The sequence below is a fragment of the Odocoileus virginianus genome, unplaced genomic scaffold (genome assembly GCF_023699985.2).
Source record: "Odocoileus virginianus isolate 20LAN1187 ecotype Illinois unplaced genomic scaffold, Ovbor_1.2 Unplaced_Scaffold_5, whole genome shotgun sequence".
Classification (NCBI taxonomy): domain Eukaryota; kingdom Metazoa; phylum Chordata; class Mammalia; order Artiodactyla; family Cervidae; genus Odocoileus; species Odocoileus virginianus.
In genome coordinates, this window is record NW_027224267.1 from 3,261,773 (window position 1) to 3,725,785 (window position 464,013).

General features: G+C 55.5%; 14 protein-coding genes, 4 long non-coding RNA genes and 1 other non-coding gene across 53 annotated transcripts; 9 read left to right on the forward strand and 10 right to left on the reverse strand.

Moving 5' to 3' along the window:
• Positions 1-10,129: 10,129 nt before the first annotated feature.
• SLBP (stem-loop histone mRNA binding protein) lies at positions 10,130-26,730 on the reverse strand. Of its 6 annotated transcripts, none has more exons than XM_070462592.1 (9): positions 26,322-26,728; positions 26,087-26,203; positions 21,502-21,606; positions 18,949-19,008; positions 18,512-18,649; positions 17,848-17,997; positions 16,321-16,402; positions 11,091-11,204; positions 10,130-10,846 (listed from the first exon to the last, which is right to left on the reverse strand). In XM_070462592.1, the coding sequence occupies exons 1-9, from the start codon at positions 26,540-26,542 to the stop codon at positions 10,709-10,711; spliced, it is 1,125 nt and encodes a 374-aa protein (XP_070318693.1). In that variant the 5' UTR covers positions 26,543-26,728; the 3' UTR covers positions 10,130-10,708. The 6 variants fall into 6 exon arrangements, with proteins under 6 accessions (XP_070318693.1, XP_070318692.1, XP_070318694.1 ...); XM_070462591.1 differs by having other exon boundaries at positions 11,091-11,237; XM_070462593.1 differs by lacking the exon at positions 18,949-19,008 and having other exon boundaries at positions 11,091-11,237; positions 26,322-26,730.
• Positions 26,731-28,166: 1,436 nt separating this feature from the next.
• On the reverse strand, positions 28,167-32,700 carry TMEM129 (transmembrane protein 129, E3 ubiquitin ligase). Of its 3 annotated transcripts, XM_070462533.1 has the most exons (5): positions 32,301-32,376; positions 31,292-31,524; positions 30,461-30,935; positions 29,828-30,002; positions 28,167-29,695 (listed from the first exon to the last, which is right to left on the reverse strand). In XM_070462533.1, the coding sequence occupies exons 3-5, from the start codon at positions 30,919-30,921 to the stop codon at positions 29,447-29,449; spliced, it is 885 nt and encodes a 294-aa protein (XP_070318634.1). In that variant the 5' UTR covers positions 30,922-30,935; positions 31,292-31,524; positions 32,301-32,376; the 3' UTR covers positions 28,167-29,446. The 3 variants fall into 3 exon arrangements, with proteins under 3 accessions (XP_070318634.1, XP_020770609.1, XP_020770608.1); XM_020914950.2 differs by lacking the exon at positions 31,292-31,524 and having other exon boundaries at positions 29,828-29,987; positions 32,301-32,700; XM_020914949.2 differs by lacking the exon at positions 31,292-31,524 and having other exon boundaries at positions 32,301-32,700.
• Positions 32,701-33,100: 400 nt separating this feature from the next.
• TACC3 (transforming acidic coiled-coil containing protein 3) lies at positions 33,101-43,037 on the forward strand. Of its 4 annotated transcripts, none has more exons than XM_070462532.1 (16): positions 33,101-33,205; positions 34,738-34,900; positions 35,068-35,210; positions 36,597-37,487; positions 38,046-38,100; positions 38,240-38,393; positions 39,491-39,543; positions 39,792-39,880; positions 39,991-40,195; positions 40,388-40,492; positions 40,879-40,955; positions 41,047-41,090; positions 41,443-41,603; positions 42,154-42,260; positions 42,594-42,714; positions 42,797-43,037. In XM_070462532.1, exons 2-16 carry the CDS (start codon positions 34,739-34,741, stop codon positions 42,836-42,838), a joined length of 2,409 nt encoding a protein of 802 aa, XP_070318633.1. In that variant the 5' UTR covers positions 33,101-33,205; position 34,738; the 3' UTR covers positions 42,839-43,037. The 4 variants fall into 4 exon arrangements, with proteins under 4 accessions (XP_070318633.1, XP_070318630.1, XP_070318632.1 ...); XM_070462529.1 differs by having other exon boundaries at positions 33,102-33,205; positions 42,817-43,037; XM_070462531.1 differs by having other exon boundaries at positions 33,102-33,205; positions 39,994-40,195; positions 42,817-43,037.
• A 19,555-nt stretch (positions 43,038-62,592) lies between these two features.
• LOC139033409 (collagen alpha-1(I) chain-like) lies at positions 62,593-71,990 on the reverse strand. The gene is made up of 10 exons (XM_070462429.1): positions 71,905-71,990; positions 69,458-70,476; positions 66,881-67,027; positions 66,597-66,774; positions 65,417-65,658; positions 64,757-64,904; positions 63,658-64,551; positions 63,171-63,361; positions 63,036-63,097; positions 62,593-62,793 (listed from the first exon to the last, which is right to left on the reverse strand). Exons 1-10 carry the CDS (start codon positions 71,988-71,990, stop codon positions 62,593-62,595), a joined length of 3,168 nt encoding a protein of 1,055 aa, XP_070318530.1.
• A 4,341-nt stretch (positions 71,991-76,331) lies between these two features.
• Positions 76,332-85,251, forward strand: LOC139033410 (uncharacterized). The gene is made up of 3 exons (XR_011485971.1): positions 76,332-77,594; positions 79,004-79,099; positions 80,688-85,251. It is a non-coding gene; the product is annotated as an uncharacterized lncRNA (long non-coding RNA).
• Positions 85,252-86,801: 1,550 nt separating this feature from the next.
• On the reverse strand, positions 86,802-87,990 carry LOC110151553 (uncharacterized). Its single transcript, XR_002318109.2, has 3 exons — positions 87,850-87,990; positions 87,193-87,289; positions 86,802-87,049 (listed from the first exon to the last, which is right to left on the reverse strand). It is a non-coding gene; the product is annotated as an uncharacterized lncRNA (long non-coding RNA).
• A 174-nt stretch (positions 87,991-88,164) lies between these two features.
• On the forward strand, positions 88,165-102,968 carry FGFR3 (fibroblast growth factor receptor 3). Of its 4 annotated transcripts, none has more exons than XM_070462541.1 (18): positions 88,165-88,346; positions 88,719-88,929; positions 94,092-94,358; positions 94,486-94,539; positions 95,893-96,065; positions 96,149-96,272; positions 96,380-96,570; positions 97,225-97,375; positions 98,655-98,845; positions 99,140-99,288; positions 99,645-99,766; positions 99,850-99,960; positions 100,131-100,321; positions 100,408-100,530; positions 100,610-100,680; positions 100,843-100,980; positions 101,080-101,185; positions 101,274-102,968. In XM_070462541.1, exons 2-18 carry the CDS (start codon positions 88,821-88,823, stop codon positions 101,418-101,420), a joined length of 2,418 nt encoding a protein of 805 aa, XP_070318642.1. In that variant the 5' UTR covers positions 88,165-88,346; positions 88,719-88,820; the 3' UTR covers positions 101,421-102,968. The 4 variants fall into 4 exon arrangements, with proteins under 4 accessions (XP_070318642.1, XP_070318643.1, XP_070318644.1 ...); XM_070462542.1 differs by having other exon boundaries at positions 99,143-99,288; XM_070462543.1 differs by lacking the exon at positions 97,225-97,375 and adding an exon at positions 98,040-98,184.
• Positions 102,969-106,460: 3,492 nt separating this feature from the next.
• LETM1 (leucine zipper and EF-hand containing transmembrane protein 1) lies at positions 106,461-133,589 on the reverse strand. Of its 3 annotated transcripts, none has more exons than XM_070462457.1 (14): positions 133,244-133,589; positions 129,305-129,365; positions 124,266-124,677; positions 122,952-123,095; positions 122,276-122,413; positions 121,424-121,627; positions 117,204-117,323; positions 116,527-116,658; positions 116,109-116,267; positions 115,646-115,777; positions 112,377-112,511; positions 110,655-110,845; positions 109,516-109,654; positions 106,461-108,753 (listed from the first exon to the last, which is right to left on the reverse strand). In XM_070462457.1, exons 1-14 carry the CDS (start codon positions 133,320-133,322, stop codon positions 108,604-108,606), a joined length of 2,196 nt encoding a protein of 731 aa, XP_070318558.1. In that variant the 5' UTR covers positions 133,323-133,589; the 3' UTR covers positions 106,461-108,603. The 3 variants fall into 3 exon arrangements, with proteins under 3 accessions (XP_070318558.1, XP_070318557.1, XP_070318559.1); XM_070462456.1 differs by having other exon boundaries at positions 115,646-115,780; positions 133,244-133,588; XM_070462458.1 differs by lacking the exon at positions 115,646-115,777.
• Positions 133,590-147,607: 14,018 nt separating this feature from the next.
• On the forward strand, positions 147,608-217,375 carry NSD2 (nuclear receptor binding SET domain protein 2). 6 transcript variants are annotated; one of them, XM_070462520.1, is made up of 23 exons: positions 147,608-147,810; positions 149,003-149,042; positions 174,416-175,040; positions 176,891-177,053; positions 185,822-185,988; positions 186,478-186,960; positions 192,662-192,806; positions 194,924-195,042; positions 196,994-197,075; positions 198,128-198,252; positions 206,978-207,109; positions 207,200-207,323; positions 207,813-208,013; positions 208,748-208,927; positions 209,195-209,351; positions 209,479-209,684; positions 210,489-210,592; positions 211,494-211,763; positions 212,849-212,965; positions 214,705-214,846; positions 215,072-215,178; positions 215,696-215,900; positions 216,327-217,375. In XM_070462520.1, exons 3-23 carry the CDS (start codon positions 174,504-174,506, stop codon positions 216,596-216,598), a joined length of 4,038 nt encoding a protein of 1,345 aa, XP_070318621.1. In that variant the 5' UTR covers positions 147,608-147,810; positions 149,003-149,042; positions 174,416-174,503; the 3' UTR covers positions 216,599-217,375. The 6 variants fall into 6 exon arrangements, 5 of the variants coding, with proteins under 5 accessions (XP_070318621.1, XP_070318620.1, XP_070318622.1 ...); XM_070462519.1 differs by lacking the exon at positions 149,003-149,042; XM_020914935.2 differs by lacking the exons at positions 147,608-147,810; positions 149,003-149,042 and adding an exon at positions 148,345-148,449.
• Positions 214,499-214,622, forward strand: LOC139033427 (small Cajal body-specific RNA 23). The gene has a single exon (XR_011486002.1). It is a non-coding gene; the product is annotated as a small Cajal body-specific RNA 23 (non-coding RNA).
• Positions 217,376-219,700: 2,325 nt separating the features above from the next.
• On the reverse strand, positions 219,701-240,681 carry NELFA (negative elongation factor complex member A). 2 transcript variants are annotated; one of them, XM_070462523.1, is made up of 12 exons: positions 240,377-240,447; positions 232,647-232,855; positions 225,480-225,651; positions 224,207-224,368; positions 223,332-223,421; positions 222,429-222,559; positions 222,281-222,350; positions 222,048-222,136; positions 221,420-221,531; positions 220,646-220,926; positions 220,473-220,572; positions 219,701-220,360 (listed from the first exon to the last, which is right to left on the reverse strand). In XM_070462523.1, the coding sequence occupies exons 2-12, from the start codon at positions 232,734-232,736 to the stop codon at positions 220,176-220,178; spliced, it is 1,482 nt and encodes a 493-aa protein (XP_070318624.1). In that variant the 5' UTR covers positions 232,737-232,855; positions 240,377-240,447; the 3' UTR covers positions 219,701-220,175. The 2 variants fall into 2 exon arrangements, with proteins under 2 accessions (XP_070318624.1, XP_020770597.1); XM_020914938.2 differs by lacking the exon at positions 232,647-232,855 and having other exon boundaries at positions 240,377-240,681.
• LOC110151541 (uncharacterized) lies at positions 240,661-247,532 on the forward strand. Its single transcript, XR_002318105.2, has 2 exons — positions 240,661-240,751; positions 247,239-247,532. It is a non-coding gene; the product is annotated as an uncharacterized lncRNA (long non-coding RNA).
• On the reverse strand, positions 246,432-257,513 carry LOC139033417 (uncharacterized). 7 transcript variants are annotated; one of them, XR_011485989.1, is made up of 4 exons: positions 257,040-257,130; positions 255,814-255,865; positions 251,217-251,460; positions 249,545-250,325 (listed from the first exon to the last, which is right to left on the reverse strand). XR_011485989.1 is itself a non-coding variant. In XM_070462525.1 (3 exons), the coding sequence occupies exons 1-3, from the start codon at positions 257,511-257,513 to the stop codon at positions 246,807-246,809; spliced, it is 618 nt and encodes a 205-aa protein (XP_070318626.1). In that variant the 3' UTR covers positions 246,432-246,806. The 7 variants fall into 7 exon arrangements, 3 of the variants coding, with proteins under 3 accessions (XP_070318626.1, XP_070318627.1, XP_070318625.1); XM_070462525.1 differs by lacking the exons at positions 249,545-250,325; positions 251,217-251,460 and adding an exon at positions 246,432-246,898 and having other exon boundaries at positions 257,040-257,513; XM_070462526.1 differs by lacking the exons at positions 249,545-250,325; positions 251,217-251,460 and adding an exon at positions 247,563-249,537 and having other exon boundaries at positions 257,040-257,513.
• Positions 257,267-259,288, forward strand: NICOL1 (NELL2 interacting cell ontogeny regulator 1). Of its 2 annotated transcripts, none has more exons than XM_070462528.1 (4): positions 257,267-257,353; positions 257,862-258,023; positions 258,236-258,324; positions 259,178-259,288. In XM_070462528.1, exons 2-4 carry the CDS (start codon positions 257,888-257,890, stop codon positions 259,241-259,243), a joined length of 291 nt encoding a protein of 96 aa, XP_070318629.1. In that variant the 5' UTR covers positions 257,267-257,353; positions 257,862-257,887; the 3' UTR covers positions 259,244-259,288. The 2 variants fall into 2 exon arrangements, with proteins under 2 accessions (XP_070318629.1, XP_070318628.1); XM_070462527.1 differs by lacking the exon at positions 257,267-257,353 and adding an exon at positions 257,505-257,586.
• Positions 259,289-264,927: 5,639 nt separating this feature from the next.
• On the forward strand, positions 264,928-270,535 carry NAT8L (N-acetyltransferase 8 like). Its single transcript, XM_020914933.2, has 3 exons — positions 264,928-265,303; positions 266,590-266,754; positions 268,455-270,535. The coding sequence occupies exons 1-3, from the start codon at positions 264,928-264,930 to the stop codon at positions 268,820-268,822; spliced, it is 909 nt and encodes a 302-aa protein (XP_020770592.2). The 3' UTR covers positions 268,823-270,535.
• Positions 270,536-274,056: 3,521 nt separating this feature from the next.
• On the reverse strand, positions 274,057-415,938 carry POLN (DNA polymerase nu). 3 transcript variants are annotated; one of them, XM_070462431.1, is made up of 24 exons: positions 412,621-415,938; positions 397,492-397,571; positions 395,554-396,057; positions 386,250-386,440; positions 379,824-379,936; positions 372,093-372,250; positions 369,340-369,408; positions 368,411-368,471; positions 367,667-367,731; positions 360,606-360,689; positions 360,201-360,296; positions 350,195-350,251; positions 349,367-349,420; positions 348,654-348,719; positions 339,721-339,778; positions 338,768-338,842; positions 337,771-337,885; positions 295,273-295,355; positions 291,494-291,625; positions 288,991-289,101; positions 286,823-286,901; positions 279,144-279,211; positions 276,424-276,485; positions 274,057-274,345 (listed from the first exon to the last, which is right to left on the reverse strand). In XM_070462431.1, the coding sequence occupies exons 1-24, from the start codon at positions 412,757-412,759 to the stop codon at positions 274,205-274,207; spliced, it is 2,661 nt and encodes an 886-aa protein (XP_070318532.1). In that variant the 5' UTR covers positions 412,760-415,938; the 3' UTR covers positions 274,057-274,204. The 3 variants fall into 3 exon arrangements, with proteins under 3 accessions (XP_070318532.1, XP_070318533.1, XP_070318534.1); XM_070462432.1 differs by lacking the exon at positions 360,201-360,296; XM_070462433.1 differs by lacking the exons at positions 397,492-397,571; positions 412,621-415,938 and having other exon boundaries at positions 386,250-386,418; positions 395,554-395,633.
• On the forward strand, positions 299,689-302,053 carry LOC139033398 (uncharacterized). Its single transcript, XR_011485966.1, has 2 exons — positions 299,689-301,126; positions 301,763-302,053. It is a non-coding gene; the product is annotated as an uncharacterized lncRNA (long non-coding RNA).
• Positions 415,939-422,511: 6,573 nt separating the features above from the next.
• HAUS3 (HAUS augmin like complex subunit 3) lies at positions 422,512-436,152 on the reverse strand. 4 transcript variants are annotated; one of them, XM_020914939.2, is made up of 6 exons: positions 436,055-436,152; positions 434,882-434,922; positions 433,442-434,489; positions 431,906-432,345; positions 429,953-430,181; positions 422,512-422,826 (listed from the first exon to the last, which is right to left on the reverse strand). In XM_020914939.2, the coding sequence occupies exons 3-6, from the start codon at positions 434,342-434,344 to the stop codon at positions 422,593-422,595; spliced, it is 1,806 nt and encodes a 601-aa protein (XP_020770598.2). In that variant the 5' UTR covers positions 434,345-434,489; positions 434,882-434,922; positions 436,055-436,152; the 3' UTR covers positions 422,512-422,592. The 4 variants fall into 4 exon arrangements, with proteins under 4 accessions (XP_020770598.2, XP_070318535.1, XP_070318538.1 ...); XM_070462434.1 differs by having other exon boundaries at positions 433,442-434,922; XM_070462437.1 differs by having other exon boundaries at positions 433,442-435,229; positions 436,055-436,126.
• A 4,358-nt stretch (positions 436,153-440,510) lies between these two features.
• MXD4 (MAX dimerization protein 4) lies at positions 440,511-454,120 on the reverse strand. Of its 2 annotated transcripts, XR_011485992.1 has the most exons (7): positions 453,906-454,120; positions 453,707-453,806; positions 450,403-450,432; positions 444,887-445,001; positions 443,930-444,092; positions 443,109-443,754; positions 440,511-442,521 (listed from the first exon to the last, which is right to left on the reverse strand). XR_011485992.1 is itself a non-coding variant. In XM_070462539.1 (6 exons), exons 1-6 carry the CDS (start codon positions 453,967-453,969, stop codon positions 443,597-443,599), a joined length of 630 nt encoding a protein of 209 aa, XP_070318640.1. In that variant the 5' UTR covers positions 453,970-454,120; the 3' UTR covers positions 440,511-443,596. The 2 variants fall into 2 exon arrangements, 1 of the variants encoding a protein (XP_070318640.1); XM_070462539.1 differs by having other exon boundaries at positions 440,511-443,754.
• Positions 454,121-464,013: the final 9,893 nt, after the last annotated feature.

The following is a 464,013-nucleotide window of genomic DNA, read 5'->3' on the forward strand; positions in this document are numbered from 1 at the left end:
AGGAAGTTCTTCCTTTTGGGAAAATGCCAACTCAGAAACACAGACGGAAGGACGGAATTTTTTAAGTCACCACCTGACAAGTGTCCTGTAATGCTTCAGGCAAAAACAACCTGGGTTTAGAAAAGGCAGAGGAACCAGAGATCAAATTGCCAACATCCATTGGATCATAGAAAAAGCAAGGGAATTCCAGAAAAACATCTGCTTCATTGACTACGCTAAAGTCTTTGACTGTGTGGATCACAACAAACAATAGAAAATTCTTCAAGAGATGGGCATACCAGACCACCTGACCTGCCTCTTGAGAAGCCTGTATGCAGGTCAGGAAGCAACAGTTAGAAGTGGACATGGAACAACAGACTGGTTCCAAATAGGAAAAGGAATACATCAAGGCTGTGTATTTTCACCCTGCTTATTTAACTTATATGCAGAGACAATCATGAGAAACATGAAGAGAGAGAGGAGAAACATGAAGAGGAGAGTGAAAAAGTTGGCTTAAAGCTCAACATTCAGAAAACTAAGATCATGGCATCCGGTCCCATCACTTCATGGCAAATAGATGGGGAAACAGTGGCTGACTTTATTTTTCTGGGCTCCAAAATCACTGCAGATGGTGACTGCAGCCATGAAATTAAAAGATGCTTACTCCTTGGAAGGAAAGTTATGACCAACCTAGACAGCATATTAAAAAACAGAGACATTACTTTGCCAACAAAGGTCCGTCTAGTCAAAGTTATGGTTTTTCCAGTGGTCATGTATGGATGTGAGAGTTGGACTATAAAGAAAGCTGAGCGCCAAAGAATTGATGCTTTTGAACTGTGGTGTTGGAGAAGACTCTTGAGAGTCTCTTGGACTGCAAGGAGATCCAACTAGTCCATCCTAAAGGAGATGAATCCTGGGTGTTCATTGGAAGGACTGATGTTGAAGCTGAAACTCCAATACCTGGGCCACCTGATGGGAAAGAGCTGACTCATTTGAAAAGACCCTGATGCTGGGAAAAATTGAAGGTGGGAGGAGAAGGAGACAACAGAGGATGAGATGGTTGGATGTCATCACCGATTCAATGGACATGGGTTTGAGTGGACTCCGGGAGTTGGTGATGGACAGGGAGGCCTGGTGTGCTGCGGTTCATAGGGTTGCAAAGAGTCAGACACGACTGAGTGACTGAACTGAACTGAACTGATGGGACTGGATGCCATGATCTTAGTTTTCTGAATGTTGAGCTTTAAGCCAACTTTTTCACTCTCCTCTTTCACTTTCATCAAGAGGCTCTTTAGTTCTTCTTTACTTTCTGCCATAAGGGTAGTGTCATCTGCATATCTGAGGTTATTGATATTTCTCCCGGCAATCTTGATTTGTTTGTGCTTCTTCCAGCCCAGCGTTTCTCATGATGTACTCTGCATATAAGTTAAATAAGCAGGGTGACAATATGCAGCCTTGACAATATACACTTGTTCCTAAACAAGTGCATTTCAATTTCAAGTGGTCGGGGGGGCGGTGGGTTGGTGGTAATATTCTAGAACTTCAAAATCAAGGTGTTTTCCTGACTTCTACTGCCAGTGGGCGAGCCTGTGCTTCTCTGTCCAGACCTGCTTCAATGAGGACACACTCCAGACCGTCAGAGGAAGAAGCCACATCTAAAAGCTCAATTAAAATTTTAAATACTGTGAACCTGAAGCCATTCTTGGAGTGAAACTAACTTCTCTTGCACTAACTTCTCAACACTGAAAGATCATCATAAACTCAACTAAGTACTGAGTAACGCAGTTAAAAAGAAAAGTACTATAAAATCGTGGACACTTGAGAGTCAAGGAGAAGGTAGCCCATGATCAAAGGCAAACAACTGGTCAGCTGAACACAGACTAACTTCAGACCTGTGAGCGTGCTTACAGCAAGGGGGAGATGAAGTAGAAATTAAGAAAAACACCATCCCCCTAACACACGTCTGCACTCCCAGTAAAAGTCCTAAAGAGACTCAGAACCCTTGTTCTTGGCAGAGAAAGCGGCTTGGGAATCCACTTCCAGTCAGTCGCCTTCCACAGGTCTCCGGGAGGGTCTGGCCTCCCTGGTCCAGCGGGCCCACCTTTGGGCCCCTGTAAGGTACAATCGATCGCGTCCAACTTCCTGCTTCTCGCTGCCAGAGGACAGGCGCGGGAGGAGCCCTGGGAGCCGCTCAGGCGCAGGTGTGGGCGCTGGGAGGAGGCAGCTTGCCAAGGCGGCACCCAAAGTCGCCGAAGGGCGGGCGGAATGCACGGGGCCCGCAGGCTCTCGGGGACCCGGACTCCTGGGCAGCAGGGGTCCCGGGGCGCAGGAGTCCCAAGGCCAGGGGCTCCTGGGGCTCACGGAGATCCCAGGGTGCGCAGAGCTCTCGGGGCACAAGGGTCCCGAGATCTGTGGGGCTCGGAGGGCCCCAGGGTGAGCGAGGTCTTGGGGTGCAGAGGGCTTGGGGGGTCCCGGGGTCCAGACTGATTCGGGGGCGGTGCGCGCAGCAGGAGTCCCAACCCCGGGCCGCGAGCCCCCAGTCCCGGCGTCCCCAGGGAACAGCCGCACAAACGCCGCGCACCGACGCGTGCGGAGCTCCCGGGCCACGCTGAGGCCGGCGCCTGAGCGCGGCCGGGCGGGACAAGGGCGGGAGGCCCCGGCCGTCAGGCCGCGCTCTTCCCTCAAAGGAAGTGGCGCCTCAGCGCCCACGCGACAGTCTGCCGGCCGCCGTGTGGCGCCGAGCTCCTGAGGGGCGGGGCCTGTGTTAGGGGCGGGACCTCCGTCTGCGGGTGGGCGGGGGGGCTGGTGCATCGGTGGGCGGGGTTTGTGAAGCTGAGGCCCTGCCTGGTGGGCGGGGCTTTTATGCCGATGGGCGGGGCCTGTGCAGACCCGGGTGCGTTTCTGCGGCGAGCCAGCGAACGGCGCTTGAGCAGCCCTGGCACCGCCTGCAGAGTCGGAGCCCCACCAGCCTATGCGGCTGCGATCGGTGGGTGTCGTTCCCCCTTCCGGACAGCGAGGCTCGCCGGTGACGGCGATCTGAGGCGGCGCGGGGGCACGCTGGGCTCGAGGTCGGCGATCTGCCCAGCGCGAAGGGCCCGGTCCCGCTGGCGGCCCGGCCGGCCGTTCGGGGTCCCTACTGGCCCGGAGCGCTGGCCCGCCGTCGCCGCTCTCGCTGCCCTGACTGGAGCTGGCTGTGCGGCCTTGGGCAGGCCTCCTGCTCTCTCGGGTCTCTCCGCGGCTCCGTCCTGTGAGGTCGGCGGCGTAGGCCCCGAGGCCGTGGTCCAAGGCTCCTGGCTGGAGAGAAGGCTGGGCACTCGTCCATCTGAACCCAGTGGCAGCTATGATCAGACCTGGGAGAGGTCTCCAGATGAGGCTGGCCGTCAGCGGTCCTGCCCTTAGAAGGGGCCCTGCTCCACCTCTTCTAGCCTTCCATCCTGGGGGGCGGCTGGGATACTCACCCAGGCCCACAGGCCCACTGGACCCAGCAGCAGCCGGGGCCCTGGCACCCCAGCTCAGGGGGCAGCTCTGAGGCTAGGAGCCTGCGCGAAAGTGAAAGTCACTCAGTCGTGCCCAACTCTTTGCGACCCCATGGACTATACAGTCCATGGAATTCTCCAGGACAGATTACTGGAGTCCGGTAGCCTTTCCCTTCTCCAGGGGGTTTTCCCAGGGATCAAACCCAGGTCTCCCGCAGTGCAGGTGGATTCTTTACCAGCTGAGCCACAAGGGAAGTCTGTTTGTTTCAAATGAAACGGCTCATTAAAAACGTGCAGATGGGGGTCACTGGGCCTGGAGAGGCCTTCGGGACCGTGTGGTCCAGAGGCGTCCCATCTGAGTTCCCAGGCTCTGAGCTTCCTGCAGGTGGTGAGAAGGCGTCTAATGGGAAAGAGCCCCCTGCCACCTGTGTGCTGACTCGGTCTGGGGGCAGGAAGAAATTGAAGAGGGGGCTCCACCTGACCAGGGCCTGCTGTGGACCCTGAGGCCAGACAATGCATGACAGGGATGGGGTGGAGGCTCTTTTAGATAGGACCAGGGGGGATGGATGGAGGCTTGGGGACAGGATAGCTGGTGGGGGGCTGGGCCGGGGGGATGGACGGAGGCTGGGGGACAGGATAGCTGGTGGGGGGCTGGGCCGGGGGGATGGACTGGAGGCTGGGGAACAGGATAGCTGGTGGGGGGCTGGGCCGGGGGGATGGACGGAGGCTGGGGGGACAGGATAGCTGGTGGGGGGCTGGGCCGGGGGGGTGGACGGAGGCTGGGGGACAGGATAGCTGGTGGGGGGCTGGGCCGGGGGGATGGACGGAAGCTGGGGGACAGGATAGCTGGTGGGGGGCTGGGCCGGGGGGATGGACGGAGGCTGGGGTGGACGGAGGCTGGGACAGGATAGCTGGTGGGGGGCTGGGCCGGGGGGGTTGGACGGAGGGCTGGGGGACAGGATAGCTGGTGGGGGGCTGGCCGGGGGGATGGACGGAGCTGGGGACAGGATAGCTGGTGGGGGGCTGGGCCGGGGGGATGGACGGAGGCTGGGGGACAGGATAGCTGGTGGGGGGCTGGGCCGGGGGGAGTGGACGGAGGCTGGGGACAGGATAGCTGGTGGGGGGCTGGGCCGGGGGGATGGACGGAGCTGGGGACAGGATAGCTGGTGGGGGGCTGGGCCGGGGGGATGGACGGAGGCTGGGGGACAGGATAGCTGGTGGGGGCTGGGCCGGGGGGATGGACGGAGGCTGGGGGACAGGATAGCTGGTGGGGGGCTGGGCCGGGGGGATGGACGGAGGCTGGGGGACAGGATAGCTGGTGGGGGGCTGGGCCGGGGGGATGGACGGAGGCTGGGGGACAGGCACTGAGCTGGTGGGGGGCTGGGCTGGGGGGATGGATGGAGGCCGGGGGACAGGATAGCTGGTGGGGGGCTGGACTGGGGGGATGGACGGAGGCTAGGAACAGGATAGCTGGTGGGGGGCTGGGCCGGGGGGATGGACGGAGGCTGGGGGACAGGAAAGCTGGTGGGGGGCTGGGCCGGGGGCATGGAAGGAGGCTGGGGGACAGGATAGCTGGTGGGGGGCTGGGCCGGGGGGATGGACGGAGGCTGGGGGACAGGATAGCTGGTGGGGGGCTGGGCCGGGGGGATGGACGGAGGCTGGGGGACAGGATAGCTGGTGGGGGGCTGGGCCGGGGGGATGGATGGAGGCTGGGGGACAGGATAGCTGGTGGGGGGCTGGGCCGGGGGGATGGACGGAGGCTGGGGACAGGCACTGATGCTGGTGGGGGGCTGGGCCGGGGGGATGGACGGAGGCTGGGGACAGGATAGCTGGTGGGGGCTGGGCCGGGGGGATGGACGGAGGCTGGGGGACAGGATAGCTGGTGGGGGGCTGGGCCGGGGGGATGGACGGAGGCTGGGGGACAGGATAGCTGGTGGGGGGCTGGGCCGGGGGGATGGACGGAGGCTGGGGGACAGGATAGCTGGTGGGGGCTGGGCCGGGGGGATGGACGGAGGCTGGGGGACAGGATAGCTGGTGGGGGCTGGGCCGGGGGAATGGATGGAGGCTGGGGAACAGGATAGCTGGTGGGGGGCTGGGCCGGGGGGATGGATGGAGGCTGGGGGACAGGCACTGTGATGCAGGTGGGGGGCTGGGCCGGGGGGATGGATGGAGGCTGGGGGACAGGATAGCTGGTGGGGGGCTGGGCCGGGGGGATGGACGGAGGCTCGGGGACAGGCACTGTGATGCAGGTGCCCAGGCCGTCCACGGCAGTCTGGCAAAGCTGCAGTTGTCCACACCACCAGCTCTAATCCAAGATTCAGACGGCGCTGGCCAGGTTCCCCAGGACCAGTAGCTCTGTGATCCAGGGCAGAGCAAGACACAGACCCTGGGGGTACCTGTGCAGAGGAGGGAAGCTGGGTGTTTTTTCTAATCCATCTGGACCCATAATGACCACCTCAAGTCACCAAGGTCCCACTTCACAGAAGAGAAACCCGGGGGAGGTTGTGAAACTCAAGCTGGAGGTGGGTCTGGAAACCTGCCACTCAGAGCCAGGGTCCAAGTCCTCCTCGGGCCCAGCACCAGCCTTGACAGCCTCGGGGGCCGGATGGGAGGTGGGCGGTGGTCTGGATGCACTGGGTTCAGCAAGCCCAGAGTCAGTTCCGGGTGCTGCTGCTGCCCTCGGGCACCTGGCAGCCTGGGGCCTCCCTCCTGGATACACCACACGTTGAGCTCAGGGCTCCAGGCAGAAAGTGCCCTGTGCTCTGGGGGGGTGGGCCTCGGAACTTGGGGGCCAAAATTGTAGGGCAGTGCTCTTGGGGCAAGGCCCTTCCTCCAGGGCAGGAGGGTCCACAGGCCAGTGGGTGAGAGCCGTCACAGTGGACGGGCCGTGGGGGTGACCACCGGGGAACAGCAGGAGCCTGGACTTGGTCTGGACCCCACAGGGCAGCTTGCAGGGCTCTCTGTGCTCGGGCCGGTGAGGCCCAGGGTGCAGGGCTGAGAGTCACGGCTGAGAAGCCTGGCCAGGGGGACCGCAGAGCCCCTGGGGAGCCTGGCCAGGACTACCTGCCTCATGACGGCCGCCTGGGCCGTCAGGTGAGGATGCAGAGACGGGTCTGCCGGGGCCTCAGGCAGGAGCGGACTCCCAGCTGGGAGGAGCTCCACTTATGGAGGTGGCTCCAGGCCGACCTGCGTGTAACACGGCATCTGGGGGAGCAAGGAGCCAGTGTCCGAGGAGGCCTCTGCTGCTTCAGCCAGGCTGCACTGGTCACACCCCAGCAACCCAGGGCAGCACCCCGGACCCCTCAGGACATGGCCCACCTGCCCCGAAGAGGAGGTCCCCGTGTCACCACTCGAGGCCGGTGTAAAGGTGACTGTCCGTGTCTGCTTGCAGGGTCCCTGGGTGCCCAGACATTTGGGCAAACATTGTGCCCTTAGGATTGCTGGGAGCGTGTTTCTAGATGACACTGACATTCAAATGGTGGACTTTAGGCACAGTCAAGCGAGCGCACAGGTGCACACACAGGCACACCCCCGTCCCCCCAAGTGCACTGCTGGCTCTGTCTGTCTGGAGCCCTGGCCAGCACAGTGGGTTTGTCAGGACCAGGCTCCTCCCACCCCTTGCTCTACCTGTTCAACGGAAGGCTCTACCTCCTGCTACAAGGCAGCTGCCCAGCTCCCCTCATCCCTCTGCATTCCAGCCATAGGGAAGTGGTGCCCTGAGGGAAGTGCAGGGCACCCCTCCCTTTAGGGCAGAGCCTGAAGTGGGCCCTAGACCACTGGGCTGGACCAAGTCCCATGGCCACAGCTACTGAGGAAATGTGGCCTTGAGCTAAAAATTCAGTCACCTGGGGAGAATGGGAGAAGGCTGAGCAGCAGGCTGCATTCTAGACGGGACAGCGGGCCACATCCTAGACGGGGACAGCGGGCCACATCTAGACAGGGACAACGGACTGCATTCTAGATGGGGCCAGCAGGTCGCGTCCTAGACGGGGCTGCCCACCAGCGCTGGCTCACAGGAAGCCACCGTCACCCAGCCTCCTTGGTGACAGTCCCAGCACTCAGGCTAGTCTGAGGCCTTGAGTCAAGGACCAGGAAGGAGGACGTCCCCGCCCCCACCCGGTGCCAGCCGTCCTGAGGCTGTGACCACAGGGCCGGGCTGCCCGCTGGAGGGGTGCCTGCCTGGGCGATGGTGGCCCCGTACCACAGAGCCTGGGCTGGCAGACCCGCAGCCTCACCTCCTCCCCTTGAAGCCTTCAAAGGGGTACTCGCAGTTCGGGGATCTCCCGGCCTTCGCACCGCCTTGTCCTCCGCTACAGGCGCATCCCGGAGCCCGGGAGGCGTGACGGATGCGGCCGAGCGGATCTGAACGCTGGAGAAGCCCCGCAGGAGGAGCAGGCCCGCACGTCCCGACCCCGGGGACAAAAAGAGTCAAAACACGGAGAAAACAAAACAATTAAAAAATGTAAAAGTATGATAGTCTAATATGCTTTCTGATATAATGTGCTTTTTCCAAGATGCCCAAAGGATCTTTTTTTTTCTTTTAAAGTCCAGTCATTTCACCAGAGGTGTCTCCATGTCGGTCATTCTGAGCCAAGACACCCAGGAGCATGGCGTGCTCTTTCAGGATGTTTCAGCTCTCTCGTGTTCCAGGAAAATCATCATGAGCACTCACCCCCCCCAGGGTAACATTTTGCAGAACCCCAGCGCGGGGTCGTGAGCAGCGACCCGTCTGCGCTGTGGGTGCCCTGGGGCCCGGCTCTGCCTGCGGCAGGACCTCTGCCGTCCTCCAGGAGCGTTTGCACGTGGGGTCCTCGTGAACAGGTGTTCTCCGGGAGCACTGTGCTGGCTCCAGTGGTAGCTGCTGGGTTTGAGGGGAGGTCTGAGTACTTTCCAGAGCAGCTGCACCGTCTCCCCGCCTCCAGCCGTCCATGCGTCGCCACGTTGACCTCAGGCACCTACGGCCAGCTGATCCTTAGCCGGCTCCTGCCGCGGGCCGTCAGCCAGCCACCCTGGGCGTCTCCCCACCTGCTCTGCTGACACCTGCGTGTGGTCTCCAGTGCGATCCCCCCCTCCTCATGCCCCGGCCTGTCCTCCAGTTGGACCGCTCCTTACTGTGAGTTTGGGGAGTTCTCTGCACATCCCAGAGGCAAGCCCATCACGTCCGCGCTTGGCAGTCATCTTTTCTGAGTCTGCGGCTGGTCTTGCCACCAGGTTTTGCCCAGAGCAAGTCTTTCATCCTCATGAGGTCCCGTTTAACAATTTTCCATTTAACGGAGCGTGCTCTTGGTGTCCAGCCTAAGCACTGCCTGGACCTAGAAACCCGTTTTCTACAAGTTCTATATTTTTGCACTTTTAGACTTAACTCTGAGATCCATTTTTCTTCCTTCCCACTATTTGATTGTGCCGGGGGTCATGCAGGATCTTAGTTGCCTGACCAGGGGTCGAACACAGACCCCCTGCACTGGGAGAAAGGAGTCTTAGCCAGTGGACCACTAAGGAAGTCCTGAGGCCTGTTTGAAGCCGAATTCTGTGTAACATGCAGCTGAGGTGCCAGCAGACGTCCGGCTGCCCAGCCAGGGCCTCTCACATGTGGGTTTGGCTGTGGCTCCAACAGCCCTGCTTCTTGAGGGCACGCTGGATGGCAACTTGCTCCTGCCTAACTGGAGTGACAGGCGTCAGTGACGGGCCTCCACCACGCCGTGTCCACTCGTTCTGGCGAAGCCAGTCCACACTGTGGGGGGGTGCCCACTGACCACAGCCGTGGGCGTGGGTCCGCCCCAGGCAAGCCTTCAGATGACATCCCAGCCCCTTGAACGCAAGGACCCAACCAAGCCACGAAAGCTGGGGACGGTAAAGACCGTCCGCTAAGCCAGCCAGCCTGTGGCGACTTGTCCAACAGCAGCAGGCAGCTGTCCCGGCCTCATACGCCGGCGGCAGGGCCCGGCTCGCCACTCCTGCCCGAAGGAGGCGGTTTCCCCACCCCTTTCTTGAAGAGCACGGCGAGCTTGCCGGCGGCCGTCACAGCCGGAAAGCCCGGGAACCGCGCCGCCGCGCACCCCTCAGCCGCGCCCCCCTCACGCGGCGCGGCCCCGGGCACCGCGCCGCCGCGCGCCCCTCACGTGGCGTGGGCTCACTCAGGAATGCTGGGCTCTGGGGGCACCCCTTCCCCGGGCAGGCCGACCAAGTCTCAGCCTCCGGGAGGCAGCTTTGTGCCTGTGTGGCGGGCGCCCATTTCCTAAAGGTCTGCGTTGTTGCTTTTGTTCGCTGAGCACCCTGCCCGACCAGTCGGGGAGAGCTAATGGATGTGGCGCTTTTGCCGACACCTTAGATGGGGCCCTCGGCCACCACAGCAGCTGTCGTCACGACGTGCTCTCTCTCCTGTAATCCTCAGGGCCGGCCTGCCGGTAGGTGCTGCTGTCCGGTCGCGCCCACGGGGACACGGAGGCCCCGTCACACAGCTGCAGGTGGAGCTGGCACCGACACAGGCCACAGTCCACCTGCTGCATGTTGACGTGCCTGCAAGTGCCAGGCGGCGGGCTCTGGGGACCCTGTACACAGCGCCTCTGGGAGGCCAGCCGTAAGGCCGGCCTGTGCGTCCTGCACCCGGCGCCGAGGGTTTTCCAGGAAGACTTCACAGGCATCTCCAAAGTGTGAGTTTTACAAAGTGGCTTAGACTCAGTAAAACCATATTTTTATGTAATTACAAAGCAAACATTGACAACAAAGCAACAAAACTCTGAAACAAAAAATTCCTCAAGACTGTCTTTTTTTTTTTTTTGGCTGTGCTGGGTCTTAGTCGCAGCATGTGGGATCTAGTTCCCTGACCAGGGATTGAACCCAGGTCCCCTGCATTGGGAGCACAGAGTCTTAGCCACTGGACCACCAGGGAAGTCCCCCTCACGACTCTTCCTTTAAAAAAAAAAATTATTTATTTGGCTGTGTTGGGTCTCAGTTGCAGCATGTGGGATCTAGCTCCCCAGTGAAGGACTGAACCCAGGCCACCTGTACTGGAGCTCAGTCTTTGGACCACCAGAAAAGTCCTCAAGATTTTTCCTTTTCTTAAAAAAATAATGTCCTATTAACGTGTTTATTTCCTCGTTGCTGCTCAGGCCCTTCTCTAGTTGCCTGGAGCAGGCGCTGCCTCCAGCTGTGGTGCGCAGGCTTCTCATTGCGGTGCTCCTCCTGTTGCGGAGCACGGCTGCTCGGTCTCACGGGCATCAGCAGCTGTGGCACCCAGGCTCCAGCGCTCAGGCTCAGGAGCTGTGGCTCTCAGGGTCGGCTGCTCCCCAGCATGTGGGATCTTCCCAGATCAGAGATTGAACCTGTGTCTCCTGCATTGGCAGGCAGATTTCCTCATCACTGTACCACCAGGGAAGCCCCTCCTCAAGATTCTTAAACATAAAATATACAGACTGGTGATTAAAAAGGCACATACCCCTCCCCCACCCAGGTTCCAAGAAAACCGCTAACGTCAAGGTCCTCCCAGTTCACCTATTGCTGTCGTGTGACTTTACCCAGGAGGACTTTCGAGTCAGACTGCCTGGGACAAAAACGCTCCTGTAACCCTTCCGTTAACCAGAAGAGCCACCACTTGGTGGAAGCGCAGCCCTTGGCTCAGGCAGGCTGCTGACTCACGTGGGAGGTGCCATCAGCATCTTCCTCCCAGAGAGGCAGAGGGTCAGCAACTTGATGGCAGGGTCCCGACGGGCCAGCAGGAAAGACGACATCCTGGTGCAGGAGCGGCGCGAGCTGAGGATGACAACCCCGATAAGCCGACCACATCTATACACGGGAGACAGGAAAATGAATCTCCGCTGGCGACAAGATCACAATCAGCCCAGAACGGTGAAGAATTAATCATGCTGGCCAAACGTAATTGAGTTCTGACACCTCTGGGTTCGAAGTACAAGAGTCAAGAATAAAGACCAGTCAGTCCCAGGCAATCGGTTACCTGTTACACTCACATGGAAAGACCAGATTGTGTTAACAGTGCTAACAGGCAGGAACTAAAGTCTGAAGACAGATTTCCCTGGTGCTTAAGAGCATTCCAAAAATATAGATGTGACACCAAAGCGGTAGCTCAGGTGACTCTTCTAGAACCTGAGTCAGGTATCATGCCTCCCGCCCAAGACCCCCACCCCAGACCACATCCCTCACCCTCTACTCCAGCCAGCCTGCCTCCTTCACCCCACTTACGGCCAGCACAATCCACGCTACGGCCGCAGATCATTTACAGTCCTCCCAAGGCCCCCAAGTCTCCCTGTCCATCAGCACCAGCCTGAAGTGCTGTTCCCATCATGGGAATAGGCTCTGATGGGCGGAGTCCCCCTAAATACAGGTCCTAAGGTGAAGGTCCTCAGCGTCTGAGGACATGTGGACTAGACACAACTCACCTGCACTCTGTCCCAGGCCCCACCACACACCCCCCCATGCGATGGGCAAGCCTGGGGTCACTGCAGCAACCACTCCTGTCTGGGGGACCCCAGAGGGGGCACACAGGAGGGCTCCTCAGAATAAGCCCTCTCCACGGTGGGCTCCTAGGGGACAGGGTCCTGTGCGTCTCAGATGGGAAGGCTCTCCACCTCCACGGTCCTGACCACCTGCTCTGCTTTACTAAGGACCTCCCTCCCCCGTCTCTGGGGAAGGTGGGCCAGGACCTGTAAGGGCCCACCCCCAGCTAGACAGCACCCCACCCCCCCAGGAGCCAGGGAAGCAGAGGCACCTCTGGGGCTCTGCCCAGAAACCCCATCCAGCCCATCGGTCAGTGTTTTCCACCCCCGTGTGCACAGGGCTGTCAGCGGCCACTACGCAGCAAGGGTCCGCTTTGCTTCTGTTCCCAGTGCTCCCAACCTTCCCAGGCGCTGAGGCACCCTCTACCCTGCGCCCCAAGCTCGTCTCTCAGGCCCTCGCCCGCACCCCTGGCCAAGCCCCTCGTGAGCGCGGACAGCCTGGTCACCGCCCTCCCACCTCTGGGCCTCTGTGCTGGCCGCACCCTGAGGCCAACGCTTCCGGCTCCTGCAGCACAGCTGGCTCCCAGTGCACCCAGGTGTCTCCCAACCTCCAGCCTGCCTCGCAGCCCTCCTGCCTGTGACCTGATGCCACATTCACTGTCCCCAAGTACCTGAGTGGAGCTTACAGTGCCCGTCTGTGTCCCCCCGTCCACGAGGCTGCTGGACAGTGCGAGGTCCGCACACGTAACGGGACCAGGAAGGGCTTCTGCCCCCCGCAAAGCACTTTGAACACAGTGGCAAGAGCCCACCCGTTGCTTATAAGGAGCTCAGTGTCACTTCCAAGGAGGTGGCCACAGCTGCGGGCAGAGCCTGGGCGTGGAGACGCACTATGGGCGGGCAGCCCCTCGGGCTGCAGGGGGTACTGTACAGCCCTGGTCCCCAGACACAGAAAGGCCCTGGTGCCCCAGCTGCCGACCAAGCGGCAAGCCGAGGCCCTGGCCTCCTGGCACGCGCTGGGTACACACTCCCTTCAGTCGCAGACTGGGGCCGAGAGGCACACACGGGATGTGGCTGGCTCCACACCCAAGGTCTGCACCCGGCTTCAGCATGACCAGGGCCCCAAGGCAGAGCTGCAAACCGACTAAAAGGAGGTCATTCACCGTCTCCGTGTCCACCCTCCCCGTGCACGTGCCCAGGACCAACGCTGACGTGGCTCCTCCCAGCACAGGCATCACCCAGTCTGTCTGGCAACACAGTAAGTCAGTTAGAAGGTTTTTATTTTTGCAGTGTCATTCCATACAAAAGCAATAGAAACATAACAGTCTTTAGAAGTTTACAACTGAATATATGAACAGAAAATCTGTACACATTATCATTTACAGCCATTTTACAAAGTGAATTAACTGATTATAAAAAAAATTCTAATCCCTCTGCTGCCTTAACTTTTGGAGTATTTTAGGTAGAAGGCCCACTTAGTGCTATTTACAAGTACCAAATTAAGACTGTATAACTTACACATAAAATCCATTAACTTATCAGCTCAATTCAATATCTCTGACTATTCAGTGCTCTGTATGAGGAAAAATCCAATCCTGATATGCTGACAAACAACCAGAAACTCACTAACGCTTTCCACAGAGATAGTAAAGGAGCCAATTATGAGAACACTCATTCAGATACCAGTAAAGAAAGTCGATGCCAGACTGGCCCCAAAACAGTTGGACCCAAACCAGCTAGCTGACGAGTAGCAATCTAGCATCTACAATCCCCGTGGAAGACCAGCTACAGCACACTTTCCAGGTTTCCATCAAGGGTGCTGGAGATTAAGCGACTGAGGTTGTCGCAAGACTGCTTCAAGTTACATTTTCCTCAAATTTAGTTCCATTTACAATGTAAAACATGCAAAGTACACTCCCTATACATAAAATTAACATTTCTTAAGAAAACAGGGCAAGAACAGCACTTCACCAGGAGACAGCAAGCTATTAACAGGAAGCTCCAGTTACAAACGAGGCTGCATGCCGGGCAGCTGGCCTGCAGGGGGCGCCGGTGAGCTCACGGCCGAGAAGTCTCTCAGCGGCTCGGTTAAACAGGCCTCCAAATCGAACTCGTCCCCTGCCTGGCGGTCCATGTGCCTGACTTTGGTGGGGGTGCCGCAGAACACGTCCTGGAAGACAGAAGCACAGTCTCAGTGGCCCCTGGGGCACAGGACTTGCTGCTGGAGGGCGCTGAGCAGGGCCGCTCAACTTCTGGGGACTCAAGACTGCCCAGGATCGCAGGGAACTCCGGGAGATTTAACATTCGCAGATAATGTCCAACTTTAGCTGACATCTCAAATTCCCGCCCCCAACCCTGCCCCACGAGAAACGGAGCAACCCTTTAAGTCCTCTGAGCCGCAGCCACTGGAGGCGGTGGGAGCCATGATGTGGCTCAGAACCACTGCTGAGCCAGAAACCAGACCAGGACGGCCACCCTCAGCTCTGGCCCTGGACTGACATGGCCTCACTCCAGCCCAAAACAGGGGCCAAGGTCTTCAACCTGAACCTAATCTAAGGGGACAACATGAAACCGCCCACCGAGGAGCCTGAACCCCTCTAAGAAGTCATTTCATGGGGGGAAACAGGAAGACTATTCTAAACTACAGGGAATTAAAGAGACGTGGCTATTAAAACATGTAATCCTTGATTAAACTCCATATCAAAAGAGAGAAAAAGACCTGTGAAAAGGGCATGACTGGGACAAACGAGAAGCCTGAACAGCCTGTTTACGCGGCAGCGGTATTCTAGCAGTGATGCTATGGCGTCTCTGCCCAGCTGAGCAGCTCTCCCCCCGGCTCCCGCTCCCGAGGGGGGCCTGCAGGCGCCCCTGCTCCCACTCATCCTGCTCTCTCGCCTCCCACATCCCCCACCCCCACATCACCTCTCCCTGGAGGTCCCAGGACCCCCAAGAGGACCCTTGCCTCTATCTGCACAGCCGCCCCTCCCTACTTGTCTGATCACAAGCACACAATCAGAATCCATTTGCTGAGCTGGGATGAGAGTCACTCAATCCAGATCAAGGACACCACTTGCTGAGATCGTCTGGCACTGGTTTCTCTGTAGTCCTGCGTGCATCTGAATACCCACTACACTGGGATCCCCCTGTGGTTAAATATCCTGATTTCATTGGACAAGCTTCCAGGCTGCTGGTCCTCAGAAAGCACTTGCAGCAGCTGCATCCTTGATGAGCGTCTCTCATCCCTCTATGTTGGTGTCGTCCCTCTATGTTGGTGTCGTCCCTCTATGTTGGTGTCACCCCTCTATGTTGGTGTCATCCCTCTATGTTGGTGTCATCCCTCTATGTTGGTGTCGTCCCTCTATGTTGGTGTCGTCCCTCTAACACCTCTCACAGAGAGGACCCAGGGCACAGGTGCCCCACAACTGGAGGACAGGCACCTGTTTACCCGGGCGACAGGTGGCAGGCAGCAAAGGCAGCTGTGCACTTTGATTTTACCTGCTCCTTAGCTGTTCACAGTACAGGCTCGTCTTATAGAAAGCCTGAGTTTTTCAAGAAAACATTTACTTCTAGTTTTTAACCTGTTTTTCCACTTAGTGGGCACAGGATATTTCTACATGTAAGTACTGGAGCAGTCTCCTTCATCACAAGTAAGAGGTCAGTCACTTCAGTCATGTCCAACGTCTTGAGACCCAACAGACTGCAGCCCATCAGGATCCTCTGTCCATGGGATTTCCCAGGCAAGAATACTAGAGTGGGTCACCATTTCCTCCTCCAGGGGATCTTCCCGACCCAGGGATGGACCTTGCATTGCAGTCTCTTTACCGCTGAGCCTCTGGGAAAGCCCCTGTGATAACAAAGGCACCCTTTCCTGTGAAGTGTTATTTTGTGTGTGGCTTGCACACACGCAGAGAAGCCTGAAGAACTCGCACTCAATCAATAACCACAGGCTGAGAGACGAGGGATTCTGCACACTGCTTTTCATCTTCCGAGTTTTTTTTTTCCTGCCCTAAAACATGTACTTTTTTAAAAATTGGCAAATGTGGGGAAACCCCTAGGCCCAAAGCATCTCTCCACTTATGACAACTAGCCGGTGATCCTATACCAGCAATTCACCAGCACAAACTAGATAGCCTAAAATTAACACTAATGACAAGGCCTGTATCTACCACCAGAACTAGAAAAGACCTTTTACTGTTGAATGAAAATGGTGGTATTGATTAGTCAGACCGAACCCAAAATCTAAAATAGGGATCCATCAAATCTGACATTTCAATAAAGTCAGAGAAAGGGGTAAGGACCCCTTCTTCTAAGCATCAGAATCAAATTTCAGCTTAAAGTTCAGTTTATAAAGGGACATATGTTATAAACAATAAATTTGAAACACCTGTGTGGAGATACACCCAGGGAAAGGCACTTACGAAGTTGTCCTGAGAGCTCGTCTGGGACTCAGAGCTGCTTTCTGCGGACTCAGTCTCCATTTCCCCGAGGTCCACAGGATGTCTGTGCAGTGAACACACGCATGTCAGTCACCACGTGAGGGAACCAGGAGGCACGCGACGCAGGCAAGCACGCTAGGCCGGGTCAGTGAGGCCCACGCCGCCATGTGCGCTCCCTGCACCGCCTCTGCCCTGAGAGGACGCCCCCCACTCCTCCGCCCAGGCCCTCCCCGGGGAACGCTGGCAGCAGCCGCCACAGGCAGGATGTCCACCGTGCTCAGAGCACACAGGCAGCTGTCTGCACACACCCACAAGCATCCCTGTAAGCAGAAGTGACGGCAGTAAAGCCCGGTTTGGGGGGACAGACACTGACAAACCCAACTACACATCACCACTCATTTTTCCAATTTCCTGCTGACAGAGGGAACGGGACAATAGTGACAACTGGAAAGAAACCAGGGTGTGTCTGTGAAGGTGAGGCCAACCTCATAAACGCGTATTAGACATCGTTTCAAACCTGACCGTTTCTAATAAACATCCCCAGCTCAGAGCAGAAACTCAGACATCTGGACTAACCACGTCTCTGAGGGAGGGAGAAGTTCAGACGAGGGAACTGAGAGAACCACAGACCAGCCTGCACCTCCCCGCCCACTTGGCATCCGGACCACATGGCAGAAGTTCAACCTGAGACCTTTTCCACTGGACAGAGTTTTAAAAGATAAAAACCTTCCATAGGCCAAAAAAAAAAAAGGAAAACCTTTTACTTTTACATTGCTGTTCAGTCACTAAGTCATATCTGACCCTTTTGCAACCCTGTGGACTGAAACACTATGCTCTCTGTCCATGGGGTTCTCCAGGCAAGAATACTGGAGGTTTTCCTTCTCCAGGGATCTTCCCGACCCAGGGACTGAACCCACATCTCCTGCACTGGCAGAAGGACTCTTTACCACTGAGCCAATGGGGAAGCCCCAATTTCTGTTGGAGTATGGTTGCTTTACGAGCTCGTGTTGGTTTAGTCAGTCGACCATACGGTATGCATACTTGTTGCTGTTTAGTCCCTGAGTCATGTTTGACTCTTTGTGATCCCAGGGACTGTAGCCCGCCAGGCTCCTCTGTCCATGGGATCTCCCAGGCAATACTGGAGTGGGTTGCCATTTCCTTTTCCAGGAAATCTTCCCAACCCAGGGATCAAGCTGGAGTCTCTTGCAAGCGGATTCCATACCATTGAGCCGCTGAGCTCAACAATTACTCAAGCTTTTCAAGATGTTTTATCTTAAAAAACAAACAAAACCCCATGTACCTCTACTAAGATGAGTTTGTCGTAGCTACAAACAGTTAAGTCCAACCCAGGAAGCGCATCCCTCCCTCCAGCCCTCCGGGAGCCCACACGGCCAGCTTCAGACACTAGCAGAGAGAACACAGCCACGATACACAGGATGACCTGCCACACAGCGACAGAGCTGCTGTCATCACGCAGACAGGGAGGACAGGACTCCAACAGAGACGTACATTTCTTGCAAATCACATCCTTCTTCAGCTGGGGGATCCCAAAAATGCAGAGCCACCTTCCAGAGTCTGATCTGCTGGTCCCATGACCGCCGACTGTACTTCTTGAATTTGTTGGGGGTTTTGGGATGAACGCCGGGCTGTCGAAGGTGCCTACAGGGAGAGAGGGATGATCCTGGTGCACACCTAGACCCACGTGTGAACATGAGCTGAACAGCGCTACCTCGCTGACTGCTCATCCCTCGCAATCCACGCTCCAGTAAAGGACACCTGCATTCAGCCCAGTAGCTGCCATGCTCTGTAAAGCTCCCTCTGTATCCTGTGCGGGAAGCGGGACACATGCTCCTTACATACACTGGGTAAGGCTCATGTTCTCTAGTAAAAGCTTTACAATCTGTAACCTGAACTTAACTTTTCCCTGTCATGTACTTTAGTAGTCTCACATTTATAAGACAGCTATGATTCCTGAGAAACGTTACCTAACATTCTAAATTATGAAAACGTTACTTGTCTTCATGTCCTTGGTTTTGCAGTCACCAACAGATTCTTTATGTAAGTGCCTGAAGGTCATTAATAACACAGCTCTTAGCAGGTGAACAACACCCAGAATCAGATTTACCACCTACGCAGGTGACCTGGCCAGCCCATGCTGGTGGCGCAGGACTACCTGGGGACTTCTTTAATGTAGCGGTCGTAGGCGATGGTGTTCTTCCCGTAGTTGATCTGCTTCTGTCTCCGCATGAGGACACTTTCATCCGTCTCCAAGTCGGCTGGCAATGCGGACACAGACTCCTTCGAATCCGAACTAAACAGAAGGAAAATAACACAGCGGACCTCACAAATAAGATCATTATGTAAGAAAATGTGTAAACACAATAATAGAGCATTTGCCCTCTGGATTTCCAAACTATATTAACTCCAGAACAGTCTAGAATCTGAGTATATGGAAATTTAGTACAGGATACATATTTCAAATCAGTGAAGAACAGAAAAAACAGTAAATACTATTGAGAGTCAGCATTTCACGTTCACATGTTCACCTTATTTTTCATGAGTAAGTCACAGGGTTATTAATTAGAAAAGAAATGATTACATAGCATTTACCTTCCTGATGACGACTTTCTCTCTCTTCCAAAGTCATTTATGAGGAGTTTCCTTTTATATCTGAGAGCAAAGTAAATAAATGTTGCTGTTTTTACAAAGGTACAGAAATCAACACAATGCTCTCAGAGCTACAAAGCCTCTGTGAAGGTGCGGTCTGGTAAGGGGATTAAGTAACAGTCACAGAAAGGTGGCTTCTTTTTCAACCTCCCTCAATCACCACTCTGGTGAGAAGATAAAGGCTACTTGCCAAGACCATACAAGATGCTTAAAGCAACCAGTTCTGAAAGAAAACTACTGCTGCCAGTTAAGTAGTGAGACCATGGAACTTTACATTTCTCTTAACCCTGAAACCTTCAGGAAAAACTAAACGTGAGCTGAAATGAAGTCTTTATTTCTAATACCACAATCACTCATTAATGAAACACATGCCTGTTGGGCACTGCTCACCTTGGGAAGACTGCACACCTTCCCACCCCCAACCTCCTTCCTTGTGGATGTCACCGGGAATTTGCTTTCTAGCACAGCAACAACCAACACCCAATTTTGCAAAGTTATGTCACCAACCAAAAAACACAGTACAATCTAACCTGGAAACTGCCTCTAGCTAGAATTTCATGCTAGGGTCCAAAAGATGTCACATATTCTGGTGCCTCACCCTGCCCCAAGTTTGCTGGGGCGTCCCAGTGAAGTCTGGACACCAGGAGACAATCAATCTCCTTCTGTGTATCTAGAGCCATCCCATGAGAACTGAAACACTAGTCCCTGAAATCATTTTCTGTAGGATCTCATTCTTTCTGAAACCCTTTCAGGTATGATAAGGGATTCCCTGGTTGCTCAGAGAGTAAAGAGTCTGCCTGCAATGTGGGAGACTGGGGTTCAATCCCTGGGTCGGGAAGATCCTTGGGAGAAAATGGCAACCCACTCCAGTACTCTTGCCTGGAAAATCCCACGGACAGAGCCTGGTGGGCTACAGCCCATGGGGTCGCAAAGAGTCGGACATGACTAAGCGACTTCACTTTCACTTTCAGGTATAACTAAAACCCATTTTCCAATTTTCAGACTGTTGGTGTGTAGTGAGTCAGCTGCCTTGACATACAGTGAGCTGACTGCTCACCCCTCACCACCTGGTGGGAAGTAAGGCAGACCACCACCATCAAAAGCTCCATCACCTGGTCTGCTCAAAAGCAGCAGCTTTCCATCAGAAAGGGTGTGATCCAGAGTGGCCCAAAACAGCACAAGGGCAGGACAACTTCCAGAGAGGAACAAAGAGGAGTCCAACAACAGGAGGGTCAAGACAAACAGGGTCTCCCTGCAACAAACAGGCGCTGGAGACGGTCCCTAGCAAGGGGTGACAGTGGGGGTCAAGACACACAGCACTGGGGCTCCACAGCCCAGTGGTTAGGACTTCACACTTCCAATGCAGGAAGCACAGGTTCAATCCCTGGTCAGGGAACCAAGATTCTGCATGCCAAGCGCAGTCAAAAGAAAAAAAAAAAACACAAAGACATGATCAGAGTTGTTATAAACCTTGTGAACCAACACAAAAACTGCACAGACCAAGTCAAACAGCCTAACTTTTCACAGCTGAGGAAAATCAACATCTATATAAATACAACTAATTCAAAATACTGGAGCCTGTCAACTCCCAGTTCACTCTTCTACCCATGTAGATTATCTGCCCACACACATTTTAATGTCTGAAAGAAATTAAGTGGCCCCTTACGTGGTCATAACCAACCCCAACGTGTGCCTGTGTCCTTTCCAATGGAGGCAGCTCTAAACACCACTGACCACTGCAGACGTAGAGGAAGCAGTCTGGCCCTGCTTCCCTGCTGAGAGTGAGGACAGACCTCCTTATCCGAATTAAGAACCAACAGACTCTTGGCTCAATACACTTCAATTAATTTCAAGCCACAGCATTTTAACTCAAGGCTCATTCACTGGATTGGATGGCATATATCAAGTGGAAGAAAGGTCCCAAAACACCAGGGAGAATGTAATCCTGGGATAAGCAGGGGTGAAGAATGCCATCATCTTCTGAACTGTAAGGAGCCGAGGGAGAGGACGTACCTTGGAATTGAACTTCAACACACACAACTTTGGGCAGGCCTGCAAAGGGGTCACAGACCCCAAGTCAGGGACTTCCCTGCACTCTGGCACTTCTGAGCTGTTACCTGAGGCAGGTGTCAGTCAAGAGCGCAATCCCCAGTGGAGTGGGAACAGCCAGTGTGGCAGGTCAGAGTACATGGCCATAGCTGTCTGCAGCCTAGCCAGCAACTGTCCACCCACAGCCACCCTAGGACAGCGCCAAGCCACTGGTCTGCAAACGTCAGCTGGCAGGCTCAACAGATGGGCTTAAGACGTGGTTGGACCCCACCCAGTTTCCCAGCCAGCAGGCATGGGGTGGGGCCTGAAAACCCGCATTTCTCACAAGTTCCCAGGAGCTGTGATGTGGCTGGTTGGGGGCCCACCACCACTTTAGGATATGCCTCAAATTTCATATACACTTTAAAACACCACAGATGACACTTCAAAGTGGTCTAAAATATATACCTTGCAATTTCTTTATTAACTTTGGTTCTCATTTCATCTTCTTCCACTGCACTTGCCCAGTCTGAACATCTAGAACGGGGCTTAGGGCCTTCGGGAGTGGTAAAGCTGCAAAACAATGAAAAGGCACGCTTGAACCATGACACAACTTTCACTTTCCTTTCAAATCATACATCAGGAAATGTTCCGAGGTTGTTTGGAGAGTGCCAAGAAAATGGGCTCCAGAGTAATCAGCTCCATTAACTTCCTAGCTCACCGAGTTCCAGCAATTCGCTCCAAGCCTCTCTGGGCTCTGTTTGTTAAACAACCGTGCACTCCCTATGTGTCAGCTAGCTCATGAGGACACAGTCCATGGGGGGAAAGGCAGATCAAGTCAACAGGTATCATCAGCACCAAGAAGTACACTTGTCTAATACAACTTTTTCTGTAAAAAGTTCTGTTTTTTTAAAAGGATTTTAAAGAAAGATTTCAGCTAATACATTCTCAGTGCTAAGCAGAGTGACCAACACCTAATAAATGTGGCTACTATTTATTTCCAGATGCATGCAATTAATGGTTCAGAATATATCACATCATAATTAAAATGTGGGGAATAAAAATATCCTTCAGAGCTCTTACCACATCAGGGCTTAGTCTACTGATAAAGGCACCCTTAGAGTTGGATACCTTTAATCTAGGAGCTCAGTTCCATCTAGAACTCAAGGAAATCTTCAGTCAAGTTCAGGCAATTTGAAAGCATGGGGCTTGATGCCAAGAATTCTGGCAGCTAGAATTGTTGTTATGTCTGTTATTTATAGATAAGATGTAAACTCACATTTTTATCTTTCTTCCTGAACTTTCTATTGGTCACTACTGATACATCAAAAAGAGAACTGAACTTCAACTGCAACAATAAGCAATTTTATATATTCTAGCTGAAAACTCAATGGCATGCTTTGAAAATGCAACAGTAATAACCAAAGAATAATCCCCTTACGTAATTATAATTTCTTCCCTTAGTTACCCCAACCAGAAAAACTCAAATCCTAAAAACAAATTTCCACAGTATAAATATGGTTGGCAGGGTCTGAAATCAAATTAATGAACAAGTTAAAATGACTCAAGATTGTATCACAGACACAGAGGAAAATCAAATGGAGGTGTGCCCAGGGTTAGACATCAACACTCTCAAGAGTGTGTCAAGAGATCCAGGTCTGCATTTCCCAGCCGTAACAGGTGCCTCAACTTTTAAAAGGTGCTGAAAAGACTCTTGAGAGTCCCTTGGACAGCAAGATCAAACCATCAATCCTAAAGGAAATCAACCCTGAATATTCATTGGAAAGACTGATGTGGAAGCTCAATACTTTGGCCACCTGATGTGAAGAGCCGACTCACTGGAAAAGACCCTGATGCTGGGAAAGACTGAGGACAAAGGAGAAGGGGGCGACAGAGGATGAGATGGTTGGATGGCATCACTGACTCAATGGACATGAGTTTGAGCAAACTCAGGGAGATATGAAGGACAGGGAAGCCTGGCGTGCTGCAGTCCAAGGAAATGCAAAGTCAGACACAACTTGGCAACTGAACAACAATGCCCTTTTACTCCATCTCACATTTTGGTAGCTTGACAGAAACTACCTTTTGTGGAACTGAAACTCATGTTTTAGATCAGGCAAATTACATTCACCACCTCACCCTAGCTTGGGATGAGTACTTGTAGGGAAAGCGCTCAAATGGAAGATAAAGGTTTATTTACACACTGAACTAACGTCCCTCCAAAGGGATCAGTTCTTGCATCCATGGAGATGTGGATGGCTCCACTCTCCAAGAACCTGCATGCATTTTCCACTGCCACCACAGGGGATTGTGGGAATAAAAGCATACAGAACACATGGCAGGGGCAGTGTACCTAGGACAGGAACATTGCTGGCACAGGAACAAGGAGGCCTGTGTGGCTGTGAGCCACAGGCAGAATCCCAGGATACAAAGGAATTTTAAAGCAATTAAGCAGTTAAGGATTTAACATTTTGTCTTCAGTCAAAAGTGAGATCATTGCAGGGGTCAAAGCCTGATCTCAAAGATAGCTTTGTGATAATGCCAAAGAATGTTCAAAATACTGTACAATTCTGCTCACTTCACATGCCGGTAAGGTAATGCTCAAATCCTTCAAGCTAAGCCTCAAAAGTATGTGAATCAAGAACTTCCAGATGTATAAGCTAGATTTAGAAAAGGCAGAGGAACCAGAGATCAAATTGTCAACACTGACTGGCTCACGGAGAAAGCAACGAAATTCCAGAAAAACACCTACTTCTGCTTCATTGACTACCTGAAAGACTTTGTGTGGAAAATTCTTAAAGAGATGGGAATACCAGACCACCTTACCTGCCTCCTGAGAAACCTGTATGCAGGTCAAGAAGCAACAGTTAGAACCGGATATGGAACAACAGACTGGTTCCAAATTGGGAAAGGAGTACAATAAAGCTGTGTATCATCACCCTGCTTATTTAACTTACATGCAGAATACATCATGCGAAATGCTGGGCTGGATGAATCACAAGCTGGAATCAGACTGCCAGGAGAAATATCAATAACCTCAGATATGCAGATGATACCACTTAATGGCAGAAAGTGAAGAGGAACTAAAGAGCTTCTTGATGAGGATGAAAGAGGAGAGTGAAAAAGCTGGCTTGAAACTCAACATTCAAAAAACTAAGATCATGGCATCCGGTCCCATCACTTTATGGCAAATAGATGGGGAAACAATGGAACAGTGACAGACTTTATTTTCTGGGCTCCAAAATCACTGGGGATGGTGACTGCAGCCATGAAATTAAAAGACACTTGCTCCTTGGAAGGAAAGCTATGACAAACCTAGACAGTGTATTAAAAAGCAGAGACATCACTTTGCCAACAAAGGTCTGTATAGTCAAAGCTGTGGTTTTTCCAGTAGTCATGTATGGATATGAGAGTTGAACCATAAAGAAGGCTGAGCACCAAGGAACTGATGCTTTCAAATTGTAGTGCTGGAGAAGACTCTTGAGAGTCCCTTGGACAGCAAGGAAATCAAATCTGAATATTCATTCCAAGGACTGATGCTGAAGCTCCAATACTTTAGCCACCTGATGTGAAGAGCCAACTTACTGGAAAAGACTCCTGACACTGGGAAAGATTGAAGGCAGGAGGAGAAAGGGGCAACAGAGGGTGAGATGGTTGGATGCCATCACTGACTCAAAGGACATGAGTTTGAGCAAACTCCACAAGATGGTGAAGGACAGGGGAAGCCTGGAGTACTGCAGTCCATGGGGTCACAAGGAGCTGAACTCCACTTAGCAAGTGAACAAGAACCTATTCCTGAACTCCACTTAGCAACTGAACAATAACCTATTCCTCACATCTAGCCCCAGGGCTATTAGAGCCTCTCCTTGTCTCACATCTTTCCCCAAGTAATCTCAAATCTTTAAAAGTCACAGGTATGCTGATACTCAATTTATGCCTCCCCACCCAGACTGTTAGATGCTGCTCTCTCAATATCTTTTCTTTACTCATCTCAAAAACTTAAAGCCTAATCACCGACTTCTTCCCCAGACCAGGTCTGGTCCACACCTTCCTCTTCATCTTGGTAACAGTTTCATAAGAGACCAAGGTCTCCAGGTCTCAAAGCTAGAGTCGTCTCTGACTCCTCCCTGCACTGGTCCCTTAACCCATCAACAAGTACTGAGAGTCCTGCCTTAGAAGTCTACCCTAAGCTACACACTCCTTATACCGTCTCCACTGCTCGGTCTTCACCACCCCTTTCACCTGACTTGGCAGCTGTCCCCCACCCTTTGTCCTCCTCTAGCCAGTCCTCATACTAGCTAAATGCATCCCCACCTGAGGAACCTGGTGTGTGGATCCTCAAGGGACCACCTCCCATCTCATCCGGACCGAGGCCTTCCCAGACCACGGATCTGAAGAGCATGCCGGCCTTCACCACCCGACACCCGCTGCGTGTACTCTTCAGAAACTCCTGTCTCCCCTAAATACTTTGTCTGACTTGCTGACCCACCAGTGTCAAGAGTATAAGAACAAAAAAGAAACCATGGTTGGCAGGGTGTCTTGGCCTGCCCAACACACTGCCCAGCCTAGAAAACACTCAAGTAAACTGCAGACTGCAGAAGTACGGCCAAGGCTCCTCAGAAGGGAAGCGCCTCAGAAGCACCCAGGTGCAAAGAGGGTCCTGGAGGTTAAGTCTTGGTTCGCATCCTGGCGCCCACTTCTGTGACTGCTACAACACCCAACTTTCCTGACTCTTTCACGGGGGAGCCTGACTCGCCGTGTTGGAACGTTTTGCAAAGTTTGTGGTGGCCCTCAATGCCATCCCTGGAACCTGGCAGGGCTCGCTGACCGAGACTGAGCCCAGTTTTTGTTGACACCCGTCACTGAGACACCTCCTCGGATCCCCAGGGGCCTCCCAGTCCTGTTGTGACGCACAGAGGCCAGACTAGTCAAGGCTGGTGACCCAGGGGCGCCCCGACTAGCTGAGTGCTGTTGGTGACCCACCGGCAACCCCGAGTCAGTCAGGTGAGGGGAACCTCCGCCCAGGCCCCCTGAGCCGCCGCAAGGGGCCCACCTGTCGGGTCTGTGACCGCTGGGCGGCCTTGCGAGGCCCTCGGCGTCTTCGGGCTTCCGGCGCCTCCCGTCGGCCGTGCGCTTGCGTCCGAGGCTCCAACGCGCAGGAGGTGGAGGGCTGGCGACGAGAGACCGCGTCAGAGCAAGGTGGCCTGGCACTCCCGCCCGGGACCCCCGTCCAGACCCCGCCCGCCGCGCGGCCGCCCGAGAGCACCCGGCGCGCGGCCCGACCTCACCTGGCGTCGTTGTCGCGACGGTCCTCGTACCCGGCAGGGCTTCGCGGCCTGTAGGCCATGGCGACGCGGCGGGCGGCTCCTGGGGTCCGGCGGCGCGGGAAGCAGACGCGAGCTCCCCTCAGCGCGGCGCTGACTGACGCGCGCGCCCCGCCCCCAACCGCATTTATCAGGCACCGCCCCGCCCCCCGGGCTCCCGCGCGCGCCGCGCCGGGCGAGACCATCGGGCCGAGACCCAGGGGGAGCCTCTCGGAAGCGCACGCCGCGCAGGCTGCCCAGGCCGGGGCGGCCGCCGTGAAACCGCTGCCCTGCGCACTGACATCCGGGCGGCGAAGGGGTTCCGCCGGGGAGACTGAGGCGAGGACCTAAGAAAAGGTTGTCCCCTCCGCCATGGAGGCGGCCGGGCTGCCGGGACGCTCGATGCTGATTGGCCGCGCCTTCGCGGGCGGGGTAGGGGTATTGGCGGGAGATTCGGAGGCAGGCGACACGGGCGCGGCGAGGGGCAAAGGACGCGCCTCCGATTGGCCTAGCCCAGGTTTGGGGCGCTCTCCGATTGGTCGGCATGGCGGGACATTGTCCGCGGTGGCGGGAACCCGGAACCCGGAAGGGGAGGCGGCCTCGGGCTGCGGGCTTCGCGCCCCCAAAAGTCTGTGGTAACTCGCTGCCGGGTCACATGGCCAGAGCCGTGAGCCTATGTCACGTTGTTCACACACACACATACCCCTTCCCTTCCCTCCCCCCCTACTGGGCTGGACCCTTGGCCAGTCTCCATGCATTAGGTGGTGATGCTTGTGTGCAAATAAAGATAAAAGAAACTTGGGTTCAATCCCAGGGTTGGGAAGGTCTCCTAGAGAAGGCAATGGCAACCCACTCCTGTATTCTTGCCTGAGAAATCCCATGGGCAGAGGAGCCTGGTGGGCTACAGTCCACGTTTTAGGGAAAAGCCAATTCTGACTCCATGCTGGAACTGTTTGACAATCATACATAAACCCTGGCTCAGAGAATCCTGCTTCTCTGCCTGAATCTAAAGTGCCTTTGTTCGGAACCCTGTCCACCTGTAGATGGCAGGAAGAAATTAACATATAGCCTGCCTGAGGTTTGTAATTCTAGGAAACATTTGCAAGATTAGGGTTACCTTTTTACTATTCCCCCCGTCTCTGACCTATGAAAGAATCTGGCATCCAGACCCCAATGACATGGTGCTTTTGAGACAGTCTGCTATCTGCTCAGCCGGCTCTCAGAATAAAGTATTCCTTGCCTCAACACCTCGTCTCTGAGTCACTGGCCTGCCGTGCAGCGAGCAGAGCGAGCTTGGACTCCATAACACGAGGTCGCAGTCAGACATGACTTAGTGACTAAACTATCAGAGGACTATAGTGAAAATAAATCAAGTATCTCCAAGATATAAAAAATTCCAGCCCACTGGCTTTCAGTGGGCTGTGTGTACTTTATAGACATGTTTAGGGTCCAGCAGCAGCATGAGGGAAAGGGAGCTTGCACTGTTGAGGAGCTCCCCCAGCCAAGCGGCTGGGCCATCAGGCTCTGCGTGGGACACAGCAGCAAGCACACAGCTGGAGGCCTCCCCCAGCAGGGCTCACACCTTGGATCACCAGGGTCCCTCACGTGGGCCCCTGCATCTGGAGCGTGTGTATGCCAACCCCCACTCCCACCCCCCAGGACCCATCCACAAAGGTTCCCTGGAAGTGAGCTTTTTGAGACCCCAGCTAGAATATCAGGGGAAGATTCATGAAGTCTGCCTCCCTTTATTCTGAAAAAACATGCACATTAAAGTGGCCACTTCTAAGATGGCCTCGCCCCAACTGTTTGAATACCAGGAAAAACAAAATATTGATAACTTCATACTAACATTTTATTCAATAGCATATCACTTTGCTACAATAGATATATCTTTATAAAACTAAGTAACCTTCTCTTCTAGAAAAGACAACCCCAGGCCTGGCTCTCCCTTGCCAGGGTTTGAAATTCCAGGCTGAGGCCGGGCATGGCTCCTGGCTGCCCTTCTGATAGCTGTCCCCTGTGGGTGCCCCCGGAAGACCATAAATCTGGGCTTGCTCACTTCCAAATCCCTGGGCTTGGTGTAGCCTCGGGCGAGTTGAGCCAGCTGATTCCATCTAACCTACTTAGAAGGACCAAGTTTAGGAGGCTTAGGGCCCCGCCAACAGCCACATTGAGTTGCACCCAGGAGCCTAACACTTTCCTCCCTGCACCCCACCTCACCACCAAGAACTGGGAAGATGGCTGTCATTGCCTTGACTACGGGGCACTTCCCTTCTGAAGTGGGTGGGCCTGCGGGGAGCCTCGTGCTGGGCCCCCACCATCTTGCTGTCTGGACACAAGATGTTGCCGTGCAACCAGGAGTCTGAGACAGCCCATTCCCTGGACTCGTGGGAGCACCAGAAGGCACACGGTCACAGGCCCCTCGAAGGGGTGGGTAGCCCCACATGCACTCGGCTAAGGGAAAGGCAGGTGAAAACAGCCCCTGATGGAAAGCCCGAGGTGGCCCTGGGTAGGGGGCAGATAGGGGCCACCCTCCCCAGGAGGGAGCCCTTGGCTGGCTGCGATCACCAGGAGATCCTGGGCAATGCTCGTGCCCTCCACAACCAGACCCTGCACCAGGTCCTCAGAGCGGCCTCGTGGGGAGTGGAGGGCGTCCATGCCACAGGGCCAGCAGCCAGCCTGGGGACGGAAGCATGACAGGCTGCAGTCTTAGACAAATCCAGGTCTGTCGTGTAATTGAGGAGCAGTTAAGACTTTTGTGCCCCATACATTTAAGGCAAGTGGCTAGGTTAGGGTCATCTGGGGCAAAGGGGTCGCCCAGAACACAGCTCGGCGGCCCCAGAATGCTCTGGAGATGGATCCAACACCATGTTCTGTGTGCCCAGCACTGACCCCCTCGTCGGAAGAACACAGAGTGAAGGAGGCAGAGGTGCTGAAGACCACCCCGCTGCCAGGGACTGAACTTCAGCAGAAAGGTTCTGCCGCTCCGGGCCCTTCTGCAGCCTCGGGGCACCAGTGAGTCGCCACACCGAAGCCACCCACAGCAGCACCGAGGAGGGCCCAGAGGCCCATCTGCCCCTGCAGGCAGCCGCAGGGTCCCCCCAGGGGGCTCAGCGCACGGCACACACGTCCAGGATGCAGAAGCGAGCGCGGCAGGTGGGGCAGGGCACGCGGCTGGCCAGCCAGGTGTCGGGGCGCTGCGGGTCCTGGCGGCTGGCGAACCACTTGCCCATGCAGGTGAGACACCACATGGGGCGGCAGTAGCACTGCTGGCACTCGCCCTCGGCCGCCGCCTGGCAGGTCTTCACCAGCTTCACGCTGGCCCGAGTCTGCATGCAGCCGATGCATGCCTCCAGGTCCTGCAGGCAGGCCAGGTGGTCAGAGGAAGCCCAGTTGGGCCGCCCTGGGGATGGGGCTCCTGACCCACCCCAGGAGAGGCGGTCCATGGCGGCCCAGCTGTGAGAACCCACCTCCCCTGCCCAGCCCCCTACCTGGCTGCTGGGGACCGAGTAGGCCGGGTTGACCTCCACCAGGGAGGCGAAGGTCTCCAGGAAGAGGTCGCCCAGGCTCTGGTGGATGACCACGTTGGCCGCACTGCGGATGGGCGCCCGGAGCTTCTCACATAGCTCGCCGTACTCCGTGGAGTTCAGCCTGTAGAGGTGGGTGCTGCTGGGCGGGGACCACTAGAGATGGCCGTGGGGCCAGTGCCCACTGACCTGGTACTGCCCACGGGCCTCTCCTCGGGACGTGGGGAGGGGCACAGAGGGTGGGAGAACTGCAGCTACGGCAGAGGGCTTGGCCCTCGGCAGGTTCAGGCCAAGTCGGGTCCAGGAGGGGCGGGCAGACCCGCCACAGCTTGAACTAGACAGAAGCACCTTGGCCCCGGCCCAGGGAGCCACCAAGCCTCCGTCCTATACAGTGGCCCCCAAACAGCCCCAGTGCGCTCCTCCCGAGACGCCGGGAAGACAGCTCAGGGCAGGCTGGGAAGAAAGGGGAAACGCAGAGGACCTGAGGGAGGGGCACTCCAGAGGGAGCAGCTCCCACCCACCCAGCCCCCTGGAGCAACACAAAGAGCAGACCAAGGGTGCAGCCACCCCAGCGACCCCAGCCGCAGGCCCGCCTACCGGATGTTGAAGGCCTGCACAGCAGGGTTGGCACTGGCCACGCGGATGGTGAGGAGCTGCACGGGCAGGTTCGAGTCTGGGGAGAGGTCGTGCTGCTGGGACTCCGTCACGGTCAGATGCACGTCCTGCTGCTGGGCCACGTGCACACGGTACGTGGTCACCTTCATCACCCACGTGTCCGTCACAATCACGCGGGCACCTGGCACCCCCGTGGCAAACTTGTCAATCCGCCGGAACTCCGTGTTCACGGAGGAAGCCACCGCCCGCCAGCCCGACCGTGGAAGGGCATAGAGGGCCAGGGTGCGGGCCAGGGGGTGGCAGGCCCACCGGTCCCGGGACCAGTAGTAGATCAGGGTGCAGGCGATAGCGGGCAGCATCAACGCTAGCAGGAGGAAGGCCCTCCAGGTTTCCGGGGTCTGGCTGGGGTAGTAGAGCTGCTTTTCCGAGGCTGCGAAGCACATGCCCACATAGTAGCCTAAAAGGGATGGGGCAAGCTTCAGCAGAGGTTGGGACTACCAGGCTGCCAGCCTCCCCAGGTCATGTCCACAGTGCTGTCCCTGTCCCTTGGGGGGGTTCTGGGGAGGCCTCTTCCTTTAATCCCCAACCTTGGGTCTGGTCCTCTGCCATGGCCAGCTCCCAAGGCAAGGCCGTGGTGCCCCAGGGCAGGTGGGCCTTGCCCAGCTCCATAGCTGACTCAACTGAGTACTTGTGCAGTGAGCAGAAAACATTCTCATCTTACTACTTTAGTTTTCTACAAACCACATACGAGTAGAGGAAATAAAATGAGAAAATCCTAGAAAAGCAAAAAGAAGCACAAGGATCTGGTGTCACCTCATGCGGAGCTGCCCACAGGCCGTCCTAGGCCTGGATCTCAGCCTCCGGATCCCACCTGCTCTGAGGAAGCAGACCAGAGTCTGGCCCACCCCAGACCTGGGACATCCTGTACCAGACAGTAAACGAAGACCGACAAGAGCGTGTCACAGGCACACAGGAGCCAGCTCCAGGCCCCTGGTGGCCAGATGGGGGCCAACTTGCATGTCAAAATTAACAAAGTAGACAGTGACCTGCAGGAAAGGTTTGGAGTTGTGAACACAGTAATAAATGCTATTGATCAAACTGAAACATAATAAGTAACTCATGTGGCAATAAATAAAAGGGCTTTTCTAGGACTTCCCAGGTGGTGCAGTGGATAAAAATCTGCCTGCCAATGCAGAGGACATGGATTTGATCCCTGGTCCAGGAAGATTCCACATGCTGCGGAGCAACTAAGCCCGTGAGCCACAACTACTGAAACCTGGGTGCTCCAGGGCCTGCAGCAGAGCATCTCCCACTCTCCGAAACTAGAGAAAGACCTCGCGCAACAGTGAAGACCCAGCACATCCATGAATAAAATTATATTTTTTAAAAAAGGCTGGGGTGGGGGGGGCTTCCCTAGTGTTCAGTGGCAAAGATCCAGCCTGCCAATGCAGGAGATACAGGTTCGATCCCTGGGTCAGGAAGATCCCCTGGAGGCGGAAATGACACTTGACTGCCGTCACCCTCTCTGCCTGCCATTCCCGCACCCACCTTCCAAGGATTGGGATAGGCCACCCCTAGGGGCATCAGTTAACTTATACCCCGACTCTAGGGACCTGTCCCCCGAGAGCCAGCTCACCACCTGCCCCAGTGAGCAGAGCACCCCCTTCCCCAGCGTTCTGAGCCCGCCTCTCTGCCGGGTAGCTCCAAGGGGCAGCACTTCCCCGAGCACACGGGCGCTCCGCCCGCTGCCTCGGCTCTCCAGCACGGGAGGGCGCCCCCCGTCCCTCCCGCTCCGGGTCCCGGAGGTCGGCCCTGGGCTTACCGAGGGGCAGCAGTGAGTGGCACAGCAGCGTGGCGGCCGTGCGGCGCAGGTGATACGGCACGAAGGCGGCGTCCTCGCTGCCCAGCCACCCCGACAGCAGGTTCTGCACCGTGAGCCCGGCCGAGTGGAACTCGGTGGGGGTGAACACGAAGCACACGGCGAACACCAGGTAGGCCAGCGTAAAGGTGACCTCGGGGCTGTCCATCGCGCCGCCGTCGCCGCCGGGAAACCGGCCAGGCGAGGCCCGCCACCCAGCGCAGCGAACCGGCCACAGCGTCCGGGTCCGGTAGGCGCCCGGTGGCGCGGGGCGCTCTGGGAAACGGAGTCCCTGCCCTCGGGGCACTCGCGGGGCGCTCTGGGAGATGGAGTTCCGCGGAGTATTTTGGGAAATGAAGTTCCCGGGCCCCTCGTTCGGCCCCCACTTCGCGAGTCGCCGCTACAGTTCTCGCGAGGGTTTGGCTCTTCCACACGACCCGCTTGGGGGCGGTGCTGCTCTCGATCCCATTGCCCACCTGGGGAAACTAAGACTCAGGGGAGAGGCTCTCGGGCCCTGATTTCCGCGCAGCCCAGGCGCGTCCGCAGCAAAGCCCGGGATTCTTGGGCGACGGCGGGCTCCGCAGCCACCACCCACCCGCGTGCGGCCTTTCCTCTAGGCGCATCAGGCGGGCCGCCTTTACTGAGGAATCCGGCGTCCGCCTCGCCCAGCCTGCCCTCGCCCCGGAAACGAAACCTCCTAGTGGGCGTGGTCTGGCCTTCTGCCTCCCATTGGCTGTCGGTGCCCCGTGCCCCGCCTCAGTCGCGCGCTGATTGGCCGCTCTCGCCAACCGTCGGTATTTGAATCGGCGGCGGGCAGAGGGGCTCGCGGACTCGGCGCCTCCCACCCTGGGCTCTGTGCCGGCCGACAGGTAAGGGGGCGACGGTGGCAGCGGTGGGCTCCCGGCTCGGGGGTCCGGACATGCCTCTAGCCGGACCTTAGGGCTCTGTCGGCCTGGATCTGCCTGCCGCGCTGGCGAGCCCCCCCCCAGACCGGGGCCTTTGCCGCCTCCGGCTCCGCCCTCCTCGCGGTCTGGGCCGTTCTCCCGCCGCTTCCTCAGGGTCCCCTCCCGCCGTCCCTCATCCCGCCGACCCGGCCGCAACCGGGAGCAGAGCAGATGGGCTCCCGCCCCCGCCTCCCGAGACGCCCGGTGACTCCGAGCCTGAGTACACGCGCGCTCGCTGCCCAGCGTCCAGCGCTCGCCTCCCGATCCCCGCCCCTCTGGGTGCAGCCCCACCCGGACCCATCGTCGACTCCTGGGGCACCTGATTCCGCAGACCCCGCTCACCCTAGGTCCCCAGTGCCTCCCCGGCCAACCCTCCTCTGCTCAAAAGACTCCTTCTCTTGAGCAGAAGCACTCATTATTAGTAGAAGCCAAACTGCGGAGGGCTACCGTCATTGTTCTCGCACCTTCCCCAGGCCAAGGGGTGTCTGCCGAAAAGCCATCCTCTAAGTCTTCTATCCGTCCTGTGTCCTGCAGCCATCCAGCCCCCTCCCCTGTTTACCCAGTTGTTCAGGCCAAACCTCACAGTGAGTGGCCCCTGGCTCAGGCTCATTTTTCCCGTCTCCCCATGCAGTGTGTGAGCCTGTTGCCAAGAGGAGCTGACCAGGCTGCCCCTGGCCCAGTGCCAGAGCCTCTGACTCCGCCCCCCCCACCCCTCTTGTCCTCCACAGGCGGCCCCTACCCCCAAGCCTTTCGAGGTGGCTTGTCACCCTGACCTCACCTCTTTTTCAAGCCATCCTTTCTCCCCCTGCCCCAGCCACCTGGCCTCCTCAACCACAGTCCCCAGGGTCCCCACCGCCAGTGAATACCTGTAGTGTCTCCGTGAGGCGACTCCTAAATTGGGAATGCCGTGGCACTGACCATCATGAGGGCCTCCGGAAGGAGGAATGAGAACCCCCTGGGCCTGACTGGAGGCCCCTGATGGAGAAACTCAACTCCCCACAGGTGACTCTACACCTGCTGCTTGTTCCCTTCTCCAGCTCCTCGGCTGTGCTGCTGGGCCCTATTGCGTTTCTGCTCTCCACAAACTTGGCAGCTGCTCCACCTGATGAAGGGGCCCAGGCTTCCTCTGCTGCTTCAGTTTCATCACAGATCAGCCCTTATCTGTCTCTGAACTTTTACCCACAAAGTTCAAGTGGTTTTTAATCACCTGAACCTTCCCTCCTGCCCTGTGAGCTGAAGGCTTCTCTGGCTGTTACTCCCGGGAGGTGGCAGCTCCCCCGGAGCAGGATGGGGACTGCCTGGCAGAGGACACACGGCCTGAGGTCTGACCCACCTGTGCCGAAGGGGGACATCTCCCTGCAGCACCGTGGGGCCAGCCCTGTCACTGTCACCTATGAGCGTCCAGATAACAGAGGGTCACTGCCCTCCTCCTGACACCAAACTATCTGCTTTTCCAGAATGAGTCTGCATATCTTCAGTGACGAAAATGTCACTGGTGACAAAAGTACAGAAAATTGCGACTTCCTGTTTTCACCACCGGAACTTACCGGAAGATCATCTGTTCTCCGTCTGTCACAGAAAGAGAATGTGCCACCGAAGAGCACAGCCAAAGCTGTGAAGGTAAGCACGTTGGGCCCCTGCGTTTGATCTACCGTGTATCCCTCGAGAGGTCACCCTGCCACTGCTTTCCTGGCAACTTACCGAGCTGCTCGGGCAGGGCACAGTGCTGCCAGAGGGGTGTCAAAGACTTGAATTATTGAACAGGTGCCCTCTTTTCTACCCAACAGGTGACTTTTCAAACACCTCTGCGGGACCCACAGACACACAGGATCTTAAGTCCCAGCGTGGGCAGCAAGCTTGAAGCCTGTTTTGCTCTGGGCGACCCCACTGGATTAGAAAACTGCCATCAAGTCTGTCCCCAGAAAGAGAAGTAAGTGTGGGGTTGTTTGATGTACTGCCGCCCATAGCCTCAGGGACTCGGCAGAAAAGCTCTGTTCGCAGAGTCTGCCATATCCGGTTAGGCTCCTCCTGGTCTCTGCTCTGTGTCCTGCGTGGCCCAGAGCACCTCCGAAATCGTTTGTTACTGGAAAAGGGAGCAATGAAACAGAGCAGGTGCGAACTTTACATTCTGCTTCTCTGTTGTGCCCTTGCCAGCAAATTGACATTGGTTTTTGTTCCTCTAACTTCATGAAGTGCCCTGGCTGAATCTCCAGAGAGGGACGCTCTGTGGCTCTGCTGCTGTGTCAGCACCTCTCAGGAGTCTCCTCCTGTGCTCACAGCGAGCCTGGGAGAGGACCATGGACAGGCCTTGCTGCTGAAGGCACAGGAGCTGGCTGTTGTGCCATCCAGTCTGACGAATCCGGTTGGAAACACTTGGCTTTGACCAGCAGGCGCGTCTTTGCAGCCTCACCTGGCATTAGGTGTTTGGCTGGGTGTGGTGGTCAGCTCAGTGAAAACCTGGGCTTTCCTGCCTCTGTCTGAAGACAGGGACTCTGGTGGCAGCTTTGCTCCCCAGATCTGGCTGAATTTACCCAGCGAAGTGCCCCCAAGGGACCCACTGAATCCAGAGTGGGAAGGGGCCTCGCTGGCATAAAAGTCAGCCTCATTCTGACTTTGCCGACTTACACAGTTTAAAGCTTGCTTTTTCTTTTAAACAGATTTTAGATGTGCAGAGAAAGGTATAAAAGCAAAATATCTCTAGCATACCCTTCACCTCTCGCTCAAGTAAGATGTCCCCAGGCAGCATTTCCACCTCCCCTTGGGTGGAAATTCCTTGCACCTGACTCCCCTCTACCCAGGTCTCCTTGCTGCTTTTCAACTTCAGGTTTTTACTTTTCTGTTTGAAATTCAGCTGAATGAGATTAGAGTGAGTCAAATACTGTCGTTTCATCAGAGCCTAAAGAGGAGAGGGAGGCCAGGCTGCTGAGACGCCGGCTCTGAGCTGCTTCAGCCGCGGGGAGCCGGGGTCCTGCTCCTCCTGAAGGCCGCAGCCTCAACCTGGCCTTTCTCTCTCCAGTGGGAAGGCTGACCCTCGTGTGCACTGTCCCTGACCACGTAGCCGGTGGTCCCCAGCCAGAAGGGGGAAGTGGGCTGGTGTGGGGAAGCTCAACTCTGACCGTCGGCAGTCAGGCTTCTACTCTTGTCACCTGTGTCTCCAGGGCCCGCCAACGCTTACTTGTGGGGATGTTCTTGTGAAAGCTGATCCCAAGGAGGACGTTGACAGAATGCTTATTTCTGTATTTAATGTTTTCACATGGACTAAAATCTAAAGTCCTAACTGGTTCCTTAGTGTTAACTAAGTTTGTTTTCTGAAAAGCCAACAGTTCACCAAGGAGAGAGACACCAAAACGACCCATGGAATTCTCCAGAAGCCAGTACCGGCCAACGCCGAGCCCCCCTCAGAGGACGTGAGACCAGCCTCCGAAGACCAGCCTCCTGGTGGGCCCCCCTCAGCTCCCCTGGTCAGCCTGGGTCCCTCAAGCTCTTCCCAGATCCCAGAGAGTGTGGAAAGCCCCGAGGCCTCCCAAGGCTCAGCGCCCGGCAGCCCCGAGTGCGCCCGGGAGGAGCACATCCACCCTCGGCCCTCAGAGGAGAGCATGCCCCTCGGCCCCGCGGCTCCAGAACAGCCCCCCAGGGTGGCATTCCGGGACACGGCAGAGGACCTGCTCAGCACTACGGGAGGGGACTCGGAGGGCGTCCCTGCTCCCCCCGCCGGGCCCACCTCGCCCTCTGGTGCCCACCCTGGAGAAAAGCCCCTCATGGACCTGCCTAGAGAGGGCCCCACGGGCCCCACGGATGCTGCTGGCAGCGAGAACACGGCCCTGACCAGCCCCGGAGAGGCTGCAGGGGACACACACGCTGGTGCTCGGAGGGAGGAGGCCGGTGGCCAGGCCGCCGGCTCTCTGAGGAGCGGACCCATCCGGCTGGAGTTTGACTTCTCTGACGCCACCAGCAGAAGGCCGCCCCCACTGCGGAAGCGAGGGAAGACCCTGGGTCTCAAGCCCCCCTCGAGGAGACCAGAGGCGAGGCCCGGAAAGGCCCCCCAGGAGGCGGGCAAGGGTTGCGAGCTCGCTCTCCATGAGTCCAACGGCCCAAGCTGGGACAAGCCAGATGACCCAGACTGTAACCCGGCCGTGGACAGTGGAGAGGCCCAGCCCCCGGAGCACCCCCAGAGCGGCCAGACTGCAGAGGCCTTGTCACTGAGACGGTGAGCATGGGCTGGCAGTGGCGGGTCGTCTGCTTCAGGGCAGATGTGAGACCAGAGGTGCCATGTGTTCCCCAGGTGGGGGCCCTGGGGGGGGGGGCACCACTGCAGTCCCTGGGGACCAGCGGGGAAGCATCCCTCTGCCGTGGGGCCCCCGGGGATGGGCAGGGTGCTCATGCAGTCCAGGAGGGCTGTCTGCGCCTCTAGAAGGTCCAGGAATACCCCCAGCGCCGCGTCTCCCTCCCAGAGTGAACCTGCCTCCCGCCGCCCACTCCCAGGGGTGTGCAGTGCCAAGCCTGGGCCCCAGCCTCCCAAGCTGGCTGCTGTTGCCATTTCCTAGTAACCACAGGATTCACTTATTTTTGCTTTTACTTGAGTTGAAATGAACTCAGGGTGCTTTGCCCACTTCTGAGGAGCGATTCTTGTGCAGGCAAGGTTGTGGGGGTGGCTTTGTGGGGCCCCCGATGTGGCCCTGAGCCTGGCTTCTAGGGGAGGGGTCGCAGGACCCTGGCAGCACAGAGCTGGGGGTGGGCTCAGGCCCTGCTGACCCCGTCTCTCCAGGCAGGCGTGCCCAGATGACACACCCGGGACAAGGACCCCAGGAGCGGCGGGTGAGGTACGGGCACGGGCACCACGTCTGCGGGGCGTCGCAGGCAGAGGGAAGCTGGCTGGGAGGAGTGGGCACGCCGCTGCCCATGCTCCCCCGCACCCCCTCGTCTCGGCCAGCCCCGCAGTGATCCCGGCCTCCCTTTCAGGAGGGGACCGCAGGCTCTTCGGGGGGGTCGGCGCCCCTCGGCAGCCCACGCAGCGAGCCACCGACTGCACCCACCAACCCCACGCCCCCCACCGAGAGGGGGCCGGAGCCCACCCTGGACCTGAGTGGGGAGCAGTTCCGGGACCCTGTGGAGGGTACGTGGTCGCCACCCTCAGCACGGGCGCAGGGGGTGGCGGGCCGCCGAGCTGAGAAGGGCTGTGAGAATCGAGGCCCCTGGAGGAGGGGGCCGCCCGCCCATCCTGGGGTGCAGGCTGAGCCGCCCTAGCGCGGCCGCTCCGGGGGGTCTCTGTGGGGTCCTCACTGTGCCCTCAGGGCTGGGAGCGGGAAGGCGCCTCCCTCTGCCCCAGGGGCCCTGGCGTCACATGTCACTGTGTGTGACTGTCTGCCTCAGGTCAGGGTGAGTCAGGGCTTCTCTCCTGGCCGAGCAGCGTCCCCACTGTGGACGGCGCCTGGTCTCCTCCTGCCGGCTGCTCTGGCCTTCTGGAGCGGGCTACCCGAGAGGTGCTCTCGTGTCTGCCTCTGGGCGGAGGCCCGGGGGCCCACCCCGTGTGCTTATGGAGCCGCCGCCCGGCCCGGACGTCCAGGTCCAGCCTGTGCCGCCCTCCAGGGTGGCTGCCTGGGGGGTTTGCTCCCTGATGTTGAGCGGTGTGCGTGCTCCTGACCTTCATCTGCTCAGGTTCTTTGCCTGGTTTTACTCGAACTGTTTTTTTTATTATGCTATACCGATTTCTAATATAATCCAGATAAGAATTGCTTGTCAGGTACATGATTTGCAAAAACTGTCTTCACTTTCTTGATGGTGTCTTCAGAAGCACATGTGTCCACTTTCAAACCCAATTTGTTCTATTCCTGCTTGGGCTTTTGGTGTCAATTTAAGTTTTTTGTCTATGGCGTGAGTCACCCTTGGGTTTTTTTTAAGCAGAGTTCGGATTATCAAATATTAAAGGCCCTCCCATGGTGGTTCTCAACTAGGGCAACCTGGTCCCCAAGGAACATTTCTATGACACCCCCGGGGTGCACAGCACGCCCCCAGAACCCTCCAGCCCCAGGCACCCTGAGCAACCTTGCTCTATAGCAAAGGGTGCTTGGTCCAGGAGCCCAGGAAGGGGTGCTGTGCGTGGCCAAGTGCCAGGCTGGGGGGCACATGGCTGACCTGGCCGTGTCTCACCCGAGGCCCATGGGGGGCGGGCAGCCCGTGGCGGGCGGGGGGCGGCTGCTGACCCCCTCTCAGTCCTAGGCGCAGGGGCCGAGGTGGACTACCTGGAGCAGTTTGGGGCGTCCTCGGTGAGTACCCAGCGTCACCTCAGCCCTGCTGACCAGGGGCAGGCTTTGCATCCCTGGAGGCGGTCACCCCAGGCCCCTGCTGCAGCCACTCTGCTCAGTGCACCCCACCCCCAGCCCCTGGCCCACTTGGCTCAGGCCCCAGAGGCATCTCCTGTGTGCTGGGCTCCCCCGCAGAGGCAGGGCTCCCCCGAGGGACAGGGCAGGCAGGCATGCTGGGGACGCTGCTGACCCTGCTCCCTCCCTCTCAGTTTAAAGAGTCAGCCCTGAGGAAGCAGTCACTGTACCTCAACTTCGACCCGCTCCTGCAGGACAGTCCTTGGGCGCTGGCACCCAGCAGGTATGCCCAGCCAGCGGCAAGGACTGGCGGGGGCGGGGGCGGGGGCGGGAGCGGGGCCGGCCTGCCCCGGGGCCTAGTTAGTGAGCCGGCGTGCTCCTGTGTGCCCACAGCAGAGGCGGGCCGCCTGACGGGCCGAGGGGCCCACCTGTCCTAAGCACGGGCCCCCTGGCCTCCGAGGAGAGCCCCGGCCGCACGCAGACGGCAGGCAGCTTCTCTCCTGGTCTCGGTGCTCGCGCTGTGGACGCGCCTTCCTCTGGAAGCCCCCCGGAGGCCCAGCTGCTTGACCTGGACTTCCCAGGAGCCCTGGGCATTCCCGTAAGTGCTTCGTCCCAGCTGCTTTAGAGACACGCTTGTTCTAAGGGCCCGGCTTTCATGTGCTGCAGATCTGAAGGCTTCAGGGGGTGGGTGGGGGCCGAGGGGCCGCCTCTGGCCACGCTGTGCTGTGGGGAGCCGGTGGGACGGAGGGCTGCGTGGGGGAGCTCACAGCCCTGCCGGTCTCTCCCGCAGACGCCCGGCCCTGCTCCGTGTGACCTCAGGCCCGGTGCCCCACTGCTGCCTGTGGGGCCGATCGTCGATGTGCTCCAGTACAGCCAGAAGGACCTGGACGCGGCGGTGAGCGCGGGGCTGGGGCGGGCACAGTCACAGGCTCCACCCCCCGCCCGAACGGGGCGGGCACAGTCACAGGCTCCACCCGCCGCGCCCGAACGGGGCGGGCACAGTCACAGGCTCCACCCGCCGCGCCCGAACGGGGCGGTTCGCAGCCAGGCTTCCTGTTTCCGTCCCACACGTGTCACAGAACCCGTGGCATGAGGGTCTGCGCTGTCCCGGGGGAACGCCCCCCCAGCCTCCTCACTGGGTGATGGCACAAGGCCGGGGCTGGACCCTGCGGCGCCCAGCACCTCCCCCCCGCCCAGGCCGGGAGGTGTCCCCAGCGCAGGACATCCACCAATCGGGTCGGGGGGGGGGACCTGGGCCAACGCAGGCGTGTACCCACGCAGGTGGAGGCCACGCAGAAGGAGAACAAGGCGCTGCAGGGCAAGTGCACGGCGCTGGAGGGAAGGCTCCTGGAGATGGGGTGAGTGCGGCCGGCCCCGCCGTGTGCGTGGGTGCGTGCGTGCATGCGTGCGGCGCTCGGCTCACGCCTCTGCTCTCCTCCCCTCCCACAGAAAGATCATGGACAGCTATGAGGGGACTGTGTACCAGGTTATGGGTGAGTGCCCCTCCCCTCCCCCTCCCCTCCCCTCCCCCCCCTCCCCTGCTTCCGGGACGAGGTGGTGGGCAGGTTGGGTCCCTTCCCTGATGCTGCAGCGTCCACCCTACCTTGGGGGCTGTGCATCCCCCTGCGGCCTCCGTGGATGTTGGGCACCAGCCATGTCCGGCCTGGAAGCCCCGAGTTTGGGACAGGTCTGGGCTCACTGCCAGCTGCCTCGGTTTCCGGGCGCAGCTGGTGTGGAGACAGCTGTTTTCTTAGCGTTTGAAGCCCCAAGGGTCCGCCCTGGGATGTCCCGAGAGAGGCAGACCCCCTGCCACCCGCCGATCCGAGGTGCTGGTCTCTCCTCCAGAGGAGGCTCAGAAACAGAAGGAGCTCTCCAAGGCCGAGATGCAGAAGGTCCTGAAGGAGAAGGCGCAGCTGACGGCAGACCTGCACTCCATGGAAAAGTCGTTCTCCGACCTTTTCAAGCGGTTTGAGAAACAGAAGGTGGTGATCGAAGGCTACCGCAAGGTGGGTGCTGGGCCAGCCTGGGGGCGGGGGCGGGGGCGGTGGGGGCCCTACCGGAGGAGGGGCTGAGCCCCGCCCTGGTGTGGAGCCTGGCGAGAAGGGAGAAGGCAGGCCTGCAGGTGGGGCCAGGCTCAGCCCTGCCTCTGCCCATACCCTGGGCTCTCAGCTTGTTACCTGCAACTGGACACGGGTGCCTGCGAGGGGTCCGTGTGGGCCTGCGCAGAGACTGCGGGTCTGTGCTGGCCGCTGCGCTATTCCCCACCCCCACAGCTGGGGTGGCAGGGCACTCGGCCCCCAGAGCCCAGGGCTGGGGGAACAGGACAGGCTGTTCCGTGGGCCTGGTGCCTGAACCAGTTTCCCCCACAGTGCCTGGACGGAACCTCGTGGCAGGGCCCTGAGGGGTGCTCAGGGTCCCGGGTGGGGGTCGGGGGCGCCTGGGCTGTCTGCAGGGGAACAGGCAGGCTGCTCCCACGTGGCCTCGACCACGGCTGCTCCACGAACCCCCCAGAGAGCTGGGCCTCCGCTCGGGGCTCAGCGTCCATCTTCCTCCCAGAATGAAGAGTCGTTGAAGAAGTGTGTGGAGGATTACATAGGAAGGGTGGAGAAGGAGGCGCAGAAGTACCAGGCGCTGAAGGCCCAGGCGGAGGAGAAGCTCCAGCAGTGCGTGGGGCTTGGGGGGCAGGAGCCGGGTCGGGGGGCTTGAGGGGGGGCAGGAGCTGGGTCGGGGGGCTTGGGGAGGGGGCAGGAGCCGGGTCGGGGGGCTTGGGGGGGGCAGGAGCCGGGTCGGGGGGCTTGGGGGGGGCAGGAGCCGGGTCGGGGGGCTGGGGGGGGCAGGAGCCGGGTCGGGGGGCGTGGGGAGGGGGCAGGAGCCGGGTCGGGGGGCTCGGTGGGGGGGGGCAGGAGCCGGGTCGGGGGGCTCGGTGGGGGGGGCAGGAGCGGGGGCCGGGGGCGGCTGGCCCCGCCACGGCTCAGCCGGGTCCTCTGCTGCTCCAGGGCAAGCGAGGAGATCGCCCAGGTCCGGAGCAAGGCCCAGACAGACGCTCTGGCGCTGCAGGCGGTCCTAAGGAAGGAGCAGATGCGTGTCCACTCCCTGGAGAAGGTGGTGGAGCAGAAGGTGGGTGCGGGGCCCTAGGCCGGAGGGGGCAGGGGGCAGGGGCGGGCAGGCCTGCGGGTTCCGAGCCCTGTGAGGAATCCAGGGGCCGCTTCTCCTGCTCAGAGCAAAGAGAACGAGGAGCTGAGCAGGATCTGCGACGACCTCATCTCCAAGATGAAGCGGATCTGATGCGGCGGCCTGGCCTTGCCGTCTCCCTGTGTCTGCCTGCCTGCCTGCCTGTCTGTCTGTCCAGGGTTTTCTTCTCTATTGATGTCAATTCTTTTTTCAATTCATTTTTAAACTAGGTTGCTTTCGGAAAAAAATAAAGTTTCCCTTAAATCTAAGCAATAGAGCTGTCCTGGTCTTCATTAAAGGGGCAGTTTCTGCCGACCTGACCACAGCCGCCGTCCCTCGGGTACCTTCGACCTGTCCCTGCCCTGCACCTCGCAGCCACCTGACTGGCCGCCAGCGCCGCCTGAGTGTCGACTGAGTGGGCCCCGGTCGCCCTGGTCGCCCCGGTCTGCCTGGTCAGCCACGTGGTGCTGGAGTAGACGCTGCCTGCATCGACCATGGATCTCGCAGACCAATGCCTTTGTGGAAGAAAGGAAACCACGGCAGCCGTGGCGGAGGTCGGCTCTGTGTCCCGTGGAGGGCTGCAGGCCCGCAGTGCGACACTCACAGGGGTGAGGGGTCTGTCGCGAAACCAGCAGTTCCCACCTGCCCCCTCTCCCGGCTGGAAGCCCCCAGTCCCGAGACCCGGGAAGATGCCGTGTATGGAAACACGGGCAGGGGGTCTCCACAACGGTTTCCCTGCAGAGCCCTGCCAGACAGACAGACATCCGCCACTCCTGACAGAAGAAAGGCTCAGAAGTACAGTCTGAAAGTGGGGCTCAGAGTCCACCCCCAGTGCCAGCAGCCTGCTCCCCAGGCGAGGCTGTCCCCCCCGACCAGACCCTGGTCACCAGCGCAGAGTGCGTCTTCCTCCTGGGCCCCTTCCCACAGGGCGGGGACGGGGTCAGGCGTTCCTGGCCTGAGGGCAGCAAGGGCCGGGCGGCCCGCAGGGGCCTTTCTGAACCTAGCAGGCCCAGCCTTCAGGGCAGCGGGACCACGCAGGAGGCAGCCAGACCGCTGGCTGGATACCCGTCATGGAAGCTCGACCTCTGGGACCCGGGAACAGCTGCAGGGCACTCCCAGGGTCTGCACGTCACCCCAACCCCAGGGCGCTGGCCTGAGGAGGGGGCCACCAGCACACAGAGCGGCGGTCCCCACAGAGGGGCAGCGGGCCGCAGACACCCTCAGTGGCATGCTGGCCGCCACCAGGGGTCGCTGCTGGCCACAAGCTGCAGGAGGACAGGACCCTGGCGATGCCCACCCCCCACCCCCAACCCCCACCCCGGGGCGCCCTTGAGGCCCCCAGAGGAGCCAACAGGGTCCAGAGCCGCAGGGACCAGGGGACCGCTCCTCCCAGCCCCAGGCTTCCCGGGGCCTATACTCGAGTCCCTCCTGTCCAGCCTGCAGGGACCCCTGTGGGTCCCCCAACTCCCCCATCTTCAGTAAAGCCGCCAGCAGGCCTCTCCTGACCTGAGTCACACACAGCCCTCCCGTGCTCAAGAAGCTGTCGCGGCTCCCACGTCGGGGCCAAGCTGCTGGGCTGGGCCTGCGGGACCCTGGCCCAGGCAGGCCACTCTCCGCTTAACTCCTGGGGGGGCGTCCTCGGCACCCGAACCCAGCCAGGAGCAGGGCTGCAGGGTCCCGGGTCTCCCACCAGGAGTCACCTCGGCTGGCCCCAAGACTGAGCCTTAGAGGCCCAAGCCGGCCACCTCCAACCCCAGGCCCTGCCCTCGCTGGCTGCGCCTTGCCCAGGGGTCTGTGGGCCCACCTGCAGGGGCTGGGGTGGGCAAGGGACGCCTGCAGCGCTGGGCCCCCCCCACCCCCGCCTCCCACGCATGCCTGGCGAGGGCGGGGGGCCCCGAGGCTGTAGCGACATGGCTTGGCGGGGTCTCAGCCGCTCTGAGAAGGCCCGCAGGCTTGCCCCCTGCTGCTTGCCACTCCACAAGCCACCCAGGGCCCTGTCCCCAGCTGGGGCCTCTGAGCAGGGCCCGGACAAGGCCGCAAGGGGCGGCTGGCCACGCTGAGGACACGGGCCACCGGACAGCGTCCTGGGCCGGCAGCCTTGCCCTGGACAAAGAGGCCTTGTGCAGCTGAATGGGTGTTTATCCTGGGGCCCGAGTCAACTCAGGGCCGAGAGGCCGGGCGGGGGCCTGGCACCGGGCTCCTGTGGGTAAACATGACCCGAGCCGGGCACGCAGCCCCAGCCCTGGCTTCCGCACCCCTGCGCCCAGCACACCATCACCATGGCCAGGGGCCTCTGCCGGGCGGGAAGGGGTCAGCCAGCAAGGAGGCCGCGGAGGCTGCGTGGGCCCAGCCCTGGCAGCCGCCTCTGGATGCACAGTCAGTGAGCTCCTCCCGGCGGTGGGACCCATAACCCCACTTACAGAACAGACATTCGTGCCCCCCAGATTCAGGGGCTGGAGCCCTAAGGCCAAGACAATGGAATCAGGAGGCGGTGGGCCCTTTGGGGGAAGCTGAGGGCTGGTTCCTGTGATGGGATGGACGAGTGTCCTCACGTCGAGGCCTCTCTGCCTCCACTGCGAGGACACGGCAAGAAGGCAGCGTCTGCAGGTTGGCGGGACACAGCCCCGCATCCCGAAGCCCAGCGACAGCAGCCGGATCGTGACCCTTCAGCCTCAGGGGCTGTGGGATCAGTGTCCCTGCAGTGGAGGCCGGAGCAGTTCACGACCCCACCATGCGGGCTGCCATCTCACCCAAGGCCCCCTGCTGCCGCCTGTCCTCCGGGCAGCTGTGGCCGCACCCACCATGGGCTGGCACCCGCCTCACGGAGACGCCCAGGTCCATGGGTGTCACCGCCAGCCCCTGCCCCCCAAGAGGGCCCGCCTGGGCCGTCTCAGCCCTCTCACTGGGGGGCTGGCCAGAGTAGGCTGACCACAGGGCTCCCCGCTGAGCCTCTGTGTCCCCACCCTGCCACACACTCCCGGGGGTGACCCCAGCTCTCTCCAGCCATGGGTTCCCCCCGCAGTCAAGCGCTGCCTGCATGCATAGCGACCCCCAGCGGAGGCCAAACCCCAAACCCCCTCAGCCCCTCACAGTCCAAGTAAGTGGAGACTGCTGCGCAGCCAGGCAGCGGCACACAGCTCTCCCTGGGGCTGGCCACCCCTCCATGCCGCCTGCCCTCAGCGAAGAACCCACCGGTGGCGTCTGTCTGTGCCCGTGAGACCCGGGCATGCCCCCAGAGCTCCCTCCCTGCCCCTGGCTGCCCCGGTGCAGGGCTCCTGTTCCTGAGCCTGGCGTGGGGGCCCAGAAGGGAGGGCCCAGCGGCACCCGGGTCACTGGGAGACAGGAGCTGGTAGGGAGCAGCTGGAGCCGCCTGGGCAGGGCATGAGCAGGGACCTCCTGACTTAGCCGGGGCTTGTCTGGGGGCTTCCTGGGGTGGGATGCGGGGGGAGGCGGGGGGTGCCTGGGTGTGTGGGGCGTGTCCCCGGGACCGCGTGGGGGCGTGTCCTCGGGGGCTGTGTGGGGCGTGTCCCCTGGGACCGCGTGGGGGCGTGTCCTCGGGGGCTGTGTGGGGCGTGTCCCCCGGGACCGCGTGGGGGCGTGTCCCCGGGTCTATGTGTGGGGCGTGTCCGCGGGGCAGAAGGCACACCCGCGGGGCTGTCCGTGTCAGGACAGACATGCCCTTCCTGGCCCTGGCGCCCGGTCCGGGTCTCAGGCCCCCGTGCGCCCCCCGGCCGCCGCTCTCCGGACCCTCAGGCGCCCAGCCCCCCAGGCACTGACCGGGTTGCTGTGGCCGCTTGAGTCGGGAGCGCAGGCGACCTGCAGGGGGCAGTGTTGGGCCGGCCTGAGACGCCGCGGGCGGTCCGCGCCACAGCGAGGGTCAAGCCCGGCCCCTGGCCCCGGGTCTCTGGGACTCGCCGCAGGGAGTCAAGGGGCCGCCTCCCTGGTCCCCTGCCCGGCTGTCTGGGGCGTGGTCCTGCCCTCCCCCAGTCCTCCCTGTTCTTCAGACCCCTGTGCCTGGCCCAGCACTCGTTTGTGGAGGGCAGGCCCACCCGCTACACAGGGGCCAGTGGGCAGAGCCCAGGCCCAGGGAAGGCGGGGAGCTGACCGACACCATCGCCACCGAGGGTCTGAGCAAGCCCAGGGTTGGGCCGTGGGGCCGTCCACAGCAGGGCCCCCCACCTTCCTCCCCAGCCCAGCTTGTCCAGTGACTTTTCTGGGCTCCCTCGTAGAGGGGTGGGTGCTGCCACCCCCCCCGACCCCAGCCAGACACACGGGCACACGGAGTGCTAGACTCACGGCCTTCACGTCTGTAATGCCCAGCAGTGGGCTGGGCTGAGGTGGGGACACAGCCTTTGTCCCAGACCTGGTGCTGGGCACCAACGGACAGTTCAAAAGAGTGTTGGTAGAGGGAATGAGTGGATGGGTGGGCAGGCACCCAGAGACCCCCTGCAGCCTACCAGGATCCAGAGCAGAGAGAAAGGATGGGTCCTGGCTCCCGTAGACAGTGGCTGGGATGACCTGACACGTGAGTGACTGAATGAATGAATGAGTGAGCAAATGAATGAGTGAGTGAGTGAATAAGAGCGTGAGTGAATGAATGAACAAGTGAGCAAGTGAGTGAGTGAATGAGTGAGTGAATAGTGAGCTAATGAATGAGTGAATGAATGAATAAGTGAGCGAGTGAATGAGTGAGTGAATAAATAGTAATGAATGAGTGAGCAAGTGAACGAGTGAGTGAATAAATGAGTGAGTGAGTGAATGAGTGAGCAAGTGAGTGACTGAGTGAATAAGCATGAGTGAATGAATGAGCAAGAGAGTGAGTGAATGAGTGAATAAATGAGTGAGTGAATGAATGAGTGAGCTAATGAATGAGTGAATGAGTGAGCGAGTGAGTGAGTGACGGGTTGGGGAGGAGTAGAGCCGAGAGACTCGGCCTGGGGCTCGCCCTGCAGTCCCCCCCACCCCGTCTCTCTCTTGGCTGGGCACCTGCTTCACCGTGACACACAGGATCTTGATTTCCGCTGCGGCACATGGGATCTTTAGTGGCAGCATGGGAACGCTTAGCTTTAGCATGTGTGTTGCTGAAAAACCGGCCTCTGTTCTCTGATGCTAAATGTAAATATGGAGACAGAGTTTTGGAGGAGTAGAAAGGAGGAAATGGCAACCCACTCCAGTGTTCTTGCCTGAGAGACTCCTGTGGACAGGGGAGCCTGGCGTGCTACAGTCCACAGGGCCGCAAAGAGTCAGACACGACTTAGCGACTACACTGAAATGAGTGCCTTTGTTACTTTGCCAGGCAGAGGGGATCACAGCAAGCTGACGCTTCCAAGACCGTGCCCCCGTTCCTGGGAAGCTGGAAGAGGTCTTATGGTTTAGGATGGAAAACAGGCTGAAGATAAGGAGGGTTGTTGGTGTGGTTGGGTGTTCTCCTCCTGGCAGCACTGAGATCATTAGGGCTGGCATCGGGTGATTCCAGGGCAGGTTTGGGGGTCCTCAGGGTCACCATCACTGTGACATTCTTTCTGCAACGAAGACTCCTCGCAGAGGAAGGGAGAGTTAGGGAGTGTTGTCTTGGAAGGGTAAATGTCAGGTGTAGCTAGAGGGCACTTATTTTCAGAGTGCAGTTAAGCAAGAAAGTCGGAGGACAAACATCTGCGGGTAAAATGGGTGGGGAGAACAGGATGGATCAGGGCTAGTGATACGGGGTGCCTGGTTAGTTTCTGCCATAGCACGTGGGATCTAGCTTACCAACCAGGGGTCGAATCTGGGCCCCTGCATTGGGAGCTCAGAGTCTTGGCCACCGGGCCACAGAGAAGTCCCCCTTTTAACTGAGATCACACACCTGGTCTCAAGACTTAATGAAGCTAAAGATGTTTCACGGCAGAAAGAATTCAGTGAGCTACAAAGTGATAGCTATTCAAAGAGAAACAAGCCCTGCAGACTCCGGGTCATCTCAGAGGGCTAGAGCAGCCTTAGGGTGCGGGGGTTGTCAGTGCTTATACTGAAAGGGAAAGGCGCTCAGTAACACGTCTGACTCTTTGCAACCCCAGGGACTATCCACTCCATGGGATTCTCCAGGCCAGAATGCTGGAGTGGGCAGCCTTTCCCTTCTCCAGGGGATCTTCCCACCCCACGAATCAAGCCGGGGTCTCCTGCATTGCAGGCAGATTCTTTACCAAACTGAGCTATCAGAGTTTATAGGGGTGGGTTATTTCAGGTGGTGCAGTGGGAAAGGCGGCTGAGGATGCACGTATGCATTGCATAGGCTAATGAGTGGGCGGAGTATTCCAGCTAGCTTGGGGAAGGGCTGGGGATTTCCAGGAATTGGGCCACTGCCCACTTTTTGACCCTTCAGGGTGGGCCTGCAAACTGCCCTGCGGGCGTGTCAGTTAGCTTGCTGATACATCACAATGAGCTCTGAGGCTGAAGGTCTAGTGGAAGCCAGCTCTTCTGCCATCTTGGACCTATTGTTTCCAATCAGTTTATCTCCTGTCCTTGGGCTCCGTTGTTCTTTAAACTGCTGTGGCCCAGCCCCTTCCCTCCCATTTCAGTGAGTGGGTGGGTGAAGCTGTGCCCCACATGGTGTTGGCCTGGTCCCCACAAGGGGTGCCCTGTCCTGTCCTCCTTCCTCATGCCCTGCTTCCCGTCTGTCCACCCCCCATGTGCCCACTCCCGAGTGGGGCCACTGACAGGCCCAGCCGGCTGCAGGGCTGGGACGGGGGCAGAGCAGCTGGATCATGAAGGGAGCAGGAGCCTGAGCCCCAGAGCCCGGCCAGGCCTGGCAGAGTGGCCACTGTGGACGTCCATGGGAGCGCAGGGCGGGACACCGACCTGACCTGCTGTCTGCCCACCAGGTCTTCGCCAGGACAGGGCATCCGTGAGGGCCTGTCCTGGCAGGTGCCACAGTGTAGGCAGAAGCTGGGGGGTGGGTGGGGCAGGGAGGGTGAGGGTCCCCCAGAGCCCTGGGGTCACAGCGAGCGGGCCCGAGGGGTTCCCCCAGACAGCCGCCCTTCCCCGTGTGCCTGGCCCAGGGGTGATTCCCAGAAGGGGTGGGGCCCCGGGGCTCCTGTCTGTCCACGCCCACCCCCTCCCAGGGCCCAGGGCTGGGTCCCCGACAGCTCCAGCAGGTAGCAGGGGTGCTGGGGGCCGCGAACTCCGGGTAGACCCCTGTCCAGACCCCTACTCACGCTCAGCCCTTGCTCCCCAGCCATCAGCAGGCGTGTGATCCCGAGATCCAACAACTACTCCACACCCTCAGCCATTGGTTCTTTAGTTCACTAGCATCTTCCCAGCTCCACGCGCTCTTCCCGGCCCTGGGGTCAGCGCGGACAACCCATCTAGTCGCTGCCCTGGTGGACTCAGCTTTCTGGCTGGGAGTCGGGTGGGCGAGTGGGGAATGAAGGAATGAATGGGCAAACGCAGACCTCGTCGGTGGGTTGACCGCGGCAGAGGGGGGCAGGGAGGCAGGGCTGCAGCTGCTTGAGGGAGTTCCCGGGGGCCCCTCCGGCCAGCAAGGTCAGGCCACGTCCTCACAGCACCCTGCTCACCCCTGCACAACATGCTGGCTCCCCATCCACCAGGCTTCCCGGCCTGGGGTGCCTGCTGCCCACACAGGACAGCTGGATAGAGTCCTTGGTGCCCGAGGGCCAGAGGCCGGGGCACCGGGGTTGACCCAGGGAGGGGCCAGACCCGTACCCTGGCCAGGCTTTGTCCCTTCCCGAACAACAGGCAGACCTCTCAGCCTCTCCCAGCCGCAGGTCACGGGCCAATGACCCGTAGGCTCCTCTGAGCCTGGAAGACAGCCTTCCACCGGGGTCCAGCCCCACGCCACAGGCCAGGGCTGCAAGTGGGTCCTCCCACTGGGATCCAGCCCCATGCCACGGGCAGGGGCCACAGGCAGGTCCTCCTGCCCCGGGGAAGGGGGTGCCTCTCGCACGAGCTCCACGCCGGGCAGACATCAAGAAACCAGAAACACACGTCCAGCCAACTCAGGGTCCCCGCGTTCCTGCATCCGGTCCTCGGGCGGCTCACCACGGAGCTGAGCCAGGACGGGACCCCGACGGCAGGATCCTTGAGACACCCATCCTCACCAGCCTGCCCCACCGGGGCCCTGCCTCCTGGTCTCTGCCCCACCATCACACAGCCAGGTTTGCTTGCTTCCGCTGCCTGGAGGCTCAGGCCTGCACGCCCAGCTTCTCCAGTCAAGGTGGGAGCTGGACGTGGGGGCTTCTCTCAGGAGCGTGCCACTCCCACCCCCAGGCCAGCATCTAGAGAACCCAAGGAGGAAAGAGTCAACGCCTCTACCTTCACAGTATAGGCCTCGGGGGGCAGGAGGGGGCTTCTGCTCACCCCCCAAGAGCAGAGAGCCAGGAGCAGCATCCAGGCCCGGCCAACCCACACTGCCCGAGAAGCCTAGGCCTCTGCATCAGGCCCGCCACTCTCCCCTCTTCTCCGTGAGGGCGCCGCTGTGGGCCGGCCTGGGGGTCTGGGGACTTCCTAGAGGAGCGGGTATGCCAGGCGGGGGCCTCTCTCCTGAAGGCGGCACCTGAAGCCCCGCCTACCCCATGCCAGGAGGGTCTCGGTGTGCCCTGGGGCGGCCAAGCCCAGCCCAAGGGCCGCCAGGCCGGGCGGGTGTGGCCGGGTACCTGTCCCAACCTGCGAGCCCGCCCGCACGGAGCGTGATCTCATCCCCCGACCCTGCAGGGCGGGCCGCATGGGGCCCACCCCACAGGGCCCACCCCGTGGCGAGGAGACTCGCCCACGGCCACGCCCCCACCCTGCCCTGGTCACCCGCCCTCCTCTGCTTCCTGGGGGGGCGGGCTCCAGGCCCACGCGTCCTCACACAGACGGCCCGACAGGGGAGCCGAGGGTGGACATAGTGGGTAGCGGAGACCGGGCGCCCGGCGGTGCCAGGGCCGGCGAGTGGGGCAACTGGCCTTGTCTGGTCTGCGTCCTGGAGTGCAGGCCGCGGGGCCAGGGCGGAGGGAGGCCAGGGGGGGAACCGGGGGGGTGCCCAGGAGGGCAGGCACGCATGATTGTTGTTGCTGCCCTGCGCCCTCTTGCCAAGCAGGAAGTGCCGGGGGCTCTCCCCGCGGGCTGCTGGCCAGGCCTCCCCGAGCTTCTGGGAACCCCCTCCCCGCAGGCTTGGGGAGCAGGAATGCACCCTCGCCCCGGCCCAGGCTTGTCTGGCCCCCCAGCGCCCCACCGGAGGCCCGACACACCCTCCCCGGCCAGGGACGGCCCGCTTCCTGGAGGAAGTTGCCTTGGGCCTTGCCAGCAGCCAGACCAGGGGGAGGCCTGAGGCCAGGATGCACTGGGGGCCCGCACTGGGGCTGGGTGGGGGGCTGGAGCCGGGTGACAGGGTGCCAGGGCTTCCCCAGCCGGCTCCTCCGTCACGCGGGCTGTGGGCCCCCCTCAAACCTGGCCCCCTGGCTCCTGACCTCCACCTGCTCACAGGGCCCCTCGACCCACTAGGCTGATGGGACAGCCAGCAGGCCAGTTCCTGCCTCCGGCCCCTACGCTCAGAGGCCTCGCCGCCCTGGGGCTGCAGTTCTCAGAGGAGCACCCCCCAACCCCGAGTGCTGCCCCCGCAACTTCACTTTCCGGGGAACCTGGGGTGGGGGGCGGGGAGGCTTCTCAGCAGGTGCCAGCCAGGACGGTGACCCCCAGGGCCACGCGAGACGGGGACAGGGCCAACCTGCGGGGAGGCCCCAGGTGCCCGCGTTGGGCAGGGAGGGGCGGTGGCCACAAGGTGGATAGGAGGGGCCGGGGTCCTGACCCCCACGGCCCTGGGTTAGGGGCGGGGTGACACGGCCCACCAGACCTGGACAGGCCGTCCATCCCACCCGCATCCGGCCTGCCCTGCTGGGACAGGGGCTCCTCCAGACGGAAGAGCTGCCTCGGGGCGGGGGGGCAGGGGCCCCGCTGGGCCGGAGCCTGTGGTGCACCCTGGGGCCCACCCGACCTGGGGCCTATGCCGGGGTCCCAGGTCGGGTCTGGGGGGCCGGCCTGCTGCCCCTTCCCCTCCCTGAGAGGCTGTGATGGGGAGGGGGGGCAGGGCCCTGTGGCTCCCTTGCCTCCCCGAGGGGAACAGCAGAGGGAGGGTCAGAGAGGCTCCTTGGAGAAGGAAGGGCCTCCAGGGCCCACCCAGCACACACCTGCCCCGTGAGTGCCACCAGCAGGGGCCGGCATCTCTGGGGGCCTCATTGGGCAGGTCTCAGGCCCCGGACGCCTGGAGCCTGTGGTTTGTCTGAGGCACCTGGGCTGCAGGAGGGGCTAGCACTACACACCCCAGACCCACCCTGGGCCACATACCCTCCCTGGGGGCCAAGATGCCCCTTGAATCGCCCAGGTGGGCTGCTTGGGGGAGAAGGGCCCCATCCCGCCAGGGAGGTTCCTGGGGGCGAGGGATGAGGTCTGGAGGATGAAGAAGCAGAAAGGAAGGGGTGCTCCCGGGAGGAGGGGAGGACTAAGCCGGAGCCTCGTGTCCACCACCCAGCAGGCCACCCTCCCGGAGGAGGACAGGGCCCCTCCGGCTGGGGGCAGCGGCCCGGGGCAGCCACGACCCAGAGGGCTCAAGGCAGCCATCCGTGTGTGCAATGCCCCAGCCCCACGTCAGAGCGATCCAGTTTCATAACCAGCCTGGATTCCTCCCCGGCCGAGGAAGGAGCATAAAAACCCAATATATTTTAATTATATCTTTGAGGGCCACGGGCGCAATCATTTCCAGATGGGGACCCCGCTGACGGCCGCTCCACGCTGGGCCTGGGGAGGGGGGCCGGGCCCCTCTGGGGTGACAGTGGCCCCCGCAGCCCAGGGCTCACTGCCCACTCCCCTCCCGGCCGGGAGCAGCCATCGGCGGTCGTGACTTCCATTCTGCAGATGCGAAGGCTGGGGCTTGGACCTGCTGGTTCGCAAGCCTGACGCAATGGCCAGTTCCCTGGCCTGGGGGCCCTCCCAAGCTGCAAGGGTGGCCGGCCCAGGCCCCAGAGGGGGCCAGCAGGAGCCCGTGTGCCACTCACCAAGGGCCTGGATCAGGAGGGGCCTGGACCACGCTGCCCAGGAGAGGCCCGTCTCCTAGGCCCTGTCTGGCCCCTTCCAGGCAGGGACACACCCAGCAGCGGCTGGCCGAGGCCTGGGGTGGTCAGGACGTGGCTGAGGGCACCGATGGGCAGCCAGGGGCCCTGGTTTCCCCCCCCAACACACGCACGCACACAGAGACCCAGCCCCCAGGAGCAGGGCAGGCACAGGGCGGACCAAGGATGAGGAAGGTCGGCGGGCGGTCAGCAACGCAGCTTCGGAAGTCCACCTCTGATGAGGTCTGCCCGCTCAGCCTCCCTGGCTCTGCCTGCGGACGCAGCAGTCACGTCTGCCTGGGACTTCCTCTGCCCTCTGGTGCACCCCCACCGAGCTCAGCCCTGCTCAGAAAGCGAGGTGGCCACAGGCCCCCGCGTAGCGAGGTGGGATGGGCCAGATGGCAAGGGGCCTTGAGGGGCCGCAATCTTATGTCTGCCTCTGCATCCACCTGGGGACCCCATTACCTCTGAGGAGGAGATGGTGGGAGGAGGGTGTGAGGGCGGCCCTGTGCCTCTGGGGCGCTGCTGACGGCCAGGCTGGCTGGCCCTGGGGGGCAAGCCACCCATCAAACCCCGGGGCCTGGAGCCAGCGCCGCGGGTCTCCCCTGGCCCTGATAGTGCCCAGCCTCAGTGCCCCGCCTGCCGGCAAAGTGGGCACTGAGCAGACGGTCCCCTCCAGAGTGTCCAGGGCACGGAGGGCTGGCGGCATCCCGTGGGACCCCGGCATCCTGGGCTCCTGCCTCGGCCTCCCTGCTCCTGCTCCCGGGGGGAGGCGCCGCCCTGACCCTCAGTGTCTGCCCCCCAGCCTGGCCCGTCTCCTCACAAACCACCCGAAACTCCATAGGGTGGGCGGGCTCGGCCCCGGGCCAGGCTGCCCCTGCCCAGCAGGAGGCCAGGGACTCAGGGAGGCCGCGTGAGGCTGCCCAGGAGATGGTGCCCGCCCACTCAGTGACCCCGGGGTGACCTGGGGCTGCAGAGGCTGGCAGGGTTGAGGTGGGGGGCCCATGCCAGGCCCCGGGGCCCCCGCTGCAGACGTGACGTCATCCTTCAGCCTTGGGCCCGCTGGGAGCAGGAACAGCAGGGGAGTGCTCGGGGCCCACTGAGGCAGGCCAGGTGCTCCCCAGCCCCGTGTGCCCGCCGACGGTCCCAGCGCTGCTCCAGGCCCCCGGGTAGGGCCTGGACTCCTGGGGCCGGAAGCCCCAGCCAGCCTGGAGACTCTCCTCTCCCAGCGCTTCCCTCCCCGGGACCCCCGCGCCGCACCCCCAAGGCCGCCAGGCCCAGGCCGGTGCCCGGCCACCCCCTCTGCAGGCGGGTGGCTTGGGCCAGGTGCTCTCTCCCCCGGGACCCCCGCGCCGCACCCCAAAGGCCGCCAGGCCCAGGCCGGTGCCCGGCCACCCTCTCTGCAGGCGGGTGGCTTGGGCCAGGTGCTCTCTCCCCCGGGACCCCCGCTGCCTCCGTGGCAGCTCCGAACACCACCCTCGCCCCACGCGGGGCTCCAGGATTCTGGGAGACACGCTTCCGTTTCCGTGCTCGTCCTCCAGGGACTCAGCCTCCACCCACCGTCCACCCGTCCACCCACTGCACTGCGTGCCCACCAGCCGCTCCCGTCTCCTCACCTGCAGCAGCTGCTTGCACCGGCCTCCCCGTGCCCCCACCACGGCCTCGTGGACCCACCGAGTCCCCCAGCCCCACACCCCTCCTCTGCCCACCATACCCCACCTCACCGCAGGACCCAGCGCCCATTGAGGGCTTCCTGGGGCCCTCGGCCCACCTGACAAACACCTGCTGACTGCGCTCCATGCTGTCCCAGGAGCTTTGAGGAGCTGGACACGACAGAGCGACTTTCACTTTCACTTTCATTCTCTGACCTTGCCCCACAGGGTCCCAGGCACCGCTGGGGACCAGTGCTTCCGCCCTGGGGGGAGGCGGGCTGGGGGCCTCCCCAGGCAGATGGCAGGTGTCAGGTGAGACTTGGGGGCCAAGACCAGGGGGGAACGTGGTGAGAGCCAGTCCCGGGACGTGCCCACACACATGGGGAGAGCCTGGGACCCCAAGGCTGAGGGAGGCTCACCTTGGAACGGCCAGGCAGCATCAGGGAAGGGGACGCATCCCTCTGTGTCGCGGGGCCCTGGGGCAGGCCTAAACGAACCCCTCTGGCCTGGGCCTGCCTCAGGCCCACGGGGTGGGGGAACCTCACAGAAGGCTCCTGCCAGAACGGGGGGGCACAGACACCCCCCCCCCCCAGCCCTGCAGCCTGGGGTTCCGGGAAGGCCGGGCCGGGACAGGCCTCGGCAGGATAGAGGTAGCAGCAGGCGCGGGCTGAGTGTCTCGAGAGCATCCCCCTCCCCCACCCCGCTCCCCACCCCCAGGGGCTCGAGGGCTGACAGCTCCACCCACAGCCCGCTCCCCTGCACCGCAGGCCTCCGGCCTCTGCCAGCTTTGCCACCGCCACCCGCTCCAGCCAGGCCGCGAGGGAGAGTCAATTTGAAGCTGTCCCCCCCCCAGATGGATCTCGAGGGGGCTGGCTAAGGACGGCTGCCTACTGTCCTCCCCTCGGGAGCACTCAGAGGCCAGGGGGAGGGTCGGACACCTGGGGCTCCCCCACCCTGGGGCACACCTGTTAACGGGGCTGCCTGTCCGTGACCGCGGGGCATCCTGGGGGCTGCAGAGTGGACACATGCTGGATGGGGGCAGGCAGGGCGGCAGGCTCTTCTCGGCCTCCCTGACGCCCGGCCCGCACAAGATGGAGCTGGCTGCCCCCACCCTCACACGTCCCCCAGGCAGAGGGGCCTCCTGGGGAGAAGGGGTCACACACGGGAGCCCTCCCAGCTGGCAGGCCCTCCAGGGGTCCCCGACCTGTGGAGCCGCCCCACAGACCTTTTCGCCCCCAGGCCACCTGAGGCCCTCGGTGCCCCCTCCCCCCCGGGGCCCCACCCTGCCCCTTTTCCAGGCAAAGATAACCTGTTGGAGCCACACATGAACTTCCCCGCCCAAGGCCCTGATTAGCAGCAAATCCCAGGAAGTCTCCGCCCCATCCTGAAACCCCATCTGACCGGGCTCAGCCCAGGCGGAGATCCCACCCATCCGGGGCAGGCCCAGAGGGAACGGTGCCCACTTCAGGGGTGGGGTGACTGCAGTGCCCACGGCGCCCCCACTCCGAGTTGGCTCTGGAAAAGCAAAAGCTTTCCTGGGGACACCTGCTAACTGGAGACCAAAGGGGGGTCCCAGGTCCTGGTGTGGCTGGAGCAGCGCCCCGCAGGTGCCCGGTGGTGAGGCTCAGTGCCCCGCAGGTGCCCGCTGGTGAGGGGTCAGCGCCCCGCAGGTGCCCGCTGGTGAGGGCCAGCGCCCCGTAGGTGCCCGGTGGTGAGGGTCAGCGCCCTGTAGGTTCCCAGTGGTGAGAGGAAGTGAAGACGCAGATTCGTGGTTTCCTGTGCCCCCTCTGCCCTGGTGCCCTCCCAGGGTCCCCCCCAGGCTGGACTCCCCCTTTGAAGTGGTGGGGGGCTTTGCAGAAAGAGCACAGGGCCCTGAAGGCAGAGCCCCCTCACTGGAGGTGGGACAGAGACCAGCCCCCCCAGGAGGCCCCGAGGAGGGCGAGGCCGCGGGGTTGGGGACGGGGAGACACTGGGAGCAGAAGAAAGGTCAGCGGGGGGCTTGTGGACCGACCCCCACAGCCTTCTCTAGGTGAGGGGGCCCTCCACCCACACCGGCCCACTCCTCGGGCCCTGCAGCAGCACCCCAGCTCAGAACAGAGCTCAGGCTGCGGGGCCGGAAGAGGGCTGGCGGTGCATGGACGGGGCGGTCCAGCCCGGGGCCTTCTGCCTGCGGAACCCCTGGGGGTCCCAGGCCAGGGGTCCTGGCTGCGGTCGCCCTCAGGAGAGTGCCGGGGACACCTGGGCACTGGAAGCTCCATGGCAGGGGAGGGTGGACAGGGGCAGACCCCTGGGCCTCGGCGGGGGCTTTGAGCCTGGCCAGGGGGCATAGGGCCGGGGGGCGGTTCGTAGTGACCGCAGGGCGTGGCAGGAGTGGCCCTCTGTTGGCCGGAGGGACGCACGGGGCGCCAACGGGCAGATGACTTAATCACAGGCTGGCTTTGTCCCTGGGCGTCCGCCCCCCGCCCGGGTCCTCCGCCTGCCGCACGCCCCCACTCCCGCCCGGCTCCTAGCAACCTTCAGCCGAGTGTGGGCAAATGCGGGGGACTGGGGGCTTGCCGCCACGGGCCTGGGAACAGCCCAGGGGTGGCCGGGGGGTGCGGCTGGGGCGGATCCACCCCAGGCTGGGCTTGGGGGGCCGCCCGCCCGGCCTGGCCCGTGCCAGCCCCCGGGGAGGGCGTCCTGGGAGCGGCTCCGGGCTGGCACCCTGGCAGAAGAGGCGCCAGGGCTGGGGGGCTTTGTGCGCCATGCCCCTCGCTTCCTGGGCCCCCACCCGGCCGATCCTGTCAGACTCTTAGAAAGTGAGACAAAGGCCCAGGAGGCCCCAGGAGGGCCGGGACACAGGCGGGAGATGAGGTTTTAATGACCGACTGTAACGGTGGGGGCGCAGGCAGCCGCTTAACCCCGTCGGGCCCTCGCCTGGGGCTGCCCACGCTGCCAGGTCCCACCACTGACCCCAACAAGCCAACAGGCTGGGAATGAAGGGCAAAGTCCCTCCTCCAATGAGACCCAGGTCTCGGATGCCCCCAGCCTGGGCAGCCCACGCCCAGGCCCCTGCCCGCGGCGCTGGGTGAGACGGAGGCCCCAGACAGCCCCAGACACCCACCTGCAGCAGCCCAACCCTGCCTGACCCGTGCTGTGGACAATCTTCCCTGCTGCCTGGCCTGTGACCCCGCCCGCCAAGTATCACCTGCAGAGGGGGGACCACCCCCTCCTACGCAAAGCGCCCGCAGCACACCCAGGCCGAGGGAAACCAGAGCCCTCTGCGGGCACAAGCCGCAGCGTGAGCCAGTCGGAAGGCCAGTGGCCGCCTCCCTCCGCACCATTCAGGGGCCTCTTGGCCACCTCGCCTCCGTCTCTCCAAGATGGGCGCACCCTGGGGAGGAGGCCGGGTGTGGGCGGGCGTCTGCCACACTCTTCAGTGAGTGATGGAGTGGGGGTCTGGGGGCACCCTGACCATCCTGCCTGCGGTCCTGCCCAGGAGGGCCTGAAGTTTGGCAGAGAAGCTGCCCACGTCTCCCAGGGGCTCGGCCACTGAATGGACCACAGGGGCCAGGTGGACACAAGCGAGGAGCCCCTGCGATGGCCCTGGAGTGTGGGAGAGAAGGCCGAGGTCCATCTGGGGGCGCCCCGGTGTTCACAGGGTGACCAGACTCAAGGAGGACTCCAGGGGTGGGCCTGAGAGCAGGGGCAGGGGCTGGGTGGGGGCTGGGCGGGGGGTGAGACCAGGAGCCGGCGTGACCCTCGCTGTCTCAGGGCACGGACCAGGATGTCCATCACGGCGCGGACGCGCAAGCAGCATGCCGTCCGTGTCCGCATTCCTGTGCGTCCCCACATCCCCACATCCCGTCCGTGTTCCTCTGCGCTCATGCCTCGTGCGTGCCTGCAGGCCTGTGTGTGCCGACCCAGAGCAGGGCCTGGGCCTACAAACGCCCCCAGACTCGAGTGTGGCAGTCATGTCCACATCCGTGGGCAGCAGGCCCCTCTAAGAGAACTGGTCACAGCCCGGAGCCTCCATGGGAACCCCCCAAGTCCTGCCCACGACAGCAAGCCCCTGCTTGGGGTCCTGACTTTCAGCCTCTCTTCAGGGACCCCAGTGCCTCTCGGAGAAGGCCTGGCCCCGAATGGGCACCCTCACCCTGTCTTCCCTGGGCTGGGGGGTCCGGAGTGAGCAGGGCGCCCCGCACACACCGGCCGTTTCAATGGGTGAAGCCACGTCCTGGCCACAGGCCTGTCCTGGACCTGGAAGCCTCCAAGCAGGACGTCGTTACCGGGATGTGATCAAGGCCCCCTCCTCCAGGCTGGCGGTCCTCCCGGGGGAACCTGACGTCCGGCTGACTGGACGGAGAAGCTGTCAGGGCTGGCCATCCGGGCGGTGGCCGCGGGCCGCTGGGCACCAACGGGCGGCCTGTTTCCACCTGGGGTTCCGCGGGGTTTCCACCGTCCTCACAGGGAAGGCGCCGGGCCGGGCGGGAGGGCGTGCTCGCGGCCGCCAGCGGGGGGGCCGGGATAAATGGCCCCAGTCATGCGGCCGCGGCGAGTGCGCGTCGAAGAAGCTATAAATTACCCGGCCGGCCCGCGCCACCGCGGCGGGAGGGGCAGGGGGGCGCGGCGCTCCGTAAATCGGCCCTTTCACCACTGGAGGCCGCGCACGAAAGAAAAACTCTGTTTTATTAAAGCAACATCAGGGTTGTGGCCGGCTGGCCGCGAGGCGCCGGCAGCCAGCCTGGGCACTGGGCAGGCGGGGGGCTCCGCCGCACCCGGGCCGGGAGAAAGGCCCCTTCAAGAGGGGCAAGCCCCAGCCCAGGGGGCACGCGGCAGCCTCGCCTGAGCCCCCCAGAGCCTGAGACGCGGCCAGGCCCCCACTGCTCCCAGAGCCCACGGGGTCTGCACCCAGAACCGAGCAGGGAGACCCCTGCCCTGGCTCAGCCCCGGGTCAGACAGGCAGACCCCTCTGACCCTCAGAGCAGCGGCGCCCAGGGACACAACCTCAGGCTGCCCTCAGGGGTCCCCCAGCCCAGCCAGGCCTCCACCCACTGCTGGCGGCTCCAGCTCCGGGGAGGGGGCCGTGGAGCAGCTTGGGATAATATTTAGACAGTTTAAGTGGAAGTGAGTGGGCTCATCTCCATTCCCTGCAGGGCCAGGCTTGCTGGGCGAGAGGCAACCCCGGGGCAGTGGGCGGGCTGCTCCCACGAGTCACCCCTCCAGGGTGGCCCTTCGTGGTCTCTGGCCCTGCCGCCCCAGGTGCTTGACCCTGCAGGGGCTCCCCAAGAGGGGTCCTGGGCTGCCCAGTTCCTCCAGAGCGCCCCCCTCATCACTCCGAGCCCCATAAAGCCACAGCGGGCATCGCAGCTGGAGCCCCGCGTTGCCCGCACGCTGCCGGGTGACAGCTGCCTGCCCATCTGTCCGTGTCCCCTGCAGGACAGCACCTGGCTTGTCTCTGGGGCAGGGCGAAGGCTACTCTGGGCCTTCCAGGCACCTTGGCTGGACACAGGGCCCGGCAGGCTTCCTTGTGAACTGGCACCCCCCTTGCTCCAGTGTGCCTGTCAGACTGGCCCAGGGCTGTCCCCTACCAGGTCCCGTCCAGCCCCCGGCCCCTCTAGTCCTGGCAGCCGGCACCCTCCTGACCCCAGCCCCCCTCAGGTGAGTGTAGGTTCTCAGGGGCACCAAACGCTGGAAGGAGGTGCCCTGCCGGGGCCCCAACTTGTACCCAGGCAGCTCCTAGTGTCCGGGGGCCCTGGCAAAGCTCCAGGGACAACCAGGGTCCCCAAGCCCACCTGCCAGGCTTGGTTCACACTGCCCCCTGCTCCCAGTCTCACACCCAGCCCAGAGGATGCCCCCTGGAACTGCCCAGGCTGAAATGGGGCACCAAGGCTCAGACTGACCACAGCCCCCCCCCCCGAGTCCTGCCCCTTGCTGTCCTTCTGGGAGGCGACAGAGGGGAGGTCACTCGAAGGCACGCCCCACAGTGGGCCTGGGCGGGGTCCTCACAGTGCAGCCCCTGGGGTCCAGGCCTAGGCCAGCACGGGGAAGCCCAGTGTCCGAGTGAGCACCTGTGTGCCCGGCTCACCCAGGGGTCACCGGTCCTCTCTGGGGATCTGGAAGCAGGGTGGGGGTGGGGGGTGGTTCCCAGCTGCAGAAACGGGCTCCCCAGGGGTCAACACAGCCCTTTGCAGATGGCACCCCCCTGGGGCATCGACCACTCATCACACCTGCCCTGCAACTTAGAGCGGGGTCCCAAGAATGAGACAGGCCAGGGTGGGGCCAGCCACCCAGTGAGGACAGACCACAGCGTGCGAAAAAGACCCCCGGTGAGGGCAGAAGGGCGCGCCAGTGAGGGCTCGGGGAGGGCCGTGGGGCCGTGGGTGAGGAGCAGGAACCGGCCCGAGGGCTCAAGAGCAGCGGGGATCGAGGCACAGGGCTCCAGGCGCTCCAGCCTCACAGGCACTTCGGGCTCTTGACGCAGAGACCCTGGGAGCCAGGGCCTGCGGGGCTCCCGGGCCTCCGATAACAGGAGCCAGCCTTCACTCAGCCTCTAGGTCCCTTTCCTGAGGTCCAGTGGGCAGGTCCGAGCAGTTCATTAGCGAGGGAGCTGCTGTGAGACCAGGGAGAAGCGAACAGGCAAGAGCAGACGTGAGGTGACAGCAGGTCCACGCAACGGCATCTGCGAGCTGTTTCGCAGACACGGAACCCCCTCCAGGTGGAGTTCACACTTAACCGCGGTGAGCTGCCCACAGGCATGCAGACCCCAGGAACTAGACGTCAGGGTCGACGATGCTGACGCCTACGCGCCCCGCCACTGACCACCAGAAGAGTGTCCACCCGCTGACCACGTCCCCTCTGCACAACCCCTGTAAAACTGCTCAGCACCTCCCCCCTGCTGGGACACATGGTTTTCGGGGCGTTGGTCTGCTGTGGCCCCCTTCACCTGGCAAAGGCATAAAGCTGTCCTGTTCTACTTTACCCAGAACTCTTGTCTCCGAGATTGGATTCGGCACCCCGGTGTGCAGAGGAGCGGAGCTTTGGGCATCAGCTGAGGGCAGACCCCAGGCCGGGCCAAGTGCCAGGAGGGTGCCAGGGAAAGGGCCTGGGAGGTGGCTCTAACCCCCGGCATCAGCCAGCCCCCAGCTGGCCACCCACGAGATGAAAGGCCCTGCCCGTGCAGGCCCCACAGTGCCCTTTGAAGGCTGTGGGAATGCCCACAGGGCAGTCAGGTGCCAGGCGCTGGGAGGGGAGCTGCTGGTGCCGTGGTTGAGGCCTGGCCACCCTCCCGCGGCCACACTATGGCGCTCCTGTCCCGCCTGCCATGACAGCGGGCAGCGGGGTCAGGCCGTATCACCCTCCTTGACCCCTTGCCAGAGCCTCAGTCTCCCGGATCGGGACTGCCTGGAGAGACAGAGGCTCTGGGAACACAGCCCTGCAGGGCTGGCCTTGCTGACCCCGAGGGCCTAAGCGCAGGCCGGCTGGGCAGGCAGGCTTCTCTCTAACCTCTGCGCTCAGGGCCAGGGTCCAAGGACCTGTCTGGGGCCGCTCCTACCCCTACCACCTCAGTGGTGAGCACACGCTCCAGCCATAAAGGGGGTGTTGGGCCGGTCCCTGCCCTCTCTGCAAGACAGGCACTGTGACCAGGAGGGCATGCCCAGCGTCTGCCACCACTCTCCTCTGACCCCTCCCCCACCGACGGCCAGAACCCCAGAACCAGGCAGCCACCAGCCGCGGGGGCGGGCGCCAAGGACCTGTGGGAAGGCGCGGGCCCTGTTGCTCCCCAGGGCCCGGCAGGGGCTGGAATGTTTGCACTCGCTGTTTGCCTGGGGGCAGGGCGGGGGGTGCCCGGCCCCTCCTGGGGCGCCCTCCCTCCGCAGGCCTGGCCTGGGGGCCCAGGCCCAGCTGAGTCCACAGCTCTCTGATCAGCTGGGGAGGAGGAGGGACCCTCTGGCTGAGATGGGGAATTCCAGGGCGGCTCCAATACAACAGGGTCCTCCTGCCTTGACCTGTCCCCTCGCCAGGTCCAGGCCCCTTCTGTGCGCCCGTCGGACTGGGAGACCCCAGCCCGCAGAGGAGCTCGGCCGGCTCCTCCCCGCCCCCGCCCCCGCCAAACCCGGGGCTTCCCAGCCCGGCTCGGAGATTATGCAAATCCCCGGCGGCTCCTTAATTAAATCCCTAACGAGGCGCTGGGGCCGGGCCAGGGGCGGCGCTGAAAGCCGGGGTCACGCTCCGGAGGGGCCCGGCCCGTCTGCGACGGGAGGCCCCCGCGCCCGGCCTGGGGCCTGGGAACCGCCGCGCCGCCGGAGGGGGCGGACGGGCCAGGCCCGCCTCGGCCTCCCCGGGATGGCGCTTCTCCCCCGGGGGCGCGGGCGCACCTGCGGCCCATCCTGCGGTCCGGGGTCCCGGGGCCGCCGGGGTCGGGGGCGGGGCGGCCAGGGCAGCGGCCTCCGCGCCCCCCTTTCAGACGCCTGTTGTTGGGCCAACAGCCGGGGCCGCGGCCGCCTGAAAGGCCCGGATTAGCGAACATTAGCGGCCCTTTGAGCGGCGCCCAGGGCGCCCCTTCCGCCGACCCGCCCCCGCGCAGGCCGGACCAGGGCCGGGGAGGGCCGGGGGGGGGGGGGGGGGCGGGGGGCGGGGGAGGGGAGTGGGGGAGGGGCGGGGGGCCGGGGGAGGGGCGTGGAGGACCCCTCCCCCGCCGGACCCCGCCGTCTGCCTTTCCCCACACCTCCCGCCTGGGGTCCGGCCTCATCAGGCCTTCAGGCCTGCTTGGGAGCCGAGGGGCCCCGGGCAGAAGGTGGCCCTGGGTGCCCACCCCGCAGAGCCCACCCTCCTGCTTGGCTTCTGAGGATCGACGCGGAGAGCCCCGGACCCCTTCCGGCCAAAGCAAAGCTTCTGAGTGGCCGAAGGGCCGGGCGGCCTGGCCAAGGGTCCCGCAACCCCGGCGCAGCTCCTGGAACTCCTGCTGGAGGGCCCACACCTCCCTCCCGCCTTGCGCTCCTCCCAGGCCCCGCGTGGCCTTCTCCCTGCTGGCCACACGGGGTTCCCCTGGCCGCGCTCCCGGCCTCCAGATCACACTGGAGGGAGATGAGCACCCCTCTCAGGGGGACTGCGCCTTCTCCCTGGAAACAGCTCCTGGGCCCTGGGTGGGTGACTCTTGGGGGGGGGGCCAAAGAAGACAGCAGGTGGCGGGGTGCAGAGGAACGGGGAGGACACAGGGGCTGAGCGCCAGGCCCCCGAGACACCTGACTCAGCATACATCACGGGGAGGCATGCTGTTACCCTACTTCGCAGAGAGGGACACTGAGGTGCGGGGCGGGGTCACACCGTGGGGGGCCCTGGCCCCAGCCTCCCTCACCCAGGGTCTCCTCCTCACCCTCCCCCAGCTCCCTGCCTGGCTGGGGCAGCTGTCGACGAGGGGGCAGGCCTCCTGGGACGGGGGCACGGTCCTGACACTCCCAGTGCGGCCTGAACTGGGCCGCCTCTCTCAGCTACTAATCAGGGGCTGGGGGCTGGCTCAAAGCCCCACCTGCCCCCTGGAACCCGAGCCCAGCGCCCCATGTGCTACACCTGCACACGCACGCACATGCATGCACACGCACGCACACACAGGCTCATGTGCTGAGGCCAGCACCCCCGCCCTGGGAAGGGTAAACATGTTCGCAGAGGAAGCAACAGGCCTGTCTCCCAAGAGAAAAATGTGGCCAAACCAGACCCAGGCGGCCGTGGGCCCCACTCTCGCTACCACCCCGAGTCAGGACAGCCACTCAAGTCTGCTGGTAAAACATTGACAGCCCCCGTTCCCGTGACTGCCCAGCACCCATGGGGGCCAGGGTGGGGGAGCCCGAGGCTCGGCAGGCCTGCCGGATGGGTAGGTGGGTGCTGCAGCTGCTGGGGTCTGAGCACAGGCAGGGGGCCACTGTGAGTGGCTCCCTGACCCACTGTGGGAGGGCTGACTCTTGGGGCACCCGGCCACCAGCTCCTTGGGCCCAAAGCTCTGCTCCTGCGTCTCCCCGGGTCCCCACCGCGTGCCTGGGCCCCAGATGGCTTGGGACCAGCTTCGGTCCTGGCATGGGGCCCGTGGGGCTTTAAGGGGCACCCTGAGCTGTGGGAGGCCTAAGACGGAGTCTCCCTGGTTACTGGCCCCCAGAGGGATGACGCTGAGTCCACGAACATTGCCTTTGCTGGCCAAGGGAGGTGTGGACCAGCCCTGACCCCTTCGCCTCTGGGCAAGGCAGAAGGCAGGAGAGACACCCCCTCCAGGGGCCCCCACCCCCCCTGGCCAGGACGAGGACAGGCCTGGCCAGATCCTGTGACTCTGGAGAAACCACATGGAGCCTGGGGTTTGCAGCGAGAAACCCGATCGAGTAATGACAGGGTTGGCGTGGGGGTGACCGGCCGAGGGAGCCACTCCACCGTGGGCCAGTCTGCATCGAGGACCCCCGGGCCCTCCTCTTCCCACGGACAGCAGACGTCAGCAGCCAGGCGCCCAGGCCTCGCGCATCAGCTGCACCCCCTCCTTTGCCCGCTGTGTGCCTACCTCCCCCAGACTGTCACTCAGCCTCACCACCTGCCCCCCGGGGCCAGCCCAGAGCAGGGTCCCCCAGGAACCCTCTGGAACCGCTCTTCTGGGGTACACCCCGGCACTGTCACCTACACCCCTCTTTGGACCAGGGTGGGCCCTCCATCCCAGCCTGAACCTCCTCTAGGCCCCAGGACCCCGAGGTGTGGACCTTGGGCAGCAGGGAACCCCAGGGGAAGTCAAGAGAAACCAAGGTCATGGTGTCCTGCAGCCCCCAGCCCCCTGGGACCCACCCAGCACACACAGGGACCGGCGCGGGCTCAGCCGGGGCTGAGTCTCAGGCTGCGGTGTCCAGCCACCTCGCTGGGCTCTGGGGCAGCTGCTGGGAGGCCCGAGGCAGCGGCAAGCCTGCAGGGGTTCCCGGAGGGCGCTGGAGCGGCCGGCCGGTTCACACCGCGCTCAGAAGCCAGACCCCGCCACCCCGTGACGGCCTGTCGGCCGAGACCCCCTGGGCTGACGCTGGGGCAGGCCCCGCCCCGGGAGCGGGGCGCACACTGCGCTCTGCCGCGCGGGCGCGGGCGGGCGGGCAGCTTTAATTACCGCTGGCTGGGGCCATTGAGCCGCGCTAATCCGGGGCCGCGGCTGCGGGCGGCTCGGGCGGGCGCCCCCTCCCCCCCAGCCCGGGCACGGGGTCCCCGGGTTCTCACGTCCTGCCGGCCCCAATTAAAGCGAGCTCGGCAGGGCTGCCGCTGTGCTAATGAGCTCCGTGGCCGCTGGGCTGCGCGCCAGGGGGGCGCGGGGGCGGGGTGGGGGCGGGGCTGGCTTGGGTGGGGCGACTTGGGACCATTCCCGGGGAGAGGCCCGGACTCCCTGAATGTGCTCACCTGCGGAGGGGGGTCCCCGCATCCCCCACTCAGAAGTCAGGACGCCCTGAGTGCAGGGCAGGGGCTGGGGTCGGAGGGCCGGGGAGGGCCCCCCCGGGAGTGGTGCTGGGACCGGTGGTCTGTCCAGGTCGTCCCCCACACCTGGGCCTGGGACGAAGATGTCAGAGCTGCCGGTTCTGGCACCTGGCTAGGGTCTGCAGGCTCATGGGGCTTGGACGCCGGGGCACCACCACCTCAGCTTTGCACACGAAGAGCGGCCTGAGGCCTGGGGCCTGGAGCTCGGGGCCAAAGGGGCCCGTGCCCTGACAGTCCAGGCTCTCAACCCAGGGGGCTCGCGGAGGAGGAGGGGGGCGGCACGGCGGCACGGCGGCAGGACCCAGAGACTCTGCGAGAAACTCTCTAGACCCACCCACGGGGCCCCGCTTCGCTTAGGCAGGGTGGCCCCTGGGGTCTCTGCAGGTTGTGCAAGCCTCCTCTACCCCCCCAGCCCCCGGGGCTTTGGGTCCCTCGGGAGCTGCGGCCCAGGCAGGGCCGTGGGGACGGGGGGCCCGGTTCAGCATGAGGTTGGGGGGACGGGAGGGCCCCGGGCCAGACTGAATGCCCCCAGTGGGCCAGAGGGAGGGCTGGGGGGAGGGGCTGGGGCGTCACCACTCTTTGCCTCCCACCCGGGTCTGCTGTGTGGCCTTGGAGAGGCTGCCCGTCTCTGCAGGGACCCTGAAGTCTAGGGCTGCGGGCGGGAGCTCTCCTCCCGCCCCCAGCCCACCAGACGGGGGCTGTCAGCGCGGGGCCTCGTGGTCTCTCTGGGGCCCCAGGCCCGGCTCACGGGGCGGCCCGAACTCTCACTCCTGCCCCGGCCAGCTGCGGACCGAGGCGGCAGGGCCCAGAAGCTGAAGGGGTGCGCTGGGTCTTGGTGGGCAGCGGCCCCATCTCAGCCCACAGGGGCCCCGAGAACACTGGCAGGTGGGGTGTGTGGTTGGGTGGGAGGCCTTGGCTTCCTGGCGGGCCGGCACTGTGACCCTGCTGACCGCACCACTTGGGGCAACCCCGGGGCCCGGAGCCTGACCCGTCAGTCCCCTGTGGGCCCCAGCCTGCTCCTTCTGTGCGCACAGGCGTGCGGGCACACGGGGTGCACATGTGTGAGTGTGTGGACCGGCAGGCAGGGTCCAGAGTGCATCGACGGGCATGGTGAATCCTAGTGTGCGGCTGTGGAGGGGGCTGAGAGTCTGCATAGAGGAGTCTGGGGGCCGTGCGGTGACCCAGCTCCCAGCTGTCACGGCACGGGCACTCACACACAGCTGCTAAGACCCAGCGATGGCGGGGGCTCACGGAGTGGCCAGCCCATCTCCCAGAGCGGGAAACTGAGGCCGTGGAGGTGACGCAGCCACTAAAGGCCCCCTGCTTGCAGGGCTGCCTGAGTCGGACTGGCCAGGGCCTCCCTGCCTCCTCTCTTCGGCTGCGCTGTTGGGCCTGGGTCTGGGGCCGGTCAGCTGTGGGGGTAGTTCATGTTTTGGAGAGGAGGGGGCGTCATTGGACCCCTACCCCCTGCCCCTCCGGGAAGCCCCCTCCCCGCAGCCCGCTTGGGGCACTGGATTTCGGGGCCATTTGTGGGCCCTAGCCAGTCGCACCCTGGAGCGGAGCTGATGCAAGGCAGCAGGCTTCCCATCTCCCTGCCCCCCCCCGGGGGCCCTGGCCCACTGTGTCCACCCCCCGGCCCAGCAGGAGCCCAATGCCAGCCCTTGTCCCTTGGACAGCCGGTGAGCGCGGCAGGCGCTATCTGTACCCACGGCAGAAAGGGCCCGTCGCACCCAGGCCAGGTGTCGGCGCCTGGGAAGCGGCCAAGCGGAAACCCGAGCCCGGCACCCCTGTCCGCGGCCAGGCTGGCCGTCCCCAGAGACGGCACCCTGGTCCCCAGCCCCTCCCAGGGCGATCTGTCCCAGATCCGGGCGGGGGCCAGCCCTGGGGGGCCTGCAACCACTTCCAGGGTTGGGGGGAGGGTGGGAGAGGCCACGGGAGGGGAGGGCCTGGCAGGCCTTGTCCCCTGTTTGCGTGAGGGGCCACACGCTCAGCACCAAGCGGAGGGGTGACCTCGGATCCCCGCCCCCTGCCTGCTCAGATGCTGTGAGATCTGGGTCAGGAGGGGGGCCAGGGGCAGCGGGGTGCCTGGTGTGGGCTTACCACTCTCACGCCGCCTCCCGCCAGCACTCGGGCCAGACTGTCCCAGGGGGTGACCACGACGGGCCAGCTTGCCCGCTGCCTGCCAGGCCCGTGCCCAGCTGCGGTCCCCACCTGGGCCCTGCACTCACTGCCCCTGCGCTGGCCACGCGCGTCCCTGCCTCTGAGACCCCCGCCCGGCTGGGGCTTGCCTGGGAAGCCCCTTCCGAGCACACGGCTCGGGGCCTGCCCCCCAGCCGTCACTGCCCGTGACAGGGGCTCCCAGGAGAGGCAGCCCCGCATCGGGGTCCCAGGCACGGGGCATGGGTTCTGAGCCCCATGAGTGAGGGGGATGGGTGTTGGGCCCCCAGAACAGAGTGAGGCAGGCATGGGGAGGGGGCCAAGAGGCTCGTCTCCCTGGAGCACCCCCAGGCTCCCTGGCCTTCAGCTGGTCCCTGTCCTCGGAGCGGGCTGTCCGGTCCAGGCAGCCCACGGGGCTGGGCCTGTCCTTGGGAATGCTCTCGGCTCGCCCTGCGTCCTCAGCCTTGCTGCTGACTGCCGGGTCCCACTGCCTTCCTGGGCATTTGGGCAGCGTGTGGGGGTCCTCCCTGCCCCCCACCCCACAGCCGACAAGTGGACGGCCCAGCCCTGCCCTCCGCCCTAGGGCTCTCTCGTCCTGCTCTCCGCCCCCAAACGTCCCCTCCAGCTCCGGGCAGACCCCCGCCAGGGGCTTTCGGGACACTGGCTTCCAGCTTGACCCCAGGTCTCCCCTGGGCTTAGCTGCCCCGCCCCCAACCCACCCGGGGCAGCCCCATGGCCCTGAGTCCCGAGCTGTAGGTCCCGGGGGCTGTGATCCGTCACTCTGCAGGCTCGGGGGAGACCTGGGTCCCAGAAAGAGCCTGGAAGAGGGAATATGTGGTTCCACCTGTGGCCCAGAGCTCCAGCGTTCCCAAGAAGCCCGGCTCACTGGGACCTTGGCCTCGGACACCAGCCCGAGCACATCAAAACCACTGGATCCTGGTTGACGAAGGTGCCTTGTGGGCCAAGTGCAAGGGGGCGAGCGGAGCTCTGTGGGCTCCGGAGGGTGGTGGTCACAGCCGGACGGGGCTGCCCAGGACCTTCTGCAGGCCACCCAGCGGGCAGCCTCTACCTTTCCCCCGTGGCGGCCCCTGGGGTCTGAGATGGGCTTCCTGGCTGCGGCCGTGACATACACATTGAGGTCAAATGCCCCCTGAGGGTGTGACCTTGGACACGCGGGTCCTCTATGGTCCGATCGACCCCAGCATCGGGGGTGTCTCCAGAGGGAGCTGATCTCTGGGGCCCAACTGGGGGCTCGGGCCTCCCCATGGCACCTGAGGGTGGTCAGCACCCCCCACCGGGAGATGGCCGCCCCAGGGGGTAGGTCCAGCTGGGGCCCTGGGGCCCTTCCCTTGACCGTTCCAGCTCTGGAGGACACGGTCACAGAAGCTGAGGTCAAGGCTGGAGTCCAGTCAGCCTCAGCCGGGCGGACACAGCCTCATGGACGAGTGGACCCTGGGCCGACAGCCCCGGCCGGCACTGCTGCCCTTGCGCTCCGCTGGGCCGGCCGCTGACCCTGACGCCTCCTGACTCCGGCCGCTCCCGAGCGTGGACGGGCCGTGTCTGTGTCTGGGCCAGGCACTGCGGGCTCCGTGCCGGGAGGAGGTGGCCGGTGCTGGCTCAGCATTGCCGGCCGCCCGGGGCGGGCAGGGCAGGGCGCCCCTCCCACCCCTCCCCACCCGCGCTGGGCCCAGGGCCCAGGCCCAGCGCGAGAGAATGCAGGCCTCCCGCCCCAGCCTGTCAGCCAGGCTTCTCCATCCGGCCACAGACACTGCCCTCAGGAAGCCCTCTGCAAAGAGGCTCTCGGGGTCCCAGCTTTGCCTGGTGGCCTCCAAGGCCCTCACGCACTGTCAGTCTTGAGTGTGAGCAGGTGTGCGGTGGGTCCTGACCCAGGAACTCGGTTCCGTTGGGCGGTTCAGGGCAGAGGGGGCGTGGGGTCAGCAGGGAGGACTCCGGCAGCCTCAAGCCAACCCCTCACCTGCTCCCTGATGCCCACAGCACATCCACTGGGCTCTGCTTTCGAGACGTTCCAGAAGCTTCTCAGCCTCAGAGCCACCACCCTATCCAAGCCTCCTGCCCTCCCACTGGGACCCTCGTTCACCTCCTCCCTGGCCTGGAAGCCCCTCCGCCCCGCATAACTTTCCTGTCTCCCCCCAGTGAAAAAGTCCTTACAGTTAAACCACCCTCTGTCCAGCCCCCAGCCTCAGGGTCCCCGCAGTTTCCCAGGGTCCTGCGTTGGGCGGTCAGGGCCCAGGCCGAGGGCCATGTGCTCAGTGTCCCCAATCCGCACCCCAGCTCGGCCGCTGAGAAGGTGCAGGCAGGGCGGCCGCGGGCGTGGGCGCTAGGACTTCGGTCTTTACTGCCCTCCCTGCTCCGTGTCCCCTCTGTGTGGGCCTGTGCAGCTCTCAGAGCACTTGCGGTCAGGCCTGGGGTGCGCACGCCCGGGGTCCCCCTGGCAGCCTCCGCGCTGGCCGCGTGCTCCACCCCCAGGGGCCCCCCGGCCTGGACCACTCCCCCCCACAACACACTCTAGACTTTCCTCAAACACAACTTCATTTCCATTTGTGCCATTGATTGTCTGAGCAGACAAAGGCCTCTTTCAGGGACGTCAGAGGTTCAGCAAATAAATAAATGAATGAAGTCTCCGCAGAGGAAGAGGTGGTGGGAAGGGGCTGGGGGGCCAGCCGGAGCGTCCTCCGCCCTGGGAGGGAGCTGGGCTGGGGACCAGCCGGATGGCGGGAGAGCCAGGGGACACGGGGCCACCCAACTGTGTCGGGGGCCTTGGTGCGTCTCACCCAGAGGGCTCCACAAGGGCTGGGGGCCGGCTCAGGCTGCAGACCGGGGTGTCCGGCGGTGGCACGGGGTTCGCGGCCCCGGGCATGGGTGATGGGAGTGGCAGACCAGCTTGTGGTCTGGTATGTGCCTCCACAATCCAGATGCCAGCCTTGACTGTGTACCTTCCCAGGGTCCTTCCCAGTTTGAACCAGGAGACAACCTTAGCCTGGAGGAGTGATGCTGCCGGCGGGTCTGAGATTCATGATCTGGGGGCTCCCATGTGCTGTCCCCCACACAGCCCTAACCCTGGATGGCCCACCCTGCAAACCCAGAGCTTGGGGCACCCGTGACTGTCATCAGGATGCCGGCCGGAAGGGGGCTTGTGCTCAGAAAGCTGCTCCAACTGAGGGCATGACCCTGCACACCTCCACCCACTGCCCTGAGCCTGATGCTCCCGAAACAGGGCCCAGGAAGAGGCCAGGCTCGGCCAGTCAGGGAGTAAGCAGTCCATGGGCGAGTCTCCCCAGGGAGAGTAGATGCCTCCGTCAGGGCCCAACCCTGGAGGGGACCCCACTCCCCCCACCCCCAGCACAGACAGAACTAGAGCTGGAGGGCAGGTAGAGAGGGCTAGAGGAGTCCAGGAGGGCTGCCTGGAGGAGCGGGCAAGGAGCAGCCCTTCAGGAGAGCCGGGGGCTGGCCTGCTGGGCTGGCTGCTGCTCCAGCGCAGGCCGGTCCAGGCCCCAGGGTAGCGCTGACTCCTGGCCATTCTGGGGACAACAATGGCCAGCATTTAAATTCCAATTGAGTCAGCCTGAGTGGCCCCGGGCGTGAGAACGGGCGCCCCCACCCCCAGCCTGGGCCCCGCCCGCCGCATTCCTGCCTCCCTGGAGATGGCCGTGGCCGGGCGTCGCCAGGGGGCCCGAACGCCGTGCTCAATGGCCGGGGACAAGGGGCCATTGAGCGGTGACGGGCGGGATTGAGCCGTCAGCGCCCTCCGCTCGGGACCCCTCCTCTGTCCCAGCCCCCTCCCAGCGCCACCGTCAGCTGCCAGCATGGGCCCTGCGCACACCCTCCCGGCCCCGAGCGGGCATGGGCCTCAGGCCCCTCGACTGACCCACTGACCGCAGGGCCCCGTCTCCTCACCCCTCCCCACCACAGTCAGAGAGCGGCATCTTAATCGGATCATGTCACGCCCCCGCCCAGAGCCTGGGGGCTGCCCCCGCCCCCGGGATCGGGGATCGAAGGCCAGCTCCTCCTCTATCCACCGGCCAGCTGACCTCGCCCCCGCCCGCCCATCCTGTCCCCACCCCCTCGCTGCCTGGAGGCGCCCAGCGGGCCTGCCCAGCCGCCTGCCCACCAGCTGCCCTGCTCCTGCTCTGCACTCTCCCCTGGGTGCGCCTCCCCGAGTCCATCACCCCTGGACCATCAGCCATGCAGGTGCTCTTTGCCCGGCGCCCATCCTGAGCCAGCCCTCGGGTTGTCCTCACACAGCCGAGGAATCCAGGTGTCCGTGCAGATGGGCCGCTGGCCTCATGCCCAGGACCCCAGAGGGGGCACAGTGTCCTCACAAATCCCTGCGGAGGGGAGGGCAAAGGAGGCACGCCTGGTCCCCACCCTGAGGAGCTGTGAGGCCCTGAGACCATCCCCTCCTCGGATCTGGGGCCCCCGCCCTGGCCCCCTGCTGCCCTGAGGAGCCTCAGAGGTCAGGGTGGGCCAGGCGGCGCCTGTCAACGTCCACGTCCAGCCGGACAGGGTCACCAGGCGGGGTGCTGGTCCTCTGGGGCCGAGCTCAGCCCTTCCTCTCTTCAGGCCATGCCGGGGGCCTCGTCTTGGGCCCCCAGCGGGGAGGATGTCGGGCAGGGCGCCAGGGAACCTGAGCCCAGGAGGGGTAGTCCCAGGAGGTGGGGGTGCCCAGCAGGCACAAAGCGCTGGCGGCCCGGCCCCCGGCTGGCAAGAGCTCAGGGGCTGAAGAGAGGCTGGCGCGGGGCCCGCAGGCGGCGCAGAGCGGACACCTCCTTCCGTCCTCCTGGGAAGAGGAGCTCCCCCGCTGTGGCCTGGGGTGGGCGTGCTGCCGGGGGTCCAGAGAGAGCGGGGGTGTCCTCGGCCAGGATGGGCAGCCTGCCAGGTCTGCTGTGAATGCCAGGTGGTCACGGGGGCCTCCCTCCCCCAGACAGACAGGTGTCAGAGAACCCAGGCGAGTGAGGTGGGACGGTGTGGGGCGCGGGGTCTGGGCTTTGCGGGAACCTCCAGGGAGGTGCCGGGGGGAGGTCCCAGGCAGGCCGCCCCGCAGGCTCCAGCCACACTGACCACATGGACCACCCCACCCCCCCACTGCCCCAGGGCTCCGCAGAGAGGCCTGAGCAAGTCATCCTCACCCTCCGGGCCTGATCCAGGGCCAAAGGGCCAGAGGCAGGAAAAGAAAGCCTGCTGCTGGGGACAGCTGCCCGAGGCACCACTGACCCTCCACCTGCCCGGGGCATCCAGGATGCAGCCCACTCCCCCCCAGAAGCCCCTCCAAGCTGCGGCCTCTGCCCTGAGACCCTGGTCAGATCAGCCCCACCCCAGCTTGGGACCCTGCTGTGGCTGACACCCTGCTGGAAGCAAGCCCCCCGGGGTGCCTGCCCCTCCCGCACCCCAGCCGCTGGGCCCCCGGCCCGGCCCCGCATATTTCCCTGCCCGACTCGGCTCTGTCGCCCGTGGACGTCCGTGTTCAGCACGTGTGGCCGCCGTCCCCCCAGCCTGGACCATCGCGGACTGTGTCCCGTGACTGTCCAGCCCTGGAGGCCGGCCTTGGTCTGTGTCCTCCTGGGAGCCCCCAGGACCGTAGGCAGCGCCGGGCTCACAGAGGCGCTGGGGGCGGCTACGGAATGGGGGAAGGCGTGCTGCCTCTCGAGTCCCGCGCTGAGGCTGCGAGCAGGGCGGGCCCGGCGCAGGAGGCCCTCGGTGTGGCCAGGGAGCCCAGGCCTGGCCCCTCGCCACCCCCGTCTCGAGGACCCCCAGGTCAGGAGCTGTCCCCTCCCTCTCGCCCAGCTGTCCTCGTGGGCCCCACCGGCCCGCCTGTGGCCCCGTCGTGGGGACCCCTTGCCAACCTCGCCTTTGACAGGAAGCGCGGGGCTGGCTGGGCCAGCGGAGTGAGGTGTGCAGCCCCCGGGGCCCTGCTGGCCTCCGTCTCTCGCTCCTCGTCAGGCGGGCGGCACTGGGGAGGCGGCCAGGCCTCAGCTGTGTGCAGAGGACAGGGACATGCTGGCGCTGTTCTGGGACTGCCTGCTCCGGGGGCCAGCCTGGAGGGCCTCGTCCTGGGAGACCAGCCTCCTGGTGTATCTCATCCCAGGGGACCAGCCGGGCAGACCCCTTCCCGGGGGACCAGCCTGGCGGACCTCTTCCCCGGGGACCCGACTGGTGGGCCTCCAGGAGGAGGCCCACACAGCCCAAGGCCCGTCCCTGCTCCGCGGCCCCCAGGTTGAGCCAGGCCCCTCACGGCCAACCCCTCACCCCTCCTCCCTCCCAAGCCCCAGGAGCGACTCCGCACGGCAGCCCCGTGTCCAGGCTGTGGGGCCAGAGAGAGGCTCCCTAGAGGTGAGCTGTCCTCTGGGCACTCGCCCAGGCCGAGCGTGCACGGCTGCCCCGGAGGAGCCCTGGGCGGGGAGGTGGGTGCCAGGGAGGTGAGGGGGCTGCGCTTCGGGGACAGGAAGGCCCTGCTGGGTGGCGCCGGTCTCAGAGTGCGCAAGGAGCGGCCGGCAGGAGGGTGGTCAGAGAGGGTGCCAGGAGAGCCCCCGGCCGGGTGGGGGTTCAGCCGGAAGCGCACGCTGGGTGGGACTATCCGCCTTTGGAGGAGGGACGGAGGGGTCAGGATGGGGCGGCTCTGGGAGGTGACAGGAGCCAGCAGGGCTGGGCCCGCCCGGGAGGCCCTGCCACACACCTGTCTCCCCGCACCCAGGGCCGGCTCCTTGAGCCTCAGATGACCCCGGGCACCCCTCAGCTCCTCTTTGCCTGGGGTGGGGTCCGGGCCCCAGCTGGGGGTGACCAGCGTGGCTCAGCCCTGTTCTGAGGTCACGAGGTGGCTCTCTAGTCCCTTCCAGGGCCCACCTGCAGGGCAGGGCCCTGGTCTCAGCCCTGGGAGGGAGGGAGGCCGCAGATGCCCAGGGGCTCGCCATCTCGCCAGCCACAGCAGCATCTTTCTCTCCTTGCCCTGGCTGCCAGGGAGCTCGGGATCCAGGCAAAGGCAAAAAATCTGTGCCCCATAGGCTCAGAACATGGAACAATGGACTGATTCCAAATTGGGAAGGGAGTACGTCAAGGCTGCATATTGTCACCCTGCTTATTTAACTTCTATGCAGAGCACATCATGTGAAATGCGGGCTGGATGAATCACAAGCTGGAATCAAGATTGCCGGGAGAAATATCAATAGCCTCAGATATGCAGGTGACACCACCCTTATGCAGAAAGCAAAGAGGAGCTAAAGAGCTTCTTGATGAAGGTGAAAGAGGAGAGTGAAAAAGCTGGCTTAAAGTTCAAGATTCAGAAAACTAAGATCATGGCATCTGGTCCCATCACTTCATGGCATATAGGTGGGAAAAAAATGGAGACAGACTTTATTTTCCTGGGCTCCAAAATCACTGGGGACAGTGACTGCAGTCATGAAATTAAAAGACCCTTGCTCCTTGGAAGAAAAGCTATGACAAACCTAGACAGCATATTAAAAAGCAGAGATATTACTTTGCTAACAAAGGTCCATATAAGTCGAAGCTATGGTTTTCCCAATAGTCATGTACAGATGTGAAAGTTAGGCCATTAGGAAAACTGAGCGCTGAAGAATTGATGCTTTCGAACTGTGGTGTTGGAGAAGACTCTTGAGAGTCCCTTGAACAGCAAGGAGATCAAACCAGTCCATCCTAAAGAAAATCAACCCTGAATATTCATTGGAAGGACTGATGCTGAAGCTGAAGCTCTGATAATTTGGCCACCTGAAGCGAAGAGCCAACTTATTGGGAAAGACCCTGATGCAGGGAAAGATTGGAGGCGGGAGGACAAGGGGACGACAGAGGATGAGATGGTTGGCTGGCATCACCGACTCCATGGACATGAGTTTGAGTGAGCTCCGGGAGCTGGTGATGGAGAAGCCTGGCGTGCTGCCGTCCGTGGGGTCACGGAGTCAGACACGACTTAGCAACTGAGCAACAACAACAAGCGGGTTAGGAATGTTTCTTTTTTCTCGGCCTAAACAAATCCACTGTGGAAAAGGTGTGTTTTCTCAGCAGCTTGAAGCTCAAACCTGCACTGCAGACACCCTTGGGCCCGCTTCCGCAGATGCGATTTCCTTCCGTCTCAGCCCCGATGCCTGGATGGGGACCCAAGCCCCCCCACTCCCGCAGCCCCAGCAGAGCCACTGCCCCTGGACCTGCAGTCCCAGCCCTCATCAGGACTGGCCCCTGGACCCAAGGCGGGGCAGCTCTGAGTCACCCTGTGTTCTTCCAGCTGGCCAGCCCAGATCCTATCCCGTCCGCACACGATCAGCCAGGTCACATGTCTGCAAGGGTAAAGACCTGGGCCCGTCCTTGAGCCCGAGCTGCCTCCTAGGAGGAGGGGGTGCCCTCTCTGCTCCCGGGGGCTTCCAGTGGAGGCCAGCCTGGAGACCTGGGCAGAGCTGCAGCGGTGACGCATCCTGCTCCGAGCCGGGGACACGCCTGGCGTCCCACTGGACTCGCCAAGGTCTGCCCTGCCTGGGTGCTCCCGGAGGGCAGGGCCCTGGCCGGAGGTGGGTGGCTGGGGGCTCGGTGGGCCCAGGGCCTGGCAGGTGTCCCCGGGAAGATGGCTTTGCTTGGGACACCGTCAATGGGCCGCTGTGCTCCACTAATCCTGCCCACCGGGCGGACAGACGTGGCCTCGCTGGCCGGCCCCAACTCCAGCTGGCAGCAGCTGGCCGCCACACGCGGCCAGGGGCTGCCGCTCATCCTGGGGGGCTGTGGGAGCCCGACCCGAGCAGAGAGGGAGCCCCGCACGTGGCCAGCTGTCCCCCAGGCCCTGCTCCAAGCTGCCTGGGAGGGCAGGGGGCCGGCCCCAGCCCCGTAGCTGCTCTGGCCTGAGAGCCTTCACCTTTCCTGGGGCTGCAGGCCTGCTTCCTCGGGGCCAGAGGTCTCCAGCCCCAGCTCCCAATGCCAGGTTGGCAGGGGCTCAGGAGACTCGGCCGGACCCTGTCCCCCCGGCACCTTGGGCTCCCCACCTTGAATAAGGGAACCCCCAGGAGTCCAGGACAGAGGACGGTGCCCCGGGGGGGCAGCACTAGAGACCTGGGGTGGGGGTGGGCGGCGTGGGGGGACGGGGCCCAGCTGAGGTCTTTCCAGGGCCGGCCGTGGGGGGCTGCAGGCAGACTCTGCCGTGGGTTTCCGGTCCCCGGGTAGGGGGCAGCTGTCTGGAGGACAGGGGCTGAGACCGTGGCTGTAGCAGCAGGGACGGTGCTGCAGTTGACTAGTGAGGTCTGCCAGGGCACAGGCTGGCACACAGTGGCCTACGTGCCAGTACCGCCACCCCGGGGACAGCCCCTGACCCCTCAGCTCCAGCCCCGGGGGTCACAAACGTACATCCCAGAAACCTTGCAGCCTTTTTCCCAGGGGCTCGGCCCAGGCCTCTGAGTCAGCGGCTGCTGGTGGGGCCCCACGTGGTTCCAGAGGAGCCAGCTCTGGGCCCGGGGACCTCAGGCGTCCCTCACAGAGGACAGTGTGCAGGGAGTGGCCTCATGGGGAAGCCCCCCTCCACGGCGGAACTGCAGGGGTGCAGGAAGGGACCGGGGCCAGCCCGCCCCTGGCCTGTCTGGCCACCTCGGCCTATGGCTCTTCTCCCCTTCACGGTCCTCACTTCACGAGCAGGCCGAGGCCACCCCTCAGGAGCCCACAGAGCCGGGACCACCTCCCTCTGGGGCAGGGAGGGTGGGTCTGGGTAGGGGCAGAGGGCACCGTGACCTTCAGAAGCCTGTGGAAAAGCAGCAGGTGGTCGCAGGCCTGGCCCCCTGCTGCTGAGGGTCATCTGGGGGTGGGAGGGCCTGAACCGAGAAGCCCCCGGGGGTGGGCCGGCCCCCGTCGAGTCTCCACCTGCCTAACGAGCTGCATTTCTGGCACTACCAGTTCTGTGAGCTCAAAGCAGACAGCAGCCTGCAATCCCTGAAGCAATTTACAAGGAGAAGCGTCTGGGCCTCGTGGTGTGCGCGCGCATATGTGCAGGTAAGCACATCTTAGGGGAAGGAAGGACACTCTGAGCCCCCAGGTCTGCGAGGCCAGGTGTCCAGGGGCTCCCTGGAGTGGGTGCTCCAGAGTCACAGGGAGCTGGGGCGGGGGGGGGGGCGCTCCTGCCACCCACCTGTGACCCCTGGCGGGGGCTGCCTTGTTCTGGGGGCAGGACTAAGGGTGTCCTGGCAGTGAGGGTGGATGGGCCGGGGCTGGACAGGGTTAGGGCAGGGACGAAGGCATGGGGACCAGGGGTGTCTGAGACTTTCCATCAGCTCTTGGTTTTGAAGATTTATTGCTTTCTGCAACCTCAGTAGGGGGCTTCCCAGGCGGCGGTAAAGAATCTGTCTGCAATGCAAGAGACTCAGAAGACACAGGTTCGATCCCTGGGCTGGGAAGACCCCCTGGAGGAGGGCATGGCAACCCACTCCAATATTCTTGCCTGGAGAATCCCATGGACAGAGGAGCCTGGTGGGCTCCAGTCCATGGGGTCGAAAAGAGTTGGACACAACTGAAGCCAGCAGCACACACACACGCACACACACACACACATGCACACGCACACATGCACATGCACGCGCACACGCACATGCACACACGCGCACACACGCGCACACACGCACACACACGCGCACACGCACACGCATGCACACACGCACACGCACACACACATAGGCACGCAAGCACACACATGCACGCGCACACACACGCACATGCACACGCACGCATGCACTCACACGCACACGGATGCACGCACACGCACGCACACACGCACATGCACACACACGCACTCACACGCACACACACATGCACACGCATGCATGCACACACGCACACTCACACGCACACACGCGCGCACACTCACACACGCATGCACACACATGCGCACCCTCAGCATAGCCCTTCCAGGTGGCTCAGTGGTAAAGAAACCACCTGTGATGCAGGAGCCGCAGAGATGTGGGCTGGATCCCTGGGTCAGGAAGATCCCCTGGACAAGGAAATGGCAACCCGTGCCAGTATTCCTGCCTAGACAATCTCATGCAGGCTACAGTCCGCCAGGGTTGCAAAGAGCTAGACAGGATTGGACGACTACGTGCACTTGCCCCAGCCTCGGTGGGCTGGATGCAGCTAGGGGGCCACCCAACTACCTGGCGGGGGGGCTGCTTCACCCCAGCATGGAGCATGGACAGCCCCTCTCCTAGTCAGCCCTGGTGAGGCCTGTCCCCCAGCCACACCTGGCCATGGGGACAGAACGTGGCCCGCGGATGGCAGGGGCGTGAGCCGGGGCCCTGGACTCTTCAATCCCTGGGGTTGGGCACCTGGCCCTCAGCTGGGATGAGCAGACCCCTCCCCACTAGGATGATAAACCCTAAGCACCAAGGCCAGCCCAAGGCCTAAGCCCTGGGGCCTTCTCTGAGGGCGAGCATCGCAGGAGCGACCTGTGCAAGTCAGGGCAGGGCGCCTGGGAGCAGCAGGAGGTCACAGCCACAGCATGCAGGGAGGCCTCCTGGACCTGCTGTGTGTGCCTCTGGAGCTGGCAGACAGCGTCTCTGTCCATCTGAGCTTCCTCTTCTTGGCCCCACAGGTCCACGGGGCCGGGGCCGGCCCACCTTTGTGGGCTAGTCTGGGAACTGGACTGGCTCAGAGTCTGCAAGGCCAAAGGTGGCCCTTGGCCAGGAGATGGGGACGCCTGTGGAGATGGGGACGTCCAGATCCCTGCGCAGAGGCTGTCGGCTGGAGCGGCAGGGCACACACGCACGAGCACACACACGCATGTGTAGACACAGGTGTGCCAGGTTCGCCTGGGCCAGGCTGTGCTGGGATCTGAAGCCCCTGCCCTCTCAGGGTGTGCGCTCAGGCATGGTGGGGACCCTGCCCAGCCTTGCTCTGACCCAGCTTCCAAGGCCCGGCCCGGCCCTCGCTGCTCGGGTGGGTGGGCGGCCTCCGCAGCAGGAGCTCGCAGGGCTGGTCGGCAGGACAGGGAGCTGGGGCCCACAGAAGCCCGATGGGCCTCCGCTGGCTCCACGCGCTGAGGGCTCGGGCCCAGGCTGCCCCTGTGAGCTGGGAGGCCGGTGGACACACGTGCCTGTAGATGCATGGGGCGCACCCGCTGGGGGTGGGGGGCTCCCCCCAGGCCACCGGGCCCACCTGCATGCTGTCACAGTCAACCACTGTACTGCCCACCCGTGGCCCTCCACTGCTGGCCAGGCAGGGCGCTCCCCGGCCACGCGCTCAGGGAGGCTAGTCAGGGCCTCATCGGAGACCAGGGCCCTGTGGGGCTGTGGATCTGGGCTGTGCCGGAGAGCCGGAGGGGCGTGGACGGCCTGGGAGGCATCTGGAGCGGGATTGGGGGGAGGGTCTGGCTAGGAGGAAGGACAGGAGGATGGTGGGATGGGAAGGGAGGGTGGCCAGATAAGGCTCTTTGATCTGAGCTGAGACAACCCAGACCCTCATCCTGAGATAACCTTGGCCTGGGGCACTCCGCCCCCACCCACTCTGGATGGAGGCTGACCCTGGCCCGGTGACTGGTCCTCGGGGCAGGCATGGCTGGAAAGTGGGGCAGGGTTGGCCTGGGCCGAGCCCTGGGGGTGCTCCCTGGAGCAGTGTGGCAGCAGTGAGGGGAGCCTGGGGCGGCTGCCGCCCCAGAGCTTCGGGGGTGTCACCCGGCCAGGAGGCCACCCCCACCCACTTTCACCCTGAGCCCGGGGGTCCCCGGGAGGCCACTCCCTGGCTGTGGCCTGTTGGGTGGTCCGGTCTCAGCGGGGCACAGAGCAGCGTGAGCACAGGTATGGACGTGGCCCTGCGGGCAGGGGGCGGGTGTCGTTTATCTCACTCAGCTGCCCTCTGCCTGGGCAGGTCGGAGTCCCCCAGGTCTATCTGGGCCACGCCCTCAGCGCCTGCAGGGCAGCCTGGGCAGACAATAAAGCTGTCAGCGGACTTGGGCTCTGGGGCAGGCAGGCAGGGGCGGGGGGCTTCGGGAGGGCCCTCAAAGATGTCTCTATTAGGGGCCTCGAGCGCTGGGAGGGCCGGCAGAGGCAGAGGTGGCCCTCAGACACAGCACAGACCACAGGCTCACCCTGCAGCAGCGCCCGCCCCGCTGGCCCCGGACTCAGTACCCGGGGGGCTGGCCATTAGGCAGAGGAGCCCTCGGACGCTGGGGGCCAGGGGTGGGGGTGAGGAGGCCAGGGCATCCTCTCCCCTGGCCCTGAAAGATCTCCCTCTCAGGGGACCGCTCAGCCTGGCTCTGAGCGAGCGCTCAGCAGACGGTGCGGGGTAGACCCCGGGGAGGCGCTCCACGCCATTGTGCCTCAGCATACCCTTCTGTAAAATGGGGCAGTGCCGGCCGCTCAGGCAGCTCTTCGGCTTAAACACGTGCCTCCCAGAGCCCATGTGCGCTGCGGCTCCTGGGGTGCCAAGCGTCCAGGGAGCGGAGCCCAGGGGTGCTCAAGGCCTGGGGGGGAACCAGAGAAGCCCCAGTTCCCTGGGGAGGGGTGTGACTACAGCAGGTTTCCCGCCCGAGCATATTCTTGGGCAAGACCCCTCACAAACTACAGTCCCTCTCCTCAAAGCCCCAACAGCTGGGCTTGGGAAGGGGTCCTGGGGACCACCGCTCCCACTCCTCCTTCCCAGTGGCTAGGGGGGAGATGGGAGGCCACAGCTAAAGCCTTCTCACCCAGAACCCGCGGGACCAAGCGGCCTCTCAGGGAAGCCCCACACAGCGCGGGGAACACGCACCTTCCCCAAGGCCAGGAAGCCTCCCCACAGGGGGCAGCTGCAGCTGGTCATTGTGTCCCTAGGGAGGCCCTGCCAGCTGCAACTCCATGCCTCGGGGTCCCCCTGCAGCTCCACGCCCCCAGGGTGCCCCCGTCACACAGGACAGACACTGCAGCTGGTGTGAGCAGTTGGCCCCTGCGGGCTTTGCCAGGGGCCACATCACCCGAAAATTCGGTCTTTTTGTTCCCAGGTTCACAGGTTGTGGGGTACCCCAGTCTGCCTCCTGGGGGGGCATGTCCTGGCCCCAGCCTGGACCGGACAGTGTCCACAACCTCCAGCCACAGACACTGAGGCCACCGCTGCCGCCTGTGGGACCCTGTGGCCCCTCTGAACTCCTGGGTTCTGGCTGGCAGCAGGAGGGAGCTGGTCCACGAGTGACCCACACAGGGACCGGCAGGGCCAAGAGCAAGGGATCGAGGTCCCCCAGCCCCGGGAGGGTGTGTGGTTGAGGCTCCCGGAGCAGGTGACACCCCCTCCTGGGAGGGCCAACAGAACCCAGAGGAAGGGGCACTGCTCGGAGGGTGAAGGCTGCCCGGCAGAGGGAGGAGGGCGTGACATGCCGTGGGGCTAGCCTGGCGGCCGGCGATGGATTCCTAATTCAGCCGGAGCCTGTGGAGTCAGCCTTGTTTATTCTTGGCAGGAAGGCTGGTCCTGGGGGGTGGGGGCAGGGGGAGTAAAGCCTTTTCAAAAAATAATAATAATAAAAACGCTCATTTAGAAAGCTCCCAAGACGTGCTCAACTCCAAAAGGGTCCTGGAAAAAATGCTGAGAAGGTTTAAGTGTAAATGGACCCAAAACACCATAATTAAATTTCCCTTAAATTTACCAGAGTTTGGGGTCAAAGAAAAAATAAAACCTAGGGAAAATACACTTGAGGTTTCAGGCAAATGCCAAGTGCTTAGGAAAATAGATTTCTGAGCTGCTCAGCGGCTACCGGCCTGGCCCCCGCCAGCCCCGGGAGCTGCGGAGGCCTTAACTCCTCCTTGGCCAGCAGTGGGTCCTTCTCCACCGCCCTCCTTCCCCAGCCCACTGCCCTGGGGGCCACCCCCACACCCGGCTGGCCCTCCCCAGCCAGACTCTCCGCCGACCAGCCCTCCTGCCCTTGTGCACTGTGAGGCAGGCTCCAGTGTGGGGTTGAGGGCTGGCCCTCCCCAGCCCTCCCCTCCCCCTAGCTGGGGGGGCACCCAGGGGAAGGCTGAGCTTTGCTCACCCCCCACCCCGTCACTCCTGTGTCTCCAGACAGCACTGCTCCTTTACGGCCCGTCTGGGAGCAACCGCATTTTCCAAACCTGAAGTCAGGATTTGAGGTCTAGCGGTCAGAGTGAACCAAGGGGCACAAGGCCGGAATGTTTGCACTGGGGCTGTCAGCGCACATCCGAGAAGACAGCCTCCGACAGCACATGATTCACGGTGTTGCCCTTTTTGCTCAGCCTGCCAGGAAGCTCGGAGCTAAAATTAAGGACCTTGTACAACAGTTAGTGTTGGCCAGCGGACCTTGGAATTTCTCCACTTCTCCATGTTCTTTAACATCTCTGCTATAATGAGCAAGTCAACTGTGCTTTTTATTTTCTGAGAATGAATTTAAAAGGCAGAAATTACCCACAATCTACAACAGGGCTTCTCTGGTGGCTCAGCTGGTGAAGAATCTGCCTGCAGTGCAGGAGACCAGGTTTGATCCCTGGGTTGGGAAGATCCCCTGGAGAAGGGAATGGCTGCCCACTCCAGTATTCTTGCCTGGAGAATTCCATGGACAGAGGAGCCTGGCAGGCTACAGTCCATGGGTCACAAAGAGTCGGACGTGACCGAGCGGCTTTCACAACAGCCACCACCTCTCTCAAATCTGTTTGTTTTTCCTTGGGGGGAGGGACCGGGCTCAGCCCAGCTCGGCAGGGCGTCCCAGGGGCCCCCTGCCCGCCCCCTGTCGACCTGCTCTGAGCCCTGGGGCCCAGCTCCTGGGCCCTGACAGCAGGCAGGGGTGGAAGGGACTTCCAGAGATGGTGGGGACGTGTGCTGGGAGAAGGGGGGAGCTGGAGACTGAGGCGCCCCTGCGGGGGGGTCCCCCGAGCCTCCTGGAAGAGGTGGGCTGGGCACTGAACACCTGAGGCTGCCCCGGGGCCTCGGTCTCCCCCAGCCCGGCCCCGAGCCCATGGCAGCCCCTCCCTGGGCCTCAGTCCCTCAGGAGGCTGAGCGGGAGGCTCTGGCTGGGGCACCCCTGTCCTGAGCCCCTGGCTCAGCGCTGGCCTTGACGGGTGCCCGTCGGGCACCACGGTGGCCGCAGCGGGCAGGAGCGCTGTGGATGCAGGCAGGGCAGAGGCTGAAACTCCCCTGAGCTGAGTGCACCTTGGCGCCGTGAACCCAGTGTGGGCCCAGGCCGGGCCAGGGGGTGAGGAGGGGTGGGGGGTGCTGACAGCCCGCTGGGGTCCGCACCCGGGGCCCAGGGCGGCCTGCTCACCTGCACAAGCCCCGGCACGCAGGGCCGCCCAGCTCTGACTCACCCACCAGGCTGGGCTGGGCCCGGCTGCCCTCAGCATCCACACCCACCTTCCTTCCCCGTGCTGTGGGCCCTGGGAGGTGGGGTCGGTGTTTGGGGTGGGGAGCGGGCAGGGAGGGGTCAACTGTAAGCCCTGGGCTCCAGGGGGCCTGGGGAGCACCCACCACATGGGGTGCTGGGAGGACTCAGCCTGGCGGAGCTGCAGGGGGTCTTGGAGGAGACGCCCCATCAGGGGCTGTGATGAAACCCCGGCTACCAGGGGCATCGCCCACCCCGGGGGAATCAGCACAGGGGCCTGTGAACCATGGGCCCGCCCGCCGTCTGGGGAAGGCCCCGTGGGACAGCTTGCTCCAGCTGAACGTGCTGACTTGGAAACAATAATTGTAAACAAATAAAATTATTTTGTCAAGAATAATAAAATGCCTTTGAGCAGTGCCCTCCCCTGGTGGCAAGGGTGGGGCCAAGGGGGCAGTGACTCCTCCGGGGCTGCAAGAGGCACTGTCAGACCCTCTGGAAGCAATTTGGCAGAGTCCGCTGCCAAGAGCCGTGAAAATGCTCCTGAACCCTGACCCAGATGCCACCGTACGGTGCCGCCGGAGACAGGCTGCAGTGGAGGGACCACTTCAAACTTTTGGCAGCACCAAAGAGACCAGCCACCGTGGGGGGAGGGTGTGTGATGAGGGGCAGGATGGGGCCTCCAAAAGGGAGATCCACTCCTGGAGCCTGGGAATGTGACCTTATTTGGAAAAACAGTCTTGCAGTCCTTAAATTAAGCTCATGAGATCAAGAGATCAGCCTTGATGATCTGGGTGGCCCTACATCCAAAGACAAGTGTCCTTATATAACAGAAGAAAAACCACGTGGCTATGGAGGGAGACACTGGGGTGGATGCAGCCACAAGCCAAGGACAGCCAGGAACCACCAGCGGCAGGAAGGGCCCTCCCCTAGAGTCTGAGATGGGGCTGGGGAATGTGTGGCAGGGGGACAGCCCCACTGACACCTTGATTTCAGACTGTTGGCCCCTAGAACTGGGAGAGACTAAATTACTCAACCGGTTTGTGGGAATTTGTGCAGCAGCCCTGGGAAAGGAATCCAGGGTGTGAAGCACCCAGAGGTTAACCAGGGCCCTTCGCTGGAGGAAGCGGGGGCTCATGGACCACTCTGGGGGCACCGTGGGAATGCCCTCCTCTGCTAGCACTGCCCACCAGCCAGACCCACACGGAAGCGGATGGTGCCCCTGCCCAGTCTGGGGGACGTGGGCTTGACCAGAGCCAGCAACCAAGGCGGCACACGGCAGAGGCACTGATCTGTCGGGGGGGCACAGAGCAGTGGGCCCTTTTGTCAGCAAGTTCAAGCTCACGCTGCTCGCCGCGCGGCAGGCCAGTGAACCAGAGACAAGGGGTTGAGAGCCAGATGACTGAGAAGGCGACAGACTAATGTCTCACAATAACTACCTTATTGGGGTCTGGATGCCAGCTTCTTTTACAGATCAGGGATGAGGGGAGGTGAGGCAACAAAGGAAAAAGTCCATGAACATGGCAAATACCTCCTAGAACAGCAAGCCTTAGGCAGGGTGGTGTGTTGATTTCTTCCTCCCCGCCATCTGGAGGAAGGTGGACAGGGTTCTGAACCAAGGCACCTTTTAACAGGGAGAGGGGCAGGATTCTCCAAGGCAGGCCATTCTGTATGATTATAATAAAAAGAAAAAAGGAATGGAAAAAAAGTCAAAGAAATAGTTCCAACACAGAGTTAGACTTGACTTTTCCCTGTGACGCTTCAGGGTCCCAAGGTCTAGCCCCAAAGGCTGGGGTGTCTCCAGGCTCACCTGGAACAGCAGGGTGGCTGGAGCAGCAGGTCAGAGACACTCTCCTCGACCAATTTGCTGATGAGCACACGGAGTCTGAGAAGCCAGAGGCGCTTGGCTGGGGGACCCAGAGCCAGGCCCAGGGGTCACCCTCTCCAGTCTGGCTCCTTCGGGTCCCTCCTGCCTTACTTGCCCCAGGCCCCCCTCCCCCCACTCCAGGCATCTCAGGCTTTGCCACCAGCCCCCCACCGCGGCCTTCCTCAGAGCCCCAGAGTCAGGGTCCTCCACCCAGGGCCATCCAGTCCCCTCTCTCCATTCTCATGCGCAGCAAGCACCCTGTCTCCAGACTTCTCCCTGGGGTGGAGTGTGCCTGGGTGAGCTTCTCTGCCAGGAACTCAGGCAGCTGAGCACTGCGCGAATGCAGCAGGCGCTTCATAAATGCAGCACCAGGCCCCCCAGCTCCCGGGAGTGCAGGCCCCTAGCATCCCAACCCCAGGCGGGCAGGCCTAACTGGCCTTGGTCCCGGGCTTTCTGGGCTGCTCAGGCCCGCCCCAGGACCTAGCCTGTGCGGTGAAGCCTCCCTGACAAGTCTCACCCGCAGAGACCACCCCTTCCTATGTCCCCTCCCCACCCAGCCTTCCCCAGCCCTGAGCCCCTGGTCAGCGGCCCGCTAGTCACCGGGACAGCGCGCTCGGCCTCTCTGTGCGCCCGCACGGCGCTGGGGGGCCCGATGGTGCGACTGGGGGCCTCGCGGAGGAGCCGGCTCCCACGCCCTCCGAGACCGCCGGGCGCCCCCGCCCCGCCCCGCCTTCTCTAATCCCCTCGGCGGGCAGGGGCTAGGCCGGCCGCGGCCCCGCCCCCGGACCGCCCCAGGGGAGGGGCGTGTCCCCGCGCCCCGCGAGCCGGGGCGGGCGTGGCCGGGGCGGGCCGGGGCGGGGCGGGGCGGGAGCGGGCCGGCCCCCACTGGCTGCCGCGCGCTTGGCCGCCCGGGCTCAGTGCGCGGTGGCGGCGGCGGCGGCGGCGCGGGCAGCTGACGCCGCGCGGTCCAGCTCGGCCGGGCGCACCGAGCTGAGCCCCGGCGGCCGGGCGGAGGGACGAGGCGCAGGCGCTGGGCCGGCGCGCGGCGGGCGCGATCGGGAGCCGCGCTCGGCGAGTCGAGCGCCCGGGGCCGCCAGGTCGGTGCGTGGGGACCGGGCGGGCGCGAGGGGTCCGGAGCGCGCGGCGGGCTCGGATCCCAAGCGGTGTCTGCGGCGGGGCCCGGCCGGGGCGCGGGCTTCCCGCTCTGGAAAGTTTGCCGCCGCCGCCGCCCTGGGAGGGCTCTGCAGCAGCCAGGGAGGGAAGGGGGAGGAGGGACCGCGGTGGGGAGGCGGCGGCCGGCGCCAGGCGGCCCGGGAGCCCTGGGCGGCGGCGGCGGCGGCGGCGGGCGGGCGGGCGGGCGGGGCGGCCGGGGATCGGAGGGGCCGGGGCGCAGGAGCCCGGCCACCGCCGCCTCCGCCCCTGAGCTCCCCGGCCCGCCCGCTTAACGAGTTGCCTGCTTCCTCCCGCAGATTCCACAGCGGCGCCCTCCTCCCGCCGGTGCTAGAGCCGGGCCATGGGGGGCAGCATGCTGGCGCGCGCCGCCTGAGGACGCCGCACCCCCCGCCCCCGCGATGGGCGCCCCGGCTCGCGTCCTCGCGTTTTGCGTGGCAGTGGCGGTCATGACCGGCGCCGTCCTCGGTTCCCCGGGCGTGGAGCCCCGCGTCGCGCGGAGAGCGACAGGTACGCGGGGACCCGGCGGGCGGCGGCGGCGGGGCCGGGGAACGGGCGCCGAGGTGGGTGTGGGGCGTTGGATGTTTGAGTGGGCCCCAGGTAGCGCTCTGCGCTGGCATCGCGGGGCCGGCGTCCGGGTTTCTGCCGCCCGCCCTCCCCGGGGATCGGGGCCAGAGCTGGCGCGGCAGTTTGTGGGGCGCCTGGAGCCGCAGGGCTGCCACCCAAGTACGAGGCTGTGGCGGCGAGCTGGGCACCGCGGTGGCATCCGCGCTCCCCGCCCCCCGCGGCTCCCCAGCCGGGCGTAGCCTGCCCCCCGGGCGCGGTTGGGAGGGCTTGGGGGCTGCGTTTCCACGATTCCCATTGTTCTGCGGGGTCCGAACTGACAGAAAGTTCCTGCTGTTGATGCCCCTGCCCCAGCCCCCTTCGGGCCCCAGTTCATGGCCCGCTGCAGCCAAAGCAGACTCTGGACTTTGAAGGGAGGGTATGAAAGTGCGTCAGCCCGCGGCTGGGCCCCAGCCCCTCGGTGGCCTGCACGACCAGGCGACACCTTCTAGTGCCTCCGTTCCCCTCCTCCCAGCTCTCACACTCCGGGAGTTAAGATAACTGTCTCCTTGGGGCGCGCGCCGAGCGCCAGGCCGGGCTGGGAAGTGGTTAGCGCGAATGCCCGAGCGGCGTGGGGCTGTGGTCCCCCTCTGGCGACCAGGGTGCGGCGAGACGTCGAGGGTCGGCGAGGAGGGCCCGTGGGGCGCGGGCAGCAGAGGGTATGGAGCGCGTCTCGCCGCCGGACCCCCGAGGTGCAAGCGCGCACCGCCCCCCGGCCGAGCGCTCCGTGTGCCCACGCCCAGCACGCGCTCTGTCAGGCTCCCGGTGGCTGCCGGGCAGAGAGGGGAGGCCCGGGGGGCGGCCGTAGGGAGCCCGCCCCTCTGGAGACCGACGACTTTGGGGCGCTGGAGAGGGTCGGCGCGTGCGAGGGGCTGCGCGCACCCCCGGCCCCTGCCGGGCGGCCGCGCGGAGGGAGGCCTTCGCCCGGTGAGCTCACGCCCCACCCGGGCGGGACCCGAACAGCCGCTCCTTTGTACCTCGGCGCGGCCACAGACGCGCATTGATGGCGGCCCGGCCTCGCGGGGAGGTGTGAGCCGGGCGGCTGCGGGCGCGCGGTGCCAGGGAGGCGGCGGCCGCGGGCTGGACGCAGGCAGATGGCGGCCCGCCCCTCCCCGCGCCCCCCGCGCCCCTTCCTGCGGCGGCGGCGGCGGCGGCCTCCCGGAACAATGTCATTTTTTATGAATGAAAGCGGGCCCTGCGCTTGAATGTGCGTGTCACTGAGCAGCGTGACAGAGGCCGTCGGGAGGTCAGCGCGCGCTTTCAGCGCCGGCTAGGGCGGCCCGCGCGTCCCGGGGCGCCGAATAGGCGGCCGCGGGGAGGGGGACCGAATTAGCATTCGCATTCGGATAGAGATATTACTCCCTACGGCTGGGGAACGTCAACTAGCCCCGGGGGAGGGGCGGGGGGCGGGGCCCAGGCCTCCTGGATCCCCTGCGGCGCAGGGTGGGGGGGGGTTGGGGGGGACGGGCAGCGGGTCCCCCAACCCCCGCCCCCCTTTAAGGGACTGCCGCGTCCCCACCAGATGCGGGCCTGGGGTAGGAAGACCGAGGACCGGGCCCGGCCTCCGCAGGAAAGTTGGCGAAACAGGTAGCCAGTTGAAAGATCAATAAACTTAATCCGGTTCCTGAAGGAGCTGCTGAGGCCTTGTGAAATTTACAAAGGTCCCAGCCTGGCTCTCTCCCAGGGAGCGTAAGTTATTGCGCTGGAGCTGGCAGAGGTCAAGGACAGTGGAGGAGGCGTCCACGGCAGGACCACCCGGCCACCCCGGGAGCTTCCTCTCCACGTGGAGCCACGTTCTCAGTGAGGGACTGGGCAGGGGCCCCTACCCGGCAGGGAGGTTGCAGGGGATCCACCCGACCAGGACGGGTCCCTGGGAGCGCAGGGCACGTCTCAGGAAGGCCCTGGTGGCAGCCTCCCCTGCCTGCTCCTCGGCAGAGCTGGACTTTGAGCCCCACGGGCCTCTGGGTGGTTCATTAACCTGGGCTGAGCCCGAGGCTGGACTTCTGGCCTCTGAGCACCTGCATCGAGCTGGGGAGCGTCCCCGCCCTCCCCCCCCAGGCCAAGTCCCACTTGGGGCCCTATCTGTGGCCCAGCACACCCCATTTTACAGTTGGGCCCAGAGAGGAGCCAGGGTCTCATTGAGGAGGTGGGGATGCAGTGCCGAGGCAGTGGTTTGGGGGAGGGGGTGGCCTGGCTGGCCTGAGTGATTTACAAGTGAACGCAGGCTTGTGGTGGTGAGCCTCTTTGGGGGGGCAGATCCTTAACCCAAGGCCCTGCCGGGCCCCGAGGGACTGGCTGCCTGCCCCAGGTCCGGGTGCTTGCCTGCAGCCTCAGTTTCCTTGCCCATCCAGGAGTCCTGGTGGCCAGTTGTAGGAGGATTAGGCTGGATAATCCTGTAAACCCTCATTAGCCTCCGAATTAGTCAGGCCTCCGAATCCCACCCCTTTCTTTTTCTAACTTTGTTACCAAACCTTTCAGATTCTTTCCGGGTGGGGTGAGGGGGAGACCCCGACTTCAGGGTCCCTGTGGGTCACCCTCCGGGATGTTTAAAGCATGTACCTGGAGGCGGAGAGCCTCATGTGTCCAAGGTCGGAGGGCTCTTCTCTTCCAGCGGCTCCAGGGGATTCCTTTGAGTCCGGTCTGAATTCGATCCTTGTTCTGCTGGTCTCCCCTGACCCGGGCACACCCCCATGCATTGAGGGGGCCTCAGCTGTAGTGAATGAGTGAACCGTAGCACGCGAGTTTGAGCAAACTCCAGGAGATGGTGAAGGACAGAGGAGCCTGACGTGCTGCAGTCCTTGGGGTCGCAAAGAGTCAGACTGGAGTGAGCAACTGAACCACGGTAGTGACTCCAAGCCTGCAGCGACCCCGAACCAGGAGCACGTCCCCCCGGCAGAGGTCGCCGCCTGCCCCACAGACAGGCTCCAGCTCTGGCCAGGTGGACAGCAGCCCTGGGGCAGAGCCCCAGGGCAGAATGGGTCTTGAGTCTCCTACTTGGGTGGTCTCCCTGTTCTGACAGTGGGGGATACTGAGTCACGGGTTGGGGATTCCGTCCTGGGAGACAGGGCCAGAGGAGGGCCTGGCGTGGCTCCTCCAGGGCACGGTACCCCTCACTGAGCTTAGTCTTTGGGGGTGCAGGCGGGAGCAGGTGCTGTGGACCCTCGGGGACAGATGCTGGCACGTGGCACTTGGGCACCCACCAGGCACAGAGGACATTTGTCGTATACCAGGTGTGGCCCCGGTGGCTCTGCGGATGTGGGAGGACCCCCTTGTGTGGCTCAAGGAAGGCTTTTCCCGAGGCCCCTGGGGACAGGAGGCTGAGCAGTCCACGGCATGTGGCCCCCCACCCCCGAGGTAGAGCGCCCACTGCGCCCTGTCCATCACTCTGTTCCCTGCCTGACCACCCTCTTGGCCCTTCCCGGTCTCCCCGGGGCCCCCCTGGTGCAGGGCAGGCCTGGTGGACTGGACCTGCAGGAAGGAGTGATGCCACTGGTGTCCCCGCCCGGGTCTGCGGCCATCTGGTGGGGCAGGGTGGTGGGCAGGTCAGAGGTCAGCCGTCGGCCGGGTCCAGGCCCCACCTCTCCCCACCCCCCCACCGGTGATGGCTGCAGGCGAGTCTGGCTTGGGGTCCGTTCTAAGTCCTCCCAGCCCCTGCTGGACCGGGTTGAAGCGGATACTTGTGCGGGTGGCTTGACCTGCCGTCGCCTCCCAGACCAAACCGGAACCAACTGCTGTTGCCCTTGGGCTGGGGCCTGAGGCCGAGGCGGCCACAGCTAGCCTGTTCTTGGCCTTCTGGGGGGCCTCAGCCGGCTCCCAGCCCTGGGTGGTCCCCACACGACGCCATGGCTGGGGCTGGGGGTTGCCGGTCAGGCCGGGAGCCCCTGACTGGGGGCCCAGGGGATGCAGACACCGTGGATGGTTGAGGGACCCCCCTGGTGGGCCCTGAGCCGGTGGGCCTCCCGAGGTGGGCAGGCTGAGCAGGGCCTGTCTGGGGAGCTGGCGTGGCCAGAGTGGGCAGCTGGGCCTCGAATCTAGGCCATGCATCAGCAGAATGACAAGTAAGGGTGCGGCGAACCCAGCCGGGTCTGCGCGGCGGGACCACCCAGCCCTGTCCTGGGCCCGAAGCCCAGGCTGCCAGGCATTGTCCGGCCCTGGCAGCTAGACCTGGATGGGCTGTCAGCCCCTGGGTCTCAGGCCTTGTGGGCCCCTTGGGATCTGGGCGGGCAATGGGCAGCGGGAGGGCCCAGGGGCCTAGCGGACATCTGCAAGGACCCTCCAGCCCAGCTTCTCGGCACCTGCGGGGGAGGTGGGCCGGGGCTGCCCACCTGGCCTGGGGGCCCTCCACCGGCCGAGCCCGGAGCCCTCCTCCTCCTCCCACCCGCGTCCCCGTCTGTAACGTGGGGTCCTCGGTCCCCTCACCCCACCGTTCAGACTCGGCACCACACGTGCGTGCATTTCTGACCCCTTTCCTGGTGCTCACTGCCAAGGCTAGTTTAGGTCTAAGACACTCCCTTCTGAGTCTGCGTGTAGGCTGTTGAGGCCCCCGAGGGCCTCCACTCCAGGCCGGCCTTTCCTGTCTCAGCCCCAGCCGTTCTGGGAAGTTTGGGGTGCTCCGTTGTATGCTGGGCAGTATCTGTTCTCAGGTCCCGGGGTGGGTGGCACCCCCTCCTGGGATGAGTGGCCTTGTCCCTTCTCCGTGTCCTCCCCCCCTGATGTCCCCACGAGGTTGGGCACGCGCGCTCCCACCTCCCACGGTGCTGCTCCCTGTGAGGTCAGCGTGGATCTCAAACATTTGCAAGGGTTGGAAAAAAAGCAGGAGAAATGCTTCACGACACTCCGGAGTGTCCCGTGTCCACGCGTTTGACTGGTGCGGCCCCCCCCCACCTGTCTCCTTGCGTCTCCAACATAGGAGAGTCGGCCCTGGCACCATTGACAGTCGCCCCTGCCCCGGCCCGCCCTACAGGACGGCTGGCAGGACCGCCTCCCCAGTCCCTGCCCCCAGGCCCCAGACGGCCCAGCACGTCCAGTGCTGCGTGGGACACCTGCCTCAACCCCCATCTTGCCCGCAGAGGTCCCGGGCCCCGAGACCAGCCCGCAGGAGCGGGCCTTTGGCAGTGGGGACACCGTGGAGCTGAGCTGCCGCTTGCCGGCGGGGGCGCCCACGGAGCCCACCGTCTGGGTGAAGGACGGCGTGGGCCTGGCGCCCTCGGACCGCGTCCTGGTGGGCCCACAGCGGCTGCAGGTGCTCAACGCCTCCCACGAGGACGCCGGGGCCTACAGCTGCCGCCAGCGCCTCTCCCAGCGGGTGCTGTGCCTCTTCAGCGTGCGCGTGGCAGGTAGTGGCCAGGGCGCGGTGCTCCCAGCGGGGGGGGGGGGGGGGGGGGGCACGGGGAAGCCCGGCCCAGTGAGGGCCCTGCCTGGCTGCAGGCCGCTTCCCGCATCGCCCTCTTGCCTGCCTTACAGACGCCCCATCCTCGGGGGACGACGAAGATGGGGACGACGAGGCCGAGGACACAGGTGAGACCAGGCTCCAGGCGTGTGGGGCTGCCCAGGTGGGGACCTGCCTTCCCACCGGGGCCCAGCCCCGCCCGCCCCAGGCACTGGGCCCCTGCTCGGCCGGCAGGCGTGAGACCAGGGCCGGGGGACCACCTCCGCAGGGTTCCGCCTGTGTGGGGCAGTGGGTGCCCACCCCTGGGCTCTGCGGCAGGTGAGGGGTGGGGTGCACACTGCTGCAGGGCCAGGGGCTGGGGCTCCAGGAGCACCTGGGGGGCTGGCATGGCCAGGGCTGGGGGAGCGAGGCTTGTGGTCATTCCCACGTGCGTGTGAACCGGGGCAGGGGCAGCAGTCAGGGGCTCAGGCAAACAGGAGGCACCTGGGATAGCCTAGGCAGGAGAAAGGGGGTGGCCGTGGGTGTTGGGGTATCTCTGGGTGTCAGGCTGTCTGGGTGCCAGCGTGGCCGTGGGTGTCAGACGCGTTTACTGGGAAGGGGCTGCCCGCGGTGGTTCCTGGTGACAGCCTGTGGGTGACAGTGCCCAGGTACCTGGGCCTGGAACAGCAAGTGGCCGGGGGCTTTGCCTGCTGTGGAGGGGCCGGTCTGGGGACGTGGGCTGTCTGCTTTTGGAGGAGCTGAGTTTGCAATGCCACGAGATGCAGGGCGGGGATGAGGGGACCCAGTGGGCGCCCTGTCCGTCTTCTCCCTCCACCCCTGTGGGTCCCGCCCACTCTGGGGGGGGTGGTCTTCCCCCCGAGGCCGCAGCACACCCAGCGGGCCGCTGGTGGGGCTGCCTGCCTCCTGGGGGATGCCTGCCCGGCCTCCCCAGCCCAGCCCCAAAGGAGAAAAACCAGCTGGGCCGTGAGGGTGGGGGTGGACAGTCCCGGAAAGCAGGGAGGGGAGCGGGACCTCCCGGACATCCTGTCACCCACGGGGCAGAGTGTGGCCTGGGGTCTCGCAGATGCCCACGGGCGCCCGGCCGATCACAGGGCTCCGGGTTCTCTGGGTGGCTGGGCATTGCTCATCCATCAAGCTGGGCTTCCTCACCTGCCATGCCCTGGTCCCTCTGCCAGTTGGTGAGCCCGCCCTGATGGGCCTGCCTGGGTGGGTGGAGATCCCCGAGACACCTCTGTGTCCTGGGTCACGGTGCGGCACCCTGGACCCCCCCGACTGGAGCTGGCGTTTGAGGGAGGTGAGGGGACCTGGCTTTGGGCGTGCCCAGAAATGGCATTCAGGCTACTGGAAGCTCCTCCAGCCCTGGGCAGGGGTCTTTAAAAGGCTGACATTCCCCTCCGCAAGTGGGAAACAGGCTGGAGGGGGACAGGCAAGCTTCTGCCCACCCCTAGCCCGGTTGCAGCCTTCCCTCCCTCCCCCGACAGCAGGGGCCCCTTACTGGACGCGGCCCGAGCGGATGGACAAGAAGCTGCTAGCGGTGCCGGCCGCCAACACTGTTCGTTTCCGCTGCCCGGCTGCCGGCAACCCCACGCCGTCCATCACCTGGCTGAAGAACGGCAAGGAGTTCCGGGGCGAGCACCGTATCGGGGGCATCAAGGTGGGCCCGCGGGGGGTGGGGGCGCGGGGGCCTTGGGGTGGGGGTGGGGGGCGGGCCATCCGCTCACCCAAGTCCACCTGCAGCTGCGGCACCAGCAGTGGAGCCTGGTCATGGAGAGCGTGGTGCCCTCGGACCGCGGCAACTACACGTGCGTCGTGGAGAACAAGTTCGGCAGAATCCAGCAGACCTACACCCTGGACGTGCTGGGTGAGGCCCCGGGCATGGGCGCGGGGGAGGGGGGGGGGAGGGGGTTGGGGTGGGGCAGGCCCAGGCGGCGCTCGCAGGCCGCCTCTGAAGCCCTCCCCACCCCACAGAGCGCTCTCCGCACCGGCCCATCCTGCAGGCGGGGCTGCCCGCCAACCAGACTGCCGTGCTGGGCAGCGACGTGGAGTTCCACTGCAAGGTCTACAGTGACGCCCAGCCCCACATCCAGTGGCTCAAGCACGTGGAGGTGAACGGCAGCAAGGTGGGGCCCGATGGCACGCCCTACGTCACCGTGCTCAAGGTGGGCACCACCGCCGGCTGGCCGGGTGGGGAGGGCGTCCCAGGCAGGAGGCCTGTCCGGCCCGGGGTGGGAACACAGGCGCTGAGCCTGGGCGAGACCCAGCAGGGTGGGCCCGGGGGGCGGTGTCTTTCCGAAGCAGCCTGCAGACCCAGAGCAGGGCTCTCCGCTGCCTGCAGGCGCCTCCCTGGGCCCTCAGGGCAGGGCTGTGTCCGCTCGGTTCCCACGGACCCGGGGTGGGGGCCACCCGAGTTGGGTGATTGCAACATCTGCCGCCCAAAGAGAAACATCTGTTAAAGACACACCATGGGGCTGAGAGACAGGACGGGAGTGCAGACTGGGGGCGGGGCGGTGCCCAGAGCTCTCAGGCCTGGCAGCGACACACCTGGGACCCCAGGGGCGGGCGGTCTGAGCGCCCCGCGGAGGGCCTCTCTGAGGGTCAGTGGGCAGCGGGGGTGCGTGACAGGCAGCTGTGTCCAGTGCAAGCACAGCGCCCGCTGTGAGGTGTCTCCACACCTCCTCCAGGCAGCCCTCCTGGCTGGCGCCGCCAGGTCTGCCCACCCGTTCCTCGGTCCGGGCGAGGGCCAGCTCCTCGGCAGTCATGCCCGCGTGTCCGGCGGGGCCCCCGCGCCTGAGCCGGGTCTCTTGTCCCCGCAGTCGTGGATCAGTGAGAGTGCGGAGGCCGACGCGCGCCTCCGCCTGGCCAATGTGTCCGAGCGTGACGGGGGCGAGTACCTCTGTCGAGCCTCCAATTTCATAGGCGTGGCTGAGAAGGCCTTTTGGCTGCGTGTTCACGGGCCCCCAGCAGGTAACAGCTCTGTCCCACGCCTGCCTGGCACGCCGAGCTCCAGCTCCGATGCCCTGGCCCTGTGCCCACCTGCACGCCCCACCACTCCTGCCCCCCAACCCCGGCTCACACTCTGCTCCCAGCGTGGCCGCCTCTGCACCTTGACCGCCCCCCCCCGCCTCTGTTGTGACCGCCTGCTCTGAACCCCCATAGCCTGTGCTGACCTGCCTGCACCCTGTGTGTGCCCCAGATGTCCAGGCCCGAGAGCCCACCTTCAGCTGCTCTAGCACGCGTGCCCTCTCTCTCTGTCTGTCCGTCTCTCTGTCCCCTCCTCTCTCTCTGGCCCTGGCTCCCACGGCTACTCACTTCTGCCCGGCCCTACCGGCTGCCTGGTCCCCGACCCCCGCCTGGCCCCCTCCCCCGGTGCACGCTCACCCCGCCTGCTGTGCTGATGGCCAACACGTCTGGCTCACTTGGGACAGAGGACTCGCCGGTGGAGGGACTGGCTTCGGGCTCGGTGTGGACGCGCGGGGCAGAGGCCGCTCGGCCGCGGGGGCCGCAGTTGCGATGGCGGTGGCGGCGTTTTCCTTGCAGCCTGGCCGGATCGGCGCCGAGTGGACTCTGGCTGCGGTGCCCGCGGGCGGCTCTTGGCGCTCTCCTATCGCGCTGTGTTCTCTCTTTGTAGACGGCGGGCGCTAACACCACCGACAAGGAGCTAGAGGTTCTATCCTTGCGCAATGTCACCTTTGAGGACGCGGGGGAGTACACGTGTCTGGCGGGCAATTCTATCGGGTTTTCCCATCACTCTGCGTGGCTGGTGGTGCTGCCAGGTACCAGCTTCTGCCACTCTCGCTCTGTCCTCTGGGGGCTCGGGACACACCAGTGCCGCCGGGGAGGCCAGGGGACCGCAGAGCCCTCCGGCCGGGTTCCACACCTGGCCTGCGGGCAGAGTCCACCGGGCCCTGTCTCGGCCCAGATGGGCCTTCCCCCTCCACAGCGCCCCAGCCCAGCGGGGTCCCTGGCAGCTCACGTGGTGGCGCTGGCGTCTCCCGGGTGGCGGGTGAGGGTGCTGCTGGCTCTGCTGGGCTCTTTTCTCTCCTGGGTCTGTCTGCTCCTCGTGGCCTGCGCACTTCTGGCTGCTGAAGACTCAACGAGGCCTGGCACTCCCCCTACCCCGCCAGGGGCAGGGCCTGTACCCTGTCCTGGGCCCCCCCCCCAACCATGCCCACAGCTCCGGCCCTGGGCAATGTGCAGGCTCCTGTGACGCTGGGCCAGGCCACCGACTCCTGTGTCTTTGCAGCCGAAGAGGAGCTGGTGGAGGCCGGTGAGGCTGGCGGCGTGTTTGCAGGCATCCTCAGCTACGGGCTGGGCTTCCTCCTCTTCATCCTGGCCGTGGCCGCCGTGACGCTCTACCGCCTGAGGAGCCCACCCAAGAAGGGCCTGGGCTCGCCCGCAGTGCACAAGGTCTCCCGCTTCCCGCTCAAGCGACAGGTAACAGAAAGTAGATACCAGGTTCCGAGCCCGCCCGTGCCCTTGCCTGGCCCGCTGCCCTGGTCCCCAGGTGCATCCCCTCTGTGGAGTCTGAGGACGTCGGGGTGTAGGCCGAGCCCTCCCCGTCTTCACAGTCACCCCGCAGAGCTGGGTTACTGTGGTGCAAAACGTGTTAAAAACCTCCGCTCGGCACCACGCAGAAGTCAGGCCCCACCCGGCACGCGGTCTTTGGGCACCGCACTCTGGGTCCTGGCTGCCCGGCCCTGCGGCACCAACCTGCCCCTGCCGACCCAGCAGGTGTCCTTGGAGTCCAGTTCGTCTATGAGCTCCAACACACCGCTGGTGCGCATTGCCCGGCTGTCCTCTGGCGAGGGCCCCACCCTGGCCAACGTCTCTGAGCTCGAGCTGCCCGCCGACCCCAAGTGGGAGCTGTCCCGGGCCCGGTCAGTGGTGTGCGCAGGCCTGGGACCCTGACCCGCTGGGGGGTGTGGGGGCACAGAGGGTGGGGGTCCCATGGCGGGGAGGGGTTCCCACTCGGGCCTGACTGAATTCAGATGGGAGTCAGGTAGGCCTATATGGGGCTGGATGCCCCCTCTTGAAACGGGTGAGGGGGGACCCACTATCGGAAAAGTGACCTCACGGTCCAGAGGTCACCGGGTAGTGTCCTTTATCAACATTAGCAGGGCTGCCGGGGCGGGTGTGGAGGGCTTCCTGGAGGCGGTGGCACTGACCTCAGGCTGCCTGGGATAGGACCTCAAGCAGGCCAGTGTGCTCATGGCCTCTCTGCTTCTGCTACCAGGCTGACCCTGGGCAAGCCTCTCGGGGAGGGCTGCTTTGGCCAGGTGGTCATGGCAGAGGCCATTGGCATCGACAAGGACCGAGCTGCCAAGCCTGTCACAGTGGCGGTGAAGATGCTGAAAGGTGATGGTTGGGTGGGGATGTGGCAAGGAGGCCCGTGCCAGGCTGGATGGCCTTGTCTGACCCTGCTGCCCATCCCCACACAGATGACGCCACGGATAAGGACTTATCGGACCTGGTGTCCGAGATGGAGATGATGAAGATGATCGGAAAACACAAGAACATTATCAACCTGCTGGGCGCCTGCACGCAGGGCGGTGAGAGCCCAGGCCTGCGGGCGGGGCAGGGGTCTGCAGGCGGGGCGATGGGCGGGGTCTGCACTCTGGGCGGGGTCTGCACTCCGGGCGGTGAGGGCCGTGGGCGGGGCCGCGCGGGGGTGGGGCGCTGGGAGGCCCAGGGCGCCCCTCTGAGCCGCCCGCACCCCCAGGGCCCCTGTACGTGCTGGTGGAGTACGCGGCCAAGGGCAACCTGCGGGAATACCTAAGGGCGCGGCGGCCCCCGGGCACCGACTACTCCTTCGACACCTGCCGGCTGCCCGAGGAGCAGCTCACCTTCAAAGACCTGGTGTCCTGCGCCTACCAGGTGGCGCGGGGCATGGAGTACCTGGCCTCGCAGAAGGTGAGCGGGACCGGGGGGTGGGGGGACAGGGAGCGGGGGTTAGAGAGGCCGTGGGACCGGCTCAAACCCGCGCCCTCCACCCCCAGTGCATCCATAGGGACCTGGCGGCCCGCAACGTGCTGGTGACCGAGGACAACGTGATGAAAATCGCCGACTTTGGCCTGGCCCGTGACGTGCACAACCTCGACTACTACAAGAAGACCACCAACGTGAGCTCAGCCCGGGGAGGTGGGGGCTCTTGAGCCAGGAGGGCGCCTGGCAGCCAACACGCCCCCTTCCTCCCCCCAGGGCCGCCTGCCGGTGAAGTGGATGGCACCCGAGGCCTTGTTTGACCGCGTCTACACCCACCAAAGTGACGTGTATGTGGCCCCAAACTTGGCAGGGGCGTGGGCGGGGAGCGGAGCACAGGCCGCTGGGGGCAGGCGCCCGGGAGGTCTTGGGGGCAGCCCCCTTGGCTGAGCCCTGCGCTCCGGTGGGGTCTGTTCCGGGGCTGACGCGGCCGCGCCCCGCACCACCCACAGCTGGTCCTTCGGGGTCCTGCTCTGGGAGATCTTCACGCTGGGGGGCTCGCCGTACCCCGGCATCCCCGTGGAGGAGCTCTTCAAGCTGCTGAAGGAAGGTCACCGCATGGACAAGCCGGCCAACTGCACGCACGATTTGTGAGTGCGCCCCCACCGCTGGGGACGGGGAGGGGGAGGCCAGCCCCGAGGGCGGGGCGCTGGCGAGCACAGGGCGGGGCCGACCTGAGTGTCCCCCAGGTACATGATCATGCGTGAGTGCTGGCACGCCGCGCCCTCGCAGAGGCCCACTTTCAAGCAGCTGGTGGAGGACCTGGACCGCGTGCTCACCGTGACGTCCACCGACGTGAGTGGCCCCATCCCGCCCCACCTCGCCCCGCGATGGCTCCCGTGCGGAGGGGCCGCGCTGACCGCAGCCCGCCTGCCGCCTGCAGGAGTACCTGGACCTATCGGTGCCCTTCGAGCAGTACTCGCCAGGCGGCCAGGACACCCCCAGCTCTGGCTCCTCGGGGGACGACTCCGTGTTCGCTCACGACCTGCTGCCCCCGGCCCCACCCGGCAGCGGGGGCTCGCGGACGTGAAGGGCTGCGGCCAGCCGGCCGAGCCCCCATCAATGTGAGAACAGACCCCAGCCCACCGTGCTGCCGCTGGCATGCCGTGATCACCGGGTCCCGCCGGCCCGGGCCCAAGACCTGGAACGGGTGGACGGATGGACAGACAACGTCATGTGTGTGTGTGTGCGCATGCGTGTGGGCGCACGTGCACACACGCATGTGCTCTGGGGTCCCTGGGGTGTTCGCCCTGGACGGGCAGCACCAGGGGACCAAACGTAGAATGTAAGGGGCTCCCCCACGGGGCCCCTCAGGACAGCGCTGGGCCCCTCCCCGAGCTCCCTGCCCCGCCCATAGTCCCCCACCGGGAGCACGGGGGGCTGGCCAGGCTCCGGGGTCCAGAGTGGGTCGAGGCCCCTCCAAGTGCCCAAGCTGAGCCTTCAGGGAAGCCCCCATGCGGCGCACCTCCCCGCCAAGCGGCACCTTCTGCCTGGGGTGTTAGCAGTCCCCCACCTCCAGGCCTCCCCACTCCCCACCCCGCCCCCCAGAGACTGAAATTACGGGTACCTGAAGGCAGGAGCCTTTTAACTTCTATCTGAAAGGTTTATTCCAGAAATGAGTGTACATTTATATAAATAGATGCTGTGTCTATGATATACACATACATATATATATAAATATCTATATGGGAAAAGGCAGGCCGGTACAACTGAGGCCCGGGACCCTGAGGGGTCAAGGGGCAGGGGGCGGGGGCCCCTTAGCCAGGGGAGGCCCCCCAGGACTCGCTGTTGAGACAAACGCAGAAACCACGGAGTAGGGAGGGGCTTTTCTGTCCTTGGACCTGTATATTTGTAAAGCTATTTATCGACACCCAGAGCCATGTCCCGTCGCTCCCCAGGGCCCTAGTGTTTAGCCAGCTGCATGGCAGAGGTTTAAGTTTTAACTTATTAACAGTGAAAAGGTTTATGCTTCATTTAGGGGATTGCTGAGGGTGCCTCCAAGCCCGCACCCCAAGGCTGGAGCCAACCCCCGGGCACCCTAAAGGGTCATTAATAGTTTGAGATGATTCCATGAGGATATTTTATTCCCTTTGGCCTTCTTTTGCAGGAGAAGTAGATTTCTATAGGATTTTTCTCTAGGAGATTTATTTTTTTAGACTTCAAAGCAAGCTGGTATTTTCATACAATTTCTTCTAATTGCCATGTGTTCCAGGCAGGGAGGCAATTTCAGGGGGGGCCACCCCTGCATGCAGGTTCAGATGTTATTAGATGTTACAAGTTTATATATATCTATATATATAATTTATTGAGTTTTTACAAGATGTATTTGCTGTAGATTTAACACTTCTTACGCAATGCTTCTAGACTTTTATAGCCCGGACTGCTACCTTTCAAAGCTTGGGAGAGAAAGCCACAGATTCAGTTTTGTTACTTTTTGTACTGTTAACGGCCCTGAGTTTGGGCGGCTGTTCTCTGCTTGTCAGCAGGCTCAGGGTGGTCTCTGTTCTCAGGGACCCCAGCCTTGTGGGGGCCAAACCGGCAGACGTGCTTTCCAAAAAATAAACAGACACCTGGTTCAGATCCGTGCTTTCTTGTCTCTCGTCCTGGGCTCCCAGGCAGCTCCCAGGTCCTCCCTGCAGGAGGGTGGAGTCCCTGGTTGCAGCAGGGGTGGGGGCCTCCAGACTGGACCAGCCACCTGGGTCTCGCTCTCCAGGGCTTTCCAGCCCAGATCTCTGGCACAGGGGCCTGCCACTGGCAGTGCAGAACCTCATCACCAGTGGTCTTCACTGCCTTGGTCTGGGGTCTCCAGGGGCAGGGGATGCAGATGATGTGTTTGTGTGAAGGGGCAGTGAGGAGAGGCTGGGCCTGGCCATCCTGTCTGTCCTGAGCTCATGGTTTTCAGGGACTCTGGGGGGTCACATCCAGGTACTTGTTGCTGGTTAAAAGGCCCCGTGCCTCCACCCTGTCCCCTGTGTCTGTTTACCCAGTCAGCTGGGGAGAGGGAGGCTTCTAGGTGGGTGCCCTACCCCACCATGGGACCCCATGTAAACAAGGTCCCGGGCTTCGACAGTCTACAGTCCTGGCCACGCTCCTGCTCCTGACTGGCTGCCCTCCCCATCCCAGGCCTGGCACCCCCCGGGCCACACCATCGCCCCCTGCACAACTCCGGCAGGCACTGTATGCCAATACTCTGGCTGGTCAGCCAGGGAGCTGAGGCCCAGTAACGGGATCTGGGCCCGCCTACCGCAGAGTTCCGAGCCTGAGGGAGGCAAGACAGCAGAACACCCATGCAGCAGTGGTGGGGATGAGCCTGGGAAAGCTTCCTGGAGGAGGCAACGGTGGTGCCCAGCGGGGAGGCTAGGGTGGCTTCAGGGACAGGTGGCTGTGTGGAGTCCCATCCTGCCTGGGACTGAGCTCTGGCCAGGGCCGGCTGGCGCTCCCCCACGCGCCCCTGCTTTGCGACCTGGTGCCCCTCTGTCCCTCATGTCCCACCATCTTGAGGGACAAACCAGCCCCTGGGCACTGTGAACTTTTACTCTGGCTTCAAAGAAACTTGCTCCCCTTACCGCTGTGTTCAGCTCACCTCTCAAGAGAGGGGTTTTTGGACCCTCTTTCTGGAGACCAGGAGAGGCTGCCAGGGGCTTGCCTCTGGATAACGGCGCCGCCCAACGCCTGACCACTCGGAAAAGCGCCTCCGGCCCCTCCCAAGCCTCTCCAGCCTGCCAGAGACCCCGTGTTTGTGTCCAGTGCTCGGAGGACACGCGGCGATAGCGGCGGGAAGGGCAAGGAGGCCAGGGAGGGCCAGAACGCGGAGGGCGCGGGCAAGGCCACAGCCGGGAGGCGGTCCCGGTCGGGACCGGCGCAGCGCGGGCGAGGCGCGCCCTCTAGCGCCGGCCGGGCAGCGTCCCCGCCGCGCCCCGGGCTCCTCTCCGGCCCGGACCTGGCGGGGCTCGATGCGCTGTCTGAACAGCCAGGGGCCCGGCGGCCGGCGCGGGGCCGGCCTCCTGAGGCACAGGACGGAGACCCGGGGCTGGCCGCCGACCAGAGAAACGGGCCCCAGCGGGGGGGCGCCAGGCAGCTGGCCGGACAGCGGCGCAGCCCACTTCTCCGCGCGCCCGCACCTGCCCGCCCCTCACGCTCCCGGCCCCGCCCCTTCTCATCGCTGCCCCGCCCCTCAACAGTTTGGCCCCGCCTCCTCCTGCGGTCCCGCCCCTCCTATCGCTGCTCCGCCCCCCGCGCACCTGGCCTCGCCCCCACCCTCTCCCATCGCTGCCCCGCCCCTCACCAGCCTGACCCCACCTCCCAGGCCCGGGGCGGGCCGCAAACACCCTGCCCGCCCTCGGAGACTCTAGAGTCCCAAGTCTCCAATCTTGGACTCTTGGCCTGGTCTCGCCCTCCGCCTTCCCCTCACGGCCTGGGATGCCTCACCGGGCTCGTGTGTCTGCAGCTCAGTCCTGGCCCCCTCGCCTTCCGAATCCTGTTCCCACCCTGTGGAGGCCGCCTGCCCACCTCGCCAGGCGGGACACACCTCGCAGTGTCCTCTTCCCCAGGCAGGTGCGTGAACATGCTTGGCTGCAGCTGTCTACTTCTGCCCCGCCGGCTTGAGGGAGCTGCAGCATCACACATGTAAACACGTGTGCCCCACCGGGAACGAAGGTCTCCAGCCACCGAGAGAGCAGGCTGTAAATCAGGACCCCACCTGGCTGTCCCTCCCCGGAGGCCTCGTCTGAAACAGCCCTGCCCTCCTCTCCTGCGTGTGGCTTGTGGAGAGGGGACAGCCATAGACATGCTGGTGGCTCCTGTGGGTCAGACTTCCCTGGCTGGGCATGAGGCAGTGGTTGGGACACACGGCCAGCGGCCCTCACACCCAGCTCCCCACCCGTCACTCAAGCTCCCTGTCCCCATGATGGCCATTCCAGGAGGCTGCACCCAGCACAGGTGGCTCCCAGGGTTTCTCCTGGCCAGTCCACGGGCTGGAATTCCCCCTGAAGACCTTCCTGGGATGGGCTCCACTTCCTCCTGAGAAGGCTGGGTGCCCCCAGGTCCTTCCCGTCTGTCACTTGTTCTGTCACTCCGGCGGCAGAGACGGAACTTCCTCAGCATCACCTGGGTGTGTGGATTTTGCTTACAATCGATTAAGTCTTCGCTCTTATGGATACTCATCCTGACCTCAGTTTGGCCAGAAGCGTCCCTTCAGGTTGGTTACAGAATCCCGTGACTGCAGCCCTGACTCCGTACGCCATCCCTGCCCCGCCCTGGGTGAGCCGTGCTAGGGCCTGGTGCCTCTTGATGCGACCTTCTGAACTGTGCAGGTGAGAAGCCTCTTGTCCCCGGGCACCAGCTCGCGCCTGCATCTCATGCAGCCCTTGTCCCTGGCCAGCTCCCAGCAGAGTGGACACATTCAGTGCACAGCATAAGGGGTCTGGGTGCCTGCTGGGGGCGAGATGAACCTCGGACGGGAGCCACTGCAGCCCAGCAGCCCCTTTATCTACGCCTGCACCCGCAGGGACCATCATCCTCCTACCCGGTCACAAGCCGTATGTGAGTGCAGAACCCACGGGGCAGAAAACAAGTGGCCACAGCCCAGCTCAGGGGGACAGGGTGTCGGGACTCAGCAAGGGCGGGAGGAGCCCCCACAGCGCTATGGCCAGTGCAGGGGGAGGTCGCCTGTGGCAGGCTGAAGTCCCCACTGGGAGGGAGGGAGATAGGACAGGGTCTGTCCTGCTCCTTGAACCGTCTGCCCAGCAGCCCTCCCGCTGGGCCTCAGTTGTCTGCCCAGGGAGGGCACAGCCCTGGAGCCGAGATGTGAGCCTGGGGCTGCAGGCCTGGTCGGTTCTCTTGGCTCCGCACAGGTGTTGGGAGGCCTGCAGGGCCTCAGGGCCCCTCAGACAGGGATGGGCTCTGGCCGGTGCTCCCCCCCACCCCAGGGGCCCTCAGTCTCTTAGGATCTCCCCCTCCTGGTGATCCTTTGGCCAAGGTCCCAGCCCTGCCCACTGCGGACCACCCCCAGGCCCACTGAGGGCTGTGGGGAGGAGAGCCTGGTCAGACAGAGTGTCCCGCAACAGTCCGGTGAGAAAGACGGCACTTTATTCAGCCCTCTCCACACAGGAAGTCGAGTATCCAGCCTCCAGCACAGTCTGCGGGGATGGGCGGGACACGTACTCCCAGGGCAGGCAACCCCAGAGGCCGGGCTGGAGCGCGGCCGGAGCCAGACGCTCAGACAACCCTGCCACTTCCCACCCTAACTGTGGACGGGCCCCGGGATTCAGAAATCTTGCTCTGAGCTGTTACATGAACATGAGTTTGATATTTTAATTAAAAAAGCTATTTCTAGAAAAGGTGTTTACACACAGCCCAAGGAGGCAGCCCTCAGGCGAAGCTGGTCCTGGGCCTGCTATGAGGGTCACTGCCTGGAGGTGATGCTGCACTAATTACATGGTGCCCTTTGCTTTTAAAATCTGAAATTGGATATTCCAAAGCGACTCTGGAAGCTACGTCAGTCTCCTGAATCCTTCATAACAGGGGGGTGTTCAGCTGGTGCAAAGCAGGAAGAATGCGGCACGGTGTCATGGCCCCGGGGACTCAAGCGCACTCCTGAGAAAGCTCAGGAAGGTGGGTGCAGGCCCCGGGCACCCAGCCGACAGCCAGCCACCCCGACGCCGCATCACACCCCACACTCAATCCCAGCACTGTTCACCCGTTATGCCCGCACCCAGGCACTCACCTCAGCTGTAATAAATAAAGTTCAGGACAATAAAAACAAGCAACTCCAAGGGGAAGCCTGCAGCAGACAGGCCCGGGGTACAGATGCTGGAGGAGGGGCCCGCCGCGCCAGGGTGGGGGCAGTTGGGGGGGGGGGTCTGCCTGCTGCCTGTGGCAGACCCTGCGGGGAGGTCGGGGGCTTGACAGCATGTGGGGACCACCCCAGGTGCCCGGCAAAGGCAGCGAGATGAGGATGGAGCCGGAAAAGACTAGCCTCTCCTCAAGCACGCCGGCCACCACGAGGTTCACAAGCACACACATTTCTGCAGCAGAAAACTGGGCCACTAAACAAGTGAGATAACGCATAAATACCAAGGAAGCCTCTAGAACACGCCCCCTTAAATAACTGAAATAAAAACCTTTAGCACCCACCGCCCCCTCACATGGGTGTCCACTGGAGGACTCAGAGCTACTCCTCTTGTCCAAGGTCCATCAGCGGCTGAGCACCAGGTTTCACATCATCTAGAAGCTGTCCCCTTTGCTCGTCCCGCCAGCCCCACCAGCCCCCCGTCTCCCAGGGCCCACATCAGTTCCCTACGGAGCGCTCTGGTCGGCTCTGCCCAAGCCTCCAGAGAGAGAGCCAGACGGTGCTGGGCCACAGCCACTCGGCTCCCCGACCTGAGGCATGCACGAGGCCAAGGGCCTCAGGCGGACGCAGACAGGCCCCTCGAGCGCCCTCTGGGGTGAGACGCAATGAAATCCATCTGAACACCCAGGATGGGGGGTGAGGCGATGACGAAGCATGACCAATTCTTGCACAGGGGAGGCTTCCTTTTCAAGGGCTTCATCAGCACCTTTCCTGGCATAACTGACGCTCACTTTGCTCAGCTGGGCAGACTGGCGCACGAGGAAGCTCGGCGCTAGCTAGCTGGTTGAAGGATTAGGTGAGAATCCAAGGTCACTCAGGAAAGGACGTGGATGCCCACACGAGAGCGTCAGACGAGGTTCCCGGGAGCCACGGAGATGGCAGGTGTGGTCTGCTCACTGGTTCACACTGACGCTCAGGAATCCAAGTCCGCGACACACGAAACAGCTTCTCCAGGCCGAGGAGGCTGTGTCTGCCCGGTGCACCCCTGCGGCGGGTCCTCTCCTCCGTGGCAGATGCCACCAGGGGGTGAGCGGGAAGGCCCGAGCCGCCTCAGGAGCCGGGGGGTGTGCAGGGCCACAACCGTCACCGGCCGGCCACCCTAGCCCACCACGGCTGGGACCCCACAGCGCGGGGCCCCTGCTGACCCAGAGAAGCCTCCCTGGATGGGCACGGGGGCTCCGAGCTGACTCAATCTTCATGGAATGATGAGTGTTAAAAATTACTTGATTATGAAGTTTCTGATTTATTCCAGATAAAATATTAGGTCCGTCACTAAGAATCACTTCAAAGCAATCAGCATCACGTTGGGACCACTGCGGCGGGAGGGGGCGCGAGGGCCTGCGGGCCGGGGGCTGGGCCAGCCCTAGCTCTGCACCTCGGCCGCCTCCTTCTCTGCCTTCTCCTTGGCCTTCTCCTTCTCCTCCACCTTCTCCTCCTTCTCCAGCGTGGCCACGATCTCGGCCACCTGGCTGGTGGAGATGTGGATGTCCTCTTGGTCCACCAGCTCGATGACCTGTGCACAAGGGAGGGATGCGGGGCTCAGGCGGCTCCGCCCCTCACGGCAGAGGCCCCCCCAGAGCACAGCGGGCAGGCGGGATGCAGCGACTGGCCAGGCGGGCCCTCGGCACTGTCCTTCCAGGGACTGGGGTCCTCCACCCGCCCTGGACTTCTGAGGACCAGAACCCCCACCCCAAGGAGCCAACAGACCCCAGAGCCCAGGCCACACAGAGCCTGGAGAGGGGTTTGGGGCACAGGAAGCCCAAGGCCACAGGCCTGGGCAGGGTGCCAGCTGGGCCTCCCGGGACCCAGGGCTGCAGGCAGGGGGGCTGCACAGCCCAGAGGCTGCAGGCCAGGCCCCACGGGGCAGAGCATCAGGAGCCCCAAGGAGGGCTGCAGGTACCACCATGGTGAGGACGCTGGGCCGCGGCCGCTGGTGTTCTGACCCCACTGGGCTGGGGACACAAGAGCCACAGAAACGCCGGAGCCCACAGGCTTCTGACAAGGTGTAGCCCCAGCACTGGGTGCCGGGTCCTCTCAGGCCTCGGGGGCCCCACGCCCACCAGCTGCCCCCAGGGATGCTGAGGGGCATGCGGCTCCTCTCCAGGGCTGCATGCCCCAGGCACCCCAACGCTATGCTTCCCAGACCCCGCCAGGGTCCTGCGGGGCTGGGAGAGGCCCCGTGCCCAGGACTTACTGCCCTCCCTTCTCCACGTGGTATTCAGAGGGCGGGTGGGCCCGGCCTCTCGGGAGCGGGCGCAGGCGGCCCATGACCCACCTTGACGAGGTCGTCAATGTTGACCTTGCCATCCTTGTTGTCGTCCAGCGCCGAGGCCAGGCTCAGCAGCTTGCTCTCGGGAATGTGCTTGATCTGCTTCATGGCGCTGATGAGCTCGGAGACGCTGATCACAGTCTCCCTGGGGACAAAGCCTGCATGTAGCACCTCACCCCCGTGGGCCCGTAGCCCAGACCTGAGCCAGCAGCCCTCCACCCAGGGCCCCCTCGCCCCATCAGCTTGGGACCTCCAGCCAGGGCGGACATAGGCAGAAGCCACCACTTCAGGTGGTCGCCCGTTGCGCACAGCTGCCTGGCACAACCAGCCTCTCTGGGGCGATGAGGACAGGGGGCTCCTCAGGCCCGTCTGTGCCTGGGGCAGGGTGGGCGGGGCCGGGAGGGGACACTGGCCTCATCTGGAGTTAGGGCCACTAACCCAGGAAGGCAGAGGCGCCCCCCGGAGATGTGGGCAGTCGCAGCGCAGGGCCCAGCCCGCAGGAGTGAGGGGAGTCAGCCGCTGCCGCCTGGAGAGCTTTCCTTCATCTGCAGCCCCTCACGGGACACCCCCTGCCGGCTGCCGACCCAGGCCCCTGGGACGCACCGTGCAGAGCTGGCCCCCGCACAGGGATCCTGACTGCAGGGGCTCAGGACGAGGGAGGCGGCGGGAGAGAGCGCAGTGGTCTGAGGACGCAGCGCCGAGCGAGCAGGGCTGAAGCTGGAGGGAGGGAGGGAGAGGCTGGGGGCGCTGTGACCCACGGAGGCTCTGGAAGGACTGGCGATGGTGGCCTGAGAGGGCCAGGAGGGCTGATGCAGAGAGAGCAGGCAAGCTGCCAGAGGCCTTCCCGACGTGGTGACAGCACCACACTGTGTGTGTGCACGTGTCTAAGCGTGTGCACGTCTGTACGTGTGCACTGTGCACGTGTGCGTGTGTCTGTGCGTGTGCACATCTGCACGTGTGCACGTGACTGTGCATGTGCACGCATGCAGTGTGCTAGGAAGACCTGACTCAGGGCTGCTTCAGTGACAGCATCATGGAGAAGCTACAGCTGCCAGATCAGAGGGAAGGGGTGGCTGGCAGGTACCCAGGTTGAAAGCGGTGCCGAGTCAGAGGCCCCAGGCTGGAGTCCAAGGCGTCGCACTCACCCTGCAGGCGCACCCTCAGCAGCAGGGCCCAGCTTGCCCGCCTTCTGGTCGGCCTCCAGCTGCGCCAGCAGGCTGTCCATCTGCCCGATCATCTGCTGCACCCGCTTGGTCAGTCTCTTGCTGGCTTTAGACTCTTCCACATACATTTCTTCACCAGTCTTTGAAAGTTCCTTCTTGATTTCCTGTAAATCCTAATAAAATTATTTAGTTGTAAACAGATCGTCTTACGGCAAAAAAGAAACCTTAAGTTTACCTTTGAAAGTAAGTGGGTCAGTCCAGGAGAAGGAAATGGCAACCCACTCCAGATTTCTTGCCTGGAGAATCCCATGGACAGAGGAGCCTGGTGGGCTACAGTCCACAGGGTCGCAAAGAGTCAGATATGACTGAGTGACTTCACTTTCACTTTCAACCCTCAGCTGAGACTTTCAGCTCTTGTTTGCTATTGATTATTTTCTTGAGTTCTCAAAGACCTGTGACCATATTTTTTTTTAAGTTGCCTGTTTTCTAATTGCATCACTTTACACACTGTTGTCTAATAATAAGTGGTATTTAGAATGCCTTCTTAATTATTTTGAGCAGCCATTGCCTGTATTTTCTTAGCACCTCCTTGGTTTTCTTAAGTGAACTCATCTGACAGGGAAATGCAGCCTTTTTGTTTGCCCTCTCTGCATACTGGACCGTCTGAGTCAGTGTTCTAACTAATCCCTGATGGTCTCTGAGCTACTGTTCTACCAGACTCAGTAGTTATGTGCTTCAGGAACTTTTCGGTAGAATTGGTCCTATAGGAGACTCTTGGTGTCACCTTTGTTATCTTAAAAGCTGGTCCCTTCGCTGAGGCTCTTAATTTTTTGAAAACTTGATGCTATTTCAGCTGAAAAAAATTGGCAAGGCTATTTAAAAAATTGAGGGAAGCCATTTAAGAAATTGAAAAGTAATCGCAAACAACATTGGGTAGTTGTGACTTTCAGTTCTGTATCAGTTGAATTTTTGTGCTCTTTTCCCTGTGTACGTGGTGGTTCTATTTTTCTCCAATAAAACTTTTTATTTAAAAAAAAAAAAATAAAGTAAGTGGGTCAGTCCAAATTACATCACGGAAGGGGAAAGGTCTGGGCTGTGGTGGAGCAGACCTGCTTACTTCAGCCACAAAGCTGCTCACTCATTCCTGACCACCATGCAGGTCTGTTCTCATCTTTGAAAACTCAAACATAGTTTTCGTATCAAAGGAAATCCGGACTCATTTCTGAATCCTGATTGTCTTCCTAATGGATAAAAGAATCAAGGAATGGGAGTGTCTGCTTTCCCTAAGAGCAAGCGTCACTGGGAACAATGGGAACTGACATGGGGATTCGAGGACCTGCACAATGAGAGGGCTGCCACGAGGAGGAGGAGAAAATGGCAAATTAGTTTTACCAATCTCAAAAAGGAAAAAGAACTAGTATGTAAGAAAGAAGTCTCTTTTGGGAAGTCACGAACAAACATAAGATTTCATATACCCAGTGACCAGGCTGTTCATCTGATACCTTCATGTGTTTAGAAACTAAAAAGATACCTGCTTGTCACCTACAAGGGCGAATGGCCAGCATTCCAGGGGAAAGGGACCCACTGGAATGACTGGAGGCGGTACCGAGCGGGGTTTCCGTAAACTCAGTCTTCCCTCCAGAGGCGCCCAGGCCAGTGGGCCCTGGCCTGCGGCAGGCGTGGCGGGCGCTGAGCGCAGCCCACCTGGCTGTAGTCCTGGACGTCCTCCTTTAGCAGCTCCAGCTCCTCCTTCTCCTTAGTCAGGGATTTCTTCTGCTCCTTCAGTTTCGAGCACGCATTGCTAAGTACATCAATTTCCTCTTGAGTTATTTCCTCTTCCTGGAAACAAAACAAACCAGCAAACCAAAAAAACCTACGTGAAAGGGAGTAACTGGGTTCGCCGGAAGGGCTGGCCCACTTTTCCGTCCGAGCAGTGTCCTTGTAGGCAGCATTGTCGCGCCCCGGTGTGCCCCCCACTCCTGAGGGTGCCTGCGCAGGTGTGTCTGGCAGACCCCCACGGAGCCACCACCACCCGACCAAGAAGCAGCATCACCCCAAAAGTTTCCTCGAATCAGGAACCCCCCACCCTGGGACTTCTGTCATGACAGACTCATTGAATTCTCATGGAATTCTGACAAACGGTGTCACACGGCTCGAGCTCCGTCACTCAGATTCACCGTGACGGTGTGCTCCTTTAACCGCCACGTACAACTCCATCCGCCAGTGCAAGGACCTGCTCGTCCATCATCATGCCCATCCTCTGTTGTTGCTCAGTCGCTCAGTCATGTCTGACTCTCTGCGACCCCGTGGACTGCAGCACGCCAGGCCTCCCTGTCCCTCACTGACCCCCGGAGCGCGCTCAAACTCATGTCCATTGAGTCGGTGATGGCATCCAACCATCTCATCCTGTCATCCCCTTCTCCTCTCCTGCTTTCCATCTTTCCCAGCATCAGGGTCTTTTTTAATGAGTCTAGAAAACATGGCTGGTCCCTTGAATTTCCACATACGTTAATAAGCTTGTCAATGTCAACAACAAAGGATGCTGGGATTGTAGTGGTCTTGAATCCACAGATCAGCTAGGAAGAATTAACAGCCTACCAACATTAAGTCTTCATGTCTTAAGAGTGCAGTGAAAGCTCTCTACTTACTGCTTTAATTTACCTCAACAACAGTTTATAGCATCCTGTACAGGTCTTCATGCCTATTTCCAAATCTACCCCCAAGTAGTTCACTTTTGGGGTATGATCTATCTGTGACATGTGTGAAAATTTCAACATGGGTGTTCATCTCTAGCACTAAGAAGTACAATCACTCTCAGGCACTCACGGCACCTGTGAACAGTCCACCACCACATGACTTCATCTTCTCTTCTAACCATCCTGGCTAGACCCTGCGGCCGACGCAGAGCAGGCGGGGCGCGGACACCCCAGCCGCTCAGGGGTGCCCCTCGCTGCTCTGCGGTCAGAAGGCTCACTCCCACGTCAGCTGAGGACAGGGCTCAGTTCAGCCCACTACTTTCTGTACCTCTGCTGAGACGATCGCTCACGGTTTTGCTCTTGAGTCTGTTAATGTGCTTGTGACACTAATATTTCTGGATTCCTTAAACAAGCCCCACCAGGTCATGATGCGTTTTCTAACTTAACTATTTGTTCAGCTAATCCTTACTTATGAACATCTGCTCATCGTTTTGACTGCACTGGGTCTTCGCTGCCGTGTGCAGGCCTGCTCTACTTGCAGTGGCTTCTCCTGGCGCAGAGCACAGGCCCCAGAGTGTGTCGGCTTCACCAGCGGCGGCTCACAGGCTGAGCCTGTGGGACCCTCCTGGGCAGGTGGACTCCTGACCACTGACAGCCAGGGCAGCCAGTCACACCGCACTGTCCTTCTTACAGAGCAGCCACACGGCACTTCTGGAGCTCGCGGAGAACCACACTCTGCTCAGGACAGATCCCATCTGCGGCTGCCTCTGACTCCCCTGGTGCGGCCTCCGGAGGCGCTCATCTCAGGGTAGGGTCCTCCTCCTCTTCAGCTTCCTGCCAAGAGGATGTGCGGTCCGGGAAGGACTTCTTCCCTCTGTGTGGACGCAGCAGCACTGCTACCCCGAAGCCTTTCCCTGCGGTGAGGTTTTCAGCGACTTGGGTTCTCTGTCCCCGGAGACGGCCGACACCCCAAGACCCCTCCACTGCAGACGGGAAATGGCGCTGCCCCGCTCTCCGAGGCATCTTTCTCATAAGCCAAGGTTCTTTGTTTGAAGTTTTGTGTGCTTCCTGCTAAGTCATCTTTGGCAACCCTTAGTTCACAAGCTCTCCTAAGAGTTCAAACGTCCCTCTCTGCCTCAGTCCTATTTGCACTGGCAATGGGCCGCCTCTCTCTGCATGGAGCCATCACCAGGCCCGAGTGCAGACTGATGAGCCCTTCCCCCAGGCAGCGCTCGTGAGCCTGCCAGACCCCGCCTCTAATCTGCTTCCCGCCTCAGCCCCAAACTGCCTTCAGAATGACCTCAGGGACCTCGGTCCCTGACCCTTCCCAGGTCTCCTTTAGAGGCACGGGCAGCCCGGGCTCCCAGGAGCCTCGTTCCTCAAGCCGCATGTCAGTGACATGGAGCGCTGGTCATCTGTCTCCCGGGCCGTCACTGGCTGGGGCAGAGCACAGTGGGCATACCGCAGGCTGTGCAAGCCCCCGCCCACCGCTGCCCCTGAAGCTGCGCCTCAGCAGGACCCCCACCCGACGCTCCATGCCTTCTCTTCTCACACGAGTAGCCTTTCACCACCCCGTGCCCTATCACAGGCCCTTCCCACCCACCGGCCTGGAGGGCCCACGTCCCCCGGCTCCTCCCTGAGGCCCTGCAGTGGGGCTTTCTCCTCCACCTCCAATGACCCCACGCTGGCCCTCAGGGCTCCATCCTCAGATGGCACCCCTGGGCCCTTGGCACACCTCACGAAGCCCAGCCCCACCCAGGTGTTGACAAGCGCGACCTCACAGGGGTCCCCACCCCATGACTCGCTGGGAAGCCCCAGATGTAACGTGCCGCCCTGCTTCCTCTCTCCTACGCCAGCTACTGATGACACTGCACCTGCCGTGAGCATGACCCCGCGCAGCGCCGTCAGAAGCTGCTCCGCCCGCCGCGCCCCTGTACCAAGGCCTGCCCGGCGGCAGGGGTGTTGAGTGTGGGTCCAGGGCAGGACGGTGAGGCTGCCAGAAGCGAGCACCCAGGTATGCAGCACATTGGAAGGTGACAGCACAGTGAGCCTCCACAAGGACCATACCCGTATCCCTGCTGGGCATCCTGCCCGAGGAGCATGGGCTGAGCCAAGGCTGGGCCACCTCCCTTCCGGGCTCGCTCTCCACACCCCGCGACCGTGCACCGTCACCCTCCGCAGCCAGGCTGCAGCCGTCTGGGCCCCCCGTCCTCGGGAGCCCCTGGAGCCGCTGGCGTCTGGCGGCTGCACACCGCTCCCTCTGGTGAGCACCGTTACCTTCAAGCCTTCTAGGACGGGCGCGCTGTCCTTCAAGACCTCGGGAGGCAGGATCACAGCAGGCTCTTCCGGCTGCAGCTCAGCCACCGGCCTCCCCGGGGCACCTTCGGCCACCACCTCGGGCTCCGCTTCCTTCTGAAACGCAAGGCCGCTGCCGGCTCAGCACCCACTGCAGGACCGCGACTTTCTGGGGAGTCCACACCGGCAGAGACGCCGCTAGCCAGAGGGCCAGCTCCATGAGGGTCGAGGTCTGTGGAGCCTGGCCGACCGGCAGCAAGCGCACTTCCACAAGGCTCCCCCGCAGGACGCTCCAAGCTAGCGCTGTATGGGCTGAGGCGCGCTCACGCCGCTCCTCCTCCAGGCCCCAGCATCCACAGGGCCTCGATCCTCAGCTTCAGGGTCTTGGGCCCAGGCTGGCAGCGCCGGCTTCACCCCCCGCCCACACCCGCGCCGCCCCACTCACTGCTGCCTGGGCCGCGGCCGCCTGGCTCTTCCTCTGCAGCTCCTTCTCGCGGTGCTCCTGCTGGATGGCCGCCTCCTCCTGCAGCGTGGCCTCCAGCTTCGCCTTGTTGTCCACCTGCTCGCCCTCCACCTCGGCCACCTTCACCTGGGCTTCCTTCGCCTTCAGGGAGGGGAGCCCGTGAGCGTGCCCCAACGCCGGGCAGCGTCCCCACCAGCACAGCCCCAGCACCCAGCCAGTGTCTCCAGGCGTTGTCCCCTCCAGGCCTGCTTCCCAAGGAGAAGGACCCCAAGGGCCACCTTCCCACGTCCCGCAGGGCCCTCAGGGGAGAAAAGACAGACAAGAGAGAGAGAGTTGGGGGCATCTCCCCGAGAAGCGAGGGGCCCAACAGAGAGTAGCAGAGGGGTCCGGCTGCACGCACCACGATCTCCGGGAGGGTCTGCAGGGTGGACTTGAGCTGGTCAGCGGGTGACAGGGTCTCAGGAAGGTACATGGCCCGGGACAGGATGAGCAGCGATGTCGGGATCTCCTGGTGCAGGTGCAGCTCTAGCCACTGTGAGCGGGAGTTCAAGACCCAGGCTCACCTCCGGCCTGGCCGCCCACAGGACCTGGCCGAACCCTCCCCACTCTGGTCTGCGTTGGGGAGGGGAGCGGGGTGCAGGCTGGCAGCAAACATAGCAGTGCCTGAGTGGACCCCATCATCCGAGTGAGCTCTCCCAGAAACGCCTCAAGCCCTACAAGGTGTCTGTCGGCTGCCACGCTCACACCTGAGTCCCGGGTGGCAGATGCCCTGCAGTGAGACTGCGGGCCTGGGGCACATGGAGCAGGACGCGCCGCCAGGGGCTGCTGAGAGCAGGGCCAGCAGCGGCCGGGCTGGCCTGGGGCCCACTGGCCCACACCCCAGCCTCCGCTGAGGGGCACGCGGGACTCTCACAGAAAGCTGGCCTGGCCGTCGGGCATCCTCACAAGACCAGGCAGAGTAGCAGGAAAGACTCCAGTGGTGACCCAGAGCCCTGCCCAGGCGTACACAGGCCCCGCCAGGCGGGCGCAGAGCCGCGGGGGCCTCCAGCCGGGGTTGAAGGGCCCTGCCCCACGCACCTGCTTCAGCTGGTCCCGCAGGCGGTCTTCTGTGACACCCAGGGCCCGCATGCCTCGCGCCCGACACGCCGCCTGCAGCTCCTTGACGTTCAGGCTGTCAACGCCCTCCTCGGCGATCAGCTGTCAAAGGAAGAAGGAAGAAGCCGGTGACCTCCAGAGGGCTCACCCCTCGAGGGAGGGTCTGTGCTGTCTGCATACACACACTAGTCTAAGCGTGTGATTAGAACCTTCCCGACATACTCTGCCAAACACGAGGAAAATGCCCCCCCCACCCACCCGAGGCGCGAGTTCTGAGTTTGCAGGGACCAGACCATCTGACAGAGGGAGGGACCTCAGGGTCAAGGGCCAGGACCCACCGCGGGATGCAGGCCTTCCACCAGGCCCAGGCCCCGCGCTGCCTGAATCCCGCAGTCCTCCCGTGCCCCGCACAGCCAGCGTCCTCTGTGTTCCCAGGACGGGAGAGGAAGGACGGGACTGGGGTGACTGCGCTCAAGATGCCTCCTGACCCTCCCTGTGCAGCCTGAGGCCGCAGTGACCAAGTGGGAAGCACGCAGGAGTGCCCGGGGCAGGGGGCACATCACCGGGGTCTCGAGGAGCCTGTGCAGGGATGAGGGGACAGAAGGGAAGGAGAAGGCCAACAGCGCCCGCTGCCAGCCAGGGGACAGCCACGGCACCCTGTGCAGCCGTGCGGGCCCCCGTCACACCTGACGGGTGGTCTCAGGGCACGCCCGGGAGGCGATGCCAAGCCGTGCCCACGAGGACCTCAAGAGGCCCCTTCAGACACAGCCGCCCCCGGACAAGAGTCTGCTCTGCCATCGGTCATCTGCACGCTGCGGAAGCTTCCGGTTGGCCCTGGAGACCCAGGCAGCCCCTGTGTCGGTGAGCACGCCACACCCACAATGGTCCTGCTCCCACCGCTCGCCCAGGGCAGGACGTCTGGCCTGTCTCCAGCGCTGAGTAGTTATGAGAGGTGGTGTGATGACTCCCCCTGCCCATCCTCTAGCAGCGCCCACGGGCCCTTTGCGCTTCCCAGCGCCTCGCCGTGTCCTTTTTCAGGGGCTGCTCTGAGGGCAGGATGCATTCAACTCATCACGAGTTGACCCGCAGGGGCCTCATCCCATCCTCCCCCGCTGACTGAACTCATCCGAACGCCACCGCTGGACACAGAGTCCATCTCTGCTTCCACCATCACACTTCACCTCACAGGGCCAACTCACCAGCAGGAGTGAAAGCCTGTCGCCTGTCACACACAGTCGCTTCCAGATGCTCCGCCATAAGCTTGGTTTTCCTTCACCTGAGAACATCCTGATTCCCCCTCATCCCAGTTTTTTCTAAATTTTTAATTTAATTTTTATTTTTGCTGAATACAGGACTGAGTTGACAGTTTTTTTTTTTTTTTTTCAGCACATAAAGAAACACTTCTCAGTTCCTTCTGGCCTCCAGGCTTGTGACAAGAAATGCACTCTCATTCAAACTGTTTGCCCTGCAGTCTCTCTTATCACTTTCAAAATTATTTGTCTTTTAAGTTTGTTCATCTGATTCTGTCTTCATGTGGATTTCTATGGGTACGTCCTGTCTGAGATTCACTTGGTTTCTTAAGTCTGTAGATTTATGTCTTTTACTGAATCTGGGAAATGGCCAATGGTCAATATGACCCACTGTATCTGTCCACTCAGCGCTGGTGCCCACCAACTGCCTTTTCTCACTGAGGTCCTTCCTCCTGGTTCTTAGCACGAGGAGTGATTTTCAGAGGAGGCTGGACACTTTGGGTTTGGGGCTACGAGGTCCTGGCTCTCTTGCCTTCTGTCCTAGCAGGTTCCCTCCCACAGCACTCTGGCGGGGTGTGACACCCCACTTTCACAGGCGTGTAACAGACAGTGTGGCATCTACTGATCCAAACTAACAGCCAAAGTTGTTTACATCGCCCCTGTGGCCTTTCCTGGGTGTGCAAAAATTGTATTTCAAACTCTCCAACCACAAACCCAGACCTCTGTTTCACTTCCTGCCCAATCAGAAACGTCTCCAGCTGACCACGCCCACTGAACCAGGGATAAAGGCCAAGTCACAGTTCTGCCTCCCCTCATTTCCTGGTCTCTGGGAACTGTGAGCACGAGCTCCCTCCAACGGCCCTGAGCTCTCCGTGACATCACTCAGTCGTACCCGTAAATTGCATCCTGGGCACGTTCTGGAACAGGTGGGATTGGCTTCCACTGAGGTCAGGGCAGAGGCTCTTCTGACTGCTGGACCGGGTGGGTGGACTCTGGGCCCCCGTCAGCATGCTTGCTGGCTGGGAGGGGCAGGAGAGCCTCCTGACCAGCCCCTCCTGACACCACTCTAGTGGGGGGGTGGGGGGTGAGCGTCTCAGGCCTGAGGATGGGTGTGGAGAGCGGCCCCCGGCAGGTCCCCACCACAGATGGGCAGCAGGGGACGAGCCGGCCTCCACAGACATCACCAAGGGGTCCACGCTCAGCCCTGCCGCCCAGCACGGGGGCAGGGTGGGGACACGTCCTGGGCGCCTGGCTGCAGCGACGCTCAGACGTCTCCTGTCTTGCGGGGTGACCTCCCTCCTGTGCTCAGAGGATGGGCTTCTGAAGTCTGTTCTCATCAGTGCCTTCGGGCGTCTTCAGGCCCAAGGCTGGGTCTCTTGAGGCACAGACTTCCCGTCAGTCCCGGGGTCTCAGACGCCTCTTCCTGCTTTCCAGACGTCTTATGCAGGTCTTCACCTCACGTCAAGAGGAAAGCACACCCCATCCACTGCTCAACTGCAGAGGTCTGGCCGCCCCCCACCTCCCAGGAGTCCCAGCACTGAGGTCAGGCCCCCTGTTCAACATCACACAACAGTGAGTGGCCAGGCCCCAACCAAGGCTGCCTGCCTTCAGGCTGCCTGCTCCCAGGTGGGGCAGCCACATGGCAGGCTTTCCACACCACGTCTCTTCATGCCTACGAAATGCGGTACTGATCTGCTTCCAGAGAACAAGACAGACAGTTTTACCTGAAAATGGGAATCTCAGAGGATGGATTTAAGAGTAATCAGATCAAGAGGAAGAGAGGATAGGTAACCTGATGTACTGGGGGGTGGGTGGTATTTAATGAGACAATGGAAACACCAGAACCAGGAAACAGTAGTAGAGACACACCATCTCGGGACGTTACTGTGAAACTGATAAATCCAAACAAAATCTGAGGTGCTGCAGAGAAAGATGGCCATCTTCAGAGAACAGTAACAGGCCTGGTGGCTGACACACACTCAGCAGCATCTTTAAACATGAAGAAGACGCGCGAGCCCTGGGTCCTCTGCCCAGCAACACCCTGCAGGAGGGAGGCTAATACAGAGGGGACTTGTCAAGTGGAGGAAACGGCCTGGGTGGAAACAGGCAGGAAGGCCCGGGGTCAGGAGGAGAAACACGTGGTGGTGCACAGACACGCAGGCAATGCACACAAGGGGGAGGGTAATGCGGCAGGGCCCCGCAGCCCCAGCACACATGTGGCGGGAAAAGCATCTACTCTGCTAGACTCCTGTGCTCAGGGAAGCCGGCTGTAAACTCTAGAGAAACAGCTCAGGTAATAAGTAAATAAGCTAATGGAAAGAGGACGCAAGAGTAAACAGCTAATTAATGCAAAGAAGGCAAGGAAAGAGATTAAGTGGAACATAAAACCGGCAGGAGGAACAGAGTATAAACTAAATACGCCAGCTATGAGACAGAAGGTCGTCCGCGCAGGTCAGAACAACAGCAAGCACATTCAGCAGATGTCAGGACGGGAATCCTGTAAGTGAAACAGCAAGCTGGCCCACCGCAGACACTAGACGCCACGGAACGAAGGCTGAAAGGGCACCGGAGAGGACGCGGGCGCCCCGAGGCCTCTTCCCGGGAGACGCACACGCGAGGCGACTGCGGGCCAGCAGGGGGCAGCCGGGGCGTGGTCAGGACCTGCTTCTGACTTCCTGCCCTTTGCTCGGGCGGCCCCAGTTCTAGGTCACTAGTTTATAGGATTTATCAAAGATCTGGGGTAAAACCTACAGTAAAAGGCTTTGATCAGAGTGCTCTTTAGGGAAGCACAAGCTTCGTTAAAGTAACGGATAATAAATTATGACATACCCCTATGATGCAAGTGAGGCCGCTGTAAAACCCACCTTCTCAGTGACTACTTCCTACCACGGAGGTGGGCTGTCATGGCTGCTGAACCCGTGCGACCCCAGCACAGCCCGGACGCGCGCCCACCTTGTCGTCCGCCTTGATGGAGCGCAGCCTCATGGTGAGCTGGAAGCGCAGGAAGTTGTTGGTGCCGATGGACTGCAGCTCCAGCAGCTTGCACAGCGCCACCAGCTGCGGGCGCGTGAGGTTGTCCAGGGTCAGCTCGTCCTCAAACAGCTTGGAAAAACGCATGATTTCCTCATTGCTGGGTCTCTCGCCCGTCTCGCGGATCTGCGGGAGCCATCGCAAGGGTCACTACTAGCGGGCTGAGTGTCCCTTGGCACCCCCACAACCCCCGGGCACACGCCTCGAGTCAGGAAACAAAGCAGAAGGGCTGTCCACAGCCTCCCTCAGCTCTACGCTCAGAAACGCCCACAGGAGTGGCCAGTGGGACCCACACTCGAGTGCAGACCGGCCAGGCTTCTGCGAGCAGGGCGTCATGCAGCACGCGGAGTCTCGTCCCTGGACCCCGCGTGCTGTGCCAGCAGGCAAAGGCGGCTGGCAGGAAGGAGCTGGGGCCTCTCCATGTGGGGCAGAAAACCCACCTCCCTCCCTGAGAGTGGACATGGCCATGGGGCAGTCTGCCCCCTCCCCTCCAGCCCAGGCCCCGCCTGTCACAAGTGTGGGCCCTCGGTTCCTGCCCCAGGGCTGCTGCAGTCTGGAGACCCACAAGAGGCTGGTGGACGGCAGTGCACATCCCCGGGACAGCGGTGTGGCCTCCACGGGCTCGGGGTGGGACCAGTTACATCCCTCCAGCCCTGGCCCTGAACCCCACCCTCACTGTGCACAGCGAAAGAGGGGGAAAGGAGGCAGGGGCCCCAGCCTGTAACCAGCTCCAGGGACCACAGGACAAGCCACAGGGACAAAGCATCACAGCACCTTCTGGAAGAACACGGAGAAGTCTTTGGTGGCACTCCCCTTGGCAGCCTTGTTCTTCAGGGCCATCTCCTCGATGGTGTCCTGAAGGAACTTGGCCAGCTCCAGCTTGACCCGCAGCTCCTTCTTCAGCCTCTCCTCCTGCGAGGTCAGAGAGGGCACTGCACCCCAGCCCCCAGCTGCCGGCACGACGGTGCAGCCCCAGCAACGAGTGCACATGCCCCCAGCCCAGCCTCCCAGGCGCCTCTGAACAGCGCTGCCTCCGAACAGCGCTTCCTCCACCGATGAGCTGTGTTCCCAAACTTTCCAGCTCATGACAGGAAATTCTGGGTGACACACCTGCCCCCCGCCACAGCCCACCACAGAAGGGACCCACAAATTCCATAAACAGCCAGTTAGTAAAGCTTTTCAGACCCTGTGGGCTGAGCCACGGGAAACATGAAGGCCATCAGACAGTACATACACAGTGGGGCACACGTGTCCCCAAAAGGCCTTATTGCCCAGGGGGCGGGGCCGGCGTGGGCCTCAGTTGGCCAGCCTTGCCCCAGACCCGTGTGCTCCCCTGTAACAGGCCTCGCTCTGGGCTTGGGGACGCTGCTCTAGAGAAACCATAACCTATGACACTTGAACAATGCAGCTCTGGAACCACTTCAAGCTGGGCCTGGAACGGGCTGGTCACCTTGCTGGACTGGGTCTCGAACGTGGACGGCAGCATGTTGGGGAAGAGCTTCACAGCGACGGGCAGCAGGAACTCCATGAAGGGCACCACCACAAAGACCAGGAAGGGCACGAGGCGGAAGAGGTCAGCGCAGATGCGGAGGAACTGGACGGGCAGAGGGCCGAGGGTGAGCGGAGAGCACGCCTTCTCACAACGGCAGGGGAGCGGCGGCGGGCCCTCCCAGGGAGCGGACAGGGCTCCGCAGGCACCCCGGGGGCCAAACCATGCGGTTTCAGAAAAGCTGGGTGCGGGGGGCTCCCAGGACTCCTTGCTCCCACTACAGGGGGCACAGGTCAGATCCCTGGCTGGGGATCTGTCACCCATGCTGTGTGGAGTACGGCCAAGAGTTTAAAAAAGGAAAAGAAAAGCTGGGTGGGAGCTAACTCTGCGAGAAGTGGCGCCCGTCACTGGCAGCTGCTGCACGCGGGCCAGCCCAGGGCTTCAGCAGTTGCCCCCCGGCCCGGCGGAGAGCTGGACAGGACCATACCCTGAGGACTGGCCCTCAGCGAAGCCCCAAGGAGGGCTGCAGCCACACCTCGTACTCCACACACTGATAAAAATCAACTGTTTCTCTATACTCTCAATAAACAAATGGAAAATGAAGTTTTAAAATTCCATTTACCTACAACAGACAAAACATGGAAGCAACCCAAATGTCTACAGACGGATGAATGAATAAACAAAACTGTGGTCTATCCACACGATGGAAGGTTATCCAGCCTTAAAAAGGAAGGAGATTCTGACACCTGTCACAACAAGGGTGAACCTCAAGGACAGTCTGCTCAGGGAAACAAGCCAGTCACAAAGGACAGACCCTCTGCGATTCCACTGATATGAGGTCCCTAGAGGGGTCAGATTAAGACACAGGAAGTAGAGTGGTGGGGCCAGAGGCTGGGGCAGGAGACGGGGAGCTGTTATCTAACCAGGCAGGTTCAGCTGAGGAAGAGATGAAGAGTTCTGGTGGTACCGACTTCACCACAGTGTGAATGGACTTAATGTCACAGACTGTTTATTTAAAAATGGGTAAAAATAAATTTTAGGGTGCATATTTTCCAACAAAGGAACGTTCCATTTAAATATCATGAAAAAACATGGAACGACACACAACTGCAGAGGAGACCAGGCAAAGTCCCGTTCGACTCCCCATGCCCTCCCAGGAGCGCCCCACCGTTTATTCTCTGACACAGGTGGTCTCAGTGCCCTGCTGCCCCAGCCCCTGATCGGCCGTGCTCCCGGAGCCGGTCCCCCTCGGGGCGGTGCGGAGGCGCCCATTACCTGCCTGCGCTCGCGGCGGGTCAGGCTGTGGCCGTGGAGGATGCGCCAGAGCGTGCGCGCGGCGATCTTGGTGTCGATCCAGAGCAGGCGGAAGCCGTGGTAGTAGTGCTTCAGCTCGTCCAGGACCCGCTGCCCCAGGGGCTTCCCCACGGCCGCCTGTGCGGGCGGGCTGTACACCGGGCCGCCTTCCTCCAGCTTCTTGTTCTTGTCCTTGAGGGACCGGAGGGACTTCTCCACCACGGAGTCATCGCGCAGCGGACTCGACGAGTGCCAGCAGCGCGCAGGCAGGCGCCCCGGCCCCGCGAGCACCGCGCACGCGCGCTGGGGCCTCGGCGCCCAGCAGCGCAGGGGGTGGCCACGGAAGGACAGGTAGACGGGGTGGACGGGAGTGCGGCTGCCCGACGGAACAGGCCTTGGGAGGGAGAGAAGAGGGGTGAGGTGCCGGCCAGCTGCCGGTCTCACCTCCCGGCCAACTGTCCCGGCAGGACAGACAGACTCCCGGCCCCTCCCTGGCGGGAGCCACTCCCACTGTCAGAGGCGAAGGGGCTGCTCACAGAGGTCTGGCAGCCCCAAAGGAGCAGGTCAGACACAACCAACCAGCAGAGGCTCAACCCGCAGAGCAGAAGGACCCAGCCTCCTGGAGGGGCCCCCAGGCCAGTGCTTTCCCCTAATGGCGAGTTTTCACCAAGACCCACGGCTCCTGTGCAAGTGCTGAAATTTAGGGAGAATGTTCCAGTCAAGAATGACCCGGACCTATGCATCAGCTGACCACAGGCCTTTGTGCAGAAGGGTGGACGCGCAGGGTAGAGCCCGCAGCCCAGGCCTCTCCTCCCGCACAGGCCCCTCGGTCAGGCCCAGGCCCAGGCCCGCCTCTCCTCCCACACCGGGGCTTCTCTTGGCCCCTGACCTGCAAGACCGCTCTTGAGCTCACCCTCTCAAATCCTCACATGCGGACCGCCTCCCACTGGACCACCAGCTCCAGGAGGCCCCGCGAGGAGCGGGTGAGCTGCCTGCACGCCTCGGTACCCTCTCCACTGGCACCACATCAGGCCTGCAGGGCACCTGACCCTGTGGCAGCAAAAGAACCAGCGTGCTCCTCCAGCGCAACACAGCTGTACCCTCAGGTCTGCCTGCAGACGGCCATGCGAGGAGGGCCACTGGCTGTAGCTGAGTTTCTGGAGCCTGCGCCGGGCACTGCCCAGCTCTCAGTGCCCATCCAGACCTAGCATGGCCCAAGGTCTGGGCACAACGAGGAGGTCCTCCTCCAGCGGCAGAAGGCCGCTCAGAATCTATCGCTGAACAGGATTTACCTCACAGTCCTCCTCCTGTGTTTCACGCCTTTGTACCTTACCTGTCCCTTAGAGAATGCTTCCTCTCACACACAAGTCCACCCTGGGGCAGCCAGAGGCCCGGCGGCAGGGCTGTTTGTTGCCAGCACACCCCAGCTTCTTCCCACCTATCTGGTCATCTCTGCACGCCTGGTCTGCTGCCAGCAGCGGGGACTCAAGGTCTGCGCAGCCTGGCCCAGGTCAAACTTGGGTTGTGCTGCTGACTGCCACGTGACCTGGGACAGGCAGCCTCCCTGCTGTGCGAGCAGCCCATGGGGATGAACCCCGAGCAGCTCCTCAGGCACGCTTGGGGCTGAGACGCCGCCAGTCGGGGTGGAGGAAGCTCTGCCCTTACATGTGGGGGCACTGGATGGCCGCCTTGGCTCTGGCCAGCTGGGCAGTGACGGCTGCAGCCTCTCTTGTCCCAGGCCCTTGCTTCTGCCTTAAAGGGCCAGGTAGGTCCTGTCCCACCGGTCCCTCAGCCCTGCCCTGTCTGAGTCCCAGTGGCTGGAGAATGGCCTCGCCCAGAGCCCAGCAGGGCCCACGCCTGCATCCTCTGCCCTCCCAGCGGGCGGTGACCACGCCCACCCAGGAAGGCGCCTCACCTCCTGTCTTCACCAAGCTTAACTATCCACTTTTCCAACCCCATTACCGAGGAGGCAAGTGGCTTCCACAAGGTATGACGTCAGTGACAAGGGGCAGTCAGGAGGCAAGGACAGAGACCCAGGAAGGCAGACCCAGCAGAGCAGCCTAGGGCGTATTGGGCGAGGGCTGTGAGGGCCCAGGAATCCGGCTGCCTTCAGGCACGTTTGAGAGGCTATCAACTGTCTAGCCAGGGCAATCTAGCTATTTTCAAAAAGTACAAATTATATAATTTATCACTTAAAAAATCTCCATTGAAATGAAACTAACCTGGGCACCACCGTCTCTTGGTGGGCAGAGGGCGGCCCCCACTCTCCCCAGCGGCCAGGGCCCAGGCATCCGTGTCCTGAAAGCGCTGGCCGCTCAGCTGGGCGGGGCCAGGACCCCGCCACCTACCCCACGCCCCGCAGCCTTTCTTTTCCTTCTCTCTTTTGGGATGAACCATCTTCAGAGAGAGCGCGTCTGTATGTGCACAGCACTCTAGGTGAAAGCTGCATCTCAACAGGAATCACACATCGCTGCAGGAGGCCCTGCCCATCTGCCCAAGGACGTGGACCCAGGTCCACCTCAGCCCAGCACCTGCCCATACCTTCCGGGGGAGAAGCCAAGCGGGGCCGCCAGAGCGTCCCTGCGCCCAAGGCGCCCGCCGCAGGGACCCAACCAGCTCTCCACACAGGCACGACTCGACTCTGACGCCTGCCAAACCAGGGGTCAGCATGCCAAGAGGGCGGCCTGGGGTCGGGCCAGGTGGGTGCCAACCCTCCCTGTGCCCCGCAGCTCCTCAGGGCAAACAGGAGAGGGAAGGCAGGATGGAGCAACAGGCACTGCAGCAACACATGACCCTGGAGGCGGCCCCAAAGCACAGGTGCCCAGGGACCCCACCCTGCCCGCAGAACAACGTGCACGTCGGCTGGGACCTGGGGACCGCGGCCCACAACACCCACTGGAGCCTTGGAGGCCACAGGACAGCCTTGTGAGGGAGGGCACTTTAACTTTCTAAATGCTGTGAACTTATACAACGCTAGATCGCTGTTTTCTGCTGTCATCATAATGCATGAGTGACTACGGCTCTCTGCTAACAGACCTGGCCACCGAGATTAAAAAAACTACAACAGAAGCAAATGCACTGGGAAGGAAAAGACAAAAAAAATCATTACAGTGCACTTGGGGATTAACTACCAGATGAGCTAAAAACAACTCACAGAGCTGTGTGAAGTGGCCACACAGGAGACCTCGAGTGAGTGACGTCCATGCCACCAACAATCACCGAGAAAGGCGACACAGAGGGAGCGCCCGGCACCTCCAAACGGAGCACAGCTGGGAGCTGTCTTAAAGGCAGTGCACGCTGCCTAAGCAAAGAACATGACACACTCTTTCCCCAAGGAGAGAAAGTCTTAATAAAGAAAACAACTTATCGTGGAAAGAGTACAAAGTTAATATTCCCAAATGATGTTACAGATTTAATGACGTTCCAGTTACAATCCCCCAAAGACCATTTCAGAACTGAACTCATTCAGAAGTTTGTCTGGAAGGCTGTGGAGAACAGAGGTGCCAGCAGGGGTGGATCCTCCCTGCTCAAGGGCGGCGGGCGCCAGCTGACCCGAGGCACCCGGGCTGGTCCAGACCACACACCTGTTCGGCAGTCACTACCTTAAAACCAACAACTTCACACCAAAACCCGACAGCTGAGCCTGCAGGCCACACCCTACACACAATCCCCAAGTCACCTCCCTGGGCCCCCAAACCCCGGAATGCCAGCCGCAGGTTACAAAGGTCACTGAGAACTCTGACAGCCGGAAGGATGCACTTCAGTGAGAGCAGAGAGGTTCTAGGCTCATATGCTAATGCCTCTATGTCATAAAGAGATTGCATGGAGACAAAGTCTGGGGACTGTCAGGAGAGAAGCCTAATCAAATCAAAGCCCAGAGCTGGCTGGGAGCACCCTGGCAGCAGGAGGGGCCTGCGGGGAGGGGCTTTTGGAAAACACTTTGTCGCGTCCCCGTCACACACTGCACACGCACCCCTGCCCCTCCATGAAGGAGTCACTCTCGGGCAGAGAGGCTGGGCGAGCTCCTCATTCCAGCATTTGATGTTAGAACCAAAAAACTGAAAATATGCTTACATACACTTTTGCCTTAACAGCCAAGCACATAACTTGTGCAGTCTTTGTTTTAGGGAATTGAATTGGTCACAGGAAGCACCCTCTCGGAGTTTCAGAGCCAAGAGGAGGAGAAAAGTCAACTAAAGAACCCAAAGCACCCCAGCTCCGGGGACAAGGGGTCATAAGGGGCTGGACACTCTCACACAAGAAGGATCATGGGTGTCCACTCCAGGCACCAGGGCAGGTGGACATGGACGCCCCACCACATAGGTGAGGGTCAGGAGACCAAGCCTGGGGTGCGGACGGGGCTGATGGCAGACAGGGAGAGCGCAGCAGCTCCACAGGAAACACATCTGTGGGTGACGGCAAACAGGGAAGCCCTCTCACCACACTCCAGGTCCATCCCCAGACCAGTAGGGAAAGCCCCACGATCAGTCCACAGGGTCCTCTGGGAAGGACCGAGCGTGGTGTGGGGGAGGGTCTGTGGGCGTTCACACGAGAAGGCCCTGGAACAGCAGCTGTGTGAGGATGGAAGAGCCTCAGCAACTGTGCAGACTGCGGACAGCGCTGCAGGTTTAGAACAGAGATACGAGGGACTTCCTGTGGTCCAAGGGCTAAGGCTCCACACTCCCAATGCAGGGGCCTGGGTTTGATCCTTGTCAGGGAATTAAATCCCACATGCCACAACTAAGACTCAGCACAGCCAAATAAATTAATTAAAAAAAAGAAAAAAGACCAGAATAATACACCAAAAAGGCTGATAATACCTGTAACAGGTCCTGGGATTATGAGTGTTTATTTTCCAAATATTCACTAAAATATGTGGTTACATATGTCAAGATGAAAAAATACTGGTTTAAAAGAACAAAGTAGGATATACCACCCACCCCCGAGCCAAGAATCACATCACCTGAGCACTTTCAAGCCCCCATGTTTAAACAGGCAGAAAGTGACATTCATTTACTCACACGTAGCTCATCAACCCCACAGCACTGGCACCACTAAGGCAGGCCGGATCCCCAACAGGACCTGTGACAAAAACAGAAAAAACAAAGTCAGTTTCAAACAGTGGCTTTATGCAGGCATCTCTTCCTTCTGTGGAGCAAGTTTCTGGAAGCCCACTCTGAGTGTTGTGTGGTGAGGGCTCTGCCCCAGGTGAAATGTAGTGTCTTGGTAGCATCCCTGGCTGAACACACCCTAACTTGGGGACCAGACTCCGGTGGCCATAGGCCCAGGGAGCCCGGGTCATCAGGTCTCCCCAGGTGGGACCACCCCGACTCACTCCAGCTGCCTCTGGTTGAAGAGGCAGGGCACACATGACCCCTAACAGGCAGACAGCTGCACAGAGCAAGCAAGGTCAGGTCAGGTCAGTCGCTCAGTCATGTCTGACTCTGCAACGCCATGGACTGCAGCATGCCAGGCTTCCCTGTCCATCACCAACTCCCGGAGTTTACTCAAAGTCCGTCAAGCCAGTGATGGCATCCAACCATCTCATCCTCTGTCGTCCCCTTCTCCTCCTGCCTTCAATCTTTCCCAGCATCAAGTCTTTTCCAATGAGTCAGCTCTTTGCATCAGGTTGGCCAAAGTATTGGAGTTTCAACTTCAGCATCAGTCCTTCCAGTGAATATTCAGGACTGATCTCCTTTAGGATGGACTGGTTGGATCTCCTTGCAGTCCAAGGGACTCTCAAGAGTCTTCTCCAACACCACAGTTCAAAAGCATCAATCTTTCAGTGCTCAGCTTTCTTTATAGTTCAACTCTCACATCCATACATGGCTACTGGAATAACCATAGCTTTGACTAGATGGCAAGGGCCCCATCCAAATGACCCAATACCCCCCATGCCCATGTGAAGGGTGGGGGTTATGAGAATGACCAGGAAAACCAAAACCAAGAGTAAACCGTTTCTTGGATATACCATGTTGATGAGCGCACAGCACATTTTTAGGATTCTGATATACTTCTAACACTTTCTTTAACTCTAGTTCCCAAGCCGTCACTCCAGCCGAGGTGGACCCATCTACCTTGTCTCCCAAACAGAAGCTTCCCCACAACCTTGCAACAACCAGACCAGCTGCCACAGCACCCAGCACCCCCTGGCCTGCCCCCTCCTGACCCTGGCAGCCCCTTCCCCTGCTCTCCCCACTCAGAAGCCTTCACAGTAAACTCAGACTGGGCTCCAGGCTCTGCAGGGGGTTGCCGGGCCACTCCGTCCTCCTGAGGGCCCTTCTGTGGTTTCTTTCCCAACACCCACCCTCCACCTCTCACCCCCACTGGGTCTCCTACGACTCAGTTCTACTCTTACTCCCCAGAGGGCATGCAGACCCACAGGTGAAGGGCTTGGTCCCACAAGACTGTCACCACTTCAAATGCCAGTTGCAAGTGGGGTCTGCACACTTCTGCCAACTATAAATTCTGGAGTTCCCATGACCCCTTCAGTTTTGATAATTTGCTAGAATGCCCCCCAGAACCCAAGAAAGTACTCAAGCCAACACCGTGGTTTATCATAAAGGATACAGACAGACAGCTAGATGGAAAGGGATACAGTGTGAGACCTGGGAGCGTCCTCGGGTACAGCGGCTCTTGTCCCCTCTGCCTGGCAGGCACCCCCAGCCCTGACGCTCCCCAGGCCTCCCATCCCCAGTCCCTATCTTCAGGGCCTAGGGATTATCAATTACACCCTTGGTCACTGGCAACTGAATTCCGTCTCCAGACCCCTCCCCTCCTCGTGGGTCTGGAAGGTCCCACCCTCTAATCACAGGTGCATAGCTAGTGCAAACTCTGGTATGTGGGAAAGCAGCTCATTATGAATACCAAAAGATCTGCTTATCATTCAAGAAATTCCTAGGGTTTTGGGGGCTCTGCCAGGAACCCAGGATGAGAAAAAGAAACCAAACTCATTTCTTCCTATGCCACACCTTTATTCACCTGGCGTCCAGGAACCACGTTCTCTGGGTTCTCCCTGCTAAGCTCCAGCAGGATCCTCCCCAGGCACTCCACACCTGAACACACATGGGTACACGAGGTCTTCAGGTCCGACGGGCACCTCACATGCAACAGCTCCAAGAACTCCTGGGTTCCCAGCCCGCTCCCTTGTTTCAATAATGGTGGGAGGCCAGGCCTTCTGTCTCACACCCAGTCCTTGGCAAATCAGGTCAGCCCACCTCTGCAAGTCCCAGCCGACTCCCAAGTCCATGCCACACACAACTTCCTCCCAAAGAGCACAGTGTGCAAAAGGGCAGGAAGTGACTCTACACCTCAGCCACCTCAGCCGGCTGATCAAGGTCAGCAGGCCATGGTAAGTCCTGCTGCAGGAGGCACCCTAGATGGAAGGGATGAGGACACACTTCACCTCCGGGATCTTCCTCCCGAAAACCCTGAACCTGTCTAAACATGAGGAAAACATCAGACAAATCCCAACAGGTGACGTCCTACACTATACCTGACCAGACCTCCTCAAAACTGTCAAGGAAAGTCTGAGGAACCGTTACAGTCAAGATACCAAAAAGAAATTGTGACTAAACGTAATGGGGTGTCCTGGATGGGGTCCTGGGACAAAAATAAAGGACATCAGAATAAACTATGTGCAGAATAAGGGAAACCTGAATACTTTATGCATTATGTAATACTGTGCGTTTACTAATTATGACAAGACCCAAACTGATGTAAGATGTTAATAAAGGAGGCAATGTGCTCCAGAAACAGACTGCCCCCAGCTCAGCTGGGAGCATCATTTCAAGGGTTCTGGGACTGGCTCCCTACAGTCCAGCCCTGGGTCCTGACCATCTCTCAGTCCCTTCATGTCTTAGTTACTATGGGAAACACCTGTGTTCCCGCAATGATTCAAGCACAAAACAAATTCAGCTAACTTCTAAACTGTAAACATGCTACAGAAATGTGCGTGGCCAAAGTATCTTTACCACCATCCTTAAGAAGCAAGAAAGGGGAGAGAGAGAGAGAGAGAGAGAGAGAGAGCGCGCCCTGAGAACAGAAGAGACAACTACAGGCTGGACTGGGCAGCCAGACTGTGGGTTCACAGAGGAGTGCTCGCTGAGGCTCCACGCCCTCCTGGCTCCAAAGGTCTAAGCAGCTGATCAGCCATCAGTGTCAAAAACGACAAGAACCATGTTTTCTAGGGTGCCTTTACAAAGGGTAAATACCTTGAAACAGATAATTTTACTTGAGAATCTCAATCTCACTGGACAAAATAATAAGCAACAGACTGAGAAAGGATATATAAAAAGAAACACGGAGAGCTGGTCAGTGCAGGCGCCCTCCATGTGGGCTCCCGAGAGCCCGGCCTCAGGTGCGGTCTCTGGGTCCCAGCTAGCATCTCTGAGGCTCCAGGGACAACGACACCTGCCTGAGGCCATAGGGGAAGGCCCTGGGACCCTGCACGACGCCCATGTGGAATGCCATAAGGGTATCGGTCCCACGGACGTCCCACAGGACGGGTACAAGTGCCCGCCGTGCCCCCCGCCATCTCTGCAGCCCCAAACGCGGCCCGAAGGCAAGACTGTCTTCGCGAGTGGGCGCCAGGTCCGCTGGGCTCGACCACGAGCGGGGAGCGCCGACACCGCCCCAGGCTGGCTGGCAGCGTGCTCTCTTCAAAACTTTCCGGACGCAGCGGCCGGTGGCCGAGCGATTAAGGTCACGGCGCGAGTGAGTCACGGGCCCGCTCCCGCCCGCACCCACGGCCCGGGCGCTCCCCACCCCCGGGGCGAACGGCCGGCCGGGGCAGGGCGGACGGGCGAGGCCGCGCAAGGTCCCCCCAGGCGGGACCCCGGCTCTGGGCTGGGTCCGAGAGCCGCGACCCGCCCCGTCTGAGGGGGCGGCCGGTCCCGCGGCCCGCCCATCCCGGCCCCCGGCCCCGGCCCCGCGCCGTCTGTCGATCGCCGGCCCCTTACCCCTCGGCGCGGCGGGGCGGGGCGGCGGGAGGCGAGCGGGCCCGCGGCCGCGACAACTCCTCAGTAAGATGGACGCCATGTGCCCGGCGTGCCCGGTGCGCCGGCCTCCCGGCCTCCTCCTGCTGCGGTAGCGGCGGCGGCTCCTCGCCGGCCAGCGGCGCCTCGGCCCGCCTGCGGACGGTTGAGGGCGGCGGTTGGTGGCTGGCGGCGGGCGCTCAGCTCAAGGACCCGGCGCCGGCAGCAGCCATGTCCCGGCATCGACGTCCGGCGGCGCGGGGCGGGGCGGCCGGGTCGCCGCTCCCATTGGGCCCCACGGGCGCACGGCGCAGGCCAGCTGAGGGGTGGGCCCGAGCGGCCGCGGACTGCCGGTCCCGGCGTGCCCCGCGGCCGGCTGCCCCTGCGGCGCGCTGCATTCTGGGTTGGCCGCTCGGCCTCGCGCGTTGGTTGATCGCGGCGCGCGCGCGCTGAGTTGTTCTGCGTCTGCGGCGGCAGCGTCGGGGTGAGGTGGCCGTGCGGCCCCTGAGGACTCCGCCGCGTCGCGTAGCTACTCCCGGCCTGGCCAGTCCGGCTGAGCGCCCCGCTCGGGCTCGGCCCAGTCCGAGCTGTCGCACGCCACACCGAGGGCCCCGGCTTCGGGGCGGCGCCCCTGGTTCGCGGGTCCTCCCCGCTGGCCGCTCACGCCCCTGCTCCCGGGCGGCAGAGACTGCGCATCCTTGACATTTGTGCCCCGCCTCCCCCTCCCCACAGCTGGTCGTCGGGGGTTGATGAGGTGATGCAAGGAAAGCAAGCTGGGGGCCGTGGGGTCAGCGGCTCCCGGGGCCCAGGGGTGGCCTCCCCAGCAGGTCACTCCCACTGGCCTGCACCGCAGCCCTTCCCCGGGAGGTCCCACCCTGCTCCCCACCCCAGCCCCAGCCTCTGCCCCTCTCAGGTCCTCCTCCTGGAAGACCTTTTCAGTGCTCGCCCCCTCTGCCTGCCTGTCTTGTTCGCAGAGGCAACCCCAGAGCACCACTTGGCGAGGTCCCGAACCTTGCAACAGTGCGCACCTGTTCTCTGTGGTGCGGGAGTGTGGAACTCCTGATCGAAGCTGGCGCCCCAGTCTTCAGCAGCTGCTGGAATGGCAGTCTTCCCAGGAGGCTCCCCCAACACTCAGCCCTCGCTTTCAGGAGGAAATAGCTCGCCAGAACTGCCAGGTGCTGGGCCACGTTGGCCTCAGTCCCCACCTCAGGTGGGAGAAGGTGACGCTTGTCCGTGCAGGGCACTTTGAAGATGTCATGAAGTGCCTGTATTGGCCCTGGGCGCTGAGTGCTATGGCTTTAAAATACAGGGTTAATCTAAGCTCACAGATACTTGAAACCCAGGCCCCACCCCGACCCCTCACCCCCTTGCCAACAATCCATAAAGCCGGGTTCCTATCTGTACTTCAGGATGGGGAGGGGAGAAGGGGGTCACAAGAAAGTATATCGCTACCCGCCAACCGAGGGCTAGGCCCGAGCCAGGGCCAGCAGGCCCTCAGAGTTGGATGGGACTGGCCTTTTAAGGCCCAAAAGGAGGAGTATGGCTTGTCTTAGTACTAGGAACTGATGCTGGCCCTGAGCTTCTGAGGGCTCTGCCCCAAAGCTGTCCCCCATCTGTTGAGAGGCAGAGGGGGTGAGAGTCAAAGCTGCTCCTTGGTAATGCCTCAGGGTTCCAGCTGGCCTGAGACCGGGCAGAGCAGGAGGCAGCGACCAGCCAGTGGGCACGAGAGTCAGTTTGCAGGACTTGGAACAGCAACGCAGCTCCCCTGCACTTGGGATGATACCCTTGGCCCAGCCAGGTGGAGTGGAAGGGAGAAAACCGAAACGAGGGTCGTCATAGAGGGGTGGGGGCGCCATGTCTGGGGCCTCTGGGCACCATCTCTGATGCTGTCTGCGAACTGGTTAGGGTAGAGTGTTAGAGAAACTCATTTTTCAACCATCAGTAGCTTTATTGGGTTTCCTGATTACTATAGGAAGAACGTATGCTCCCTGTAGCCATTTCAGGTCAGGTCTATAAAAACAAGTACACACTGACAGAAACCTGGCATCCTGGTGGCCGCTGGGAACAACCTTAATGCCAGATGAAGGCTGCCTTCCTGCCCCGCCTCTCTTTACGCCGCAGTCCAAGAATGCAGAAGCGTGGTACGGCGAGTTTTAAAATCATGAGCTCTTTCTGCTTTTTTCTCTTTTTGGGGGGAGCTCCCTTTTCCCTGTTCTCTGTGCGCCCCACACTCTACATAAACTTCTATAGCCGCTGCACATTTACACAAGTGTCATTTGTGTAAATTTACACAACCTTACACAAGTGACAGAGTTGAAGGAAACAAGGTGGGACGTCCGGGAAGCACACTGCTCCACTTAGGGAGGTCGAGGGTCGGGTTAGGAATCGGGTTAAGGAGTCAGGTTAGAGATCACGGGAGGTTAGGGATCGGATTAGAGGTTCAGACTAGAGATCAGCTTAGGGAATCAGGTTAGGGGTCAGGATACCGGAAGAGGACTGGCGGGACTGTGTGCTGTTCTCTGGCCACGCCCAGGTGAAGGCGGGCAGAACTGGATTGGACCAGGTTGCAGTTTTGCCCAGAGGTGTGATGAAGGGAGAGAGGGACAGGGGCGTCACGGTGTGTGCAAGACGGGCTTTATATAAGGCTTGAGGGAGCTCGAGCTGGGGAGGAGGGGAAGGCTGGAGGGCACGGCCTTTGGGGAGAGGGCCCAGGTGTGCCTTCCTCCAGCAGGCAGCCAGGCACACGCAGGGAGCCCTCTGCTCGGGCGGGATGGTGGCCCTGGGCTGGATATGGGAGGGACATGTGTTTGAGTCCTGACACCCAAGGGTAGAGTCCGTGGGGCCACGGTTGCACCTACTGGTTCCCGACAGCGGCACCGACCCTGTCCTCCCCTCTTCATAGCAAAGCCCTGGGTTCGCTGGAAAACCTTTTTACAAATCTTTAAACGCTTTAATTTAAAAATTAATTTTACCTCAGTGTGTGTGAAGTGTCCAAGTCCCAAGTGTGCAGTCCAAAGCATCTTCCATCATGCACACACCCCTTTGGCCCCCACGCCAATCAAGGCAGAAGGCCGCTAGCCCTGAAGACACCTCCCCATGCCTGCTCCGACATGACCCCTTCTCAGAAATAACCTCCGTTATAACTTCTATCTCAAAAATCACTGCAGCAAACTTCCCTGGTGGTCCAGTGGTTAAGGATTGGCGTGCCAGTGCAGAGGACACAGGTTCAATCCCTGGTGTGGGAAGATTCCATGTGCCACGGGGCAGCTTAGCCCTTGCACCACAGCTGCTGAGCCCAAGTTCTAGAGCCTGCCAGCTTCAACTAGTGAAGCCCCAGTGCTACAGCTGCTGGCCCTGGGAGCCCTAGAGCCTGTGTTCTGCGGCGGGAAGCCGCTCCAATGCAAAGCCCCTGAGCACCGCAACCAGAGAAAAACCCTCGTGCGGTAATGAAGGCCCAGCCAAAACCAACGAGAACAAAAAAGCCCTACATTATAAAAAAATCACTTTTGCCTGTTCTTTTACTTTATATAAATGGAATCAACTAGTGTATCTGTTAATACTTAAAAAAAAATCTAGCTGCTTTCACTTAGCATTTTGTCTATGGAATTCATCAGCATAACAAAGTAATGGGTAATGTTACTTTGCTGTTTTTCATTGTTATGCAGTGTTCTATTATATGAATATGCCTGCTTAGTCGCTCAGTCGTGTCTGACTCTTTGCAACCCGTGGACTGCAGCCCGCCAGGCTCCTCTGTCCACGGGATTCTCCAGGCAAGAACACTGCAGTGGGTTGCCATTTCCTTCTCTGGGGATCTTCCCGACGCCGGGATGGAACTGGGGCTCCTGCACTGCAGGTGGATTCTTTACCGCCTGAGCCACCAGGGAAGCCCACTCACCTGAACATACAGTTGATTTATCAGCGCCGTGGTCGATGGATTCTCCATTTTCGGCCACTCTAACAAATGACGCCATTAATATTCTCGCACGTGGCTTTGCTGCATGCATTTAATGACTTTGATAGAAGAACTGCTGGTCAGAGGCTGTGCTTAAGTTCAGCATTACTAAGTACCGACAGTTGGTTTCCAGAATGTCCCTACCAGCTTACCTGGCCACCAGCGGAGCAGGAGCAGAGGTCCCCAGAGTTCCAGTTACTGTGACGGTAATCACTCTCGAAGGAGGGGGCACAGCATGGCTTCGTTTCCTTCCATGACTAAGGATTTTGAGGCACTTTTTCATAAACATCTGAGCATTTGGACCTCTTCTTTGATGGAGTGCCTGCGTAAGGCTGGTTTCTTGTCCATTTCCCCATTGGTCATCTGCCTTTTTCATTCTGGCTTGTGAGAGTTCTTTGTATATTCTAGATATGGGCCCTTAGGTTATATGTATTTCAAACATTTTCTCTCATTCAGGATTACCTTTTCAACTCCTAAATGGTGTCTTTTGATGAAGAAAAGTTCTTGATTTTAATGTTTTAATATTGATTTCTTTTGGTAACTGCTTTTTGTGATTGAAGAAATCTTTGCTACCCAAAGGTCCTCAAGATATTCTCATGTTTTATTCTAGTAACTTAATTGTTCTTTTTTTTCTTTAAAAAATATTTATTTTTGGCTGTGCTGGGTCTCTGTGGTGTTTGGGCTTTCTCTAGGTGTGGAGAACGGGGCCTGCTCCCTAGTTACGGTGTACAGGCTTCTGCTTGCAGTGGCTTCTGGGTGAAGAGCACGGGCTCTTGGGCTTCAGGAGTTGCTAATCTTGGCTCAGCAGCTGTGGCCCTGCGGCGTGTGGGATCTTCCTGGACGAGGGATGAAACCAGTGTTTCCTGCATTGCCAGGGGAATCCTTAGCCCCTAGACCACCAGGGAAGCCCCAGTTGTTCTCCTTCATACTTAGGCTTGTGGCGATTTGAACGGTGTTTCTTTGTTTTGTGTGTTGGGAGGCAGGGATCAAGAATGATTTTTCCCCTGTGAGTACAGAATCGACCCAGCACCACTTATGGAAAAGACCTTCTCCCTTCACCTTCTGTAGGCAGAGTAGTGGTCCCCGAAGATGTCCGCATTCCATCCTAATTCTGGGACTTGCGATTATGCTACTTTGTACAGAAAAAGGGATATTGCAGAAAAGGGGATTATGTGAAGGATCTTCAGATGGGAGTTTGCTCTGGATTATTCTGCTGGGCCCAGTGTAACCGTCAGCATCCTTAGAAATGCAAGAGACAGACAGTGAGGGGCAAAGGGCGGCCTGACCACAGAGCAAGGGACCGGGGTGATGGGTGTGGACGGCACTCAGGCAGCCAATGCAGGCTTCAGTGAGGAAAGAAGGGGCCTTGAGCCAGGGAAGCGAGCAGCCTCTGGGAGCTGGAGTAGACAAGGAAACGAATCCTCTCCTAGCCCCGCCCCCCCAAAGGAATGACGGACACCTTGCTTTTACCCCAGTGAGACTTGTGTCGGATTTCTGATCTACAGAACTTTACGATGATAAATCTGGGTGGTTTTAAGCCACTAAGTTTAAAAGAATTCATTACAGAAGCAAATAACTAATCTGTCCCACTGAATTGCAGGGGCAATTTTGTCATAAATTAGGTGGCCATGTGCACATGGGATTCCATTCTGTGGCCTGGTCTTCTTAATTCTTGAGCTAATACCCAGTGGGTTTCATTACTATAGCTCATAACTAGGCTTGAAATGTGCCATTAGACCACTGGCTTGTTCTTCTTCAAACTTAGCCTGGGTGTTCTTGATGCAACAGAAATTCTTCGTTTTAGTACAGTGACATCATCCCTTTGACACCTAACAGATGTTCCCCTGGGCTTTGAGCAAAATCTTTCCTGACCGAAGGTCGAAATTGTATTCATTTATATCCCCTACCAAAAGATTTGAACATTTCCTTTTACTATTTAGGATCTTGATCCATTTAGAGTTTCCAGGCATTTTCACATGTAGTGTGAGGTACAAGCCCAGCTTCACTTTTTTCACCCTGTGGATAATTTATTTTCCTAGGCTTCCTTAATTTTTTAAATTGTGTTTATTTATTTATTTTGGCTGTGTTGGGCTTTTTCTCTAGCTTCAGGGAGCGGGGCTACTCTCCAGCTGTGATTCACGGACTTCTCGTGGTGGCTTTTCTTGTTGGGGAGCACGGGCCCCAGGGCGTACCGGCTTCGGCAGTTGTGGTGCACGGGCCAAGTTGCTGTCTCCCAGATCAGGGATTGAACCCGCGTCTCCTGCATCGGCAGGCGGGTTCCTTCCCGTGGAGCCACCAGGGAAGGCCCTGGGCCTCCTCACTGAATGGTCTCTCTTCCCCCGCAGTCTGCCACGGCCCTCTGCGCGTGTCCGAGCTCCGTCCGTCCTCCTCCTTCCTCAGTCAGCTGTTGCCTGTGCCGCTACCCCACTCGTGGCGGATCCCCCTCGGAGGCTCGGCCACCCAGACGCTAAGGTTCCCTGTGAGACTCAGGCGAGTCAGTGTGTTCACAGGGCTCTTTTCCTTTTTGGACAGACTTGGTAAAAGTGACACTTGGACTGCCGTTGTTGAAGACCAGTCTCTCTCTTTTCAAAGTGTTCATTTGGTTGTGCTGGGTCTTTAGTCGCAGCATGAGGGATCTTCATCAGTTGTGGGATCTAGTTCCCTGACCGGGGATCGAACCCTGGCCCCCTGCACTGGGAGAACCGAGTCTTAGCCACTGAACCACAGTGGACTCCCCTCTACACACCGGCCTCTCCTCCAGTGTCTTCCCCACAGATTCCAGCCACACCTCTGTCTGCCCAGTGCTACAGGCTGTCCTGCCTGGACTCTGCTCCTCTGTGCCATGGGAGACAGAAAGCTGGGCGGGCGGGGGGTCGAGGTATACCTCATAAACTTCCCTTTTCCAGGGAGCTCAGTCCTGCTCGTCCCTTTCCCCACCACCTGAAAATGGGTTGCCTCATCTGTTTCCTCCAAGTTACAGTTGTTTACAGTGGGAGGGGCAGTCTGGCCCCAGCGTCTCTCTTAGAGCAGAAATCTCTGTCAGATTCGCCTTTTGAGAGTCTACATTTGTGGGAACACTGGTGAGCTCTGAATCAAGTCTGGGAATTAGTTAATGGTAGCCGACCAATGTTGGTTTCCTAGTTTGTTGTTGCTGTTTTAAATTATTTGTTTAATTTTGGCTGTGCTGAGTCTTTGTTGCTATGCAGAGCTTTTCTCTAGTTGTGGCGAGTGGGGGCTGCTCTCTGGCTGCTGTGTGTGGGCTTCTAGAACATGGCGGTGGCTTCTGGTTGCGGAGCGCGGGTTCTCAGGTGCTCGGTCTCGGTAGCTGCAGTCCTGGGCCCTGGAGCACAGGCTTGATGGTCGTGGAGCACGGGCTCACTGGCTCCTGTCATGTGGAGTCCTCCCAGACCATGGATGGACCCCGTGTCTCTGCGCTGGCAGGTGGGTTCTTTCCCACAGAGCCACCAGGGAAGCCCCGGTTCCCTTGTTTTGACAAAGCTACTGGGGAAATGTAAGGTGTCAACACTAGGGGAAACAGGTGAATACTGACTGCAGTCTGTGAACCGAGAACTTCCAGATGTTCAAGCTGGATTTAGAAAAGGCAGAGGAACCAGAGGTCAAATTGCCAACATCCACTGGATCATAGAAAAAGCAAGAGAATTCTAGAAAAACATCTATTCTGCTTTATTGACTACGCCAAAGCCTTTGCCTGTGTAGATCACAACAAACTGTGGAAAATTCTTCAAGAGATGGGAATACCAGACCACCTTAATGCCTCCTGAGAAATCTGTATGTAGGTCAGGAAGCAACAGTTAGAAATGAACATGGAACAACAGACTAGTTCCATACTGGGAAAGGAATATGTCATGGCTGTATATTGTCACCCTGCTTATTTAACTTATAGGCAGAGTACATCATGTGAAATGCTGGGCTGGATGAAGCACAAGCTGGAATCAAGATTGCCAGGAGAAACATCAATAACCTCAGATATGTAGATAACACCACCCTTATGGCAGAAAGTGAAGAGGAACTGAAGAGCCTCTTGATGAAGGTGAAAGGGGAGAGTGAAAAACCTGGCTTAAAATTCAGTATTCAAAAAACAAAGATCATGGCATCTGGTCTCATCACTTCATGGCAAATAGATGGGGAAACAATGGAAACAGTGACAGACTTTATTTTGGGGGGCTCTAAAATCACTACAGATGGTGACTGCAGCCATGAAATTAAAAGACACTTGCTCCTTGGAAGAAAAGCTATGACCAACCTAGACAGCATATTAAAAAGCAGAGATATTACTTTGCCAGCAAAGGTCCATCTAGTCAAAGCTATATGGTTTTTCCTGTAGTCATGTATGGATGTGAGAGTTGGACCATAAAGAAAGCTGAACATCGAAGAATTGATGCTTTTGACTGTGGTGTTGGAGAATACTCTTGAGTCCCTTGGACTGCAAGGAGATCAAACCAGTCAATCCTGAGGAAATCGACCCTGAATACTCATTGAAAGGACTGATGCTGAATCTGAAGGTCCAATACATTGGCCACCTGTTGTGAAGAATTGACTCATTGGAAAAGACCCTGATGCTGGGAAAGATTGATGGTGGGAGGAGAAGGGACGACAGAAGATGAGATAGTTGGGTAGCATCACCGACTGGATGGACATGAGTTTGAGCAAGCTCCTGGAGTTGGTGATGGACAGGGAAAGCCTGGCGTGCTGCAGTCCATGGGGTCGCAAAGAGTCGGAGACGACTGAGCGACTGAACTAACTGGCCGCAGGCGCTGCCCTGGCTGGTCCTGGATAAAGGCAGTCCCCGTGGAGATTGGGGGTGCAGGGATCGCAGGAGGGGCTGAGGGCAAGGTGGAGATCCCCGTCTTCCCACCATTGCTTTCGATTCTCTGGCGGCCTTCCCTTCCCTACCAGAGACTCTCAACAGATGCAAAAACCCGGCAGCCCTGCGGGTCGCCGGGTGGAAGGCGGGCGGGGCGGTGGGCGGGGCCCGAGTGGTGGGCGGGGCCTGGAGGCGCGTGGCCAATGCGGGGGCCGGACTGCGGGCTGGGAGCTGGGGCCCGGCAGCGGGAGCGTTTCGGCTTGCTCTCCCCGCAGGTCCCTAAGCCCTGGGTCCCTGCCTCCGCAGCGCCCGGCTCCCACCGTCACCACCCAGCGGTTCCAGAGGAGCACGTGCGAGCTGGCACCCTCCAGGGAGGCGGGCTCTGACCCGGTGCAGCCATTCCTGCCTGGCTTGCAGCCGCTTCCGAAGCGGGCACTGCGCTATTGGTGTCACCATTTCTCTCTCTCTCTCTCTCTCTCTCTCTCTCTCTCTCTCTCTCTCACAGACACACACACACACACACGCCTCACAACCTGCCAAGTTTATGCAACTAGGAAGAGAGGGGCTGTGGTTTGAACTGTGTCCCCACAAATGGCATGTGAAGTATAAACTCCCACATTGTGAATGCGACCTGATTCGGAAACAGGGTCTTTACGGATGTCGCCAAGATGGGGTCATGTCGCCAAGATGGGGTCATTAGGTGGCCCTAATCCAATCACTGGTGACCTTGCAGGAAGAGAAACCAGAGTCAGGTGATGAGGCAGGGAGGAGGCCCTGTGAAGGCAGAGCCTGGGAGTGGAGTGATGCGGACACAGGCCACGGAGCACCTCCAGAGGCTGGGGCCAGGCCAGCAGCGGGTCTTCCACAGACTCAAGAGCAGAGACCCACCTCACACCTTGGTTTCAGGCTTCTGGCCTCCAGATCTAAGAGGACAGCTTTGTATTGTCCTGTGGCACTCTATCAGCGGTCCTCAGGTGCCCCCACAGGGGGAACCAGGACTGGAGGCCCAGCAGTCTGTCCCCAGGCAGCACTGGTACCTGGAGATAAACCCCCAGGGGACTCAAGCAGACAACGCAGGGATGGGGGAGGCTTCTGGAGAGAGTAGTGTCCCCACTGAGAGCTGGCATAGGGATGGGAAGCGGAGAAGTTCAGTTTGGTCCCTGTCCAGGGGTGGGTCCATGTGGCTGTCCAAGGGGGTATAAGCAGTGGGGAATCAACTTTGTTGGTGAGGAGCTCTCCAAAAAACTAAGATCATGGCATCTGGTCCCATCACTTTATGGCAAATAGATGGGGAAAAAATGGAAACAATGACAGACTTTATTTTCTTGGGCCCCAAAATCACTGTGGACAGTGACTGCAGCCATGAAATTAAAAGGAGACAATTGCTCCTTGGAAGAAAAGCTATGACAAACCTAGATAGCATGTTAAAAAGCAGAGATATTACTTTGCTGACAAAGGTCCATCTAGTCAAAGCTATGGTTTTTCCAGTAGTCTTGTATGGATATGAGAGTTGGACCATAAAGAAAGCTGAGTGTCAAAGAATTGATGCTTTTGAACTGTAGTGTTGGAGAAGACTCTTGAGAGTCCCTTGGACTGCAAGGAGATCCAACCAGTCCATCCTAAAGGAAATCAACACTGAATATTCATTGGAAGGACTAATGCTGAAGCTGAAGCTCCAGTACTTTGGTCACCTGATACTAAGAGCCGACCTATTGGAAAAGACCCTGATGCTGGGGAAAACTGAAGGCAGGAGAAGGGGACGACAGAGGATGAGATGGTTGGATGTGTCACCGACTCAATGGACATGAGTTTGAGCAAACTCTGGGAAACAGTGAAGGACAGGGAAGCCTGGTGTGCTGCAGCCCATGGGGTTGCAGAGTCGGACACGACTGAGCGACTGAACACGTTCTGGGGAGAGGGGTGGACTGGAGAGGCACAGCTCGATGTCCTCCCCATTCCTGAATGTAGGATTCAAGGCTCACTGAGCAGCAGGCTTTGTGTGAAGCTCGCTGGGGAGCCATAGCAGGGTTTTATGCAAGTGGCTGACATATTGTGGTTTAGAAAAGTTCCCCTGGCTAGGTGCAGAGAATGAACTAAAGGAGGAGAAATCGGTGGGTTGAAAGCCGCCTCCTAATTCCTAGTAAGAAGCCGAACTGAGGGCCTGTGGGGGAGGGGCAGAGTGGCAGGGAAGGAGCGGCCAGCTCAGTGGAGGACTTAGGAGGAGGGGTGAGCCCCAGGCCGGAAGGGGACTTTGGTGGGGGTGGGGAGGTGGGGAAGATGGTTCTGAGGTTGCTCTCAGGACCGGCCCACTGTCCTGGGCTGTGGTTTACTCCTGGAGACTGAGGACAGACACTGCAGTCCTCTCAGGGCCTCCCAGAGGTCAGCCCCGAGGCGGATGGATAGGAGGTGGGCAGGGAAGCTGGCGAGGCCTCCGGCTCGGGCCTCCCAGCCAGGACTTGGGCGGGGGGCTTCTCAGCAGGGCTTCAGTCTCCATGTCCATCTCCTGGCCTGCCGGGGGCCCCTGCTCAATGGAGGGTTGGCCCACGTGACCAAGGGGCCTAACGGCCTGCTGGCTCTGTGGGCTGGCCCAGGGAGCTGAAGTGGTGCTTGGGCCTGGCAGGAGCTGAGGCGAGCTGGGCCTTTAGAAGGGCAAGCTGTCAGCCCAGGGAACACAGGTCTGAGCTGGGAAGGGGCTGCTCAGAGAAGGCTGGGGGTAGGAGGCCTCCCGCCCACTAGGCCTGGGCTCTGGCTTGCCCTGGGCTGAGAAAGGAGGGTCTCTCCCCTCCCCTCCTTGGAGGCAGGGGCCACCTGGGGCACGGGAGGAGGGGGAGTTGAGACCACTGGTTTCCACTTGGAAGCCCTCTTTCTTTGGCCAGGGATGGAGAAAGGCTGGGGTCAGAGTGCACACATCCCCATGGAAACAGCAATGAGCCTGGCCTCTAGGGGACCCTGGCCCTGGTGGGGGATGGGGCGGCCAAACCGGGGCTCAGGGACTCCTTTAGCTAAGGGGCCTGGGCTTGGCCTCTGGTAGCAGCTCTGACAGGGAGGCCTGGGCCAGGAGTTGCGGGGCCTGGGTCAATGGGGAGCAGGGAGGTAGAGTGGGCTCCAGCCTGGGTCACATGGAAATCATGGAACGGGTCGGGCCTCCTTGAGCTGTATGCCCTGGTGGGTGGTAACAGACAGCAGGCAGCCAGAGGTGGCCTGGCTGCAGACCTTGTGGCCAGGGGACATCCAGCTCCGCTTGAGCCCTTGTTCTGTCTGCTGGGCTGGTCCCAGAGCTAGCAGGCAGGACTGGGGTACCCTGGTCCTAAATGCCTTGCCAGCGTGGCCTTGGTCTGAGAGGTTGGGAGGGGGGCAGCAGGTGGGGGCTGAGACAGAGGACCGCTGAGCCCCAAAAGGTCAGGGTGGGCCTGGCTTTGCCCTCTGAAATCCTCTCCTATGTGGTCACTACTTCACATCGGGAGCAGACTCAAGTCCCTTGGTCTTCTGTAGTCTCTTCTCTCCTATCCGAGTGTGGCGCTTTCATTTGGATAAGTGACTGAGTCTGCAAGAGGCCGAAACAAGCTTCAGCCCCAGCTGCTGACGTCCTTGAGTGTCCCGCAGCCCTCTGGGCCTACCAGGCTTGGGGCTCCCACTGCCCTGGGCCTCCCCAACCAGGAGCCTACCTGTCAGTCCTGTGAGGGCCTCTTTTTCCTCTGCACGGATGGAGACCCAATCACGGGAAATACACTTTCCACGGCAGAGGCCCCAGAGTGTGCAGGGCTGGGGCTGGCCACCTGGCCAGACTCGATGAAAAGGGCTCGGGATCCCCACAACACAGTAGGGCTGGCCCAGGAAGGTCTGCGCTGGGCGGGAAAAGATCAGCCAGCCCCAAATAACTTTCAAGAAAATCCAAACACACGCTTTCATGTTTTGAATAAATTTACATGTTGATTGCACTATTCTAAATGCAATTTTAAAGAGGAGCCCTAATTCCGAATCTGTGAAATCAAATGAGATGTGGTGGTATCTGTCTTGTACTGCCGTGATTTAAAGCTACTGAGGAGGCAAGCAGTTTTCACGCTTGTGCCCCAGAGGGATTCCAGGGCCAGAGAGGCAACTAGTCTCCCTACAGCCTAGAGATACGGCAAAGGGCAAATGTGAACGGGCCAGCACCTAGCTAGACACCTTCCAGGGGCTCCTGGTGGCCAGAGGAGAGTCCTGGCAGTGCCAGATGGGAGAGGGGTGTCTTTTCTGGCGGCTCAGGCTCCCCAGCATGCTGCAAGGGGGCAGCACAGAGTAGGACCTCACCACATGGCTCTTGGACAGAGGGATGAACAATCCTGTAATCCCTTTCAGCTGGACACCGCGTGTGGCTACCCCTGGGACCGGTGAGACCAGCAATGAGGTGGCTCTCTGGAACTGAGGCTAGACGGGAAGACCTCCTTGAACGGGGCCCCTGTTGGCATACTCTGTCCACTCTATGCACCAGCCCACTGTCCTCATGGCAAGCTACGGTGATCTTCCCAAAGCTGGCCCCTGACCATGGGCTGGCACATCTGGGCCTGCCCTGCCCTTCTTCCCCGCCCCAGCCTCATTAGAATGGCACAAGCCCCCAGCAGTTTTGGGGCTTGCGACGAGACCTGCTTCTGACCACGGATTTCCCCACTACCCCCAGATCCAGACCAGCCAGACAGGAGCCTGGGCGGTGGGGGAAACGGGCTGAATCCTCGCCCTGCAGATAATTCTGCAGAGGGAGCCCCCCGCCCCCGCCTCCTCTCCACCGCGCCGGCCGTCCTGTCGTTTGTGACTGTGGCCGTCCTGACAGTTTGTAATGTGGGCCCCAGGAGCGTAGGCCTGGCGAGGACCTCTGCACCGGGAGCACCTCCACAAAGCTCCCCTGAGAAGGTTCCGGCTGGGATTCGCCGGCAGGGCCGGCTGGAGCCTGACCTCCGCTCTCCCGGATCCCGGTGGCACGATCAGACCAGGTTCCCCCTCCCCTGCCAGAGCTCCTGCTGGCCTGGGACCCCAGAACCACGGGGGCAAATGACCGCTGGGGCGCCGGGCCCGCGGCCAGCACGGGCGGACCCCCTGCACAGGGCGCGCGGGGCGGTCGGGAGGGCGCCACCTCCCACGTCCCGGCTTGAGGGCAGCCGGGGCCGCGCGAGCGCGGGGCGGCCTCGCCGGCGGCGATTGGGCGCGCGCCCGTGACGTCACCGCGCGCGCGCGCGCGCTCAGGGGTCTGGCTCCGGGCTCCGGGCTTTCGGTTGAGCCGCCGCCTGGCGCGCGCCCGTGCCGAGTAGCGGGAGCGGGGCGCGCGCCCGGCGCCAGGCTGAGGCGGCTCGCCGGGTTCCCGCGCCCCCTTCCACGGCCCGCGCCCTCGGCCCCCCGCGGCCGGCCGTTGCCCCAGACCCCTGGCCCCGGGGCCCCCGCCCGCCCGCCGGGCCGCCGCCACCGCCCCGCCCCGCGCGGATTTGAAAAGCCCGGCCGCAACCCCGCGGGCGCCGCAGCCAATCAGCGGTGCGCACTTTCCCGCGGCTTCTGCGAGGCGGCGGCGGCCCGGCGGCGGCGGCGGCGGGCGGGAGGCGCGGGGGCGGGGTCGGCGCCGCGCGCGGAGAGCCTCGGCCTGGCCGCGCTGCGCCCGCCGCCGCCGCCGCCGCCGCCCCCTCCCCTCCCTCGGCCCTGCCTCCCTCCCCCGCGCGGTCCCGGCCCCGGCCCCCTTCCCGGCCGCCGCCGCCGCCGCCGGAGCCGCCGCGCCGGAGAGCCGCCGCCGCCTGAGGATGCGCCGCACAACAGGTCACTGGCGCCGCTGGCCCAACCGCCGCGGGCCTGAGGGGCGGAGGGCTGAGGGGCTGAGGGGCTGAGGGGCCGGGCGGGCGCGGCCATGTTGGGCCCGGCGGCCGGCGGCTGCACCTGTGCCGGCCCGACGCGGGCCGGCGGCCTTTGTTCGCTGCGGCGCCGAGCGGGCCAGGCCGGCCTTTGTGAGGCGCGGGTCGGGGCCGGGGCCGGGCGGCGGCGGGAGGGGCGGCCGGGGCCGGGGGGAGGCGCTTTTTTGTCCGCTGAGGCTCCGGTTTGACACTCGGGTTGCCGGCCGTTGGTCAGCGCGGGCGCCGGGAGCCCGAGGCCTGGCAGGTGGCGGCGCGGGGACCCCGCCCGGGGGCTTGCCGGCCCTCGGCCGCCCGCGGTCGGCCGGACGGTGGTTCCCCCCTGGGGCCCCGGGGGCGCGCGCGGCGGAGCAGCCGGGGCCGCCTGGCAGGCTCTGCCCCGCTCGCCAGAGGGCAGTTAAAAAAAATCTCGGCATTTAAGACACGCGGGTCTCGAGCCCGGGCAGAGGGCACAGGAGCCGGTGCCGCGGTCGTCTGCTCTCCCCGGTGTCCGCGCCGGTGCCGGGACGTGAGCGGTCACAGGCTTGACAAGTTAGTGCTTCTTAGGCAGGTGAGGAGGGCTCGGGGCGCGTGTGCGCGCGTCCCAGAAACGGGGACCCGCTCGGTTCGAGGGACTTCAGAGCGAGGTTAGGGAAGTTCTTGAGGACTGACAACCCCGCACTCTAAGGCCTTGACTTTTAAATGACTTAAACGCCAAGATACGTGTACCCTAATGGCCCAACGACTTAAAAACTTAACGTTGCCACTGCGCGTTGATAACCTCGATCCTCATTTTATGTATTTTAAAATGAGATGGTCGACATGGAAGATAAGTTAGGAACCATCTCATTTATGCAGCGCTTTCATTTTCCCAAATGTTTTCCATGTCCTCGTTACATGTGTAAGTGTGACCAGAGCAACATGAAAAAGCACAACTCCAACCAGTAGCTCGGAGGAAACAAGTCGTGGGAGCGCAGCTCTTTGCCGGTGTGCTCCGTGCGTGCTCCGGCGCCCCACCGCCGACCGGAGTTCAAATCTAAACTGCTGCCTGGAAGTGAAGAGGACTCATGCCTTAAGCACGATTACTTTGAGTCATTTCCTTTTCTTTTCTTCCATTTTCTCAGACGCTCAGCAGCCTTCAGTTTTGGGCCAGTGGTTGGTAAAGTGAGTACTTTCTGCACGTTTGTGAGTTTCTGTAAGCTTTTTTTTTTTTTTTTTAAGAACTCTGATCTATATAATACAAAAATCCTCGCCCCCTGACGGCGTTACTGCAGATCAGGCTGGACTGGGATTCCAGTGGTGAACATTCCGATTTAAAAGTATCAGGAAAATAACTTTCTGAATTTCAAAAAGTGATGGGCTTGATACTCCCCGGTGGTCCAGTGGTTAAGACTCCTTGCTTCCACTGCAGGGGCCATGGGTTTGATCCCTGGTCAGGGAACTAAGATCCCACATGCTGTGTGGCACTGCCAAAAAAAAATGATGGGCAGTTTATTATTCTGTGTGCACATTTATGATATATGTTATGTCTAAACTAACATAATTTGAAATTTATGGAGACACAACAGGACAAAACAATAAGTTAAAAAAAAAGTTAAACAGGCTACCATGTATGACTACTAGGTTTATGGTTTTTATTCAGACGATTTAAACAGGGCTGTTAAAATGGTACCTGCTTAAATGTGAGGAATCAAATGAGGAATAAGTCAGAATTGCAAGACTTACACGTTAGAAATTAAAGATCTTGGGACTTATGGAAGAGTGGGCCAAGCCTGCCACCTATTCAAATGACCTCTCCTCCTGCAAGTAGTCCGATTTAAAAAAAATTATTTACTTTTGGGCGTGCTGGGTCCTTGCTGCTGCGCAGACTCTCGTCTAGTTGTGGAGAGTGGGGGCTGCTCATTGAAGTGGCTCCGCTTGTGCAGCACAGGCCCGGGAACATGGGCTCGCTCACTGTGGCACCCGGGCGCAGTCGCTCCGCAGCATGTGGGGTCTGCCCAGATCAGGGGTGGGACCCATGTCTCCTGGTTTGGCAGGCAAATTCTGTACCTCTGAGCCACCAGGGAAGCCCCTACAAGTAGTCCAATTTTAAAAGGCTTACTCATATGGCAGAATGTAAACTAACTAGTTACTTCCTTTTTTATGGCTTGACGCTTCAGTGTAAAATGGGTAAAAGTAGGTGAAGTTATATTTACTAAGAATTGCTGAGGAGGGGATAGAAAACACTAATAAAATGTTGCTATATGAGATTGGGGTTGTCGTTGAGCACACCCAAAAGCATGTGCTAAGGTGATGCTAAAGTTCCAAATTTATATTCTCCTGCCATTTTTAATCTAGACAAATAACCTTTCTCAGTAAACAATTGAATTCTGAGTAAACATTTAATCAGTGGGAGTTGAAGTTATTAAGCTTTTTACTTCATTTTCTGGTGTATGGTTTTTGGTTGGTTGATTTTTGTTTTTGTTTGGATATAATGCTTGGCTGTAGAATGTATGCAGTTTTGGATGAGCCTCTTGGTCTTCTAAGCTTCACTCTCGTCTTTGCCCGGCTGCAGTAAATGGGTCCTTGTCCCTCAAATATGTGGTGCCCTGTCCTGAGCCAGGCCTCTGCGTGGACTGTTGTTGTGTGTGGACCACTGCTTGTCTTTCCTTTAAATTTTTTTATCATTTATTTAAATTTATTTTTGTTTTTGGCTGTGCTGCCTCCCTTGCTGCTGTTCGGGCTTTCTCTGGTTGCAGCGCGCAGGGGCTGCTCTTATTGCGGAGCACGGGCTCCACGTGCTCAGGCTTTGGCAGCTGGGCACGCACCTTCTCCAAGGCCTGTGGGGTCGCCCCGACCCGGGGTCAGACCTGTACCCCTGTGCTGGCAGGTAGGTCCCTAACCCTGGGAACCCTGTCCTCCCGTTCTGAACACGGAGGACCTAGCCCTTTGGTGGCCTTCTGTGACCTTTTTCCCTGTTGGGTGAGCTCTTGGAGGTGGGATTCTTACCGTCTTGGGTGAACTGGCCTCTGCCCATGCCTTCCCATGGCAGGCACTCAGTGAGTGCTGAGTAAATAGGCTTATGACTTGGGACAAACAACCTGTTTTAATGCCAGCATATGGCCTGTTTGCTTCTCTTTTTTTGTAAGTCATGGTGAAGCAGAAAGGGACCTTCTGGAAGAAACTGAATATGGAAAGTCAGGGGCTGGCCTAAGGTCTCCCTACTTTAATTGGGGAGCCAAGACACTGTTTGCCAGGAAGGCCTGTTTCCTTTCTTTTCCTTTTGCCTTTGTAGCTAACTCAAATGTTAAATAAAACTTAACTATGAAATATTGCAAGCATATAAGTACAACAAGTAACAGAATAGACCTGTATGTACCACCAGGATGAATCGAGCAGTGATGTTCCTACTGTACCTCTCTCCCTGCCCCTGGGGAAAGTAAAAATATAAAATATACAGAAGCAGGAGGTAACATGGAAGTTCCAGAGGATTATGTTTATACTTTGCAGGCTGTCTTTATGTGATTTGCTAATTTTGATTTTAGGAATTGTTATTTAGGGTAAGCACTTTGGGGACGAAAAGACTCAAATGCGTTGCCCTGGCGACCGGTCAGCACTTTGCACTTGTCTGTTGGTCACAGTATAGCTTTTGAAGGACCTGATTGGTTTGATGAGATTTGCTTTTGCCAGTTAAAAAACTCAAGATATCTCAAATTAGTATTGTTCTTGAGTCTGTCTTCCAGGAAGCAAAGGGCCAAAGATGAATTTTTCAGAGTGCCTTAATGTCTGTAATACTTAATAGTTTCAATAAGATATACAAGGATGGAAACTGCTAAGTGCTGGTTGAGCTGAGTGCCAGCCTGCTGCCCAACAGCCCTAGTGGCGAAACTTCCCTGTTGGGTGTGGAGAAAAGAATGTTTTGTCTTCCTGGAAGGAGTTGGGAGCTCAATTTTTAAGTTAACTGGGTTGTCACATAAAGAATCAATGGTATGAAATAAGTCTGTTATGCTGTTAAGGGTATGTTTCTATCAGCAGTGTTTCACAGTTTAATTACTTTTTCACTGTGTTTGCTGTTGTGTTACGGAGGCTGACAGGTCAGGAAGGGTGTTTCTGACTCCAGCTTTCCTCCCGTCAGTCAGCTCTCCATGCTCTGCTTGTCTTTCTAAAATGTGCGTGTGGTCCTGTGAAAGCCCACTTTTCAGGGATCTCAGGGCCCTTTGGGGTTCAAGACCAATCTCTCACTGCACTTTTTTTTTTTTTGCTGTGCTGTGCAACTTGTGGGATCTCCATTCCCCAGCCGGGAGTTGAACCTGGGTCCTGGGCAGTGTGAGACTGCAGTCCTAACCCCTGGATGGCGGTGGGAGCTCCCTCGTTGCACTTCTTATTTTGATCTCTCCTGGTCTCTTCAGCCCTCTGTTGTGGCTGAGCTTTTCCCTGGGCCTTTGCTCGGTCAGTCTTGCCCCTGCTTTCCCCTGTGACCTCCCTACACCCACATAGACGCACTCCAGTGTCTGTGTGGGCACCGCTGGCTTTCCTCTGCATTCCTTCTCGTTCCGCTCTCATCGTGCACCTCACTCCTAGAAAGTGACCCCAGGCTCCCTGCCTGCCTTGGGAGCCCTCAGGAGTGTCTCTTGAGTGCTTGGTGCTGCACCGGCCTCCGCCTGGTCTGCCCTCCCTCTGTCCCAGCCGCACTGGCCTCTGGCCTGTCTTAAGCGCTGCAGCCACGCTTGGCCCCGGCCCCTGCATCTGCAGTTCCTTCAGCTCGGATCGCTGCCTGGCTGGCTCTTCACCTGCCTGTAAGTCTTCGCTTAGACCTCCCTTCTCAGGCAGCGCCCTTGACCCCTGGTCTATGATGCCCTTCTGCCGTCTGGCCCTGCCCGTCTGCCTCCGCTGCCTTTGTCTCGCTTGGCCCCTCCGACACTCCGGATGCTTTCCTTGTGTGTCTGTGCGCCTGGCTGCGTCAGGAGGCCTGCGACAGCGGGGCTGTTTCTCCTTTTGCCTCTGACTCCTGTCAGGCCCGCAGCGCCTAGAACAGTGCCCGAGTGGCTGTCAGCCCTTCAGTGACTGTGTGAGGACTCCAGCCCCTTGTGTGTGGGCTCGAGTCTGAGAAGTGGTGCGGATCGGGGGCAGTGGTGGGAGTGCGCTTGCCCTGGTGTGCGGTGGCAAAGGGGGAGGCCCAGGGCAGGCGAGAGAGGCCGGAGAGGAGGCTGGTAAGCCAGTGCTCGAGGACGACGGCTTTCCCCAGACCCAGGAGTCGCCAGGAGGGCCGGCCGGTGTGGTCCTGATGGGCTGGGGCAGGGCATGGGGCTGAGGGTGAGGGGGCGTGGCCGAGTGACCCTAGCATTCACATTTCAGAAGAGTTGAGAGGACACCATTTTTATCTCGCTGCAAGCTAGTAAAACGGAAAGTGGGCCTCATTTCTGATTTACCTTGGTTCCTTCAGAAAGAAACTCTGATTTCACGTGCCAGCTGAGATGTGTCCCTGGTGCCTTCCTGTTCATAGAAGAGGAAGCCCTTGGTCTTGAGTGTGGCGTGAGGGCCCTGTGTTCTCCTAGGGTCTTCACTGACTGGCCCCTTGCAGCTGCCGTGAGGTCTCATCACCATGCTGCTGCCCCCCAGGAGGAGCCGCGCTTCGTCGCGCGCCGTGTGCACGTCCCGTGGCTCCTTTGGTCACCGGTCCCCGCCAGTGCTGCCAGCCCTGTGTCCATGGCGCTTGGGATGCTCCCAGGCTGTTCCTCTGAGTGCCAGGCCCTGTCCTGGCAGCACATGGCTTGGGTCCTCACCCTTCACTTCTCCAGGTTGTGAGTTTTTCAAGGTGAGGGCCCTTTGACTTGTCTTCTGGGCTTCAAGCAGTGCCCAGTGTTAACTGAGAGTTAACTCATGAAGATATTTGTACTTTTGAGTCTTCTATTTTCCCAAAAATCTATATGTATATACATATATGTATATACATTTATTTATTTGGGTGTGCTGGATCTTAGTTGTGCCAGGGCGAATTTTTTTTTTTTTTTAGTTGCAGCATGTGGAATCTAGTTCCCTGACCAGGGATCAAACCCCCAGGCCCCCTGCATTGGGAGCGTGGAGTCTTAGCCACTGGACCACCAGGGAAGTCCCCTAAAGATTTTTATTTAGTAAAAATTGAATTCCTAGGTTTTTACGATTAAAATATATGTTAGAAATAAGAGCTTCCTGGAAATTCCTGGGTGGTGTGGTGGTTAGGAGTGCCTGGTTGCCCTGCTGAGGACCTGGGTCCAGTCCTTCTCTGGGGAACCAAGATCCCCCAGGGCACACAGCAGAAAAAGAAAGGAAGAAATAAGAGCCTCCTGTTTGCATTCCCCCGAAGACTGGAAGTCGGTGCCATCTGTGCAGAGCGGACCACCCCCCGCCCCCCGCCGGCCTTGGAGCAGCAAATCTTCTTTCCCTCCTCTCATTGAATCCTCACAGCAGGAAGCTGAATCCCAGAGGTGTTCAGTACTGACCCAAAGTCACAAGGCTGTAAGTGTCGGGACTCCTGCCTGATCTCTGCTTCTGTGCTCTGGGAGCTCATTGTTCTGCCTCTCAGGGGACATTTGAACATCAGGCCGTCTAGACACGAATAGGAGGAATATGTTTCATTAGTTAGTATGGCCATGTACTTCTGGTGACATTCCTTCGTTCATGGGGAATTAAGAAATCAGCTGTATTCCAGTGATGAGCCAGAACTCGTGTCCTTGGTCCCCTGGACTTGACAGACCTGTGAGGGGGCTGAAACGGGAGAGATGGTGGACAGAAGATTACATCTTTGAAAAATCTGTGAAATAGTCTTGCTAAATAACCAAACCAGAAAACTGATCAGGCTTTCGTCCCACAAGCACTTGCCAGGAGATCTGGGGTGGGGAAAGGAACCCAGGAAGCCGCACTGCAGGGTCGAGTTGGCTGACTGAGGACGTGGGACCCTGCAGGACCAGCGACAGGCCTCTTCCAGCGGAGAAGGGGAATGTGGGTGACACAGGCTCCTGGAGGCACCTCGGCCGGATGCCCGCCGAAGGGCTGTGTGCATCCCAGGCAGGCCAGTTAGGTGGGGATGAGAAGGAACACAACTTGTGTATTTGTGAAAGTGGAACACTGACTCAGTTTCTCATTAAGGAGTTTTCTTTTTTTCGGCTGTTATAGTGGTTTTGTTTAAGAAAAGCATTTGTGTCTTGCAGAGCTGCATACAGAATTTGTCAAAGAGGTGATCCACTATCTGGGGTTTGCTTCCCAGTTGTGCGGCGGGGGAGTGGCTAGGCAGGGCTGGCCTGGGCGATGGCGGCACACTGGGTGGGTTCGTGCAGTTGTGATGCTCCGTGACAGGGGGAACGTCATGAAGGAGACAGTGCAGACTCTGCCGCACTTGGTCCATCTGTACGTCCACGGGGCCTTAGGCCTGCCTGGGGGCTGAGGCTGGTACAGTGAGCAGAAGAGGGCTCGGCGTCGGTGGTGAGGGTTCTAGAAGAGGGCACGCCGGCAGAGAGCCTGTGGCAGAAGAGGCTGGAAGGTCAGAGGGGAGGGTGCCGAGTGCAGAGCAGGCTGTGGGGCGGGGGGCTGCTGTTGAGGCTGCACTGAGCGTTTTCATCTGCAGAGGAGCGTGAGGCCTTGCGGGTTCAGGCAGGCAGGCGTGGGGCTACGTGTGTGGGTGGGCGATGCGTGTCTGTTTGCTTTGGAAAACGTGTTTCTCAGGGTCCTCTGTGAGCTGGTGGGAGGATTGGGGGGAGGCCGTGGGAGGCGGCCTGTGCGCGCTGACTGTCTGCGTTCGTCTCCCCAGCTGTCTCTCTGTGGGTGCCCCATAGGACCGGGCAGCCTGCCCCCTTGAAATTGGGCGTGGCCGCGTGGTTTGCTTTGGACAATGGAAAGGGACGGGTCACCTTTCACTGGAGCCCCGAGAGCTGAGTGCTCAGTCATGTTCTCGTGCCCCTGCTCCTGGTGGCAGCACACAGCTACGCACTCCGAGCGAGAAGGAAGCCTCGGGGTGAGCTAGGTCGCTGCCCGGTAACCTGGTCCAGTGGTTCACTAGGCCTGGTCCCCAGACTGGCTGCGTGGGCTACCCGGGACTGTCTTAGAAGCGCGGGCTGGGGCCCACCTTCTGCCTCCTGAGGGCTGAGCTCCTGGGCAGGCGGCCTCCTTTGCGGGGTGCCCGAGCCTGCTGCGCTGAGAATTGTGCCTGGAATTCCCCGAAGGCCCAGTGCTGAGGGGCGTGGGTCCCACAGAGGAGTCAGCGGGAAGGGTCAGTGGGAACGGCCTGCAGTCAGGCCACGAGGCCCGTGGGTTATGGGGAGGGTGTCAATGACCCCCGAGTTTCTGTCCGACAAAGCCAGACAGAAGCCTGTTCACTTGTCCAAACAAGATCTATTTTTGTAAGATTTCATTTACTTGGGTTTCGAGGTTCAGAAACAAGGACAAGGCTAAAGAGGAATTTTTAAAACTTTCATCAATGTCTTCAGTCTCAGGCCGGTCTCTCCGACATTCTTTGTGGGGCGCCCACATTCTTTGTCACTGTGCCCTTTCTGTCTTGACGCCTTGCTTGCTGTCCCCCACTTGCCCTCCCTGTGACTAGAGGCTCCTTGCTGGCAGCCCTCACCCCTGCTCCCCACGGTGCCCCCAGGACAGTGCCACCTGGACGGGCCCTTGGTGGGCGATGAGGACCCTGGGCATGTCCGTGTCGGGCTCCAGGCCGTCAGGGGTCCCGTCTGTGTGGCTTGGAGCCTGGGCCCTGCCCAGGGTGGGGTACCAAGATCGCCGACGGCTCCGCAGCTGGGGTCCCGGAGAGGGGGCAGTGGTCGGCCTCAGGCTCTTTGCTCTTCCTGAGGCAAAGGGAAGGGGCCTGGGAGCAGGGGCGCTGAGGGCTCCTCCCTCTGTTCTGCATCTGAAGTTGTCCCTGATTGCGGAAGACCCCTTGGGACTTGGCCTCGTGTTGACAGTTTAGGGATTCTCTTCTGTTGAGTTCTGAAATCTGTATAAAAAAGTATTTATTTCTTAAAGTTCAGCTTCTTATAACTTCTTTGAAGACGCAACTGGTGTCCTGTCTGTGTGGCGTGGAGGCTGAGCCCGCGTGCGTGTCTCAGGCCCCTGGGTGCTCGCGGCAGCCCTGTCAGCAGAGGGTCCGAGCTGCTCAGTCTGCAGCCGGCGCCCGAGGCCTGGCATCTCCTCCCCTCCCCTCCCTCTGTGAGCGCCCAGCACGGGAATGAGGTAGCAGAAACAGTTGTGAATTCTAGCCTAGAGTTTATGGAAAGCTTCTTTTCAGGGGTATGCAGGTCGTTGACAGATCATCGAGGCCGAATAGCAGGCTCAGGCAGTGCTCGTAGTTTGATGATCAGGGACTTCCCTGGGGGTCCGGTGGCTCGGACTCCGCCCAGTGCTGGGGGCCGCGGGCCGTTCCTGGTCCGGAGCAGCAGCCCGCATGCCACAACTGGAGATGCGCCTGCTGCAACAGTGCTGGTGCAGCCAGAACATGTGTTTCTTACAATCAGAGTACATTTCATGAGAAGTCTGTATGAATCAGAAAAGTGGAAGGAAGCTTGGATAACTGTGATCTTACCAATCAGATGTTTAGGTATGTATATTTCCTGTTTACTTTTTCATTCATCAGACTGAACCGGGTGCCCTAAAGACAGTTCCCTCTGTGAGGGTCGTAACAAAATGCAACAGTCTAGGTGACTGTTCCAAGGAGACAGCTGCTTTGCTCTTTCAGCTGCTTCTTATATCTATCTGTACATTTAAGAAAACTTGTCTATTTTACGGAGTTGAGAACTTTGGGGTTTGTGTGTTACATGTTCAGTTCTATCTCAGGAGATAAAGATTTAATGTTCTTTCCGCCCCATTTCCCCTTCCCCGGTCTTCCCAGTGCAGTGGTATCCGGTAGTCGGCTCCTTCCTGATGAGCTGTCCAGACCCCCGTGGCCGAGAGCACAGCAGTCTTGCCGTGTGGACGGGGTGTGGCAGGGCTTGCGGTCTGCCGGCGTGCTGTTGGACTGTGTTGTTCCCGCGGTGCCTGTTGGTGTGGGCTGCTGGCCCAGGGGCTACCGTTGGCCCCGGCTCGGCCGCCCTTGAGGCTGCTTGGGCCTCCTCACGGCATGGTGGCCGCTTCCTGCTGCAGGAGGCGGGGCTGCTGGTGGCCCTTCCTGCTGCAGGAGGCAGGGCTGCCGGCCCTTTTGATCTTTGCTTGTTTCTTGGCTGCACCGCACATCTCGTGGGCTCTCAGGTCTGCCACCCGGGCTTGAAACTGGCCCACGACAGTGAAAGCCCAGAGTCCTGACCACTCGGCCACCAAGGAGCTCCCCTGCTGACAAGCCGTCTATTTATTTATAAAAACACTTAAAAAGGATACATTTGGTTTATTTTTTTTTTTGACTGTGTGGCATGCAGGATATTAGTTTCCCCAACCAAGGATTGAACCCGTGCCCTGGCAGTGGAAGTCCAGAGACTTAACCACTGGACCACCAGGGAAGTCCTTTCAGAGATGAGGCTGGCTCTGGCCTGACATCAATCTTGCTGTGTGCAGTTGGGGGCAGTCACAGGCCCAGGCCAGAATCAAGGATATGGAGAAATAGACTTTATCTCTTGGTGGGGGAATGACAAAGAATTTTTGGCCATCTTTAATATGCCACAGGTTTTTTTTTAACTTTTTTTTAAATTTTAAAAAATGTATTTATTTTAATTGGAGGATAATTATTTTACAATATTGTGATGGTTTTTTGCCATACATTGACATAAATCAGCCATGGGTACACATGTGTCCCCCCATAAACCCCCCCCTCCTACCTAATATACCATAGGTTTAACAGGTTTTACTTATCTTTAAAATTCTGTTTTTGTTTTTTGGCAGTACTGCAAGACTTGTGGGATCTTAGTTTTCCCACCAGGGATTAAAGCTGGCAGTGAAAGTGCAGATCCCTCATCTCTGGGCCACCAGGGAATTCCAACAGTTTTTGGCTTGAATGAATATTTATTAATTGTTATATTGTTTAGCTGAACACTATTTTCCTAGTGAAAATTGTTTTTTCCCCCTATTTGCTTAGTTTTCCATGCATCTGTTACTAATGCAGGCTCAGGTTTTCCAGATGAGTTGTGTAGGAAGCCTTTTGAGATGGTCAGGTATGCATTTTTCCCTTGGGGAGCCTGTCCGCTGGAACTGTTTGTCTTCCTGCTCCAGACGGGGCTTCCTGGGCCTGGCAGGCGCTTTGCCTTCTGCGGGAGACCACTCCCCCCTTGGGTCCCGTGTTTTCCACGGTTTGCCTTTATGTTTCGGTGCTACATCTTTTGGGGGGTTATCTCAGAAAGTGTGGGAGGCAACGTTTTTAGAGACCTTGCATGACAAAATGATCTGTTCTGTGCTTAAACTTGATTGATAGCTTGTCTAGATACGTAATTAAGTTTGAAAATACTTTCTCTCAAAAAACCGAAGATGGGAATTCCCTGGTGTAGTGGTTATGACGCCTTGCTTTCACTGCTGAGGGCATGAGTTCAATCCCCGGTCAGGAAAATAAGATCCCACAAGCTGAGCGATGTGGCCAAAAATGAAAATAGCTAAAAAAATCTGACGATATTATTATTTGGGGCTTTTCATGGGTGTTTTCTTTTTTTAAGATAACTGATGCTACCAAGAGGACTGATTCTGACCTGTTACCTTCCTTCACCCAAAGCCATGTGGCCTCTTGTGTGTTCATCTTGTGGAGTGCTCAGTGGGTCTTTTCAACCTCTTGATTCTAGGTTATCTTGAGTTATTTCTTTCCTAATTTTTAGAAATCTCGACTCCACTTATTTATATGTCTCCCCAGCTTTATTACGGTATAGTTGACAAATAAAATTGTTCAGTTTCACAGTGCACAGTGTCTTGGGGGCGACATGCAGCCTGATGCATATAGTCAGCACCTCTGTATGCTGTGTGTGGGGGTTGAGAGGAAGCCCTCAGAATCCTCATCACATGTGTCTGAGGTGATGGATGTTCCCTGAACTCACTGTGGAGATCATTTCCTCTTGAGCATCAGAATCATCGTGCCGTACACCTTCAGCTTATACAGTGTGTGTGCGCGCTCAGTCACGTCCCACTCTTCACCATTCCTGGGCTGCAGCCCACCAGGCTTCTCCATCCATGGCATTTTCCGGCCCAGAATACTGGAGTAGGGTGCCATTTCCTTCTCCAGGAGATCTTTCCAAAGTCTCTTGGGTCTCCTGAATTGGCAGGTGGATTCTTTACCACTGTGCCATCTGGGAAGCCCTGAAATTTATACAGTGATGCATGATTGTATGTATCTCAATAAAACTGGAAGAGTAAAAGAATTAACAGAACTGAAAAAATTGTGTACAATGTAAGGGTTTGATCCACCATATGCATTGTGAAGTGGTCACTATAATCAACTTAACATGTCTGTCTCCTCCCTTAGTTCTCTTTTGTGTGTGGGTGGTGAGCATGCGTCACATTTTCTCTCCCAGCAAGTTTCAAGTACGAAGCCCGGTGTTCTGATTGTAGTCCCTGGACTGTGTGTCTTTAGAACTTGCTCATCTCACAAATGAACATCTGTCCCTTTGGCAGCACTTCTCCATTTCTCCTGCCCCTCAGCCTCTGGCAACTGCTCATTCTACCCTCTGCTTCTACGAGTGTGACTTTTATTTTAGATTTCACGTATGAGTGAGAGCACGCAGCTTTGTAATATAACATCCTCTGGGTTTATCCATGTGCCAATGGCAGGATTTCCTTTTTAATGGCTGAATAATATTCCGCCACATGAATACACCCCCTCGTTTTTTTGGCCACTCTGTGTGACATGCAGGATCTCAGTTTCCCCACCAGGGGCTGAACCCTGGCCCCCTGCATTGGGAGCATGGAGTCAGCCCTTGGACCACTAGGGAGTCCCTAAACCCCACTTCCTTTTTCCACTTGTCTCTGCGTGTGGACTGTTGGGAGTGATGCTACAGAACGTGAGTCTGCGGACGTGTCTTCAGTGTCCGGGCTCGTTTCCATCTGGTGCGCCCTCAGAGGTGGGCTTGCTGTGGCACACAGCAGCTCTCGTTTCGATTCCTGAGGAATCCGTTCTCTCTCCGCAGTTGCTGCACCGGCTTACGTGCCCACCAGCAGTGCGCCAGGGCTCCCTTCTCCCTGTGGTCTCACCAGCGCTTGTGATCTCTTTTTGATGATAGCCATTCTGACAGGTGTGAGGTGGGGCTCATTGTGGTTTCATCTGCACTTGCTGAGCATCTTTTCCTGTGCCTGGTGCCCATCTGTATGTCTTCTGTGGAGACATGTCAGTTCAGGTCTCTTTCAGAATTTTAAAAATCTTCTGTTTCTGGAACTTGTACCACATGGATGTTTTGTTAGCACAGTCTTCAGATTTTTTTCTTTTTCTGCCCTGTGTTTCTTTTTTCCTTCCCTTTCCTCGTTTATTTTCCCGTTTCCTTAGGTTTCCTCTTCCTCCTCCCCTTGTCTTCCTTCTCCTTCCTTCTCCTTTCCTGCCTGCACCGCTCCTTCCTCCTCTGACAGTTCTGTAGGAACCCGTGATATCTGGGTCTGTTTGTCCCCTTAGCGGTTGTGGAATGCAGTTACAAAGAGAGCAGTGATTTTTTAATCATTTTGGAAGTATGTTTACATTTTCACAATGTTCCTTTAAAAATCGAAAGAAAAACTTTAATTAGATAATATGTTCACATGCTTCAGAGTTGAAAAGTGTGGTGTGAAAACTCTCTGCGCCGCCCCGTCCCCAGCCACCTGGCCGGCTGGAGGCGCCCGGGCTCCAGGGCAGCCAGAGTGCGCTGAGGACAGGTGTGTGCTGTGCGGCTTCTCTCGCTCCCTCTGTTGTGTGTTCCTCTAGACTCCTAGCTTTCTTTTGCTTTTACGTTCTTATCTCTCAGATGCCTGATGGCCCTCAATGCATGCCGGCTGTTGAGGTCCAGGAGCTGACAGCGGGGCTCTGGGTGGGGGCTTCGCAGAGGGCGGATGGGTCAGGGCCCACCGGCAGGGTCCTGGCGGGCGGCCTCGGCGGGCTGTGTTTTGTAGGCTCTGCCTGGAGCACTCACTCTGGTGCCCCATCCTTGGAGTGGGCTCCACTTCTCCCCTGGCCACCAGGCCGCAGGTGAGGCGGCTGCGACTGATCCGGTCTTCAGACTTCCGGCTCCCAGTGTATGTAGCACATGCCACTGCTACGTGCCTTGTGAGGCATATTTTAGAGGGAAAATAGGAAATACCTTACAGATTGTGAATGATACACCTTAATATGATGATGCCTTTCCTATTCAACAAAAGATTTGATAGTTTAAAAATTAACATAAAATTAATCAGTTAAACTGTCTTGAAGTATATAATTTAGTGGTTTTTTTGTACATTGTCAGTGTTAATGCAACCATCACCACTATCTAAATCTGAATATTTGTGTCACCCCAGTAGGAAGCCTGGTACCTGTTGAGCAGTCACTCCCCCTTCCTGCTTGTCTCCAGCCACCATTCTGCTTTCTGTCTCTGGATTTGCCTGTTCTAGACATTAGTAGAAATAGAGGCATGTAGTAAGTGGCTTTCTTTGACTGGCTTCTTTAGCTCAGTGATGTTTTTGAAGCCTTGAGGTTTGTCCGTGTTACGGCATGCGTCATTTCATTTTTATGACTGACTATCCCATTGTATGGCTGGGTCCACTTTTTCCCCCGCCAGACGGCTGGTGGGATCTTAGTTCTCCCAACCAGGGATCAAATCTGGGCCCCTGGCAGGAGAAGCATGGAGTCCTAACCACTGGATGCCAGGAGGGTCCAGATCTCTTCTGATTCCATCTGTCTATCAGTTGTTAGCACATTTAGTTTTTTTTTTTTTTTTCTTTTTAAAATAACTTTGTGAGAATCCTTGCCCAAACGTCTGTGTGCATGTGTGGTTTCAGCTCTCTCCTGGGTGGGCCCTGGGGGGACTGCTGGCCCACGCGGCGGCTGAGGGGCCTCCTGGCTCTCCTGGCTGAGCTGCTCGTTTCCACCCCTGGCAGAGTGCCAGGGGCCCCAAGGTTTGCCATGTTACACGGAGACGAGACAACAAGCAGGCCTGGGGCCAGGGAAGGCGCCAGCCTGTGTTTCAGTGTGAGGTCAGGGATGGGCCGCGTGGAGAGCGTGCCCAGGTGGCCAGGCCCGCGGCTGGCCTGGAGCTGGCCTGAGAGCCAGGCTTCTCTGAAGTGAACACAAAGTGAGGAGCAGGTCTGTTATAAAGGCCTTACTGTCTGCAGAAGGAGCAAAACTTTTGCTGTGAGTCAGTTCTGCATTCTGTAAACTAAAGCCTTTCAGTAGAGAAGTCTGGCAGAGTGATGAGCTGTTGTGTCCTCAGCCCCTGTTCTGTGGCAGAGTCCATGCTGATCCCGGTGCTCCACAAGGATCTCTTGGCCCTGAGACTGGAGGTCCTGTGGTCATTCCACGAAGGCAGGACCAGTCTGTTCCAGGGAGACTTGTGCAAAATGTTGGAAAGCAAGGGAGTGTTAGGGAGTGTGTGTGCACGCTTCAGTTGTGCTTGCAGACTTGACTTTTCCATTTAAGTCTCTCTTCTGCTTCTGGATGAATGATGAGCTTGGTCCCTCTCTGGGCTCTGGGGGAGGCCTGCCTGCCGTCCGGCACTGAGACTGCCCCTGGGGACTTGGCTCAGCGTCGCAGCATGGGCTCCGCAGGCTGTAGCTGCGCTCGGGAGCTCCGGGAGGGCGGGCGTGGAGTCCTCCCGAGCCACCCGCAGAGCTCCTGTCCGCGGGGAGGACGCTCTTCTGCCACCTCTCCGTCCACCCAGGCCTTCCCCTCCCCTTCCCCCGTCTGTACTTCCGAGCCTCCGCTTCTCCCCTCTGGAGTATCAGCTCCCCAAGAATAAGGCGTGTGTTCTGCTTACTGCTCTGTCTCCACATGCTGGAACCGGGCCTGTGCACACTGGCTGGTTCTAAACGTTGGCTGTGTCATCCGGGCACTTCTTCGGAGAGTGGCGCTTTTCCCTTTATCTTGGACACCCCTCTTCTGTTCCATGTGGCCTCCCCAGCCGCTTGCCGTGCCAGCACCTGCTGTGGCGCGTCTGTGACATGCGTGGAGTAGGTCACGCCATCTTCGGAGCTTGTCACGCACGGCCGCGTGGCGATGCTCGACTGCCCCCACACTGCCCTCGCTCCCCTCGGAAAACCGCTCGTCCCTCTGAGCTGTTAGCTTCTGCTTTAACTAACACGGTTTCAGTTTTCACTGTAAGGGCATCAGAGCTTTCTTTCCTTTTACAATGACTGTATATTGCGTTTTGTTTTTAGACATTTTGAAAGGGAAAGGCTTTGTGGACGAGAGGCGCCCTGAGCCGCCGGCCTCCTTGCAGCAGCAGCAGCAGCAGCTTCGCCTCCTGGAGAGGCGACCCTTCCCTCGAGCTTCCCCACGTCCGCCCGCCTGACTCCTCTCTTGTCTTTGTCCTTGTGGATCGACCCTTCGTTTGTAATCCTTTTTTAAAAATACTTATCTGACTGCGTCAGACCCTTGTTGCGTCGCGTGGGATCTTTTGTTGCGGCGCACAGACTCTGAGGCACGTGGACGCCGTGGTTGTGGTGTGTGAGCTTAGTTGCCCTGCAGCATGTTGGGTGTTAGTTCCCCGACCAGGGATCGAACCCGCATCCCCTACATTGGAAGGCAGATTCCTAACCACTGGACCACCAGGGAAGTCCCTGAAATTCTTGACTGTCCTTTTAGTTGGGGTTTCCATAAGGAGTGTAAGTAAATGTGAGAAAGGAAGCCTTACATTTTTTTTTTTAATACAAAAGTGGTTTTAGAATTACCACTCCCCCCCTTATTTTTTGCACCCTGTTTTTTCCTTCTGGGTTTGTATTTTTGCTCTACTGTGTCTTTTAGCGTTTCTTTTGTGAAAGGAGTGTGTATATTAAACCCCCTTAGTTTTCGCACGTCTGAGTGCACTTCGGCCCGTGCTCGGGAGTGATTTGGAGGAGAGGTTCTCTTCCCTGAGTGCTTTGGGGAGGCTCCGCCGCCCTTCTCGCAGCTGCAGCTGCACGAAGCCCGTGTTTCTGCTCCCCCCTCGTGCTGACGTCTGTCCATTAGCTCATTGTGGGGACTTAGGTGGGAAGGTTTTGTTTTTGTCCTTCATATTCACAAAAGTGCATGTTTAGGTATTGATATGTTTCTCTTTATCTTGCGCAGAACCCTGGGTGCCCTTTTTAATCTGAATACTTAAGTTTTGTTTCATTTCCGGAAAAATTTCCATCATTATTCTTTTGAAAATTGCCTTTCCCCCATCCTTCCTAGTTTCTCCTGGAACTCCAGGGGAATGTAAGCTCCCTGAAAGCAGAATGTTCTTCATGTGTGTATTTGTGCAAAAAATTGCTGTCTTAACCGTCTTTACATGCACAGTTCAGGGGTATTAAGTACATTTGCATTATTGTGCACCCATTACTGCCACGTGCTCCAGAACTTTTCCATCTTGTGAGACAGAAACTGTTTCCTAATTGAACACCAGCTCTTCATTCTCTCGTCCCCATTCCCTTGCAGCTGCCTTTCTATCAGTACTTCCTGTCTCTATGAATTTGATTACTCTCGGGACCTCATATAAGTGCAGTTAGGGAGTGCCCTGGTGGTCCAGTGGTTCAGTTCAGTCCAGTCGCTCAGTCGTATCTGACTCTGCCACCCCATGGACTGCAGCACGCCAGGCCTCCCTGTCTATCACCAACTCCCAGAGTTTACTCAAGCTCACGTCCATGAGTCTGTAATGCCATCCAACTGTCTCATCCGCTATCGTCCCCTTCTCCTCCCGCCTTCAATCTTTCCCAGCATCAGGGCCTTTTCAAATGAGTCAGTTCTTTGCATCAGGTGGGCCAAAGTGCTGGAGTTTCAGCTTCAGCATCAGTCCTTCCTATGAATATTCAGGGTTGATTTCCTTCAGAATTGACTGGTTTGATCTCCTTGCAGTCCAAGCAACTCTCGAGTCTTCTCCAACACCACAGTTCAAAAGCATCAATTCTTGTGGTGCTCAGCTTTCCTTATTGTTGAACTCTCACATCCATACGTGACCACTGGAAAAACCATAGCTTTGACTAGATGGTCCTTTGTTGGCAAAGTAATGTCTCTGCTTTTTAATATGCTGTCTAGGTTGGTCATAGCTTTTCTTCCAAGTGGCAAGTGTCTTTTATTTTTATGCTGCACTCGCCATCTGCAGTGATTTTTGAGCCCAGAAAAATAAAGTCTGACACTGTTTCCACTGTTTCCCCATCTATTTGCCGTGAAGTGATGGGACAGGATGCCATGATCTTAGTTTTCTGAATGTTGAGTTTTAAGCCAACTTTTTCACTCTTCTCTTTCACTTTCAAGAGGCTCTTTAGTTCTTCACTTTCTGCCATAAGGGTGGTGTCATCTGCATATCTGAGGTTATTGATATTTCTCCTGGCAATCTTGACTCCAGCTTGTGCTTCATCCAGCCCAGCGTTTCTCATGATGTACTCTGCACATAAATTAAACAAGCGGGGTGACAATATACAGCCTTGATGTACTCCTTTTCCTATCTGGAACCAGTCTGTTGTTCCATGGCCAACTCCAACTGTTGCTTCTTGACCTGCATACAGATTTCTTTAGGAGGCAGGTCAGGTGGTCTGGTATTCCCATCTCTTTCAGAATTTTCCACAGTTTGTTGTGATCCACACAGTCAAAGGCTTTGGCGTAGTCAATAAAGCAGAAGTAGATGTTTTTCTGGAACTCTCTTGCTTTTTCTGTGATCCAGCGGATGTTGGCAATTTGATCTCTGGTTCCTCTGCCTTTTCTAAATCCAGCTTGAACATCTGAAAGTTCATGGTTCACGTACTGTTGAAGCCTGGCTTGGAGAATTTTGAGCATTACTTTGCTAGCATGTGAGATGAGTGCAATTGTGCGGTAGTTTGAACATTCTTTGGCATTGGAATGAAAACTGACCTTTTCCAGTCCTGTGGCCACTGCTGAGTTTTCCAAATTTGCTGGCATATTGAGTGCAGCACTTTCACAGCATCATCTTTTAGGATTTGAAATAGCTCAGCTGGAATTCCATCACCTCCACTAGCTTTGTTCATAGTGATGCTTCCTAAGGCCCACTTGACTTCACATTCCAGGATGTCTGACTCTAGGTGAGTGATCACACCATCGTGGTTATCTGGGTCATGAAGATCTTTTTTGTATAGTTCTTCTGTGTATTCTTGCCACCTCTTCTTAATATCTTCTGCTTCTGTTAGGTCCATACCATTGGTGTCCTTTATTGAGCCCATTTTTGCATGAAATATTCCCTTGGTATCTCTGATTTTCTTGAAGAGATCTCTAGTCTTTCCTATTCTGTTGTTTTCCTCTATTTCTTTGCATTGATCACTGAGGAAGTGCAGTGGTTAGGACTCTGCAATTTCACTGCTGAGGGCGTGGGTTCAACCTCTGGTCAGGGAACTTAAGATCCTGCAAGCTGTGTGAAAAAGTGAAAGTTGCATCCAACTCTTTGTGACCCCATGGAATATACAGTCATGGAATTCTCCGGACCAGAATACTGGAGTGGATAGCTGTTCCCCTCTCCAGGGGATCTTCCCAATCCAGGGATCGAACCCAGGTCTCCCACATTGCAGGTGGATTCTTTACCAGCTGAGCTACCAGGGAAGCCCTGCAAGCTGTGTGGTGTGACCAAAAAAAAAGTGGAATCATACAATATTTGTCCTTTTGTGAGCAGCTTATTTTACTTAGTATAATGTATGCAGGGTTTGTCCGTGCTGTAGTATGTCTCAATACTTCATTCCTTTTTAAGGCTGAACAATATCCCCTTATCTGAGGATCACAGTTTATCAATTCATTCATCTGCTGAAGGACACCTTAATTGCTTCCAGGTTTTGGCAGTGATGAAATGAAACTGATAGAAACCTCCATGTGCAGGTTTTTCTGTGGCTGTAAGTTTTCAGCTTCCTTGGGTAGATTCCAAGGAGTGGGTTGCTGGATCATATGATGAGAGCATGTTCAGTGTTGTGAGCAACCACCGAACTGTGTTCCCAGCGGCGGTGAGGACTTGTGCTGCTCCGCATCTGCTTGGGCAGCTGGTGCTGTTGGTGTGGTGCAGTCTGGCCGTGCTGACTGGCGTGGAGTGACTGCTTTACCTGCGGTCCTCCACGGGGCCCCTCCCAGGCTGGCTGTGGGGTGGAAAAGCCCCTGGGCAGCTCCCCGCTGCCTGGCAGGGCTGCGCAGTGTCACTCCTTCTAGGCCCATCTTTTGTTTGGCTCGGGATTTGGGCCCCTGCTGCCTTCTGAGGCATAGTTTTTGAGGGTGACTGTCTCTCCAGAGGCCTCCGGGGGTGTTTGCTGTGGGCCCAGCCCTGGGCTGGCTGGAGGAGCGGCTTGGGACACAGCGCTCTTGACTGCTGACTGTGGCGAGGCCGGTGCTCAGTCCCCAGGAGCTGGAGCGCGGGGGCGGTCACTTGCCTGAGGAGGCAGTGGTGGAGCCCGAGGCTGGCACTCCGCACCCTCTGGGCCCGCAGCTCTCCTGGGCCCGGGCGCCCGCCTGGCCCTGCCTGCTGCTCCAGGCCCGGCTCCTGTCCTGTCCCCTGCAGCCGTGCCTGGGGGCCCGTTGCTCTTCCCGCCTCCTTTCTGGACCTGGAGATTTCCCTCCTTTGTTTTGAATTGGGTGATGTATATAGCTAACTTTTTTTTTTCTTTCTTTAAAAAAAATAATAATTTGGCCATCTTCACCAGAAATCTCCTGAAATGTGTTAAAATGGTAATGGAATTCATCCTAATGTTGAACCATCATTTTTGAATAAATGCTCTTTAGCTGTGATACCTTATTTTAATATGTATGGTAATAACTGGGCTTGGTTTGCTTCTGTTTTGTCATGTTTTTTACGGTCCTACTTTACTGATCTTGGTTGATAGCTTTTTTTGTTGTACTTCTCTGGTTCTGGTGGGAGAGGTGTGCCAGCCTGTGTAGTGATGTTTGGGAAGCTCTCCATCACTTTCCATGTTCTGGAGTAATTTAAACAATAGGAATGCTGTGTTTACGTGATGAATAATACACAGCAGTTGGAAAGACTGAGTGGTACTTGTTTATATCAACACGGCAGAAATCAACATGTGTTGATCAAATCGCAGGTCCAGTGTGGTAGCATTTCTTGGCATGCAAACCCCATGCAGCAGTTCTCCATTCCTGGGTGTGCTCCATAGCCTGGAAGGGTGCTTTGTGAGCTGATGGTGGGGGACTGAGTGGGACTCGGGCTTCCTGAACAGGCAAATGCCATCTTTGTTTTCCTCAGTCATCCTGCCCAAGGCCTGCGGGAGGTGGCGCTGCGCTGGGAGCTTGTGTTTGGCTTCTAGCTGTTGGACTTGGGGCTCCCGGTGGGTGCTGTGGGCATGGAGAACCAGAGCCCCAGGACGCTGCTGTGGATGTGTGGTGGGCAGCAGGCAGCCTGCTGGGCTGAGCCTGGCTTCTCTCCCCTGGGGCCCTGGGGCGCCCTGAGCCTGTCTGCCTGTCCTCGGCTGGAGGCACACCATTGTCCAGAGGTCTTCTTTTATGTCAAAAAAACTTGAAGCAAATGTAGCGAAATGCTAAAAACTGTCATTTTGGACTGGTGGGTGTCCAAAGTCTCCTGTTGTTGTCTGTACTGTTCTGCTTTTAAAACTCGTCCCCCTCCCCGACTGAGGGTCACTGAGCCAGTGAAGCCCTCTGGGCCGTTCTTCCGTGGTTGTTGTGGGCTTTGCAGGTTTTCTACCTCTTTTTTGGGTTTTATATTTTTCTTGGAGTACTAGATAGAATGAAAGATTTTCTAACTTACTGGTATAACCCTGGTAAAAAATGAAAACTCCTTGAGAGATCAAGTCAATGGTCAGTGCCGTGTCAGAAGTGAGAGTGGACCCTCTCTTAGAGGGCCATGGCTTCAAGCGTTGTCCCAGATGGAATCCTGAGAAGTAGTGAGCAGCCCACAGTTTCAAGTTGAGGGAAGGAAACAGACCAAATGCACAGAGAAGCAGGTACCATGAGTGGAAATAAAGCACCATCAGTAGACACAGGTCTGCAAAGACCAGATATTTAAAAGTTGTGTCTGATATATGCAGAGATTTAAAAGAAACTTGAAAATTCCAACAGGAACAGGCAATCTTGAAAATGTGGTTCACATGTAGGTCATGATTACCTAGGCTTAGTATTAAATCCTGAGAGGAGCCATAAACCTGAATTTTTGTGTAAATATTCCAGACTTCAGTTGTTGGCAACTCACCTCCTGATTATCTGTCTGTTGGCGCTGTTTCTTAGTATCATGGTCTTAGCTGTTGCTCTGACCCAGGCTGCTGTTCGCATCCTTCACTTGCACAGGCTCCTGGGAGCTGGCGCGGAACCTCTGGGTAGCAAGCATGGGGCGCTGCAGCTGTCGTCTGTGTCGTATCTGTGAGGGTATAACGCGCTGTTGCACCTTCTGCTGTAGTCCCTTGAATGTTAAGAAACTGGGGAACAAATAGCCTCGCTCACATTCACCATTCCTGGTGTCCTTCATTTCTTCCTAAAGGTCCCAGGATCAGTCTGGTCTCATTTCTCGTCAACCTCAAGAACTTCTGTTAACATTTCTCATAGTGAAGATCTGATGGCAACAACTTCTTAATTGGTATTTCTTTTAAAATATATTTAGTCATCATTCTTACAGAGTATTTTTTCTGGATATCAGATACCAGGTGGACAGTTGTTTTTTTCTTTTCCCCCATTACTCTAAGCATGTCTGGCTTCTATTTCTCATGAGAAGTGAATGACCATCCATGTCATTGTTTTGTATTTAATGGGCCTTTTTTCCCCCTCTGCTCTTCAGAGTTTCTCTTTATCTTGGTTTAAATGTTTCCACTGACTATACCTGGGTGTGGGTTCTTTTACATATATCCTGCTAAGATTTGGGCTTCCCCTGTGGCTCAGCTGGTAAAGAATCCACCTGTAATGCGGGAGACCTGGGTTTGATCCCTGGGTTGGGAAGATCCCCTGGAGAAGGGAAAGGCTGCCCACTCCAGTATTCTGGCCTGGAGAATTCCATGGACTATATGTATGTATATATAGTCCACGGGGTTGCAAACAGTTGGACATGACTGAGCAACTTTCACTTCACTTCACTTTTGCTGAGATTTACTGAGCTTCTTGAATCTGTGAATTTATGTCTCACTGAATCTGAAAAGTTTTTCTGTTTAATTTTTCCCAGATGTTTTTTCTATCTCATTGTTTCTCCCCTCTCCTCTGGGTAGGAGTGGGAATCCAGACCCTTTGATGTTGGTCTATAGCATAAGCTAGAATTAAGATTACCAGGAGAAATATCAATAACCTGAGATATGCAGCTGACACCACCCTTATGGCAGAAAGTGAAGAGGAATTAAAGAGCCTCTTGATGAATGTGAAAGAGGAGAGTGAAAAAGCTGGCTTAAAACTCAACATTCAAAAAATGAAGATCACAGCATCCAGTCCCATCACTTCATGGCAAATAGATGGGGAAACAATGGAAACAGTGACAGATTTTATTTTCTTGGGCTCCAAAATCACTGCAGATGGTGACTGCAGCCATGAAATTAAAAGATGCTTGCTCCTTGGAAGAAAAGCAATGACAAACCTAGACAGAGTATTAAAAAGCAGAGACATTACCTTCAAAGGTCTGTATAGTCAGAGCTATGATTTTTTTCAGTAGTCATGGATGGATGTGAGAGCTGGACAGTAAGAAAGGCTGAGCACTGAAACATTGCTGCTTTGGAACTGCGGTGGTGTTGGAGAAGACTCTTGAGAGTCCCTTGGACTGCAAGGAGATCCAACCAGTCCATCCTAAAGGAGATCAGTCCTGGGTGTTCATTGGAAGGACTGATGCTGAAGCTGAAACTCCAGTACTTTGGCCACCTGATGCGAAGAGCTGACTCATTTGAAAAGACCCTGATGCTGGGAAAGATTGAAGGCAGGAGGAGAAGGGGACGACAGAGGATGAGATGGCTGGATGGCATCACTGACTTGATGGACATGAGTTTGAGCAAGCTCCGGGAGTTGGTGATGGACGGGGAGGCCTGGCGTGCTGCAGTCCATGGGGTTGCAAAGAGTCGGACACTTCTGAGCGACTGAACTGAATTGGTGGAGTGTCTGGTTCCCCCAGTCCTCTGGAAGACCTGTAATCAAACTCTGCTGGCCCTCGAGACCGGATGCCCAGCCCCTCTGTTGGCCCCCCAGGCTGGGAAGCCTGGCTCGGCCAGAACCTTCACAGCAGTGCTCACACTCTTTGGTGTTCTCATCCAGTCTGTGGGCCACCCACCCCGCGAGTGTAGTATTTGATTTCATCCTGAGTGCGTTCCTCCTGCCGTCTTGCTATGGTTGCTTCTTTGTCTTTGGACGTTGGGTATCTTTTTTTGGTGGGTTCCAGCATCATCATTTTGATGGTTTTTAACAGCTAGTTGCAATTTTAGTACTTTCACAGGAGATGAGCACACATCCTGGTTTTATCCTGGATATTGTGAGTGATGCGCTGGAGACACTCTTTTTTCCCATTATGTTCTTCCTAAGAGTAGACTTTTTCTTTCAGTTGTGTTAAAATAACGTAACATTTACCATCTCACCATTTGAAAAAATTATTTGGCTGTGATGGGTCTTAGTTGAGGTACGCGTGATCTTTCAGTTGTAGCACAAGAACTCTTAGTTGCAGTGTGTGGAATCTAGTTCCCTGACCAGGGATCGAACCCAGGCCCCCTGCATTGGGAGTGTGGAGTCTTGGCCACTGGACCACTAGGGAAGTCCCCCCTCTCAACCATGTTTAAACGTGCAGTTCAGGGTGTTAAGTACATGCACAGTGTTGCAGCCATCGCCACCAGCACTGTTTCATCTTGGGAACCTGGAACTTTGCCCCCGTTAAAACACCACCTCCCTGATCTCCCCTCCCCTGGTGCCCGCCCTCCTATGTTCTGTCTGTGGATTCGATTACGCACGGGAATGCAGCCGCTCAGTGTCTGTTAGTCTCTCGTGGCTGGCTGACTGCACTCCATAAGGCCCTCAAGGTCCCGCCGTGGCAGCTGTCCGCCTCCCCTTCCTGTCCGAGGCTTCAGCACGCCTCGCTCTGTGGGTGGGCACAGGGCTCCGGTACCCCTGCATCCCTGCCTTCCATGCCGTGGGGTGTGTGTCGGTGGGCTTGCTGGGTCCTTTGGATTCTCTGAGGAAGCCCCGCTGTTTTCCTTCCTGTCCCACCCGCGGTGCACAGGGCTCCCCCCAGGCCCTGCTTTCTGTGTTTTGATAGTGGGTAGCCATCCTCATAGGTGCTGTGTGAGGTGGCATTTCCTTGGGGTTTTGATCTTTTCTTTTTTTGTTTTCGGTGGGGGGAAGGCCCTCACTGCATGACTTACGAGATCTCAGTTCCCTGACTAGGGATTGAACCCAGGCTCCCAAGAGTGAGAGCACAGAGTCCCGGTCGCCGGGCAGTGGGCGTGCAGGCCTGTGCACAGGCCGTGTGGCCTGGGGCTGGGCGGGTCTGTGTGTGCCCGCCGCCTGCGCTGTGCCCGCCGTGGCCCCAGCAGCCACACGTGTGCTCCTGTGCCTTGAGGTCGTCGGCTTCTCTTTTTGTCCAGCTAGTCTGATGTGAGCGGGGCTGGGAACCCACTCAGATTTGCCTTAGAACCCCGTGTGGGTCCTGGCGTGTGCTCGGTGCGTCAGCTGTTGGTGGGGGCGGTCCCCCGCTGCCTGGCTCCCACAGAGCTGGTCCACTGCTCGCGCGGCCCCCGGGGGTGTCCCCGCGTGGCGGTCCCTCAGGGTAACGGGGCTGAGCTCCGGTGCAATGCTGTCTATCGCGGGCACCCCAACGGGGGCGCTCAGTCTCAGCGCCCTGCTCTCCCCAGTAGGTCGTCTCGGAGGGCCTCCTTGCTGCCGTCATGGTGTGCTCCTGGTGGTCTGGGGGGGCTCTTCCCAGCGGAGTGGGCGCCTGCCTGTTCCCTGTGAGCTGCCTTCACTGGATGTCCCTAGTGAGGGGCTGCGGCTCCCGGGGAAGCCCCTCCGCCCCTGGGCCTCAGGCAGCCCATCTGGCCCTGGGTGCCGTGGGCGTGCTTGGCGTGCCCCATCCAAGGAGAACGGAGTGTCCTTGGCGTTGTGGCCCCTCCTTGTCCCTGCGGCCAGCACGGGCCAGGTGGATGGTGGGGAGCCTGCTGCGCCTCGCCCGGCCGCCTGGGCTTGAGCTTTGCTGCCCAGTGGCTGTGGGCGGGCCCGGAGCCCTGCCCAGCTCTGCTTCCAGCTGTCTCAGGTCCTCCCTCTGGTCCTCTGCCCAGGCCTGGCTTTTCACTGGCCGCCTTGGGTGCTGCCCTGGCGGCAGGTGGAGGGGACAGCCTCCGTTTTCCGAGGGCTCTGGGGGCAGTGGCGTGACTTCCTTTCCTCGCCTGACTTCTGTGTTCTGCCACGAAAAATCAGTCCTATATCCTTTCACTTTGTTGTTTTGTGACTCCTGTCATTTCTGTGATATTAGAACTGCCTGTTGGGACTGAAATCACAGCAAACACCATAAATTGCCTCAAAATCCCCGAAACTCCCCAAATGTATAAAGAGCTCCATTGGCATACTCATCATAGGTTTGAAATTAAGATGTTTCTCTTCTTCTCTTTTTCTAATGCTGCAGTGTTCTGAGACGGAGGCACCTAGGCTGAGTGGAACTCAGCGTCAGGAAAAGCCCCCTTTCTGCTCCGAAGGTGGTGGAGTGCGTGAAGATGAAGCAGGCCCCGGAAGTCCTGGGCAGTGCCAGTGGGAAGTCCCCGAGCTGCGACGTGAGCCGCGAGTGCTCCGTCTTCCTGAGCAAAGCCCAGCTCTCCGCCGGCCTGCAGGACGGGGTCGTGCAGAAGTTCAACGGCCACGACGCGCTGCCGTTCATCCCGGCCGAGAGGCTAAAAGACCTCACCTCCCGCGTCTTTAATGGAGAGCCCGGTGCTCACGATGCCAAACTGCGTTTTGAATCCCAGGAAGTTAAGGGACTTGGGACCCCACCTCACACTACCCCCGTTAAAAATGGCTCTCCAGAAATTAAGCTGAAAATCACCAAAACCTACATGAATGGGAAACCTCTCTTTGAGTCCTCCATATGTGGCGACGGTGCGGCCGCCATGTCCCATTCGGAAGCAGACGGACAGAGACCAGAGCACAAGGCCCGGAGGAGCCGCAAGAGAAGTGCACAGTGTGGCTCTTTGCTGGAGCACGGCCTCGTGGAGGCCGCCCTGGTGTCCAGGGTCTCCAGTCCCATGGACAAAAAGGTATTTGTGAGCGAGGAGCTCTGGGCGGGTGGCAGGGGGCCTCGGAGGACACTCGACATGCGAGAGGTGGTAGGAGGTGGGCGTGGCCCCCACGGCCTGCTCTCCGCTCGCCCTGTGTGCTTGGCTCGGGCGCCTGGCTATGCCGCGGGGACGCTCACATCCTGTTGAGCAGCACCAAGGCCTGGAGATGAACTGTGAAGACTGAATGAGGTTCTGAATCTGGGCCTGGCCATTCCAGAGCCCTTGGCCTTCAGGCGGTCCTGTTTTCACAGAGCTCCTCTCCGCCTGATGGCGGTCAGTGGGAGACCCCTTGGGCCTTCCTTGGTCTGTGCTGTCTGAGGAGGGGGCAGGCCTGCTGGCCTCCCCTCGGTCACTGTCCACCCGGGGCTCCTCTCGCAGGGGTCCTGCAGATGGCTCACCCCAGTGAGCATGGGCTGTGCCTCCTGCCTGCACACTCGTGGTGCCCAGCGCAGAGTGCGGTGCTAGAGTGTACGTGAATGCGTGTTCAGGCTTCGAAGGCTGGGTGGGAATGTGGGACGAAAACACGGTGTTTATGCCAGAAGTCTTCAGTGACGTGGGAACCTTGGCCCTGGCTCAGGAGCTGCAGAGTTGCTCTATGGCACCCCTGTTCCTGAGGGCTGGTGGTCTGCATTCACAGGGTCTGGCAGGCCTCTGTGTGCTGGTCAGGCGAAGCTCCAAGCCCGCTTTCAGGAGTAGGGGCAGGGGCTTGAGGCCAACTTGGGTTTCTTCTCACCAAGGCTGGAGTACTCACTGTAAAACTATAGTGAGGAATCTTGTTTGCGGTCCCGCAGAGAGGACGGGAAAGGACCGACGTTTCCCTGGAGGAGCTGAAACTGATGCAGACCTTCAGGGTTTAAGTGTCTGTTGGGAGCTGGGGCGGGCGCAGGGCGACTCTGACGCAGCCCCAGTGGCGGTGGCCTGGGCTGATGCGGCCCTGCTTGAAGCCCCTGGTGGGTCCATGCTCCTTTATAGGAAAGAAGCTGCCGGTTGGTTTTGTTAAGACTTGGGCAAGTCACCTGCTTTTGCCTCTCAGAGTCTGACTTCACCCTCCGAGTGGGGACAAATACTACCTGTCCTGAGGGCGTGGTGGCGAGGCTGAGTGTGATACTGGGATGTTGTGGAGCAGCCTGAGAGCCGGCGTCTTTGAGAAGTGTGTGATGTGCCTGCTCTGTGCCAGCCCTCACCCCCTGATGAGGCATGGTGACCACGCTGTCTTCCGTTCACGCCTGTGGGACTGAGGCTCAAAGCAGGTCAGCGATTCAGCTGTGCGCAGCCCCTGACGAGGACGCTGCTCTTGCCAGGCCTTCAGCCTCCTCCTGGCCTGGGTTCTGAGATGCAGTGACTGAGGCTCCGAGAGCCCAGGCCCTGGTTGGTGGAGGTGGGGCTGGGCCTGCTGCTGAGCCCCCGTGTCCTGGCCCCCCTGGGGTCTTCTCTCCCGAGGACTGACTGTCTGTAAGGGCTCAGAGGGGCAGAGGGCCAGAGGATGAATTCCATGAGAATTTTTGTCCAGCCTGCGAATAAACCTCCACTAAAGGCCTCCCACCAGGCCAAGGAACTGGATTTCTGCAGAAGTCTTTGTAATGCTGGGCACCTCTGTATGCTGACAGAGGTACTTGCTGATCTTTTAGCTGAGGGCAGGAGATGAACAGTTTTGATGAAGTGCTATCAGGACTGTTACCTAAAAAGCAGTGAGGGAAAGCACACTTCTTTTTAGGTGTGTTTGTACATGTGTGTGTATAGAATCTCTGATCTGACTCACCCTTGGTCTTCTGTGGATAGGAAGCTGGATTTAGGGGTAGGTACTCGATGTATCTCTTGTTCATTTTCAGATTCCCGCTAAGAGAGAATCCTGTCCGAACAGCAACAGAGACAAAGACCAGCTGCTGAAGTACAATGTCGGGGACCTGGTGTGGTCCAAGGTGTCCGGTTACCCCTGGTGGCCGTGCATGGTCTCTGCCGACCCACTCCTGCACAGTTACACCAAACTGAAAGGTATCGTGTTTGGGGGGCTGCTTTTCCAACTTTGTCTCCTGCACTTGATTGTTCTCATCTCCCAGCTTCTTTCTTCCTCTTCCTCCAGCAGCCCTGCTGTGGTTCTTTATTCCCCTTTTTTATTGTGCTTTAATGTGCAGACATGAGACTTAGCGTCCTAACCGAGTGCGCAAATAGTGTATGAAGTGCATTCACATTGCCATATAGCGGTCCCCACCATCTGTGCCCAGAGCTCTGCTCACTCTGTAAACCTGAAACTCTGTGCTCGTGAGGTGGCAGCTCCTCAGTGCCCCACCCCAGGCCCTGGCGGCCCCCTCCGCTTCTGGCCTGCTGTCTGTGGTGTGGGTTTGCATCTCCCCAGTGATGAGTGATGTTGAGCATCTTTTCATGTGCCTATTAGCCATTCATACAGCATTTGAATCGGCTTGTTGGTGGGGGTGGGTTTGATTGTTAAATTTTTTGTGGTTCATTTTGCAACTTTGAAGTTAGTGATTCAGACATGACACATTACTTTTTTTTTACATCCAACTTAGATATGTACTTTATCTGATTGAATTAGTATTAAAAGAGAATGGTCTTTGTCTTGTCATTTGCTTTTCAGGTTTTATGATAACTTATTATTATTTAAATATATAGTAATTACTTATGTCAGCATGATTTTCAGAAATTAGTATTTTATATTGCATTTTAGTTTAAAAAATATCCCAGTTTATTTTATTAGGTGGGAAAAAGGAAAAAAAATAGAGATAATCATCTTTGGTGTCATGAAACTTGAGTTATAAATCAGAGAAGTTAGAGAACATATTAAGAATGTAATGTGTTATTGATACAGATTAGAGCAGATGCTTAAATAATAATTGGACAATTCATGAAACATAAGATCTCTTGTGGTTTTGGAGGAAAAAAAAGAAATCGGATAATTTGAGAGTCTCATAAGCAGTTCTTCTAGAGTGAAGTTTGACTTTGGTGTGAGGAAGGTGAGGTGTGGAGATGCAGGGTTGGAGCTGGCTGCGTTGGTGCCCAGGCGACGGTGCCCTCCAGCTGCGTGGGCAGCAGGTTGGGGCCTGCCTGGTGTGGCCCCTCTCGCCAGAGGTCTGAGCCTTGCCGGGGCCTTGCTGCTGGGAGTGGGGTGCAGCAGTGCCCCCTGGCAGGCAGCCTGGGAGGCGCAGGTCAGGATGAGAGGCCCTCCCCTGCATCCCGAGACGCCGGCGCGCACGCGTGGTGAAGGTGTGCAGGACACTGGGGCTGGGGAGGGGCCTGTGGGCCGGTTCTGGTTCTGACTCGGTACAGGATGTGTAGCTTCGTCAGCTTGTCAGCATGAGGGAGTCCCTGTTGGGACTTCCGGGGCCCCAGGATGCACCCCAGAGGCCTCTGGACTTGGTCAGAGTAGGACAGAAGCACCAGTTGAGGCAGAAGCCAGGCTGTCCTGCTGTGGTCGGCATGGGCCTTCTGACCTGGTGGCAGCCCCCCTCCCAGCTCCAGGCGGTCCGGGCAGTGGCCGTCCAGGCCCCCACACCTCCACACCACTCGTCTGCAGAGCACGTCATAGGCAGCCTCTCGGGGTCCTTCTTAGCGTTGGGATTTCTGCTCCATTCAGCCTCCTCGCACCTCAGACCGTAGAACTGAAGGCGTCCTTCCGTATCTCTTTGTTCCAGCTACCGGGGTTAATTAAGTTCATTACACGTTCCCCCGATTTAGGGTTGAGTAGTTTCTATGGTCTACAGCAGCTTCATCCCTTCATGGCAAATAGATGGGGAAACAATGGAAGCAGTGAGAGACTTTATTTTTTTGGGCTCCAAAATCACTGCAGATGGTGACTGCAGCCATGAAATTAAAAAAAGACGCTTGCTCCTTGGAAGAAAAGCTATAACCAACCTAGACAGCATATTAAAAAATAGAGACATTACTTCACCAACAGAGGTCCATCTAGTCAAAGCTATGGTTTTTCCAGTAGTCATGTACGGATGTGCGAGTTGGACTATAAAGAAAGATAGTCACCAAAGAATTGATGCTTTTGAACTGTGGTGTTGAAGAAGACTCTTGAGAGTTACTTGAACTACAAGGAGATCAAACCAGTCAGAAGGCTGAGAGCCGGGATGAGTTGCAAGGGGATTCAGATGACCTTTGGAAAGCGAAGGGGTCAGAGGAACCTGTGAGGCTGTGGGGTTGGCCTGTGCCGTGGCCCCTGCTCAGGAGGTGTGGACCAGAGTGTCTATCCAGTTATCTAGGAAATCAACCCTGAATACTCATTGGAAGGACTGATGCTGAAGCTGAAGCTCTAATACTTTGGCCACCTGATGCAAAGAACTGACTCATTGGAAAAGACCCTGATGTTGGGAAAGATTGAGGGCAGGAAGAAGGGAACGACAGAGGATGAGATGATTGGATGGCATCACTGACTCAATGGACATGAGTTTGAGCAAACTCCAGGAGTTGGTGATGGACAGGGAGGCCTGGTGTGCTGCAGTCTGTGGTGTCACAAAGAGTCGGACACCATTGAGCGACTGAGCTGACTGCAGCTTCCCTGAGTGAGACGGATGCACCACCGTTGGTGTGCGTGCTCTGGCTTGGCGCTTTTGCACTTCTGCTTAAGGAACCGCAGCAGTGGCTCCTGGCTGAGGCACGGACTCTGAAGAGTCGGCTGCCAGGGCGCGGCCCAGCTGGCAGTGAGCTGCTCCTCGGTGTCGCTAAGCTCCAGAGATTCTTAGGGCATCTTCCCTAAGTGTGAGAGACAGAGGTGATGATAACGCTACTTTTGGGGAAAGATCTCAGCACAGAGAGTGGTGACCTATCAGATATTATCATCCTCTTTTTTTTAACTTTTGAAACCAGAGTTTATGTTCTATCTACCCCCTCTCCCCTGGTCCCCTCTGGGCTTTTTACAGAAAACATTGCTGTTTGAGCAGTTAACCCCCCTGCAGGATCCTTGTGTTTGGTGATTTAATAATTCTGTGCCCATTTTCAGTGTTTTATGTTGCGAAGTATTCCCCCAACTTTCCCAATGCCAAGTGGGTACACTTGGATTCTGTCTTGTTTTTCATGTGAAACATTTTGTTTATTATTTGTTGTTTGTTATTGTTTTTTCCCCATATAGAAGCTTTTCAAGCCCACACTTCAGAGTGGAACAGTGCTGTGGACGTCATCCACTCTCACCTAGACTTGCCAGCCCTTAAATGCTTTGTTTCACCTGCTCTGTCTCTCTCTCTTGTGTATAAATATATTCCCCTTTGCCAGCTCAGCTGAGTGGGTGCTGCACCCATCCTGACTCTTCACCCTAACTTGTCAGCGGGAGTCCTCCCGGAACAAGGCCAGTACCCCACCTGCGTGTGAGAAAGTGGCCCATCAGTAACTGACCCTTCGTCTCTTGGGGCCTTGCTTAGATCTCCCGGGAGGCTCCAGTGTGGCCATGCACTTTTCACCCTGAGGTTGAGTCTGGGTGCCCCCCAGCCCCTGCGGGTGAGAGCAGACTCGGGCCCGCAGAGGCAGGCGAGCACCACGCAGGTGGGGCCCAGACTTGGCCCTTCACTGAAGACCTTGAAGGAAGGTTCGGTCCAACAGTGTGCTTCACCAGGAGCTGTCTTGGGTTGCAGGGGAGGCAGCCTTGGTCAGCACAGGCCAGCTTCAGAGGACTGACAGTGTGCCTTTGGAAAGCAGTTCAGAAGGCTGAGAGCCAGGATGAGTTGCAAAGGGGATGACCTGTGGAAAGCGAAGGAGTCAGAGGAACCTGTGAGACTGTGGGGCTGGCCTGTGCCGAGGCCCCCGCCCAGGAGGCTTGGACCAGAGTGTCCAGTGGAGGCTGGCTGCTGTCTCGCTGGCTGACCTGTGCTGCGCCCGGGGCCCGGCTCCCGACCGCCGCCTCTGAGGTTTGGCCCTCCCTGAGGGCCCTCTGGCCCGTTAGTGCTCTCCATTTTCATCCTCTTCTCATGGTTAAGGAGCTGGCGCTTTTCTGAAGGGGACCGTCAGAAGGTTACTTATGTATTGAAGGTTGCAGTCTTCACTCCCTTTAACACTCCCATTGTTGCAGATGTGGCCTCGGGGAGCCCATGAAGTCCCTTCCAGCTGTGTGCCCCTGCCCTGGCTCTGTCTGTCTTGGAGCGCTTCCTTATGTGTGCGAAACACGAACCACACTCCAGGCCCCCTTTACACTTTCTTTGCCCCAGTCCTTGAAACAACTGTTCCTCAGAGGAAGCCTGGGTCCTTTTAGTGGCGAGTGGTGTGTGGACGCCCAGGTCTGGGCTCTGGCTGTGTCCAAGGCCTGGAAGGCAGAGGACGGAGTGTGAGGCGGGTCTGCGGGCATGCTGCCCTCGCTCCCTCTGCGGCACCTGCGATGGTGGGCCTGAGGCTCAGGAGTCCTTGCTGGGAGGACGGCATGGAGGAGGGTGGCTTCGGGTGTGGAGCTGGCTGAGCAGGGGCTTGGAAAGCGAGGCCTTTTGGTTCCTGTGAGATGGAACTCCCTCACCTACCCCTGATTCCCACCCGGATTTTCTCTCTGTGTATGTGCTTCTTTTTACTCATCATACTTGGGATCAGAGAAGTACTTGAATCTGAATCAGTAGCAACACATTTAAGCTCTTCTTAAAAGATAATTTCATTTATTTATTTTTGGCGGTGCTGGGTCTTCTTGCTGTTCGGTCTTTTCCCCAGGTATGAGTGGGAGCTACTCTCTGATTGCAGTATTTGGGCTTCTCATTGTGGTGGTGTCTTTGCGGCGCACAGGCTTAGTAGTTGCAGCGCGTGGGCTCGGCAGCCGTGGTTCCCGGGCTCCCGGGCACAGGCTCGGCAGCCGTGGTTCCCGGGCTCCCGGGCACAGGCTCGGCAGCCGTGGTTCCCGGGCTCCAGGGCACAGGCTCGGCAGCCGTGGTTCCCGGGCTCCAGGGCACAGGCTCGGCAGCCGTGGTTCCCGGGCTCCAGGGCACAGGCTCGGCAGCCGTGGTTCCCGGGCTCCCGGGCACAGGCTCGGCAGCCGTGGTTCCCGGGCTCCCGGGCACAGGCTCGGCAGCCGTGGTTCCCGGGCTCCCGGGCACAGGCTCGGCAGCCGTGGTTCCCGGGCTCCAGGGCACAGGCTCGGCAGCCGTGGTTCCCGGGCTCCCGGGCACAGGCTCGGCAGCCGTGGTTCCCGGGCTCCCGGGCACAGGCTCGGCAGCCGTGGTGCGTGGGCTTAGTTCCTGCACAGCGTGTGGGATCGTCCCAGATCAGGGATCAAACCTGTGTCTCTTGCGTTGGCAGGGGGATTCTTTACCACTGAGCCACCAGGGAAGCCCACACTTGAGCTGTAAGAACTGAAGCAGAATCTTACGTGTGAAAGAGAGCACAGCTGTTTAGAGTTCAGATTTCCTTTGCAAATCTAATGGTGTTTTTGTCATTTGTAGCAGCTGAACTTGTCTTGGCGACTGCCTGCCAGGGCATACAGATGGATGAGCCAGCAGCTCTGAGGCCTGACCCTCTGGGTTGGAATCAGGAGATCAGTGGTGTTTTGGGTATTACACTGTGAAGAAGACTGGGTTCTTCTGCACCTGGGAGCGTTACCATCTCCCAGGTGCACCTGGATCCTACTGGTCTTCCCTTTAGGTACTGGGGCCTCAGTCAGATTCTCTTCTGTTATGCAGATTTTCATTTTCACCTTTTCTGTGTCATGGAAAGGAACCCTGATTGCTGTATTTCTAAATTCCAGCGTTTTCTGAAAATACTACAGGTAATCTGACTTTCTCACCTTTGGAGTTACTTGCTACTGTGAGTTTTCCTTTCTGCTTGTTCTGTCAACTAGGAAGAGAGGTGTGTGAGGATCTCCCACTGTGGTGGTGGATGTGCCCGGTTCCATTTGAGGTTTTGTCAGTTTCTACTTTATCTGTTTTGGGGCTCTGGGGACCTCCAGGGACCGAACCAGGAAGTGTGGACCTGACCATCATTGTTCTGTTTCCCATGGCGCAGACTCTGGTCTGCTTGGTCTCACTCAGGTTCAGGATCCACCTTGTGTCTGATGGGCCGCGATGGGGAGGAAGCGAGTACAGTACAACGTTAAGGTGCCTCAGCTAGTGGTGGAGGCCAGGTTCTCTCAGGAAGGAGTGCAGGTGGGGCCTCAGTGACCACTGTTTTCCTTCCAGCTGTGAGGATGAAAATCCAAGGTCACAGGGAGGAAGGGTTGCTAACAGGTGGTGGGACAGTTGGTTAATTATGGTGGTCAAAGAAAGTAAGGAATTCACCTCTCAATTTGGACCAGAATAAAATTCAGATGGATTAGAAAAAACCTTAAAAATAAGAGAAACTTGGGTTACGTTTGTTGTGAAATTTCTGAGCAGAAAAGAACTTTAAAAATGTTAATTTTATAAGCTTGGGATCAGCCTGTCATATTCTCTGATTTTCTTTTTTTTTCTAGCTGACATGTAAGGAGCATTTTTACTGTCTTTAGCTATTTTTAAAAATTATGTGTGTTCATATTATATGTTCAAATATGTACCATAACATTTTTCTTAATTATGCAAATGCTATGGCATATATCTCTATTCATTTTCATGATCAAGAGGTCTTTTGAAATACTAAAATAATGAAAGCAGTCACAAATCTCTTGGCATAGTTTTGAATCTGAGCTATTTTAAAATCAAAGAAGTATAGACACTTATAAACAAGTCAAATTGTCCTGAGAGATTAATAGTGAAAAATAGTCCCCTGTCCTCCCCAGAAGTAATTATTTTAAACTCTTTATAAACATTTTCTTTTGGTTTCAGCTACTCTTTTATCATCTAGATATCTTCTGTTGACTTTCTATTATGGTAAATGAAGATTGATCTCTTCAATCATTTCCTGTTTCTTTCCCTTCCATTCTTCCCATATAATTAACTCACTGTTTTTATTACATCAAACATCAGTGTTCATTTAATTTTGACTATGTAAATATCATTCAGTGAAAAACTCAGCTGTGTTCTGTAATTGCGTTTTATTTCTTGTACAACCTTTTGTCTTTTTTCTGGAGCTAACTATTGAATTTCTTGTGAAATTGTATGGTTCGCTGCCATTTAGCTTTAATTTTTTCAAGTATTTATTCTTCTGGCTTTAAAACTCATCCTGTCATGTGGTGAGTTTCTCTGATTGGGGGGAAAATGGAATGCTCGCTGTGTTCAAGTCCCACTTCCTTTCTGCTGCTCGGACCTCCTTCGCCCGCCTTCCGCACCGCCTGGTCTCCTTCCATGCGATCTCTGTCCCCTTGCTCGCGCTCCTGGAGCCCCGCTTCCTCCTGCCTCACTGTCTCTGGCCAGCAGGCACCTGAGACTCTGAGATGCTTTCCTGGTTACCGTATTGTTTCTGTGGCTCCACGCTGTGCTCTTTCTTGGTCAGTTCTCCTTTTTTGCTGCAGCGTGGTTTTTGGCATCCTGAGGAAGGGCTGGGGGTCACTCTGAGTTCCTGGGTTTGGAGGGTGCGGCTATCATCACACTCAATTTTCGGGTTGGCTGGGTGTGGAATTTTATGTTGAACATAATTCTCAGCATTTTGAAGGTGTTACTGCATTTCCTTCGAGCATCCAGAGTTGCTGTTCTGCTTGTCATTTCACGAACATGGAGCTGTCTCTTCCTCCCCAGCAGCTTGGCTGTCCCCAAGGTGTGCCCGGACGTGGGTGTTGGGTGCAGCGCTGGGAGGGGTTGGTTCTGACGCGTGCCCCTGTGTTTGGTGATTCCCTCATGGGTCTCTCTGTTTTTCTCTGTGGAAGGCCAGCTATTTGGGTCTCACATCTCCTGTACAGATTGATCCTGTTAGTTTCTTATGAGAGTAGGAGTTTTCACTAACTTTTTTCTTCTTTCTGGGAGATTTCCTACCTTTCCACTGAAATTTTCTTCTTGAGTTTTATTTTCGTGGTAGTGTTAAATTTCAAATGGTGCTTTCTCTCTGTTGTCCTCTTCTGACAGCAGACTAGAATTCGTGTCTGTCAGGCGTCATCTCCTCCTGGCGTGGTGTCTGTGGCCCTGCAGAGACTGTTGATTCTGTGTGCTTTGCACTCCTTCCTGTTCGAGGCTCTCTGGGTCTGGGGTGCCTGCGCTGGGCCTTCTTCCAGAGGACGGCACTCAGCTGCCTGAGGCCTGTAGGGGGCGCTGTTGGCTTGTGTTAGAGGCGCTGACTGGTGGTCGCCTGGTTGAGGGAATCTCCAGCTTTTGGGGCAAAGACAACATGGGAAGTTCTTCCTGTGGTGTGCTGGTTCCCCGGGAAGTGTGCTTTGCTGCCTCGTGTCCGGCGTGCTGTGTGAGGGCACAGGGACCAGGATTCCCCATGGGCAGCCCTTCTTTCCTCACCCAGCTCCCCGTCTGCACCGGGGGTGTGGCTTCTGCAGCATCTGGGGGCACTCCGTGGCCTCAAGCTGCCCCCTCGCCATACCACCCCGCAGCGTGGTGAGGGCAGGGCCGGTCCGGCTCCCCGGCTGGCGTGGAGGGGCTGGGATTGGAACCCACGCTGCCCGGCCCTCGCTGGTGTCGTCTCTGCTTTGACTGACGTAGTATCCTCTTTGGTGGCTCTTGGAAGGGAGGAGATGAGAAGTAAATCTGGTCAGCGTTCTGTCCCGGTCGACTTTGAACCCTGTCTAAGTCTTGCAAATGTATTTCCCCTTTTGCTGTAGAGTGTGGTGGGGGAAAAAAAAGGATTTATTTTGAGGTTAACGGAGTCCAACAGTACCAAGTAAAACGACTTCAAAGCCGCTCCTAACTTGATATCAGTAATTATTAATAGATTTGCCTAATTTCATCCCAAATTCTAACTTTCAAGTTCTAACATTTTATTTTAAAAACTAGGTCAGAAAAAGAGTGCACGCCAGTATCACGTACAGTTCTTTGGTGATGCCCCAGAAAGAGCTTGGATATTTGAGAAGAGCCTTGTAGCTTTTGAAGGAGAAGGACAGTTTGAAAAATTATGCCAGGAAAGTGCCAAGCAGGCACCCACGAAAGCTGAGAAAATTAAGGTGACAGATGTTCCTTAAGTACAATTTTAGACCAAACTTTTATTTTCATTCTTAATGATGTGTCTTGCTTTGAACTTGTGGCTGCCTGAAGCCGTGTGGTGGCCTCTCGAGTCCGTCACTGCTGGCTTTGCCTGGTGCCGTGTGTCCCGCAGCACGGCGGCTTTGGGTGGACACACAGTTTATCCTGTTTACTCTGTGATGACGCCCAGGGGCAGTCTTTCTAAGTTTTGTTTTCCTTTATGTACACACACACACACACACACACACACACACATGATATATATAAGTATTAATTGTAATTGCAATTGATTTCTAGTTTAAAGAAACAGTAGAGTTATACTGGTCTGAACTCTAAAACCTTCAAGTTAATTGGTTTTTATAGTTTTTGATTTCTGAATTTACCTGAAATTCTAAAAGTATCCTTTAAAGTAAGTTAACTTTTAATGTTTATTTGGTGAAACTTACACGTGTCTCATGTTTTCTTTGCAGCTGTTGAAGCCCATTTCAGGGAAGTTGAGGGCGCAGTGGGAAATGGGCCTCGTTCAGGCTGAGGCCGCCGCACGCATGGCGGTCGAGGAGCGGAGAGCCAAGTTCACCTTCCTCTACGTGGGGGACCAGCTCCGCCTCAACCCCCACGTGGCCAAGGAGGCGGGCGTGGCTGCGGCGTCGCTGGGAGAAGCCGCAGAGCCCTCGGGAGCTGGGGAAGAAGCTGCAGACAGCCCTAAGTCCTCGGGGGAGGAGGGCGCACCCGTCAAGAGGAGACGGAGGGCCAAGCTGTCCAGCTCCGCTGAGAACCTCCCCGGCGACCCAGGGCCGGGGCGGGCCACGCCGCAGAAGACGGCCGAGGCCGACTCCAGGAAGGGCATGGGGTCCCCCCCCGGCAGGAAGAAGGCCACAGCCCCCACCCCAAGGAGCAGGAGGGGCGACACGGCGTCCCAGTTCCTGGTCTTCTGTCAGAAGCACCGGGACGAGGTCGGTGTGGGGGCGCTCTGAGGGCGTGTGCTTTCTGGGGGGGTCTCACAGGGCCTGGCCCGCAGTCCCCAGCGCTGTTGGCCGGGCCGCACTGCGCCTCCTGTGCACGCGGCTCTCGGGCAGCTGTCGTTAGGGGGAAGCCAGTGCGACCCTTGGAGGCAGAGATCCTTGCCTTTGTGCTCTAGAATATTCCTCCCAACTACGGTGGGAAGGTCCAGGGACAGTGGGAGGTGGGCTGCTCTTTGCTAGAAGCTTGGCCTTATCCTTATCCAGCCCATGTTAGCGCCTTCTCCAGGAGGCAGCTCAGAAGCCTCCAGGAGGTGGTACGGGGTTGGATTTACGGAACCTGATGCTACCATGGGCCTGGGCATGTCAGGCACCTGCTGCCGTGGTGTGTGAAGGGCGGCATGGTGTCAGCGGGTAAACATTTGACTAGTTTTCTTAATCGTTTTCATAGAGTGGACCAAGCTTATTTGGATATCGTCAAGTCTTGAGTCTGCTTTAAGGGCTCAGGCCGGCATGTTTGGTTCTTTGCTGTTACTTGAAATGAGTGGGTTGTTGGGACTTTTCTCAGGATTGTAAGGCAGATGTGATGTTAGAAAGCCTGTTGTGATTCATCATTGTAGATTAAATAATCATCTCAGTAGGTGGAGAAAAAGCATTTGATAAAAGTCATTGCTTTCTTCTGGTCACGCCATGTGGCTTTTGTGGTCTTAGTTCTGTGACCAGGGATTGAACCTGAGTGGTCGGCAGTGAGAGCATTGAATCCTCACCCCTGGACCACTGGGGAGGTCCTTAGTAGTGATTGCTTTTTGATACAAAGTTAGCAGGCAGGAGTAGAAGGGAACTTCCTTCTGTCTGCTGAGGGGTGACTTTCAGAAACTGTTAGCATCATGGTGGTTGAGGAGACTTCAGAAGCGTCCTCTCTCGAATCATGAACAAGGCAGGGTGCCCTTGTGCCGCCACTGGTGTCAATGCAATGACGCATGGCCATGCAGCAGGAGGGGGCCCCGCAGCAGAGCCCCAGCCCAGGGAGCGGGTGACACGGAGCAGCCAGTGCAGGGGGCTGGGGCGTCACGTGTCTGTGAGGCTGCGAGGAGGGAAGGTGACAAAACAGCTGTGACTTTGGAGAAAAGCGACTGGTGTTGTAGCAGACCTCAGTAGAGAGTAATAGGAAGGTTCACTATTCTGAAGCTAGAGTTGTCATCCCCCTCTGTTAACTTTAAGTCCGGTGTGCTCCCGGGAAGCTCTCAGCAGGAATGTCTCTGCCTTTTAAGCAGATGCTAGCATAGCCATGTTGGAAGGGAAGCTCAGCCCGAGGACTGGCCTTGCACAGAGGAAGCTCTTATGCCAACAGTGGCTCTGCCGCTCAGGACGGGCGCTGGCCCACACTGCTGACTTCAGAATTCAGCGGCTCCAGGAGGAGAGTTCTGTCAGTGTAGGAGAGGGAGGGCTGCTTCAGCCAAACAGTTCACAGACCGTAAAGGAACGTTGTTAAAGTGAAACGAGAGCTACGTGTGCAGAGCTCAGGATAGTCCTGGAGGAGGAAGGGGAGAGGCTTTGAGAAGAGCAGGTCCTAGAAGACCGTGGGTGCCAGTGAGCTCAGAGTGGCTGCTGAACCCAGGCCAGGGGCAACCACACATCATGGTCACCGCACGGCCAGCACCTCTGTGACCAAGGGCCTGAGGCTGTGGTGGGAATCCACATGCAAGGCTGTGGAGGCTCATTCCTTACATCTAGTTTCAAGAGAAATTTGGCAATATCTAGTGAAACTGAAAATGCACATTCTTTTTGTCTTACAATTTCACCCCTAGGGATTTGCCCTAGAGAAATTTCACCCTAGCACGATGTTCAGAGCTGTAAGGTGTTATGGTAAGGCCCAGCAGGCGGTGGTCTGCTCCTGCAGTGTTGCTCAGACAATCATGAAGGCGGCCTCACTCCGCGTCCAGGATAGGGACCCTCAGATCCCATCACGACAAGAGTGAAAGTGTAGCACGCTCGCCTGCGGCCCGCCTGTGCCTCCCTGCCTCCCGTGCCTGTCCACAGAGGCTGGGCGTATCCAGGCCCGTGCCGGCTCAGGTGCCAGGTGGTGCCGCCGTGACAGCCCTGCCCGCCAGCCACGCTCGCGCCGGTTCCCAGTCTGCATCTCCCTAGAATCTCACTCGTCGGAGTTTATGAGAGAGACCTCAGGCCGCTTTCCGGAGGACGCCCTTTCTGCTGTGGGGATCCACATTGCTCTTAGTCAACCCTCTTAGCACGAAGGTACGTGCCAAGAGCAGGCAGGCTGACCGCGCCAACCGGTGCTGAGGGGCTGTGCCTCAAGCCCAGAGCCCTGGGGCTCAGTGCGCCTCTCTGAGCTTCCTGCCAGAGCACTGCTGTGGGCACCCCAGCGCACGTTCACCCCAGACGCCCGCCTGGCCCTGTCCCTGTGGGCTGGGGCACACAGGCCCGCCCTCCTGCTGGGAGCGAGGCTGGGCGGGCTCTGAGGGTCTGGCTCTGTCGGGACGATGTTTGCCGGTTCCTGCAGGGGTGTTGTGCTGGCTCTGTAGTAAGTGATGCTGGTCTTGAGTGCAGGAAACTGCCGACTCCAGCCTGTAGAATGATGTGGCTTTTCTAGGTGCTTTTTTCCTATGGAGAGTCGCCATGCACCCCAGGGTAGTTTTTGTTTGGTTGTTACTGAATCGGTGGCCGGCCCTGGAGGGATGGAGTCTCCTTTTCTGGACTCACTAGGTAGAAGACTGTGCCCGCTGAGGACATCTGGTCACCACTTGCTGCCTGCTTTTAAAACCAGTTTCCAGCTCTCTTCTTAGACACGGAGACGAGCGCCGTGCTTCTGGCAGTGGCTTGAGTTCTTTGTCACACGCTTTGCTCTTTAGTCTTCGTACAGCAGGCTTAGATTGGCTGCGCCGCCCTGGCTCCTCCTGGGGTCCAGCTCCCGGGCTGAGGGCTTCCCCCCACGTCCAGCTCCCCCTGAGGCAAGGGAGTGGAGCGTGCAGGACGCGGGTCCATGGGGCAGAGGCCCCTGCAGGGACCAGGGCGGGGGCATGACCCCCAGCAGCCAAGCGGTGCCCGCATGTGGTTTGCAGGCCTCCCGCTGGGTCAGCCTAGCGCGTCGTGTCAGTGACTCACCTGTTGTTGGCTGTGCCGGGCCTCAGTTGCGGTGCGCGGGCATCTCTGGCTGTGGTGCACGCTCAGTAGTGGTGCTCGGGCTTAGTTGGCCTGCGGGACCTCAGCGCCCAGACCAGGGACTGAGCCCCTGAGTTCTGAGCCTTCGGACCACCGGCCAAGTCCCCAGGAGCAGATTTATTGGCAGGTGTTTTCAACACAGCTTCTGATTTTTAAACGATCTCTTCCCACTTTATCTGACCCTGATTTTTACAGCTCCTTTAGAGGGTGGCAGTGTTTAGTTTCAGTTCTTTGGATGTACCTTTGTATTGGGTTCCTGTTTGGGTCACCTCAAAGCTCAGTGGCCTAAAACAACCACCTGCATTGGTGATCTCAGAGGCTGTGGTTTGGGATTTTGGGAGCAGCTTGGCGGTTCTGCCTCAGCATCTCTCGTGAGGTCGCTTTAAGATGTCAACTTGGTGGGGCTGCGTCACCTGAGGGCTGGCCTGGGGCTGAGAACCCTCCCCAAGGTGCCATGTCCTGCGGCCACGGGGCCTCTGTCCCTCACCAGGTGGCCTCTCCAGTAGCTGGGTGTGTGTGGGGGGGCGGGTGTGTGTCATCAGAGCAGGAGGCCAGCCCCCCAGCAGGTGGTCCCTGGGCCGGGGGGCGGAGGCCTTCCCTGCCCTGAACTCAGGAGGCTCTCCAGGGCGCATATCTGCAGAGGCTGAGGACGGGAGAGCCTCCTTCTGGAGTCTCAAGTTGTGCTGTGGGCTCGTGAGTACCTGGCTTTCCGTGTTTCCTTTTTCCAAGGAGAGGAAGGTTTCTGTGACTGTGACAGAGGGGCTGGGCGAGGAGACACGCACTGCAGACCCCACCTTTGTTGCCCATCCGGGGGCTGAGGAGGGGCAGGGAGTGCCCAGCCCTGCTGACTGTGCAGGGGCCCAGGCAGCAGGGGACTGGCGCCACGGGAGGGGCGCCCTGGCGCCGCCCACTGGCCTCTGCCGTGCGGGGGCGTGCGCGGCAGGAGCCTCAGAGGGCTGGGTGGGTAGGCACTGTCTCAGGGGCTGAGACCCTCAGGGAGGCTCCCCGGCCTGAGACGCTCACGGGGGGGGGGGCACCCCTCCTCCCTCTGGAAGCTCTGGGGGAGCAGAGAGAGTAGGGCCCTGGGGGCAAAGGTGGCCAAGAGGGGGCCTGGGAGGAGACTGGGGGGGCGTTGACGGCGGGCTGTGTGCTCTGTGGGTGGGCTGGTGGTGCCACCTCCCAGCGAGCTTGTCGGCAGCCCTTCGGTTCACCATGTCCATCAGGGTATAGTTGAGCCCTTCCTGAAGCATCTCTGGAGGCTGCTCCCGCCGAACTTGATCTTGATCAGGCTGTGGAGGTCTTCCTCTGGGACGACCGCTGCCTTCCCAGCCCTGGGTGGGGCCTGCCTTCCTTGCCAGCCTCCTCCCCGTGGGCATCTGCCCCCAGGCCAGGCTCTGCCCAGTGGCTCCCTCCTCATCCCGTGCCCAGACTCTGTCCGCTGCACCTGGCCCACCCCCGCCCGACATGGTTGGCTCGCTGGGGAGGTCAGGACTGCTGGCTTTGCGTGTTCTTGTGTGTCTGAGGTAGTTTATTAAAGCAGGCGGTGGTCACTGCGGAGCACACACCACACTTCAGGCCTATTGCCAGTACATTTTCATGAGCAACTATGTTCAGTGAGGTTGGAGTGGTGACCCCTTCTCCCGTGGCCAGGGCCCCTTGCAATGAGAGTGAGGGGTGCAGGGCGGCGGGGGGAGCAGGCTGGGACCAGCCCAACCAATACCTGTTGCCCCTGTGGCAGCTGTGCTGGGCAGTGTCCTGGTGAGCCCGTGGGCAGAGTGAGTGGTCATTGCTTCACTGACCTACAGCGAGGCCTGACCGTTGGCCTGCCGGGGATGCCCTGGCTAGTTTCAGCATTTAACAGTGTAGAGTCGGTTCTTGGCTCCTGAGCCGTCCATACCGGGTGGGCTGGGGCTGCTCTATGGCCACAGCGTGCGGCCTTGCACTTCTGTCGGTCGTCCTCAGGCTGGGGCGCGCAGACACGCACGGAACCTCGGGAGAGCAGAGCGGGGCCCACGGGGTGGAGGGGCTGTGGCCGTGGTCCCGCCCACCCCAGTCCTCCTCATGGGGCAGCAGGCCCTGCTGGACACCTTGGGAAAGGGGTCCCCGGGGCGCTGCAGGGCCGGAGCGCTCTGCGACCCTGCTCCCGGTGGGCACGGCCCCTCGGCCTGCTCACCACCCTCCAGGTGCATACCTGGGAGCATGAGGGTTGGTGCTGCTGCAGCGAGCATGCTGGCCAGAGGGGCGTTTCCTGCTGCCGGCTTCTCCAGGGTGCCTGGGAAGTCGTAAGGTGCCCGTGATTGACTGATTTTGGGAACGTGTACTGTCTCGTCTTTCATCATTTATCATGTCCTGCATTTATACAGATACAGTTGACTTATTTCCACCAGGCCTGATTTCAGTGAGTTCCGACATCATTAGACACCGCTCTCCTTTGGAGCTTTTCTGGGACGCGGTTCCAGGGCGTGGAGGTGAGTGTGCCCATGGCGCCTTCCTACCGCCCCTGCTGTGCCCGCAGGTGGTCGCCGAGCACCCGGATGCATCTGCCGAGGAGATCGAAGAGCTGCTCGCGTCGCAGTGGAACATGCTCAATGAGAAGCAGAAGGCGCGCTATCACACCAAGTTTGCGCTCGTGGCTCCGCCCCAGTCTGAAGAAGACTCTGGTAACGGTGCCCCTGTGCCCGCGTCCTCTGCTGGGGCTGCCCAGCGCACGCGGTCACGAGAAAGCCCCGCGAGCGCGCTGTTGCCGGAGCCGTGCGGCAGGCGTGTGATGGAGGCAGGCAGCCCACGCGGCCTCCCAGGCCAGACGCGCGTCTGCTGGGCCAGGCTCAGGCCTCCTGGTGGGGGCTGCGCCTGCCCACCACACTCCTGGGCCAGGGCTGTGGGCTTGGGAGCTCGCCGGGTGAGGAGGTTGGCCATGGCCTGGTGGTGGGTGTGGGCAGCCTCTGGTTGTCGGTGTGAAAAAGCAAAGTGCCCCTCCGCCCTGGGCCCTCATAAGAGGAGGGAGGATTCACACGGAGCCTGGGGACACGTGTGCTGCATCAGGCGTGCCATCTGCGTGCTGGACGCCCACGCTGGGGACGGACACCCCTGATGTGGATGTAAGTGGGCATGTTCGGGTGTCAGTTGAAATACAGAAGAAGCCTACGTCTCTTGAGGCTCGTTCCTGAGGCGCTTTGGAGAGGCCAGGTGCAGGGCGTGCGTGTGGGGGCCAGAGGCCAGCTCAGGAGGAGGGGGCCGCCTGCCCGTGTGCCCCAGTGGCCGCACCCTGGTTGGCGGGCTCTAGACCTCACAGCACCGTCCAGTGACAGCAGTAGTAAACTCTGCTCATGTGTGCAGAGTTGGTTGCAGATGCTACAATTCAGAATAGCAGGATGTTTAGGGTTTGTGTATTTTTTTTTAAAGGCCGACGTTTACCAGACAGTTCATCAGTGCGTAAATCTAGGAAAGTGTCCCTTTCCAGTGACTGCTGACTTAAGAATAGGTTGGCTTTACTGAAGCCAGAGTCTGCTCACCCCTGAGGGGTGAGTGTGACCTGAATATCCGCTCTGTCACCGAGGACCATCTGCGTAATGGGCAGGTGCGGTCCCTGCCCCTGGGATGTCCAGTCTGTTTGCCCTGCTGGCCTCGAGCCCTCCCGCACGGCCGACGCCCAGGACTCTGGGCCAGGCGCGGCGCCCGCCGTCCCGTCCTGTCGGTGCTGGCTTCACAGGTGCCCCTCCTGCTTGCTTCCGTGAGAGACGCCCTGGCAAGGGGAGGGCCTCCTTGATGGGGAAGGACAGTGACTTCACCACCCTGGGGGTTCTTTGCCTGGTGTGCAGATGCTGAGGGGTCCTGGCAGCTCAGGCCAACCTTGGCCCTTGCTGGTTCCCATCAGGCAGCAGCTCGGTGGGCCCCACCAGCCACGGCTCTGCAGGCCTCTCCTGGTGTTCCCTGAGGCCACCCGGTGCTGTGCTGGCCCAGAGCTCGGCGAAGGCTGCTCTGGCCGGTTCAGCCGGTCTGGGTCCAGCGCTGGTGACGCCGGCTTGGCTCTCTGCGCACACTGTCAGGCCTGCATGTTGAGCAGGGCCTCCGGATGCAGGGACCTGAGCCTCTGGCCACTGTACCCTGCGGCCCCGGCAGGGCTTGAGGGCGACGGTGCCCTCCCACGGGATGCCGGTGGGAGGCGAACAGTCCAGGAGGAAACCCTGAATCTCTGTGATGCGCTCCTGCACATGCAAGTCCTGGGTTTGCATTGAGTAGACCTTGGCGTGCTCAGATCAGCCCTCTCTCTAGACCTGCACTCTCACCCTACGTCTTAGCTTTCTGTCAGTGCTGTTTGGACCCCTTAAGTCTCGGGTCAGGTGGTCACCCTGAGGACACCTAATGTGCACTGTCCGCAATTGCGTAGAAAGTGCTTAGTTTGCAGATGGACGTGTTTTCCTTAAGATGCTTCTTTAAGGAAATGTGTTAAAAGTAGCAGGTCGTTTATATTTTTTAAGTTCGACTTAAATTCTACTAGTCTTTGAACGTAAGTGAAGGATTTTCTCAAATTCCTGGGTACATTTATGCTGTGTAACAGATAGCAGGATGCTCGCCTCTGGATGAGGTCAGGGTTTCTGCTCGCCATGTGGGACGTGCCCAGAGCTCCACCTGTGACCCTTGGGCCCGGAAACGAGCAGGGTTTCGGGGAGCCCGTCACAGCTGGACCTGCACCTGAGTGCGCTGGGCGGCTGCTTGGCGCCCTAGAGGGTGGTTTGTGGAAGGGTTTTAACGTCGGTTTCCCCATCCCCATCCCAAGGTAACTTAAATGGGAAGAAAAGAAACCACACAAAGAGGACCCAGGACCTGAGCGAAGACGCTGACGTTGAGGAGGCCCCCAGGAAGAGGCTGAGGACCGACAGGCACGGCCTGCGGAAGGTAGCTGCACCGGGCTGAGCCGCGGGGGTGTCCTTGGGGAGCGCTTTCCTGGAGGCCGCTAAGCAGAGCAAGCATTTGTCCGCCAGGGGATTCAGCAGGTCTGAACACTGAGTAACACTGGATGTTTTTGAGTCAGCAAAATCGCATGTTTAAAGTGACTCTTCAGTGAAGGCTGTGTTAGTCCATGTGTAAATACTGAGTTGACAGATGAACGTCAAAGTTCACTATCTATGTTAGTCTTCAACAAGAAGTTGAAAAATCCATTAAAAGTAGGTTTTATGTACTCATCCCGTTTATTAGTAATTCCTGTAATTGTGTACATAATCAGGAATACTAGGCAGGCTGTGCAGACCAGTTTGGTGCAGTTTTGTGCAGCAGTGAGGTACCGATGTAAAGGCAGCCCCAGGACCTGCTCAGCGGGGGCTGGTGTTGTCCAGGGCAGGGCCGACCTGCAGCCTGGAGGAGCGCGGAGCTGACCGAGGCCCGGGCACTCAGGGAGCCGGGCCTGCCGCGTCCGGTGCTGGTGCTCGCGCGTGAGGAGCACGCGGGCCGTGCCAGGTGCTCTGTCATGGGACCCAGGTAGGGGGTTTATCTAATGGTAGTTCCTCCAGGGTAGTTGTACTCTGATTTGTCATTTTGAATGTGACTTTAAACTGTCCTTTTTTGGCTCTGCTGTGCGGCTTGTGGGGTCTTCGTGGTGGGATGTGAGATCTTATTTCCCCAACCACAGATTGAACCCAGGCCCCCTGCCATGGAATAACCAGCGGACTGCCAGGGAATTTCCCAAACTGTCTTTCACTGATCTGAATCGAGAAGTTGTTCTTTTTATTGTTTTATTTCAAAGAATGGAAAATAAATCCCATGTATTGCTCAAGCACAGAAATGTAGCCACCACATCATCTATCTTATTTCTTTAAAGGTGTATTTGCAGTTCAGGGGAGCAGGCAGGCCCCGCCCCACTCTACTGGTTCAGAGAGCGTTGTCCCAGGGCCCTTGCTGGCTCCAGCAGTGAGCTAGCTAATGAGCCAGGTGACCCCCACGCTCAGCCGCCCGTGTCCAGTGACTAGGGCCTGGGCTGAGGGTCTCCTCCGGCTGCTGCCTTGGAAGTGGTCCTTTGCTGGCAACCACGCAGACACTGGTTGCTTTGGAATATTTGTATAAGTCATTTACCTAAAAAAGAGTGTGACCCCGGACTTTTGAAATATCAAAATTCATATTAAGTAGCTAGATAGAAATTTACTAACTAGTAGCTCAGGAAGTAGTGCGTGATTTTAAACAGTGCTGCTGTTGGTTCGGTTTGTACGAAGCTCACTGAGCCACCTCATGTGTCGTCCCCAGTGCGCCCTGAGCGCTGGGACAGCCAGGGCGCGTGCTGCGTGCCGCGCCTGCCGCTGGGTCCCCGCGCCCACATCCCCGCTGGGGTCCACAGCCTCCTGGGGTAGCGGTGCCATGGTGCTGTCCAGACCACGTTGTTATTTGAGCGCTAGACACATGTTCATGATACTTTTTAAAATTCTTTTTTGCTATTCTGTTGTGAAATGTGTCTTTTGATGGTCTCTGTGTGTGAGCTTTATGTGGAGCTGGCCTCAGAACCGGAAACCATCAGTGAGAGGGTGGAGTTATCCTGGGCTTGCCCTCGAGTAGGAGTGTGGCTCCTCTGAGTCAGTCTGCTGCAGTCCGCAGACAGGGTGGGCAGTGCGCCGAGGAGGCCCGACGGGAGGCTCTCCGCGTGCGTGGGGTGGGGTGGGGTGGGCAGGGGACCGGCCCCTGTGGGTGGAGAGGGTCGGTGGGCAGCCGCACGGTGCGTGTGTGGAGCGCGCGTCCACAGGAGTGCTTCTGCAGTGCGGCCTTCCAGCCACTGTGCTAGTTCCCATTGGAGACTTCCTTTCTCTTTTTGCTTTATCTTTGTTCTTCCCTCCTTCTTCCCTCTCTCCTTGTTTTTTCGTAACAGAGAGAGATGATCACTGACAAAACAGCCCGCACGAACTCTTGCAAGGCCCTTGAGGCAGCGTCCTCGCTGAAGAGCCAGGCAGGTAATGTGGTCAGCACTGCTGCCAGGCCCCCGGCTGGGCTGGGGGTGCAGCGCCAGCCCTGACCTCAGGGAGCCTCCCTGGGGGCAGAGGTGGCGGGTGAGCGGGAGGCCGGGCCTGGAGGCTGAGCTGGAAGGAGGCGCCCGTGCTGCAGGGCCCTTGCTCTGGTGGGAAATCCCTGCAGTGCTTGTCCGCTGCTCACCCAAGTTGCTCTTCTGACTTCTACTCGGCTTTACTGTCTTCAGTTTAAAGTCATATTGGAAACGTGATTCAGATCAGAAATGTCCAGGCTTGTGACTTGATGGTACTAGCTGTTGTGGTAAATTCCACTGTTTTAGTACCCGGTTCTCCATGTGTATTTGCTAAAGTGAAAGTAATGACTAATTATCTGTTTTATGTGTTGAAGAAATTAGCTTAAAAAATGTGGGAAAAATAACTGTCAAAATAATAAAGAGGAACAGGCCACCTTTTTTTTTTTTTAACCTTTTCATTAATTATGTTTTTGATGTATCTGTCTGAAGAAAGCTTACCATCTCCAAATCTTAATTTAAAAGGAAAATAAAATTCAGAGTAAGAGGAGATTGAAAGTGGTTCTTCTCCTTATTTTGCATAAAGAACTATACTGGTTTTTAAAAGTGAATTGAACAGACTTTTTTTAAAAAACAAAACAAAACAGGTATTTGTAAGTAGTTTGAACAGAATGGATATTTGATAGTAGAATTGATAGTTTTGAGTGTGATAGTGGTATTGTTACACTGACTGCCTTCTGTTCAGAGATGCTAACTCCTTGTGGGTGAGATGATCTGTCGGGGCTTGGCTGCAGACAGACTGGCAGGGGGACTGGCGCCAGGTGTGGGTGGGCTGGCGGGGCCCAGGCCGAGCTTCGGGCTCTTCACCGCCCAGCTCACCAGCCCTCATTGTCCTACAGCAAAGAGTTAGCGCCCAGAAAATTCATCTTTAGAACTTCAGTTATTAGAGGGGTACTTTGAAAGGAGGAGGGAGACTGAAGGTTTAAGGTTTCAAACTTTATTTTATAAACCGAAATTATCTTACAGCCGCGAAACACCTGTCTGATGCCTGCAAGCCCCTGAAGAAGCGCCACCGGGCCCCCGCAGCAACCGCCACCACCCTCACCTTTAGCAAAAGCTCGTCTCCTTCCGCGTCCTTAACTGAGAACGAGGTAAAATCTTAATGAGGGTGGTCAGCACGCACTCATATGGAGGCTGTGTAGTTGCTCACGTTGAAGTGTGGTAGAGGTCAGAGCTGATCAGTGAACGCTAGGTTCTCTGGGCTGTGTGTGCTTCATATAGAAACACGCGCAGTGTGAGTTGCTCATGCGTGGCTGCATTTCAGTATGGATGCATTTCATTGTGCTTGGAATCTGTCTTCAAGATGTCGGTCTGTGATGTCCCACACGGTCCTGAGCTGGCCCGCGCTGGCGGACTGCCTGCGGGCCGAGGGCAGCCACCCGCACGGAGGGCAGGCGCGTGTGCAGGCCCCGTGCGTCCGTGGCCGCGGGCCCCCAGCTGCCTGCGTAGCCTGGCGTGCTGTTCAGTGCTCGTGGCGAGGTGAATCAGGGCTGCCGTGGCCCCCCTTTCTGGGCCTGGTGGTCCGCGCTGTGGACGGAGCCGCTCGAGCTCTCACACCCGCAGGCCAGGGCACCCCCGTCAGGCCTGCCTCTTCGCATGACAGAAACCAGACGGAGGCAACCCCCAGATGGAGGTCTGGTCTTTTTTTGTGCAGAGGGAGTTTGGGATTCCCAGTTTCAGGACTGCCCAAGGAGCTTATTTTCAGGCTGAAGCGTCTGGTGATCTTGATCCCTGTGGTCCTTCCCTCGTTGTGGACATGAGTCCTGTCTCCAGAACGTCTTTGAAGAGACATTCACCTTGGGCTGTTTTGGGACAGGGTTGTAAGGGAGCAGGTGGGTCAGGAGTTAGCACTGCTGACGTGGCCTCCGCTGCGGGCTGTGGTGGGGATGCTCGGGTGCCCGTGCCCGTTAGAGGCGGGCAGGCCTTCTGGGGCGAGGGCTCTGCCGGTGCTCAGGCCGATGGGCAGCCGGGGGTCGCAGGGCTGGGACGGCGCCCTGCGGGCCTGTGTGGGCTCGGCTCCCTGTCGTTGAGCCAGCGCAGGTGAGGCAGTGTTTCTCCAGACATGGCAGGAGCCTGCCTCACTGCGGCCCTGGAGCTGACTGACACATGGAAAGGCAGGCTCCGTACAGAGCTTTTTCCTGGTTTTCTTGTCCACGTATCCTCACGCTAAATAAGAGGTGGTCTGCAGCTCCAAAGGGGAGGGATACTAAAAGTTTCAGGTCTATAGACCGGTTCTCTTCAGTTAGCTGTTTTGTCAAAGAACTTTTTAATGAGTTTTTCTGGTTTCATACTTTGGCCAATTATTTGGTGGGGTTTTTTTACTTCTACTGTTGAGCGATACCATCAACAGAAACGCATGAGGTCACCGAGGTCTCATCTCCCTGTTCCTCGTCATGAGGCCTGTGGGTCAGAGGTGCGGACCTGGAGCAGCGCCCCAGGGTGGCGGGTGGAGGGCAGGACGTCTGTCAGGGGCCCCGGGTTGCTTTGGACCAGGGCGATCCTTGTCTCTCTGGCTGAGACATCTGGTCTGAGCTTGGGAAGACTGACAGAGCATTTTACAGTCATTAGACTTAATTAATTTTTAATTATTTGGAACTTCAGAAGTAGATAGGTTATTAAATACCTATATATTATGTATTAAACACATTGAGATGATACATGCATACACCGTTTTGCATTTTGAAGGTGATACATAGATTCCATAGTGTGCATTCTGTCCCTTACATAAAAACATTTAGATCACTAGGCTTTCTCAGCCACTTCTGTGCAGCACATATCAATCTCACATTAGAGTTCATTTTTACAGAATTGGACTACTTGTTAGAATTCACTTTAGGTGAGCTAGAAGGCTTGTCTGTGTCTGTGTTAACACTACTGAACTCCAGTGTGCATTCACAATGTCGGCCAGGCTAAGTGCCTTTTTTAAGTACGAGAGGCACTGTAGTGTGTAAAGAAACCCTCTAAGCCACCGACTCCGACTCCGGTGGGCCCTGGGTGACCGTGGGACTGCTGTTGTCAGGGCTCAGACGGCCCCGTTCGGGGTGAGTCACGTGCCCTTTGCGTGTTTACAGTTTCTCCTTTCACTGCCATTGACTAAAATAAGGAGTTTTCACAGGGTTGGTATTTCCAGACATTTTAGGTCATGCTGCGGTCTAAATTCCTCTCAAACAGGTGTGTGTGGCCAGTCAGGCTCACAGCAGAGCAGTCCTTCTGCAGCAGTGCTGCAGCCGGTAAGGACAGATGACGGCCATGCGCTTGCATGGCAGAGGCCTGGGGAGAGTCAATGTGATATAAGTGTTTTGTAATTTCGTTTCTAATTCCCTTAGTAGAGCAAATTTTTATTTTTTTCGCCTTCATGGTAACAGCTTTTGTGGGAGCCACATCAGCCAAGCTGGATTTGAACTCGGCTGCTCTGTGCTGCACTTAACGCGCTGTAGTTTTCCGAGATGTCTGCTGCAGGCGGCGCGCCATCGTGCACACTGGCGGCGCTGCTTTCAGTCAGTTATGAAGACGTGTGATAGTCTGTCTCACTGGCACTAATAACACACACAGTGGAGAAAGCAGATAACAAATGTTGAGACCAAGGTAAGACGCCTGATCAAGGCCATGTAACCAGTCACACCCATCTCATGACAGAAGCACGCTCATTCTCCAGTGGTCGAGAGGGTGCCCTTGGCCAGGGGCTGTCCTGGGCCTGCGACAGGGACAGCACACTGAAGGGGTTCCTTCTGTTAGAGGTCGTTTTTCTCCTGAGTTCATAACTTTCTGAATTTTTATTGAAAAAAAATGTCAGCATCTGTACCTTCAAAAACAAAGAACAAACAGCACACTTTAAAAAGAGTCCTGGTTGACTGTTCTCATTGCTAATGGAATGTATTCAATCCTGTAGATAGCAAACTAATTTCCAACATAAAAGGCAGGAAGACTTTTGATTCTGTCTTTTTTTACTAAACAGTTTTACTATGACACTAGCTGTAGTAAATTTATAGGAAAAACTGTCGTTTGCAATATCGCTGTGAACCATTTAATCTCCTGATTCAGTAACCGTTCTCTAGGGGTCCTGTCACCAGGTTACTCACACCCACCTCTCCCTCGGTTGCTTTTGTGGAACGTGGGCCATCACGTTAAATGTCTCAGTCTTGGGCAGCCATCTGGTGTGCCCCAGGGGCCCGCGCGTCCACATAGTGGGGAGAGGCCTGTGTGCCTGTCAGCTCACAGAGGCGGGGGCCTCTTCACGTTACCAGGCTCGTAGCACTTGACTCATGCTGAGCAGACGCTTCAGATGTGTTTTACGTTTAACGAGTTTCTCACTGATACTTGTATTCTAAACCATTAAGTAATGTACCGCATGTAAAATACTTGGGGTGCTTGGCACCTTGCAAGGACTTAGTGGTTCGCTATTGTGACAAAAATGGTTATAACAATAAAAATAATAAAATCATCATCCATTCCATTTTTATCCAAAAGTATAAATTTTGCTTTGGCATGCAAAGTGGTCCTCGGGACTGCACGATGCTCATGGGGCTGAAGTAGACCCAGAGGCAGCGTGTACTGGGTGTGGCCCTGTTTTGGGTGCGGCCTGCGGCTGGCCAGCGACCCTGCTCAGACATAGCGGGATGTGGGCCTCCAGGATGGTCGCAGTCACGCGGCTCCTAACGGAATGGTGGAGGATTCCCCGAAACCAGTCACTAAATTGTAAAATGTCAAAAAACAGTGGTGTAAAAATGACCAAAAAGCTACCACCCAGAGTAAAACGTCCTCCTGGAGGCCTGTGACAAGAGTTAAGAGGCTCATGGGAGAGGATGGCTTGAGGAAGTTTGAGTTGTAGCCAGCCTGCCAACTGCCAGCACGTGACAGATGCAGTCGGAGTCGGCCACAGGCGAGCCTCCCTCTGATGGGGAGGGCTCAGTGTGCCCCACGAGCAGCACAGTCTGCACCAGCGGAGTGGGGAGGGCGCGTGGGGCAGGCGTGAGGCCACGCGGTGAACCTCGGCTGGGACGTCGGAAGGGTGGCCAGTGGGAAGGGCGGCTGTGTCTGCTCCGGATGCAGTGGCGTCTCGCTTTGGGGTGCTGGGGGAGCCGAGCTCCCCAGAGGGTGTTCTAGCTTCTGCAGGAGCTGAGTGGTTGGGGCTCCTGGTTGGAGAGACCTTAGAGATGAGCAGTAGTGTGTGTGGGAGTGCAGATGGACTGCGTGCTGTGTAACATGGGCGGTCCTCACTTCCTGAAGTCAGAGTTATGCTGTTTGTTTCTGCCTGTTGTTGAGGTGAATCTGGTTACACTGTGTACAAGGTCCCTGCCGTGACCACCCCTTCCACACCCTACACCTGTGTTGGCAAAGTAGGAGGCCAGAGGTGGAGGCCATTCCAGAAACAGAGGGGCCCTGAGATTGCAGTGCAGCGGCCCCCTGCCACCCGCAGGCTCCTCTCCTCTCTGCCCTTCTGTGAGACGTCCTCGTGGGGGTCAGGGGAGGTTGCATCTCACCACTCTCCAGTATCTCGTGTCTCTGCACCTCCGGGCTGAGAGTAAACGCACAGCAGAGGGTGTCTCTTGCAGGGCGTGTCCGCCCCCACCCCCACTCTTCAGGGAGAGCTAGACTGCCCTCTAGGTGGTCTCTGGGAGGCCAGCCCCGTGGCATTCCTGGAAGTCCATGCAGAAGTGTAGGAATGTTCTAGGCGGAGTGCTCAGGTCCATGGAGGGGGACAAGGGTGGCCAGTTCAGAAGGCCAGGGGGCCAGGTGGATGGGAGCAGCTGGACACAGCGGAGGAAGCGCGGAGGAGGGGGAGGCCTGCCACCCCTGGGTCTCTGGGCCCAGCTGCTCGTCTGGCCAGACCAGGGCGGCTCTCACACCCACTGAGTCTCAGAGATGGTGTAAAGAAGAAAACTCAGACTGTCAACTAGCATCTAGATCCAGAAACATAAAAGGTGCCCATGTATGAGCTTAAAGTTAGGGTTCTCTCCCCAAAGAGAGTTGTGAGTGGACATTTGCCCTGCTGTGGCAGACGGAGTGCTGAGACTTTGTCCCTTTCAGTAACAATGTGAGCATTTTGAGTGCGGAGCGTCCTCCGCTGATCGGGCAGTACCAGCTTGGCGGGTGCTCCTGGAGGGCTTGGGCAGGTGAGCACGGCCCAGCTGAGCAAGAAAGTAGTCCTTCCCTGGAGGAGAGGGGGCGGCAGACACAACCACTGTGGTTTCGGCAAGTTGACTTGACTTCCTTTCCATTTGGCTTCTAACGTCACAGCTTCTGAGACACATCTGTCTCCTTTAGTTATCAGTTCACTGTTAAGTTTGTTCTGGTCAGGGATTTGTGTGTGTTTAGACTGGATGAGAGCTGCCTTGACTCAGTGTGAAACTAGCATTTATGCTTTTAAAATCAATGGTTTCATCACCTCAGCTTTTAAAAATCTGTGAACAGAAGTGATTTCTGAGGACTCAGTTTATCTATTAGATTAGGAACCTAAATTACAGTCTTTATGCTGAAAGAGTTGAAATACTACTGTCTCATTAGAAAAGGCTTCTCAAAATGCTCTCAAATCTATGATTGGCTTTCAGTGTTTTTTCCCAAGAAATATGCTGACTCCTGTATATTTTAGGATTTTTGGTCAGTGAAATTGAGTTTCATCCTTCTAAGTACTGTTTTTGCTGTTTTACGTAGAATATTAGAAGTTACTACTGACTTACTTGCCAGTGGTGAGACGTTGACCGTCTTCCGCAGGTAGCTACCTGTGTTGGATCCACGTTTACGGCTTTCTCTGGCCTCGGTGTAGGTGTGGGGTCTTTGCACATAATTCTTTAGTGCGTGTTTGGAAGCGTGTACTAACCACTTATTCAGGGCATCTTGCACCTTGCAGAAATGACGGGGTGGGGGCAACAGTGGGGGGGACTCGGGGGCTCAGCCTCTGCTGCCAGCTGCCAGCCAGGCCTCCCCAGCGGCCCTCCCCAGTCCACTCTGCGGGTGGCAGCTGCTGGGGACACAGCTGGGACCACACCAGGTTCACAGGACGTTGTAGAGATTCCTTTTCACCTGTGACGAGGGCCGGCCTTGAATGTGGAGTAGCAGCCCCACAACCTGCCAGGGCACCTTTGGGGGCTGTTGGGGCTCCCGGGGCCGCTGGTCAGACGGTGGTGTGAGGACAGGGCCAGGGTGTGTGCTCTCCCGACTCAGACCTGGGCTCGGGGCAGCGAGGAAGGGTCGCTGTAATACATGTTCAATAACTTCTGTTTGCATTGTAGCACTTCAGGTGATGAATGACTAACTTATGAATTATTTTAATTCCACCCTAATACTTCACTGTGATGTCAACTTGGAAGACCTGTTTGAGATTAGTCTTTTGGTTTTAAGCTCATTAAGGTTCCCGGGCACAGGAGTCGTATCACTTGTCAACCCTCACCCTCTGTGAACGTGCGTCTAGTGATCTGTTTCCCCCTTTACAAAAGCGTAACTCAAAAAAGTAATGTTGGTTTATAGAAATATGTTGTTCAAGGTCTGTAATTGTATTTAAACTGATGTAGTGTCAACTTGTGAAGGGATGTTTGTTAAAAAGATTTGAACCTCACTGTGTAACGCTGTCCGAGCGTAGGGCCTGCCTGGGACTCCCGAGTCGCTTCTAGAAGCTGGTTCGCCTGTTCCCTAGGCACACGTGTCCGTTCGTGTCTCGCTGACAAGGCCCTGGCACGCTCCAGAGACCGCACCGGCCCACAGGAGCATGTCCCTGCCACGGGGCACGTAGGTAGCGGGTGTGCGTGGGGGGCAGCTGCGCCCGCCGCCTGGCCCTGGGCGTCTCTCCCAGCGCCTCCTGTTGGATGTGGAGCCCACCCTAGAGGTCGTAGCCTGAGAGTTGGGACTGTGTTGGGACCGTGCAGGTGAATGTGTCTCCGAGTAAGCCCGGCCCTGGTGCCCTGGAGGTGGAGCTGCAGCCAGAGCCGGTGCCGCCCGCTCCGCCCTCGTGCGTCAGACCCCGGCTGGCGCGCTCCGCCCTCGTGCGTCAGATCCCGGCCGGCGCGCGGGGGCCTTGGGCGCGGGCAGGGGCGCGCTGGGATGCCAGCGGACCCTCCCCACCTGCCACGGACTGCACTGTTGTAAGGTCTGCTGCTGTATGTGTACCTTAGAGCCCGGCAGAAAACGCGCCTCCTGTGTGTCTTGAACATTTATATTAACATTCAAAAATATGTACTCAGTGTTTCTTCAAACCAGACTTTGTTAATTTAGGAATATCTCCCAAGTGGAAACGTGGTCACTTTTTCTGTAAATCTTAAATAAAAGGTGCTGTTCCTTCCTTTGACCCTGGACTGGTCTGTGTTTTCTGTCTTTCTCTCCGTGCATTTTTTTTTTTTAAGCTTTTAGATTTGTTGCAGCCTTGTCGAGGGGAGGACCTGGGTGGTGGGTCAGGCACCGGACTTGTCCCCGGAGCCCCCGTGAAGGGCCTCCCGCGGGTCGGTTTTCAGGCGGCTGCGTGGGGCCAGGGCCAGGGGACTGCTGCCCACCTGCTGCCTGGCGCCTCTGCAGACCCATCTGGGCAGGGGCTCGGCCTGTTGGTGCCTCTGATGCACACGTCAAACAGGGTTTGCACTCAGGGCGTTCTCCTGGCTGCCTTCTCTGGGGCACCAGTGTGGAGGAGGAGGTGGTGAGCCGTAGGAAGGGCCTCAGGCAACAGTGCCCGTCCACGCCGTCTCCTTCCTGTGGGAGAAGGTGGGGAAATCAAGGGAACAGGCTGCTTTCTCTGGAGACGGGGCTCTGTCAGCCCTAGGCACCTGGCCAGGCTGGCACGGGGGCTCACACCCGGCAGCCGCCCTCAGATGCCAGGCAGCCTGCAAACCCCAGAGAGGTCAACACACCTTAACTCCGGGTTTCAAGTCAGCAGAAGCCCCTTTGTTCATCAGGGCTTTTTCCTTCCGCTGCACCCTGTCATTTCAGGGAGGTAAACCTGGCAAAGTGCCACTGAAAAAGCTCCAGAATTGGATGAACTGGCTGCTGGGGTTTGTTTTGTTGGTTTTTTTTTTTTAAAAAGAAACGTGACCCGATTGAGTTTCTAGTTCTGTGTTCTTGGTAAATAGCAAGACTGGGTCATAATTACTTGTTGCTGTGGTTATTGAGGTGACCAGGAAATTAGCTTATTACTTCTGCTCTGCTGAAAATTCAGTTTTCAGTGTTTATTTGCCTAACATCTGGTAAATACTAAATGTATTTTTTAGGCTTTAAAAATTTTGAATTTAAGGTTTCTGATTAAAGATTGGTTTCTATCCATAAAGATTTGCTGTTGCTGGTCTTGTGAGGGAAAGGCTGTGTCCAGCGGCAGGAAGGGGCCTTCGCCCGCCTCTCCCAGAGACTGCCCCCCTGCCCCTCCGCAGGGATGAGGCCGTGGGAGGGGGCGGGCGGGGCTCTCGGTCTGTTACCGGGCGCGATGGCCCCAGCTCTGGGGGAGCACGCGTTGTAGCCACGCGTCCCGAGTTGCTGCCCATCCGACCACAGCAGGAGTGAGACGTGATTCTGCCTCAGAGGCCCGCATCTGACAGTGTTGGCTGTGGACACGTCTCTCTTAGCCTAAGATCCCTGACCCTTTTTAGATCGGGTAAGAAAAGGCAAGCTCGTCGGCTCCCCGCCCGTCCTAACTCACCTGTAAAAGCAAACTGGGTTTTCAAAAAAGTTACTTTGTTTTTAAGGAACGTGGCGAGATGTGGCGCGCGTGCTCCACACCGTGACCTGGACACCAGGCGGGGGCCCTTCCCCATGTGTGCAGGCGCGCAGCGGGCCCACGCCCAGGGGGAGCCGGCGGGGCTGCTGGCGGCCACTGTGAACTGTCGTCCGCCTCCTTCCTCCCAGGTCTCGGACGGCCCCGGAGACGACCCCCCGGAGTCCCCGGACGAGAGCGCGGACGAAACCCAGACCGAGGCGTCCGTCTCTTCTAAGAGGTCCGAGCGGGGAGCCACGGCCAGGAAGGAGCACGTGTGCCAGGTGAGGTGCAGGGCCGGGGGCCGGGGCGGCCTCCCTCCGCCAGGCCGGCGGGCGCGGGGACCCCCTGAACCTCCGGCCCTCTCCCCACAGCTGTGCGAGGAGCCGGGCAGCCTGGTGCTGTGCGAGGGCCCCTGCTGCGGCGCCTTCCACCTGGCCTGCCTGGGCCTCTCCCGAAGGCCGGAGGGGCGGCTCCTCTGTGGCGAGTGCAGCTCAGGTACGCCCCGCCCCGCCCCCCGAGCAGCTCGCCCCGCCCCCCGTGCAGCTCGCCCCGCCCCCGCGCACGCCCCGCCCCGCCCCACCCCCCGCCCGCCGTCTCTGCCTCCCGGTTTGCTGCCCGGTCTGGGGAGGGGCGTGGACGGCTCATGCGGCTGAAGTCATGGTCCACCTCCTCTTCCCTGGCCGGGCCGAGGGTGTCTGGACTCCTCGGAACGGTCCAGTTGTTGGAACTCCCGGCGCTGGCTGTGGGGCGCCGTCCCTGCTAGTGCTCACGGGTCGTCCCCTTGGAAGGAGACGAGAGCGTTTCTTGGAGGAGCCCCTTCCTGCAGCTGCTCGCCTGTTGGAGGGCGCGGCCCCTCCCAGGCAGCCTGGTCAGATCCCCGGGGGCAGGGCCCCCGAGGGCTGACGGACTGGAGGAGGAGCCGGTGCCCGCCCCGAGGCATGGCGGCTCAGCCCCGCTCTGCGCCCCTCTCGCCCCGGCCGCCAGGGATCCACTCGTGCTTTGTGTGTAAGGAGAGCAAGAGCGACGTCAAGCGCTGCGTGGTGTCGCAGTGCGGGAAGTTCTACCACGAGGCCTGCGTGCGCAGGTTCCCACTGACGGTGTTCGAGAGCCGGGGCTTCCGATGCCCGCTTCACAGCTGCCTGAGTTGCCACGCCTCCAACCCCTCGAACCCAAGGCCGTCGAAAGGTACAGGCGTGCAGGAGAAGCTCCGCGCGGGTGTGACAGGGTCCACGCCGTCGAGGGCGGGCGGGGGTGTCAAGCTTGTCCCCAAGAGCTTTGCCCCGGCATAGGTTTAGATACCTTCTGTCACTGACTGGACGCAAGTAGGGTTAGGGTTTTTCTTGCTGTTTTCCCTTCTTCCTGCCCTAAATGTCATCCTAACGATTGCTGACTTTAGAAAGGGGAGCCTGAGTGCTTTTGACAGATGTTATTTGTTCGGGCTTTGATGGACCTCGTGTGTAAGGACGGCATTTCCAAGTCCAGTCCCATCTGTGTCATGCCCTGTGGCGTCTGGGACTCAAGGGCAGTGGGTGTCTGCTCCCTGACACCAGCAGTCCTTGGCTAGGGACATGCGCTCCAGGGGGCGTAAGACCACATCTGGAGGCGTTGGGGGTCCCTGCTGGCATGCACAGGGCAGCCCCCATGGGCCCCCGCTGGGCCACAGTGCCCAGGCTGAGACCCTGGTTGACCTCATTTTAGAAAACAGCATTAAGTGCTTGACAGTTTTCTGATACCTCGTTGAATCACCGTTGCCTAAGGAAATGTGTCTTTACAGTGCCTAATGATATTCTTACCCTCCCACCCAAGTCCCTGCTTTCTTCCGCTGCCTCCGGGGTATTTCCGCAGCAGCGCTTTGAGCCTGCGGAGGCCCAGGCCTGGCTGCCCTGCTGAGGTGTGGGGTGTGGCCATGTCCGCTCCAGGTAAGATGCTGCGGTGTGTCCGGTGCCCCGTCGCCTACCATGGAGGGGATGCGTGTCTGGCCGCGGGCTGCTCGGTGATTGCGTCCAACAGCATCATCTGCACGAACCACTTCACCGCCCGGAAGGGCAAGAGGCACCACGCGCACGTCAACGTGAGCTGGTGCTTCGTGTGCTCCAAAGGTGAGCCCCCCGGCCCCCGCACAGGCTCGTGGCTGCTGCTGGCTGTCCCGGGGCCGCATGCCAAGGGTCGGCCGTGACACCTCTCCAGCCCTGTCCACCCTCTGATGGCTTGTGTTTGCCCATGTAGTTGCATTCGTGGTCTCTGAGTTAACCATGGCGTGTCACAGACTCAGGATGGCTTTCGTGGTGAAAAGAAAGCGTGCTCCTGTGTGACGCAGATTCCGGGAGTCGGGGCGGGGGCTGGGGCTAAGGGCGCCCTTGTTGCAGGGGGGAGCCTGCTGTGCTGCGAGTCCTGCCCGGCGGCCTTCCACCCCGACTGCCTGAGCATCGAGATGCCGGACGGCAGCTGGTTCTGCAACGACTGCAGGGCCGGGAAGAAGCTGCACTTCCAGGACATCATCTGGGTGAAGCTCGGGAACTACAGGTGGGGGAGGAGGCGCCCGCCCGCCGCCGCGGTCACTGTCTTCTTTTCCTTTACAGAGCTGAACGCACTGAAATTCTGTCACTCTCTCTGAAGAGTCTGTGAACCCTGTTTTTAATATTTATAATAGATGGTGGCCGGCAGAAGTTTGCCATCCCAAAAATGTCCCCCCAAATATTCAGAAAATGAAGCACGAGGTTGGAGAATTCCCTGTGTTTTTCTTTGGGTCTAAAGATTATTACTGGACGCATCAGGCGCGAGTGTTCCCGTACATGGAGGGGGACCGGGGCAGCCGCTACCAGGGGGTCAGAGGGATCGGAAGAGTCTTCAAAAACGGTACGGGGCTCCGAGGGGCTGGGGACGGTGCTCGGGGGCCTCTGCTAATCCTGACTGCGCTTCTGTTGTTTGGTTTCTGTGGGAAGCGCTGGACACAGCGTTCTCTTCTAGCTGTAGCTTACATGTTTGTGGATGGGTTTGTTGAAGCAGAGGACAAGATGTGACGTTTAATAAGTTCCCTAACCTTGTTTGTTGGTGACTCCACTCGCGTGCATCAGAGCTCTCTTCGGGAGGCTGTCTTAGCAGTAGCTTGCAGGGACTTCTCCCGGCTTGCCCCGTGTGGGCGGGAGCACACGGCAGTCCGCGGCTGCTGCACCAGCTCTCGGGGCTCCCTTGACCCGTCAGCAGTCGCAGAGGTGCCTCCACCCCACAGCCGGGCAGGGGACAGAGGGGACAGAGTGCTGGCCTCGCTTGGGGGACGCAGGGGTCAGGAAGGGTGGCACGCGAGGGTGGCGGGGCCGTGGGGCCTGGGCACTCACCCCCTGGGGAGCCGCCCCTCCGCCCCTGCACGCGGCGCACCCAGGTTTCTCCAGGGTTGTTCAGGAGAGGTGGGCCAGGCGGGCGGCTGGGCAAGGGCAGGGTCAGCCCCCATGCCGGAGGCCCTGCAGAGCCCCCCGGTTCTTAAGCTGGCCGGTGTGCCCCTGTCTATGTGGGTGCCATGTGGCCTCCTCCTGGTTTAAGGAGACTAGAGACAATGCTTAGCAGCGAGATGAAAGTCTAGACAAAGTCACTAACATACAGACCGCAATGGGTGGACGTATCTATTTGTTGAAATCTTTTACTGGCATTCCACTAACTTTTTAGCACTGCAAGAAGCGGAAGCCCGTTTCCGTGAAATCAAACTTCAAAGGGAAGCCCGAGAAACGCAGGAGAGTGAACGCAGGCCCCCGCCCTACAAGCACATCAAGGTGACCGTCCTGGTGGGGGTGGGCCCCTCCTCCTGGACAGCTGCGCCAGGCGTCCTAGGCAGGGGTTGATGCTGTCACTGGCCACGTGTCCTCTGACTCGAGGAGTACAGGGTGCGGGCAGGGCTTCTGCACAGTAGGTCTGCGCTCATCCTGATGGTCAGCCTTAGAACCACAGTGCTGGCCAGGCTGCCTGGAGCAGGGGGGCGAGTGGACAGGCCCTCCTCCTGGAGCACACTCATTGTCACCATGCGCTGGAGACAAGCCCAGATGAGAGGTGGTCAGCCCAGGCCAGGGCTCGGCCAGGGTACCCGGCCCAGAAGGGCCTTCAGGTGGTGCGGGGGGTGAGCGGGTGGCGCGGGAGCTGTGTTCCCATGTGCTCCCAGCTGCGCCACCAGGGTGGGCGCCCATGCTCCACCTCGAGGCAGGTCAGGGGCTCTGTCTTGGCTCCCTGTACTTGGGCTGTGGTCAGCATCTATGACTAAGGTGCATTTAGCTTTCGCTTTGGGATGAGTCCTCTGGAATGGAATTATGGGGGGCTCGAGGGTGGCGCTGGGGTTCCCGAGGCTGTTCCAGCCCCTCTGGCCCAGCCCGGGCGCCAGTGAGCAGGCGCCTCTCACCGCGGCCTCCCGGCTGCCCTTCCTGCTCCTGTCCCCTCCTCCCCTGCTGCCTTCCTGTGCCTTAGCTCTGAGCTCAGGAGGCCGGGGGCTGCCCCGGCCCCTCCTCCTGCACTTCCGCTGCGAGGAGAGGGTCCCGGCTGTTCGCCCCTCCTGGGGGTTCTCTGGAGCACAGTGCCGCCTTGAGGTGGCCCAGAGGAGGGGTGGGGAGGGGCCGTGGGAGGAGGGGGCAGGGGTAGGGGGCGGGGGAGGAGGGGCGGGGGCTGAGCGGCTCTCCCTTGCCGCAGGTGAACAAGCCCTACGGTAAGGTGCAGGTCCACACGGCAGACATCTCCGAGATCCCCAAGTGCAACTGCAAGCCCACTGATGAGAACCCCTGCGGCTCCGACTCGCAGTGCCTGAACCGCATGCTCATGTTCGAGTGCCACCCGCAAGTGTGCCCCGCGGGCGAGTTCTGCCAGAACCAGTGCTTCACCAAGCGCCAGTACCCCGAGACCAAGATCATCAAGACGGACGGCAAGGGCTGGGGCCTGGTGGCCAAGAGGGACATCAGAAAGGTGCGTGCGTGTGTGTGTGCATGCCTGTGCATGTTGATGTGTGGATGTGCACATGGTTTTGTGTGCGTATGTGGACCTGTGTGCTAATCTGTGTGTGTGTGTGTGTGCAGCGTGTGTGTGTGCATGCGTGTCGGTGTGTACCTGTGTGGGTGTATTGATGTGTGGGTGTGTGTATGTGTGCGTGGGTGCATGGGTGCGTGTGCACGTGTGTGTGCATGCGTGTGTGTGTGCCTGTGTGTCGGTGTGTACCTGTGTGGGTGTGTGTATGTGTGCGTGGGTGCATGGGTGCGTGTGCATGTGTGTGTGTGCATGCGTGTGTGTGCGCCTGCGTGTCGGTGTGTACCTGTGTGGGTGTATTGACGTGTGGGTGCGTGTGAGTCCAGGGCTCACTCACTTCTTCCTCCTAGACTTCACTTGCTCATGTTGCTTTCGCACTCACTGAGAACAGGATTTCAAAAAGGGTTTCTGAATTGTTATGATTGAAGATTATAACACATTGAATGGAAGATGTTTACGAAAGTAAAACTAAAATTCCGTGAATCCGGCCTTCTGTCAGAACTCCGACAGCAGCCGTTGGGCAGTGAGAGGTTCACTGAGACGGGCGGCAGGAGGGCCGTCGAGCAGTGTTGTGGAGTCGCTCCCGCGAGGCTGTCCCAGGACAGGGCAGGCAGGGCCAGGAGACCGGGGAGACACGGGCCGTATGGCCTCCGCATTCAGGCTGCTTGTCGTGGCTGACCCTAGCGGTGTCAAGAAGGACAGAGAAGTCGGGAGGTGCTTGGAGGACAGGTGCCCCGGCCCCGTGCGTCCCGCCCTGACCCCTGGCTCACGGGCTCTCACCGGCGAGTCTGGTGGTCTGCACCCTGCTCTCTGCTGGGGCGGGCGACTGTTGCAGTGCCCGGACACGGGGCGCTGGGGGGCGGGGGCCGGCGTGTCGCTCCTTCCCGGGTGCTGAGGGAAGCGCCTCACTGACAGCCTTTAGAGTGTGTGGTCGCCTGACTGGCGAGCGGGCGGGGGTGTGGGGCTCCGGGGCTCCATCCGGAGGGGGCTGCTGCTCAGCTCACCCCACGGTGCCCTCTGGCCTCCAGGGGGAGTTTGTGAACGAGTACGTGGGCGAGCTGATTGACGAGGAGGAGTGCATGGCGAGAATCAAGCGTGCGCACGAGAACGACATCACCCACTTCTACATGCTCACCATAGACAAGGTAACGGGGGCGGCTCCCGCCCGTCTCTGCAGGAACGTGCTCCGCCACATCTGCCGGGGCCGAGCACCCTGCGCAGAACTTCTGGGAGCCCCGTGTGTCCCCGATGCGCACAGGGGCACCAAGAGTCCTCCCGGGGCCAGAGAGGAGGGCTCGGGAGGTCACCCTCAGGGACTCAGGGAGACTCCCAGAGTGCCTGCTCCTTGTCTTAGGCCCACGTCGGTCAGCAGTGGGCGCATGTGTCCTCTGCAGGGCCCAGCGCTCAGGCGGTGCTGAGCTGGACTGTCACAGGAGGGGGTGAGGAGAGCAGGCTCGTCGGGAGCAGCGCCCTGCGGACCAGCCCTGTCTGGGGGCTCTAGGGACACAGCCATCCCAGGAGGTGGCCGATTTCCGCACCCCCGCCTTCCCCCCTTCTTTGGGGTGTGGTGGTGAGGGAGGTTATTTTATTAGAAATGAAAACCCTAGGCCTGTACCTGCCTGCGTTTCAGTCTTAAATTTGAACTACTTGTATCTTGTAAGAAACGTCAGGTTGATCACTTGACACACAGATCAGCCCTGAGATGATCTTCACGGAGGGCCCCTCCTGACACAGACAGAAGCCCCGACAGCCTGCCCTCCACCTTCCTCCCGCGAGAACCAGAGGGAAAGCCCTGCCTCCCTGCTGTGTGCCGCGCAATAGAGCGAGGTCTCTGAGAGACGACCCTCGCAGACTTGGCTCTGCTGAGAATCTGGGACAAGAAGCCCAGATCTGCAGGAGGGCATTAAGTGTGTTACAAAATGGTTCAAACCTTAAAAGATGTAGAGACACAAAAGATACTGAGGAATAAATCAGGCATATTTGATAAAACGGTTAAAACTGGGAGTTAACATAAATTCAGTGAAATTAACCCAGTGGATGGGCTAAGAAAAATTAGATGGTGACAGAGGAAGTTACTGCCACTGAAGAACCTCCCGAGAAACTGTCTGGACGCAGCAGACGTGCTGAGACCGGGTGGGAGAGGCGGGGAGACGGGAAAGGGACATTCTGTAGGCGTGAAGGAGAGACGGGAGGCCTGGGGAGAGTCCTCCAAATCTGTGTGACACGGGTCATTTCATGGATGAACCTGACCAAGTTTTTGAGCAGGGTAAATAAAAATAAATCTATGCCTTTATATGTTGTTTAAAAAAACAAAACTGTAAGATGCCAAACGTGAAGACTTGGAAAGCAAGCGAGGGGCTTCCCTCATGGCCCCACACTTGGGATCTGTCACTGCTGAGTGCCTGGGGTCCGTCGCTGGTCTTGGAACTAAGACCCCACAAGTTGGGCAGTGAGGGCCCTTCCCCAGGCCGGCGAGAAGAGAAGGGTGTTTTCTCGGAATGGCAGTGGAACGGCCAGCCTCCCTGCAGTGTGCAGTCACGTGTACTCTGACCCGTTTGCTCCGCTGCTGGCCTGGCTGGACCTGCAGGCCGGTCTGCATCTTCAGCGGGTCCATCTTGCCCCCATCAGCGTGTGTGTCTAGGTGGTGGGGTGACCCCCGACCTCTCCCTCCCTGCCGCCCGCTCACCAGCGCTTGGTCTCTCCACATGGTGCTGACCTGCCCTCCGTGAGCCAGAGAAACAGGACTGGTTTGGGGGTGTCCCATCCGAGCAGCCGTGGGGGACCACGGTTTCCAGTGCAACACTGCTGTCCGCGTGGGGCAGAGCCTTGGGTGAGCGCTGGATGTGCCGCGGGGGCCCCATGACACCCGGGTTGTGCCTTGCAGGACCGCATCATCGATGCCGGCCCCAAGGGGAACTACTCCCGGTTCATGAACCACAGCTGCCAGCCCAACTGCGAGACCCTCAAGTGGACGGTGAACGGGGACACACGCGTGGGCCTGTTCGCCGTGTGCGACATCCCCGCAGGTATGCTGCCTCGGGCTGCACTCGGGGCTCCCGGCCAAGGGGCAAGCAGAGGACCCTGGCTCAGGCCGCGTAGCGGGTCGGGAGCGCGGGGTGGTGGAGCAGTTGCGTCTTGCTGGGAGCGTCCCCTTCGCAGAGCAGACTGGGAGGCTCCGGGGGCTGCCCCCGCAGCGGGAGGCTCTTGGGGAAGACAGGAGGCCACACCCCCAGCGCTGTGTGTCCTCGCAGGGACAGAGTTGACCTTCAACTACAACCTCGACTGTCTGGGCAACGAGAAGACGGTGTGTCGCTGCGGAGCCTCCAACTGCAGCGGCTTCCTCGGTGACAGGCCGAAGGCGAGTGACGGCAGAGACGGGGCCTGCGGGGCACAGGCAGGCTGCCGCGGGGCACCACGGGGTTGGGGGCTCACGGTCTGGGCCATGAGCCGAGGCCAGGTGCGGTCAGGGCAGGTCTGCTCCCGGGCCTGGCACCCGCACCCGTGTCCTCAGCATCCCGTGGCCGCCGCCCCACCTCCCCGGGCCTGCATCCCAGCTGCGTGACCGTGAGGCCCGCAGCAGCCCTGCTCCCTGCGGTGCCAGCAAGCGTGGGGCTCAGGACACCGGCCCCCTCCTGAGGATGCTGGGTCGCCGCAGGTGTCCGGCCTGGAGCTGCAGTGTGCAGTGTGGCCCGGCTCTGGTGTGTTCTCGCGTCCTGAATGAGGTCCTTCGGGGCCCAGGCATGCCATGTGGGGAGCAGCCCGTCTGCCGCATAGTCCCCAGGCAGACGGGCCGCCATGCACGCACCCCCTGTGGCCCCTGCGGCCCTCCCGGGCTCCCAGCCCCTGTGCTGACTGTGCCAACTTCCCCATTGCAGACGTCGGCACCCTTGTCTGCGGAGGAGAAGGGCAAGAAGAGCAAGAAGAAGGCCCGGAGGCGCCGCACAAAGGGCGAAGGGAAGAAGCCTTCGGAGGACGAGTGCTTCCGCTGCGGCGACGGCGGTCAGCTGGTGCTCTGTGACCGCAAGTGCTGCACCAAGGCCTACCACCTGCCCTGCCTGGGCCTGGGCAAGCGGCCCTTCGGTGCGTCGCGGTGGGCGCCCTGTCTCTGCGGGGTGGGAGGGTGCCGCCAGCTGTGGTCGGGAAGGAGCCCCGAGGCCCTGGCTCCAGACCGGAGGGAGGCAGACACGCGAGCCTGGACAGGAAGCTGGGGGCGGGGGACAGGCCGACAGGTAGACGGTGGTTCTCCAGACTGAGCAGAGCGCCTTCACAGGTGCACTTCCGAGGCAGGGCCCCCAGAAGCTCGGTCCAGCTACAGCCGGTCCTGGGAGCGGCCGGGGAGGCCGCTGGCCTGGGCACGGACATGGGCTTGCGCACCCGCCGGGCCTCTGAGCACTAGCGTTAGCTTTCTTCCATCTTACGAGTCATGTGCAAAGGCGGGTGCGTCTCACTGGAGTGAGAGCTGGCGTGAGGCCCGGCCCTGGCGGGTGACGCTCAGTCTCCTTGCAGGGAAGTGGGAGTGCCCTTGGCACCACTGCGACGTGTGTGGCAAGCCCTCCACCGCCTTCTGCCACTTCTGCCCCAACTCCTTCTGCAAGGAGCACCAGGACGCCGCAGCCTTCAGCTCCACGCAGGACGGGCGGTCCTACTGCAGCGAGCACGACTTCCGGGCAGAGCCGGCTCGGAGCGCCAAGACGGAGCAGCCCTGCACGGGGCCCGGCAAGGCCAAGGGGCGGCGGCGGCGGCGGCGGTGTTGGCGCCGGGTCACGGAGGGCAAATAGCGCCTGGCTGGGGCTGGGTCCGACCAGGGGTGCCACGGGCGGGCGGAGGGCCGGGCCTGGCAGCAGCGGAGGCCCCCGCCCCCGGCCCCCCGGCACAGACGCACAGGCCTCCCCGGGAGGGAGCGCCCCACCACTGAGCCATCTCAGCAGCGCCTGCTGCGCCCGCACTGACCGTCCGGGCCCCGCGGCTACCCCGCGAGGCGCCGACGTTCCAGGACAGACAGCCTCACTACACAGCATCACAGCCACACTTGAACCTCAACTCGTCCGTGCCCGCTGTTGTTCTAGGCCAAATTTAGGATTGAAGATTAACTGGCACATGAAATGCGTTTCTCTCACCGAGGGGTAGGGTAGTGTTTCCCTGAGGGTCTCATCCCATCTTCATGACGTTGCCCGATCCCCGGCCGCCCGCGTCACCCAGGAGAGGAGCCCAGGGTGGGGCCTGGCACGGACCGGGACCCTGCACGCCTTGGGAACGAGGTTTTGACTATTGCGCTTATGAAACAGCTGTATGGTTTTTTTTTCTTTGTACTAATGTGAAGTTTTTCCTCAAAATGCTTCTTTTCCATCCTAGAAGCCAATAGTATAGCGTGTGGATCCCTGGAGCAGCTCCGTCTGTGGACCTGGCCCCACAGCGGGCCTGCAGCACAGGCCTGTGGGCGGCTCCCCGAGGGGCCCTCGCGCGGGGAAGCGTTTGTGGATGGTTTGGTTGGTTATCTTTACCAGTTTCTGGCTTTTACTCTCAATATATTTTTGCTAAACTTGTTTCACAAACTACCACCGACTGCAATGCTTGTTTACTGATGCGTCCCGACTTCCTGCAGCCGCAGGATGGAGCGGTGGCCATGGCCCCGCCGAGGAGCCTGGGCTGCCTGGTGCTGGGCCTGGAGCTCGAGGGGAGCCTGCGTCCGGACAGCCCTTTCCGGCCAAGGAGAGGCCGCCTGGGCAGGGGCAGCAGGAGCCGGGCTGGGCAGACGGGCTCAGCGGGGGGCACTGAGGCTGGGCCGCCGGGCGTGGGCACCTGACCTTGCGACAGCTGGCTGATGCCCCGGGGCGCCGCGTGGACCTAGGCCCCAGGCACGAGCTCAGCAGGAGCCCCTGCCTGCCCGTCTCCCGGCGAGGGGAGCGGCCCCTCAGCAGGTGCTGTTCTCTGACCCTTTCACTAAGACACGCGGAGGACACCTCCTGCGGTTCACACACCTGCCCCGGGAAACTGCCTGAGGGTGCCGGTCTCTCTCACCATCCCGCCTCGGAATCGCGGGGTGTGCGGTCCACTGATGAGCCGTTGGCAGGGGGTGGGGGTCTCGGCAGCCGACCCCCGGGAAGCATCTGCTCCGGGTCCGAGGCTCGCGCGGGCTCCCTGGCACAGACCAGGAGGAGCTGCTGACCGAGGCATCCTGTTGGCCCTTCTCTGGTGACCCTGGGACGAGTGGCCACGTGCGACCAAAGGCGAAAGCAGCTGCGTCCTCAGTGGCCCCGCCGTCTCTGGGGGGCTGGGGGCGTCTCCGTGCAGAGCGCTCTGACTGCCAGGAGTACTGGGTGGATGGAGGCCACCTCCTGAGGCCCTGTGCTTGGGGGGCCGGGCACAGCCCTGCCCTGCAGAGCTGGGCCTGGGGGGCGGCCCCGTCCTCTCCCGCCAGGGTGGGGCCTCCGCCCCCCAAGGCCCCGCCACTGGTTTTGCAGTTGCTTTTCCACTTTAGGAACAGGTTAACTTATTTTTATATTTGACAGTAGTCAAGTTTTGTGATCTTTGAGTCACTCTGATGTTTCCAAATTCTTTTACGATCTTTCTGAAGGAAATACTGGAAAACTTACTTTAGATGTGGTTGCCCTCTTTCCAAAAATTACTATAAACTAATGAGCAAATAACACTAAGTTTTGAGAATCTCTAGAAGCCAGGTCACAGCTCTGAGCAGAACCCGGGCCTGGAGAAGCAGCGAAGGGCCTTCCTGGCAGGGCCCCGGCCTCCCTCCGTCGAGGCCTCTGCCCCAAATCGGAGGGGCGCTGGATGTGGGGAATTCGGTCTTCTCTGAACCTCAGCCTCAGTCCTTGGTTGTTAACATGAGGCAGAAAAAAAAAGCAAAGCTGCCCAAGGGCCTCAGGACTCAGCACGGGGGTGGCCAGGCTCCCTGGGTGCCGACAGCCTCGGGGCTCCTTGTGGGCAGGACGCAGGCCCCCATCCCATCCTCCCAGGGGCTGGGGTCACCCCGCCGCCGTCCCAGGCAGGACCCCCTGACCTGCGAACCACCACGTGTATGCAGCCCCTTCTCCAGCCACCTCACGCTCGGGAGTAAGACGAGCCCGTTCTCATCACTCAGAGACCGTCAGGCGCCAGACCCTTGACCCCACGAGACGTGTATCGAACGAGGACGTTCACGTGCGACACCGTCTGCAGGCGGCACGGTGCCCACCGCCCTGCCGCCTCGAGGCGTGGACTGAAACGACTCCAGCACGCACACCGGTGTCTCAGCAGCGCGTGGACGCGGGCCAGGCTCCAGCTCTGGGGTGCCCGGTGCTTCCGCCAGTTCTGACAGACTTAAAAACTTGAACTTCACTTCTGGGGGGATATACTGAAATGTAGATCTGAGAATTTCTGGTTGGGGGGAAATAGCGTTTTAAAGTTGGAAAATGTGTCTGAAGATTGTATGAGTATTTTTGTATTAAAAAAAATTTAAAGGCTTTTTTCTTAAACTTATTTTATGTGGGATTGTTGTTTTTTTAATTTTTCCAATTTAAGGGGGGAGGTGGGGAGAGGGGGCTCACCACACATGTGGGGTCCTACTTCCCGTCCAGGATTGAAGCCGCACCCCCTTCAGCAGAAGCAGGGGTCCTAAGCTCTGGACTTGTCTTGCTCTGAGCATCTGACACTGTCCTGATGCCCAGGGAGAGGCCACCATGGCCCTGGAAGTGGTGGTGGGGCTCTGATTCTGCACACCCCCCACCCCCCCAAACGTGGCAGAGTCAGGAGGAGCTTCATGCGCCTCAGCCCCAAGGCCCCTTGGTCTCCTGACTCCCAGCCTCCGATGTGCCCCCTGCCCCCAGCATCCAGAGTGAGGCCCTGGAGCAGAGAGGTTGAGCTGGCTGGAAAGACAGCTCTGGTGCTTTTTCTTTAGAAAAGCTAAACTTTAATTAGGTAGTTTTCTTACAATGAAAACAGGTACCCAAGGACTGGTCATAAATGCTCACAACTGTACAAAAGGCAAGTACAAAACCTGTGGCTGTGAGCGCGGCCGCCCTGGGCCCTGGGCCGGCCCCACCCGGCTCTGAACCGCCGCGGGCGCCACCTTTGGTCCCTCAACCGTGTGGGCGGGGCCGTGCTGCCCCGGCAGGGAAGCCCTCCAGGTCGGCGGGAGGTAAGAAAAACTAAGAAAAGGTACATGTCAAACAGGCGGAGCTGTTGCCAAGATTAAGAAATTATAACTTTTCTTGCTGAGTTTAACATTCAAAAACGCAATATTGAATCCAAAAGTGTCTTAAATCACACAAAAAGGACCCATATTAAAATTTAGAAAACAAGTCCAGGACACCCCAGAGAAACCGGGTCTGAAGCGTCAGTGGGCGGGGCCGCCCCGCGGGCCTAGGAAGCGTTGGCCATGGGCTTGTACTTCTTGAAGCGCGTCCACTGGCCGGTGGCGTAGTTCATCTCGAAGACGGTGTCCACCAGCATGGTGGTGCTGCCCTGGCCGTCCGACTTGGGCAGGTCCTCCGTGTGCTCGCTCAGCTTGATCTGGATCACGTCGCCCTGCTCCTGGCACGGGTTCTCTGTGGGGGCGGGCGGGGCCGCTGGGCGGGGCCGCGCTACAGGGCCGCCCCCCGGGGCCCGCCCCTGCACCCCCTCCACGGGACCCGCACCCCGCCCCCGCCCCAGACCCACCTCGGGAGCCGGCCATGAAGCCCAGGATGAGCGCCTTCTCGGGCCGCGTGACCTTATTGGCTGTCTTGAACATCTCCTGCGCCGCGAACATCTGCTCCCTCTGCGGGAAGGCCGGTGTGGGCACTGGGTTCCCACCCATCAGGCGCCGCCAGCACCCCAGCCCCACCACCTACCGTGAGTGACAGGTTCTTCTTGGGCTGCTGCTGGGCGGGGGGCTGCTGGGCCTGGGGGGCCACCATGGCCACTGGAGGCGTCTGGGCGGCAGGGGCGGCGGCCGGGGGCGTGGTGGGCGGCAGGGGCGAGGGCGGCGCGGTGGGCGGGGGCGCCGCGGGGCTGGGCCCGCTATTGTATAGAGGCGCCCGCTGCTTGAACTGCGCCGGGAGCGCCGGGCTCGGGGCGCCAGGCTCCTCGGGGGGACGGCTGGCCTGCAGGCTGGCATCCCGCGAAGACGGGGCTGCGAGCAGAGCGTTGCCTGCTGAGGCCGAGACCCCCGCTCTGCGTCCAACCCCCGAACGAGAAGTGGACGCGCCCTGGTCCACGGCCCGGGGAGGCTCCACACCGCCAGCATCTGGGGGCGAACCCGGGTGGGGCGGGAACACAGGGCCCTGAGCCCAGCAGATGGGCGTCCAGGCTCCGGGAGCACCTGGGCTCTGAGGGGACGGGCCGCCCCAGGCTGCCCAACGGGCCACGCTTCCTGCCGGCAGCTGAGCTGGGCCCAGGGTGGATGCCGGGGTGGGCCTCAGGGGCCCAGCCGCCTCTCCTTCCTGCCCGCTTCTGAAACCACGGGGCTGGGTGGGCCCCGAGTCAAGGGACCCTGGCCTGGCCCCCTGCCCCCGAAGCAGGCCGCACGGGGTCGCTGCCTGCCCGGCCCCGGGAGGGTGGAGCCTGGTCCACGTGGTGAGGCTCATGCGGGCAGCAGGTCCGGGGAAGGGGGGCAGGCCGCTCACCTGGCGGCGTCTCGGAGTTGGGGACGTAGGAGGAGGCCGGGACCACACTGGGTGTCGCCGGCAGGTAGCTCGTGGAGGGCAGCGCAGGTTCACTGTTCAGAGACCCAAGTTTCTGGAAGACAGAGGCCACGTTCCTCCCAGAAGAGCCCTGGGCCCTGACCCCTCAGGGCCAGACCCCCAGCCTGGAGCCACCAGTGGGCGGCTGAGCTGGGCGGTCCCGTCTGGTCAGGGGACCCCCCCCCCCCAAAGCAGCTGTCTTTGAGGAAAAAATCCAATGATGCTTGTCTTGCCACAAATATGTGATAAAGGGCAAACCCAGTCCTTTCAAGACTGTGAGAACACACAGCCCTGCAACGCTCCCCAGAGGAGCCTGGCGGACAAGGTGACGCCCGCTGCCCGCCTGTGCGGCCCCCACAGCGGAGGGGCCCCGGTGCAGGGACGCCCTCCTGCAAGGCTGCCGGGCTGCCCCGCGGGACCGAGGGGATGCCAAGGAGCCCCTGCCCTGGGCCCGTGTCCACACCAGGCCCCCGTCGGCCCCCACGCTCCTGCGTGTGTCCCCGCAGACACACCCCAGTGGCTAACGCCGGGAAGGCAGCACCTGCCCTGCCACCCAGGCCCGCCCCTCTACCTGCGTGGACACCAGGCCGGCCGCGTAGTCGGGGGTGGCGTTCTCCACGACTGTCTCCTCCTTGGCAGGCTTCTCCACCGCCTCTGTGTCTGCAGGCAGAGCACAGCCTCAGTGCCCCACGCAGGGCCAACGGGCCCCCAAGGACACGGCCGTCTCGAGGGGGAGCCAGGTCAGTCTCAGGAGACGAGGCCGTCGGCGGGCACAGACGGTTGGGGAAGAGGCCGAGTACGCACCCAGGGCCCTCCTGCGCCTCTTGGCCTCCCGGCCGGCCCCGACCACATCCAGCTCGGAGATGTCCAGGAGCTGCCAACAGACAGAAGCCGCTCAGCCTCGGAGAAGGTGCACCAGGCTGGCCCAGGGCTGCGCAGGGCCTGCACCCACCTTCACGCCCCTCTCCTTCCGCAGGGGCGTCCTGGACGGCGGGATGGGCGTGCGGTTCCCAGCGGGGCTGAAGACACTGGGGGCGCTGGGGCTCCTGAAGGGCGCCTGCTTTGGGATGCCTTTGAGCGGGGCTGTGGGGGGGCGGCCGTCAGGGGCCTTGGGCACTGCCCGGCGGGTCCCCACAGCCCCCTCCGCGCCCTAAGGGTCCTAGGTCTCCTCGAGGGCAGGGGGCATGCAGACCCCAGGCCAGGGCCACAGCTCCTCCCCGCAGTGCCCCGGGCGCCATCTCAGCTGGAGGCCCAGCCGCCCCGTCTCTCACGGGGCCCGACGCGCGAGGCACAGTGCCTTCCGCAGGCCCCCATTCCCGCCACCCGGCCCAGCCCAGCACCCGTGAGCAGACGCCAGCACTCGTGGGTCCTCAGAAGGCCTGCTGGACAGTGGGGAGACCCCGAACCCCCTGTGGAAATCAGGCCCGGCTGGGGATGGAGAGGAGGTCACGCAACTCCGTCAGAGGACGGGGCGCGGGGGCAGGGACGCGGCGGAATGGGGGCTCTCATCCACCTGACGCAAGCCCCGGGCACCGGGGCGGCGGGGGCCAGGCGCCCTGCAGCTCGGCCACCGCCCTGTCCGATCCCCCACCCGTGGGCCGGCCCCGGGCCAGGCCGGGCAGGCAGCACCAGAGGAGCTCCAGCCCCGAGAGGCCGCGGGGGCCGACGGAGCTCCGCACAGAGAAACCGGGCCGTCCCGGGCCCACGCGAGGACCCAGGCAGGAGGGGGCGGCCCACCACGCCCGCCGTGACAGCGAGCGGCCCCCTCCAGGCCATGCCTCCTCGGTGGGGCGGAGGACCCCTCAGTCCACACAGCCCAGCCTTGCCCGACCCTCGCCCCAGGTGGCGGCCTTACTCGTGGTGTCCATCTTGCGGAGCAGTCCCCGGCCTTTAGCGTGGAAGGGCACACCTGCGCTCCTCTTGAGCTGCTGGGCTGTCTCGGTGGCTGGAAGACAAGGGCCGTGTCGGCGCTCCGGGGGCTGTGGGCTCACAGGGCGGAGCGGCGAGGCCTCGAGGAGAGCCTGGGGCTCCTCCGTGGCAGGGGAGCGTCAGCACGGTGGTGGAGGGGGGGTCCCGAGGCCCCACGTCCGCGAGGCCACAGACCAGCGTGGAGCCATGGTGCTGGTGCTCTATCTGATTCTTTGAAAACAGGCCACTTACACAGTTATCAACACCCACACCAGAACCACTTAAAACAGAAGTCTGCTATCAGTCAAAGGAATCAATATCCTAGCTTCTTTCCCAACAAGCGCCTTCTAGGTACATTTTATAGCTGCTACTTAAGGAAACCCTTAGGGAAATGACCAAACATCTTTGTAGTCAAATTCAGGCCATTTGCAACGCCAGGACAGTCAGGGGACTGTCTTGTCACTTGTGTGACTCAGCTGGTTCAGATCGTTTTTGGAACAAAGATAATAAATACTTTGACCTGAAAACTTGCAAATTTCTACAGGAGATTTTTAGAACCTACAGTTTAGCACAGCAATCAATGAATTTCTAATAAAACAGAAAAAATTATGTACAACACTGTCTTTAAAAGATAATTAGGTACCATAAAACCTGAAGGAAACCTCAGAATAAAAACCACTGACATGGAACAGAAAGCACAGCTTGCTGGCAGCCAGGCTCCCCAAGCCTGCAGGACCTTCCAGGCCCGACTGGGCGGGCGGCCCCGCAGAGGGCAGACGAGGGCGCCCCCAACCCCGGGCGGACAGAGGCCCTGGCACTCACACTTCTGCAGTAGCTCGGCCCTCAGCGTGGCGCTCTTCGGCTTCCTTTTCAGCTGAAAGTGCTTCACCGGGGGGGTGAGGGGGCCCGCGAGCGTCGTCAGGGCGTTTTTGTTCAGGTACTGGCACTCCAGTGGGAGCATAGCGGACGCCTCACACTCGTTCACTGCTCGGAGAGCCAGTGTGTCAGGAGGCGCACCTCCGCACACAGACCCCGTTTCCACAGCCAATGTGGAAGCGCAGTTTCCTATTTATGTTCGTGGAGCTTCTGCTTTGATCTCAAAACAGAGAACAAGTATCTGCTGACCGCACTCCTGCCATCACCCAGTAGTCAGGGCCACCGACCTGGGCCCAAGGGCGCTGGAATCCCCAAGGAGTGGCTTGAAGGCTGGAGCCCCCGGCCCAGCACAGCCGGCAGCCTCATGGCTGTGTCTGGACAGTACTCCGTGCACGCCCAGGGCCAACAGGACGAGGGTGCCAGCAGCGGTCCCGGTCTCCCCCCACCCACCCCATCGGGGGTGCTCCCGTCCCACTGGACCCTGGTCCCCCGGAATGGCACCCAGGCCCGCGTCCCGGCCTGCGTGTAAGCTGGGGGCGAGAGCTCAGGAGCAAGGAAAGCAGACGGCCCCACACTTCCAGCCCCGGGGAGCACTCTGAATCTCCCCAGGGCTGCAGACAGAGTGGGCCCTGCCCTCCAAGAGCACACCCGGGACCCTGGACGAGCTCGTCCCCGGGACACAGACAGCCGGTGCGCCCTGGTGCTCTGGGGCGACCGTGGGTCGGTGGGCCAAGTGCAAGTCTGCAGCGCGGGAGCGGCCACCTCAGGGCCGAGAGCAGGCACGGGCAGCCACCTTGGACAGCCAGGCCACCGGCCCTGCAGCAGTGCTGGGGGACAGGCCCACCTTTCACAAGCTGCGGTGTCAGTTCTCAAAACTAGACGGTTCGGGGAGGAACAGGCCTCCCATCTTTACGTGCTCTTCTGTCCGTTTGCAAGTAGTTCCTACGTGGTTTGGAGTTCTTTTCTGGTCAGACGCGCTGCGGGTATTTTCAGCACGCACAGGAGTGGCCAGCCCGTGCCAGGGAGCACCCAGGCTCTGGGGAATGGCCCGCGTGGGCCGGGCCGGCCCGCCAGGAACTGAGGGGGGTTGTGCAAGGTGAGTACAGGTCGCCACGGTGCCCAGAACAGGGCGGGGACCTGACTTAGGACACGACAGTCACATCAGGAGCGCTCTCAGGGCAGGCCCCTGCCTGCCCCGCAGACCGCACACCCGACCTACCCTTCTCTCTGAGCTCTCCTAAGATATCTTGGACGTTAGGGTTCTGCTCCTCCAAATCCAGGTTAAGGGACCCGGTGTCGGGGAAGGACTTGAGGATGTCGGCCACCATGAGCACCCAGGGGTCCGAGTCCAAGGTGGCGAGCTGGATGATCTCCGTGAGCGCGCCCTTCATCTGCCAGAGAGCACAGGCGAGCGTCCTGGGCCACCCCGTCCTTCCCCTGCGCGGGCCTGCGGGCGGGTGCTGAGCTGGGCCTCTGAGCGCCTCACCTTCTCACACGCGGGCCCGCGTCAGGTCTGTGGGGCTCCCGCGGGCACCGAGGGGCCCAGCCTCAAGGGACCCTCCCCTGAGCCCCAAGGTCACCCCACTGCCCTGGCTCCCCGGCTCGCAGACCCCCATCGAGAGCCCCCATGGCCTCCCAGCGCGCAGCAGACAGAACAGGAGCCTGCAGACAGGGCGTCGGGTGTGGAGCTGGCCAGGGCGGACGGTGGAGAGCGGGCCTGGCGGGCAGAGCCAGCAGGCAGGGAGCGGGCAGGGAACGGGCAGAGGCTGCCACGAGGCCCTGCGCCCCTGGCCACGTCTTGGCTTCTGGGACGGAGCAGCGCCCAGGGAGGCCGCCCTCCTGAGGCCCCGGTGACAGGGGCCTGGGCCTGGGCTGCGGCCACATCTGCCAAGGCCTCAGCCACCTCCCCAGGCCGCCAGCGGCAGAGTGTCAGTGCTCCCCGAGGCTGAAGGCCCAGACTTGGCGAGAGCCGCACCGCCTCCCGGCCCCGCCCCGCAGACCAAACCCCCTAGCACAGCCCTCGGGAATCAGGGAGCCCTCCTGCCTGGGCCCAGCCCCCTTCCAGCACGCCTGGCTGCCCGCCGGCGTCTGAGGCTCAGAGCACAAGGCCCAGCCTTGGTGCCCACTGGGTCCCTCCCGCTGGCCACGTGCAGGGTCGAGGGCCAGATGACCCAGCTCTGAAAGGCTGTTCCCTGAAATACCTGGACACGTGTTCTCGCTACGTGTGACTAAACAGTAAACGTTCCTTTTATTAATTTAACGCTTATGCTGGGGGCTATCACGGCATCTACTACCCTCCACCTTTGATTTAGCTGAGCTCCACTGTTTCCTCCATCAAAAACAAAAGGTATGAAATGAAAAAGTTTTATCTGTCACTTACTACAATGAGTTAGAGGGTAAGAAGATTTACATAAAATGCAGAACAAGAACATCCCAACTCACACCCCGTCTCACCAGGGGCTCCACAGGCAGGCTGTGCCCTGGGCACCGTCAGAACCGTGAAACCCAGGCAGGCAGACGGCAGGGCGGCCCGCCCCGCACCTGGACCCAGAGTCAGAGAGAGGGGGGCTGGGGAGGTGGGCCAGGCAGCGTCAGGAGGACCAGCTGGCCGGTCCTCAAGGAGACCAACACAGGGTTCCTGGGAGGCCTCCCACGAGGCTTCCAAGCTCTCACTGCAGAGGGCCGGGTTCAGCCCCTGCCCGGGGAAACAAGATGCCAGAGGCCGCCAGGCACAACCAGAATTACAGAAACAGACACGAGGAGAGCAGCAGGAGGGCCGGCACTCCACTCCAGGCGCAGACCCAGAAACCGGGAACGGCCGCTCCCCAAACTCGTAGGCGAACGGCTACATTCATGACATCCCCAGAGCAGCAGCGATGCCAACGCCATCATCTGATGAAGGCTTCGTCCACACAAGGGAACACCGGTCAGGCAATGAAAGGACACACGTGGTACCACGGGTGAGCCACGAAAGCTCGGGGAAGCAGCCAGCCCCAAGCGCACACGCCACGTCGTTCTGCGCAGGTCACACACCAGGAGAGGTTACCCAGCAGGTGTGGGAGGCGGACAGCGGTCCCAGGGCTGGAGCTGGGACAGGGACAGGCTGCCAGTGAGCTCCAGGTCACCTCCTACAGGCGACACAAATGTTCTGGTCTCAGACAGCATTGTGAGGTACCCAAACCACTGGTCTATGCACTTTAAGAGTGAATCTGACCTGAGTATCTCAGTCTGAAAAACTGTATGCGCAAAGAACAGGGGGCCGCAGGTGAGCCAAAGCCCGCAGCTGTCCCCAAAGCTGGCGGCACTCCTGGGATCCTGCCCCGAGGCGGTGTGTTCCCGCCCTGGCTGGGTGTCGTGTGCCCAGGTGTCCGTTCTGGGCGACAGAGCTGGGCTCTCCGGAGAGGATGCCGGCAGGGGCAGGGAGGGTCCTTGGCCCGGCCCCCCCCAACACGGAGCCCCTGGAAGAGCCGCGCCGGGAAGCGCCTGCTTCAGTCCAGCGGAGTCACAGTCAGGGAGGAACCAGCCAGCAGGGGAGCGGCCAGAGTCAAACAAAGAGCAAAGGGCAGAAACACCAACAGCCACGAGACACGCCCCCACCGAGCATGTGAGGTCTCTGACCATTTACAGTGCCAGGAATTTTTTACACTCTACAAAATAAGGAGACAAAGCAGCGAAATGAGTTTACACACAGCAAGACAACAGGAGGGAACAAAAGCAATAAAAAGACCATGCCAAGAAATAGACTTAAGGCATCATGCAATCTCTAAGAACACACTCAAGGACCAGGAGCCTCCCGCAAGCTTGAATGGATGACAGAGATGAAGGGCACGGTGCTCCCAGTATGTAAAGATGGATGCTGTCCTTCAGTGACCCCTAAGTCCGGGGGACCCCACTCAAGCTGCAGAAATATTTCCTTCACAAAACTACAATCTGCTTCTAACTTCCCATGAGAAAAGCAATAAAAGTAAGACGCTGTAAAAGAAGATAACACAAGAAAGATCAGTTCCACCAGATAGCACAATTATAAATGCCAGATGAGGTTAAACACGCCCTTTACCTCTCGCTTTATTCCCAGATAAACTTTAAATGGATCAAATTTCAATTTGAGAAATGAGACCCAAAGGCCCTGGAAGGACCACAGAAGTCTTTCTTTTGTGTGACTGGTGAGAGCAAGTCCTCTGGAGTTACGATTCTAAGCTGCGGAGTCATAAAAGACAAGAGCTTGAAGTTTACCACTTAAGTATTTTTTCTATGAAAAACTACACAAAAAAATCCAAATCCCATAAATGAAATCAAGAGAAATGTCACACTAGGTGAAAAAGTAAAAATTTGTAGCTCCTATCACAGGCAGTTAAACACACACAGGCACACATGAGTGTTATTTTGTATAGATGTCTCTATTATACATAAAGAACAAAGAGACTGATTCTACATGTCAATTTTTTTAAGTTTACCATCAGAAAAATGATTTAAGACCCTTAAAAATGCAAAGGATACTTGGCCTCATTCAACATAAAAGAAGTGCAAAACAAACACAGGAGACAGTTCCCCCGTGAGGGATGGTGGGGTGGAGCGGGGGGCTGCTGCGGGCCCCGGGAGGACAGGCAGGATGGTGAGGGGCTGGCCACACAGGCCCGCATCCAAGGTGCATCCAAGCCCCGAGGGCCCTGTGAGGGATGGCGGGGCAGGGGGGCGCCGCTGCAGGCCCCAGGAGAACAGGCAGGACAGTGAAGGGCTGGCAGCACGGCCCGTGTCTAGCCTGCATCCGGGCCGCCCCCAGGATGGCAGGAGCAGCAGCTCCGCGCTCACCCGGGGCCTCAGCAGGTGGGGCCGCGGCGAGCAGGAGCCAGAGTGCTTCCCACGGAGGAGGGGGCCACACACGGGTCGGAACTGAGGCTGGAACCCACGCCCTGGGCAGGGAGAGTGTGGCTCCTACTCAGGAACCAGCAGGGAGCTCCCTCTGCCAAGTGCATCTCAGTGATACTCATCAGTTTATGACGAAGTACTTCCCGCCTGAGCAACTAGCATATCTAAGAACTTATCTTCTGGATTAAAGAACTAAAGGTAAGACTGGATACTAGAAAATTCCTAGAGGCAGAACACTCTTTGACATAAAACACAGCAATATATTTTTGGATTCATCTCCCAGAGATGTATGGAAACAAAAACAAAAACAAACCAATGGGACCCAGTTAAAAGTTTTTACTCAGCAAAGGAAACGCCAACCCACAAAGTGGGAGAAAATATTTGCAAATGATGCAACCAACAAAGGATTAATCTCCAAAATGTACAAACAGCTCATATGGCTCAATAAACAATTTTAAAAACTGGCAGAAGAAAGATCAAAGTAGACATTTCTCCAAAGACATCAGTTCAGTCCAGTTGCTCAGTCCTGTCCAACTCTTTGTGACCCCATGGACTGCAGCACGCCAGGCCTCCCTACAGATGGCCAAAAAGACACACGGAAAAATGCTCAACACTGCTAAATATTAGAGAAATGCAGATCAAAACTACACTGAGGTATCACCTCACACCGGTCAGAATGGCCATCAAAGAGCTTATCAACAGTTAAGTGCCAGGGTGTGGAGCAAAGGGACCCTCCTACCCTCGGCCACTGTGGAGAACAGTGAGCAGGGTCCTTAAAAACGAGAAATGGAGCCGCCACGTGACCCTGCAATCCCACTCCTGGGCGTAAATCCAGAGAAAACTGTAACAGATGCACTTTTATGCTCACAGCCGCCAGGGCGTGGACGCCACCTGCATGTGCGTCGACAGAGGAGCGGATAAACAAGACGTGGTGTACACATACAGCGGAATAGAAACACGCCATATGCAACAACATGGGTGAACCTAGACATCACACCAGGTGACCTGAGCACGTCAGACAGGGAAAGAGAAGGACATGATGTCACTTATATGTGGAATCTGAAACAAATTATACAAGTGAACTTACACACAAAACAGAAAGACACAGAACACAAATTTAGGCTTAGCAAAGGAGGAGGAATAAATTAGGAGTTTGGGATTAAAATATACACACTATTATATATAAAATAGATAATCAACAAGAATCTACCATATAATACAGCAAACTATACTCATTAGTTTGTCAATAATGTATAAAGGAAAAGAATCTAAAAAAGAAGATGCGTTGTGTGTGAATATCTACGCTACACGTTTGACACTGACAACATCACTGTGCATTAGTTATATTTAACAAAAATAAAAACGACAACAGCAAAGGACGCGCCCTCTAGTTACCTCGCACACACGAGAGAATTCGCAGCAGCAGATAAGAAACGACTGCATGCCCACCAGGCGGACGGACAGGGGGCCGAGCGATAAAGAAGGTCTTGGGCGGGAGAGAACAAGGCTGCAGTGCCGAACAGGCGCCAGGACACCACAAGACAGCCCCACCACGAACGCACGTCTCCGCGGCTCACCCGCCCCGCAGGCGCGGGCCCCTTCCTCAGGCCCGGCTGCCTGGGGCACCGGGTCTCAGAGGCAGCCCCGGGCAAGCACTGCACACGCAGAGATGTCCCCTGTGTCCACAAAAGCTACTGCTGCGGGCTGACCGGGCCCCAAAAGGTCTGCTGGAGCCCTGGCAGGACCTCAGAACCCGACCTCACTCGCAGACAGGCCACGTTACAGTGAGCTCATTGGACCAGGTACAACTAGCGTCCCGTGAAAGGGCCATATGGACAGACAGACACACACACGGAGGCAGGGCGGCGTGCAGCCTCCACTGGGGAGCCAGGCTCGGGTCGGGGGCGAGGCCTTCCCCGGCCAGAGGTCAGGAGGGGCCCTCAGAGCTGTGACACCGCATGCCGCTGCGGGTCCGAGGGCAACGCGAGCAGAAAAGCCTGGCTACAGGAGGCGGCTGGGCAGTAAGGGAGGGAAAAAAAAGAAGGGGGTTAAAGACCCAAAAGCCCACTGTTACAAACTGCACGGTCCAACGCTGACAGCCTAGTCTTCCGGAGACAGGTGAGCAGGCCGGGCTGTCCTGAGCGGCTCAGCGTCCTTTCAAAGGAGCCCCGCTCACGGCCACGTGGGCAGGCACACCATGCGAGGAGGGCCCTCCAGGGAAACCGAGCAGCAAGCCCAAAGGGATGGCTCATCGAGGCGTCCCATCATCCAGGACGCGGACTGTGTAAATCAGCAAGCTTCAGGTGTCCTGTTCCGGCAGCCCAGGCCTTCTGATGAGACTGTCACAGTGGGAGGCCTGCTGTCAGCCACGCCCTCCCAGTGACCAGGCTGGACTGTGGCTCCGGCGCGGACACGGGGGAGGGATGAATGAGGGGCTGCCGGTTCCGGCCCCGAGGGCCAACGGGCACCGGCCGCCCTGAACACACAGACCCAGGAGAAGAGAGGGGTCAGCTTCACGCAGGCGCCTGGCGGGGACCCGCGGCCCAGACAGACGCGCTGGGGCGTCTCGCGGGACTACGGACGCAGCGTGGAGAGAAACAAAAGCAGCACGCCTGACGACTTCTCGAACAGAACTTCAGAAGCATAAACCACGAGCCCCAAAATGCACTACCGGGTACCTAAGTGATGAGCAGATGGAAAATTTTAGCAGGCGGTAGCAAGATGGCAGATGCAATCTGTAATGTTCAAACCCAGCAGCGTTTAACATGGAAATGCACAAAGAGCCCCTGCAGATCCACAGCAGGACAGCAGAAACACAGGGAGGCAGGACACGGGCCGGCATTACTAAGGGGTAACGAGCAAAGGGGACACCTGAGAAGGCAGCACACGTGGCCAGAGGCCCCGGACGGACCAGAGAGCAGCAAAGAAACACACGGCAGGGCTGCCCACCAGCAGCCTTCCAGGAGCAGGCACGCGATCACAGCTGGGGCGAGGGTCGGGGGGGGTCACTGCAAGCCGAGCATGCGCTTCGCTGCCCCTGTGGCAAACTCACCTCGCCCCACGTCGGGCACAGACTGCAGCCAGGCGCGCACGCTAAGTAAGGAGCCCCAGGTCACGGCCTGTCGCCATCTGGGCTGGAGGGGGACGCACAGCAGCAACAGTGGGCCAGGGGTCACTCATTTTCCCGCCAAGGGCCGGACAGGGACGCGTGAGGCCTTGCGGCCACCCAGGCTTTGTCGTCTTTTTTAACCAACCCCTTTAATAAGGTTCAAGACAGCCTCTGTTCAAAGATCGCACAGAAAACAAGTCACAGGCCTCAGTCTGTCCACCCCTGGGTTACATGAGCAGCAACATGGATGAATATTAAAAATGTTTTGTGCAAAAAAGTTGATAGAGCTATAGAAGACAATATAATTTAAATCAATTAAAAATATATGCTACCTCCCTTCAGTTTGAACACTCTACCAGACATGCTCAACATCGTTAGGGACAACAGAAACTGAATCTGAAATCTACTCACAGCCTTCACGCTCCAAGCGGGACAGTGAAATGAATGAGAGAAATGCCTTGGGAAGCAGCCTGGCGGTTTCCCACCATTGAACCCAGCCATCCTCCCGGGCGCTGCCTCTACAGAGTCGGCCACAGTCCACACAGGAAATGTGTCCCCTCAGGACGATACCCGTCAGCAGGAAGTTGCAGGCTGCTCACACACATCACACGCACGTGGATCTGAAATGTTGCCGCCGAATGAAAGCCAGGTCAAAACCAAGCACCACTGATACAGCAGTCCAGGGAGCGCTAGCTAGCCATGGGGACAGAGGTGGGTGAACGGCTCCTTCGGCGCGGGGTCGGGGGACGACGGAGAGGCAGGAGGAGCCCCCACCTTCACAGGGTGGTTTCACAGGTGAGCACGTGTCAGAATGCACTCAACCACGTTTATGCCAGCTGCACTTAGAGTGGAAAAAAGTCCCTAAAAACAATACACATGTTGAAAGACATAATTTCAGGAAGCCCAACAGACTTTGCAGGATCAATTCTAAAAATGTCCGCACAGGAAGGACAGGGAAAGCTGCTGCCCGGGGGAAGCGGGAGTAGGAATGGGGGTGAGAGAGAAGTGAAACTGATGAGAATATGGAGGGAATCGGAAAGTAAAGCGAAAAGAATTTTTTTAACTTATTTATTTTTGGCAGTAAATCAGCTTAACAATAGAAGGAAGACACGGGTAAGTCAGAGGCTGCCCAGATCCCCAGAGAGGAAGACGCCGTCAGAAAACACTGAAGCAGCCGCAGAGGACAGAGAGGGGCCCCACAGCCGACTGCGGCCGCAGGGCAGGGACAGGACTGGGCGACAGGCCGGCCGGCAGGGGAGAGACGAGCGCGATTTCAGGAAGCCCAACGGGCTCTGGAGGATTCCTCTGACAAAATGTCTTCACCAAAACATGTCCTGGCCGCAGCCACAGCTGGTGCGCATGTGGGCAGAACAGTCTCTCCTTCACTGGGCGTCTGGCCTGGCTTACAGCTGACCCTGTCAGGGATTACAGGGATCCCACGGAAATCTCGCAAGCGGGATAAGTTTATGATTTAAAGTGTTATCTCAGTCATCCCTAAAACTCTTCCTCAAACGTCCTATGGTGGCAATGACAAGGTCTCAGACAAGAGCCATCCCTGGTTTTATTAGCAGCAGCATCTCGTTTCCTCAAAGTCCTTTCAAATATAGCTAAAACATCATTAAGTCAGTATTTATGCTGACACTTGGCAGCTGGCCAGACACCTATGGACACTGCCTCCTGACATCATTCTGACTTCCTGAGCCAATTTCAAAATACTTAGAAGAAGGGGCCCTCAATCACTTCTGTACCCACCTCAATGAATAAACTTAAAATACTGGGTCATCAAACCACTTTTTCTACCTCCCTGGGATTAGTTAAGAACTGTTGTTTACTTAGCTTTAAAGAGAAATAGATACATCACAAAACACATGGACTGATTTGAAGATTCATTAAGAAACACAAGCTGGAGCAGAAGCCACGTATAATGTTTACGCTCACATGACTGGGCTAAGGGGTCCAAAGCTGTTCTGGGTGTGTCCGAGCGTGCACCTGCATCAGATCAACCCCGGAATTGCAGGGAGTGAGGTGGACCGCCCTCCCCAGCGTGGCTGCCCCTCATTCAATCAGCTGAAGACCTGAACAGAACAGACAGGCTAGTAAGATCAAACTCCTTCAGCCTGACTACTGAGCTGAGACTGATCTTTCCCAACCCTGGGACTTAGATGAGATACTGGCCCTTCTCCGGCCTACTGGTTTTTCAGACTGGTCTCAAACTTGCTGGCTGCAGATCCTGGGCCTTTTCAGGAGGCTGTCATAAGCCAATTCCTTTTAATAAAGCCAGGACCTCTTTCCCTCTCCCCCTCTATATGGCATATATAGGTACACATGAGGCTTCCCTGATGAATCTGTGGTAAAGAATCTGCCTGCAATGCAGGAGACGCAGGGTTCAATCTCGGGGTTGGGAAGATCCTGGAGGAGGGCATGGCACCCCGCTCCAGGATTCTTGCCTGGAGAACCCCATGGGCAGAGGAGCCTGGCGGGCTGCAGTCCATGGGGTCGCAGAGTCAGACACGGCTGGGCAGGAGCACCGAGGGTACACGAGGCTCACACGGGCACCCGGGAGGTTCTCTCTCTGGGGAGCCCTGACCCAGTGTGAGCGCGTGCTGTTCTTGTTCACTGGCTCAGCCGTGTCTGACTCTCGGCAAACTCAAGGACCGCAGCACATCAGGCCTCCCTGTCCCTCACCACGTCCCAGAGTTTGCTCGAACCCATGTCCACTGAGTCGCTGATGCCATCCAACCATCTCATCTCTGCCACCCCCTCTTCCTTTTGCTTTCAGTCTTTCCTAGTATCAGTCTCTTCCAATGAGTTGGCTCTTCACATCAGGTGGTCTAAGTATTGGAGCATCTGCATCAATCTTTCCAATGAACACCCAGGACTGATCTCCTTTAGGATGGACTGGTTGGATCTCCTTGCAGTCCAAGGGACTCTCAAGAGTCTGCTCCAACACCACAGTTCAAAAGCATTAGTTATTTGGTACTCAGCCTTCTTTATAGTCCAAGTCTCACATCCGTACATGACCACTGGAAAAACCATAGCCTTGACTAGATGGACCTTTGTTAGCAAAGTGATGTCTTTTCTTTTTAATACACTGTCTAGGTTTGTTATAGTTTTCCTTTCAAGGAACAAGTGTCTTTTAATTTCATGACCGTAATCACAGTCCACAGTGATTTTGGAGCCCAAGAAAGTAAAATCTATCACTGTTTCCAACGTTTCCCCATCTATCTGTCATGAAGTGATGGGATCAGATGCCATGATCTTAGCTTTTTGAATGCTGCGTTTTAAGCCAGCCTTTTCACGTTCCTCTTCCACCTTTATCAAGAGGCTCTCCAGTGTCTCTTCCCTTTCCGCCATTAGAGTGGAGCACACACAGCCCAGCTAGCTGGTGTCCCTTTATTTATGGTCCTACATAAAAAGCGCAGAACGCTATCCCCTAAGGTATCAGAGCCTTACATAACTGAAGAAAAGGAACTAAGATAGCTAAGTAAATTAAGATATTTTAGAATAAAAAGCTTAACACAAAATCTATAAATAAAAATGCCTTTCAGAAAAGTAAATTATCCAGAAAGGCCTAGTTCTTTCAATCTAAGTCAAGTTTTCATTATAATTTCTTGTAATGATAGGCAAATCCAAGAATAAACTATAGAAGAATCAACCAAAGAAAGCTGGTCTACTTATATCAAAGCTAGACCGAAAACAACCAGACAAAACATGACCAGCTACAGAGACCTTTACATAAAGATCTGTGATTCAGCTCACAAGGCAACAGTTACAATTCTAAACTTGTACACACCTGATGACATAGCTTCATAGTGTAGAAAGCAAAAGTCGATAGAACTATAAAACTAGACAAACGCACAATCATAACACAGATAAGTAGACGCCTCTCATTAACCGATACAGATGATTGAACAAATTTGACCTACTGAATATATACTGGGCAATGGATCGCAAAACTAGATGAAAAAAATGCTTCTCAAACTCACTCGCAATGCTTATAAAAACTGACCATGTATTTTTGCCATTAAGCAAATCTTACATTTCAAATGACTGAAATAATACAGACTATGTTCTCTGACAAGCACTTATCCCAGCTAGAAATCACTAGTAAAAAACATAAGTAAAACCTCACTTCCTCTAATGTACGAAAATTAAAAAACATTCTAAATAATAAAGAGGTCAGTGAGGAAATCAACATAGAAATTACAAAATATTGCGCCTTGGTAATGATAACACTATCAACATTTGTAGGACGCAGCTAAAGACGTAAGAGAAAAAAACCTGACTTAATACGAATATTTTAGAAAAGGAAAATGGCTGGAAAATAAGGCCAATATCCCCCTAACATACATACCAAATAAAGGAAGAAAATAATTAAAGTACGAGAATTATTGACCATGGGCTCCTCTGGGGGTCAAGTGGTTAAGAATTCACCTTGCAACGCAGCGGACAGCAGCTTGATTCCTGGTCCCCGGCAGATCCCTCACGCTGAGGGGAGCCCGAGGCCACAAGAGAAGCCCCCACAGTGAGCGCCCATGCGTTGCACCGGAGAGGAGCCTCCTCTCCACGCAGCCAGAAAAAGCCCGAGCACAGCAACAAGACCCACTACAGCCAAGAAATAAAACGAGTAAGTAAACAAATCTTAAAATTAAGGAAAAAAGATTAGCGAACAGAAAATGAACAGATAACAGAAAAATGAACAAAGTCAAAAGGTGATACTTGGAAAAGCCTTATGAGACTGGCAAACATCTGATGAGATGAATCAAGGGGGAAAAGTGGGGGGAAGGAAACAACAGTACACATGCTCCTAACATTAAAAAAGATAAAAGAAGGCTATCATCTACTTTATGCTAATAAAGTCGCAGTTTTAATGCAAACTGCCAAACCACTAGAAAATATACAGTGTCCAAAAAATTTAAGAAGAACATAAAACCAAACATCAGTACTCAAATATCTTCCCACAGGGAAAATCCAGTCCCCAAGCTGGCTTATTACTAAGTTCTACCAAACATTTAGGAAGAAATAATTCCACTATTAAAATTTCCAAAAGAGAGGAAAACAGAAGATGTGTTACCACCGCATTTATAAAGAAATTCAATACCATTATCTAACGAAGACAGCCTGGGGAAGTATAACTAGCGGTTAATCTCACCCATGAACACAGATACAAAATTCCGACACTGCATGTGCGCTCAGTTCTATCTGATCCTTTGCGACCCCATGGACTGTAGCCCACCAGGCTCCTCTGCCCATGGGATTCTCCAGGCAAGAATACTGGAGTGGGTCGCCATTTCCTTCTCCAGGGGATCTTCCCGACCCAGGGATTGAACCTACATCTCTTGTGTCTCCTGCACTGGCAGGCAGATTCTTCACCACTGCACCACCTGGGAAGCCCACTGGGATGACAGTCCTACACATAAAATGACCAAGTTAGGTTTACCTCAGGGAAGCTAGGTTGGTTAGCAATTAACGCTACTTGGTAAATGTGGCAACCAATATGTCAATAGATATTAAAAACATCTGATAAGTTCAATATTCATTCATATTTACCCCCACCACAACTGTTAACGAAACTGGGTTCACCTCTTTGTTGGCACCGAGCCAGAAGACACAAGCAGGCTGACCGGTGGGAGGAGAAGGGAGTGAGGAGGAAGCGACCCGAAGCGAGTTTGCCTGCGTATTCACCAAAGGGCTTTTGGTGGTTGCCAGTTCAACCTTTAGTTGACTGAATCCCAGGGGTCAAGATCATCACTCCATCCTCTACCTGGGTGGGGGTCTTAGTTCTTGCAGAACTCCAAGACAGGTATCAGATTGTTGTGCATGTCCCCTGAGGAAGAACCAGGACTCTGTTTTATGGCAACTACATTTTCTTGACTGCAGAGACATCACTTTGCTGACAAAGGTCCGTACAGTCAAAGCTATGGTTTTTCCAGTGGTCACGTATGGATGTGAGAGTTGGAACATAAAAAAAGCTGAGTAACAAAGAATTGATGCTTTTGAACTGTGGCGCTGGTGCAGACTCTTGAGAGTCCCTTGGACTGCAAGGAGATTCAACCAGTCTATCCTAAAGGAAATCAGTCCTGAATATTCTTTGGAAGGACTGATGCTGAAGCCCCAATACTCTGGCCACCTGATGTGAAGACATGACTCACTGGAAAGACCCTGATGCTGGGAAGGATTGAAGGCGGGAGGAGAAGGGGACGACAGAGGATGAGATGGTTGGATGGCATCACTGACTCAATGGACATGAGTTTGAGCAACTCTGGGAGACAGTGAGGGACAGGGAAGCCTGGCGTGCTGCAGTCTATGGGGTCGCAAAGAGTTGGACACAGCTGAGTGACTGAACAACAACAGTCTCTTGACTGCTTATCCTCTGCTCCTGCCTTCTCTCACTTCCCTTAAGATCATTAATTACTGAGAACCTGCTCAAGGGCAAACTTTGTGGCCAGGCTTAGATGGCAAAATGGCCTAGGCCCAAAATGGCTTTTTCTTAAAGTTTCACCATGAACTCAGGACAAGTATGGTTAATACATAGGTTGGGGCAGGAGGCAAACTTCCACCCACCCTAGGCCAAGTTCCTGGAGGGCTTTGCACCAGGGAAATGCTTTGCAGAAGTGAAAGGCAACACCAGACATCAGGGAGCTCCCCCCACCCTCCCCCCCACGCTCCGCCCCGCCCCGCAAGCATATCCTAAGAGGAGTACACCTGCCTAGTTGCAGCTAAGAGCTTCTGGGATCCAAAGACTTCACGAAGAAAGCTAAGCCGGGACACAACTGGAAGACATCTGTAACATACATAACTGAAAAAGAAGACTGATATTCAAAATTTATTTTTTAAGAAAACTCCTACAAAGTGGGAACTCCCTGTGGGTCCAGTGGTCAGGACTCCACGCTCCACACTTCCACTGCAGGGGGAACGGGAACTAAGATGCTACCAGCTACCTGGCCACCAACACATAAATTATAACTTTTAAAAGCTCCTACAAGACAATGGGAAAAAAAAAAAAAAACCCAATGAGGAAAACAACTTCGGGACAGACAATTCACAAAAAAGAACACTGAACAAACGCGGGAGAAGGTGCTCAACCACACGCATGCTCACGGAATACGATTCAGCAGTGAAAACTAAACCACAGCGGGGGCGCATGCCAGACGCATTTGTCAAAGGTGTTACCGGAAGCACACAGACACACCCGCACCCCTCACCCAAAACACACGACACCGTGAGCCCAGCTCAAGCCAGGGCAAACCCAACGGACGGCTGGAAAAGGCACCTACAACTAACATGTCGCAAAGCGGGGCAGAGAAGCGGTCCCCTCCCAAGGGGGCGGGCGGAGGGGAAGGGGGCTCCGGACACAGCTTTCTTCTGCTCCTTAAGCAGCGTGAGGAGGACAGGCAGGTTGCCGTGTGGCTCGGTAAACTGATCAATGTGCGCTCCTGTGCACGCTAGATGCTGAAGCTCCGATACTTTGGCCACCTAATGCGAAGAACTGACTCATTGGAAAAGACCCTGAGGCTGGGAAAGACTGAAGGCGGGAGGAGAAGAGGACGACAGAGCATGAGATGGCTGGATGGCATCACCGACTCAGAGGACATGAGTTTGGGTAAACTCCGGGAGTTGGTGATGGACAGGGAGGCCTGGCGTGCGGTCCGTGGGGTCGCAAAGAGTCGGACACGACTGAGCGACTGAACTGAATTGGACACGTTAGACGTCCTGTACACGACGGGACAGGAAACCACCAGAGCGGGAGAGGCGCTGCGACGGGAGCTGGAGGGCGTGTAAACGAGGATGGTGCCTCAACGTTTTGAAAAACTCCTTATTTTGCGCAAAAAGTGCCACAATGTACCGTTAAGGAGGGAAAAAAAAAAAAAAAAAGAGGACAGACCCATTAAGGAGAACGAAGCGAAAAACGCGAGCGTGTGGCAAGAACCCGGAGCGCCAGGTGACCCAACCGGGCGGAGACCCCAAAAGCTGAGAGGACCGAGGCCGGCGCCCCGAGCCCCTCAAGCGCGGGGAGGGCCAGGGAGGGGGCGCGGCCGGGGGACAGAGGGTCCGAGGGGCGCGAGCGGAGGGGAGAGGCGGCGGCGCGCGAGGGGGCCGCGAGGGCCGGGGTCTGGCGTCCGCACCGCCGCCCGCCTCACCTCGTCCACCGTGCGACGCGGGAGATGCAGCGTCCCGAGCAGCAGCTTGAGCTTCACGGCAGACGAGAGGCCGTGGAAGCAGAGGCGGATGTTGTCGATGACCGCGGCCGTGAGCAGGGACGCGATGCTGGGCGGCGCCCACAGCTCGTCCGTGGCCCCCAGCTTGTTGTGAAGCCACAGGCCCGTGTCGCTCTCCCGCATGGACGCCATCTTGGGGGGAAAAAAGCCGGGCGCCGCTGAGCCGGCATCTTATGAGGACACCTACGCGCCCGCGGCGAGGACCCCCAATATGGCGGCGCCCGCCCGGCGCGCCGCGGTGACGTTCCGGCGGGGCGGGGCCGCGGCGAGGCGCGAGGTCAAGCCGGCGTCCGTAAGGTAACATGGCGGCGCCTGTGGCCGGGCCTCCCGGGCCTCGGAAGATGATGTGTGGGGGCGTGGGCGCGGCGGGTTGGCGCCGCGAGTCCAGGGTGTGGGTGGTTGGCGGGCGTGGCGGCGCTGACCGGCCCTGTTCCCGCGGGACGGGCGCCCTAGGGCGGCCGCGATCCGGGTCCCGCGCCGCTCGGAGGGAGGCTGAGCTAGTCGGAAGTCTTCGCCAAGCCGGGGCGTCTGGGGTCCAGCCCGCGCCCCCCACCGCGGGCCTGGAGCTGCCCCAGCTGCTGGGGACACGGGGGGAGCTTGTCCCGCCCGAGCCTTCGCCCTGGCAGCCCCGGGGAAGGGGGCGCGCGCGCTGCGGACGGAGAGCTGGCGCGGGGTCCTGCACGCCGCACGGCCGGCCTCCGGGCTCCTGGCCAGTCTCAGAGAGCCCCCCCCCCACCCCCGGGGGCCCGAACGTAGGTGCCTTTCCAGGCGGTGGGAGCCCCATCTGAAAGGGAGTCGGCCCTGTTTGGTGGGTGGTGAGGGGGGCGGTTCTTAGCGCCCTTAGGCTCCAGCCAGCCTCGGGCTGAACCTTGGGCTGTGCGCCCTTAGGCTCCAGCCCACGGCCCGGGGAGGGAGGGCGCTGCTGTCGGGGAGGGCTCTTCACCGCGCAGACTTGCCTTCCGTCTGCCCCGCCCGGCCAGAAAGAGGGCCTGTGGCCCAAGCGCCCCAACTCTGCCCTCTGGGCCACAGGCTCCAGCCTTGCCCCTTCACCCAGACCCCTGGGGGGAGATGGTCAGGGAGCCCGGGCTATGGAGAGGTCAGCGGGCCCACCACACCCTTCCTATCAGGGCCCGCTGACCTCCGGGTCGCCTGCATTGCGGGCGGACTGCCGCTGAGTCACCAGATGTTCCACCTACCTAGTCTCTGTTACAAAACTTCCTGTATATCCTGGCTCCTCCCTTACCTCTTGAGAGCTGTCTCGGGGTTAGCTGAGACGCTGTGTCCTGGACTTAAGTCCTCAGTTTTGTCTACCAAATAAAAGGTAACTTTCAAGTTGTACTTTTTGTTTTTTTCAGTCCACACCAGCATCTTAACTTATTTTAGCTGTTTCAAGCTACCAAAAATATGGAGAAACCATTTAAAGTAGACAGTCCTAAAACATAATTACTTGTGTGTGTGTGAAAGTCGCTTGGTTGTGTCCGACTCTTTGCAACCTCACGGACGATACAGTCCTTGGAATTCTCCAGGCCAGAATACTGGAGTGGGTAGCCTTTCCCTTCTCCAGGGATTTTCCCAACCCAGGGTTCGAACTCAGGTCTCCCATGTTGCAGGCGGATTCTTCACCAGCTGAGCCACAAGGGAGCTGATTACTCCTAAAAGAGTTCATCTAAAAGTTCTTACTTCATTGACATGTACTTATCAATCTTTGACTCTGCCTCTGCGCACCAGAAGAAAAGTTTGCATGGGTCCTGCCCTATTTAAGTTTTATCATCTCAAGTTATCAGTGTTGCTGACAAATTTTGTAACAGGAATCATCAGATCTTAAAATTTGACTTCTAGTAAACCTAAGTACAATGAAAATATTAATGTTGACGAGTCCAGAGATATAGTCATTAAACCAAGCTTGTTTTCATTCATTAAAAATTAATACCAGGGACTTCCCTAGTGATCCCAGTGGCTAATGTGTGGGACATGGGCTCAAGCCCTGGTTTGGGGAGATCCCACAGGCCGCAGGGCAGCTAAGCCAGCGTGCCACAGCTGCTGAGCCCGTGCACACCCTCGAGCCACAAGAGGAGAAACTTGTGTGACAAGAAGCTCAGTGGGTAAAGAATCTGCCTGAAAGGCAGGAGACTCGAGTTCAGTTCCTGGGTCAGGAAGATCCCCTGGAAAGGAAATGGCAACCCACTCCAGTATTCTTGCCTGAAGAATCCCATGGACAGAGGAGCCTGGTGGGCTACAGTTCATAGGGTCACAAAGAGTCGGACACGACTGAGCGACTAAACCACCACCAGTGTGATGAGAAGCCTGCACACCACAATGGCAAGCAGCCCCTGTTGCCTGCAACTCGAGAAAACCCACATGCAGGGTCAAAGACCTAGGACAGCCAAGAATAAAGGTAAACCCTGGGTTACGTGATCCTGAAATCATTTGAGTATTAGCCAGTCAGGGCCCTTTTACCAATCAATTTTGGCAGGACCACATACCTGCAGTACACACATAAACATAGATTCATACCAACAGAGATCCCGTAGTTTTGAAACCAGGCAGGACCCTGTGGGGCTCCTGGGCACACAGCCTTTCTGTGTCCCCTTGACTACAGGATGCCTCATGCGCTCCCCCCACCCCCACCCCATAGTTTTCAGGGCATTAGCCGGTAGTGGCCCTCTCTGCTCAGCAAAGCAATAAAACTTTGCTGCTTCACCTAAAACTCTAGTCTCCAAGATTCAGTTCAGTGCTGGTTCACAGAGACTGAGTTTCGGCATCACTTCACATCCCCAAATTTCATCCATGAATCAGGAACAGCAATACAAAACCCATTGGTTACAAAAGAGGTTGGTTTCCCTGGCGGCCTAGTGGTTAGGATTCCAGGCTCTCCCTGCCGTGGTCTGGGTTCAATCCCTGGTCTGGGAACTGAGATCCTGCAAGCCTCATGATGTGGCTAAAAAAAAAAAGTTGGATTCAAATTGGGTTTCTGACCAATGGAACAAATAAAGGTCACCTGTTTAGATGGCAAAAGTCTTTTCACTAATACTTATAGAGAAGACGCAGGAGTTGTCTTGTCCTTGACAAGTTTCAAGTTACCTATCCACTTTAGTTTCTCTCTTTTGAGAAGAGTTACTTTCCTGAAATTTGCAATTTCAAAAGTTGGTCTAGATAAGTGTTTCTGGAGAAGACCAGGTGGGCCATTTACATCTCGGAAGCATAGGAGGAAAAAGGCAAATTCTAGGAGTAACTTCTGTTCCCTTAAGGCCACAATATTAATATACAATATATATTTAAAGCCTCAAGCTCAGTAGGGGAAGTCTGAGGAGCAGTAAAAAGATTGATGGGCTTTGAGTTTTTCTGGAGCCTCATCTCAGTCCTGTAAAGATAGATTTGTGAAATAAGGACAGCTCTTTTAATTCCTCAAAGAATGGGGTGGCCACTTCAGGGAAAATGAGACCAAAGTGCTGACATACCCGTCCACCTGCTGCAATGTTTTATTGTTCAGTCACTCAGTCGTGTCCGACTCTTTGTGACCCCATGAACTGCAGCACGCCAGGCTTCCCTGTCCTTCACCATCTCCCTGAGTTTGCTCAAACTCATGTCCATTGAGTCAGTGATGCCATCCAACCATCTCATCCTCTGCCACCCCCTTCTTTTGCCCTCAGTCTTTCCCAGCATCAGTTTTTTTTCCAATAAGCTGGCTCTTTACATCAGCTGGTCAAAGTATTGGAGCTTCAGCTTGGGCATCAGTCCTTCCGATGAATATTCAGGGCTGAATTCCTTTAGGATGGACTGTTTTTATCTCGCTGTCCAAGGGACTTTGGAATGTTTTACTTTCCTTCATCTAGCTCAGGGAAGAAGGCCAAAAAAATAAAAAATCCTCCCAGGCTCTGAATATCAGCTATGTTTAGTTCAGTCAGACCAGTGGCCTTCAATCTTGGTAATCTACTTATAGAAACCTGAGAGGCTGCTACTTGGGTTTAAGAAATTCTTTACCTACGGCCCTCATTTCCAACTTTGATGTGAAGAGGCTTGCCTCCAGCCTCAGGTGGTCCCATTTCTGAAGGTGACCATTGAATAGTGTCATTGGGATAGAAGGCCATTTAGACGGCAGACCAGAGCGGGCCCTCAGTACAGGAGTGTGGAGGGAGCAGAGGTGAGGTCAGCCTCAGGGGTTCTGTTTGTTTGCCATAGGCACTTTTACACCCCTTACCTTTCACTAGTCTTCTGCAGCATCCTTAGAAGCTGTTTTGGAGTTTTCAAGCCCTTGGGGGCTTTTGCATACCAATTAAAAAAGGTACAATAACAGGATGAGAGCTCTCTAGCGTTTTAATAATTTAGAAGTCTCTCCAGTCCCAGGGATCTATTTTAGAAGAGGAGAGCTCTGATCCCCCTTGTGTCCCGCAGACCCTGTGGGCAGGGGTCCCAGAGACAGGCCAACAGGAACGGACCTCGTCCTCTGTCGCCTTTCTCTGTGCCTACAAAGCTCAGTGAGGCCAGGAGCGCCTCGGGGCGGCCCTTCACTTCCCGGTGCAGGCCGCAGGCGTGCACACACGTGCTGCCGTCTGAGCGCAGCTGGCGCCCTCGTCTGCGCGGGATTGCTGGGCCCTTGAGGCGCGGCGCCCAAGTCGGCGGTGAGACGTGAGCCCAGCTAACGGAGGAATCTCTGGCGAGGCAGTGCGCACGCTCCGGTCTGCCCCCAGGCCCCCGCGGAGTCTCCCGCGGCAGCTGACTCTCCTGGGTCCGGTCTCTCCCTCCGGGGAAAACGGCGGCGGGGGCTCGGGGCTCCGGGCGGTCGGGCCGCACTGTGTGTCCTGGACGAGCAGTGGATAGCGGGAGCCGGGTCCCCTGCGGGACCGAGCCGCGCCCGGGGGTGGGCCCTCAGACACCCCCACCGGGCTCCCAGTCTCCCGGGACAGCTTGCGGCTGCAAGGAGCACACGTCCCCGTTCTTAAAAGTGAAAGTCGCTCAGGCGTGGCCGACTCTCTGCGACCCCATGGACTGTACAGTCCGGGAATTCTCCAGGCCAGAATCTGGAGTGGGGATCCCTTCCCTTCTCCAGCAGATCTTACCGACCAGGGATCGAACCCAGGTTTCCCTGTTCTTGGGAGCTGAATGCATTCCATCTGTCCTTTCACTACCAGAGGGTTTATTCAGACCATGTAGCAACTTTGTTTTTCCAACTTAAGCAAAACCTAACAAACCAGCCACTTCTGTTTCCCTGGGCCTCCTTCACTGCCCTCCTGGGTCCCCGACTGGGAAATGCACAGGGGCCCTGAAAGGCTCCAGGGCAAGTAGAAACAGCTCGAATAAAAATGTCAGGATCGTCCCCTAAGAGCTGGGAGGGCTGGCCAAGAGGGGAGCCCAGCGGAGCCCCCAGGGGCACCAGGGAGGCAGTGGGGCCCGGTGGCCCCCGTGGTGCTGAGCACAGGGTCGGTGTCGACTTCAAAAAGGGTCACAACCCACAAGTTGAGAGGTATATTTTATTTGGTGGGAGTTTTTAGGACTTTAAGCCTGGGAGACAGCATCTCAGGTGATCCTGGGAGAACTGTTCTGAGGAGGTGGGCGGGGTGGAGAGAAGTTTGTAACAGGCCGTGGGAGTCTGAACAGCAAACGGTTATTAAGGAAAGTCAGATGGCTCAAATGAAGGTATTTAGGGCTTTCCTGTGTATGTGCTAAGTTGCTTCAGTCATGTCCGACTCTGCGACCCCATGGACCGTAGCCAGCCAGGCTCCTCTGTCCATGGAACTCTCCAGGCAAGAATACTGGAGCAGGTAGCCATTTCCTTCTCCAGGGGATCTTCCCAACCTAGGGATCAAACCCACGTCTCTTACGTCTCCTGCGTTGGCAGGCAGTTTCTTTTCTTTTCTCTTTTTAACTGGAGGATAATTACTTTACAATATTGTGGTGGTTTTTGCCATACATCGACATGAATCAGCCACAGGTGCACATGTGTCCCCCCATCCCTGAATCCCCCTCCCACCTCCTTCCCCACCCCATCCCTCTGGGTTGTCCCAGAGCACCGGCTTTGAGTGCCCTGCTTCATGCATCGAACTTGCACTGCTCACGTGTTTCACACAGGGTAACAGGCAGCTTTCAGTGCTAGGCTGGCGGGTTCTTTACCGCTAGCACCACCTGTGTACAGGCAGATGCAGGCATCCGTGATCCCTGAAACCACTCCTTCACAGGCATCTCAGCTGTCTGGGTCAGGGTCCTGCGATTTGACGTTATATGTCTGTAGTGGCGGCAGCTCACTGGCTGATAGCGGGCTCTGTTCTTCCCGGGCTCAGAAATTCATGTTTGGAGGGCTGAAACTCTTGATAGCTGAGATGTCTTTGTTTATTGATGTGGCCGGAAATATTCCGTTTCACAGGGGCGAACTCCAGCTGTCCTCTGGGGAGGGTGGGTTGTCTCTGATACACCAAGCTAGCATCGACAAGAGACTCATCAATAATTGATCTAAGAAAGAAAGGGAAATTTTTATTGGCACCAACCTGATGATCCTAACCCAGGAGACAGTCTTTCAGAAGCTCTCAGGCCTGCCCATTGGAGGTCAGAGCGAGGTATGTGAGCTGCTGAGACAGAGGGCTGTACGTCAGACACTCAGCCACAGGCCGTGCAGTCCAGGCCTGATCACACCCGGTGAGGGTGGGCCGTGGCGCCCCCCCAGTAGGGCAAGAAGAAAGGTTCTCTCCTGGGGTCTGGTGAAGGCAGGCACTCAGCCCTTACTCGAGGGGTGGGAGGGGGCTCAGATGGGCAGAGAAAAACTGCATGTTCAATTATTTCTTGTTTTGTCCAGAATCACGATGCAGAGAACAGACTGGGGTATGGGAAGCTGCGGCTAGCAGACCTAAGCTTCTATGTATGTCGACGGGACGGGCGGACAATACAGCCCTACTGCTCAGCAGAGACGGCGACATTCAGTGTTCTGTGGAAGCCATGATGGAAAAGCGTAAAAAGAGAACATCTGCTTGCGGGTGACGGAGTCAGTTTGCTGCAAGGCAGTAACGAGCGCGACACTGTAAATCAGCTCTACTTCAACGAAGAAACAGAGATTCGTTTTGTCATAAAATATGGGTTTTATTTCATCACACTGATTTTCTGTAGTCTTTTCTCTTTTCCATTTCATGAGTTTCCACTCTCACTTTTATTAATTCTTCTCTGCTGCTGACTTGGGATTTAACTTGCTCTTCATTTTCTCATTTCCGAAGATGACGCTTAGATGGTTGCCCACAGAGCCTCTTCTCCTCTAATATATGCAAGCAATGCTACAAATTTCCCTCTAAACACTGCTTTTGCTGAATCCCACACATTCTGATAAGTTGTATTTCATTTTTATTTAGTCATTTAGTTCAAATTTTTTTAATTTCTCTTAAGAGTTCTTCGATTCCTGTGTTTTGTGGAAGCGTGTAGGTTTTCTTGCGGCTGTTGTTTTCAGGTTTTGGGGTGGTTTTTTTTTTTTTTTTTTTGGCTTTGGCTCAGCTCATGGGATCCTAGTTCCTGACGGGGATTGAATCTGAGGCCTTGGAGGTGAAAGCATGGAACGTCCTAACCAGTGGCCTACCAGGGAATTTCCAGGTGTGCATTCTGAGTCTCCACGTGTTCGGAGATTTTCCAGTTATCTTCCTGTCACCAGTTTCCGCGTCAGTTCCCTCGCGGTCTCAGGGCAGACACCGTGTGATTTCTGTGATTCTGAGTTTGTGAGGAGTGTGTTACGGCCCAGAGTGTGGTCTGTCCTGATGAGTGTTTCCAGTGAGTGTGAGAAGACTGTGTCTCTATTTGTGTATCTCTTTATCCCCGCTGTGCTGCGTCTCCGTCACTGCACAGGCTTTCTCGAGCTGTGTGCGGGAGCAGGGCCCCTCCCGAGCCGTGCGGTGCCCTCGCGGCGGCGGCCTCGCGCGGCTCTCAGCTGCGCATGGGCCTGGCTGCTTCCCGGCACGTGGGGCCGTCCACTGGCAGGCCAACTCTTAACCCCTGAGCCGGCAGGGATGTCCCGGAGAAAGCGTGTCTTGCTCTGGAGGATGCCGTCTGTAGATGTCCGTTATGTGCGGTTCACGGTGGAGCCGAGTTCATCCACATCCTTCCTGGTCTCTACCTGCAGGGTCTCCTCGCTGACCAGGGTGTGGAAGTCTCCGACCATCACAGTGGATCATCTGTGTCTTTTCTGTTCTTGCCTTAAGATCCATTTTATCTGATACTAATATGGTGATCCTAGCCTTGTTTTTTAATGAGCATTTACGTGGTATAGCTTTTATCCATTCTTTTTTAAACAAAGTTAGTTAATTCCCGTATTGTTGGCTGTGCTGGGTCTCCGCGGCATGCTGGCTTCTCACTGGGGTGGTTTCTCTCGTTGGGGAGGGCAGGCTCAGCAGTGGTGGTGATGGGCTCGGGGGCCCTGCCGCAGGTGGACCCTTCCCGGGCCAGAGATCAAACCTGTGTTCCCAGCACGGGTGGGTGGATTCTCAAACAATGGAGCCCCAGGGAAGTCCTGTCCATTTTGTTACTTTCACCTTTTCTGTCTCCCTAGGATGCAGTTGTGTCCCATATAAACAGCATGTAGCTGTGTTGGTTTTGTTGTCGTTTTTTAAGAGTGACAGTCTTTGTCTACTAACTGGACCATTTTGTCCATTATTGTTGAATAAAAGTCATCAATGTATTGGTTCTCAGATGGATTCTTCTTTACCATTCATTTTATCACACACATTAGTTTAGAAATTATTCACTGTTTCTTTTTTCTTTTTAGTAGTTTCACCAGCAATCACAATGGGTCTGCTTCACTTATTACAATCTAAAATGAATGATACCAATTCCAACGCGTGTTCATGCGGCCTACCACTTTGTTGTAGAAATCACACAGTTGTTTTTCAGTCGCTAAGTTGTATCCGACTCTTTGCGATCCCATGAATGCAGCACGCCAGGCCTCCCTGTCTATCACCAACTCCTGGAGTTTACTCAAATTCATGTCCATCGAGTCGGTGATGCCATCCAACCATCTCATCCTCTGTCGTCCCTTCTCCTCCTGCCCTCAGTCTTTCCCAGCATCAGAGTCTTTTCCGATGAATCAGCTCTTCGCGTCAGCCTACGTCTACTTTAAACATCTAAAAATATTGGAGAAAATACAAACCAAAGCTTTTCAGGTGGACGGACACAAGCGCCGCAGAGCAGTGGAGAAGGGAGACGGCAAGACGGGCCCACACCGGCTGACCTGGCCCTGGAGGGGCTTTCCGGCTGTGGGGCGGGGGGAGGAGCCCCAGGACAACTGGTGCGCCCTGACTTGAGGAGACAGCGTTCTGAATTTGGGGGCCCACGGGGACCGGAGCTTCTAGGGCAGAGTTGTAGAGAGAAGAGGCTCAGCTCTCAGGCTCTGCCCTGAGTCCCGTCAGGTCCTCAGCGTGTGGACCGAGCGCCCGAGGCCAGGCGCGACCCAGAACGAGAATGTCTAACAGCCCTCACGGGGCCAGAAAGGGGCTGTGTTTCCAGCGGCCACGGGGCATTGAGCGGAGTGCTCAGAAAGCTACTGCTTTACTGATAGGGTCAGATGGGCCCAGACTGAGGAGTTTTCCGAGCTTCCCTGGCGAACTCAGATGGTAAAGAATCTGCCTGCAGTGCAAGAGACCTGGGTTCAATCCCTGGGTCAGGAAGATCCCTGGAGAAGGGAATGGCAACCCACTCCAGTATTCTTGCCTGGAGAATTCTATGAATAGGAGCTTGGTAGGCTACTCTCCATGGAGTCACAGAGTCAGACAGGACCGAGTGACTCGACACACACACACACACACACACACACACACACAAAGGAGTGTTCTGAGCTCACCTAGTGAAACTTCAAAGGAAGACCCAAAAGGATCAGATTATTTCCAGGTAACAAGTGCATTCCAGAACAAAGCTCAAAAACAAAAAAGAAACAAATCCCAGTGACTCAACATTATAAAAATTACATAATCCAGCATCCAACAAAAATCACCATAAATGTAAAGGAGCAAGAACATATAACTCATAATAAAGAAGAAAAAATCAATCGGGAACTGAACCAGAAATAAGACAGATGACAAGGTAACAGACAAGGGCATTAAAGGTTATACAACTATCTGAAATAGCTAGGAGAAAGATGAAAACGTGTTAAGTAGTGATATTAAAAACGCCACATGAAAGCACATGTCAGTATAAAGAACTGTATGTGAATACTCAGAGTAGCTTTACTTGTAATGGCCAAATGCTGGAAATTACCCAAATGTCTATCAACAAACAAATGCACAAATTGTGCTTTTTCCAAACAATGGAACACTGCTCACCAATAAAAAGTGCACTATTTAAAAATCTTTTCTTCTTTTCTCTTATTTTTATTCTTAAAAGAATGCACTATTGATGAGCCCAACAACACAGACAAATCTCAAAGTAATTTTGCTAATTTAAAGAAGTCAGACAGAGGGACCTCCCTGGCGGTCAGGGGTTAAGACTCTGCTCAGGGTGCAGGGGCGCAGGCATGATCCCTGGTGGGGGAACTAAGATGCCACATGCTGCATGGTGTTGCCAAAAAATAAAAACAGACAAAAAGTGGAATATATGGCATGATTCCACTTACATAAAACTGTAGAAAATGCAAACGAGCAACAGAAAGCAGACCAGTGGTTGTTTTGAGGGGAGAAGCCAGTGAGAGGAGGCGGAGATCGACAAGAGGCTGAGGGTGTTTGGGTGGGGCTGGGGTGGGGTGCCCCACCTTCAGGAGGTGACGGCCTCACAGCTGCATGCTGACCTTAAAAATAAAACAGTATCTTACCAGCAAAAATGAGTTTGCTGGAAAAGAGCAGAGAATTGCAACATGGGACAAACATGCAGCACGAAGGCCGGAGGCAGGTCCAACAGAGAGGAGGCGCGTTACTGTACAGAGAAGAGGATGGTGTTGGGGAGGGGCGGTCCTGAACCAAGTCCATTGGAGAAAAGCCAGAGTTCAGAGCGGGGATGGTTTCTGTCTGAGTTGCTGGAGTGGTGGACTCCTTGGAGGAGAGGCCAGGTATGCTTTCCTGTGAAGTTGAAAGTGGAAGTCGCTCAGTTGTCTGACTGTTTGTGACCCCATGAGCTGAACGGAATGGAGAACAGCAGAGAACTGCAGTTTGGGACAAACGTGCAATACAGAGGCCGGAACACTGGAGTGGGTAGCCTTTCCCTTCTCCAGGGGATCTTCCCAACCCAGGGATCGAACCCAGGTCTCCCACATTGCAGGCAGATTCTTTTTTTTTTTTTTTCTTTTTCTTTTTTTTTTTCCATTTATTTTTATTAGTTGGAGGCTAATTACTTTACATCATTACAGTAGTTTTTGTCATACATTGAAATGAATTAGCCATGGGTTTACATGTATTCCCCATCCCGGTCCCCCCTCCCACCTCCCTCTCCACCCAATCCCTCTGGGTCTTCCCAGTGCACCAGGCCCTAGCACTTGTCTCATGTACCCAACCTGGGCTGGTGATCTGTTTCACCCTAGATAATATACATGTTTCAATGCTGTTCTCTTGAAACATCCCACCCTCGCCTTCTCCCAGAGTCCACAAGGCTGTTCTATACATCTGAGTCTCTTTTTCTGTTTTGCATATAGGGTTATCGTTACCATATTTCTAAAGTCGATATATATGTGTTAGTATACTGTAATGGTCTTTATCTTTCTGGCTTACTTCGCTCTGTATAATGGGCTCCAGTTTCATCCATCTCATTAGAACTGATTCAAATGAATTCTTTTTAATGGCTGAGTAATATTCCATGGTGTCAGGCAGATTCTTTACCAAGAATAAGAAGGCCAAGAATACTGGAGTGGGTAGCCTTTCCCTTCTCCAGGGGATCTTCCCAACCCAGGGATCGAACCCAGGTCTCCCACATTGCAGGAAGATTCTTTACCAAGAATATGAAGCCCAAGAATAAGAAGGCCAAGAATACTGGAGTGGGTAGCCTATCTCTTCTCCAGGGGATCTTCCCGACCCAGGGATCAAACAGGGGTCTCCTGCATTGCAGACAGATTCTTACCAGCTGAGCCACCAAGAATGCTGGAGTGGGTAGCCTACCCCTTCTCCAGCGGGTCTCCCCAACCCAGGTCTCCCACATTGCAGGCGGATTACCAGCTGAGCCCCTAGGGAAGCCCCGTTTTCCTGCGGAGACCTGTGATTAGTCCTTCCGGTGACTGACTTTGAGTGGTGCTGCAGAGAGCGCCCCCTTCTGGCCTCCCAACTCCATTTTAGTGAGGTTTCCCTTTATTACTTTTCCCACCTACAAATACATCAAAATTGATCAAATTGTGTATTACCTGTCAACCACACCTGAATAAACATAAAAAAGTGACAAAACATATTTAATGAAACTTTCACTGTCCTACCAGAAATACAGATCCTTTAAAGGGTATTTTATCCAGAACACTTTAACCTCATGTACCCCTTCTTGATTTACATGCTGTCCCGTATTTTATTTTCCTACTTGGTTTAGCCGAGTCACAGCCTCTTTATATTCCCCCAGGTTCTCCTCTCACTGTGCCCCCCGCTTACTTCCAGACCTTCCATTTCAGATCTCTTATCTCAGCCTGAACTATATCCTTCAGAATTTCCTTCCTAAGGACGTTCTGTCTCTGTCTGAATGCGTGTCTATTCTGTGTCGTTCTTTGTTTAGAACTATACGTAACTTTCCTTAGTAAATACGTACAGGAACGTGCACCAAGCATAAATACACAGCTGAACTTCCCCAAAGTAAACACACTGTGTCTCTTAACACCCGAATCAAGAACCGGAAACCCGCCCAGGCCCTGGGACGGCAGCTGTGCCCGCTCCCAGTGCCCTCCTTCCACTGTGCTGCTGAGCTCGGGATGCTTGCGTTCTGTTGAGTTTTGCCTCAGTGTTCATAAGAACCATTGGTCTGTGGTTTTCTTGCAGTTGGCTTCATGAGTTAGGAACTATTTTATACTCTTCAATTTTGGGGGAAAGTTTGAGAAGCCTTGGTGCTAATGCTTCTTTAAACGTTTGCTAGAGTTTGCCAGTGAAGCCATCAGATCCAGGGCTTTTTTTTTGTTGGGAGACTGTTGACCAATCTCCTCACGTCTCCATTGTTTCTCGGAGTTTGCGCATTTCATCTAGCTGACCCGACCTGCTAGTGCGCAGCTGTTCACAGCAGTCTCCTTTAATCCTTTTCATTTCTGCTGAATTGGTAGGAATGCCTCCGTACTTCACGTCTGATTTTAGTCATTTGTGTCTTCTCTCCTTTTTTCTTAGTCCATTTGGTTAATGGTTTGTCAAGTATGTTGGTCTTTTCAAAGAACCAACTTTTTGTTCCATTGATCTTTCTTTATGGTTTTTCTATTCTCTATTTCTTTAATTATATCTCCATCCTAATCTTTCTTTCCTTCTGCTAGGCTCTTTCTTTTTGGCCACAACACCCAGCTTGCAGGATCTTAGTTCCCCGATGAGGTATTGAAAGTATGTCCTTAGCAGTGACAGTGGAGTCCTGGACCACCATGAATTCCCTCCTCCTGCTAGCTTCAGGTTTTCTGTTCTTCTTTTTCTAGTTCCTTAAATTGTAATATTGGGCTGTTGATTTGATCTTTTTCTTTTAATGTGTTTATAGCTATAATTTCCTTCTTATCACTGCTCTTGCGGGGTCTCGCACATGTTGGTACGTTTTGTTTTGTTTTCATTCCTCTCCAAGTCATTTCTAAGTTCCCTTGTGATTTCTTCTTTGGTCCTCTGGTTCTTCAACGTTCAACTTTTCCATCTGTTATTGAGTTCCAGCATCATCCTGCTGTGGTCAGAGAATATACTTTTTATGGCATCTGGCTTTTAAAATCTATTGATGGGAATTCCCTAGTGGTTCAGCGGCTGGGATTCTGGGCTCTTGCTGCTGAGGGCCTGGGTTCAATCCCTGGTTGGGAATTAAAATCTCACAAGCTGTGCAGTGCCTCCTTGCCCCCAAGTCTATGAAGACTCAATTAGTGACAATGTGTGGTCTCCTGAAAGCATCCCACGTGTGCCTGAGAAGGATGGGTGTCATCAGGTGGGTGTCCTGGACACATCCGTTAGGTCTGGCTCACTGGTCCTCTGTCTGGTTGTTCTATGCAATGCTATGAGTAGGGTATTCAAGTCTATTGTTACTGTAGAACTGTCTGTTTTTTTCATTCCATTAGCTTTGGCTTCATATATTTTCACTGTCTGTCATTAGGTGTGTAAACATTTATATTTGTCCTATCTTCCTGCCCTATCAAACCTTTTATTAACGTGATAATGTCCTTCTTTGTCTACTGTAAACTTTTTTGATGTAAACTCCTTTTTGTCTGGCCACGGTTTAGTCACCCCAGCTCTCTTCTCGTCATTATTTGCAGGGAATACCTTTTCTCATCCTTTCACCTTTGATCTATTTGTGTCTTTGGATTTAAACTGAGCCTCTTTCAGGGACGGACTTTGCTGGTGTCCAGTGGTTAAGAATCTGCCTTGCAAGGCAGGGGACGTGGGCTCGATCCCTGGTGGGGAACGAAGATCCCACAAGCTGGGGAGCAATAAGCCTGCGCTCTGCGACTACAGAGCCACAGATAGAGTCCCCACCCTGCCACAAACGAGGACACGGCTCAGAGCCGACACAGCCTAATAAATAAACAGGCTTTATAAAAGATGCAAATAAAAAAATAAAGTGAGCCTGTTGCAGACACCATGGCGCTGGACTGTGTGTTTTTATCCATTCCACTCTGCTTTTCCAAGGCCCTAGATGAAGATGCTTTCTGCCAAGTCGCATGTGAATTTTTCTCTGCCACTTGCGGGAGCATCCCTAATCCAGAGCCATTTTAAAATAACTTCCTCGCGGACACATTCTTGGTGCTTTTAACGGTGTCTGTTCTGCTTGTGGCGCCGGTGTTATAGCCACTGTTTCCCGGCCCCCCCGCCCCCCCTCAGTGTCAAGACAGTCCGCAGTCAGGCTTGCAGGCGAGCCGAGGAGGACTGGGCCGGTGTGTGAACCTGGGACTGACGCTGCGCCCAAGCCGCGAAGCCGGGCTGCACTCTTCTCCTGCTGTTTGCTGGCAGAGCCTCTGCCCCTGGAAACCAGCCTGCCAGTCCCCCACCTCCAAGCACAGACACCGTCGCCTCCTCCCTTGCTCTGCCCCTCTTGCTCACTGGCAACCCCCCTGGGCTCCACCACCCCACTGGGCTTTCCCTGGAGGGGTGGCGGTGGAGGGTAAGTGCAGGGGGTCGGTGATAGCCGAGAGTGGGCGCAGTGAGTCTGGGGGCGGATCTCCTCCCGACTGGGGCCAGGGTCCCCAGACGACGCCCTGGGCGGAGCCCACAGCGGAGGGCTCCGAGGGGTTGGGGGTTCTGGGCCATCAAAGCCAGTTGCTCCCAGAGCTTCCTGGAGTCACTCACCGGCCACGCTCTCGCGGACCACACCGCTCCGCTTCCATCTCCAGCCGGACAGCTGCAGGCAACCCAGGCAACAGGTGTGGGCTCGAGAAAGGACTTGCCTGGTGGTCTAGTGGTTAAAAATCCGCTTGCCTACGCAGGGGACACAGGTCAGCCCCCGGTCTGGGCAGACTGCACCCGCTGTGGCGCTACTGAGCCCAGGCTCAGCAGCAGGACAAATTCTGCAGTGTGAAGCCCCCGCCAGGCAACTAGACGAAGCCCGCCCGCAGACCCAGGACAGCCAAAAATAAAGGCATTTTAAAAGAGAGGAAGAGGGAGAAACTGGTTAGGGAGAAGTGATGGGGGGTCGAGGGGCTCACTAACTGTCCCACTGGGATATGAAAGAAATCACAGCCGGCTTGCGGAAAACCCAGTGGAGACCGTACCCGGGGAGGGGCGGGGGGCCGGCGTGGCGCTTGGACCCCGGCGCGGACGGGGGTGGGGCAGGGACTCAGGACCCAGGCAGCCCTGCGGTGCCGCCCCCGCGGGCCGGCGGCGCGGTCCTCTCGGTACCCGCTCGGTCTCGGGGAGGACGGAGCCGGGCGCCCGACAGCCAGCGGGGCAGGGATGGTCAGGCTGGACGTGTCGCGGGGCTCCGGACGAAGGGCGCGGAAACGCGCGCGTCCGGGAAGGCCGCCCGCCGGCCCCGCGCCCGCGCGCCCGGCTGGTCGGAGTTTCCGGACGCCCCCCGCGCAGGCCTCGCTGCAGCCCTGCCCCGCCCCTGGGCCAGCGCGCCCGCGTCCGGTCGGGGCCGCGGACGTCCCATCCCGTGCCCGGCCGCCACCCGACCCAAGGCCTGGGGGGTGGGGCGGAGGCCGTCCGGCCGGGCGCCGCCACCACGAAGGAAGCCCGGCGCTGCCTCGCGCCGTGCGGGCTGCTGGTGGCTCCAGGGCGGGGACGCAAGGGCCTGGGCGCACGGCCCGGAGGTCGCCGCCTCCGCATCGGCGCTACGCCTCCTAAAGACCCGGTGGACACCAAGTAGGCAGCACCCTTCTTAGAAGGACGGGTGGCCCCCGCGGGCGTGGGCCGGGCGGGGACCTGAGACTCTTTACCTCCCACGACCTTGTGCAATCGCGAAGGAGCCAAGGGCGCAGAGAGGCCACGCGACCCGTCCCAGGTCACGCAGCCGACGTGGAGTGTGTCCGGACGCGGAGCGCTGGAGGGGACCGGGCAGCCCGATGGCTTCTTACCTGTGCCTGTGGCCTGAGGGTCAGGCATGAGGCCGAGCCGGGGCGAGGAGAGGAGACCGGACGGGTCCTGGGGCCTGGGTCGCTCCCGAAGCCGAGCTCCCCGGAGCAACCCGCCCCGACTGGACCCACTAGCCCACTGGGCGCAGAGGCCGCGCGTTGGCATTCACCGGCCCCCAGCCCAGGGCGGGCATCGAGCCCCCTCCCTCGGAATCGGTCCAGGGATGCCCGGGTGCCTGGGCCGCCGGCGGTGGCTCTTGAGCTGCTGTCCAGGTGCCGCCTCCTCCAAGCAGCCCTCAGGAGCCCACGCCTATAGGGTAGGCCTGACGGCGTCTGGGTGCGGATCCCGGTTGGGGCCGCGCGTACCGAGTCCGGGAGCCACCACCTCGGTCCCTTTAAGCGAGCGGTTCGCGCGGCCCCGGGGTTTCCATGACTACGACGTTGGATGGGGGTGGCCGGGGCGGGGTCGAGGCGCATGCGCGGTACGCGCGGGACGCAGCACGTCTTTCTCGAGTAGCCGCGCCGCTGTTGCGGGGTCCCCCGAGCCGCGGTAAAGGCGGGGCGGGGGCTCGATGGGCTGGGGAGGACGGAGAGGGAAGGGGTCGCAGAGCCCGGGGGGCGTGACGGGAGTAGGGGGGTCGGGGGCGTGGGGAGCCTCCAGACCCGGGGGGCGGGGTTGGGGGGCTCGCTCGTCCCGGGGGGCGGGGCCCTCGAGGTGGGCTCACGGGTCCTGGGGGGTCCGGGTGGTGGGTCGCGCGAAGCCGAGCTCAGGGTCGGGGTCCGCCGGCCCGAGGGGCGGACGCCGCTGACCGTCGGCTTCTGCAGGGCGCCCGGGCTCCCTCAGTTCGGCCATGGCCCCCCCGCCGCCGTGCGGACCTCCGAGGTCGCCGCCGCCGCGGCTGCTGCTGCTGCTGCTGCTGAGCGCCGCGCTGCTGGGCGCCCAGGCCCACGCCGAGCCAGCCGCCGGGAGCGAGGTCCCCGCGCAGAGTAGGTCCCGCGCGCGCACGCGGAGGGGTCCGCGGGTGCCCTGACCCCACTCGGGCGCGCGGGAGGGGCGTGGCTCGCCTTTGTTTCCTGGTGGTCCCCGCGCCCCCGCGGGCGGGAGGCGGGGGGCGCGCGGAGGCCGCTGCCCGTGATTAGGGGGGCCCGGCTGCGAGCGCGCCCTGACCCGGACCCCCTCCACCCCGACCCTCGCGCAGGCCGCCCGTGCGTGGACTGCCACGCCTTCGAGTTCATGCAGCGTGCTCTGCAGGACCTGCGCAAGACGGCCTACAGCCTGGACGCGCGGGTGAGCCTCCCGAGGGGTGCAGGACGGGTGGAGGGGGGAGGGGGGAGGCTGCCCGGCTCCCGCTCCTCCCGGTGGCCTCCTGGCTCCTTTCCCGGGGTCACTGGAAAGGACAGCCTATCCCAACCCAGTCTTTCCCAGCAGGCAGAGAGGGCGAAGCAGGAAGACCATCCGGATGGGCTGGAAGGCCAGCTTGGGCCCAGCTGTCCGAGGGCCGGGGGGTTCCCCCCTCCTCTGCAGGGGGTGGGTGCAGGCCTGGGGTGTCCGGAGTGACACCCTAAGTCTGGAATGAACAGTGCCCTTCCCCTCCGCCTTCTCTGGGCCCCAGCCAAGGAAGTTCTCATTTGTGACAGAAATGTGTATTTCTGGGAAGGGGGAGCACTCCGAGAAGTAGGAAGAAGGGGACATCCTGCCCTGCTCCCTCTGCTCCCAGTTCCCAAGGATTCCCCCAGATCTGGAGTGCCCCCTGGGGATGCGTCTGGAGCTGGGCTCCTGAGAGGAGCTGCAGCCAGCCCACCCTGGGGGGCTGGAGGAGCTATCAGGACAGGGGGTCCCCTGAAAGAGAAGCCAGAAGAGTTGTCTAGTGTGGGGCTCAAGGAGGCCGGGCCCCCGGGCAGGAACGTCAGAGGCGGGGGGAGTGCGGGGAGGTCTGGGGGGCAGCTGACGGTCCCCTGAGGCTCCCCTGCAGTCAGTCTGTGGAGCTGGGGCTGGGGGTTGTCCGGATGCAGTTGGGTTTAGGTGTCAGGAGTCCTGGGAACCCGTGGGTCTTAGGGGGAAGCCAGGAGCTGGGCGGCCCCCTGGCTTGGATTTCTGGGTGCTGCCTGGCGGAGCCCTCATGCCCCTCGTTGCTTTGCAGACGGAGAGCCTCCTGCTGCAGGCCGAGCGCCGGGCCCTGTGTGCCTGCTGGCCGGCTGGGCACTGAGCACCCACACCAGCACGTGCCCAACCAATAAAGGCCTGGTCCCCACGCCCGTGTCCTGTGTCCCTGCTCGGGCCCCCAGGGCCCACCGTCGTCCCCCGGAGTCTCTGCCTGGGCCTGGGTTTCCCTGCCAGGCAGCTCTCCCACCCTGGCACCAGGCTGGGGGCGTGCATCCATGGGCACCGGGGCCACCACCTTCCAGGGGCCCCCCTGTTCCCTGTCTGCACTTCCTTTGAAGCATGGAGGGTGTGCTGGGGGGCGGGGTGCCTGGAGCGCTTGCCCAGCCCCAGGCCCGCCCAGGCCCTGGTACAATGAGGACCCTGCGGTCAGGGGCGCCCCGGGTCTGGCTGGTGGACCCACTATGGCCAAGGCCCTGTAACCAAGCCGACAAGGGCCAGGAGAGGGGGTGCTGGGCGGTGGGGGAGTGCTCCTCTGGGAGCAGCGGGCTGGGCCCCCTCATAGCTTCCCCCCTGCCTGCTGGCTCCCTCCTGCTGACCCCGGCCTGGCCCCTGGGCATCGAGAACTCTGGGACGGTGCAGACTCGTGTCCACGTGTGTGTGCACAACACCAGGCAGAGGCCTTCCTCCTTCCCTCCATTCATTTCTGGAGGAATTTTTTTTTTTTTTGAGTAAATATTATAACCTCTTTTTCAAAGTAATGCGTGCATTATGGTAAGAAACATCCAGGAAGTCAGCAGGGCTGCAAATACAAGTGACCGGTATGGGACACGTGGCCTCTCGGTGGCTTTAGTTCCTTGGCCGTGGCCATCTCTACACCTGGCACTGCTGTCCGAGGTGGTCAGAGCTGGACACTCCTGGTCCCCTGCCCAGGAGGGCGACCCTAGTCCCCGGCCCAGCCTGTCTTGTCTTGTCCTGGGGGTCTGAGTGCACACAGCTGTTCAGATGCTTTGCCCAGGCCCTTCCTTGCCCCAGTGGCTTCCCAACTCTTGATGGTGACCTCCCTCCCATCCTCAATTCTTTTCTGCTGGACCCACCCAGCCTGCGGGTGCTGCTCCAGGTGTTAGGACCACAGGGAACAAACCAGAGTCCTACCTTGGCTTCATGGGGGGCCGAGCTCAATGTCTAGGGGTGATGATGCCTGTGGGATGATTTCAGTCAGGCCAGAGCGAGGCCCCGGGGAAGGCGAGCTGGAGCCATGGCCGGCCTTGGTGGTCTTCGGGCCTGGGCATGGGGGGCGGGGACCGGGGCCACCTGTCCTGGGGCCCCAAAGGAGCAGAGGGTGGCAGAAACAGGCTCCTCCATCAGGGCACTGCCAGAGAGTGCCCGCGTCCCACAGGTTGGCCTCAGTCACGTGGACGTTCCTGGCTGCCAGGGAGCCGAGATTCCCAAACACGAGGCTCGCTGAGCCCTTCTCGGGGGGAGCAGGCGGCACTTGGAGTGTGAGCACTTAGTGAACGCATGTCCCAGGCAATACTCGGGACACCTTTAAAGTGAAAATCACCGGTGTATCCAAAATCGAAGTTTAGCTGGGCTGGGCAGCCCCAAAGCCTGGCTCCAACTGGAGTTCCATGACCAGAGCCTCTGCAGGGGGCGCCCTTTGGGAGGAAATGAGGGCCCTGCTGGGTGGGGAGGCAGCAGCCGCAGGCAGAAGGCACAGGCGGCAGCTCTGGGTGGTCTGGCCGCTGAGGGCGGGGGGTGGCCTGAAGGATGGGGCCTCCTTTGGCCTGGGCCGGGGAGGTGAGCAGGCTGAGGTCTGTCTGAGCTGGACCTTCCTGGCTGCTGGCCGAGGATGGGCTCGGGTTGGGGACAGAGTGGGCGCCGTCGGGAGTGAGGGGCCGGGGCTGGGGGGACAAGGGTGAGCAGAGAAACCCAGGAGGCCACGGGCCAGACACGCCCGGGAAAGCGCTGGGGAGAGAAGGCCCCTGGGGTTCGGGGATGGGGATGAGGAGGTGACGCCCCCGAGGAGGGGGGTCTTCACAGGGCAGGGACAGAGCGGAGACCCCGGGGGGGGGGGGGGGCTTCAGGCAGAAGCCAGCCTGTCACAGGCCCCGGAGGTCAAGCAAGGCCCCAGGTGGGCCCCCTGGGGTGGGCAGCTCTGGCCACGGTCAGCCTCGAAGGGAGCAGTCAGTTGGGGTGGGGAAGGCCCGCTTGGGGGTGATGCTGGAGAAGTAGCCTGGGCCCCATGAAGGGTTTAGCCTTGCGTGCAGTCAAGGCCAAGGGCGTCCTGGCTCTGCCCTGAGCAGTTCCACCGATTTCTGCTGACTGGACCAAGAGCATCTTCATGACGGCGTCGGGGCTGCGTGAGCTGGGAAGGCGTTGCTTTTGTTGCCCCTGAAGACTGTTCATCCAGTCGTTCCCTCTTGTCTGCCTTCGTCACGTCCGTCCATCCTCCAGCAGTCTGGTCCTTCCCAGCCTTTCCCCTCCGTGGCCTGTGCCCTCCAGCTCCTAACCAGCTGGGCATTCCCACTGCCCACCTTCACGCTTCTGGTTTGGAGGCACTGCTTCCTAGATTCCACACCATCTTCTCATGGTGGCCTGCCTTCAAATAGCTTCCTAGACAATTGGGTGGTAAATGAGCCGTCTGAAAATTTTTGCGGGCACATTGGCCTCGTAGTCCCCGCCACCCCCGGGCCTTTGCATGTGCTGTCCCTCTCCCCGGAATTCCCACGTGGCCTCCACCACCCGCCCTGCTCTTCAGCCCTTTGTACCAGCTTATTTTCCTTGGTCCCAAAGTCCAGCTGAAGCGCCGGCCTCTGTGACTGGTGGGCTCCTGCCCCCACCCCCCACCCCCAGCTTGTAAAGCACCAGGAGAGCACTGCTTTGCCCTTTTCAGGGCCCGGTAGAGGGCAGGCACCCCCCAGCCTGTGTTGGCAGGAAGGCTGGGTGCTGGGTCACAGACTCAGGGTTAGGAGCCTGGGGTGCAGCGGGTGGGTCAGGAGCGTCACTCCCTCCCCGCCCTCAGGAGCTCTCAGAGCCCAGGGCCCAGCCAGGAACCGGGCAGGTTCTAAGCAGGGGGCCCAGTCCCCCAGCTGGGCAGTCGGTTTCTCTTGCTTCCTCCCCTTGGCGTTCTCTGGGAAGAGCTCCCATGGGCTGGGCCCTGGCCCCCGCCAAGTCTGTTCCAGGCTTTCTTCGCCTTCCCGCTCCTGGCCCTCTGGCCCACTTCCGCCAGCACCCCTGCCACCTCTGCGGTCCTCCCAGGTGCGCCTCTCCCTGGGATCCCAGAGACCCTCTCTGCCCGTGGGTCCCTTTCTTCGCCTGGGGTTGGGAGTGGGGTTCGTTCGCTGAACGAACGGTCCTGTGCTGGGCCCTCCTCCTCCCCACTCTGGGGTCTGAGCGGGGCTCTCGCTGTGCTCAGAGGACCCCCACTACCGCCGTTGGGGACCCATGAGGTTCTGGTAGGTGTCAGGTCAGGGTAGTCGGGTCAGCCAAAGTCAAGGAGTGGGTGGGAATTTGTGAGCTGGGCCAGGGTGGGTGACCCGGGGGTGCTGGGAAGACAGTCAGACTCCGCCCGCCCCAGGCTCCCAACAGCATCCAGGACCCTGCCCCCAGTCCAGCTGCACCCGACAGCGTGAGGGGAGTCCCCTCCCTGGGTCCTGGACTGAGGCCAGGCAGCGGGGCCTGGGGCCGCCCAGCTACCCGCACACACCTCACCCCTCTCCCAGGCTGCCCCAGCTCGCGGCCGTTTAAAGTCCAGAACCCGGGCGGGCCTCCTTGGGGGCCAGCCCTGTCTGTTGCCACCTGGTCCTGGCGCTCTCCCTTCCCCCCAGGAGCTGGACCACGGCCTCAGGACGCCGCGGCCTTTCCCAGCCTCCTCCAGGCTGGAGGGTGAGCTCAGCCCACCAAGGCGGGAGGGGGCCCTACAAGGTCAGGCTGAGTGGGGGCCCAGGCCCCCCCTCGGTATCTGGGCCTGGCTGTTGGGGTGGAGGAGGGGCAGGGCTGATTATGTATGGACCCAGGAAAGACCTGCTGGCTCACATGGTAAAGAATCTGCCTGCAATGCGGGAGACCCGGGTTCGATCCCTGGGTCAGGACGATCTCCTGGAGAAGGGCATGCAAACACTCCAGTATTCTTGCCTGGAGAATCTCATGGACAGTGGAGCCTGGGCGCTATAAGGGTGGGACGTGACTGAGCGACTGACAACGGCCAGCAGGATCTGGGGGCGGGTGTCAGGGCGCTGCCCGGGGCGCTCCCGCCCCCTTCCTTCCTGGACTCCCTGCACACTGTCCTCTGGCTGCGACCTTCCTCCTGCCCTGGAGCCCGGCCTCCGCCGCCGCGGCGCGTGGATGCGCGCCGGATGGGCGCCTCTGACATTGTCCGTGATCCCACCCGGCTCTCCTGGAAGGTCACAGGCGACCCCGGACAAATCCTGACACATGAAACACGGCGAGCGCGTGACGCCCCAGCTCGGCTGCCCCTCCTGCTACGACCCAGCGCTTTGGGCCCTGGGTCCTCCCTCTTCTCGCGCCCCCTGGGTCTCTTAGCGCGACCCCGCTAGGGGCGGTCCCTTTCCTGGGGCCTCACTGGGCTCCAGCGGCCCGAGAGTCCTCAGGCCTGGAGCCCGAGGCTTGCTCTCCACTTGGGCTGGTGTGAGCTCCGCTCCAGACCGGCCCGCGGGGTCACTTGCGGGGAACTGGGGCGACGCGGGGAAGGGGGGTGCGGGGATGCCGGGGGGCGGGCTAGTCAGGCGCTGGGGGGCGGGCCTGGGACTCCCGCCCTCCCCCTTCCAGGTGGCCCCCTCGCCCCCTGCCTGCGGCGTCGGCGCTGGGGGCTCGCGGGGGCCCGGGGCGCGCGCCGAGCGCCCTCCCTGCACCTGCACCGAGATCGCGGGGCGCATGCGCGGGCCGCGGAGGGCGGGGGCCGAGCCGGGAGGGGTCCTGAGGGCCCCGCGCCCCCGCGCCGGCGCTGGGGATCCGGCATCGGAGCGCGGGGACCCGCTGGGCTGCGGGCGGCGTAGGCATCGGACCCCGCTCTGACCGCGTCCCCGCGCCGCCAGCCCGTGCGGCCCCGGTCGCAGGTTCCCAGGGACGCCGGGCGGGGCAAGCCGGGGCGCCCCCTCCCCAGGATCTCGGTCAAGCGCCGCGTTCAGACAAAGGGGCGGGAGATGGAGACGGAGACGCTTCCGTGACAGCGCCCGGAGGCCGAGGAGGAGGAGCAGGAGGACGAGGCGCTTCGGGGTCCGGCGGCGCGGCCCCAGGTCCGAGCGCTCACCGGCGGCACGCGCGGGAGCGCAGGGCCCTGGCGGGAGGCGCCCGGCCAGCAGTCCCACGGAGCGCCCGTTCCGGGCCGGGACCCCGGCCGCACGCTCGCTCGTCCCCGGCCGGCCTCGCGGGGGCTCGGCTGCTCCGTCGCGCTCCGGGGGCGCCCGCGCCGCCCCCGGCCGGCCGCGGTGCAGCGCCCGAGTGTGCCATCGGGCGGGCGCGGGGGCGGCGTCTGCTCCCACCCTCGAGATCACATGGTGACCCTCGGCAGCCAATGCAGTGGACGCTAGGACCCTGCGGGACCCCGGGCGCCGCGACTGCACCGGCGCCGCTGCATTATAAATACTTCTCCAAAATGCGGCGCAGCTCCCTGCGCGCGCCCCGGCCGCCCGCCGCCTCCGCCCCGCGCTTCTGAGCCGCCGCCGCTGCCGCCGCCGCCGCCGCCGCCGCGGGTCCGAGGGCGCCGCGCCCTTGCCCTGGGCCCGCCGCCCGGCCCGCGTCCCTGCGCTGCGCCGCCCGGCCGGGTGCATGCATTGTGGGCCTCCCGACATGGTCTGCGAGACGAAGATCGTGGCCGCCGAGGACCATGAGGCGCTGCCGGGGGCCCAGAAGGACGCGCTGCTCGCCGCCGCCGGCGCCATGTGGCCCCCGCTGCCCGCCGCCCCAGGGCCGGCCGCCGCCCCCGCCGCGCCCCCGCCCGCGCCGGGCCCCCAGGCTCTCGGCGGCGCCGGGGGCGCGGAGCCGGCCGAGGGGCGCGGCGTGTACATCCGCGAGTTCCGCGCGGCGGAGCAGGAGGCTGCGCGCCGCATCTTCTACGACGGCATCATGGAGCGCATCCCCAACACGGCCTTCCGCGGCCTGCGGCAGCACCCGCGCGCACAGCTGCTCTACGCCCTGCTGGCCGGTCAGTGCGCGGGGCCCCGGCGGGGCGGCGGGGCCCGGGCCGCGGGGCGCACTCCGGCCCGCCGCAGTCCGTGCCCGCCCGGCCCTCTGGGGACGCGCACGGGGCTCCCTCCGATCCTCTCGCCCCCCACCACCCAGCCTTGGCCCTGGGCCTCGTCCCGGGAGGGAGGCGGACCCTTGCCTGCGCCTCGGACGCGCACGTTCTGCGGCGGCCCTGGGGCGAGGTGGCCGCCGGCGCTGGGGTCGATCCGGGCTCCCGGCCAAGGCGCGCGGGGCGGGGGCGTGGGAACCGGTGCGGGCCGGGTGCAGGGGCTGCGGGCGGGAAGGACTGGGGTCTCCACCGGCGTCCCCTCCCCGGTCATCCCAGTTGGAGGCGGGGGAGGGGGGGGCGGCAGGTAGCGCCCGCCGCCGAGGCCCCGCGCCCGGCGCGTGTAACTATATATAATCCGCCGGGCGGGGGAGGTTGCCTCGCCGGCTCCAAGTGCTAATTTATGAGGGGCAGGCAGCCAGCTCCCCGGGGTGCCGGGCGGAGGGAGCACGCTGAGGAGGCGGGGCGAGGGGCGGTGGGCCTGATGCGGGCGCCCCCGCGGGGGGCTTTGAGGCTTGGCCCCTTGAGGCCTTGCAGTGGGAGGGCGGTTCTCCCCATTTCGTAGATGTGGAGCTTGAGGCTGGGCGGGCGGGACTTCCCAAGGTCACGCAGCAGAGGCCTTCCACCGCAGGCACGTCTGCCTCCGAGAGCAGGAGGCCCAGTTCGGCCTTCCTCCCTGGCCCCTGTCCTCACGACGCCCGGAGGCCGGCCCTGAGGTTCTTGGCTGGGGTGGGGCCCCTCAAGTTCCCGAGAGAGACGGTGCCTGGCCTGCCGGCTCTTTGACTTCCCCCAGCCTCACGTGGGCCAGGATATGGGCAGAGCGCCCTTCCCCAGTTAAGGGTCCGGGTGATGGGCAGGGCGGGCAGGGCCCCCCTTCTGTAGTCATGCCCTGACCTGTGCTCGCCAGCGGTTGAGGGCAGCCTGCCAGAGGCCGCTGCTGTGCCCAGGACACTTGGAAGTCGTGATGTCAGGTGTGACGGCATGGCGTCCTCAGGGCCGAGAAGTTTGCCATCAGGGCCGAGTGGAAGCGGCAGCTGTGCTGGCCTTTACTCTTCCAGAGAAAACGGGCCGGGCTGTGGGCTTGGGGTCTCCTCTGCCCACGGCGCCGGTGGTTGTCGACCGGGGGCCAGTGCGGTGCTGGGCTCAGGCGGGCCGCAGGCGCTGCCCCAGCGGGCACTCAGTGCGCCCTCTCCCCGCAGCGCTCTGCTTCGCCCTGACGCGCTCCCTCCTGCTGACCTGCCTGGTGCCCGCGGGGCTGCTGGCCCTGCGCTATTACTACAGCCGGAAGGTGGTCCTCGCCTACCTGGACTGCGCGCTGCACACGGACATGGCCGACATTGAGCAGTACTACATGAAGCCCCCCGGTGAGGCTCTAGCCGCCCCCCGCCCCCCAGGCCTTCCTCCCGGCAGAGCCCCCCCGCCCCAGCAGCCTCCGGTGGGCCGGGGCCAGGGGCTGGGCGCCCGGTGAAGTGAGCCTCCTGGGGACGAGGGTGCTGGCCGAGGGGTGGGGTGCTGTGCGCTGTCAGGGCCGGGCTGGCAGGACTGGGTCCTCCTCCCGGAGCGTCGCCAGCTTCCGTCCTGTGTCCTCTGAGGGCCGGGCGCCGGTGGCCCGAGCTGGCCCTGGGCCACGCTGACCCGCCCTGCTTCTCGGGCTGCCACTGCCCGTCGCCTGGCACCTGTCTCACCCCCCAGGGGCCCTTTCAGTGTGTCTTGTGGGTCCCAGGCTGGCCCAGAACGCTGGGGCCCTGAGTGGCAGGAAAGGGGACCGCACGGTGGGGGTGAGAACCCTAGGAGAACAGGGGTCTCACGTCACGGCTTCCACTTCTGGTCCCTGGGCCACTTAACTAATCCCAGGGTCTCGCCCCGGCCCTGACTTTCTGTAGACGGAGGGGCTGGCACCTGCTCTGGAGCCATCCCCTCCAGGGAGTTTATGCTCCAGGCTGGCCTGGGGGCAGGGGCAGGCTTTTCTCCGTGCCTGGAGTTGGGGCATGAGGGTCCCCCAGGTGCAGGAAGGTCTGTGTGGAGAGGGGCCCGAACGGCTGGTGAGGGTCTAGTAGGACCCTGGCGGGTGGCAGGGAGGGGCAGCCGGGCTAGGGGAAGCAAGGTTCCTAGGGCCGGGCTGACCTGCCTGGCGGGACCAGCTCCGGGCCATGGCGGCAGGTCCATTCCCAGCCCCGAAGCCGCCTGGCAGACCTTGGGCACCCTCGGTTCTGTGTTACCCTCTCCCAAGTCCAAACAAAGCATCTTATCAGCATATTCAGCCCAACTCTGCCCAGGATGGGAGGGGCCTTGCACCAAAGCCTGGAATTGCCCACCCTCTCTGGGGCGCAGTCCTCCTGGAGGTGAGATCAGGTGGGCGGAGACAGCTGGGGGGTCTACAGGAAGACCCCGCGGGGGCAGGGAGGCTGGACGGCGGCCAATCGGGCGCGCTGGGGCTTGTGGGGGCTGCTTCTGCTTTGGGGAAACTGAGTCTGTGCTGACCTCTGACCCAGGGGAGAGCCCAAGCCTGTGGCCATTGGGCAGGTCAGTGGGCGCGGGGGCGGGGGGTGGGGGGAGCGGTCATTCCCAAGCTCTGGCTGCGAGAAAGGCCAGGACAGGGGGTGTGCTGGGGAAGCAGGCGGGGGGGACCCTCAGGTGTCAAGCAGACGGGAGAAGAGTGTCTTCCCGGTGGAGTCATGTGAAGGCACTTTAGGGAGAGGACGTGGCAGTGGGGGCTGGTGTGGCCATGGGTAGGGCGTGCGCAGGCAGGCTCCCTGGAGTGGGCACCACCCCGGCTTAACCTCCTGGATCCCCTGGGCCTCGGGTCACTGGAGGAGATGGCTCTCCCTGTGGCCAGCGCCCTCAGGGCTCTCCCCTCCCATCTTTATCCCTCTGACCCTCCTGTGCCTCTCAGCTCCCCAGAGGTCGCCCCCCTCCTGCCCTGCCCAGAACTGCGGAGGGTCTGGGCGGGGCCTGGGGGCAGGGTGGCGGGCAGGTTGGGCCCGGCGCTTGGCCCAGAGGGGCCCTGCGGGCCGGCTGACACGCGGCGGTGCCCGTGGCCCTGACTCCTCCCTGTTCCCCGCAGGCTCCTGCTTCTGGGTGGCCGTGCTGGATGGCAACGTGGTGGGCATCGTGGCGGCGCGGGCCCACGCGGCAGACAACACGGTGGAGCTGCTGCGCATGTCCGTGGACTCGCGTTTCCGCGGCAAGGGCATCGCCAAGGCGCTGGGCCGCAAGGTGCTGGAGTTCGCCCTGGTGCACAACTACTCCGCGGTGGTGTTGGGCACCACGGCTGTCAAGGTGGCCGCCCACAAGCTCTACGAGTCGCTGGGCTTCAGACACATGGGCTCAAGTGACCGCTACGTGATGCCCGGCATGACCCTCTCGCTGGCCGAGCGCCTCTTCTTCCAGGTCCGCTACCACCGTTACCGCCTGCAGCTGCGCGAGGAGTGACTGCCGTCCGCCCGCCGCCCCGCCCCGCCCGCCCGCCTGTGCCCGCCCCGCCCGCCGCCCGGGCCGCTTTCAGACGCTCACCTTGGCGTGTGTGTTGGGCGTCTCCCTTTTCAACACCACACGGTTCCTTGGCTGGTTCCTGGGGGATGCCGGGCCGGTGTGCATCGATGACACGTGGGAAGGTGGGTGGTCCCTCCAGCCACACCCCCCGCCCTCCCTGGGTCGGGCCACGCCCTGAAGAGTGACAGTGTGGGCCGCCGTGAGCCCACGCAGCTGGTGGCCCCGGCCGGAGCGCCCCCTCACGCTTAGCTCTGAGGTGGCGAGGGGCCCCGTCTTGCCCACCAAGCACAGAGCCTCTGGGGTGAGGCCCCCCCGCGCCCAGCAGACCCCTGGCCGGCAGTGGGGCGGGGCTCGGCCGCCCGCCCCCAGTGGGCGTGGCCTGCCGCCCCCCTGGGGCGCCGGGCTGCCCTGGCCGCTTTGCTCCGCTCTGTGCATGCCGAGGATGTGGCCTGGCTGCAGCATGCTGCATGCCCGCAGCCCCTGCCCCCGCCCCGCCAAGACTGGACCCAGACTGGTGAGCGCCCCGGCCCCCGCCCCGCTCTCTGGAGCCCTGCTGTCCACCTCGCCCCTCGCTTCCCCCAGTCCAGCTCTGCTTCGACGTCGGATCACCCCCTTTCCTTTCGGTACCTGCCCCTCCTCCGCCCGGGCTTTGCTGATTGGCGTCGTCATCCAGGTGTGGTTCCCATAGCGACGTGTGACCCCGCATTGCTCAGGGCCCTCTGGGAGGGCAGGGTGGAGGCGGCTGGGGGGTCCCCGGTCCCCCAGGGCCAGCTCGATAGGGCTTGGTGGCCGCTCCCGGACCCACTGGGGACTTCCTGCCCCGGGGCAGCCGGGCTCTGTCCTGTGAATCTTGACCAACCCAGGCTGCCGCCCGCACCACCGAGCCCGTAGCTTCTCCCAGCCTGAAGCCGACCTATTTTTTAATAAGTTATTTAGACAGAATAGCACTCTGCATGACTTTAACTCTTGGGACAAAATGGTAGTTGATACCTACACACATACACACACACACACCTGTGTGGTCTAGAATATGCACTGTTTCCGGCCCAGTTTGGTGGGGGTGGGTGCCGGGGGGTGGAGGGTTGGTTTGGAGTCTGGAGGGAGACCCTGACTGAACGTCGTTTCCGTCCTGAGGGCACTCCAGGTGGGCGCGGGCGGGAGCAGTTTGCCAGCAGCGTCTAGTGTAGGAGCGGGGCGCCTTCGGGGTGCTCAACCCCTGCCCCAGGTCGCAGGCAGGGGCTTTTGGGAGCAGGGGTGGCCCAGAGCAGGGGAGGAAGGTGGTGGCTGGAGGGGCATAGAGGCCCACCGAGACCCCTTGCTTTGGGGGGGCGGGGAGTGGCAGGCGGCGTGGGCCACTGACCTGGGCCCCACGTGCGGGGCCCTGGAGGGCGCGTCCTCAGAGGCACTTTGAGCGGGCCGCGCCTGGCCTCCCGAGGGGCCCTGGGTACTGTGAGCGGCTGAGATAACTTGCAGAACATTGTACAGACCCCGCGCTCCCCTGTACATTCTCCCCGGTGGTGCCCGGCCCCCGTCGGGGGTGGGAGTTTTGTAGACTGTACAGAAATCGGCCCCCTATTTTCTTGCAGCTCTCAGATTTTGTTAATCTGGATAATACAGACAGACGTAAAGTGTTTTAGCAAAACGGAAAACAAAGCTGTGCCTTTTTCCTCTCTCTGTTGGGTTTGGTGTCGGCTCGGGGTGGCCTTAGGTGGCGAGGGGTGTGGTGGGGCTGCGGCCGGCCTGGGGCCTGGCGGGTCGTGTCCTTGTTCGGTGGCGGCTCCGGGACGCCGCGGGCTTCCTCCCACCCTGTGCCTTTGGGGCCCCTGTCCCCAGTGGGGGCGCGGGCGCGGGGGGCCCTCAGCATCTGTTGGTGTGGACTGGAGCACCTTGAGGGGGTCCCTCCTGGCAGGGGTGTGACCCCCCCCCGTCCCCTGCTGTTTAGGCCCCCGTCCACCCCTGCGGATGGCCCGGAGGGTGCTGGGCACAGGCTGGGCCCGCAGCCTCCCCTCATGCCCTTTGTTGCTGCCAGGACGGACGCCAGGAGGGGTGTGGCAGGGTGGCCGCATGTCCGGAACGCTGCTGTCCAGCTGCCGCCCGGCCCTGAGGTGGGCAGAGGTGCCCATGTACCCCAGGCTGGGTGCGTGCTGAGCCTGGGTCGGGACTCCTGCCCGGTCAGCGTGCGGCCTGGGCTCCTGGGGGCAGGTGTTCCAGCCTCCCCTCAGCCTGGGAGCTAACTGCTCCACAACCATGCACTGCGTTGTGAGTTTTATACCTTTGTAGAAATCCTGATGTCACTTCTACCTCTGTGAAGCGTGCCCCTGGGGTCCTGCCTTGGGGTGTGTCTGGGCAGCTTCTCTGTGTGGGGCGGCCCTGGGCCCCTCCATGCTCAGGGGCCCAGCTTCCAGGCAGCAGAAGCGGGAGGCGGAGCCTGAGCACGTCTTTGCCTGGAGCACCGGCCCAATGGGCCCGTCCGGGTCTTGGGACCCAGGGTGGCTGAGGCTCCAGCACTGCTGGAAGGCCCAGCGTCCTGGCCCGTGACTGGCAGGCCTTGCCCGGGTAAAGGCTCTTCAGGCAGCTGGTCCCGAGGGCGGGCAGCCAGAACGGGTGGTGGGCGTGTGTTGGGGCCAGCCGGGTGGTCTGGCCCCACGCAGGGCCGAGGTGGTGTCCCCCCAGTCCCTCCATCTGTGTTGGGGCTGGCCCAGGGCGGGGGTGGGGTGGATGGATGAGGGGCTTGGACCGGGAGGCCACGTGGTCCCGGGGCCCCCATCCTGCTCTGGAGGTCCTTTCTCAGAGATGGTCCTCGGGGGGTGAGGGGCTCCTTCGTGTCTGGCAAGGGCTTGGCGGCCCTCTGGGCCCCCGGCCTGGCTCTGGCCTCCGGGGGGCATGCTGGAAGTATGGATGCAAGCGTCTGCCTGCCCTTGGGGGCTGTCGCTGTCGGGGGCTGCTGGACCGTGGCCCCGGGCCCTCCCTGGCGCGTGCCATGTGTCACCTCTGCTCCCATGTCTCTGAAGCCACTGCTTCAGCCCCTGAACCTGAGCTGGTGGCCCTGGGGACTTTTGGGGGTTGAGTTCTGGGCCGGGTGCGGGCAGACCCTGGGCTGCGTTTGCTCGGGCTGCCTCGGCGGCGTGAGGCCCGCTGATGCCCAGTGTTGGATGTGGTTTTTTAACAGCAATAATCAGCCACTTCGGAGAAGGGGTGTGCCTGTGTGTGTGCGTGTGTGCCTGTGGGTAGGTGCACATACGTGTGCCTGTGTGTGTGTGCACGTGTGCAGGGGGAGAGCCTGGTGTCTGAGGGCCCTGGGGGGCTGGGGGTGCTTGGCCGGGGCGGGCTGGCCCCGCGGCCTCGTCCGCTCTCCTCCGGCCCAGCCGGCCTGGGTCCCAGCCCTCTCCTGGGCTGAGGCTGCTGGATGGGTCCGCGTGCAGCAGGGGTGCCTGGGGTGAGCTTTTGCCCAGGGTGCTGGCACTGTGGGGAGGGTGGCCAGGGCAGGGACGCTTGGTGACACTCTGCGGGCTGGAGGAGGTCAGATCTGGGGACAGGGGGCCCCCGGGCCAGGCCATCGGACCACGGCGGCCCCGGGCGGGCTACCACCACTGAGTCCACCGTCTGTGTGCCCAGGATGTGCTCAGCGGCCTGCGGGAGGGCCCCGAGGGGCGCCGAGTCCCGGGGGCGCGGGCTGCCGGGCGGGGGGGTCCCTGGCCCCCTGTGCATGTGTGAGCCGTGGGAGGGGCTGCAGCCACTGCCCTGCGCCTGCCCGGCCCCCGATGCTGCTGTTTTTCAATAAAACCCGAGCTGATGGAATCGGGCTCTGTGCTTTCTTGCTGTGTCCTCTGTGTAACACCGGGCCCGGAAGGGCTCCTCCCTGAGGTGCTGGGTATCCCCTTGACCCCGGGGCGGGGGTGGTGGTAGGGTGACCTGTGGGCGGGGGGCCCCCTCTTCCTGTGTCTGCAACCCCGACCTGGCCACCCTGCCCGCTTGCATCTGCCTGCCTGTCTGATGCTCCTTGGAGCTGTGGGCTCACCGGATGGGGTGGGTGGGAGGGCAATGGGACCCCCAGGTCCTGTAAAGAAGGGCCGTGGTGGGGGTTGGGGTGTTAGCCAGGGACGTGGGCGCTGAGACCCCGGGGGGAGGCAACCAGCATGCCCCGGGGCTGCTGAAGCCCACCCAGTGTGACGGCCCCCAGGCGGGCCTTGCTCTGGCTGCCCCCTCCTGCTGGGGCCACATTCCGGGTGGGGGTGTGCCCTCTTCTCTGAGTCTGACTGGGTCCCACCTGCCCTGCGGGGCTGCCTGCACACAGGGGCCCCGCCCTGCCCCGGGAAGGCACTCCCAGGATGGTCGCTGGTCTGCGCGAGGTCCTCACGAGAAGAGGCAGTGATCTCTGCCTTTGTGGTGACGGCATGAACACAGGACATCGCTCAGACATTGACACCAGCCAGACGCAGTGGTGTGGGGGGGCCCCGCGCCCCCCGCCAGGGGCAGGCCCGGCCGTCAGGCCCTGCACGCCCCGGGAGACCGGCGACAACGATTTGAAGCCGTGAGGGGAACGGGCCTGGGCACGGTGAGTGGCTACGACCCCGTCACCCGGAAGAGTGAGGCCACGTCCCACGGGCTTGAGTTGCCGTAAGGCTGGGGGCCGGGCTGGGGCAGGGGGCCTGCTCCCCTCCTGGAGGGGCTCCCTCAGCCCTGCTGGCCTGCCCTGCCCGGCGAGCACCATGCCTCCCTTGGAGGTGGCTCGCGGAGCTGGGACCCAGACCAGGATGCAGGGGCGAGGCCCTGGGGTGAGCCGGGGCGGGGCAGGCCTGCTGGGGCCCCGTCCGGTGAGGCGACCTCTCCGGCCGCAGTGTCCCTGCCGTCCAAGGGGGCAGCTCTGTCTCAGGCCGCAGAGAGGCTCTGGGGTGCTCAGGCCAGACCCTCTCTCGGGCCTGGGGTGTCTGTGAGAAGCGCTGCCGAGCGCCTGGGCACAGGCCCCTCCGGCCCTCAGGAGGGTGGTCGGGCCGTGCTCTCCACCCAGAGCACCGCCACCCGCAGGCTGGCACAGGGGCCTCTGGGAGCCAGGCTGCTAGCTGCTCCCGGCTCCTGCGAGATGCGGAGCAGCTGCCCGGTGGGGGGGACCCAGAGTGGCCGAGGCGCTCGTCCTGACCAGTTTCCTACCCATGGGAAGGATTCACACAGACAGGTGAGGACAGCTCCTTGAGAAGCGTTTACTGCAGGCGGCCCCGGGGGAAGGTGGCCCTGACCACATAGAAAGTGCTGGTGGACGCTGGTTCTCTTCGCTGTTGCCTGGGGCTACAGGCTGAATGAAGGCGAAAAATGCGGGCGCGGGGGTCAGCGCTCTAGAGCTGGCAGGGGCCCAGCTGTTGCTTGGAGACTCGGCAGAATGTTGGTGGGGCTGGGGCCAGGGGCCCTCTGCAGAGGTGCCAGGTGTCCCCAAGAGCGGCCTGCGCTCAGACTCACCTTCAGGGGTACCTGTGCGGGCGCCAGAGGTGAGTGCCCGGCCTCCCTGCCGCCTCCCGGGCCCCCCGGCAGACCAGGGCCCACGGTGCGCAAGCAGCCCCTGGCCCAGACACACGGCCAGACGCCCCGGCAGCTCTGCTAGGGACAGACGACACTCACACACATGCGCACACACACAGACACACACACTCACACACACATATACACACACTCACACACACACATATACACACTCACACTCACACACACATATACACACATGCACACGCACACACACACATATACACACATACATGCACACACACATACACACGCACACACATGCACTCACGCACACACACACATGCACACACACATATACACACTCACACACATATACACTCACACGCGCACACACACACATACACACTCACACACACACATACACACACGCACACACACATATACACACACATATACACACACATGCACTCACGCACATTTATACACACACGTTCAGGCACACATACACATACACACACATGCACTCACGCACATATACACACACACACACACGCACACACATACAGGCACACACACACAAATACACACACACTCACACACGCGCACACACGTATACACACACATTCAGGCACACACATGCATACGTGTGCACACACACATACTCTCATACACACACATGCTCTCACACACACTCTCAAACACACACATGCACTCACACACACATGCACACACTTATACACACATTCAGACACACACACATGCATACGTGCACACACATATTCTCACACACACATGCACACACTTATACACACACATTCAGGCACACACATGCATACGTGCATGCACACACATACTCTCATAGACACATTCACACACTCATACATGTGCACTCATGCACACACATGCACACACATTCAGACACACATGCATACACACACACATACACACTCATACATTCACACACTCATATACTCACGCACTCACACTCACACGCACACGCACACAGACACATTCACTTTCATGCACTCATGCACACACTCAGATATATGCACACACATACATTCACACATTCAGAAGCACTCTCACACATACACTCATACACACACACACACTGTCATACACACATACACTCAGATACACACACATGCACTCACACGCACACATGCATGCACACACACTCACACATATTCACACATACTCAGATACACATGCACACACACGTACACACACACATGCACACACACATTCAGACACACTCTCACGCACTCACACAGATGCACACACACACTTACAGACTCACACACACTGGCAGGCTTACAGGCTCTGGCACACCCACCCCATCATGACGCCTCGACCTTGGCTGAGCCCCCTCACCTGCCGGGCCTCTGTGTGGCAGGGAGGCCTTGGGGGCTGGGCCAGGTGAGGGGTTCAGGGATGGGGGTGTCCCGGTGCCTTGTGGGCCCCCGGGGTATCGGCCGGCTCCAACGGGTGCAGAGGGCCCTGGAGAGCTCTCCCTGGGACCTGATGCTGAGTGTGCCCTGACCACAGCTCAACAGCTCTATCCCCACTGGAGGTGGGGGGGGGCTGCAGTGGCCACCACAGGGCTACTAGCGGGGTGAGGTCAGGCTTCCTGGGCTTCCAGGTACCTCGGGGTCCCCACGTCTCCACCCACCAGGAGAACAAGCTCAGACCACCCTAGATGACGAGTGGTCCCAGCCCTGGCTGGCCCCGGGGGCGCTCCTTCACCCACAGGGCGAGGTCGGGGTGAAGTGAACAGGGCAAGGTGCTCAGAGCAGGCTGCTCCCAGGGGGTGCTGCAGGGAGGCCGGCCCTCTCCTGCGTGTTTCCAGCGGCTCCGGGCTGCCTGTGGCCCCTTTGGGGGGCCGTCTGCATGGCTTCAGGGCCTCCCGCCCCCTTGTTACCCCTCCACCTCCTGAACCTCCTGGGGGAGCCTGGACCGGACCTCTTCCCATGAGGACCCGGGGCCCCGCTGAGCACTGCCCGCCAGCGCTTTGGCTGGAATGGGCCGGGCGAGGGCTCCAGGGAGGGCTGGCAGGGCTGAGCGTGGCCCGCGGCTCCGCCCCTCACCTGCAGCTGCAGTTCCAGCGCCGGCACGTGCTGCAGGGCCTCCATGGTTCCCCGGACGAGGGCTGGACAGAGCAAGGCAGAGACTGCTGGAGCCCGTCGGCAGAGCCGTGCCAGGAGGACACTCAGCCCTGGCTCCCCAGTCCCCCCCCGAGTCCACAGGGTCCCCCCGAGTCCACAGAGTCCTAGAGTCCACAGGGTTCCCTCGGGTCCACAGGGTCCTCGAGTCCACACGGTCCCCTTGAGTCCACAGGGTCCCTGAGTCCACAGGGTCCCCAAGTCCACAGGGTCCCCCCGAGTCCACAGGGTCCCCGAGTCCACAGGGTCCCCGAGTTCACAGGGTCCCCGAGTCCACAGGGTCCCCTCTAGTCCACAGGGTCCCCGAGTCCACAGGGTCCCCCCGAGTCCACAGGGTCCCCCCGAGTCCACAGGGTCCCCTTGAGTCCACAGGGTCCTCGAGTCCACAGGGTTCCCTCGGGTCCACAGGGTCCTCGAGCCCACAGGGTCCCCTTGAGTCCACAGGGTCCTCGAGCCCACAGGGTCCCCCCAAGTCCACAGGGTCCTCGAGTCCACAGGGCCCCCCGAGTCCACAGGGTCCCCGAGTCCACAGGGTCCTCGAGTCCACAGGGTCCCCCCAAGTCCACAGGGTCCCCGTCACAGGGTCCCCGAGTCCACAGGGTCCTCGAGTCCACAGGGTCCCCTGAGTCCACAGGGTCCCCCCGAGTCCACAGGCTCCCCCAGTTCACATGGCCATGGTCCCCTGCCGCCTGAGCAGCCCTGCGGTTCTCCCTGACAGCGTCCAGCTCCCACTGGCCGCGTCCACAGCTCGTGCTTGAGGCACCTTAACTGGCCCAGCCGCAGGCAGTGGGGAGCAGGGCCCTTGGCCCCCAGGGGTACCGTAGCCCCCCCTTCTCTGCCATTGCCCCCTGACTCCCACCCACTGACCGCCACCCCCAGATGGCCAGGCCAGAGCAGCCCGGGTAGGATGGCCTGTGCCCCTGCTGAAACCCCTGTGAGGGTTCAGGTGCCAGCAAAGCCGCAAGGACGGCTGGAGGCACTGGGGGCTGGGGGCCCAGTCACTGGGTGGGGGGTCCTGGGGATGGGAGTGGCCCACGGCAGGGTCACTGGCTCGGGCTTCCCCAGTGTTTGCGCCAAGCCCTCTGCCCCTTGGATGAGAGGACATTCCTCGTGCCCTGAGTCAGCTGATGCTTGGGTACAAAGACTGCAGGCGGCCCGGCGGCTGCTGCCTGCCCCACCACGGCCTCGGGGCTCACGGCAGCCTCATGGGGCGCTGGGCCCGGGTGCCTGCAGGAGGACCAGCGGCTGCCTCTGTGCTGGCAGAGGACCCTGGCAGTGACAAGGGGGTGGGTCGGGCTGGGGGACCCCAGCCTGCTCTCAGGGCGCCGGCAGAGGCCCTGGCCTCCCTGGGAACTGCAGGGGGTCTAGGTCTTCCCAAGGGGAGTCGGGACCTTGGCCCCTCATCGGGTGTGCAGACGACGCCAGGCCCTCGTGTGTCCCCTCCTTTGTGAGACGGACCCGCCGAGGGACCCCAAGTAAGCCCCGGGCGGAGCTGGCACTCCCCGTGGTCACCTGTGCTCCGAGCCCACTCTGCAGGGCCCCTGAGGGCAGGGACCCGAGCACCATGCAGCCTCAGCCGGCGTCTGCCCCCGGGCCCCACTGCATGTGTCGTGACCACCCAGCGTTTCAGAGATGTCACCTGTCTCGTGGTTCCTGGTTGGGCCGGGACACCGGGGCGCCCTCAGCACAGCGCCAGGTGGTGGCTCCCGAGTGCGGGCGGGGGGCCTCTGTGTCTCAGGGAGCCTCACCTCGCCACCTCGTGGCCAGCGGTTTCCCCCACGACGAGGGGGACAGGACTGTTCCTAAAAGGCTCCCTTCCAGATATGGGACTTTCTCCTTCCTTTTTAAGCAGCAAGTGAGCGCATAGCATTCCCTTCAAATGGTTTGTTTTAGACTTGTCATTTCCAAACCCACAGCCACCGTATAAGATGGGACCCTGTGTGGGGTGGGTCCTAGGTAGAATGGGTCCCATGGAGGGTGGGTCTGTGTAGGGTGGGTCCATGGAGGGTGGGTCTGTGTAGGGTGGGTCCATGGAGGGTGGGACAGGTAGAATGGGTCCCATGGAGGGTGGGTCTGTGTAGGGTGTGTCCATGGACGTGGGTCCATGGAGGGTGGGTCCACGCAGGGTGGCCTCCCCACTATCAGGGGTGGTCCCTGGAGGTGAGGGCGCTGAGGCCCGAAGCACCCCCTTTACAGGCAGGTCTGCAGGCAGGTGGTGGCGCTGGGGGTGCGTGGCCAGTTATCCCCCGAGAGCCAGTGGAGCTGGGGACCCAGCCCTGAGACCCCCCTGCCCAGCATCCCTCCTCCACCACGGCTGCAGGAGCGGGTTACCATGCAGGAGGCCCGGGCCCCTCCAGGGCCGAGCTGGAGGCCACGCTCTGGGCCAACAGCTGAGGGGGCTGACCCTGCCACTGTCTCGCAGCCCGGCTCCCGCAGAGGGGGTGCCGGTGCTGCCCCCATCTTCCGGGGCCCCCAGCAGGGCACTTGGCATTCTCTGGGGGCTGCTGGCCGGGGTGCGGCCCCTAGACCGGCCTGGGCATTCTGCTGGTGGCCCCTGCAGGGGGCAGGGAAGGGGCCTGTGAGCCCCCCAGGAGAAGCTTTAACTATTCCTGAAACAGGAGCAACCCCAGCCCCTGGGGGCTCACCCGCGAACTCAGGAACCTGTGAATCCTCCACTTCAAACAGCAGCTCATCGTGAATCTGGGCAAGCAACCTGCAAGACACATGGGAAGGAGACGCCCTGGTGTGGGCCTCAGCCCGTGACCGGGGGCAGCCACAGGGTGGGGGACAGGTGGCTGGGGGCGTGCAGGGCGCCCCACAGCACTGGGCAGTCCGCCTGGGGCTTGGCACTGGCAGCCTGGGAGGCTGTGGCTCAGGGGAGTGGGAGGACCAGGGTGGGCAAGCGGCTGGGGTCAGCGCAGCATCACAAGACAGCCTCCGGGAGGAAGAGAACGGGGCTCAGGGGAGAGGCACCTGCAGGCAGAGGGTCAGGACGAGGGCCTGGGGACCCTCCTGCCCCCTCCCCCGGAGGAAGCTGAGGACACGGCGGGGCTGAGCCTTTGAGAAGAGCCCCTCTCCCCACCCGGGACTTCCCTGGTGGTCCAGCAGTTAGGCATCTGCCTTCCAGCGCAGGGGACGTGGGTTCCACCTCACATCAGGAAACTGAGGTCCCGCGCGCCTCAGAGCAGCTGAGCCTGCAAGGCATGGGTACCGAGCCCAAGCATTGCAGGGACCCCGAGTGTCACGCCTGAGACTCGCGCGGCCAGACGTGAACAAACAGAGGAACGTGCGCACGGAGACAGGAGTCGAAGACCCCCGCTGTTGCTGTTCAGTGGTTGAATTGTGTCCGACTCTGTGACCCCATGGACTGCAGCATGCTGGGCCTCCCTGTCCATCAGCAACTCCCGGAGCTTGCTCAAGCTCATGTGCATTGAGTCGGTGATGCCATCCAACCATCTCGTTCTCTGTCGTCCCCTTCTCCTCCTGACCTCAATCTCTCCCAGCATCAGGGTCTTTTCCAATGAGTTGGCTCTTTCCAATAGACATTAGAGAAGCCCCCTGAGACCGTCATGGGGGCAGGACCCCGACAGGGACTGGCCTCTAGCTGAGGCCACTCCACAGGCACCCGACCCCAGCCCACAGCCTGGGCACCTCAGAACTGCCCTCCAGGCCACTCGCTGCCCCCGAGGCACCACCTCACCCCCCACCCCACACCCTGGACTCGGGGTCCGGGCTGAGCCACAGGGGCAGGGTTCATGCTCACTCCGGCCCCTTCTGCTGGGCGGGTCCTGGCTCTGCGCCCTCTCTGAGCACCCTAACGCACCCCCTGGAGGGGGTCTGTCCCCACCCACCTCGGGGTACACGGACGCCACGATGAGAGGAGGTGTGGGGGCCGCAGAGGCACTGCTGAGGGGCCGGGGTTCCGGAAGGACTTGCACTCACATGCCCGTGGCTGGCGGGGGGCTCCTGTGTGCCCAGGGTGGGAGTGGAGGAAGGGGGCACCCCAGGCATCAGCCCCTGCAGCTCTGCGTGGCTGCCCAGGACCCAGCCAGCGAGGGCCAGTCATGCGGGTGACACCTGCTGGGGCTCTGAGCCCGGGCCCGGAACCAGCCCCTGGCTGGTCAGACGGAGCAGGTGACCCCTGAGCGCTCAGGGAGGGGATGGCGGCACGGGGCCCATGGCCCTCGGCAGGGTGGGAGGCCTGCCCTCTGTGTGAGCCAGCCTCTGCCTCCAGCATGCTGCTTCCCAGGGGAGGGGCCACGCCCTGTCCTTGTCCCGTCACGGCCTGGACGCAGCAGGCCCAGAGCTTGTGGGAAGGGGCAGCACGTGGCGGCGAGGTGTGCCCCCTGACTGGGGGCAGCAGGGTGGTGGGTCCTGGCTGGGGGCAGGGAGCTTCAAGACCGAAGGGCAGGACGTTGGGACTGAGAAGCACAGGCCACTCGGGCCTACTTGCCCCTTCTCTGGGCCCGGGTGGAGTGGCGATGAGGCTGGGCCCCCGCCCCCAGAGTGAGGGCCCCACTAACCCTTAGGAAGGCTCTTTAAGGGCTAACTTGCCAGGGGATGGGGGTCAGGCACACTTTTGATCACCACTACTTCCTCCTTGTGTGCACGAGGCGCTGTGATGGCTGGAGCAGCCACCTCCACACTGGCACCAAGAGGGGAAAGGCCAGAAAGACAGAGGGGCCTCAGCCTGCTGCCCTGAGCCTCTGAACCAAAGCCAGTGCGGGTGCTGGACTCCCCACCGTGGGGACAGCCCACCTGGGGGACGGATTCATCCACAGGGCACTTGGGGTCCACAGGGAGCAGGCTGGGGGCCGGCAGACCCCTGGTAGAGGGCCTGAGTTTTCTGCGCAGCCTTGGGATCAAGGCTGTTGGTGCGGTCCTCCCGGAAGCCAGCCTGGCCGACGTCAAGGCCTCTGCTGTGCTCTTAGGCTCCCAAGGGGACTTAGTGTTCCGATGGGCAGAACTCGGAATAGGCACTTGTAACTTCTTCCAGATTTAGCAGCAAGAGTTCTCACACTTCCTGAAGTCACATGGTGAACTTCTGAGCTGCTGGAGCGGTCGAGACCGAAGAGCACAACCGTTAGTCACTCACACCTCGCTCTGCAGCTGACTGCAATGTCACCGTGTTTCTAACTGCAAACTGGGGCGCGGGAGGTGCCCCAAGTGGGTGGTGAGCACGGGTGTCAGACCCGTTGCTTCCTGGGAAGCCAGCTGATGTCCCATCCACTCGTCCTGCGCTGATGGCAGGCCAGGCTGCACAGAACGTGCTCCTGTGGAGACGCCCCATCAGAGCCGCACCCTGTCTCCCATCTGTGCCCAGGGCGGCTCCCCTCCAGGCCACCCAGCTCTGGGTGCTGAGGGTGTCGGAGGCCTGGCTGCCGGCCTTGAGGGACGCAGCCGGGCCCTCGCCCTCTGTTGCGCTGATGCTCAGTGCTCCCTCCCACTGAGGACGGGCCAGCCGCCCCTGGGAGGAGGCTGCTCGAGGCCTCGCGCCCACAGGCAGCTGCTGGCGGACGGGTGCCTGGAGGGTGCGGAGTGGGGGCCTGGGGGCACAGACGGTCACTGGGGGTCGCAGGGCCAGCTGCTGGGAGGCTTGTGTCCACCCCAGCAGTGCTGGTCGGCGCATCCTGGGGCTGCAGCGCCCGTGGGGCTTGGCCCGAACGCCTGTGTGGTGGGCGGCCCAGGTCCCCGTGCCCTCGCCGCCTGGGGGGCCTGGTCATCTTCTCTGTGCCCCAGGCACCTCCGCTGCCCCTCCTGCGGCCGGAAGCGCAGGGGCCCAGGTGCGGCTCGGCTTGACGGGGCCCTGGGGTGGCTGCTACCCTCAGGAGGGCAGAGGGCAGAGGGCTGCCCATGTGGAGAGAGGGCCCTGCAGTCCCACAGCCCCGGGCAGAGGGGTAGGGAGGGTCCTCCGAGGCCGTCTCGCTGCCGAGGGGCTGCGGGCCTCTGTGAGCCCAGGGCGAGGAGGCCCCATGCCGGTCCAGGCCGGGTGAGCGGGGCCGTGCTGTGACGCATCCTCAGCCTCCCTTCTCTGCACGTGCGAGCTGGAACCCACAGTCCCCAGAGCTTCCTTCCAGGCCCGACGTGTCCTGAGACCTGGAGGGCCTGTCCCCCGTCCACAGAGAGGGTGTGGGGGTCAGGAGTGCCCAGCCTCTCCTGCAGCCCGTGGGTGGCGAGCGGGGGCCACCCCGTGGCTCCAGCCGGGTGAGGCCGTGTTGGGAGCCCAGTTGATGCGGTCCAGCCTCGGCTCTGGGTACCCAGCCCGCCCCTGCCCCTCCGCTCCTGTGGTCACATTCACGGGCACAGTGTGGACGGCCTGCTGCAGTTTCTAAAGCGGCAGGATGCGGTCGACGTGTTTTGTTTCGAAACACGTTTCTTGCAGACAGCGGGCAGAGGTGACCGCTGTGTTTCTGGATTCCTCTAAACAGCCCCAGACCCTCGTCTGCCAGCTTCCCTCCCATGGCCCACAGAAACTTCCGGGACCTACAGCAGCTCGAGGGCAGAGCAGGCCCCGGTTTCCGGCTGCTGCAAAGACAGAGAGCGGGCCTGAGCCCCCATACTCTCGGCCATGTCAGCCCCGGAAACGACACAGGCGAGCAGGAGGCGCAAACTCAGGATCCAGTCAGGGAGCCGGCAGGAGAGACCCCGAGATGAGCGCATGCCCACTGGGCTCCCTCCACCCCGCTGCTGCAGAGGCAGGATGACAGCCCAGACCCCGGGCAGGAGCCGTAGGCACCGGCTCTCAGGCGTCCCACGCCGCGCCCTTCCTCCAGGCCTGCGTGACAGCGCTCCTCCCTGGGCTATGAGGTGACCTACAGGCCAGGGTTCAGGGCTGGACGGGGGCCACATGGCTGGGACGCAACACCGCGTTTCTGGGCCAGGCCTCTGCCCGGGACGTGCTTCTCTATGAAGCTGCCGAAATCGCCCAGAGAATGTAGGCTCCTTTGCTGCCCTGCCTGTAGCATTGTTGATACCATCTTTCTAAATTCCAAAAACAGACTTTTGGACTCAGTGGGAGAAGGCGAGTGTAGGATGATTTGAGAGGATAGCATTGAAACATGTATGTTCATTTCAGCTCAGTTCAGTCACAGTTGTGTCCGACTTTTTGCGACCCCATGGACCGCAGCACGCTAGGCCTCCCTGTCCAACTCCTGGAGTTTACTCAAATTCATGTGCATAGAGTCGGTGATGCCATCCAACCATCTCTTCCTCTGTCATCACCTTCTCCTCCCGCCTTCAACCATTCCCAGCATCAGGGTCTTTTCCAATGAGTCAGCTCTTTGCATCCAGTGGCCAAAGTATTGGAGTTTCAGCTTCAGCATCAGTCCTTCCAATGAATATTCAGGACTGATTTCCTTTAGGATGGACTGGTTGGATCTCCTTGCAGGCCAAGGGACTCTCAAGAGCCTCTTCTTCTCCAACACCACAGTTCAAAAGCATCAATTCTTTGGTGCTCAGCTTTCTTTACAGGTCCAAACTCTGACATCCATACATGACTACTGGAAAAACCATAGCTTTGACTAGGTGGACTTTTGTTGGCAAAGTAATGTCTCTGTTTTTTAATATGCTGTCTAGGTTGGTCATAACATTTCTCATAACATTAAAAGAGAAGCATCTTTTAATTTCATGGCTGCAATCACCATCTGCAGTGATTTTGGAGCCCCAAAAAATAAAGTCTCTCACTGTTTCCCCATCTATTTTCCATGAAGTGATGGGACCAGATGCCATGATCTTAGTTTTCTGAATGTTGAGTTTTAAGCCAACTTTTTCACTCTTCTCTTTCACTTTCATCAAGAGGCTCTTTAGTTCACTTTCTGCCATAAGGGTGGTGTCATCTGCATACCTGAGGTTATTGATATTTCTCCTGGCAATCTTGATTCCAGCTTGTGCTTCATCCAGCTCAGCGTTTCTCATGATGTACTCTGCATATAAGTTAAATAAGCAGGGTGACAATATACAGCCTTGACGTACTCCTTTCCCAATCTGGAACCAGTCTGTTGTTCCATGTCCAGTTCTAACTGTTGCTTCCTGACCTGCTTCAGGAGGCAGGTCAGGTGGTCTGGTGTTCCCATCTCTTTCAGAATTTTCCAGAGTTTGTTGTGGTCCACACAGTCAAAGGCTTTGGCATAGTCAATAAAGCAGAAGTAGATGTTTTTCTGGAATTCTCTTGCTTTTTCGATGATCCATGGATGTTGGCAATTTGATCTCTGGTTCCTCTGCCTTTTCTAAAACCAGCTTGAACATCTGGAAGTTCACGATTCACATACTGTTGAAGCCTGGCTTGGAGAATTTTGAGCATTCTTTGGCATTGCCTTTCTTTGGGATTGAAATGAAAACTGACCTTTTCCAGTCCTGTGGCCACTGCTGAGTTTTCCAAATTTGCTGGCATATTGAGTGCAGCACTTTCACAGCATCATCTTTTAGGATTTGAAATAGCTCAGCTGAAATTCCATCACCTCCACTGACTTTGTTCACAGTGATGCTTCCTAAGGCCCACTTGACTTCACATTCCAGGATGTCTGGCTCTAGGTGAGTGATCACACCATCGTGATTATCTGGGTTGTGAAGATCTTTTTTGTACAGTTCTTCTGTGTATTCTTGCCACCTCTTCTTAATATCTTCTGCTTCTGTTAGGTCCATACCATTTCTGTCCTTTATTGAGCCCATCTTTGCATGAAATATTCCCTTGGTATCTCTAATTTTCTTGAAGAGATCTCTAATCTTTCCCATTCTACTGTTTTCCTTGGTTTGTTTGCATTGATCGCTGAGGAAGGCTTTCTTATATCTCCTTGCTATTCTTTGGAACTCTGCATTAAGATGCATACATCTTTCCTTTTCTCCTTTGCTTTTCATTTCTCTTCTTTTCACAGCTATTTGTAAGGCCTCCTCAGACAACCATTTTGCCTTTTTGCATTTTCTTTTTCTTGGGGATGGTCTTGATCACTGCCTCCTGTACAATGTCACGAACCTCTGTCCATAGTTCTTCAGGCACTCTGTCTATCAGATCTAATCCCTTGAATCTATTTCTCACTTCCACTGTATAATTGTAAGGGATTTGATTTAGGTCATACCTGAATGGTCTAGTGGTTTTCCCTACTTTCAATTTAAGTCTGAATTTGGCACTAAGGTACATAGGGCTTCCCTGGTAGCTCAGTTGGTAAAGAATCTGCCTGCAGTGCAGGAGACCCCAGTTCAATTCCTGGGTCGGGAAAATCCCCTGGAGAAGGGAAAGGCTAGGCACTCCAGTGTTCTGGCCTGGAGAATTCCAGGACTCTATAGCCCATGGGGTCGCCAAGAGTCGGACACGCCTGAGTGACTTTCCCTTTCACGTCACCATCTGTGAAACCGCTGACCAGCGCAAGTTCAGTGCACGAAGCATGGCACCCAAAGCCAGGGCTCGGGAACAACCCAGGGGGAGGGGTGGGGAGGGAGGTGGGGGGGCTCAGCATGGGGGGACACAGGCACACCTGTGGCCGATTCATGTCACCGTATGGCAGAAACCACCGCAGGACTGTAAAGCAACTGCTCTTCACTTAAAATAGATAATTAAACAAAGAACGCAGGCTCCAAGGTGGCCATGAGCAGGAGGAAATGTCTGACGACATAAAGGAGAAAGCTTCCTGAGGGAAGGTGGACGGCCTCAGGTGCGGGAAGCATCCTTCACCGTGAGGATGTAAGAGCACCAGGAGTGCAAGAACGCGGCAAAGCTCTGTGGAGAGGGCGGCCGGGGCGCAGGTCCTTGTCTCAGAAGGTCCCGTGTGCCAGCGGGTCCCCTGTCCCAGAAGGTCCCGTGTGCCAGCGGGTCCCCTGTCCCAGAAGGTCCCGTGTGCCAGCGGGTCCCCTGTCCCAGAGGGTCCCCTGCCCCTGGGGGTCCCGTGTCCCAGCAGCAGCAGGAGGAGTCCAGCTGTCCTCACGGCTGGGGGCGCACTGCAGGCACATGGGGGTGAGCACGCACCCCCAGGGTGGGCCCATGGCACATAGCGTTTCAGAAGGTTTTCCCACCTAACCCGCACGTGCTTCGCCCCGGGTGTGGGCAGGCTGGCCCCAGGGAGGGGCTCCTCAGCAGGGCCGGTCCCTGCTGGCCACACGCAGAGCCGGAGGCCCCTAGGTGAGGCGGGCAAATGCACGTGGAGGCCGAGGAGGGAGGGGGAGACCAGGGGGCTGCCAGGAGGGAATTCACCCCACCTGTGCCCAGGCCGGGACCTCAGGGGGCCAGCAGAGCCTGGGTGGGCGAGCTGCAACTGGGGTGGGCGGCAGGCCCACACCCTGCCAGGGAGGGCAGGTCCTGGGACTGGGCTGGGTGGCTGGCAGCTCACTCACTGACCTGGCCGTCAGGGTAGGCGACGTGGCCACAGCCGTGAAGACGCGGATCATGGCCATCTTGCAGAGGTCGGCGGCCGAGCCTGTGGGACCAGAGGGCTCCGGTTCAGGCGCTGTGTGAGGCCCCGCTCGCATCCTGCCGCCCGGGCGGCCTGAGCCGTCCACACCGCGGGGCGCGTGGCCCACACCCAGTGGGTCAGAACCGTGGGCCTCCCTCTCGACTCTCAGCTCCTGCAGGTGTGGGGCCCCCCTCCTCCTGCGGACCTGGCCCCTGGCTGGGTCATCTGGAGGCTCCAGTAGGGAAGGCTCCCTCTCGGACGACCTCGGGTGACGGCCGGGTTCACTTCCTTGGAACCAGCAGACGGAGGTTCCTGCTTCCTGGGGGCCATGGGCCTCTCCCCAGAGTCTGCTTGGCTCCTCCATGGTCAGAGCCTCAGACACTGGCCCCTAAACCTTCTCTCAAGGGCCCACCTAGTCAGGCCAGGTCCACCTGGGGTGTCCCCTTCTGACGAGCTGAGGTCAGCTGACTGAGGACCCTACATCCCAGACCCCCTTTTGCCACATAACATGGCTCCCCAGGAGCCCCGGGAGCAGGGTCTCAGCACACTCCCATGCTCTGACCACACCGTGTCCACTGCACCAGCCGGCAGGACGACGGGGCCGGGACTGAGGCCGTGGGTCACTCCCTGCTCCCACAGCCACCCACCACGTAGCCCTTGGCCCTCGGCAAGCCTCAGGCTCCTGGTGTGTGGAGTGGGGCTGCCGTCCCAGCCCTAGGACATGGGCAGGGCCAGTCACATGGTCAGCGGGAACCCTGCGAGGTGCGGGCCGGCACGGGGGAGCTGCTCGTTCCAGTGCCCAGCTCACAGTGGGTGTCTCAACAACTGGCTCTGCTCCTGGGACGAGACTGAAGCTCAGGTCTCCACTCCTGGCCTGAAGCCCCTCAGAGTTCCGAGGTTCACTGAGGAACAAGTCTGCCGTCCGTGGGCCTCCTCCCCCCACCTCAGGGCCGCAGCTGCACCCGGAGCACCGCTGGTCTCTGCAGCCAGGCTGCCGGCCTCGTGGGATCTCGGGGCCTGGGGACCCTCTGCCCTGGCTGGATGTTGGGAGGCTTGCTGCCTTAGGAGGAGTGGGCAGGGCTGCGAGGTGAGAAGACAGGAGGGGAAGCAGGGTGTGGGTGGGGGCCAAGGGCAGAGGTGGGGCCCCTGGGCAGGGGGTGCACCAGCTGAGCACAGCCCAGCCTGCAGGTGGGCCACGTGTTCTGAGCTGGCCCCTCAGGAGGGGCCTCGGCTAGGAGGTGACCCTGCGTCCAAGTCTTCCCGTCAGCCTCCCATGTGGAGACGTCTGTGTGCGGTTCCCCCTCCAAACCAGCCTGAGGGCCAACCCCCATGTCTCGGGGACAGACCAATGCTGTGGCCCCACCACGTCCCCACCCGAGACAGCCTCCTGAGAAGCAGGCCCTCTGAGGCTTGGGGCTGTCAGTGTTCCCGGCTCTTGTCGGGGGGTCACACGGGGTGGGACCTGGGGAGGCGCGACCCTGAGCCCAGACCAGTCCTGCCTGCCGCTCCTCTCCTCTGGCCAAGCGAGGTGCAAGGCTGAGCCTGGGGCAGAGCCGCGCCGGCCTCTCCGTGGGGTTCGCGGGGACTCGCCCTCTGTCCCCTGCGGCCCACGCCTCCTGCTCTGGGTCTGGGTGCCTTCTACCACAGACGCCCCTCCAGGACTCCGTCCCGCCTCCAGCCCTGCCTCTGGGCCTGCGGGCTTTGGCTCTCCACCCTTGGCCCCTGGGGTCACAAGTGGGGACACAGCTGGGCTCCCAGGCTCCCTGGGGCCTCCCGAGGAGGGCGCTGGGCATGTTGAATGTGGTCATGCCCCTGCCCTCTCTCCACCTGGACGCCCAGGGCTCCCAGACCTGGAGGCCCGCGCACGTGGGCCCTCCGCCCGCCTCCTGCACGGAGCCCTGGAAGGTGCGCCGGGCCCCGCGGCTTCACACCTGCCAGGGCCGCAGGGAGAGTCCAGGCCGAGGGTCGTGGGATGGGCCTCCGACTGACTCTAGCGCTGGTGGATGACCTCCGGGACCCTGCCCGCCGCCTGCAGAGCTGGCCTCGCGGGGACAGCTCCAACAGTCACCCATCCCGTGGGGCTGAAAACCCAGGAGGAGAGCGGCTCCAGCACCTTGCACCACGAAGTTCACCGCCTGCCGCTCTGCCTGCGCCCGAAGCTGCGGGTCATGAGCTCGGATCCTGGGTAGTGGCCTCCTGCGGCCCATGAGGGACTCCACGTAGCCTGCAGTATGGGAGGGAAGCGGGAGGAGGGCGGCGGTGAGCAGGAGCGGTGCCTGGGGCCCAGCCCTCTGGCTGTGGCTGCACCAGTGGAAGTCCCGCCCCCACCCCACCCCGCTGCAGCCGGGGCTCCACCCAAGGCCTTCAGGCCTCATCCAGCGCGGGACACGCTGTTCTGTGTGGACACGGATTCTATGTCGGGAAGCGGGACGGTGGCAGGGGCCTGGGCTTTGCACCCTCTCTGACTTCTGTGCTGCGCTCACATCTGACATGGGGCAGAAGGACGGTTTTTACACTAAAAGGTGAAAATCCACGTGCGGGACTTGGGTGCAGGAGTAATTCTGGGCGGGTGGCAGCTGGAACTGGGGAGGAAACATCGTTCCTTAGTCCGCTCAGGGAGGGGTTGGGGGTCTGCGGCAGAGACCACATCCCTCACTCCAGGGCCAGGCTCTGTGGGCCCCACGCTTCCGTCCCTGGGATCCTCTTCAGGAAGAAGAACAAAGAGGTGCTGTGTGGGTTATGCTCCTGACCGGTGAGGATGCTGGTTTTACTAGGTGTTGGTAAGAACAAAATCCCCAGCTTGATCTGACACGTGTCCGGGGACTGGAAGAATGGCTTGTATGTGTGGTTGTTACAAGAATGACCGTGTCCTGAGCACCTGCTACGAAGAGCATAGTTAAGGCCGCGTGAGCCGTGCCTGCCGCCTCTGCCTCTGTGGTTTTCCAGGGATTTCTGACTGCGTGCTGGGCACCGTGCTTCTTATGTCTGCGCCGTCTGGATGGACTTGCTCACTTGTGGGCTGCATCCCGGGATCGGGGCTCCAGGGAAGCAGTGAGCTCCTGGTGTCAGCACGGCGCCTGGCGCCGGGGAGGCCTTCCACGGACGCTTGCGGCGTAACCGAGGGTCACTAGTGTGTGCTCACACGTGCAACAGTGGACCAGAGGGCACTCGTGCTTCGCGCTGGGACACGGGAGGGCTGGGCCCTTCGAGAAAGGTACTGGGCGGGCCTGCAGGGCCTCCCACGGAGGGGACGCTGGCCCTGCCGGGCAGCCGGGGGTCCCAGCCAGCACCCCCGCGAGCCGTGTGGACTCGGGAAGCGGCTGCCCCCTCAGCGCTCCTCCTCTTCCCCGGTAAGGCGGGCAACGGGGCCGCCCAAGCGTCTGAGTTGCAGCAAGGACTAGGTCAGTATCACGGGAGCCCGCCGACACTGGCCCACACCGCTCGGCACGAGGGCCTGCGTTTGGCTGTCTCCACTGGCAGCGGCTCCATGGACTGACTCATCAACACTGCTCTGTCACCGTTCTAACATTTCAGAATCGGCAGCCTTTCGTCTCATCCAGGTGTGGGGCTCACCCCCGACCCAGGGAGCCCGAGGCCGGTGGGGCGCTCGCCGTGGGGTGGAGACGGTTTGCTGGCTTTCTGGAGCCCTCAGGCTGCTGCAGGCCCCGCTGGGGCTGGGCTCTCGAGAGAGGGTCAGCAGTGAGCCCCCAGGGCGGGGGTGGGTCTGGGGCCTGCTCTGGGACATGCGCTGAGCCCCGCTCCACGTCTGTTCCAGGAGCTGCTGTGGCGCTGACCTTCTTCCCTCTTTGGTCTGCTCTGCTGCTCTTTGCCATGTGTCTCGGGTTGAAGACTGTCTTTTATGTCCAGAGATTTGTCTTCCTTCCTTTTTGAAACACTTTAAAAAAAAAATCCCTTCATCTCTAAATGGTGGCCACGTCTCACAGTTTTACAATGGGATACTTATAGTGTCATTTATTTCTAAAATGTCTGTCATTCGCTCTTTAAAGCGAATGTCTTTTTAAAGTCCTACATCGGAGACTTCCCTGGTGGACCAGTGGTTAAGACTCTGTTCTTCCACTGCAGGGGCGCATGGGTTTGATCCCTGGTCGGGGAACTAAGATCCCTCGCGCCGTGAGGTGCAGCCAAATAAATAATTAAGCAACAAAATAAACTCCGAGATTATTCAGGAGCGCAGTGAGTCTTTCAACTAGGCAGATGGATGGATGGCCTCACATGCAGATATGAAACTATCTTCCTCTTCCACCATGGTCACAGAACATGTTCTATTTGATATCCTCTGAAATCTGTGGTCAGACTGTGGGCAAATTCTGTAGATAAACTACCGTTCTCCACTTTCAGGGGCAGGACTTGCTCTCCGTGAGCCCACCCACTCAGCATTTCCCGCTCCTCACGCCGGGGTGAGCCCTCGAGAACAGCCTGGCTCTGGACCCTCCTCGCGTGGAGTCTGTGGTCCCACCTCCCCAGCGGGGAGGAGCTCACCCAGCTCCAGCGCCGCCCCCCCACCCCAGCAGAGGAGGGCCTGGGAGACCCCCGGCTACTGCACAGGGGCCCTGAGAGGAGGGGGCTGCCCGTGGCCTCGCTTGCAGCTGGCTCACCTGTCTGCTGACACCGGGCAATGGCTGCTTGCGTGAAGTCCTTTATTTTCTTGTACTTCTTCAGAAAACTCTCCAAAAACCGGGCAGCTTCCTGAACAGGAACTCCGAGGCAAGCAGCAAGCCGCTCCTTCCCTGTGTGAGCAGAAACTCGGTCAGCGGTCAGCCTACCTCTGACCCAGTGGGGCCCAGGGGCGCCAGGCAGCGACCAGCATGCGTGGAAGCAAGCCCACAGGGGCTCTGGAGAGACTCGGGGTGTCAAGGTCCGGTGGGCACCTCTGCCTCTTCTGACCGGTCAGGATGCTGCTGGCTTTTGGCTCCAGGATCTAAGTGCTTGGCACTGGCCAGTCTGGACCGGGGCCTGGTAAACGCTCATTTATTAGAATGCTGACCGAGGGCCTGGCAGGTGCTTCAGGGGATGCAGACCTGATCGCAGCCTGTCCAGAGGGAGGCCTGCCCCAGAACTGGGGAAGGCTGGGGAGTGTGGGTGCATAAAGAGGAAGCAAAAGTCCCCGGGCCAGGTCATGAGGGAATGGTGGTGGGGAGCTCCCTTCCAGGGGATTTTTTTTTTAAACAAATATATCTGGTCCAGGCTAATCTTTAGTTCTTTCAGGACACAGGTGTTCTGATGAAGCTTCTAATAGCAAGGTCTCTGGTCAGGATAGCACCCTGAGTTCCAGGACAACCCCCCAAGTTCCAGGATGGCACCCCAAGTTCCAAGACAGGACTCAGAGTTCCAGGACTTTACCTCAAGTTCTAGGACAGCACCCTGAATTCCAGGATGGCATCCCAAGTTCCAGGACAACCCCCCAAGTTCCAGGCCAGGACCCCGAATTCTAGGATGCCACTCCGACTTCCAGGATGATACCCTGAATTGCAGTCAACTCTGGGTCCCAGGAAACCACTATCAGTGAAGATATTCATTATTTTATTGTGGAAAATGCATATGACATAAAGTATGTCATACTGTAAATTAACTGCGAATGTCCTAGAATTTCAGTTAAATGGTGTAATCAGTTATATACTATAAGTTCTCCTTTGTGCCTGGATTTCTTTTCTCATTTGGCATAATATTTCGCGGTTCATCCACACTGACAGATGGATCAGTAGTTTGTTGGACCTTTAATAACTGGAGTATCGTTGATGTACAGTGTTAGTTTCCGGGGTGCAGTGAAGTGACTCAGGTATACACGTTTCTTCTTCTGAGTGTGGATCAAGCTATCCTCTGTCTTCATATTTCTGTCATTTTCGACCATCCTGGCTCTTGTAGATGGCATGTTGTAGATGCTCTAGATTCGCCTATGTTTCTCTCAGCAGCACAGAATCAGTTAATTTGGCTAAAGTCAAAGTTCAGACTTGGTCCTCCTGCAGTGGGCCCGCTCCTGTTGGCTGAAGCAGGGCTGTCTGAAGTCGGCCCGTTCGTGCCTGGCCGGGGAGGGGGCAGCCAGAGGTGCGGGCCGAGTTCACGGTCAGGATGCGGCATTCTCCTCCGGGGCTCCGCTTTCTGAGTCTCCCGCCACTCTCCAGACTCGCTGGTTGCCCAGCCTCTGTCCCCTGGGTCTTCACGCTGGTGAGGCTCTCGTTCCTGCTGGAGTCTTAGCCACGCCCGGCACTGATGAGACCGCTTCAGTGGAGAGTGAGAAGGCTCCCCGTGTCCCTCCCTCCTTCCGAGTGTTGGCCACCTGCAGTTCTGCCTGCTTTCGGGCACCTCCAGGACCTTCGGGTGGCTGCGTATGGTGCTACACCCTGGCACGCTATACTGCCGGTGTCTGCGGGAGAGCGTGGTGCAGAGGCCACAGTCTCCTTCCCCGTGTCCGAGGCTGGGAAGGGCTCCTCTTCTGTCTGTGGGGCTGTTGACGTCCCAAGGTTCCTGCTCCCAGGAGGGGCCAGTGCTGTGTAAGTCTGAGAGAAGTAGAGACGGGCTGAGCCGGAGACCGAAATTCCACTCAGTTGTCCAGCCCTGGCACTTGCGCCCCACGCCCCTGCTGGGGGTCTGTCCCGGTCTAAGATCACGGTGCTCCTTGCCCCCAAGTGTGACACTGTTTGGCTCCGTGAGGGCTTCCGTCCTGCGCTTCCTGCCCCTTCTTCAGGCACAATTTCCCTCCACACTTCAATTGAGCTGATCAGTTCCTGTTGTTTCAGCTGTGAAAATGTAGGCCCGTCTCCCTGGGGGCAGCAGGGGGCGAGGATGCCCTGGGCAGGAGCTCGAGGGGCCCGCGCCTCCCAGGCCCCATGTGGACACCCATCTGGTTTCTCCCGCAGAGAGTGAATTGCCTCCTGTGTGCCCGCATGTGCGTGTGTCTGCATGTGTCTAGGTGTGTGTGTGTGAGAGGAAGCCAGGTTTAGGAGCAACTTTCACTTCGTCTTCCCCAGCACTCTCTGCTCCATGCAGAACTGGAACTGTTCTCCTCCTGCTTCAGCTCCAGGGCCTCATGAGAGCCTGGCGCGCATGTTGGGATGCTAGCCCACGGCCGGCCGGCTCCTGGACAGCCCTTGAAGCACAGCCCAGCCCAGCCTGGGTCAATGGGCCCCGCGGGCACCAGCAGCTGCGCTGGACAAGTCCAGGGGCTCAGCGCGCCCCCGTGGACTGGCTCGCGGGCTCGTCTGACAAACGCCAGCCCCACAGAGCAGCAGCCCTGGAGCCTGGGGTGGAGCTGGCACGCAGCAGCCCCCAGAGACTGGGTGTGGAGGCGAGCTTCAGAGGAGGCACCAGCTGGAGGAGAATCAAGTTCGAACCAGCTCTATGGGTGGCGGGAGCTCAGAGCAGAACGGGAAGCCCAGAGGCTGCTTCCAGGCAGAGGTGCCTGCAGGCCGGGGCTGGGTTCGGGGGCAGGCAGTGGAGTCCAGGGGGCAGAGGGGAGCAGTGAGCCCAGCCCTGCCCTCCCGGCCAAGGTCCCAGGCATCAGACACTCCCGTTTCTGGGGGACAGCACTTCGCTGAGCCCTGGTGAGAGGGGCGGGGGGACCCCTTGGGGACGGGTAGGGGGAGCGCGGCGTCATCTCACTCGTCCCTGTCCTGCCCTCTCTCTGTGGCCTCTTGCCGTCATTGTCACAATGATCACGACCCCAAAACCCAGCCTCGGCCCCATGCCCTCCATGCCCAAAGTGGCCACTTCTGGACCCACTGTGCTGGGGTGAAAACGCAGCATCAGAGCCTGGGTGCCCAGAATGCCCTGTGCCTCCTGTGAGGCAGACACAGCCCATAGATGGGCGCACAGAAGCCGGCCGTCAGCCTGGACGTCAGCCTGGACGGCGGCATCGGGGACCACAGACGCGGAGGCCTGGGGTGGGAGCCCTGTTACCAGGAGGGATGAGAGGAGCCGAATCACCCTCTTCACCCTCACAGCTACTGACTCCCTGTGTGTTTATAGCGCGGAGCTCTGCTCCTCCACAGAAGATCACACAGCGGCCTCTCCAGAAGGAGCCGGACTGAGTCTAGGGGGACCCCCAGCGCGCACACAGCTCCTCACTGGGAGGGCCGGGGTAGAGTCCCCTGGAAGCCAGGCTGTGAAGGGGAGCAGGCCTCGGAAAGCCCTGGCTTCTGCATGCCCGCCCGCCTGCTCCCAGTGCAAAGGCTGTGGAGACGGAGGGATAAGGGGGTGAGTGGTTTGCCTGCACCTGGTGCCCACCAAGTCATCAACACACGAGTGAACCGGGGCCCGGGGACCCGCAGAAGGAGCTCCAGGGCCCGAGCACCTCTCCACGTCTCGGCCACGTTTCAACGCAGGCGCCCTCACCGTCTGGCCTCCGGGTGATGCAGGCTTCCCGCCCAGCCGCACCTACCTGCTCCGTAGACCACCGAGTACACGACCTTCTTGGTCTGCTCCCTGTCCGCGTGCGTCACGCGCTCTGGGGAGATGTCCTTCCTGCGTGGGAAGACAGCATGCGGTCAGGCAGGCTGGTGCCTTGTCCGCAGAGGTCCTCGGGGGTCCGACTGCACAGCCTCCCCCCACCCCAAGGACCTTCCCAGGGGAGACGGTCAGCATCTGCAGCATCTGTGTCAGCCGGGGCCTCCCAACAGATGCAAGCCAGCCAGGTTCTGGGGCACCCATACCCCAAACCAGACAGCGGTTCCAGCACCCGAGAGCCAGCCCGCCAGGAGAGAGGTCTGGGCCAGGCCCTGCTGCTGGAGGCGGTGAAGGGGCGGCATCTGCACTCTTCATAGGACCGGACAGGCTGCCTGCACCCTGCCCCCAGAGGGAGGGGCGGGGGCATGAGCTGGTCCTGAGCGCCCAGACAGCAGAAGCAGCCCCATGTCTGACAGCGCGTGCCCATGCCATCCCCTAAGGGTAAAGCTGAGCCTGGGAAGCACTGGGGCAGGCGGGCACCCGGGCCCCTTCCCCTTGCCGGGCCCTCCTCGCCCAGCCGTGCGCATACCTTTCGTCTCCCTGACGGAGTGAGCCCATCAGGTGGGCAGAGACAGAGAGACAGGAAGGAGGAAGGGAGAGCAGTCGCCCAGAGGAGCCTGTCCTGCCTGAGGGGGCCTCCTGGAGAGCCCGCCTTCTCTGCGGCCACCACGGCGCTCAGGATCTGCTCAGGGCTCCCGGGGGCGTGGGGGCTGCCCCGGCCTGCACGTGGCTCCCAGCTGTCCTCGCAGGCCGAGGCTCTGAACGTCCTGTTTCCTGAAGACCCCGGCCCCCAGCTTCTCCTCCCACCCTGAGCTGCAGGCTCTGTTGTGGCCCTCCCCCCGGCCCCCGCTGCTGCTGATCTCTGATGTTTCCTGGCAAGGTCACCCCTTTCTGCCTGGAGAGGGTTCTGAGCTGGGGAATCAACGCCGTGCCAGCGCTTCGGGCTGCCCCGGATGGGGACAGACAGACGCGGCTCTGTAGGCCGTCTGCGCGAGCTCTCTGGGGCCAGGGACGGGGCCCACCCTGGGCGGGGCTGCCAGGCCGCAGGTGTGCAGTGGGCAGCAAGACCACCCAGCGCTCCTGACTGTCTTAGTCCATTTTCCGAGACTCAGCACTGGCGTGACTGCTGCCAACAGCCGACGGTGTCTCAGCATTCTCACAAAGCCAAGTCTGACGGTGCCGGCTTGCGTTTGTTTGGGATGTTTCTGTTGGCAGGTGGGCCCTTGGAGCTGCCTGCCTCGCCATTTTCAGTGATGTCCTAGAGTTTGTCTGTTTCACCACCTGACTTCCAAGTTCTGACGCATTTTCCTTTCCCTTCTGTGTGAAGCAGTCTCGCCCACTTTTTAAAACCCTGCCCTTGACCTTGGTATTGTCAGCAGCTGTCTTTAGATGAGGGGCATAAGACCAAAATGCACCCAAGCTCAGAGCATATGCGTGCCCACCCCTGTGCCCAGCCACCCTTGGTCCTCACCCACCTCCCTTTATTTTGGAAATCCACAGGCGCGCCAAACCCGATCAGGAAGGACCCTGCTGAAAACCTTCCCCGTTAGCTGCCCAGGGACCAGGCGCAATAAACCGGTCTGGTGACCCTGCAGAGAGAGTCCAAGGGAGGCGTTTTGGAGAAGGCACCCCCCAATCAAACCACACTGGTGACCCCCCGCTCAGTTCTATCCAGAGCTGGGAAGCTGTCTGAGGAAGGAGCATTAAACTCTCCCGGGACTTGCTTCTTCCGAGTCAAGGTGTGACAGAATCCAGACACACAATCAACAGAAGCGGTGGATGTGTAGCGAGCCTCACTTTCTGATAACAGAACACAGTTTCTTCTGCACCGCGCACGGCACACACACAAGAACCCATCAAGCGCCAGGGCTCACAAAAAACCTCAAACAGCTGCACACAGTAGGAATATTAAAATAACACCCGGATCACAGTGCAAGACAACTAGGAATTGAAAACAAAAACAAAATCCCCAAAAGCCTGTTTTACCTAAAAAAGTAAAACAAAAAACACTCTTGTCAGCAACTTTCAGTTGAAGAGAAACAAAAACAGAAATCAAATAGTTTCCAATGAAGTTAGCATATGTCAGAACCAATGAATTACACTATAAGTGAGGAAATTTCACAACCTTAAATGCCTATATAAATACAAATGAAAGAATAAAAGCATACGAATGAAATAAATGCAAGAAAAGACAGACAAATCGAAAGAATACACAGGAACGAAATAATAAAGTTAGACTGAAGATGGGAGCAGAAATAAAGCAGAGAACAGCAAGACAATTCATTAGTAAATAAAAACCCTGGTTCTTATACAAAACAAACCACCAGCTAGTTTCATCAAACGGGCAAACACAGACGCACAAAATAAGAAGCGACACAGGAAAGCAGCAGAGAACAGGCAGGAAGTTAAAAGCAACTTAGAAATCACTTTGCACAATGTTATGTGAGTAAATTGTCAAATCCAGGTGGCATGGATAATTTCTTAAGAAAACAGTCATAAAAACTGACTCTTGTAGAAAGTTAAATAGACCAATGTCTGTAGAAGAAGTAGAGAAAATTATTAAGGACCTATCCCACAAAGCACCAGGCTTAGGTGGTTCTGAAGGGGAATTCCACAAAGCTTCAGACTGGAGTCCTCATGCTGTACACACCATTTTAGAGAAAAAGAACAAAATGCCCAAGTAAAGTTTAGTAAGAAAGTCTAACCGTTATACCAAAACATGATAAAGAGGGCATAAAAAAGGAAAATTATAGACTAATATTGCCTATGAATATTGATTGATGTGACAATCTTAAATAGAATATTTGCAAACAGAGTCCAACACTACATTGAGAAAATAGCATCTCAAGGCCAAGCAGAGTTTATACCAGGAAAGCAAGGTCGGTTCAGTGTTAGAAGTCTATTAATACAATTCACTGCATGAACAGGACTAAGGAGAAAATTACATGACCATCCGTACAGCTGTTGAAAACAACCCCTGTGACAAAATCCAAGTCCAGTCCAGCCTGATCCTACTCTGAATAAAAACTCTTGAGAAAACAGGAGTAGCTGCATATTTCCTTAAACTCAAAAAGCAAGACTCTTAAAGCCAGCTTCTTCTTAAGGGAACCCCAGGCAAGGTATCACCGCCTGCCCACTCAACATTGTGCTGGAAGTATAGCTGAGCCCCGAAGAGCCCGGGTTAGGACATCGTGGGTCCACATATACATACATATTTTTTCCAATAAACAGATTGCAAATTTTTTTGAGATTTAAAACAATTTGAAAAAACTTGGAGATGAACTTTATAGTCTGAATACTGAAAAAATTAAGAAAAGATTTGGTGCATCATGAACACACAAAATATAAGATGCTAATTTATTTTGTCATTTACTACCATAAACTGTACGCAGGTCTGTAATAAAATGTTAAAATTCACCACACTGAAGCACACACACAGAACACACATGGCGCCATCGGCAGTGGGGAGGAATGCAGACAGACGTGACGGCGCGGCGTGGAGCCGCCCCCGCAGGAAGGAACCGCGGTGCCCGCCGAGCTGCTGTGACCACCGCGGCGTCTCCTCCTACTGACACCACGCTGAGCTCAGGTGCTCTGAGGATCCACTCACAAACGCCCTGGGACGCCTATCGTTTCCGAACGAGCAGTGTGTCTCTCCCGTAAACTGATACTCGCAGTTAAGACGTGACCTCTCCTGTTCTCACGCACTTTAGAGCAACACCGAGAACCTTCAATAACACCATACGAAGCGCCACTAGTGACGCTGGAAGCGCTCCCCAGAAGCAGAGAGAAATGAATGACGTTCCGAGAAAAAGGTGAATCCTGTGATACATACAGTAGATTAAGGTCTGCGGCTGTGGTTGCTGCGGTTTCAAGGTGAACGAAGCCGGCATAAGGATCATTGTAAGAAAAGAAAAGGCAATCTGAGAGGCCGCTGCTGCGGGCTATGCAGGGAAGCCTGCGCACTGCAGTCCAGGGGGCCACGAAGAGTCAGACCAGAGACTGAGCTCTACTGAACTGAACTGGCGCCTGCAGGCACAACAACCTCGGACCCTTTGCAAAATCACCTCTTTATCTTGTATTGAAAAGGCCGCTATGGGACCTCCCCGGTGGTCCAGCGGTGAGACTCCTGCCAATGCCGAAGACACGGGTTTGATTTCTGGTCAGGAAGATTCCACATGCCTCGGGGCAACTAAGCCCACCTGCCAAAACTACTGAGCCCAAGCTCTGAAACAAGAGAAGCCACGGCAAGCAGAGAAAGCCCACGTGCAACAACCAAGACCCAGTGCAGCCAAAAATAAATAAATGAAAAGAAAACGCAGCTTTTATGTGGGTACAGGATAGATATAGACTCGGATATGATTTGAGAAAAAGCAAAGTCATCACATGACAACTTAAAGCAAAAAAGAAGGTGAAGGATCTAAACTGGGAGAATTTAATGCCAGAAAAGGATGGTTTGATAATTTTAGTGAAAGGACTGGCTTTAAAAATGTAAAGATAGGAGAAGCAGCTTCTGCTGATCACAGGGCAGCAGACGAGGGCCAGAAGCTGTTAAGAAAATCATGGGGAAGGAAGAATATCTGCCTGAACAGGTTTTTAATGCAGATGAAAGTGTCCTATTCTGGGAGAAAAAAATGCCACAAAAGGCTTTTACCAGAAAGGAAGAGAACCGAGAGCAGGACTGAAGGCAGGAAGGGAGGGGCTGACCCTCATTCTGCGTGAAATCTGTCGGGTTTATGGTCAGAACTGCCCCCATCTATCAAGCTGCTGAACCCCGGCCTTGAAGGGAGAAGATGGGTACAACTACTAGGCTTTTGTTGGACTACAAGACGGCTCGCCAACCAGACCGCTTCTCCTGCACCGGTTCCATCAATGCTTTGCTCCTGAGGTCAGGAGACATCTTTCCAGTAAGGGGCTGCCCTGTAAAGTTCTTTTGCTAGTAGGCAATGCCCCTGGCCACCCAGAACTCACGGGTTCTGCTCCGCGGGTGTCAAAGTGGTCTACTTGCCCTCAGATACGACGTCTCCATTTGGCCTCTCCAGGGGGCCCAGAAGGACCTTCAAGGCGCATCGAACTCGGCACTGTGCGGAAAGGACTGTCAGTGCAAGGGAGGGACAGAACATCACGGCAGCCTGGAAGGGTCACACCATTGAAGGCGCCACCATTGTTACAGACAGATCATGAAAGCCATCAGGCCCCAAACAGTCAATCACTGCTGGCGAAAACTGCGAACAGACGTTGACGCCATAGGATTTACGATGGAGCCAACCAAGGAAATCATGAAAGAAACTATGGGCTGGGAAAAATAGATCAGGGTGAAGGGTTTCAAGACGTGGATCTTGGAGAACTTCAAGAGTTAACAGACCCCCACACCAGAGAAATTCACAGAAGATTTGATGGAAATGAGAACTTCCTGACTGGTGCCAGACAAACAGGAAGACGTAGAGGAAGCCACGCCAGGACCAAACCCGGTAGAAGGGCTCCGATATTCAAGACTGGCTTTGACTCCTTTTAAGACATGGATCCCCCTATGATGAGACGCTGGAGCCAAAGCAAAAGTTGGAAGAAGGATCGGTGCCTTAAGAGAAATAAAGAAGCAGAGATGTCAAGCCGGGCAGAAATTTCGATGTATTTCTCAAACATCGCACTGGGTGTGCCTGTCCCTCCTGCCTCCCCCGCCCATATCTGCCCCCAAGACAGCAGGACCAACCCTCCTGCCGCTCCGCTTACCCAGCGTGAGGATGGCGAGGGGGAAGGCCCTTGCGAGATCCGCCTCCGCGCTCTGAACAGTGAGTTACCACCATTCAAACAGTTAACCCACTTATCTATTGTGTGTGTGTGTGTCTTCATGCTCATCACATCCCCCACCACTATGCTTTTAATACCTATAGAGATTATGCTAATGACGTACCTTTTTTTCCTGGATGCACCCCTTGTCTTACGGAATCTTAGTTTGCTAACCAGGGATGAAATCTGTGGCCCCTGCACTGGAAGCATGGATCACCAGGGAAGTTCTCTGGTGTACCTTTATGTAATTCCTGATATTTGTAATTTGTGAATTTCCTCTTTTTTTTCTCTTGATCAGTCTAAGAATTTCAGTTTTATTCATCTTTTCAAATATCCTTTCGGCTTCCCTGATTTTCTCTGCTGTTCTTCTGTTTCCATTACATTGGTTTCTGTTCCTCCTATCTTCCTTCTACTTACTGAGGATTTAAGTCACTCTTATTTTTATGGCATCCTAACCTGGAAGCTTGGAAGCTTTGAGAGTTTATTTTAGACTTTTCTTATTTTCTATTTTTAAGCATTTAATGTCATAAATTTCTAAGTGCTTCCAGAACTGCCTCCCAAATTTCTGACGTTTTCATTTTCATTTAGCACAAAATATTTTCTAATTTCCCTTCTGACTCTTTTCTTTGACCTATGAGGAAATCAACCCTGAATATGCTGAAGCTGAAGCTCCAATACTTTGGCCACCTGATGCGAAGAACTGACTCACTGGAAAAGATCCTGATGCTGGGAAAGACTGAAGGCAAGAGGAGAAGGGGGTGACAGAGGATGAGATGGTTGGATGGCATCACTGACTCAATGGACATGAGTCTGAGCAAGCTCCAGGAGATGGTGAAGGACAGGGAAGCCTGGCGTGCTGCAGTCCGTGGGGTTGCAAAGGGTCAGACAGGACCGAGCGCCTGAACAACAATAAATGAGTTATTTAGAAATATCATCTTTATTTTCAAATATTTGGGGATTTTCTATACATATTTTTGTTCTTCACTTCAAATTTAACTTCACTGGATTAGAGAATACAGTCTCTATGATTTCAGTTGTTTTAAATTTATTAAGACATGTACTGTGGCCAAACATATGGTCCATCTTGATGAATGATTTATTGTGCACATAAAATGCAGTATATTCTGCAGTTGTCAATCACATTATTCAGGTCTTCCATATACTTTCTGACTTTCCTTGTACTCATTATTAATTATTAAGAAAGTATTGCTGAAATCTCCAGCTGTTCTTGTGGATCTGTGGATTTTTCATTTCATTTCTATGAGGTATGCTTCATGTATTCCGAATCTCTCCGATTCGATGCAACCTACAGAGAATGGTTACGTTTTCTTGATGAACTGGCCCTTTTATTTACTGTCCCTTGTAATAGTCCTTGTCCTGACATCTAACTGCCTGGGACTAATACAGCCGTTCAAACGCGTGTCTGATGAGTCTCGAGCTCCAGTTTGTAGTCTATGCTCTCGTACACTGAACCGAGCACCATCTCCGTCACCAGTGCCAGGTCTGGGGAGAGGCTGGGGCCTCTGAGCAGCACACGTCTCTGGCTCCACAGCCTGTGCCCGGACACGACAGCAGAGAGTGAGGCCGCCTGTACTCTTTGGGACTGCATTCCAGGAAAAAGTATACATTTCTCACTACCTGCATTTTCCTGTTGCAGGGACCACTACTGAATACAGAGCAGACATCCTGTAGACTAGCATACCTGGAGCCTGAAGGAAACTTGGAGAGAGCTGGCATATGTGTTAGCTTCCTGTGGCTGCTGCAACAAACTGCCACAAGCATGTGACTTAAAGACAGTGAGATTTATTCCCTCCCAGTCCCGGGGGTCAGAAGGCTGAGCAAAATCACTGGGCAAAATCAAGGAGCCGGCAGGGCCCACTCCTGCCGGTGCTCCGGGGAGGGTCTGCCCCTGTGTCTTCCAGCCTGCGGTCACATCGCTGCAGCCTCCGTCCCGTGGTCACAGGGCCTCCTCCCCTCAGTCTGTGTCAAGTCTCCCTCATCTCACTCTCACAAGGGCCCTGTGACGGCCCTGCCTTCATCAGAGGGCAGACAGAATGAAAACCAGAGTCACAGACTACTAACCAAACTGATCACATGGACCACAGCCTTGTCTAACGCAATGAAACTACAAGCCATGCCGTGTAGGGCCACCCAAGATGGACAGGTCATGGTGGAGAGTTCTGACAAAATGTGGTCCACTGGAGAAAGGAATGGCAAACCACTTCAGTATTCTTGCCTTGAGAACTCCATGAACAGTATGAAAAGGCAAAAATAATATGACACTGAAAGATGAACTCCCCAGATTGATAGGTGCCCAATATGCTACTGGAGAAGACTAGAGAAATAACTCCAGAGAATGAAGAGACAGATGGAGCCAAAGTGAAAACAATGGCTAGATGCGGATGTGACTGGTGATGAAAGTAAAGTCCGATGCTGTAAAGAACAATATTGCATAGGAACCTGGAATGTTAGGTCCATGAATCAAGGTAAATTGGAAGTGGTCAAGCAGGAGATGACAAGAATGAACATCAACATTTTAGGAATCAGTGAACTAAAATGGATGGGAATGGGTGAATTTAATTCAGATGACCATTATATCTACTACTGTGGGCAAGAATCCCTTAGAAGAAATGGAGTAGCCATCACAGTCAACAAAAGAGTCTGAAATGCAGTCCTTGGATGCAATCTCAAAAACGGCAGAAAGAGCTCTGTTGGCTTCCAAGGCAAACCATTCAATATCACAGTAACCCAAGTCTATGCCCCAACCACTAATGCCAAAGAAGCTGAAGCTGAACAGTTCTATGAAGACCTACAAGATCTTCTAGAACTAACACCAAAAAAAGATGTCCTTTTCATCATAGGGGACTGGAATGCAAAAGTAGGAAGTCAAGAGATACCTGGAATAACAGGCAAGTTTGGCCTTGGAGTACAAAATGAAGCAGGGCAAAGGCTAACAGAGTTTTGCCAAGAGAATGCACTGGTCATAGCAAACACCCTCTTCCAACAACACAAGAGACAACTCTACACATGGACATCACCAGATGGTCAATACCAAAATCAGATTGATTATATTCTTTGCAGCTGAAGATGGAGAAGCTCTATACAGTCAGCAAAAACAAGACCAGGAGCTGACTGTGGCTCAGATCATGAGCTCCTTATTGCCAAATTCAGACTTAAATTGAAGAAAGTAGGGAAAACCACTAGACCATTCAAAGTGAAAGTGAAAGTCGCTCAGTCATGTCTGACTCTTTGCGACCCCATGGACTATACAGTCCATGGAATTCTCCAGGCCAGAATACTGGAGTGGATAGCTGTTCCCTTCTCCAGGGGATCTTTCCAACCCAGGGATCGAACCCAGGTCTCCTGCATTGCAGGCAGATTCTTTACCAGCTGAGCCACAAGGGAAGCCCAAGAATACTGGAGTGGGTAGCCTATCCCTTCTCCAGCGGATCTTCCTGACCCAGGAATTGAACTGGGGTCTCCTGCATTGCAGGCGGATTCTTTACCAACTGAGCTATGAGGGAAGCCCCAGACCATTCAGGTATGACCTAAATCAAATCCCTTGTGATTATACAGTGGAAGTGACAAATAGATTCAAGGGATTAGATCTGATAGAGTGCCTGAAGAACTATGGACGGAGGTTCGTGACATTGTACAGGAGGTGGTGATCAAGACCATCCCCAAGAAAAAGAAAAGTAAAAGGGCAAAACTGCTGTCTGAGGAGGCCTTACAAATAGCTGAGAAAAGAAGAGAAGTGAAAGGCAAAGGAGAATGGGAAAGATATACCCAACTGAATGCAGAGTTCCAAAGAACAGCAAGGAGAGATAAGAAAGCCTTCCTCAGTGATCAGTGCAAACAAATAGAGGAAAACAATAGAAGGGAAAGACTAGAGATCTCTTAAAGAAAATTAGAGATACCAAGGGGAACATTTAATGCAAAAGTGAAAGTCGCTCAGTCATGTCCAACTCTGTGACCCATGGACTGTACAGTCCATGGAATTCTCCAGGCCAGAATACTGGAGTGGGTAGCCTTTCCCTTCTCCAGGGGATCTTCCTGACCCAGGAATCAAACTGGGGTCTCCTGCATTGCAGGCAGATTCTTTATCAACTGAGCTATCAGGGAAGAAGATAGGCACAATAAAGGACAGAAACAGTATGGACCTAACAGAAGCAGAAGATATTAAGAAGAGGTGGCAAGAATACACAGAAGAACTGTACAAAAAAGATCTTAATGACCCAGATAACCATGATGGTGTGATCACTCACCTAGAGCCAGACATCCTGGAATGCAAAGTCAAGTGGGTCTTAGGAAGCATCACTATGAACAAAGCTAGTGGAAGTGATGGAATTCCAGCTGAGCTATTTCAAGTCCTAGAGGATGATGCTGTGAAAGTGCTGCACTCAATAAGCCAGCAAATTTGGAAGACTCAGCAGTGGCCACAGGACTGGAAAAGGTCAGTTTTCCTTCCAATCCCAAACAAAGGCAATGCCAAAGAATGTCCAAACTACCTCACAATTGCACTCATCTCACACACTAGCAAAGTAATACTCAAAATTCTCCAAGCCAGGCTTCAACAGTATGTGAACTAAGAACTTCCAGATGTTCAAGCTGGATTTAGAAAAGCCAGAGGAACCAGAGGTCAAATTGTCAACATCCATTGGATCATAGAAAAAGCAAGAGAGTTCCAGAAAAACATTTACTTCTGCTTTATTGACTATGCCAAAGCCTTTGGATCACAACAAACTGTGGAAAATTCTTCAAGAGATGGGAATACCAGACCACTTTACCTGCCTCCTGAAAAATCTGTATGCAGGTCAAGAAGCAACAGTTAGAACTGGACATGGAACAACAGACTGGTTCCAAATTGGGAAAGGAGTACGTCAAGGCTGTATATTGTCACCCTGCTTATTTAACTTATATGCAGAGTACATCATGTGAAATGCTGGGCTGGATGAAGCACAAGCTGGAATCAAGATTGCTGGGAGAAATATCAATAACCTCAGATATGCAGATGACACCACCCTTATGGCAGAAAGTGAAGAGGAACTAAAGAGCCTCTTGAAAGTGAAAGAGGAGAGTGAAAAAGCTGGCTTAAAATTCAACATTCAAAAAATGAAGATCATGGCATCTGGTCCTATCACTTCATGGCAAATAGATGGGGAAACAATGAAAACAGTGACAGACTTTATTTTCTTGGGCTCCAAAATCATTGCAGACGGTGACTGCAGCCATGAAATTAAAAGATGCTTGCTCCTTGGAAGAAAAGCTATGACCAACCTAGATAGCATATTAAAAAGCAGAGATGTTACTTTGCTGACAAAGGTCTGTCCAGTCAAAAAGCTATGGTTTTTCCAGTAGTCATGTATAGATGTGAGAGTTGGATCATGAAGAAAGCTGAGTGCCAAAAAATTGATGCTTTTGAACTGTGGTGTTGGAGAAAACTCTTGAGAGTCCCTTGGAATGCAAGGAGATCCAACCAGTCCATCCTAAAGGAAATCAGTCCTGAATATTCATTGGAAGGACTGATGCTGAAGCTGAAACTCCAATACTTTGGCCACCTGATGCAAAGAATCGACTCATTGGAAAAGACTCTGATGCTGGGAAAGATTGAAGGCAGGAGGGGAAGGAGATGACAGGATGAGATGGTTGGATGACATCACCGACTCGATGCCCATAAGTTTGAGTAAACTGTGGGAGTTGGTGATGGACAGGGAAGCCTGTGTGCTATAGTCCACGGGGTCACAAAGAGTCGGACACGACTGAGTGACTGAACTGAACTATGACGGCAGGCAGAGCCCAGGCAATAATCCAGGATAATCTCAAGGTGGTTGACGTAACCCTGCAGCAGAGATCTTTTTTGCATAAGGAGCCTGCACTGGCCCCAGGCCTTAGGATGCGGGTCTCTTTTGGGGGCCACTATTCAGCTCAGCACAGCACGTGAAGAACAAAACACTCAAAACGTTTATACAACCAGACCCAGATTTTGAAAACAAAAACAAAGGAGTGGGCATCAAGAGCACAGAAGTGTGTGTATGGGAGACGGAGACTGAGACAGAGAGAAAAGACGGATAGGAAGGGAATTCTGGCAGGAAGACAAGGGCTTGGACGTGGGGTGAGGAGCAAAGTGCCCCCGCATGTGGCCTCGGCAAAGGAGAAAACGGACGCAGACCCAGTGGTGGTCCAGAAGCCAGGGGTACAAGAGATCAGAGGTTCCCCAGTTCAGTGAAGTCAGACGTGTGTTCCCGCCCCATGGGTGAGAAATAGAAAGATGAAATGAGATCTGTACAAAAATCATGTCAGTACAATTCTATCTAAATCCTTTGTCAGACCCAAGCTTGACTATGCCAGCCATGCCAGAGGCTGTCCCTGGGCAGCCGAGAAGCAGGGAAGAGACTGTGGTCAGGCCTGGAAGTGCCTGGCAGAGACAGGGTGGACAGGGCACCCGGGAGCACTGGAGGCTCACGAGGGGCTGCTTCAGGGGCGAGGGCAGGTAAGTCAGAACCCACAGGGAAAAGGAGGCCAAAGAGCCTCCCTACCTCCAGCAGGGCTGCCAGGACCGGCCTCCAGTCTGGACCCCATGGCACGGCCAGCAGAAGTGGTCGGCAGCCCAGGGGCAGAGGGACAGCAGACCCTGGGAGGAATGGGCTCCCTGGGTTCCGTTCTAAGAGCCCACTGACTGTGCCTCTTGGGAGCTGTGGCCCAGAGCTCTGTGCCCGGGGCAGCGACAGGTGGTCCCCGCACCTACATACAGCAAGAGCCAGACCGCTTCAGCACCACTGCAGGGCGTCCACACTCCCCCAGGTGCCTTACCCACTGGTGGCTCAGGCCTGCTGAGCCAGGAGGTTCAGCATGCTCATGGCCCCCTCCAACCAGAGCCCACAGACATGGGATGGCCCAGGAACACGGACTCCTTGCTGCGTCTTGTTTCCTTGCTGGAAGGGGATTGCCCCCAAACTGGAAAGGGCCAGCAAATGCTATCCAGAGAAGAGGTGTGGCTTCCTGAGGGGAGGCAGCCTTGTGAATTCCACCCCAGAGCTGAGAGCAGCACCCAGGTCCAGTGGCGACTGGAGGGAGCAGAAACGACAGGAAATGTGGGCGAGCTGGTTCCCAGAGGCCACAGCTGTGAACGGCAGACAGAAAGGAGTGGGGAGCCAACACTGGGGGCCTGCCTTTGGCCCAGCGAATCCACTTTCCTAAAGGATGCCCCTGCCCTCCTGAAACAGCCCGCCTGTCCAGCCACAGGCTGAAGTGAGCCTGTCCATGTTCCCAGGACTGGGGACCTGCTGAAACCATAGGCACCCTCCTCCATCCTTTGGAGGTTTGAAAGCACTAGTTGGCTGGGATGCCTTTTTTTTTTTTTCTTTTTGGAATTTGTGGAAGTGCAGTTCTTCTTTCTTTTTCTGTTTCCTCTGAAAAGGATATTGGTCTTTGGGGCTTTCTGCCTTTTCTTGGATCCTTGTAAGTAATTTACATTTTCCATTCATATCATTAACACTTACATGTTAGGTAGCAGAGAGCTGTACATAATAACTTCTTTTTGCAAGAGATAGTCCTTGGGAAAGGTCTATAAAGAAGAAAAACTTCTGGAAAATGAAGAAAAATACCCACAAGATATTATAAGGAAACACTGCCTTCAGAAACTGGAAGGAAGCGACTTCCTTGGTGGTCCAGTGATTAAAACGCTGAGCTCCCAATACAGAGGGCCTGGGTTCCAGTTCCGGTCAGAGAACCAGATCCCACATGTGGCAGCTAAGACTTCTCACGTTGCAACTAAAGCTCCCCCATGCTGCAGTGAAGACCTCCCGTGTGGCAGCTAAGACCTGGCACAGCCAGAAGAAGGAAAAAAGAAAGAAATTGGAAGGAAAATCATCTCCAACATAGACTTCTATCCCCAGCCAAATTATCAACCAAATGTGAGACATTTTCACACAGGTAAGATCTCTAAAAATTAACCTTCCATGTACCATTTCTGAGGGAGCCAGAAATGTTGTCTTGGTCTTGGTGTTCCATTTGGTGTTCCACCAAGACAGGGGAATAACCCAGGAAAGGGAGGCAGGAAGTGGGGGTCTGGCAGAGGAGAGGGGCACAAGGGTCCCCGAGGGATGGCGAGGAGGAGCACAGGCTGACAGATGTGCACCAGGCCGAGAGACAGGGCATCAGGCGAGGCTGGGACAGGTGGGGCTCCAGAAAGGACTTCAGGAAACGGAGCTGAGAAACACCGATGGGCGGGACAGTCCGCCACACAAAGCCACTCAGAGGAAACTCCAGAGGGAGGAGTCCATAATAAAAGAAACAACGTCAGGAGTTGCTATAAGAGACTGGGGGATACAACATCTTGGCAAATTTATCGTTGGCTTTTCTCTTCTCCAAAAAGCTTAGGTCAAATGAAAGAGAGAAATCTGTAAGTGCACACAGAAACTCTCAACAACATCAGCACAGAGTGGAGCAGAAAGGGGACAAAAAGACATGCTAGATCATGTACTGTATTAGAAGGAAGATGCAGATATTGACCATTTTAACTAATCAAAAGATGAACAAAAGAGCGTGAGTGTTTACCCTAGCACCGAACACTGACTGGAACAGAGAACATAGTCAACAAGCGCTTAGTGAGTGAATGTGTAAAGAAATGAATAGGCATGATTCTTAAGGGCAAAAAGCATAATAATTTATGCTTTAAATGTATAACTTTTAAACAACCTGGAGAGTTGTCTGCTTTTGGAAGTGATGGACCAGCACGCTGTAAATCAGTTTCCATGTAGGACAATTATAAATGCTGGAGAAAATGTTAAAAAGCATCTGTTTGAAGGCATGAGAGAACAGTAAGAAAAAACCCTGAGGCAGTAAGAACTTGGGAGGCTATGGCTTCAGGAAGGGGACATGTAGAAATAAATGCAAGCTTGGTGTTTGGGGCCAGACTCGCCCTGGAGGATTTGCTAGTGATATTTTTCAAGTGATAGTTGAACGGCTGACATCAGCTTCCTGAAGTCTATGGGACTGGAGAAAAACTTGAGGTTTAGGGCTTATCAAGAAAGAGGATCCTTGGTACTCCAGGGGAAAATGAGACTTTGAAGTTCACTAGCTTTCACAAAGACTGAAGCCTGTCTTCCCAAAGGATCCATCTTGGGGTGGACTAAGGCCATCTGGCCCCAGTCTAACTGCCAGAAGCAAAACAAAGTCGTCTTTTGAGGAAAATAACTATTCATAGCTGTAACGTCTCATTTTTTCATAGCTGTAAGCTCTCATTTTTGTTCATACTATTTGATCAAAAATCACCTGGCATCCCATGGAGCAAGATCAAATGACTAAAAACCAAGAGAGAAACAATAGAAATAGGTCTATGGGAGACACACATACTGCAGTTACCAGTTGATTGTGATTAATATGTTTAAGAGAAATGACAAGCTAAGAAATTGAGCAAAGAATGGAAAACTATAAAAATTAATTAAATGGCAGGTTGAACAACTGAAAAGTACAGTAAATAAAAATAAGAACTCAAAAGTATAGTTAAATAGGGTTTAACTTTAACAGTCTATTGGTTATGCCTATAAAGAAGACTATGGATGGAACAGAGGGAAAATAATTGAAGTTTACATAAAATGTCCAGCCTGAGACATGTAGAGAAAAAAGATGGAAAATACAGAAAAGAGCAATGAAAGAAACATGGAATATGGTAAAAAGTTCTGATATAGGTGTAACCGCAGTTCCTGCAAGAGAGGAGACAGAAGGGAGAGACGCAATGTTTAGAGAGATAATGACAGAGAAATTTTCAAAGATGACGAAAGACATAAAAATGTAGATAAAGGGAACCATAGGCAAGACAGATCCAAAGAAAAGCACATATAAGAATAATGTAAAACTGCTGAAACAAAGACAAAAAGAAACTCTTAAAAACACCTAGAATGAATGATTGATCGTCTCCAAAGAAGCAACAATGCAAACAACAGTGACTTCTTAACAAAATTAATGGACCATAGAGATGCTAAAACAAAAAACAAAAAAAACCTTACAACTTGTGAAACTAAAATTCTACCTCCAGCACAAATATTTCTCAAAAATAAAGGTAGGAAGGACTTCCCTGGTGGCCCAGTGCTTAAGAATTTGCCTTCCAATGCAGGGGACACGGTTTGACCCCTGGCCCTGGAAGATCCCACATGCCGTAGGGCAACTAAGCCTACGAGCTGCAACTACTGAAGCCGGAGCTCAAGAGCCCGTGCTCGGCAACAAGAGAAGCCACTGCGAATCAGAAGCCCGCAAACCTCTGCGGAGAGCAGCCTCTGCTTGTGAAACTGGAGAAAGCCTGAGTGCAGAAACCACAACCCAGCACAGCTGAGAGCAAACAGACACAGGAGAAAGACGCATTTCAGACAGACAGAAACTGACCTGATCTGTCACCCGGATACTTGCACTAAAGAAATGCTGAAACAGAAGAAAAACAGCTCCATGTGGAAGCACCGAGATGTGGAAAGAAATAAAGATCAGTGGATGGGATGTATAAGCAAGTTTAAAAGAGCTGACTCATTGGAAAAGACCCTGATGCTGGGAAAGCGTGAAGACGGGAGGAGAAGGGGAAGACAGGATGAGATGGTTGGATGGCATCACCGACTCGATGGACATGAGTTTGAGTGAGCTCTGAGAGTTAGTAATGGACAGGGAGGCCTGGTGTGCTGCAGTCCATGGGGTCGCAAAGATTCAGAAGCGACTAAGCGACTGAACTGAAAATGAATACTGACTATACAAACCATATTGTAATGTTTTGTGTGGTTCATAATATATGTAGAATTAAAATATATGGGAGATAAACAGAGTTAAAGTGCTATATAGTCTGAGAAGTGGTAAAAGTACAACTTTATATCACATTTTTTGTAAGTGAAGGATGCTTATCATAATCTCTAGAATAGTTTCTAAAAGAATAGTGAAAGAACACATAACTAACAAGGTAATAGAGCAGGAAATGAAATACCAAAAAACACTGAAGTCCAAAAAAGGTCAAATGAGAGAGAAAAAGAAGTATAGAAAAAGTAGGACAAATAGAAAACAATACTAAAAGGAGAGATTGATACCTAAATGCATCAGCAACTATATGTAAATGAGAAAGATACTCCAATTTAGAGACAAAAATTGTCAGAATGTATTACATTTAAAAAAAAACTGCGTAGAGAAATTCCCTGGGGGTCCAGGGGTTAAGAATCTGCCTGCCACTGCAGGGGACACTGGTTCGATCCCTGGTCCAGGAAGATCCCACGTGCCGGGGAGCAGCTAAGCCCATGTGCCGTGACTGCTGAGCCTGTGCTCTAGGGCCCTGGAGCTGCAGCCGCCGAGTCCACAGGCCATGAGAGCTGATGCCCGTGCGCCCCAGAGCCCGTGGTCTGCGACACGAGAAGCCACCCCAGAAGCCCACACATGGCAACTGGAGAGAAGCCCCGCTTACCGTGGCTAGACCAGAGCCCCTGAAGCAGCGAAGACCCCGCCGGCACAGCCAGAGATGTATAAGCACTAGAATTGTAAAATGTGGCCTACAGAAGATACACTATAAATATAAACACAGGCGGGTGGGTGGTAAAAAGAGAAGCAAAGATATATCATGAAGACACTGACCAAAGAAAGCCTTTGTAGAAAATATCAAAGACTTTAAGATAAGACACATACTAGAGCTGGAGAACATTTTATGATAATAGATCACTGACTGTATTATCATCTTATGGGATTTAATTATATGTAGAAGCAAAATGTATGATTAGGAACAACACAAAAGGTAGGAAGGGGTGAAGAGAGTCGAAGGGTCCTGAGGTCACAGCGCTGTCTGGGAAGTGGGAAAAGTACTAACACATGATGATCGGTAATGTCAACGATTCGTGCTGTCCTTAACCATTATGAGAACATTAAGACTGCAAAACCAAAGCTAGTGGTTCCAGTGGGGAGAGGGAATGGAGGAGGGGAAACACAGAGGTGGGAGATTAAGAAACACAAACTATCATGTCTAAAACAAGCTACAAGGGTATACTGCACAGTATAGGGAACACAGCCAATATTCCATAATGACTATAAATGGAGTATAACCTTTCAAGCTTGTGAATCACTATACTGTACACCTATAACATATAATATTGTACATCAAATATGTTGTTAAAATAAATCAATAAATAAACTATGTCTTTAGTGGGGATTCCCTGGTGGCTCAGCAGTAAAGAAACTGCCTGCCAATGCAGGAGACACAATTCAATCCCTGGGAGAAGGAAACGGCAACTGATCCAGTATTCTTGCCTGGGATATCCCACAGCAGAGCCTAGCGGGCCACAGTCCACAGGGTTGCAAAGAGTCAGACACGACTTAGTGACGAAAACAAGAGCAACGTCTTTTGTAGTTGTATATAGGATTTAGTATTATATGGGCAGTATATACAGGATTATAGTATTAGTATTATATAAGTAGTATATAGGATTTCAGTGGTGGCTCCAGAGGGTAAAGAATATACCTGCGATGCAGGAGACTTGGGTCGGGAAGACCCCTTGGAGAAAGGAATAGGTTACACACTCAGAATTCTTGTCTGGAGAATTCTGAGGACAGAGGCGCACAGTGGTCTACAGTCTGTGGGGTCGCAGAGTTGGACACGACTGACTGACTAATGCTGTTACTTTCACAAGCAGTATATAGTTGGGCTTGAGGTCTTAGTTCAGTGTGACTCTTATATTCTTTTAATTAGAAATTTAAGTCTTTTAAATTTAATGTAATCACTTATTTTTGGATGTGTTATTCTACAGTTTTTATTTATCCTGTTTTATCTTCTCTTTTCTTTCTTACCTTCCTTTGGATTAATGCTTTATTCCCTCTATTAGCTTTTGTTTCAAAGACAAGCAATAAAAGGACTAACAGATTTTTTTATGGTATAAAATTTTAAATGTTTGAACATAAAGAATAATTAACATAATCAAATACCAACAAAAAAACAGGGAGAAATACTTGTTTCATAATTGCCAAAGGGCTAATACGTTTATTACAAAGAGAGTTCCTGAAAAGTAATAAGGAAAAAAATACCCTAAGGGACTTCCCTGGAGGCCAGTAACTAGGACTCTGAGCATCCACTGAAGGGGCCAGGGTTCTACCCCTGGTCAGCGAACTAGATCCCACACGCCGCAGACAGAGATCCTGAGTATTGCAACTAAGACCCGGAGAGGCCAAATAAATAAATATTTAAAAATTTAAAAATATTCTGATATAAATGGGCAAATGATATGAACAGGTAATTCACAAAGAAAAAGAAATGCTCAATGAGTAAAGTTCAGCTTCCATTCATAATTAGGCAAATACAATTAAGCGAATTAATGAGAGACTTATCAAGTTAGCAAACATTAAACAAAACTGAAATACTTGCTGTTAGCACAGGTGCAGGGGGAAGGGCAGTCACATCTGATGGGAGAACAAACTATGACATTCTTTTGGAAGGCATTTAGGGAGTATACAGCAAATCCTTAAAATGTGCGTATTCTCTCTGACCCCCAAAATCCTCTTCTAGGAATTTGTCCTAAGGAAATAGATTTGGTTTGAAGATATTTATTAAGGAGGCACTTGGGGAATTGTTTTAATTAGCATATGTCTACACACACACACACACACACACGCGCGCACACACGCACGCACGCACACGCACACACGCATGGAAGAGGTGAAGTTAAAGTGACACAGCAGTCAAGTGTCAAGTTCAGTCAAGTTCCCACTGAACAAAACCAGAATAATCTGAATAACAAAATACTGTCATACTGGAGTCTAACCCAAAGAATAAAATAAATGCCTATGCATTCATATTGATATAAGTAAGAGATTGAGGAACTAACTAACTGCGGGGGGTAGACCGCCCATGCAGAAGAATCCCACGTGACCCATGACCCGTGTAGACACTCTGTCAGCAAAAGGACAGAGCCTGACTCCCACAAAGATGCGCTGTGGTTAATGACTGGCTTTCAAATGGGGACGAAGGGGGAGCTTTAGAGAAACGTGGCTGACACCCCCTCGGCTGGTGATCAAGGTCAACACCAGCAGCGGTGGGCCCTGTTGATGGAATTGAAGCTTGGCCGGGATCAGTGAGGAAGCACGTCACCTCCGTGGTCGCCCTTCCCAGGACCTGCATCCCCAGTGTAACCCCGAGAGAAACATCACACAGACCCCACTGAGGCATATTCCAGCACCCACCTGACCAGCTCTCCTGAAGACTGTCACAGCCCCTGAGAACAAGGAAAGTCTGAGGACCTGTCACAGCCCCGAGGAGCCCAAGGAGATGTGACGACTAAATGCAGGGTGGGTCCTGGAGCAGAAGGGGGACAGGAAGGAAGTACGGAGGGAGCAGGAATAGTGTACGGGCTTTAGCTGATAATAATGTATCAGCAGCGGGTTCGTTAACTGTGGCCAAGGTTCCGTGCTAAAGTAAGATGAAAATAACAGGGAGAGCTGGGTGTGGGACACATGGAAACGTTTGTACTGCCTTTACCATCTTTACGTACACCTAAAACTGCTCTAAAACAAAAAGTTTATTTAAAATATAGACAAAATTATGCCAGATTACAAAATAACATATATAATATGATTGGGTTCTGAATCAAAATTGTAGATATAAGTATGTGGGGGAAAAACAAGAGGAATTCTAGTGGGCTTATGGCTATTTGGTTATTATTTTTAACATCTGGCCATTAAACTTTTTCTAACCAATAAAAATTCTACAGAAAATTTAGGCCATAAAAAAAATTCTCACCATAAATACAAACAAATCAGCAACTTTCCTACCAGTACTGAGATAGAAAATATAATGAAAGGACTGCACTCACAGGACACATGGAAGATAAGCCACACTCAGGAAGAAGAGACTGAGATGCCGAACAGATGCCAACTCTGCACAGTAAGTTTCATCATCAAGACATCAGTGGGACTATAAAGTGAAAACTCGATAGAGTGATTCGAAAGCCCATTTGAAAAACTACCCAAAGGAGAACAGTCCTGACGATGTTAAGAAGGGCAGGTGACTGGGAACAGTGGTTGTGTACAACGCTGACAGAAGGCAGACAGGTCAACCGGAGAAAGCAGAAAGCCTCGAGCAGGCCAGAGGGTGCACCATGGTGGAGTCTGTGATTTGGCATTTCAAATCTCTGTTGGGTTGGAATTAATTAACTTTGAAAAATCATAAAGTTAAGTGGCTACTTCATATGATATACAAGAATAAGTTAGGGACAAACTGATGCGTCGTGACAGGGGGAGGATAAAGCGTGTGTACACAGCACTGTGGCCAGTGTATAGGCCTGCGGCCGTGGGCCCCGGGCTGGACAGCGGCTGGGCTGTGGGCACAACAGGCGCGCCCACACATGCGGACCTGGGGCGACTGGCCCACCCTGTTGGAAGAAATCAAGTTAGTTCCAATGCACCACAAATAAAACAATCTGAGACCAGATGGATTAAAAACCTACACGTGAAAAAAAAAAAACTTGTTTTAAATCAAGTTAAAGAAAACAAAGGAGAACATAAGTTCTCCAAATAGAAGAATTATTGATGAAAATACAAAACAGTATAAACTGTAATAAGAAATCACGAGGTACTCTACATCATAATTTGAAAATCCTGTATGATAAAAAGGAGGTTAAGAGACAAAAAGTATACCCTTAAAAAGTTAAGAGAAAATTAAGAATTATGCAAATAAAAATTATAACATCCAGAATGTATAAAGAACTTTTACCAGTCATTAGGAAAAAGAATCTAATAGAAAACTGGGTAGATGATACAAACAGATAACATCTAAGGTGGAAATGGGAAGGGCTACTTAAGAGAACCTTATAGTCCTGTAAAGTTCTAATAAAGATCACGAGATGGCACTTCTCACCGAGCAGCTGGGTAAACGCCGAGTCTGCGCATGCTCAGGAGTAACTGAGCCCAGGGTGGGTTGCGGGCAGTGCAGACCCGAACCCACCGCCCGGCTCGTGGCGGCGGGGAGACGCTGGACAGAGGGGACTTCCCAGGACCTGCCGCTGGCCTGAGGGTGTGTGCAGCCCCTGGACAGCCTCTGGGGCTGTGCTCTCCAGAGGCCAGGCCCCCATCTGCGCTCCCGCAAGCAGAGAATTGCTGTGACCGCAGAGCGGTGACCGCCGGGGAGGGCGGCCGGGCCGGCCCTGGGCCCTGCAGGCCTCGCCCCAGCTGGACTGGCGACGTTGGTGAGAGCCTCCGCATCTCCTGCGTCCGCCGGCCAGAGGCGGGCATGGGGTCTCATCTACAACGGCTTGTTCTCTCTGAATCGTTTCGCTTTGTAAAATGTACGTAACTCACAACGGATTTTAATCACGTTAAGTGCACACTTCACTGGTGTTGAGTACATTCACAATGTTATGAATCACTACTTTTATTTCTAGAACTTTTTCATCACCTCAAACCAAACCTCTGTACCCATATTTCCATTCATGCTTCACAATAATTGAAAATATTGTTATGGGGAGGAACTGATCACTCACCTTGTTTTACTGCTGAGATATAATTCACACACTATAAAACTCATCCTTTAAAGATGCACAATTCAGGGGTTTTTCGTGTGTTCACATACGATCTGTCAGTCATCAGTGCTGTCTTATTCCAGGATGTTTTCTTTACTCCAAAAAACCAAACCTAATACCAATCATCAGTCTTCCTTCACTGCCCTCACCCCAGCCGCCGGTCAGGGGCGCTCTGCTTTCTGTCTACAGGCTCACCTATTCCCGACGTCTCAGGTAGAGGGTCCCACACCACGTGCCCCTTGCTGGCCGGCCTCTGTCACGCTGTGTGTGTCTGGGTTCATCTTCGCTCCCTCCTGTGGCCGAGTCACAGCCCCCGCTGTGCACCGACACCCACCATGGTTTCCATCCAGCTGTCGGTGGACACGGGCCGTTTCCAGCCTTCGCCTGCTGCAAACAGTGCCGTCTGAACACTCCTGTACAAGTTTCTGGGTGTACGTGTTTCATTTCTCTTGGACACAGGACTGGGAGGGAATTGCTGGGTTATATGGGAACGTTCTGTTTACTTTTCTGAAGAAGTGCCAGGCTGTGTTCCCCAGCGGCGGCAGCATTGTGTCCGCCTGCTGTGTCTGAGAACTGATGACTCTTGTCCCCGGGGAAGCAGAAGCCAGGCTCAGTCCTTGCGCTCTTTCCTCAGTTTTACCCAGAGAACACTCCTGAGCTGTGATGAGCAGGGCAGGCTCCCTGCAGGGAGAGCTGGCTGACCAGCTGAGGCCCTGCTCCCCGGCCAGCAGACCACGGAGCCACGGCAGTTGCCTCTGCGGCCTGGGGAGGAAGCCAGCCCTGATGGCAGATTACGGCCTCGGTCACGGGTCAGGGCCGGCCCGGCTCAGCTCCCAGCTGTCCTGAGCCCTGGCCGGAGGCGAGTCATGCAGCCCCCCGACCTCCCCCGAAGCCTGCGCCCTTCCGCCTGGCCACCCCCTGCCCCCACGCCCCCTCCATCTCCACCCTGGGGTGAGGCAGGCGCTGTGCAGAGGCTGCCAGGGCAGCCCTGACTCAGACTGGCTCCCCAGACACGGGCACAAGCAGGTCCAGAGTGATCCTGGGCTGAGCGCGCACCCAGCCCCAGGCCTCCCAGACTGCCTCCTGTAGCTTCCCACCTGGCGTCTCCACGTGGCTGCTGCAGAGACCAGGCGGCGCCTTCAAGACTGGACTCGCTTCCACCAGCTTCCCGCCTGCCCTTCACCCACCAAGCTGCTCGCCCTCCACTCCCTCCCCAGTCAGTCCCACACCCCGGGCTCTGCCACCTTCACCGACTTCTCCCTGACAGAGCCCAGAAGACCACACCGCCCCTCTGCCTTTCTCACCCCACAGGAGCCACAGTGAGGTGTGAATGCTTCTTTGCTGAAAACCATCAGTAGGGCCCCAGTTAAACCAAAATTGAAACAGATGCATGTGCCCCAATGCTCACTGCAGCACTATTTACAATAGCTAGGACATGGAAGCAACCTAGATGTCCATCAGCAGATGAATGGACAAGGCCGCTGTGGTCCAGACATTCAATGGAATGGGAAAGAAAGTGAAAGTGTTAGTCGCTCAGTTGTGTCCGACTCTTTGCAACCCTTTGGACTGTAGCCCGCCAGGCTCCTCTCCATGGGATTTCCCAGGCAAGAACACTGGAGTGTGCTGCCATTTCCTCCTCCAGACGATCTTCCAGACCCAAGAACTGAATCAAGGTCTGCGGCATTGCAGGCAGATTCCTTCCATCTGAGCTGCCAGGGAAGCCCAACAGCGTTGTCTCAGGCCCCACTGGGACGCGAACCCAGGATATCCTGTTTACTAGACAGGCGCTTTCACTGCATAAGCCCCAGAGCCAGGTTGCAAAAAACCGGACAGGACTGAGCGACTGAATAGCAGTGGGATCTAGACGGACAGACTGACGATGGTACATGCAGAACAGCAGAGGAGACACAGACAAAAAGAACAGACTTTCAGACAGAGGGAGACGGCGAGGGGGGATGATTTGAGAGAAAAGCGTTGAAATACATACATATACATACATATTACCATATGTAAAACAGATATCCAGCGGGAGCTTGGTGTCTGACGCAGGGAACCCAAGGCCGCTGCTCTGTGAGGACCTGGAGGGCTGGGGTGGGGAGGAGGGGGGCGGGAGGGGAGTCCAGGAGGGGACTACGGCAGAGGCCATCACAATATTGGAATCATCCTCTAATTCATCTAAATAAATAAAATATAAAAAGATGGCACGCTACTGAGACCCAGCTACCTGCTCCCTCCCGAGAGCCCCCTAAAACAGAGCAAAGGAGCGAGAGTGCAAATCCACGGAAGGAAGAGGCTGCTGGCAGCGGGGAGACTTCAGGCACGTGTGACGGGGGGCGAGGTCTGCACAGGGGCACCAGAGTGACAGCCAGGGTCGCCTCCGGGACTGGAGGACGGGTCCATTCCTGGGTGGGAGGGAGAAGCGGGGCTGCACGCGGGGCGGGGGGGGCGCGGACATCAGCGCGGGGACAGGAGGGAGAGCGCCCGTCCCTGCCTCACCGCCTGTCACCCCACCCCACAGTGACCGCGAGTCCAGCCGGGGAGCTGCTCTCCCGGGGAGGGTCCCATGCAGAAACTGAAGGCCCCGGGAAAGCGACGTCCGTATCTGGGTGTTTGGGGTCCTGAGTGCGCTGTGCCAAGGGCCTGGGAATTCCAAAGTGGAGGCCGCTGGCCAGCACTCAGGGTGGAACTGAGAGCCCTGAGCAGCCCTTCACCGCCTCGCCCTGAACTCTGAACAGAGGAGCACCGTCGCCGGGTCTGCCTGCCACGCCGCTGCAGCGCCCCCACACCTCCCCACGACCCCCACGTGGCCGAGCCTGGCGGCCTCTCAGCCTGGGTGCACGTGGACGACCTTGAAGGAGACATTGAAGGGCGTAAACCCCACCATCAGCTCCTCTGCATTCCAGCTCGCCAAGGTCATCCCTACGGGTCCGCTTTTTCCTCCTAATGCTAACTAAAGAAATTCCAGAGTCTGGCTTTAAAAATGCAAGTCTCTCAAAAAAGAACACATTGAAGAGAGATGTCCCCTCTGCCCTACAGCTGTGGAGGAAGAGACAGCACCCCTAGATCCGACCTGAAAAGAAGCAGGGAATTTCCCACGGATGTTCTCCCTGGCTTCCTGAGAAATAGGAGAGCTGGCAGGAACCCCGGGACTCCCTCTCATCGTGGACTTTCCCTCGGAGTCTCGAATGGCCCCCACTGGACAACCCACTGCCGCGTCCTGTGACACTCATCTCAACAGGCCCCGGCGCTTTGATAGATTGTTGCTGGCTCATTGCCCTGGGAATAATGCTAAAATTGGCATGTCTGTGTTCTTAATTTGTATACTTATAAAACTTGGCACTAAATAAGAAAAGTGTTACTGCCAGTCTCTCCTAATACACACGGCATTGGTTAAATAGAAACCCACAGCTCCCAGATGACTATTTAATAAATCATTTGAGATCCTGCTTTTAACTTTAATATCTCCTTTACCAAGTGTTTATCTATCCATCTGTGGGCCTATTTTTGAACTTTGTTTTATAAGTCAATCTATCCTATTGTGCATCATGTAACAATGTTTTAGTAACTGTGGCTTTATCATAAATATTAATATCTGGTAGGACTTGGTCTGCCTTATCATTCTTAATTTTTTTCATGATTATTATGGATTATTTTTGCACCATAAATTACAGATTGGTTTGTCTAGCTACTAAAAAATCCTCTTGGTATTTTTGGCATATTTATTTGGGCAGTTTTATATCTGTACATTAAAGTAAATAACATTGCTCTAAAATTGAGATTTCCTGTCTTCTTTTGTGTTTCTCTGTCTCTAACTTTTTCCATCTAGATTTCGCACGTCTCTAAGTTTATTACAGGTGTTGTGTCTTTCTCACTGTGTCCTTCCTACATCATGTTTCTAAGTGGCTGATGTTTGTATTCGGGAGGAAACGTCTGTGGTCCGTTGATACCTGGTCTTCTGGACCCCAGGGTCAAGGCTTCCTTTCAGCTGACTCTCTGGTTTCCAGGTAGGCCAGCACCATCGTTACCCAGGGACCCTCCTGCTCTTCCTTCCCAGCTGTCACGCTTCTCCTCTCTCACCAACCAGGGTGGTGATGACAGCGGCTCCTCCCGTCCTGGGCCTCACAGGGCTGCTCCAGGCTCCTGCCTGGCTGGCTGTGGTTTGCCGGCTTGCGGTGGATGAGTATCATTGCAGGGGGTGAGGGGCCGGGGAGTCCTGTGATCTGACTGCATCTCAGAGGGATGAGGCGAAGGCCGTGGGAGACAGATGCGGAGCAGCCAGTCAGGAGGTGGTGAGTGGCAGGGGAGGGGTACCGAGGCGGGAGCTGGGGTCGCAGCCGGAAGAGCCTGGTGAGAAGGCCTGCAGGCCTGGCTGGAGCAGGGGTTTGCAGGGAGGGGAGACGCCTGACGGCCATGCAGGGAGGGGCCTGGCGTTGAGGTCTCTCCAGACCCGTCTGAAGTCTCCTGGGACAGCCCGGGCAACCGCTGCGCGGACCCCGGGTGGCTGGCCTGGAGCTCAGCACAGAGGCGCTGCAAGGACGCGCTGTCCCTTCCGAGGTCTCCACGCTCGCAGCCCCCTTCTTCCCTCCTGCCTCCTCACTCTTGGGGGTTCAAGGAAACCTTCACTCTTCCAGGAAGGCTTCCTGACGGCGTGGTGCCCTGGCTTTTCCTGTGTGACCTTCAGAAGCTTGCAGCGAAATATCTGGTCGCGTTGTGCAATGTCCTCCGCCGGCTCTGTGGGCAGGGCCAGCCGTCTTGCCCAGCTGTCCATCAACACCAGATCGCTGCTCCGTTATGCGAGGAGTGGGCAGCTGAGTGATGGTCCCGGGGCCGAGGCGTCCTGGCTCCCGCTTGGATGGAAAGGTCTGAGCTGACGCGAGCAGCCGAGGCTCAGCCGGAACCAAGGAGGGGAGCGGGCTCCGGGAGCTGGGGGACGAGGGGGGGCCTTGAGCAGAGCCGCGGGAGCTGGAACCAAGGAGGGGAGCGGGCTCCGGGAGCTGGAGGACGAGGGGGGGCCTTGAGCAGAGCCGTGGGAGCTGGAACCAGGGAGGGGAGCGGGCTCCGGGAGCTGGGGGACGAGGGGGGGCCTTGAGCAGAGCCGCGGGAGCTGGAACCAGGGAGGGGAGCGGGCTCCGGGAGCTGGGGGACGAGGGGGGGACTTGAGCAGAGCCGCGGGGACCCCGCTCTCTTGCCCCCTCGGGGTGGGAGGGCAGCGCGGCTGGCCCGCGTGTTGGGGAGGGGAGAGGAGGCCTGAGCCTGCTCTGCACCAGCCTGGACGCCTTCTGGCCCGCCCTCCTGTGGGCGACCCCCACCCTGGCAGGACAACCTCTGCACCGTGGGCTCGGGCCAGCTTAGGGCTGGGTGGGGCCGCCGTCTGACTGCAGGGCGAGCCGGCTTCCAGTCGGCTCCGTCAGGACGGAGGTGGCGGGGCTGAATGCTTCTCAGTGGGTTTCTCCCTGAACCCGCCACGCTGCCCCCTGCCCTGAGTGACTGGACTCCACGGGCGGCTCTTGTTCTTCCGAAGACCCCGGTGAGGCCACAGGGCAGCGGCAGAGGGGACGGCCGGGGGGAGGCTCCCCGGGTTCCTGCCCTTCACCGGGCGCTGCTGTCCACCACCACCTGTGACCCCCGCGTGACCCCACTCCCCTCCCCGCAGGGCCGCCTTCCTCCAGGCACCCGCAGCGGCTGCCAACAGCTTCCTCTTTGCTACAAAGTTACAGGCATCAAGACAGTATGGTACTGGCACAAAAACAGAACTATGGACCAATGGAACANAGACAGAAAGCCCAGAGATAAATCCATCAACCTGTGGGCACCTGATCTTTGACTAAAGAGGCAAAAATATACAATGGAGAAAAGATGTGTAAAAGGATGAAATTAGATCATTCCCTAACATACACAAAAATAAACTCAAAATGGATTAAAGACCTAAACATAAGACCAGAAACTGTAAAACTCTTAGGGGAAAACACAGGGAGAATGCCCTCTGACATAAATCACAGCAAGATCCTCAATGACCCAGCTCCTACAGTAATGGAGATAAAAACAAAAATAAACAAATGGGATCAAACTAAATGTAAAAGCTTTTGCATAATGAGGAAAACTATAACCAAGGTGAAAAGACAACCCTCAGAATGAGAGAAAATAATAGCAAATGAAACAACTGACAAAAGATTAATCTCCAAAATATACAAGCAGCTCATGCAGCTCAATACCAGAAAAACAAACAACCCAATCAAAAAGTGGGCAGAAGACCTAAACAGACATTTCTCCAAAAGAAGACATACAGATGGCTAATAAACACATGAAAAGATGCTCAACATCGCTCATTATTAGAGAAATGCAAATCAAAACCACAATGAAGTATCATCTCACATGGGTCAGAATGGCCATCATAAAAAAGTCTACAAACAATAAATGCTGGAGTGGATGTGGAGAAAAGGGAACCCTCTTACACTGTTTGGTGGGAATGGAAATTGATATAGCCACTGTGGAGAACCATATGGAGATTATTAAAAACTAGGACTAAACCTACCATACAACTCAGCAATCCAACCACTGGGCAGACACACCAAGGAAACCACAACTGAAAAAGACACATGCAGTCTAATGTTGCCCCGGAGAAGGGAACGGCTACCCACTCCAGGATTCCGGCTGGGAGAATCCCACGGATAGAGGAGCCTGGCAGGCTACAGCCCATGGGGTCGCAGAGTCAGACACGACTGAGTGACTTCCACTTCACTCTAAAGTTCACTGCAGCGCTGTTTACGATAGACAGGGCATGGAAGCAACCTAGACGTCCACCGACAGATGAATGGAGAAGGAAGCTGCGGTACACGCACACAGTGGAATAGTACTCAGCTATAAAAAGGAATGCATTCGAGTCAGTCCTAATGAGGTGGATGAACCTAGAGCCTATTATGCAGAGTGAAGTAAGTCAGAAAGAGAAAGACAAATATCATATATTAACACATATATATGGAATCTAGAAAGATGGTACTGATGATCCTACATGCAGGGCAGCAAAGGAGACACAGACGTAAAGAACAGACTTTTGGACTCAGTGGGGGAAGGAGAGGGTGGGATGATTTGAGAAAATAGCATTGAAACGTGTACATCATCAACTGTCAAACAGCCAGTGGAAATTTGGTGTGTGATGCAGGGAGCCCAAAGCCAGCACTCTGGGACAACTCAGAGCGGTGGGCTGGGGGGGGGGGGCGGCAGGAGGCGGTCTAAGAGGGATACAGGGGCTATCCCAGGGATACAAGGATTCTTCACATGTGCAAATGAATCAGTCTGATACGCCATATTCACAAACTGAAAGATAAAAGCTACACGATCATCTCGATAGATGCAGAGAAAGCCTTTGACAAAATTCAGCACCAATTTATGGTAAAAACTCTCCAGAAGGGAGGCACAGAAGGAACGTAACATAAGGCCGTATACGACAACCCCACAGCAACATTTTCCTCAGTGGTGTAAGACTGAAAGCATCTCGTCTAAGACGAGGAACAGACAAGGCTGCCCGCTCTCACCACTATCAATCAATGGACCCCTCTTCACAGTGAAATCTGGGTGGAGGCTCTGTCTGTCAGAGCTCCAGAAGCAAGAGGCTGAGAACGAGGTGTGGGGCATGGACTCCCCGAAGCTCTGAGGGTGAAGTGCCTCCGCCCCAGATGCCCTCTGCTGATGTGTGTGGATCACGGGCTGAGGCGGCGGCCACGTGACCTGGGCAAGTTTAGCACTCTCAGTGTCTCCAGAACACGGGGGAATAACAGTCACAGGATTTAACGAGATGTGCCTGAAACAACGCAAGGCATGTGATGGGACTAAGTAAGGATTCGTTATTTCCACCATTAAAGGGATAGAAAGTGGGAGCAAAACCTCCTGGCCACAGGTGGTCAGAACTAAAGTGTAGAGTCTGCCGACTTTTCTTCTAAATCTCCATGACCGCTCCAAAGTGAAGTCCTCATGGCATGCGTGTACCAAAGTCCTTTATAATTAAGAAAGGTCCAGGTGATCCTGTCACCACTGTGAGGGATGCAGGGAGACTGTGTCGCCCCGAGGCTGTAACTCGGCTGTGTTGATGGGAGCTCCTTTGGGGAGGATGTGGGGGGTGTGCTGGGCAAAGGCCTGGGGAGCCCCCTCCGAGCTCTGAGGCTCTGGGCACCTTGGTGGGGAAGCAGGCACACAGCCAAGGTCGCTCGGCAGGCCAGGACTCTCTCTTCTTTGATGAGAACAGTAGTAACCTCCTCCGGCTAGAGGTGGTGGTTCTTCATGGACTCTGGAGACCTTGCTTTGTCTGTTAACCTGTGAAAGTCGCTGCTGTGCCGTTTGGGAGAATGTGTGACTTTAGGAAGCTCTGAGCTGATAGAACACTTGTTGCTTAGTCGCTAAGTCATATCCAACTCTTTTTGCGACCTCGTGGACTGCAGCCCGTGAGGCTCCTCTGTCCATGGGATGTCCCAGGCAAGAACACTGGAGTGGGTTGCCATTTCCTTCTCCAGGGGGATCTTCTTGATCCAGGGATTGAACCCACATCTCCCACATTGCAGGAGGATTCTTTACCACTGAGTCACCAGGGAAGCCCCTAACATGAAATCGTTTTAAAATTGCCAATGCTGGTAGGAATATTGGAGGGAGTTCGATGTGCCAAAGATCTGATCAACTGTTTAGTTGAAGAGTCTGAAAGATTCAGCAATAGCATTTAGGAAAAAGTGACTGGATAAGGGAAAACAAAACAACAACAAGCCCTCTGAAGCAGAACTAATCATGAGGGAAGTCCTTTGCTCTAATTAATCGTCATGTCTGAACTTTCTTATGGAAGCACTATACAGGATCTAGGGGAAAAAAATAATGATATGTGGTAATCAAATGTTTAACACTGCATGTATCTTGAAATCAGTGCATAAACTGTATCCTAAAAGAGCAATAATCCAAATGATACAATGTGACATCCTAACTATGTATTTATTAAACTTCCATTTAAAAATAAATTTCCCCTCTGGGAAATGCAAGAAGGCTTTTTCCGTGAATGAATGAAATGCTAATTCTATTTCTCGCTCTTCTGTCGATTTTTGCTTCAAGTATTTTTGCTGGGTCTCTGCTGCCGCACGATCTTCCCTCCAGTCGCAGTGAGTGAGGGCGACCCCCCAGCTGTGGCGCTCAGGCTCCTCGTTAAGCTGGCTCCTCTGGCTGCGGACCACGAGATCTAGAGTGTGGGTTCAGTGGTTGTGGCGCTCCGGCTTGCTTGCTCTGTGGCACGTGGCATCCTCCCGGATCAGATTTCAAAGCCGCGTCCCCTGCGCTAGCAGGTAGATTCTTTACCACTGAGCCAGCAGGGAAGCCCCTGCTTCAGGTGTTTTAAAGCTCTCTTATTAGGTACATTCAAATGTAGGACTGTTGTGTCCTCTTGACGAATCAGTCTTTTATCATTATGAAACTTTCTCTTTACTTCTGGTGACACTCTATGTTTTTGCAGTGTCAGCTTCCCATCTTGGTATTTGGTTTTCATTTACACCATTTGCATTCTGTTCTGTCTCTCTTTCCTTGAATTCCTTTGGGTGAATCACAGATTTTTTTTAATGTCCGATTTCATTGCCTCCATTGATATTTTTTTTGTTTTACTTTGTATTGGTGTATAACCGATGAACTATGTTATGACAGTTTGAGGTGAACGGCAGAGGGACTCAGCCACATATCTACATGTAGCCACCCTCCCCTCCCAGCCAGGCTGCCGCAGAGCATTGAGCAGAGTTCCCTGTGCGATACAGGAGGTCCTTGTCGGTTATCCATTTTAAACACAGCAGAGTGAACATGTCCATCCCAGACTCCCCAACTATCCCTACCCCTCAGCAACCGCAAATTCATTCTCTAAGTCTGTGAGTCTCTTTCTGTTTTGTAAGTTCATTTGTATCATTTCTTTTTAGATTCCACATATAAGGGATGTCATACAATATTTCTCCTTCTTGATCTGACTTGCTTCACTTAGTATGACACTCTCTAGGTCAGTCCATGTTGCAAATGGCATGATTTCATTCTTTTTAAAGGCTGAGTAATACTCCATTGTACACATGTGCCATCTTTTTATCCATTCCTCTGTCGATGGATACTTCTGTAGCTTCCATGTCTCGGCTACTGTAAATAATGCTGCTATGAACATTGGGGTGCTTGTATCTTTTCCATTATACTTTCCCCTGGATATATGCCCAGGATTGTGGGATTGCTAGATCATATAGTAGCTCTGTTTTTAGTTTTCTAAGGAACCTCCATACTGTTATCCATAGTGGCTGCACCAATTTACATTCCACCGACAGTGTAGGAGGGCTTCCTTCTCTCTATACTCTCTCCAGCGTTTACTGTTTGTGGATTTTTTGATGATAACCATTCTAGCTGGTGTGGGGTGATACCTCACTGCACTTTGATTTGTATTTCTCTAATAATTATCAATCTTGAAAGTCTTTTCATGTGTCTTTTGGCCATCTTTGGTATGTTCTCTTTGGAGAAATGTTTATTTAGGTCTTCTGCCCATTTGTTGATTAGGTTGTTGGTTTTGATGAGCTGTTTGTAAATTCTGGAGACTAGTACCTTGTCATCAAATGATGTCACCTTTACATCATTTGCCAATATTTTTCTCCCAATCTATGAGCTGTCTTTTTGTTTTGTTTATTGTTTCCTTTGCTGTGCAAAAGCTTTGAGTTTAAGTAGTTTCCATTTATTTACTTTTGTTTTTATTTCCATTCCGGGAGACAGACTGCAAAAAAATATTGCTTCGGTTTATGTCAGAGAGTATCTTGTCTGTTTTCCTCTAGTTTTATAGTTTCTGGTCTCACACTTCAGTCTTTAATCCATTTTGAGCTTATTTTTGTGTTTGGTGTTAAAGAATGACCTAATTTCATTTTTTTTACATGTAGCTATCCATTGCTCACAGAACTAGAACAAAAATTCATTGATTTTTAAAGTTATACTTCTTCTGGTATTGTCCTAGAAATCACAGTGTACAGTATATATCTTTAAGTTCATAGTATACCTTTAAATAATATTTCATAACAGTGTAAGAACCTGGAAATAGCATAATTTCATATACTCCCTTTCCCACCCTTTGTACTTTTAAGTGCCTTTCATTTTACTTCTATGCTATAAACTTAAAAAAAGACACCTTAGTCTTTTCAAGAATTCAAAACTATATATAGGGACTTTGCCGGTAGGAATCTGCCTGCCAATGCAGGAGACATGGGTTTGATCCTTGGTCTGGGAAGATCCACGGGCCATGGAACAACTAACCCCGCGCACCACCACGACTAAGCCTGTGCTCTGGGGCCTGTGAGCCGCGACTGCTGAAGCCTGAGCGCCGACGGCTCCTCCTGCGCTCTGCAACAAGAGGATCCGCAGCCAGAAGCCTGTGGTCACCGAAGAGCAGCCCCCGCTCTCCACGGCTAGAGAAAGCCCGAGTGCACCAACAAAGACCCAGCACAGCCAGAGATAAACAAGTAAACAAACAACTTAAAACCGCATGTAAACTATGCATTGTTATTGTTGTTTAGTCGCTTATTCGTGTCTGACTTTTTGCAACCTCATGGACTGTAGCCTGCCAGGTTCCTCTGTCCATGGGATTTCCCAAGCAAGAATACCAGAGTGGGTATCCATTACCTTTTCCAGGGAATCTTCCTGACACACGGATCAAACTCACGTCTCTTGCATTATAGGCCAATTCTTTACCACTGAGCCATCAGGGAAGTCATACACACACACACACACACACACACACACACACACTAAACTATGTAAAATAAAGATTAAAATGTTTTTTTATATTTATCTTGATAGTCACCCATTCTGGTGCCCTTTATTCCTTTCTGAAGATTCAGAGTTTCATGAGGTATCATTCTTCTTGATCCCAAAGATCTTCTTACAATATTTCTCATAGAGCAGGTCTATGACACATATTTTCCAGATTTTGTAAATCTGAAATTGTCTCTATTTTGCCTTAACATTTGAAAGACACTTTTCTGGATCTAGACATTTATTTTTTTATTATTTTTTTAAATATTTATTTATTTATTTGGCTGCACTGGGTCTTAGTTGTGGCGCGAGCTTAGTTGCAGCATGTGAGCTCTTAATTGGCAGCCTGCAGTTAGTTGAGGCATGTGGGATCTAGTTCCCTGATCAGGGATTGAACCCATGCCCCCTGCATTGGGAGCGTGGAGTCTCAACCACTGGACCACCAGGGAAGCCCTGAATCTAGACCTTTAGATTGACTTTCTTTCGGCAAAGCAAGGACATGTGTTCCATTGTCTTCTGGTTTCTGCTCTTTCTATAAAAAGTCAGCTGAGATTCATTTTCCCTTGGGTGGTTTTCAAGGTTCTTTTTATCTTTGGTTTCCATGAGTTTGAGGTTAATGCGCCTAGTGTGCACCTTTCTCTGTTTTTGATGTGCTGAGGGTTTGCTGAGCTTTGGGCATGGAGACGGGCATCTTTGATCGGTTTTGGAATGTTGTCGGCCACTGTACCTTCAAAAGTTTCTTGAACCTCCTTCTCTCTGTCCTCCCTGTGAGATGCCAATTTGATACAGGTGAGAACACTTGATATGGACCCACAGACCTTGGTCAGTGAGTTAGATGTGATACTGAATTTCATCTTTAAGGAAGAAATACCCAAGCGTTGACAACACAAATGGTTGCACCTTTGCTCTACAGTAAGGACCCGCTAGGCTATGCTCAGAGGCTTACACAAACAAGAGCTTACTTCTTGCTCATGCAACATGTCCATCTTGGTCAGCTGAAGCTATTCAGGAACAGAGTCCAGCCTACATTTGGAACACTGACGGCTGTCCAGGCAGAGGAAGGAGAAAATATGGATAACCATGGTTGGCTCTTCTACCCATCAGCGAAAAATATCATTTCTATTCACATAGCATTGGTAGCAAGTCATGTGGCTGAACCTGAATCAATGGGCAAGGAAGTACACTCTTCCTCTAAGGAGAGATAACAATATGTTTGAATAATAACCTACCACCCAGTCCACCCTTCTGACCACACACATTTGCTTTCCTCCCCCTTGACAAGAGTGACAATCCAAAGTCCCAGGTGGTAGGGCATCAGGGTTGTGTGTTTATATCAGGTCTTAATCTGGAGGCCAGAGAACTAAGAAGTTGAGTCTACCTTTCACTCCACACGTGTGATAGGCAGTGGTGGGTGGGGCAGGGCTGAGAGGACCACATGAGCGCTCCTGTGTGGGAAGCAGGAGACGGGGAGGCACATGGTGTCACTGGTCCACAGCAGCTCCGCCCTTCACCGGGCAGGGGCTGAGAGACCTTCTGGAAAAGGACCCTTGCTCAGTCACCTGTTCGCTGCGGCCATTTTCTCCACTCCTGGGACCTCCCTTTTCCACTGTCTTTCTTGGCTACGTGTAAGAGGCACTGAAGGGTTTCTTTTCCTTGGAGAAATGAGCATGTCTCCTGGGCTGTTTCTTGGTCATCAAAGGCACCGGGGCCCAAGGTGTGCGGTCACAGTCTCTTCCAGCACAGCCTGGAGGCACAGGGCTGAGAAACACAGCCAGCTCTGTTGACTTCAGTCAGCTCCATGCGCCCACAGACACACCCACAATCCAGCGGGAGAGAGACACACCCTCTCTCTGGACCTCAACGCAGGCGCCTGAAGCTTATCAGGAACTGGGAGAAAGCTACCGTTAGTCCCTGCAAGGACTTACGGGTGTCACCTGAAGTCTTTCAGAGATGTTAACAGTAGGCATCTGAGCCACACAGCTCATGTGTGGAAGGCAGTGCTTTGACTGGCTTTTGTCATTCAGAGCCCTTTTCAGATCCACCCCTTACTGGTTGGAGGTGAGAATCATTTCTACACTCAGATGTGTAAAATTTCTGTTTTTTGGAATCTCCTTATTTCTTTTCGTTCCTACTTGTACACGGGACGGTTCTTCTCCGAGTGTTTCTTACAGTACCTTGTCCCATGCAGACAGCAGCCACCAAAGCACACTCTAGCACGCTGCTAGCCCAAACCTCAGCTCACTAGGGCATGGTCTTGGTGCTGTGTCCAAGTCTACAGACCCTGGACTGTAGCCTGCCAGGCTCCTCTGTCCCTGGGATTTCCCAGGCGAGCATACTGGAGTGGGTTGCCATTTCCTTCTCCAGGGCATGTTCCCAACCCAGGAATCAAACCTGGGTCTCCATCTACTCCACAAGTTATTACAGGAGACAATTTTACCAACTGTCATACATACCATGTGCCATGGGCTTCCCTAGTGATTCAGCTGGTAAAGAATCCGCCTGCAATGTGAGAGACCTGGGTTCGACCCCTGGGTTGGGAAGATCCCCTGGAGAAGGGAAAGCCTACCCAATCCAGTATTCTGGCCTAGAGAATTCCATGGGCTATATAGTCCATGCGGTCACAGAGTAGGACATGACTGAGCGACTTTCACTTATATCAGGTACCAGATGCCACCCTCCAGCCACCAACAGATGTCCCCTCACTGTGGTCCACCAGGCCCTGGAGCCAGTGCCACGGTTTCAGGACCCCACGCAGTGGTGGCGCACTCCTGGCACCCAGGCCTGTGGACTCTATGACAGGCCAAGTTACTTCACCGCAGAAGTCCCTCTGAAACCGCGCCCCCAGCAACAGGACTGTTTCTCCCCTTCACCTCCTTCCCATTGCAGGGCTGGTCCACCATTTATAATGCAGGAGGATGGAGCAGCCTCTGTCAGTTTTGCCAAAATAGAAAAGAGATGGAGGAAACACGCAGTCGCTTAAAGCCTCAGTGTAGGCGTGACCCGTGTCCCTTTCACTTATTGTCATTAGCCAGAGCAAATCACGCACCCAAGTCTGACATCTACCAGACAGGGAAGCACCATCGTTCCCCAGAGAAGGGGAGCAACCCACAATACCATCCTCCACACTTGCCTATGAGACAATATCTCAGAAAAGCACCCAAGAAGAGTCCCAAGAAGAAGAAACACTAATATATTCTGCAGTGGAAACTATTTTTTAAGCTTCAAGTTTGAAAATGTTGAAGTGAACATATGACTGAAATAGTTTTTATCTGCATCTTGTAAAACTTTTAGGAAACCATCTAATCGGGTACATACATAGTGATTACTGGGAAGGACACCTCCGTGCAGAAGGTTGTCTTCCGAGCACGGGTGACGACACTGGGGCTGGAGGAGGTGGCTCTGAGACCTGGCCCGGCTCAGACGTGGGCCCAGGGGCAGGCCCGGCTCTCTGGGAATCAAGGCTTTCATCAGGGACATCGTGGCTCCACGGATGATCTCCAAGGCTTCTCCCAAGTCTCCATTTTTATATATAATCTACATATTTTCAAAGATTTTTCAAGAAAATTGTTATTCTTTGAAAATGTTATTACATATTTCAGAATACAACACTGAATTGCCTTTTCGCTTTTTTGTGTTTCAAACAATAAGCCATTTACATGAAACAAACATTTTTAAGACGGGTTTGATCCTGCGGCTGTTTCACCATGTGCTATTCTAGTCCTCTGTTTGGAACACAAAAATCATTTCCAAAGCAACTAATTATAGTATAAGTCACAAGTGTTGGATTACTGCTGCTGGTAGGAAATTAGAAGCAACCATCATGCAAATATTAAAAGCGTCTTATTTTTGAAGTTCTCCCCAAAACTAGTACAAGATAAAAAAAAAATGCAGGAAAGACATATACAACATCCAATATAGAAATGAACTTCTCAAGTTGGCTTTGTGAGTGATCAGCTTAGCATGAATCGGAAGGGAATTATTTTCTGTCTGGGACTTTATACTTTCCCTGAAATCGATGGAGGCTGTTTGTGTGGATCTATTTCTGGTTCTCTTTTCTGTTCTGTTGGTCTATGTATCTGTTCCTCTGCCAATACCACACTCTCTTGATTACTGTGTATTAAGTCTTAATATCAGGCAGTGATTCCTCCCACTTTCTTCTTTGTCAACATTGTTTTTGGTATTCTAGGGCCATGCCTCTGCATCTAAATTTTAGAGTCAGCTTGTTCATGTCTACAAAACTTGCTTAGGTTTTAATAGGGATTGAATTAAGCCTATGGATCATTTTAGGGAGGACTGACATATTTACTGTGTTGTATCTTCCATTCTACAAACACAGGATGTCATTGCATTTATCAAATCTTTGATTTCTTTCATCAGCATTTTATAGTTTTAGACATACAGATCCTATACATATTTTGTTAACTGAATACCTGCATTCGTGCATGCTAAGTTGCTTCAGTCATGTCTGACTCTTTGTGACACTATGGACTATAGCCACCAGGCTCCTCTGTCCATGGACTTTTCCAAGCAAGAATATTGGAGTGGGTTGCCATTTCCTATTCCAGAGAATCTTCCTGACCCAGGGACTGAACCCATGTCTCTTAACATCTCCTGCATTGGCAGGCGGGTTCTTTGCCACTAGCATCACCTGGGAAGGCCAATGGAAGTAAGTATTTCATTATCTTTGGAGTGAATGTAAATGGTATTACATTTTTAATTTCAATTTCTTCAGGGTTTGTTGTCAGTTTATAGAAATGCAATTGACTTTTGTATATTGGTACTGTGTCTTGCAGCCTTGCGAAACTCACTTACTAGTTCTAGAAGTTGAAAAATACTGTTTTCTTATATATACTCTAAGACTTCCTATATAGACAATCATACCACCTACAAATACAGCTTTATATCTTCCCTTCCAATCTGTATACCATTTATTTCTTTTCCTTGACTCATTTAGTGGCCAGAACTTCCACATTCAATACTAATAAGTTGTTAGTGATCTTTTTTTAAAATTTATTTATTTTAATTGGAGGCTAATTACTTTACAATATTGTGGTGGTTTTTGCCATACATTCACACAAATCAGCCATGAGTGTACATGTGTTTCCCCATCCTGAACACCCGTCCCACCACCCTCTCCATCCCATCCCTCAGAGTCGTCCCAGTGCACCAGCCCTGAGCGCCCTGTCTCATGCATCGAACCTGGACTGGAAAGCTTTCAGCCTTTTACCGTTTAACATACCGTTGGCTGTAGTTTTTTTTTTTTTTTTTTCTCTAATAGATGTTCTTTATCAAGTTGGGGTTGCTCCTCTTTATTTCTAAATTCCTGAGAATTTTTATCATGAATGGGTGTTGGATTTTGTCACATGCTTTGTCTGGGTCAATGGATATCATCATATTATTTTTATTCTTTAGCTTGATCATATGTTGGACCACAATGATTGATTTTCTAATATTAAACCAGCCTTGCCCATCTGGAATAAATCCCACTTGGACATAGTGTATAGTTTTTTATGTTGTTGGATTTGGTTTGCTAATATTTTGCTGAGGATTTTTTACATCTAAATTCAGGAGTGATATTGGTCTGTGTGGGGTTTTGTTTTGTTTTTATTCTCTGTCTGGTTTTGGTATCAGGACAATACTAGCTTTGCAAGTATGATTGGGAAGTGTTCCTCTTCTACTTTCTGAAAGGGGTCGTATACAACTGGTGTTAATTCTTTCAACATTTGGTAAAATATTCCATGGAAGACATCTGGTCCTGCAGATTTCCTCATCAGGAGATTTTAAATTAAAAGTTCAAGGACTATTCATGTTACCTATTTCATCAGAGTTGGGTTTTGATAGTTTGTGGTTTTCAAGAAATCCATCCATTTCTTCCGAATTTTTGAGCATAAAGTTGTTCAGAGCATTTCCTTACTGTATTTTTGATGTCTGCAGAATCTGTGCTAATACCTTCTGTTCCATCCTGATTTTGATGATTTGTGTCTTCTCTATTTTTATTTGTGTCAGTCTTGCTAGAGTTTGTTAATTTTATTTTTTTTGAAGAATCAACTTTTTCCCATTGATTTTTTGCTGTTGTTTTCTATGTTTCAGTTTCGTAGGTTTCTGCCCTTATCTTTACGATGTCCTTCCTTCTTACTCACCTTTTTCAGGTTTCTTGAGACGGAAGCTTAGACTGTTTATCTCTCCTCACTTCTGATGTAGTGTTCAGTGCTGCACACTTTCCCCTTGGGACCGCTTTCGCGGCATCCTTCGCCTGACACTTTGAAAAGAATGTTTTGCTGTAACACTTGGTCAGCAACAGCCAGTTGCTCTTGGTCAACTGAACAAAAAACACCCTTGGCGATCTATGCACAAGCACTCACCTTGAATCACAGACAGATTCTCTCACACACTGTAAGGAGAACTCCAGGGCACCATTACACCAACACACTCAGATGGCAACAAAGCTCAAACGTGAACCAAACAAGCAAAACACTCTTCCTGCCTCGGTAGAAATGCTCTTCTCAGATTTTGCACACCTCTGGAGAGAGGGCAGGGGTATTACTAAATCTATTCCATGCCTGGAAAATTCTATGCTGTCTTATATCTTTACTGGAGAGAAACTGAAACGGAAGAAAGTGCGTCTTCTGGGAAGAAGCACAGAGAAAGCTGGGGTGAGCAAAACACACAGGTGCGTCTGTGTAAAGGTGCAGGGGAGGGAAAGAGACAACGATTCCCTGAGAAAAGATGCTCAACATCAGCAGTCATCAAGGATGTGCAAACCAAACCGCAAAGTACCACTTCATACCCACGGGGACGGTTAGAATAAAAAAGAGATAAACAGTATTGGCAAGAAGGTGGATAAACTGGAGACCTGTGCACTGTTTGTGGGGTATAAAATGCTGCAGCTCTTTTGGAAACTAGTTCAATAATTCCTCAAAAAATTAAATATAGTTGCTACTGATGTGATATGAATTTCACATTTAAAAATGGTTGAGGTGATAAATTTTGTTATTTTACCACAATTTAAAAAAGTTAAACATAGAATTACCATATGACTCAGAAGTTCTACTCCTAGGTATCTATCCAAGAGAAATGAAAACATATTTCCATATAAAGTTTTGTGCATGAATGTTCACAGCAGTATTATTCATAATAGCCAAAAGATGGAAATAACCCAAATATACATCAACTGATAAAGAGGTAAATAAATGGAATATGGAATATTATTTGCTTGTTTATACTAATATATATATATATATAGAGAGAGAATACTATTATTCTATTATACTATTATTCAGCCATTATTCAGAATATTATTCAGCCACAAAAAAGAATGCAGTATTGATACATGCTTCACCATGGATGAACCTTGAAAACATTATGTTCAGTGAAAGAAGATAGTTACAAAAGGTCACACTCTGTATGATTCCATTAATGTGGAATGTCCAGAACAGGCGAATGTGTGGAGACAGAAAGAAGATGAACGCTTTCCATGGGGCAGGAAGGGTGAGGTCTGACTGCTCCTGGGGTGGGGTTTCTCTTTAAGGAGTGAAGATGCCCTGGAATTGGACAGTGGCGATGGCTGCCAAACCTTGTGAATGTACTGAAACCCACTCAACTGTATACTTTAAAAGGGTGAGTTTTGTGGCCTGTGAATAATATCACAGTTTTTAAAAGAGTACACAGGATGCACTAAGGAGAAGGGCCTTTCCCGGGAGCCCGGGAGGGGAGCCAGATCCGGGACCTGGCAGCACCGGGTCGGCCTGGCCTCTGAGATCCACTGAGCTCGGGGTGGGCAGGGAGGGGCGGGCAGGGGCTTAGCCTGCTCTTGCTGACTTTGGACCTCGGGACAACTGCATCCTCAAGAAATGTGATCATCGCCTTAGACGGGAGGAGTTCTAGGCTTCAGACCGAAAGAAGAAAAGCCTAAGTAGGCAAGACAAAGAAGCAAGAAGCAGCCGGCAGTGAGAAGGAACGGAGGTTAAGTGCAGGCTTGTGTTGCCCCCAGACAGCAGCTGAGGGTGCGGGGGGCCTGACGCCGGGGTCTCCACCAGGCTGCCTGCAGGCAGCGGGCTCTGTCTTCCCCGACTGATGCTCATCTGGAGGGCACACGTGACTTTCACTTTTGATTTTTCGATATTTCTGGTACATTTTTCAGTAATTGACGTCCCTTCTGGAGCTGAAGAACAACCACCTCTTTCATACTTAGGAGATGCTTGGCATTCTAGCTATCTACTCTTTTTAAAAAGATTAACTACTAGAGACAAACATAATTTCTTATTGAAAATAGGTTTGGACCAACTTCAGGTTTTTAAAATCATGCCTGCATTCCTGTGGATCTGATACTGTTATGAGCGCGTGTATCTTACCACTGTGAAGTCAGGGTGGAAAATACATCATCTCTCTCAGATTCCTGGAATAACTTCAAAAGTTCTGGGTCCCCAGATAAGTGTGCAAGAATGCGCAATTCGATCTGTGAGAAGTCTGTCAGATAGAGCTCTGCGTTAATTCAGAACCTATCCACAACACACCTCATTGTTGCCGCCCACCCCAGGCGACCTCAATCTCCCCTCCCCACGGGGTATCGAGGTCTGCACACTCACCTCCCACCTGCCAGGCCCCTGGGCGTCCGGGCTCTTGGCCATCCCTCGGGCTAAGAGTCCCTGTGACCTCTTCCATCAGGCTGGCAAGGCCTCCAGGGGGCCGCACTCATTGATCGATTCATCAGAACATCAGAGGTTCAGAAAGGGCTCTCTGTGCCAGGCTGTGTGCCTGGGGTGTGCGAGTGAACAAGACAGAAGATGGCCCCTTCCTGTGCAGAGCTGCTACTCAAGGAGAGGGAGACGGTTTGGGTGAAGGATTCGGTGTGTGAGAAGGTGAGCAATGATATGGGAAAGACATGTCGAGGGAAGGAGGTTCCAGAGTGAGTGTGGGTAGGGAGGTTGTCATCGAGAAAAGGACGAGGTAGCAGGGGCAAGGAGGTGGAGGAGGGAGCAGGACCATGCTGGGCAGAAGGCTCCACGCAGGGCTGGAGGTGGGGCTGAGAGCAGAGGGACCAGCATGGCTGCAGCAAGCGGGAAGGGGCGCCAGAGTGACGGGACAGAAGCGGGGCGGGGGTGGACTTGGGGGGGTCTCGCAGGGAACCTGGGCTCTAGATGCAGTCACATGAAGAAGCCCAGGAGGCAGAGCTGTTCTCGTCTACTGTGCATAAGAAACCTCTGCTTCATATAAATATCTGCCTCGGGATTTACCTTAAAGTATGAGTCCTGAAAGCGCCTTTGGATTATTCAATTTCTAAATATTTGAACATGTAAATTACAACGTGGGCTCCAGTGACATGGCATGCCTACCATGGCCTGCGCGTACCTGCTGCCAGGAAGGTGTGGCCTTCAGATGAAACAAACGCCGTCCTTGGGGAGATGGTAAGTTTGTCCTCTTCACCTGAATCATTATGAGTTCAAGAGCACATGGTGAACTGATCGTGAGCTGATTCATAGCTATTCCGCACACAAAGTTATTTTAACATCACTCGGAAGTCACAAGAGTATTTTTCTAATTTTTCTTAATGCAATTTTAATACATCCTAAGACTGTTGAAAGGAAACTAGATTTTCTGCTGTTAAAATTTCCTACTCTGTGCAGAATTCTTAGTAAAGAAAAGGTCAAACACTGACCCCCTGCGGTGGGGAAGGTCTCCCCATGGAACGTACGGTGAAGGGCTGGCGGAGGCCAAGTTGCTGCCCACCTCCAGGAGCTGTGTTCACGTACAACGATGTGCCCGTTAGAAGGACTGCCCATGGCGCTTCACTGTTTGGCTTCGACCTTCTGGAAGCAGCAGTTCCCGAAGCCAAGGGGGCAGGAGTTTACTGGGAACAGGCCACAGAACCCGACTTTGCTCAGACTTGACCTTTTCTTTTTTAGAAACGTCATCACCCGTGTGGCAGTGGGGTAGGTCGAGAGAAAGAAGGGTGTTGCTACGCTTTTACAAACATTTCCAGTAATTTTCAGACCTTAATAAAAGCCGGCTCCTCGTCTGTTTCTTCTCTGTTGGGAAGCTGGCAGGGGAGAGGTGGTGGGAGGGGAGCTGCTTCCCTGTTGTAATTATCATCTATTTTCACTTATAAACCGCTAGAGGGGAGGGGCCGTACCACTTTAGCTGAGTTTTATTTTTCAACATATATTTAAATCCTGGTCATGCAAATACAGAGAACTTCAGGAAAGAAAAGCAGTTACTTAAACAGAAAAACAATTAAAAACATTTCTAGGCTTTAAAAAAAAATGTTACTCAAGATTTTTGTGAAGTAAAAAGAAATGTGTTACCTTTAAAACTTTGAGGTTTAGTTATCTGAATTGGGTGCTTGGAGATACCTTGGATATTCTGCGAATAATAAAGGGGAAACTGCTTTAGTTGAAATATCTTCTCTTAATCTGAATCATTTAATGGTATTTAAAATGTGTTACAGTTTGAAAATATATATTTTTTTTATTGGAGAAGGAAATGGCAACCCACTCCAGTATTCTTGCCTGGAAAAGTCCATGGACAGAGGAGACTGGTGGGCTGCAGTCCATGGGGTTACAGACTGAACACACACACATGCGGAGAGCGGAGGGAGATGGGTTGGTGGCAATAAACTGGAAGAACTGAGAATATATTTATGTATTTGGCTGCCCCGGGTCTTAGTTGCAGCATTTGAAGTCTCAAGGACGGCATCTGGGATCTAGTTCCCTGATCAGGGATCAAACCTGGGCTCCCTGCATTGGGAGCTCAGAGTCTTTGTCATTGGACCACCAGGGAAGCCCCTAAAATGTGTCACATTTTATTAAACACTAACAAAATAACTAACGCCAGTGTATTATGCACATGTGTATCAATACTTAATACAATTAATACTGAAACATAATTTTGGGGGGTAGACCTTTGGTATCAATGTAAAGTCAATATACAAAAATCAATTCTATGTTTACATAGTGCCAATGAATAATTGGACACTGAAATTAAATAAACAATGCTATTTATATTAATAACAGCACTCCCAAAACATTTAGGTATAAACTTGTATATTGAAAACTACAGAACCCTGATGAAAGAAAATTAATAGCCCATGGAAAGATATACCATGTTCATGGATTAGAACATTCAACATTAATATGCCAATGACTCCCAAATTGATCTGTAAATTCAATACAATCCTAATTAAAATATTGGCAGTATTTTTCTTAGCTATCAACAAGCTGATTCTATAAATTATGGATCATAAATATAAATGTAAAATGCAAAACTCTAAAACTTTTAGAAGAAAATTTAAGAGAAAATCTTTGTAATCTTGCATAAGACAAAGAATTTTTAGATATACCCCTTCAGCATGGTCTACAAAACAATGAAAAACTGGACTCCATCAAACTTACTTTTGTTTTTTGCAAATTACGTTGGATTCAAAACATATAAAGAACTCTCAGACTTCCCTGGTGGTTCAGTGGCTAAGACTCTGCACTCCCATGCAGGGGTCATAGGTTCAATCCCTGTTGAGGGAACTAGATTCCACATGCCCCACAGTACGGCCAAAAAAAAGGAACTCTCAAAAAAAGTCAGCAATGAAAGGTACTTCCAGAATGGTAGAGTGAGGAGCTTGCCAACTCATTCTACGAAGTGCTATCCTGATGCAAAGACCAGATACCAAATACAACATCCTCCATAAAGAGGCATAAGGATCCTCAGTCAACACTAGCACACTGAAACTAGCAATATACAAAAAGGGGTTTGTACACAGCCAACTGGGATTTATCTCAGAAATGCAAGCTTGGGTTCAAATCCCCCCAGAAATTAATATAACACACCAGAGTAGTAGAATAAAGGACAAAAACACATCATCACCACAATAGAACATAAGGATTCAACAAAAATCCAACTCTTTCATATTAAAATATTTCATTTTCTAGGAAGAGAAGTTTTCTCAAGTTAATAGAAGAACACTTACAAAATTAACTCACTCTGAGTAATGCCAGGGTCTACAGTTGTATAAAACAGAATATGTTCTCCAACTAATAGCATGTCAAACTAGGATCAGACCAGACTGTAACTAACATGCTCGGCTAAAAGCTCTTGGTGATCACAGCTTGGTGTCAGCTCACCTGGCAAGCAAGGACTCGGCTCCTAAAATCATTTCCCTTCCACAGCCCATAAAACATCAGCTTAATGAAAGTTGCTTTACCAATGGAAAGAGGGATATAGAAACTTATTTGTCCTGAGAAAGCAGGAACGTGATTACCTTTAGATAAAGGAAACTTTTTTTATAATTAAACGCTACTTTTTATGTTTTACAATATAACAAATAATCAAATAACAGTGAGTGCTCACGGTTGTGTCCCGACTCTTTGTGAGTCCATGGACTGCAGCACGCTAGGTTCCTCTGTCCATGGAATTTTCCAGGCAAGAATACTAGAGCAGGTTGCCGTTTCCTACTCCAGGGGATCTTCCCAACCCAGGGATTGAATCTGGGTCTCTTTCATCTCCTGCATTGGCAGGCGGATGCTTTACCACTGCACCACTTTGGAAGCCCCATAAAAACAACAGAATCTTCACTAAATGTCTAACCTGTGAAGCACACTTTACACACTTCACACACTACATAATGCTCTATAGTTTGCACATTTTAAGGGGAGTTAAAATGCATATTTTGTCCTTTGATCATATGACAGAATGCATGGTAAGAAGGGGCTTGAAGGGTACAGCTTTTCTTTTCCCCACCACGGCTGACAGACATGAGCTCAATTCCCAGGCAGCCTCCCTCATCTCAAACCTCTCTGCTTTTCTGTTATCACACGGAAGCTGCTCTGCCCACGTGAGCAGAAGGAAGGCTCTGGCATCCGACCGTGGCAAAGAACCTCGACCCTGAACACCGTCTCACTGTCAAGTTGCAGGGAGACAAGGGTTTAGGCTGAGTTCCCTTAAGTGAATCTTAAAACAAGCCAGACAAAAATGTCGCTCATGCTGACTGGAGACTAGAGGAAGGTACAATCACCAAATAAGGAAAAATAAGTTATTTTCAATCAGAATTGCTTTTATGAAGTGTCCCAAATATGTCTAGAGGTAAGTTATTAAAATTAAATCAGTTGTTAAAGATAGAACCACAATATTTTGATGGACAACACATAAAAAATCTATAAAATCTTCTATCATGGTTAATGGTTTTTTTTTTTAAATAAAAGTAACCATTTTATTTTAGAACAATCTTACAGAAAAGTTCAGTTCAGTTGCTCAGTCATGTCCGACTCTTTGTGACCCCATGGACTGCAGCACACCAGGCTTCCCTGTCCATCACCAACTCCTGGAGTTTACCCAAACTCATGTCCATTGAGTCAGTGATGCCATCCAACCATCTCATCCTCTGTCATCCCCTTCTCCTCCTGCCTTCAATCTTTCCCAGCATCAGGGTCTTTTCAAATGAGTCAGCTCTTCGTATCAGGTGGCCAAAGTATTGGAGTTTCAGCTTCAGCATCAGTCCTTCCAATGGAATATTCAGGGTTGATTTCCTTTAGGATTAACTGGTTGGATCTCCTTGCAGTCCAAAGAAACTCTGAAGAGTCTTCTCCAGGACCACAGCTCGAAAGCACCGATTCTTCGGCACTCAGCCTTCTTTAATGGTCCAACTCTCACATCCGTACATGACCACTAGAAAAACCATAACTTTGACTAGATGGACCTTTGTCGGCAAAAGTAATGTCTCTGCTTTTTTAATATGCTGTCTAGGTTTATCATAGCTTTTCTTCCAAAGAGCAAGTGTCTTTTAATTTCATGGCTGCAGTCACTGTCCACAGTGATTCTGGAGCCCAAGAAAATAAAGTCTGTCACTGTTTCCATTGTTTCCCCATCTATTTGCCATGAAGTGATGGGACTGGATGCCATAATCTTAGTTTTTTGAATGTTGAGTTTTAAGCCAGCCTCTTCACTTTCATCAAGAGGCTCTTTAGTTCCTCTTCACTTTTTGCCATTAGAGTGGTATCATCTGCGTATCTGAGGTTATTGATATTTCTCCCCACAATCTTGATTCCAGCTTGTGCTTCATCCAGCCCAGCATTTCACATGATGTACTCTCCAGAGAATTTAAATAAGCAGCAGTGACAGTATACAGCCTTGAAGCACTCCTTTCCCAATTTTGAAACAGTCCGCTGTTCCATGTCTGGTTCTGTTGCTTCTTGAGCTGCATATAGGTTTCGCAGCAGACAGGTAAGGCGGTCTGGTATTCCCGTCTCTTGAAGAATTTTCCAGTATGTTTGACCCACGCAGTCAAAGGCTTCAGTGTTGTCAGTGAAGCAGAAGCAGACGTTTTTCTGGAACTCCCTTGCTTTTCTATGATCCAACACGTGTGAGATCTGGGTGTTGGGTGTGCTCTCTGCCAGGGGTATCACTGCTTCTAGGCCCTCTAGGCTGACAAAGAAGGAGATAGGTGTCTGTTTAAACAGGTCTACATGTGACCATCTGTGTCTGTACGGAGTTAAACGGGAGTCCACCCTGCTGTCTCCAACTCGGTCCGCCGCCACGTGGATCACTCCAGCCTCCTCCCTAGTCTAACATGAGAAACCTGGCTTCCGCCATCGGTGACGACATCACTCTCCCGGGTCCACCGGGCGGTGGGCAGGACCAGGTCCATGAGCCTCGGGGACACTTTAGAGTGGCTGCAGCGTGGGCACACAGACGCGACCACACGTCAGGAGGACCGTGTGGAAAGGTACCCAAACTATGGAAACTGAAAGCAAGTGGGACTTTATTCTCCTGTAGGGTATAAAATTTTCTGCTGATAATGTGGACATCGAAATGAATGAAAACCACCTCCGAGTCCTTTGTATGGAAACCCTGCCAGAGTCTCCAGGTCGCCGAGGCGCCCCGTGGGAAGTGCCGGGGCTCCACAGTGAGTCCCTTCCTCAGCCTCCGCCCGCTGCTCTGGAGGGGTGACGACTGGGCACTCGGGGCGCATTGGTCTTCATGGTGGACTCAGGCACGTGTAAGAAAAATAAGAGAACTGATCTGGAAAAACTCAATGCTAACAGCCCTTAGTCCACATTTAGCGACAGGCGAGGTGCAGAGGTGTCATCTGAAGTCTCTCCTTTGGCATCTGTCGGAATGTCAGCAGTTGTTTTAGCAAAAACAGGCAACAGTTTGACCTGTGGAGAAGGCAGCCTCGCTGCTCAGGACTGCGGCTGGCGCGTCGGCGCGCAGGTTCCACGCTCCAGGCAGCCGCGGAGGCGATGGGAGGACAGGCGCGGGGACCGAGGCGCCCTCGGATAACCCAGCGCGGGCCGCGGCTTCCTCTGCCCTGCTCTCCGTCTTCTGAGCGCTGTGTGGGACGGCCGCCGGGGGCTGTTGGGGTAAATGAAGAGCCGTGCTCCCCAGGACGCACCCCCGAGGGTGGGCCTCCTTCGGCTGTCACCTCCCCCATCAGCCTGCTCCGACTCCTCTCCGGAACGCGGCCTTTCCCCGCGCTCCCGACCCTCCCCTCCCCCGCTCTGCGTTTTCCACGTTCATCATCGCCCACACCACGGCCAGCTGAGCGTGTTTGCTGTCAGTCTCGGGCCCTCCACCCCCAGGCTCCACGAGGGCAGAGGTTTTGGTGCCCAGCGCTTCTGGGGAATGAATGAGTGAGGAGAGGCAGGAAGGGAGGCGGGCGGAGGAGCGGAGGTCCAGACTTCAGCCCGAGAGCCTTGGCCGCAGGTGCGCCTGAAGAGCAACGGGCTGGCACCTGAGAGGCTTCCTGGCTGCGGCCCAGGAGGCTGGTGGATGGAGGGGGTGAGAAGGCGGGGAGAGGAGAGACCAGGAGGCAGGCCCCACAGGAGCTGGTCCTGCCTGAGGGACCAGGGGGCTGAGGCAGGGACTGTGACTCCGTGGGGTTTTTTGAGAGATCTGAAGGAGAGCTAAGTAAAGAGAGATGTGAGTGGGCAGCTGCTGGTGGGGAAGGGGCGTGTGCAGGGGGCCCAGAGGAGGGAGGGGCGTGGGGCTGGTGAGAGCAGCAAGGAGGAGGGGGCTGGGGAAGGAACTAGCCACCCCCTGCACTCCCTGCCCCCAGGGGAACAGGAAAGGGACCCTCCTGGGGAGGAAGGACGAACTGGCCCACCAGCAGGGGGACACTGCGGGCAGCCTGGAGCGGAACCAAGCGCTTGGCCACCAGGGAGAGTCTGAGCCTCTGCCAAGCAGAGGAGGAGGGAGGCTGGGCCACAGGGCGTTGGGCAGCATGACTCCAAGAACAGGCTCCTCTCCCGGCGGCTCTTTGACTCTGAAGGTCTATTCAGCTGCAGGTCACAACCAGTGCTTTGAAAGATGAGCTTGAATAGAACAAAAAGCAGCAGTATGCCCGGCTAGGTGGCACCTGCCCCTAGTCACCTCCACCCGCCAGGGCTCCGTGAAGGCGGGTGTGTCGAAGGGGCTGTGACTCGTCCAAGGACCACGAGACGATGGACCATGCTATTCCAAATGAGAGTAGGAAAGTAATAAGTCACCAAAATAATAAAATACAGAGGTTTAAAAATCTCACCTGGGTTCAAATAACGGTGCAGTTTTAGCCATAACTATCTAATTTATGAAAATCTTGCTAATAAATATTTTGATAGATATTTAAATGATATCAGGACTTCCCTGATAGCTCAGTTTGGTGAAGAATCCGCCTTCAGTGCAGGAGACCCCTGTTTGATTCCTGGGTCAGGAAGATCTGCTGGAGAAGGGATAGGCTACCCACTCTAGTATTCTTGGGCTTCCCTGGTGGCTCAGCTGGTAAAGAATCTGCCTGCAATGCGGGAGACCTGGGTTCAATCCCTGGGTTGGGAAGATCCCCTGGAGAAGGAAAAGGCTACCCACTCTAGTATTCTGGCCTGGAGAATTCCATGGACTGTATAAGAGTACATGGGGTTGCAAAAAGTCAGCCACGACTGAGGAACTTTCACTTAAATGATATCACGTGGGAGGGATATTAATAAGCAAAGCTGAAAAATTCACACACCAACAATGGAAAGAGCAAGACGAGATTATTCCAAATGAGCCACCGTAACATCTGGTAGTACAGATGAGCACTGGGCTTAAGCACGGAACAGGGAGAGCAGGACTCTGTTTGGGGCACAGTCTGAGCCTGAAGGCAGGTTTCTGAGACTCTTCCCCAAATGACAACGTAAGAACAACCAGCACACTGGAAGGCAGACTAGAGCATCTGCCACTGGGAGCAAAAAGATGAGGAATAAATACCCCTTATAGTCCATTCAAAGAGATGTTGGTTAAATTAAACTCATGTAGTAGGTTTAAAATTTGTGACCCTTATTTCTGCTAAGAACGTGAAAAATACCACAATCTTTCCACTTGCTTTGGGCCTCACAGCTCTTTTTCCTTTTCCTTAGAAAACGGCACTCCGATTTTCAAGAGGGTCCCCCTCCCCACTTTCCATCAGCCAGCAGAGCCTGTCCTCTGGCCACGGTGACTAGCTCAAGGATGACCAGTGGCTATTCCAGACAGAGATGCAAAGACATGCTTGCTGAGAGTGTCTGCAAAAGGTGTTTCTTCCTCCTTTCATGGAAGGGGCATGGAGAGACACTGCTCATTTCCACTGGAGAGAAACTAAGTTGGTATCCCCAAGACCTGCTAAGATGCTGAGAAAGAGAAGCTGGGAGATGGGGGACAGAAGCTGGACCTGCCCATATGACTTTGGCTGCTAGATCAAACCTTGCCTGAAGCCAGCCCTTCCTTGACCTTCTTAAGTCAGGTATGCTGAGATTGTTGAGGTCAATTTAGTCTGATTTGCTGCCACTTGCAGCTGAAGGTATTTGAATGAATATGTGGACTAGCGGTGTTTTCATCACCAGTTTAGACGTGGCGAGAAGCACCCACTCAGCAAAGGATGAATGGTCCTCCAAGCTCAGCCTTTCTCCCTGACTTTTCTCAGTCATGCCCCTCCCACTCCAGGTGGCATCTGCGGGGAGGAGCCTAGAAACCCACAGTATCAGGAAGGGGTGGGACCCACGTCAGTAGCCTGGGGCTGCCTGCCCTCACTGCTTGGCTGAAGCCAGTTCTCACACCACGGCCAGCATCCAATGGCCCCTCCTCTGCCGACCTGGTTCTGGCCTTGGCTCTACCAGATACTGCTGATCTGCTGAAACTCGGGTCCTGGACTTGGGCTTGGACTGTCCACAGCCCCCGCCGTGACCTGTTCAGACCAGACAAATATGGTAGCCCTGCATGTCCACACTAGGGGACCTGGGACCCAGGGACCATGGGACTTCCCAGCCCTCACTCAGGCCCTAAGGAGTCTTGGTAGGAGAGCCACTTCGGGTTCTTGCCCAAGGCTCATGCCCTGTCTTGGCCTGGAGCTCCTGGGTTGGAAACACTTGGCCTGGAAACACTTCCTTCTCCCAGGCTTCTGGGCTGGAAGCAAGCCTCAGCCCTGTGGCTTGCAGCTTGTATCAGCCTACCCCACTCTGGGTTTCTCCCCCAGAGGCCCTGGCCTGGCCTGGCCAGGCCCTTTCAGGGGAGTTCACGGGTGCTTGCCTCCCTCTCAGCACTTCCTCCAAGGTCAGGAGGAGTTCCCATGCCTCCCTGTGAAATGGACCTGCCTGTATAGCATACTTGCATACCTTACATTATAAACTCTGAAAGATACAGTCCTGAGTCTTGATATTTAAAGGGAAGCTTCTGAAAGGGGGAAAAAAAAAACCCAAACACTTTCTGACAGTCTTCCTGACACTTTGTTTCCGCTGAGCACTTTCACAAGTTCCATGTTGAAAGCCAGAGCCAAACACAGACTTCTTTATTCTCAGCTGTATCCCCCTCTCCCTCTGAAGAAACAGAGGCCTCGGCCCCAAGAGGTGCTGGGAACGAAATCCACAGAAGACAGTGTTTTGAAAGCTTCCTTGTGTAAGCAAGGCTTTTGTTCCGTTCAAGCTGCCAATTAGGAGACTACACTTCCGGGAAGGTGTGCGGGTGCTCTCCCACCCCCCCACGGGTACAACCGAAGCCTGGATGAACCAAGGCGGGCGAGCAGGTGGACAAAATGAGGCAGACCAGCTTGGGACCACAGGGCCAAGGGTTACGAGTCCGATCCCCCACCGAGTCCCCCCAAACTGAGCACATGCTAAATAATAGACAGCTGGATTAACACGCAGAAAACCCCACGGTCTACAGGGATAAGATCTCCTTTCAGAAACAAAAAGTGCACAGGCAGCCATGCATCCAGGCGAAATTTCACCCTCACACAGAGACGGGCGCTTCACCAGCGCTAACTCACGGGGTGCTTTGCTGACAGCCTTCCGCTCACGGTGCCCGTCTGGTTCCACGTGGAGGATATGGAGCCCTTGATCAGTTGGAAAGAATCGGTTTAGGCTCTGACAGTGCCGTGCAGAGGCACCCACATGCTGGCCCCCCAGTTTCTGCTACAGCACACAGCTCGCAGAGCGCTGCCCGGGAGAGACAGGGGCCACTGGTCCTGAACTCCCAGCCCGAGTGTTCTCAGGGTTACCGGACTCCTACACGTGGTCAGGGTGACTGAGACTCTCCCCAGCTGGTGCAGAGGCCTGCAAGAGGCTGCACATGGGCTGGCGTGCCGTGGCGGGGCTCAGCCTGGACCCAAGCAGGGGCCGACTCCCCGACAGGCGGGGGCTGTCCCTTGCTGTGTGGCCTCGCGCAAGCCACAGCACCTCTGACTGCAGACTTCTCATGCGTGAAATGAAACAACATCCCCCTCCAGGGACTGTGGAAAGGACACGCGGTAACAGGTGCAAAAGCACGTGGTCGGCAGCAGAGCTTCCACATAAACACGAGATTTTAAGGTGAAATGTCAGCTTACGCTGTAGACCGAAATGATAACAAAATTGTGGCTCATAGTTTCAAGAATACTAGACTATTTAAAGGAATTCTACTTGTATCTGAACTCATATCTAAGTAACTCATATTCCCAATCATGATATATATATGTATATATATTTTTTAAGCTTTAGTTACCTTTTTCATGCAAGCTAGTAATCCATCTACAAAGGTTGACTTGATCTTGTGAACCTAGATTGTGAAACAAAAATAGTCACTTTCTCTGTTTAAGTGTTTAAATGAGGAACAAGCATCAAAACCTGTGTTTCTCAGCGTGCTGGGTGGGGGTCATTGCCTGTCCCCTCAGGTGACCCCAGGAGGCCCTGAAATGGCCTTGTGTGGTGCCCAGGATTAAACAACGGCCAACAGAGAAAGATGTCACCCTGCTCCTTCTAATGATGCTTTTTATAGGAAAGCTGCGAAGAGAATGGGAGAGTGACCGAGGACCGTCACCCAGGGTCGCTGTGGCAGCTCTTATAGTTCAGGGGTGACCGTCACCCACCCCTTCAGCTGCGTGGCCCTCACAAGGACAGCAGCGAAGAGCCATGCTGTGAGTGACAGTAACCCTCATGCGTACGGACAGACGCCTGGTGTGTGACGGAGAAATCAGGAGGGGCTGGGAGGGTGCCGAGAAACGGGGGCATGCTCAGCAGCCAGCGAGCGTGGCTGGGAGATGACAGAACACAGCGAGCCCGGGGAGAGGGGCGGCTCCCGTGGGAGGCTTCTAACTCACACGGCACCACGCCGGGGGGACGCGCCCGCACCCAGGGCTCCCCGGCTCCACACAGGGCATGTGCAGACGTGAGCAATGTCACCTCTGCGCAGAGAAAGCTGGGCTCACAGGAGGTCAGCCTGAACAAACTGTCCCTTCAGGATGCGGTCAGGGCTACCTCAGGGATGATTTTGGGTGTCACGTGGGCCCCCATCGTTACTAACATACTTACAGAAAAAAAAAATCTAACTTACCTGCCTGTATTCCAAAATTATTTTGGGTAATGGATGAAGGTCTTGCAGAGCGTTTAACTAAAAAATAAGATTAAATATCACCAACAGAATTCCTTCACTTAATTTTAACAGTGTAAACACTCATTTTCAGATGGAGAAAGTCCTGATAATACATGGTCTATCTTGAGCACCCTTTCCAAAATGAAGACTCGTAATAAACCCAGCTGATCAAGTGTCATACTCTTAATCCCTTATCAGAGTCATTACACATGGCAGCGAAAGAGAGAAGCTTGGAGAAAAGATTCCTCTTGAGATCTGAATCCCTGAAATCTAAACCGAGGGCACGTAAATCATGCAGAGGAGCTAATGAGGAAAATGCCTACAGTTGTGTGACTCCATAGTTTCGGAACATCCAACACCTGAGTCACAGCTACCTGGGCACCAAGCTGGGGAGGCAACATTGGGATGTGACTATGCGTTTTCAGTTTAACTTTAGAAAGTCGAAGTACAACATCCACAAAGGAAAGTACAAGATCCCATGAACAAGGTTTGTCGAATTATCACAAAGTGAACATACCTGGGTACTGGCAGAGGGAACATTCCGGGTTCCCACACAGGTCTCTGTCCCTCCCCCAGAGGTAAGAACCACCCTGGCCTCCTCCAGCAAGACCACTGGGTCCCACTTACTGAACTTCGTGTCAGTGGAACAGGATAAGTGTTCTTTCTGTGTGGCTCCTTTTGTTCAGTATTCCGCTGTTAAGGTCGGTCCTTGTTGTACGAGGGGCTTCCCTGGTGGCTCAGTGGTAAAGAATCTGCCTGCAATGCAGGAGATCTGGGTTCGATCCCTGGGTCAGGAAGATCCCCTGGAGGAGGGCATGGCAGCCCACTCCAGTATTCTTGCCTGGAGAACCCCGTAGATGGAGGGTCAGACACGACTGGAGGGAGTAAGCAGCAGCAGCAGCTGTTGGATGAAGCGCTATTCCGTTTACGCCCATAGCTGAGTGGGCAATTATTTATCCATTCCACCCCTGATGGACACAGGGCTTGTTTCCACTTCAGGGCTATGACGAGGAGTGCTTTCTGGTACACAGATTTGTGTTCACACATGTCCACAGTTCTGTTGGACATGTGCGCAGGGTGGGGTGAGCCTGCCAGTTACACGCAGCAGGGATGACGCCAGCCGCCTCCCAAGGTCACACGCAGCAGACACGACGCCAGCTACCCCCAAGGTGAGCACATGGTGTGTCCCCATCCGCAGCACATAAAAGTCCTCATTCTCTACATTTTTGCCAACACACATTCTCCTAGGTCTTAATCTTAATCCTTCTGGTAAATGTGATGTTTCACTGTAGTTTTAGTGTGTATTTCCCTGACTAATAAAGTCATTCTTCAAATATTTATTGACTGTATATCTCCTTTCATGAAACTCTGTACATGTTTTTGGTGTGTTTTTTTTTTTTGTCATTTAAATCCTTGGCTTGTATGTCGTTTTCTTCTTGGTTTGCAGGAATTCATTTTTCTGGACAGGGTTTCCTTTAGCTGGCTATATTTAGTGGAAATATTGATATCTTCTACCCCTCTGTGGCTTGCTCTTTTACCTGTTTAATAGCATCTTTTCATAAAGGCTTTTCACAAGGGCTTCCCTTGTGGCTCAGCTGGTAAAGAATCTGCCTGCAATGCAGGAGACCTGGGTTCAATCCTTGGGTTGGGAAGATCCCCTGGAGAAGGGAAAGGCTACCCACTCCAGTATTCTGGCCTGGAGAATTCCATGGACTCTAGTCTATGGGGTTGCAAAGAGCTGGACACAGCTGAGCCACTTTCACTTTCCAATTGCTTTATGATTAATCTTGATAGCCAACAGACTAAGTCCTTCAGCAGTGCTTTTAAGATTATCTTGGCTCTTCTAAGCTTTTGGCATCACCATATAAATTTGGGTTTTGGTTCGCCAGTTTGTACCAAAAAGTCCTGCTGGGGAATCAGGGTCATTTTGAATCTGCAAGTCCCTTTGGGGGAGAACTGACAACACAACTGTGATGCGCTGGTGTGAGCCCCAGAACCGTATCACTGTCTGTTTGAAGATGACTGAGCACAGAGTCCGCGCCGGCCACAGGGACGTAACAGGAGGGCTGGCACTGGAGTCCTCTGAGCAGGCTCTGCCCGGGGAGGAGTCCCGCCTGCCTGTAACCCAGCACTGCGGCTTCTCAGAGAAGCTGTCCCTCGGGGGATCAAAGCGCATGAAAACACTCAGCCACGAAAACTGCTTAAGATCAGCTCACTCTCTTTATCCTGATACTTTCCTCACAAAAGAACTCTAACCGCAGGCTCCCTGCATGTCTCGGATGGAGCTGTCTGATCTCTGGATACAGCCCTGCGCGCCGGGTGCCAGCCTCGGTCACTGCGGGCGCTCTATCACACGCTGCCTCTGTTGGCTCCGGGCACACGCTCTTCCCTGTCTCTGGCTGCTCCGCAGCCTCCGCTCGGCGCCTCTCCTCTCTGACCCCTACGTGGCGGTTTCTCAGGTTCAGTTCTGTGGTTATCAGAGCGGGCTGCTTATGGACTCAGTGGAGGAGCTTCAGAAACACGTCGGGCCTGGGCCGCGCATCCCCAGCCTCTGACTCTGTGGCCCAGTCGTGGGTCTGGGCATGAGGGATTCCCAAAAGCTCCGGCCGGGGTGGAGGGCTGACCCCCAGGGTGACGACGTCCCAGTGAGCACCTCAAGCACGGGCCGTCTCCTCACAGACCCAGCTGCACTGTGTCAACATCTGTGCACACACCCGTCCTCCCGAGTCCAAGACTGAGCGCTTGACACGCCCTGCCCCTGCCCAGCAAACCGCTTGTCTCGTGGTTCTCCCTGGGTAGTGGCCATCTCTACCTGCTCAGGCGCACAACTAAGAAAACCAGCAATTGCTCCACATCCACACTCACGTGAGCTCACACTTACAGACGCTCCCTTCAGTTCCTAAAATGCTCTGGGCACGTGTCTGCCTGGCTCCAACCTCACCACCGGCACCTGGACACGGAGCCAGCAGAGCCCACGCCACGGCCAAGGCCTGTTAACGGGCTTCTTCCATTCCCCAACCAGCTACAAGAGCACTCTTTTTACTTTTAATTTGTTCTTGTTTATTGGTGGGCACACGGCTTGTGAGACCTTAGTTTCCTAACCAGGGATTGAACCTGCACCCCCTGAAGTGGAAGTGTAGCGTCTTAACCACTGGACAGCCATGGAAGTCGCAAGGGTGGTCTTTTTAAAACATTGCTGTCAGGATGTTCAAAATCCAAGACACAGACACCACCACGCACTGGTGAGGATGTGGAGCAGCAGGAACTTTCATCACCGCTGGTGGGAATGCAAATGGTGCAGCCACGCTGGAACACAATTCGGTGGTTTCTCACAAAACCATCCAGAAATCACGCTGTTTATTTACTCACATGAGACAGAAACTTAGGTCCACAGGAAAACCTACACATGAATGTTAAAGCAACTTCATTCATCGTTGCCAAAACTTGGAAGCAACTAAGACATCCCTCAGTAGGTGAATAGATGGAATAGGATTCTGTGTTTAAAAGAAATGAGCTATGAAAAGACATGGAAGAACCTTAAGTACATATCGCTAGCTGAAAGAATCAAATCTGAAAAGGCCACATGATAAATAATTCCTATATGATACTCTGGAAAAGACAAAACTATGGAAACAGTGGTTGCCCGGAGTTAAGGGGAGGATGAACAGGGAAAACAGAGGATGTTTAGGGCGGTGAGCCACGCTGTGCGACGCTGCGACAGTGGACACCTGTCCTTGTGTGTCTGAGGCCACGTGACACCAAGTGACCTTACTGCAGGCGACACTTTGGGAACGGTGATGTGTCACCGTGGGTTCATCCGCTGTAACGATGCGCCCCAGTGGGGCCCGCGGAAGGCGGGGGCCGTGTGTGCCACGGAGGGGCAGGGGGTGCACGAGACTTCTCTGCACCTTCTGCTCAACCTTGCCGTGAACCTGGAACTAAGAGCAAGGTCTGAGAAAACCACACCTGAGCTCACAGGTGCCCCCTTACCTGAACTGATCTAAGCTGGCCGTCTCACCGCTGGTCTACATCCCTTCCCATGGGGAAGGGAGAAGAGAAGCAGGAGTCAATGTTCAACTGGGAACCACCTGCATGTGTTACCTACTGAAGGTTCATCATCTTAAATGTACAGAATAGGGTGACCTGCCCAGTTAAGTAAGTTGTTCAGTTGTGGCTTCCCTCATAGCTCAGTTGGTAAAGAATCTGCCTGCAATGCAGGAGACCCCAGTTTGATTCCTGGGCTGGGAAGATCCCCTGGAGAAGGGAACAGCTACCCACTCCAGTATTCTGGCCTGGAGAATCCCAGAACTGTATAGTCCATGGGGCAGCAAAGAGTTGGACACGACCCCATGAACTATAGCATGCCTGGCTGCCCTTCCTTCACTATCTCCCAAAGTTTGCTCAAAGCCACTTCCATCAAATCAGTGATGCCATCCAACCATCTCATCCTCTGTCATCCCCTTCTCCTCTTGCCCTCAATCTTGCCCAGCATCAGGGTCTTTTCCACTGACTTGGCTCTTCACATTGGACAGCAAAGTATTGGAGTTTCAATTTCAGTCCTTCCAATGAATATTCAGGATTGATTTCCTTTAGGATTGACTGGTTTGATCTCCTTGCAGTCCAAGGGACTCTCAAGAGTTTTCTCCAGCACCACAGTTCAAAAGCATCAATTCTTTGGATGCTCAGCCTTCTTTATGGTCCAACTCTCACATCTGTACATGACTACTGGAAAAACCATAGCTTTGACTAGACGGACCTTTGTTGGCAAAGTGATGTCTCTGCTTTTTAATATGCTGTCTAGGTTTGTCATAGCTTTTCTTCCAAGGAGCAAGCATCTTTTAATTTCATGGCTGCAGTCACCGTCCACAGTGATTTTGGAGCCCAAGAAAATAAAATCTGCCACTGTTTCCACTTTTTCCCATCTATTTTCCAGCAAGGCTAATAGAATATGGTTCACGTTGACTATATCTTTGTGAAGAAAACGGCAGGGCACTGTCTTAATCCCCTCCGCAGGAAAGCACCCGACACAGGGGAGAACCACATTCCTCCATCTCTGCTTGTCAGGAAGAGCTGAGAAGCAGCACAGGAGAGGGCAGCACAGTCAGCTGGTGCCTGGACACAGAACAAACCAGGCCAGGGCCCCCGGCTCGGGTGCAGCCCGAGGGGACGGCTCTGGCTCTCTCGGTTCCCACCACTGCTGAACTCGAGGGCCACTGGAGCCATGCAGCAGAGAAGCCCACCCGGACTCTCCAGGATGGCGGTCCTGCTCCCTGCGCTGGCCACGCTCTGTGAACACACAGCCCCAACAAGGCCTAGTTCTAGGCCATCTGGCTCTGGGGACATAGCGAACAAAGCAGGTGAAGTCTCTGATCTGTGCAACCTACATCCTACTGAAATAGCAAACAAGTAACTACGTGAGTTTATTTTATTTTTAAAAATTTTATTGGCATATAGTTGACGTACAGTGTTGCATTAGATTCACGTGTACAGCAAAGTAATTTGGTTATTCACATACATATATTTCATTCTTTTTTAGATTCTTTTCTCATATAGGTTATCCCAAGATACACAGTATCCCCCATATACTGTGCTGTATACAGTAGTTCCTAGTTGGTTATCTATGTTATATATGTGTTAGTCACTCAGTTCTGTCCAATTCTCTGTGACCTCATGGGCTGCAGCCCACCAGACTTCTCTGTCCATGGAATTCTCCAGGCAAGAATACTGGAGTCGGTTGTCATTTCCTTCTCCAGTGTTATATATCAGTTCAGTCACTCAGTTGTGTTCGACTCTTTGTGACCCCATGGACCACAGCACGCCAGGCTTCCCTGTCCATTGCCAACTCCTGGAGTTTACTCAAACTCATGTCCATTGCATCGGTGATGCCATCCAACCATCTCACCCTCTGTCGTCCCCATCTCCTCCTGCCTTCAATCTTTCCCAGAATCAGGGTCTTTTCCAGTGAGTCGGTTCTTCACATCAGGTGGCCAAAGTACTGGAGTTTCAGCTTCAGCATCAGTCCTTCCAATGAATATTCAGGACCAGTTTCCTTTAGGATGGACTGGTTGGATCTCCTTGCAGTCCAAGGGACTCTCAAGAGTCTTCTCCAACACCACAGTTCAAAAGCATCAATTCTTTGGCACTCAGCTTTCTTTATGGTCCAACTCTCACATCCATACATGACTATTGGAAAAACCATAGCTTTGACTAGACAGACCTTTGTCAGCAAAGTAATGTCTCTGCTTTTTAATATGCTGTCTAGAAATATAGATCAATGGAACAGAATAGAAAGCCCAGAGATAAATCCACGAACCTATGGATACCTTATCTTCGACAAAGGAGGCAAGGATATACAATGGAAAAAAGACAACCTCTTTAACAAGTGGTGCTGGGAAAACTGGTCAACCACTTATAAAAGAATGAAACTAGAACACTTTCTAACACCATACACAAAAATAAACTCAAAATGGATTAAAGATCTAAATGTAAGACCAGAAACTACTAAACTCCTAGAGGAGAACATAGGCAAAACACTCTCCGACATAAATCACAGCAGGATCCTCTATGACCCGCCTCCCAGAATATTGGAAATAAAAGCAAAAATAAACAAATGGGACCTAATGAAACTTAAAAGCTTTTGCACAACAAAGGAAACTATAAGCAAGGTGAAGAGACAGCTCTCAGATTGGGAGAAAATAATAGCAAATGAAGCAACAGACAAAGAATTAATCTCAAAAATATACAAGCAACTCCTGAAGCTCAATTCCAGAAAAATAAATGACCCAATCAAAAAATGGGCCAAAGAACTAAACAGACATTTCTCCAAAGAAGACATACAGATGGCTAACAAACACATGAAAAGATGCTCAACATCACTCATTATCAGAGAAATGCAAATCAAAACCACAATGAGGTACCATTACACGCCAGTCAGGATGGCTGCTATCCAAAAGTCTACAAGCAATAAATGCTGGAGAGGGTGTGGAGAAAAGGGAACCCTCTTACACTGTTGGTAGGAATGCAAACTAGTACAGCCACTATGGAAAACAGTGTGGAGATTTCTTAAAAAACTGGAAATAGAACTGCCATATGACCCAGCAATACCACTTCTGGGCATACACACTGAGGAAACCAGATCTGAAAGAGACACGTGCACCCCAATGTTCATCGCAGCACTGTTTATAATAGCCAGGACATGGAAGCAACCCAGATGCCCATCAGCAGACGAATGGATGAGGAAGCTGTGGTACATATACACCATGGAATATTACTCAGCCATTAAAAAGAATTCATTTGAATCAGTTCTAATGAGATGGATGAAACTGGAGCCCATTATACAGAGTGAAGTAAGCCAGAAAGATAAAGACCATTACAATATACTAACAATATACTAACACATATATATGGAATTTAGAAAGATGGTAACGATAACCCTATATGCAAAACAGAAAAAGAGACTCAGATGTACAGAACAGACTTTTGGACTCTGTGGGAGAAGGCGAGGGTGGGATGTTTCGAAAGAACAGCATGTATATTATCTATAGTGAAACAGATCACCAGCCCAGGTTGGATGCATGAGACAAGTGCTCGGGCCTGGTGCACTGGGAAGACCCAGAGGAATCGGGTGGAGAGGGAGGTGGGAGGGGGGATCGGGATGGGGAATACATGTAACTCCATGGCTGATTCATGTCAATGTATGACAAAACCCACTGAAATGTTGTGAAGTAATTAGCCTCCAACTAATAAAAATAAATGAAAAAAAATATGCTGTCTAGGTTGGTCATAGCTTTTCTTCCAAGGAGCAAGCATCTTTTAATTTCATGGCTGCAGTCACCATCTGCAGTGATTTTGGAGTCCCCCAAAATAAAGTCTCTCACTGTTTCCATTGTTTCCCCATCTATTTGCCATGAAGTGATGGGAACGGATGCCGTGTTATGTATAGTAGAACGTATATATTCACCCTGAGTCCTGACTTATTCCTTGCTTATGACCCTTTCCCCTTTGGTAACCATAAATTTGTTTTCAATATCTGTAAGTCTGTTTCTGTTTTGTAAATAAGTTCATTTGTATCATTTAAAAAAATTAGATTCCACATATGAGTGATATGACATTTGTCTTTTTCTATCTGACTGCCATCACTTAGTATGATAATCTCTAGGTCCATCTATGTTGTTCCAAATGGTATTATTTCATTCATTCTTTTCTAAAAAAAAATTTTTTTAATGACTTCTGCATATTTTTATTTTTTTATTTTTTGGCTGCTCCACACAGCATGTGGGACCTTAGTACTCCAACCAGGGATCAAACCCATGCCCCCTGCAGTGGAAGCCAGGAGTCTTAACCACAAGGGCTAGCAGGGAAGTCCCCATTTGCTCTCTTTTATGGTTGAATAATATCACACTGTGTATATGGACCACATCATCTTTTCCTATTCCTCTGTGGATGGACATTTAGGGTCTCTCTCCATGTCTTGGCTACTGTGAATAGTGTTACAGTGAATACCACAGTGCAGGCATCTTTTCCCATTACGCTTTGCTCCAGGTATACGCCCAGGAGTGGGATTGCTGCATCATATGATAGTTCTATTTTTAGGTTTTTAAGGAACCTTCATACAGTTCTCCATTGTAGCTGCATCTGTTTACATTCCCACCAGCAGTATAGGAGGGTTCCCTTCTCTCCAGAGCTTCTCCAGCATTTTGGCAAGTTATAAGCAGAAAACAAATCAAGGTGAAGGAAGAGGTTGCAACTGGGGGCCTCAGGGTCATCTGTGACAAGGAGGTCTTTCTGGAAGCAGTGCTTAAGCTGGTAGTCAGAAGCCAGCTGAGCAAAACCCGCATTTGGAGGCCGGGAGCCTCCCGCCTGAGGGAGGTTGTGGGAAGTGTGCTGGGTGGTGCTGGGAGTGTGGCGTCGGCGGTGGGGGGAGAAGGAAGGACTGGCCCTGACCCCCGGGGCGCCGGTGGTGCACACACTTGAGAGCCGGGGCCTTATTCTGAGCGCCGCGGACAGCTGAAGGCAGAGCAGCACCGCGACTTCTCTGGCTTTAGGAGACCCTTCTGCCCGGACGGGGTGCGTCAGCAGCAAGGGAGGGTCACCGCTAGCTCCGAGGGCACAGGAGGAGCTGCTCACCAGGGTGGGGACGACCCGGGCAGAGGGCAGAGTCAAGTCCCGCCAGCGGGCGGTCCTTCCGGTAGGGAGGAGGAGAGGGGTCCCTTGGTAACCGCTGTCCGGCCGCTGAGGGCCGGGTCGGGGAACAGTCAGCAAGCACAAAGCTCTGCTGGGGCTGAGACGAACAGAAAGTGGGGGCTGGATGGGCAGCATGCACAGGGCAGTCTGGAAGGAAACTTTCTGCTGTTGCAGAGTCTGAGCGGGACAAGACACAGAGAGAGACCGGGGCCTGCACGGCGGCACCCGCAGGAGCAAGGCAGGTCATCTCGCTGAGCTGCCAACCTCCTCTCTGCAGGCTTCCGCGGGCACCACTTACTGGGTTCTGAACATCTACTCATTCTCTGCCACTCATTAGAGTACACCTCTTCCCTACTATCTGTCTTTTTAAAAATGCACTCCTCCCAAGAGAAGGGCAGCTAAGTTTTCTAAAATAAACTTGGGGAAAGAAGACAACTGATGACTTTCCCCCATTTCCAGTCTCTTATGAGGGTGTGAAACTAGATGGTCAAGAATTTGGTTTTCAGGACAAAGTTCCATCAAATTGTCTTTGCAGGAAATCGACCTAATTTACTGCCTCTGGAAAACTGTACCGTAAAAGCCTGTGTCCCTTGTTCGTGTGTGAAGGGCAGCCTTGGGGCAGGGCCCCTTCTCCTGCTGCAAAAGGAAAAGACTGAATGGAATTGCTCCGCGGAAGTTGCGGTGCACTCATCTGCCACAAGGAGCCTGGGGGCCTGAGAGGGACTTGCGTGCCGTGTGGACGTGCTGCTCTTTCAGAGAGCAAGGGGACACTCTCGAACCTCACCACGGCTTCCGACGTGGACGGTAGTCTCCGCAGCCCCGTCATGGGGAGCGCGTCCTGTGGGCACAGCAGGTGCAGCTGCAGCTTGCCAAACAGGATCTGCAACACAGGCAATGTCACGTGGGGAGCGGTCCCAGCTCTCAGAGGACCTCAACATCACCATCACGGAGGTCAGCACTGGCCAGAGAGGACATCCTGATCAGGCGCTACCAAGTGCATAGGCCCTGACTCCGTACTGTTCTTGGATTTAGAGGCTTTGAAGCAATGAATCTCAGCGTGAGAGAACATGAGCCACTTACATACTTTTCAGACAGTCACATAAAATAACGTTCATAAATTCAGAATAAATCTCCCTTTAACCCCTGAATAGGAATCATATTCTATCAAAGAAGAGAAATTCAGCTTTACCTCTCGAAGCTGATGATTACTTGTGATAAGAAACCGTTCTCCTGCAACAAAATGGGCTTCCTTCTCCAGTTCCTTGAGACGAGACTATGAAAGCAACAAACACGATCTTACTAACAGTGTTCACAATTTAAGATGATTTAATTTGCACACCAAATAATTCTCAAAAAAAGATCTTTTAAGAACAAAAAAATAATTTATAATTTACTGAAATGAGAGATTACAAAATACAAATGTTGACTCATGATGGGATACGCAGCTCACGGAATCAGTCTCCTAAATGAAGTGGATCCAAGGAGACAAACTGAAAGAAGTAAAAATAGTAAATACTTCACCAGAGAGAAAGAGGGAAAGAAGGAATTCTCCAGCACCATTATGACCAGCAGCGGGATGCAGAATCACCCCACAAGCTCGAGACTCGCCAAGGATCCCAAGGCAGAAGACTCAGGCCCACACTGCACGGTGACCACTGTGACTGCGATGCAGGACCCTCTCTCCCAACAGAGGGGGCCGCTTTGAACAACCACACAGACTAGCGCACAGTCCAGGCAAGGGGTGGGGGCATGGAAGGCCCAGGTGGGTAAAGACAACTGTACCTTATGAAGCAGCTGATAAATACACTGCTGAGCATAACAGTAGGACGTGCTGAATTAATGGGTCCCTCACCTCCTCTCTTTATGGTCAGAAGAAAAGTAGAAAGACAGAGAGATTGGCAGAATGAATAAAAATGCATGGTCCAACTATATGCTGTCTGCAAGAGACTCCTTTTAAAGATATAAACAGGTTGAAATTGAAAGGACAGAAAAAGATATTCCATTCAAATAGTAATGAAAACAGAGCAAGGGTGGCTATATTAATATCAGACAAAATAGAACTTAAATAAAAACTGGTTATAAGAGACAAAGGGTGATATTATATTATTGATACAGCAAGAAGACATAACAATATAAGCATTTACATTAAAATATATGTAGACCATTAAAATATATGAAAAAAAAAACTAACAGAACTGAAGGGAGAAATGGATATTCTATAGTAATAGTTAGAGATTTGAATATCCCACTCACAATAATGGTTACACCAACCAAAATACAAGCCCATGGACTTCAACTCCACGGAATTCTCCAGGTGAGAATGCTGGAGTGTTTGCCATTCCCTTCTCCAGGGGATCTTCCTGACCCAGGAAATGAATGTAGGTCTCCTGCATTGCAGGCAGACTCTACCACTGAGCCACCTGGGAAACCCATAAGTAAGGAAATAGAGAACTTAAACAACAATAAAAACAATTAGATCTAACAGACAGTACGTAACACTCTACCCAACAATAACATGCATATGGGATATTCTTTTCAAGTGAGTATCGGATATTTTCCAAGACAGACTATATTTTAAGCCACTGAGTTTTAAGAGATTTTAAAAGATCAATATCATAGAAAATATGATATGACCACAGGAAGTTGAAGTTAGAAATCAGTAACAAAAGGAAAAGTAAAAATTCACAAAATTGTATAAATTAAACAACACATTTTTAAATAAGCAAAAGATCAAAGAGGAAATAAAAAATGAATTTAGAAATTACTTAGAGATGAATGAAAACAAAGCCAAAACATACCTGCCTATGGGATGCAGTGAAAGCAGTGCTAAGGAGGAAATTTATAGCTATAAATGCTTATATTAAAAAACGAGAAAGATCTGAACTCAATAACCTCACTTCACAAATGAAGGAACTAGAAAAAGGAGCAGACCAAACCCAAAGACAGCAGAGGAAGGATACAATAAATATGAAGCAGAGTTAAATGAATATAAAAACAATAAGGAAAACCAGTGAAACCAAGATTTGGTTCTTTAAAAAGATCAACAAAACTGACAAACCTTCAGATAGCTAGACTGAGAAAACAGAGAAGGCTCAAATTACAAAAGTCAGAAATTTAGGTGAAAAAATTACCGTGATTTTATAGAAATAAAAAGGGTTATCAGAGAGCACCATGAAACAATAGCAAATGGGGTAACCTAGATGAAACAAATTCGTAGAAACACAGAACCTGCCAAGACTAAATCACGGAGACATAGAAAAACAGAACAGACCTATAACTAGTAAGGAGCGGAAATCAAATCTAAAATCTTCCAACAAACAAAGCCCTGGATGCAGTGGCTTCAGTGGTGAATTATACCAAACATTTATAGAAGACCTAATCCAGTCTTTGTCAAATTTTCCCCCCAAAACTGAAGAGAAGGCAACATTTCCCAACTCACTTTGAGGCCAGCAATTATCCTGATACCAAAGCCAGACAAACAAACTACAAGAAGACTGCAGATCAACATCCTATATAAACACTGATGCAAAATTCCTCAACAAACTGCAAGCAAGCAGAATTCAGCAGTACATTAAAAGGTTTATACACCATGACCAAGTGGAATTTATTCCTGGAATGCAAGGATGGTTCAACATATGAAAATTAATCAATATAATATGCCAAATCAACAGAATGAAAGGAGGAGTTGCATGATCATTTAAAACGATGCAAAAAAAAGCATTTGACAAAATGATAAAAACTTTGATTAAAAACCTTTTTATGATAAAAAACATTCCGAAAACTAGGAATGGAACAAGACTATCTCAATAAAATAAGTCAAATATTAAAAACTCACAGCAAGCATCATATTCAGTGGTGAAAGACTGAAAGAGTCCCTAAGATCAGGAAAAAGGCAAGGATGCTTGCTGTTACACTTCTATTCAACATGGTGGTGAAACTCTAGCCAGGGTAATTAGGCAAGAAAAAGCAATAAAAGGCATCTAAATTTGAAAGGAAGAAGTAAAATTATCCTTACTTGCAGATGACATGATTTTATATGTAGAAAAATCCTAAAGATTCTACAAAAGAAATGGTTAGAACTTTCGGAACACAGCAAAATAGCAGGATATAACATCAACAGACAAAAATCAGTTTCATTTCTACACACAATATGAAATGGAAATTACAAAAACAATTCCATTCATGACAGTGTCAAAAAGAGTGAAATACTTAGGAATTAACTTAAGCAAGAAGGTGAGAAACTTACACAATGGAAGCTACAACAGGTCGTTGTTGTTGTTGAGTTGCTAAGTTGTGTCTGACCCTTTGCAACCCTATGGACTGCAGCCCCACCAGGCTCCTCTGTCCATGGGATTTCCCAGGCAAGAATACTGGAGCAGGTTGCCATTTCCTTCTCCAGGGATCTTCCCAACCCAGGGATTAAACCCATGTCTCCTGCACAGGCAGGCAGATTCTTTACCACTGAGCCACCAAGGAAGCCCACAAAACACTGCTGAAAGAAATTCAAAATGACATAAATAAATGGAAACACATCTCATGGTCTTGGATTGGAAGGCAATATATTAAGATGTCAATACTAGTCAAAGTGATCTACAGATTCAGTGCAACCCTTACCAAAATTCTAAAGACAATTTTTTCAGAAACAGAAAAATCCACCCTAAAATTCAAATGGAATCTTAAGGAACAGCAAGTAGTCAAAATAATCTTGACAAAGAAGAACAAAATTGCATGACCCACACTTCCCGCCTGCAAAACTTACTACAAGGTCACAGTAATAAAATCATGTGGTGCTGGCATAAAGAGGGCTTCTGGGTGGGTCAGTGGTAAAGAATCGGCATGCAACGTAGAAGATGCAGGAAACGCAGATCTGATCCTTGGGTCAAGAAGATCCCCTGGAGAAGGAAATGGCAACCCACTCCAGTATTCTTGCCTGGAAAAACTCCATGGACAGAGGAGCCTGGCAGGCTACAGTCTGTGGGGTTGCAGACTCAGACACAATCGAGTATGCTTTCCATTTTCAACTGGCATAAAGGCAGACCTACAAATCAAACATGCTCATAAAACAGTTACCCCAGAAATAAACCATTGCATATACGGTCAAATGATTTTGATAAGGTGCTAAGACCATTCAATGGAGAAAGGACAGTCTTTTCAATAGACGGTGCTGGGAAAACTGGGTATCCACATGCAGAAAAATTAAACTGGATTCTTACTTAACACTACATACAAAAATTAACTCAAAATTGATCAAGGACCTAAGCATAAGACCTAAAATAATAAAACTCTAAAAGAAAGCAGGACAAAAGTCTAACAGCGTTGGATTTGGCAAGGATCTCTTAGATATGACACCAAAGGGAGAGGTAACAAAAGAAAGACATTTTAAATTAGACTTTATGAAAGTTAAAAATTCTGTGCATCAAAAGACAGCACAGAGGGAGGTGGGAAGGAGGTTCACGAGGGAGGGGATGAATGAATACCCCTGGCTGAGGGACGCTGACGTGTGGCAGAAACCAACACAGCGCTGTAAACAATGACCCTCCAATTAAAAATAACTAAATTAAAAATCATTATTAGGTGGCAGTGGATAACTTTTTAAAAAAAAGTATCAAGAGAGTAAAAAGACAATCCACAGAATGGGAGAAAAACATATGAAAATCATATTGATAAGGGAGTAATATCCAAAACGTACACAGAACTCCAAAAACTAAACAATAAGAAAAAAATCCAATCCAAAAATGGGCAAAGCCCTTGAATAGACATTATTTTTCAAAGACCGTGTACAAATGGCCAATAAGCACATTAGAAGATTTTAAGAATCACTAATCATTGGTGAAATGCAAACCGAAACTACAATGAGATATAACCTCACACCCATACGGATGGCTACTATCAAAAAAAACAGAAAACAACAACTGTTGGCAAGGATGCAGAAAAACTGGAACTCTTATGCACTGTTTGTGGGAACGTAAAATGGTACCAGTGCTTTGGAAAAAACATGGTGGTGCCTCAAAAAATTAAAAACAGAATTACCATAAGATTTAACAATTCACTTCTGGGCATATATTCAAAAGAACTGAAAGCAGGATCTTAAAGAGGTATTTGTATACCCATTTTCATAGCCCATATTTACAATAGCTAATAATAGCTAGGTTGCCTCCATTTTCCACTGGCATACAGACAGACATACATGAAATATGGAAGCCGCCTAGGGTGCATTCATCAACAGATGAATAGATAGTCAAAATGTGGCGTGTACATACAAAGGAGTATTATTCAGCCTCAGAAAGGAAGGAAAGTCTGCAATATGCTACAGCATGGATGAACCCTGAGGACTAAGTGAAATGAGCCGGTCACTAAAAGACAGTGTATGATTCCACTTATGTGAAGCACTTAGAGTCCTCAAAATCACAGAGAAACAGAGAGGAGTGATGGGTGCCAGAAGCTGGGGGAAGGGGAGAACGGCGAGTAATTGTTCACTAGCTATAGGTTTTAGTTTTACAAGACGAAAACAGTTATGGAGATGGAAACTGGCGACGGGTGCAGAACAAGATGAATACTTACCACCACTGTACTCTGTAGTTACACGGCTTCCCTGGTGGCTCAGATGGTAAAGAATCTGCCTGCAATGCAGGAGATCCGGGTTCAGTTCCTGGGTTGGGAAGATCCCCTGAAGAAGGGAATGGCTACTCACTCTAATACTCTTGCCTGGAGAATCCCATGGACAGAGGAGCCTGGCGGCCTACAGGCGAGGGGGTCGCGAAGAGTCAGACACGACTGAGCGACTTCTGCAGTCACAATCAGTGACTCCTGCATTTACAGCTTTGACGGCAAGTTTTACGATAAGTGCATTTTATCACAATAAATTTTAAAATGTGTGCGTTATTCATTGTATGCTATTTCCTTCTCAACTAAAAAAGTACATAAAGAGAAAAAAATCAGTTCCAGGTTTATAAACCTAAATGCAAAGGCTAATGAAAATAACTCCAAACATAATGGAAGAGAGACTTCATGAACTTGACAAAAGGAAAGGTCCCTTAAACAGGATGCAAAAAGCACTAACCATAAAGAAAAAGATTGATAAAATTAAAAATTAAGGATGTCTATTGATCAAAAGGCATTAAGAGAGTAAAACGTTAAGACAGAGAGGACAAAGGTATACATAACAGGCTTGTAACCAGAACATATCGAGATGTTCTATAAATCAGAAAGTGAAAAAAAAAAAAAAAATCAGAAAGTGGAAGACAGAACCCTGTTGAGCAGATCTCTTACCAAGGAGAAACTCCAAACAGCCAACAATGAAATAAAAGCTATTCAACCTCCTCAGTAGTCAGGACACCAGGAACCAACATCATAATGAGACACCATTGTGTCCGCACCAGAAGGGCTCTACTCAGGGTATGGGGGACCTGTGCCGGGGAGGATGTGCAGGACAGGACCTCGTGCGCATTTCACGCAGCTGCGGCTTTGGAGAGCAGGTCAGTGTTGTCTGACGAAGCTGCGCCAGCAGCTCACTGCGCCTCGGACCCGGGGAGCAGGTGCCCACGGGCCCAGGAGACACGCTCAGGGACACAGCACGGCCTGTGATGCCAGGCACAACCCTGCTGCCATCAGCACTGGGGGGGAGTGTGCAGCGGAGCACTGAGCCCCAAGGGGCATGGACTCGGAGCTGAGACATGGGTGAGAGCGGTGAGACACAGCGACTGACCAACGGCGCCTTCTGAAGGAGAGCGACTATACCATCAGGCTTCTACATGGAAAGCTAAAGGAAATCGACAGTGGAAGGACTGCCACGTCAGGAAGCGGGCTCTGACAGGGAAGGGCCAGCAGGGCTTCTGGACGCTCTCAGCTTTGACCTGGGCGATGGTCATCCCGGAGTTTCCTTTAAAATATTAACTTTAAAATAAGTGGAACCCTTAATGCAACTTTTTCAGGCATCTTTATGCATCCCTCTGTATTTTTTACAGTTAGAAAACTTTGATTTTGCTTTTTCAAAGTATCCAAGAAACCCATGACCTGCCTACTCAAGGGGCGATGCCCTCTAAACCACCACACGTCCACATGGGGCGGGCACCAGCTGTGGTCTTGCTTCAACTCTCAAGCGTGGGATCCCCTGCAGGAGTCAGACATGGGGCAACAGTGCCCCAGGTGGGGCCGAGTGAGGAAGAAAAGGCTAGTCATGCGGGGACCGCCCAGAACCGCCCACCGCAGGGGAGGGCCAGCACACGCAGGCCGCCTGATAGACGCGCTCACCCCGAGAAGCGCTGACGTCCGCTCCATCTCCTCCTTGTTCACCCGAATGCGGTGGCTTTCCATCACTGTGATTCAAACACCAAAGCAGATACCATTTGTGCCACATCAGCGAGTCATTTCTGAGAAAGACTGCAGGGCCAGGCGCGAGCCTCCCTCCCCGACGCGGGCCACGAGGACAGTGCAGGCTCAGCGGTGCCCCCCAGGGTCCGCCCTGGAGCCCAGCGATGGTGGTGGTGGGTGTGGGGCCGCCGTGGGCGGGGAGGCGCTCCGGCCGTGTGCGAGGCTCTGCTCCCCCAGGGGCCCAGCAGGACACAGTGGGTCGGGGGCTAAAAGCAAGGACAGCAGGGAGCCTGAAGCAGCCCTTCCAGGGGCTTCTCACGAAGTGTGAGGGTCTGGCACCCCAGGACCAGGACAGCTGCTGACACGGGAAACTTCCAGACAGGCCCCCTCCCCCCACACTGTTCACAGGGGTGGGAGTCAGGAGGGCGCTCACCCCTCGGCCAGGGCACCTGCGGAACAGGCAGCTCAGAAGGGCTACGTCGTGACCCGACGTCAGAGTCCTTCTAGACCAGGAGGTGACACGCCCCATGTCCTCTCGTCACAGGAAGGGGAAGCTAAGGGGTTGCTGCCTCTTTGGTGCCCATATGATGCACCGCCCACCAAACTAACTCACGAGAAAATAGGCACCCCAGACAGAACAGAGAATGCTGGAAAGAGGACTACATCACCTTCACGGTACCTTACCTGCCAAAATCGGTATCAGAGGAAGCTCCAGAGTCCGGAAGAGCTGCCATAAACCACAAGCCTGTTTCAGGGGAGAAATGGCACCGTGTTCCTTTGAAGCTATCACTTCTGCCTGCGTTCGCTACGCAGCCAGCTTAATCCTGCTGAGCAGCTCCTCCGGGTGACGTGGTAAAACTCCTATTTCCGTCAAGTATCCTATCTTATGATTAATATTCATACCAAGCCCAAACGGAAAGATTCAGAAATATCTGGTAGGACAGGTTCCACTCCCACTTCTCTTCCATCTTTCTCGTTTTTAAGTGTGACTTAGGTATTTGTGGCTTTAGTCTCCCACTTCAGTTTCAGAACAGGAGGAAGGGCTGAAGTCCTCCAGGCCACATCAGCTGCTTCCTTCTCTGCTCTCAAGCTGGCTTTGCCCATGTCGGGGCAGGAGGAGAGGGAAGTGGCTCCCCTGTCCTCGGCCTGCGGCCCCTGCAGGGCGCCGCCTCCCCGGGGCCTGGTAGGAGCCCGCCCTTCGATGCCGGGGAGAAGCCCCCAGCCAGCGCCTGTCACCGCAGGCCTCTCTGCCCCTTGCTGGCCCCGACTCCTGCCCTTGCTGTGGCGCCTGGTCCCTTCATTCAACCCTTTTTGACTAGTCCTTCAAATGACCTCTGCTTCCCGATAAAACTCTGAGTGGAGCTGAAATGAACGCTTAGCTTTTATATTAATTGCAGTGCTGGAAACGTTCCAACTGAATCGGAGTCTTTTTTAAAAAACTGTTACAATTGTTGTCAACCTATAGAGGACATTTAAAAAGTCAGGTCTCATCATCTGGATGGTCCTCCAGTAAGTGACGCCCAGGGTCCCGTCTCCTGCCCTCAGGGACATGCCTCCTGTGGTCTGGACGAAGGCCAGCCCCTGGGCAGTGAAGCTACCACAAAGCGCCTTGCCTTTAGCTGGGAGCAGAGGTGCATCGTCAGTCTCTGGAGTACCCTCAGGTTCGCACGGACAGTCTGATTCTTCAAAAGAGCAAAAGAATGAACAGTTAGGAACGTTAGGGAGCAATGCTTGTCACACTTTAGGAAGCCACAACTTTTCCACAGAGACCGCACCCTGGTGCTGAGACCCATCACCCCAAGAAGAGCAGCCCCACACCACGGAATATTCTTCCTGGGCAAGCTCAAGATCCCCACTGCTCTCTTACTTTCTCTCCACCCCCGCTGCCTCATTTTACAGGAAATGAGCCACAGAGAAGCTAAGCGGCCCAGGGGCAAAGATCACACAGTGGGAGGAACAACAGGACGTGGACTTGGTCTCCTGGTCTCGGCCTCCGCACTCACCACCCACCCTTGCCCCAGACACGAACAGAGACTCTGGGAGGTGGACCAACCAGAGTCGGCAACGAGGGTCGGGGGAGCCTTGGCCCCGACACGCAGTCTAACAGCTGTGCCCTCCCAGAGGCCTGGTGTGCCCACGGCACCCCTCACTCCACCACACAGCCTGAGGACTCCAGGTGCCCAGACGCAGTGTCAGAGGCCCCTCCCTACGACACACCCTGCAGTGGCCGTGCAGCCCCCGGGTCTGGAGGGGCACGAGCATGTCTGTGTCTGGGAGTGCCCGGCACGTGGCCGGCCTGCCACCTGAACATGCTGCCCGCTGCACAGCGCTGACCTGCGAGGCCTCCCCAGGACCGGCTCAGGCCCCCCAGCTCAGCCCGGCTGCACCTCCTCTCCCCCAGCGGCCATCGTCTTTCTCTCCGGCGAGGCCTCGCCGCCGCCCCCTCCCCAGGACCGGCGCAGGCCCCGCAGCGGTGTTCAGGCCCCCCAGCTCAGCCCGGCTGCACCTCCTCTCCCCCAGCGGCCATCGTCTTTCTCTCCGGCGAGGCCTCGCCGCCGCCCCCTCCCCAGGACCGGCGCAGGCCCCGCAGCGGTGTTCAGGCCCCCCAGCTCAGCCCGGCTGCACCTCCTCTCCCCCAGCGGCCATTGTCTTTCTCTCTGGCGAGGCCTCGCCGCCGCCCCCTCCCCAGGACCGGCGCAGGCCCCCCAGCTCAGCCCGGCTGCACCTCCTCTCCCCCAGCGGCCATCGTCTTTCTCTCCGGCGAGGCCTCGCCGCCGCCCCCTCGGGGACCCACACTCTGAGCCCGCAGTTTCCACGCTCTCCTGCTCCTGCGTCTCACGCCGCGTCCCCAGACCCTGCAGAGCAGAGGGCCCCTCCCCGCCCCGCTCTCACCACGTGCTCCCAGGACAGACACATCGCTGGACAAGCATGAGTCCCTCCCAGGCTGCCTCCTTTCTGCCGAGTGCGGGCGAGGCCTGGGGCAGAGCCTCCCGGGGGAGCCGTAAGACGGGGCACTCAGGGTGCCTGAGCCAAGCGGCCTGGCCTCTCTGACTTCTGTCAGGGAGGAAGCACCTCCTCTGAGTGTTTTGTTCCTGAAGCCACTCCCACCTCTAACTTGTACATGTGTGTACCAAGAAAAACGCCCCTCTAGAGTCAGAAATGCAGACGGACCTACGGCCTCGACTTGACCTTGGGCGAAGTGCAGATGTGAGCCCTGTGCACCGGAGTCCTCTGTGAACCAGGGCTGATCACACACGGGGGGATCACTCCTTCCTCCAGCTACAGTATCCCAGCCTCTGTCTGGGGAAGTGCCACCCAATAGCATGGACCTAGGAGGACTGCTCATCTCCACGCCCTGCTGCCCTGCCAAGGGGCAAACATGTGACACAGCGGTGGAAAGGAGACTCTGAGTGCTAAAACTGTGAATCTTGGACAAAAGTGACACATGGAGGACAAGGTCATGGTTCACTGCTGGCCCAGGTCCGTGGTCTCCTGCCTCCTGGGTCCTCTGAGCCGCCTGGCTGCTGTCTTCCCAAAGCTTGCCCTGCCTTTCCTCTGAGTCTCAGCTGCCCCACGTTCCTCTGACAAATTCCTTTTAGACTAAGGGAGAGTGAGGTTCTCTGTTTCCAACCCCAAGCCCCTATCTGACACAGATCCCCGACTCCACCCCACCGAGCGGGCCTGTAGGATCAAATGCTCCAAACGACAGTCCTGAGCTCAGCCGGGCATGCAGGGCAGGCTTGCATGGCCTCCTGCTCGGCCTTCCAGTCGTGCTTTGAACTGTGCTTGTTAACTGACAGCCAGGGAGCCTGGACAGAGTGGCTGAGAGTGCGGGCGCTGCTCCGGCTTGGCTGCCTCTCTGGCCGTGCAGTGCGGCGTATCAGGTCTCCCTCACCCCAGGCTCCAGGAAGGGTTCCAGGGCTGCACACACCCTTGCTTCTGCAGACAATGGTTCCCAACGAGAGAGAGGGGCCTGGAGAGACAGACTCGGGCAGCCTCTATGACTCTCCCCAAGGTAACTGAGGAGCAGCCACCTCCAGCTTCCGCCACGGGGGCCAAGTCTCCAGGACAAAGGATTTATCAACAAGCAGCTGTCCGCTCACAGAGCAGGTGACCCTCTGACACCGATGACCCATTTAAGAGAATCAGGCCATGAAAGGCATCTCCCAGGGACAGCTTCACAAAGGGACAGAAGTCATGCATCCTTATTCAGTATCCTCTACCAGAATACATCTCTGCCAAACAAGCAAAAGTGGATGTTGGCAATGTTCTTTTCACTACTGGGCTGTCCATAAAGTAGAAAAAGTTCTTAGAGGAAAATTAGGGTTGTATTAAGGTCCATAAACCTTATCTTAAAACAACTCACCACAGTCTTTCTTGAGGAATTTCCATCCGCGCTGTTGACTATAAGTGTGGTGGGGTTTCCTAGGTACTTTGCCACTAAATCTTCAAAAGAAGGTGCAGCATCACTAGGATCTATAAGCCATGCAGCAATTCTGGGGTCTAGCCCTACAAAGTCAGCAACTGTGGAGAGAAAGGTCAGTTAGTCATTCTATGAAAAACAAGTACTTTCCCCTGCCATGGAACAATGGACTGGTTCGAAATTGGGAAAGGAATATGACAAGGCTGCATACTGTCACCCTGCTTATTTAACTTCTATAGAGACTGCATGCAAGTTGAAGCTCAAGCTGGAATCAAGATTTCTGGAAGAAATATCAGTAACTTCAGATATGCAGATGACACCACCCTTATGGCAGAAGCGAAGAGGAACTAAAGAGCCTCTTGATGAAAGTGAAAGAGGAGAATGAAAAAGCTGGCTTAAAACTCAATGTTCAAAAAATGAAGATCGTGGCCTCCAGCTGCATCACTTTATGAGAAACAATGGAAACAGAGAGAGATTTTATTTTCTTGGGCTCCAAAATCACTGCAGATGGTGACTGCAGCCATGAAATTTAAAAAAGATGCTTGCTCCTTGGAAGAAAAGCTATGGCCAACCTAGACAGTGTATTAAAAAGCAGAGACATTACTTTGCCAACAAAGGTCCACATAGTCAAAGCTATAGTTTTTCCAGTAGTCATGTATGGATGTGAAAGTTGGACCTTAAAGAAGGCTGAGCACTGAAAAGTTGATGCTTTTGAACTGTGGTGTTGGAGAAGACTCTTGAGAATCCCTTGGACAGCGAAGAAGATCAAACCAGTCAATCCTAAAAGAAATCAGTCCTGAATATTCATTGGAAGGACTGATGCTGAAGCTGAAACTCCAATACTTTGGCCACCTGATGCAAAGCGTCGATTCACTGGAAAAGACTCTGATGCTGAGAAGATTGAAGGCAGGAGGGGAAGGGGATAACAGAGGATGAGATGGTTGGACGGCATCACTGACTTGATGGACATGAGTTTGAACAAGCTACAGGAGATGGTGATGAGCAGGGAAGCCTGGCTTCCTGTGTGCAGTCCATGGGCCTGCAAAGAGTCAGACACAACTGAGCAACTGAACAACAATCACAAGGTTCGCATTAACTATTACAGTCCTGCCATCCCCCCTATCACAGAGCTAAGCCACAGTGATGCTGAAGAATGCTGAGCCCTTGGTAAGAGTGGTCTCCACCAACCAGGTCCCACACAGCCAGTCTCCATGGGGAATCCGTCCCAAACTAACTCTCAAGGCTGAAAGAGACGGATGTCGGAAGCCTCAGCCCCACCCTTGCCGTCTCGCCCCACTTTTCTCCCTGCTCTGGAGCCTCTCTCTGCCCTGTGCACCTCTCTTTTCAACCATGCACCTCCCCACTTCCACGCTTCCCGTCTCCCCTCCCCCACCCACCTGTGGGGCAGCCTCCCTGACCCGGCACTGGGGTGTTGGCCTCGAGAGACAAGGAGGCGGGGTGGGGTGATCTGCGCAGCGCCCTGACGGGGGAGCCCTAAGGACCGCTGCTGTGCTGCACGTGGGGTGTGCAGAGAGACTCGGCGCAAGGCCGCCCTCGACCCTGGGGACACATCCCCCCTCGCCTGGCAGTCTTCTCGTCTGAAAACTGGGAGAGGAGGTTACTGCAAGTAGCCGTGGGACACATATGGAAGCACTTTTAAAATTTTTGTTTTGTTTTTTTTTGGCTGCACCATGCCGCATGTGGGATCTTACTTCCCTGAGCACGGATCAAACCCACGCCCCTGCATGGGAAGCTTGGAGTCTTAACCAGTAGACCACCAGGGAAGTCTTAAAGGTACTTCTTTTAAAAAAAAAAAAAGTGATATTTGCGTAATATATTTTGGTACCAGGGTATTTTAGACACGGAGCGGAGTGATGAAAGGGTGGGCGACGGGTAAATTATGAGACAAGCCTGGGAATCCTAAGTGATCACTCTCGGAAGCTGCTGTAACATCTGAAGTGTGCTTCACAAAGACAGAGAGTCGGTCTTTAAGTAAAACTGCAGTCTTAGATCCCATCACACTAAGTATTATATGTTCTGGCATATTTAAATCGCAGTAGTCTAAGAGATTTATATTTACCCAAGCAGCCAGTATCGTCGCTATTTTTTTGATAGCTGGGAAGTCACCTGTGTTGACAGATTTGGAACTCTGGGGGAGAGGAAGCACAGAGTCAGCCAGCACTCTGACTGCTGGCCGCCCATCAGCTGTCAGGACTTTATATAACCATGTCTGCCAACACTGACCCAGACACACGATTTCACTGTTTGCTTTTCAAAGCTCTAGTATTCCAAAATTAAGGGTTCTTATCAGCAAATGTTTTTGAAAAACCTTGGGAAAGGTCTGACAGCACTGGAATGGTCTAGGGACTGTTCCCTACAACTCTTGAAACTAATAAACTGAAGCTATCAGGACAAGCCCCACACTGGGGAGAACATCAGGTATTGGAAAAGAAGTGCCAACAGAGCAGACTGTGAGTGAGCTGAGAAAAACTAAGAAAGTGACGGAAGTTACGGCGGAGAAGAACCCGGCTGCCAGCGCAGGAGACATAGGAGGCCCAGGTTGGATCCCTGGGTTGAGACGATCCCCGGAGCTGGGCACGGCAGCCCCTTCAATATTCTTGCCTGCAGAACCCCATGGACAGAGGAGCCTGGAGGGCTACAGTCCGAAGAGGCAGACACGACTGAAGTGACTTAGCATGAAAATGAAGAACTCAGAAATACTTAGAGATTAGGTGACTTAGAAAACCTTGATGAATAGATGAAAGAATTCGGGAAAGCAAAGTAAAACCAAAAAACCACTTCTGAAATAAAAACTAAACTGGCAATCAGTTCAGTTCAGTCCCTCAGTCATGTCTGACTCTTTGTGACCCCATGGACTGCAGCACGCCAGGCTTCCCTGTCCATCACCAACTCCCAGAGCTTACTCAGACTCATGTCCATCGAGTTGGTGATGCCATCTTGACATCTCATCCTCTGTCGTTTCCTTCTCCTCCCACCTTCAATCTTTCTGATCATCAGGGTCTTTTCCAAGGAGTCCATTCTTCACATCAGGTGGCCAAAGTATTGGAGCTTCAGCTTCAGCATTAGTCCTTTCAATGAATATTCAGGACTGATTTCCTTTAGGATTGACTGGTTTGATTTTGCTGTCCAAGAGACTCTCAAGAGTCTTCTCCAACACCACAGTTCAAAAGCATCAATTCTTCAGTGCTCAGCTTTCTTTATGATCCAACTCTCACATCCATACATGACTACTGGAAAAACCATAGCTTTGACTAGATGGACTTTTGTCAGCAAAGTAAATGTCTCTGCTTTTTAATATGCTGTCTAGGTTGGTCATAGCTTTTCTTCCAAGGAGCAAGTGTCTTTTAATTTCATGGCTGCAGTCACCATCTACAGTGATTTTGGAACCCCCCAAAATAAAGTCTCTCACTGTTTCCATTGTTTCCCCATCTATTTGCCATGAAGTGATGGGACCAGATGCCATGATCTTCGTTTTTTGAATATTGAGTTTTAAGCCAGCATTTTCACTCTCCTCTTTCAACTTCATCAAGAGGCTCTTTAGTTCCTCTTTGCTTTCTGCCATAAGGGTCATGTCATCTGCATATCTTGATTCCAGCTTGAGCTTCATCCACTCCAGCATTTCAGATAATGTACTCTGCATATAGTTAAATAAGCAGGGTGACAATATACAGCCTTAACGTACCCCTTTCCCAATCTGGAACCAGTCTGTTGTTCCATGTCCAGTTCTAACTGTTGCTTCTTGACCTGCACACAGGCTTCTCAGGAGGCAGGTAAGGTGATGTGGTAGTCCCATGTCTTTCAGAATTTTCCACAGTTCTTTGTGATCCACACAGTCATGACTAGGCTTTGGCATAGTCAATAAAGCAGAAGTAGATGTTTTTCTGGAACTCTCTTGCTTTTTCGATGATCCAACAGATGTTGACAATTTGATCTCTGGTTCCTCTGCCTTTTCTAAACCCAGTTTGAACATCTGGAAGTTCTTGGTTCATGCACTGTTGAAACCTTGCTTGGAGAATTTTGAGCATTACTTTGCTAGTGTGTGAGATGAGTGCAATTGTGCAGTAGTCTGAACATTCTTTGGCATTGTCTTTCTTTGGGATTGAAATGAAAACTGACCTTTTCCAGTCTTGTGGTCACTGCTGAATTTTCCAGATTTGCTGGCATATTGAGTGCAGCACTTTCACAGCATCATCTTTTAGGATTTGAAATAGCTCAACTGGAATTCCATCACCTCCACTAGTTTTGTTCATAGTGATGCTTCCTAAGGCCCACTTGACTTCGCATTCCAGGATGTCTGCTCTAGGTGAGTGATCACACCATCGTGGTTATCTGGGTCATGAAGATCTTTTTTGAATAGTTCTGTGTTTGCCGCCTCTTCTTAATATCTTCTGCTTCTGTTAGGTCCATACTGTTTCTGTCCTTTATTGTGCCCATCTTTGCATGAAACATTCCCTTGGTATCTCTAATTTTCTTGAAGAGATCTCTAGTCTTTCCCATTCTATTGTTTTCCTCTATTTCTTTGCATTGATTGCTGAGGAAGGCTTTCTTTCTCTCCTTGCTGTTCTTTGGAACTCTGCATTCAGATGGATATATCTTTCCTTTTCTCCTTTGCCTTTCACTTCTTTTCTCAGCTATTTGTAAGGTCTCTTCAGACAACCATTTTGCCTTGTTGCATTTCTTTTTCTTGGGGATGGTTTTGATCACTGCCTCCTGTACAATGTTACAAACTTCCATCCATAGTTCTTCAGGCACTCTATCAGATCTAATCCCTTGAATCTATTTGTCACTTCCACTGTATAATTATAAGGGATTTGATTTAGGTCATACCTGAGTGGTCTAGTGGTTTTCCCTACTTTCTTCAATATAAGTCTGAATTTGGCAGTAAGGCATTCATGATCTGAGCCATAGTCAGCTCCCAGTCTTGTTTTTGCTGACTATAGAGCTTCTCCATCTTTCACTGCAAAATATAATCAATCTGATTTCAGTATTGACCATCTGGTGATGTCCATGTGTAGAGTTGTCTCTTGTGTTGTTGGAAGAGGGTGTTTGCTATGACCAGTGTGTTCTCTTGGCAAAACTGTCAGTCCTGCTTCATTTTATACTCCAAGGCCAAATTTGCCTGTTACTCCAGGTATCTCTTGACTTCCTACTTTTGCATTCCAGTCCCCTATGATGAAAAGGATATCTTTTTTGGGTGTTAGTCTAGAAGGTCTTATAGGTCATCATAGAACTGTTCAACTTCAGCTTCTTTGGCATTAGTGGTTGGGGCACAGACTTGGATTACTGTGATATTAAATGGTTTGCCTTGGAAACAAACTGAGATCATTCTGCCATTTTTGAGACTGTTCCCAGGTACTGTATTTCGGAGTCTTTTGTTGACTATGAGGGCTATTCCTCATATTCAACAAGAAACTGGCAATATACAAAAGTAAATAAGTGCAATAGATAATGCCTTAAGTCTGTTTAAAAATATGATGGAAAAAAGGAAATTCTTTTAAATTAAAAAATGAAGAGATTGAAAATGGATTTTAACATGACAAATATGAAAGAGAGAAGATTCAACCTATGAAATCACAAAAACAATTCAAATAACACAAAAAAGGTAAACAACCAAGCATTACAACCAGGTCTCATGTATTTCCTGACAGAAGGACACAACATTGCTCAGATCCAGGATCAAGACTATGAAGCAGTCTTGCATTCCCAAACTCTAGCCTGAATCTGATCAAGCCCCTGGATCTCATTACAGAAGAAACAGAAGAGAGAGAACATGTTAGAAGATAAGAAAGAGAAATCCTATAGGATGAAACTGTGGTTTGTCAACAATGACAAAATAATGGCAAGAAAATACATAGAGGGAGAGAAGACACAAAGACAACTCCGGAGACGCATCACACCCAACCCGAGTATAGGGTCACCCTGACCCTTGTTTGGATCTCAATTCAATCAAACTGCAAGAAACAAAAACAAGCAAAGCTATTTAAAGACAACTGGGCAAGTACAAACCCTGACTGGATAGCTAATAATAGGAAAAGATTATGGCTATTTTAGGGGGAGATGGTGAGCGTGTCCTCTGAAAAATGAAATCCTCATATTTTATCCATCTGATTGAAATATTTACAGATGAGTAATATGATGCTTGGGATGTGCTACAAAATAACCCAGGGGAGATGTGGAACTACTGGGGGAAGAGACAGTAACTGCTGAAACTGGGTGACGCGCTGTCTGTTGTGCCCCCCGCACGCCTGCCGTTCTCTGCAGACGCACCCGCGTGTCCACAAGCTCCCAGCAGTGCGTGCAGAGCCTGCAGGTCAGGGCTCGGCTCACGGGCGGCCCCACTTCAGCCCCAGCCCCGGGCCTCCTGCACACCCGCCACCCAGCTGCGAGCGAGGGGAGGTTCCCATGCGCCCTCCTCAGGGTCCACCCTTTGCTGGAAGCGCCGTGCTTACTCACACCTGTTTATTATGAAGCCCACAACCCAGAAGCAGCCAGGCAGACGAGTGCACAGGGCAAGGCAGGGCGGGTGGGCGCAGAACCTCCACAGCCCACCTGCGCCGCCCTCCTAGCGCCGGGCTGGTCACCTGGGAACCCCACCGCGAGGGCGTCTCATGGAGGCTTCACTACCTCACTGTGGCTGACTAAGTCACTGGTCGCCAGCCCCTCTCCCTGCCTGGAGGTCGCGGGTGGGGCTGAAAGCTCCGGCCCTCAGCAGAGCCTCCTCTTTCTGCTGACCACTCCCACCCTGAAGCCGGGCTGCCTCCAGCCTACCCCGTGCTCATCAGCACACGGAGGACACTCAGCACTCTGGAGGCGGCTTGAGTTTTGGGAGCTGAGAGCCAGGAATCAGGGATAAAGACCAAATATATCTTACTGTATCACAGGTACTTTATATTGTGTTAGGAATATTGTACAATAAAAGTTTTTTTTCCAATGCCTTGCATGCATGCTAAGTTACTTCCAACTCTTTGCGAGCCCATGGATTGTAGCCTGCCAGGCTCCTCTGTCCATGGGATTTCCCAGGCGAGAATACTAGAGTGGGTTGCCATTCCCTTCTCCAGGGGATCTTCCCAATCCAGGGATCAAACCTGCATCTCTTACGTCTCCTGCATTGGCAGATGGGTTCTTTGCCACTAGTGCCATCTTATTATGAGTATTTTCAAACATTCAGACCGTTTGAAGAGAACTGCACAGTGAGTACTCATGTGTCCCTACCCAGACTCTACAAGGAGCATTCTTTCTATATTTGCTTTATTACATATCTGTCCATTAGTGAAAAAAAGGTTTTAAAATTCTTATTTATGACGTTAAATAAAAGATAAAAGCGTGCTTTATACTGCTTTGATGTTGATCACTCTGACTTTAATTCTTAGAAAGTTTACACGTCAGCTGTTTCTGGTGACAATAAATCCATCTACCAAGCTGCATGTTACTTCTTCCCTATTTTAAACACAAAAGTAATATATACTTGAAAAAATTCTAATGATGTGAAACACAGAGGGAAAGTGCCTCTTCACGCTCAGGGCATGGGTGGTGCCTAGCAGCTGTGGGACTCCCCCCAGCCTCTGACCTGTGCGACACGGCAGCCCTCCCAACTCCAGGAGGGATCGCTGTGGGACAGTCACATCTGTGGGAGATTATAAATCTGAAACGTACCACACTTCCAACTGCCATCGTCACCAAAAAACTGCAGCACTGTTCTCACAAAATCCTTTGCGTTAAAACAAGTAACAGGGCGTTTACGTTTCAGGACTTCACGCAGCACGTTCCTAGAAGATGAAAAGACATTCTAAGATGGATACAGTGAGCTGAAACTTCCCACCTTTTTTGGAGAAACACCACAGATGCTCCGCTAACAGCTGTCACTTGTCAAGCATTATGGGCAGACATTCTTCTCTAAGCTTTCCACAGATTAACTCAAATCCTATGAGGTGTGCAAGGAAAATCGAAATGGGTTGGTCCTGCTCAGTCCCCAGAACGGAGCCAGGAGGCCTCAGAGGATGTGGGACTCAGGGGCGAACCCAGCCTAGATGGAATCTGACCTTTCAACCTGGTGACAACATCCAGAATGTCTGCCAGAACCCGAGAACCCCTATCTATCTTTCTGACATCTACCCTGAAACAATTCGGGATTCCTTAAGGACGAACATTTTCTGGTTGTATCAGAGGCCATCACAGTTCTTGCCAGGCAACTTTTTAAAAATTTTTATCTTATTTATTTTCGGCTGCGCTGGGTCTTCGCGGTGATGCACCGGCCTCTCACTATGGTGGCTTCTCTTGTTACAGAGCACAGACTGGGCGCGTGGGCCTCAGTAGCTGCGATGCGTGGGCTCTAGAGCTTGGGTTCAGTAGTTGGGGCCCACGGGCTTAGCTGCTCAGAGGCATGTGGGGTCTTCCCGGACCATGGATCAAACCAGTGTCCCTGCACAGGCAGGCAGACTCCTAACCACTGGGCTACCAGGAGAGTCCCCGCCAGGCAACTTTTAGCAGCCTTATGGCTTTTTGTTTTTATAAACCCCTGACTCTTCCCAGAACACTCTTTGGGGATACCTGAATCTTTGTCTCTTGAATTGCAATTCTTAAGACCCCAAATAAATTTATTTGCAGCCTCTTGTGTTAGTTTTTGGTTGATAGAGGTAGGTGTTACTTATTATCTGTATTTTATGGATGATGAAGCTGAGAAAAAAGAGGTTAGTCATAAAGTCAAGTTCACACAGCTCTTCAGAGCCAGTTCCTGGATGCGGCACAACCACCTGCAGACAAAGCCCCCGAACCCTGAGCAGAGCTGACGCGCCCTGGACTCCTCCCGCCAGTCCCAGCCTGTGCTCCCAGCACACCCCCCCACCCACTCCGCCACCAGCCTGCCCTCTGCCCACACTGGAATCTCCTTCCTCCATCACCAGACTGTGCCACGTCCTCTCACACTCCAGGTCCCCTGTTCCTTCAGTGCTCCTGGCCACAAACCTGCCACAGCCAGGACCATGTTCGTGACACCATTAAATCATGAGCTCCTTGATTATGGGATTCATGATAGCTGGCACTTTTCAAGTACTTAACCGTGTGTGAATACCACACTAAACACTCAGAGGGATTGTTGCATTGAAACCTCATCATAATCCCATTAGGCAGGCACTAGATCCATTTTGGTGTAAGAATGACTATCTACTCTGGTATTGTTGCCTGGAAAATTCCATGAACGGAGAAGCAGGGAGGGCTATAGCCCACGGCACTGCAAAGTCAGACACGACTGAGCACAACAGAGCATAGCCCCATTTTACAGATAAGAAAACTGAGGCTTGGAAGGGTGAAACAACTTCCCAGCTTTCCACAACTGAGAGGCGGCAAAGCTGAGGCCTGAGACCCGATCTTGCTGCTGCCAGGGCCCAAGGTATTTTTTTTTTTTTTCATTTATTTTTCTTAGTTGGAGGCTAATTACTTCACAACATTTCAGTGGGTTTTGTCATACATTGACATGAATCAGCCATGGAGTTACATGTATTCCCCATCCCGATCCCCCCTCCCACCTCCCTCTCTACCCGATCCCTCTGGGTCTTCCCAGTGCACCAGGCCCGAGCACTTGTCTCATGCATCCAACCTGGGCTGGTGATCTGTTTCACCCTAGATAATATACATGTTTCAATGCTGTTCTCTCGAAACATCCCACCCTCGCCTTCTCCCACAGAGTCCAAAAGTCTGTTCTGTACATCTGTGTCTCTTTTTCTGTTTTGCATATAGGGTTACCATTACCATCTTTCTAAATTCCATATATATGTGTTAGTATACTGTAATGGTCTTTATCTTTCTGGCTTACTTCACTCTGTATAATGGGCTCCAGTTTCATCCATCTCATTAGAACTGATTCAAATGAATTCTTTTTAACAGCTGAGTAATATTCCATGGTGTATATGTACCACAGCTTCCTTATCCATTCGTCTGCTGATGGGCATCTAGGTTGCTTCCATGTCCTGGCAATTATAAACAGTGCTGCAATGAACACTGGGGTGCAAGTGTCTCTTTCAGATCTGGTTTCCTCGGTGTGTATGCCCAGAAGTGGTATTGTTCGGTCATATGGCAGTTCTATTTCCAGTTTTTTAAGAAATCTCCACACTGTTCTCCATGGTGGCTGTACTAGTTTGCATTCCCACAACAGTGTAAGAGGGTTCCCTTTTCTCCACACCCTCTCCAGCATTTATTGCTTGTAGGCTTTTGGATAGCAGCCATCCTGACTGGCGTGTAATTGGTACCTCATTGTGGTTTTGATTTGCATTTCTCTGATAATGAGTGATGTTGAGCATCTTTTCATGTGTTTGTTAGCCATCTGTATGTCTTCTTTGGAGAAATGTCTGTTTAGTTCTTTGGCCCATTTTTAGATTGGGTCATTTATTTTTCTGGAATTGAGCTTCAGGAGTTGCTTGTATATTTTTGAGATTAATCCTTTGTCTGTTGCTTCATTTGCTATTATTTTCTCCCAATCTGAGGGCTGTCTTTTCACCTTGCTTATAGTTTCCTTTGTTGTGCAAAAGCTTTTAAGTTTCATTAGGTTCCATTTGTTTATTTTTGCTTTTATTTCCAATATTCTGGGAGGTGGGTCATAGAGGATCCTGCTGTGATTTATGTCGGAGAGTGTTTTGCCTATGTTCTCCTCTAGGAGTTTAGTAGTTTCTGGTCTTACATTTAGATCTTTAATCCATTTTGAGTTTATTTTTGTGTATGGTGTTAGAAAGTGTTCTAGTTTCATTCTTTTATAAGTGGTTGACCAGTTTTCCCAGCACCACTTGTTAAAGAGGTTGTCTTTTTTCCATTGTATATCCTTGCCTCCTTTGTCCATAGATAAGGTGTCCATAGGTTCGTGGATTTATCTCTGGGCTTTCTATTCTGTTCCATTGATCTATATTTCTGTCTTTGTGCCAGTACCATACTGTCTTGATGACTGTGGCTTTGTAGTATAGTCTGAAGTCAGGCAGGTTGATTCCTCCAGTTCCATTCTTCTTTCTCAAGATTACTTTGGCTATTCAAGGTTTTTTGTATTTCCATACAAATTGTGAAATTATTTGTTCTAGTTCTGTGAAAAATACCGTTGGTAGCTTGATAGGGATTGCATTGAATCTATAGATTGCTTTGGGTAGTATAGCCATTTTGACAATATTGATTCTTCCAATCCATGAACACGGTATATTTCTCCATCTGTTTGTGTCCTCTTTGATTTCTTTCATCAGTGTTTTATAGTTTTCTATGTATTGGTCTTTTGTTTCTTTAGGTAGATATACTGCTAAGTATTTTATTCTTTTTGTTGCAATGGTGAATGGTATTGTTTCCTTAATTTCTCTTTCTGTTTCTCATTGTTAGTGTATAGGAATGCAAGGGATTTCTGTGTGTTAATTTTATATCCTGCAACTTTACTGTATTCGTTGATTAGCTCTAGTAATTTTCTGGTAGAGTCTTTAGGGTTTTCTATGTAGAGGATCATGTCATCTGCAGAGAGAGTTTCACTTCTTTTCCTATCTGGATTCCTTTTACTTCTTTTTCTGCTCTGATTTCTGTGGCCAAAACTTCTAAAACTATGTTGAATAGTAGTGGTGAGAGTGGGCACCCTTGTCTTGTTCCTGATTTCAGGGGAAATGCTTTCCATTTTTCACCATTGAGGGTGATGCTCGCTGCGGGTTTGTCATATATAGCTTTTATTGTGTCGCTGCCAGGGCCCGAGGTGCTGACCCCGCTCTGTGGTGACTGTCTGCTGACGCGCCGGCGGGGCCTCTGGACGCGGCTGCGGAGGGAGGGCGGGGTCCGGTGAGCTCTGCGCACTCTGCACGCGGCAGTCTAGGCTTCCGGAACCTTCTCATGTGCTTCCCTGAGGCGTCCCTTGAAGAGGGCCCTGCCGACAGCAGAGCGTCGGGCCTTGGCTCTGCGGGACCTGGAGGGGGTGTGAGGGAGAAGAAGCAGGGGCTCCTGGAGTTGCCTCCCACTTCGGTGCTCTTGTAGCCGGAAACTCGGAAGTTCTCGATGAGGCCACCTCACAACGATGATCTCTCCGCTGAGAGACACAGCCTGGCTGTGATTTCTAGCTTAGAACAGGACACACAACAAAAAGAGAGTATCTTGTGAGACAAGGTGGCTAAAACGCAGTGTGTTTTCTAAGTCAGTTTTGCCACATCTGCAAAACAAAAAGCAGACGGAGGATCGGAGGATCGGAGCTTAAGTGACCATTAGATGTTCAAGTGGAGAACGTGGAACAGGATATAAAATCCAGAATTCAGAAAAGGAAAAAAAAAAAAGAAAAGGAAGTCCCAACTTTAGGGCCCTGCTCTCACAGAGGTCTTCATAGAAACAGCCTGCCCGATTGTTCTTTCAAAAGAAAGTTATGTAAAAAGAAGGTTATGGGTTCTGGGGAGCAGAGTGCTGTGTTGTCAAATGTCTGATTTTGTGGTGTACATGCCTGACATTAAGCTTTTATGGCCAAGGCGTCCATTTCAAAAGACGTCCATCCTGAATAGACATGTTGCCAGCGGTGCCACTCAGCTGCGGGCAAATAACCAGAGAAGGAGCCAGGTGAAGCTCCCTCTTCCAGAGTGAGTGAGTGAGCGTCAGTCGCTCAGTCGTGTCCGACTCTGCGACCGCATGGACTGTAGCCCGCCAGGCTCCTCTGTCCATGGGATTCTCCAGGCAAGAATACTGGAGTGGGTCACCATTCCCTTCTCCAGGGGATCTTCCTGATCCAGGGACTGAACCCAGGTCTCCTGCATTGCAGGCAGATTCTTTACCAGCTGAGCCACCAGGTCTTTCCAGAAAGCCCTGGGTAAGCCAGATTACTGACTTCGTGAGTGAGATGGCTTCTCAACCTTCCTGTGTCCTAATTCCTGCGCTGATGCTTTAAATTAGCCAATAGAGTGAATCCTCGAAACCCTGGCCACCCCATCTTCAAACTCTAAAAAGGCAGAGCCCCAGGTCTATGCATGCCCTTTCTCTTTCTTTACCTAGAACCCCTCTGTGTGGCCCTGGGCATGCCGTGTACCCTCCAGGACTTGTGAGTATAAGTCCTGGTCCTCAGATTCCCAGCAGTTTCTGCTGACGTGTGCCCTGTGCAGCACGGCCCCCCGTGGAGGACGTGCCTGCGGGGGCTCAGTGCGAGGAACGCAGGCTGGACCTGCGCCTCAGGTGCCCTCCAGGCCCAGAGCATCACTGTCGGCAGGTGACAGGCTGGACCAGCGCCTCAGGCGCCCTCCAGGCCCAGAGCATCACTGTCGGCAGGTGACAGGCTGGACCAGTGCCTCAGGCGCCCTCCAGGCCCAGAGCATCACTGTCGGCAGGGGGAGCCCACACAGCAACTACCTAAAACTCACCCAGAGCCCAGGGAGACCGACTCAGGCAGGGACGGCCAGGACCAGGCCTCCATCTTCTCACCCGGAGCCTCCTTGAGTGCCTCTTCAGGGCAGTGGCTTCAAGGAGCTCCCTCGGGGCACCTAGCTGACTCGGACTCAGAGAGCTAGGTGCACAAGCAGCGGATGCCCCCACCGAAACCAGAAGTGAGTCAGGCTGACAATATGAGCAAAGGAACAGGGATGAGGGACACAGACTCCAGCCCACAAGGAGACTTTTCCGGACTGAGAAGGGCATCCCTGCTGATTCTGAGATTCTAAGACTCCAAGAAGGCAGATACAAGTGAGACGTGTCTTTTCTATCTTCACAAAGTGAAGCTTTAAAATTAGTAATAGGTTGGTAGCATTGAGGACTATCTACTGCATGAAGGCAGAGATCACTTTCCAGTGCCGTGAGTGAGTGAGCAAGTATGTTGAGAAGGTCAGCCAGGGTTTTTGCTCCTTAACATGATGCTCTTCTTGCCAACTTGTCATTGCAAGGTTGACTCGAATCCTGGAGCAGGTCCTGTGGATGGTCCCTCCATTTCAGAGCTCTTTGTGGGAGAGAGGGCCAGGGTTTGTAGAGGTTTCTGTCATTTAGATCCATTTCACTTTCACGTGCTCTACAAAAATTCTGAAACTTTAAATAACTGAAATTGGAGGTCGGGAAACTCTAAATTAGGATAAAGCAGGTGAATCAGATTTAAGGTAATTAGTGAAGATTTCTTACTTGGCAAATTGATGATGTGCCTCTTGCTCTTGGCCCCAGATAGAGGAGCGCTCAGTTTTTATGTAGATACACTGATCACTGGGCATGTCGTCCAGAACACTGTCAGAAGCTGGGGCAGCCAGAGGACCGCTGTCTTCCTCTGGATGGCTCCTCAGTAACATCACAATACCTTTAACAGAGGAAACCAGAGCCTGTGAATACACAATAAAATAAAGTTACAAGATCAAGCATCAATGATACATTTATTCAAGAAAGATAGGTCCTGTTTTATAATTAAGCAGAAAGAAAAGGCCTAAAATTAAAATTAGTAAATGAACACCTCCTTTAATGACAATTAAGGCCAAAACCCAAAGCATCTCACTCTCCAAATCTGGTCTCCTCCCTATTCAACATGATAATGGAAGTCTTAGCTAATGCAATATAGCAGGAAAAAGAAATAAAAGACATAAAAATTAGAAAAGAAAAACTGTACCATCCCTATTTGCAGATAACATAAATATCTGTGTAGAAAACCCAAAGGAATCTACAAAACAAAACACCTCCTGGAAGGAATATGTGAGCTAAGCAAGGTTGCAGGATACAAGATCATAACATAAAAATCAGTTATATTTCCATACACTAACAATGAACATGTAAAAGTAAATATTTTAAAAAAGAAATTATCATTTATAGTAACTATTCCCCCAAATTAAATACTTAGAAATCAATATAACATGTATAGGATCTGTGTACTAAAAACTGTAAAATACTGATGAAAGAAATCAGAGAAGACCTACATGAAAGAGACACATACCATGCTTGATGACAATAAACTCAATGTCAATTCTCTCAAGCTAAGCTGTAGAATCAAAAAGATCAATAAACCCCAAATACAAGAAAACTACAGCAAGTCATACCATAATCAAATTGTTTAAAACCAGTGATATAGAGAAAACCTTGAAAGAAGCTAGGGAGAGGGGTGGGACACATTGCCTAGACAGAAACAAAGATAAGGGTGACAGCAGATTTCTTATGAGAAACAAAGCAAGTTAGAAGACAATGGCATAACATTTTTAAACTATTGAAAGAAAAAAAAAAAATCTATCAACTTATAATTCTTTATCCCATAAAAATGCTTTTCAAAAATGAAAAGTAAATCAAGATCTGTCTACCACACTGAAAATTACAAAACACTGCTAAAAGAAATTGAACTTTTAAAGAAATGAAAAGACATCCCCTGTTCATGAATGAGAAAATTCACTGCTGCTTTCAAGATGGCAAAACTGAGCTAGGCTGGGACTTGGGCGCCTCTACCAGCATACCTGCCCCTGGAAAAATGTCTCCTTAAGCAACAGGAGATAAAGAAACTATCAGTCAGGGCCCCCCAGTCCCCGTGCCACACGCTAGTACCGGTCCACGGCCTGTTAGGAACGGGGCCGCACGGCAGGTGAGCAGCGGGCGGGCGAGCGGAGCTGCTTATGTGTTTACAGCTGCTCCCCTCTGCTCACATCACCTGAGCTCCACCTCCTGTCAGACGAGCGGTGGCATCAGATTCTCACAGGAGCATGAAGCCTACTGTGGACAGTGTGGGGGGATCTAGGCTGTGTGCTCTTGAGAAAATGTAATGTCTGATGATCTGATTCTGCACTACGGTGAGTTGTATAATTATTTCATTATACATCACAATGTAATAATAACAGAAATAAAAGCATACAATAAATGTAATGCACTTGAATCATCCTGAAACTGCAACCCTGTCCCAGTCCATGGAAAAATTGTCTTCTGTGAAACTAGTCCCTGGTGCCAAAAAGTTGGGACTGTGGCTAAAATAACTGCCTGCATGGGCAAGTGGGGACAATTATGAGCAATTGGATACAAATATGCCACAAAAAACCTGCCATTTCTGATGTTCTGGGAGCAAAATCAGGGCCCTGCGCACGATCCCTGTACACAGCACCACCGAGGGGGTGGACAGACCCTGAAGCTATGCCTCCTGCCCAGCCCACAAACCCGCCTCCCACTGTGCTCCATGCAAGGGCCCAGGAAGGTCCTCTTAGGCAGCAGGCAAGGAAACATGTTTCTTGTTCCTGCTCTCTTGTACTGCAGCATAAGCCCCAGCAAAGCCTTGCCTGAAAGTCCCATCTGGCCTCTTATCATTTCTATTGGTTAACAGTCCCAAAGCCCGGGTTGGGAACATGATTTTGGCAACTCTGCTGGGACCCATGGGTCTTCCTTCTTTCCCTGCCACTCTGAGAGAGGATGTTGGCCCATCTGGCAGAGCTGGAGGCAGCTTCCTCACAGCTGAGAAGCAGTCACCTGAATCTCTGCTTCAGTGTCACCGTGCTTGGCAAGTCTGCCTTCGTTGCCCCAGGGTCTCACTGTGCTCACTCATATGGCTTTCCCCCTCCCCGTTCCCTCTTCTGGTATCTGTCCCTCTCTACGTCTTCCGTCTCTGTCCTCTCCTACGCTCTGTCACATCCTTCTGAGAAGACGAACACCAGGCAAGTACAGCCTAACTCTTCTCAGCCAATGAGACCATGCTCCCTCAGGCTGGCCCTGGTTTGCCCTGACAGGTGACAAGGGGTGGGAGAGGCTGGCCTCCTACCATGAAGATCTTGGTCCAGTGGGGTTTCCTTGAGAGGAGAGTTCTGAGAGTGATAGAGGGTTAATCCTCATATCACGTAGTGGCTGGAAGCACAGTTGTCACAAACGTCTCAGCTTCTTTATCCTGGGTTAGAGTCCCAGCTGCGGGATCGAGACCCACTGGCATGATCACCCTGGTGGGTGGTGGACAGAGTGCCTGCCTCCACTGGCCTTTGGGGAAGAGCACAGCTGACGGAACTGCCTGAACAGACGCCCACAGAGGGGTGGGCTGAAACAGCAGGCTCGCTCGCTCTCCTATTTCGTTTTCCTTACTTCATTCATCCATACCTCTAACCCCAAGGCATCGGTTGGGGTGAACTTTACACAACCTCTCAGTATTTCTCTGTTCTGTGTTTCCAACTGTGGAGAAGACAGTTCTGAGATCTCCTCTGTCATCTCACCTTTGGTTTTGTTATGCCAGGTCTCAAGGACTTCATCCAGCCTCAGCATCTCTAGACATTAACCACCAGATGTATATGTGAACATGGGAAATGCCCCCCCAAAGATTCTTCTCTGGGTTACTTTCTTAAAGACTGGGGACAGTTTAAATTAGATGGTTTAAAAACCATCTTCTTTTGCAACATAGCTGGTTGCAGTATGTCTTGGCTGATCAGAAGAAGAAGCCACAGAGTGGACCCCTTAACTTTAACACCATTTTACAATTGGAAAAAAATACTGTAAGGAGTGCCCAAAAAGGGGAGCAGTCCCTTACATGCAGGGCTTTGTGAAACTGTATCGAGATTATGGTTGGAGGGATCCCTGCCGTGTGCTCAGCCTCTATTTCTGTTTTGCCCCCAAAAGATTGAGAGACAGACTTTCTCACGGATCCCCCCTTTCAACTGCCAACTTGTCACTGGCACAAGGGTCTTCTCTCATGTCCCCACTTCTTCCCCTTCAAGACCACCTTCAGCCCCTGGCCTCCACCTTACTCCTTTGATCCAGGGACCCTGAAACCAGAGCCCAGTACTGTCCCCAGTGGGGCTCTGATCAGATTCAAAGTTGCCCCCACGTTCACATCATAAGGCTTCTACCTCCTCCAGGAAGTAGCTGACGGAAGGGACAATTACTAGAGTGCATGTCTCCTACTGATGGGAGACGTAGAAATCTGTAAGGAGAGGTTTGCAGGTTCTCAGAGAACCCTGACGAGTTTAGGGATGAATTTGCCACGTTGGGGTTAACATTCTCCACGACCTGGCAGAATTCATAGCCATTCTGGCCCACTGTTGCACCCCAGACAAGGACTGCATACTGAGCAAGGCCAGGGAGCACACCAACAGCCTCGTGGCCTCCAGTGCTGCAGCCCCAGAACAGGACTCCCGCTGAGGCTGTGAGGACCATGCAGGCCAGGCCAGGATAAGACATTACACTACTTGTTCATTAGAAGGAATGAAAAGGTGTATGGTGAAGCCTGCAAATTACGATAAGGTCCGAGAGGTTACACAGGAAGAAGATAAAAACCCAGCAGTCTTCCTGAGTCAGGTGACAGAGGCATTCAGAAAGTACACTAATTCAGACCCCGAGTCTGCAGAAGGGAGGTCACTATTGGCCATCACTCAGTATGCTCCCGATATCAGGAGGAAGTTACAAAAGCTTGAGGCTGGGCCCCAAACCCCATCGTCAACCGTGGCAGAGGAGGCCTTCAAGGTCTATAACAACTGGGACACGGCAGAGGAGGTCAACAAAGATAGGAGATTAAAGAGATAACACAGCACTCAGCTGCTTCGGTCCACCCACCATCTTCAGAGGACCCTAGAGAGCCGTGAAGGCCAGACCAGCAGCCCAGGAATCACTGTGCACCCCTGCCCGGCCCCGGGATGGGGCACTGGAGAAGGGACTGTCCTGGACGCCCTCCTGGGAAAGCCGGGAGGACAACCCCTGCTGGCCCCAGTTCCCGGTGAATCGGGGTCTCCTGGATGAGAGATTCACACACACCTACTGGTGGGGACCGGGTGCCGGCCTGTCTCAGGATCCTATTCGATCCATCCTCATCACTCCAGTGGAGCCTCGGGTCGTCTGGGATGCGGCATGTAGGAGAACTAAATGTCTGGCAGACAACAGGAGCTGGTGGCTCTGCTCTGACGCGGCCAGCTGGCCGAGCTCCAGCTGTGACTGTACTGTGACGGGAGCCGACGGATGGCCAAAGGTGAGGTGGCTTAGGTCTCCCCTTGCCGCTGGAGTCAGAGTCAGGTCTATTATTACTCACTCCTTTTTGTAGCGGCAGGAATGTCCTGTCCCCCTCCTTGGAAGAGAGTCACTAAATAAACTAGGAACTAGTATATTCTTAGGACAGAGTGAAGTCCAAGAAGATAGAGAATTCAAACAGAATGCATCTCTTGGTAGCCCCAGATGACCTGCCTGCTGGTCATCAAAATATTCCCCAGGAAATTAAGGAACAGGAGAACTCTGTGGTATGGGATACTGCAGTGCCAGGAAGGGTAAGCCCTGATAGAAATAAAGTTAAAGCTGGGGAGAGATACCAAGAAGAGACAATATCCTTTAAAGCCTAAGCCCCTCAGGGTTGATAAAACAGCTGCTCACTAAATTCCTAACACACGGATTCATTAGGCCCTGCCAATCTCCTTGCAGTACCCTGATACTCACCGTTCAGAGGCCTAACAGGGAGCATTGCGTTGTGAAAGACTTACCAGCAGTGGACAAGACAGTCATCCCTATTTATCCAGTGGTACCAAACCCACACACCCTCCTCACCCAAGTGCCAGGGACTGCTCAGGATTTCTCTGTTCCGGACTCCAAGCATTCTTCTGTATCTGCTACATCCAGGCTTTCAATACCCTTTTGATTTTAAACAGAGGGGCCTGACCCCCTGGAGGCTACTCAATATACCCGCAGGGTTTGCAGAATGGCCTCCATTTTTTTAAGAAATGAGTTAGCAAAAGAACTGAGGGAACTAAGTCTGAAAAATGGAACTCCATCACAATATATTGAAGATAAATCTGTAAGCAGTGAGATAAAGCAAGATTCAGATCAGAATACTGTTAAAGTCCTAATCGTCTGGCAGAAAGGGGAGACAAAGTTTCCCGATGAAGGCTCAGATTTCACAACAATGGGTTCAGCAGGAACGCGAGCCTGGGGTGTGGATTGAAAGACAGCAATTGGTGCATTACCATCTCCAGCCACGAAGAGCCAGCTCCAAGGCTTTCTCAGGATGGCTGGGTTCTGTTGCATCTGGACTCCAAATTATGACCTTGTAGCAACCCCCTATATGAAGCTCTGAAGGGGGAACCCTGGCCCAGTTTGCTTCCTACTGCACTCCTCAGGGTCCATGTAGCCCCCAGGAATAATCTGAGGCTTAGCCCATGTGAAATGACCCAGGGAAGGCCTTTTCTTACTACTGACATTCTACCAGATAAGAAAGTGAGCCAGACTGTGATACATTATCAGTCTAGGCCAAGTTCAGAAGGCACTCCAGGACTATGCCAACAAGACACTGAAAGCTCCCACGAAAACACAGCAGAAGGGGCGGCACCTCTACAAATTAACCTTGGTGACCAAGGCTCTGCGCTCGCAGTGCAGGGGGCCCAGGTTCAATCCCTGGACAGGGAACTAGATCCCACATGCTGCAGCCAGGAGCTTTCACACACCGCAACATAGATCAAAGGTCCTGTGGGCTGCAACTAAGACTCGGCACAGACAATAAATCACTTTTTAATAAATATTTTTTTAAAAGATACTGACCAAAAAAAAATACCCCAACCTAGAAGGAGGCATCCCCCCAAAACTAACCCTTGCTGCAGCGGACGGGCCCCAGCAGAGTAAGGCTAGCCCCCACTGCTGTCAGACCACAAAGGGTATCTAGTCAGGTGCATGTGTCCAGACCGAAGCTCTTACCTCCCCAAGCCCCGCAGGGCGTAAGGGAGGAAGAACACACCTGTGAGCCAGTGGAGGACCTCAGACGCTTTCTCAAAGACAAGCACCACCGACAGTTCGCATCTTCCAGGCTCTTACGTCTTCAGGTAAGGCTCCTGATGCCTCAAGGACTTCAGTGCATCCCCACGGAGGGTGACCCAGGCCCCTACTGGTCCTTGGAACACCCAGCGAGAGACTTGCACACCTCGGGAGAGGGGCAGGCTCCGCGGCCCCAGCTCAGCAGGAAGTACCTCCAGAAGAAGAGACCTTTGCCCTTTAACCCTTAAGAAGAAGGGGTGCAGAATCCCGCAGAGGGGATCGAGACAGAGTGCTGTACCTGGACAAAGTCTCCTCAAGCAACAGGACATGAAGAAACTATAAGCGACTAAAAATAACTGCACACGTGGTCAAGTTGGGAAGATTGTGAGCAATCGGATACAAACGGGCCAGAAACAAACTGCCATTTTTGAGGTGCTGGGAGCAAAAGCAGGGTACTGCATGTGACCCCTGCACATGGCCCCAGCAAGGGGGTGGACAGACCCCCTAAGCAACATCTCCTGCCCAACCCATAGAATCTGCCCCACTGTCACCCCATTTAAGGAGCCAGGCAGCTTCTCTCGGAGGGTGAGTGAGGGGACCTGCTGCTGCTTCTTGCTTGTGTGTGCTGCAGCGCAAGCCCCGGCACAGCCTCCTGAAATTCTTGCCTGACCTCTTACCAACATCCATTGACTGAAGAGTCTAGGGGCCTGGGTTGGCAGCAAAACTGTCAGAATTAATCTACAGATTCAAAACAGTGTATATCACAATCCCAGCTGGATGTTTGAATAAATTAACAAGTTGACTCTAAAACTTACATGGAAATGCAAAGGACCCAGAATACTCAACACAATCTTGAAAAAGATAAAGTAGGAAGACACACTTCCTAATTTCAAAACTTATTATAAATCTAAAATTATAAAGACAGTGTTGGACTGGCATACAAATAGACATATAGATCAACTTTTAAAGAACTGAATGTCCAAAAATAAACCTAACATTTACAATCCATTGAGTTTCTATTAAAGTGCCCCAGAAATTCAGTGGGAAAACAGTCTTTTCAGCAAATAGTGCTGGGAAAACTAGGCATCAACATGCAAGAGGGTGGATTTATGCCCTTATCTCACAGTACACACAAAAATTAACTCAAACTGGATCACAGGTTTAAATATAAGAGCTCAAATTAAATTCTCAGAAGAAAATAGGGCAAAGCATTCATGACCTGGGATAGGCAAAGCATTCTTAAATATACTAACAAAAGCACAAGCAATATAAGAAGTACTTGATAAACTGGAATTCATCAAATTAAAAAACCTTTTGTGTTTTAAAAACTCCATTAAGGGACCTCCCTGGGGGTCCAGTGGTTAAGAATCTGTTGCCAATGCAGGGGACACAGGTTTGATCCCTGGTCTAGGAAGATGCCACATTCCGAGGAGCAACTAAGTCTGTGAGGCACAGCGACTGAAGCCGTGAGTCTAGAGCCTATGCTCCGCAACAAGAGGAGCCACCACAAGGAGAAGCCCTCACACCTCAAAGGAGAGGAGCCCCTGACCACCGCAGCGAGGGAAAGTCTAGTGCAGCAATGAAGAGCCAACACAGCAAAAATAATAAATAAAGTTTAAAAAAAAAAAACCCCACAAAAAAGTCATCAAGAAATTGATAAAAACAAGCCACAGATTTGGAGAATTACAAATCATATATCTGACAAGAGACTTGTATCAGAATATATAAAGAAATCTTACAGATCCAAAATAAAACACAAATAACCCAATTTAAAAAATGAGCAAAAGACCTGAACTGACATTTCACCAAAGAAGATATGCAAATGAACAATCAGCATATGAGAAGATGCTTAATGTCACCAGTTATTAGGGAAATGCAACTTAAAACCACAGTGAGGGACTTCTCTGGTGGGCCAGTGGTTAAGAATCTGTCTTGCACAGAGTCCAAAAGTCTGTTCTATACATCTGTGTCTCTTTTCAAAAGAACAGCATCGAAACATGTATATTATCTAGGGTGAAACAGATCACCAGCCCAGGTTGGATGCATGAGACAAGTGCTCGGACCTGGTGCACTGGGAAGACCCAGAGGGATCGGGTGGAGAGGGAGGTGGGAGGGAGGATCGGGATGGGGAATACATGTATATCCATGGCTGAGTCATGTCAATGTATGACAAAAACCACTACAATATTGTAAAGTAATTAGCCTCCAACTAATAAAAAAAAAGAATCTGTCTTGCAATGCAGGAGACTTGGGTTCAGTCCTTGGTCTGGGAACTAAGATCCCACACGCCACAGAGCAACGAAGCCTGCACTCCACAACTACCGAGCCCACACGCCACAACTCGCCAGCCCATGCATTGCAACAAAAGATCCCGAATGATGCAGCACAGAAAGATTCCACAGGCCACAGCTAAGACTCGGTGCGGCTGAGTAAATAAATAAGTAAATGAATATTTTAAACACACAGTGAAACACCGCTTCACACACAGAAAAATGGCTAAAATGAGAAAAGACAGACAAGTACTGACAAGGAGGTGGAGAATCTGGAACGCTCACACACTGCTGGTGGGATGAAAATGGTATAAGAAATCTGGAAAACATTGGGCAGTCTCTTAAAAACCTAATGAGAGCTATGCATTGTCACTCACCACTGGGGGAGGGGGAAGGTTTAAAATCTTATTTCTAGCTCTCCCATCAAAATCAGACACTAAGAAAATAGGTTTCTTTTATGGCACCCACAAAAGAGAAACAAACGTGAACCAACACCGTGTACTAACCTGGTCAGCTCTCAGCTGGGTGGAGCCATCCTTATACATTAGAGTCACCATCACGGTGGCTGCCTGTCTGAGCATTTCAATCAGCTGGCTTTTCTCCAAAGCATCCAAATGTCTAATGTCACAAAAACCAGTTTTGAATGCCTGTGAGTTCCTGGAATTGAGGTAGGTTTCAACCTCACCAGCATCTTCTTCCAATATCACCAGTTTACTTGTTTTTGCAGATGAATGATTACATGAGATGTGTTTTCCTGTAAGATTCATGCTTTCTCTGTTGCTTTCATTAGTTATGTGTTCCTTTGGTAGGTGTTTTCTTTTAAGTTCCATTTGCTGCAGAACTGAAGCCTGTTGGTCACACTGTGGAACTGAACACCTTGAAGGAGCCGATGAGCTGATACCCTTCTGATTTTGCTCAGCAGACAGTTGATCTGTGACTCTGATACTAGAGGACTGAGGACAGAACTTGATGGAAACTCCTGACGGCTGGCTCGTAAGAAAATTAAGATTCTACAGAAAAATGGAAAATATTTCATAGAATATGGATTCGTAAAGACAGGTCTATAAACCAAAGTAAAACCTGATAAAACCCATCTAAGGTAAAGCAGGGACATGGTTTCACATCAACTGCGACCCAACTTCCTAATGAACCGTGGAGAGTCTCTCTGAGCAGTGGTTTATCTCAACCCAGGCAGGAGTGCCTGGCTGCACCCTGGGCTGGAAAAGACAGGAGTGAGTTGAGAAAGCCTCCCAACTCAACCCTGCGCTGGGGCCGCGTGTGACAGGAGAGGCTGTGGAGGGGCTGTGCCGCACACGTGTACAAGACTGAGGATGAGCCACTCACAGTTCCCAAGCAAAGGCCGTTTACAGAGAAAATGAGATCACCACAGCTCCAACCACTCAACTTTTAAAAAAAAGTACAGTTCAGCAGCAATCTTCTTCCTGATTCAATCTAGTGATATGGAATACTCATTCGTCGATTCACAGACTCAATGGACATGAATGTGAGCAAACTCCAGGAGACAGTGAGGGGCCGGGAAGTCTGGCTTGCTGCAGTCCATGGGATGGCAAAGAGTTGAACTCAACTTAGGGACCGAACAATAACAACCACTACAGTCTTAACTGTTATGCCACCTCCTCCACTGATTCACAGTTAAGGTCTTTGGTAACACGACCTCTTCTCATATCTCCTCCAAGTTCAACCACATACCTCACCCACTGTAAATTTTCGTTGTTGTTCAGTTGCTAAGTCGTGTCCAACTCTTTTTGACTCCATGGACTGTAGCCCGCCAGGCTCCCCAGTCTGTGGGTTTTCCCGGGCAAGAATATCGCAGTGGGTTGCCATTTCCTTCCTTCAGGGGATCTTCCCAACCCAAGGATCAAACCTGTGTCTCCTGCTTGGCAGGTGGATTCTTTACCACTGAACCACCTGAGAAGCCCCACTGTAAGTTTTATACCCTTCTTTTCTGAATTTCTCTTTATTTTTACTACCCTAAAGCTCCACCTCTTCTTCCCTTAACCTAAAAATTTTTCCCAGAGTCCTTCCCTACTCTCTAAAGGTGAGGATATTGAGACAGACCATTTCCTAAACCTCAACTTAAGAGTATTCACACTTCAGAAAGGTGTCCCGGATTCCTCTCCCACCACCAGAGAAAAGCAGGATGAGCCAGTACAAAAACTGGGTTAGCCGTCTCCGCTATGGATCCCAGAGCACTCAGCACTGACGCCTATTGTGACCCTAATTCACCAAGTCATAGAGAAATACTATGCTTCTCTATCTTCCTCGTCCCCTCATACAAATAAACTATAAGCTCCTGGAGAAGAACTTCTTTTGTTTTTTCACCATTGTATCCACAGTGCCCAGCATATGGTTGACACTTGATAGGTATTTGTTGAAAAAGTGAAAGCTATCTGTTTAGATTACTTGTATTTGTAAAGATTCACCTTTTTTCCCAGTGATTGATTCTTTCCATCTTCAAGTAGTACTGAATATTTAACATTGGATTTGTCTACCACATCTGCAGCTTTAAAAGACACAGAAAGGAAACACGGAATAAGGAAACATTAAAATCTAAGTCATATAGTTAACTAAACATTGAAAATAGCCTCTATAATCATTTACTCATTTAGTTAATTAAAACAACATAATAAAATTTACAACCAAAATGCATACTACCATTGTAATAAACATTTATGCAAAATATCTTCAAGTTAACTGGAGACAGATCTATGTAATCATGAAATGTTTACTAAAAAGTATTACTTGGTATTAGCATTTGAATACTTGATTTTGAAAATCCAAGTTAAGTATTTTACAGAAAGCTTCCAAGTATTAAAAGTTTGAAGAAATTCTTAGATGGAATAATTTTGTAATGGAACATTAGAGATTCAGTAAAACATACAAACTTCTCATTTAGATTTTAATTTTAACACGCTTGGGCTGGACAGGAAGTGATGGAACTGGGTTCCATCCCAGACAACATAACTCAAGTATCTATAACAATGATAATAACCAAGAAATGAAAATGGGGGAAATCTTTCATTTACAAAAGAGAAAAGTTCTACTTAGGATTAATTTAATAAGAAAGGCGCAAGGCACTCAATGATGAAAACTTAGTATCTTATAAAATGACATAAAGCCTGCTCTATACAAATGGAAAAACAGAGCATTGAGATAGGGACAGAATATTTAATTCTCCCAAATATAAATTTAATGCAATTCCCATCAGAGGCCCTACAGGACTCTTTTAATTGAAGAAAAACTTCAAAGTACATAGGAAATTTAAGTGTCTGAAAATAGAGAAGAAAGGTACGTTGCTTTTCTTGTTTGCTTTTGAGGCGGGGTTGGCCACGCCGTGCAGCATGTGAGATCTTCCTTCTCTGACCAGGGATTGAACCCGTGCCCCCTGCACTGGAAGGCAGATTCTTAATCACTGGACCATCAAGGAAGTCCCAGAAGTTCAGGTGCGTCGCTCAGTCGTGTCTGACTCTTTGCAACCCCCATGGCTGCACCATGTCAGGCTTCCCTGTCCATCACCAACTCCCGGAGCTTGCTCAAACTCATGTCCATCAAGTCAGTGATGCCATCCAACCATCTCATCCTCTGTGGTCCCCTTCTCCTCCTGCCTTCAATCTTTTCCAGCATCAGGGTCTTTTCTAAGGAGTCAGTTCTTCCATCAGGTGGCCAAAGTATTGGAGCTTCAGCAACAGTCCTTCCAATGAATATTCAGGACTGATTTCCTTTAGGATTGACAGGTTGGATCTCTTGCAGTCCAAGGGACTCTCAAGAGTCTTCTCCAACACCAGAGTTCAAAATAAACTCTCTTGCTTTTTCGATGATCCAACAGATGTTGGCAATTTGATCTCTGGTTCCTCTGCCTTTTCTAAATCCAGTTTGAACATCTGGAAATTCTCAGTTCATGTACTGTTGAAGCCTTGCTTGGAGAATTTTGAGCATTATTTTGCTAGAGTGTGAAATGAGTGCAATTGTGCATTAGTTTGAGCCTTTCTTTGGGATTGGAATGAAAACTGACCTTTCCCAGTCCTGTGGCCGCTGCTGAGGTTTCTAATTTGGTGGCACATTGAGTGTAGCTCTCTAACAGCCTCATCTTCTAGGGTTTGAAATAGCTCAACTGGAATTCCATCACCTCCACTAGCTTTGTTTGTAGTGATGCTTCCTAAGGCCCACTTGACTTCTCATTCCAGGATGTCTGGCTCTAGGTGAGTGATCACACCATCGTGATTATCTGGGTCATGAAGATCTTTTTTGTATAATTCTTCTGTGTATTGTCACCTGTTCTTAATATTTTCTGCTTCTGTTAGATCTACACCATTTCTGTCCTTAATTGTGCCCATCTTTGCATGAAATATTCCCTTGGTATCTCTAATGTTCTTGAAGAGATCTCTAGTCTTTCCCATTCTATTGTTTTCCTCCATTTCTTTGCATTGATCACAGAGGAAGACTTTCTTATATCTCCTTGCTATTCTTTGGAACTCCACATTCAAATGGGTATATCTTTTCTTTTCTCCTTTGCCTTTAGCTTCTCTTCTTTTCTCAGCTATTTGTAAGGCCTCCTCAGACAACCATTTTGCCTTTTTGCATTTCTTTTTCTTGGGGATGGTCTTGATCACTGCCTCCTGTACAATGTCATGAACCTCTGTCCATAGTTCTTCAGGCACTCTGTCTATCAGATCTAATCCCTTGAATCTATTTGTCACTTCCACTGTATAATCATAAGGATTTGATTTAGGTCATACCTGAATGGTCTAGTGGTTTTCCCTACTTTCTTCAATTTAAGTCTGAATTTGGCAATAAGGAGCTCATGGTCTGAGCCACAGTCAGCTCGCAGGTCTTGTTTTTGCTGACTGTATAGAGCTTCTCCATCTTTGGCTGCAAAGAATATAATTAATCTGATTTCAGTATTGACCATCTGGTGATGTCCATGTGTAGAGTTGTCTCTTGTGTTGTTGGAAGAGGGTGTTTGCTATGACCAGTGTGTTCTCTTGGCAAAACTGTTAGCCTTTGCCCTGCTTCATTTTGTACTCCAAGGCCAAACTTGCCTGTTACTCCAGGTATCTCTTGACTTCCTACTTTTGCATTCCAGTCCCCTATGATGAAAAGGACATCTTTTTTGGGTGTTAGTTCTAGAAGGTCTTGTAGGTCTTCACAGAACTGTTCAACTTCAGCTTCTTTGGCATTAGTGGTTGGGGCATAGACTTGGATTACTGTGATATTGAATGGTTTGCCTTGGAAATGAACAGAGATCATTCTGTCGTTTTTGAGATTGCGTCCAAGTACTGCATTTCGGACTCTTTTGTTGACTATGATGGCTACTCCATTTCTTCTAAGGGATTCTTGCCCACAGTAGTAGATATAATGGTTATCTGAGTTAAATTCACCCATTCCAGTCCATTTTAGTTCACTGATTCCTAAAATGTCGATGTTCACTCTTGCCATCTCCTGTTTGACCACTTCCAGTTTACTGATTCAGGGACCTAACTTTCCAGGTTCCTATGAAATATTGTTCCTTATAGGATCGGACTTTACTTCCATCACCAGTCACATCCACAGCTGAGTGCTGTTTTCACTTTGGCTCCATCTCTTCATTCTTTCTGGAGTTATTTCTTCACTCTTCTCCAGTAGCATATTGGGCACCTACCAACCTGGGGAGTTCATCTTTCAGTGTCCTATCTTTTTGCTTTTTCATACTGTTTATTGGGTTCTCAAGGCAAGTGTACTGAAGTGGTTTGCCATTCCCTTCTCCAGTGGACCACGTTTTGTCAGACCTCTCCACCATGACTCGCCTGTTTTGGGTGACCCTACATGGCATGGCTCATAGTTTTATTGAGTTAGACAAGGCTGTGGTTGGTGTGATCAGTTTGATTAGGTAAGTTTAAAAAAAAATTAAAGAAGACTTGCTTTGCCAGATTATCAGAACATACTATAAAGCCACTGTGACCAAATATACAAGGCATTTGAATAGGGGCAGACAAAAAGCTCTCTAGAACAAAGCAGAAGATCCAGAAGCTGACCCCAAGACTTAATGAGAATTTAATATACAGTGAAAATGGTATTTCAGTTCAGTAGAGAAGGATAAATTAATAAATAGGGAAAGGACAATTAGCACCACTTCTGAAAGAAAATAATACTTGGAAAAAGTAATGGGACAAAAAAGACAAAGAGTTAGTATTTATATTATACAACAAATTACACTGATCAAAAATGAAATATTCAGTGGAAAATGAGCCTAGATACAGAGAGGCAAAACACAAAATAGCAAATCCAATAAGCAAACAAATATTAAATAATACTCAAACTCAGTAGTAGTCAGGGAAATGCAAACCAAATATAACTGGAGATGGAGAAGAGGTAGTCTCACTCATTGCTGGTAAAAATGCAAATAGTTAGGATCTTTGTGTGTGTGTGTATGTGTGTGTGTCATAAAATGGTTCATTACTGGAATGAACTGCCACTGATTTCTATTGTGGGTGGGAGGCTGGAAGCAATGACCAAAGGGTCTTTCAAGCCTAAGAGCCGATCAAAACTCTTTTCCACAGGTCACAGTTCTTCCTGTGGTACAAGGAATACTGTTTTTTCATGTAGTGCAGAAGAAGCCTGAGGCATCTGTTTTTAAATTCCATTTCTCTCTTTTACATTTATCTCTTCCACAAGGTTTGGCACAATTTTTTGGCAGAGATCCCCCAGTAAAGTCACATTATCTTCATGTATTTTAGCTTATATTCCAGGAAACTTCTAGAGGTCATCTGGACTTCTGGAATCGGCTCCCTCAGAAGGAAGATCATGCTCTTTAAGTGCTCTGAGCTGATACCTTCTGACAGTTCGCAGAGCAGGTTTCTGGTTTCAGGACCTAATGAAGCTCAGGTTCTTGATGTCTCATCACAGAAAGAATTCAGTGAGGGACAAAGTGATAGGTAAGAAGTGGATTTATTCAGACTCAGAGAGAAGCGCACTCCACAGAGTGTGGGCCACTGCAAAGGGCGAGTGCGGCCTAGGATCTTTTTGGAAAGCAAAGTGTCAACACATTAAAAACACACACATAAGTCTCGGGAGTCGGAAAGAAAAGGACAAACCCAAAGGGACCAAAGATGGGCCTGGGGGATGCCACCAATGTCTTGTTTCCCGACCTGGGTGGAGGTTATAGGGGTGTTCAGTTTGTGAAATTCTGAGCTATAATCTTAAGATAGATGTACTGTGTGTTTGTGTGTTGTAACCTCAATTAAAACAAAAAGGCATAAAATACATAAATCATTTAATGAAACCACCTCACTGCTGGCTCTTTCATAGAAATAGATGCAACAGTAAATAGGTTTAAGCCAAAACATTTATGACAGTACTGCATTATAGCAAAGGACTGAAAACAAAGCAAATGTCAATTAAGAGGGCCGTGGAGGGATAAATTGTGCAGCATCCACACCATGAAGCATGGAGCCAGCAGAAATAACAAGCTGTGTCAGTCGACCTGAAGATGCAGATATCTGTGAAAGTGTGATCTCATTTTCTAAAAAAATGACTTTTATGTACGTGAGTATCCATACACTGGCAGAGGTCTGCTCCCTGACCTTGAGATGAAGGCTTGCATTCAGAAAGGTTACTGGGGGGCACTCTCAGGACCAACGTCTGTAGGGGAGTAAAGGACTGATGCAATTGCTATGAATGCCTGCTCTGGACCTGGCATGGTCCTACAGAATTGTCCCCGGTGGGGTCAACCTCCGCACCCACCAGTCACTACCCGGTTGTCCTGGGAAAGGGGTGTGCCCTGGGAAAAGAAGCTCTTTGCAGCTGAGGCAACCATCAGGAGGGGCTGTGCTGCCAATCGCAGCTGGGATGACAAGTAGGGGGCGCTGGGTGCCCCTGTTCACTACGGTCCTCACTACGATCACCACACATGCAACTCAGACGTGTTTGGGAGCAGCTCCTTCGGGACTCTGCTGGGCCTCCTCCTGGGGGAACTTCAGGGCAAGGTTAGCCTGTCCTTGTCCTGAAGCTGGTCTCAAGGCTGCAGAAGATCGTTGCTCCCCTCTACCACCCATCCTGAGGGCCCCTCACCCTGGCTGGGCACCTCTGCTGGTTTTGGTAGCTTGTCCGATCATGACCCAAACCCTCATCCCTGAGAGTTGAAGTCCCTGGTTGTAATGCCCTTCTCAGGCTTGACCACTGCATTTACCGTCAAATGTGGACAGTGGACTGAGGGGTGTCCAATCACATCACCTGGGTGTCAAGCAGATGCTTTCCTGCCCCCATTACATGACAGAAGCCCTGATTTCTGGTAACAGGAAGTCACCCCTAGTAGGATGGAGAGTATGTCTTTGGCCTGCCAGTCCCTTGGTATAAGAAACTCGAAACGACTGGGCAGCAACTATAGCGTGAAGAAAGGGATTCTTCCTGTGCCCCTGACCAATTTCCTGGGGAGTGAAAACTAAACCTGCAGAACCCAGACACATAGGGAGAGAAAAACACATTTATTGAGGGGGTTCTGGGAGTGATGGTGGGCAGGGTTGCTCCCACTGCCACCTTTTGGTTCCCAACGTCCCTAACTATCTCCAGTGGGGACACTGCATCCTGCAGTGGTCACTGATGTCCAGGGAATACTGCGGCCTGGAGGTCACCGGAGCTGACCTGCTCCCCAGCACTGCAGCACTGCCCATATGGCTGTGACAGAGCCCGTGGGCCCCCGGATCGCACACCAGCTGCAGCTCCTCTGCTGAAGAGCGGGTCCTTATGTCCAGGGCAGTGCTATGCAGGACTGTGGGTCAGCGGATCACATGCTCTGTGAGCCCTGGAGAACGGCGCTCACGGAGGCGCCGCGTGTGGGAAAGGCAAACCCGTGCCTGAAGCATGTGTGGATTCCAGTCAAACAAAGCTCAGGACCTCTGGGGGCACAAGGGGATCAGTGTTGCCAGCTGCCCCCAAGCGACTGCTCTCAAAGCCTGGTGCTACTGGGGACCCACTGTTCAGGCTGAGATTGGAAAGCTCGACAGAGGCAACAGCAAGGCTGGCCCTGGTGCGTGTGAGTGCTGTGCCCCATGCAGCCTCCACCCCAGCCCCAGGGTCACTCCATCAGAAGTCCAGGTGGCCTGCTCCGGGACAGCAGACAGCCAGATGGTGGACATCACCTGGCCAAGTCATTCCAGGTATGTTCCTTCCTTCGACACTCTCTAAGGTGGCTGCTCCCCAGTCTGCTGTCACTGTAATCTTCAGAGTTCTTTATTTCTCGGCAACTAATCCCATTACTAGTCAGTGATGCTTTAAACTTTCCCTGTTCCAATGGTTACACGGTTTCTGTCCCCTGGCCAGCCCAAGTCTCATCCACTCCCTTGACAGGCCCTGGTATTTCTCTGGCCAGGTTATGTCATGACTCGATGGCCAAACGACAAGGAGGTGGCAGTTGCTCAGGGGGAATGTATTACTTCTCAAAGCAGAACCCTCTTGCATCTTCCTGCGGGGGTAGAGAGGAGGGGGGCTGGCCTTTGACAGAGGAGTAGCTTCTTCAGCAGGTCCCAGAAGCACCTGGGACTCAAGATTTGAATCCAGACGTCCCCACCCTGCCCCTAGGGTCAGGTCCCTCTTCCTGATCAAGGCCCTGACCTTGAGGCAGAACACCTGCCTGGGCTGCGAGTCCAGCCTGCTCCGGAGCTCTACCAGCATAACTAGGCATGGGCCTCGGACTGCAGGGAGCCTCTGTGCAGGCTGGCAGGTGAGCCCTCTATCACGTTTCGCCTTTGGTTGCTGAGGCATCACCCTAGCCTCTGACTTTCCCCAAGGCACACAGCCACGGCCACGGGCCGTTCTCCTCCACTGCCCTACGCTTCTCAAATGCACAGACTGCCCAGCAGCCTGGACAGCTGCCTACACTGGTACACCCAACCAGCCACCCGAGCAAAGGCTTCACTGCATCGCTGCCACCTGTATTCCACCTACAGCTTCTTGTGTGTGTGCGCAGTGGGTCATTTATTTCGCTGCGTCGGGCATTAGTTGCAGCACTCAGGGTCTCTGATCTTCACTGCAGCCTGCGGAATCTTTAGCTGTAGCAAGTGAACTCTTGGTTGTGTCATGTGAGATACACTTCTCTGACCAGGGCTCAAAGCCAGGCCCCTGCGTTGGGAGTTCAGAGTCATAGAAACAGATGAACAAAAACATAAAAGGCATAAGCTAAGTTATTAACATGGGGTAGCAATAAGGGGAGATTGGTTTATCAAACAAAGAAAAAGCCTGAATTAAGAAAACAATGTACCTATAAACCCTTTCACTATGAATGTGTGTAAATATGTAAAAGAAATATTTTTTAATGTGGGATTATGGGCTTTGTTTTCAGTTTTTCTGTTAAAAAAAACAAACAAATTTTTCTAAACTATTACAAACAACAACAAAAAAGACCCCCCAAAACACTGAGGAAAATACAACGTAAATAGAAAAATAGTTAAGTCTTTCAAACATGTATTATGTTTTTTGAAAGCTCTTATTAATCAGTAAGAGTTGAATTTACAGATCAGACCACCTGTCATAGCCTCAAAGATGAGACTACATTTGCCTGCCTCCAAAGAGCGCAATTTTCCAGTAGTCATGTATGGATGTGAGAGTTGGACTATAAAGAAAGCTGAGTGCCGAAGAATTGATGTTTTTGAACTGTGGTGTTGGAGAAGACTCTTGAGAGTCCCTTGGACTGCAAGGAGATCCAACCAGTCCATCCTAAAGGAGATCAGTCCTGAGTATTCATTGGAAGGACTGATGTTGAAGCTGAAACTCCAATACTTTGGCCACCTGATGCGAAGAGCTGACTCATTTGAAAAGACCCTGATGCTGGGAAAGATTGAGTCAGGGAGGAGAAGGGGATGACAGAGGATGAGATGGTTGGATGGCATCACCAACTCAATGGATATGAGTTTGGGTAAACTCCAGGAGTTGGTGATGGACAGGGAGGCCTGGCATACTGAGGTTCATGGGGTCGCAAAGAGTCGGACATGACTGAGTGACTGAATTGACCTGAAAGAGCGCAAAATATATCGAGTTAAAAGCATTATGAAAATAACCAAAAACTACAGCACAGAAAATTCTCTGAGTTGCAGAAGAATCAATGCAGTTTACTTCCAATAAGGCATCCTGGTAATGAAATGTCATTTGAGCAGAACCTTGTAAAATGCAATCAGCACATTACTCAAGAGATGTATATGAAGGAGTGAGAGAAAAGGTTAAGGAGAGGATGAAGCCAGGAAACACTGTTCTTGGAAACTTGAGTTAAATCTGAGTGCAGACTAATCCCTTGTCAGTCGCATCACTTGCAAATTATTTTCTCCCATTTTGTGGGATGTCTTTTTATGTGTGTTTTGTCTTTTGGCCACGCCTTACAACTTGTGGGCTCTTAGTTCCCCAACCCAATCAGGGATTGAAACTGCACCCCTGTATTGGCAGTGCAGTGTCTTAACCACTGGACCAACAGGGAAGTCCTAGCTGTCTTTGTTTATGGTTCCTTTGCTGTGCAAAAGCCTTTGCATTTAATTAGGTCCCATTTGTTTATTTTGGATTTTACTTCCGTAACTTTAGTAGATGGATTCATAAATATATTGCTGCAATTTATGTCAGTGTCCTGCCTGTTTTCCTCTAAGTTTTATAGGATCCAGGCTTACATTTAGGTCTTTACTTCCATTTGAGTTTATTTTTGTGTATGATATTAAAAAATATTCTAGTTTCTTTAACTTGTAGTTGTCCAGTTTTCCCATTTATTGAAGACACTATCCTTCCTCTATTGCATAGCATTGTCTCTTTTATCACAGATTAACAGACCACAGGTGCATGGGTTTATTTCTTGGCTAGTTTCTATCATGTTCCTTTGATCAGTATTTCTGTTCTTGAGCCAGGACCATACTGTTTTGATGACTGTAGCTTTATAGTATAGTCTGAAGGCAGGGAGCCTGATTCCTCCAGCTTGTTTTTCTTTCTCAAGATTGCTTTGGCTATTCAGGGTCTTTTGTGTCACCATATAAACTTTTAAGATTTTTTTCAACTAGTTATGTGAAAAATGGTAATTGATAGGGATTGTATTGAGTCTGTAGACTGCCTTAGGTACAGGGGTGGGGGAAAGGTGGGGTGGGGGGTGGAGGGATAGACTGGGAGTTTGGGAATGACATGTACATACTGCTATACTTAAAACAGATAATCAGAACCTACTATAAAATAAATTAATTAAAAAATCTGAATGGGGCATAAAGAGAGGGAAAGTGATGAGACTTAAGACTTAAAGGGCTGGCAAGGGCCAGGCTGTTCTGCAGGGGTATGTTTCTACAGACAAATTCTGCAAAGAACAAGGACAACATCGGAGCTAATCCCGGTTCAGTTCAGTTCAGTCGCTCAGTCATGTCTGACTCTTTGCAACCCCATGGACTGTAGCACACCAGGCTTCCCTGTCCATCACCAACTCCCAGAGCTTACTCAAACTCATGTCCATCGAGTCGGTGATGCCATCCAACCATCTCATCCTCTGTCATCCCCTTCTCCTCCTGCCTTCAATCTTTCCCAGCATCAGGGTCTTTCCAATGAGTCAGTTCTTTGCATCAGGTGGCCAAAGTATTGGAGCTTCAGCTTCAGCATCAGTCCTTCCAATGAATATTCAGGACTGATTTCCTTTAGGATTGACTGGTTGGATCTCCTTGTAGTCCAAGGGACTCTCAAGAGTCTTCTCCAACACCACAGTTCAAAAGCATCAATTCTTCGGCACTCAGCTTTCTTTATAGTCCAACTCTCACATCCATACATGACTATTGGAAAAACCATAGCTTTGACTAGACAGACCTTTGTTGGCAAAGTAATGTCTCTGCTTTTTAATATGCTGTCTAGGTTGGTCATAGCTTTTCTTCCAAGGAGCAAGCATCTTTTAATTTCATGGCGTGCAGTCACCATCTGCAGTGATTTTGGAGCCCAAGAAAATAAAGTCTGTCACTGTTTCCATTGTTTCCCCATCTATTTGCCATGAAGTGATGGGACTGGATGCCATGATCTTAGTTTTTTGAATGTTGAGTTTTAAGCCAACTTTTTCACTCTTCTCTTTCACTTTCATCAAGAGGCTCTTTAGTTCCTCTTCGCTTTCTGCCATAAGGGTGGTATCATCTGCATATCTGAGGTTATTGATATTTCTCCCACAACCTTGATTCCAGCTTGTGCTTCATCCAGCCTGGCATTTTGCATGATGTACTCTGCATATAAGTTAAATAAGCAGGGTGACAATATACAGCCTTGACGTACTCCTTTCCCAATTTGGAACCAGTCCATTGTTCCATGTCCGGTTCTAACTGTTGCTTCTTGACCTGCATACAGATTTCTCAGGAGGCAGGTAAGGTGGTCTGGTATTCCCATCTCTTTAAGAATTTTCCACAGTTTGTTGTGATCCACACAGTCAAAGGCTTTGGCATAGTCAGTATCAAATTATAATGTCTGTGAAACTATTCCTATTTTACTAGAAAAAAATCATATTCACCTCTAAGCTCTATTAAGTTAAAAAAGATTTTGGATAAATATTTATTAGAAAACATTATTTGATTTCTATAGGTACTTAGACAAAATAAGAGATGTACTCTAATAAATACATGTTTAATCAAATGCACAGTATTACCCATAGCACCAGGCCAGCCGACAACCTTGAAATCACCCTGAAAAATCTTTCTCCTCCAGTGTTTCTCAAATACTTTCACTGGCATTACTGAACACTGAAATGACAATGTAAATTTAAGTCTTGCTCAGTCGTGTGTGATTCTTTGTGATCTGTATCCCACCAGGCTCCTCTCTGTCCATAAAACTCTCTAGGCAAGGATACTGGAAAGGATTGCTATTTCCTTCCCCAGGGGATTTTCCCGACCCAGGGACTGAACCAAGGACTCCCTCATTGCAGGCAGGCTCTTTACTGTCCAAGCCACCAGGGAAGCCGAATTTCAGTCAGGCAAACTCGGTTTTGCATCTAGTTTAAAGGTATGAGTTGCAGTAAGAAGCCCAGCCACAGTCACAGAAGACCCACCAATACGATGGCCTAACAGGTTTACTTCTCTCTCCTGTTCTGAGGTCAGTGGTGTCAGTTGGTGGAGCAGTTGTCTCATGAAGACTCTGGACTTGGGGTCCCTCCCGCACGCTGGTCCATAGTCCTCTAGGACGCTTGTCATTTGCAGGGTGGAATGGAGTCATTTCAGGTTCCAGCTGGAGGAAAGGAAAGAGGCCAGCTGGGAAGCAAGTCAGATGTCTTCAGGCCTACCCTGGCAATGGCGCACCCTACAGACAGGAAGCTGCTGCTTGGCCACGCCTGACTGCAAGGACACCGAGCCACGCCATCTGACGGTGTGCTTCCGAAAAGGACGGACGGACTCTGGTGTGGTGGACGAGTAATGGTTACCATGAGAATGGTTACCTTTGAGCAGGAAGAAAATTTCAATCCACAAGGAAATTTTGAGACATTGGCAAAGTAAGCAGTAGTTACATGATGTTCTCTTTATATTAATTCATTAAGCTGTATTTAAGTTTTTACATCTTTTGTTTTTTCACCACAAAGGGTTTTAAAAGAAAGACTAACTTTGCTGCAAGAGAGGATATACACAGTCCAATCTTTATCGGACGTGTATACCTTAGTTGGTCTAGCAGATCAGAAAATTAGATCCCAAAGTGACATATAACACTGTTTGGTTTTACTTAACATAATTTTGTAAAAGCAAATATTAATAGTTTATCTCCATTGATTTCTGAGTTCAATTGTGATATTTACTTGGTATGAGATGGGCATTCAGAGATGAAATGCTGATTTACAATATTTTACTTATAAAGGAGAAAGATTTGACCTAACAGCTCAGCATGTGGCAAGAGTCCAGGAATCAACTCAGATTCAGCATCAATCATCAATAACCCATTAGCAATCCAACTTTCAGATTTACATCAAATAAGAATAAAACTGGTGGGACTCTGGGGTAGACAGACTCTAATGTGGTCCCGTGACTCCTGTGTCCTGTATTCACGCCCTTGTGTAACCCCTTGAGTGTGGGTGGACTTACTTCTAACCAAAAGAATACAGCAACAATGACAGAATGTTTGTGATTACCTTACATAAGACTTTAATGTCACTCTCTTGCAGGCTTTGAAAAAGTAAGCTGCCATAATGTAAAGCTGCCTGAGGAGAGAACCATGTGGAAATGAACCGAGGGTGGCTTCTAGCCAACAGTGACCAAGAAACCGAGACAGACCCTCAGTCCAAGAGCCTACAACTGTGTGAATTTACAAGCAAATACTTGCCCATTTCAAGCTTCGGACGAGCCTCCAGCCCTGACTGATACCTGCACAGGAGCCCTGCAGAGGACCCAGCTAAGCTGTGCTCAGGCTCCCGACCCACAGAGTCTGTGAGATAACAAATGTGTGCTAAGTCGCTGAGTTCACAGTAAGCGTTACACAGCAACAGGTACAGAATCTTTGTAAAAATTCAACTCTTTTTCCAAACCCAAGAACACCTGACAGAAAAGTAATACCTTATCGTCTCAATAAATTTATAAAAACTAGGATTTAGCAAGGTATTTTAAGAGCATGACAAGACAGTTCATGAGATGGGCTGACTGTGATAAATTTTTCTCAACAGAGACTCACATTATAGCTTCCAGAGGCATTTTATTATTCTTACCAGTTTTTGAAGGAAGGTGTATTTCAAGCTCTGTCAAGCGCACAATGCTCTTTCATTTTGGAAAGCACGTACACAGAGTAAAGGAGAAAGCTGTCTCTTTGATGTTTGATGTTAACTTTTGTTACTTCCTGAGCACCAACATTCCCCCTAAAACACTATCAGTTGCTAGGAACGTAGTCCACACCCCCAAATTCTTACCAGTTCACTAGTGACTTCTGTAAGAGGGGCAACAGATGCATGGCTATCAACAGGTGGAAATGTTAAGCGTTACTACATCTCAATCAACAAACTACACTTATAACAGCTTTTGCAATGTTTGTCAATATTTCTCAATTATTTCATCTCCATGAAATTAATTATATCTCATTACTTATTACCTACTCTGTAGAAGGAAAAAACAAATTATTGGCCCATACTTACAATTTTAAATAAAAACTGCTTTGTTATTAAAAACAAAACCAAAAACCCCTGGTATTTCAACCATTTCAGTCACACTTGTGAGGATATGCCACTGCTTTCCCTTTTGTATCACGTCATAAACACATATACACAGATCCACTGATCTTTGCTGAGTTAAGAGTGTATATACATCTATCAGTTCAGTTCAGTCGCTCAGTTGTGTCCAACTCTTTGCGACCCCATGAACCGCAGCATGCCAGGCCTCCCTGTCCATCACCAACTCCTGGAGTTCACCCAAACCCATGTCCATCAAGTCAGTGATGCCATCCAACCATCTCATCCTCTGTCGTCCCCTTCTCCTCCCACCCTCAATCTTTCCCAGCATCAGGGTCTTTTCAAATGAGTCAGCTCTTCGCATTAGGTGGCCAAAGTATTGGAGTTTCAGCTTCAACATCAGTCCTTCCAATGAACACCCAGTCCTATCTATACAGTGGTGTAATATACATACTGTCAAGAACACTTCTCTTCTCTACCACGAACTACAAGCAAATACAGGTTCAATGACCCAAGAGCTAAGGGCAAAGCAATAGTTAGATGGGCACTATGAAAGAGCCCCTCTCTTTCGAGGTGACTTGAACATCTGGTCCAGATTTTAAGGGAATGTCTGGCAGAAATGCCTGAAACAAGGGAGAGTGTGTTACATTTTCAAAGCAGTAAGGGCTAAGAAAATGTAGAATTCAGTGAGCAGAAGCTCAGTCATCACGGAATAAGTGTAAAGCAAGGTGGAACCAGGCTCCCTTCGTTTGTAGCAGAAACTTCCCTACACAACATGAAGTTCTACAGAACACTCTGCTACATTTCATTTTCTGAAAATTAATAAGGAGGAACTAAAATGGGGGCTTCCCTCATAGCTCAGTTGGTCAAGAATCTGCCTGCAATGCGGGAGAGACCTGGGTTCAACCCCTGGGTTGGGAAGATCCCCTGGAGAAGGGGAAGGCTATCCACTCCAGTATTCTGGCCTGAGAATTCCATGGACTGTATAGTCCATGGGGTTGCAAAGAGTCCAACACAACTGAGCGACTTTCACTTTCACCAAAATGGAGTAGGGAGGCCAGAAGGGGGAGCTCTCGTGCATTACCACTAAAAATCAGTCGCAGGAAGAATCAATCACAGGTCCCCACAGGAAAACATGTGCCTGGCATCTGCTACAAGGAATCCACACCCCAGGAACTCAGACAGAAACCATCCCCACTCTGAACTTTCCCTTTTCTCCAGTGGACTTTGGTTCAGGACAACCCCTCCCAACACCCACTTTTCTCTCTATAAAATAAGTTGCCTCTCCTTTGTTAGACCTGCCTTTGGCCCTTGTATAGCGTACTTGTCCAAAACTGCTATTCCCGAACAAACTCATTTTTGCTAGTAAAATAAGTTTTATTGTTAAGGCCAGTGATTTTCAAAACTTAGTCTTAAGAATAATTCAAGGTAACAAAAAACATGAAAGTTCATAAAAATTACTCACTCTTTTCACTCTCTCTCCAATTCTCAGATTCCACTAAATCACCTGAATGCATAGCAGACATAATCTTCTGTGCAACACTGGAGAGTGGTATCTTACAGAGGTCAAAGCCTACAAATGCCTCATAATTTTCCATTTTCATAAAATCCTAAGCATAAGATAAACATAATACCCATATATTAATTTTGAGACTTCAAAATAAGTCATGTAAAATTTTTTATGTAGAGACATTCATAAAAATTACTATGTTCACCACTATAACAAATAGGTATCAATTGTCCTCATAACACAGATAGGATAGTTAAGAAGAAAACAAAACATTCAGAGGCTCCATTGGGTATTGTGCTAATACCATATGGTAGGAATGTATCGGTATTTCCTAGTTAACCAAATTTGAAGCAAGCAACCTACTCAAATATTTCCTACTTCCTGAGGTTTGAAACAAACTGCTGTTATAGTCTTCAAACATACAAATCTAGCAACATAAAAATTGCTTTTAACTGACTTGAGTTATTAAGACAGACACATAACCTGACATCCTTTCACTCACACTGCTCAACTACACTGGCCCTCTGGGCTCAGTGGGTGAAGGTCTAGAAGGGGCAGTCCACATCGTCAAATGGCTGGTCATACATCTAATGTATCTGGCACTAATCTAAACAGACTTTGCTGTTCCATGAATTGGAAAAGCAGGTGACATTTTTCTGCATTACTGAAGAGAACAAAAATTTCAAGTAAATTCTTGATTCCAAGATAGGGCAGACGGGAAAAAAAGGAACAAAAAAAAGGTCACTTGTGAGGAGTGAATAGCAAAGTCTCACAGGAAATTTATTGCTACAGATTTTTCAAGCATATTAAGATATACTTAATAAATACAAAATGCTAAATGACATACAAATATAGTAACAGGCAAAACATACTTGTTCGACGAATTAACTGTCAAGGCCCATCTGTCACCTAAACATACCCATTTTCTGACGGTTATACCTAAAAAAAACCTCTATAGGACCACTTAAAATGTATAGTTGTTAGACAGGCATTCCACAATAACAAGCAGGTAACACATTTTTGGAGCAGTAATATTTCTTGCAAGTAGTGTCTCAATCTTCTCTTGCCTCCATAAAGCTTTCTTAGTATGTAACAGGCCACATATAAAGCAGGCCATCAAGAAGCATTTGATGTAATAACTGATAAATAGGTTACTTCAAATTATTTTACCTCAACTCTTAAAATAATTTCTATTTGTCCAAATACCATGCTTATATCCCAACCAATACAATCCAACATTTAAGTATTTGCATGCCTAAGAAATTAAAAGTGTTATACATCATCTGAGCAATCATTTTCACAGAATTTTGAAATTTCATTTGAAAGTCAGCCATGATATATTTAGTCACACTGACATCAAAGCACGGCTGAGATTTGTCCTGCAGAAACGTTGAATCCCTCAGTTCAGTTCAGTCGCTCAGTCATGTCCAATTCTTTGCATCCCCATGGACTGCAGCACACCAGGCCTCCCTGTCCATCACCAACTCCCAGAGCTTGATCAAACTCATGTCCATTGAGTCGTGATGCCATCCACCCATCTCATCCTCTGTCATCCCCTTCTCCTACTGCCTTCAATCTTTCCCAGCATCAGGGTCTTTTCTAAGGAGTCAGTTCTTCCTATCAGGTGGCCAAAGTATTGGAGCTTCAGCATCAGTCCTTTCAGTGAATATTCAGGACTGATTTCCTTTAGGATGGACTGGTTGGATCTCCTTGCAGTCCAAGGACTCTCAAGAGTCTTCTCCAACACCACAGTTCAAAAGCATCAATTCTTCAGTGCTTAGGCTTTCTTTACAGTCCAACTCTCACATCCATACATGATTACTGGAAAAACCATAGCTTTGACTAGATGGACCTTTGTTGGCAAAGTAGTGTCTCTGATTTTAATATGCTGTCTAGGTTGATCATAGCTTTTCTTCCAAGGAGCAAGCATCTTTTAGACTTCAGATGGCTGAAGTCATCATCAGCAGTGACTTTAGAGCCCAAGAAAATTAAGTCACTCTTTCCATTGTTTCCCCATCTATTTGCCATGAAGTGATGGAACCAGATGCCATGATCTTAAGTTTTCTGAACGTGGAGCTTCAAGCTAACTTTTTCACTCTCCTCTTTCACCCTCATTAAGTGGCTCTTTAGTTCTTTACTTTCTGCCATAAGGGTGGTGTCATCTGCATATCTGAGGTTGCTGATATTTCTCCCGGCAACTTGATTCCAGCTTGTGCTTCATCCAACCCGGCATTTTGCATGATGTACTCTGCATATAAGTTAAGCAGGGTGAGAATATATACAACCTTGACATACTCCTTTCCCAATTTGGAACCAGTCTGTTGTTCCATGTCCAGTTCTAACTGTTGCTTCTTGACCTGCATGCAGATTTCTCAGGAGGCAGGTAAGGTGCTCTGGTAGTCCCATCTCTTAAAAGAATTTTCCAGTTTACTGTGATCTAGACAGTCAAAGGCTTTGGCATAAACAATAAAGCAGAGGTTTTTCTGGAATTCTCTTGCTTTTTCAATGATCCAGCAGATGTTGGCAATTTGATCTCTGGTTCTTCTGCCTTTACCCTAGGTAAGGGAGCCCTCTAAGTGCCTGAACAGGTGGAGCTATGGAGAAGGACTACCCAAAGAGGACTTCTGATTGCCAGCCACCAGAGGATTGAAGAAAAGACTCTGATAGGGCCATAACTCCTGTGGCTGAGGCAGTCCGTGTCCCTGCACATTTGGTGCTGCCAGGGTCCCCTGCACCACCTTCACAATCAACCCTCACTGGGGCAGAGCTGCCAAAGGCTAAAAAAGGTCTTGTGTCTATGCATGTGGGATCACTTGTCGTATCCAACTCTTTGTCACCCTGTGGACTGTGGCCTACCAAGCCTGTCAGGGGAGTTCTCCAGGCAAGAATACTGGAGAGTACTGGCCAATACTGGCTGCCACACCCTCCTAGAGCACTGTATTTCCTGCTGCCCTAGCTGCCAACTCCCGAGTACCTGGTGCTGCCAGAACCCCTGCAACCCAAGCAGCTGCACCACCTCCACACCTGGCCCTCACTGGGGCAGACCCAAGTCCTCCAGGGCAGCCTCAGGAGCAAACCCCAGTGGATGACCCACATGCAGAGGTGGAAATAAAACCACAATTGAAACCCAGGGGCAGTGTGGCTAAGGAAGAAGACCCAAAACCTTCCCACCAGCCATTTCAAGCTGCAGATTAAATCCACACGATCCACTAGGCAGACTGTCTATGGAATATACAAAAGGGCATGGAGAATGCCCACAAAAGAAAACACGCTGGTTCTTTAATTTTTTAAAACCTATTATTTTTTCTACATTTATTCCTTTGTTTGCTTTTCCTACTGTTCTTTTCCCCTTGCAGTTAATCTTTAATGTATATAAATCTTATCTACCTCTATTTAACTTTGCATATCTATTCTTTTTTCTTTTCTTTCCTTTCCTCTCAACATATTTGTTAGTTTTGTTTTCATTGCTTTATTCCCCACTTGGCACCTTGCTTTAGTTTTCTTTTCCAGTTTGTGTTTTAGTTAGTTTTGTTCTTAACTAGTAGATTAACTTTGGGTTTCTTCTGTTCGCCAGGTCAACCTATTGTACTTTATCTTTGTTGGACTGTTTTGATTTTGCTTATAAGTGTGTATGTATGTATTCCATTATTTTAATTATTCTTTGCCTGATTTTGTAACTGCCATTTTCGTCTGGGGTTCATCTTTGGTTTCCAGTTTTTGGGTATTTGTTTTAATCTCACTTAATGCCATAACAAACCACTTGTGGAATCTTCATTCCTGACCAGAGATCAAGCCCTGAGCCTTTGGAGTGGGAGCACTGACTCCAAGACCCTAGACTACCAGAGAACTAACCCTAGGGAGTATCAAATAGTGAGAACTCACACAAAGGAAACCACCTGAATACAAGACCCAACATTACCCAACCACTAGTAGCACCCTGAAGGATGCCTCATCCAAACAACAAAGAAAACAAAACTACAAACCTAATCACCAGCAGACAGGATTACCACCTCACTCAACCTTGGCCATCACAGGAAAAATAAAAAAATCTCAGCACAAATCTCACCCTATCTTAAGCTTACACAAACCACTGCACCAACCTTGGCAGGGCAGAAACCAAAAGAAACAAAGAATTCAACATTGAAACCTGGGAAAAGGAGACCTCAAACACAGTAAGTTTAAAAAATAATAATGAAAAGGCAGAGAAATACTGCACAAATGAAGGAACAAGCTAGAAACACAGAAGTCCAAATAAATGAAGAGGAAATAGGCAAACTACCTGAAAAAGAATTCAGAATGATAGTAAAGATGATCAAAAACCTTGAAAACAGAATGGAGAAAATGCAAGAATCAATTAACAAAGACCTAGAAGAATTAAAGAATAAACATACAAACAACACAATTACTGAAATTAAAAATACTCTAGAAGGAATCAATAGCAGAATATCTGAAGCAGAAGAACGAATCAGGGAGCTGGTATACAAAATGGTGGAAATAACTTCTGAAGAGCAGAATAAAGTAAAAAGAATGAAAAGAACTGAGGATAGTCTCAGAGACCTCTGGGACAATATCAAATGCACCAACATTTGAATTATAGGGATCCCAGAAGAAGAAGAGAAAAAAGAAAGGGTATGAGAAAAATTTTGAAGAGATTATAGTTGAAAATTTCCCCAACATGGAAAAGGAAATAGTCAATCAAGTCCAAGAGGCACAGGAGTCCTATATCAGGCCAAACCCAAGGAGAAACATGCCAAGACACATACTAATCAAACTAAGATTAAACACACAAAGAAACAATATTAAAAGCAGCAAGGAAAAAGCAACAAGCAACACACAATGGAAACCCCACACGATTAACAGCTGATCTTTCAGCAGAAACTGCAGGCCAGAAGGGAATGGCAGGATATATTTAAAGTACTGAAAGGGAAAAATCTACAACCAAGATTACTGTACCTGGCAAGGATCTCATTCAAAATTGATGGAGAAATCAAAAGCTTTTCAGACAAGCAAAAGTTAAGAGAATTCAGTACCACCAAACCAGCTTTACAACAAATGTTAATGGGACTTAGATAGTCAAGAAATATAAGAAAATATAAGAAAAATATCTACAAAATCAAACCCCAAACAATTAAGAAAATGGCAATAGGAACATATATATCAATAATTACTTTAAATGTAAACAGATTAAATGCTCCAACCAAAAGACACAGACTGGCTGAATGGATACAAAAATATATATGCTGTCTACAAGAAACCTACTTCAGACCTAGACACATACAGACTGAAAGTGAGAGGAGGGAAAAATACATTCCATGCAAATGGAAAGCAAAAGAAAGCTGGAGAAGCAATCCTCATATCAGACAAAACAGACCTTGAAAATAAAGAATATTACAAGAGATAAGGAAGGATACTACATAATGATCAAGGGATCAATCCAAGAGGAAGACATAACAACTGTAAATATCTATGCACCCAACACAGGAGCACCTCAATACATAAGACAAACACTAACAGACATAAAGGCAGAAACTGACAGTAACCCAATAATGGTAGGAGACTTTAAAACCCCACTCACACCAATGCACAGATCATCAAAACAGAAAATAAATGAGGAAACACAAATCCTAAATGATATATTAGATAGATGGATCTCACTGATATCTTCAGGACATTCCATCCAAATGCAGAAGAATACACCTTCTTCTCAAGTGCACATGGAACATTCTCCAGGATAGACCACATCTTAGGTCACAAATCAAACCTCAGTAAATTTAAGAAAATTGAAATCGTATCAAGCATTTTTTCTGACCACAATGCCATGAGACTAGGTATCAATTACAAGAAAAAAACTGTAAAAAACACAACACGTGCAGATGAAACAATATATTTGTAAATAACCAACAGGTTACTGAAGAAATCGAAAGGGAAATCAAAAAATTTCTAGAAAGAAATGACAATGAAAACATGACAAATGAAAACCTATGGGATGCAGCAAAACCAGTTCTAAGAGGGAAGTTTATAGCAATACAATCCTCCCTCAAGAAACAAGAAAAATCTTGAATAGACAACCTAAATTAACACCTAAAACAATTGGAAAAAGAACAAAAAAAAACCCCAAGATAGCAGAAAGAAAGAAACTGTGAAGATCAGAGCAGAAATAAATGAAAAAGAAATGAAAGAAACAACAGTAAAGATTAATAAAACTAAAAGCTGGCTCTTTGAGAAGATAAACAAAACTGACAAACCTTTAGCCAGACTCATCAAGAAAAAAAGAGAGAAGAATCAAGTCAACAAAATTAGAAATGAAAAAGGAGAGGTTACAATAGACAATGCAAAAATACAAAGGATTATAAGAGACTATCATGAACAACTATATGGCAATAAAATGGACAGATTCTTAGAAAAGTTTCAATCTTCCAAGACTGAACCAAGAAGAAATAGAAATTATGAACAACCCAATTACAAGCACTGAAATTGAAGCTGTGATCAAAAATCTCCCCAAAAAACAAAAGCCCAGGACCAGATGGCTTCACAGGAGAATTCTATCAACATTTAGAGAAGAGCTAATGCCTATCCTTCTAAAACTCTTTCAAAAAATTGCAGAGGAAGGAACACTTCCAAACTCATTCTACAAGGCCACCATCACCCTGATACCAAAATCAGACAAAGACAACACACAAAAAAGAAAACTACAGGCCAATATCACTGATGAACATACATGCAAAAATCCTCAACAAAATTTTAGCAATTCAAAAGCTCATACACCATGATCAAGTTGGGTTTATCCCAGGGATGCAAGGATTCTTCAATATGTGCAAATCAATCAATGTGATACACCATATTAACAAACTGAAAGATAAAAACCATATGATAATCTCAATAGATGCAGAAAAAGCCTTTGACAAAATTCAGCACCCATTTATGATTAAAACTCTTCAAAAAATGGGCACAGAAGGAACCTACCTCAACATAGTAAAGGCCATATATGATAAGCCTACAGCAAACATTATTCTCAATGGTGAAAAACTGAAAGCATTCCCCCTAAGATTGGGAGGAAGACTAGGGTGTCCGATTTTCACCACTATTATTCAACATAGTTCTGAAAGTCCTAGCTACAGCAATCAGAGAAGAAAAAGAAATAAAAGGAATCCAGATCAGAAAAGAAGTAAAGCTCTGTTTGCAGATGACATGATACTGTACATAGAAAACCCTAAAGACACTATCAGAAAATTCCTAGAGCTAATCAGTGAATTTAGCAAAGTCACAGGATACAAAATCAATACACAGGTATCATTCACATTTCTATATACTAACAATGAAAAATCAGAAAAAGAAATTAATGAATCAATCCCATTCACCATTACAACAAAAAGAATAAAACACCTAGGAATAAACTTACCTAAGAAGACAAAAGTGGAGAAGGAAATGGCAACCCACTCCAGTATTCTTGCCTAGAGAATCCTGTGGACAGAGGAGCCTGGTGGGCTGCTGTCCATAGGGTCGCATAGAGTCAGACATGACTGAAGCGACTTAGCATGCATGCATGCATTGGAGAAGGAAATGGCAACCCACTCCAGCATTCTTGCCTGGAGAATCCCAGGGACGGGGGAGCCTGGTGGGCTGCCATCTATGGGGTCGCACAGAGTCGGATGACTGAAGCGACAGCTGTGGCAGCAGCAGTGCCACAAAGTGAAAACAGAGGTCACTAACTACAAACCACCAAAGGGTTCCATTTCCACTTAAACCAAGGTCATACACGTTATGTCTGAACTTTTTTTATTTTTGTCTTCATTCATATCTTGGTAGTTTTCCCTGCTTTCCAATAAAGTTCTTCTATGAGGGCTAAAAAAATTTTTAAAAAGACAAAAGAACTGTACACAGAAAATTATAAGACACTGATGAAAGAAATCAAAGACAACATAAACAGATGGAGAGATATTCCATGTTCCTGGGTAGGAAGAATCAATATTGTGAAAATGACTATACTACCAAACACAATCTACAGATTCAATGCAATCCCTATCAAATTACCAATGGCATTTTTCACAGAACTAGAACAAAAAATTTCACAATTCATATGGAAACACAAAAGACCTCGAATAGCCAAAGCAGTCTTGAGAAAGAAGAATGTGGCTGGAGGAAGCACCCTTCCTGACTTCAGGTTATCCTACAAAGCCTCAGTCATCAAGGTAAGTGTGGTACTGGCACAAAAACAGAAATACAGACCAATGGAACAAGACAGAAAGCCCAGAAATAAACCCATGCACCTATGGGTACCTTATTTTTGACAAAGGAGGCAAGAATATACAATGGGGCAAAGACAGCCTCTTCAATAAATGGTGCTGGGAAAACTGGACAGCTACATGTAAAAGAATGAAATTAGAACACTTCCTAACACCATACACAAAGATAAACTCAAAATGGATTAAAGACCTAAATATAAGACCAGAAACTATAAAATTCTTAGAGGAAAACATAGGCAGAACACTCGATGACATAAATCAAAGCAAGATCCTCTATGACCCACCTCCTAGAGTAATGGAAATAAAAACAAAAGCAAACAAGTGGGACCTGATTAAACTTAAAAGCTTTTGCACAGCAAAGGAAAGCTATAAGCAAGGTGAAAAGACAACCCTCAGAATGGGAGAAAATAGCAAATGAAACAACTGACAAAGGATTAACTTCCAAAATATACAAGCAGCTCATACAACTCAATACCAGAAAAACAAACAACCCAATCAGAAAAGTAGGAAAAGACCTAAAAACACATTTCTCCAAAGAAGACATAACAGATGTCTAACAAACACACGAAAAGAGCTCAACATCACTCACTATTAAAGAAATGCAAATCAAAACCACAATGAGATATCACCTCAGACCAGTCAGAATGGCCATCATCAAAAAGTCTACAAACAATATATGCTGGAGAGGTGTGGAGAAAAGGAACACTCTTGTGTTGCTGGTGGGAATGTAAATTGATACAGCCACTATGGAAGACGATATGGAGATTCCTTAAAAAACTAGAAATAAAACCACCATATGACCCAGCAATCCCACTCCTAGGCATATACCCTGAGGAAACCAAAACTGAAAAAGACACATGTATCCCAGTGTTCACTGCAGCACTATTTACAATAGCTAGAACATGGAAGCAACCTAGATATCCACTGACAGATGAATGGATAAAGAAGCTGTAGTAGATATACCCAGTGCAATAGTACTCAGCCATAAAAAGGAACGCATTTGAGTCAGTTCTAATGAGGCAGATGAACCTAGAGCCTATTATACAGAGTGAAGTAAGTCAGAAAGAGAAAGATAAATATCATATACTAATGCATATATACAGAATCTAGAAAAATGGTACTGAAGAATTTATTTGCAGGGCAGCAATGGAGAAACAGACATAGAGAACAGACTTATGGACATGGGGAGAGGGGAGGAGAGGGTGAGATGTATGGAGAGAGTAACATGGAAACTTACATTACCGTATGTAAAACAGACAGCCAACGGAATTTGCTGTGTGTCTCAGGAAACTCAAACAGGGGCTCTGTAGCAACCTAGAGGGGTGGGATGGGGAGGGAGATGGGAGGGAGGTTCAAAAGGGAGGGGATATATGTATACCTATGGCTGATTCATGCTGAGGTTTGACAGAAAACAAAATTCTGTAAAGCAATTATTAAAAAGCAAATGAATTTTTTTTTAAAAAAAGGTTACCAGGAATAAGTACCACAAAGCAAATTCTCAAGTTATAAAAAGCACTGGTAATCTGAACAAACACATAAGAAATAAACCAAATTGATATAATACTCAAAATTCATTAGATGAAATGGTTCATTGACCTCAAACTTAACATTTTCATGGTGTTTATTATCTGTATTCTCCTAATATGCAAAGCACATGCAGTGAAGATTTCATTTTTGGCAATTTTCAGTCTTCAAGACCAGTGGTCTTAATCTTTGATTGGTTTTCTAAATTCTCCACAATATTTTTCAGATAATCTTCATCTTTTAAAAAATATACATATAATTCTCTTTCCACTTGATGCAGCTTATTAGATGCCAAAAGTTTTCTTTTTGTTTTCACATCAGCAAAAATATCAGTAAGATGATGATTTAGTTTATTTAGCTGAGATTCAACTTGATGAAACTGCTCCGTTAACTCCTAAAAGGAAAATAATAATGCTTTTTAATTCAAAATCTCTATTCATAACACTAATAATATATCTTAAATGTAATTTACATAGGAAGAATCTAAATGATATAATGATTATTCCCACAACCTCAACAATAAATGAACCTCAATTAAAAATCCATAGCAGGATTAATAAGTCTATGTAAGATCCATTGAAACAACTTCTGTAGGCAAGTTTAAGTGATTCAAAGCAAATTCATACTCCCTGAAGAGTATTTGATATGTAAACTGTTGTGCATATTTATACAATCAACAAGTATTCTGAATGCCTACTTATACCATGCACTGTTTTAGAGTCTACAGCTATAAAAATGAACACCAAAAAAAAAAAAAAAAGAACACCATTTCCTTCTTGGAACTTATCATTCTGCCAAAGTAATCAAACCTTGTTTTAGCCTAACCTGTTTATTCGAGACATCAGAGGTACTGAGAAAACCTTGAAATGAAGCAATTACCAATAAAAATAATTGTCTTAATCTGGATTTTTCTTTTTTCACACTGTTATAGAAGATGGAATTACATGTAACATTTAACAACCCTGATTTACCATGTAATTCTTCTCAAAAACCTAGACATTCTGGACCCCTCACATTTAATAATTGAAATTCCTCACTTCTTAACATTAAAAGCAGCTTAGGTTTTCTAACCATGCTTTCTATTCCTAAAATTTCTCAGCCAGTATTATCAAAGAGGTTCTCAGACAATCTGTAGCTATAACTACCCCTCAACCTTCGACCACTTCTCAGAATGATCCACAGTATGGTAATCACCTGGTGCTTGCTATGAATAAAGCTACCCCACTCCACACTAAATCACTCTGCAACAAAGTCAGAGGCCACATTTCAACAGGCTCCCTGGTGATTCTAATGTACAAGTTCAAGAGTACTAGCTTTACACATGTCATAAATGCCAGCTCCAAAGAGCAGTACTTCTTAAACTACATTAAAAAAAAAAAATCAAGTAGTAGCTACAGTAAGTGGCCTTGTGAGGAAAAACCCTGTAAACTGGAAAACAATGAGAAACATCCCACCTTTAATTTCAATACTAAAGATCTTAATAGTTACTAAAATACTACTACAAATATGGAAAAATATTCAACTTCATTAACAAAAATGCAAGTTAAATTCATATGGATGACATTTTTTATCTCACTGGGCTAGGAAAAAACGTAAAATAATGATACCCAATGACATTATAGTAAAATCACCATATTTTAGGGATTCTAGAATGAATTCTTCCACACTTCAATATAACTGAAATCAATATGCACTGTATAAGTAAGAGCGTCATGTGACTGTTATTGACCAGACATTCATAAGAAGCACTTTATCACATATATAATACCCCACACTGTAAGACTTGCAGGATCTTAGTTCCCTAACCAGGGATCAAACCCATGCCCCCTGCACTGGAAGCATGGAGTCCTAACCACTGGACCACCAGGGGATTCCAGCACCAATTTTTTTTTTTTTCAATTCTTATTGTGGTTAAGAACACATAACATGAGATCTCCCCTGTTAACAAATTCAAGGGTACAATACTGTATTGTTACCTATTAGCACGATGTTGTGTAGCAGATTGCTAGAACTTGTTTATTTTGCCTTAAGTGAACTTAATACCTACTAATTAACAACTCTCCATCACTGGCAACCACCAATGTACTCTGTGCTTCTAATGAGTCAATTTTAGACAGCCCACAGTAAGTGGAATCATGCACTGATTCTTGGGACTAGCTTATTTTCACTTAGCATAATCTCCCCAAGTTTCATTCATGTTGTGGTATTTTGCAGTTGTTTTTTAAGGCTGAATAATATTTCACTGTATGTATAAACTACTATATTTTCTTTTTCTATTCTGCCATAGATGGACTTTTGTTTTTTTCTACAGCTTAGCTATTACAAGTAGGGCTGCAATGAACATGTGAGCAGAGATATCTCTTTAATATCCTATTTTTACTTCCTCTGGATGCATACCCAGGAGGAGGATTACAGAATCATATAGTAGTTCTATTTTTAAATTTTTCAAGGAAATTCCATACTGTTTTCCACAGTAGCTTCACCATTTTGCATTCCCACCAAAAATGTACCAGGGTTCTAATGTCCCCACATCCTCACCAACACTACTCTTTTGGTTTTTGGATAATAGTCATAACAGGTGAAAGGTAATATCTCAACTGTGGCTTTGCTTTGCATTTCTCTGATAATTAGTAATGTCGAGCAACTACTCATAAACCTGTTGGCCATTTGTATATCTTCTTTAGAGAAAAATCTATTCAAGTCCTTAGCCCATTTTAAAATTAGATCATTTAGTTGCCTTTTCATACTGTTCATGGGGCAAGAATATTGGAATGGTTTGTCATTCCCATTTCCAGTGGACCATGTTTTGTCAGTCAAAGTAAAGAGAAACTAAAGAGCCTCTTGATAAGGGGAAAGAGGAGAGTGAAAAGGCTGGCTTAAAACTCAATATTCAAAAAACTAAGATCAGGGCATAAGCCCCCACCACTTCATGGCAAATAGAAGAGGAAAAAATGGAAATTGACAGATTTTATTTTCTTGGGTTCCAAAATCACTGCAGATGGTGACTGCAGCCATGAAATTAAAAGACTCTTGCTCCTTGGAAGGAAAGCTATGACAAACCTAGAGAGCATATTAAAAAGCAGAGACATCACTTGTCCACGTAGTCAAAGCTATGGTTTTTCCAGTAGTCATGTACAGATGTGACAGCTGGACCATAAAGAAGGCTGAGTGCTGAAGAATTGATGCTTTCAAATTGTGGTGCTGGAGAAGACTCTTGAGAGTCCCTTGGACAGCAAGGAGATCAAACCAGTCAATCCTAAAGGAAATCAACTGTGAATATTCATTGGAAGGACTGATGCTGAAACTGAAGCTCCAATACTTTGGCCACCTGATGTGAAGAGCCGGCTCATTGGAAAAGACCCTGATGCTGGAAAGATCTGAGGGCAGGAGAAGTGGGTGACAGAGAATGAGATGGTTGGATAGCATCACTGACTCAATGGACATGAATTTGAGCAAATTCCAGGAGACAGCTAAGGGCCAGAGGAGCCTGGTGTGCTGTAGTCCACGGGGTGGCAGAGTCAGAAACGACTTACCAACTGAACAGTAAGCTTTTTGCTATCACCAACACTGTTTATGTACAGTGTGGAAAAACACAAAAAATACTTTGAGTCAAGAAATAACACAGAAAGGGACACTGAATGTGGAGTTTCAGAAATACCTTAGTCATTTTAACTGGCTTTTTCCTTTTAATGTATATTCCTAAGGGATATGATAAAAACCTATGTCTACCATACCTAAAAGATACCTAATAGGTATGAAATAAAAATTCTAAATAAGAAAGTACTGTGTCAGTTTAAATGAAAAAGCTTTCTTTCTTAGAAACTCCTGAAATTATGGTATATTGTATGATAAATGGTGTCTAGTAGACATTCAAATAGCTGGTGACATTTGAAGTAGGTAAACTTCTTTGAAAAGCAATATAGCAGTATCAAAAGCTAAAAAATAATGTGTATAACCCAAGAAACCTCGTAATTCTAGAATACCTCTAAGAGTTCATCCAAATGGACGACTGGTTACAGAAACTATGACACAGTAATTAAATCAATAGAGTATTATAAACATTAAAAATTAAAATTATTGTAGCATGGAAAAGCTTTATTTCATAATGCTAAATAAAAGGACAATATAAAAGATACGGAAGTAAAGGAAAAAAGCATCTACTTTGCAAATACTAACCAAAAGAAAAATAGCATAGGAATATTAATATCGGACAAAAGAAAATTAAGACAAAAAGCACAATACAGGGTCATTAGATAATGGCTAAACCGTTAAATCACTGCAATTTAAATCTACCAGAATAATTCACTGCAATTTTAAACTTGGATGTAACTTATAAAATAGACTCAAATATAAATAAAACACTGACAGAACTACAATGAAAATTTTCAAATCCACCATCATAGGATTTTTACATAATGATTTAAAAGATCAAGAAGATAGAATCAATAATAGACTTTTAAAACGAATCACAAATATCACTTCATATCCATGAGGATGACTACTACATACTTTTTTAAAAGAGAAAATAACAAGTATAGGTGAGGACGTGTAGAAACTAGAACCCTGGTACAGTTGCTGGGTAACGTCAGATTCTCCAAAAGTGAAACACAGGTTTACCACGATTCAGCATTCACTCGTAGGCATATACCCAAAAGGAATGAAAACGGGCTCAAATACTTGTACACCAATGTTCATAGCAGCATTATATACAACAGATAAAAGGTGCAAACAACTCAAGTGTCTATAAACAGATGAACAGATAAACAGATGAAATGCGATGATAAAATACAGATGAACAGATAAAATGTGGTATATACACACAACAGAATATTCAGCACCAAAAAGGAATAAAATTTTCACACCTGATGCAACATGGATGATACTTAAGGATATTATGCTGAGATAAGCCAAAGACAAAAGGACAAATATTATTATATGATTCTACTTTTTAAGATACCTGTAGTAGGCAAATTTATAGAGACAGAAAATGGAATAGAGATTACCAGGGATGGGGAAAAGAAGGAATGGCGAATTAATATTTAACAGGCACAGAGTTTAGCCCATGTGGGATGAGAAAAAAGTTCTGGAAGTAAATGGTGACATGGCTGCATGACACTGCAAATGTTCTTAACATCATCATAATTGCACACATTAAAATGGTTAAAATAGTAAATTTTACATTTTGAATATTTTTTAATAAAAAATTATTTAAAAAACTAATCATAAGCTGTCTTATTTCAAGAAAAGATAAGCTAGTTATTCAGATCAATTCTCCCATAGGAAAAAATGTAAAAAGTGAAATGAAGTATTTTAAAGAGTCAAACAAAACAAAATCTTCCTAGGACTTTGCTGGCGGTCCAGTGATTAAAAACCTGCCTTACAATGCAGGGGACACAGATTCTGTGTTGCCTGGTCAGGGAATTAAGATCCCACACGCCACGGGGCAACTAGAGAGTCCATGCCACAACTAAAGAGCCTCTGCTCACCACAACTAGGGAAAGCCCACGCACCACAGAAGACCCAGCCAACCACCACAACAACAAAACCCCAAGGCTTCCTAAAAGCAACAAAGAGATAATAAGACTTCAAAAGACTACAAATCCATAAAACAATGCAGACTGGTAAGAGAGCCCAGAAGCTGCTTTACTCAATCGCTAATCTTGAAAAAACAGAATCCATGATTCCTGAGACTGACAAGATGAGTGGTAAAGTCCAACGTCCATAGAAGGTAGGAACTCAAACAGCAGACTGTCTTTGTAATAAACTAAGGACAGCAAAAATCATAAGATCAGGATGGCCAGAGCAGGAAGAGCCCTTGGTTAGAATCAGAGTCCAGATATAAATCATCGGTTGTTATTCAGTCACTCAGTCATGTCAAATTCCTTGCAACCCAAACGACTGTAGCATGCCAGGCTTCCCTGTCCTTCATCATCTCCCAGAGCTTACTCAAACTCATGTCCATTGAGTCGGTGATGCCATCCAACCATCTCGTCCTCCAAAACAGACTCTGAACCCAGCTTATGTTTCAGAACTGGCAGTGCTCTTAATATCTAAGCGAACATACATGAAGGCAAAAGACATTTAAGGAAGGTCTTTTATGTATTTTAATGTATGAGGGTCCTTTCACCAGAAAGATACTGATTTTAAATTTGGATGCCTCAATAAGTGGTAATGGGACAATTTGGTTATTCATGGGGAAAAAATAAGAATAAAATTAGAATTCTACTTCTCATGTCATAAACTCCTGCTGGATTAAAGAACTGAACTAGAACATCATAAACATTTCAGATAAAGTAAAAGGGACTGTCATTACTATGTTAAGGGCAAATTTTCACAAGATATAAAAAACGGCAAACCATAAGAGTGATAAATTACATCAAAATTGAAATCTAAAAAAAAAAAAAGCCAAAAACAAACTAACAGGTAACAATAAAAAAGAAAAAAACAAAACACAAATAGGGAGCAAACATATGCAACACACACCACTGACAAATGACTGACATTTCAAATATGTAAAAGAGCTCCTACCCAAAGGGGGCTCAACCTCCATGATCATCAGAGAAATGCAAATTATAACCTCAACAGGATGCTATTTTATATCTATGCAGAGTGAGAAAAAATTATAAATGCACATAGCACTACGTGATGAAAAAAATATGGTAAAAGAGCATCTCTTAAACACTGCTGGTACAATATGGTACAACCAGTTCTAAAATCAGTTTGCTGTATAATGTAAAACAGAACCTGTTATTCAGCAATTCCACTCCTATGTGAGGTGACAGAGAGAGAGAGAGAGAGAGAGAGAGAGAGATGCATCTATAAGACTTGCAACAAGGATATAAGCTGTATGATCTACAACAGCAAAAACTGGAAATAATCTAAATGTCTGTCAACAGAACAGGTAATTAAATTGTGGAATTTACATAAGAGAATACCAACTATACAAAAGAGAAAACTATAAATGAACTACTATAAATGAGTCAAGTTTTACAAATGTCCACATGGATGAAACCCAAAACAAGCAAGTTACTGAAAAATATATATAATACAATCTATATAAAGTTCAGAAACATACAAAACTAAATAACACACAGTCGGTATTACAAATATTAAGAAAGCAAATGACAAAACTTAGCATAGCAGTTCCTCCCTAAAAAACGAGAGGGAAATGCTATTAGAAGGAGCATGGTATTACTAAGGGTACACAGAATTTTAAAGATATAAGAGCAATCCTCTGTGTGTTAAAATAGGTGAAAAAACTACAGGCATGGTTGTTTTTTTCTTCTTCATTCTTACCATAAACATTACTATCCTTTCATAGCTGAAATATTTAATAAATTTTAAAAACTTTAACCAAAACTGTTTGAAATATATATTTATATGTGAATAAAAATGAGATATAAAAGTGCTACTATTAGAGAAATGGGGTGATATTTTCTTCATGTTAACATTTTCTTTAGTATCTTTTACAATGAACATTATTTTTTTAAGCATTTTTAATTACCATCGTAAGCACCTACCTGATCACTAAGCAAAAGCTGATTTCCTCCTTGATACAAAGCTTCACAAAGCGAGTTCACATCATTGTTGAGTTTGGACAGAAAGGAAGAATGTTCTTGAGCAGATACTGCCAACTGCTCTTGCACCAAAGAAACACCCTGTTTTAACTTCTCAGCTACTTCTTCCAGGTTTCCATGGGTTACAAACAATTCTTTTTTCTTATTCTCTCCTTCTAAAAGTTGATAAAGCCTCAAATGTGGAAATAAAAATTAGAAAAAATTCTTAAGTCAGTATAGTTTTCAAAATTATAACCCACTATATTGGGACATCTTTGGGGAAAGCTAACAATTTGTAAATATTAATAAAACAATTAAAAACTTTCCAACTACAATACTATCTCATTACAGAAACACATATTCTAATTATTGTATCTGAATCCCCAGTTTTCCTATCTTCCAAGTTTTAGACGTAAAATCCTTTTTGACTTTAACTGCCATTAACCTATTTCAATTAAAGTAACATTTCAGAGATACCGCCCTAGAAAACACTTCTTTCACAGAATACAACTATGATGTAGCAGAAACCGCAAAGAACTTGAAACAGAAGACTTAGGTCTGAGTTCTGGCTGTAAGACCTAAGTCAAATCAATCTTTGAGATTTAATTTTCACATCTTAACATTTACCTAATTTTAAAGGACTGTGGTAGACTTAAAAGAGAAAAATTGAAAATACAAGCTACATAAATATTAATAGAAAACTTGCTACTCCAGTCATGTCCACATTTGCTTGACAAATTAAACTCCTAATGAGGCTATTTTAATACTTCAAACATTAATGGCAGAAAAATTCTACAGTACAAAAGGAAAATGCGAGGCAGCACCTTCTACACATATATGACAAAAAGTATCTGCTCTTTTTCTTAAGAGTCTTCCTAAAACTGGTTCAAAGTGAAAAGTAGTTAAAGTGTTAAGTCGCTCAGTTGTGTCCAACTCTTCGTGACTCCATGCACTGTAGCCTGCCAAGTTCCTCTGTCCATGGAATTCACCCGGCAAGAATATGGGAGTGGGAAGCCATTCCCATCTCCAAGGGATTTTCTGGACCCAGGGATCGAACCCGGGTCTCCTGCACTGCAGGCAGATTCTTTACCACCTCAGCCCCAAACCAATTCAAGTCCAAGGCTAATTCTGTTCTTGTGGAATGTGACTACACAATTCCAGGGGGCACCATTCACACAGAATCATGATGTCAATGCCACCTTCGAAAACTGGGCAATGACGTAGCTCTATCCATGCCCTTCATTTCATTAGTAAGAATAAAAAGTATCAGATGATTTTCTTCTAGTCTCGAGAAAAAGCAGCAGTAGAATCCAGATTTTTGAGTCCTTTTACTACTTTAGCCGCTCAATTTCAGTATCCCCATACCATTAATTGCTCAGACATCCAGAAGAGACCAGAAGCTAGCAGTTATTCTTACTGATTCACCTGACTAGATGCAAAAATGAAGTCTTCTCTCCTCTCTACCGCCGCCTTCTCCAAATGTAATCAATTCTCTGCTCAGCAATACTTGCTATATACCAAGCTGTATTCAAACTTCCTGCTGGAGTTAGCCTCCTGCCCCAAATCTAAAAGCATCTAAATAATAGCATCCAAACATGAATAAAGGTCTTGTATTGTATATTTTCAATTCTCGAAACCATCCACCTCACCTCTAAACCAGCTACCTCTAGATCTAACATAAAAGGAAAAGGTTAGCCCTCAATTTTTAAAAATTTTAAAAAAATAAAATTAACTGAGGAATTGGAAAAAAAAAACTAAAAGAAACATAGACCCATGTAACAGAAAGGCGGAAGAATCCAAAAGCCAAAACTGAAGTGCAAAGAACTTTTAAACTTTCACAAACTTTAGTTCAAATTCTAGTACTTTACAAAAACAAACAGAAAAATAATTACTCACTAAAGAAACAAAGAAACCTACCTATGAGTAGAAGAATCCTTGGTATCAATGGTATTCCTTGGATTTATCTGCTGAGATACTGACGGGTCTTTTAGCATTTCTAATCGTTGGTGGAACATCAAATTACTTTGATTAAGCAGGTGAACCAAGTTTTCCAGCTGACGATATATGTCCCAATGCTTTCTCAATTCAATTTCATATGATAAATGAAGAAGATCAAATGATGCCTTTTGCTTTATCAGCTGATTTAAAACGAACTCTTGTCTTGCTGTGTAATAGTCTTGTTTAGCAATCTGTCGATCAAAATCTCCCTTTACAACTGGCATATTCAATAACTGGGCATTCTCTTTTACCACAGCAGGCAAAATTTTGTCTTTTATATGAGTGATTTGTTCTTCAAGTTTCAGAATTTCACTGTTCAAGCTAGAAATTTTAGCATCCAAATTATCCTTGCCAAGAGCCTACACAAACAAAACAATTACATTTCAAACTGTAAATACAAAGTAGGAATAGTTTTAAAATTATTTTCACTTTCCATCTTAGTTTATCAGATAACACACTAATAGAAACTGGTTTCGAATTAACAAAAGCCAAAATCACAGTTTAAAATGGCACAGTGAAGACGAAACCAAGGGTAAAGCCATTATGAATTGCTAAATTTTAATGCTATTACTACTATGTTACACATAAATGGCTACCAAAACAGAGATCTTGTCAGATTTGTCTTTAAAAAAAATTACCCATTATGACACTGCTTACCAAATGCTAATATATGCTATTTATCCTTTTCTTAAAATAATCTCAGTAGCTCTTCTCCCACCTTGCTTGTTGACTTTAGCACTTCTATACAATGACAGGACTTCATACAACATTCTGAAGTTTGTGACAATTATAGGTATTTAGCTTCAGAAACACTGTTCTTTTTACTCAACTATCTACTGGTTACATGGCCAGGAAAGCAAGCTACCCAAGAGTGCAGGTAGATATCTTTAATACATCTGTACATTCTTAAAAAAAAATAATCAAGAGTTTCAATCCACTGAACTGGATTTCTAATTTCGTTAGCACCATCCTCTGGTCAGAGCAAATAAGGAAGACTACCCATAACAGCAATAAGGCTCTTTACTCATTCATCATAAAAAAGGCAATGTCAGCCTTATCTGTGTATGAACCAACAAAGAATGCAAAAGTCCTTTGAAAGTGAGCTAGATAAGGTGGTTGGGTTATAACTACTATTTCTGCCCTCCACTAAAATCTATTTATGTGGAACAATAACACATACCATAACTAAACACTGAACAGAAAATAAGAAAAAGAAAATGTAATTACTTATTAGATCCCCTTTCTAAAATACTTTACTATCAGCGTGTGTTAGTCGCTCAGTCCTGGCCGACTCTTTGCAACCCCATAGACTATAGCCCACCAGCTTCTCTTATGGAATTCTCCAGGCAAGAATACTGGAGTGGGTTGCCATTCCCTTCTCCAGGGGATCTCCCAATATTATTTCATAATTAACAACAACTTAAATATGAATCCAGTCTCTTTTCTCACACTTACTTTGCTTATGAGGCTATGAAGATTCTCCTCTGCCCACTTTATACTTGACTTCAGGCTCAAATTATTTGCTTTCAAGTGAATTAACTGATGTTGAGCACAAATGTATGCCAGCTGCAGCCTAGCCATTTCTAGCCGGCTCTCCTCAAGAACTTCTTGATTATCACAAACAGATGGTGCATGCATATCTAAAAGTTGAAAATTTTCTTCATTTGAACTTTCGACTACTTCATGTATACCCTGAAAGAACTGTTTTTTGGTATATGAGGTTAATGCTGCCGTACTTTGCTCTTCTTGGCTTAGATAGCTTTGCAATGAAAACTGAGATATAAACACCAGTGGATTTGTTCCTTGACCCAAATTAGATCGTCTGAAGAACGTCATTAACTTTGCAACTCCATCAGTAAGAGTGTGAAGTTCATTACTGATCTTAGTATTTGTAGCATTTAGAATTCCTTGACTCTGTTTCAGCTTTTTATTGGTTTCTTCTTCTTTAGCCTTTAACCTCAGAGATTTATGACTAGTCACTGAAGCCATCAATTGGCATTTATTACGTCGCTGAATTTTTAGGTTCTTTAATTTCTGCAGAGTTTGAACCTCATCCTCTAATTTCTCTAGCTCCTTGTCATTCAAGGTGGGTGTCTTCAAATCAGAAGTTTTACAAGTTTTAAGAACTTCATCCAATGCTGCTCCTTCTAGGATGGGCTTGCCTGATTTTTGAAGAATGCTAAAAGCTTCCAATTCCTCTTCAGACAATACATTCTGTTCATTCACATTCTCACAAAACCACTTCAAAAACGGTTCATTTTCAACAAACAACCAGTCAAAATCTTCCCCATTAAGACTATCAGCTTTAGGATAACCAATTTTTTTTAATGTTTCCACAAAATCTTTTCCACAGCTCATGGTTTAACTACCCGATATTTTGTAACTGATAAGGCTTTAATGGTGTTGATATTTAAAAAATAAGTCCAACTACATACAAAACTAATTTTATGTTAAATCCATAGAGAAGGGGGAAAAATATTTTTAGAATCTATAATAACTTATCCTAGAGGGGAAAAAAAAACAAGTATTAGACCACAAATAAGGCGATTCTATCTTTTAAAGTATTATACAGATAAATATCACAAGATATTTGGGAACTATCTAACCCAGAGATAGTTGTAGCTGAAAAGTTTGACAAAGAGAAATAATTAGAGTATTACTCAGAACACTGAAACTGTAATGAGAGGCTAATTAACAAGAAAATCTTATTTTTTCCAAAGGTAACATGGTTTAAGATACATTTTATACATCAGCAATTCAGTTTTTAATTCCAAATAGATGGATCTAAATATGTCCATGCCATCACGTGACTAAGCAATCTCTTTTCCCTGTCCTTTCCGAGAAGACAGAAATAAATATGGTCAGAGTTTGAGGAAGAGTCAACTGAATATTTACCTGAATGGCTCACGAAGGAAGCAAAGTCAGACACGACCAACCTAGTGCAGAGAAAACCAGGCTTAAGAACCACCCCCGACCTGAAAAGAACCAAAGGACTGAGCAGTCCTTAAATAAAGGTATTTCAGGCGTTTCTTATTTTCAGCAAAGGGACCACTGAAAAATCCACGCTGCGAACTCCAGGGAAGGGAACAAGAGGTTCAGAGGAGGGGCCCAGTAATCTGCGGCACTCTGTGATTCTGTGTCATTCAGCGATGAACGATCGGTGCGCGTCAATAAAACATTCGTCCACAGAGGCGGCCCAGTCGGCGCGACGACAAACTGCACAAACCTTTAGCGGGTCAATTCCTAAAGGAAATCAGTGCTGAATAGTCACTGGAGGACTGATGCTGAAGCTGAAACTCCAACACTTTGGCCACCTGATGCAAAGAGCTGACTCACTGGAAAAGACCCTGATGCTGGGAAAGATTGAAGGCAAGAGGAGAAGGGGAGACAGAGGATGAGATGGTTGGATGGCATCACTGACTCAGTGGACATGAGTTTGAGCAAACTCCGGGAGATGGTGAAGGACAGGGAAGCCTGGCGTGCTGCAGTCCATGGGGTCGCAAAGAGTCGGACACGACTGGGTGACTGAACTGAACTGACTTAAGTGGGTGCCGGCCGGCGGGCGGGGCTGGAGTGCGCCCCTCGCGTCCCAGCAGAGCCTCCAGGGCCCAGCGGCCTGGGGCCCCGGGAGCCGTGCCCCCCCGCCACAGCCCACCCTCACTGGAGACCCCGTTTCTGGCCGTGCCCCTCGCCTCGATGACCCCACTAGAGCCTGGCTCCCCGCCGGCACTGGAGTCCCCAGTCTTCCGCTGCGCCCCTTCGCCTCTCCCGGCACCGAGCCCCCGACCCCTCCCGCCGCGCCCCTCGCCCGCATTGGAGCCCTCAGTCTCCCGCCGCTGCGCCCCTCGTCCCTCCGGCCGCCCCCCGACCGCACTGGAGTCCCCAGACTCTCCAGTCACTCCCCCCGTCCCCTCCCCCTGAGGACCGCGACTGCGCTACGCGGGAAACTACTCGCGCGCCCGAAAGACGACCCCAGGGCCATCCGGAAAGAAGACGCAGCCGCTGACCCGCGCCGCTCCCACCGTCCCACCGTCCGCCTGAGAGACCTGCGAGTCCAGCGCCGCTCACCTCAGGAAACTCGGCTCGCGCCCCTCAGAAGCCCGCCGCCGCCGCTGCCCAGCCTTGCAAGGCCTCACGGGAGGGCCGCTCGCGCGCGCGCGCAAAAGACCAAGACCCGGCGGCTGGCGACCGCCTGCGCAGGCGCAATATCAGAAGAGGCGGGGCCCCGGGCCTGACGTCTACCAGCAGGGAGAGAGCTGATTGGCTCCCTGCCTCAAGCGGTCTTCCAGCAGAACGCCGCCGTGAACCAGTGCACGCAGACCTCCGTCCGCCTCCTGTAAGGAGTGTATGTTCCGTCGCAGCCTCGTCATGTCGGGAGCGCGTGAGTAGAGCCAGCTCCGCCCTGTCGCCCGCCTGCCTGGTGGCCCGGGCGTCCGGTCCTCCGCGGGCCCCGGGGCCGCGCTGCGGTCCGCTGCCGCAGGAGTGAGCGTGGACGAAGTCGCCGAGCAGACTTCTCGCCTCTCAGTCTCTTGTGACGAACGCTGTTTTCCAGAAGCACTTCGTTCCCAAGCCTTCTCTTCACCGGACAATCCCATCTTCAACATAGGACTATTTAAAAAGTCGAAACCGTTTGACTCGTCGAGTGGATTTGTGTCAAGATGGAGCACGGGTTTTAAAGCAGGATGCCAGAAACGGAGGGTGTGTGGTCGGCGAGAGGAGCAGGGTTCAAATGAGACCTCCACGTTGGAGGAAATCTGGTGGACACCATGCAGTCCAGTGAAGCAAAACTTTGAGGTTACCACTTGTATCGGGCAGAATGTGTTTGCATCTCTCCCAGACACAAATAATTTTGTTTTACGTACCAATCTTCTGCAAATTAACATATTAATGAGCAAGACTGGGGCCCTGGTCATTAATAAGCCATCAGTACTCCGCAACCCCCAGCATCAAATGGCCCTAAGGTGGCTTGTTCGATAACGTCCTAGTCTAATGTGACATTGGCAGGGCAGAAATCTCTTCAGATAACTTTTCTTAATATTGTTTAAGAAGAGAAGGAATAATGTTCCAGGGCAGATGCCATGAATTTTAATCTGGACTTGAACCTACTTATTAATTCTTCGTTTATTCTACTTTTTGATTCTCCTCCTCTAAAAAGACAATAGAACCCAAAATGGTTGGGAAAAACATTACAGGAGAAAAAAACTCGCAGAGCGGTGCCCGGCCTGAATGCAGGGGCCTGAACCTGGCAAGAGAGGGTCCGGTTGACAAACTGGGAGGCGGGGTTAGACACACACACCCCCACCGGCGGGGGGAGACCGGGAAGACCCCACCCAGCCGTGGGATGGGGCGGGGAGAGGCTTGGGCCGCCTCACCCGGAGGAAGTGGAGGCTTTGGAGGCAGCGCCTTCAAGAAATTCTGCTGAAGAGGCAGAGATTGAGGGAGAGCGAGAGAAAGCAGCAGAACTGGAGACGAGGGGGGTGGGGATGCAACGCTGGGGGAGGGTTTGGGTTTTAAAATGGGAGGAACTTGGGGATATTTATAGACTGGGAGGAGGAACTCAAGAGGAGAGGGAAGCAGAGACGCAGAAAGAAAAGGGCTGCTCTGTAGAAAGATCCCTGGGAAACTGGAGGGTGAGATCCCAGCTCGCTGATCTGAACTAGAACCTCACTTTTCTGAGTGACTCCTGAGTCGTTCCCTGGGTCCACGGATCCCCCACATGACTTCGAACTGCTGACCTTAGTCATTTGCTTGAAAGATGTTCCTGGTGCCAAAAAACATTAAAATATAAAGTAAAAATCACAATGGTATTAGCCCACTGAGTACAAATGAAAATACTATAGGTTTAGCTATTCAGGCTCAAGAGTGTTCCTTGGAAACTTGCTAGGGCATTTCTGTACTTGAGGTTGCATTTGGAACTTACCAAAGCAAGCGTTACACTGACTTCCAGGACAAGCTTTCTTTCCTCCAATCAAAACATTTGGGGTTTTAAGGGGGACTTGGGGAGTCCAAGTGGAGAAGGAAATGGCAACCCACTCCTGTGTTCTTGCCTGGAGAATCCCAGGGACAGGGGAGCCTGGTGGGCTGACATCTGTGGGGTCACACGGAGTCGGACACGACTGAAGTGACTCGGCAGCAACAGCAGCAGGGAGTCAAAGAGGAGGGCATGTCAGCTCACTCCAGTGTTCTTGCCTGGAGAATCCCACGGGCAGCAGAGCCTGGTGGGCTACATACAGTCCGTGGGGTCGCAGAGAGTCAGACACGACTGAGTGACGTAAGCACACAGCACAGGGGGTCAGAAGGTGAAGGCAACCGGGAATGACTCTTCCCTGAGAAAGTCTGAGACCCGCTGGACTAAACAGACCAAAACACAGCTGTGTTTGTTGTTTCCTTCCTTCAATCTTTTTTTCTCCTGTTGATATTAAAATGTGTTTTAGGTTTCGAACAACTTCTCAGAGGCGTCAGACTGCAGTCTGATGTTGAAGGTCGTCTCTTCTCAGATGTAGTTTTCAGTGATGGTGGCGGGACTCCACCCTCCGAGTGGGAAGTGACACACAGTGTGAGAAGCTCCGTCCTGCAGTCACAAAAGTGACACAGGTGGCAAGAGACAGAGGCAGGGGATGTCCCATGCGGAGAGAGAGCCTGGCAGCCAGAGCGCGCGGGTCTGGATGAGTGTCTGCATCCGGCTGCTCCGTCGGCCAGAACACCATCTGTGTGCCCTACACTGTGGGGCTGGGGCGGGTGGGAGGAGAACCAGCTTGTCCTCCACCACTCTGACAATCACGTGACAAAGGGGGAAACTCAGTCCTCAAACTCCTCAGTGGGTGGGGGTGAGGCACTAACCAAGATGACCCCGGGCAGGAGCTGGTGGAGGTGGGGGTGGGGCACCAGGGGCCTGGGGCGGGGGTTGGGGTCCGGTAAAGAGCATCAGGACAGGCTGAGGAGGCAGGTGGCAACGAGGAAGGAGCGGGTGAGAGCCCCTGCGGACTACATGGGCAAAAGGCATAGCCCCACTGACATTCTGCAGAGGTCCCGCCAGGGCTGGTGTGGCCCGCAGGCCTGGTCTGGCGAGGAGCTGGGAGAGGGGAGAAGTGACCAGCCTGAGTAACCAGGTTAGACAAGCACCAATCTGGGCAGCCAAATCGCAGCCATAAAAACATGACAGGAAAACCGACTTTCCAGGGGAGTCATGAGCAAGCTGTGAACAGGGGAGCGCGGAGGGACGGAGCGGGGCCGGGGTGGGCTCAGGTTAAGCCCAAGGCACAGGAGTGGATGGGGAGAGGGCAGGCAGCTGGGTTTAATTTTGTAGGTGATGGGGGCAGCAAGACCACCTGAGGCTGTTCTGGCCACCGAGGAGAGCATGGGCAGGTGGCCCGCCTGGGTGGGGGGCGTGGGGGGCTGACTGTAAACCGGGCCTGGAGTGGGCTCAAGGCATGCAGTGGTGGAGGCTTCCCAGAGGGCTAGGGTCGGGTCACAGGGCACCACCTTCCAGCAGGTGACCTGAGGAAGGCAGGCGCCCTGCCTGAGACCCAGCTTCCTGTCTGTGAGACAGGCCGGGGGAGGACCTTGGTGCTAATCCCCTGAGTGTTCATGCCCTCAGTAAAAGGTGGAAGGCTTTCCCAGTGGTCCTGTGGTTAGGCCCACACTTCCCACGCCGGGGGTGAAGGTTCATTCTTTAGTCGGGGAACTAAGATGCCACATGCTGTGTGGCTCAGCCAAAAAAATTAATTTAAAAAAAAAGTGGTGATTTAAACTCATGGTAATATTTGGAGTTCAGATACCCGCATTTACATTCAAGCCCAAGTGCTGGTGGCTCAAGGCCCCAGCTGTGTTCCTGGCAGGGTTCTCTTCTCGCCTAGAGGTGCCCCAGGGATTCACCCAGTACAAGAGGCTGGAGTACTGCTTTCTGCCGGGGGGGAGGAGGGAGTGGGAGGAACGGAGGAGGAACTCAAGAGTCCCCAGGGGTCCCTCCAGATTCTCTCCCGCAGGCACCCCTCACCTGCCCACAGACCTCAGGGAGCTGCCTCGCTAGCCTCTCACCCCCACCTGCACAGCAGGGCGTTCCAGGGACACCGAGGCCGGGTTCCAGGGCTTCTCCCAGGGCCTCCCTGAGAGCCAGTGGCCACCGTGCATGAGGGGCGCTTGACACGGAGGCGGCTGAGGCTCCGGCAAAGCTCAGCGGGCCGGCCCAGGACACCCTGAGGGCCCCGCTGTCCTCAGGGTAGTGACCCAGCCCCAGGGGCCAAGTCAGGCTGGCAGCAAGACCTCCCGCCTGGCAAAGAGACCCAGGATGGCAGGGGGATGGCTTCCACCTCGACCCCACCTTCATCTCCAGGGGAAGTCCAGGCAGGCAGCTCTGATACTGGGGTGCCGGCAGCCGGCTCCTAGGAAGGGGAGGGCCGGAGTCTGCAGGGTCTCCCAGAAAGCCGAGGCTCCCAATACAGTGGTGAGGACCACCGAGGCCGCCCAGTGGACTGAGGGGAGGGAAGCCCAACACAGGGATGGAAAGAACGGGAAGACAGAGAAGTGAGGTATAAAAATCTGTATTTATATTACAAAGACAGAACGGTACAGCACAGTCCCTCCCGGTGAACAGGCTGGGGGGGCGGCCCTCTCTTTCCAGCGAGGATCTTGTTACATGCCCACCCAGCCAGCACCAGGCACCCTGGGCAGCAGCCCCCAACCCCCGACTCTGGTGCGGAACCTGCCCTGTGTCCAAGACATGGCTGGAGAGGTGTGGGGTCAGAGTCCTGCGTGCACGCGGTGGGGATGGCCCGGGGGAGCTGGCCCTGCGAGAGACGGGGGTGGGAGCTCGGGGGAAACCTGCCTCACCCAGCACATGGGGTCACCCGGAGCCCCACCGGAGGTGGGGGCCTTCAGGACCGTGGCCGGGCACACAGCCCCACCGCCAGGAAAGCGGGCTCGGGCGCCGTGCTTCAGAGCCCCGCCCTGCGTGGGGAGGGCCAGGGCCGCACGGAGTGGGGTGCCTTCCCCTGGCCTCCGCAGCCAGCGGGGCCTGTGCTGAGGCCTGGGGCCCAAACCCAAGCGCGGGCTTCCAGGCTCTCGGCCACCAAGAACCACGTGGGCATGAGGGCACGTGAGGGAAGGTGCAGGTCCGCCCCCCCCCCCCCCCCCCGCCGGGGCCCTGTTCTGGTCCTGGTTGCTTTCTACAGACCCCATGACACTCAGGTTTGCTCTTAACGACCCTCTGGTCCCCCTGGCCACCAGTGCAGGTGGCTGGGGGAGGGGGTGGGCACGTGAGCAGCTCCAGTACAGACCTCACTGCCGGTGGTGAGGAGAAAAATTTGGGGCCCCAGCATCCCTGGGTGGCTAGTGAGACCAACCTGCCCGCCCCCCCCCCCCCCAGTCCACAGGGGAACCATGGCCTGCAAAGTCACAAGCTGAGCATCTCCCAGCCAGGAAGGTCAGCTGGGGAGGACTCTGCAGGCCAGAGGAGAACCTCTCCCGGGGGTTGGGGGTGAGGATGGGGGTGGCTGGAGAATTGATGCTCTAGAATTCAGAGCACAGAGCTCCCCAGGGGCCTGCAGTTGCATGTCCTAAGGAAGGCTCTTACTTGTGGGTGATCCTGCCCTGCTCTGAGGCTATGGGGTCCTTGCAAGGAACACGCAGTGAACGAGCTCAGGCAGACGGGAGAAGCCCCTCTGGCCATGCTGGGCCCCAGAGGAGCACAGCTTGCCTTGCAGCCGCCACAACATGCAGCAGTCTCCCCAGCCACCTGCACCGTCCCCGCCTCGAGCCTGCTCCCCACCGCCCTCCCAGGCCCCTGGAGGGCAGGTTCTGCGCCAGAGTCATCTCCTGGGACCCCTTTGTGCCTCAGCAAGCCACCCTCCTGGGGCGTCCATTGGCGTGACCGAAGGTAGACGCAAGTTCCCCACCCCTTCCCCGTCGCAATCTGCAAATTGGCTACAACGCACCAGACAATAGGGGCAGACGCTACTGTGAGTTGGCCCACAGCTCCCCACCAAAATATTGCTGTGTGGTCCCCGGGGACGATGCCTTGGGGACAAAAGGCCAGGAGAAGGCTCCTAATGCCCAGGCGTGTCCACCTAGGGTGAACGTTTGTCTTCAGAAGCTGCCAGTGTCTGACATCCGGAGTCCTTGCTCAGGGCGGGGAGAAGGGAGGCTTCAAGCTGAGTGCAGGAAGGAACCTACTTTTCGGGTTAGCGCCCCGCCCCCCAGGGGGTCAGACTGTGCAGCAGTGGGGGGGGGGGGTCAGGAGGACCACAGGTCACGGCCCCTCCCACCGGGGGACTGAGCAGAACCCTGCCGCCGCACAGCCCCCCGGGCCGACCTGGCCAGGCCGACTCGCTCCCAGGGGGCTTGGCTGTGGGGAGAGGGCCAGGAGGGCACCTGGGGGCGTCCCGTGAGCCACGCGGGAGATGCTGGTGGTGGCGGTCGGGGTGGGGCCAGACACGGGACACAAGGCACACGTGGACGACGCTGACAGACGAGTGACAGACGAGTCCCTGAGACGCTGGGTCGCTCCCACCCCTCAGCAAACAAGGACGCGAAAACGGCTAGGAAAATAGAGTAGAAAAAATCTCGTACAGGAAATAGGCGGCACACAGCGACAGCGGCCGAGTCAGAGTCGGCAGAGCGCTTTCTCTTTAAAAATGTTTCTCCTTTGTTTTTGGGGGAAAGCTGCTCTCCCGGGAGCCCTGTTCTGGACTGCTGGAATGCAGCAACTTTTTGCTTGGTGTTGTTTTACAGGGAGGTGAGAGAGCCTCTGAGGACCCCATGGTTTCAACCCCCAGCCCCCGCTGGGAGGGGTGCCTGCCCTGTGCAGTCTGGGCAGGTGGGCTGGGGGTGGGAGGGGGGACCAGGCACAGGCCAGGGGCCGGCATGTGCCCAACTGACCCCTGAAGGCCCCGGGACGTGTGCCCTCTGGGTCCAGTGACCACCTGTCTGTATGTGTGCATGTGTGTGCGAGCAGGCGTGTGCGCCTAGGTGCATGCGTGTGCACATCTGAGGGACCTAAGAACAGAGCAGAAGCCGCCCAAGTCAGGGTGGGGTAGCCTGGCAGCCCCCCCGGAAGCCCAGCCCTGGCTCCTGACGCCTGCAGGTGCAAAGGCTGCCGTCCACCCACCGGTCCCAGGGTGCTCACCCGAGTCCCGCCCTTCACGGATCCCTCCGTCCACACCTCAGGAGCCTACGTGGACCAACAGGCAGATGGACGGATGGACGGAGAGCCACGCCTTCCTTCCTTGGTCCACTCCTTTCTGCTGGGATCCGGGGTTAGGGTCTGAGCTCCCCGTGGCGGTCATTAACCCCTCACACGGCGCCCGCCGAGGTTTGCAGCAATGACATTTAATACTTCTGGAATGACTGGGTATCTGAGAACACGCGGTGCGCGGCTATGCTGGGCTCCCAAATGTGGGAGCTGGGCCCCGCCTCCCGAAGGGGTCCCTGCCCGGGTGGGAGGAGCGGGCGGCGCGGTGGGCCCTGACCGGCAGGCGGGCATCCCGGGCGGCGGCAGAGCTTCCAGAATGGCACAGCAGTGGGCCCGTGGAGAGGCTTCAAGGACCGGAGGGTCGACACGCTCGGCCGGGCGGGCGGGCAGGCGGGCGGGCCGAGGAGCGGAGAGGGCAGCGCCTACGAGAGGCCGGGACGGCCAGGCCGCCTGCACGGGGGCCCGAAGCTGCGGTGGCTGCAGCCGCTGCCCCGCAGGCTGTAGTGGTCGTCCACGTCACTGCTGCTGCCCACACTGTCCAGCTCGCCGGGGCCAAACTCCATGCCCTCGACGTCCACTTCTGTGGAGAACAGAGGGGGCAGGTCAGCGCCGGGCCCCCGAAGGGCCCCCCCACTGCCCCTGGCCCTCGGGGCACCCGGCCTAGCTTCCTCATCCTGTCCCTGGGGCCACACTTGAGCAAGCGCTGCCCCCACCCCGCGGCTCCCAACAGGCCAGCCCCCAGCCCCAAGGCCCACCTTGCTCCGAGTCATCCGTGGAGACTGCGGAACCCGTGCTGTCGGTGCGCACGCGCTCCAGGCTCTGTGCCGACAACTGCTCCAGGCGCCGCTTCAGGAAGCGATGCTCCCGCTGCAGCTGTTCCTTGATGCTCAGCGCCCGCCGGTCCTGCTCCTCCAGTTTCTGGTGGGGGGGGTAAGGGGTGGAACTGTGAGCCGGGGGGATGGGGGCGGGTAGGTAGTGGGTGCGCCCCACCCCCGCCCCCCAGCCCTGTGCTCTGCGCGGGACCCAAAGGCCTGACGCACCCCTCCTCTCCGCTCTCCCCCTGCCCTGTGCTCTGCGTCTGCTGACCGCCCCCAGAAGGCACACGGCCACCAGCCAGCTTGACCAAACCAAGTCACGAGTGGGCCTAGAGCCTGGACAACGCCACCCAGCCCCGGCCTGGCACTCCAACTCAGACGACACCCTGCCTGCACAGTCCGGCGGCCGCCTCCCTGCCGCCCTCTGCACGCCTCCCAGGGCACGGAGCCGCGGCCTCTCCATGAGGGCCCCAGGGCACCAGCTGAGTCCCGTTGGGACCCTGCCCGGGTGGGCCCACACCCACGCCACCAGGGGGCCCTGCGAGAAGACTGAACCCACCCTGGTGGGTCCCCAAACTCACCCCTCAGTCCTAAGGCCTCGAGAGCCAGCCCCTGGCAACGTCTCACTCAGCCCACACCCCACTGCTGGCTCCTGGAGACCAACCCCTATGCCCGCCCAGAGCCTCCCCCAACACCAGGGCCTGGGGGGTGATCTACAGCCCACCCCCCCCCCCCCAACGGCCCAGAGAACCCAACCTGCCCCCGCTGCGGCCGAGCCCCTCACCCACCAGAGACCGCGGGCCCCCGCGGAGCCCCTGCTGGGCGGCCCACAGCCCGTCCTCGGGCCCCGGGGTCCCTCCCCAGGGCAGTGGGGCCGCAGTGGGGCACCCCACTCACCTTGATGTGCATCTTGGCGCGCTTCAGGAGGCTCAGTGTGGTGTGGCGGGTGCTGTCTGGGCCCAGGGGCACTAGCTGCTTGAGCTGCTCCAGGTAGAGCCGGAGTTTGGCTCGTCTGAAAGAGCCAAAGACACGACGGTCAGGCCGAGGCAGCTCGGCCCCTGGGGCAGGTCAGCGGAGCAGACTGAGGGCTCGGGGGGCATGGGGCCAGCAGACTCCTGCACGGACCTGCCTGCCCAGGGCCGCGCCCAGGCGCCCCTCCCAGCCTGACTGGCAGCGGCCCCCAGCCCCCCACAGCCCGCCAGAAGCCCCAGGAGAGGAACAGGCCCTGAGGCTGGGCCTGTGCGGCCAGCACAGCTTCTGGGGCTCCAAGTGCTGCCGCCAGGCTCCGAGAGCCCTGGCTCCCCCGCTGCCCCTTGCCTCCACAATGGGGTCCAGAAGCCTTGGGGGGACAACTTGGAGGAGGAGAAGCAAGGCTGCCGGTCAGGCTCCCGGGGCTCAGAGGTCCAAGACACCCCCAGTGAGCTTTCCACCCACCGCCTCGCCAAGCGCAGGGTGCTCTCTGGGCACTCTCATCACCATGGCAATGTGAGTCCATCCGAGTCAGCGAAGGCCGCAGACAAGCCCCCCACCCGCGTCTGGGACCCCTTCAGACACTGCCTCACTCTAGATCCTGTCCCCGTGGCCACTCAGGTGAACGCAGTCTCCCCACAAAACCCTAAGACCCAACAGCATCTGCTCAGGTTGGGGCCTCGGGCGAGGAGCTGTGACCTGGAAGCGCCCTTCTTCCCCAGCTCCGCTCACTGGGGACGGGCGGCCAGGCTCACCCTCAAAGCACGCTGATGGCCGGGGGCCTCTGCTACGTCCCCGTGCCCACCGGAGCCCATGCAGGCCACCCAAGTGGTTTCTAAACCAAGCTGTCCACGCAGCTGACACTCTCAGGAGAGGGACGAGGGCAGGCACCCCCACCCCCGGCCAGGCTCTGCCACCCTGCTGCCCCGCCATCACCAGAGCCGGCGCGCACACCCCCCACCTCAGGCGCCAACCCTGGCAGCTCCACCTTACATCCCCCTCGTTCCAAAGCCAGTCTCCCTCAGTGTCTGGAAGGAAAGCGTGCCATGATGGCCACGTCCCTTGGACAGAGGGGGCCCCCAAAGTGCAGAGATGGAGGGCGCAGGAGCCATCCCCCCTGCGGTGATAACAGCCCCATCTGATGGGGGTAGGGCTGACCCAGCTACCAGGGCCAGACACCCACGTCCATACCACACCATCCTGCAGACCAGCCCCTTGCCAGCTGGCACCCCAGCCCCGGGCAGCGAGGCCCACAATTCTACAAGTGAACTTGAGTTTGACCTTAGAACGTCAACACGAGACTGAGGCTGCGCTCAGACCCCAGGCCTCCCGGAGCAGGGCCATGGGCACCAGGGCCGTGAGAGGGGCCCGCGGTGGGCTCACGGCCCGACAGCCTCAGTGCCCCAGTAAATAGCTTTGTGCGCGAGCACGGCTCACAGTCAGAGACCCCTGGGGACCCCGACCTGCCACCTGCAGCCAGCTCACGAGTGGGGCTCCCCGTCCACTCAGGCAAATGGCAATGCTCACAATCCACCATCTGAGTACACACACAGTACATGATCTTTTGTGGAAAACCAGAAGATGCAAATCAAAAGGAAAACAAATGAATGAAAAGGACCCCCCATGTTCCACCACCTCATCATCTCAGGGTACTCCACGTTTCCACACCATGACCAGAGTGGATGTGTCAGCAGACAGAGCAGTGACCCAAGGACCAATCAAAAAATAAAGCAGTGAACACACACGAGAGACTCCACAGGACACAATGAAGAGCAGGAAGCACGCGTCTCCACGTGACATGGTTGGCAACATTTATTGCTTTGGTTTTATGCATTCTTTTCTATTTTCCAGGTTCTCTATGCTAAAAATCCACATATTACTTTTACAATCAGGAAAAGACACATTTGTACAAGGAAAAATAAACACAAGTAAAAGACAAACAGCAGGAAAATATCTGCAATACACATAAAAGACAAACGGTGAGTATTCGTGACATTTTCAGCTCGCACACATCAAAGACAAAAGAGGAGTACCTTCATGGGAAAGCAGGCAAAGGACGCAAACAGGCAAGTTGCAGAACATGATGGCTAATCTAACAGAACCGACACCATCTCACCGCGACCTGGGGAAGGAGCACTCACCCAGGAGATGCTGATTTGGGCTGAAACAGAAAAGCTTTGACTGGCTGTTGGGTTGCCCAGAGGGCACTCACACCCTCCTCGGTGGGACTGCAGTTCTGAAGGGCCACCAAGGGGGCTCAACCCTCAACCGGCATCTCTAAGTCTAGCATCTTGGCCCCATGAATCCATCTCCAGCTCCAGACCCACAAGACCAGACCCAACCCTACGACAGTACCGTCTGCGCTTCCTGGAGAGCTGTCACGAAGAACCCTGTGGGCACCCGGCAGGGAGACCACACGGACTCAGGCAGACAACGCACGCGGGCGTTGGGGGAAAAGTCAGGTTAGGGAATAGCGGGTGGCAAGGTTCTGCTCCCATCCCTGAGGACCACGTGGAACAGAACGGCAGGCTCCGCACCCAGCTGCCCAGGACGCTGCCCCTGGGGTGGGGCGTGGGGACTGGGGGGTCCATGCTTGCCCACAACGTCCGTGAACAGCGTTCTTTAGAAGTCAGAAAGAAGCAGTTTCTCAAGAGACAAGGAGAAGCTGCTGGCTACAGCCGTGCCATGCTCAGCTCAGGATGAGCTGTCCAGCCAGCCCCCAGGCGGGGAGGTCCGGCTGGACCACAGGGCCAGCAGTGGGGAGCAGGCCTCCCCTGACCTCTCAGAGCCAGAGGAGTGTGCCAAGGAGCTGGGCAGCAATGGGCTCTGCTCGGCCCTCCTCTGGAGCTGCTACAGCACCAGGCCCTCTGCCAGTGCCCCGCGGCTGCACCCGGCATTCCTGGGAGCTCTGAACACTGGCCACTTCCTGCAGGAGCCCCGTGTGGACCGGGGGGCAGACCCGCACAATTGCTAATGGCAGCTCCTGCCCAGGCGACTGGCTACAGCCCGGCCCCCAATGCGGGCCCTCCTTGTCTCTGGAAGCCCTGCTCCTCGGCGATGAGCTGCCGTGCCAGGCGCCCCAGGCCCAAAGGGCAGGGCGGCCGCGCACTGAAGAGCCCCAGATCTGGCTCCAGGGAAGGGGTGACGCCAACAGTGACCCACAGACCGCTGGCGGCTGAGACGGGGGGCGAGGCAGCCCGCTTCCACCCCGTCCCCCTGTACTGACTGCTGTGAGGGGGCAAGGCCTGGAGGGGCTGCACCAGGCAGACGGGGCAGCTGCCCTGCACACCTCCCGTGCAGGGACCCACACGTAGGAGCCGAATAACGTCTATGCTGGGGAGAGAGAGGTGGGCAGGGCTCCACTGAGGGCCCCGGGCTGGCCTTTGTGGTAGGGAATGCCCCACCGTGGGGTGCTGAGGACAGCCTCTCCCCTACAAAAGCGAAAGCCTGGAGCTGAGCCGCAGGTGCCAAGGAACACAGCTGCCGCGGCCCACCGTCACTAGGGTCAGGAGCTGAGCACTGGCCCGGGAGGACTGGCTGGAGTGGCCGTCTCTGCGGGGAGGACGGAGGAGGAGCAGGGCAGGCTGGGTGGGCTGGGGGGGCCACCCGCTCAGAGGCATGGGAAGGGGAAGCCCAGCAGCCCAAGGTGGCACACCTCCAGAGAAGCCAGCATCCAGGGAAGGAGACCCCCAGATGCTTCCTGCCTTCCCCGGGACAGCAGGCGGCCCTTCCTGTGGCCAGCAGCCAGGCGCATCCGGCACCAGCCCCAGGCAGCCACGGGCCGAGCCACGGCTGAGGTCCCTGACAGGGTCCCCAGCTCCAGGACCCTGGGCTCCTCAGAGCTGACCACGCCTGCCTCTGGGCCGGCCAGGAACAGAGGCCCCTGCACTGGGCTGGGGTGGGGGGTGGGTACATGGAGATCCCAGGCCGCCCACCACCCCCACCCGTCTCAAAAGGGCCCCCCAAGGCCCAGCCTCAGGACTGGCTCTGGGAGAAGGAGGCTGAGCCCAAGGCCAGGGTCAAGGGGCAGCTACAGGGGTCAAAGGCCAACCCTGATCCCCCGCCTCCTCCTCCTCCTGCTGCAGTGTCCTCAACACTTGCCCTCCTGCATCATCACCACCACCCCCCGTCTGCACTGGGGGGCCATTCCCCAGGTACCACCCCAGGGAGCCTTCTCCAGGGCACCCCCACCTGCCGGTCCAGGCTCCGGGGCCCCGGTTGAGCCTGGCCGACTCCCCTGGCCAGGGAGCAACCCAGGGCCAGGCTGGCTCTCTCAGGAACCCCCCAAACGCACAGGAGCGGTCCAGGAAGCGCGGCTCCTCCAGAGAACACGGCGTCCTGTCCCTGCTCAGCGCCCGCCCAGCAGAGGGCCCGATCCCAGGGGGGCGGAAGCTGGTGCTGCTGTGGGTGTAGGCGTGGGGGTGGGGACACACAGAGCCGGCCAAGCTCCAGGGCAAGCTGCGACTGTCCATCTCACGTGCAGACCCCCGGTCCCCACCCCACTCCAGGCCAAGAGAGCAGGGAAGAACCGGCCCATCTGAAGACGGGAGCCAAGGTCAGGAGAAAACTACCACTCACATCCCCGGGGAATCACCCCTGGTCCCAGCCTTGAGGTTCCTGGACGCACCCACAGCTCCCCATCAGTACTGCTGGGGTCGGTCACAAGGACACCTGTCCCAGAGGCCGAGCCTGGCCAGGCCTGCTCCCCCTGCAGAGGGCGGTCTGCAGGCCGGGGCCAGCCAGGGGGCGGAGGGCCAGAGGAGGGCACAGGGCCCTGGGGTGCAGCCAGGGGCTGGGGGGAGCAGCCCCTCCGGGCCACTGTGCTACCCTTCTCACCGCAGGCCCGACGCTCCTCAGAGGAGGACCAGAGAGGGCCCTATTCGGTGGTCAGCAGGTGGGCATGAAGCAGGCCTCCACCGGATCCTGCCCGAAGCAGAGCTACCCACCAGGCCCACATGGCCAAGCCCTGGCTGCCCACCCCACCGCCTGTGGACAAGACCGCTCGGAATTCCTTGGAAGTCGGGGCCCCAGGGCTGGGGCCCCCAGATCGAGAGGGCTGAACCTTCCCGGTAGGAGGCCAGCATCTTAAAGGCTAACGGAGCTGCTCCCAGAAGGGTTCAGTTACCCCAACACAGATGGGCTCCTCCTCCAGGGAGCTGGCCCTGACCCTCCACACAGACCCCCTGCTGCTGCGCCCCCAGGCAGAGCTCCCAAGGGCAGGGAGGGCCTGGAGCTCCAGCCCCGCTGTCTGGCTTAGCAGAACCGGGGAGCAGAGCCCGGCCACCTGCACTCCCCAGACAAGGGCCTGCCCGGCAGCGTGCTGAGCCAGGCCGGGAGGCAAAGGCAGAGAGACGGGGTGAGGGCTGGCTGCAACACCCCTGGGCAGAAGGGCAGGTGTGACAAGCCAGGAGGCTCACACGGGGGTGAGGGGAGAGACCGCTTACCTGTGCTTTTCTAGTTCATTGTGTGAGGACCTGTGTGGAGAAACAAAAACAGAGCTCACTTCGCTGCCCGCCGCCAGGGCGCAGGGGCGCAGGCCGCCTGGGGGTCCGGAGACCTTGCAGACGGCACAGGTGGCGAGCAACGGCTGACCGGAAGCTGGGGCACCTCGCCCCCGGTGACCAAGAGACAGAGGGGTGCCACCACGTCCAGGGTGCCCAGCCAGCAGGAGGGCCTGGGCCCCTTCCAGAGCGGTGGGCCAGGCCTGCGGAGCAGCAGGAGCCGGCCCTGGGACTGACCACCCTCCGCTCCCGAGGCGGCTGGGCACCAAGCCATCTGCATCTTCAGCTGCCCACTCCCCGAGGCCAGCAGGGCACCGGGAGCCACCTGGGCTGGCACAGAGGCCAAGCCTGGGGACCTGAGCACCCAGCCCAGTGTCACCAGCCAGGGCACTGCCCCACCCCATCCGGCTCACACAGCCGCAGGCCTACAGCTCGCCATTCCCACGGGGACGCCCGGCGAGCAGTGGTCCCGGGCCAGGGGGCATCAGCCCAGAAGGCAGCCTCTGAGACACGGGTGCTTCTGGGCCAGCCCTCTACTTCACGGCTTCCCTGCGGGGCTGAGGCCTGGGAAGACTGGCCTCTCTGGGGCCGGCGGCCCCCTCTGCTGCCCAAACCCTGCCGCCTTCGGATGGAAGCGGAGTCCGAGCACCAAGAGGGCAGGGCTGTGGCAGAGGACCCAGGCCACCTCGGAACGCACCCAGATGGGCCCCAGGCCCGCACCCCACTCCCTCCCGGAGCCCTGCCGCCTCCGCCCGCCCACCCTCGCCCTCCTGCTCCAGGAACCCGGGGTCAGGTGTCTCCCATCCCGACCCCGTGGGCTCACCCGTCCAGCCTGCCTCTGCCATCTGCCATGGCTCGGGGTCCCAGCACAGCCCCACGGGCCCAAGGCCTCCTCTCCTCCCACCCGGGCAACTGGCTCCCGGGCGGCCCTGTGGAGCCTCAGAACCTCCACGTTCCAGGGCCTCGAGGGCTTCGCTGGTCACATGGGCTGGGCAGGGCGCCTCCGAAACTCTGCCAGGGTTGGCGGGGCGGGGGCACAGCCGTCAGGCTCCTTGCTGGCCTGGACGGCAGCCCGGCGCCATGGACCTGTGGGTCTGCTCGCTCCTAAGGGGCGTGAGGGGTGGCCAGCGTCCTTCGGCGAGGGGCCTGGCGGCCTGACCCTCACAGATGGAGGCTGCCCTGCTCGGGCAACCTGGGGACACAAAGGGACCAGAGCCCTCCCGAAGCTCCCCCTCGTCCCCAACACTTGTGGAGCCCTGGGGGGAGACTGTCACTTGGGTCCCAGGATCACAGCGGCCTGGGGAGGTAGACACTGCCTGTCTAGGGCCCTGCTAAGTGGGTCCCTGATATCACCACTGGCTCCCCCCTTTAACCCCTCGAAGGAGGCACTCTTGTGCCCACTTCTCTGTAGGACCTGATCCCTGACCAGCTCCAGTCCCCTCCTGCTGAACCAATGCCCCTTCCTGTAGCCCCGGCAATGGTGGGGGTCACCGTCTCCCCTAGCACGCACTGCCCTTCTGCCCCACCTCCCCGGCCTCGTCCTGGTCCCCTCTGTGCCCACCCCTTTCCCCACCTAAGGGGGACACAGACCTTGCAGGTGTCAGCTGCCTCGCCAAGTCAGGCCTTTACATCCTGTGCCCTGAACCCTGGCCCCTGGTCTGGGCCGCCCGATGCCCGGCTGGGCCAGGACAGCCACGTGGGGTGCCCTGGGAGCCCTGGGGTGACTAAAGCACTGGGCTCCCCCCAGAGGAGCAGCAGGGAGGTGCACCCTGGCTCAGAAGACCCTCTGGGTCCCTCCTGAGTGCCGTCGAGGTCTCCACCCCAGCAGAGTGCTGGTGGCAGAGGGCCCACCTCGGAACAGGAGCCCTGGAGACAGGAGGGTGGCCCTAGCAAATGGTTCAATCTCCTGTGCCTCCCTTTCCTCAGCTCCAGAGACAAAAATAACATCTCCTTCATGGGGCTGGGTGGCCATTAACTAGCACGTGCGAGAGAACCCTAGCAGTGCTCTTGGTTACCAGCTTTGGGTACCCGAGCTTTAGGACTGAAAAGTCACTGTCCAAAGTTTTCCATGGGTGGCAGAGCGCTTGGGACAGTGGGAACCAACAGCAGGGGCCTAGCTGGCTCACCAAGGAGGCCTGAGGCCCTGCTGTCCCCCCACCAGCACACCCCCCTGCCCCAAACGGTCTCCAGCAGGGGACCCGGGGCTGGGACTCAGAGGCATGTCCAGCCAGAGCAGATGGAGACTCCACCGCTTTCTTGCCAGGCCCAGGGCGCCAAAACGTCACAGGAGATGGGTCCCTGTGCCAGCCTTTCTATTTCCCAAGAACGAGCAGGCCACAGGAATGAGCCGCACCCTCTGCCAAGAGGCCCCCAAGCCCCCTGGAAGTGCAGCTCCCAGCCTGGCAACATGGGCCAGAACCAACATGGGCCGCTGGGCACCACCAGGTGTGCTGTGGTCCCCAGGGCAGCCAGAGAGTGGAATCCCCGCGGGGGCCCTAGCTGAGGGTTCCCTCTCCCACCCAGACACGTGCACCCGGGCTTTCCGGCTTCCTCAGCCCGGGACCCAGGCCAGCCTGCAGCACACCAGCCTGCAGCCCCTCCCGGCCCCTTAGGAAAAGGGCCTCTGACTCAAAAGACAGGGACCCCGGCAGTGATTGCTGGAGTTTCACTTGGGTCAGGAAGCAGGGTGGGAGCGGCGGGCACCGTGTGAGGGCCCGGGGACCCGGGGCAGGGCCTCCAGCCTGCAGATCCCGGGGGCCTGGGGGCACTCGGCCAGGCAGCAGGGCTCGGCTCTTGGCGGAGATGCAACCCACCGGCCCGCGGCGGGCAGAGGTCAGGGCCAGCGGGCCTACGCTGCTTCCGCGCCGAACCTCAGTTTCCCCAGACCCAGGGGGCACCGGCCAGCGCCCCTGACAACTTATTTCCCGCGCGGAAAAGTCCAGAACAAGCCTGGGGCGGAGAGCCGCCCCGGGAAGAGACCCCGGGCGACGGGCGCTGTACGCGTGGCACTGTTTACGCGAGAGGCCGAGGAGGCGCGGCCCGCGGGGAAGATGGCGACGGGGCGGGCGCGGCCGGCCGGGCGGGGCTGCGGCGGCCCGGGCGCCTCCTCCTCCAGGCGGGCCGCCGGGCCGCGCGGGCCAGGGTCAGGCCCAGGGTGGGGAGCGCGCTCCGGGGCGGGCGGGGGGCGTAAAGCCCCGCGGCCCGGGCCGGGGCGGGGGACGCCGCGCGCGCGCGCGGGGGGCGGTACCTGTTGTTCGGGGCCTTGCGCACCAGGCCGGCCGCCTTTGTTTTCTTCCTGGCGAAGTCGCCGTCGAAGGGCAGCACCGACGCGTAGCCGTGCTCGGCCTCTGCGGACAGACGGCGCGGTCAGCGGGCCCCCGGCCCCGGCCCCGCCCGCCCGCCCGCCCGCCCGCGGTCCGGCCGCACAAAGGGGCGCGGGGCTCTACCTCGGTCCCTGCGCTCCAGGTACTCGGCCGCCTCCAGCAGGATCAGCAGGGAGTTCAGCTCCATCCTCCCGCCTGCCCGCCCCCGCGTGCGCGCTCCGGGACGGCGGCGGCCGCTGCCCGGCCGGCTCCGCTCGCCGCCCGCCCCGCGCGCCCGGCGGCCCCACTTCCCCAGACGCCCGCGGACTCCCCGAGCGCTCGGCCGCCACCCCTCCGCCTCGAGGCCCTCAAATTGACACATAAGGGCGAGCGGCGGCCGGCGCAGCAAATGAGAGCCGGCGCTCGTGCGGCGGGGGCGGGCCCTGGGCCCTGCCGGGGCCAATGGGAGCCGGCCGCACGCCTCGGGCGGGGCCGAGAATGTTGACAGCTGCGAGCCTCCGCTCCGATAGGCCCGCCGCGGTAGTAACAATTTAGAAGCCCAAGCTTAGCAACAGCACGTGGGGGCCCGGCCCCCGCGCACGCTGATTGGCGGCCGGCGTGCATGTTAAGTAGGCGCCTCGCGCCTATTGGCCCAGAGCGGGCCATGTAAAGTAGGGCCGGCGGAGCCAATGGTTGGTCGCGGGGCGCGCGGCCAATGAGGGCGCCGCGGCCGAAAGCGTTGCCGAGAGGAAGCCGAGCGCGGCGGGGCCATCCTCCGCCCGGCCCCCGCGCGAGGGCCCGCTGGGGCTCGGGGAGCGATTCGGACACCCCGCCGGTCCGCTGGTCCGTGTTCTCTGCGCAGGAACCTGTCGCCCCGAGCCTGCTGCCGCATTGGCTTCGCGGAAGTTCGGGTCCTCGCGGTTTCCTCTGGGGTCTCCCGTGAGGCTGCAAAAAACGGCAACCCTCCCCGCCGGACACAGCGAGACCCCGGGAAAGGCTCGGGCTTGGAGGAGGGGCGTAGACGGTCTGAGCCTAACGGTCAGGCCTTCCTGAGGATCTCAGTGGGGAAACTGAGGCCCACAGCTGGAGGGGTCCCTCAGAGCCGCCCAGCGGACCCTAGGGCCGAAGGAAGAATCTGAGAAAAGAAAGGGGGGGCAACGCTCTGCCGCCACAGTCTAAACTGGCTCCCATGAGCAGAGGACTGCGCGATCACGTCTGGCCCAAACGGTGGGACATTCCAAGAGGCTAGCACTTGTCCCCTCTGGCCACGGAAGCGCTTTCTAGGGAAGAAAATTGCTTTGCCAGGGAGGGGAGCTCTCATGAGCTTCCAGCTGGCTGGCGGGTGGCCCTAGTGACCCCTGACCCTAAGCTGGCCCACAGAAGCAGGACAGGCTGCCTGGGGGTGGGGGGCAGCCCCAGATGGGCCTCAGTCCCACTTGATTTTTCCCTCTCAGAGGTTATTGAGATTGTGGGGTATAAATGACTGGACTCCCCAGGGCTGCTGCCAACAAAACAGAACAAACACTAAAAATCAAGCACGTGCAGTCTCAGGACTTCTTGGCTGTATATATGCATTTCCTTGGGTTTCCACATCCTCGATTTACAGGCAAAAAGACGGAATCCTGAGGTTTAGGGACTTGGCCAGGGTCTCCCAGCATTCCCAACAGAATGGAGATTAGCACTGCCAGACATGTGACCCAGGGCTGGTGACACAGGAGCATGGAGACCAAACCACCTTCAGGCCCAGCACAACTTGATCTGAGAAAGGGGGTTAGGAATGTGTGCCCACCTCCCCGCCCCCCCCCCCCAAGGGTGGCAGAACCCAGTGAGAGACTTGGAAACTGGCATTACACACAGCCCTCTGTGGACATTAAAACAACACTTCCAGGGAATTCCCTGGCATTCCAGAGGTTAGGACTCCTGGCTTTCATTGCCTAGGGCCTGGGTGCAGTCCCTGAGCTGGGAAAGGAGATCCTCCAAAATGCAGGCAAAAATGCGAAAACAAAAACACAAGACACTACCTGGCTGTTAACTTGGGCCCTTTCTGCCCCCGCTCCACCGTCACCCCAGGGTCAGGGCGGATCCTTAGCAAGCGCTGAGTGCTGGGCCCTCTGCATAGTTTTGGGGGGCAGCCAGGGCTGCGCAGGGTAAAGGAGGGCCGGGCTGCATCGTGGGCTCTGGGTGTTGGAGGCAGGACCCCTGGCTTACCGCTTGGTGTTTGCAAGGTCAGGCCACCCCTGGTGACGTGAGGGTGCGCTGCTGACTGCAGTCGTAGAGCTGCGCCTATACCCCTGTGAGGGCGCCTGCTGGACACCCACCCTCCCTCCTGCTGAGGGGCACGGGTGCGGAGACGTGACTGCAGGAGTGGGGGTGGTTCCCACCTTGCGCCACTGACTACGTCTAGGCCTTTGGGGCAACCCCCTCCCCCAGCCACACGCAAGATGGCCCACTTCGCTGTGCCCGCAGGGTCCACACTGCCCGTAGGGTCCACACTGCCTGGGTGCCCCTGCGCAGTGAGGGGCGGGTGGGGACGTGGGCTGGGCCAGTGTGGGCAGAGGCATCGGGGTCCCTTTTGGGGGGGGTGGCAGCCCCGCGGCGCCACGTGAGTCCAGCGGTGGATGGGGGGATGGAGAGAGCCAGCAGGGGTGGTGGTCCCGCCCGGCCCAACCTGCAGCCATGAGCGAGTCCAGAGCTCCCCGGGGAGAGTCCAAGGCCACCAACTGAGGGTGCTGGGGCGACGGGGAGGATGGATGGGGTGGCCTTGCCCGGGACCTGTCAGGTGTCTACAGGCAGAGCCTCATTGCGCCCCTCCCAACCCCCCATGGATGGGGCAGTGTAGGCACTGGGGGCCACCCTGGGTCGGTGCTGGCTGGTCCAGGTCCAAGGATGGCAGGGTGCCCCCCTGGGACTGTTCCCTAGAGCAGGTCTCCGGCAGGGCCCAGTCACCTCCGGCAGCCTTCTCTGGGCCAGCAGCCTCCTGGCCTACCCAGTCTCCCACGCCTGCCCAGCTCTCCCTGCCCCTTCTGTGCAGAGACCTGTCCTGTCAGAGTGCAAACCCACCCAGGCCGCTGGAAGACAGGAGGCGGGCTTCGGAGGCTCCTCCCTCTGGGAATCCAGGCCTCCACCCCTTTCCTTCACTTGGTGTCCCAAGACAGGCCCTGGACCATTCCCACCCACCCGACTCCCCTCCCCTCTCCCAGGCTCCCAGCAGGCCCCCCAGCCCACATTCCCGTCTCTGCCCCTTCCTCCGAACTCTCTCCCCCGCTGCTCTTAGAAGCCCAGTTCACCCCAGGGCTCCCAGCCCAGGGGACTCAGGGAGAAGTCACGAGGCCTGAAACTAGGAGGCCTTAGGGGTCTGTTTGGTGGGTTTCATCCGCCACCCCACCCCAGCCTCAACTTCCCTGGCTCTTAAATGAGAACTGCACGCCCCTCTCTGGGCACGGGAAGACCGTAGGAGGAGTCCTGGGGGGAAGCTTGTGAAAGGCTGGCGAACTTGCCACCCCCAGGATCCTGCAGGGGAAGGACCCCTCGGGAAGACCGTTTACTAACCTCTCCCATTGCTGACTGGTCTGGGCTCCCTTGCCCTGGACCCAGTATCTAAGGGCGCATCTCACCCGGCCCTCAGCCAGCACACACACTGGGGACACACCTGTGGCTCTCAGCAGAGTGTCGGGAAGCGCCCCACCCCAGGGGGAGACGGTGTGTGCGGCCCTTCCCCCTCCAGAACCCCCTTTCACCCCGCCAGGGTGACCAGGCCCTGTCCTGCCTCCTCTCTTGCCCCCTCGGTCACCAGGTTGGAGTCCTGCTGCTACCAGTGTCCCCAGGCCCAGAGCTCTGGGGAGGAGGCTGGGACTGAGCAGTCAGGGCTGGAGCCCTCCCCCAGCCCAGTGCGTACCCCGGACGGTGGCAAGTTCCGACAGGGACCGAGGCACAGGGACAGAGATGAGCTCTGGGGTCATCTATCGGGGGCTGGAGGGCCATGCCCAGTCCAGCACGGCGGTCAGCCTGCAAGCCGCCCGCTGTGTGCCAGGACCAGGGGCGAGCTCCAGGGGCTTCTGTCCTGGCACCTCCCACAAAGCCACCCCAGATTCTTGTCTGACCACAAGACCTTGGCCAAGTCCCTAAACGCCTCTGAGCCTCGGTCTCCCCAGCGATAAACCAGAGTTGGCAGTAGCGGCCTCAGGGTGTTGTGGGGTGCCGTGAAGGCTGCATGGGAAGCCCTGGAGGGCAGTAGGCCAGGCCCGGGGCAGGGGCAGGAATAGCAGAGATACTAACATCAGACCCAAATCAGCAAGCGCTTCTTTCTTTAAAAATCTCTGTGTTTCTCTTTGGCTGTGCTCGGTCCTGGTTGCCGCGCGGGCTCTCCTCCAGTGTGGCGAGTGGGGGCCGCTCTCCAGGTGCCGTGGGCGGGCTTCTCGTGGTGGTGGTCTTGCTTGTCGTGGAGCACAGGCTCAGCAGTTGCGGCGCACGGGCTTAGCTGCTCTCTGGCACATGGGATCTTCCTGGGCCAGGGATCGAACCCATGTCTCCCGCACTGGCGGGCAATTCCTTACCACTGAGCCACCAGGGAAGCCCACAAGTGCCTCTCAGTCTGTGCCCTCCGCGTGGGGAGACGGGGCAGGGCCTGGGCAGTCACAGTCAGCATCAGAGTTACGTCAAAGGACACACAAGCCGCACGCAGGGCCTTCGAAAGAGTTCAACACTCGGGAAAGCGTCCCCAGAATACCAGAAGACAGCAAAATCAAGATGTGTGAGGATGTAACAAATGTCTGCCTAGTCAACATAATGTCCATGTCATCTTTAAATGTAAAATAAAAGTTCATTATACTTGTGAACAATGTGTGGGGTATATTTTTTTCTCTCTTTACAGGGTTTTCCGACTATACTCAATAACCCTTGGACAATGTATAGACCATTGTCTTAAGTAGCCAAAAATGTCCAAGAGCAAAACAATAAGATTTTTTTTTAAACTTCTTCTCAGGGGGAAAAACCTACAAAGGGGGAAGGTGGTGCAGACTGAAGTGCCCGCTGCGGGGTCGGGTGTGGCCACAGGCGCCTCGGGGCCACCAGCCTGCTTGTCTCCCAGGCCCTGGGCCCAGGCTAGGGGGCAGGACCAGTGCCCAGCTCAACACTGCTGCCACCCCTCGGCCCCTACCAGCTGTCTCCAGGGCCCTCTCTTCCCAGAGCCCTGAGGAGCACGAGCCTGGAGCAGACAGCAATTCTCCTCCCTCAGACAGTGGGGCCTTCGGGGCTCACCCCAGCATCCCTCTCCCAGTCCTACTGTCTGCGTTCTCTGGCCTAAGCCTTCCTGGCCTGTGTCCCCGCCTCTTCCAGGAAGCCTTCAGGGCTTTCCAGGACGTGAGCAGGTGGCCTTCACTTGGCCCTGGCTGCTACACACCATCAAGAGGCCTCGCAGTCTCCAACAGGATGCCCCGAGGGCCCGAGCCCTTATCCCAGGCCCCCAGGCATCCAGCGGCTTCTAGACCCAGAGGCAGCAGGGCAGGCTCGGGCAAGCGTGCCCTGAGCCGCCTCGAGCAGAGGGTGCTCAGCTCACAGCCCGTAGGGCTCGAGGCAGTCCTGAGTGACGAGGTGGGGAGACAGCCAGGTCAGAGCAGCGAACACGGCTGCGCTGCGTTACTGCCTGTGACGGAGCAGTGGGGGCCCTGGGGTCTGACCCCCCAACTCACCCTCCCCCCGAGGTGTCCAGACCACAGATCTGTGTCCTCCCCTGCTCGAAGCCCAGTGTTTGGTGCCTGGGGTGACCCCCCTGTTCGCCATCTGTACTCCACCCTCACCGGGACCCTCGCCACTTGGAACTGGGCTGCTCTGTGTCTCTGTAGCTCTGGCATCCCACTCTCCAGCGGCATCCTGCCCAGCCCGCAAGGCCCAGGCAGCGCAGCCAGCTTGCTCGGCCCCCAGACCTGCAGACCCCCCAGGGCAGGCCAGGTCTGGAATGTTGGGGTGCTCATCTTTGCCCAGTTCAGGTGTAGGACCCAGTCCCTGACCTGTCCTGAACGCCTGGAAACGAACACATCAGCGGAACCCAGGTCACATGTTTTTAAGCCTTTGGGCTGAGGTTTGAGCTTGTGCCAGCCTGGAATCTGCCCCTCCCCAGTCTCACAGGCAGGAGAGGTTCCGAGAGGTTCTCTGACTCCTGCAACAAGTCCGAGACTCTGCTCTGAAAACGTGTGTGAGGATGGGGGCCAAGGAGGGTGGGAGGGTGCCCTGCCTGGGAAGGCTGCCTGGAGGAGGTGGCTCTGGGTGAACCTGAGAATAGACAAGAGCCTCCAGGACTCTGGGTTATGGAGGTGGCTGAGGGCGGAACTTTGGATCCTGGTCAATGACCCCCCTGGAAGGACTGATGCTGAAGCTGAAGCTCCACTGCTTCGGCCACCTGATGTGGAGAGCTGACTCATTGGAAAAGACCCTGATGCTGGGAAAGACTGAAGGCGGGAGGAGAAGGGGACGACAGAGGATGAGATGGTTGGATGGCATCACTGACTCGATGGACGTGAGTTTGAGCAAGCTCCGGGAGTTGGTGATGGACAGGGAGGCCTGGCGTGCTGCAGTCCATGGGGTCACAGAGTCGGACACGACTGAGCGATTGAACTACACCTCCCCCCAACTTCTTCTACCGAGTCCAGAGGACAGGAAGAGCTGGGAATGACCAGGAAGTGTCCCCTCCATGGTGTCAGCCCCCACCCCCAGCCCTGGTGGTCTGAAGTGCCCAGCTTGACCCTCTTGCCCACTCCGCGCTGCCGTTAGGGGTGTGGCCCGCCCTGCCTGTGATCCATTCTGCGTCAGGACCCTCTCCGGCTTCTCCGCCCGCCTGCAGGACCTGGAGGACGGGTGCCTGGCCGCTGGGTGCCTGGGTGCTGGGGGCCCTGTTCTGACCTGGAGTGCCCACCACAGGGGGACAGCCCTGGCAGGCAGAGCTCTAAGCCCCCATGCCCCGGCCGCCAGGCCCCGGTGGCAGAGGAGGCAGTGGGCCTGGTGCCCCCTGGTGGCCGCTAGAGGCTGCAGCAGGGGCCTTGGAGGAGCCCAGACCGTGGGGGAAGCGGGGTGTCCCCCAGCCCTGCCCCTCCCACACGCCACTGCCAGCCTCCAGGACATGAACGGTCTTTCTCCTCTCCGGTGCCCCCACCCCATGTGGGTGTCCACCTGTCTGCTGGCCTGCCTGGGGTGCTGGGCAGGGTGGGCGCCCAGCGAGCAGGCTGGAGCCCGTCGCAGGGAGTGGGATGGGGTGGGGAACGGGTGGTCACCCCTCTCCTGAGGGCTGGTGGGAAGCCACGTCCTGCCTTCCCACTGTCCCAGGAGTCCAGAAGCCCTCCCCGTTTCTCGGAGAAGAGTGCACTTAAGCAAGAACCCCATCACGTCCCAGACAGAGAAAAAGGAGTCCATCCGTGCTCACACGAGAAATAAGAGTGTCTGCAATCCTTAAATAGATTTATGGAAATGGTTTTGAATTACAGCATTTAGAAAATAAAAATAATCTCAATACATAATATACCCTCCATTATATACTTTTCTTCTCCCACACAAGTTGTTTTTTCTGTGCGTGTATATTCCACTGTCAAACAGTAATTGGATTTTATGCTATAAAAGAAGCAGTAGGTGTGTCATTTCTCTAAAAATAAAACTGCAATCATCATTGCAATGTGAAGCCTGAGATTTAAGCCTGAGGAGGTGTCCGTGCTGGGGCCTGGGGCCGCTCTGGGGCCAGGGTCCCAGGGGGTCAGAGGGATGGAAGTAATGGCAGCCAAGAGGTCATCACGGGGATCCTCAGCCCCGGGGAGCGCCCTGGCCTCTGAAGCTGGGATACCTCCGCCTGCTGCTTGGCCGCCCTCAGCCCCCATCAGCTGGAGGACCAGGGTGGGCAGACCACAGCAGGGGCCGGCCTGCTTGCTCAGAGGACAACAGGGTCTGCTCCGCACGTCCCCTCTCCAGCAAGAAATGAGACATGTGGTTAGACAAGGTCCTGAGGGGAGCAAGGGGTGGGGGGCTGTGGGCGCAGGGCCCTGGAGAGAGAAAGGCCAGCCTGGTCTTTCCCTGTTCGGCCAGCTCATGGGGGAAGCCCTGCGGCTACTCTGAGGCCCCCTTCCCCAGTAGGTGAGCATCACCCGCCCAGGAAAAGCAGACCTTCCGCTATAGCTGAGCCTCATACGGCATCTCAGCAGGGCAGGGGGACCCACCCCGGCCCAGGCCTGGCACCCCAGGTCCCCGTGCTGGCTGCAGCTGACCTCCGTGGGCCCCTGCACGGAGCCCGAGGGCCCTGCGGGCGGGTGGCGGAGGCACTGGAGTTCTGGAGTCCGGGCGCCCGCAGCCCCCGCAGCGGCGGGGCCAGCAGGTGAATGAGACGTGGCGAAGCCCCTCCGGCCAGCAGATGGCCCGCCCGGGTGGCAGAGGCGGGGCGCGGCCGTCGGAGCCCCCTCCCCGGAGTCCTGCGGGGCCCGCCGGCTGGCGCGCCGTGTCAGATGCCCGCCTTGTCGCTGTAGAAGGGCGTGACGTGGAACATGTAGCAGTGCGTGCACACGCGGACCGGCTTCACCTGCCCGTAGCGCGGCAGCGGCGCCGAGTGCGAGGAGCAGCGCGAGCAGAAGATCTGGAAGACAGGAGCGCGCGGCCGAGTGAGCGGCCCGGGGCCCTCCGCAGCCCTGCGCCTCCCCTCTCCCCTACCGTGGTCTCGGAGGGACGGCCAGCAGGGGCGGGAGCAGAGCCCTGAGCGCCCCTGGCCGGCCAAGCTGCACGTCCCTCCCGCCAGGGCCAGGCAGGCAGTCGCCGGCGGGGCTCTCCCCTCCCCAACGCGGGGCTAGACCTTCAGGAAAACCTGGGGCAGGTCTTGACCAAGAGGCCAGGCGGAGGGAGGGGGCCAGCCTCACACCCAGGCTGCGGCAGGCTCCACCTGATTCGGACCCTCCACCCCACCCCACTCCCACCAGGTCCCCAGGTCTGAAGGGGCCAGGACAGGGCACTGCTCCATTGCATTTAGTGGCTGCCTGCCGGAGGCCACGTTCGTGCGTACTAAGTCGCTCAGTCGTGTCCGACTCTGCTGACCCCATGGGCTGTAGCCCGCTAGGCTCCTCTGTCCATGCGATTCTCCAGGCAAGAATACTGGAGTGGGTTGCCATGCCCTCCTCCAGGGGATCTTCCCGACCCAGGGATCGAACCCAGGTCTCCATGTCTCCTGCATTGGCAGGCGGGTTCTTTACCTCCAGCGCCACCTGGGAAACCCGAGGCCACACCCTGTGCCAGGTCAGAGCAGCGCCCAGGGCTCACGGGTGTCTCTGTGCACAGGACTCCTAAGTCCTCGCCAGCCCCGGAGCATTGGTCCTGACCCCTGGACCTGGGCGCGGGGTCTGCAGACGGTCCCTGGGATGTCTGAGGCGGCAGCCCCGGGGGCTGCGGGACGGCCCCGGCCGCCCACCCACCTACCTTCCCGCAGCTGCGGCAGTGGTGCTTCCTGCGGATGACTGTGAAAGGCGCTTTGCAGGCGGTGCAGAAGCCGCAGGCCTCGTCCGGGACCCACTCGGGCGGGTCTGTGGCAAAGACAGTGGGGACAGGTCAGCCCGCGGCAGCGGTGCGGGGGGCGGCAGTGAGGGCCGATGGGCTGGGGCGGGGGCCGGAGGCTGGTGGTGTGCAGGAGCCTCCGGTCCTCGCGAGGCTCCTTACTGACTAGGTTTCAGGACTGCTGGCCAGGAGCGTGGATCGGACCCCAGCGGCAGCAGCCTGCACGTCGCCCCAGGGCTCAGGGCGAGGTCCACCCAGGCCACCCTCTCCCAAGCCTCTCCCGGCCGGCATCCAGTCTGGCAGGGTTCTTGGGCAAACACGGGGGCTGACAGATGAAAGAAATCAACTCCCTTTGTCAACCTCTCAAACAAGGCTCTACTGGAGCCTCAGGCGCCCCCGCAGCCCCGCCCAACCCGGCTCCAGGGCAGGTCAAGGGAGGTGGGGGAGGGGATGCGAGGGAGGGCATCTCCCGAAGAAGCGACTGGCTCCGCCCTGAGGATGGCCCCGCCCTGGGGCTGGCCCCGCCCCGAATCTGGTCCCGCCCCCGAATCTGGCTCCGCCCCGGGAATGGCCCGCCCCCCACATGTGCAGCGCCCGTCCCCACGACTGGTCTCACCCGCTTTCCCTTCTCTAGGCGCTCACTGGAGGGAGCCCCTGGGGATCTGCTCTGGAATTCGGGGGGCGAAGGCGCTGGGAGAAGCCACTTTGTCCAGGGAGACACCCCAGACATGAGGTGCAGGCGCTG

Coding starts and splice junctions, on each gene's coding strand:
- SLBP (XM_070462591.1), bottom strand. CDS start 26,542: ATGGTCTCGCCCGGCGCGGCGCGCGCGGGAGCCCGGGGGGCGGGGCGG. Junction 26,204..26,321: donor CGTCGCGACAACGACGCCAG/GTGAGGTCGGGC, acceptor TCTCGTCGCCAG/CCCTCCACCTCCTGCGCGTT. Junction 10,847..11,090: donor ATGCTGATGGCACCTCCCAC/GTGAGTCAGCAG, acceptor TTTATGTTTAAG/AATCTTGAGGAGGGGCTTCC.
- TMEM129 (XM_020914949.2), bottom strand. CDS start 32,505: ATGGACAGCCCCGAGGTCACCTTTACGCTGGCCTACCTGGTGTTCGCC. Junction 30,003..30,460: donor GTGCAGGCCTTCAACATCCG/GTAGGCGGGCCT, acceptor CCCGCCCAGCAG/CACCCACCTCTACAGGCTGA. Junction 29,696..29,827: donor ACTCGGTCCCCAGCAGCCAG/GTAGGGGGCTGG, acceptor GCCTGCCTGCAG/GACCTGGAGGCATGCATCGG.
- TACC3 (XM_070462529.1), top strand. CDS start 34,739: ATGAGTCTGCATATCTTCAGTGACGAAAATGTCACTGGTGACAAAAGT. Junction 40,493..40,878: donor AGAAGGACCTGGACGCGGCG/GTGAGCGCGGGG, acceptor GTACCCACGCAG/GTGGAGGCCACGCAGAAGGA. Junction 41,604..42,153: donor TGATCGAAGGCTACCGCAAG/GTGGGTGCTGGG, acceptor TCTTCCTCCCAG/AATGAAGAGTCGTTGAAGAA.
- LOC139033409 (XM_070462429.1), bottom strand. CDS start 71,990: ATGCCCGGGGCCGCGAACCCCGTGCCACCGCCGGACACCCCGGTCTGC. Junction 67,028..69,457: donor GAAGGCCAGGGAGCCTGGGG/GTGCTCCAGGGA, acceptor TCTTCGTCCCAG/GCCCAGGTGTGGGGGACGAC. Junction 65,659..66,596: donor CTCAATGGCCCCAGCCAGCG/GTAATTAAAGCT, acceptor TCCCTTGGCCAG/CAAAGGCAATGTTCGTGGAC.
- FGFR3 (XM_070462541.1), top strand. CDS start 88,821: ATGGGCGCCCCGGCTCGCGTCCTCGCGTTTTGCGTGGCAGTGGCGGTC. Junction 99,289..99,644: donor TGGGAGCTGTCCCGGGCCCG/GTCAGTGGTGTG, acceptor TTCTGCTACCAG/GCTGACCCTGGGCAAGCCTC. Junction 100,322..100,407: donor AGTACCTGGCCTCGCAGAAG/GTGAGCGGGACC, acceptor CTCCACCCCCAG/TGCATCCATAGGGACCTGGC.
- LETM1 (XM_070462456.1), bottom strand. CDS start 133,322: ATGGCGTCCATCTTACTGAGGAGTTGTCGCGGCCGCGGGCCCGCTCGC. Junction 123,096..124,265: donor CCCGCCGCGAGCGCAGGCAG/GTAATGGGCGCC, acceptor CTGCCCGTCCAG/TTCCTCCGCATCTGCGCTGA. Junction 112,512..115,645: donor CCGTCCTAGAAGGCTTGAAG/GTAACGGTGCTC, acceptor TTTTGTTTCCAG/GAAGAGGAAATAACTCAAGA.
- NSD2 (XM_070462520.1), top strand. CDS start 174,504: ATGAAGCAGGCCCCGGAAGTCCTGGGCAGTGCCAGTGGGAAGTCCCCG. Junction 175,041..176,890: donor CCAGTCCCATGGACAAAAAG/GTATTTGTGAGC, acceptor GTTCATTTTCAG/ATTCCCGCTAAGAGAGAATC. Junction 198,253..206,977: donor CGTCCTTAACTGAGAACGAG/GTAAAATCTTAA, acceptor CCTTCCTCCCAG/GTCTCGGACGGCCCCGGAGA.
- NELFA (XM_020914938.2), bottom strand. CDS start 240,586: ATGGCGTCCATGCGGGAGAGCGACACGGGCCTGTGGCTTCACAACAAG. Junction 225,652..240,376: donor CGCGTCGCACGGTGGACGAG/GTGAGGCGGGCG, acceptor GCTCTCTGGCAG/ATGAAGGGCGCGCTCACGGA. Junction 224,369..225,479: donor AGGAGAGCTCAGAGAGAAGG/GTAGGTCGGGTG, acceptor CTCTCCGAGCAG/TGAACGAGTGTGAGGCGTCC.
- LOC139033417 (XM_070462524.1), bottom strand. CDS start 257,513: ATGCGCCTCGACCCCGCCCCGGCCACCCCCATCCAACGTCGTAGTCAT. Junction 255,866..257,039: donor CCCTCAGGCCACAGGCACAG/GTAAGAAGCCAT, acceptor GGTTGCCTGCAG/CTGTCCGGCTGGAGATGGAA. Junction 251,461..255,813: donor GGTCCGCGAGAGCGTGGCCG/GTGAGTGACTCC, acceptor TCAACTTCACAG/GAAAGCATACCTGGCCTCTC.
- NICOL1 (XM_070462528.1), top strand. CDS start 257,888: ATGGCCCCCCCGCCGCCGTGCGGACCTCCGAGGTCGCCGCCGCCGCGG. Junction 258,024..258,235: donor GAGCGAGGTCCCCGCGCAGA/GTAGGTCCCGCG, acceptor ACCCTCGCGCAG/GCCGCCCGTGCGTGGACTGC. Junction 258,325..259,177: donor CCTACAGCCTGGACGCGCGG/GTGAGCCTCCCG, acceptor GTTGCTTTGCAG/ACGGAGAGCCTCCTGCTGCA.
- NAT8L (XM_020914933.2), top strand. CDS start 264,928: ATGCATTGTGGGCCTCCCGACATGGTCTGCGAGACGAAGATCGTGGCC. Junction 265,304..266,589: donor GCTCTACGCCCTGCTGGCCG/GTCAGTGCGCGG, acceptor CTCTCCCCGCAG/CGCTCTGCTTCGCCCTGACG. Junction 266,755..268,454: donor GTACTACATGAAGCCCCCCG/GTGAGGCTCTAG, acceptor TGTTCCCCGCAG/GCTCCTGCTTCTGGGTGGCC.
- POLN (XM_070462431.1), bottom strand. CDS start 412,759: ATGAAAATGGAAAATTATGAGGCATTTGTAGGCTTTGACCTCTGTAAG. Junction 369,409..372,092: donor ATTCCTCAAGAAAGACTGTG/GTGAGTTGTTTT, acceptor GCTCTTTTGAAG/AATCAGACTGTCCGTGCGAA. Junction 367,732..368,410: donor TCTGATACCGATTTTGGCAG/GTAAGGTACCGT, acceptor TTTGAATCACAG/TGATGGAAAGCCACCGCATT.
- HAUS3 (XM_020914939.2), bottom strand. CDS start 434,344: ATGAGCTGTGGAAAAGATTTTGTGGAAACATTAAAAAAAATTGGTTAT. Junction 430,182..431,905: donor AAGGATTCTTCTACTCATAG/GTAGGTTTCTTT, acceptor TCCACATTTGAG/GCTTTATCAACTTTTAGAAG. Junction 422,827..429,952: donor AGCTTTTGCTTAGTGATCAG/GTAGGTGCTTAC, acceptor TTTTCCTTTTAG/GAGTTAACGGAGCAGTTTCA.
- MXD4 (XM_070462539.1), bottom strand. CDS start 453,969: ATGGAGCTGAACTCCCTGCTGATCCTGCTGGAGGCGGCCGAGTACCTG. Junction 445,002..450,402: donor AATGAACTAGAAAAGCACAG/GTAAGCGGTCTC, acceptor TGGCTCTTTCAG/ACGAGCCAAACTCCGGCTCT. Junction 444,093..444,886: donor GCGCCAAGATGCACATCAAG/GTGAGTGGGGTG, acceptor CCCCCCCACCAG/AAACTGGAGGAGCAGGACCG.